At 37.0% G+C, this 466,747-nt stretch overlaps 48 protein-coding genes, 3 long non-coding RNA genes and 4 pseudogenes across 91 annotated transcripts; 30 read left to right on the plus strand and 25 right to left on the minus strand.

The window, feature by feature from the left end:
* The first annotated feature begins 3,037 nt into the window (after positions 1 to 3,037).
* myadmb (myeloid associated differentiation marker b) lies at positions 3,038 to 8,440 on the plus strand. 2 transcript variants are annotated; one of them, XM_043220234.1, is made up of 2 exons: positions 3,038 to 3,177; positions 5,956 to 8,440. In XM_043220234.1, the coding sequence occupies exon 2, from the start codon at positions 6,050 to 6,052 to the stop codon at positions 6,929 to 6,931; it is 882 nt and encodes a 293-aa protein (XP_043076169.1). In that variant the 5' UTR covers positions 3,038 to 3,177; positions 5,956 to 6,049; the 3' UTR covers positions 6,932 to 8,440. The 2 variants fall into 2 exon arrangements, with proteins under 2 accessions (XP_043076169.1, XP_043076177.1); XM_043220242.1 differs by having other exon boundaries at positions 3,087 to 3,177; positions 6,040 to 8,440.
* A 1,763-nt stretch (positions 8,441 to 10,203) lies between these two features.
* On the plus strand, positions 10,204 to 15,354 carry ftr66 (finTRIM family, member 66). Its single transcript, XM_043223790.1, has 6 exons — positions 10,204 to 11,078; positions 11,803 to 11,898; positions 12,057 to 12,278; positions 12,375 to 12,525; positions 12,655 to 12,714; positions 13,720 to 15,354. Exons 1-6 carry the CDS (start codon positions 10,497 to 10,499, stop codon positions 14,247 to 14,249), a joined length of 1,641 nt encoding a protein of 546 aa, XP_043079725.1. The 5' UTR covers positions 10,204 to 10,496; the 3' UTR covers positions 14,250 to 15,354.
* Positions 15,355 to 16,479: 1,125 nt separating this feature from the next.
* Positions 16,480 to 28,058, minus strand: nfatc4 (nuclear factor of activated T cells 4). 2 transcript variants are annotated; one of them, XM_043223772.1, is made up of 13 exons: positions 27,175 to 28,058; positions 24,738 to 24,889; positions 23,125 to 23,631; positions 22,826 to 23,001; positions 21,783 to 21,945; positions 20,726 to 20,826; positions 20,538 to 20,639; positions 20,270 to 20,457; positions 20,041 to 20,181; positions 19,367 to 19,422; positions 19,137 to 19,263; positions 17,574 to 18,266; positions 16,480 to 16,905 (listed from the first exon to the last, which is right to left on the minus strand). In XM_043223772.1, the coding sequence occupies exons 1-13, from the start codon at positions 27,359 to 27,361 to the stop codon at positions 16,835 to 16,837; spliced, it is 2,664 nt and encodes an 887-aa protein (XP_043079707.1). In that variant the 5' UTR covers positions 27,362 to 28,058; the 3' UTR covers positions 16,480 to 16,834. The 2 variants fall into 2 exon arrangements, with proteins under 2 accessions (XP_043079707.1, XP_043079712.1); XM_043223777.1 differs by having other exon boundaries at positions 16,484 to 16,905; positions 27,226 to 28,051.
* Positions 28,059 to 30,842: 2,784 nt separating this feature from the next.
* Positions 30,843 to 35,622, plus strand: ltb4r2b (leukotriene B4 receptor 2b). The gene is made up of 5 exons (XM_043221436.1): positions 30,843 to 31,121; positions 32,247 to 32,829; positions 33,473 to 33,673; positions 33,770 to 33,810; positions 33,891 to 35,622. The coding sequence occupies exons 2-5, from the start codon at positions 32,266 to 32,268 to the stop codon at positions 34,096 to 34,098; spliced, it is 1,014 nt and encodes a 337-aa protein (XP_043077371.1). The 5' UTR covers positions 30,843 to 31,121; positions 32,247 to 32,265; the 3' UTR covers positions 34,099 to 35,622.
* LOC122326510 lies at positions 34,959 to 37,878 on the minus strand. 2 transcript variants are annotated; one of them, XR_006247489.1, is made up of 7 exons: positions 37,582 to 37,878; positions 37,267 to 37,289; positions 37,000 to 37,019; positions 36,790 to 36,827; positions 35,441 to 36,707; positions 35,227 to 35,264; positions 34,959 to 35,135 (listed from the first exon to the last, which is right to left on the minus strand). It is a non-coding gene; the product is annotated as an uncharacterized LOC122326510 (long non-coding RNA). The 2 variants fall into 2 exon arrangements; XR_006247487.1 differs by having other exon boundaries at positions 37,000 to 37,289.
* Positions 37,879 to 38,285: 407 nt separating this feature from the next.
* On the plus strand, positions 38,286 to 41,315 carry sdr39u1 (short chain dehydrogenase/reductase family 39U, member 1). Of its 2 annotated transcripts, XM_043255265.1 has the most exons (6): positions 38,286 to 38,436; positions 38,913 to 39,019; positions 39,262 to 39,344; positions 39,451 to 39,572; positions 40,395 to 40,547; positions 40,664 to 41,315. In XM_043255265.1, exons 1-6 carry the CDS (start codon positions 38,421 to 38,423, stop codon positions 41,086 to 41,088), a joined length of 906 nt encoding a protein of 301 aa, XP_043111200.1. In that variant the 5' UTR covers positions 38,286 to 38,420; the 3' UTR covers positions 41,089 to 41,315. The 2 variants fall into 2 exon arrangements, with proteins under 2 accessions (XP_043111200.1, XP_043111211.1); XM_043255276.1 differs by lacking the exon at positions 40,395 to 40,547.
* A 2,443-nt stretch (positions 41,316 to 43,758) lies between these two features.
* mettl17 (methyltransferase like 17) lies at positions 43,759 to 48,264 on the minus strand. Of its 2 annotated transcripts, none has more exons than XM_043253134.1 (14): positions 48,126 to 48,264; positions 46,770 to 46,908; positions 46,531 to 46,680; positions 46,363 to 46,450; positions 46,173 to 46,254; positions 46,005 to 46,078; positions 45,764 to 45,858; positions 45,612 to 45,682; positions 45,424 to 45,531; positions 44,702 to 44,770; positions 44,568 to 44,618; positions 44,370 to 44,462; positions 44,033 to 44,232; positions 43,759 to 43,944 (listed from the first exon to the last, which is right to left on the minus strand). In XM_043253134.1, exons 1-14 carry the CDS (start codon positions 48,201 to 48,203, stop codon positions 43,848 to 43,850), a joined length of 1,395 nt encoding a protein of 464 aa, XP_043109069.1. In that variant the 5' UTR covers positions 48,204 to 48,264; the 3' UTR covers positions 43,759 to 43,847. The 2 variants fall into 2 exon arrangements, with proteins under 2 accessions (XP_043109069.1, XP_043109078.1); XM_043253143.1 differs by lacking the exon at positions 48,126 to 48,264 and adding an exon at positions 47,709 to 48,055.
* Positions 48,265 to 48,311: 47 nt separating this feature from the next.
* Positions 48,312 to 54,269, plus strand: parp2 (poly (ADP-ribose) polymerase 2). The gene is made up of 18 exons (XM_043253119.1): positions 48,312 to 48,409; positions 48,655 to 48,743; positions 48,944 to 49,147; positions 49,230 to 49,403; positions 49,620 to 49,693; positions 49,880 to 49,930; positions 50,346 to 50,442; positions 50,538 to 50,613; positions 50,690 to 50,792; positions 50,916 to 51,069; positions 51,222 to 51,360; positions 51,618 to 51,681; positions 51,762 to 51,896; positions 52,225 to 52,352; positions 52,516 to 52,615; positions 52,734 to 52,832; positions 53,670 to 53,794; positions 53,870 to 54,269. The coding sequence occupies exons 2-18, from the start codon at positions 48,671 to 48,673 to the stop codon at positions 54,027 to 54,029; spliced, it is 1,956 nt and encodes a 651-aa protein (XP_043109054.1). The 5' UTR covers positions 48,312 to 48,409; positions 48,655 to 48,670; the 3' UTR covers positions 54,030 to 54,269.
* A 1,263-nt stretch (positions 54,270 to 55,532) lies between these two features.
* si:ch211-284o19.8 (protein lifeguard 1) lies at positions 55,533 to 59,802 on the minus strand. The gene is made up of 7 exons (XM_043253156.1): positions 59,707 to 59,802; positions 58,667 to 58,890; positions 58,497 to 58,558; positions 58,202 to 58,402; positions 56,665 to 56,793; positions 56,345 to 56,488; positions 55,533 to 56,260 (listed from the first exon to the last, which is right to left on the minus strand). The coding sequence occupies exons 2-7, from the start codon at positions 58,887 to 58,889 to the stop codon at positions 56,108 to 56,110; spliced, it is 912 nt and encodes a 303-aa protein (XP_043109091.1). The 5' UTR covers position 58,890; positions 59,707 to 59,802; the 3' UTR covers positions 55,533 to 56,107.
* A 699-nt stretch (positions 59,803 to 60,501) lies between these two features.
* Positions 60,502 to 65,501, minus strand: zgc:66427 (uncharacterized protein LOC406256 homolog). Its single transcript, XM_043253166.1, has 5 exons — positions 64,736 to 65,501; positions 63,747 to 63,842; positions 63,382 to 63,487; positions 63,178 to 63,270; positions 60,502 to 62,510 (listed from the first exon to the last, which is right to left on the minus strand). Exons 1-4 carry the CDS (start codon positions 65,238 to 65,240, stop codon positions 63,213 to 63,215), a joined length of 765 nt encoding a protein of 254 aa, XP_043109101.1. The 5' UTR covers positions 65,241 to 65,501; the 3' UTR covers positions 60,502 to 62,510; positions 63,178 to 63,212.
* A 511-nt stretch (positions 65,502 to 66,012) lies between these two features.
* On the plus strand, positions 66,013 to 67,313 carry cbln13 (cerebellin 13). The gene is made up of 4 exons (XM_043253189.1): positions 66,013 to 66,214; positions 66,355 to 66,417; positions 66,508 to 66,639; positions 66,739 to 67,313. The coding sequence occupies exons 1-4, from the start codon at positions 66,070 to 66,072 to the stop codon at positions 67,014 to 67,016; spliced, it is 618 nt and encodes a 205-aa protein (XP_043109124.1). The 5' UTR covers positions 66,013 to 66,069; the 3' UTR covers positions 67,017 to 67,313.
* hbl4 (hexose-binding lectin 4) lies at positions 67,247 to 69,703 on the minus strand. The gene is made up of 5 exons (XM_043253177.1): positions 69,524 to 69,703; positions 68,831 to 69,024; positions 68,646 to 68,723; positions 67,861 to 67,944; positions 67,247 to 67,755 (listed from the first exon to the last, which is right to left on the minus strand). The coding sequence occupies exons 1-5, from the start codon at positions 69,535 to 69,537 to the stop codon at positions 67,376 to 67,378; spliced, it is 750 nt and encodes a 249-aa protein (XP_043109112.1). The 5' UTR covers positions 69,538 to 69,703; the 3' UTR covers positions 67,247 to 67,375.
* A 2,817-nt stretch (positions 69,704 to 72,520) lies between these two features.
* On the minus strand, positions 72,521 to 74,794 carry mbl2 (mannose binding lectin 2). The gene is made up of 4 exons (XM_043254596.1): positions 74,652 to 74,794; positions 73,529 to 73,733; positions 73,357 to 73,434; positions 72,521 to 73,173 (listed from the first exon to the last, which is right to left on the minus strand). Exons 2-4 carry the CDS (start codon positions 73,731 to 73,733, stop codon positions 72,695 to 72,697), a joined length of 762 nt encoding a protein of 253 aa, XP_043110531.1. The 5' UTR covers positions 74,652 to 74,794; the 3' UTR covers positions 72,521 to 72,694.
* Positions 74,795 to 74,997: 203 nt separating this feature from the next.
* Positions 74,998 to 77,024, minus strand: LOC122356114 (mannose-binding protein A-like). Its single transcript, XM_043254583.1, has 4 exons — positions 76,578 to 77,024; positions 75,956 to 76,160; positions 75,764 to 75,850; positions 74,998 to 75,621 (listed from the first exon to the last, which is right to left on the minus strand). Exons 2-4 carry the CDS (start codon positions 76,158 to 76,160, stop codon positions 75,143 to 75,145), a joined length of 771 nt encoding a protein of 256 aa, XP_043110518.1. The 5' UTR covers positions 76,578 to 77,024; the 3' UTR covers positions 74,998 to 75,142.
* Positions 77,025 to 77,579: 555 nt separating this feature from the next.
* LOC122327234 lies at positions 77,580 to 97,417 on the plus strand (annotated as a pseudogene).
* Positions 97,418 to 99,269: 1,852 nt separating this feature from the next.
* On the plus strand, positions 99,270 to 139,037 carry LOC122327242 (annotated as a pseudogene).
* A 612-nt stretch (positions 139,038 to 139,649) lies between these two features.
* On the plus strand, positions 139,650 to 141,600 carry LOC122357958. The gene is made up of 3 exons (XR_006252552.1): positions 139,650 to 140,085; positions 140,986 to 141,090; positions 141,585 to 141,600. It is a non-coding gene; the product is annotated as an uncharacterized LOC122357958 (long non-coding RNA).
* A 4-nt stretch (positions 141,601 to 141,604) lies between these two features.
* LOC122327254 lies at positions 141,605 to 159,966 on the plus strand (annotated as a pseudogene).
* An 897-nt stretch (positions 159,967 to 160,863) lies between these two features.
* On the plus strand, positions 160,864 to 182,224 carry LOC122357951 (telomerase protein component 1-like). Its single transcript, XM_043257641.1, is given in 63 exon segments — positions 160,864 to 161,045; positions 161,946 to 162,050; positions 162,549 to 163,005; positions 163,008 to 163,084; positions 163,404 to 163,559; positions 164,939 to 165,088; positions 165,172 to 165,336; positions 165,516 to 165,653; positions 165,786 to 165,857; positions 165,954 to 166,075; positions 166,183 to 166,340; positions 166,432 to 166,541; positions 166,634 to 166,712; positions 166,920 to 166,946; positions 166,949 to 167,111; positions 167,279 to 167,334; positions 167,337 to 167,497; positions 167,657 to 167,809; positions 167,977 to 168,057; positions 168,148 to 168,269; positions 168,383 to 168,460; positions 168,897 to 168,979; positions 168,982 to 169,042; positions 169,179 to 169,470; positions 169,824 to 169,945; positions 170,100 to 170,213; positions 170,291 to 170,408; positions 170,881 to 171,066; positions 171,165 to 171,192; positions 171,195 to 171,348; positions 171,431 to 171,569; positions 171,716 to 171,895; positions 171,985 to 172,077; positions 172,177 to 172,309; positions 172,663 to 172,822; positions 172,908 to 173,041; positions 173,273 to 173,361; positions 173,458 to 173,572; positions 173,664 to 173,708; positions 173,874 to 174,081; positions 174,986 to 175,106; positions 175,195 to 175,319; positions 175,403 to 175,502; positions 175,597 to 175,752; positions 175,815 to 176,027; positions 176,133 to 176,189; positions 176,677 to 176,815; positions 176,935 to 177,018; positions 177,021 to 177,164; positions 177,339 to 177,496; positions 177,590 to 177,697; positions 177,795 to 177,899; positions 177,977 to 178,106; positions 178,202 to 178,287; positions 178,609 to 178,744; positions 178,890 to 179,020; positions 179,116 to 179,237; positions 179,605 to 179,742; positions 179,940 to 180,039; positions 180,120 to 180,471; positions 181,437 to 181,519; positions 181,600 to 181,704; positions 181,794 to 182,224. Coding segments are annotated over 61 exon segments (7,986 nt in total). The 5' UTR covers positions 160,864 to 161,045; positions 161,946 to 162,050; positions 162,549 to 162,554; the 3' UTR covers positions 181,914 to 182,224.
* Positions 182,225 to 182,902: 678 nt separating this feature from the next.
* LOC122357935 lies at positions 182,903 to 202,377 on the plus strand (annotated as a pseudogene).
* Positions 202,342 to 204,541, minus strand: LOC122357945 (cerebellin-2-like). Its single transcript, XM_043257629.1, has 3 exons — positions 204,273 to 204,541; positions 203,008 to 203,145; positions 202,342 to 202,933 (listed from the first exon to the last, which is right to left on the minus strand). Exons 1-3 carry the CDS (start codon positions 204,445 to 204,447, stop codon positions 202,647 to 202,649), a joined length of 600 nt encoding a protein of 199 aa, XP_043113564.1. The 5' UTR covers positions 204,448 to 204,541; the 3' UTR covers positions 202,342 to 202,646.
* A 1,847-nt stretch (positions 204,542 to 206,388) lies between these two features.
* LOC122327259 lies at positions 206,389 to 210,724 on the minus strand. The gene is made up of 9 exons (XM_043222474.1): positions 210,431 to 210,724; positions 209,714 to 209,761; positions 209,473 to 209,613; positions 208,872 to 209,152; positions 207,667 to 207,865; positions 207,422 to 207,484; positions 207,231 to 207,314; positions 207,027 to 207,146; positions 206,389 to 206,949 (listed from the first exon to the last, which is right to left on the minus strand). The coding sequence occupies exons 1-9, from the start codon at positions 210,600 to 210,602 to the stop codon at positions 206,666 to 206,668; spliced, it is 1,392 nt and encodes a 463-aa protein (XP_043078409.1). The 5' UTR covers positions 210,603 to 210,724; the 3' UTR covers positions 206,389 to 206,665.
* A 1,279-nt stretch (positions 210,725 to 212,003) lies between these two features.
* On the plus strand, positions 212,004 to 216,892 carry apol1 (apolipoprotein L, 1). 3 transcript variants are annotated; one of them, XM_043258476.1, is made up of 10 exons: positions 212,004 to 212,236; positions 212,912 to 212,980; positions 213,343 to 213,414; positions 214,342 to 214,416; positions 214,540 to 214,596; positions 214,805 to 214,867; positions 215,361 to 215,438; positions 215,517 to 215,556; positions 215,721 to 215,772; positions 215,850 to 216,892. In XM_043258476.1, exons 2-10 carry the CDS (start codon positions 212,924 to 212,926, stop codon positions 216,682 to 216,684), a joined length of 1,329 nt encoding a protein of 442 aa, XP_043114411.1. In that variant the 5' UTR covers positions 212,004 to 212,236; positions 212,912 to 212,923; the 3' UTR covers positions 216,685 to 216,892. The 3 variants fall into 3 exon arrangements, with proteins under 3 accessions (XP_043114411.1, XP_043114405.1, XP_043114396.1); XM_043258470.1 differs by having other exon boundaries at positions 212,014 to 212,236; positions 213,340 to 213,414; XM_043258461.1 differs by lacking the exon at positions 212,004 to 212,236 and adding an exon at positions 212,259 to 212,535.
* Positions 216,893 to 217,340: 448 nt separating this feature from the next.
* Positions 217,341 to 224,411, plus strand: si:rp71-1g18.13 (uncharacterized protein LOC560271 homolog). 18 transcript variants are annotated; one of them, XM_043258342.1, is made up of 20 exons: positions 217,341 to 217,425; positions 217,864 to 217,933; positions 218,312 to 218,735; positions 218,856 to 218,962; positions 219,043 to 219,102; positions 219,876 to 219,926; positions 220,228 to 220,299; positions 220,442 to 220,501; positions 220,599 to 220,664; positions 220,774 to 220,848; positions 220,948 to 221,019; positions 221,106 to 221,174; positions 221,269 to 221,322; positions 221,397 to 221,459; positions 221,536 to 221,598; positions 221,725 to 221,799; positions 221,892 to 221,928; positions 222,182 to 222,233; positions 222,309 to 222,723; positions 222,795 to 224,411. In XM_043258342.1, exons 4-20 carry the CDS (start codon positions 218,873 to 218,875, stop codon positions 223,404 to 223,406), a joined length of 1,986 nt encoding a protein of 661 aa, XP_043114277.1. In that variant the 5' UTR covers positions 217,341 to 217,425; positions 217,864 to 217,933; positions 218,312 to 218,735; positions 218,856 to 218,872; the 3' UTR covers positions 223,407 to 224,411. The 18 variants fall into 18 exon arrangements, with proteins under 18 accessions (XP_043114277.1, XP_043114250.1, XP_043114267.1 ...); XM_043258315.1 differs by having other exon boundaries at positions 218,312 to 218,359; XM_043258332.1 differs by having other exon boundaries at positions 218,312 to 218,359; positions 220,442 to 220,489.
* Positions 223,709 to 229,335, minus strand: pcp4l1 (Purkinje cell protein 4 like 1). Its single transcript, XM_043258481.1, has 3 exons — positions 229,124 to 229,335; positions 227,341 to 227,395; positions 223,709 to 226,470 (listed from the first exon to the last, which is right to left on the minus strand). Exons 1-3 carry the CDS (start codon positions 229,130 to 229,132, stop codon positions 226,319 to 226,321), a joined length of 216 nt encoding a protein of 71 aa, XP_043114416.1. The 5' UTR covers positions 229,133 to 229,335; the 3' UTR covers positions 223,709 to 226,318.
* A 471-nt stretch (positions 229,336 to 229,806) lies between these two features.
* Positions 229,807 to 239,182, plus strand: dcaf8 (DDB1 and CUL4 associated factor 8). 2 transcript variants are annotated; one of them, XM_043262183.1, is made up of 13 exons: positions 229,807 to 230,069; positions 230,815 to 230,884; positions 231,187 to 231,273; positions 231,754 to 232,385; positions 232,959 to 233,099; positions 233,442 to 233,536; positions 234,752 to 234,862; positions 235,052 to 235,185; positions 235,292 to 235,399; positions 235,547 to 235,677; positions 235,768 to 235,887; positions 236,615 to 236,731; positions 237,044 to 239,182. In XM_043262183.1, the coding sequence occupies exons 2-13, from the start codon at positions 230,848 to 230,850 to the stop codon at positions 237,152 to 237,154; spliced, it is 1,824 nt and encodes a 607-aa protein (XP_043118118.1). In that variant the 5' UTR covers positions 229,807 to 230,069; positions 230,815 to 230,847; the 3' UTR covers positions 237,155 to 239,182. The 2 variants fall into 2 exon arrangements, with proteins under 2 accessions (XP_043118118.1, XP_043118125.1); XM_043262190.1 differs by having other exon boundaries at positions 229,807 to 230,063.
* A 151-nt stretch (positions 239,183 to 239,333) lies between these two features.
* LOC122361465 (heterogeneous nuclear ribonucleoprotein C) lies at positions 239,334 to 244,290 on the plus strand. Of its 4 annotated transcripts, none has more exons than XM_043262236.1 (9): positions 239,334 to 240,794; positions 241,546 to 241,684; positions 241,840 to 242,105; positions 242,183 to 242,255; positions 242,346 to 242,399; positions 242,474 to 242,643; positions 242,996 to 243,109; positions 243,349 to 243,509; positions 243,603 to 244,290. In XM_043262236.1, exons 2-9 carry the CDS (start codon positions 241,563 to 241,565, stop codon positions 243,708 to 243,710), a joined length of 1,068 nt encoding a protein of 355 aa, XP_043118171.1. In that variant the 5' UTR covers positions 239,334 to 240,794; positions 241,546 to 241,562; the 3' UTR covers positions 243,711 to 244,290. The 4 variants fall into 4 exon arrangements, with proteins under 4 accessions (XP_043118171.1, XP_043118179.1, XP_043118188.1 ...); XM_043262244.1 differs by having other exon boundaries at positions 242,349 to 242,399; XM_043262253.1 differs by having other exon boundaries at positions 241,852 to 242,105; positions 243,349 to 243,510; positions 243,601 to 244,290.
* On the minus strand, positions 243,856 to 246,028 carry LOC122361504 (complement C1q-like protein 4). Of its 2 annotated transcripts, XM_043262293.1 has the most exons (4): positions 245,752 to 246,026; positions 245,504 to 245,566; positions 245,274 to 245,405; positions 243,856 to 245,183 (listed from the first exon to the last, which is right to left on the minus strand). In XM_043262293.1, exons 1-4 carry the CDS (start codon positions 245,918 to 245,920, stop codon positions 244,906 to 244,908), a joined length of 642 nt encoding a protein of 213 aa, XP_043118228.1. In that variant the 5' UTR covers positions 245,921 to 246,026; the 3' UTR covers positions 243,856 to 244,905. The 2 variants fall into 2 exon arrangements, with proteins under 2 accessions (XP_043118228.1, XP_043118235.1); XM_043262300.1 differs by lacking the exon at positions 245,504 to 245,566 and having other exon boundaries at positions 245,752 to 246,028.
* Positions 243,856 to 250,455, minus strand: LOC122361488 (complement C1q-like protein 4). 3 transcript variants are annotated; one of them, XM_043262281.1, is made up of 6 exons: positions 250,371 to 250,455; positions 249,898 to 250,098; positions 249,718 to 249,792; positions 249,495 to 249,626; positions 249,150 to 249,404; positions 243,856 to 244,928 (listed from the first exon to the last, which is right to left on the minus strand). In XM_043262281.1, exons 2-6 carry the CDS (start codon positions 250,064 to 250,066, stop codon positions 244,906 to 244,908), a joined length of 654 nt encoding a protein of 217 aa, XP_043118216.1. In that variant the 5' UTR covers positions 250,067 to 250,098; positions 250,371 to 250,455; the 3' UTR covers positions 243,856 to 244,905. The 3 variants fall into 3 exon arrangements, with proteins under 3 accessions (XP_043118216.1, XP_043118199.1, XP_043118209.1); XM_043262264.1 differs by lacking the exon at positions 243,856 to 244,928 and having other exon boundaries at positions 248,676 to 249,404; positions 250,371 to 250,454; XM_043262274.1 differs by lacking the exon at positions 243,856 to 244,928 and having other exon boundaries at positions 248,676 to 249,404; positions 249,898 to 250,080; positions 250,371 to 250,421.
* A 2,814-nt stretch (positions 250,456 to 253,269) lies between these two features.
* On the plus strand, positions 253,270 to 263,649 carry casq1a (calsequestrin 1a). Its single transcript, XM_043262203.1, is given in 13 exon segments — positions 253,270 to 253,682; positions 258,668 to 258,761; positions 259,302 to 259,402; positions 259,613 to 259,724; positions 259,811 to 259,884; positions 260,079 to 260,209; positions 260,288 to 260,333; positions 261,281 to 261,335; positions 261,828 to 261,928; positions 262,044 to 262,118; positions 262,192 to 262,566; positions 262,568 to 262,831; positions 262,834 to 263,649. Coding segments are annotated over 13 exon segments (1,695 nt in total). The 5' UTR covers positions 253,270 to 253,445; the 3' UTR covers positions 262,864 to 263,649.
* Positions 263,650 to 263,788: 139 nt separating this feature from the next.
* On the plus strand, positions 263,789 to 268,181 carry si:rp71-1g18.1 (uncharacterized protein LOC559922 homolog). Its single transcript, XM_043262214.1, has 4 exons — positions 263,789 to 264,887; positions 265,914 to 266,068; positions 266,870 to 266,945; positions 267,140 to 268,181. Exons 1-4 carry the CDS (start codon positions 264,614 to 264,616, stop codon positions 267,946 to 267,948), a joined length of 1,314 nt encoding a protein of 437 aa, XP_043118149.1. The 5' UTR covers positions 263,789 to 264,613; the 3' UTR covers positions 267,949 to 268,181.
* Positions 268,182 to 269,513: 1,332 nt separating this feature from the next.
* Positions 269,514 to 274,351, minus strand: tox4a (TOX high mobility group box family member 4 a). 3 transcript variants are annotated; one of them, XM_043262161.1, is made up of 10 exons: positions 274,057 to 274,351; positions 273,656 to 273,790; positions 273,446 to 273,529; positions 272,975 to 273,280; positions 272,605 to 272,856; positions 272,181 to 272,528; positions 271,546 to 271,626; positions 270,722 to 271,456; positions 270,206 to 270,357; positions 269,514 to 270,118 (listed from the first exon to the last, which is right to left on the minus strand). In XM_043262161.1, the coding sequence occupies exons 2-10, from the start codon at positions 273,758 to 273,760 to the stop codon at positions 270,061 to 270,063; spliced, it is 2,121 nt and encodes a 706-aa protein (XP_043118096.1). In that variant the 5' UTR covers positions 273,761 to 273,790; positions 274,057 to 274,351; the 3' UTR covers positions 269,514 to 270,060. The 3 variants fall into 3 exon arrangements, with proteins under 3 accessions (XP_043118096.1, XP_043118088.1, XP_043118105.1); XM_043262153.1 differs by having other exon boundaries at positions 273,656 to 273,795; XM_043262170.1 differs by having other exon boundaries at positions 273,467 to 273,529; positions 273,656 to 274,350.
* Positions 274,352 to 275,606: 1,255 nt separating this feature from the next.
* On the minus strand, positions 275,607 to 294,135 carry chd8 (chromodomain helicase DNA binding protein 8). 2 transcript variants are annotated; one of them, XM_043258497.1, is made up of 39 exons: positions 294,021 to 294,135; positions 293,192 to 293,366; positions 291,787 to 292,838; positions 291,025 to 291,303; positions 290,821 to 290,937; positions 289,957 to 290,435; positions 289,746 to 289,860; positions 289,356 to 289,559; positions 289,114 to 289,182; positions 288,958 to 289,013; positions 288,593 to 288,710; positions 288,371 to 288,454; positions 288,016 to 288,153; positions 287,745 to 287,866; positions 286,241 to 286,484; positions 285,673 to 285,849; positions 285,418 to 285,561; positions 285,237 to 285,335; positions 284,978 to 285,137; positions 284,585 to 284,795; positions 284,258 to 284,453; positions 283,999 to 284,169; positions 283,568 to 283,858; positions 283,254 to 283,474; positions 282,924 to 283,126; positions 282,376 to 282,532; positions 282,192 to 282,281; positions 281,837 to 281,940; positions 281,531 to 281,654; positions 281,245 to 281,320; positions 280,858 to 281,132; positions 280,544 to 280,776; positions 279,142 to 279,792; positions 278,179 to 278,522; positions 278,005 to 278,091; positions 277,796 to 277,897; positions 277,589 to 277,699; positions 277,205 to 277,309; positions 275,607 to 276,651 (listed from the first exon to the last, which is right to left on the minus strand). In XM_043258497.1, the coding sequence occupies exons 3-39, from the start codon at positions 292,741 to 292,743 to the stop codon at positions 276,274 to 276,276; spliced, it is 7,692 nt and encodes a 2,563-aa protein (XP_043114432.1). In that variant the 5' UTR covers positions 292,744 to 292,838; positions 293,192 to 293,366; positions 294,021 to 294,135; the 3' UTR covers positions 275,607 to 276,273. The 2 variants fall into 2 exon arrangements, with proteins under 2 accessions (XP_043114432.1, XP_043114426.1); XM_043258491.1 differs by having other exon boundaries at positions 278,179 to 278,525.
* Positions 294,136 to 295,503: 1,368 nt separating this feature from the next.
* cbln12 (cerebellin 12) lies at positions 295,504 to 298,285 on the minus strand. The gene is made up of 4 exons (XM_043220517.1): positions 298,148 to 298,285; positions 296,557 to 297,190; positions 296,365 to 296,484; positions 295,504 to 296,275 (listed from the first exon to the last, which is right to left on the minus strand). The coding sequence occupies exons 2-4, from the start codon at positions 296,830 to 296,832 to the stop codon at positions 296,078 to 296,080; spliced, it is 594 nt and encodes a 197-aa protein (XP_043076452.1). The 5' UTR covers positions 296,833 to 297,190; positions 298,148 to 298,285; the 3' UTR covers positions 295,504 to 296,077.
* Positions 298,286 to 298,526: 241 nt separating this feature from the next.
* Positions 298,527 to 303,770, minus strand: trim110 (tripartite motif containing 110). The gene is made up of 8 exons (XM_043220524.1): positions 303,648 to 303,770; positions 302,196 to 302,689; positions 301,670 to 301,765; positions 301,292 to 301,528; positions 300,857 to 300,879; positions 300,580 to 300,725; positions 300,096 to 300,367; positions 298,527 to 299,657 (listed from the first exon to the last, which is right to left on the minus strand). The coding sequence occupies exons 1-8, from the start codon at positions 303,709 to 303,711 to the stop codon at positions 299,385 to 299,387; spliced, it is 1,605 nt and encodes a 534-aa protein (XP_043076459.1). The 5' UTR covers positions 303,712 to 303,770; the 3' UTR covers positions 298,527 to 299,384.
* LOC122325443 (GTPase IMAP family member 8-like) lies at positions 303,768 to 306,904 on the plus strand. The gene is made up of 5 exons (XM_043220495.1): positions 303,768 to 303,892; positions 304,131 to 304,377; positions 304,966 to 305,664; positions 305,786 to 306,466; positions 306,552 to 306,904. The coding sequence occupies exons 2-5, from the start codon at positions 304,344 to 304,346 to the stop codon at positions 306,668 to 306,670; spliced, it is 1,533 nt and encodes a 510-aa protein (XP_043076430.1). The 5' UTR covers positions 303,768 to 303,892; positions 304,131 to 304,343; the 3' UTR covers positions 306,671 to 306,904.
* A 1,934-nt stretch (positions 306,905 to 308,838) lies between these two features.
* Positions 308,839 to 311,864, plus strand: LOC122325453. 2 transcript variants are annotated; one of them, XR_006247303.1, is made up of 5 exons: positions 308,839 to 309,053; positions 309,682 to 310,386; positions 310,506 to 311,192; positions 311,311 to 311,457; positions 311,488 to 311,864. XR_006247303.1 is itself a non-coding variant. In XM_043220507.1 (4 exons), the coding sequence occupies exons 1-4, from the start codon at positions 309,017 to 309,019 to the stop codon at positions 311,385 to 311,387; spliced, it is 1,506 nt and encodes a 501-aa protein (XP_043076442.1). In that variant the 5' UTR covers positions 308,839 to 309,016; the 3' UTR covers positions 311,388 to 311,864. The 2 variants fall into 2 exon arrangements, 1 of the variants encoding a protein (XP_043076442.1); XM_043220507.1 differs by having other exon boundaries at positions 311,311 to 311,864.
* Positions 311,865 to 314,170: 2,306 nt separating this feature from the next.
* sall2 (spalt-like transcription factor 2) lies at positions 314,171 to 323,030 on the plus strand. The gene is made up of 3 exons (XM_043253688.1): positions 314,171 to 314,618; positions 317,777 to 321,304; positions 321,469 to 323,030. The coding sequence occupies exon 2, from the start codon at positions 318,067 to 318,069 to the stop codon at positions 320,716 to 320,718; it is 2,652 nt and encodes an 883-aa protein (XP_043109623.1). The 5' UTR covers positions 314,171 to 314,618; positions 317,777 to 318,066; the 3' UTR covers positions 320,719 to 321,304; positions 321,469 to 323,030.
* Positions 323,031 to 324,803: 1,773 nt separating this feature from the next.
* Positions 324,804 to 336,296, plus strand: mmp14b (matrix metallopeptidase 14b (membrane-inserted)). Its single transcript, XM_043217307.1, has 10 exons — positions 324,804 to 325,333; positions 330,291 to 330,439; positions 330,840 to 330,962; positions 331,329 to 331,636; positions 332,107 to 332,268; positions 332,634 to 332,800; positions 332,891 to 333,029; positions 333,128 to 333,278; positions 333,361 to 333,476; positions 334,295 to 336,296. Exons 1-10 carry the CDS (start codon positions 325,247 to 325,249, stop codon positions 334,762 to 334,764), a joined length of 1,872 nt encoding a protein of 623 aa, XP_043073242.1. The 5' UTR covers positions 324,804 to 325,246; the 3' UTR covers positions 334,765 to 336,296.
* A 7,718-nt stretch (positions 336,297 to 344,014) lies between these two features.
* Positions 344,015 to 359,742, minus strand: acin1a (apoptotic chromatin condensation inducer 1a). 2 transcript variants are annotated; one of them, XM_043257745.1, is made up of 18 exons: positions 359,564 to 359,742; positions 358,136 to 358,201; positions 357,909 to 358,020; positions 357,145 to 357,203; positions 354,084 to 356,936; positions 353,041 to 353,184; positions 352,793 to 352,878; positions 350,504 to 350,561; positions 348,471 to 348,516; positions 347,563 to 347,711; positions 347,319 to 347,459; positions 347,049 to 347,232; positions 346,766 to 346,911; positions 346,558 to 346,665; positions 346,367 to 346,474; positions 345,950 to 346,265; positions 345,141 to 345,241; positions 344,015 to 345,027 (listed from the first exon to the last, which is right to left on the minus strand). In XM_043257745.1, exons 1-18 carry the CDS (start codon positions 359,699 to 359,701, stop codon positions 344,728 to 344,730), a joined length of 5,115 nt encoding a protein of 1,704 aa, XP_043113680.1. In that variant the 5' UTR covers positions 359,702 to 359,742; the 3' UTR covers positions 344,015 to 344,727. The 2 variants fall into 2 exon arrangements, with proteins under 2 accessions (XP_043113680.1, XP_043113670.1); XM_043257735.1 differs by having other exon boundaries at positions 350,504 to 350,564.
* A 569-nt stretch (positions 359,743 to 360,311) lies between these two features.
* c2h14orf119 (chromosome 2 C14orf119 homolog) lies at positions 360,312 to 362,493 on the plus strand. Its single transcript, XM_043257859.1, has 3 exons — positions 360,312 to 360,592; positions 360,955 to 361,364; positions 362,092 to 362,493. The coding sequence occupies exons 2-3, from the start codon at positions 360,957 to 360,959 to the stop codon at positions 362,263 to 362,265; spliced, it is 582 nt and encodes a 193-aa protein (XP_043113794.1). The 5' UTR covers positions 360,312 to 360,592; positions 360,955 to 360,956; the 3' UTR covers positions 362,266 to 362,493.
* A 238-nt stretch (positions 362,494 to 362,731) lies between these two features.
* Positions 362,732 to 380,631, minus strand: si:ch211-14a17.10 (golgin subfamily A member 4). 2 transcript variants are annotated; one of them, XM_043257757.1, is made up of 46 exons: positions 373,471 to 373,561; positions 373,341 to 373,384; positions 373,000 to 373,038; positions 372,861 to 372,870; positions 372,525 to 372,599; positions 372,360 to 372,419; positions 372,176 to 372,259; positions 372,009 to 372,098; positions 371,834 to 371,893; positions 371,649 to 371,714; positions 371,457 to 371,543; positions 371,232 to 371,321; positions 371,047 to 371,133; positions 370,867 to 370,944; positions 370,703 to 370,792; positions 370,510 to 370,572; positions 370,167 to 370,229; positions 369,927 to 369,986; positions 369,765 to 369,839; positions 369,542 to 369,628; positions 369,380 to 369,457; positions 369,034 to 369,096; positions 368,767 to 368,856; positions 368,589 to 368,678; positions 368,427 to 368,516; positions 368,242 to 368,331; positions 368,013 to 368,102; positions 367,834 to 367,896; positions 367,676 to 367,735; positions 367,510 to 367,569; positions 367,285 to 367,353; positions 366,859 to 366,945; positions 366,711 to 366,791; positions 366,549 to 366,617; positions 366,356 to 366,445; positions 366,180 to 366,257; positions 365,585 to 365,674; positions 365,378 to 365,467; positions 365,159 to 365,248; positions 364,741 to 364,887; positions 364,478 to 364,567; positions 364,265 to 364,342; positions 363,956 to 364,102; positions 363,764 to 363,835; positions 363,630 to 363,665; positions 362,732 to 363,545 (listed from the first exon to the last, which is right to left on the minus strand). In XM_043257757.1, exons 1-46 carry the CDS (start codon positions 373,541 to 373,543, stop codon positions 362,992 to 362,994), a joined length of 4,023 nt encoding a protein of 1,340 aa, XP_043113692.1. In that variant the 5' UTR covers positions 373,544 to 373,561; the 3' UTR covers positions 362,732 to 362,991. The 2 variants fall into 2 exon arrangements, with proteins under 2 accessions (XP_043113692.1, XP_043113699.1); XM_043257764.1 differs by lacking the exon at positions 373,471 to 373,561 and adding an exon at positions 380,580 to 380,631 and having other exon boundaries at positions 362,733 to 363,545.
* On the plus strand, positions 375,404 to 378,769 carry LOC122358068 (dehydrogenase/reductase SDR family member 1-like). Its single transcript, XM_043257834.1, has 9 exons — positions 375,404 to 375,560; positions 376,560 to 376,703; positions 376,795 to 376,938; positions 377,016 to 377,095; positions 377,282 to 377,414; positions 377,581 to 377,724; positions 377,812 to 377,881; positions 378,061 to 378,141; positions 378,244 to 378,769. Exons 2-9 carry the CDS (start codon positions 376,560 to 376,562, stop codon positions 378,378 to 378,380), a joined length of 933 nt encoding a protein of 310 aa, XP_043113769.1. The 5' UTR covers positions 375,404 to 375,560; the 3' UTR covers positions 378,381 to 378,769.
* Positions 380,632 to 380,958: 327 nt separating the features above from the next.
* Positions 380,959 to 384,189, plus strand: dhrs1 (dehydrogenase/reductase (SDR family) member 1). Its single transcript, XM_043257847.1, has 9 exons — positions 380,959 to 381,110; positions 381,969 to 382,112; positions 382,204 to 382,347; positions 382,463 to 382,542; positions 382,865 to 382,997; positions 383,141 to 383,284; positions 383,386 to 383,455; positions 383,586 to 383,666; positions 383,752 to 384,189. Exons 2-9 carry the CDS (start codon positions 381,969 to 381,971, stop codon positions 383,886 to 383,888), a joined length of 933 nt encoding a protein of 310 aa, XP_043113782.1. The 5' UTR covers positions 380,959 to 381,110; the 3' UTR covers positions 383,889 to 384,189.
* Positions 384,190 to 384,804: 615 nt separating this feature from the next.
* homeza (homeobox and leucine zipper encoding a) lies at positions 384,805 to 390,517 on the plus strand. The gene is made up of 2 exons (XM_043257786.1): positions 384,805 to 384,961; positions 386,943 to 390,517. Exon 2 carries the CDS (start codon positions 386,960 to 386,962, stop codon positions 388,937 to 388,939), a length of 1,980 nt encoding a protein of 659 aa, XP_043113721.1. The 5' UTR covers positions 384,805 to 384,961; positions 386,943 to 386,959; the 3' UTR covers positions 388,940 to 390,517.
* Positions 389,165 to 392,941, minus strand: LOC122327266 (RING finger protein 212B-like). The gene is made up of 8 exons (XM_043222487.1): positions 392,831 to 392,941; positions 392,675 to 392,727; positions 392,023 to 392,097; positions 391,797 to 391,903; positions 391,655 to 391,715; positions 390,996 to 391,050; positions 390,827 to 390,857; positions 389,165 to 390,777 (listed from the first exon to the last, which is right to left on the minus strand). The coding sequence occupies exons 1-8, from the start codon at positions 392,928 to 392,930 to the stop codon at positions 390,669 to 390,671; spliced, it is 591 nt and encodes a 196-aa protein (XP_043078422.1). The 5' UTR covers positions 392,931 to 392,941; the 3' UTR covers positions 389,165 to 390,668.
* Positions 392,942 to 393,514: 573 nt separating this feature from the next.
* Positions 393,515 to 396,355, minus strand: zp3f.1 (zona pellucida glycoprotein 3f, tandem duplicate 1). 2 transcript variants are annotated; one of them, XM_043257811.1, is made up of 10 exons: positions 396,230 to 396,355; positions 395,919 to 396,097; positions 395,456 to 395,553; positions 395,258 to 395,349; positions 394,441 to 394,621; positions 394,224 to 394,329; positions 394,049 to 394,137; positions 393,892 to 393,983; positions 393,715 to 393,792; positions 393,515 to 393,624 (listed from the first exon to the last, which is right to left on the minus strand). In XM_043257811.1, the coding sequence occupies exons 1-9, from the start codon at positions 396,288 to 396,290 to the stop codon at positions 393,749 to 393,751; spliced, it is 942 nt and encodes a 313-aa protein (XP_043113746.1). In that variant the 5' UTR covers positions 396,291 to 396,355; the 3' UTR covers positions 393,515 to 393,624; positions 393,715 to 393,748. The 2 variants fall into 2 exon arrangements, with proteins under 2 accessions (XP_043113746.1, XP_043113757.1); XM_043257822.1 differs by having other exon boundaries at positions 395,919 to 396,094; positions 396,230 to 396,351.
* Positions 396,356 to 396,485: 130 nt separating this feature from the next.
* zp3f.2 (zona pellucida glycoprotein 3f, tandem duplicate 2) lies at positions 396,486 to 399,720 on the minus strand. Its single transcript, XM_043257797.1, has 12 exons — positions 399,641 to 399,720; positions 399,380 to 399,554; positions 398,923 to 399,104; positions 398,736 to 398,839; positions 398,558 to 398,649; positions 398,307 to 398,487; positions 398,099 to 398,204; positions 397,926 to 398,014; positions 397,749 to 397,840; positions 397,562 to 397,654; positions 397,436 to 397,474; positions 396,486 to 397,334 (listed from the first exon to the last, which is right to left on the minus strand). Exons 2-10 carry the CDS (start codon positions 399,453 to 399,455, stop codon positions 397,590 to 397,592), a joined length of 987 nt encoding a protein of 328 aa, XP_043113732.1. The 5' UTR covers positions 399,456 to 399,554; positions 399,641 to 399,720; the 3' UTR covers positions 396,486 to 397,334; positions 397,436 to 397,474; positions 397,562 to 397,589.
* Positions 399,721 to 399,757: 37 nt separating this feature from the next.
* On the plus strand, positions 399,758 to 400,911 carry nedd8l (NEDD8 ubiquitin like modifier, like). Its single transcript, XM_043257870.1, has 4 exons — positions 399,758 to 399,921; positions 400,131 to 400,178; positions 400,263 to 400,345; positions 400,419 to 400,911. The coding sequence occupies exons 1-4, from the start codon at positions 399,904 to 399,906 to the stop codon at positions 400,510 to 400,512; spliced, it is 243 nt and encodes an 80-aa protein (XP_043113805.1). The 5' UTR covers positions 399,758 to 399,903; the 3' UTR covers positions 400,513 to 400,911.
* Positions 400,912 to 401,339: 428 nt separating this feature from the next.
* On the minus strand, positions 401,340 to 410,741 carry ap1g2 (adaptor related protein complex 1 subunit gamma 2). Its single transcript, XM_043257775.1, has 22 exons — positions 410,499 to 410,741; positions 409,070 to 409,278; positions 408,751 to 408,875; positions 408,084 to 408,225; positions 407,863 to 407,959; positions 407,697 to 407,773; positions 407,517 to 407,612; positions 407,331 to 407,411; positions 407,142 to 407,240; positions 406,987 to 407,042; positions 406,420 to 406,533; positions 406,185 to 406,325; positions 405,735 to 405,789; positions 404,849 to 404,971; positions 404,515 to 404,604; positions 404,035 to 404,162; positions 403,440 to 403,544; positions 403,217 to 403,361; positions 403,003 to 403,135; positions 402,585 to 402,736; positions 402,172 to 402,270; positions 401,340 to 402,067 (listed from the first exon to the last, which is right to left on the minus strand). The coding sequence occupies exons 2-22, from the start codon at positions 409,268 to 409,270 to the stop codon at positions 401,948 to 401,950; spliced, it is 2,379 nt and encodes a 792-aa protein (XP_043113710.1). The 5' UTR covers positions 409,271 to 409,278; positions 410,499 to 410,741; the 3' UTR covers positions 401,340 to 401,947.
* Positions 410,742 to 411,728: 987 nt separating this feature from the next.
* Positions 411,729 to 421,525, minus strand: slc7a8b (solute carrier family 7 member 8b). Of its 3 annotated transcripts, XM_043218443.1 has the most exons (11): positions 421,361 to 421,525; positions 419,456 to 419,660; positions 419,233 to 419,384; positions 417,552 to 417,677; positions 416,244 to 416,397; positions 414,130 to 414,253; positions 413,864 to 413,967; positions 413,656 to 413,752; positions 412,750 to 412,899; positions 412,388 to 412,565; positions 411,729 to 412,249 (listed from the first exon to the last, which is right to left on the minus strand). In XM_043218443.1, exons 1-11 carry the CDS (start codon positions 421,482 to 421,484, stop codon positions 412,155 to 412,157), a joined length of 1,509 nt encoding a protein of 502 aa, XP_043074378.1. In that variant the 5' UTR covers positions 421,485 to 421,525; the 3' UTR covers positions 411,729 to 412,154. The 3 variants fall into 3 exon arrangements, with proteins under 3 accessions (XP_043074378.1, XP_043074394.1, XP_043074386.1); XM_043218459.1 differs by lacking the exon at positions 421,361 to 421,525 and having other exon boundaries at positions 419,233 to 419,296; positions 419,456 to 419,596; XM_043218451.1 differs by lacking the exon at positions 411,729 to 412,249 and having other exon boundaries at positions 412,438 to 412,579.
* On the plus strand, positions 414,270 to 415,598 carry LOC122324202. The gene is made up of 2 exons (XR_006247112.1): positions 414,270 to 414,866; positions 415,338 to 415,598. It is a non-coding gene; the product is annotated as an uncharacterized LOC122324202 (long non-coding RNA).
* Positions 421,526 to 425,304: 3,779 nt separating the features above from the next.
* prmt5 (protein arginine methyltransferase 5) lies at positions 425,305 to 432,440 on the minus strand. The gene is made up of 16 exons (XM_043218432.1): positions 432,203 to 432,440; positions 431,309 to 431,427; positions 430,474 to 430,559; positions 430,024 to 430,158; positions 429,238 to 429,350; positions 428,969 to 429,018; positions 428,706 to 428,869; positions 428,472 to 428,633; positions 428,285 to 428,362; positions 427,991 to 428,049; positions 427,754 to 427,876; positions 427,407 to 427,582; positions 427,097 to 427,300; positions 426,904 to 427,014; positions 426,518 to 426,582; positions 425,305 to 426,009 (listed from the first exon to the last, which is right to left on the minus strand). Exons 1-16 carry the CDS (start codon positions 432,298 to 432,300, stop codon positions 425,857 to 425,859), a joined length of 1,896 nt encoding a protein of 631 aa, XP_043074367.1. The 5' UTR covers positions 432,301 to 432,440; the 3' UTR covers positions 425,305 to 425,856.
* Positions 432,441 to 433,606: 1,166 nt separating this feature from the next.
* Positions 433,607 to 434,764, plus strand: psmb11a (proteasome 20S subunit beta 11a). The gene has a single exon (XM_043254288.1). It carries the CDS (start codon positions 433,607 to 433,609, stop codon positions 434,762 to 434,764), a length of 1,158 nt encoding a protein of 385 aa, XP_043110223.1.
* A 917-nt stretch (positions 434,765 to 435,681) lies between these two features.
* Positions 435,682 to 445,500, plus strand: psmb5 (proteasome 20S subunit beta 5). The gene is made up of 3 exons (XM_043217288.1): positions 435,682 to 435,923; positions 436,867 to 437,173; positions 444,676 to 445,500. The coding sequence occupies exons 1-3, from the start codon at positions 435,708 to 435,710 to the stop codon at positions 444,960 to 444,962; spliced, it is 810 nt and encodes a 269-aa protein (XP_043073223.1). The 5' UTR covers positions 435,682 to 435,707; the 3' UTR covers positions 444,963 to 445,500.
* Positions 445,501 to 466,747: the final 21,247 nt, after the last annotated feature.

A 466,747-nucleotide genomic window follows, 5' to 3' on the forward strand; every position in this document is an offset into this window, starting at 1 on the left:
AAGTCAGAATCTGGATGTTCAGGTTCTGGGTTTCAAATGTCAGATAAAATCATTAAGTGGCAAAACGTTTACACTTTGATGGTGTTTGCATACACACACACACACACACACACACACACACACACACACACACATACACACACACACATACACACAACCTATGCTCTGGTTTGACTGCAATAATGTGTGTCACATGGAAAAAAGGTTTCAGTACTAAAAAAAGTTTTCATTAACCTTGTTACAACACAATTTCAAATTCAAAATACAAGTAAAACACCTGTAAAAGAAAGAAAATTCCTTTATTTTAATATAGTACATTGTATATCATCCTATTGAATCAATTTATTATTTTTATGTACAAAATATTGTTATATTGTTAAATAATATGTTTTCCTGTAGATGGCAGCAATTTTCCATTAAACCATTGAACATTGGCCATGTTTCTTCAAGAATAAAAGTTACTGGGAATCTTAAAAGTTAATTTTACATAAAAGTTGTTAATTAACTTACATAACACATTGACAAATCATTAATAAAGTAATATTACATTTGTTTTTGAAAAATTCACATTTTAGTGTCTGAGCGAGTGCCCAAAAGCCAATCACCACCTCCACGTGGTGCCTGCTGGACGACAACCTGAAAGGAACGTCGATGAACAGTCATGGTCTCCAACGACAGTTGGAATGAAACATCAGTTGGAGTATTTCTCAGTTATATCAAATGGCCATGTCTAGTCAAACTTGGATCTGAATGCTAAGGCGTTCACCATAGGAGACTCAAACATCCTCCCCCAAATGACTTGAGAAATATTCCAGGGCTCGCAGGTGGACGAACTGGTCTAAAGAAGCGAGTCCAAATATGAATTGTGATGCTAGACGCCGTTCTGGCGTTCCTTGACATGGAGAAGGCTTCTGACCGCGTCCCACACAAGCTCATACGGCACACTCTATAATTGCACAGCATCTCCAAGGCCTACGACCAATGGATCCAACTCCTTTATCAGGGAGTCACCAGTGTGGTCCATGTCGCTGTTATTTGCCATCAATGTCAGTGTGCACCAAGGATCACCTCTGTTCATCCTCTGCATGGACTTCATCACTTCCGACCTTCAGTCATCCCACCCCTGGTTGCTCTTGTTCACTAATGATGGGCCAGTGAACTACACAAGAAACTTGAAGAAGAAGCCCATCAGTGGAATGATCAGCTCTGCAAGTATGGCTTGCGCTTAAGTACTGAGAAGACAGAGTGCAAGAAATGCAGGCCTTAAACCGATGGAACCATCCACATCGGTGAAGTGGACCTGAGTAAAGTGCAACCTAGAGATGATAGAGGCTAAGCTCCAATGGTACAGCCACTTCATGTGCAGCATTGAAAATTTGGTAGATCAGACTGCCTTGCTTCTGGAGAATGATGGATGGACAGGTTTGTTGAAGACATGCAACACATGAAGGTCACCCAGAAGATGCCTTGGATTGAGCCAGATGCCGACAAGCAGACCCTGCCATTGACCCTGGACAAATGCTAGGAAGAACAAGATTATCTAAGCTCTGGGGAGATCCCAAACATGAATGGTGTCAAAAGGGTTCATGTTAAAATTATTAATGTACCACATTTAGAAATACATTTTGATTAAATTTTTTACTTTATTTTATATTGATTTTATTAGATATGATTACTTATAAATATGATGTAGACAGGGTTGTTTGCATTATTAGTTGTCATGAGGCCTAAATAGCTGTTATCAGCTCACCACTGCTTACAGCATCACAGAAAACAAGATTATCAAATCGAAAGTCATGTGCAAATGGGCAAATTTATTTTCACCTTGCTCAGCTATGCTCTTCCTTCCTCTCAGTATATTTTCTCTCTCTCTCATTTTGGTAACAGCTTCTGAGGAAGGGAGTGATCTGAAGAGGGGAATCACTGTTTCCGTTTTTTGCAGCAGTTCTCTCAGTGAGCAGACATGTGCTCCGAATCATACATCACTCTAACCACAAACAAACAGTTCATTTCCATAGTAACGTGCTCTTGCACCCTAGAAACAGAAATAAATACCAAGAGGTACATATATTGTATTGCACGTCTCACTACCGTATTAATAATACGCCATCATCTCTCTGAAAAAATTCGGTCCCACTTTATATTATTAATCATTTAGTACAATGCACTTATTGTGTTCATACATGTTTTTACATTGTACTTATGTTTCTAAAAAATACCTATTGCTATAATTACATCCATAAATACACTACCATACACTAACCTTAGTGAGTCCCACCTCAGTAGCATCAAAATTGTATTGCAATATCGCATTAACACAGTAAGTACATTGTACTTATTATTTTAATATAAGTATATAGTAGTTAAGGCCATTTAATATAAAGTATGACCAAGTTTGTTTCCCCTTCTGACCAGCATCACTTGAGATAGTTGTAGTGCTTGATGATGTAAAATAGTAACACAACCAAGTGGTCGGACCAATTATAGTTACTTAGCTGGCTTTTTACCAGGTTATAAATTTTATTTTATAGGTAAAATATAGTTTGATCTTTATGTTGACCTTGCAGGTTTACGAACCGTCACTATAACTTTTTATGTTTAATCTGTTTTGTTTGTGAGTTACTCTTTCCTGTCACAAGCTATTCATAGTAGCAGCGCATACTGATATTTCCTGCATGACATTCATTTTCAGCATACAGCAGCAATAAATCCACACACTTTCATGCCTAAGAAGATGTGCAATAATATCAAAAATGACTGTTTAATAACTTTTTTTTCTGTAGTCTGGGATGGAATGTGAAAGGCAGTGGTGAATTTTAATTTATTTGGTTAAATTAAACAGTAAAAGACACTGCAAACAGTGAATACACTCTCTGGGTATTTTTTCTTGGGGGTGACTGAATCCAGTAACTATGAATGAGAAGGTGAATTCTGATGCTCAAATGCTCAGAAATTCTGGTGAAGAACATTTGAGGGCTGAAGAAACAGCAGAAGAGAGTGTGAGAGAGAAGATATTACCTAATTTGGCATGTAATGGGCGGATTGGGGGGAGGGTGGAGGGTATCCCTCATAAACCTGGGTTACAGTGTCCTCCTGACTGATTGAAAAGTCAGATCCAAGACCGCGCCTACTTGTTTCAGACTGAGCACGTCGAGAGAAAGATAACGGGACTAGCCGGTAAGAAACAGCCAGAGGATGTTTTCATCTTTTTGAAAGTAGACTCTTTTAGCATCCGGAACCTTTATATTTACCTTTGAATACCGACGCACGTCTTTATATAACTACAGATAGTTTCAATTGATTTCTGAATTCCGAGAGCGATAAAATTCTTTGATGTGATTAGTTTAAACCTTTAAAGTTTGGCACATAGTGTGTATCCGTAGCGATCAACGTGACATTTAAAATGAAATAAAATGTAACATTTTTGTATTTTAGGCTGTTTGCACCCCTCACGTGTTGCGCTCGTGTTAAACATATAGAAATAGCCTAGTGACGGAGACAGAAATCTAAGAATTTACATTTGGAACGTTTTATTTCAATATGCGATTTTTATTATTATTGTTATTATTTTAAAGTAATCGTTGTATTGTATTATGGGTGCGGCACGTGGAGGGGCACACCCACTACAGCAGCCTGAATGATGAGCTCATGTCGAGCTAAATGGGATTTTGACGTTCTGTCGTTTTAGCTGTTTCACTTAGTCGATCAGTTCATTTAATACATTTTTTCCCTACATGTCTTGCTTCCGTCATATATTAAGCAAATGGTATTTTATGTTTTTCATTTAAGTTTAGGTTAGTGTTTTCCACTCTTGTCTGTTACATAAGAGCAAACCTTTAAAATGTATTGGAAGTCAATAAAGGATATTTTTCTTTATTTGTCCAAGTAAAACGTCTTAACAGAGGTAGTTTTTTTCTGCACAGAAAAGTAACTGCATTAACCATATTAAGGGAGAAAATCGAGTTATGCCTCATGTCTCAGACATCCTTGTGACCTTCTCTATTACTCTGTCTCCAGCTTTCCAACCTCATGCCATGTCCTGTTTTCACATACATGCGTGTGTTTACTTGGGTCTATTTTTATATATTTTTTCCTTCACATGGGCTACTTCTGTTGCAGAAGATTAGTAATCATATATAGCACTGAGTTCAGCAATATTTCATCTCATGTTAAATAGCTGTGAGTGGATGACAAGGAGTACGCAAGGAGTTTCCTTCCACTGTTTCTATAGTAGCCTACCCAATTTTGAATGGGAATTAAAGAAGGACGAAAAGAGAAAATCTTTGAAAGGTGGGCGTGGGGTAGAACAGTAAGTGAGGAAAGAGAGCTTGGGGGAATTCAGTGTGGAAAACACCAGGCACATCCCTCTCTTTTAGCAGTTTGATGGGACGCAGCACATCTGGAATAGGTCAGAAGTTGGAAAATCTGACACTAGGCAGAGAAAGTGTGTAAGAGAGGCAGAGCGGGAAAAAAAAGGGGGGAGTGAGGGATAAATGACTCACAGCTATACTATTCCCGCCTGTGTTTAAAATATGGCTCGTTGTTAGGTGAAATGACACACTTTTTCAAACCCCTTGGCTGTCTGTCCATATGTGGCTTTGAATTCATCTGCCTGGCGTCTTTCTTTTTTGCCATTTATTTAATGCTTTTTGTCCCTATTTCACAACCATGTTCTTTTCCATCTACTTAACCTGAAAATGTAAACACGCATGCCTCCATTGTTTACTTGAACCTCTCCGACAAGATGAAGGAGGTATTCCTGGCTGTTACAGAACAGTGTAGGAGGGCCTGGAGAGGGTCTCAATGCTCCAATTGTTAGCCTATCTGACTCCTCCTACAGAGGTCGATGACAGATGGACTGTAGGGTTGAGTAAAGGTCTCGCTTGTGCCGCATTTGTCTAAATAGCTTGAATACATTACGGAGATAATTTCACTGACTCCCAGTCTGGAATCCTGAAAGACACTCAGAGACATTTTGTTGTAGAGTACTAATTTATTCAGTATGTGACCATTTTGATTTGCATGATGGCTTATTATGCAACAAGTTTCAGTTGGACATTGTAGAGTAATTTTAACTACCCATGTGACCAAAGTGAAATTATTGTAGTCACAGACTAACTTCTGCATGTATTATTACTCAGTAAATAAAATTCTGCCTTGATATTATAGTGACAGTTTCCCCAAAAATGACATATCTGTCATAATTTGGTCATCATCTGTCAACTCATTTAGTCACATGACATTTATAATCTGAAGAAATTTTAAAACACTAGATGTTACATGAAAATATGGACATAAACAATCGAGGATCGTACACCAGACATTCTGTTTGTTCTGAGAACAACAAACTCACATAGAATCATGTGCCAGGTTGCTAGGAGATGCACAACAAAATGAAAACAATGTGTTCTAAAATAGGCTCAAAATATGAAACATGTTTTGGTGTTCACCAACGGCACTGAAATCTATGCAAAAAGATAAAAAAAAATAAAATATATATATATATATATATATATATATATATATATATATATATATATATATATATATATATATATATATATATATATATATTAGTATATAGATTGGTTTTGTGTTCCAGGGTCACATATAGTGCCCTTCATATACTATATAAACCTAACAACTTTGTCTGCAAATCAAGGCAATAATCTGGGCAAATGTTAAGTAGTCTATTCCAGGTTTTTTTTTTCTCTCCATTTTGTTTTGTTGTCCAAACAATGGAAGTAAATATGGTCCAAAACATAATTGCATGGAAAACACACACATTACGTTCCAAAGAAGAAAGTAACTCAAACTGAAAAAGTACTGACAGAGTTGTTGGGTCAACAATTCTTTGAATCTGTGAAAAAGTTCTGAGACGTTTTATTAATATTATGTAAGTGTAAACAATTCTTTCTTACCACTGACTGTTTACCTTTCTTCATTTACTCCTAGACAACCAAGAAGCCCCCTAACAGAAGCAGACATCTATACCCATTACTCACAGCTGACATTAACTGTTCTGTAAATCTTCTTTAGTGAGCCCATCATGCCGGTGGTGTTGCGTTCCTCGCCTCTCCTGTGGGCCCGTGTGGCTGCCATGGTTTTCGCCTGCGTAGCGTTCAGCGTGGCTCTTTATGGAGCGAATCTAACCCACGGCACGGGTGACTGGTGCGTGTTCTGCTGGAGTTTTAGTTTTGTTGGAACTCTTCTGATAATCCTAGTGGAAATGTTTGGCCTGCAGACTCGCGCCCCCATCTCATGGAAGAACTTTCCGATCACGTTCGCCTGCTACGCCTCCCTCCTCTGCCTCTCCGCCTCGATCATATTCCCCCTGTACTTCCTGAAGGGCTACGCTGGCCGCAGCGAGATGATAAATTGCCGCATCGTTTCTACCGTATTTTCTTGCCTCGCCACCATCGCCTACTTAAGCGAGGTGAGTCTGAGCAAGGCTCGTCCAGGAGAAGTAGCGGGCTACATGGCCACAGCACCAGGGCTGCTAAAGGTGTGTGAGACCTTCGTCGCCTGCATCATATTCGTCTTCATCAGTGAGCCCGTATCGTATAACCAGAATGTAGCGACCAATTGGTGCCTGGCCGTGTACTGCATCTGCTTCATCTTGTCGGCAGGCGTTATTGTGATGTGTGTAGGAGAGTGCACAGGTTGCCTGCCCTTCTCCTTCGCTCGCTTCCTGTCCAGTTACGCCCTCCTGGCTGTGGGCTTGTATTTGTCTGCCACCATCATCTGGCCCATTTATAAGTTCGACAATAAGCACGGAGGCCAGAGCCGCAGACCCAACATCTGCGGCTCCAGCATCGGCCTGTGTCCGTGGGACAAGCTGCTGGCCATCTCAGTCCTCAGCGCTCTCAACTTCATTCTTTATCTGGCTGATCTCATTTACTCAGCCAGGCTAGTGTTTGTTAATGTTTAAGGGCTTTAGTGGGAACTGAAAAGACAGAATAGTGCAAGAGGAAGGCAAAACAATAGAAGGCAGAAAGAGGGAAGTGGGTCGGGGGGTAGCGATGTTGAAATGGTAGGTCATGAACTATATTGACTGTTAGCTATATTTTTGTCATGCTTGTTTAGCAATCATGCGTACAAAAAGTTAGACTTTGAAAAGTTTACGCAAAAATTTAAAATGTAACAAACGGACAAATTAACTGTGTAAAAAAAAATAAACCAGTAAACAATAATATTTATACATACACTACTGTTCAAATGTTTTGGGTCGGTAAGATTTTTTTAGGTTTTTGAAAGTAGTAGGGTGAAAACAGTAATATTGTGAAATATCATTAAAATGTTACATAGCTATTGCTATTTTAATATATTTTTATTTTTCCATGGTGATTTTTCAGCTTCTATTGGGCCTACTCCTTCAGAAACCATATAGCAATTTGATGGTCAAGAAACATTAATCTATATTCAAGTTGCCTAATATTTTTGTGTAAACTATACATTTTCAGAATTTATTCATATTTACTGTCACTTTTTATCACCGTAATTCATCTTTGAGTAATAAAATTATTAACTATTATTATTAACTATGAAGCTGACCCCAAACTTTTAAACAGTAGTATATAGAAGTATATAATTGCTTTAATTTGCTTGACAAAAATGTTTTCTTTTTCTGTTGTTGTTATATGCATATTACTTTGTATTGTTTTTGCTCATTGTGCGTTGTGCTGCTTTGCATGAAGGATTCTTGTAATAGCTACTATATATTTGTGAGTAAGTATGGGTGAATGCCAAACTTTCAATCAACACAGTAACACCCTTCGGTTCATTCAGGAAGTCAGCATTGTATAAACTGTTGCACTTAATATGTGTGATGTAATACTTGATACATAACACTGCTGTTTGGTGCATATAGGTCAAACCATTTATATGGTGGGCTGAAAAGTACAAAATTAAATCTTAAAAGATAATGTCTGTCACATAAGACACATTGGCGATGAAGGGATGATAAATGTATATTTGGACATATCATGAAGCATTGAAGACATTGAATATATTGTTATTCTTATATACACATTGTACTGGATTTATATTTACAGGATATAATTGCTGTATGTGTACACGTGGATTTGCCAAGTATATGCAAATGCTATAGATGTTTTTCTTGTCAAATTTCTATAAAAAACGTTGCTGTTCTCTTCTACACCAGCAGTATCAGTTACACAAACACCTCACGATACGAAAGAAAACGAAATGTTGTTTGCTGTGCTGTAAGTCTCTGGGATCTGCATGTGCCTGTCACAGACTGTCACGCAATCCTCGATGCTCAAGTGAGAATGTTTTCATTGTGTTATCAAAGAGCGAGAGGGCATTTGTGGCACTGTGTTTCTCTCTGTAAGTCCCTCTGTGCTAAAAGGAGAACAGCACACACCGCAGCGTTGTGTGAATGTGTAATCTAGCTCTGAATAAAGCCATGAAAAAGAAAGAAGCGTGATTTCTGCGCATCTGCACTCTTGCCTCATTTACTATTGTATGTTGTGATTCAGACTTACCTACCATTTACTCATTCTTTGTTTAAAGTTACGTTATGTGTGAAAAGATACAGAACATCTGTTGACTCTCTGTCCCTAAACTAATGAATCACATTCTGGAACATTCACATACAGTACATGCCCTAACACTGTAAAAAAAACAAAAACTTGAAATAACAGTTTCAGTTAAGTTGAGAAAATATTTTGTTCGGGCGCCAAACAAGACCATAAATATGTCAAGTCATATAAATTTACATACAGTAATAGTATTATTAAATCTCCCAGAAAAACTCAGCCAGTTAAAGCCACCGATACACAAAGATGCCAACCACACAATAACTAAGGCATAATGTATAAAAGGGAAAAGAAGAAAAGAATCAAGATTAAATTAATTCACTGAGATCTGAAAAACTTAAAGATTTTTATAGAATTCAAGAAAAAAAATTGGGAACACACAACCAAAATTACAATGATAAAGTTTCCAGCATATAACCATATACACATAACCAACTAGTTTCAGTATTACTCTTTTTTTAGTTTTTAGTACAATTTTTTAGTCAAAGGAAAAATAATACTTTGAGACTCAAAGTCCAGTTTCAGTTCAAGAGGTAAAAAAATAAATAATAGGATATATATATATATATATATATATATATATATATATATATATATATATATATATATATATATATTACAGTCCCAAAGCTAAAAAAATGAACTAAATAGTCTTCCAATGGGGTGACTATGTTTGGGTGTGTGTGTTTGTGTGTGTCGGGCTTCGTACATGAGTGTGTTGGTGCATATTGCCTGTGTGAAGCACTCGGCTTGAGGGATGGCCAAACAACTGCTAAATAGACAATAATCACGCAAGAGTTAGAAAATCTGAAGGACTGGCGTCGTTCATATGGAATAATTTTAAAATATGAAATCCCTGCAGGTACTCATCTGGGATTCTGTTGCAAGGATGTTTCAGATTCTTGAATGAATCTGGGTATTGTAAATCATTTAACTGAATCATTCAATGACTCACATGAAATCAGTTACTTATTTTCTTTGTGAATAAAGCAGCTATTTTGAATAATTCAATGAATGAAAGTCCCAGTCATAAAGACTGCCAAAACAGCATGTGGCAAAAAAAGTATTCGGATGACCTACTTCCTCTTCAAAGATGAATATGCCTGAATTTACAGTACTAACAACATGGTGAAATGAGAAGCTAACACAACAAGTCCGTTTTCGGATGACCTACTTCCTCTTCAATATTTATGAATGGCAGTGGCTTGATGCATCTGACGCTGGAAGGTCAGGTGACAATAACAACATGGTGAATGCAGTACGGCCAGATGGGAAGGGAAGCTAACACTGGATTTAGACATGCCTCCGTTTTCCGGATGCACTCAGTGGCTGAATCTGAAATCACCCCTATAGCCTCTAATAGGGCACCATTAGAGGGGACAGCCATTTAAGTGATGACCCAACCACAGTGGACATTCTCGAGTGCACTCATTCAATCCCACAATGCACCACAAAAAAAGATTGTACACCTGATATACATTTAAAGGCTAGAAAATGCAGCAAAATAGTGAGTGTTGCATTTTGAACAAATCACTTCAATAAATAAAAGTCAATGACTTGGCACCACCTACTGAGAAAAACATCTAGAGCAGGTGATCAGGCAGTGAATCCTCCATCCATTCTAATTCTTGCAATGTTTTACAATGTAGTCATCCATAACATGATACAACATTGTTACAAATCCATTATTAAATCCTTTAACTATGCTTTATACACAATTTTTGTGACAGAAAGTCAAATCGCTGGGTAGAGTATATATATACTATATGGTTTATCTTAAACTGCAGTATTTTTAATCAGTGAAACAGATAGGCTCATTTACCTATCTGTCATCTAAATACGAAGAAGTGAAGGGTGTGGCTCAGAAACATCCGTGTAAAACTAGGTCCCACTTTTCATTATCATTTAACAAGTTTTGCTACAACAGAGAACAAAATGGAATGGCTCCTGGATTCAGAAGAGTTTTGCTGTTCGATTTGCCTGGATTTGCTGAAAGATCCAGTGGCCATTCCATGTGGGCACAGCTACTGCATGGAATGCATTAATGATTACTGGAAGAAAAATGATCATTTGGGGGTTTTCAGCTGTCCTCAGTGCGGACAGACATTTAGCCCTAGGCCTGTTTTGAACAGAAATACCATACTGGTAGATATGGTGGACAAGCTGAAGAAACTGGAACTTCTGGGCAACTCTCAAATTTACGACAACTGCATGCCAGGTGAAATGACCTGTGATTTCTGCACAAGTATCAAACAAAAAGCTGTGAAGAGTTGTTTGGTTTGTTTGGCGTCTTACTGTCAAAACCACCTGCAAGCACACTACAAGTCTCCTGCCTTGAAGAAACACAAGCTGATTGAAGCCTCCGTGAACCTGCAGGAGAAGATCTGTCCTCATCACGACAAATATTTGGAGATGTATTGTCGAACTGATCAACAATGCATATGTCTTTTGTGTGTGATGGATGACCATAAAGGTCACGACACAGTACCAGCACCTGTGGAAAGTACAAAGAAACAGGTAAAGAAAATAAATACAATCATATTTCCTTGTTTTTCTTTAAATGGTTTTCATTTAATAAGAACTTTGTCATGGATCTTAACTTTGACGGAAAATGTAGTAAATTACAGCATTCTCAGAATCCTTCAGTAGCCGAAGTCATTTTCCACTGAGGCAAAGCACATTTTCCAAAGTGCACTCCACCTCAATATGAACAGCTTTCATTGTACAGAAAAGTTCAGAGTAATTGGGAAAAAATGTGAGCGAATAGAGGCATTGAATTGATGTGATGAGGATGACGCTTGAGTTTCCAACCAAGAACAAAAAAGTACCTGTAAATAAGTGTAACATTATAACGTTAAAATAATATTACAAAAACAGTTTCCTGCTTCACATTCAAATTTCAACCTGTGTACACAAAAGATGTTCAGGAGAGCGCCCTTTATCTGAAGAAAGAGATAAAAATCTTGCACCATAAACCAATCGGAGAGAGGCTTGGTCTGTTCGCTTTGACTGTGTGATCAACTACTTTGAATAGTTTGGTAGATATCCTCATAATATGAACTCATTTCTTAGGGACAAAGTTTATTCTCATGTAACACATAAAAATAAACAGTGGAGTAGAATATAGGACTATCCTGAGCAACTATAATTTTGTTACCAATTAATCACATTACATTAATTCTACACAGTTAAAGCATTTCAGTTTTTACTATGAACATACTTTCTTTCCGTTTCTCCACAGAAAGAACTAGGCATGACTCGACAGAAATACAAGCTAAAAATTCATGCTAAAGAGAAGGACCTACTGGAGCTCAGACAGGCTGTAGAAGCCCTGAAAGTAAGACATTTCCTTAATTATTTAACCAAAAAATTTTTACCTGAAAATTAATAACCAATCAACTCTTCTTCTTACTGTGCAATTTACAAATATCAAATACAATATTTTAAAATACCAGATTTTCAATTAAATTTCATTTAAATTGTTTGCCCTAAAAGAGCTCTGCACAGACTGCTACGGAAAATGGTGAACAGATCTTTACTGAGTTGATTGAGTCTATTGAAAGGAGGAGGTGTAAATTCAGAGATCTGATCAGAGATCAAGAGAAAGCTGCGGATAGCATGTTGCAGACACTGGAGCAAGAAATCACAGAGCTCAAACAAAGAGATCATGAGCTTGAGATGCTTCTGAAGTCTGAAGATCATGTTCATGTTCTTCAGGTAAGCCTGATCGCAGTGCTCACTGTGAAAAATATAACCCAAAAAATGCTCAGAATGAGACGTTTGACAAATTTGTGTGTATCTCTTTCTTTACAGAACTGTCATTCCTTCTCTTCTGGCCTTCCTGACCCAGCCTTCACAATAGCTACGCTCTCAGATTTTGGCAAGGTGAACGATGCAGTGTCTGCTCTAAAGAAGAAGGTAGAAGATGTCTTTAAAGGGGAATGGCTCAGGATCTATCAAGCAGGTGAGGGGAAACTCCCTAAACTGATCTTTCTGCCTAAGCAGTTTTTAGGTGATTTACTCATTGTTTTTTTCTGTCTTGTTGTTAAATCGCTTCCTTGTGATGTACAGATGCTTTTTATTTTCTTTCCAGCGAGATCAATGAAGATCCTTCATTGCACAGTGCCCAAAATTAGACCAGAGTTCCTGCACCGTAAGTCAGTTTACTGCACTAATGCAGAGTGCGCATTGATCTTACAATGTGTGATTCTATTTAAACATGGATTTCTTATTAAGCAACACAAACTATGTTTTTCCAATTTCTGAAAAGAAGCGATCACACCCATATTGATATTCAAATCTGTAAAAGTTTCACAGTATAGGAAATGAGTATTTATTTTAGGCCTAGTTACTTCCGTGTTCCAAATGAAACTTTTTTGAATGATTTAGTTGAGCGAATAATTAAATGACTTACTTAACAAAAGTAATGTTTTTTTCCTTGAATGATCCTTTGTTTTAAATGAATCAGCTGAGTGAGCGATTAAATTATTCAGATTAAATGACTCACTCATGATGACAATAACGTTTTGAATGAATCATTGAGTGAAAGAATAAATGACTCACTCATGATGAGAGTCGCTTGTTTTATTTCTAAATGAATGTTTTGAACAAATCAATAAAGATGGTCACTCACTGTTAAATAATATTACCGTTCAAAAGTTTTTAAAAGGACTCTCTTATACTCATCATGCAGGGCTGCAAGTACAGTAAAATGGAAATATTGTGAAATATTGTAAAAGGGATGACAAAACTAAATTTTCATTAGCCATTATTTGAGTCTTCGGTGTCACATGATCCTTCAGGAATTATTCTAATATTTTGATTTGATGCTCAAGAAACATTTTTGTTTATTATCAGTGATGAGAACAGTTACGTTTCTTTTTTTTTATTATTATTCATTTTTAATGTAACAATGTAGACAGTCCTTACAGTCAATTTTAATCACAAGTGCATTCCTGCTGAATAACAGTATATACTTCTATGCTAAATTCAATTTTACAAAGCCCAGAGTTTTGAATGTTACTGTAGATGTTAGTGTAGATGTTAGTGTTCTCAGCTGATATGTATTTATTTAATCATGGCTCAAGATGAAAATGATATGAACATGATACACCATGAATAAACACCCTTGATCTCTTATCCTCCTTCCATTACTCAGATTCCTGCCCCCTGCAACTAAATCCTTTAACAGCCCACAAGGATCTTAGTTTGTCCAAGGGGAACAAAGAAGTGGCCGTTCGGAGCCGAGTGCAGTCCTGTCCCGACCACCCGGAGCGCTTTGATTACTGGTGCCAGGTGCTGGGTACGGAGGGCCTGACAGGCTGCAGCTACTGGGAGGTGGAATGGAGTGGGATGGGTGTAAACATTGCAGTCGCATACAAAAACATTGCCAGGAAAGGGGAAAGCAGCGAAGCTCACTTCGGTCACAATGACAAATCCTGGAGTTTGTTCTGCTGCAGGAAAGGTTACGCTTTCTGGCACAACGGGATTGTCAGTAAGATCTCAGAGCCTGGCTCGTCAAAGATAGGCATATATCTGGATCACAGGGCCGGGACACTGGCGTTTTACAGCATTGATGGCTCAATGACCCTCCTGCACAGAGTTCACACCACATTCACACAGCCGCTCTACCCTGGCTTCGAGTTTTCATGCTATGACGCCTCAGTCAAGCTGTGTCAGTTGGAGTAGGGCTAGGCCCATTTGGCATTGCTTATTAGGAAAGACTGAAGATATCAAATATAAAATATAGAAATAAAAAATACAGTAATATTTGTATAATTATAGTGGCTTTGCTTCCGTTGTTATTCTAGTATCACTGAAATAGCGTTTTTTGTTAATATTTTGAATTAGATTTTATTTCATTGTATCTGCTTCATAACTTTAGTTATATTTATGTTTTAATAACTTTGTTGTGTGTTTTTATCATTTTTGTTGTTTTTTCTATTCAAATAAACATTGTTTCAGTTTAAGTACATCAAGTTAAAGTAATTTAAAATAAGAAATGTGTGTTGTATGTGCATAGGCCTATATCAACATTTTTATATCAGTTTATGTTTATAAATATGCAAAGCCACAGTTACATTGAAAACCTCTAATAATATATTGTACTTCTATCTCTGATAATTTGACACAGTAAATTGCTGTTATTTCTGTCTGTGGAATGTCCCTTGAGGATAATATTGTGTGAATGCCTTTTACGCTTTCATTCTCTGTGAGCTCTAAAAAAAAAAAAAAAAAAAAAAAAAAAACTACCAAAACAAAACAAAAACGCTGTAACAATCCAAATAAAATACATTTTTACCATTATATTTGCCTGAGACAACCTCGTTCTTCACGCCCTAGAGTCTATCCTTTGGTATTTGATGACATCTAGTTTGTAACAGTACACGTACGCAAATAAATAACTTTGACAGCAAAATTAAAGAAAGAGCGACCTCTGGTGGCTAAAAGTGTTAAAAGCAGGCCTTGAGTGGAAAGCAACGATAAAACTACTACTAAACGTAACGTCAGAACTCTAGCAGTATTTCTCTGAAGTTTTGTTGTTGCTTTTCCTCTGAATCTGCAGTGCAGTATCATATGATCACTGTTTAAAAATGACTGTAATACATTAACTAATTTTTTTTTTTTTTTTTGTGTGTGTTAAGAGTGCCAAAATAAGTGGAATACAGAAAAAGGCACTGTTCTGGATGAAGGACTTTGTGAATGCAGTTTTTCCAAGTTCTTAGGAGAGGGCACCGATAAACTGAATCGATTATGTCTAGGACAGCCGTAAGAAACTAACTTTGAATCACATCCGGGTCTAAACATAGTTTATAACCTCACCAGTGTGGTTTCACCATGTTAAACTACCAGCACCAGTTTCAGGCTTAAAATATGCTGCTATTTGGCAGTGCACCAAGATGCAGTCCTGCTTATTTTGGAAACAACACAACATTCCCACAAGACATATTTTCGCATAGTTACTGAGGTGATTCAGATTAATTACACTGATTTACAACGAGGATGAAACTATTTGCTTGTCAGCTGCAACTCGGGGTTATTAAATCCAGATTTTTTAAAGGTCAGCTTTCATTGAATGTCGCTTTATATATTTTTTTGCTAAACCTTTCATCTAAACCAAGCTCATTTTAGTCCAGCTATGTTTTGAACCGTTTCACGTTCATCGCTTCACGGCTATAATGAAATGTTCCTGACTTAGCCTCTCACCCATTGCCCTCTCTTACTGAAACATTCAAAGTAGACTTGGCCGCTGTTAAGCATGGCGTAATAAGATGTCATGGGACTAAATGTATTTTACAAGACTTTATGGGAAGGTTGTGAACAGTTCTTGTGTTCGTACACACAAAAATACCATTATAGCTTTTAAAATGTTTAAACTACCTTGTAAATTAGATTTCATGAGTAAGCTAATCGAGTATCTCGTACTTACCTTAATTCAGTCACTTCATCGAGGTGCCGCGACCATAGCGGGCTTTTTTAGTTGAAATGGAATAAGCAACAAGCATTGTTGTTGGTCCTTTGTGTGTTAAAAGCACGAATTTAATAAAAACGATAAGTGAAAACACATTTCCAGTAGGGGGCAGAGATCCTCCTGTCGTCCAAGCAATGCCACTTCATAAACGCTAGTCAACCAACCGCCTAGCTAAACCAGTCACAATACGTCCACATTGCTTTCTGACAGTTCACTGTGAAAATAACCTGCTTTTAGCCTAATTATTATAAACGTTCTGATGTTCTGCCGTTACACTTGTTTACATCTCTGAAAGAGTTGTAATATTTCCTGCGTGGGAGCAGGGGTGAAGTCACTTTTAAGCTACTAAGACACTGTGTACAAAGGACATGCTGAGTGATCCCACAGATATCAAGTCAAAAATGCAATCAGTTTCTCAGATAAAAGAGGGAATAGATAAGCATGTTGTTAGATTACATTACATGTTCATTAAATGACCAGTTATACATATTAGTGGATCAAAACATACAAATTCAATATAATGATAATTTATTTTGCATACAGATTAAAAACATTAGTTCCATTCAAATATGCAGCCAGGAAGCAGTTACAGTTACATACTTACAACTGTATACCTGCCTTCTTTTTTTTTTATTTATTTATTTATTTTTTACCACAGATTCACCACTTAAGTAGCACAGTATTTATTATTATTGCCACATTTTAGCAATATACCATAATTCAAATAAAAATTATACATAAAATGTTGATATGATAGTAACTATACACAGATTATCACTGGACTATTACTGAGAGAATGTTGTCATCCAGGTCGACTATCCATGTGTGACCCCATCTGAAAGGATCTTATATCCTCTCCAATGAATTCAGTCACTGTGGGGATGAGAAATTGTGGTAGAAATAATTTAATTGATGGATACAGATCAGTAAGTTCACACAAAAGAAATCTTACAATAAAAATCCACACACTGTAATGTTAAGATGCCTAAATTCACTTGTAACATTTAAAATTATTAATTTGTATTTTTTGAGAAAAGAATTAGATATATTAAATAATTATTCAATGTAATTTTACCACCATTTAAAAGTTTTGGATTTACAATAGTTTACACCCTTTTTCTCTGATAAATAGATTTGAAAAAGAATTTACAAATATATTTATACATATATATGTATATGTATAAATGTATATATATATATATATATATATATATATATATATATATATATATATATATATATATATATATATATATATATATAAAACATAAATATATACATATAAAAATTATAATAACAAACATAACAATTATAAATAAAACTAACATCTTTAAAAAAATGTAAAACAGATTTTAGTTTTTAGTGATTTATTTATTTATTTATTTATATTTAGACAAAGTAGTGCCGGACTTTAATATGAGCAATTTATTAGATAATATGAAAATAATTATATTAATAATATAAAAATAATTATATAAATAATATAAAAATAATTATTGCCTCATCATTCTGAATTTTAATGATGGTACAATCATACCCACCTTCCTCTAGTGTAATATGCTGCATAGGTGTTGGGCCCGAGAAATCTGGTGGTCCCTCCAGCTTCAGACCAGGGCCTGTGTCTCTTTCAGAGGGACGCATCTGGTGCTCCCAGCTCTCATACTGGCCATATGGAGGTGGGCACAGGTCGTGATAGTGGCTAGTGTTTGACGGAGGCGAGGAGCACATCTCTTGGGGGCAAGGACAGTGTGGATACGGGGAGTGAGAGAGCGGAGGAAGGGGCGAGGTAGAGATTGGACTACTTGCAGGGAATGGGCTCAGAGAGCAAGAGTGTGAGGGAGAAGGTGAAGAGGACAGATAAGGAGAGTCGAGCCACGGAGAAGGAGATGGGGAAGGAGAAAGAGGCTGTGAGGCTCTTGGGTACATGGGAGGAAGAAGCTCTGTGAAGCCCAGCTCCAGGCTCTCAAAGCTGGGATGCCTTTCAGTCAGGGCACCTCGACCTCCACCGTCCTCAGCGACCTCCGGTTTGCGGCAGTAGTCCTCCTGGTAGCCATGCGAGGAGTAAGAGTACTCGTTGGGATATGGAGGCAGGTGGAAAGACAAGCTTCTGTCATCTGCGGATAGGTCTGACCTCATGTCAACAGTGCTGCCGCTTCCCATGGGGCAAAGTGTCACCCCTTCCAGGGGCAAGATGGAGGGACGGGACAGCAGCGGATCTTCTTCTTTAAACATGACTAGAAAACATAAGATGCATGACTTTACAGATGTACCGTGACATAATAATCATATTGTATACACTAAATACATTACATACATTAAATGTTACAAGATATATCCAATTATAAATGAAAAAATATCTAATTATTTTAATTGTTGTATATTTACTTAAATGTAATATTTAATAATTGTTTATAATTATTGTACTACCATTCAAAAGACTGGGATCTGTAAGAATGTTTAATATATCTTATCAGGGCTGCATTTAATTCATTAAAAGAAATATAGTTAAACCTAATATAATATTGTAAAATATTTTTACAATTTAAAATAACTGTTTATTTTAATAGACATTTTATTAACCTCTTCAGTGCGACCCTTCAGAATTTTTTAATTATGCTTCTTTTATGCTCAAGAAATATTTCTAATTATTATAAGCATTGAAAACAGTTGTGCTGTTTAATATTTTTGTAGAAATAGATGCATTTTTTTCTGGATTCTTTGATGAATAAAATCTTTAAAAGAACAGCATTTATTTAAATATGAAATCTTGTGCAATATAATATAATATAATAATCTTTACTTTCACTTTTGATCAATTTAATACATCCTTAAAAAATAGAAATAGTTTATTAAAAGACATAAAAGAACAAAATGGTAAAACTGCTGTTCTGTGAAGCTAACTGAAACATTTTATTGGAGATCAAAGCAGCATATGATGCTTGGGCTGAACGTACCTTTAGTTTATGAAAGAGAATCTGTTCTTTATTACATGCAACATGCAAAAGATATATTTTGCATTTCTTGTCAACAGCACAGATAAATACCATGTGCAGAGAAAATCTCCCACATAAAATATAGCTAATGATTGTCTGTGGAACACTTACTGGGCAGATATTTAAAGCAGTGTGTGCTGCTCCTCTTCCTCTTGCCATTGGACACATACAGACAGACAGACACTGGGTGGTTCAGCGAAAGATCGTTATAGGCTGGTACTCGAACACACAGCAAATTCTGCACCATAGGAAAATACAGACATAATTGGTTCATTTATTTTCAATTTACACACAGTCTAAATGAAAACAGTGAATGTCTTAATAGGTTTTTGGTAATTTACCTCATTGCTTTTGTCCCTGTCCACATGTGCCTCCTCCTCCCACTGGACTTTGCCATCTTGAAAAGTAGTAATAAAAAAGTTATAAATACAACATATTACACTGATTCTGTGATATAATGTCAGTTCCCTCTTTTGCACGTTTGGGGTCAGAGAATTTTTATTTAATTTAGTAAGTAATGTTTTTTCAAAAGAAGCATTTAATTTTTGTTTAAAAAAATGCTGAATTTATTTTATACTTCAGTGTCACATGATCCTTCAGATATTATTCTAATATACTGATTTGATACTCAAGAAACATTTTGTAATATGGTAAACCTTTACAATAAGTTTCATTAGTTAACATTACTTAACTACACTGGTTAACACGAACTACTAATGAACAGTAATTTTACCACATTTATTAGTCTTAGTTAATGTTAATTTCAGCAAAATCATATTAATATATATCAAATTTATATTTAAAAAGTTTTTTAACATTAGTTAATGCACTATGAACTAACATGAACAAACAATAAACAGACTGTATTTTTATTTACTAACATTAACAAAGATTAAAATCATTAAATTATATTAAAATCATAATTTTATTGGATGATAAAGCCACCAGACTCCTTGAAGAATAGAAGAGAACAGCTTTTCTGGTATTGTGCACGAATCTAGGCAGACTACAATACCTGATCCTCTCTCCATGAAGAAAACTCTGGAGGTGGGTAGAAAGTTGGTCCCACCTAGAAGTAGTTCCTCGCCTCCTTCTGTTGAACAGGAAGTAAGACTGATAGACTCCACTACGGGAAGCTCCTGTGCAGAGCGCTGTGCTGCAGGCAGAAATTTAGATCAAAAAGAGACCGATTATACATAGGAGCTGCAGTTAAACAAGCATAATCGTGAAGAGGCAACACTTACAGCATTCAATGGGTAAAGAGGCCACCTGCAGGGCTAAGACTCGTCCTGGAGGGACGATGGGTGGAGACAGAGGAAGGTGTGTGCGGAACACCAGGCGCACTCGTGTGTTCTTTCTCCCTACGTCTGTCTCTCCTTTCCGGAGTTCAATGTCCGAGTTCCTCAGCTTAAGAATACCTGCACAGTCAATGCTGAGAAGGAAACACAGGGATTCATGTACGATCACTTACTGAGGTGTTTACGGCGTACAAGCAGGGCTCAGGAGTCTTACAGGGCAGTCATGCTGTTCTCTGGGTTGAGGGGGATGTCCAGGAGTTTGGTGCCAGCCTGGATGCTCTCCTGGCTAGCCGTGCCTACCATCTTCCCTGTTACTCTGTGTGGAGAGAAGTATTTCTCATGCGAAGCCACGGATATACCAAAAATATTTTGTTTAATATCTTGAAATGTCAAGGCTTTTACCTGTGTATTTGATAAAAAGGATGAGGACGTATCGATCTGTCGTCGGCAGTTCCTACAAACACCTGTAAGGAGAGCGGCTGCCTTTCAGTGTAACCCACCAGCTGGACGACAGAGAGAAAAGAGCAATAATCGATTCAATTAGTTAAAGAAATGATTTTACTTTAAGTCATTTCAGTGTTTTCTCTCTTCTCTTTGGAAACAGTGGCTGAGTTTTCAGATTACCTGCCCAACTCAATCCGAGCATCTGAGTCAAGAATTGGTTAAAAACAGATTTCTTCCATCTTTATTTGACCCTCTAATTCTAGCACTCTCTATTCCAATTCTATTCATAAAAAACTTGTCCCTTTTATACTTCCACTCTATTCATTTACGGCTTGTTTTCTTAAAAACCCATTAACACTATCTTTCCTAAGTTTTTTTTTGAATAGTCCTCATTTATAAGTCGCTTTAGATAAAAGCATCTGCTAAATGACTAAATGTAAATGTTTCCAAATATGTGAAAGTCCACAGAGATCATACCTTTTCTATTGCTGTATTTATTGGCATATTTTTTCATTTACAGTTTATTGTACTACAGACCAATAAACAATGTAAAATTAAAATTTAGTAATACGAGTAAATAATACATCAAGTCACAATATAGTTCCTACCCAGGGAGTTTGACAGGCAATCTGACATATTTCCAAAAAACAAATCAGACCGTAGAGATTAACATCGGTAGACGTCGCTTGAAATAAAATGCCTTATGTTCATTCATGTTTATTTTGTGCTATAACTAGTAAAGAAGAAGAAATGATTGATTCACATGCCTCTTGAATCTCTACAGCGATCTGTCATAACTCATTGACTGCATGACTTCATTTATTGTTAGAATTTCTTATAAAATGACAAAATCTTAAAGCAGAGGCTTTTTTCATAGCAAAAGTAACCTGCTCTGTCTTGAGATGGCTTGGCGGACACAACAACAGTAACTAAAGGGGCGGCTCTTTGGAAGGGTCAATTATGAAGTAACAGCACCTACTGCACAGGACTGTACATTATAGCTTATGACCTTCACCTTCACTACTGGATGGCCTCCAGGTGATGCCTTTACAGCTCCTCGACTTCCTTCAGTTTCATAATGCGCGCGATGGTGCGGTCTGGGTTGTACTTCAATGCGCAGTTCGTACTGGTCAAACTGTGAAGGCAGCGGCCAGTCAAGTGGCGGCAGTGCATTAGATCTGGAGCAGGATTAAGGAAGCAGAGACAACGCGAGGTTAGAAGTCAAAGATCAGCATCGTTCTGATTTAAATCAGAAAATAAAACTAAAACAGTTTAGCGAGCTAAACAGAATGCTTCATTCCATGATTAGTGTTTCATACCGATATTTTTATCGAATGACCACAGAATACTGCATGTTTAATTTAGAAAATATCAACTTGGAAATAAAACTCATAACTTTCGAAAGTCTTATCAAATAAATAATCAGTATATATACTTTTTTGTAAAAACAGATAACTCTTTTTTTCCCCAAAATGTATGTTATCATGTTTCTATAGTGTTTATTGTGTTAGCTGTATTTGTTTTGTTTTTTTTATCCTAATTAATAGGGCTGCATGATTATAAGAGAAATCATTGTTGATTATTCCATTGAAACTGTAATTGCGATTATTAATTACAATTATCACAATTTACATTGAATAATGTATATCTAGCAACCATGTGCCATATTTTTAGATGAAAATAAACAAGCTAAAACTATAAAATGTATGCCTCAAATGTGAACTACACATTAGACTGTTTTCTTGTACAATGAACGACATGATTATTGAAAATTGTTATGTAAAAGTTATCTGGTTTTGCTAATTGACTCTTCATATATAATATACACAAACACACACATAATAGATTTAAAGTGTACATATATTTTGTTTACATTAATACATTAATACAACTTAATTTAATGAATTAAAAATGTAGTGATAACATGATCAGGTCAATGTGTCATATTGCTCTTGAAATTTTTGCCTTCTTTTGCACATTCTATTTACATGCAATTTTAATTGTTAGCCAGTATTCAGTGCATAATTCACATTATGGAGTAAGAAGTCGTGTGCAAACCTAAAGAGAGGACTGTGAGCACTGGCCCTGGTTCTGCCCCAGCCCAGTGCAGGAGGCACAGACAGGTAGTCCATCCCTATCGTGGGGGGCTCCCTTCTCATCTGAGCAATCTCTGGGTGGGGGCAGGGAGAGGTCTGAATGGGGGTCAGCTCTGGTTCGATGTCTCTTGATGACATCTGGATTATCCAAACCCATAAACACACCAACATTATCATATGACTTAATATGAGCGATCTCTTCATTCAATTACCAAGAATAATCTATCAGTAAGTTGAACAGCCATATTTCAAAAGGATCACCTGTTCCAGAGAGGTCTTCCTGGTCTTCTGTGGGATGTTGAGCTCACAGCTCGCTGGAGCCTGAGACTGAGCCGAGGTTTCTCCCGTGTCCGGGAGGGAAGAGATATCCTCGGAGTAGCTGCTTCTGCGGGAGGTGCTGGGGGAGGCCAGTGGGGAATTCCTGCGCTTTTTGCCCCCAGGAGACGTGGGGCGTGAGGAGGGCGATAGGCAGAAGTGGGCAGCAGCTTCGTTGAGCTCGTCCTCCTCCACCAGGAGTGAATCACAGCTGGAAGCTGGACTTAGCCACCCGCGAGATGAGGAACTGGAAGCAGGGCTGGGGCTGGGACTGAGGGAACCTGCCCCTGTCATGACGTCACGGTAAGAGTCCAGCAGGGGCAGGTATAGACGCTCCCTGTCCCAGCCACCACTCCCGTCCCAGCAACTTCCCCCTGCTGGACCTGAGTCATCTTCAGGGGAGATAGTGGTGATCTGGATGCTTGGGCACTCAAGCACTCTAGACTCTGATACCTAAAACAGAAAAACAAGAGGGTGTGATATCACTGTGTGTTAAAAAATACATAATTGTGATAGTACTGATCCTACAGTGTGATATTACTGAACCAACATACAAAACAATCATTGTAGCCTTGACTTCTGAACAAGACTCTTGTCAATTAGTTGGTCGTTTATTATCATTATCAGTTATTTTTAGTAAATGAAGCATAAATCTTACTGCCTGTACACTGCTGGATTTATCTACTACAAAAGAATTTATTAATGTTTTGAATCAGCATTTGTTTTTCATTTTAATTTCTGTTTACATTGTAATCATTCTGTTTTTTTTGTTTAAAAATTTCCTATAACATTAAAATTTTTATGACTTTTTAATGATTTAATTTCAGCTTTAATGTCACTTTAAATAATACAAATTATTCATAAAAGTTTTAGTTAACAATACTGTCCATTTGATAATGTGTAGTTTAATACGAGTTAAAAAAATATTTTGCAACACCTGATTTAAATGTACTTATCATTTTAAGAAATAAAAAATAATCATTTTTTTATATCACGTGGCAGTGGACTTGCATTTCTTTTTTCCAAAATGCTTTGTCCATAAAAAACTAAAAGAGCCATTAATGGGACCATTAAGTAACCGCAATTGAACTGAGGAATCAAAAGAAAGACTTGAATCATTAGATTTTTAATGATTCCACACCCTGTTTCTGTATTTTTAATTTTAAACAAGAATTCAAAGAAAAATTAATTGACCTTATCCCTAATAATGAAATTCTTTTTTTATATATATATATATTTTACAGATGAATGATGGCCAAAAACAGGTAATAAATAAATATAGTCGCTTTTAGTTTTGATTTTGGTTGACTTTAAATGCTGAAGGATACTTAAATTTAATTGAACTCCAACATTTATTTGCAGGTCTTTTGTGCCAAAAACAAAATATGCACAACAGCTCATGGCAACCGATTCTGCTCACAATAAACATTACTGGGCAACAAAAACGAACTCCTGAAATTAAAACCAGACCTCTGGATTTATTTCCCCATAATTAATCACAATGTGTAACATGATCTTTGTATCAGGATGTTCTAGAAATCTACAAATGTGCCTCCCACCTGTATTGATCTTGCTGGCAGACTCTCGTAAGTCCCACTAAACTCCCTGACTAATGCCCGTCTGGGGGGTGGGGAATGCATCCCAGCCCTGCGACTGCCTGACTGTGGGATACCCATGGGTTGGCCAGCCTGTGCGGAAGTCAAGTGGGTTTCTGTAACAAAGAAAAAAAAAAACTGATTATTGTATATGGTAAATCACAAGCTGCAAGCATATGCATATGGGATAAACAATTGCTGAAACATGAGACACGAGGCCTCTCATTGGAAAATCATAACAAACACAGGGAAGCCTTTGTGGAGACGTCATTTATTATATCCACAAGTACACACAGACTTGTTTACCTCAGAAAACATCCACACGGTTTTCCAAATGGGTTGATGTCCAAAATCTCAAATCTCAAAACTACAATCTGCCACACCAAAACATTAGCATAGCAAAAATGCTAGGTTCTTCAGATATTTCTATTTTTTTTTTAAAAACTAAGGTAGCTCTTTATTTGATATTTATTCTTATTATTACTTTTTCATTAGGATTTTTGAGCTAACTTGCTTCACATTGCTGCAATACCAAATATGCAGATATTAATGTACAACATAACTATGAATATTAAAATTTTAATTATAATGATATTTTAGGCCAACATATATTCATAAAACATAATTTGTTTTGTTAATTATTATTTAATTAATACAATGAATTAAAACATTTCTTTAAAAAACAATATTCGATTGATAGAATATTACAGATATTATAAAAGCTATTTTAAAATCAATGTTTCACTGGAAAAGGCCCATGTTTGCAGTCACTGCTCTACTGTAATGGTAAACTGTGGTACTATGGTATATAATACCATATAGGTAGTGCTTAAACTGTTCAGGACCTACACAGGACGTTCAACTTCCTTAATTTGTTGATGTGATAAAGGGCACAAGTAAGTAAATAATCAAGTATGGCAGCACTTAAGAACATAGTAAATATCTGAAGAAAGTTATTGTGGCTAAAAAGCAGCAAAGTGATGCAGAGTGGACAGAAACCTGAAGTGCATGTTTCTACAACTTCACACCAGAATGAAGGCGGAGGGTGGGTGTACAACAGAATGTGTGCCAGGAGGGGAAAACAGGGCAGAGAAAAGGAGGGAATATTGGAGGGAGGTATCCAAATGCATGCTCAGTAAACAGAGATTGAGGGTTCGGGTCCAGATGGCAGCTGTTAACTCTGCTCACACGCACAGCTGATTAAAAACACATTGCGCTGTGCTCCACACTTACCCATAAACACACGCACACTTCAGCGGATAAAACTTAGTTACATGGGCAGTGAGTCAGACTCCATGAACATGTAAGCATTCCTTAAAGACATTTAAGATTGTGCCTATTTAGACATTCAAAGTAAAGACATTCAAAGTCTCCCAAAAATAATCAGTGTTCTGCCTATGGGCCAAAATGCAAATAAAAGAAGGATGTCCAAGATGAGATAAAAGTGAAATCAAAGCTCAAAACACAAGATCAACTTCTTTGAATTAATATTAGTTTCATATATATACATTTATTTTTTTAATTATCTAACACCTACAAATCTAACAACGGCAAAAATGAATATATATACAACGGCATATATATACAACGGCAAAAAAATAAAAAAAATAAAAAAAAAAAAAAAAAAAAAAAAAAAAAAAATATATATATATATATATATATATATATATATATATATATATATATATATATATATATATATATATAGTGTAACTATCATCATCAGGTAAAAAATACTCCACCTTGAATAAACTAGTCCATAACTTACTATTTTAATAAGAACTGAAACATATATGAAAATTACCATTTAATATAAAGATGTCCTTAAGGTTTTTTTTTTAGAAATCGTTCCTTATTATTAAATTGCATTCATGTGTGATTTTTAAACAAACTTAATGACCTGGACAGACCACGGATTGTCCTTTCTGTTTATGTTTTTTTTAGTCACGTGACAACAAAATGGCTTCAATTGCTGATTTGCGAGATAAGTTTTTTATGTTAATAATATTTTAAAGAAAAACAGCTTAACTGCACGCTTTAAAGAAAAAAAATATATATAATAGATAAAAATATTCCATCTTAATAACATCTTTAAAATGTCAGAAATTACTTTTAATAATTCAGAAACTGAAAAGCTTGCCTTTTTTTCGGCAGAATCGCACGAAGAAAACATTATCGTCATGTCTTTGACCAATTATGTACTGGTAAAATATATTTATATTCATTTGTTATGTGCATATTCTATAGGACTCTGATATCATTAATGAATCGCCGATCATTTACCCAGATCTACTTGTTATAAATACAGCGCCCTAAAGCAATCTGACTGCTCAAAAGGACAACAGTGATCATTTATTTACGCTTCTCGTTTAAACCTAGAACACCGGTTACCAGCCCAGACCTATGAGCACAGCTTCTCCACTCTTTCCATCTGTCATCGGACCGCTCATACCGGCAGGCTCACGGTGCGTCTGGCCGCTCTCGGTGTCTTCTGGGCCGCAGCGGCTCTGTCGCGGCGGATCCTCCTCGAACACGAGCTTGAACTCGAACTCTCCCTCCTCCCATCCCGAGCCCGGCGCGGCCCCCATCTCTCACTCCGAGAAAAGTACGACCGAGACCGGCTACAGATATATCACTGACCCCCTCTCGCTTCTCAACTTCGGCTCCGTTGAAAACTCATGGGAGTCATACAGCCCTTCCAGAATGTCACTTTCCTCGAATCCGCTTTCTCTCTTCGTGCGCCTTCCTTTTATCACGCTAAAGAATTAAAAGTTATCCTCAAGCCGAAGTAGCACATTTGCATGGATCATTTTCTCATCTCCGCGTCGCTCTTGCAGTTTATCAGCTGCTCATCTTTTTCTCGACTTTTTTTTTCTCTTCCCAGATTCTCTTGCGATTTCCGTGACAGTCGGTTATTATAACTTCATCTCACGAACTTCCATCGTTCAGAACCGGCCATGTTCACAGTCTCAAGTCCCACATACGTATACGGTCGGTACCAAATATTCGTTGAATTTACATTCATACCATAACTCCTCCACCGCCATAGAGCAAAAAAAGTTATATCAAGTTCTTTTTCGTTCTTTACCCTTAATTGCCTTTGGGTGGGTTCTTCAGTACCGTTACTCTCTCCCTATTGGCTCTCAGACCTGTCAATCAACAGACCCCCCTCTTAGCTTTACATGCCCGCTTTTGCTGCAAAGTGTTGATTGGCCAGTGAGCGCAGCTACATATTTTAGAGTGAAGTATAACTTTATGATACCCGCAAGAATCTATTCCAACGCACATTTTTTTAAAAGCAGAAACACTCTCTCTTCTGTCCAATAGAGAATTCCCTGGACAGGCACCAGTGAAAGCCTTGTCTGGCAAACAGGTTCTGAGAAAAGCATATTTCATTCGTTTTCCACACGCTTAACACCGCGGCTATTTTTGTTTCAGACAAGACACTGATGCTGACGGCTGATCCATCCGTGACGCCATAACGGCAGTCAATCCCTCTCTCTCTCTCTCTCTCTCTCTCTCTCTCTCTCTCTCTCTCTCATCATACTTTCCCCGTACTTTGTCCCTCCCCTTCCTTCTCCCCAACTCTTTATCCCAGTTCTCCCTCCTTTCCCTCCCACTGTAAGATCTGTTTCTCATTATCCTCTGTAGTCTGCACTCTGTCTGAGACGGGAGATGAAAAACTTAAATAAACACGCTCTCTCTCTCTCTCTCTCTCTCTCTCTCTCTCTCTCTCTCTCTCTCTCTCTCTCTCTCTCTCTCTCTCTCTCTCTCTCTGACAATTCTCACAATAATTATCTTTTGTCTTATTTTAAAGCTCGCCTCGTGTTTGACGCTTGGAAGCGAGCTTTTCGTGGCATCTGTTGCTTGATAAAGTTGATTGACCAAGGCATCCGTCTGGCATTCATCAGCGCTGGAATTATATTCCCATTTAATTTAGTGATATGAATAGCCACAACTCCGGAACAGAATAGAAGACAAAGAATATAAGCCTTTTTAAAAATGTGATCTCACGGACTTAAGCACGTGGCTTGATTACGAGGCCGCGCGTTTATAATCAAGCTATAAAAATATCAGAGTTGTTACGCGTGAGCTTTTCATCAGCGGCAATCCGTGCAGTCTTCACATGCGCGAGACCAAAAGCACGTTTGTGGGAGAATGTTGCCATCCTGTGGACAACAAAGAAAGCTAGTACGTTTGGTTCCCAGTTCCCACACAGCCTCCAAACACGTCATAATGACATATATGCAAATCCGAGTTACTATAAACTTCATGCGAAGCAGTGATTGAGCTGCTCACTCTGGTGCTCCAGTGAAATCAGCCATGAGAGCTTGAAGAAGCTTATGTTACTCATGGGAAAAAAGTCACTGAATAATGACCCAGGGGTCAGAAATAAGGAAGTGGATTTTCTCGCTAAGTTTTCCTCTCCTTCTCTCCCTCCCTCTCTCTCTCTCTCATCCACACAAATGCCTCATAAGTAGTTTTCCCTGATTTGGAGCATGGTGAGAATATGTAATACTTTAATAATGGACGCTGATGGACATGACTCATGCTGAGAGTCTGTGTGTGAAAATATTCACTGACATCCTTTTTATGTGAACGATAAAAATCTAAGATTCAAAAAGAGTTACAGTATTCCGTGTTCCCCAAAAAAGCTTTCAGCGAACAGTTTTTTAAGTTTGAAGAACATTTTAACATTATAAAGCCTATAATCTGTGATATTTGGTGTGTGCAATACTAAAGCCTTTAAGTGAACATCTTCAACATGCTTTCTGTCGTGTGTTTGATAGTTAATACTTTTTTAGAAAGTAAAAGGCCTTTTAGTATAAGTCTTACTTCTAAGTCTTCTACACATCTCTTTGCTGTAAATCTGTTAAAATAACCTTGAAAATAACTATAAAATAAAATAACTACTAATACTTATATTATTAGTAATATTTATCTTATTTTTCATGCTAAAATATGAGAATCAAATATAATACATCAGTCATATTTTGAGTATATGTATCTCTCCGTAACAATTGTTTTGCATCTTTTAGCCCCCACAAATAAAACAACAGAGCTTTGATCACATAAGTAAGCATTTAAATATAATTTTACTAAGACATGTTGGGATATATAGAGGCTTCTGAATAAAGCGTGACTTTTTTCACTTGAAGGAATAGTTCACCAAAAATTTCTGTCATCCCACTCTAGAGTGGTTCCAAACCTGCCGAACACACAAAAAAATTGTAACCAGGCTCTTTTGGTCACCATTGACTTCTATAGTAGGAAACAAAATACTATGAAGGTCAATGCTGACCAAAAACAGCCTAGTTACAAACTTTTTTCTAAATATCTTCCTTTGTGTTCAGCAGAACAAAAAAAATACATAAGTTTGGAACTTGAGGGTAAGTAAATGATGAGAGAATTTAAATTCTTGGGTGAACTAAGCTTCATATTTATCTATATGGGCAATAAAAATGTGATGTATCAAATATTACATTTAACAAAAATATGCAAAGGTCAATTATTTAAAACCATTTTTTCTGACTATTATATCATATTTCAATCTTTAAAGCTTTTAATATTTCAAACTTTTTTAAAGAAATGGAACATTAATGTCAATTACAAAAAATATTTTAAATGTGTAAAGCTTAGTGCCACAATTTCTTGGATGAACCTGACTCTTGTGTCCTTCTCTGCCCTTCTACTTAAAACTCTTCTGAGAACTAAGAGAATGATGTAGCTTAAGCATTGCTTCAAAATACGTGGTATAATGAAGATGAGTTGTATGAACTGGTTTTTATGATACTTTTATCCTTCAAACAGTACCCATCCCTATTCATCACACAAAAGAAAAAAACTCAAAGTTTCTGCTGTGTTCCGCGAAGGAAAGAAATCCATTGTGAAACAACAGTGAGTAAATGATACTAAAATCTTCAACTATTCCTTACATAAACAGAGAAAATTGTACAGTAATCTATGAAAAAGTTGTATCAGTAAGTTGGTATGGGTAAGTGCAGAGGTGGTGTCACACACCCCACCCACATCCCAGTATTATCTTTGCATGCTGTAGCCTGCACGCTGGAAAAAAGACATGGAAAAATTGGTGTGTTGAAATATCAGGGAGGAGAAAGGTTGGGAGTGGAGGAAAAATTAACATGAATGTAGTATTTTAGTGATGAAAAGAAGCGGCCGGGCATTTATAAGTGTGCTCGATTGCTATATATTTTGAAGAAACTATTTGAAAGTTTATCTGAGAAAGAAAAAGAGAGACCAACTCGGAGACCACACAACATAAACAACTCCATCTGGTCACATCAGGGGGAACACAGTTCAGCCATTCGGATCTAATCAAGTGTATTGGTGAGTTACAAGAAACAATCTTTAATTTACTTCTTTTTTCTTTCTTCATTTGTCTCTTTCATCGTTTTCCAGTTGTCTAATTTTAATAAACGCATCCTTACAGAAATGCTCCCACTGTCTGTTGATGCAGCTGTTTCCAGTTTCTCAATTTCAAACATCTTTGAGACTCTGAGCTCAGCATTGTGTGTAATCAGGGATGACTTTTGTGACAACCTTGCTTACTGGACAATCTTATCTGGAACTATACTGATTCCAATATTAATTCACTAAAACCTGCTCACTGTGGTTTAGTTCGTGACTACACTGCTTTATTTGTTACTTTTAATTCCTTGCTTTATTAGTATTCTTGATTTTTTTTCATGATAAAATAAACTGCTAATAAAAAATAGCATAGGGACCAATTTTCACTATTAATCAGTTGCTTATTCGCATTAACATATTACCTGTTAATTAGCATATAATGTATAAAGCACATGTTCTGCTTGACCATAATCCTACCTAATACCTAAACTTAACAAATACCTTACTAATAATTAATAGGTAGTTTATAAGTTTATTGAAGTAAAAGTCCTACTTAATGGTTTATTGATGAGGAAAATTGACCTTTAATTTTACTTTCAGTTTTAAGTACATTGGGCATAGTTTATTTTTAGTTTCTTATTAGATAAGTTAGTGTGAGGATGTAATCAGTGATATTCCTGCAACATTTGCATTCCTTGTAGTTGAGCTCAAAATCACGCAACAAGCTGTAGCATGTTGATTTTTTTTATCACTGATGGCTGCCCATTCTTACTGGCTTACACTTTATTTGTCTCCGAAGAGAGTATATGAAAGGAAAGTTCATTTAGAATTTAACTTACAAGAAAATACTATTCACTCTTCATTTTAATACGTTTAATTTAATGTATTACTCACTGTTTCCATGTAATTATTTGTGAAATCAGTTATATTACTTTTAATAAACAATTATTCCTAATTTTTCTAGTTTTGTATTTTTCATTATATAAAACGATTTGAGACAGGTGATAACGTGACTTCCCTAATGAAAAATAATTTAATTAAAATAAATGTAATTTATTTAATTTGACATCAGCTCGAAATAACATTGCTTTCTGATTCCACCAGTTATTCTGACGCCTTCCTGATGGGTTTAGATAATGGGACCAGCTCCTTTGAGAACATGACAAACATTAACAGCGCTGTGAGTAACGATCTCTCTTTCACCTTTGGGGCCATCATTCTCAGCATCGTCTTCCTCCTGGGTGTTCCTGGCAACTTCTTCATTATCTGGAGCATCCTGGCTCGCGCCCACAAACGCTCCGTCACTACCCTGCTCATCCTCAACCTGGCTTGTGCAGACGGTTGTCTGATGTGTCTGACATTTTTCTTTATAATATACCTAGCCAAGCAGAGCTGGATATTTGGAACTGTCATGTGCAAGCTGCTTTTTTACTTGTGCAATACGAATATGTATGCTTCTATTATGATCATTACGCTGATGAGTCTACACAGACTGGTGGCAGTGATGTGGCCCACGTACTTGACTGCCTGCACTCGTAGACGGACCGTTTTACTTGTGCTGGGGGGCCTGTGGATTGTTGTATTTCTTTTGGCACTTCCTGCTTTAATATTCAGACAGACAGAGACGATTAAGAACAATGGGGAAAATCGTACTGTGTGTTCCATTCACCATGAGAATCCACAGCATGTAAGTGTCTTTGTGTCACTGCTATTATAACAAAATACTCAGCATCATACTTCATATCTCTCATATTATACCACAAACTTACCCTTGTGTGATATAATTCATATAATCCAGATGTTTTGGAAAAAAATATAAAATATTTATTTTTATTAACCCTTTCCATGTAATGGTTTCTTTTATTAATAGCAAAATGTTTAATTAAAGAACATATCATTTTATTATTTATATCATCTTGTAATTATTAATAGTCTGACCCAGGCCCAGTCACAATTAAATACTTAAGTAATACTTATAACGTATATAAAGGGTCTTCGAATATTGTGTTGGACAGCTGGGGGCCAAAAAGAGTGAGATCAATTGGCCACAACTTGTGTTCTTTTTAATTATATTGAAAATAGCTTCAGGGTCAATATTAATATTACTGTACTACAAGGTACTCTGGCTTAAACTCTGCAGGACAGTGGCCCTCCAGAACCAGGAGAGGACATCCCTGCTCTACTATAATATATAAAATGACTTGCTATTAGCCACTGTAATGATACAAACCCCTTTGGTAAATCAGCTGTTTTTTTTCTGATAACGAACAGCCGACTTTGCTCATCCCTCACGGTTTCATGATTCATACAGGATTGTCTTTTATCAACAGGGTGTATTTCAATACACACTTGAAACAGTGGTGGGCTTCCTGGTGCCATACGTGATCATAGTCAGCAGTTATGTGTGTATCCTTCGCCGTCTCAGACAGACCATGTTCAAGAGAAGGATACGGAGTGAGAACCTCATTCAAGCCATTATTGTGACGTTCTGCATTTTTTGGCTTCCTTACCACTGTGTTAATATAGTGCAAGTAAGTCGTTTTTATGTCAGTCTCTTTGGTAATCTTTGTCCAAGTCATCCTAAGCAAAATACATAAATTATCATTTGTCCATTTGTTCATCATTAGGTGGCAGCAGACCTTACATCAGATAAATCACTCAAAAAGACGTCAGTTTTTAAAGTGTTCCACATATATTTCACCAAATGCCAACAGAACCATATTGACCACCTTCTCTCTTTATCCCCAGACTGGATAACATCTGGAAGTCCAGCCGTGCTGTTACGTCCGCTCTCGCTTTCATCAGTAGTTGTGCCAATCCTGTCCTCTATGCCTTAGCTGGACGCTCCTACATCAAAGCTGACGGCCTGGCATTCATGGCCAGACTCTTTGAGGGAACAGTTCTGGACTACGGTGCACGGAGAAGCCAGCAGAACAGAGACGTCATCAGGCTCTAAACCTCATTGGAGAGCAGAGACTAAAAACTGAATGTTGGACAATAAATTGGATACGGATGCATCAGTTTGTATTAACAGGTCAATAATTTAATGTAAAGGGAAAGCCGCCTGAAGACCTAGGCTCTGCTTCATAGACAGGGCTTTTTGGTCTCAATTCCTGAAGGGCCACAGGGCCCCTACCAGCTCCAAGACACACCTGCTTGGAAGTTTCTAGTGATCCTAAAGACCTTTATTAGTTGGATCAAGTGTGTTTGATTAGGTTTGAAGGAAAAATGTGAAATGTGGCATTACTAGCGTGCATCTTAAGACAAAAAGGAACAGATCTTAAGATCAGTACAAGTTTCTTTGTTGAAACAGCTCAGATTTACATTTTAGCCTAGAACTACACACTTAAGCCTCATCTTTATCACCAGAAGCTAGTGTTTTTAAATTTAACTCCGTAATTGAGCTATATGCAGCTTTAATTTTCAATCAGCCTTCAAGCTTACAAACTGCTGAGACAGCATTACCCCTATATCGCATTGCTATTACACATTTAAAATAACCATGCTAAACCTGGACTAATGGTCTGTGCGTGTAAAAAGTCTTTGCATTACCTCTTGCAACTTGTACAATAGCATAAATCCTAAAAACAGCGTAACAGGACTGGAATTAAATTTAAAATATCGGATTGTTTACTGACGTCCTGGTGAACTCACTTTTGGAAGTGCGGGAACACTGGCATTTTCGTTGGAAGTGTCCGAAATGGTTAGAAGTTAAATTAAGCACAAATGAGAAGTATGTTGACCAAACGGGGATTTATAGTCTTTATAGACGATTTTAAAATAGCTGCTAGTACACAATCCACACTGAAGCAAACATTTTTAAAATGACAATTTATTGCAGCATTTTCAAATACAATCACTGACAGTATATTGTTGGCATCTTTCAGGGTGCCCAAAGAAAAGCATACACCATACAATTAAATAACCCACTCTAGTTTTCTGTAAAATTTGCCTCATCTAGAGTAAAACATGCCAGGGTTCAGTCATGAATACCTATATTAAAAAAGGAAAAGAAAATGGTATTAACACCACACAATAAAGTAGTGATTTAATGGTCTAATTTTATATCAGAAACAAAGTATACCTTATAGAACACTATCCTGGTTTCAGCCACCAAGGTACCTGCAGGATATTAGTGAAGATGTTAAAACAAGCATACTAAACGGGTTCATTTTCACCTAGACCTCTCTTTTGATCAGAGCATGTATATAAAAATCACTGTATCAGAAACACGGACATGCAACTCATCACTTCAGTAAAAGACATTTTCTTGCACTAGACAAATGAGATTTGCTCACCTCATCCGTAAACTCGGTGCCTTCCACTTATACTTTGCAAAACCGACAAAATGAAAAGAGAGCAGAAGACTAAAAGCTTAAATTTGCAATACACGTAGGCTAAAACTCACAAACTACTAAATAACTTCCTGTTTAGGCATTAACAAAAGGGCATTCAAACTAACTAGAATTACGTTACTACTCCATTGAAAATCGCCAGGAAAAAGAACGTTAGTCTAACAAGAGGTCGTATTTATACCCTGATCAACCACGTGTTTCTACAGGGGAAAAGCGCTTCCGGTTACGTCACCACCTACCCACACATTATTATTAACCTGTTCGGAGTGAATTCATCCAAACATAGTGTGATTGTGTATGCAAAATCTTTGATTTATTCTTGTAATTTATTCTTGCAAACCTATAACGAATTTATTTTGCATTATGGATGCCCGATAAATTACAACAGTTGTCTTAGGATAAAAAGTTTTTTACCATTTCATATTTGTAAGATATTACTAATTGCTACTTAATTGCTTAAACGTATCAGTGCTATTAAGTACAATAATGCTGATAGTTTAGTTTGAAAGTAACCTGCCGTCTTTATCAACATGGCTGTGGTTACATTCCACTTTGTGTCAATGACGCGGTAAACATACGACGCTCTCATTGGTTTAACCTTCGCTGGCAGAAAGAAGTAGAAGTGGCTTTCTGCAAGTTTTCTAAAAACTATTTTATAGAGGTTCTGTTTCGTAACAGCATGCTTTAACAGTGCATGCGCGTCAACACGTGCTGTCCACAATCTATTCAGTGATGTACATATATACACACACATGAGAAAATAGTCAAACTCCATATATTAGTTATGTAGATAAGTGATATTTAACTTATCCCACCCCCTGGAATTAAATCATTAGCAAACAATCACGCTTTTTAAAAATCATTGTGCACTCATTTTGGTAAGTGCAAACTTTCATGCAGGAATCAAACCTTCATTGGCATTCTTCATAATTCTTCCTTTCAAGATTAAAGTTTAAAGCATGTATTTAACACCCAGTCTTATGACCAACTATAAATAATTTCTAGTACAATCCATACAGAACCAAATAGTTTAAAATGAGAATTTATTGCAGTATATACAAATCGATACAATCACTAACAGCATTGTTGGCATCTTTCAGGGTGTCAAAGAAATCCATGGATGTACACCATACTATTATATAGCTTGCTCTAGTTTTCTGTAGTTTGGCCTCATCTACAGTAAAACACGTCAGGGTTCATTCATGAATACCTATAAAAAAAAATAAAGAAAACAGAATAAGTAACACACACGGCAATGATTTCATAGTCTGAATTTATTAGTGAAAGTGTACCTTATAGAAGAATATCCTGGATTCAGCTGCCAAGGTACCTGCAGGATATTAGTGAAGATGTTAAAACAAGCATACTAAACGGGTTCATTTTCACCTAGACCTCTCTTTTGATCAGAGCATGTATATAAAAATCACTGTATCAGAAACACGGACATGCAACTCATCACTTCATCAAGACATTTTCTTGCACTAGTCAAATGAGACTCTCACCTCATCCATAAACTCGGTGCCTGTAAAAAACAAACAAACAAACAAACATTGTATTACAAAACGTTCTGATGGAAACCAAAACGCTACTTTATTCCTCAAACGCAGAAACTTCAGCGTTTCCAGACCTCCACGTTCCGACAGGACATTAACATTAGCACGTTTAGACTACCCGCTTATTTCTCACCAGAGTAGTTTTTAGCAGGACTTCCGTGCATTTTTATCACGGGGGACAGTTGCTCGCGTGAGGCACGCAATGTTTGAACTCACCTCATGTTAACCAACGGGGCTTCCTGCAAACAGAAATGCTGCGTATTAGAATGAATTCCGAGAGAAACCAAAACATTTATTCCGCAACTTTAACCAGTCAGTGCAGTATGTTTGTAATCATGAGATTCAGGTGAAACACGGACTGCAAAATCATCATGTCTGGGTTGAGCAGGGTCGGACTCGACGCAGGCTAAACGCTATAGTAATTATACAGTTGGACTAAAGGCAAAGTAGATGCACCTGCCAATTAGACAAGCAAAATTCCCTCAATTAAGTTACATTAGTTTTCAGTATTCCTGTGAAAAAAATACTTACAGAGTACAATCCATCCAATAAGACCAGCACATCGGTATGACTGGGGGGGTTGAACTCCTATTGCTTCCTTTTGTTTCTTACAAACCGCGAAAAAAGCAGAGCAGTAGGTTTACAAAGTAAGATAAAAGCTTACAAAGACTGAAGATCACAAACTATTAAATACCATGTCTAGGTATTAACAGAAGGCATTCAAAGCCACTAATTCTACGACTAACGTTACACATTAATGCTATTACTCCATTGAACATCGCCAGGAAAAAGGATGTTACTCTGGCAAGAGGTCGTATTTATCTCCTAATCAACCACGTGTTTCTACAGGAAAAAAAGCGCTTCCGGTTGCGACACCATCTACCCCCACATATTATTATTAACTGGATCAGAGCGAACTCATCCAATTCAGCCAGACATAGTGTGATTTGTGTATGCAAAATCTTTGCATTTTATTCTTATGTTGTAATTGTGAGTAAACCTATAACGCATTTATTTTTTACATTTTACATTATGGATGCCCAATAAATTACAATAATTGTTTTAAAAGATAATTATAACAAAAAAGTGTGTGTGTGTGTGTGTGTTTTTTTACCATTTCATATTTGTAATATAATATAACTAAGTGCCACGTAATAGCACAGATACATTTAAACAATTAAGTACAATAATGCTAATAGTTTAGTTTGAAAGTAACCTGCCGTCCTTATCAACATGGCTGCGGTCGCGTTCCACTTTGTGTCAATGACGCGATAAACATACGACGCTCTCAACCTTCGCCGAGAGAAAGATGTAAAAGAAGTGGATTTCTGCAACTTGTCTGGATAAAGGGACTGTACTTTATAACCACAATGAGAGTTGTAATAGGTATACAACTTTTATTCGTTTTCGCGTTGTCAGTGCATGGTAGCGTAACAAAATAGCTATTTTTGAGTGCTAGTCTGTAATACTGCATTATAAACAGGTTTGTTATATTAAAATATCCTGTCACTTTCTTTGAACGTATGAGATCTTGTTGTTATGGCATGACTTGCTTCATTTTTCGGTTACTGTATAAATGGGAATAAAAATTTTCTAGAGGTGATCTGTTTCGTAAGAGTGTGCTTTAACAGCGCATGCGCGTCAACACATGCTATCCACAATCTATTCACACTGATGTACATATATAGACATGTACATATGAAAATGCATCCAAACTCCATATACTAGTTGTTGTAATGTAGATTAATTAATATCACTTCTCTTTACCCCCAACCACCCCCTTTTATGTTTTACCACATATGCTATATTTGATTGGAACTTTTAATAAAGCTTTACTTTCCTCTCTTTTTCACTGTCATCAGGTGGAGGATCAGGGTTTGTGGGTCGTGAGCTAACACGTTTGTTGAAAAGCAGAGGTCATGAGGTCACATTTATATCCAGGCAGCCTGGCCCAGGAAAAATAACATGGGTATGGTTTAACTTACACTGACACTTACATTGATATTGGCTGATCTATGTTTACTTCAAGTACAAACCAAAGTAATATCTTTATGAACCAAACGCTTAGTATTATAGTAAGAATAATGAATTGCTTTGTAATGTCCAGCTCTGGAGTCATTTATGTGGAATGTTAAAATACTTTTTAAATTTTAATTTAAATGTAAATGTTGCATTTTGGTAAATTTGACTGAGGTTTAACTGTCCTAACAGGCTGATGTAGAGTCAAGAGGCCTCCCTCCATGTGAGGGTGCTGTGAATCTAGCAGGGGAGAATATTATGAATCCTTTAAGATGGTAAGGATTTCTTTCGATGTGACAATGTATATAAATAATGACATCAAAATAATGAGATCTTCTTGCTTGCATGGTTATCGTAATATGATTTTATTGTTTTCTCTAGGTGGAATGAAAGTTTCAAAAAGGATCTGGTCTTTAGCCGAGTAAACACAACCAGAATTCTTGCCCAAGCTATTGCCTCTTCACCAACTCCACCACATTCATGGGTGCTTGTTACAGGAGTAGGTAAATAGTGTTTATTTTTGTCAATTTACAAAATGCAAAGTGAGCGAACAAAAGACAAATCCAAATCAGATCAATATTTGGTGTTAGTACCTTTTTGCCTATATCAAAATCTACTGTCCGGAGAAGTGGTCTTCGTGTTGCGGCAAAAAAAAAACATACCTCGTACGTGGGAACAAGGCCAAGCGACACAAGTATGCACAAGAACTGGGGTGCAGAAAAATGGCAGTAGGTGCTCTGGACTGATGAGTCAAACTTTTAAATATTTGGCTGTAGCAGAAGGCAGGTTGTTCGTCGAAAGGCTGGAAAGTGGTACAATAATGACTGCCTGGAGGCAACAGTGAAGCATGGTGGAGGTTCCTTGAACGTTCTTAGCGAAAGAACAAGAACAAGAAGTACTGGAAGTGATGGCATGGCCCCCACAGAGCCTTGATCTCAACATCATCAAGTGTGTCTGGGATTACATGAAGAGAAAGAAGAATGTGAGAAAGCCTACATCAGTTTTATTAGTTTCATTAGTTTTCCAAGATGTTTGGAACAACCTACCCGACGAGTTCCTTCAAAAACTATGTGCAAGAGTTGCTAGAAGAATTGCTGCTATTTTGAAGGCTGAAGGGTGGTTACACCAAGGAAAATAAAGAAATATATATTATATGTATATGCGTGTGTGTGTGTGTGTGTGTGTGTGTGTGTATGTAATAATTTAAACAGTTAAAGGGAAAAAAGGTCAATTATAGAGAATAATTTCTGACTACACTTATTTTTTTATAATGTCATTTTTAAAGCAGACTTCACACACAGCTTTTCTTTGATTTTTGTCTTCAGCGTGTTATAAACCTAGTCTTCAAACCCATTACACCGAGGAGAGCGAATGGACACCATTTGACTTCCTGTCTCGTTTGGTGAAAGAGTGGGAGGCAACAGGGCAGCTTCCTGAAAACAGTGCTAAGAAAACAAGACAAGTGATCATCAGGCCAGGTCAATCTAGAGTTCCAGATCTCACCTTTGTGAGCATAAGAGACTCAAAACCAGAAAGAAATCTTACAAACGTGTTACAGTATTATAATTATGTACTGTCTTCCACTTACCCTCAGGTGCTGTTTTAGGGCGTGACGGTGGCGCCATGAAAAAGATGTTGATTCCCTTCTGGCTTGGCTTGGGTGGGACGCTTGGCTCAGGACGACAGCCCTTCCCTTGGATCCATGTGTCAGACCTGGTTGGCATCATCGCCCATGCCTTGGAGCCCAAAGTAGAACCATCCACAGAACCAGATGTATTTAATGGAGTTGCGCCTGCACTGAATACCAATTTTGAATTCACTAAGGAATTGGGCAGGACTATAAAAAGACCCACTATCTTCCCTGTGCCAGGCTTTTTCTTGGATGTCTTCCTCGGTTCTGAGCGAGCTGTGATCCTTACACAAGGCCAGAAAGTGGTGCCCAAGAAAACTCTTGAGTCTGGCTTTGAGTTTCAGTACCCAGATCTTACCTCTGCTTTAAAAGAAATTGTTAGAAATTAGTCATCAGTCAAAACAGAGAAAAGACCTGAAGAGATTTAGATTTTTTTAAATATTATTTTAAATTAAGCAAATGGAAAAATAAAACTTGCTTGTACTTGCTTGACTTAATGTAGATATTCAGAAATACACATTGTTCCTTCATCTGTTCCTCATTAAGAATTACTCATATCTGTCTGTGTGAACAAAATGAGCACTTCATTGGTAAATAAATGTTTATATGAAAATTGTCCAGCTGTGGTATCTGTGGTATATTCCATCATCATCATGGCAGATGTTATGATTTTAAATGGCTATATTTGTCTCATCGGTCTGATTCATGAGGTCATTGTCATGGAACATTTACATATTTTCCTTCAAACACTACTTTCAGAACAAATGCACATCAACACACGATAAATCTATTTATGGACACAATTCACTAATACCAACTGTTTAATGTTAGATATTCTATAAGCTTTTTAAGTGATTTATTGCTGATTTGATTGATTTATTATTGAAATATGACTAAAATAATAATAAAGGTTGCTAACCTCAAAATGAATCACGTTTATATATAGCACAAAAAACTTGCAAGTGGAAAGCTTTACTATCCAAAAAGCCCTTACATATAGGGTTATGCAAATACTCAAATACTCATTGGAAAACTATTGAAAACTTTTTAAACTTTTTATAATTATGCATGGAACCAGTAAGATATGAGATTTAAAATAAAACTAGAAAGATTCTAAACTATGAAAATTCCTAAATGTACAGTTTTTTTTTCTCATTTATTCATTCTTGTTTTAATTGTGTTTGTATTATTTTAAATAATTTTTGAAAAATAAGATTTTGTTTGCCAATTTCTGCTTGTTTGAATAGCATTTTTAAAAATAACATTAGATAATTTTATATCGCAATGCTTTTATATTACAAAATATAATTCTGAAAACAATAGCTTTCTCTTTGAATTTATATGATTTTTATGTAGAAAAAAGGTTCCTGTATACGTCATGCATCAACTACCCAATCACGTCGAAATCATTTACATAAACACCTCCCTGGACGTTCGGCCGAGAATAATGTTCAATATTTGACCAAAAAAAAACAAACAATCGTCTAAAAAACGAAGCTGGCCTGAAATGTTTTTAAAACATAATAAGTTTTATACATGTTTTAACTTTCGCCGCGTTAAAAGCCTCACCGTCGTTGTAAACAGTCGCCCAGTCGCGAGAGTAAATAAAGAAGCGCGGCCTACGTCACACTCCGGAGCGGAAGGAAGCTTACTGTAGAGGTCACAAACTGAGTGCTCGTCACTCCACCAATCACCTCGGGGAAGGTCTGAGACAAGAGCCAATAGCTGTCCTTGCAGGACATCATCTGAACAGATGAGCGAGCGCACAGAAAACATGGGTCAGAGCGCGGTGTTCTCGCACAAGACGTTGATTCCTGCGCCATTTCAGCAGATCAACTGATGCGATCCCCGCCGACTTGGAAACACTCGCGGCTGGCGAATGAGTTCGATGTGTGAGCTAGTACAAGGTACTAGAACCCAATTCAGACTACTCTCCCTCCGCTCTTTTGCCGGAGAAATGTAACGGTAACAAAACAACTACACCAAAGAGAAATACATTGGTCACAGTATTTATTCATCTGTTTACGTTAAGTAATTTTTTTAGCTAAATGAAATAACTCATTTATTATTCAACAATAATACAATACTTTATTAGTAAATGCTTAAAATAAAGATTAATAAATGACTTTAAATTATTTGATCAGTTAACTTGCAACATAAAAAAAAAATAAAAAAAATAAAAATAAAAAATGCAACATTACTGTAAAGCAGTGGTTCCCAACCTTTTTTAACTCACAGCCCACACAACCAAACACATATGTTTCCGCGGCCCACTGCAAATTTTTAAAAAAATTAAATGTATGCAGCAAAAATATGTTACATAGCCTAAATCGGCGGGTTGTTTTTAAACCAATCAACGACCTGGAATAGTGAACGCATAGTAACAGTTTATTATTATTTTTTTATTTAATTAATTATGATATTTAATTATTACTACACATTTTACGTACATTAGCAATATTATTATTTCTATTGATAATAACTGGCGGCCCCCCTGCAATACCGTTGCGGCCCACTGGGGGGCCGCGGCCCACAGGTTGAAAACCACTGCTGTAAAGTATTTCCAATAGAAAAAAGTGACTCTGGACCACAAAACTAGCCATAAGGACCTTTTCTTATTTAAATGTATATGAGATATAAAAGATGAATTAATGAGTTTCCATTAATGTATGGTTTGTTAGGATCGGACAATATCTAGCTGAGATACACTATTTGAAAATCTACAAAATCTCAAAAGAAATCTTCAAAAGAAAATCTTCAAAAGAAAAAAAAAGGAAATATTGAGAAAATCGCCTTTAAATTTGTTCAAATGAAGTTCTGCATATCATTAATTAAAAATGTAATTTTCATGTATTTATGGTAGGAAATACCTTAAAAGATCTTAAAAGTCATAAATATCTTTTTTAACCAACAGAATGTACCGTTGGTTATTTCTACAACTATACCTATGCTGCTTATGTCCTCTTTAGAAATATATTAACCTTTACCAGATTTTCAGTTTGAGCTTTGATTTTGGTGAATAAAATGCATTGGGCTCAGTGAAATAAAACACAATCAGGCATAGATGAAGCACTGTATTTGGGAATAAACGTTACAAAAATCCAGCTGTCATCTGCAAACACTAATTAATAGATTATCGCAGCAGGTTTCATTGCGTCTCATCATTTTTAGAGTCGTCATCTTCCGCATGAAACACAGGCAGCAGATCACCCCAGTCACTACTACGAGCACATCTGTACATGTCCCTGTTAAATCAGACAAGGATCGTTTTTGTTAAAAAGAGGTCACTCACTGAAAACGCAAGCACAGATCCAATCTGAAAGCACTACATACCTTCCATGACGACGGGCCGTCACAGCAAGCTCTTTGAGTTCTCCGCTGGCACAACACAGCTGACACCGAACATGTCTGGGTCGGCGATGAACTTGTGAAATCAGTCTGGCCATGTCCCAGTGCTCAGTCTTTTGAGGCTTCTCCTCATGGGACCTGGATATAATCAGGTAACTGAACGTCTCCTTCTGCCTTTCTTGGCTCTGTAATGATTGATTCATGGAGAAAGAAATATAAAATATGATGCACCGTGATGTGATGCATCATGAACGGAACTGAAAACATTCAAGGTAAATCACAATTCAAAAGTCAACCGTTTGAACGCTTGTTGGGAACTTGCCTTAGGTAAAGGCAGAGAATAGTAGAACTGGGTGAAGTTACAAGGTACTACATTTTGCCTCATCAACTTGGGACAAGGCAGCTCATGAGTGCACTGTCAAAAATTAAACAGAGCAAAGGTTAATGCCATCAAAAACAGATGCATCAAATAAATGGAATGAATGAAAACTGGCTTTAGTAATGATTTTTTCAAACACACGGGTGCAAATATAGATGGTCTCCTCAAGTCATGTTTTAATTCCTCTTCTCTCTGTAGTGACAGAGCAAAAGTTTGTGAGAAATTTCTGAAAGGTGTTCTACCAGTAACACTGCTAGCAATGCGGCAGATCAAACCTTTAATATAGTGTCTCTGGCCTCCATAAGGATCTGATGGCCATCCTTGGTTCCATTCTCCACCAGTACCTTCACAAAGAACCAAGAACTGCATTAGGAAGCACTAGTTCTCCAAGAGAGTAGTGCAATTTTAGTATAACTTTATATTTAATATTTTAATGAGCTTTTATTTATATATTCTCAGTTATCATTTTAGTTTTAGCAATGTAATGTTATTTTTGTCATTTTTATTAATCTGGTTTATTTTATTCGTTTTATTTTTATTTTTGTTTCAGTCTTAGTTTTTGTAATTTTAAATGTACCTCTAAAGGGATGGTTTATCTTTTTTTTGTTATCATTTACTAACCATTAAGTTGTTCCAAACCTGTATAAATTTCTTTCTTTAGTTGAACTCAAAAGAAGACATTTTAGACAAACATTTGATGAAAGCCTTTGATGTCCATATTATTTCTTTTCCACACCTTAAAATTTAGTGGCGACCAGCAAGTGTTTGGTTACCAACATTCTTCAAAATATCTTCTTTTGAGCTCAGCAGAAACAAAGAAACTTGGAACAGCCTGAGTGTTGAGTAAACAATTACAAAATGTTATTTCTTGGGTGAGCTATCCCTTCAACAATAACAACACAACAAGATGTTGTGTACGAAAATTAATTTTTAAGATCACAGTCCTATCATTTAAAATATGAGTTTAATCATTAATAAATCAAGCATCATCACTCACAAGGTAGGAGTTGGTTTTTCTCCAAAGGGTGGCAATAACGTTCACCCGCTCCTCCAAAGTAGCCAGTTCTGACAAAGAGAAAGCCCCTATCACAAGATCAAACTGCACCTGTGGGGAAAAAAACACATTGTATTCAGCTTCGTAAAAGTATAATTCAGGCAAATAAAAATGAAGGCGGCTGAAGATACCTTAGGAGACACAGGGAGGAACTGGCGGAAATATACTTGTTTGATCAATAGATCATCCACCTCATTGCCTCCTGTTTGGTACAAACAAATGTTTTTGTCTGTAGATCTATTTATATAACACTGTGCTAATAAATTCCAATAAAAGTTCTTACCACGAAGTAGCTGTTCTGCCAAGGTGTTCATGTCTCCAGAACTGTCTACACAAACATACTCTTTCAGTGAGTCTCCCCAGAGTCTGTGGGATGCCCTGAGAATCAAATATAGCGTAAATATCTTGAAACACTGAAGTTTAATGAATAACACAAAACATTTTTAGCCTGCATCATATTTATAAGCCAGTGTGGGTTCTGCTCACTGTATCAAGCTAAAAATATTGCCATATTTTCTACTCACCAAGTACCTGTTCCAAGTCCCGATCCAAAGTCCAGAAGAGAATATGGCTCAAACACAGAATCTCTCTTCTTAATCTATAATATACATATATTAGAAAGACTTCTTACGACTTCATATGTGCAGAGAGAGCAAGAGAGAGAGAAATGATTGTGGAAGTGTGTAAAATACCTCGTTTAATGCTCTGAGGACAGCAGCATAACCACCTGCGAGCCTAGCAGCCATATACATCAACCCGAGATCTTCAGTGTACCTTGAAACATGCCAGCAGAGCAGAAAAATCTAAATCACTCAGCAATACACACAAAACCTCTCAGTCCCAATCTATGAAAAATGTTTTAAAACAACAGCGCATCTGTACCTCAGGGGAGTCCTGTGGTATGTTGTTCTTTTCAGTTCAGATAATACCTTCTTTCTTATTCTATCTTCCAGTTTATTGTCAATGCCATCTAAAGAAAAACATTTAAACTTATTTTTTATGTTCAGTGCACAGTCACTGTGGTTGATCTCTGCCGCATCTTTAACCCACCTGTGTGGATATCCTTCTCTTGCTCCAAAAACTTCTTCTCAAGAAGGATGGCTTTCTTCCTGAGTTGAGAGGTTTCCGTGGCCCGTTTCCTGCTCCAAAGGAAGTTTGACAGCTTATGTGCCTTTTCACTCAGACTTTTTACATCTACACCTACACACCAAATAAAGGAATTTAAGAACACAGTGATTTGAATGCTCAAAAAACTAAACATTTTGACCGGTGGATCAGCGTTTACTCACTTTTGAGGACGGATTGTGCTGCTGTCTGTAGTTGCTCTGGCAGGCGCACTGTTTTGAGGTTTGTCACACCAGGGTGCTTTCTATGAAGAGCACCTTTCAAAAAGTCGTCCTGTTTCAAATGTGCTGCAGAACTCTGACACTAACAGTAAGACAGAATGTAAATTGTACAATTACTTAAATAATATTCGACCAATTTTACTTTCACAATGTGTCATATGTACGATTTATTGGATTGTATGGCAGTCTTATTTTAGTATCACTGATCATTTCTTAAAATGTTACATTATGTCACTTTTTTTTACCTTAATTTCAGTTTCAGTTATTTAGTACTTTGAGTTACAGTGCACATTTTTTTATTGAGAACTACATTTTCTTGGCAACTAGCTGAAATTAAATAAGGTTGACTTAGAGGTGCTTTCCGGTCAATGGACATTTATTACTGGCTTTATCAAACTGGATAAAAAAAATCATTAAATTACAGTCCTAACGTCATCCTAAAAAAAAACCAAAAAACTAGCCAGTGGGTTGAGAACAAATTGGATAAAACAGTTGTAAAATGCCCACAGATTATGTCCTTATATTTTTTTCTTTCTAAATATAAATGTAAACAGTCCTGCAGCACTTTATATTAAGGTCAGTTTGGATTTCATGTAAAGATATTTAAATAAACGTATTAGACATACACTGATTAATTAAAGAATAATGACTATTAATAAATAAACTTTATTTAAGTACCGAAAAAACAGTATTAAAAAACGCGTTTAGCCAATCACTGCACAGCAATTAGCATATTCTCGTTCTCAAATTATTTGACTGTGTTTAACTCGTTTATACCGCAAAAAAAACTTTTTATTAATTATTTTAGTAGGCCAAATAATAAATGCAAAATATATATATACACATATATTAACAATTGTAAGAAATTATTACATCCCTTACCATCGTCTAAACGAATAGCTTTGTTTGAGCGGTATATAGCGCATGACGCTTTACTATTAAAAACGTAGCGGAAGGAAGCTTACTGTAGAGGTCACAAACTGAGTGCTAATCACTCCACCAATCACCTCGGGGAAGGTCTGAGACAAGAGCCAATGGCTGTCCTTGCAGGACATCATCTGAACAGATGAGCGAGCGCACAGAAAACATGGGTCAGAGCGCGGTGTTCTCGCACAAGACGTTGATTCCTGCGCCATTTCAGCAGATCAACTGATGCGATCCCCGCCGACTTGGAAACACTCGCGGCTGGCGAATGAGTTCGATGTGTGAGCTAGTACAAGATACTAGAACCCAATTCAGACTACTCTCCCTCCGCTGTTTTTCGACCAAATTGTGTAAAGATAGAAGAGATGTACTCACCCGCTGCGCTTCTTTTAAACACAAAGCCACGTGGCATCTTGTACATTTAACATACATTCGGCTGCCTAGTAAATACATGTTTATTGTAAATTTACAGTAAATTGGATTACAGTCACTATGCGTGTATCAGACAGTCGCATGCTCATGTGGTCGTCGGCAACACGACTTCAAAATAAATCCGTCTAGAAACAAGCACAGCGCTCAGTTCGTTCCCAGACAAAAGGTCCGCGCTAGTATACTTTTCGCGCCATCCAGCACAGCTACTTAGTGATTCTAAATCGTAGGTAGGTGCTGAACATCGATTTAATAATGATTGGTTTTTACATTTTAACGTATATAATGTTGTAACATTACTCTAAAGTTGTTCTGGCGCATATCTATGGTAACGGGATGTTGAGGAGGAAGTAAATAAGAACTCCCAATGATACGAGTCACCACAAATACATTCGCCACATTTCTGGATAGCTCAGTTTATGTAATTGCGTAATACGTAAAACGTAGGTACATGAATCATTTCCTCTCATTTCAGGTGTTCTAGGAAAAGCATGCGACGAACAAGGAGCTGCCGGGGCAAGTCTGCTGCAGATTCAGGCAGTGACGCCTCAGAGGCGAAGACAAGTATGAATGCACTTTTAGCGAACATGTCGAAACAGGTCAAAGTTTCATAACCAGCTTTTAAAGCGTGATAGCACTGCAAACTGACAAATATTTCGCAGTGACACTAACTGCCGTTTTTAAAGTGCAAATCCTCAACCACGCCAACTCGTTTTAGTTTTAGATGTTCATATTTCACATAATGGGTATTTTGTGTTTTTCAGTTTGGCAGTGGAAAGGGGACGAGGATGAGTGGGAACCGTATCCTCCAGAGGTCTGTGTCCAGCTGGATACAGCAAAGCAGGCGGGTGAAAAGTCAGTGTCGCTGGCGATCGGACCTGGTTATGTAGTGGATCTTGTGAAAATGACTCAGACCAATACCGTCACCAAGTATAAACGAAAAATACGCCTTCAGAAAGTGAAGTCAGGTATGTCTGTGCGTACCTGTGTCTGATGTTGCACCGGTATCTGCCTCTGAAACCTAATAGCAGCGTATTTATTGAACTGCAGAAGATGCAAATGAAGGGAATGCTTTGAATAGCAAAAATGGAGTGGCGGGTGTTGTTCAGGTCAAAGCAGAAAAAGAAGAGGAAGAGGAGCAACCAGTTTCCAAGAAGAGACGCAATGAAGGCAGGAGTCAGAGAGCGAACAAAGCCAAGGCCGTCGTAAAAGAGGAGAGTGAAGGTGATGCTTCTTTGGAAGATGAACTTTAATTTTGTCTGATGTTAATGCCAGTTTTCAACCCCTCTCTTACAATCGCCTGTCAGATTGAGACCGCTTTCCTTAATACATTCAATTCTTATTGGACAATATCTTTCACTTTCAAATGCATCACATCATATAACATTAGTTTCAGACTTAATGTAACTCTTGCTTTGTTTTTTCCTCCGTGTTCTGAAGAAGAGGTTGTGAAGACGGTAATTATGAAAGGAAAAGCCCCAGTTGATCCGGAATGCAAGGCTAAAATTGGAAAGGTAATTGCTTTAAATGCGTCATAGCTTCATGTGAAGTGAAATTACTGTACAGTATTGTGTAATCACATTTAATTTCTAAAACATCCCATTTCTTTTAAAACATCTCCCCATCCTTTTAATTATAGACGCTTTGTTTTACTTCAGTGCATCCTTCCCATTAGAGTTCTTTTCTTTGGTTATTCACAGGCCCACGTCTACAGCGAGGGGGCTGATGTATATGATGTAATGCTGAATCAGGTAAATCAAAAGTTGAATTAAAGGTTTGTGGTTGATGAGGATTTCTTTGTGTAAGTATCTTATGCTTACCAAGGTTGCATTTTTTTTAAACAATTACATTGATTAAAACTGATTAATGATTAAAAATAAATAACAGTAATATTGTGAAATATAATTTAACAGAAATTATCTTATTTTTAATAGTCTTTACTCTGGTCTTATGGCACATTATACTTCAGAAATCATAATAATATACTGATTTAGTGCTCAACAGTTGCTTAATATTTCTGTATAAAGTTTAAAAACAGCATTTAAACATCATTATAAATGACTTAAACTAAATTCTGCTCATTGTAATGCATCCTTGCTAAATAAAAGTATATGGCAGCATATGGCATTTTGTGAAATTCTTTTCTTTTTCTTTTAACTGTTACAGACAAATCTTCAGTTCAACAACAATAAATACTACCTGATTCAGCTTCTTCAGGACGACAATGGAAAAGCCTACAGCGTTTGGATGAGGTGGGGACGAGGTATGTACCAAAACACCTCACATGTTCTTCACCAGAATGGACTTTATTATCATTACTCATTATCATCCATATTCTTGTTGTCTTTTTTTCTTCAGTGGGTAAAGCAGGACAGAGCAGCTTGGTTAACTGTGGGGGTAATCTTGCTCAGGCCAAAGACACCTTCAAAAAGAAGTAATTTTTTAAAAATTAATCAATGTTATTTACTCAGAAAAGAAAGATTACAATGTTATAATCTGCTTATATGCAGATTCCTTGACAAGACCAAGAATGATTGGGAGCATCGAGTGCATTTTGAGAAAGTGGCAGGAAAATATGACATGGTGTTTGTAGACTACAGCACTGAAGACCAGGTAAAAAAACATTGTTTGCATATATATATATATATATATATATATATATATATATATATATATATATATATATATATATATATATATATATATATAAATAACACCTAATTATCCTTTGATCAGGAGAAGGACAAGGCTGTAGTATCCTCTCCTCCTGAAATAAAGCCCTGTCAACTGAGCAGCAAGGTCCAGTCTCTCCTAGAGCTCATATGTGACCTCAAAGCCATGGAAGAATGTGTGCTAGAAATGAAGTTTGACACCAAAAAAGCCCCGCTTGGTGAGTATGTGTGCATTTGTGTACCAAACCCATGGAATGGATCTTGTATATTCTTAGGGATTAATTAATGTATTCAAACTAAACAACACAAACATTTTTATGATAAAATAGCAAATGAAAATGATCAAATTGTTATTTTTTGTTTGTTAAAGGAAAACTAACTACAGAGCAAATTCGAGCTGGCTATGCCTCTTTGAAAAGGATTGAGGAGTGTTTAAAGAAAAAGAATAATAATAAAGAACTCTTGGATGCATGCAACCAGTTTTACACTCGCATCCCCCATGACTTTGGGTAAGTTACACTACCATTCCAAGGCTTTGGGTTAGTACATTTAATATATAAAAAGGTACATTAAATTGTAGTAACATTTCATATTTTTGCTGGTTTTTGATCAAATAAATGCACTTGGCATTTATGAGAGATCTTTTTTGAAGCACACATATTCACAAATTTTCCTGACACTATATTTTTTTAGCAATAGTGGCTAATATGGTTTAGTTTTTATATGTATATGTTTTATATTTGTTGACTATATCATGTTCATTCAGGTTGCGGACACCCCCCATAATACGCACAGAGGATGAGCTGAAGGAGAAAATCGCTTTGCTTGAGGTGTGCTATTGCAGCTGCCGACAAATATTGCTGATGTTGAATGGCCAGAATGTATGTAGTCATATTTTTATGTTTTTTAGGCTTTAAGTGACATCCAGATAGCAGTGAAAGTGGTTCAGTCTAGTGTTCAGAATGATGAGCATCCTTTGGACAGACAGTATCATTCACTACAATGTCAGCTGCAGCCACTGGACTCTAACAGCAATGAATACAAGGTACAGTATGGGACTTAAGGAATGGATCATCCAATTCTGTCATCATTTACTCACCCTGGAGTACTTTCAAACCTGTATAAATGTCTTTGTTCTGCCAAACTCAGTATTTAAAAAAAGTTTGTAACCAGGCTGTTTTGGTCACTGTTGACTTCCATAGTAGGGGGAAAAATATGGAAGTCAAAAGTGACCCAAAACCTGGTTACAATTAAAAAAAATGGCTGAAGCACAGTATAATAACAATAATAGTAGAATTTTGGATGGTGGATGTTACAGACCTAGCTAGTCTTAAGTATGCTGTGTTAGACACAAACTATCTGTCTTTGTGAAGGTTATAGAGAGGTATCTTCAGTCCACTCACGCGCCCACCCATACTGACTACACAATGACCATTCTGGATATCTTTGCTGTGGAGAGAGAAGGCGAGAAGGACAACTTCTGCTCCGAGATGAAAAACAAGTACTAAAGCTCTTTCCTCAGTTATACTTTATCACTTGCGTTATGCTTAATGTAAACAGGATCCCCTTAAATTCTGGTCTGGTGTGAGTCTCGTCTGATTTCACTGAATTACAGTGATCGTATTTCAGATAGTACAAGTTGTTTTTGTTGTTGTGGATGCTAGAATGCTCCTGTGGCATGGTTCCCGTTTGATGAACTGGGTGGGGATCCTGAGTCAGGGGCTGCGAGTGGCCCCTCCAGAGGCTCCCGTGACCGGATACATGGTGAGCATGAGAGATGCACTGAATCATACAAATAATATCAATATAATATTGGCAGCCACCAGTACTGCATTCTCTACAACAATTCAAACCAATTATTAAACTTTTCCTCCCTCTCAAGTTTGGTAAAGGGATCTACTTTGCAGACATGTCATCTAAAAGTGCCAACTACTGCTTTGCCAATCAGAAGAACAACCAAGGACTCTTGTTGCTGAGCGAGGTTGGGGTTTTTTTTGTATCTAAACATCAAAAGATCTGCTCCCACTTCAAGATTATTTTTGTGGAAACTAGGGGTGTACGATATATTGCCTGTGATAATATTGTAATTTCATTATTTCATTGTTTAATTTCATATTCAGATTTTTCTTTTTGTTTAATAAATTCAAATATCAGTATTCAAAAGACAATGGACACTTTCAGAAAGGCATGAAGGTAAAAAAAACATTATAAAGGTATAAAAACTAAATGAACACTTATTGGAAAAGATTAATTTCTATCAGTGTGAACTGATAACCAAACGGAATATGAAAAATTTAGGAGTCAGCTGTCAAACAGCAGTCTTTAAAGCAATAGTTCACCCAAAAATGAAAATTACCCCATAATTTACTCACCCCCAAGTCATCTTAGTTGTATACAACTTGCTTTTTTCATACAAGTTTTTTTTTTTTTAAAAACTCATCAGTTTTCACGGTGGATATATGCGATTTATGGAGCTTCAAAATAATGGTCATAATCCACCAGCATTATGAAGCTTATAAGAGCCAGCATTTTTGGGTGAACTATAAGGTACTAGCTCAATAACACAATATCGTCTAATTATAGTTATCGATTAAAATCCCAGAAAATATCAAGATATTTTTTTTTGTCAATATCGCACACTCATAGTGGAAACTTGATACTTTTTTTTTGGATACTTTAATGAACAGAAACGTTGGATACATACAAAAGAAGAACATTTATTTAGGAAGTATATTTGAGTAATACTGCTACAGTGATGTAACACTTGTTTACAATTAACTGGTTACAGAAAAAAGTAATTTCTATGCTGTGTTCACAGGTTGCCCTTGGGAACAGTAATGAACTTTTGGATGCAGATTACAATGCTGACCAACTGCCTTCAGGAAAACATAGCACTAAAGGCCTGGGGCAGACTGCACCCGACCCAAACAACTATGTTGCATTGTGAGTTTGCGTTTTTTTTCTTTGTTTTACACGTTTAACTATTGTACTGAAGAATTCTTTCTCGTTTTCTCTCAGGGATGGGGTGACCATACCCATGGGGCCCTCTGTGAAGACCGGGGTGGGACAGAAGGGAGGTTACTCCCTTCTTTATAATGAGTACATCGTTTATAACCCTGATCAAATACAGATGAAGTATCTCCTCCGGGTTCAGTTTAACTTTTCCTCGCTGTGGTGAGGCACACAAGATTCTTTACATTGAGAACAGTTTTAGAGGTGAAGGACCTAGACTGTAGTTATACAGTGTTATGCTCATGTGTTCATGAATTTCAAAAAACTTAAACATACTGTTCTGTCAATGTCTTTTGTATCTTCAATAGCTATCTGAAATTCATGAGTAATATCCGTTGACATAAGTGGAGTAATGCATTAATTAATCAAAGCGAAATAAAATATGACATTTTCTACTGTCACTTTACATTTGTGTCCACATCTATGAAATCCACACAACAGAATCTATTAGTTTGGTAGAAGATACATGACTTCATTACAGTGAAGGATAAATTAATAGCAGTACGCCAGAAAGTGTAAGATGAAAAAGATGATAAATTCATTATTTACATGATTGTAGAAATATAACTTTACACCTCTTTTTGGGGGGATATATAGGAGTAGAAACTGCTAAAAAATAGTGATAATTAACATTTTGTGTAAAATATAATATCAGATGTTATCACCGTGTTTTGCTTAATAGACGTTAGATTAACAAGTGAACACATCTTCATGAATGAATGATTTGTTTCACACTGGCTAAGATATTTTTGTAAGCTAGCAGTGTTCACAAAGTTGACATCATGTCTAAATGTATTCCTGCAGGATTGTTTGAATGACACATGAATCCAACACCCAGAAAAAAACCCAGGTTGGTCTAGAAAAACTGGTTGAAGTACAGCTTTTAAAGAAGATGTAGTTTGCTTTAGAGGTTAGGCATAATTCTCCCTGAAGGAATGTGATATTAAACTTGTATGTGGTTTCTTTTTATTATTACGGTGAGGACGCACAAAAAAAGCCTAGTACCTAATTAAACTACACCTTCTATTTCTCAAAATCCCTACCGACTCAGTTCACAAGTAAAGGTAATCTGCACCGAATGGTTATTTAAAGAGTGAAGTGCACCTAAATAGAGACAGTTTGTGTTACTTGGACATTTTTAACTGAGCCACAATGTAATGTAGTCTAACTTTGAATGGCCTTTCTTACCCTGAAATATCAGTAAAAAACTACGATACACTGTTTTCTAATAAGACGAGTTGCTTCTCTTTCTTTCCCTCCTTGAACTCAATACAGGGGCTCCAAAGCAACAAAAAACACAAACTAAACACTGTTGCTTCAATGTAAACATATATCCAGGTATTACAGGATTGTTTTAATGCAGGTTTTGCCTATACAACAGTGTACTGTCCGTACCTGACAAAGTTCAAAAGGACAATTTTAATGTTTGGCATTTGTTGAAAATCTGATTTTCTCTCATCCACTCAGTTGTCCTGTTTAGAACTTGACATACATGATCACAATGAACCGTAAGTGTCATTTGATTGAAAGTTATTGTGTCTTAAGATTCTTTAGAATATTTCTTTTGAGCTTACTGGAAGAAATAAAAAGATTTTGAATGACATGAGGAAGGCTACACCCTCTACTACAATGAAGATTATTATTACCCCGCTCAGCCACTCCATCTTTGTTCTGTTTTCACTCTGTGGTAAGGCAAAGAGTGTCAATTATTTATTTAAAGCAAATAACAAAGATACAGTTAATTACCTAACTAAAACATACACATAACTAATAAATCCATGAGATTGTTTAGAGATGTGCCTGTCTGACAGTGTAAATTGAATATTACATTATTTTATCAATCAAAATAATCGCTCTATTTATAAATAACATGCGGTTTACATTTATTTTTTTCTTGCATAGGCAATTAAAATATGATTTTGTTGAAATAAACAGAATTTAAGCAGTCACATTACAGGGACACGCGTTAGTAATTCACGATTCACATCAGAGGGATATTTATAACATTTAAGGCATTTACATTAGGCATAATGTTTAATGGTATTTGTGATCAACAATTTGTAAGATTGCAATTTACAAATATAACAGTGCATCTCAAAAGTTAATGTTAAACAAATACAAACAAGATACAAGTACCATGATGAGTGAACCAGTAGAGAGAGCATATAGCAGTGATGTAAAGACTATTTGAGGTCAGAAGGTCAAACATTAGCTGGCATGTGCAGATTGGGAGAATGTGTGAATTTAATTTTTGGAGCCTCCACCCAAAATCATAAGTATGTAGAGGAATATCATAATGATATCCAGATAGATAATTAAGGCAGCGTAGACATACTCTTCAGGATTAAGGCTGTATTTTTGTCTGCCCATCACCAGCTGACAGTCCACTGCAAGAAACTAAACGAGAGAAAGAAAAACATAACAGTGAGATACACATTACATCATGATTTCTTTAGCGGTTAGAATTATTAAATGTTTTACCAAGGCATAAAGAAGAGCTCCCAGACATCCATAGACGATTTGCAGAACACTGGAGTAGAAAAAGATGCTGAAGAATCCAAACATGAGTAGGTCGATGGACAGTATGAGCAGAATCCCATTACAAATTGTGAAGTCCAGGCGAGTCTGAAACGATCACAACAAAGGAAATGCATTAAGAGTTTGCAGTGCAGTTATGGTTTTCTGAATTAGTCTTTCAGGGTTTTAGGAGATAATTCAGAGTTTTAAATGACATGTAGCTAACTTAAAATTAGCCGATTAATTAGTAAGATTCATGTAATTTGCAGAGAAACTGCGCATACCTGGGAAGAGAAAATGATGATGGTGAAAGAGATGACCACAGTTGATCCTAAAGCGATGATCACAGCAGTTGTGTTGTGATATGAGGCTACAGTTCCCACCATGTAGGACAGACTCAGCGTGACCACTGACTGCAGGCAATAATAGGGCATGTATGAAACAATTCTATAAAGGCGTAGCCTATAATTAAAGTGTTGAGTGTAATAATGCAACGATTTCTGATCAAGGCAAGTAGCAACAAATAATACACAAATAAAATGCATTTTTAGAACTACTTAGACTTGTGTGTATTCATTTCTAAGTTACAATTTAAAAAATGACACAAAATGCAACCTGTATAGACACATGAACAAATAAGAGCATGGTACATCACATGACAACGGAGATGGAAGCAAAATGAGTATAGCTGTGAATATTGTGGAAATTCTGTTAGCATTTTTCTGTGCAAACAGCTGCAAATCTATGAGTGAATGAGGCCTACTTTTTTAATGATCTAACGTAAAAGCTGTTCAGGACATCACAGCTCTTTGGAAAATGTTATTATGATTAGTAATCACTGAATTTTGTGGTCATTTCTAAAAGTAGTTTGATGTATAGCTGAATGTAGTTTCATTTCATCCTTTTTCTCACAAATCAGTATTTCATGTTTATCATGTTTCATTTAGCTGAATAATAAGCAAGATGATGTAGAGTCAGAACTATGACCAAAATAACCTCTTCCTATTTATTTTTCAGATGATACCTGCTGTAAATAATGTTCACATTAACTTTTACATATAGGCCACTGCACTTACAAAAGAAACACAGGCTGTCATGATCATGGAGAGGAAGTAACCAAGTTACAAAATCTATTGGCTGATTTAAAGGAAGGAGATTTTTCCTAGGTCAACCTACGTTACAGAATGTTGTTAAGTAGTACATTTTGGGGAAAATTCAGAATGAACAAAGAGAAGAAGCCAACTTGGTTAACTGAAATGCTGCATTTCAAAGTTAGAGAGTTTCAGACTGTTTTTAAGCTACTGTATCTGTAACTTTAAGAAATATTGTACCTTTACATTTTAATGTAGAGATCATATATACAAAAAGTGAATTAAAAAGTTGTAAGACATGAACCAAAAGATGGATGATAACTTTACATTACATACTGAAAATTGGACAAAAAAGCGAATAAAGTGTACTTAAACTACAACCCTCTGACACATTGCAAATGACAATGAAGAAATATTAAACAATTAATTTAAAGAAGCTGATATTTATGTATTTACATGCATAAAGGAATCATAAGTGAAGTCATTTTAAAGTAAAGAATTCCTGTGTAAAAATAAGTCAAAACAACGTATGCTGTTGTCTTCAACAAAAGCATATGCCGTCAAATAAACAATGTTGGAAATCAGTTACACTACAGAAAAAAAGAAGTGATTTTTACCTCTGGGACCTAACTGTTGCATTCTATTTTACATCTCCTTACTGTAGGCGCCATATTGTATGTGTCTATATAATGCACTGCATGAAGACACGTATCAATGCACGGACACTCACCAGTCCCAGCAGGTTCCAGGGATGTGTGCGGCTGAATTTGGAAAACACAGCAAGACATGAGCCCACTACTACAAAGATAATGTAAGAACTGAGGTACACCCAGATGTTACTCTGAATCGCCGTCTTGACTGTGTTTGAGAAAGTGAATACACAGACGACGGTGAAAGTGACTAGTAGCTGAATTGTTACCACACTGAACACCTGAGTAGAGAGAGAGATCGGAAATGACAAAGAGGATTAGCATTCAGAGCAATCGCATTATTTACGATGGCATGCGATTCACAGAAACGCTCACCTTTCGGATGAATGCTTTCCGAATGGTATCGTCCTCAAATGATGACACAAACAACTCCTCAGCTGGAAAATTAAAGAAAAAACACATTGTTACTGTGACGACATTCATGTCATTTGATGGTTATTTTAGTCTTGTAAATGTTAGATGGATAATTGAGTGAAACAAAAGACCTGCTGGGTCTAGATACGGTTCTTCTGTTTTGTTGATGCCGGTCTCTTCTGGTGGCAGGTCTGGTGGGATGAAGCCGACTGGCGCAGGAACAGGTTGAGGGTTCATGACAGGCCCCGTAGGATAAGGAGGAGGCATGTATGGAGGTGGGGCATACATTGCTGCTGTCGCTGCATGGCTAGGGTCGGTCTCAGGTGCAGGTTTTTGGCTCTCTATATCTGTCATCCTAAAGTAGTCAGAATGTCAAAATAACAGGAAAAGAATTTTCCACTTTGCGGTGGGCATATATGCATCAAAGAAAAAAAACCTTTGTAGTTATAGCATCACAGTGCACAGGAAATGGTATGGTTTTCAAAGTTTGTTTGCTATAGTTCCATTATAGATCTTATAGTTCACTTATAGGTTAGGATACAAATACAGTGAAATTGAAACTGATTATAACAAGAAGTTTACACACAATCTGTTAGGACGGGAAACTTCCTTTGTGTGTGTGTGTAATAGCACGCTTTTATTAAAGGTAGCACTTTATTTTAATAGTCTACTTAAGACATTCTGCTAACAGTGAGTACCTTTGGAAATACATCTCAACGAGCTGTCATTAAATTATTAGTAAACTGCTTTACATCTAACACATTTATTTTTTATGTCCACAACATGCAATATACTGAGAAACTTTGCAAGTACGTGTCAACTTGTTCTGCAAACCCTAAACCTAACAGTCTGAGAGTTAGTAAACATGTAGCTGCAAATTAAATGAGAATTAATATGTAGTTGCAAAGCTAGTTATATTTAGTAGAGTGTCAGAAATGGACTGTCAAATCCTCAGTTGGTTGACTGAAAGTTGATTAAAGAGGCAGACTGCAACATTAAAGGCTTTTCTTGGATATCAATTTACTTTCAAAGACGTTTACCGACTGATTATTAGTAAATCAATTTATTTCAGATTAGCAATTTATTCTCTTTTCTGTTTAATCGATTTCTGCATGCACACAAATTTTATTTTATGGTACTATATTCTAGATAACTGGGAAAAAAAAAGTACCTTGATTCCTTTCACCCTCCGTGTGGTCTGGTGTGAGGTCTGAGCTCTCAGATGCTTAATGCTTCACTTTTGTTTCACACAGATTGAAGTAGGTTCCACATCCTGCCATTACGTCATTTACAAAAAACCCTCTGTGGAAAATCTGTTGTGAAGTTGTTCACACAATTGCACACAACTGACCAACAGTTGCTCGTGTAAAAGTTCACATAACAGGCTTCCCTTTTCAGTGCCCACTTTTTGAACTGGTACATTTTTATGACTCCACCATTATGGCATAATTATAATAGTAATCTATAAGCGGTTACACTTTTTTGACACAAATAGGCAAATCTTTAGGCAAGCTTGTGTACATTTGCAGATAAAAAGTAACATGCTCGACTTTCTAGCACAGTATTACTTTAAAAGATCGGTGACTTTGTCTGTGTGTGTATGCAGGGTTAAACAAGTTTCACAAATGTAACCACAAAATGCAAGCGCAACAAGAGCTGTTGAAACATAGGTTATACAGAATTTTGACACTTTCTGGCAAAATCCACTTAAAAAGGAAGCACTTGTGCCTGAGTTGGCACAATTCAAAATGTTTACCATACAACAAATATTAAATTTATGTGACCGTGTGTTACAAAATCAAGGAAGTAAACAGAACTTCCACAGAACCATATATAAATTAACTTTTTCACAACTAATATTACACCAACATATTTCAATGTTTTTATATATATGCATGCATACACACACACACACATAAAATGTAATTATTTCCATTAGCAAAGATGATGCAGAGCACAAAAACTATCACACTTAAGCATATTTATTGTAAAAAATACATATAAAACCAATTTTTTTTAGACATACAAAAAGATTTAGGCATGAAACAGCATCATGGACAAACAAAAGACAAAGCCATTTTGAAAGGTGATACATATTTACACTTTAATAAATAAATACTCAATTGTTCTTTAGCAGAATGAAGGCAGATTGTCTGTGTTTGGGGATGTGAATATATGCAAATCATATTGACCTTAAGAACATTCCCAACTCATTCATATTTGACTGACAACCGTCAAAACACAGGATCAAGCGGGTCAAGACCCTTAGCACTGAATAATTACAGAACTTGCTATGGTATTTATACTGTGTATATATATAATATTTCAAGAAAAAAACAAAAACACCACCTTTGGAGTTAGCTAAGCCCCAGGTTAGTATAGTAAATATTGATATTGAGGTATGGCACCACATAAGTTAAAGGGCAAAAGCTAACTTAAAAGATTGTCAAAATACTCTGACAATGCCTCCCTTCACTCCACAATGCACTACACCGACACAAAACATAATTGTAACTGTAAAAAAGACTTTCGCCTTTGACTCACACAGACACAAGTGGCATTTCTCGTGTTTTCAATTTGGAAAGAACCGTCAAGACTGTCCTGTGAAGGTAACACGTTGCAATACTTTCAAAGTTAAGCTCTTAGCTGAGAAAAGCAAAGTCTCCATTCAGAGATCTTGCCACACAAAAATATGAATCCTCGGGCTAAGGCAAAAAAGTAACAGACCAAATGACCTCTACAAGACAATAGAATAATGAACATAACACCCACGATCAGGAAACCCCATAAACCTCAAAACATAAAGTATTTACCCAGTGGAGGGCCTTAAAAAAAAAAAAAAAAACAATAGAAAAAAACACTACCTGTGCATCATATTTAATCCATTGTTCTTTCCAAGGGAGTCGATGACAATGTCATAATTATGCCATCCTCAGGCAAAAGCGTGCACCATATGGCGTTACTGTGCTTGACACACATCTCCGCACCACAGATGGCCTCATTCAGTGTAGAGGAGGCCTGGTGTAAAGAGTGTAAAGTGACTGGATTTCTCTAGGCTACTTTTTTTATGAGACACAGAGACCTCGCCTTCATGAGCAGCAAATGCTGTCAGGTCATCAGCGTCAAAATCTGCATTTCAGCACACACTAGAACACACACTTCACTGCAACCAATAACATCCATCAAGCTAGCTAGTGGAAGTATCGCTCTGATCTGTTAACAATATACAGTTTTACAATTGAGTAAAAGCAATCAGATCAAGAGGTTAAAAGAGCCTGATGTGGTAATGAAGTTTTGCTTCAACGATGGATAAAATCACTATTCATGGTAGTCGAACAAATCTATTGTAAATTCCATTCTGCCTTTGAAATATTCCTATAGTAACAAAAAAGGAAAAGGGTTGACAAGATTATCCACCCCCAAAATATAAAACATCATGCCTCATATGTAATTCCTGTGCAATATTTACGCATGTACAACTCATCTGCGTTCATCCGGGATCTGGCCAACAAACTTAACAAAATCAAGTAGTTCAAGCCAACGCAACCCCAGCTGGCTGCACAAAACCAAACGCTAAGCCCGGCATAAATTACAGATCGCCACGTTTCCATGGTAAGAAGAACACCATCCCTCCGGGAGATCAAGATGTCCACGAGGAGAGACGATGCATGTGTAACCTCTCTCCATTTACGTTTGTTTAGCAAAGTTCTGTTGAGTTGACCAGTTTCACTCTGAGCTTTAAAGAGTTAAGAGAGGAAAGGCAAGCAGAGCAAACCCGCCATTCAGACAGGTGCCGTAGAGCAGAGTAAAGCCAAGTCTCAGGAGTCACATCAGATAGTAAAAGCCAGGCTCACTCAGGGCCAGGCCGATTAAGCTGTCCATGAGTGTTTATGCTTGTTATTTGTTTTTGTTCCGTTGTGTCTTTCTCTCAATCCTCTAATCAGAAAATATGCTCCTGCCAGGGGGTATTGTCTCCTGAAATCAAAATGCAGAACAAAAGTTAAGAGCAATGTACTTTTTTTTTTTTTTTTTTTTTTTTTTTTAAACAATGGTTCATCCCAAAAATTCAGATCAGATGTAGTAGATGGGTTTGAAGAAACTTTGCATTACATCACTTGCCCACAAATGGATCCTCTGCAGTGAATGTGTGCCGTCGGAATATGAATGATTTAATAATTAATAAAACATCACAATTCACACTACACCAATCAAGCTGCAGGTTTATAATAAACTGACTAATATACGAGAAAAAAAGCCCATATGAAGTACCGTTTACGTACTTGTGAATTAATGTTATGTTTTTATTAGCCATTTCAACTGCATCGTTCACTGCAGAAGGTCTATTGGTGAGCAAGTGATGTAATGCTATTTTTGGTAAACTACTCATTTAAAGGAAAACTTGCACTTGCATCCATTTCTTCTGTTAGACGCCATTATGAAATCATATTTTAATGTCCATACAATCAAAAGTCAAATGTGTCTAGGGTTAAAACATTCAAACATTAAACAACGTTTAAAATATCTTTGTTCCTGCAGAATAAAAGGCCATACAAGTTTGAAAAAATATAATATTAAATTACTTATGAATTTAACATTTTAATATACTTTTAACAAAGAAAGCTACTTGAATGACCAAACTCACCTGAGTCAAAGTGTCATTGCATGTGAACACATGAATCAATCAAAAGGATGCTCAGGGCAGCACGGCTTCACTTTGCTCCATGTGTCAATGCAGCTGTTTAGAGAAATATAAGCCATATTATTATTATTATTATTATTATTATAAGCCAATTATTATATTATAAGTCACACTATTGTGGTGTTGTTTTTTTATTGTAATGATTACCTCTTATGGTAGACACACAGGCAGGCCAGCCTAGCGATGGCTTCCCCCTGCAACATGTCTTCTAGACAAATTGAACACTCTCCACTGTCCTTCTGTAGCACATCAGCTATTGGAAAAAATATACAATTAATATCCAAGACATTGGTCTCAAACTCAATTCCCAGAGGTCCACAGCTTTGCTCCAACCCTAATCAAACACACTGTATTCAGCTAATCAAAGTCTTTTGAATGACTAGAAACTTCCAAGCAGGCGTGATTTGGACCTGGCTGGAACTGAACTGAAGAGCTGTGGTCCTCCAGGTTGAGTTTGAGACCACTGATCTAAGACATTAGAAGATGAAACAAAAAACAAATGGTATGCTTACCGTTATAAGGGAGAGGTGGAGAAGTCAAACAACTTAAAAGATGGTCCTCGGTTCGTCCTCCAGGAAACGGCTTGGAGCAGAAGGGACAACGAAGAGCTGAAAAGGAAGGCAAACTACTTAGCAAGTTGTCCAGCATCGCAAAGCGGAGATGCAGTCACAGTAATAGACGGGTGAGCATGCATCCACATGGCCCACTTTTCTGAACCCTGTGACTAGACCATGACCAACAGACCAATATAGTGTAAAAAAACAATGCAGACCATCAAGCAAACTGGGTTTACCTTTGGTCTTTCTGTTTCAATCCATCAAGGTTCATCCTATCAGGAATGTTTGAAATGTCTATAAACCCCAAAGCCTAATTACACTGAAAGCTCATTAGTCTCATGCAGAATCATTAATCTTTTTTAAATCACCTTCCAATGTTTTATTTGGTTCAAAATGCTTAAAATTCACATACCAGACAGGCTGGGTTTTGCCCATTTTATTATTACACGTACAAACTTTCCGTAACATCTTACAAAAAGTTCCCATTTGTTCAAGCGTTAACTAACAATAACGGCAAACGATACTTGCAAAATACAAGCAAAAAATGTGTTGCAGCATTTATTCTCTTTAATAACCTTGGAAATAAATATGCATCAATGGTTCATGTTAGCTCAAGAAAAATAAACAGAATTTCACTTTAATTAGAATTTTATACTAAAGTCTCATATACAGATCTGAAACAGCATAAGGGGAGTAAACATTTAGAGAGCAATACAGTGCTTTTGAATGAATAATCTCTTTGACCAACACGAAAAAGGCCGTAAAGGTTAATTTTTATATTCGTAATTTATAGTACATGCTTATACTTAGTATATTATACGTTTTTTTTTTTTTTCCATAAGTCACTGTAAACAGTGCAGGTGTATGTGACAGAACTGGAGCAGAACAGGGAGTACGTCTGAAATGACCACCGAGGGACAGGATCGATGAGTCTTTCCACTTACCACCGGTGCGGTTGTTGATCCTGTAGACGCCGATCCACGCCTCGGACGACGGCCGGGCGTGAGTGTCCCTCACCCGGGCGGACCTGGCTGTGACGCTGCCGGAGGAAGAATGGCGGCCACCGGGCAAACGATCCGAGAAAGTGCGCTGCGGTGCTCGGCCTATTTCCTCCGCGCTTGCAGGGCCTCCAGGACTGCCATCCTCCTCTCGTTTCTCCTCGGCCCCGTTGTCGTCCGTCGGCGAGGCCTGGCTGCTCAGAGACGGGGACATGTGGCTGTCGGCGGGGCTGCCGTCGCTGCTCGCCTGCTGCCCGGTGTCCGAGTCGCTTCCCTCCTCCGACCGGCTTCGGCTCGTCTCTGAGTGATGGCCGAAGCTACCGGAGAACTCCACCATGAGGCTAGTGGGCCTGGTGTTTCGGATTCTTCGACAGGACTCTCTCTTGATGCCATCTTTATCGAAAGCTGTCGCGGCAGCCTCCTCGTGTAAACGACTCGATCTCGTTCCCATGTTCAACCGCGCTCTCTAATCCCGATCGATCGACGACTGATCAGCGTACCCGATTGCTTCCGTCACAAAGCCCTTAGGCCATATGACCATATGCCACATTTATTGCAAAGTCGTAAAGATTGCACTGAGACGTGTTGCTGTTTAATTTCTTTTTCAGTTGTGACAACGGCTTACCGCATTTTCCTGGCAGTTACGTCCTGTGGTCCCTCTTCAACAACGCACCATACCGGAAGTCGGCCTCTTTCCTTCTTCGTGCAACCGACTTTGTGACGTCACGCCCTAAATTAACTTTTTATCCAATCATAGAACAGGCACAGGAATGTTTGAAAAGTATGTGATTTTGTTTCGTAAGGATTCATTTGATAATGGTTGTCATTATTAAATAATCTTTTCGTTCCTAGTTATACTACCAGACCATCCTAGATTCACGTTTTAAAAATTCTCTTTGTTCTTTATTAATATATGTAAGATTTTTTGTGATACAATGCCCATAAAACGCCACCATATTACTAAACGTTACTTTATTCAAAGTGACGAAATACTTAATATTACTATACGTAATATTTTCAAAATGCATTACATATGAATCATCTATTGAAACATTAGCTCAAAGAATAAGACCAGATATAATCAAAAATGAATCTGAATAGCGTTGATATAGCTGCAGAAAGTTACTGTTTGTAATATTTGATTCTCTGAAGCTTTTCTGAGGCATGTCCAAACAATACAAGGGTCATGTTTGCTTTTACTGCATCATTAGGTTCCATCTCGGTCCAAACTGTGCAAAATTGACACACACCATAAAAAGCATAGGTATAGGTAGCTGAAGATGGCAGCTCAAAAGACGCTATTATTGCTTTGTGTTGGGGTCTCCCTGGCACAAGATTTCATTACATCTGAGCAGTTTAATAAAATTGAGCAAAGACTGAGAGCCGCAGAGGAAACACTGAAAGAGCTGAAGGTAGAGAATGAAGGTAAGTACATCTGTGAGTTCTAATCGATATCTTCTGTATTTTCTGCTTGATCTGTTTTCACCTTTAAAAGACACGTTGATCTGTTGAATCGTTTTCAACCCAAAGCACTAATAAAATTCTGCGATGTTCATTCTGAACAGCTCTAAGGATTTTCACAAAAGCCTTGAGTGAAAAACATGAATCTATGCAGGCTGAAAATGAAGGTAAATTAAAATGATTATTTTATGGTGTTATATTTAAAACCAACTGCAGAAGTGGCAAAAACCAAAACAAGTTCTCTTACCTTTCCACAGTCAAAAAGATTGCCTTTTCAGCTGGATTTTTGGCATCTGGATCACAACAGTTTGGTCCCTTTGATGTTCGGAAAACGTTGGTGTACCAAAAAGTCTTCACTAACACTGGCAATGCTTATAACCCCGACACCGGTAAGCTGTGTCATTAATATTTCTTTATTATATTAATTGTCGATTGTGACTATATTCACTTCTTTACAGTTACTAAATTCCTTTTTATGTATCTCACAGGTGTATTCACAGCACCACTGAATGGAGTCTATTTCTTCAGATTTTATGCTCATTCTCACGGTGGTAAACAAATGGCAGTCAGTCTTTCTAAAAATGATCAGACCCAGTGCTCTGTATTTAACGAGAAGCCTGCGTCCAATGGTAATGCCAGTAACGGTGTTGTTCTCTCACTGCAGAAGGGCGATAAAGTGTACACTGAGCTGTGGAGCAATAGCTGGGTTTTTGACAATGAAAGCAGCTTCACTAGCTTCAGCGGTTTTCTGCTTTTCCCCTTGTGAGTGTCCACAGAATCCAGAACTGGATGAAAAAAAGATGTTTATGGCATAGTGTTGTAATGCTAATACTTGTGAGATATTTTTTTCAAAGGAAGAGGACATTGTATGACCCTCAAATAATTTACCCAAAAATGAAAGTTTACTGAGAACATTAGGTCTCAGCAATGGATCCTCTGCGGTGAACGGGTGTTATCAGAATATGAGTGAATAAAAATGACTTTTTTTAAAAAACCAAAAAACTTTAAACCGTTGCTAAACTGTACCTGAATTTTCATGACAGTAAACTTTGAGTCAAATCCAGTCTGTTTTCACGATTTATTCCATCTTTACCCAAACATCAGAGCCACGATTCACGAGCTGTTTCACAGTTCACACACCACATGCCAATCTGAATTACAGCTAATGTCATTCCAAACACCACTTTTGTAAATAACTGTACAGTCCTCCACTCCTTTATGGTCATTCGGCTCTTTTTCCTTCCAGTTGGTGAAAGTTAACGGTTGGTCGCTGGTATCCACAAAATGCCCTTCTTTCTTTATGTCCGTTGCACCAGCATATACATAAGTAGAGTCGAGGGCAGCTTGCATTGCAGTTAGCACTTTATTCTCATCTTCGCTTTTTGGGAGGACAATTTTAGCCCCAGCGTCAGAGCAGAACTTCTGTGCCTTTTCAAAGTTTCCCACCAGCCCATCAGACACGTAATATTTCTGGCCGACTTTTCTGAACATGTGAAATCCTAGGACTAAACATTAACATTTTTTTAAAGCATTATCTTAAATATATAAATATTCTTACACATAAACAAAGCAGGTACAGGGCGGTCATTGTTTATGTAGGAGAATTCTACCTTTCTCAACTATAGTGAGTCTCTCTGTCAGGTATTTGACATCTGATTGAAGCTGTGTTACTAATCCGTTTTGAACACCAGTGCCTGTAAAAGCATAGCGCAGTGAATATTTCAAGCATCAGAAGAAAATACCAACAAATATATTTTTCTTGAACCTTTACTGTATAAAGATATGGTTAAAAGACAATGCATGATCAAAGTCTAGATCTTCATTCACTATTTATTTATTGTTTGACTTTCTCCCCCATTCTAGACACCTTTAATAATTTTTTTTTTTTAATATGAATGTTTGAAATTAATCTCGCTGTTTAATAATTATATGGAATAACACATTTTTAGGGATGGGCTGTATGTCAAATACAAAATAATATTTTGTATTAAACTTCATTTAGGCTTAGTATTTTTCTATTTTCAAAACTTCTTTACCAATGATTTCCTGGATAAACAAGTATGCAAAAATATTAAGATTAAATGTATTTAAATTCAAAATACATCAGACATTTTCCAAAGGTATTTCAATACAAAATAGTATTTCAAACACATCTATTTGAAATACTGCCCATCAGTCCAGGAAACCAACAGTCTAAATAGGAGGCTAAATGGCAAAGTACATTATGTATTTTAAAAATCAAAAATACTAAGATTAAATGTATTTAAGTGTGAAAAGGTATTTCAAAACAAAATATTGTATATATGTATTGTATACAGGTAAATACGTGTATTAGCAAATCCTGCCCATTTTAATAAATAATAATCCACTTTGCTTTATTTTTTAACTAGTGAACCTGGATTCCCTTTGTGTCCTTGAGGGCCAGCAACACCGGGTGGTCCTATTTTCCCTGGAGGTCCCTGTGCACCAACTCCTGCAAAATGATGATTAAATCTCATTTCTCTGATCTGCAGTCAGCATCATGTTCTACAGCTAGATCAAACTTTATGACTTATCACACCAACAACTAACAGCACAAACCTGGATCTCCCTTTTCTCCTTTTGGTCCAGGAAACCCGTCTCTTCCATCTCTTCCAGGGCTGCCGTTGTGTCCAGGTGTGCCCGGCACCCCAGCATAAGCTGGACAGCTACTTTGAGCCGCAGCTAACAGAATAAACTCCATTAAAAGCAGCGAAGCACAGATTTGATGCTTTAACGGCGCCATCTTCTGTTCACTGTGGAAACAAGCAGGGTTTCTGTTGCCGGAGTGTTGCATTCAGACATGTTTTTTTGCCGTTTAAAAAATTATTTTCGCTAACTTTCATTTAGTAAAACTGTAACTTCATACTTATTATGATGACATTTAATAACAACGATGATATTTAATATCAACGAGGTTTGATGTTATTATTTCAAAGTGTACAACGGATAGTAAAAGGAAGGTAAGCAAAAAGTGTAACGTTTTTTATTCACATTTTCAGTTATACATTGAATATTAAAAGGCATTCTGCCCACAGTGGTGTCAAAAAAAATTAAATAAAAATAAATTATATATATATATATATATATATATATATATATATATATATATATATATATATATATATATATATATATATATATATATATATATATATATATAAACTAGACAACAACAACAACAACAACAAAAAACTAGGCTACTGACATTTAGGCTACGTCTCTCTTTAGTTTACTGCTTAAAAACATCCTTACCAATCCAGAAGCATATGAATCTTACCAACAGACCAGGCCTGGCGATTAACACTAAAAGAGACTCTAGAAAAACAAATTTGTGACGTAGTTACCCAGAGTTCAATGACATACCAAAGAGAAACAAATACTGTGTCAATTTACTAGTTTTCAGCCTGTATCTCAGTCACATTTGTCATGTAATGTAACTTACAATGATTGTTTTTTACACTGAAAAACGAATACTTTGATTCATGACCTAATAATTGAGGTAAATCAAACATTGTCTGATAGGCGCTCAGTGTTTGTTTAATGGAAATGCACTGTTTGAACAACTGAAAGAAAGCCAGGACCTTTGAGTCTTTGAGAATTAAGGGCTCAGTTCCTCTGCCTAATTGATTGCAGTTAAATATTGGTTAGCCTATATATTTGTGATCATGGTTCATTGTTATGTGTCTTATTAGTATATCAAATTGTTTTCGATCCTGAAGTGATGCCTCTGTGAAAAAATAACTGTAGTTTTTCATTAACTTTTACAATGAAGTAGTAACACAATTAAGTAACCTATCAATATTAATCACGAATATTATTTACAAGATCAATATTATATTATATTATTATCTTAATTCGTGCAAATGCTAAAAATATGGTCAGTTCTTTTTTTTCTTGTATTGGCAATTACACTTTGTATTGTGGTGTGTCAAAGGAAACATTTATAAACATAACAGAAAGGATCGATGCCTTTTTAAGTAGTCTATTTTCATATGAAGTAATATGATGAATCCAGGGATGTCCACGAACACAAACAATTTGACTGATTTTATTCAAAACAACAAAATCCAATGTTTATATAAATGTTAATGATTGACTTATTAGGATAACCAGGAGTGAAGTTGTGGCTTTGCTTGTGCAGAAGGCAAAGGCTAAAGTTATAATAGCCAAACCATAAAATTTTTTACTTAACATGTATGTATGAAATTAAATAATTACTTTAAAATGTTTTCAGAGATTTATTCAATTTGTAGTTCACACTTAACGTCGTTCCATTCACCCTCTGTAAATATAATAACACAGTCCTCATCTCCACGACAATCTTTAGGTTCATTTTTCTTCCACAAAGTCAAAGCCTCTTTGTGCATATCTACAGATTTCCTCTCTATCTGTCTGTCTGTCATTCTAAACGTTATGTAGGAAGATCCAAAGACAACATGCAATGACGTTAACAAGTTATTTTCCTCGTCATTTGTTGGAAGGACAGTTCTTCCCCCTGCTTCAATCTTCAAACTTCAATCCATCAATGTAATTTGCTGTCAGCGCATAATTAATGTCAGCAGCAGTGCCTGTGAAATTACATAAAAGGAAAGGAAAGGAAATGAAGTATGGTGTCCCACAATCCCCCAGTATCATAAATTATACAGTGGAGATTCCCACATGGGGAGTGAACCACCTTCAAAGTGTCTCCCCTATAGGTAAGCATTTATTGTATTATTACATGTTAAAATGTATCTGCTGGCCCTGCTGGTCCTATTTTACCTGGGGGTCCCTGTGCACCAACTCTTACAGAGTCTGCTTATTTCTGTTCATGGGTCTTTATTTATGTTTTCTTAATTTATGGGCCTAGGTTTATAGGCCTAGGTTGGCCTATAGTTGGCCCATGTTTGTTTAATGCATATTCACTGTGTTTGAACAGAAAAAAAACCCTCCAGAACCCCAAAAAAACTACTGAGCTACTGAGAGAAACATTTTACCCACTAACCTATTTAATACCATCTGTAAGCTTTCATTCATTGTATAATTAGCCTAGATTTCATGTAACTGATCCTATCAGTTTTTCAGTGTAACTAACAATCATTCCTCAAAAAAGTAATTACTTGCTTAATATTAGTTACACCTTTCAAAAGTAATATGTGACCCTGGACCACAAAACCAGTCATAAGTAAAATGGGCATATTTATAGCAATAGCCAACAATACATTTTATGGGTCAAAATTATTTAATTTGATTCTTTTTTTAATGCCAAAAATCTGTAGGATATTTAGTAAAGATCATGTTCCATGAAGATATTTTGTACATTTTCCTTTGCATATAAATAAAAAAAAATTGTTTAATATGCATTGTTCAGTATTTAGATTTTTTTTGCAGTCTATCTATTTATCTATCTACTAACAAACCATATATTATTGGAAAACCTATTTATTTCACTCCCCACATAAGTTGTAATTGCATATCATCTCCATAAAATTCTTCTAAAATGTTACTAACAATAGGTTTGTGCCTCATCATTTCACCAAAATCCACATTGGATTGCAGTCAGAAGTTATTACAAACTCTCAGTGTTGATTGAAGGTAACATTCAAATAAAACCGCTCTATTAATCTCATTAACTGTCACGTGTAGCTTCAAGCTAGCTATAATTATCTCTGTTACCCATATACAATTATATTCCATTATGTGTTTGATCACTAATAGAAAATTCACATAAATGTTCACATCATCTTTTCTCCTGAAGAAATGTACAGCAATATAATGTAATAGCAATATTTCTATTTGCTGAATGTAAACTGTTCCACATTACAAGCTTAGCTGCGGCAGTGACTTCATGTGCCTGTGCAAGTTGTGAATTTATTAGAATATTGGACTTCAAATCATTTGGGGTTGAGAGAATTAGTAATTAGTTAAACTATTAGTTCATACAAAACGAAAACGTTTGTCAAAATTTTGTAAGGAGAGTTGTTAATGAAGTTATGGGTTTGTTTATTCCATTTAGAAGTTGAATGATATAAATGTATAAAATAAAATATATATGCATCAGAAATGATATAAACAGTCTTATGTGAGTTCACTGGGAGATAACTTGTTTATGATTCTAGAATAAACATTATAAACAAATAAATATGATCAAATCGCTGTCCTATAATTTCATTATTTTCATTCTTTTCATTTCCTTTAAAGTTAATGTAAGACTTGCAGTGAAATGAATGAGACACTCCTAGATTCATGACAAATAATTATAAGAATGCATTTAAAACAAAACATTTATTTAAAAACAATTAATTCTGTATATTTTATGCATATAAAGGATATGTTTTATACAGAGATATATTTGACAGTCTGATTTAGACTGTCTATTCTGTATGCACTGTTAATATCATATTATTATTGCAGATATTTACACATCTTAATATTGTAAAAATACTATCTGATTTCAATTTCACATATGATGGGATATACACTATTACAACCAACATCATCCCAAAGGCCAGAGTCCATTATACTTCCACAATCTTGTACTCCCTTATAGTCATCAGGCTGACTGGGAAACCAGTTGGTAAAAGTCAATAGCTTCCCCTCAGTGTCCACAAACTGTCCCTCTGTTTCTCTGTCTGTAGCTCTAATAAATGGCTTCTTACCACTTAAGCCACTGGATATTACTACCTTCAATAATGCCTGATTTTCAGAAGCAGTTCTTGGCAAAACTATTGTTCCACCAGCATCCTCACAGTACTGCATCCCTTTATCAAAATTTGCCTCAACACCATCAGTGATGTAGTACTTCTGTCCCACTTTTCTGAATGTATTAAAACTCAGAACCTTATCAATCGTGGCAATCTTGGAATTAAGTTGCTGAATCTCAGCTCTTAGAGAGTCAGATATGCTTTCACGTCCAGGAGAGCCTGAAAATAGAATAATTCCATTTTGAAATTGGGTACATGAATGAACATAATTATTGCATATAAATGATTTAAATAAGAGCTTTTACAACTTCTAATTTTTACATTTTATGAATCTCTAATTTGCAAAGCGATTTTGAAATAGCTAAATTAATTCTAATAACGTATAATTAATACTTTGTGTACCTGAAGGTCCCCTTTCCCCTTTTTCTCCAGCTGGCCCAGGAGGTCCCGCTTTACCTGGTGGTCCCTGAACACTCAGTCCTATAAGAAAAGAGCAAAATGTGTAGTGAAATAATAAACTACCTCAGATTTCCTCACTTTATTTATTTTCTCTCTCTCACACACACACACAGACCTGACTCTCCCTTCTCTCCCTTGGGTCCGATCGCTCCATCTTTACCATCTCTTCCATCTCTCCCAGGAAGTCCGTTGTGTCCAGGAGTGCCAGGAACTCCACCGTATGCAGGACAGTTCAGGTTCTGAGGTTCAGCTCCATCCAACAGCTGCAGTTCAAACTGAAGGAGCAGAAGAACCTCGAGGAACAGCTTTAACAGCGCCATCTGGTGGTGCACAATGGGAAAATGTTTTTTTTTTGGTTATGCTGTTTTTTAATGTTTAAAACAGTTAACTTAAGGCAAGACACCACAGGTAAACTAAGTAAAAATGCTAATAGATATTATCATAATTCTCTGGTTAATTCATTTTCATCCAGTGCATGAAAAAAAGCTTTTTAAATTTTTAAATACACAATTTACAGAAATCAGAAAGCTGTACTGAAGACTTTTATCTATTTACGTTTTATACCAAATTATGTGGCAGTAGAAAAAAACTACAAAATATTGTACATGCTCAATATTTAGGTGTGAATCAGTCCAACACATTTCCCCTTAAGTCAGCATGAAAATAGGAAAACATCCTTCCAACTCTATTAGTCTCATGAGAATGTAGGTGTTTGTTTTGTGGTCCAGGGTCACATATTACTTTTGAAAGGAGTAACTAATATTAAGCAAGTAATTACTTTTTTGAGGAATGATTGTTAATTACACTGAAAAACTGATAGGATCAGTTACATGAAACATTTGAAAGTGTCTAGGTGTGGCTGCAAATGGACTAAGCAGAAAATATTTGCCTCAGAACGGACCAAATGATTTAGTGCCTAAATGCGATTTTGAGAAAAAATGGCCCTGATCAGTCCCTGAAATTAATTTAATTAACTTTTATGTTTATTCTACAGACAATAACTTCTATATAACTTAAATAACTAATTTCTAAAGATTTGTGATCCATCTGGAATGGATATTATTGCACTAACACATAAAATAGCATTGCACATGATTGCCATCCATTTTCATGTGTCTCTACTGTTTAAGTTCAAGCCACTTGAACAGTTTACTGTTCCCTTTTTTTTCTTTCATAGATTTACTGCAGTTATACTCAGCTGTTTTAAAAAAAGAAAAGAAAAACATGTAGAAACTTACAGGTTTAATGGAGGAGTCTAGGAGAAAGCCAATGCAGTGCTCAACAAGTCCACAGGAAAGGAGGGTTTTCTTCCTTTAAACCCGATGAGCTTCGTGTTGTGAATCTCATATTCTGAAAAACTGTTCTTCCTCTCAGGATGTACAGCCCACACAATGCACACATGTAGACCGTCCCAGTCACATTGACATCCTAGTTAAAACGCTGTGTTATTTCTTCAAAAAAATAGTGTGCGCCAACTCAGGAGTTACAGAATTAACATCAGATTTGAAATTAAATACAAATACAAGAGACACTCTTTCATTCGTGACAAACTGTCATAAGAAACTGTTTATTTAGTAAAATGTATATCAGTTATTATTTGTATATTTTATATACACTGTCGTTTTTGAAGGATATCCACAGTTTATCTTAGCATAAAAATGGCATGAATGAAACGAACCGGAAGTCTCACCCATAGGTTTACTTCATCAAAGAAAAAGGTGGATACATTCTATTTGTTGTTTATTTCACACACAGCAGGACGTATTTCACCACAATTGCCATCATCCCAAAAGCCAGACTCGTCTATAACACCACAGTCTTGTAGTCCCTTATGGTCATCAGGTTGACCACGACCCCAGTTGGTAAAAGTCAATAGCTTCCCATCAGTGTCCACAAACCGTCCCTCCGTTTCTCTGTCTGTGACTCCAATGTATGGCTTCTTACGAATTAAACCACTGGATACTGCTAATTTCAACAACGCTTCATTTTCTATAGAAGATCTGGGGAAAACCATTGTTCCACCCAAATCTTTGCAGTATTTTAATCCTTGACTAAAAGTCCCCTCAACACTATCAGTGAAGTAATATTTCTGTCCAACATGTCTGAAGTGGCCGAAACTCGCAACTTTTTCAATTATGGCAATCTTGGCTTTAAGTTGCTGGATCTCAGTTTTCAGGGATTCAAGAACACGTTCAGTTTCAGGAGACCCTAAATATGGAACAATTATTTTCTTTAGCATGTATCAAAATACACATACAGACTTGTTCATGTACAGTTTAAGTCTCAGAATCACAACATTTCCTCTTTTAATTTTACATTTTAAACCATAATATCTTGAAAAGTTTAATACCTTGTGAACCTGAAGGTCCCCTTTCCCCTTTTTCTCCAGCTGGCCCAGGAGGTCCCGCTTTACCTGGTGGTCCCTGAACACTCAGTCCTATAAGATAAGAGCAAAATGTGTAGTGAAATAATAAACTACTTCAGATTTTCTCACTTTATTTATTTCACTCTCTCTCACACACACACACACACACACACAGACCTGACTCTCCCTTCTCTCCCTTGGGTCCGATCGCTCCATCTTTACCATCTCTTCCATCTCTCCCAGGAAGTCCGTTGTGTCCAGGAGTGCCAGGAACTCCACCGTATGCAGGACAGTTCAGGTTCTGAGGTTCAGCTCCATCCAACAGCTGCAGTTCAAACTGAAGGAGCAGAAGAACCTCGAGGAACAGCTTTAACAGCGCCATCTGGTGGTGTAAAAAGCAAACATCCTCAATCTATAAATAACGTTTACCTAGTTACTGTAACTATCTAAACCCTTCTCTAATTAATTAACCCCAGTATGCCACAGAAGACACTGAAATTGATGTTTAAATATGAAAATAATGCATTAACTAATCGAAAAGGCGCTGATTTGCATACATTTCCAGTACGGAAATGTAGACGTTGGATGAAGCCAGATTATGAATATGGTGGGAAAAAAACTGGTGAATGCGAACAAAACTACACAACATCTTTTAAACCCAATTTCATTAGTCTTAGGCTAACAGACACAAGGTCCATAATCTTTTAACTAAAATGTAAAAGCATGTATGATTGCTTGACTCCATTCATAGATTTACTTATTATTCTCAGCTCTTTTCAAATAACATTCAAATTCTTACCAGTTCAGTGGAGGAGTCCAAGTGAAGCAATGTCCGTTGCCCAACAAGACCACAAGACTAAAACACAGCTGACTGAAGAAAGGAGGGCCTTCTTGCTTTCTGAAAAAGAGCTCTTTTTCTCAGATACACTTCCCACTCAATGTACGCATGTGCAGTGGGCTTTTTAGGTATAATGCCTGAAGATGCCTCTTGGTAAATGGTGTGTATCAAATATGTGATATCGGACAACAAAACCAGTATATACACGGGTATATTTGTAGCAATAGCCCACAAAATATTGTATGGGTCAAATGGATGTTTATTTTATGTCAAAATTATTTATAGACGTTCTGTGAAGATATTTTGTAAATTTCCTACTAAAAAAACCTTTTGATTTTTGATTAGTAATATGCTTTGCTAAAAACTCCATTTGAACCACAAAGATTTTCTGAATATATTTTTTTCAAATATGCCCAGTAGTATCAGCCAAATATTGCCCTATCCTAACAAACCATACATCAGTGGAAAGCTTATTTATTTATCTTTCAGAATATTTCTCAGTTTCCTTTGTTGTTTTATGGTACATAGTCACGTTTTGTTAAAAAGGAACTTAATACTGGAATATTTAATTGTATATATTTTTTCATTTGGTTAAAGCATGGTAAGCAAAATGCAAAACGTAAAAATGTTGGTTTGTAAATATGTAACATTTCTCCATTCATAAATGGGTCAGTTTAATAATAATAATAATAATAATAATAATAATAATAATAATAATAATAATAATAATAATAATAATAAATAAATAAATAAATAAATGAAAGAAAGAAAGAAAGAAAGAAAGAAAGAAAGAAGATATTCATTCATTAGTTTTCCTTCGAAATACAGGGTCCTGGTGAAAGTCGATAATCTTGAAAAGTAACACTGGTCATGTAAGTAAAGAAAGAATTTTCCATTATTTCCATTTTTTCCATGTTCCATAATTTTCCGTCTGCACCAATCCCCCTGCGTCTGTATTCAGTTCATTACGGTAGTGACATGCACATGATAGCTGAGGAAGTTATTTTGTTTCATCGGTTTGCTTCATTTCACTCTCGTACCTGGTCACAGGACATTAAAGGTGAGTTTTTGTTGGTTTTACATGTTTACTTGTTAAAACGGTTTTGTTTAATGAATCACGTAGCACTAAATATAGTCCAAATATAGTGCACACGTTTATTTACAGCAGTGTTGCTGGGAGATTTTCATGTCAATAATCACAGTAATCAGTGACAGACAGACACGACTATCACTTGGGTAAAGTTGGTTTTATAATCGCGCATTCACTCGTTTACGCGTTCAATAACTTAATAAATATAATATGTGTAAAAATAATGATGATGATGATGATGATGATTATTATTTATTTTATTTCTTTGCAAATTCTAATTAGCGACATTATTGACAACCTAATCCATAGAGGTAAGCGTGTTTTGATTTGTGCACATAGTAGTACGCAATGATGACTGACCGAAATTATTATTATATTTTTCAGATTGCGTTATTGAACGCGGAAATGTGTGAATGTGCGAATTATAAAACCAACTTTACCCAAGTACGACCGTCTGCTTGTTTGTCTGTCATGTTTATGCACATGACCATAAAGAAGCGACTCTAAAAACGAGTGCTGATGAATCTTTCGTGCATGCAGCCTGTGTGGCAATATAAAACAAACATTGCGAAGACAAAGACTGTTCTTCATTGATCAGAGGCTAAGTGGAGGACTTTGCCCCACGCTCACTGTCACTTGGTGCGCTCCAATCGACCGCAAGTGTCCTGTAAATTGGTCTTTACAGCTCAGGTAGAAATCTCGGGATAAGGGATCTACTTCACTTTTTTGCGGTTGAGAAGGAGAAATACACTAGTAAGACCAGTACGTATAGAAGCTGGAATTTGTATAAACGCACTGAGAAGGAGTGGATAAAGCTTGTTGGATTTTCCAGGTGTGTCTACAATACATTTGGTGTTTGCATAAGACACACCCATGCTTGTCAGTAGCTATTGTTGAACACTATACTGAATTGACCGCACCTTTAAACAGAAATTCTCACAGGATTGATATATAAACTGATATATAATAATATTGTTATTAGCAGTAGTGCCATCTTCATAATTATACATTTATTGCACGCTCTGTTTAGTTTTTCTAATGTTGCTAGCTACTGATGGGGCCTTATTAAAAAGAAGAAAATGATCAAACATCCCAAACAATTTCTTTCAAATTTGCCAGTTTGTACAATTACTTAAGGTTACATATAAAAACATAAAACTTAGCATGTTTAACTCAATAATGTAAAACGTGGAAAGAGGATTTAAAAAGCGTGCCTGACTAGGATATAGTAGCATTTTATCTTGACAATGTATAGATTAACATTTAGCTTTCTGACAGGTGAGCTCAAGGAGGTTTCTAGTTGAAATCTAATTTGCAGGGAAATTTGTGGAATGTGTTTTGTGTCCTGTCTCAAGAATCAGTTTGTTATTTTACTTTAGTAGTGTAGTTGGACAAAAACATAGTTTCATGTTCTGCATTTCTCTTTCTTCCGAAAGGTAGCCATGAAGACTCCGGCTCCCCTTCAGACTGATCTGAAGGTGAACACAGATGCCAGAATACAAAGAAACTATAGCAGTTCAAGGCTGGAAAATCGCTTTCTGTCTCAAGCTCCCTCAGTGTTGTCCCAGCATCAGCACACATCTCCATCCTGGGCCAAGCAGACCTCCATCTCTTCACAATGTCCAGCGCTCCAGCCAACCAGCCTGTCCTCCACCATGACCACCTCCTCTCTTCTGTCATCCACAACGAAGAGCTCACTATCCTCATCCTCTTCTCTGCTGAGCACTAAGAATACCCTCCTAATGAAGCCTTCACTTCATCCTCCAGTCCCATCCTCTCTAACCTCCTCTTATTCCCATAATCCTTTACTCTCTTACTCCAAAATGTCATCCAGTGCCACCCAACCTGTCTGCTCCTATCAGTCACCTTCAATGGAGAATAAAACTTGCTCAAATGAAAAGAGAGAAGCTGAAGACATGCATTTCTCACCTGAAGGGCTGCTGGGAGCAGCATCTAGCGAGGAGCCTAGACAGGTATGGAGTGATTTCCCCTTGCTTTGTAAAATTGTAAATTTTAAATTAATGTAGCATTTTTTTCACCAGATGTTTTAAAATTCCTTTTCCACAGATTTTTACTTGCATTACTTACATTTACTTACAAATACCTTGCAAGGACTGGTGTTTTCTTTGAGAAATGCAAATGTAGTTAACTATATTCTCTCTGTACATCATAACAGGATGCCATACATAAAAGCACTGAGGAGGATGACCAGATGCCTGTTTTGAATATGGATTTAGATGGAGAGGGGGAGCAGACTGTAGCTCCTCTTGAAGAGTTTGGGGTGCTTGAAGCAAGTGAGGATGAGCGTCTTGTGGAATTGAGGGAGAGAAAGGTGAGTCGAGTGAACACAGTTCAGGGGTTTGTGGGAACCTAAATTATGGTTACTAATGCTCTAACTTTACTATTTATTTTTAGCTTTGTTTATTTGCATTCTTTGGTGATTAGATTTAGAAAGTCAACACACGTGTGCATGTTAAATTTAGTCTTTTATTTTCCCTTAATTCCCTATATAAGAAAGGAGTGAATAATTCAGATTATTTGGAATTTTAACAGTAACATTTGGGTAGGCTTAATTAACACGATTATTGAACCAGCTTTATATATAATATTTTTAATCAGTCAACATTTCTTATGTGACACTTTTTTTCTTATGTCACTTTTGTTTGCCCTTCAGAACAACCTGCTGAATATGGTGTGCTGCTCCCTTGTCAATAAGAGCTGTACCCCGGGTCAGAAGGACTGGGATAAGAAGAGGAGTGTGTGGGCCGTTATTAAGGTTCTGGCCACAGAGATTACCACAGAAGACCCTGAGTTTCTCCTAAAGGTTGGTGTTTTCTGACTGTGTGAGTGTGTGGGGGTTATGTTGTTCAATGTTAAAAGGGTCATGAACAGAGAAATCAAAATACCCTTGATCTTTTGATATATAGGATGCCACTGTGCTATAAAAACATCCTGTAAGTTTCAGAACTCAAAACTTTGAACTGTTAGCCTGAAAACAGTGTATACTGAACCCAGTCTGCTAAAATGACAGGTTGTGGAACATAAAAATTCATGATATAAAAGTTTTGCTAAATACTGCCTGCTAATAGCATGGCCAGAGATCAAAACCTGCTTCGACAACACAGCCTGTTTAGCCCCAACTACTGATTCTCTCTCTCACACACACACGCACACATAGTATGTACATTTCTGAAAACAAGAAATTAGATATGAAAACTTGGAAACATAAAAACAAAACATTTTTATAGTGCAATGACATTTAATATGTTATGAACTGAAATTTTCAGGTCATGACCCTATTAACATATTTTTGCATATTTGTATTGGTTTTAGGTTGCGGTGTATACTAGGCAGGAACTAAACATTCGTATCACAGCCAACTTCCTGCTGGCATTGGCGGCCCATCTGCCTGGTTCTAAGCTGCATTTGAGAAGGTATTTTTGTGCTGCTGTACAGCTGCCATCTGATTGGCTGGAGGTGGCAAGGATCTATAGCACGGTGAGTTTTAATATTATTTATGTTACTGCTCTTAAGAAATGATCACTATATTTGTACTCATACCATGTTCATATGTTGATTATGGTTTTATTTTTTCATGCCTTTTAAATGTTTTTGTGCAGTGTTTCAGTAAATCTTTACCTTCCTGCCTGAAAAAAGCTCTGTCGGATAAATTTAAGCAGTTCACTGAATATCAGCTGGCGAAATACAATACACGGAAGCATCGCTGCAAACACAACAAGAAACGAAAGAAAGGAGAGGTAATATGTCAAAAACACTTAATAAATAATATTATAGATCAAAATATATAAAGTGGGCTGCAAGTGTCTGAGACCACTGAACATTCTTTAATAATTATATTTTAATATTAATATAAGAATAAAATTTGTAATTATTTTAAGACATTTCAAATCCCATATTTTAGTGTTGCACAAATCATACCAACATACAGTGATGAACACATTATCTCTTTCTAGTTATTTTTTGTCTTTCCACATTACTTTAAAATGTTTTTGTTTTTTACCCCTCTTCTTTCAGAAAATCTCTGCTGAACAATGGAAAAAATGGGGTGATCTTGTCAGAGTCGATGACTCCATTCTCAAAAAATATGTGAGCTTTACTGTGTTTGGTTTGATGTGTTTGATATCACATTGTAAATTACTATTGTACATTACATCTTCTGAATATCTTATGATACAGTTGGAGAGCCAGAATCGTACTGTAAAGGATAAAAAACAGAGTGAATTCAACCTTAAGAAGATGATAAAGCGCCTTCACATCAAAGAGTCTGCAGAACATGTCATGGCCATTCTGGGAAAAAAGTTAGTCCTACAACTTGGCATATTTGTCAATATTTTTTTATAACTGATTGCTTGGTCCAGTAACAGCCAGTCATAAGTGAGTATTTGTTGTCTGTCTGTGCATGCAGATACCCGAGTGATCTGAAGGCCTTCTCTCGCAGCGGTCTTAGTGGGGTTTGGGAGAGAGAGAGAGCTGGAAAGCCAATGAAACTTAAGCAGCCCGACACATGGGAATGCAAACTGAGTCAGGAGGGAAACAAAGCTGCCACCTGGGAGAAACTCATCGGTGTGGAAGAAGGACATGCACTGGGTCCATAACTGGATTATAGATTGATTATTTACTCAGACATAAGTGTATGGTGTTTTTTGTAATTGCAGATGGAAAATCTCTTCCTTTTATGGCAATGCTGAGGAACCTGAGGAACATGATCTCTGTGGGCATCAGTGAGAAACATCATACTAAGATCCTCAACAGACTGACCTCCAAAGTGAGTGTCTCTTAATTCAGTCTTTTGAACACTGAAAGGTATATAACATGATGAAAAAGTCATTTACAGGTTTAGTGTGTTTCTTCTTACAGAATGCTGTAATCCAGAGCAGACAGTTTCCTTTCCGCTTTCTGTCTGCATATAAAGTCATTTTGGAGCTCAGTAAATTTGGTAAGTGAAGGATGTATGAGGGATGTACTTGGATCAACATGTTTGTCAACCAGTCAGATTTTTGGGTAAGGTTTTCAGGCTGATTTTCAGGCTTCAACAACAGTTTCAAGCTATAATATTACTTAGGCCAGTAAAACGTAGCTTTAGGACTTTATTTTATTAAAACAAGAAAAAAAGATCCAGAAGCTTCATCTGAAAAATCATATCGACAGTTTATTCAAAGGTTTGGGGTCAGTATTTATTTATTTATATATTTAATTTATTCATGCTTTGTTTTTAGCAAGGCTGTATTGAATTGGGCAAAAGTGAGAGCAAAGACATTTGTAATGTTACAATATATTTTATTTCAAATATATATAGTTTTTTTTTTTTAACACACACATTCATCAGAATCCTGTAAAAATTACCACAATTCCACAAAAAAGTTTACTGTGTTTTTAAAGAAATAAATGCAGCTTTGCAAAAACACTGCAGCTTATTTCTCTACAAAACATTTTCCAGACCCCAAACCTTTCAACATCAGTGTACAATTATTGTAGTCCTCATGAAAAGCTTCTTGGGTATTGTAGTATTTTAATCTACAAAACTTTGGATTTCATTGGATATTGATGAATCTATATTAATCTAAATGAGAGAGCACAGTGTCTTCAATAGACCTGTACCTGAGGAAGTTTGAGTGACCTTTTCTCCTCTTTCAGCTGGTGGGCCTGCGGTCAAGGTGCCAAGCTCCAGAGAGGTCCTACAAGGGGTTCTCAAGAAATTGCCAAAGAGCAAACGATATCACCAGTACAGCTGGGAAACAACAGCACGCAAGAGACTGAGGATTACAATGAGCGTTCCCTTTGTCTACCGCTTATTCAATGCCAAACGCAATCTCCTAAAAAAAGCAAAGTGTGTATTGCTGAATATTGAGTATAATATAAAAAAACTTTACATAGTATAATCTTTTTATATCAAAATATATTAGTAAGTTTAGGGTAAGTTTATTTTACGTTGCATTTTGTTAGTCAGAGGCTGTACACTCAGGAGCTTCTGAACAAGTACTGCTGTGCTTTGGAGAAAGCGCTCCAGATCTCCTGCAAGTATAACATCCCGCCTCTCCCAGGACGCACTCTTGTGATCTGTAATACTAATTATTCAGAGGATCGGGACTGGAGTGGTGCAGCTGATGTCTGCTTGCCCCCTGAAAGCACAGAAGACATCGATGAGAATAAACTCTCTGCATCGGTCAGTTAACAGAATGGATTTTGTATGTTGTGTAACTAATTACATTTATGAAATTAGGCTTCAAATATAAATTAAACGTATTGTAAACTGTCTGTTCTGTAGGTACAAGAAGCTGCAATGCTTATGTGCATGATGATTAACTACTGTTGTGAAGATTCCCAAGTCATGCTGTTTAGCCACAAAGGCCTCCAGGAGTTCAAAATGAAGTCTGATGTCCTTTTGGATAATGTGAGACAAGCAATGAAGCAAGTTAATGTAAGATTTTCCCTTTTATTGTTAAAATATACTTACAAATCAAATACATTTTTGAAATTCACTAACAGTGTTATTAAATGATTAATTCTTTCTAAATGTAAAAAGGGTGGAAATAAGTATGCACCAATCTTATACTATAATGCTGTTTGATGTTCTTCATAATGAGATTATTTTTGGATGGTGTCATAAGTTTTTGTGTTTAAATCTGTCCCTCTTTCGGTTAGGATTTGAATGACTACAGTGTACAGTCTGCATGCATATCTTCCACTACATTCTTCACCAAGCTAACTGAAGAGAAGACTAAGGTGTGAGGCCCTTATGTGTTTATAGTTTTCCCAGAATACGTTAAGATTATTTTGCTTTTTACATGTCTGTTAAAATGTCTCCTTCCACAGCTTGATCGTATAGTTGTGTTTGAAAATTACTACCCCGACAGAAATTTAATGGCAGACATCAATAACTATCGGCAAGATATCAACCGTGATGCTGTTGTGATAGATGTGCTACATGGAAGCACGTATGCTAAACTTTACATTTTTTTTATTAAAATGTCAGCTGAAATGTGATCAGAATTCCTATTGTTGCAAATGAATAATTTGCCATTTGTTTTGAACAGGTCTCCAATGGATAATTTAAAATACAAACTGATCTCCAACACTGTAGAGCTTTGGGGGTTTAGTGAGCAGATCCTGAAGTAAGATCTTTAGTTAAAACATTAGTTGCTGTACTCAATATATGTTCTTTATTTATGCTGATTGTCTTGTGAAAAAAACGTATAATTAGCATAGGATCTACCAAATATTCACAATGTTCACTGACGTTCAAAAAGTTGGGGGTGGTAATTTTTTTTTTTCTTGTTTTCTTTGATCGTCATTAATGCACCATTTATTTGCTCAAAAAGAGTCAAAACAGTAATGTGAAAATAGTATCACATTAACATTTTAAAATGTATATTGTTCATTAGAGTTGTTCTGTGGTCGTAGGTTTGTCTCAGAGAGAGGCTCCTCGAGGATGCTGCAGCATGTGGAGCACATGGACAGAGTCTATAACATCCCGCCACCACAGGGTCAAAAAACTGAACCTGAGAGAACCGCTGAAGTCCTCTCACTCCCAGCAACACCAAAGTTTAGGTATAACTATTAAAAAACACTTGTGTTACAGTAAAATGTTCATCAGTCACTTTATGTTGGGTGACTGTGGTCCAGCATATATTCCAGTTAAAACCAGACAGGAAATAGTAAATAAAGCCCGTCTTCATCAGTCTCTTTTCTCTCTTTTCATAGATGGAAGGGTGTGCGAGTGTTCATCTCTTCTACATTCAGAGACATGCACGCAGAGAGGGATGTTCTTGTGCGTAGTGTGTTTCCTGAGCTCAGGAGACGAGCCGCTCCTCACTACCTCTACCTGCAGGAAGTGGAGCTGCGCTGGGGCGTCACAGAGGAGGAGTCTAACCGTGCTGTGGAGCTCTGTCTGTCAGAGGTCTGTCGCAGCCAGCTGCTGCTCGGGATTCTGGGAGAGAGATACGGCCTTGTGCCGCCCCGCCCCTCCCTAACTGAGCTTCCTCAGTACAGCTGGGTAATTACGTCTATTTGTCTGATAGATGCTTTATCAGAAGTGTGATGCAGGTGATTATTATTAAGCACGTACAGTCTTGCCGCTTAACAAGTTTGTTTAATGTTAATGGAGTTAATGTTGACGAGAATATTGCAAGCAAAATTACAGAGGCAAATTAAAAAATACAAATAAACAAATTTTTAGAATTTTGGGAGTTTTTTTTTCAAAGACAAAATACTTTGATTGATTAAGCCAGAATAAATTGAACAAAGGTAAGAGAAAATATAAGTAAATTTTGTCTTTTGACCTTTCTACATAGCAAATTTTATCATGCAGAATTAAAAATATTAAGCAGCACAACTTTCAACATTTTTGGCACTACCAACATTACAGATAATAAGAAGTGTTTCTTGATACTAATATTTGCCAGTTTACCTATTTTTTTTTCTTTACATTTGCTGTCATTTTAAATCTCACTCAAATCTTTTAAAAACACTAATAATTTGCTGTAACATTAAATTTAACATTGTATGACACTGGTTTGGGCTGTTTGTCCTGAGGTTTTATGAATTGTTCATGCTTCTTTCTGCCAGCTGAACTCTGAGCCTGATGGGTTGTCCATCACTGAAATGGAGATTCGACAGTTTCAAGCTCTGTATCCAGACTCTGCCCAGAGCCGCATGTTCTTCTACTTCAGGTCACCTCGTTTCGCTAGGTATACATTTATTTATTATTTATCTGCTGATTAAATTAATTTTGTAGTTGACTGACGACAGCCTAGGAATTAAATAATGGAAAATATCAACTGCAAGCAGATGTTTCTGAATCTCTGTTATTTACAGTAGATACAGTACATCACATGACCTACTTTAATGTGTTTGTATGTTTAGTTCGGTGCCAGTGGCATGGAGGACAGACTTCGTGGCAGAATCCAAAGAAGCTGAAGCTAAAATGAACAGCTTAAAAACATGGATCCAGAACAACGACTTCAAAGTGACAGAAAAGTGAGTTTAGTTCGTTTGTTTTGTCAGCACAGTGAGTGTTCCTGTTTTTACGTTTGCACTGCTTCATATTCTCCTAGTTATCCCTGTGAATGGGGTGGGGTGGTGGATGGAAAGCCCTATCTGAAAGATCTGGAGAAATTCAGGAGGGCAGTGCTGGAGGATATCTGGGAAACCATACAGCAGCTCTTTGTGGAGGTCAGACTATGTTCAAAACATAAAAAAGCAGTTTTTGTTTAGTTTTTGTTTGTTTGTGTTTTATGAGGCCACTCAGTCACTGTTTGAAACATCAGTTAAAAGATAATAATTTAAACAATGAGGAAGGATGATGTGGATATATAGTCTGTCAGTATCTGAGATATCTGACAGACGGGTCCTGCATTTTTGTGTAATTGGTATATCATACAGAGGGCATAATCCAAAAGTTATGATCAAATTTCATTGACAAAAGCTTTTTATTTTTTGTTTTAAATTAGTTTCTACAGACATCTTGATATATGAACCCCTTTACACCCACTCTTTAACATTTCTTAATTACTTAGTAGAGTTTCATCCTATCCATAACTTATTTTCTTGTTTTGTAGGAGACAGATGAAGATGTGGATTTAGAGATTAAGGAGCAGGAAGTACATCAGGATGCCCAACAGCAGCAGTTTCACGGCAGGGCAAAACTTATTTCTTTGGCTACAGAAAAAGTTCAGGAATGTCAGCAAAAAGGAGGAATTCTGATGGTTGAGGGAAATCCTGGAGAGGGAAAGACTGTGTTCATGGTAACTGTACATTTTATAAATAACGTTGTTTTTGGGTATGAATCTTTCTGAACCAAGATCTTAATCTAAATATCTCTGTGTCATCTATTTTTATTAAGGCTGCCCTGGCCCAGGCACTCAAATCCTCTGTCAAAAACAGAAAAGCCCCTCTGTGTGATGTCATATCCTACTCTACAGATGCTAGCCAGTCAGCTTGCAGTGTTGAGCAGCTTCTTCGCTGTCTTGTTCAGTGGATGAGGAAAAGAAAAGAAGATGTGGAATTCCCTCCAAACACATCTTACAAGTAAGGAAGGATCTGATGTAAAATGCATAATTTCATTAAAAAGTCATTTTATAATTACTGTCTTATTGTACTACAGAGACTTGTTGTCTGACTTCCACTTGAACTTGAATGACCGGAACAAAGAGCCACTAGCATTGCTTATTGATGGGGCGGACCGTATCCATGACAGTAGAGGTCAAAGGGTGTCAGAATGGATCCCACAGCACATTCCTAAAGTAAGAGAGAGGAACATGCACGCATGAAAACACACACTTACTGTAAATAAGTGAAGTTACAAATGAATAAACTTTCTCATCAATCTGTCACTGTCCTCTCAGGGTGTCTGTTTGGTCCTGAGTGTTACTTCAGAATCATCCCTACAAAACACTGTTAGCACAAGAAAAGGTACCGTGTCATTTCCCCTGGGGCAGCTATCTTTACCTGACAAGAAGGAGATTGTCCAGAAGCAGCTTGTTGAGTTTGGAAAGAAACTGAGCGATTCTGCTTTCAATAACCAGGTGAACCTGATTATTTGCTGTTTGAGTAATTTAACGAAGAAATAAATTTTTGGCACATCTAGTACAATTATCATTGTGTTTCCCCTTTAGCTTCAGACACTGCTGATGAAGAAAGGCTCTGTGAGTCCACTCTACCTCCATTTGGCCTGTGAGGAGCTTAAGAATTATGCCTCCTTTGAGAAGGTAAATTAATTTTTAAAGAATTTATCATTTTTTAACATGTTTTTTAGTTATATACAATGTTATTTTGAAAAAGAGGTGTATAGTTGAGCATAATATTCATAATGGAGTTTGTCATTTAGATGAAGGACAGCCTCCAGTCTCTTCCTCAGTCTCTTGGTGAGCTGGTGCAGCACAGTCTGCTGAGGCTGCAAGATCAATATTGCAGAGCAGGACTGGGATGGGCATTAGCTACTCTTGCCATCAGCTCTACTGGTAAACACACTAGTATTTATTGCTCCACAAGAACCATTTAATATACTGCTGTGTTACAATGCTGTGTTAATTCTTTAAATTTGGCTTTTTGTTGTGTTGGTCCATTGTTTACCATATTATAAATAAACAAATAAATGTATTTATTGCATTGAATATATTAAAGAATATATTTCACATTTATAATATAAAATCTGTGTATGTGTATGTGTATATGTATATATTTTGTGCAAAAACATTTTTTTATTTTTAATTGACTGACTTTTACTTGAAGATAAATATGTCTAATTACTTTCTTTCACAGGACTGTGGGAGAGTTCACTCTACACTATACTGAACATATGCAACGATTTAAACTCCAGAGGTGGGCTGGTGACCTGGCAGGAAATTCTTCATATAGCAAGGCATCCAGAGAGCCGTGTTCCCATGGCAATATTCTCTCAGCTAGCTCGAACTTTGCACAGGTACAGCCCGGTGAAATATAAAGACATAAGGAGAAACTATTGACAAGGAATAATTTGTTTGGTCGTTCTTCTAATGTAGCCTGATTGGACCGTCTCATGGTCAAGGCTCAGATGACCTCCTAATTTTGACCCATCCAGAGGTGAAGTCAGCCTTTGAACATCTGTATCTGTCTACTGAGGAGAGTAGAACCAGAGCTCATCTGATAATTGCAGGTAAAAGAAATGCATGTAAATCATGTTGCTTTTTGTGTTTATATTTGGGGTACAGTAAAAAAAAAAAAATTGTGAAGGAAATTATTATTTTTCTGTAGCAAGGAAGTATTAAATTGAAACTTACATTGTTACACAATATTTTTATTTGAAATAAATTTAAAGACATATTGGATATTTTTTTGAAGGATCAGATGGCACTGAAGACTCGAGTAATGGCTGCTTTTGGCAGTTTTGCTTCACAGGAATAAATTACATTTTAAAATAAAATGTAAAAATTTTAAATGTAATGTATAATAATATTTCACAATACTGTATTAATGTATTTTTGATCCAATAAATGCAGCCTTGATGAACATCAGAGAATTCTTCCAAACTTTTGAAAGGTAATATACGTTTTTATATTTATTTCTGTGTCATTTTTCTCAGCTCACCTTTGGGTGCAGTCAAATCCTCAGGGGAAGGACACATTTCTTCACTCTGATGCTGATATTCTGTCTCAACTCCCTGCACACCTGGTCAGTGTCCTCCTGCTCTCTTCTTGGATAGTTCAGCTTCAGAGACCAGTGTGAGGTTATAAAACTCAGAAATGTCTCTTCTCTCTCTGTGCTCAGATGGGCAGTAATCAGTGGGAGCCTTTGTGTTTTCTGCTGTCCAGTTACTACTTCCTCTATGCTAATGTGCGGCAGGGCTTATTCACCAACTTCTGAAACCTACATTTTGTTTGGTAAGAGAGCTTTAAAGCTTTTAATTTTAACAGTAGTATGTTCTTTATATATCATAGATTGTATTGATTGTTTTTCCTTTTATCCATTAAGGCCAAAAATATGAGACCAATCAGGTGCAAGCTAAAAGATCAGCAGGTATTTTACATTTCTGTTGTTGTATTTTTTTATAAAAACCAAAGTACTTGAAAAAGTACTTAAAATAGTTTCATGTTCATAATGTGTCCTCAATGAGTTAGAATGTGTACTGAATATACAAATCACAATTTATGTGGTAAATCCAAATTCATATGTGTTTTTCAGATAACATGAAGGATTTTAAAGACTGTCTGAGTTTTCTGAAGCGTCACAGCCTTCTCTTCTCCCAGTGGCCTGCTCTCTTTGTACAAACGGCTCTTAATGAACCTTGTGACAGCTCTGCCCATTTGTGGGCAGAAAGCATGATGAGAAATGGAGGAGTGCATGCTGTAAAATGGTTAAACTACACAGATGCAGCACAAAAAGAAGTCAGGTATTATTATTGGTTCTTAAAAATGGTATATCATTATCATATTCTGAGTTTAAACAGTCATTTACAAGTCGAAATTAATAGATTGTGGTTTAGGGGCTTATCTATAAAATGTTTTATTTATATTTCAATTCAGATTTAATTTAATAATTTAGTTTCAGACTTTTTTTTTGTGTGTGTGTGTGTGTGTGTGTGTGTGTGTGTGTGTGTGTGTGTTTTTAATCTTGTTTTTTTTTCTGTTCAGTAAGCTGGTTTCTACCTTCCACTCTGAGCCGAGTTGTGTGGCTGTGAGTCCTGATGGAAAACTTATAGCAGTGGGGACCGGAGACGGAACAATTCACTTCCTGCATACAGAGACTGGACAGGTGGCAGTCTAAAACAAAATAAACATTACTTTTTATGTGATTTATGATATTTCAGTGGACATCAATGGCTTTTCATTAATTTTTTTGCATACAGGAAGTCAAGTCATTGATGAGCAGTGGTGATGGGATTTCTGGATGCATCTTCCTTGGGGAGGAGCTTCTGGCAACAACCTCATTTGATGGGCAGGTGGAGGTGTGGGATGATGTTGCAAGTGGTTGCAGGTAACTTTTTTTTAAATCTCAAAAGTAGAGTGTATTTAGCAAAAGAAAGAAGGAAATGAATAAAAGATGAATAACTTGTGGAAAATATTTAATCACTTTAAGAACTGGCCATATGAATGCCCACTCCAACAAGATCACAGGATGTGATGTCAGTCCAGACAGAAAACTCTTTGCTACTGTCTCACTAGACTTAAATTTAAAGGTAAATTTAAAGGCTTATTTCTGAACTACATGTGGTGTTGTGCTGTTGTTTTGAAGTATTCATCATTCATGTGGCTGTACTCAGGTGTGGTCAGTGCAGAAGAGCACAGAAGTGGCTTCTCTCATGAATCCTTCTCCTCTGAACTGTGTGAACTTTGACCTTGAGGGTCAGCTCGTGGCAGTGGGATGCTGGGATGGAGGCGTTCGGTTGTGGAACTGGCTTGAACAGAAGAACGTTACGGTGAGGAATGACACCAAAGACATGTTATTAAAATAAAATAAAATAATTTGTCTTCTCCTTAGACTCTGTTAGGTCATGAGAGCTCGGGTGCGGAGTGTGTCTTTCTCTCCTGCTCCTTCATGTTGTGCTCAGGCTGTCTGTCAGGAGAAGTGCGGCTCTGGTCGGTGACAGCAGCTTCTTGTGTGGGAAGTTATCATGCTCACACGCGGCTCCACGCAGTCACTAAACTTCCTGCAGGAGGAAACCTCTTGCTGAGCGCTGGACATGACAGTGTGGTGAGGAACATTATCTGACAGTCTTCAGTTCTTAGATTTTGTTAAAGTGATTCACTCTGCCATGCATCCTGACATTTATTATTGACTGTATATTTTTCTGTCTAGGTTCATGTATGGTCTGGTGGTCTTGGGAAAACTATTGCTGTACTGGGAGAGGAAAAGGTACTTTTATGTTCTTAAATAGAATTGCTTCCTATTTTAGTATTTTTACTATTTATGAATGTTAATTCAGCCTGAACCGCTTGATTTATAGACTTCAAACTGACTTTTTTTGTTTGACATTAATTCTGTCTCTGTTGGTCTTTGTAAACTTTTATTTCTGAACTCGTTTGTGTAATATTTATGCATGTTTTAAATAACTTAAATTTAGGAGATTGAAGTATTTGAATTACAAAGAATTTTAAAATTCAGATTTAAAATGAGAAAATCTTCCATCAATGCCATTAGTCTTCTGATATAATGCAATCTTTAAAGTGCAAAGACGGCTCTGATTTATTTCATTTCCTGTTAAAGTTTAAGCTTTCTTAAAACATCAACAATATTATTTGACCTCCTTGTAAGCACAGAAGGCTTCAAGACTTCAGGACATCCAAATAATTTTAGTTAAGTACCTTTTACAGATGATGTTATTTAATCATCATTTGCAGATACCATCACTGCAGCAACAAAAGCGCACTAGACATAGAAATGAAGATGAAGCTAATGCTCTGTTTGTGGCTGTAACTGGTGAATATGCTGCTGTGGGTTATCATGGAGACGGTATCAAAATGTTCAATTTAAAATCAGGTAAATAAACATTTACATCCAGCATCATGTCAACCTGAGTGCTAACATTCTTAAACTGCTTATCATTCAGTAAATATAGAGTAGAACCAAAACTCATCCCAAAATGCTTTGTGCTGTAGGAGAGAAGGTTTGGTCCAGTAAGGACCTCCCAGTGTCCATGCTCTGCCTCATGTGGATGAAGGTCAAAGAAACAGAGCTGCTGATGTCGGGGGCATGGATCACCGTCTCAGAGTCTGGGAAAGACAAGGAGATAATCCAGAAAAGCTTGTGCTGATAGGATCTTTTGGTGTGCAGAAGGGACCTATTCTCGCTCTGGCACAAAACTCTACCTGCGTGGCTTCTGCGTCTGGTCAGTGTATGCAAAATATTTCAGATGTTTAACAGTTTTTGCAAACTCACTTGATCTTATTTTTACATTCAGATTACCTTTGGGATGATCTTTTAATGTAATTTTATTTCATATTGTATGTTTCTAAGTATTTTGAATATATTTTGTTGTATTTAAAATCTCCTTTTGTTTTAGATGACTTCACTATTGCTCTGTGGTTGAAGAATAATTTGACTTCTAAGCCCTGGATTGACCCAAAGGTGATGTGTATTCTGAGAGGTCACAATGGAGGGGTCACATGCCTTGCCTTCAGTCCTGATGAGAAAGAGTTGCTCTCAGGAGGGAAAGATCAGGTACTTTCTCCACTGAGAATGTATTACTGGAAGAAATGGAAGGAAACACCACATTTCTGTCACACTCATTTTAAACCCACTCTTTTCTAATAGGCTTTGATGATATGGAAGACAGTCGCTTCTCCTCCAGTTCTTTCCCAGACCATTTCTAATTGCCACGGAGACTGGATTACAGGATGTGCCTGGACATCATCTGCTGTGGTGAGAAAGACATTTACAAAGTGCTGTTTTTATTTTATCATTTTATTAACTGCTGATTCTGACTGCAACTGAATACAAAACTTCTCTCACACCTCAGCTCAGCTGCTCCAGTGACTGTAAGATGCGGATGTGGGATATCCAGACAGGACGTTTGCTGAGAGAGATCCTCTCTAGTTCATCTCTGAGCACATTGTGCTGTTGGGTAAGACAGCGGTGCCATATTGAAAAGACAAACAGAAGTGTAAGCTGTTAATATTTACGTAGTTTTAATGTCTTTAGGAGGAGTATGTAATGTCAGGCTCTACAGATGGACTGCTGATGGTTTGGAAGTGGGAATCAGGGGTAGAAATCACCAGGATCCAGGCCCACAAGTCACGTCTCCATCACTGCACTGTTGTCTCTCAGCCAGGTGCACTGACTAATACACACAATGGATAAATATGGATATGTAGCTTCCTCATATAGAAAAAAAAAATCATAGCAAAATAATTTTTTTGCACACAGATCTGGAAAAGAATTTAAAACCGGAAGACTTACTGGTAGCTTCAGCATCAGAAGATGGCACTGTTAAACTCTGGCATCCACTGCAGGTAACAGCTTTTCATTAATAATTCATTTATTTACATAAAAACCTGTGTTTAAATAATTTCCAGAGATTAATTCTAGGCAAGTATAATATATCGATATCATACAGGTCATCAGTTGATGTTAAATTTAAGTGTTTTATTGTTATTTATAAGAGAAAGCAAAGAATTTTAGTACTGTGTAAATTTTTGCCCAATACCAAATGTTTTTCTTATTGACATCAAATGAAAATAATTTTCATCTTATCTACATCATCCAGAATTTGAATACCAGTGTATTCCTAATATATTCTAACCAATTGTTTTCACAGGTACAGCATCACAGTACTCTGTACGGTCACAGTGCAGAAATCCAGTCTTTAGTGTGTAAAGAGGATGGACCACCAGAGTTCCTCACTGTCTCAGTGGATCGTTCCCTCAGGTCCTGGAGCATCGTCACAGCAATGGGTACAGCAAATGGTCAAAAAATCATGATCTAAAATCATTAAAAATTCGCAACACTTTTTTTTTCCTGTAAAAAGTAATGCATCCAAATGTAGCATTTGATTAGTATTAATAACTTGCCTTTTTTGTATACATTAATCTACAGAAAGCCCTCGCTGTCAGAAGGGCAGTGTCAGAGCTCTGTGTTTCTTGGGTACTGATGATCTCATGGTGTGTGGTTATGACACAGGCAGATTAGAGATATGGCATCAGAATTCAATGGTTTACTGGAAGAAGGTAATCAAGAACTATAATTATTACTTGTTAATACAAATACAAAGTCTTTCATCTGGAAATGTCAGAGTGTAGAGCTCTGTGTGTGTTGTTTGAAGGTCAGTGATGGGAGCTTATGTGCGGTCACTGAGATGCCTGACGACGAGCTGGCGGTGAGTTGCAGCGACTGCTCTGTATGTGTCTGGAAACTGGAGCGGGACTCCAAGAAGTGCATTGTGGGGTAATGATTTTTAACACACACACACATACATATTTCTCATTATCTTTAAAAGTGCATTTTGCTGTAATATTAATACTAGTGTAATGTATACTTTTGTTTACATTTGTTATTTTTTTTATGGATAATTTCAAGTAAATTTACATTTATATAAACAAAATTGTGTCTATTTTTATTATTTTATTATTGGTTGTTTTTTTTTTTGTTTTCTTCTAGACTCAATAATGTATCTTCATACAAAGTGGAGTCTCCTGTGAGAGCTTTTGTTCTACTGTGGCAGTCTGTTTGGAGCATGTACGGATGGAAAAATCATTGATGTGGTCTCTACTAAAGACTGGACCAAAGAATCTTATAAGTAAATAAACACAAATTTTATACATGTAGAAGCTGTCCCTATAGCACTCCTCTATTAAATATTTTTAACAAGTAGTAATGTATGTGTTTTATTGTAGCTGGGCAAACGAGGTACGTCCTCTCGGCGTAATAGAGAACGATAGCAAAAGTTTTTGGCTTTTTGGACAAAAAAAGAGCATACTGTACCTTGGCATCCTTGTAAGTTCATCATCTTTAATTATCATGTGATATTGACATTGGCGGTGAAAATTGTTATTTTAATCTGAAACGATCTCTTTCAGATGTCTGTGAATCCAAGTGGATCTCACCACATAAATTTTTGTGAAGATGCAGTAGGCCAGAGCCTGGAAAACTTAGAACGAGAGGAGGAAGAGCAGGAGAATCAGGAGGAAGAGCAGCAGAATCGGGAGGAAAATCAGCAGAATCAGGAGGAAGAGCAGGAGAATCAGGATGAAGAGGAGGAGAATGAGGAGGAAGAGCAGCAGCAGCAGCATCAGGAGAAGCTGAGTGAGGAACAGCGGAGGGAGAGACGAAAGGCAATCCAGAGGGCAGGAGAGGTCAGCTCCTGGATCACAGCTGCAGCGGTGAAGAACGGTAGACCTGTTTTAATGTTCTGATTAGGAATTGTGTGGGTGATTTACAGCACACAAACAAAAACATAAAAGTTAGTGGTGAAAAAGCTTATTTTGTTATAAAATGTAATGCATATTTTTTACATCTTTGCAGATTGTAAAATGATACGTCAATAAAAAAAAATATTTTTGTCATTTGGCTAAAAATCTAAACAATAAGCCATTCCTTTTTAGTAGTCATAAAGTGAAATAATTATTGATTTGATTTGTTTTTAAGTCACATTGGGTTTTTTTGTTTTTTTGTTTTTTGTTTTTTTACAGATTTTTTGTGTGTGTGGCGATTGTAAAGGGAACATGTGGTTTAATCAGCCTCCTAACCTGTCCACCTGGACTCAGAGAAGACCGGCAAGTATCTTCATATTCTCTCATAGATATGATCATATGTCAATCACGTGTTTCTGATTGTTTGTGTGACTGGTCTGTAGGTGCACACAGACAAAGTGAGTGTTCTGCGGCTTACAGAGAGCCTCATCATCTCAGCATCCCATGACAGAACGGTCAAACTGTGGGACAGACAAACTAAGAAACAGGTATTTTAACTCTTGCTTTTATGTGTGTGTGTGTACCAGTGTTTATTTCGTCTGCTTTCTGTTGTTTGCTCATTTTCTGTATTTCACAGGTGGGCATGTTTGTTTGTGGAGGCCCTGTCCAGGTGCTGGAGGTGAACCCACGTGACCCGAAGGAATTTGTTTGTGCTGATACACAGGGTCAGCTGTACTTCCTGTCATGGAAAGGTTGATTTCTGGAGCATCAGGGATCAAAGGCCTAAGCCTTTATTTGAAGAATGTTTGATTTAATAATAAATTTGGCAACCATTTAAATGTTTAAATACATTAAGTAATTTTTTTAAGCATGGTACATCCTTTATGTATGACAAGCTTGTTTTGGTAAATGGGTGAATAATTATGTTCCTTAATTTTGCACTTTTTAAAATGTTTGGTGTTTTGAAGCCTTGGGAGTGACAGAAGGGATTCCAGGGATAATTTCTATTTATTTTGTTTACTCTTGAAACATCCAATGTACATCATACAATTATGCAAATATATAACACCTTTCTATATCTATAAACTGATCACTGGACACTAAATTTGAATACTAGATTCAGTAGTAGTTCCTGTTTTTTTTCTAAAATTTATTGCATTTAAATGAAGGAGAGCATCAAATTTCCCAATTGTTTTAGAGAACATTCTTGTGATCATCTCTAATTCATTGCAGTTTGTTTTAAATCTGAACATTCTTAGTTGCAGGAAAAGTTATGGGATTTACTATGTGCCTTGTCTCAGTTATTAATACAGATAGCCTGTATATATAATTTCCTTTATTTATGAATGCAATAAAACCACAAATTCTCATTCTGTTTCTTTGTGACTCCCAATAGCCTATATGACTTCTTACTAGGATTATTTCACCCCAAAATGAAAATGATGTAATTAATTACTCACCCTCACATTGTTCCAAACCCGTAAGACCTTCGTTCATCTTCAGGACACAGATTAGGATATTAACGACACAGTAATTAATGGCAGAAGTTTCTTTCTTGGGTGAACTTTTTACCACCTTCACTAATGCTTGTTTTTTTTTTTTTTTTTTTTTTTTTGCAAAAGGTCCCACTTTACGTAATGGTCCTACATTTTCTCTTGTAAAGTAGGAGCAAAATGGCAGACAATAATGTTGGAGTGAAATATTCCACAAATTGATCCTCCTAGGGATGAGTTCTTGTACGCAAATATAAAACATCTATTTCTCCATAGGCAGGTCATTTGACTTAAAAAAAAAAAAAACTTTTCCTTCTAAAATATAGTACATTTACTGTCGATAGTTGGTAGTCTTTAAAACTAAAACCGTGATAGAGGGAAAGCTTTTCTTGTTCTGAGACGCCTCCTCTACCGAGCTTTCATTGCGTCTGTATTCGGTTCATTACGGTAGTGTTAGTGACATACGCATTATGGGCAAAGACGTCAAAAAGTTTGTCAGTAGGTCGGTTTGCTTCCTTTAACACAATACCTGCTTACAAAGTATCAAAGGTGAGGTGTTTTCTTTATTTTATTTTTTTGTTATTTTACCGAAGGAACCGTACAGCACGTAATAATCCAAATATAGGCCTGGTGCATGCGTTTATTTACAACGGTAATGCTAAATATTACTTGTGTTGCTCGGCGATTTATAATCACTGCAGTGCCAGGCTGACTGGATTGTCTGCATGTGTATCTGTTGTGTTTGTGCACATTTATGACCATGCCATGATAAAGAAGTGGTTGTAAAAATAAAGATAGGATGTGTTATTGCAGAGATGAGGAGTGCTGATGTGCCACGTGTTTATATATATAATATATATATAATATATAATTATTTGGGGCATAAGAAAAAGGAAACCCCCACATTTTTTGATGTTTACTTGTTGTTCTATTCACCAATGAGTTTGTAGGTTTCAAGTTAATTTTAACAAACTATTGTACGAATGTGATTCTCAACTATGTTTTAAGAAAGATTGCATAACTTGTCCATAAAAAATTCTATACAATGCATCTGTATATTGAATCTAATTTGCATATTAATGTGTTGTGAGGCAATATATAAAGAAAAAGTTTAATAATAGGACTTGGCAACATATCTCTTATTTTTTTTTAACATTATTGACCAATAATTTCTTTCCTTATTCACTTGTTGTGTCTCCACAAAATGCATAGTTAACAGTATGCTCCGTTGTCCACTACAGAAGAAAATAATGCTCTGTTTCTTTGTAATTACAACAGAAATTGTAACAGAAAGTCATATTCCAGTTGGAAACAGAATGCCATTATGAGATGTTTATTCATTACAAAAATGAATAAAACAATTTATTTATAAATGAATAGTTAGATTTAACTTAATATATAACTTCAAAGATTGTCATTTCATTGTGGTTTAGGTGTGCCTTCAATAGATTTGTTGTTTACTTAAGACACACCCAAGCTTGTCAATGCTAGTGATTACTGAGTTCTGTACTGAACTTTCAAAATATTCACACAGGCCAAAAAAAAAAAAGAAGATGCTAGCTACTAATATGGCTAATCTGTGTGGAAGGCATATGAAGAGTAACATTATCTAAAAGGAGAAAATTCTTTACACTTTGACGGGGTATATATATAAATAGAAATATGATTTCTGAAGTATTTTTGTGTACAATTTCATGTTCTGCATTTCTCTTTCTTCCGAAAGGTAGCCATGAAGACTCCGGCTCCCCTTCAGACTGATCTGAAGGCGAACACCGATGCCAGAATACAAAGAAACTATAGCAGTTCAAGGCTGGAAAATCGCTTTCTGTCTCAAGCTCCCTCAGTGTTGTCCCAGCATCAGCACACATCTCCATCCTGGGCCAAGCAGACCTCCATCTCTTCACAATGTCCAGCGCTCCAGCCAACCAGCCTGTCCTCCACCATGACCACCTCCTCTCTTCTGTCATCCACAACGAAGAGCTCACTATCCTCATCCTCTTCTCTGCTGAGCACCAAGAATACCCTCCTAATGAAGCCTTCACTTCATCTTCCAGTCCCATCCTCTCTAACCTCCTCTTATTCCCATAATCCTTTACTCTCTTACTCCAAAATGTCATCCAGTGCCGCCCCACCTGTCTGCTCCTATCAGTCACCTTCAATGGAGAATAAAACTTGCTCAAATGAAAAGAGAGAAGCTGAAGACATGCATTTCACACCTGAAGGGCTGCTGGGAGCAGCATCTAGTGAGGAACCTAGACAGGTATAGAATGATTTCCCCTTGCTTTATAAAACTGCAGGTTTTTCTAAATTATTTTATTCACTTACACAAATTTGTATTTGTATTAATTAAAACTCCAGCACTTTTAACATAATGCTGTTTCTTCAAATTTGTTTCTACTATTAAAAAAATCATATTTGCTGCACAGAAAGCACATTATGATTATGTATGATTTTAAATGTGCAGCACTTAATTTAATACTTGTTTTTTTAATTTACAAATACCTCGATAAGACTGGTATTTTCTTGGGAAATGCATATATATTTAATTATAGTCTCTTGTTTATCTGTAATCTTAACAGTATGCCATACGAGAAAGCATTGAGGAGGATGACCAGATGCCTGTTTTGAATATGGATTTAGATGGAGAGGGGGAGCACACTTTAGCTCCTCATGAAGAGTTTGGGGTGCTTGAAGCAAGTGAGGATGAGCGTCTTGTGGAATTGAGGGAGAGAAAGGTGAGTCGAGTGAACACAGTTCAGGGGTTTGTGTGAATCTAAGTAATAGTTAATACTGTGCTAGTAATAATCACAAATTATTTATTTTTAGCTTTGTTTATATGTATTCTTTAGTTATTATATTTAGTGTCAGTGTGTGTATTTCGTATAAATAGTAATGTGATTTCTAATACAAATATTCTATACAAATTTTCAGCAGCCATAACTTCAGTCTTAAGTGTCACGTGGTTCTTTAGGAATAATTCTAATTTGCACCTTTGTTGCTAAAGAACAAAAATTAATCGCTTGTTGTACTCTCAATTGTAAGTCGCTTTGGATAAAAGTGCCTGCAAAATGACTAAATGTAAATATAAATGTAAATGTAAAGAAACATTTCTTATTAAATTAAAAACAGCTTTTTTTCAGGATTCTTTGAAGTTCAAAAGAACAGAATGTATTTAAAATGTACATTTATAAATGTCTTTTCTCACTATTGATGAATTTAATGTATGTTTGCTGAATAAAAGTTTTAATGTTTTTTTTTTACTTAACTACTTCAAACTTTTCAATAACATAGGTGCATCTCTAAAAATGTGAAGTTTTAAATTTGTATTAAACTTTTGTATGAAACTTTCATATATATTTAGAGCTTACAGCACATAAAAGTCAAAAAGAAGTGGAATGAAGCCTCTTATGAAACAGAAACAATGTCAGAAGCATCTTAAATGGGCTAAGGAGAAAAAGAACTGGACTGTTGCTCAGTGGTTCAAGGTCTTCTTTTCAGATTAAAGTAAATTTTGCATTTAATTTGGAAATCTGGAGTCTGGTGGAAGAGTAGAGAGGCACAGATTCCAAGCTGCTTAAAATCCAGTGATGATTTGAGGTTCCATGATGTAGTACCAGTAGAGGTGATGGTCCATTGTGTTTCATCAAGTCAAAAATATGTGCCTTCCGTTAGGTGAGTTTGGAGCACTTTATGCTTCTGTCTGATGACAAGCTTAATGAAGATGCTGATTTCCTTTTTCAGCAGGAGCTTAGCACATGCCCACAGTGACAAAACCTCTTCCAAGTATTTTGATGACCATGACATTACAGTGCTTGATTGGTCAGCCAGCATGACTGACCTGAACCCCAAGGGGAATCTGTGGTATATTTCCATGAGAAAGATGATGAAAAACAGTCGATCAAACAATAAAGACAAGCTGAAGCCTCAGTTGGATTGTGAAAATCCAATCTAAGGCTATATGTAAAAGTTTACATTTTTAAAATACGTTTTTCACAATATTCTATTGTTTTAAAGACGCACATGTACATGTATTGGTTTAAACAATTCTTAAACCAGATGACGAATAGATCAATTTCAACTGTGATCGAATTCACAGTTCTTTTGTTTGTCCTTCAGAACAACCTGCTGAATATGGTGTGCTGCTCCCTTGTCAATAAGAGCTGTACCCCGGGTCAGAAGGACTGGGATAAGAAGAGAAGTGTGTGGGTCACTATTAAGGTTCTGGCCACAGAGATTACCACAGAAGACACTGAGTTTCTCCTAAAGGTTGTTTTTTTGACTGTGTGAGTGTGTGGGGGCTATGTTGTCAAGTGTTAACATATAGTTTTGTGTATTTGTATTGGTTTTAGGTTATGTGTATACTAGGCAGGAACTAAACATTCGTATCACAGCCAACTTCCTGCTGGCACTGGCGGCCCATCTGCCTGGTTCTAAGCCGCATTTGAGAAGGTATTTTTGTGCTGCTGTACAACTGCCATCTGATTGGCTGGAGGTGGCAAGAATCTATAGCACGGTGAGTTTTAATATTTGTTTTAATATATGTTACTGCTCTAAGAAATTATCACCATATTTGTACTCATACCGTATTCATATGTTGAATATGGTTTTATCATGGTAGTTTAAATAAGGATTTTGTTTTTACGCCTACTCTATTCTTTAGTTTTTTCATGCCTTTTAAATGTTTTTGTGCAGTGTTTCAGTAAATCTTTACCTTCCTGCCTGAAAAAAGCTCTGTCAGATAAATTTAAGCAGTTCACTGAATATCAGCTGGCGAAATACAATACACGGAAGCATCGCTGCAAACACAACAAGAAACAAAAGAAAGGAGAGGTAATGTATCAAAAACTTTTACAAAAAACATTTACATTTTTAAGACATAAAATACCAGATTGTGTTGCACACCAAACTTAATTTCTTTTTAGACTTTCATTTCACATCACTTTAAAAATACTCTTCTTTCAGAAAATCTCTGCTGAACAATGGAAAAAATGGGGTGATCTTGTCAGAGTCGATGACTCCATTCTCAAAAAATATGTGAGCTTTACTGTGTTTGGTTTGATGTGTTTGATATCACATAACATTTGTAAATTACTATTGTACATTACTTCTTCTGAATATCTTATGATACAGTTGGAGAGCCAGAATCGTACTGTAAAGGATAAAAAACAGAGTGAATTCAACCTTAAGAAGATGATAAAGCGCCTTCACATCAAAGAGTCTGCAGAACATGTCATGGCCATTCTGGGAAAAAAGTTAGTCCTACAAGTTGGCATATTTGTCAATATTTTTTTATAACTGATTGCTTGGTCCAGTAACTTCCAGTCATAAGTGAGTATTTGTTGTCTGTCTGTGCATGCAGATACCCGAGTGATCTGAAGGCCTTCTCGCAGTGGTCTTAGTGGGGTTTGGGAGAGAGAGAGAGCTGGAAAGCCAATGAAACTTAAGCAGCCCGACACATGGGAATGCAAACTGAGTCAGGAGGGAAACAAAGCTGCCACCTGGGAGAAACTCATCGGTGTGGAAGAAGGACATGCACTGGGTCCATAACTGGATTATAGATTGATTATTTACTCAGACATAAGTGTATGGTGTTTTTTGTAATTGCAGATGGAAAATCTCTTCCTTTTATGGCAATGCTGAGGAACCTGAGGAACATGATCTCTGTGGGCATCAGTGAGAAACATCATACTAAGATCCTCAACAGACTGACCTCCAAAGTGAGTGTCTCTTAATTCAGTCTTTTGAACACTGAAAGGTATATAACATGATGAAAAAGTCATTTACAGGTTTAGTGTGTTTCTTCTTACAGAATGCTGTAATCCAGAGCAGACAGTTTCCTTTTCGCTTTCTGTCTGCATATAAAGTCATTTTGGAGCTCAGTAAATTTGGTAAGTTATGTTAAATTGCAATATCATTTCACAGTAAAACGATAAGCTGTGAAATGATAGATGTTATATTTTATAGGACTATTATGTATTTTAGGAAAATAAAATATTTTAATTAGCAGAATCCACATTAATCTAAATGAGAGAGCACAGTGTCTTCAATAGACCTGTACCTGAGGAAGTTTGAGTGACCTTTTCTCCTCTTTCAGCTGGTGGGCCTGCGGTCAAGGTGCCAAGCTTCAGGGAGGTCTTACAAGGGGTTCTCAAGAAATTGCCAAAGAGCAAACGGTTTAAACAGTACAAATGGGAAACAACAGCACGAAAGAGACTGAGGATTACAATGAGCATTCCCTTCGTCTGTCGCTTATTTAATACCAAACGCAATCTCCTAAAAAAAGCAAAGTGTGTATTTCTGAATATCAAGTATAATAATAAAGAAATCATTTACATAGTATTATTATTTTAGATCAAAATATACTTCTATAATAATAAACATTATACTATAATAATTTAGTTCATTTTACTGCTACATTGATATTTTACTGCTTCATTTTTTGCAATTTTGTTAGTCAGAGGCTGTATACTCAGGAGCTTCTGAACAAGTACTGCTGTGCTTTGGAGAAAGCGCTCCAGATCTCCTGCAAGTATAACATCCCGCCTCTCCCAGGACGCACTCTTGTGATCTGTAATACTAATTATTCAGAGGATCGGGACTGGAGTGGTGCAGCTGATGTCTGCTTGCCCCCTGAAAGCACAGAAGACATCGATGAGAATAAACTCTCTGCATCGGTCAGTTAACAGAATCTTATTGTTTCAGTTATTAGCACCGTACAGCTGTACCTTTATATATTTTTCAGAGTGACTGACTGTGGATTTGTAATTTTGTTGCATATTAGAAATTAGGCTTCTAGTATAAATTAAATTTATTGTAAACTATACGTTCTGCAGGTACAAGAAGCTGCAGTACTTTTATGCATGATGATTAACTACTGTAGTGAAGATTCCCGAGTCATGCTACAAAGACATGAAGGCCTCCAGGAGGTCAAGGTGAAGTCTGACATCATTTTGTATAATGTGAGACAAGCAATGAAGCAAGTGCAGGTAAGAATTTCCCTTTTGTTGCGAATATACAATAAATTACAGGCATGTAAAGTTACATATCCATCTTGTACTCTAATGCTGTTTGATGTTGTTCTTAAGTACATTATTTTTTGATAATGTGCTTTTTTGTTTTATTCTCTTTGTCTCTCTCTGTCCCTCTTTCTCTCAGGATTTGAATGATGACAGTGTACAATCTGAATTCATGTCTCCTTCAACGCTGTTCACCAAGCTAACTGAACAAAAGACAAAGGTGTGAGCACCTTATGTATTTCTGCTCATTCCAGAATGTATTACAGTTATTTTGCAAATGACATGTCTGTTAAAACGTCTCCCCCCACAGCTGGATCGTATAGTTGTGTTTGAAAATAACTACACAGACAGCAGTTTAATGTCAGACATCAATGACTATCGGCAAGATATCAATCGTGATGCTGTTGTGATAGATGTGCTGCTTGGAAACATGTATGTTTTGTGAAACTTGTTCTCCATTTTTTTTCGTGTCTGCCTATTGGATTTGAAATGTAGCAAAAATTGTTGTAGGTGCAAATAAATACTATATTGTTTGTTTTAAACAGGTCTCCAAATGAAAATGTGAAATACAAACTGAGCTCCAACACTGTAGAGCTTTGGGGGTTTAGTGAGCAGATCCTGAAGTAAGATCTTTACATGAATCTTATGTCGTGCTAAATATATTCTTTCTTGTTGTTAGAAAGAGATAGATTAGGATCTACCACATATTTACAACATCTGCAGTTCTTTTACAATTTCTTGAAAATCTTAAAGTTGCGTTGGCAAAATGTTTTGAAAGATGTCTGATGCTCACAATGGTTGCATTATTTAGTCAAAACAGTAATATAAAATATTATCATTGCTCCAGTCTTCTGGGTCACACGATACATCAGAAATTATTCTTTGTGCTCAAGGAAAAATATAATAATTATTATTATAATCATTGCTGAAAAGTTTTTTTTGCTGAAAGTCAGTTTTAGTATATATTTTGGTGTATTTTACTTCTTACTACTTTACTTGTGAATCTATTCAGTGGCTGGAGTTTCAGATGTTCATTAGAGTTGTTCTGTGGTCGTAGGTTTGTCTCAGAGAGAGGCTCCTCGAGGATGCTGCAGCATGTGGAGCACATGGACAGAGTCTATAACATCCCGCCACCACAGGGTCAAAAAACTGAACCTGAGAGAACCGCTGAAGTCCTCTCACTCCCAGCAACACCAAAGTTTAGGTTTAACTATTAAAAAAAACTTGTTACAGTAAAATGTCAGTCACTTTATGTTGGGTGACTGTGGTCCAGCATATATTCCAGTTAAAACCAGACAGGAAATAGTAAATAAATCAGTCTCTTTTCTCTCTTTTCATAGATGGAAGGGTGTGCGAGTGTTCATCTCTTCTACGTTCAGAGACATGCACGCAGAGAGGGATGTTCTTGTGCGTAGTGTGTTTCCTGAGCTCAGGAGACGAGCCGCTCCTCACTACCTCTACCTGCAGGAAGTGGAGCTGCGCTGGGGCGTCACAGAGGAGGAGTCTAACCGTGCTGTGGAGCTCTGTCTGTCAGAGGTCTGTCGCAGCCAGCTGCTGCTCGGGATTCTGGGAGAGAGATACGGCCTTGTGCCGCCCCGCCCCTCCCTAACTGAGCTTCTCAGTACAGCTGGGTAATTACGTCTATTTGTCTGATAGATGCTTTTTTAGAAGTGTGATACAGGTGATTAATGTTTTAATTCAATGCTTAATGTTAACCAGACTTAATGTTGACCAGAAGGTTGCAAGGTAAATTATAGAGGCAAATTTAAACGCTACAGAAATTTGAGGATATGAAATTACTATTATTATTTAAAGACATTAATACATTAAGCAAGAATGCAATAAATTGATTAAAAGTAAAGATATTTATTTAACATTAACATTTAACACCTTTCTACACAACACAGATTTTTTTGAGGGGAAGCACAAATAAAAAATTTATAAAAAGTGCTCAATAAGAAGTGTTTTCATGCTTCTTTCTGCCAGCTGAACTCTGAACCTGATGGGTTGTCCATCACTGAAATGGAGATTCGACAGTTTCAAGCTCTGTATCCAGACTCTGCCCAGAGCCGCATGTTCTTCTACTTCAGGTCACCTCGTTTCACCAGGTATACATTTATTTATTATTTATCTGCTGATTGAATTCATTTTGTAGTTGACTGACGACAGCCTACGAATTAAATAATGGAAAATATCAACTGCAGTAAATACAGTACAGTACAGTACATCACATGACCTACTTTAATGTGTTTGTATGTTTAGTTCGGTGCCAGTGGCATGGAGGACAGACTTTGTGGCAGAATCCAAAGAAGCTGAAGCTAAAATGAACAGCTTAAAAACATGGATCCAGAACAACGACTTCAAAGTGACAGAAAAGTGAGTTTAGTTCCTTTGTTTTGTCAGCACAGTGAGTGTTCTTGTTTTTACGTTTGCACTGCTTCATATTCTCCTAGTTATCCCTGTGAATGGGGTGGGGTGGTGGATGGAAAGCCCTATCTGAAAGATCTGGAGAAATTCAGGAGGGCAGTGCTGGAGGATATCTGGGAAACCATACAGCAGCTCTTTGTGGAGGTCATGTTCAAAATGCATGAAAAGAAGAGTTTTTATATGTTGCACTTTTTGGGGGCCACTTAATTGCTTGAAATACCAATATATCAACTGATATGGATAAAAAGATATACTGAGTCTGATTTTAAAATAAATGGCTAAATTTAAAATATATATTACTTTTTTTTTAATTCAGTACTCTGAATTAGGATATTCTGCTTTCTACATATTCTAAAATCTGTCAGCTTTGGACAATTACAGTGTCTCAAAAATCAGACAGACAACAGATTAGGTCTCACCTTTTGGACTAATTAGAAATTTAGTTTTCTTTTCTTGTTAATCTATTTGTCATGACGTATGGACCATTATATACCCTCCAAAAAAAAAAATTGTTTTTGCTTTTTGCTTTTTTTATTATTATTATTATTATTAATTTGTCAAGTAATTTTAGAAATTCCTTCATCACAAAAATGTATTTTCTTATTTTGTAGGAGACAGATGAAGATGTGGATTTAGAGATTAAGGAACAGGAAGTGCATCAGGATGCCCAACAGCAGCAGTTTCACGGCAGGGCAAAACTTATTTCTTTGGCTACAGAAAAAGTTCAGGAATGTCAGCAAAAAGGAGGAATTCTGATGGTTGAGGGAAATCCTGGAGAGGGAAAGACTGTGTTCATGGTAACTGTACATTTTATAAATAACGTTGTTTTTGGGTATGAATCTTTCTGAACCAAGATCTTAATCTAAATATCTCTGTGTCATCTATTTTTATTAAGGCTGCCCTGGCCCAGGCACTCAAATCCTCTGTCAAAAACAGAAAAGCCCCTCTGTGTGATGTCATATCCTACTCTACAGATGCTAGCCAGTCAGCTTGCAGTGTTGAGCAGCTTCTTCGCTGTCTTGTTCAGTGGATGAGGAAAAGAAAAGAAGATGTGGAGTTGCCTCCAAACACATCTTATAAGTAAGGAAGTATCTGATGTAAAATGCATCGTTTCATGTCATGTTTCAAGTCATTTTATAATTACTGTCTTATTGTACTACAGAGACTTGTTGTCTGACTTCCACTTGAACTTGAATGACCGGAACAAAGAGCCACTAGCATTGCTTATTGATGGGGCGGACCGTATACATGACAGTAGAGGTCAAAGGGTGTCAGAATGGATCCCACAGCACATCCCTAAAGTAAGAGAGAGGAACATGCACGCATAAAAACACACAAACACACACACACACACACACACACACACACACACACACACACACACACACTTACTGTAAATAAGTAAAGTTACAAATGAATAAACTTTCTCATCAATCTGTCACTGTCCTCTCAGGGTGTCTGTTTGGTCCTGGAGTGTTACTTCAGAATCATCCTACAAAACACTGTTAGCACAAGAAAAGGTACCGTGTCATTTCCCCTGGGGCAGCTATCTTTACCTGACAAGAAGGAGATTGTGCAGAAGCAGCTTGTTGAGTTTGGAAAGAAACTGAGCGATTCTGCTTTCAATAACCAGGTGAACCTGATTATTTGCTGTTTGAATAATTAAAGAAAACATTTATTTTTGGCACGTCTAGTACAATTATCATTGTGTTTCCCTTTAGCTTCAGACACTGCTGATGAAGAAAGGCTCTATGAGTCCACTCTACCTCCATTTGGCCTGTGAGGAGCTTAAGAATTATGCCTCCTTTGAGAAGGTAAATAATTTTTAACATGTTTTTTAGTTATCTACAATGTTATTTTGCAAAGAGGTGTAAAGTTGAGCATAATATTCATAATGGAGTTTGTCATTTAGATGAAGGACAGCCTCCAGTCTCTTCCTCAGTCTCTTGGTGAGCTGGTGCAGCACAGTCTGCTGAGGCTGCAAGATCAATATTGCAGAGCAGGACTGGGATGGGCATTAGCTACTCTTGCCATCAGCTCTATTGGTAAACACACTAGTATTTATTGCTCCACAAGAACCAATTGCTTCTCTTGCCATCAGCTACAATGGTGCAAGACATTGAGCTTATTTCTCTGCAGGAACTTATTTAATTTAATGCAGAATTACATTATTAAATTTGGCTCAGGATTTCAGGGTTGGTATATTGGATTGAATTTTTTTAATTAACAAATTAATTTTTTTAAGGCAATTAATAAATAATATATTGGACTCAGAAGATTTATGACATTATTTACATTTGTTTTGTGCAAAAATATTTTGCATAACATTCTTTTAAAATTGGTTTTAATTGAATGTATTGAAAACAAATATATTTCTTGTCACTTTCTTTCACAGGACTGCGGGAGAGTTCACTCTACACTATACTGAACATATGCAACGATTTAAACTCCAGAGGTGGGCTGGTGACCTGGCAGGAAATTCTTCATATAGCAAGGCATCCAGAGAGCCGTGTTCCCATGGCAATATTCTCTCAGCTGGCACAAACTTTGCACAGGTACAGCCCGGTGAAATATAAAGACATAAGGAGAAACTATTATTTTTGACAAGGAATAATTTGTTTGGTCGTTCTTCTAATGTAGCCTGATTGGACCGTCCCATGGTCAAGGCTCAGATGACCTCCTAATTTTGACCCATCCAGAGGTGAAGTCAGCCTTTGAACATCTGTATCTGTCTACTGAGGAGAGTAGAACCAGAGGTCATCTGATAATTGCAGGTAAAACAAGATACAAGTAAATCATGATGCATTTTATTTGTTTTATACAATATTTCTTAAAGGCTTTGGTTTTAGCAAGTTTTTTGTGTGTGTGTATATGTGTGAAAAAATGTATATCTTTATGCATCGGTTATTTATGAGAATTTATGTGGTTACACAAGATTTTTTTTTTTAAAATACCATTGTTTTAGACATTCTCTAATTATTCTGATAACCTTTTTCCCCAGCTCACCTTTGGGTGCAGTCAAATCCTCAGGGGAAGGACACATTTCTTCACTCTGATGCTGATATTCTGTCTCAACTCCCTGCACACCTGGTCAGTGTCCTCCTGCTCTCTTCTTGGATAGTTCAGCTTCAGAGACCAGTGTGAGGTTATAAAACTCAGAAATGTCTCTTCTCTCTCTGTGCTCAGATGGGCAGTAATCAGTGGGAGCCTTTGTGTTTTCTGCTGTCCAGTTACTACTTCCTCTATGCTAATGTGCGGCAGGGGCTTATTCACCAACTTCTGGAAACCTACATTTTGTTTGGTAAGAGAGCTTTAAAGCTTTTAATTTAAACAGTAGTATGTTCTTTATATATCATAGATTGTATTGATTGTTTTCCTTTTATCCATTAAGGCCAAAAATATGAGACCAATCAGGTGCAAGCTAAAAGATCAGCAGGTATTTTACATTTCTGTTGTTGTATTTTTATAAAAACCAAAGTACTTGAAAAAGTACTTAAAATAGTTTCATGTTCATAATGTGTCCTCAATGAGTTAGAATGTGTACTGAATATACAAATCACAATTTATGTAGTAAATCCAAATTCATATGTGTTTTTCAGATAACATGAAGGATTTTAAAGACTGTCTGAGTTTTCTGAGCGTCACAGCCTTCTCTTCTCCCAGTGGCCTGCTCTCTTTGTACAAACGGCTCTTAATGAACCTTGTGACAGCTCTGCCCATTTGTGGGCAGAAAGCATGATGAGAAATGGAGGAGTGCATGCTGTAAAATGGTTAAACTACACAGATGCAGCACAAAAGAATCCAGGTACAAATAATAAATATAATTAATAGCATAATTAAAAATTATTAGCATGTAATTGTCACATTCTGAGTATAAACAATCATTTTATAAGTTCAGGGCCCATATTTTTAAAGGTTCTAGGAATCTTCTAAGAAAGCTTTAATATTTATATGTATGAGTCTTAGCATTCATATAAATCATAGCTTGAACTCTCATGCATTTTGTGCAACACATTTCTCCTCCCCATTTCCTAATATTACTTACATACCTTTAATTTTTTAAACGCCATCAAGTAAAAAGTTTTACATTTTTTTAATTATCTGTTTAATTTTCTTATTTGAATTCCATTTAATTACATAGACCTGATCGGACTTTAGCCCTATCTAGAGCTTCATGCCAGAATTAACTCAATCTGACCTAATGACTTCATTACCACATGGCAGAGCTGACTGGTTCTGACCATTCAAATATCATCAAAGTCAAACATTCAAAATATACGACTAGAGTTTGCTGTAGCAGTTTTGCAGCGCGCTTCAGAAACTCCACCTTTCCCAGCTCCACCTGTATAGATGTGCTATGAGGTGATTTATGTGAGCTGTAGGGGGTTATGTCATGTATGTAATATTTTCAACAGTATTGTTTCTTACATGCTCAGCAGCATGTTGTGGATGTATTTGCAGTAGTAAGCCTCTTTCTGCAGCTAGCATAGGCTACTGTCCTGTTTTTTTTACAGAGCTGTCCTACGTAATTGCGCTGAACACACTCTAATATTTGTGCTAAACGTTTTCAGATCAGTGTTGTAAATACAATTTAACCACTGATTTTTAGTTATGTCTTTTGGAAGCATAAAGAATGTAGCTTCACTTTCACTGAAAGTCTCCAGAACATGGCACTGGCAGCAACACTACTGTTTTTTTCTGCTCAGTAAACTGGTTTCTACCTTCCACTCTGAGCCGAGTTGTGTGGCTGTGAGTCCTGATGGAAAACTTATAGCAGTGGGGACCGGAGACGGAACAATTCACTTCCTGCATACAGAGACTGGACAGGTGGCAGTTAAGCATAAAAAATTAAAATTTTTAAAGATAATTCAGTGGAAATTAAATTGGAGCTTTTGTATTATTTTTTGCAAACAGGAAGAGAAGTCACTGATGAGCAGCGGTGATGGCATCTCCAGATGCATCTTCCTTGGGGAGGAGCTTCTGGCAACAACCTCGTTTGATGGGCAGGTGGAGGTGTGGGATGTTGCGAATGGTTGCAGGTCATTTTTTTTCTGGCTAAAATGCATGAAACACAAATGAAATAAGACTAACCTGTGAAAAATATTCCATCATATTAAGAACTAGCCAGGTGAATGCTCACACCAACAAGATCACAGGATGTGATGTCAGTCCAGACAGAAAACTCTTTGCTACTGTCTCACTAGACTTAAATTTGAAGGTAAAAGCAAGAAAAAAGCTCTGATTATTTCTGAACTACATGTGGTGTTGTGCTGTTGTTTTGAAGTATTCATCATTCATGTGGCTGTACTCAGGTGTGGTCAGTGCCGAAGAGCACAGAAGTGGCTTCTCTCATGAATCCTTCTCCTCTGAACTGTGTGAACTTTGACCTTGAGGGTCAGCTCATGGCAGTGGGGTGCTGGGATGGAGGCGTTCGGTTGTGGAACTGGCTTGAACAGAAGAACGTTACGGTGAGGAATGACACCAAAGACATGTTATTAAAATAAAATAAAATAATTTGTCTTCTCCTTAGACTCTGTTAGGTCATGAGAGCTCGGTGCGGAGTGTGTCTTTCTCTCCCTGCTCCTTCATGTTGTGCTCAGGCTGTCTGTCAGGAGAAGTGCGGCTCTGGTCGGTGACAGCAGCTTCTTGTGTGGGAAGTTATCATGCTCACCGCGGCTCCACGCAGTCACTAAACTTCCTGCAGGGAGGAAACCTCTTGCTGAGCGCTGGACATGACAGTGTGGTGAGGAACATTATCTGACAGTCTTCAGTTCTTAGATTTTGTTAAAGTGATTCACTCTGCCATGCATCCTGACATTTATTATTGACTGTATATTTTTCTGTCTAGGTTCATGTATGGTCTGGTGGTCTTGGGAAAACTATTGCTGTACTGGGAGAGGAAAAGGTACTTTTATGTTCTTAAATAGAATTGCTTCCTATTTTAGTATTTTTACTATTTATGAATGTTAATTCAGCCTGAACAGCTTGATTTATAGACTTCAAACTGACTTTTTTTTTGTTTGACATTAATTCTGTCTCTGTTGGTCTTTGTAAACTTTTATTTCTGAACTCGTTTGTGTAATATTTATGCATGTTTTAAATAACTTAAATTTAGGAGATTGAAGTATTTGAATTACAAAGAATTTTAAAATTCAGATTTAAAATGAGAAAATCTTCCATCAATGCCATTAGTCTTCTGATATAATGCAATCTTTAAAGTGCAAAGACGGCTCTGATTTATTTCATTTCCTGTTAAAGTTTAAGCTTTCTTAAAACATCAACAATATTATTTTACCTCCTTGTAAGCACAGAAGGCTTCAAGACTTCAGGACATCCAAATAATTTTAGTTAAGTACCTTTTACAGATGATGTTATTTAATCATCATTTGCAGATACCATCACTGCAGCAACAAAAAGCGCACTAGACATAGAAATGAAGATGAAGCTAATGCTCTGTTTGTGGCTGTAACTGGTGAATATGCTGCTGTGGGTTATCATGAGACGGTATCAAAATGTTCAATTTAAAATCAGGTAAATAAACATTTACATCCAGCATCATGTCAACCTGAGTGCTAACATTCTTAAACTGCTTATCATTCAGTAAATATAGAGTAGAACCAAAACTCATCCCAAAATGCTTTGTGCTGTAGGAGAGAAGGTTTGGTCCAGTAAGGACCTCCCAGTGTCCATGCTCTGCCTCATGTGGATGAAGGTCAAAGAAACAGAGCTGCTGATGTCGGGGCATGGATCACCGTCTCAGAGTCTGGGAAAGACAAGGAGATAATCCAGAAAAGCTTGTGCTGATAGGATCTTTTGGTGTGCAGAAGGGACCTATTCTCGCTCTGGCACAAAACTCTACCTGGCGTGGCTTCAGCGTCTGGGTCAGTGTATGCAAAATATTTCAGATGTTTAACAGTTTTTGCAAACTCACTTGATCTTATTTTTACATTCAGATTACCTTTGGGATGATCTTTTAATGTAATTTTATTTCATATTGTATGTTTCTAAGTATTTTGAATATATTTTGTTGTATTTAAAATCTCCTTTTTGTTTTAGATGACTTCACTATTGCTCTGTGGTTGAAGAATAATTTGACTTCTAAGCCCTGGATTGACCCAAAGGTGATGTGTATTCTGAGAGAGGTCACAATGGAGTGGGTCACATGCCTTGCCTTCAGTCCTGATGAGAAAGAGTTGCTCTCAGGAGGGAAAGATCAGGTACTTTCTCCACTGAGAATGTATTACTGGAAGAAATGGAAGGAAACACCACATTTCTGTCACACTCATTTTAAACCCACTCTTTTCTAATAGGCTTTGATGATATGGAAGACAGTCGCTTCTCCTCCAGTTCTTTCCAAGACAATTTCTAATTGCCACGGAGACTGGATTACAGGATAATGCCTGGACATCATCTGCTGTGGTGAGAAAGTCATTTACAAAGTGCTGTTTTTATTTTATCATTTTATTAACTGCTGATTCTGACTGCAACTGAATACAAAACTTCTCTCACACCTCAGCTCAGCTGCTCCAGTGACTGTAAGATGCGGATGTGGGATATCCAGACAGGACGTTTGCTGAGAGAGATCCTCTCTAGTTCATCTCTGAGCACATTGTGCTGTTGGGTAAGACAGCGGTGCCATATTGAAAAGACAAACAGAAGTGTAAGCTGTTAATATTTACGTAGTTTTAATGTCTTCAGGAGGAGTATGTAATGTCAGGCTCTACAGATGGACTGCTGATGGTTTGGAAGTGGGAATCAGGGGTAGAAATCACCAGGATCCAGGCCCACAAGTCACGTCTCCATCACTGCACTGTTGTCTCTCAGCCAGGTGCACTGACTAATACACACAATGGATAAATATGGATATGTAGCTTCCTCATATAGAAAAAAAATCATAGCAAAATAATTTTTTGCACACAGATCTGGAAAAAGAATTTAAAACCGGAAGACTTACTGGTAGCTTCAGCATCAGAAGATGGCACTGTTAAACTCTGGCATCCACTGCAGGTAACAGCTTTTTCATTAATAATTCATTTATTTACATAACAAGGTAATAGCAAACCTGATGTTTTTAAATAATTTCCAGAGATTAATTCTATATAAGTATAATATATCGATATCATACAGGTCATCAGTTGATGTTAAATTTAAGTGTTTTATTGTTATTTATAAGAGAAAGCAAAGAATTTTAGTGCTGTGTAAATTTTTGCCCAATACCAAATGTTTTCTTATTGACATCAAATGATAATAATTTTCATCTTATCTACATCATCCAGAATTTGAATACCAGTGTATTTCTAATATATTGTAAACAATTGTTTTCACAGGTACAACATCCACAGTACTCTGTACGGTCACAGTGCAGAAATCCAGTCTTTAGTTTGTAAGAGGATGGACCACCAGAGTTCTCACTGTCTCAGTGGATCGTTCCCTCAGGTCCTGGAGCATCGTCACAGCAATGGGTACAGCAAATGGTCAAAAATCATCATCTAAAATCATACAAAATTCACTTAAACAGTTTTTTTTTCCTGTAAAAAGTAATGCATCCAAATGTAGCATTTGATTAGTATTAATAACTTGCCTTTTTGTATACATTAATCTACAGAAAGCCCTCGCTGTCAGAAGGGCAGTGTCAGAGCTCTGTGTTTCTTGGGTACTGATGATCTCATGGTGTGTGGTTATGACACAGGCAGATTAGAGATATGGCTTCAGAATTCAATGGTTTACTGGAAGAAGGTAATCAAGAACTATAATTATTACTTGTTAATACAAATACAAAGTCTTTCATCTGGAAATGTCAGAGTGTAGAGCTCTGTGTGTGTTGTTTGAAGGTCAGTGATGGGAGCTTATGTGCGGTCACTGAGATGCCTGACGACTTCGAGCTGGCGGTGAGTTGCAGCGACTGCTCTGTATGTGTCTGGAAACTGGGCGGGACTCAAGAAGTGCATTGTAGGGGTATTTTGAACTCTTTTAACTTCAGTACTTTCATTCTGCAAACATGGGCAAAAAATTGTGCCCTTTTAAATCAATAATATGTATATATGTGATGTGCATGTATGTGTGCGTGTATGACTGTCCTTGAAAGTGCATTTCTTTTAAGAAGTGTAATTACAAGCATAATAATTTCATAAAATATTTATTGTTATTTCTGGATTGGATCACTTCAGGATTAGCTTAAAAGTATCACTTATTGATATTATTAAATATACATTTTATAATTTAAAATGATATATTTTTTATTCATTGTTTTTTTACATTTAAACAAATATTACAGATTTTTAATATCTGGTAATAATCAGTTATTGTTTTCATTTTGTTCAAGGCTCGATAAGGTGTCTTCATACAAAGTGGAGTCTCCTGTGAGTTTTTGTTCTACTGTGGCATGCTGTTTGGAGTATGTATGGATGGAAAAATCATTGATGTGGTCTCTACTGAAGATGAGATCAAAGATGTTTATTGGTAAAAAAAAAAAAAAAAATATATATATATATATATATATATATATATATATATATATATATATATATATGTATATATATGTATATATATATATATATATATATATATATATATATATATATATATATATATATATATATATATAAAAGCTGTCCTGTACTCCTCTGTTAAGTTTTTCATGCAAGATGACAAGTGCATAGTGAATAATGACATTCCTTTACTGGGCAATTAAAAGTAAATGTGCAGTATGTTTGTTTCATTGTAGCTGGGCAAACAGTGTACGTCCTCTCGGTGTGATGGCGAATGATAGAAAGAGTTTTGGCTGTTGGGTCAGAAACAGGGCGCTCTGTACATTGGTCTCATTGTAAGTTCATCTGTCATTATCGTTTGATATTGACATTGACAGTGAAAACTCTTATAATAACCTTAAATTATGTTTTTAGTTGTCTGTGAATCCGAGTGGGTTTGACATAACCTTTTGTGAAGATGCAGTGGGCCAGAGGCCAGATTACTTGGAGGAAGATGAGGAAACGGAGGAGCGCGGAAGCAGCAGGAGGAAGAAGAGGAGAAGGAGAAGAAACAGCAGCAGGAGGAAGAAAACCAGAAGCTAAGTGAGGAGGAACAGCAGCAGGAGGAGGAGCAACAGCAGGAGGGGAGGAGGAGGAGCAACAGCTGGAGGAGGAGGAGGAGGAGCAACAGCAGAAGCTGAGGCGAGGAACAGCGGAGGGAGAGGCAAATTACAATCCAGAGGGCATCCCGGATCAGCTCCTGGATCACAGCTGCAGCAGTGGAGAATGGTACACCTGTTTTATTGTACTGAATTAAAGAATTGATTTGTTAGGATGTTTTAAAAAAAACAATGTGCTCTATTAAGAGCACTTTAATCTCAAAATAAAAAACATATAGTCATAATACAGTTGTACACAGGCACATATTTGCTGAATGAAATCCAATACTTATTTCTTACTAATTCTGAAATGATTCCAAAAATAGTGCCTGTTTTGCTCTAACATGTTACTTTTTTTCAAAAGTATGTGCATTTTGTGGCATTTTAGATTCTGACTACCATCACCAGTAAAACTGCCACACATACATTATGTCTATCTTCCTCTGATTCTGAGCCAGGTTACCATTGTTGGTTTCATTAAAGCTGTTTTACATGCAATGTTTTATACCTAATCCCGATTTGGTTGGAATTATGACCAGTGAGCAGACATCAGACCCAGATGTTCTTTTCCTGCATCTCTTGGTGTTTTACAACATACAAAAGCAACAAAAATGCAGATTTGGTTTGGGAAAAAACCCCAAAAATGTATAAAAACATTTTCAGATTTTAAATTAACTGACACATTTAAATACTACTTTTTGTCGTTTTTTTGTTTGTTGTTTGTTTGTGTTTTTTTTTTTGTAATTTTACATGTATTAAAACTGACACATATGTTATTTGAATAAACCTTAATTTTTTCATTGTTATTTTGTGAAAAACTATATGATGGAAAGTTTTTGAAGGTTTTTTCTCTCAAATGAGGTAATATTTGTTGATTTCTTTCATGATACAGTGGTGTTTAATGCATAATAAAAACTCTATATTCCATGAAAAGAAAATGTAAAAAAAAAAAAATATATATATATATATATATATATATATATATATATATATATATATATATATATATATAACAATGACCTATAAACCTCTAGTGATCATGTGAACTACTTATTACTTGTTTTAAGACATGTTGTTGTTTCTGCAGATTTTTTTTTTTTTTTGTGTGTGGCGATTGTAAAGGGAACATGTGGTTTAATCAGCCTCCTAACCTGTCCACCTGGACTCCAGAGAAGACCGGCAAGTATCTTCATATTCTCTCATAGATATGATCATATGTCCAATCACGTGTTTCTGATTGTTTGTGTGACTGGTCTGTAGGTGGCCACAGACAAAGTGAGTGTTCTAACTGACTTACAGAGAGCCTCATCATCTCAGCATCCATGACAGAAACGGTCAAACTGTAGGACAGACAAACTAAGAAACAGGTATTTTAACTCTTGCTTTTATGTGTGTGTGTGTACCAGTGTTTATTTCGTCTGCTTTCTGTTGTTTGCTCATTTTCTGTATTTCACAGGTGGGCATGTTTTGTTTGTGGAGGCCTGTCAAGGTTCTGGAGGTGAACCCACATTGACCGAAGGAATTTGTTTGTGCTGATACACAGGGTCAGCTGTACTTCCTGTCATGGAAAGGTTGATTTACTAAATATCAGTCAAAGGAAAATGTCACATGTATATCATTATTCATACATTTGTCATCTTTTTGTTCCATTAGCTGTAATTTTGCACATTCTATTTTATTTTACATGCATGAAGCATTTTGCACTAGTGACACCATTGTTTTAAACTAAGCCTTATGATGAATATTTGTGTTGATTTTATTAAATTAAATTTACAGCCACTTGATTATATTCCCAGTTACATTATATAATTATTTGGAAGAATTGTACATTCTTGTTTAAAAAGTTTTCTGGCTGAATAAAAGGTCTGCAGGATCACAGGGGGAAAAGCAGATGTCCCCACTGAATGATAGTGTTTCAATTGTCCAAAATCCATTTCCCAAATAGAGATTTACAACACACAAAAATGTAATATATATATATATATATATATATATATTATTATATATATATATATATATATATATATATATAAAATTATTTTATTATTATTATTTCATTATTATTAGTTAATGGCTCCATATTAATGATTTATCATTTTGGACTAATATGGGCCAATTTCGTTATAGTCATTAGTGTGAGGTAACAGTAATAACAGTAAATGTAAAAACTGCTCCAAACTTCTTGAATTGTATATTTTTTTCTTTGCCAGAATGATCTGGAAGATGACATGGAGCCAAATTTGTTGGAAATGATAGTAGTTAGTAGTTAGAAAGTAGGTTTTCAAATATTATAACCAAAATTACTGACAGAAAGATCAGTCAGCCATATGGTATAATTAGTACTAGTGTTCTGGCATGATCCAAGGAATCTATTAGATGACAAGGTGAAAAATATGGAAATTTTCGAGCAATGCGCGTATATTCGGTTCATTATGGTGACGAGCATTCTAAACCTCACAGGTTTTAGACTACTTACAAAGCGTGGAGGTGAATTGTTTCGGGTTTTTTATTCACACCGAATGGATGGAATCCGTATCACTTAACGTTAATAATCAAAAAAATGGTGCATGGGTTTATTAACAGTGTTGTTTTGGCAGGGTTAATAAGTACTGCAGTATCAGACTGTCTACAAGCTTGTGATTGTGTTTGTGCACCTTATGAGACCATAAAAAGTAATTATGGGTTATCAGCAAATTAGAGACTTTGTCCTACAGGGTCACTAGGTGTGGCCTATTTAAAATGGCTGCAAAGTGAACTTACGGCGCTTTCAAAACGTATAGCGATTCCAAACCGAAGGGAGCAAAGTAGTCAAGAACGGATGTAGATGTATGAAGTCTCAGTAAGGCGTAAGGCGACGAAGAAGCTTGATTTAACAAAACGCGGTGGACAGGAGTGGAGGCAGCTTTGATTTTCCACAATTGTCTGCGCTTGTTGCTTCATGATGTACTTAATAACGCCAGTGATTCTGAGGTACTGTACTGTATTGTCACTGGGGCTTTAAATCTGACATAAAATCTGACAGGAATTGCAGATTCAGTTGGAAACAATATTTCCTGCTTCTGCCCATCATCATCATCATCATCTCCACGCATGCACATGCTTCAGATATTTTGTTTTTCTGACGTTGTTAGTTAAAAATAGCAGGGCGAATTAAAAAGAGGCAAATGATCTAAAAACCATAAATAATTTTATTAAGTAGATGGCCATACAGAATTAGCTTAACATAAGATAATACCGAAACATAAACTTATTAGGAGCTTGTATGTTCTTGTTATAAAAAGAGTCCTTCTTAAAATGTTACTTGTGGATATAGTAGGCCCAGCATTTTATCTTCAAAATATATGCACACATTGTTTTATTAAAATTATGATCATGTCATTGCAGTTCGAGTTTATTAATATTTTGAAAGAAAAGTTGTGGTACATTTTTGTACCACAACTTCAAAATCAAAATCAGTTTGGTGTTTACTTTAGCATTTGCAATGGCCTATGGAGAGAAAACAGTTTCTTGGTCTTTCTTCAGAAAAGCAGGCAGTTGGTTTCTGGGTTACCTTCAGGACTGACCTTGAAGGTGAACACAGATGGCACACTAGCCACAAAACTATAGCAGTTCAAGGGCTGGAAAATCACTTCTGTCTCAAGCTCCTCAGTGTTGTCCCAGCATCAGCACACATCTCCATCCTGGGCCAAACAGACCTCCATCTCCTCACAATGTCCAGCGCTCCAGCCAACCAGCCTGTCTCTTCCACCATGACCACCTCCTCTCTTCTGTCATCCAATGAAGAGCTCACTATCCTCATCCTCCTCGCTGAGCACCAAGCATACCCTCCTGGCTGAAGCCCCACTACATCCTCCAGTCCCATCTCTAACCTCCTCCTATTCCCATAATCCTTTACTCTTACTCCAAAATGTCATCTATGTCGCTTGAACTCAATTCAGTGCCTTATCAGTCACCTTCAAATGAAAAGAGAAGCTTTCAGCATATTCTTTCTACTCTTTGAAGGGCTGCTAGAGCAGTATCTAGCTTATGAGCCTAGACAGGTATAGAATGATTTCCTATATTGCTTTGTAAACTGTGTATGTGAATTCAATGTAGAGCCTTGCATTCTTTTACTCATTTACTCAACATTTATATTTATTAATTAAAACAATACAATAATTGCCGAAATTTGATTCAAGCACTAAACGAGGATCTATTTTATGGATGGTTCAGATTTGAGGTCATAATCTGTTTAAACACTTTCAACCAAATTTATTCCAGGCTTCACGAAAACACATTATCATTAAGTCAGCATAATATAGCGATTAATTTTTGCAATGAACATGCAAATATCTTCCTAATTTTCTTGTGGAAATGTGTATGGTTAATTATGACGATCACATCTTAACAGGATGCACATATAAAAGCACTGGAGGAGGATGACCAGATGCCTGTTGAATATGGATTTAGATGGAGAGGGGGAGCAGACTGGTGCTCCTCTTGAAGAGTTTAAAGCTGAAGCAAGCTTTGAGGATGAGCTGCCTTGTGGAATTGAGGGAGAGGAAGGTGAGTAATGAACACAGTTTAGGAGTTTGTGTGATCCTAAGTGAATAGTTAATAATGTGTCACATACTTATAAAACTAAAAATAAATATGTATTTTTTGTGAATATATTTAGACACTCAGCACACATGAGCATGTTACATTTGTTTCTAAAAAGAAAATATGCTCTGTATAATGTTGTAGCTCATTCTGATAGCCTGGGTTGTCTGGAAGACTTTACCTAAGACTCTACCTTTGTTAGCTCCATAGCTTAAGACTCCAAGGTTTCTTCTGCTTAATTAAAGAGTTCCTTTTCTTTGACTGAGAGACGTCTCTGCATTTATTTGCTCAAACATACAGTAAAAATAATAATATTGTAAATTCTAATTTGTATTTAAAATTAATTATAATTTTAGATAATCTTATTTTAATTTTTATTTGGAAAACAATTATTTCTGTAATGGATATACTGATTTTCTGGCAACTAAACTCCAGACTTTGAATAATGTTTATATTATTTTACTCAGATAATAGATAGATAGATGAATTTGATTGTGTTTAATTAGATTTTTTTTATATATTGCACAACATTACAAATTACTATTGCAGTTAATATGTCAGCTTACTGAACAATTTACACATACTATGTGATGCAGTTCTGCATGTTATTATACAGTTGAGAACCAGAATTGTACTGCGTGCTGATAAAACCTCATAGCTTTGAATGATATATGTAATTTTAAATACCTTACACCAGATAGATGAATGCTGATTGCAAAATGTGAAACTAAATGTGACAGTTTGTTTGTTTGACCTTAGAACAACCTGCTGAATATGGTGTGTTGCCCAGTCAAAAAACTGGTACCTGGTCAGGAGGACTGGGATAAGAAGAGAAGTGTGGTCACCACACATGTTCTGGCCACAGAGACTACCACAGAAGACCCTGGAGTTTCTCCTAAAGGTTGTTTTTGACTCTGTGAGTGTGGGGGCTTATGTTGCTGGAGTGTTACATATAGTTTTGTGTATTTGTATTGGTTTTAGGTTAAGTGTATACTAGGCAGGAACTAAACATTCGTATCACACAGCCAACTTCCTGCTGGCACTGGCGCCCATCTGCCTGGTTCCTCCTAAGCCGCATTTGAGAAGGCATTTTGTGTTGCTGTACAACCAAGTATCTGATTGGCTGAGTGTATGAATCTATAGCACGTGTGGAGTTTTAATATTTGTTTTAATATATGTTAATGTTTAAGAAATTATCACCATATTTGTACTACACTGTATTCATATGTTGAATGGCAGTTTTATCATGGTAGTTTAAAATAAGGATTTTGTTTTGCGCCTACTCTATTCTTTTTTTTTAGTTTTTCATGCCTTTTAAATGTTTTTTGTGCAGTGTTTCAGTAAATCTACCTTCCTGCCTGAAAAAGCTCTGTCAGATAAATTTAAGTGTCTACTGAATATCAGCCAAGAAATATAATACACGAAGCACTCGCTGCAAATACAACAAGAAACAAAAAGAAAGGAGAGGTAAGATGTCAAAAATAAAAAATGATGTATATTATTATAGACCAAACATACACAGTAAGTTTCCACAAATATGACATCACAAATTCCTTCTTTGAAAAATATTTACTTTTTTTTCAATATAATACTTTTAAATTCTTTAATTTCTGTTTATTTCAGTATTAAAGATATTCAAGACAATTTGAACCTCATTTTATAAGGCATATCCTACTTCAAGCATACAATGAATAATTTCTTTTCGGATTTCTTTCATTTTAGGAAGAAATATCCTACAAAATAAAATACTTAGTAGAAAATTATAGTTCTAGTAGAAATTTATAGTAGAAAAGTTTTAAATTATGTCTTACTGACTTTGATTCTGCAAAGTCTGCTGTGTTTTTGTCATCAGATCTGAGGGCATTTGTGTAAATAAGGGCACATTACCCAGTACTAATATATCATTGTATTCCAATTCAAAACAGAACTGATTTTTAAAATGATAGTTTTTAAGTCTAAATGTAAGTTATTGTCTGCTTTGTTATCTGTTTACAATCCTCAAAGGTTCCTAGGTCATCCAACCAGAAACTATGGATGTTCCTTGTGAATAAATTAAAATTGAGAGTACATTTAGCTTTTGGTTGTTTTTTCTCTGGCTTTAAGTAGTAACTGTGCTGTGTCTGGTCTTTTCTGTGCTGTATGATGTTGATGATATTGGATTTATTGTACAGCTCTTGGTCAACTATCATGGTTTTTAGTGGTGCTATGAATGTGTTGTTGAGGTTTTTTGTTTTTTTACCCTCTCTTCAGAAAATCTCTACAAATGGAAAAGGGGGCGTGATCTAGCCAGAGTTCGCGAATCCATTCTCAAAAATATGTGAGCTGTTGTGTTTAATTCCTCTATTTTATGATATTGCATACTTATTGCACATTGTGTCACTACTGAACATCTTGTGATGCAGTTGGAGAACCAGAACGCACTACATATACACAAAACAGAGTGAATTCAATATCAAGAAAATGATAAAGCTCCTTCACATCAAAGAAACCTGCAGAATATGTTATGGCCATTCTGGGAAAGTAGCTAGTCCTGCAAGTCTTTTTTAGCAAAAATGTTTTATATTAACTATATTTCTCAGTCCAGTTGATTGTCTGTCTGTGCATGCAGATACCCGAAAGGATCTGAAGGCCTCTCTCGTGAGCAGTCTTAGTGGGGTTTGGGAGAGAGAGAGAGCTGAAAGCCAATGAAACTTAAGCAGCCTGGACACATGGGAATGCAAACTGGAGTCAGGAGGGAATAAAGTCAGCACCTGGGAGAAACTTCCATCGTGGTGTGGAAGATGACATGCACTGGTCCATAACTGGATTATAGATTGATTATTTTACTCCAGACATAAGTGTATGGTGTGCTTTTTGTAATTGCAGATGGAAAATCTTCTCCTTTATGACAATGCTGAGGAACCTGAGGAATATGATCTCTGTAAGTACTAAAGTGAGAAACATCATACTAAGATCCTCAACACTGACCTCCAAAGTGAGCACCTCTTAATCTAGTCTTTTGAACACTGAAAGGTATATACATGATGAAAAGCCATTTACAGGTTTAGTGTTTCTTCCACAGAATGTTGTAATCCAGAGCAGACAGTTTCTTTCTGTTTCTTTCTGCATATAAATAATTCTCTTGGAGCTTCATAAATTTGTAAGTTTATGTATGAAGGATACCTGGATCAATATGTTTATCAACCAGTCAGGATTTTTGGTTAGGGATTTCAAGTCTCTAATCTATAAACTTTGATATTAGAGGTTGGTAAATGCTATTTGTTGGTTATGAAAACGAGCAAACATTTATCCATAATCCTGCCCTGTTTGGCAAATCTATATCAGCAGGTCAGCTATATGAGATGAAGAGTAAAATATGCCCCACTGCTATGGATCAGTAATTTATTTGATAAGAAATAATGGGTTTTTCAGCAGAATTTACATTGACCAGAAGTGACAGGCAGCATATTATGTTAAACAGGTTTCTGTTTCAAATCGTGGGTTCGGCAGATGTGCCCTTGAGGATGTCTGACTGACCTGTTCTTTTCAGCTGGTGGACTCAGAGTCATGTGCCAAGCTCCAGAGAGATCTTGCACAGAGTTCTAAAAAAATTGCCAAGAGCAAAAGATTTCACAATACAAATGGGAAACACGCAAGAGACTTGAGGACATAAATGAGCGCTCCTTTGTCACCGCCTATTCAGTATCAAACGCAATCTCCCAAAAAGTGGTTTGTGTTAAGTTGATTTAGTATAATATTAAAGGAAACATTTTAAAATATAAATATATTAAATGTTTAGTTTATTTTACATATATATTATATATTTTAGTCAGAAGATGCACATCAGGAGCTTCTGAATAAGTAATTGTGCTTTGGAAAAGCTGTGCAGATGTCCTGCAGCACAACATCCCGCTCTCTCCCAGGACGACTTGTGATGTGTATAATGCTGACATTTCAGAGAAATGGAAGGAGGGGTGCTGATGGTGTCTGCTTGCCCCCTGAAAGCACCGGGTTACATCGATGAGAATAAACTCTCTGCATCGGCCAGTTAACAGAATCTACTGTTTAATTTATCAGCACAGTACAAAGGTAATTTTATATATATAGACTGTAAATTTTCGTCTTACATTTTTGTGTAGAAATTAGGTTTCAGTATAAATGAAATCATTGTAACCAGGCGTTCTGCAGGTACAAGAAGGCAATGCTTATGTGCATGATGATTAACTACTGGTAGCAGATTCCCGGAATAGCGTTGTTCAGCCACAAAGGCCTCTCCAGGCAATCAAGTTAGTCTGATGCTTTTTGATAATGAGACATGCAAATGAAACAACTGAATGGGTACTTTTATTGTGAATATACTTCACAAGCAGTAGTTAAATCTTAAAAATGAAAATTCTGTCATCATTTATCACCTCGAGTTCTGGGCTTATTTGAAGAAAGTTTGTAACTCCACTGCTCTGGGTCCCATTGATTTAACATGGAACTTTTTTACTACTACAAAAGACTACGGTTACTCCAAAACATCTTCCTGGTTAAGCAAACTTTATGCAAAAATATTTTCCTTTGTGTTCAAATAAAACAAATACACTTATACAGATTAGTAAATGCTTGACAGAATCTTCATTTTGAGTGAATCTAATAGCCCCTTTTCTCCATTTTTTTTCTCTGTGTATTGAAATATATATACATTAAAAATAAAACACTTAAAAATTAAACAATAATTAAATGTATAACAAAGCACTATGAAGTAAAATCAGTGTCAACAAGTTGGGCATCTTTTGTGTGTTTTTTCTCTCGTCACTCTTTCAGGATTTGAATGATCACGATATACAATCTGGAATGCATATCCTTTCAGCATTCTTTGCTAAGCAAAGTGAAGAGAAGCAAAGGTTTGTAATTATGGTTATTTCAGAAGGCATTAAAATATTTGTATATAATATGTCTGTTAAATATCTCTCTCACAGCTTGATCGTGACAGTTGTGTTTGAAAATTACACTGGATAGAGATTTAATGGCAGTCGTATTAATAACCACCATAGATCAACCGTGATGTTGTTGTGATACGTGTGCTGCTCAGAAAATGTATGTATTGTGAAACTTGTTCCCATCTCAATTCCCAAAACTGGAAATATTATTATATCTTTCATTAAAAATGTTCACCGCTTAAAGCAGAAATATCACAAAGTTGCAGAAGTTTTACAAATCTTGTGTTATTTGTTTTGAACAGGTCCCTGGTTTGTTTCTGAAATACAAACTGAGCTCCAACATTATAGAGCTTCTTTGGGGGTTTAGGAGCAGATCTGAAGTAAGATTCAGCTGATTCTCATACACAATGAGAGCTGGGGTGTAGGATCTACTAGTATTTACCTTTAAAAAGCTTGTAATGTTTTGAAATAGCTTATCACACAAAATAAAGTTGATGTTATTGAATGTATTTTAAAATGTAACTTTTTGTGAATAAGAGTGCTAGTTTTAGCATCTGCATGGATTCTTCTGCCAGAAATGTCAGCACATGCTAACTTGGTGCTCAAGAAAATTATTTAGAATTATTAATGCTGCAAATAGTGCTACAAATATTTTGTGGAAACTGTATAAATGTTTTTAAAGATTTTTTCAATAGAAAGTTTCAAGAATGGCATTTAGTATAAAATAGATATGTTTGGTAAAAACAATAAATGTATTTTATTTACTACTTTACTTGTGAATCTATTCAGTGGCTGAGTTTCAGATGTTCACACAGAGCTGTTCTATGGTCGTAGGTTTGTCTCAGAGAGAGGCTCTCGAGGATGCTGCAGCATGTGGGAGCACATGGACAGGCCCATAACATCCCGCCACCACAGGGTCAAAAACTGAACCCTGAGAGAACCGCCAAAGTCCTCTCTACCCCAGCAACACCAAAGTTTAGGTTTAACTATTAAAAAACGGTTACAGTAAAAATGTCAGTCACTTATGTTGGGTGACTGTGGTCCAGCATATATTCCAGTTAAAAACCACAGACAGGAAGGTTAATAACCATCTCTTTTCTCCTTTTCATAGATGGAAAGGTGCAGTGTTCATCTCTCTTCTTACGTTCAGAGACATGCACGCAGAGAGGATGTTCTATGCTGAAGGGTGTTTCCTGAGCTCAGGAGACGAAACATTCCTCACCACCTCTACCTGCAGGAAGTGGAGCTGCGCTAGCGTCACAGAGGAGGAGTCTAACTGGTGCTGTGGAGTTCTGTCTGTCAGAGGTCTGTCGAGCCAGCTGCTGCTCGGGATTCTGGGAGAGAGATACGGCTTGTGTCGCCCGCCTCCCCTAACTGGAGCTTCCTCAGTACAGCTGGGTACCATGTCTATTTGTCTGATAGGATGCTTTTTTGTAGCGTGATACAGGTGATTAATGTTTTATTTTAATGTGCTTAATGTTAACTAGACTTAATGTTGACTAGAAGGTTGTGTTAAATTATAGAGGCAAATTTAAACGCTACAGAAATTTGAGGATATGAAATTACTATTATTATTTGTAAGTATTTAAAGATTAAAAGTAAAGATATTTAACACTTGCCACAACACAGATTTTTGAGGGGAAGCACAAAAAAAAAAAAATTTAATTTTATAAAAGGTGCCTAATAAGAAGTGTTTCGCTCTTCTGCCAGCTGAACTCAACCTGATGGGCTGTCCATCACTGAAATGGAGATTCGACAGTTTCCAAGCTCCAGGTCCAGACTCTGCCCAGCCGCATGTTCTTCTTACTTGTAGTCACCTCGCTTTCACCAGGTATACATTTATTTATTAGTTTATCTGTCAGATTGAATCTATTTGCAGTTGACTGACGACAGCCTCACGAATTAAATAATGGAAAATATCAACTGCAGTAAATACAGTACAGTACAGCATCACATGACCCATTTTAATGTGTTTGTATGTTTAGTCTGGTGCCAGTGGCATGGAGGACAGACTTTGTGGGAACCAAAAGAAGCTGAAGCTAAAATGAACAGCTTAAAAACATGGATCCAGAACAATAACACTTCAAAGTGACAGAAAAGTGAGTTTAGTTCTTTTGTTTTGTCAGCACAGTGAGTGTTCCTGTTTTTACGCTTGCAACTGCTTCATATTCTCCTAGTTATCCCTGTGAATGGGTGGGGGTGGTGGATGGAAAGCCCTATCTGAAAGATCTGGAGAAATTCAGGAGGGCAGTGCTGGAGGATATCTGGGGAAACCATACAGCAGCTCTTTGTGGAGGTCAGACTATGTTCAAAACATAAAAAGCAGTTTTGCTTTTAGTTTTTGTTTGTTTGTGGTTTTATGAGGCCACTCAGTCACTGTTTGAAACATCAGTTAAAAGATAATAATTTAAACAATGAGGAAGGATGATGTGGATATATAGTCTGTCAGTATCTGAGATATCTGACAGACGGGTCCTGCATTTCCTTTTTGTGTAATTGGTATATCATACAGAGGGCATAATCCAAAAGTTATGATCAAATTTCATTGACAAAAGCTTTTTATTTTTTGTTTTAAATTAGTTTCTACAGACATCTTGATATATGAACCCCTTTTACACCCACTCTTAACATTTCTTAATTACTTAGTAGAGTTTCATCCTATCCATAACTTATTTTCTTTTGTTTTGTAGGAGACAGATGAAGATGTGGATTTAGAGATTAAGGAGCAGGAAGTACATCAGGATGCCCAACAGCAGCAGTTTTCACGGTGGCAGGGCAAAACTTATTTCTTTGGCTACAGAAAAGTTCAGGAATGTCAGCAAAAGGAGGAATTTGATGGTTGAGGGAAATCCTGGAGAGGGAAAGACTGTGTTCATGGTAACTGTACATTTTATAAATAACGTTGTTTTTGGTATGAATCTTTCTGGAACCAAGATCTTAATCTAAATATCTCTGTGTCATCTATTTTTATTAAGGCTGCCCTGGCCCAGGCACTCAAATCCTCTGTCAAAAACAGAAAAGCCCCTCTGTGTGATGTCATATCCTACTTACAGATGCTAGCCAGTCAGCTTGCAGTGTTGAGCAGCTTCTTCGCTGTCTTGTTCAGTGGATGAGGAAAAGAAAGAAGATGTGGGATTCCCTCTCCAAACACATCTTTACAAGTAATGAAGGATCTGATGTAAAATGCATAATTTCATTAAAAGTCATTTTATAATTACTGTCTTATTGTACTACAGAGACTTGTTGTCTGACTTCCACTTGAACTTGAATGACCGGAACAAAGAGCCACTAGCATTGCTTATTGATGGGCGGACCGTGATTCATGACAGTAGAGGTCAAAGGGTGTCAGAATGGATCCTTACAGCACATTCCTAAAGTAAGAGAGAGGAACATGCACGCATGAAAACACACACTTTACTGTAAATAAGTGAAGTTACAAATGAATAAACTTTCTCATCAATCTGTCACTGTCCTCTCAGGGTGTCTGTTTGGTCCTGAGTGTTACTTCAGAATCATCCCTACAAAACACTGTTAGCACAAGAAAAGGTACCGTGTCATTTCCCTGGGGCAGCTATCTTCACCTGACAAGAAGGAGATTGTCCAGAAGCAGCTTGTTGAGTTTGGAAAGAAACTGAGTTTATTCTGCTTTTCAAGGCAACCAGGTGAACCTGATTATTTGCTGTTTGAGTAATTTAACGAAGAAATAAATTTTTGGCACATCTAGTACAATTATCATTGTGTTTCCTTTAGCTTCAGACACTGCTGATGAAGAAAGGCTCTGTGAGTCCACTCTACCTCCATTTGGCCTGTGAGGAGCTTAAGAATTATGCCTCCTTTGAGAAGGTAAATTAATTTTTAAAGAATTTATCATTTTTTAACATGTTTTTTAGTTATATACAATGTTATTTTGAAAAAGAGGTGTATAGTTGAGCATAATATTCATAATGGAGTTTGTCATTTAGATGAAGGACAGCCTCCAGTCTCTTCCTCAGTCTCTTGGTGAGCTGGTGCAGCACAGTCTGCTGAGGCTGCAAGATCAATATTGCAGAGCAGGACTGGGATGGGCATTAGCTACTCTTGCCATCAGCTCTACTGGTAAACACACTAGTATTTATTGCTCCACAAGAACCATTTAATATACTGCTGTGTTACAATGCTGTGTTAATTCTTTAAATTTGGCTTTTTGTTGTGTTGGTCCATTGTTTACCATATTATAAATAAACAAATAAATGTATTTATTGCATTGAATATATTAAAGAATATATTTCACATTTATAATATAAAATCTGTGTATGTGTATGTGTATATGTATATTTTGTGCAAAAACATTTTTTTATTTTTTAATTGACTGACTTTTACTTGAAGATAAATATGTCTAATTACTTTCTTTCACAGGACTGTGGAGAGTTCACTCTACACTATACTGAACATATGCAATGATTTAAACTCCAGAGGTGGGCTGGTGACCTGGCAGGAAATTCTTCATATAGCAAGGCATCCAGAGAGCCGTGTTCCCATGGCAATATTCTCTCAGCTAGCTCGAACTTTGCACAGGTACAGCCCGGTGAAATATAAAGACATAAGGAGAAACTATTGACAAGGAATAATTTGTTTGGTCGTTCTTCTAATGTAGCCTGATTGGACCGTCTCATGGTCAAGGCTCAGATGACCTCCTAATTTTGACCCATCCAGAGGTGAAGTCAGCCTTTGAACATCTGTATCTGTCTACTGAGGAGAGTAGAACCAGAGCTCATCTGATAATTGCAGGTAAAAGAAATGCATGTAAATCATGTTGCTTTTTGTGTTTATATTTGGGGTACAGTAAAAAAAAAAATTGTGAAGGAAATTATTATTTTTCTGTAGCAAGGAAGTATTAAATTGAAACTTACATTGTTACACAATATTTTTATTTGAAATAAATTTAAAGACATATTGGATATTTTTTTGAAGGATCAGATGGCACTGAAGACTCGAGTAATGGCTGCTTTTGGCAGTTTTGCTTCACAGGAATAAATTACATTTTAAAATAAAATGTAAAAAATTTTAAATGTAATGTATAATAATATTTCACAATACTGTATTAATGTATTTTTGATCCAATAAATGCAGCCTTGATGAACATCAGAGAATTCTTCCAAACTTTTGAAAGGTAATATACGTTTTTATATTTATTTCTGTGTCATTTTTCTCAGCTCACCTTTGGGTGCAGTCAAATCCTCAGGGGAAGGACACATTTCTTCACTCTGATGCTGATATTCTGTCTCAACTCCCTGCACACCTGGTCAGTGTCCTCCTGCTCTCTTCTTGGATAGTTCAGCTTCAGAGACCAGTGTGAGGTTATAAAACTCAGAAATGTCTCTTCTCTCTCTGTGCTCAGATGGGCAGTAATCAGTGGGAGCCTTTGTGTTTTCTGCTGTCCAGTTACTACTTCCTCTATGCTAATGTGCGGCAGGGGCTTATTCACCAACTTCTGGAAACCTACATTTTGTTTGGTAAGAGAGCTTTAAAGCTTTTAATTTTAACAGTAGTATGTTCTTTATATATCATAGATTGTATTGATTGTTTTTCCTTTTATCCATTAAGGCCAAAAATATGAGACCAATCAGGTGCAAGCTAAAAGATCAGCAGGTATTTTACATTTCTGTTGTTGTATTTTTTTATAAAAACCAAAGTACTTGAAAAAGTACTTAAAATAGTTTCATGTTCATAATGTGTCCTCAATGAGTTAGAATGTGTACTGAATATACAAATCACAATTTATGTGGTAAATCCAAATTCATATGTGTTTTTCAGATAACATGAAGGATTTTAAAGACTGTCTGAGTTTTCTGAAGCGTCACAGCCTTCTCTTCTCCCAGTGGCCTGCTCTCTTTGTACAAACGGCTCTTAATGAACCTTAGACAGCTCTGCCCATTTGTGGGCAGAAAGCATGATGAGAAATGGAGGAGTGCATGCTGTAAAATGGTTAAACTACACAGATGCAGCACAAAAAGAAGTCAGGTATTATTATTGGTTCTTAAAAATGGTATATCATTATCATATTCTGAGTTTAAACAGTCATTTACAAGTCGAAATTAATAGATTGTGGTTTAGGGGCTTATCTATAAAATGTTTTATTTATATTTCAATTCAGATTTAATTTAATAATTTAGTTTCAGACTTTTTTTGTGTGTGTGTGTGTGTGTGTGTGTGTGTGTGTGTGTGTGTGTGTGTGTGTTTTTAATCTTGTTTTTTTTTCTGTTCAGTAAGCTGGTTTCTACCTTCCACTCTGAGCCGAGTTGTGTGGCTGTGAGTCCTGATGGAAAACTTATAGCAGTGGGGACCGGAGACGGAACAATTCACTTCCTGCATACAGAGACTGGACAGGTGGCAGTCTAAAACAAAATAAACATTACTTTTTATGTGATTTATGATATTTCAGTGGACATCAATGGCTTTTCATTAATTTTTTTGCATACAGGAAGTCAAGTCATTGATGAGCAGTGGTGATGGGATTTCTGGATGCATCTTCCTTGGGGAGGAGCTTCTGGCAACAACCTCATTTGATGGGCAGGTGGAGGTGTGGGATGTTGCAAGTGGTTGCAGGTAACTTTTTTTTAAATCTCAAAAGTAGAGTGTATTTAGCAAAAGAAAGAAGGAAATGAATAAAAGATGAATAACTTGTGGAAAATATTTAATCACTTTAAGAACTGGCTATATGAATGCCCACTCCAACAAGATCACAGGATGTGATGTCAGTCCAGACAGAAAACTCTTTGCTACTGTCTCACTAGACTTAAATTTAAAGGTAAATTTAAAGGCTTATTTCTGAACTACATGTGGTGTTGTGCTGTTGTTTTGAAGTATTCATCATTCATGTGGCTGTACTCAGGTGTGGTCAGTGCAGAAGAGCACAGAAGTGGCTTCTCTCATGAATCCTTCTCCTCTGAACTGTGTGAACTTTGACCTTGAGGGTCAGCTCGTGGCAGTGGGATGCTGGGATGGAGGCGTTCGGTTGTGGAACTGGCTTGAACAGAAGAACGTTACGGTGAGGAATGACACCAAAGACATGTTATTAAAATAAAATAAAATAATTTGTCTTCTCCTTAGACTCTGTTAGGTCATGAGAGCTCGGTGCGGAGTGTGTCTTTCTCTCCCTGCTCCTTCATGTTGTGCTCAGGCTGTCTGTCAGGAGAAGTGCGGCTCTGGTCGGTGACAGCAGCTTCTTGTGTGGGAAGTTATCATGCTCACCGCGGCTCCACGCAGTCACTAAACTTCCTGCAGGGAGGAAACCTCTTGCTGAGCGCTGGACATGACAGTGTGGTGAGGAACATTATCTGACAGTCTTCAGTTCTTAGATTTTGTTAAAGTGATTCACTCTGCCATGCATCCTGACATTTATTATTGACTGTATATTTTTCTGTCTAGGTTCATGTATGGTCTGGTGGTCTTGGGAAAACTATTGCTGTACTGGGAGAGGAAAAGGTACTTTTATGTTCTTAAATAGAATTGCTTCCTATTTTAGTATTTTTACTATTTATGAATGTTAATTCAGCCTGAACCGCTTGATTTATAGACTTCAAACTGACTTTTTTTGTTTGACATTAATTCTGTCTCTGTTGGTCTTTGTAAACTTTTATTTCTGAACTCGTTTGTGTAATATTTATGCATGTTTTAAATAACTTAAATTTAGGAGATTGAAGTATTTGAATTACAAAGAATTTTAAAATTCAGATTTAAAATGAGAAAATCTTCCATCAATGCCATTAGTCTTCTGATATAATGCAATCTTTAAAGTGCAAAGACGGCTCTGATTTATTTCATTTCCTGTTAAAGTTTAAGCTTTCTTAAAACATCAACAATATTATTTTACCTCCTTGTAAGCACAGAAGGCTTCAAGACTTCAGGACATCCAAATAATTTTAGTTAAGTACCTTTTACAGATGATGTTATTTAATCATCATTTGCAGATACCATCACTGCAGCAACAAAAGCGCACTAGACATAGAAATGAAGATGAAGCTAATGCTCTGTTTGTGGCTGTAACTGGTGAATATGCTGCTGTGGGTTATCATGGAGACGGTATCAAAATGTTCAATTTAAAATCAGGTAAATAAACATTTACATCCAGCATCATGTCAACCTGAGTGCTAACATTCTTAAACTGCTTATCATTCAGTAAATATAGAGTAGAACCAAAACTCATCCCAAAATGCTTTGTGCTGTAGGAGAGAAGGTTTGGTCCAGTAAGGACCTCCCAGTGTCCATGCTCTGCCTCATGTGGATGAAGGTCAAAGAAACAGAGCTGCTGATGTCGGGGGGCATGGATCACCGTCTCAGAGTCTGGGAAAGACAAGGAGATAATCCAGAAAAGCTTGTGCTGATAGGATCTTTTGGTGTGCAGAAGGGACCTATTCTCGCTCTGGCACAAAACTCTACCTGCGTGGCTTCTGCGTCTGGTCAGTGTATGCAAAATATTTCAGATGTTTAACAGTTTTTGCAAACTCACTTGATCTTATTTTTACATTCAGATTACCTTTGGGATGATCTTTTAATGTAATTTTATTTCATATTGTATGTTTCTAAGTATTTTGAATATATTTTGTTGTATTTAAAATCTCCTTTTGTTTTAGATGACTTCACTATTGCTCTGTGGTTGAAGAATAATTTGACTTCTAAGCCCTGGATTGACCCAAAGGTGATGTGTATTCTGAGAGGTCACAATGGAGGGGTCACATGCCTTGCCTTCAGTCCTGATGAGAAAGAGTTGCTCTCAGGAGGGAAAGATCAGGTACTTTCTCCACTGAGAATGTATTACTGGAAGAAATGGAAGGAAACACCACATTTCTGTCACACTCATTTTAAACCCACTCTTTTCTAATAGGCTTTGATGATATGGAAGACAGTCGCTTCTCCTCCAGTTCTTTCCCAGACCATTTCTAATTGCCACGGAGACTGGATTACAGGATGTGCCTGGACATCATCTGCTGTGGTGAGAAAGACATTTACAAAGTGCTGTTTTTATTTTATCATTTTATTAACTGCTGATTCTGACTGCAACTGAATACAAAACTTCTCTCACACCTCAGCTCAGCTGCTCCAGTGACTGTAAGATGCGGATGTGGGATATCCAGACAGGACGTTTGCTGAGAGAGATCCTCTCTAGTTCATCTCTGAGCACATTGTGCTGTTGGGTAAGACAGCGGTGCCATATTGAAAAGACAAACAGAAGTGTAAGCTGTTAATATTTATGTAGTTTTAATGTCTTCAGGAGGAGTATGTAATGTCAGGCTCTACAGATGGACTGCTGATGGTTTGGAAGTGGGAATCAGGGGTAGAAATCACCAGGATCCAGGCCCACAAGTCACGTCTCCATCACTGCACTGTTGTCTCTCAGCCAGGTGCACTGACTAATACACACAATGGATAAATATGGATATGTAGCTTCCTCATATAGAAAAAAAAATCATAGCAAAATAATTTTTTTGCACACAGATCTGGAAAAGAATTTAAAACCGGAAGACTTACTGGTAGCTTCAGCATCAGAAGATGGCACTGTTAAACTCTGGCATCCACTGCAGGTAACAGCTTTTTCATTAATAATTCATTTATTTACATAAAAACCTGTGTTTAAATAATTTCCAGAGATTAATTCTAGGCAAGTATAATATATCGATATCATACAGGTCATCAGTTGATGTTAAATTTAAGTGTTTTATTGTTATTTATAAGAGAAAGCAAAGAATTTTAGTACTGTGTAAATTTTTGCCCAATACCAAATGTTTTTCTTATTGACATCAAATGAAAATAATTTTCATCTTATCTACATCATCCAGAATTTGAATACCAGTGTATTCCTAATATATTCTAACCAATTGTTTTCACAGGTACAGCATCACAGTACTCTGTACGGTCACAGTGCAGAAATCCAGTCTTTAGTTTGTAAAGAGGATGGACCACCAGAGTTCCTCACTGTCTCAGTGGATCGTTCCTCAGGTCCTGGAGCATCGTCACAGCAATGGGTACAGCAAATGGTCAAAAATCATGATCTAAAATCATACAAAATTCGCTTAAACTCTTTTTTTTTTCCTGTAAAAAGTAATGCATCCAAATGTAGCATTTGATTAGTATTAATAACTTGCCTTTTTTGTATACATTCATCTACAGAAAGCCCTCGCTGTCAGAAGGGCAGTGTCAGAGCTCTGTGTTTCTTGGGTACTGATGATCTCATGGTGTGTGGTTATGACACAGGCAGATTAGAGATATGGCATCAGAATTCAATGGTTTACTGGAAGAAGGTAATCAAGAACTATAATTATTACTTGTTAATACAAATACAAAGTCTTTCATCTGGAAATGTCAGAGTGTAGAGCTCTGTGTGTGTTGTTTGAAGGTCAGTGATGGGAGCTTATGTGCGGTCACTGAGATGCCTGACGACGAGCTGGCGGTGAGTTGCAGCGACTGCTCTGTATGTGTCTGGAAACTGGAGCGGGACTCCAAGAAGTGCATTGTGGGGTAATGATTTTTAACACACACACACATACATATTTCTCATTATCTTTAAAAGTGCATTTTGCTGTAATATTAATACTAGTGTAATGTATACTTTTGTTTACATTTGTTATTTTTTTATGGATAATTTCAAGTAAATTTACATTTATATAAACAAAATTGTGTCTATTTTTATTATTTTATTATTGGTTGTTTTTTTTTTTGTTTTCTTCTAGACTCAATAATGTATCTTCATACAAAGTGGAGTCTCCTGTGAGCTTTTTGTTCTACTGTGGCAGTCTGTTTGGAGCATGTACGGATGGAAAAATCATTGATGTGGTCTCTACTAAAGACTGGACCAAAGAATCTTATAAGTAAATAAACACAAATTTTATACATGTAGAAGCTGTCCCTATAGCACTCCTCTATTAAATATTTTTAACAAGTAGTAATGTATGTGTTTTATTGTAGCTGGGCAAACGAGGTACGTCCTCTCGGCGTAATAGAGAACGATAGCAAAAGTTTTTGGCTTTTGGACAAAAAGAGCATACTGTACCTTGGCATCCTTGTAAGTTCATCATCTTTAATTATCATGTGATATTGACATTGGCGGTGAAAATTGTTATTTTAATCTGAAACGATCTCTTTCAGATGTCTCAGAATCCAAGTGGATCTCACCACATAAATTTTTGTGAAGATGCAGTAGGCCAGAGCCTGGAAAACTTAGAACGAGAGGAGGAAGAGCAGGAGAATCAGGAGGAAGAGCAGCAGAATCGGGAGGAAAATCAGCAGAATCAGGAGGAAGAGCAGGAGAATCAGGATGAAGAGGAGGAGAATGAGGAGGAAGAGCAGCAGCAGCAGCATCAGGAGAAGCTGAGTGAGGAACAGCGGAGGAGAGACGAAAGGCAATCCAGAGGGCAGGAGAGGTCAGCTCCTGGATCACAGCTGCAGCGGTGAAGAACGGTAGACCTGTTTTAATGTTCTGATTAGGAATTGTGTGGGTGATTTACAGCACACAAACAAAAACATAAAAGTTAGTGGTGAAAAAGCTTATTTTGTTATAAAATGTAATGCATATTTTTTACATCTTTGCAGATTGTAAAATGATACGTCAATAAAAAAAAATATTTTTGTCATTTGGCTAAAAATCTAAACAATAAGCCATTCCTTTTAGTAGTCATAAAGTGAAATAATTATTGATTTGATTTGTTTTTAAGTCACATTGGGTTTTTTTGGTTTTTTTGTTTTTTTGTTTTTTTTACAGATTTTTGTGTGTGTGGCGATTGTAAAGGGAACATGTGGTTTAATCAGCCTCCTAACCTGTCCACCTGGACTCAGAGAAGACCGGCAAGTATCTTCATATTCTCTCATAGATATGATCATATGTCAATCACGTGTTTCTGATTGTTTGTGTGACTGGTCTGTAGGTGCACACAGACAAAGTGAGTGTTCTGCGGCTTACAGAGAGCCTCATCATCTCAGCATCCCATGACAGAACGGTCAAACTGTGGGACAGACAAACTAAGAAACAGGTATTTTAACTCTTGCTTTTATGTGTGTGTGTGTACCAGTGTTTATTTCGTCTGCTTTCTGTTGTTTGCTCATTTTCTGTATTTCACAGGTGGGCATGTTTGTTTGTGGAGGCCCTGTCCAGGTGCTGGAGGTGAACCCACGTGACCCGAAGGAATTTGTTTGTGCTGATACACAGGGTCAGCTGTACTTCCTGTCATGGAAAGGTTGATTTCTGGAGCATCAGGGATCAAAGGCCTAAGCCTTTATTTGAAGAATGTTTGATTTAATAATAAATTTGGCAACCATTTAAATGTTTAAATACATTAAGTAATTTTTTAAGCATGGTACATCCTTTATGTATGACAAGCTTGTTTTGGTAAATGGGTGAATAATTATGTTCCTTAATTTTGCACTTTTTAAAATGTTTGGTGTTTTGAAGCCTTGGGAGTGACAGAAGGGATTCCAGGATAATTTCTATTTATTTTGTTTACTCTTGAAACATCCAATGTACATCATACAATTATGCAAATATATAACACCTTTCTATATCTATAAACTGATCACTGGACACTAAATTTGAATACTAGATTCAGTAGTAGTTCCTGTTTTTTTCTAAAATTTATTGCATTTAAATGAAGGAGAGCATCAAATTTCCCAATTGTTTTAGAGAACATTCTTGTGATCATCTCTAATTCATTGCAGTTTGTTTTAAATCTGAACATTCTTAGTTGCAGGAAAAGTTATGGGATTTACTATGTGCCTTGTCTCAGTTATTAATACAGATAGCCTGTATATATAATTTCCTTTATTTATGAATGCAATAAAACCACAAATTCTCATTCTGTTTCTTTGTGACTCCCAATAGCCTATATGACTTCTTACTAGGATTATTTCACCCCAAAATGAAAATTATGTAATTAATTACTCACCTCACATTGTTCCAAACCCGTAAGACCTTCGCTCATCTTCAGGACACAGATTAGGATATTAACGACACAGTAATTAATGGCAGAAGTTTCTTTCTTGGTTGAACTTTTACCACCTTCACTAATGCTTGTTTTTTTTTTTTTTTTTTTTTTTTTTGCAAAAGGTCCCACTTTACGTAATGGTCCTACATTTTCTCTTGTAAAGTAGGAGCAAAATGGCAGACAATAATGTTGGAGTGAAATATTCCACAAATTGATCCTCCTAGGGATGAGTTCTTGTACGCAAATATAAAACATCTATTTCTCCATAGGCAGGTCATTTGACTTAAAAAAAAAAAAACTTTTCCTTCTAAAATATAGTACATTTACTGTCGATAGTTGGTAGTCTTTAAAACTAAAACCGTGATAGAGGGAAAGCTTTTCTTGTTCTGAGACGCCTCCTCTACCGAGCTTTCATTGCGTCTGTATTCGGTTCATTACGGTAGTGTTAGTGACATACGCATTATGGGCAAAGACGTCAAAAAGTTTGTCAGTAGGTCGGTTTGCTTCCTTTAACACAATACCTGCTTACAAAGTATCAAAGGTGAGGTGTTTTCTTTATTTTATTTTTTTGTTATTTTACCGAAGGAACCGTACAGCACGTAATAATCCAAATATAGGCCTGGTGCATGCGTTTATTTACAACGGTAATGCTAAATATTACTTGTGTTGCTCGGCGATTTATAATCACTGCAGTGCCAGGCTGACTGGATTGTCTGCATGTGTATCTGTTGTGTTTGTGCACATTTATGACCATGCCATGATAAAGAAGTGGTTGTAAAAATAAAGATAGGATGTGTTATTGCAGAGATGAGGAGTGCTGATGTGCTACGTGTTTATATATATAATATATATATAATATATAATTATTTGGGGTATAAGAAAAAGGAACCCCCACATTTTTTGATGTTTACTTGTTGTTCTATTCACCAATGAGTTTGTAGGTTTCAAGTTAATTTTAACAAACTATTGTACGAATGTGATTCTCAACTATGTTTTAAGAAAGATTGCATAACTTGTCCATAAAAAATTCTATACAATGCATCTGTATATTGAATCTAATTTGCATATTAATGTGTTGTGAGGCAATATATAAAGAAAAAGTTTAATAATAGGACTTGGCAACATATCTCTTATTTTTTTTTAACATTATTGACCAATAATTTCTTTCCTTATTCACTTGTTGTGTCTCCACAAAATGCATAGTTAACAGTATGCTCCGTTGTCCACTACAGAAGAAAATAATGCTCTGTTTCTTTGTAATTACAACAGAAATTGTAACAGAAAGTCATATTCCAGTTGGAAACAGAATGCCATTATGAGATGTTTATTCATTACAAAAATGAATAAAACAATTTATTTATAAATGAATAGTTAGATTTAACTTAATATATAACTTCAAAGATTGTCATTTCATGTGCTAAATTTGCTCATTTTTCGACAGAGGACAAAAGTCTATGCCTGGGTCAGATTGTTCTTCATTTGTTATCAGCTAAGATAGAGGACTTTGACCTACACCTCACACCTCGTAGGTCCTTCTCAATCAACAGTAAGTGTATTGCAAAGTGAACTTTACATTGCATTTTGAACTCTAAAGAGAAATTCCAATCTGAAGGAGGTGTACATGTCTAAAATCAAACCTCACTGCAACTATTAATCAAGGCACATCACTTCACAGACAATCAAAGGGAAATGTACCAGTACGTTAAGACTCTGGATTTAAATAGAGGCAACTTGTTTTTTGGGGTTTTAGGTGTGCCTTCAATAGATTTGTTGTTTACTTAAGACACACCCAAGCTTGTCAATGCTAGTGATTACTGAGTTCTGTACTGAACTTTCAAAATATTCACACAGGCTAAAAAAAAAAAAGAAGATGCTAGCTACTAATATGGCCTAATCTGTGTGGAAGGCATATGAAGAGTAACATTATCTAAAAGGAGAAAATTCTTTACACTTTGACGGGTATATATATAAATAGAAATATGATTTCTGAAGTATTTTTGTGTACAATTTCATGTTCTGCATTTCTCTTTCTTCCGAAAGGTAGCCATGAAGACTCGGCCCTTCAGACTGATCTGAAGGCGTAACACCGATGCCAGAATACAAAGAAACTATAGCAGTTCAAGGCTGGAAAATCGCTTTCTGTCTCAAGCTCCTCAGTGTTGTCCCAGCATCAGCACACATCTCCATCCTGGGCCAAGCAGACCTCCATCTCTTCACAATGTCCAGCGCTCCAGCCAACCAGCCTGTCCTCCACCATGACCACCTCCTCTCTTCTGTCATCCACAACGAAGAGCTCACTATCCTCATCCTCTTCTCTGCTGAGCACCAAGAATACCCTCCTAATGAAGCCTTCACTTCATCTTCCAGTCCCATCCTCTCTAACCTCCTCTTATTCCCATAATCCTTTACTCTCTTACTCCAAAATGTCATCCAGTGCCGCCCCACCTGTCTGCTCCTATCAGTCACCTTCAATGGAGAATAAAACTTGCTCAAATGAAAAGAGAGAAGCTGAAGACATGCATTTCACACCTGAAGGGCTGCTGGGAGCAGCATCTAGCGAGGAACCTAGACAGGTATAGAATGATTTCCCCTTGCTTTATAAAACTGCAGGTTTTGCTAAATTATTTTATTCACTTACACAAATTTGTATTTGTATTAATTAAAACTCCAGCACTTTTAACATAATGCTGTTTCTTCAAATTTGTTTCTACTATTAAAAATCATATTTGCTGCACAGAAAGCACATTATGATTATGTATGATTTTAAATGTGCAGCACTTAATTTAATACTTGTTTTTAATTTACAAATACTCGATAAGACTGGTATTTTCTTGGGAAATGCATATATATTTAATTGTAGTCTCTTGTTTATCTGTAATCTTAACAGTATGCCATACGAGAAAGCATTGAGGAGGATGACCAGATGCCTGTTTTGAATATGGATTTAGATGGAGAGGGGAGCAGACTTTAGCTCCTCTTGAAGAGTTTGGGGTGCTTGGAAGCAAGTGAGGATGAGCGTCTTGTGGAATTGAGGGAGAGAAAGGTGAGTCGAGTGAACACAGTTCAGGGTTTGTGTGAATCTAAGTAATAGTTAATACTGTGCTAGTAATAATCACAAATTATTTATTTTTAGCTTTGTTTATATGTATTCTTTAGTTATTATATTTAGTGTCAGTGTGTGTATTTCGTATAAATAGTAATGTGATTTCTAATACAAATATTCTATACAAATTTTCAGCAGCCATAACTTCAGTCTTAAGTGTCACGTGGTTCTTTAGGAATAATTTTAATTTGCACCTTTGTTGCTAAAGAACAAAAATTAATCGCTTGTTGTACTCTCAATTGTAAGTCGCTTTGGATAAAAGTGCCTGCAAAATGACTAAATGTAAATATAAATGTAAATGTAAAGAAACATTTCTTATTAAATTAAAAACAGCTTTTTTCAGGATTCTTTGAAGTTCAAAAGAACAGAATGTATTTAAAATGTACATTTATAAATGTCTTTTCTTACTATTGATGAATTTAATGTATGTTTGCTGAATAAAAGTTTTAATGTTTTTTTAACTTAACTACTTCAAACTTTTCAATAACATAGGTGCATCTCTAAAAATGTGAAGTTTTAAATTTGTATTAAACTTTTGTATGAAACTTTCATATATATTTAGAGCTTACAGCACATAAAAGTCAAAAAGAAGTGGAATGAAGCCTCTTATGAAACAGAAACAATGTCAGAAGCATCTTAAATGGGCTAAGGAGAAAAGAACTGGACTGTTGCTCAGTGGTTCAAGGTCTTATTTTCAGATTAAAGTAAATTTTGCATTTAATTTGGAAATCTGGAGTCTGGTGGAAGAGTAGAGAGGCACAGAATCCAAGCTGCTTAAAATCCAGTGATGATTTGAGGTTCCATGATGTAGTACCAGTAGAGGTGATGGTCCATTGTGTTTCATCAAGTCAAAAATATGTGCCTTCCGTTAGGTGAGTTTGGAGCACTTTTATGCTTCTGTCTGATGACAAGTTTAATGAAGATGCTGATTTCCTTTTTCAGCAGGAGCTTAGCACATGCCCACAGTGATAAAACCTCTTCCAAGTATTTTGATGACCATGACATTACAGTGCTTGATTGGTCAGCCAGCATGACTGACCTGAACCCCAAGGAATCTGTGGTATATTTCCATGAGAAAGATGATGAAAAACAGTCGATCAAACAATAAAGACAAGCTGAAGCCTCAGTTGGATTGTGAAAATCAATCTAAGGCTATATGTAAAAGTTTACATTTTTAAAATACGCTTTTTCACAATATTCTATTGTTTTAAAGACGCACATGTACATGTATTGGTTTAAACAATTCTTAAACCAGATGACGAATAGATCAATTTCAACTGTGATCGAATTCACAGTTCTTTTGTTTGTCCTTCAGAACAACCTGCTGAATATATGGTGTGCTGCTCCCTTGTCAATAAGAGCTGTACCCCGGGTCAGAAGGACTGGGATAAGAAGAGAAGTGTGTGGGTCACTATTAAGGTTCTGGCCACAGAGATTACCACAGAAGACACTGAGTTTCTCCTAAAGGTTGTTTTTGACTGTGTGAGTGTGTGGGGGCTATGTTGTCAAGTGTTAACATATAGTTTGTGTATTTGTATTGGTTTTAGGTTGCGGTGTATACTAGGCAGGAACTAAACATTCGTATCACAGCCAACTTCCTGCTGGCACTGGCGCCCATCTGCCTGGTTCTAAGCCGCATTTGAGAAGGTATTTTTGTGCTGCTGTACAACTGCCATCTGATTGGCTGAGGTGGCAAGAATCTATATTAGTGTGAGTTTTAATATTTGTTTTAATATATGTTACTGCTCTAAGAAATTATCACCATATTTGTACTCATACCGTGTATTCATATGTTGAATATGGTTTTATCATATTAGTTTAAATAAGGATTTTGTTTTGCTCTTACTTCTATTCTTTAGTTTTTCATGCCTTTTAAATGTTTTTGTGCAGTGTTTCAGTAAATCTTACCTTCCTGCCTGAAAAAAGCTCTGTCAGATAAATTTAAGTGAGTTCACTGAATATCAGCTGGCGAAATACAATACACGGAAGCATCGCTGCAGCAAACACAACTTAAGAAACAAAAGAAAGGAGAGGTAATGTGATCAAAAACTTTTTACAAAAACATTTACATTTTTAAGACATAAAATACTAGATTGTGTTGCACACCAAACTTAATTTCTTTTAGACTTTCATTTCACATCACTTTAAAAATACTCTTCTTTCAGAAAACTCATGAACAATGGAAAAATGGGGGTGATCTTGCCAGAGTCGATGACTCCATTCTCAAAAATATGTGAGCTTTACTGTGTTTGGTTTGATGTGTTTGATATCACATAACATTTGTAATTACTATTGTACATTACTTTTCTGAATATCTTATGATACAGTTGGAGAGCCAGAATCGGGATTCGTAAAAGGATAAAAAATAGAGTGGAATTCAACTCCAGAAGATGATAGCGCCACATCAAAGAGTCTGCAGAACATGTCATGGCCATTCTGGGAAAAAAAGTTAATCCTACAAGTTGGCATATTTGTCAATATTTTTTATAACTGATTGCTTGGTCCAGTAACCTTCCAGTCATAAGTGAGTATTTGTTGTTCTGTCTGTGCATGCAGATACCCGAAAGGATCTGGAAGGCCTTCTTCAGAGTGGTCTTAGTGGGGTTTGGGAGGAGAGAGAGAGCTGAAAGCCACGTGAAACTTTTAAGCAGTCTCTGACACATGGGAATGCAAACTGAGTCAGTGAGGGAAACAAAGCTGCCACCTGGGGAGAAACCATCAAAGGTGTGGCATTGACATGCACTGGGTCCATAACTGATTTATAGATTGATTATTTACTCAGACATAAGTGTATGGTGTTTTTTGTAATTGCAGTGATGGAAAATCTCTTCCTTTATGGCAATGCTGAGGAACTCTGAGTGAACATGACTTCTGTGGGGCATCAGTGAGTAAACATCATACTAAGATCCTCAACAGACTGACTTCCAAAGCTGAGTGTCCCTTAATTCTGGGGCTTTTTGAACACTGGAAAGGTATATAACATGATGAAAAGTCATTTACAGGTTTAGTGTGTGTTTCTTCACAGAATCATGCAATCCAGAGCAGACAGTTTCCTTTTCGCTTTCTGTCTGCATATAAAAGTCATTTTGGAGCCTAGTAACGGTGTTATGTTACATTAGTACTATCATTCTCACAGTAAAACGATAAGCTGTGAAATGATAGATGTTATATTTATAGACTGGTTATGTGTATTTTAGGAAAATAAAATATTTTAATTAGCAGAATCTACATTAATCTAAATGAGAGAGCACAGTGTCTCTCATAGACCTGTACCTGAGGAAGTTTGAGTGGACCTTTTCTCCCTCTTTCAGCTGTGTGGCCTAGTGTCATAGGTGCTGCTTGGTGGGAGGTCTTACAAGGGGTTGGCAAGAAATTGCCAAAGAGCAAACGGTTTAAACAGTACAAAATGGGAAACAACAGCAATTTAAAGAGTATTTGAGGATTGCAAATTTGAGCATTCCCTTCGCCTCACGCTTATTTAATACCAAACGCACCCCCAAAAAGCAAAAGTGTGTATTTCTGGAATATCAAGTATAATAATAAAGAAATCATTTACATAGTATTATTATTTTAGGATCAAAATATACTTATAATAATAAACATTATACTATAACAATTTAGTCTATTTTACTGCTGGGTACTGATATTTTACTGCTTCATTTTGCACTTTGTTAGTCAGAGGCTGCACACTCCAGAGCTTCTATCAAGCATTGCTGTGCTTTGGAGAAAGCTACCAGATTTCCCCAAGTATAACATCCCGCTCCCAGGACGCACTCAGATCTGTAATACTAATTATTCAGAGGATCGGACTGAGTGGTGCAGCTGATGTCTGCTTGCCCCTGGAAAGCACAGAAGACATCGGGAGTGAGAATAAAACTCTCTGCATCGTCAGTTAACAGAATCTTATTGTTTTAAAGTATGAAAATAAGACAGCTGTACTTTATATATTTTTCAGAGTGACTGACTGTGGATTTGTAATTTTGTTGCATAATAGAAATTAGGTCTAGTATAAATTAAATTTATTGTAAATTCATAATGCTCGTATAGGCAAGAAGCTGCAGTACTTTTATGCATGATGATTAACTACTGTAGTGAGATTCCGAAATACATAAAGACATGAAGGCTCTCCAGAGGTCAGATGTGAAGTCTGGACATCATTTTGTATAATGAGACAGCAATGAAGCAATGGTAAAGAATTTCTTTTGCTGCGAATATACACAAATTACAAGTATGGAAAGTTACATATCCATCTTGTACTTCAATGCTGTTTGATGTTGTTCTTAAGTACATTATTTTTTGATAATGTGCTTTTTGTTTTATTCTCTTTTGTCTCTCTCTCTCTGTCCTCTTTTCTCTCAGGATTTGAATGATGACAGTGTACAATCTGAATTCATGTCTTCAACGCTTGTTCGCTACCAAGCTTAACTGAACAAAAGACAAAAGGTGTGAGCACCTTATGTGTATTTCGTCATTCCCAGAATCGTGGTTACAGTTATTTTAAATGACATGTCTGTTAAAACGTCTCTGCCAGCTGATCAGAGTAGTTGTGTTTGAAAATAACTAAGCACAGACAGCAGTTTAATGTCAGACATCAATGACTATCGCAAGATATCAATCGGGATGCTGTTGCGATAGATGTGCTGCTTGGAAACATGTATGTTTTGTGAAACTTGTTCTCCATTTTTTCGTGTCTGCCCATTAATGGAAATGTAGCAAAAATTGTTGTAGGTGCAAATAAATACTATATTGTTTGGTTTTAAACAGGTCTCCCAAATGAAAATGTGAAATACAAACTGAGCTCCAACACTGTAGAGCTTTGGGGGTTTAGTGAGCAGATCCTGAAAAGTAAGATCTATACATGAATCTATGTCGTACTAAATATATTCTTCTTGTTGTTAGAAAAAGAGGATAGATTAGATCTACCACATATTTACAACATCTGCAGTTCTTTACAATTTCGAAAATTCAAAGGCGCTTGGCAAAATGTTTTTGAAAGATGTCTGATGCTCACAATGGTTGCAAAGTATTTAGCCAAACAGTAATGAGAAAGATATCATTGCTCCAGTCTTCTTGGGGTCATAATGTATACATCAGGTAAATTATTCTTTGTGCTTCAAGGGGGAAAAATATAATAATTATTATTATAATCATTGCTGAAAAGTTTTTTTGCTGAAAGTCAGTTTTAGGTATATATTTTCGTGTATTTTTACTTACTACTTTACTTAGAATCTATTCATGGCTGGAGTTTCAGATGTCTATTAGAGTTGTTCTGTGGTCGAGGGTTTGTCTCAGAGAGAGGCCCTCGAGGATGCTGCAGCATGGAGCACATGGACAGGAGTCTATAACATCCGCCAACACAGGGAACAAAACTGAACTGAGAGAACCGCTTAAAGTCCTCTCACTCCAGCAAATACCAAAGTTTAGGTTAACTATTAAAAAAAATTTGTTACAGTAAAATGTCAGTTTACTTTATGTTGGTGACTGTGGTCCAGTTATATATTCCAGTTAAACCAGACAGGAAAGAGTAAATAAATCTGGGCCCTTTCTTTCATAGATGAAGGTAAAAGTAGTGTTCATCTCTTTCTAATGCTCAGAGACATGCACGTAGAGGGATGTTCTGTAGCGTAGTGTGTTTCCTGAGTCAGGAGACGAGCCGCCTCACTACTCTACCTGAGGAAGTGAGCTGGCGCTTGGGCGCCACAGAGGAGGTGAGCGCCCAACTGTGCTGTGGAGCTCTGTCTGTCAGAGGTCTGTCGCAGCCAGCTGCTCGGGATCTCTGGGAGAGAGACACGGCCCTGCCGCCCCGCCTCCCTAACTGAGCTCAGCACAGCTGGGTAATTATGTCTATTTGTCTGATAGATGTGCTTTTTAGAAGTGTGGATACAGGTGATTAATGTTTAGACTCAATGCTTAATGTTAAACTAGATTTTAATGCTGACCAGAAGGTTGCAAGGTAAAATTATAGAGGCAAATTTAAACGCTACAGAAATTTGAGGATATGAAATTATTATTATTTAAAAGATTAATACATTACAAGAATGCAATAAATTGGATTAAAAGTAAAAGATATTTATTTAACATTAACATTTAACACTTTCTACACAAATACAGATTTTTTTGAGGGGAAGCACAAATAAAAAAATCGAGAAAAGTGGCCTAAAGAAGTAAGCCATGCTCTTTCCAAGAATAACCTGAACCGATGTGGGCTGTCCATCACTGAAATGGAGATTCGACAGTTTCAAGCTCTGTATCCAGACTCTGCCTAGAGCGATGTTCTTCTACTTCTATGTCACCTCGCTTCACCAGGTATACATTTATTTTATTATTTATCTGCTGGATTGAATTCATTTTGTAAAGCTGGACTGATTTACAGCCTATCATTTCTAATTAAATAATGGAAAATAATATCAACTGCAGTAAATACAGTACAGTGTTGTACATCACATGACCATCAATGTATGTTTGTATGTTGTCTGGTGCCAGTGGTATGGAGGACAGACTTTGTATAGAATCCAAAGAAGCTGAAGCTAAAATGAACAGCTTAAAACATGGATCCAGAATTAATCACTTCAAAGTGACAGAAAAGTGAGTTTAGTCTTTGTTTTGTCAGCACAGGAGTGTTCTGTTTTTACGCCTGTACTGCCTCATATTCTCCTAGTTATCCCCTGTGAATGGTGGGTGGTGGATGGAAAGCCCTATCTGAAAGATCTGAGAATCTAGGAGGCAGTGCTGAGGATATCTGGGAAACCATACAGCAGCCTTTGTGGAGGTCATGTTCAAATGCATGAAAAGAAGAGTTTATGTCAAAACTTCTTTGGGGCCACTAACTGCTTTCAAATACCAATATATCAACTGATAAGTGATAAAAGATATACGAAAGTCTGATTTAAAATAAATGGCCAAATTTAAAATATATATTACTTTTTTTAATTCAGTACTCAATTAGGATATTCTGCTTTCATGTCCTAAAATCTGTCAGCTTTGGATAACTATATGCTCAAAAACTGTATGCAGACAAATAGATTAGGTCTCACCTTTCTTTGACTAATTAGAAATTTAGTTTCTTCTTTCTCTGTTAATCTATTTAATGACGATGGGACCACGTGCGCTACCCTCCAAAAATTGTTTTTGCTTTTGCTTTTTTATTATTATTATTATTATTAATTTGTCACACTTTAGAAATTCCTTCCATCACAAAAATGTATTTTCTTATTTTGTAGGAGACAGATGAAGATGGATTTAGAGATTAATGAACAGGAAGTGCATCAGGAGCTGCCCAACAGCAGCAGTTTCTCATTTACAGGGCAAAACTTATTTCTTTGGCTACAGAAAAGTTCAGGAATGTCAGCAAAAAGGAGGAATTTGATGGTTGAGGGAAACTGAGAGGAAAGATCAGTTCATGGTAACTGTACATCTTATAAATAACGTTTGTTTTGGGTATGAATCTTCTGAACCAAGATTCAATCTAAATATCTCTGTGTCATCTATTTTATTATACAATTCTGGCCCAGGCACTCAAATCCTCTGTCAAAACAGAAAAGCCCTCTCTGTGTGATGTCATATCCTACTCTACAGATGTTAGCCAGTCAGCTTGCAGTGTTGAGCAGCTTTTCACGTCTTGTTCAGTGGATGAGGAAAAGAAAGAAGATGTGGAGCGCTTTTCCAAACACATCTTATAAGTAAGCAAGTATCTGATAAAATGCATCGTCATGTCATGTTTCAAGTCATTTATAACATTGTCTTATTGTACTACAGAGACTTGTCTGACTTCCACTTGAACTTGGAAATGACCGGAACAAAAGAGCCACTAGCATTGCTTATTGATAAGGACCAGAGACATGAGCAGTAGAGGTCATGCGCTGAATGGGATCCCCACAGCACATCCTTAAAGTAAGAGAGAGGAATATGCAATGCATAAAACACACAAACACACAAGCACACACACACACACACACACACACACACACTTAATGTAAATAAGCAGTTACAAAATGAACAAACTTTCTCATCAATCTGTCACTGTCCTCTCAGGTGTCTGTTTATCCTGGAGTGTTACTCAGAATCATCTCACAAAAACACTGTTAGCATAAGAAAAGGTACCGTGGTCATTTCCTCTGGGGCAGTCACTTTACCTGACAAGAAGGAGATTGTGCAGAAGCAGCCTAAGAGTTTGGAAAAGAAACTGAGTGACTGCTTTCTTGGGCAACCAGGTGAACCTGATTATTTGCTGCCTGGAATAATTAAAGAAACATTTATTTTGGCACGCTCTAGTACAATTATCATTGTGTTTCCCTTTAGCTTGTATACTGCTGATGAAGAAAGGCTCTAAGAGTCCACTACCCATTTGGCCTGTGAGGAGCGAAGAATTGCGCCTCCTTGAGAAGGTAAATAATTTTTAATATGTTTTTAAAGTTATCTACAATGTTATTTGCAAAAGAGGTGTGTTGAGTATACATTTTATAATGGAGTTTGTCATTTAGATGTGGTAAATGACAGCCTCCACTTTCCTCAGTCTCTGGTGAGTTTGGTGCAGCACAGTCTGCTGAGGCTGCAAGATCATATTGCAGAGCAGTGACTGGGAGGCACAGTTACCTGCCATCAGCTCTATTGGTAAACACACTGTGTATTTATTGCCCAGCGTTAACCACTAGCTACTTTTGCCATCAGCTACAATGGTGCAAGACATTGAGCTATTTCTGGCAGGAACTTATTAATTTAATGCAGAATTACATTATTAAATTTGGCCCAGGATTGCGGTTGCATATTGGATTGAATTTTTTTACTAACAAATTAATTTTTAAGCAATTAATAAATAATATATTGACCTGAAGATTTATGACATTATTTACATTTGTTTTGTGCAAATATTTGCATAACATTCTTTAAAATTGGTTTTAATTGAATGTATTGAAAACAAATATATTTCTTGTCACTTCTTCACAGGGACTGTGAGAGTTCACTCTACACTATACTGAACATATGCAACGATTTAAACTCCAGAGGTGGGCTGGTGGACTCACAGGAAATTCTTCTATATAGCAAGGCATCCAGAGAGCCGTGGTTCCCATGGCAATATTCTCACAGCAAACTTTGTACAGGTACAGCCCGGTGAAATATAAAGACATAAGGAGAAATCTATTATTTTTGATGAAGGAATAATTTGTCTATTGTTCTTCAATGTAGCCTGATTGATCACCCCATGGCTGGCGCCCTCTCGGGATGACTTCCTAATCTGACCTATATCCAGAGGTGAAGTCAGCCTTTGAACATCTGCATCTGAGTTCCATTGAGGAGAGTAGAACCAGAGGTCATCTGACAATTGCAGCAAAACAAGATACAAGTAAATCATGGTATTTTATTTGTTTAGAGGCAATATTTCTTAAAGGCTTAGTTTTAGTGTTTTTTTGTGTGTGTATATGTGTGGAAAAAATGTATCTTATGCATCGTGTTATTTATGAGAATTTATGATATGTCAACATTTTTTTTAAATACCATTGTTTTAGAGCATTCTCTAATTATTCTATAACCTTTTCCCTAGCCTACCTTGCAGTCAACTCAGGCTGAAGGCATTTCTTCACTCTGATGCTATATCTCCTGTCTCAACTCCCTGCACACCTGTCAGTGTCCTCCTGCTCTCTTCTGGATAGTTCAGCTTCAGAGACCAGTGGAGGTTATAAAACCCAGAAATGTCTCTTCTCTGTGCTCAGGGGATGGGCAGTAATCAGGAGCCTCTTGTGTTTTCTGCTGTCCACATTACTTCTTCTATGCTAATAAAAGTGCAGGGGCTTATTCACCAAACTTCTGAAACTCTACATTTTGTTTGCAGAAAGAGAGCTTTAAAGTTTTTAATTTAACAGTAGTATGTTCTTTATATATCATAGATTGTATTGATTGTTTTTCCTTTTATCCATTAAGGCTAAAAACATGGAGACTAACTAGGTGTTTAAAGATCAGCAGGTATTTTACATTTCTGTTGTTGTATTTTATAAACCAAAAGTACTTGAAAGTACTTAAAATAGTTTCATGTTCATAATGTGTCCTCAATGAGTTAGAATGTACTTTTAGCTATACAAATCAAGTTAAATTTATGTGGTAAATCAAATTCATATGTGTGTTTTTCAGATAACATGAAGGATTTTAAAGACTGTCTGAGTTTTCTAAAGCGCTACAGCCTTTCTCTTCTCCCAGTGGCCTGCTTTCTTGTACAAACGGCTCTAATGAACCTTAGACAGCCTGCCCATTTGTGGGCAGAAAGCATGATGAGAAATGGAGGAGTGCATGCTGTAAAATGGCTAAACTACAGATGCAGTACAAAGAATCTATAATAAAATAATGAAGAGTAATTAATAGCATACTAAAAATTATTAGCATGTAATTGTCACACTTGAGTATAAACAATTACTTTATGTCTAGGGCCTATATTTTTAAAGGTTCTAGGAATCTTCTAAGAAAGCTTTAATATTTATATGTATGTGAGTCTTTACATTCATATAAATCATAGCTTAGACTCTCATGCATTTTGTGCACACATTCTCCCATTTCCTAATATTACTTACATACTTTAATTTTTTTAAAACGCCATCAAGTAAAAAAAGTTTTACATTTTAATTATCTGTCAATTTTCTTATTTGGAATTCCATTTAATTACATAGACCTGATCGGACTTTAGCCCTATCTAGAGTCATGCCAGAATTAACCTAATCTGACCTAATGACTTCATTACTACATGTGGCAGAGCTTGGATTGCCCTGACTCATTCAAATATCATCAAAGTCAAAACATTCAAAATACAGATAATTAGAGTTTGCTGTAGCAGCTTTGCAGCGCTCAGAAACCCACCTTCCCAGCTCCACCTGTATAGATGTGCTAAGGAGGTGACGTAGTGAGCTGTAGGGGTTGGTGTCATGTGGCAGCATTTTCAACAGCATTGTTTCTTACATACCCGCACAGCATGTTGTGATGTATTTGCAGTAGTAAGCCTCTCTTTCTGCAGCTAGCATAGGCTACTGTCCTGTTTTTTTTACAGAGCTGTCTCACGCAATTGCGCTGAACACCTCTTAATATTTTAAAGTAACGTTTGTGATCAGTGTTGTAAATACAATTTAATCCAATTGATTTTAGTTAAGGTCTTTTTGGAAGCATAAAGAATGTAGCTTCACCTTCACAACGAAAGTCTCCAGAATACGGCACTGGCAGCAACACTACTGTTTTTTCTGCTCAGTAAACTGGTTTCTACCTTCCACTCTGAGCCGAGTTGTGTGGCTGTGAGTCCTGATGGAAAACTTAGTAGCAGTGGGGGACCGAGACGGAACACCCACTTCCTGGGCATACAGAGACTGACAGTGGTAGTTACATAAAAATTAAAATTCTTTAAAGATAATTCAGTGGAAATTAAATTGAGCTTTTGTATTATTTTTTGCAAAACAGGAAGAGAATACTGATGAGTGAGCGTGTGACATTCCAGATGCATCTTCCTTGAGGAGCTGGGCACAACCTCGTTTGATGGGCAGGTGGAGGTGGGATGTTGCGAATGGTTGCAGGTCATTTTTTTTCTCACAAAATGCATGGAAACACAAATGAAATAAGACTAACTCAAGGAAAATATTCCATCATATTAAGAACTAAAGCCAGGTGAATGCTCACACCAACAAGATCACAAGGGATGTGATGTCAATAGTCCAGACAGAAAACTCTTTACTACTGTCTCACTTAGACTTAAAATTTGAAGGTAAAAGCAAGAAAGCCTGATTATTTCTGAACTACATGTGGTGTTGTGCTGTTGTTTTCTGAAGTATTCATCATCTGGTGTGGCTGCATCAGGTGTATTAAATGAAGAGCACAGAAGGGTTTCTTCCTATGAATCCTTCTCCTCTGAACTGTGTGAACTTTGACCTTGAGGGTCAGCTCATGGCAGTGGGGTGCTGGGATGGAGGTGTTCGGGTTGTGGAACTGGCTTGAACAGAAGAACGTTACGTGAGGAATGTGATACCAAAGACATGTTATTAAAATAAATGGGGAATAATTTGTCTTCCTTAGACTCTGCAGGTCATGAGAGCTCGCGCGGAGTGTGTCTTTCCTGCTCCTTCATGTTGTGCTCAGGCTGTCTGTCAGAGAAGTGCGTGCCTAATGGTGACAGCAGCTTCTTGTGTGGGAAGTTATCATGCTCACTGCTGCCCATCGCGCAGTCACTAAACTTCCTGCAGGGGAGGAAACTCTGCTGAGCGCTGGGACATGACAGTGTGGTGAGGAACATTATCTGACAGTCTTCAGTTCTTAGAGATTTTGCCAAAGTGATTCGCCTCTGCCATGCATCCTGACATTTATTATTGACTGGGTATTTTTCTGTCTAGGTTCATGTATGGTCTGGTGGTCTTGGGAAAAACTATTACATGGTAATTGGGAGAGGAAAAGGTACTTTTATGTTCTTAAATAAATTGTTCCTATTTTAGTATTTTTACTATTTATGAATGTTAACAGCCTGAACCGCTTGATTTATATGACTTCAAACTGACTTTTTTGTTTGACATTAATTCATTCTGCTATCTTAAACTTTTACTGAACTCGTTTGTGTATATTTATATGTTTTAAATAATTTAAATTTAGGAGATTGAAGTATTTGAATTAAAGAATTTTAAAATTCAGATTTAAACAGAGAAAATCTTCCATCAATGCCATTAGTCTTCTGATATAATGCATCTTAAAGTGCAAAGACGGCTCTTGATTTATTTCATTCCTGTTAAAGTTTAAGCTTTCTCAAACATCACCGTTATTATTTCCACTCTCCTTTGTAAGTACAGAAGGCCTAAGACTTCAGACATCCAAATACCTTAGTTAAGTACCTTTGTATAGATGATGTTATTTAATCATCATTTGCAGATACTATCACTGCAGCAACAAAGCCACTAGACATAGAAATGAAGTATTAAAGCCACGCCCGTTTGTATTGCAATCAGAATATAAAGGCTAAAAAGTTATCATGAGGACAAAAATAAAAACAAGTTCAATTTAAAAAATCAGGTAAATAAACATTTACATCCAGCATCATGTCAACCTTATACACATTCTTAAACCAAGTTATCATTCAGTAAAATATGCAGAGAGAACTGTAAACTCATCCCAAAATGCTTTGTGCTGCAGGAGAAGGTTTGGTCCAGTAAGGACCTCCCAGTGTCCATGCTCTGGCCTCATGTGGATGAAGGTCAAAGAACAGAGCTGCTGATGTCAAAGTGCGTGATCACCGTCTCAGAGTCTGGGAAAGACAAGGAGATAATCCAGAAAAAGCTTGTGCTGATAGGATCTTGGTGTGCAGAAGACCTATTCTGCCCAGCACAAAAACTCTACCTGCGCTGGCTTCAGCCTGGTCAGTGTATGCAAATATTTCTTAGATGTTTACCAGTTTTTGCAAACTCACTTGATCTTATTTTTACATCTGATTGTTTTGGGATGATCTTTTAATGTAATTTATTTCATATTAGAAAAGTTTCTAAGTATTTTGAATATATTTGGTTGTAATAAAAATCTCCTTTGTTTTAGATGACTTCACTCATTGCCCTGTGGTTGAAGAATAATTGACTCTAAGCCCTGATTAATCGCAGCGTGATGTGTGTATTCTGAGAGGTCACAATGGAGGGCCATGCCTTTGCCTTCAGTCCTGATGAGAAAGAGTTGCTCTCAGAGGAAAGATCAGGTACTTTCTCCACTGAGAATGTGTGTATTACTGGAAGAAATGTAAAGGGAAACAATTACTTCCTGTCACACTCATTTTAAAACCCACTCTTTCTAATAGGCTTGATGATATGGAAGATACGTTTCTCTCCAGTTCTTTCCAAGACAATTTCAATTGCCACGGAGACTGATTACAGGATGTGCCCTGACATCATCTGCTGTGGTGGAGAAAAGTCATTTACAAAGTGCTGTTTTTATTTTATCATTTTATTAACTGCTGATTCTGGACTGCACTGAATATTACAAAACTTCTTCCTCACACCTCAGCTCAGCTGCTCCAGTGACTGCAAGATGCTGATGTGATATCCAGACAGGACGTTTACTGAGAGAGATCCTCTCTCTAGTTCATCTCTGACACATTGTGCTGTTGGGTAAGATACGTGCCATTGAAAAGACAAACAGAAGTGTAAGCTGTTAACATTACTGTTTTAATGTCTTTAGGAGGAGTATGTAATGTCAGGCTCTACAGATGGACTGCTGATGGTTTGGAAGTGGGAATCAGGGTAGAAATCACCAGGATCCAGGCCCACAAGTCACGTCTCCATCACTGCACTGTTGTCTCTCAGCCAGGTGCACTGACTAATACACACAATGGATAAATATGGATATGTAGCTTCCTCATATAGAAAAAATCATAGCAAAATAATTTTTTGCACACAGATCTGGAAAAAGAATTTAAACCGGAAGACTTACTGGTAGCTTCAGCATCAGAAGATGGCACTGTTAAACTCTGGCATCCACTGCAGGTAACAGCTTTTCATTAATAATTCATTTATTTACATAAAAACCTGTGTTTAAATAATTTCCAGAGATTAATTCTAGGCAAGTATAATATATCGATATCATACAGGTCATCAGTTGATGTTAAATTTAAGTGTTTTATTGTTATTTATAAGAGAAAGCAAAGAATTTTAGTACTGTGTAAATTTTTGCCCAATACCAAATGTTTTTTCTTATTGACATCAAATGAAAATAATTTTCATCTTATCTACATCATCCAGAATTTGAATACCAGTGTATTCCTAATATATTCTAATCCAATTGTTTTCTTTACAGGTACAGCATCACAGTACTTGTACGGTCACAGTGCAGAAATCCAGTCTTTAGTGTGTAAAGAGGATGGACCACCAGAGTTCCTCACTGTCTCAGTGGATCGCTCCTCAGGTCCTGGAGCATCGTCACAGCAATGGGTACAGCAAATGGTCAAAAAATCATGATCTAAAATCATTAAAAATTCACTTAAACAGTTTTTTTCCTGTAAAAGTAATGCATCCAAATGTAGCATTTGATTAGTATTAATAACTTGCCTTTTTGTATACATTAATCTACAGAAAGCCCTCGCTGTCAGAAGGGCAGTGTCAGAGCTCTGTGTTTCTTGGGTACTGATGATCTCATGGTGTGTGGTTATGACACAGGCAGATTAGAGATATGGCATCAGAATTCAATGGTTTACTGGAAGAAGGTAATCAAGAACTATAATTATTACTTGTTAATACAAATACAAAGTCTTTCATCTGGAAATGTCAGAGTGTAGAGCTCTGTGTGTGTTGTTTGAAGGTCAGTGATGGGAGCTTATGTGCGGTCACTGAGATGCCTGGACGACGAGCTGGCGGTGAGTTGCAGCGACTGCTCTGTATGTGTCTGAAACTGGAGCGGGACTCCAAGAAGTGCATTGTGGGGTAATGATTTTTAACACACACACACATATATTTCATTATCTTTAAAAGTGCATTTTGCTGTAATATTAATACTAGTGTAATGTATACTTTTGTTTACATTTGTTATTTTTTTTATGGATAATTTCAAGTAAATTTACATTTATATAAACAAAATTGTGTCTATTTTTATTATTTTATTATTGGTTGTTTTTTTGTTTTCTTCTAGACTCAATAATGTATCTTCATACAAAGTGGAGTCTCCTGTGAGCTTTTTGTTCTACTGTGGCAGTCTGTTTGGAGCATGTACGGATGGAAAAATCATTGATGTGGTCTCTACTAAAGACTGGACCAAAGAATCTTATAAGTAAATAAACACAAATTTTATACATGTAGAAGCTGTCCCTATAGCACTCCTCTATTAAATATTTTTAACAAGTAGTAATGTATGTGTTTTATTGTAGCTGGGCAAACGAGGTACGTCCTCTCGGCGTAATAGAGAACGATAGCAAAAGTTTTTGGCTTTTTGGACAAAAAAAGAGCATACTGTACCTTGGCATCCTTGTAAGTTCATCATCTTTAATTATCATGTGATATTGACATTGGCGGTGAAAATTGTTATTTTAATCTGAAACGATCTCTTTCAGATGTCTGTGAATCCAAGTGGATCTCACCACATAAATTTTTGTGAAGATGCAGTAGGCCAGAGCCTGGAAAACTTAGAACGAGAGGAGGAAGAGCAGGAGAATCAGGAGGAAGAGCAGCAGAATCGGGAGGAAAATCAGCAGAATCAGGAGGAAGAGCAGGAGAATCAGGATGAAGAGGAGGAGAATGAGGAGGAAGAGCAGCAGCAGCAGCATCAGGAGAAGCTGAGTGAGGAACAGCGGAGGGAGAGACGTAAAGGCAATCCAGAGGGCAGGAGAGGTCAGCTCCTGGATCACAGCTGCAGCGGTGAAGAACAGTAGACCTGTTTTAATGTTCTGATTAGGAATTGTGTGGGTGATTTACAGCACACAAACAAAACATAAAAGTTAGTGGTGAAAAAGCTTATTTTGTTATAAAATGTAATGCATATTTTTACATCTTTGCAGATTGTAAAATGATACGTCAATAAAAAATATATTTTGTCATTTGGCTAAAAATCTCAAACAATAAGCCATTCCTTTTAGTAGTCATAAAGTGAAATAATTATTGATTTGATTTGTTTTTAAGTCACATTGGGTTTTTGTTTTTGTTTTTTTTGTTTTTTTACAGATTTTTGTGTGTGTGGCGATTGTAAAGGGAACATGTGGTTTAATCAGCCTCCTAACCTGTCCACCTGGACTCAGAGAAGACCGGCAAGTATCTTCATATTCTCTCATAGATATGATCATATGTCAATCACGTGTTTCTGATTGTTTGTGTGACTGGTCTGTAGGTGCACACAGACAAAGTGAGTGTTCTGCGGCTTACAGAGAGCCTCATCATCTCAGCATCCCATGACAGAACGGTCAAACTGTGGGACAGACAAACTAAGAAACAGGTATTTTAACTCTTGCTTTTATGTGTGTGTGTGTACCAGTGTTTATTTCTGTCTGCTTTCTGTTGTTTGCTCATTTTCTGTATTTCACAGGTGGGCATGTTTGTTTGTGGAGGCCCTGTCCAGGTGCTGGAGGTGAACCTACGTGACCGAAGGAATTTGTTTGTGCTGATACACAGGGTCAGCTGTACTTCCTGTCATGGAAAGGTTGATTTCTGGAGCATCAGGGATCAAAGGCCTAAGCCTTTATTTGAAGAATGTTTGATTTAATAATAAATTTGGCAACCATTTAAATGTTTAAATACATTAAGTAATTTTTTAAGCATGGTACATCCTTTATGTATGACAAGCTTGTTTTGGTAAATGGGTGAATAATTATGTTCCTTAATTTTGCACTTTTTAAAATGTTTGGTGTTTTGAAGCCTTTGGGAGTGACAGAAGGGATTCCAGGGATAATTTCTATTTATTTTGTTTACTCTTGAAACATCCAATGTACATCATACAATTATGCAAATATATAACACCTTTCTATATCTATAAACTGATCACTGGACACTAAATTTGAATACTAGATTCAGTAGTAGTTCCTGTTTTTTTTCTAAAATTTATTGCATTTAAATGAAGGAGAGCATCAAATTTCCCAATTGTTTTAGAGAACATTCTTGTGATCATCTCTAATTCATTGCAGTTTGTTTTAAATCTGAACATTCTTAGTTGCAGGAAAAGTTATGGGATTTACTATGTGCCTTGTCTCAGTTATTAATACAGATAGCCTGTATATATAATTTCCTTTATTTATGAATGCAATAAAACCACAAATTCTCATTCTGTTTCTTTGTGACTCCCAATAGCCTATATGACTTCTTACTAGGATTATTTCACCCCAAAATGAAAATGATGTAATTAATTACTCACCTCACATTGTTCCAAACCCGTAAGACCTTCTGTTCATCTTCAGGACACAGATTAGGATATTAACGGCACACAGCAATTAATGGCAGAAGTTTCTTTCTTGGTTGAACTTTTTTACCACCTTCACTAATGCTTGTTTTTTTTTTTTTTTTTTTTTTTTTTTGCAAAAGGTCCCACTTTACGTAATGGTCCTACATTTTCTCTTGTAAAGTAGGAGCAAAATGGCAGACAATAATGTTGGAGTGAAATATTCCACAAATTGATCCTCCTAGGGATGAGTTCTTGTACGCAAATATAAAACATCTATTTCTCCATAGGCAGGTCATTTGACTTAAAAAAAAAAACTTTTCCTTCTAAAATATAGTACATTTACTGTCGATAGTTGGTAGTCTTTAAAACTAAAACCGTGATAGAGGGAAAGCTTTTCTTGTTCTGAGACGCCTCCTCTACCGAGCTTTCATTGCGTCTGTATTCGGTTCATTACGGTAGTGTTAGTGACATACGCATTATGGGCAAAGACGTCAAAAAGTTTGTCAGTAGGTCGGTTTGCTTCCTTTAACACAATACCTGCTTACAAAGTATCAAAGGTGAGGTGTTTTCTTTATTTTATTTTTTTGTTATTTTACCGAAGGAACCGTACAGCACGTAATAATCCAAATATAGGCCTGGTGCATGCGTTTATTTACAACGGTAATGCTAAATATTACTTGTGTTGCTCGGCGATTTATAATCACTGCAGTGCCAGGCTGACTGGATTGTCTGCATGTGTATCTGTTGTGTTTGTGCACATTTATGACCATGCCATGATAAAGAAGTGGTTGTAAAAATAAAGATAGGATGTGTTATTGCAGAGATGAGGGAGTGCTGATGTGCCACGTGTTTATATATATAATATATATATAATATATAATTATTTGGGGCATAAGAAAAAGGAAACCCCACATTTTTTGATGTTTACTTGTTGTTCTATTCACCAATGAGTTTGTAGGTTTCAAGTTAATTTTAACAAACTATTGTACGAATGTGATTCTCAACTATGTTTTAAGAAAGATTGCATAACTTGTCCATAAAAAATTCTATACAATGCATCTGTATATTGAATCTAATTTGCATATTAATGTGTTGTGAGGCAATATATAAAGAAAAAGTTTAATAATAGGACTTGGCAACATATCTCTTATTTTTTTTAACATTATTGACCAATAATTTCTTTCCTTATTCACTTGTTGTGTCTCCACAAAATGCATAGTTAACAGTATGCTCCGTTGTCCACTACAGAAGAAAATAATGCTCTGTTTCTTTGTAATTACAACAGAAATTGTAACAGAAAGTCATATTCCAGTTGGAAACAGAATGCCATTATGAGATGTTTATTCATTACAAAAATGAATAAAACAATTTATTTATAAATGAATAGTTAGATTTAACTTAATATATAACTTCAAAGATTGTCATTTCATGTGCTAAATTTGCTCATTTTTCGACAGAGGACAAAAGTCTATGCCTGGGTCAGATTGTTCTTCATTTGTTATCAGCTAAGATAGAGGACTTTGACCTACACCTCACACCTCGTAGGTCCTTCTCAATCAACAGTAAGTGTATTGCAAAGTGAACTTTACATTGCATTTTGAACTGTAAAGAGAAATTCCAATCTGAAGGGAGTGTACATGTCTAAAATCAAACCTCACTGCAACTATTAATCAAGGCACATCACTTCACAGACATTCAAAGGGGAAATGTACCAGTACGTTAAGACTCTGGATTTAAATAGAGGCAACTTGTTTTTTTGGGGGGTTTTAGGTGTGCTTCAATAGATTTGTTGTTTACTTAAGACACACCCAAGCTTGTCAATGCTAGTGATTACTGAGTTCTGTACTGAACTTTCAAAATATTCACACAGGCTAAAAAAAAAAAAGAAGATGCTAGCTACTAATATGGCCTAATCTGTGTGGAAGGCATATGAAGAGTAACATTATCTAAAAGGAGAAAATTCTTTACACTTTGACGGGGTATATATATAAATAGAAATATGATTTCTGAAGTATTTTTGTGTACAATTTCATGTTCTGCATTTCTCTTTCTTCCGAAAGGTAGCCATGAAGACTCCGGCTCCCCTTCAGACTGATCTGAAGGCGAACACCGATGCCAGAATACAAAGAAACTATAGCAGTTCAAGGCTGGAAAATCGCTTTCTGTCTCAAGCTCCCTCAGTGTTGTCCCAGCATCAGCACACATCTCCATCCTGGGCCAAGCAGACCTCCATCTCTTCACAATGTCCAGCGCTCCAGCCAACCAGCCTGTCCTCCACCATGACCACCTCCTCTCTTCTGTCATCCACAACGAAGAGCTCACTATCCTCATCCTCTTCTCTGCTGAGCACCAAGAATACCCTCCTAATGAAGCCTTCACTTCATCTTCCAGTCCCATCCTCTCTAACCTCCTCTTATTCCCATAATCCTTTACTCTCTTACTCCAAAATGTCATCCAGTGCCGCCCCACCTGTCTGCTCCTATCAGTCACCTTCAATGGAGAATAAAACTTGCTCAAATGAAAGAGAGAAGCTGAAGACATGCATTTCACACCTGAAGGGCTGCTGGGAGCAGCATCTAGCGAGGAACCTAGACAGGTATAGAATGATTTCCCCTTGCTTTATAAAACTGCAGGTTTTTCTAAATTATTTTATTCACTTACACAAATTTGTATTTGTATTAATTAAAACTCCAGCACTTTTAACATAATGCTGTTTCTTCAAATTTGTTTCTACTATTAAAAAAATCATATTTGCTGCACAGAAAGCACATTATGATTATGTATGATTTTAAATGTGCAGCACTTAATTTAATACTTGTTTTTTTAATTTACAAATACCTCGATAAGACTGGTATTTTCTTGGGAAATGCATATATATTTAATTGTAGTCTCTTGTTTATCTGTAATCTTAACAGTATGCCATACGAGAAAGCATTGAGGAGGATGACCAGATGCCTGTTTTGAATATGGATTTAGATGGAGAGGGGGAGCAGACTGTAGCTCCTCTTGAAGAGTTTGGGGTGCTTGAAGCAAGTGAGGATGAGCGTCTTGTGGAATTGAGGGAGAGAAAGGTGAGTCGAGTGAACACAGTTCAGGGGTTTGTGTGAATCTAAGTAATAGTTAATACTGTGCTAGTAATAATCACAAATTATTTATTTTTAGCTTTGTTTATATGTATTCTTTAGTTATTATATTTAGTGTCAGTGTGTGTATTTCGTATAAATAGTAATGTGATTTCTAATACAAATATTCTATACAATTTTTCAGCAGCCATAACTTCAGTCTTAAGTGTCATGTGGTTCTTTAGGAATAATTCTAATTTGCACCTTTGTTGCTAAAGAACAAAAATTAATCGCTTGTTGTACTCTCAATTGTAAGTCGCTTTGGATAAAAGTGCCTGCAAAATGACTAAATGTAAATATAAATGTAAATGTAAAGAAACATTTCTTATTAAATTAAAAACAGCTTTTTTTCAGGATTCTTTGAAGTTCAAAAGAACAGAATGTATTTAAAATGTACATTTATAAATGTCTTTTCTCACTATTGATGAATTTAATGTATGTTTGCTGAATAAAAGTTTTAATGTTTTTTTAACTTAACTACTTCAAACTTTTCAATAACATAGGTGCATCTCTAAAAATGTGAAGTTTTAAATTTGTATTAAACTTTTGTATGAAACTTTCATATATATTTAGAGCTTACAGCACATAAAAGTCAAAAAGAAGTGGAATGAAGCCTCTTATGAAACAGAAACAATGTCAGAAGCATCTTAAATGGGCTAAGGAGAAAAAGAACTGGACTGTTGCTCAGTGGTTCAAGGTCTTCTTTTCAGATTAAAGTAAATTTTGCATTTAATTTGGAAATCTGGAGTCTGGTGGAAGAGTAGAGAGGCACAGAATCCAAGCTGCTTAAAATCCAGTGATGATTTGAGGTTCCATGATGTAGTACCAGTAGAGGTGATGGTCCATTGTGTTTCATCAAGTCAAAAATATGTGCCTTCCGTTAGGTGAGTTTGGAGCACTTTATGCTTCTGTCTGATGACAAGCTTAATGAAGATGCTGATTTCCTTTTTCAGCAGGAGCTTAGCACATGCCCACAGTGACAAAACCTCTTCCAAGTATTTTGATGACCATGACATTACAGTGCTTGATTGGTCAGCCAGCATGACTGACCTGAACCCCAAGGGGAATCTGTGGTATATTTCCATGAGAAAGATGATGAAAAACAGTCGATCAAACAATAAAGACAAGCTGAAGCCTCAGTTGGATTGTGAAAATCCAATCTAAGGCTATATGTAAAAGTTTACATTTTTAAAATACGTTTTTCACAATATTCTATTGTTTTAAAGACGCACATGTACATGTATTGGTTTAAACAATTCTTAAACCAGATGACGAATAGATCAATTTCAACTGTGATCGAATTCACAGTTCTTTTGTTTGTCCTTCAGAACAACCTGCTGAATATGGTGTGCTGCTCCCTTGTCAATAAGAGCTGTACCCCGGGTCAGAAGGACTGGGATAAGAAGAGAAGTGTGTGGGTCACTATTAAGGTTCTGGCCACAGAGATTACCACAGAAGACACTGAGTTTCTCCTAAAGGTTGTTTTTTTGACTGTGTGAGTGTGTGGGGGCTATGTTGTCAAGTGTTAACATATAGTTTTGTGTATTTGTATTGGTTTTAGGTTGCGGTGTATACTAGGCAGGAACTAAACATTCGTATCACAGCCAACTTCCTGCTGGCACTGGCGGCCCATCTGCCTGGTTCTAAGCCGCATTTGAGAAGGTATTTTTGTGCTGCTGTACAACTGCCATCTGATTGGCTGGAGGTGGCAAGAATCTATAGCACGGTGAGTTTTAATATTTGTTTTAATATATGTTACTGCTCTTAAGAAATTATCACCATATTTGTACTCATACCGTATTCATATGTTGAATATGGTTTTATCATGGTAGTTTAAATAAGGATTTTGTTTTGCGCCTACTCTATTCTTTAGTTTTTTCATGCCTTTTAAATGTTTTTGTGCAGTGTTTCAGTAAATCTTTACCTTCCTGCCTGAAAAAAGCTCTGTCAGATAAATTTAAGCAGTTCACTGAATATCAGCTGGCGAAATACAATACACGGAAGCATCGCTGCAAACACAACAAGAAACAAAAGAAAGGAGAGGTAATGTATCAAAAACTTTTACAAAAAACATTTACATTTTTAAGACATAAAATACCAGATTGTGTTGCACACCAAACTTAATTTCTTTTTAGACTTTCATTTCACATCACTTTAAAAATACTCTTCTTTCAGAAAATCTCTGCTGAACAATGGAAAAAATGGGGTGATCTTGTCAGAGTCGATGACTCCATTCTCAAAAAATATGTGAGCTTTACTGTGTTTGGTTTGATGTGTTTGATATCACATAACATTTGTAAATTACTATTGTACATTACTTCTTCTGAATATCTTATGATACAGTTGGAGAGCCAGAATCGTACTGTAAAGGATAAAAAACAGAGTGAATTCAACCTTAAGAAGATGATAAAGCGCCTTCACATCAAAGAGTCTGCAGAACATGTCATGGCCATTCTGGGAAAAAAGTTAGTCCTACAAGTTGGCATATTTGTCAATATTTTTTTATAACTGATTGCTTGGTCCAGTAACTTCCAGTCATAAGTGAGTATTTGTTGTCTGTCTGTGCATGCAGATACCCGAGTGATCTGAAGGCCTTCTCTCGCAGTGGTCTTAGTGGGGTTTGGGAGAGAGAGAGAGCTGGAAAGCCAATGAAACTTAAGCAGCCCGACACATGGGAATGCAAACTGAGTCAGGAGGGAAACAAAGCTGCCACCTGGGAGAAACTCATCGGTGTGGAAGAAGGACATGCACTGGGTCCATAACTGGATTATAGATTGATTATTTACTCAGACATAAGTGTATGGTGTTTTTGTAATTGCAGATGGAAAATCTCTTCCTTTTATGGCAATGCTGAGGAACCTGAGGAACATGATCTCTGTGGGCATCAGTGAGAAACATCATACTAAGATCCTCAACAGACTGACCTCCAAAGTGAGTGTCTCTTAATTCAGTCTTTTGAACACTGAAAGGTATATAACATGATGAAAAAGTCATTTACAGGTTTAGTGTGTTTCTTCTTACAGAATGCTGTAATCCAGAGCAGACAGTTTCCTTTTCGCTTTCTGTCTGCATATAAAGTCATTTTGGAGCTCAGTAAATTTGGTAAGTTATGTTAAAATTGCAATATCATTTCACAGTAAAACGATAAGCTGTGAAATGATAGATGTTATATTTTATAGGACTATTATGTATTTTAGGAAAATAAAATATTTTAATTAGCAGAATCCACATTAATCTAAATGAGAGAGCACAGTGTCTTCAATAGACCTGTACCTGAGGAAGTTTGAGTGACCTTTTCTCCTCTTTCAGCTGGTGGGCCTGCGGTCAAGGTGCCAAGCTTCAGGAGGTCTTACAAGGGGTTCTCAAGAAATTGCCAAAGAGCAAACGGTTTAAACAGTACAAATGGGAAACAACAGCACGAAAGAGACTGAGGATTACAATGAGCATTCCCTTCGTCTGTCGCTTATTTAATACCAAACGCAATCTCCTAAAAAAAGCAAAGTGTGTATTTCTGAATATCAAGTATAATAATAAAGAAATCATTTACATAGTATTATTATTTTAGATCAAAATATACTTCTATAATAATAAACATTATACTATAATAATTTAGTTCATTTTACTGCTACATTGATATTTTACTGCTTCATTTTTTGCAATTTTGTTAGTCAGAGGCTGTACACTCAGGAGCTTCTGAACAAGTACTGCTGTGCTTTGGAGAAAGCGCCCAGATTTCCTGCAAGTATAACATCCCGCCTCTCCCAGGACGCACTCTTGTGATCTGTAATACTAATTATTCAGAGGATCGGGACTGGAGTGGTGCAGCTGATGTCTGCTTGCCCCCTGAAAGCACAGAAGACATCGATGAGAATAAACTCTCTGCATCGGTCAGTTAACAGAATCTTATTGTTTCAGTTATTAGCACCGTACAGCTGTACCTTTATATATTTTTCAGAGTGACTGACTGTGGATTTGTAATTTTGTTGCATATTAGAAATTAGGCTTCTAGTATAAATTAAATTTATTGTAAACTATACGTTCTGCAGGTACAAGAAGCTGCAGTACTTTTATGCATGATGATTAACTACTGTAGTGAAGATTCCCGAGTCATGCTACAAAGACATGAAGGCCTCCAGGAGGTCAAGGTGAAGTCTGACATCATTTTGTATAATGTGAGACAAGCAATGAAGCAAGTGCAGGTAAGAATTTCCCTTTTGTTGCGAATATACAATAAATTACAGGCATGTAAAGTTACATATCCATCTTGTACTCTAATGCTGTTTGATGTTGTTCTTAAGTACATTATTTTTGATAATGTGCTTTTTGTTTTATTCTCTTTGTCTCTCTCTGTCCCTCTTTCTCTCAGGATTTGAATGATGACAGTGTACAATCTGAATTCATGTCTCCTTCAACGCTGTTCACCAAGCTAACTGAACAAAAGACAAAGGTGTGAGCACCTTATGTATTTCTGCTCATTCCAGAATGTATTACAGTTATTTTGCAAATGACATGTCTGTTAAAACGTCTCCCCCCACAGCTGGATCGTATAGTTGTGTTTGAAAATAACTACACAGACAGCAGTTTAATGTCAGACATCAATGACTATCGGCAAGATATCAATCGTGATGCTGTTGTGATAGATGTGCTGCTTGGAAACATGTATGTTTTGTGAAACTTGTTCTCCATTTTTTTTCGTGTCTGCCTATTGGATTTGAAATGTAGCAAAAATTGTTGTAGGTGCAAATAAATACTATATTGTTTGTTTTAAACAGGTCTCCAAATGAAAATGTGAAATACAAACTGAGCTCCAACACTGTAGAGCTTTGGGGGTTTAGTGAGCAGATCCTGAAGTAAGATCTTTACATGAATCTTATGTCGTGCTAAATATATTCTTTCTTGTTGTTAGAAAGAGATAGATTAGGATCTACCACATATTTACAACATCTGCAGTTCTTTTACAATTTCTTGAAAATCTTAAAGTTGCGTTGGCAAAATGTTTTTGAAAGATGTCTGATGCTCACAATGGTTGCATTATTTAGTCAAAACAGTAATATAAAATATTATCATTGCTCCAGTCTTCTGGGTCACACGATACATCAGAAATTATTCTTTGTGCTCAAGGAAAAATATAATAATTATTATTATAATCATTGCTGAAAAGTTTTTTTTGCTGAAAGTCAGTTTTAGTATATATTTTCGGTGTATTTTACTTCTTACTACTTTACTTGTGAATCTATTCAGTGGCTGGAGTTTCAGATGTTCATTAGAGTTGTTCTGTGGTCGTAGGTTTGTCTCAGAGAGAGGCTCCTCGAGGATGCTGCAGCATGTGGAGCACATGGACAGAGTCTATAACATCCCGCCACCACAGGGTCAAAAACTGAACCTGAGAGAACCGCTGAAGTCCTCTCACTCCCAGCAACACCAAAGTTTAGGTTTAACTATTAAAAAAAACTTGTTACAGTAAAATGTCAGTCACTTTATGTTGGGTGACTGTGGTCCAGCATATATTCCAGTTAAAACCAGACAGGAAATAGTAAATAAATCAGTCTCTTTTCTCTCTTTTCATAGATGGAAGGGTGTGCGAGTGTTCATCTCTTCTACGTTCAGAGACATGCACGCAGAGAGGGATGTTCTTGTGCGTAGTGTGTTTCCTGAGCTCAGGAGACGAGCCGCTCCTCACTACCTCTACCTGCAGGAAGTGGAGCTGCGCTGGGGCGTCACAGAGGAGGAGTCTAACCGTGCTGTGGAGCTCTGTCTGTCAGAGGTCTGTCGCAGCCAGCTGCTGCTCGGGATTCTGGGAGAGAGATACGGCCTTGTGCCGCCCCGCCCCTCCCTAACTGAGCTTCCTCAGTACAGCTGGGTAATTACGTCTATTTGTCTGATAGATGCTTTTTTAGAAGTGTGATACAGGTGATTAATGTTTTAATTCAATGCTTAATGTTAACCAGACTTAATGTTGACCAGAAGGTTGCAAGGTAAATTATAGAGGCAAATTTAAACGCTACAGAAATTTGAGGATATGAAATTACTATTATTATTTAAAGACATTAATACATTAAGCAAGAATGCAATAAATTGATTAAAAGTAAAGATATTTATTTAACATTAACATTTAACACCTTTCTACACAACACAGATTTTTTGAGAGGAAGCACAAATAAAAATTTATAAAAAGTGCTCAATAAGAAGTGTTTTCATGCTTCTTTCTGCCAGCTGAACTCTGAACCTGATGGGTTGTCCATCACTGAAATGGAGATTCGACAGTTTCAAGCTCTGTATCCAGACTCTGCCCAGAGCCGCATGTTCTTCTACTTCAGGTCACCTCGTTTCACCAGGTATACATTTATTTATTATTTATCTGCTGATTGAATTCATTTTGTAGTTGACTGACGACAGCCTACGAATTAAATAATGGAAAATATCAACTGCAGTAAATACAGTACAGTACAGTACATCACATGACCTACTTTAATGTGTTTGTATGTTTAGTTCGGTGCCAGTGGCATGGAGGACAGACTTTGTGGCAGAATCCAAAGAAGCTGAAGCTAAAATGAACAGCTTAAAAACATGGATCCAGAACAACGACTTCAAAGTGACAGAAAAGTGAGTTTAGTTCCTTTGTTTTGTCAGCACAGTGAGTGTTCTTGTTTTTACGTTTGCACTGCTTCATATTCTCCTAGTTATCCCTGTGAATGGGGTGGGGTGGTGGATGGAAAGCCCTATCTGAAAGATCTGGAGAAATTCAGGAGGGCAGTGCTGGAGGATATCTGGGAAACCATACAGCAGCTCTTTGTGGAGGTCATGTTCAAAATGCATGAAAAGAAGAGTTTTTATATGTTGCACTTTTTGGGGGCCACTTAATTGCTTGAAATACCAATATATCAACTGATATGGATAAAAAGATATACGAGTCTGATTTTAAAATAAATGGCTAAATTTAAAATATATATTACTTTTTTTTTTTTTAATTCAGTACTCTGAATTAGGATATTCTGCTTTCTACATATTCTAAAATCTGTCAGCTTTGGACAATTACAGTGTCTCAAAAATCAGACAGACAACAGATTAGGTCTCACCTTTTGGACTAATTAGAAATTTAGTTTTCTTTTCTTGTTAATCTATTTGTCATGACGTATGGACCATTATATACCCCCTCCAAAAAAATTGTTTTTGCTTTTGCTTTTTTTTTTTATTATTATTATTATTATTAATTTGTCAAGTAATTTTAGGAAATTCCTTCATCACAAAAATGTATTTTCTTATTTTGTAGGAGACAGATGAAGATGTGGATTTAGAGATTAAGGAACAGGAAGTGCATCAGGATGCCCAACAGCAGCAGTTTCACGGCAGGGCAAAACTTATTTCTTTGGCTACAGAAAAAGTTCAGGAATGTCAGCAAAAAGGAGGAATTCTGATGGTTGAGGGAAATCCTGGAGAGGGAAAGACTGTGTTCATGGTAACTGTACATTTTATAAATAACGTTGTTTTTGGGTATGAATCTTTCTGAACCAAGATCTTAATCTAAATATCTCTGTGTCATCTATTTTTATTAAGGCTGCCCTGGCCCAGGCACTCAAATCCTCTGTCAAAACAGAAAAGCCCCTCTGTGTGATGTCATATCCTACTCTACAGATGCTAGCCAGTCAGCTTGCAGTGTTGAGCAGCTTCTTCGCTGTCTTGTTCAGTGGATGAGGAAAAGAAAAGAAGATGTGGAGTTGCCTCCAAACACATCTTATAAGTAAGGAAGTATCTGATGTAAAATGCATCGTTTCATGTCATGTTTCAAGTCATTTTATAATTACTGTCTTATTGTACTACAGAGACTTGTTGTCTGACTTCCACTTGAACTTGAATGACCGGAACAAAGAGCCACTAGCATTGCTTATTGATGGGGCGGACCGTATACATGACAGTAGAGGTCAAAGGGTGTCAGAATGGATCCCACAGCACATCCCTAAAGTAAGAGAGAGGAACATGCACGCATAAAAACACACACACACACACACACACACACACACACACACACACACACACACACACTTACTGTAAATAAGTAAAGTTACAAATGAATAAACTTTCTCATCAATCTGTCACTGTCCTCTCAGGGTGTCTGTTTGGTCCTGAGTGTTACTTCAGAATCATCCCTACAAAACACTGTTAGCACAAGAAAAGGTACCGTGTCATTTCCCCTGGGGCAGCTATCTTTACCTGACAAGAAGGAGATTGTGCAGAAGCAGCTTGTTGAGTTTGGAAAGAAACTGAGCGATTCTGCTTTCAATAACCAGGTGAACCTGATTATTTGCTGTTTGAATAATTAAAGAAAACATTTATTTTTGGCACGTCTAGTACAATTATCATTGTGTTTCCCCTTTAGCTTCAGACACTGCTGATGAAGAAAGGCTCTATGAGTCCACTCTACCTCCATTTGGCCTGTGAGGAGCTTAAGAATTATGCCTCCTTTGAGAAGGTAAATAATTTTTAACATGTTTTTTAGTTATCTACAATGTTATTTTGCAAAAGAGGTGTAAAGTTGAGCATAATATTCATAATGGAGTTTGTCATTTAGATGAAGGACAGCCTCCAGTCTCTTCCTCAGTCTCTTGGTGAGCTGGTGCAGCACAGTCTGCTGAGGCTGCAAGATCAATATTGCAGAGCAGGACTGGGATGGGCATTAGCTACTCTTGCCATCAGCTCTATTGGTAAACACACTAGTATTTATTGCTCCACAAGAACCAATTAGCTACTCTTGCCATCAGCTACAATGGTGCAAGACATTGAGCTTATTTCTCTGCAGGAACTTATTTAATTTAATGCAGAATTACATTATTAAATTTGGCTCAGGATTTCAGGGTTGGCATATTGGATTGAATTTTTTTTAATTAACAAATTAATTTTTTTAAGGCAATTAATAAATAATATATTGGACTCAGAAGATTTATGACATTATTTACATTTGTTTTGTGCAAAAATATTTTGCATAACATTCTTTTAAAATTGGTTTTTAATTGAATGTATTGAAAACAAATATATTTCTTGTCACTTTCTTTCACAGGACTGCTGGAGAGTTCACTCTACACTATACTGAACATATGCAACGATTTAAACTCCAGAGGTGGGCTGGTGACCTGGCAGGAAATTCTTCATATAGCAAGGCATCCAGAGAGCCGTGTTCCCATGGCAATATTCTCTCAGCTGGCACAAACTTTGCACAGGTACAGCCCGGTGAAATATAAAGACATAAGGAGAAACTATTATTTTTGACAAGGAATAATTTGTTTGGTCGTTCTTCTAATGTAGCCTGATTGGACCGTCCCATGGTCAAGGCTCAGATGACCTCCTAATTTTGACCCATCCAGAGGTGAAGTCAGCCTTTGAACATCTGTATCTGTCTACTGAGGAGAGTAGAACCAGAGGTCATCTGATAATTGCAGGTAAAACAAGATACAAGTAAATCATGATGCATTTTATTTGTTTTATACAATATTTCTTAAAGGCTTTGGTTTTAGCAAGTTTTTTGTGTGTGTGTATATGTGTGAAAAAATGTATATCTTTATGCATCGGTTATTTATGAGAATTTATGTGGTTACACAAGATTTTTTTTTTTTTTTAAAATACCATTGTTTTAGACATTCTCTAATTATTCTGATAACCTTTTTCCCCAGCTCACCTTTGGGTGCAGTCAAATCCTCAGGGGAAGGACACATTTCTTCACTCTGATGCTGATATTCTGTCTCAACTCCCTGCACACCTGGTCAGTGTCCTCCTGCTCTCTTCTTGGATAGTTCAGCTTCAGAGACCAGTGTGAGGTTATAAAACTCAGAAATGTCTCTTCTCTCTCTGTGCTCAGATGGGCAGTAATCAGTGGGAGCCTTTGTGTTTTCTGCTGTCCAGTTACTACTTCCTCTATGCTAATGTGCGGCAGGGGCTTATTCACCAACTTCTGGAAACCTACATTTTGTTTGGTAAGAGAGCTTTAAAGCTTTTAATTTTAACAGTAGTATGTTCTTTATATATCATAGATTGTATTGATTGTTTTTCCTTTTATCCATTAAGGCCAAAAATATGAGACCAATCAGGTGCAAGCTAAAAGATCAGCAGGTATTTTACATTTCTGTTGTTGTATTTTTTTATAAAAACCAAAGTACTTGAAAAAGTACTTAAAATAGTTTCATGTTCATAATGTGTCCTCAATGAGTTAGAATGTGTACTGAATATACAAATCACAATTTATGTGGTAAATCCAAATTCATATGTGTTTTTCAGATAACATGAAGGATTTTAAAGACTGTCTGAGTTTTCTGAAGCGTCACAGCCTTCTCTTCTCCCAGTGGCCTGCTCTCTTTGTACAAACGGCTCTTAATGAACCTTGTGACAGCTCTGCCCATTTGTGGGCAGAAAGCATGATGAGAAATGGAGGAGTGCATGCTGTAAAATGGTTAAACTACACAGATGCAGCACAAAAAGAATCCAGGTACAAATAATAAATATAATTAATAGCATAATTAAAAATTATTAGCATGTAATTGTCACATTCTGAGTATAAACAATCATTTTATAAGTTCAGGGCCCATATTTTTAAAGGTTCTAGGAATCTTCTAAGAAAGCTTTAATATTTATATGTATGAGTCTTAGCATTCATATAAATCATAGCTTAGACTCTCATGCATTTTGTGCAACACATTTCTCCTCCCATTTCCTAATATTACTTACATACCTTTAATTTTTTAAACGCCATCAAGTAAAAAGTTTTACATTTTTTTAATTATCTGTTTAATTTTCTTATTTGAATTCCATTTAATTACATAGACCTGATCGGACTTTAGCCCTATCTAGAGCTTCATGCCAGAATTAACTCAATCTGACCTAATGACTTCATTACCACATGGCAGAGCTGACTGGTTCTGACCATTCAAATATCATCAAAGTCAAACATTCAAAATATACGACTAGAGTTTGCTGTAGCAGTTTTGCAGCGCGCTTCAGAAACTCCACCTTTCCCAGCTCCACCTGTATAGATGTGCTATGAGGTGATTTATGTGAGCTGTAGGGGGTTATGTCATGTATGTAATATTTTCAACAGTATTGTTTCTTACATGCTCCGCAGCAGCATGTTGTGGATGTATTTGCAGTAGTAAGCCTCTTTCTGCAGCTAGCATAGGCTACTGTCCTGTTTTTTTTACAGAGCTGTCCTACGTAATTGCGCTGAACACACTCTAATATTTGTGCTAAACGTTTTCAGATCAGTGTTGTAAATACAATTTAACCACTGATTTTTAGTTATGTCTTTTGGAAGCATAAAGAATGTAGCTTCACTTTCACAACGAAAGTCTCCAGAACATGGCACTGGCAGCAACACTACTGTTTTTTCTGCTCAGTAAACTGGTTTCTACCTTCCACTCTGAGCCGAGTTGTGTGGCTGTGAGTCCTGATGGAAAACTTATAGCAGTGGGGACCGGAGACGGAACAATTCACTTCCTGCATACAGAGACTGGACAGGTGGCAGTTAAGCATAAAAAATTAAAATTTTTAAAGATAATTCAGTGGAAATTAAATTGGAGCTTTTTGTATTATTTTTTGCAAACAGGAAGAGAAGTCACTGATGAGCAGCGGTGATGGCATCTCCAGATGCATCTTCCTTGGGGAGGAGCTTCTGGCAACAACCTCGTTTGATGGGCAGGTGGAGGTGTGGGATGTTGCGAATGGTTGCAGGTCATTTTTTTTTTCTCTGGCTAAAATGCATGAAACACAAATGAAATAAGACTAACCTGTGAAAAATATTCCATCATATTAAGAACTAGCCAGGTGAATGCTCACACCAACAAGATCACAGGATGTGATGTCAGTCCAGACAGAAAACTCTTTGCTACTGTCTCACTAGACTTAAATTTGAAGGTAAAAGCAAGAAAAAAGCTCTGATTATTTCTGAACTACATGTGGTGTTGTGCTGTTGTTTTGAAGTATTCATCATTCATGTGGCTGTACTCAGGTGTGGTCAGTGCCGAAGAGCACAGAAGTGGCTTCTCTCATGAATCCTTCTCCTCTGAACTGTGTGAACTTTGACCTTGAGGGTCAGCTCATGGCAGTGGGGTGCTGGGATGGAGGCGTTCGGTTGTGGAACTGGCTTGAACAGAAGAACGTTACGGTGAGGAATGACACCAAAGACATGTTATTAAAATAAAATAAAATAATTTGTCTTCTCCTTAGACTCTGTTAGGTCATGAGAGCTCGGTGCGGAGTGTGTCTTTCTCTCCCTGCTCCTTCATGTTGTGCTCAGGCTGTCTGTCAGGAGAAGTGCGGCTCTGGTCGGTGACAGCAGCTTCTTGTGTGGGAAGTTATCATGCTCACCGCGGCTCCACGCAGTCACTAAACTTCCTGCAGGGAGGAAACCTCTTGCTGAGCGCTGGACATGACAGTGTGGTGAGGAACATTATCTGACAGTCTTCAGTTCTTAGATTTTGTTAAAGTGATTCACTCTGCCATGCATCCTGACATTTATTATTGACTGTATATTTTTCTGTCTAGGTTCATGTATGGTCTGGTGGTCTTGGGAAAACTATTGCTGTACTGGGAGAGGAAAAGGTACTTTTATGTTCTTAAATAGAATTGCTTCCTATTTTAGTATTTTTACTATTTATGAATGTTAATTCAGCCTGAACCGCTTGATTTATAGACTTCAAACTGACTTTTTTTTTGTTTGACATTAATTCTGTCTCTGTTGGTCTTTGTAAACTTTTATTTCTGAACTCGTTTGTGTAATATTTATGCATGTTTTAAATAACTTAAATTTAGGAGATTGAAGTATTTGAATTACAAAGAATTTTAAAATTCAGATTTAAAATGAGAAAATCTTCCATCAATGCCATTAGTCTTCTGATATAATGCAATCTTTAAAGTGCAAAGACGGCTCTGATTTATTTCATTTCCTGTTAAAGTTTAAGCTTTCTTAAAACATCAACAATATTATTTTACCTCCTTGTAAGCACAGAAGGCTTCAAGACTTCAGGACATCCAAATAATTTTAGTTAAGTACCTTTTACAGATGATGTTATTTAATCATCATTTGCAGATACCATCACTGCAGCAACAAAAGCGCACTAGACATAGAAATGAAGATGAAGCTAATGCTCTGTTTGTGGCTGTAACTGGTGAATATGCTGCTGTGGGTTATCATGGAGACGGTATCAAAATGTTCAATTTAAAATCAGGTAAATAAACATTTACATCCAGCATCATGTCAACCTGAGTGCTAACATTCTTAAACTGCTTATCATTCAGTAAATATAGAGTAGAACCAAAACTCATCCCAAAATGCTTTGTGCTGTAGGAGAGAAGGTTTGGTCCAGTAAGGACCTCCCAGTGTCCATGCTCTGCCTCATGTGGATGAAGGTCAAAGAAACAGAGCTGCTGATGTCGGGGGCATGGATCACCGTCTCAGAGTCTGGGAAAGACAAGGAGATAATCCAGAAAAGCTTGTGCTGATAGGATCTTTTGGTGTGCAGAAGGGACCTATTCTCGCTCTGGCACAAAACTCTACCTGCGTGGCTTCAGCGTCTGGTCAGTGTATGCAAAATATTTCAGATGTTTAACAGTTTTTGCAAACTCACTTGATCTTATTTTTACATTCAGATTACCTTTGGGATGATCTTTTAATGTAATTTTATTTCATATTGTATGTTTCTAAGTATTTTGAATATATTTTGTTGTATTTAAAATCTCCTTTTGTTTTAGATGACTTCACTATTGCTCTGTGGTTGAAGAATAATTTGACTTCTAAGCCCTGGATTGACCCAAAGGTGATGTGTATTCTGAGAGGTCACAATGGAGGGGTCACATGCCTTGCCTTCAGTCCTGATGAGAAAGAGTTGCTCTCAGGAGGGAAAGATCAGGTACTTTCTCCACTGAGAATGTATTACTGGAAGAAATGGAAGGAAACACCACATTTCTGTCACACTCATTTTAAACCCACTCTTTTCTAATAGGCTTTGATGATATGGAAGACAGTCGCTTCTCCTCCAGTTCTTTCCAAGACAATTTCTAATTGCCACGGAGACTGGATTACAGGATGTGCCTGGACATCATCTGCTGTGGTGAGAAAGTCATTTACAAAGTGCTGTTTTTATTTTATCATTTTATTAACTGCTGATTCTGACTGCAACTGAATACAAAACTTCTCTCACACCTCAGCTCAGCTGCTCCAGTGACTGTAAGATGCGGATGTGGGATATCCAGACAGGACGTTTGCTGAGAGAGATCCTCTCTAGTTCATCTCTGAGCACATTGTGCTGTTGGGTAAGACAGCGGTGCCATATTGAAAAGACAAACAGAAGTGTAAGCTGTTAATATTTACGTAGTTTTAATGTCTTCAGGAGGAGTATGTAATGTCAGGCTCTACAGATGGACTGCTGATGGTTTGGAAGTGGGAATCAGGGGTAGAAATCACCAGGATCCAGGCCCACAAGTCACGTCTCCATCACTGCACTGTTGTCTCTCAGCCAGGTGCACTGACTAATACACACAATGGATAAATATGGATATGTAGCTTCCTCATATAGAAAAAAAAATCATAGCAAAAAATAATTTTTTGCACACAGATCTGGAAAAGAATTTAAAACCGGAAGACTTACTGGTAGCTTCAGCATCAGAAGATGGCACTGTTAAACTCTGGCATCCACTGCAGGTAACAGCTTTTTCATTAATAATTCATTTATTTACATAACAAGGTAATAGCAAACCTGATGTTTTTAAATAATTTCCAGAGATTAATTCTATATAAGTATAATATATCGATATCATACAGGTCATCAGTTGATGTTAAATTTAAGTGTTTTATTGTTATTTATAAGAGAAAGCAAAGAATTTTAGTGCTGTGTAAATTTTTGCCCAATACCAAATGTTTTTCTTATTGACATCAAATGATAATAATTTTCATCTTATCTACATCATCCAGAATTTGAATACCAGTGTATTCCTAATATATTGTAAACAATTGTTTTCACAGGTACAGCATCACAGTACTCTGTACGGTCACAGTGCAGAAATCCAGTCTTTAGTTTGTAAAGAGGATGGACCACCAGAGTTCCTCACTGTCTCAGTGGATCGTTCCCTCAGGTCCTGGAGCATCGTCACAGCAATGGGTACAGCAAATGGTCAAAAAATCATCATCTAAAATCATACAAAATTCACTTAAACAGTTTTTTTTTCCTGTAAAAAGTAATGCATCCAAATGTAGCATTTGATTAGTATTAATAACTTGCCTTTTTTGTATACATTAATCTACAGAAAGCCCTCGCTGTCAGAAGGGCAGTGTCAGAGCTCTGTGTTTCTTGGGTACTGATGATCTCATGGTGTGTGGTTATGACACAGGCAGATTAGAGATATGGCTTCAGAATTCAATGGTTTACTGGAAGAAGGTAATCAAGAACTATAATTATTACTTGTTAATACAAATACAAAGTCTTTCATCTGGAAATGTCAGAGTGTAGAGCTCTGTGTGTGTTGTTTGAAGGTCAGTGATGGGAGCTTATGTGCGGTCACTGAGATGCCTGACGACGAGCTGGCGGTGAGTTGCAGCGACTGCTCTGTATGTGTCTGGAAACTGGAGCGGGACTCCAAGAAGTGCATTGTGGGGTATTTTGAACTCTTTTTAACTTCAGTACTTTCATTCTGCAAACATGGGCAAAAATTGTGCCCTTTTAAATCAATAATATGTATATGTACGTGTGTGCATGTATGTGTGCGTGTATGACTGTCCTTGAAAGTGCATTTCTTTTAAGAAGTGTAATTACAAGCATAATAATTTCATAAAATATTTATTGTTATTTCTGGATTGGATCACTTCAGGATTAGCTTAAAAGTATCACTTATTGATATTGTTAAATATACATTTTTATAATTTAAAATGATATATTTTTTATTCATTTTTTTACATTTAAACAAAATATTACAGATTTTTAATATCTGGTAATAATCAGTTATTGTTTTCATTTTGTTCAAGGCTCGATAAGGTGTCTTCATACAAAGTGGAGTCTCCTGTGAGGTTTTTGTTCTACTGTGGCATGCTGTTTGGAGTATGTATGGATGGAAAAATCATTGATGTGGTCTCTACTGAAGATGAGATCAAAGATGTTTATTGGTATATAATGTATAAATATATATATATATATATATATATATATATATATATATATATATATATATATATATATATAAAAGCTGTCCTGTACTCCTCTGTTAAGTTTTTTCATGCAAGATGACAAGTGCATAGTGAATAATGACATTCCTTTACTGGGCAATTAAAAGTAAATGTGCAGTATGTTTGTTTCATTGTAGCTGGGCAAACAGTGTACGTCCTCTCGGTGTGATGGCGAATGATAGAAAGAGTTTTTGGCTGTTGGGTCAGAAACAGGGCGCTCTGTACATTGGTCTCATTGTAAGTTCATCTGTCATTATCGTTTGATATTGACATTGACAGTGAAAACTCTTATAATAACCTTAAATTATGTTTTTTAGTTGTCTGTGAATCCGAGTGGGTTTGACATAACCTTTTGTGAAGATGCAGTGGGCCAGAGGCCAGATTACTTGGAGGAAGATGAGGAAACGGAGGAGCGGAAGCAGCAGGAGGAAGAAGAGGAGAAGGAGAAGAAACAGCAGCAGGAGGAAGAAAACCAGAAGCTAAGTGAGGAGGAACAGCAGCAGGAGGAGGAGCAACAGCAGGAGGGGGAGGAGGAGGAGCAACAGCTGGAGGAGGAGGAGGAGGAGCAACAGCAGAAGCTGAGCGAGGAACAGCGGAGGGAGAGGCAAATTACAATCCAGAGGGCATCCCGGATCAGCTCCTGGATCACAGCTGCAGCAGTGGAGAATGGTACACCTGTTTTATTGTACTGAATTAAAGAATTGATTTGTTAGGATGTTTAAAAAAACAATGTGCTCTATTAAGAGCACTTTAATCTCAAAATAAAGAAACATATAGTCATAATACAGTTGTACACAGGCACATATTTGCTGAATGAAATCCAATACTTATTTCTTACTAATTCTGAAATGATTCCAAAAATAGTGCCTGTTTTGCTCTAACATGTTACTTTTTTCACAAAGTATGTGCATTTTGTGGCATTTTAGATTCTGACTACCATCACCAGTAAAACTGCCACACATACATTATGTCTATCTTCCTCTGATTCTGAGCCAGGTTACCATTGTTGGTTTCATTAAAAGCTGTTTTACATGCAATGTTTTATGCCTAATCCCGATTTGGTTGGAATTATGACCAGTGAGAGCAGACATCAGACCCAGATGTTCTTTTCCTGCATCTCTTGGTGTTTTACAACATACAAAAAGCAACAAAAATGCAGATTTGGTTTGGGAAAAAAACCCCAAAAATGTATAAAAACATTTTCAGATTTTAAATTAACTGACACATTTAAATACTACTTTTTGTCGTTTTTTTGTTTGTTGTTTGTTTTTGTTTTTTTTTTTGTAATTTTACATGTATTAAAACTGACACATATGTTATTTGAATAAACCTTAATTTTTTTCATTGTTATTTTGTGAAAAACTATATGATGGAAAGTTTTTTGGGTTTTTTTTTTCTCTCAAATGAGGTAATATTTGTTGATTTCTTTCATGATACAGTGGTGTTTAATGCATAATAAAAACTCTATATTCCATGAAAAGAAAAAAAAAAAAAAAATATATATATATATATAAATATATATATATATATATATATATATATATATATATATATATATAACAATGACCTATAAACCTCTAGTGATCATGTGAACTACTTATTACTTGTTTTAAGACATGTTGTTGTTTCTGCAGATTTTTTTGTGTGTGGCGATTGTAAAGGGAACATGTGGTTTAATCAGCCTCCTAACCTGTCCACCTGGACTCAGAGAAGACCGGCAAGTATCTTCATATTCTCTCATAGATATGATCATATGTCAATCACGTGTTTCTGATTGTTTGTGTGACTGGTCTGTAGGTGCACACAGACAAAGTGAGTGTTCTGCGGCTTACAGAGAGCCTCATCATCTCAGCATCCCATGACAGAACGGTCAAACTGTGGGACAGACAAACTAAGAAACAGGTATTTTAACTCTTGCTTTTATGTGTGTGTGTGTACCAGTGTTTATTTCGTCTGCTTTCTGTTGTTTGCTCATTTTCTGTATTTCACAGGTGGGCATGTTTGTTTGTGGAGGCCCTGTCAAGGTTCTGGAGGTGAACCCACGTGACCCGAAGGAATTTGTTTGTGCTGATACACAGGGTCAGCTGTACTTCCTGTCATGGAAAGGTTGATTTACTAAATATCAGTCAAAGGAAAATGTCACATGTATATCATTATTCATACATTTGTCATCTTTTGTTCCATTAGCTGTAATTTTGCACATTCTATTTTATTTTACATGCATGAAGCATTTTGCACTAGTGACACCATTGTTTTAAACTAAGCCTTATGATGAATATTTGTGTTGATTTTATTAAATTAAATTTACAGCCACTTGATTATATTCAGTTACATTATATAATTATTTGGAAGAATTGTACATTCTTGTTTAAAAAGTTTTCTGGCTGAATAAAAGGTCTGCAGGATCACAGGGGGAAAAGCAGATGTCCACTGAATGATAGTGTTTTCAATTGTCCAAAATCCATTTCCTGAAATAGAGATTTACACGACACAAATGTAATATATATATATATATATATATATATATATATATATATATATATATATATATATATATATAAAATTATTTTATTATTATTATTTCATTATTAATAGTTAATGGCTCCATATTAATGATTTATCATTTTGGACTAATATGGGCCACTGTTACAGTCAGTGTGAGGTAACAGTAATACAGTAAATGTAAACCGTTTCAACTTGAATTACATATTTTTTTTTCTTTGCCAGAATGATCTGAAGATGATATGAGCCAAATTTGTTGAAAATTGGATAGTAGTTAGTAGTTAGGAAAAGTAGGTTTTCAACATAAATCAAAATTACTGACAGAAAGATCAGCCAGCTATGGTATAATTAGTATCAGTGTTCTCGGCATGATCCAAGGAATCTATTAGGATGACAATAGGAAAAATATGGAAATTTTTCGAGTTAAATGCGCGTATATTCGGTTCATTATGGTAGTGACGAGCATTCTAAACCTCACAGGTTATAGACTACTTACAAAGCGTGGAGGTGAATTGTTTTCTGGGTTTTTTTTTTATTCACAATTCTGAATGGATGAACCGTGTATCACTTAACGTTAATAATCAAAAAAAAAAAAAATGGTGCATGGGTTTATTTTCAACAGTGTTGCTCGGCAGTGTCAATAAGTACTGCAGTATCAGACTGTCTACGTTTGTGATTGTGTTTGTGCACCTTTATGACCATAAAAAAGTAATTGTGGGTTATCAGCTAAATTAGAGGACTTTGTCCTACAGGGTCACTAGGTGTGGCCCATTTGTGCACTGGCTGCAAAGTGAACTTTACGGCGCTTTCTAAAACGTATAGCGATTCCAGTCCGAAGGGAGCGAAAGTAGTTGGAAGAACGGATGTAGATGTATAGTTCCAGTAAGGCGTAAGTACGTAAAGAAGCTTGATGCTTAATAAACGCGGTGGACAGGAGTGGAGGCAGCTTTTGATTTTCCACAATTGTCTGCGTTTGTTGTTTACGCATGTACTTATCAACGCTAGTGATTCTTGAGTACTGTACTGTATTGTCATCAGCTTTAAATCTGACACAAAATCTGACAGGAATTGCAGATTCAGTTGAAACAATATTTCCTGCTTGCCCATCATCATCTCCACGCATGTACATGCCTAGATATTTTGTTTTTCTGACGTTGTTAGCTGTTAGCAGGGCTAATTAAAAGAGGCAAATGATCTAAAACCATAAATAATTTTAATAAGTAGATGTAATACATGAATTAGCCTACATAAGATAATACCGAAACATACAACTTATTAGAGCTTGTATGTTCTTATAGAAAACATAAAAAGAGTCCTTTAAAATGTTACCAGGATATAGTAGCCTAGCATTTTATCTTCAAAAAATATATGTACATGTATTGTTTTATTAAAATTATGATCATGTCATTGCAGTTCGAGTTTATTAAATATTTTGAAAGAAAAGTTGTGGTACATTTTTGTACCACAACTTTCAAAATCAAAATCAGTTTGGTGCTGTACTTTTAGCATTTGCAATGTCTATGGAGAGAAAAACAGTTTCTTGGTCTTTCTTCAGAAAAGCAGGTATGAAGGCTTCGGGTTACCTTCAGACTGACCTGAAGGTGAACACAGATGGCACACTACCACAAAACTATAGCAGTTCAAGGCTGGAAAATCACTTTCTGTCTCAAGCTCCCTCAGTGTTGTCCCAGCATCAGCACACATCTCCATCCTGGGCCAAACAGACCTCCATCTCCTCACAATGTCCAGCGCTCCAGCCAACCAGCCTGTCCTCCACCATGACCACCTCCTCTCTTCTGTCATCCACAATGAAGAGCTCACTATCCTCATCCTCCTCGCTGCTGAGCACTAAGAATACCCTCCTAATGAAGCCTTCACTACATCCTCCAGTCCCATCCTCTCTAACCTCCTCCTATTCCCATAATCCTTTACTCTCTTACTCCAAAATGTCATCCAGTGCCGCCCAACCTGTCTGCTCCTATCAGTCACCTTCAAATGAAAAGAGAGAAGCTGAAGACATCCTTTTCTCACCTGAAGGGCTGCTGGGAGCAGCATCTAGCGAGGAGCCTAGACAGGTATAGAATGATTTCCTATATTGCTTTGTAAAACTGTATGTGAATTAATGTAGAGCCTTGTATTCTTTTACTCATTTACCCAACATTTATATTTATTAATTAAAACAACACAATAATTGCCGAAATTTGATTCAAGCACTAAACGTAGAGGATCTATTTTATGGATGGTTCAGATTTGAGGTCATAATCTGTTTCAACACTTTCAACCAAATTTCCTATTCCAGGGCTTCACGGAAAACACATTATCATTAAGTCAGCATAATATAGCGATTAATTTTTGCATGAACATGCAAATATCTTCCTAATTTTCTTGTGGGAAATGTATATATGGTTAATTACATTTACTCTGTACATCTTAACAGGATGCAATACATAAAAGCACTGAGGAGGATGACCAGATGCCTGTTTTGAATATGGATTTAGATGGAGAGGGGGAGCAGACTGTAGCTCCTCTTGAAGAGTTTGGGGTGCTTGAAGCAAGCGAGGATGAGCGTCTTGTGGAATTGAGGGAGAGAAAGGTGAGGTGAATGAACACAGTTTAGGAGTTTGTGTGATCCTAAGTAATAGTTAATAATGTGCTGGCTATACTTATAAAACTAAAAATAAATATGTATTTTTTTGTGAATATATTTAGACACTCAGCACACATGAGCATGTTACATTTGTTTTTAAAAAGAAAAATATGCTCTGTATAATAAAGTTGTAGTTCATTCTGATAGCCTGGTTGCCTGAAGACTTTACCTAAGACTTTGTTACTTCCAGTATAGCCTAAGACCTAAGGTTTCTTCTGCTTAATTAAAGAGTTCCTTTTTGACTGAGAGACGTCTCTTGCATTTATTTGCTCAAAACATACAGTAAAAAATAATAATATTGTAAATTCTAATTTGTATTTAAAATTAATTATAATTTTAGATAACTTTTCATTTTAATTTTATTTGAAAAAACAATTATTTCTGTAATGGATATACTGGATTTTCAGCAACCAAACCCCAGACTTTTGAATAATGTTTATAATAATTTTTACTCCAGATAATAGATGAATTTCTGATTGTGTTTAATTAGATTTTTTTTTTTATATATTGCACAACATTACAAATTACTATTGCACATTATGTCACTACTGAACAACTGCACATACTATGATGCAGTTCTGCATGTTATTATACAGTTGGAGAACCAGAATTGTACTGCAAAGGATAAAACCCCATAGCTTTGAATGATATATGTAATTTTTTAAATAATTTTTACACCAGATAGATGAATGGTTGATTGTAAAATGTGAAAAAACTAAATGTGACAGTTTGTTTGTTTGACCTTTAGAACAACCTGCTGAATATGGTGTGCTGCTCCGTTGTCAAAAAAAACTGTACCCCGGGTCAGGAGGACTGGGATAAGAAGAGAAGTGTGTGGGTCACTATTAAGGTTCTGGCCACAGAGATTACCACAGAAGACCCTGAGTTTCTCCTAAAGGTTTTTTTTGACTCTGTGAGTGTGTGGGGGCTATGTTGTCAAGTGTTAACATATAGTTTTGTGTATTTGTATTGGTTTTAGGTTGCGGTGTATACTAGGCAGGAACTAAACATTCGTATCACAGCCAACTTCCTGCTGGCACTGGCGGCCCATCTGCCTGGTTCTAAGCCGCATTTGAGAAGGTATTTTTGTGCTGCTGTACAACTGCCATCTGATTGGCTGGAGGTGGCAAGAATCTATAGCACGGTGAGTTTTAATATTTGTTTTAATATATGTTACTGCTCTTAAGAAATTATCACCATATTTGTACTCATACCGTATTCATATGTTGAATATGGTTTTATCATGGTAGTTTAAATAAGGATTTTGTTTTGCGCCTACTCTATTCTTTAGTTTTTTCATGCCTTTTAAATGTTTTTGTGCAGTGTTTCAGTAAATCTTTACCTTCCTGCCTGAAAAAAGCTCTGTCAGATAAATTTAAGCAGTTCACTGAATATCAGCTGGCGAAATACAATACACGGAAGCATCGCTGCAAACACAACAAGAAACAAAAGAAAGGAGAGGTAATATGTCAAAAATAAAAAATGATGTATATTATTATAGACCAAAACATACACAGTAAGCTTCACAAATATGACATCACAAAAATTCTTCTTGAAAAAATATTTACTTTTTTTTTCAATATACTTTTAAATTTTTAATTTCTGTTTATTTCAGTATTAAAGACATTCAAGACAATTTGAACCCCATATTTTAGTGTTGCACATATCCTACCAACATACAATAATGAATACATAATTTCTTTCTAGATTTCTTTTCATTTTAGGAAGAAAACATTCCACAAAAACAGCACTAGTAGAAAATTATAGTTCTAGTAGAAATTTATAGTAGAAAAGTTTTAAATTATGTCTTACTGACTCTTGATTCTGCAAAGTCTGCTGTGTTTTTGTCATCAGATCTGAGGGTGGCATTTGTGTAAACAAGGGCACATTACCCCAGTACTAATATATCATTGTATTCCAATTCAAAACAGAACTGATTTTTAAAAATGATAGTTTTTAAGTCTAAAAATGGGTTATTGTCTGCTTTGTTATCTGTTTACAATCCTCAAAGGTCTCTAGGTCATCCAACCAGAAACTATTAGATGTTCCCTAGAATAAATTAAAATTGAGAGTACATTTAGCTTTTGCTGTTTTTTCTCTGGCTTTTAAGTGTAGTAACTGTGCTGTGTCTGGTCTTTTCTGTGCTGTATGATGCTGATGATATTGGATTTATTGTACAGCTCCTTGGTCAACTATCATGGTTTTAGTGGTGCTATATGAATAAAGTTAAGTTGAGGTTTTTTTTGTTTTTTTTTACCCCTCTTCTTTCAGAAAATCTCACAATGGAAAAAGTGGGGTGATCTAGTCAGAGTTCGCGAATCCATTCTCAAAAAATATGTGAGCTTTGTTGTGTTTAATTCTCTATTTTATGATATTGCATACTATTGCACATTATGTCACTACTGAACATCTTGTGATGCAGTTGGAGAACCAGAATCATACTGCTAAGGATAACAAACAGAGTGAATTCAATATCAAGAAAATGATAAAGCTCCTTCACATCAAAGAACCTGCAGAACATGTTATGGCCATTCTGGGAAAGAAGTTAGTCCTGCAAGTTTTTAGCTAAAAATGTTTTATATTAACTATATTTCTCAGTCCAGTTGATTGTCTGTCTGTGCATGCAGATACCCGAGTGATCTGAAGGCCTTCTCTCGCAGCGGTCTTAGTGGGGTTTGGGAGAGAGAGAGAGCTGGAAAGCCAATGAAACTTAAGCAGCCCGACACATGGGAATGCAAACTGAGTCAGGAGGGAAACAAAGCTGCCACCTGGGAGAAACTCATCGGTGTGGAAGAAGGACATGCACTGGGTCCATAACTGGATTATAGATTGATTATTTACTCAGACATAAGTGTATGGTGTTTTTTTTGTAATTGCAGATGGAAAATCTCTTCCTTTTATGACAATGCTGAGGAACCTGAGGAACATGATCTCTGTGGGCATCAGTGAGAAACATCATACTAAGATCCTCAACAGACTGACCTCCAAAGTGAGTGTCTCTTAATTCAGTCTTTTGAACACTGAAAGGTATATAACATGATGAAAAAGTCATTTACAGGTTTAGTGTGTTTCTTCTTACAGAATGCTGTAATCCAGAGCAGACAGTTTCCTTTCTGTTTCCTTTCTGCATATAAAATAATTTTGGAGCTTCATAAATTTGGTAAGTTTATGTATGAAGGATGTACCTGGATCAACATGTTTATCAACCAGTCAGGATTTTTATGGTTAGGATTTCAAGTCTCAATCTATAAACTTCTTTGATATTAGAGGTTGGTAAAGGTTATTTGTTAAGCAGGAAAACGATAAATACTTATCCATAATCCTGCCCTGCTTGGCAAATTCATATCAGCAGGTCATTTATATGAGATGAAGAGTAAAATATGCCCCACCGTTGCTATGGGATCAGTAATTTATTTGATAAGAAATTAATGGGTTTTTTTCAGCAAGAATTTTTTACATTGACCAGAAGTGACAGCAAAGATATTTATGTTAAAACAGGTTTCTGTTTCAAATCGTGTCTTCGATAGATGTGCCCCTGAGGATGTTCGACTGACCTGTTCTCCTTTTTCAGCTGGTGGACCCGTAGTCAAGGTGCCAAGCTCCAGAGAGATCTTGCACAGAGTTCTTAAAAAATTGCCGAAGAGCAAAAGATTTCGCCAATACAAATGGGAAACAACAGCACGCAAGAGACTGAGGATTACAATGAGCGTTCCCTTTGTCTACCGCCTATTCAGTATCAAACGCAATCTCCTAAAAAAAGCGAAGTTTGTGTTGCTGATTTAGTATAATATTAAAGAAAACATTTTTAAATATAAATATATTAAATGTTTAGTTTATTTTACATATATATTACATATTTTTTTAGTCAGAAGATGTACACTCAGGAGCTTCTGAACAAGTACTGCTGTGCTTTGGAAAAAGCTGTGCAGATGTCCTGCAAGTACAACATCCCGCCTCTCCCAGGACGCACTCTTGTGATGTATAATGCTGACATTTCAGAGAGTCGGAAGTGGAGGGGTGCTGATAGTGTCTGCTTGCCCCCTGAAAGCACCGAAGACATCGATGAGAATAAACTCTCTGCATCGGTCAGTTAACAGAATCTTACTGTTTAATTTATCAGCACAGTACAGTTGTACCTTTATGTATATATAAGGGACTGTAAATTTTCGTCTTACATTTTAGAAATTAGGCTTCTAGTATAAATGAAACCTATTGTAAACTATATGTTCTGCAGGTACAAGAAGCTGCAATGCTTATGTGCATGATGATTAACTACTGTAGTGAAGATTCCCGAGTCATGCTGTTCAGCCACAAAGGCCTCCAGGCAATCAAGTTGAAGTCTGATGTGCTTTTGGATAATGTGAGACATGCAATGAAACAACTGAATGTAAGAATTTCCCTTTTATTGTGAATATACACTTGTTAAAGCAGTAGTTAACCCAAAAATGAAAATTCTGTCATCATTTACTCACCCTCGAGTTCTGCCATTTTGAAGAAAGTTTGTAACCTGGCTGTTTTGGGTCCTCATTGATTTAACATGGAACTTTTTTTACTACTACAAAAGACTACGGTTACCCAAAACATTCTGGTTACAAACTTTATGCAAAATATTTTCCTTTGTGTTCAACAAAACAAATACACTTATACAGATTAGTAAATGTCGACAGAATTTTCATTTCTGAGTGAATCTAATAGCCCCTTTTCCATTTTTTTCTGTGTATTGAAATATATATACATTAAAATAAAACACTTAAAAATTAAAACAATAATTAAATGTATAACAAAGCACTATGAAGTAAAATCAGTGTCAATGTCACATCTTTTTGTGTGTTTTTTCTCTCTGTCACTCTTTCTCAGGATTTGAATGACTACGATATACAATCTGAATGCATATCCCTTTCAGCATTCTTTGCTAAGCAAAGTGAAGAGAAGACAAAGGTTTTGTAATTATGGTTATTTCAGAAGGCATTAAAAAATATTTTGCATATAACATGTCTGTTAAAATATCTCTCTCCACAGCTTGATCGCATAGTTGTGTTTGAAAATTACTACACTGACAGAGATTTAATGGCAGCGATTAATAACTACCGACAGATCAACCGTGATGTTGTTGTGATACGTGTGCTGCTCAGAAAAATGTATGTATTGTGAAACTTGTTCTATCTCAATTCCCAAAACTGAAATATTATATCTTTTCATTAAAATGTCTACCGCTTAAAGCAGAAATATCACAAAAGTTGCAGTAGTTTTAAATAAATCTTGTGTTATTTGTTTTGAACAGGTCTCCGGTTTATACTTTGAAATACAAACTGAGCTCCAACATTATAGAGCTTTGGGGGTTTAGTGAGCAGATCCTGAAGTAAGATCTTTAGCTGATTCTCATGTTATCAATGAGAGCTAGTGTAGGATCTACCTAGTATTTACCTTTTAAAAAGCTTGTAATGTTTTGAAAGAAGCTTTTTTTTTAATACACAAATAAAGGATGTTATTGAATGTATTTTAAAATGTAACTTTTGTGAAGGCAGTGCTGAAGTTTTAGCATTCGCATGATTCTTCAGAAATGTCAGCATGCTAACTTGGTGCTCAAGAAAAATTATTTAGAATTATTAATGCTGCAAATAGTGCTGCTAAATATTTTTGTGGAAACTGTGATAAATGTTTTTAAAGATTTTTTCATGAATAGAAAGTTTGGAAGAATGGCATTTATATAAAATAGATATGCTTTGTAAACAACAATGTATTTTACTTCTTACTACTTTACTTGTGAATCTATTCAGTGGCTGGAGTTTCAGATGTTCATTAGAGTTGTTCTGTGGTCGTAGGTTTGTCTCAGAGAGAGGCTCCTCGAGGATGCTGCAGCATGTGGAGCACATGGACAGAGTCTATAACATCCCGCCACCACAGGGTCAAAAAACTGAACCTGAGAGAACCGCTGAAGTCCTCTCACTCCCAGCAACACCAAAGTTTAGGTTTAACTATTAAAAAAAACTTGTTACAGTAAAATGTCAGTCACTTTATGTTGGGTGACTGTGGTCCAGCATATATTCCAGTTAAAACCAGACAGGAAATAGTTAATAAATCAGTCTCTTTTCTCTCTTTTCATAGATGGAAAGGTGTGCGAGTGTTCATCTCTTCTACGTTCAGAGACATGCACGCAGAGAGGGATGTTCTTGTGCGTAGTGTGTTTCCTGAGCTCAGGAGACGAGCCGCTCCTCACTACCTCTACCTGCAGGAAGTGGAGCTGCGCTGGGGCGTCACAGAGGAGGAGTCTAACCGTGCTGTGGAGCTCTGTCTGTCAGAGGTCTGTCGCAGCCAGCTGCTGCTCGGGATTCTGGGAGAGAGATACGGCCTTGTGCCGCCCCGCCCCTCCCTAACTGAGCTTCCTCAGTACAGCTGGGTAATTACGTCTATTTGTCTGATAGATGCTTTTTTAGAAGTGTGATACAGGTGATTAATGTTTTATTTTTAATGCTTAATGTTAACCAGACTTAATGTTGACCAGAAGGTTGCAAGGTAAATTATAGAGGCAAATTTAAACGCTACAGAAATTTGAGGATATGAAATTACTATTATTATTTAAAGTATTTAAAGATTAAAAGTAAAGATATTTAACACCTTTCTACACAACACAGATTTTTTTGAGGGGAAGCACAAAAAAAAAAAAAAAATTTAATTTTATAAAAAGTGCTCAATAAGAAGTGTTTTCATGCTTCTTTCTGCCAGCTGAACTCTGAACCTGATGGGTTGTCCATCACTGAAATGGAGATTCGACAGTTTCAAGCTCTGTATCCAGACTCTGCCCAGAGCCGCATGTTCTTCTACTTCAGGTCACCTCGTTTCACCAGGTATACATTTATTTATTATTTATCTGCTGATTGAATTCATTTTGTAGTTGACTGACGACAGCCTACGAATTAAATAATGGAAAATATCAACTGCAGTAAATACAGTACAGTACAGTACATCACATGACCTACTTTAATGTGTTTGTATGTTTAGTTCGGTGCCAGTGGCATGGAGGACAGACTTTGTGGCAGAATCCAAAGAAGCTGAAGCTAAAATGAACAGCTTAAAAACATGGATCCAGAACAACGACTTCAAAGTGACAGAAAAGTGAGTTTAGTTCCTTTGTTTTGTCAGCACAGTGAGTGTTCTTGTTTTTACGTTTGCACTGCTTCATATTCTCCTAGTTATCCCTGTGAATGGGGTGGGGTGGTGGATGGAAAGCCCTATCTGAAAGATCTGGAGAAATTCAGGAGGGCAGTGCTGGAGGATATCTGGGAAACCATACAGCAGCTTTTTGTGGAGGTCAGACTAGGAGTTCTTCTTTTTAGGGGCCACTCAATCATGGATAAATAGATAAGAGTATGCAGTTTAATAAAAATTTAATTACATTAAAAAATGGTAAATATATACATTTTAATTCAGCACTTCCATATTTTTTGTTTGCTAAAATAAAGTAAATTGTTAATATATTTCACTTATTTCATTAAGTTAGCATTTTAAAAAGTGTATTCTATTCAAATTGATATTTAATATAATTTAGTTTTTTTGTAGGAGATGCATGAAGATGTGGACACGAAAATTAAGGAGCAGGAAGTACATCAGGATGCCCAACAGCAGCAGTTTCACGGCAGGGCAAAACTTATTTCTTTGGCTACAGAAAAAGTTCAGGAATGTCAGCGAAAAGGAGGAATTCTGATGGTTGAGGGAAATCCTGGAGAGGGAAAGACTGTGTTCATGGTAACTGTACATTTTATAAATAACGTTGTTCTCGGGTATTAATCTTTCTGAACAAAGATCTTAATCTAAATATCTCTGTGTCATCTGTTTTTATTAAGGCTGCCCTGGCCCAGGCACTCAAATCCTCTGTCAAAAACAGAAAAGCCCCTCTGTGTGATGTCATATCCTACTCTACAGATGCTAGCCAGTCAGCTTGCAGTGTTGAGCAGCTTCTTCGCTGTCTTGTTCAATGGATGAGGAAAAGAAAAGAAGATGTGGAGTTGCCTCCAAACACATCTTATAAGTAAGGAAGGATCTGATGTAAAATGCATCGTTTCATGAAAGTCATTTTATAATTATTGTCTTATTGCACTACAGAGACTTGTTGTCTGACTTCCACTTGAACTTGAACAAAGAGCCACTAGCATTGCTTATTGATGGGGCGGACCGTATCCATGACTGTAGAGGTCAAAAGGTGTCAGAATGGATCCCACAGCACATTCCTAAAGTAAGAGAGAGGAACATGCACGCATGAAAACACACACTTACTGTAAATAAGTGAAGTTACAAATGAATAAACTTTCTCATCTGTCTGTCACTGTCCTCTCAGGGTGTCTGTTTGGTCCTGAGTGTTACTTCAGAATCATCCCTACAAAACACTGTTAGCACAAGAAAAGGTACCGTGTCATTTCCCCTGGGGCAGCTATCTTTACCTGACAAGAAGGAGATTGTCCAGAAGCAGCTTGTTGAGTTTGGAAAGAAACTGAGCGATTCTGCTTTCAATAACCAGGTGAACCTGATTATTTGCTGTTTGAGTAATTTAACGAAGAAATAAATTTTTGGCACATCTAGTACAATTATCATTGTGTTTCCCCTTTAGCTTCAGACGCTGCTGATGAAGAAAGGCTCTGTGAGTCCACTCTACCTCCATTTGGCCTGTGAGGAGCTTAAGAATTATGCCTCCTTTGAGAAGGTAAATAATTTTTAACATGTTTTTTAGTTATCCACAATGTTATTTTGCAAAAGAGGTGTAAAGTTGAGCATAATATTCATAATGGAGTTTGTCATTTAGATGAAGGACAGCCTCCAGTCTCTTCCTCAGTCTCTTGGTGAGCTGGTGCAGCACAGTCTGCTGAGGCTGCAAGATCAATATTGCAGAGCAGGACTGGGATGGGCATTAGCTACTCTTGCCATCAGCTCTGCTGGTAAACACACTAGTATTTATTGCTCCACAAGAACCAATTAGCTACTCTTGCCATCAGCTACAATGGTGCAAGACATTGTGCTTATTGCTCTGCAAAAAATAAGTAATTCATTGATGTTCTGCATGCATTTGAATTGAAATGACTGACTTTACTGAAAGTTAAAATTTGACAAAGAAGTGTACAAATGTAAATTTGACCATACCTTTAGAAATGTCAGTAGTTACCACAAAGAATCCAAAAGCTTAAACAAAAAAAATTGTTTATTTTTATTTTTTTTTATTTTATGAATCACTTTGTATAAATATGTCTGTAATTACTTTCTTTCACAGGACTGCGGGAGAGTTCTCTCTACACTATACTGAACATATGCAACGATTTAAACTCCAGAGGTGGGCTGGTGACCTGGCAGGAAATTCTTCATATAGCAAGGCATCCAGAGAGCCGTGTTCCCATGGCAATATTCTCTCAGCTGGCTCGAACTTTGCACAGGTACAGCCCGGTGAAATAATATAAAGACATAAGGAGAAACTATTGTTTTTGACAAGGAATAATTTGTTTGGTCGTTCTTCTAATGTAGCCTGATTGGACCGTCCCATGGTCAAGGCTCAGATGACCTCCTAATTTTGACCCATCCAGAGGTGAAGTCAGCCTTTGAACATCTGTATCTGTCTACTGAGGAGAGTAGAACCAGAGCTCATCTGATAATTGCAGGTAAAACAAGATACAAGTAAATCATGATGCGTTTTATTTGTTTTATACAATATTTCTTAAAGGCTTTGGTTTTAGCAAGTTTTTTGTGTGTGTGTATATGTGTGAAAAAATGTATATCTTATATCGGTTATTTATGAGAATTTATGTGGTTACACAAGATTTATTTTTTAAATACCATTGTTTTAGACATTCTCTAATTAATCTGATAACCTTTTTTCCCAGCTCACCTTTGGGTGCAGTCAAATCCTCAGGGGAAGGACACATTTCTTCACTCTGATGCTGATATTCTGTCTCAACTCCCTGCACACCTGGTCAGTGTCCTCCTGCTCTCTTCTTGGATAGTTCAGCTTCAGAGACCAGTGTGAGGTTATAAAACTCAGAAATGTCTCTTCTCTCTCTGTGCTCAGATGGGCAGTAATCAGTGGGAGCCTTTGTGTTTTCTGCTGTCCAGTTACTACTTCCTCTATGCTAATGTGCGGCAGGGGCTTATTCACCAACTTCTGGAAACCTACATTTTGTTTGGTAAGAGAGCTTTAAAGCTTTTAATTTTAACAGTAGTATGTTCTTTATATATCATAGATTGTATTGATTGTTTTTCCTTTTATCCATTAAGGCCAAAAATATGAGACCAATCAGGTGCAAGCTAAAAGATCAGCAGGTATTTTACATTTCTGTTGTTGTATTTTTTTATAAAAACCAAAGTACTTGAAAAAGTACTTAAAATAGTTTCATGTTCATAATGTGTCCTCAATGAGTTAGAATGTGTACTGAATATACAAATCACAATTTATGTGGTAAATCCAAATTCATATGTGTTTTTCAGATAACATGAAGGATTTTAAAGACTGTCTGAGTTTTCTGAAGCGTCACAGCCTTCTCTTCTCCCAGTGGCCTGCTCTCTTTGTACAAACGGCTCTTAATGAACCTTGTGACAGCTCTGCCCATTTGTGGGCAGAAAGCATGATGAGAAATGGAGGAGTGCATGCTGTAAAAAGGATGAACTGCACAGATGCCATAAAAAACGAAGCCGGGTACTAATATTTATTTTTCTTAATAGCGTATTACTGTCATATAAGTTTAAACAGTCATTTATAAGTCCAGATCAATACTGCTTTTAGTTATCTAATAATGAGTGAGTATTATTGAGTATTTATGAGTATTTATGCTATTTAAAATATAACAAGTAAATGTCACAAATGTGCTTATGCAAAATTTTCAATATTTCATATAAGCCTTCTTAAAAAAAAAATAATCCTAAAAAAAAAAAGATTCAAAAATGTTGAATGTGCATTGAATTTAATGTTGTAGACTTACACTTTTATAGACACCACAGTGTGCAACAGTTGTTTATCGACAGTTTTTACTTTTTTTTTCTGCTTAGTAAACTAGTTTTTACCTTCCACTCTGAGCCGAGTTGTGTGGCTGTGAGTCCTGATGGAAAACTTGTGGCAGTAGGAGATGGAGAGGGTATAATTCACCTCCTGCATACAGAGACTGGACAGGTAACAGTTAAGCATAAAAAAGGAAATCTTTTATGATAGTCAGTGTTTTTAGGAGAAATCACAATTGACTTTTTTACATTCATTTTTGAAAACAGGAGATCAAGTCATTGATGAGCAGTGGTGATGGTGTCTCCAGTTGTGTCTTCCTTGGGGAGGAACTTCTGGCTACAACCTCGTTTGATGGGCAGGTGGAGGTGTGGGATGTTGCAAGTGGTTGCAGGTAACTTTTTTTTTTTTTAACTCAAAAGTAGAGTGTACTTAGTAAAAGAAAAAAGGAAATGGATAAAATATGAATAACTTTTGAAATATTTCAACACTTTAAGAACTGGCCATATGAATGCCCACTCCAACAAGATCACAGGATGTGATGTCAGTCCAGACAGAAAACTCTTTGCTACTGTCTCACTAGACTTAAATTTGAAGGTAAAAGCAAGAAAAAAGCTCTGATTATTTCTGAACTACATGTGGTGTTGTGCTGTTGTTTTGAAGTATTCATCATTCATGTGGCTGTACTCAGGTGTGGTCAGTGCAGAAGAGCACAGAAGTGGCTTCTCTCATGAATCCTTCTCCTCTGAACTGTGTGAACTTTGACCTTGAGGGTCAGCTCGTGGCAGTGGGATGCTGGGATGGAGGCGTTCGGTTGTGGAACTGGCTTGAACAGAAGAACGTTACGGTGAGGAATGACACCAAAGACATGTTATTAAAATAAAATAAAATAATTTGTCTTCTCCTTAGACTCTGTTAGGTCATGAGAGCTCGGTGCGGAGTGTGTCTTTCTCTCCCTGCTCCTTCATGTTGTGCTCAGGCTGTCTGTCAGGAGAAGTGCGGCTCTGGTCGGTGACAGCAGCTTCTTGTGTGGGAAGTTATCATGCTCACCGCGGCTCCACGCAGTCACTAAACTTCCTGCAGGGAGGAAACCTCTTGCTGAGCGCTGGACATGACAGTGTGGTGAGGAACATTATCTGACAGTCTTCAGTTCTTAGATTTTGTTAAAGTGATTCACTCTGCCATGCATCCTGAAACACATTTATTATTGACTGTATATTTTTCTGTCTAGGTTCATGTATGGTCTGGTGGTCTTGGGAAAACTGTTGCTGTTGTGGGAGAAGAAAAGGTACTTTCATTTTCTAAAATTAGAATTGCTGCATATTTAATATTTCTACTGCTCATGCCATTTTTGATCCTTCAATTCTGTAATGAATTCAGCCAAATAATTTACAATAAATAATATTGATCTTCTAAATGTCTATACCTGAACATGTTTTTGTTATATTTAGGCTTTTATTTAACTTTGTTAGTTACTGTAAAATTTAGGAGCCTAAATTATTAAATCACACAAAATATAGTTATATTAAATATTGGTGAAAAATTGTCTTCTAAATGAATCCAATTATATAATTCTTTAAACTGCAAATATGTCACTGATTTTTATTTTTGCAGAACCAAAGCTTAAACATTATTGAGAACGACAACACTATTCTTTAGCTGCCTTGCAAGTACTCATAATTCTTTCAGGACATTAGAGTAATGTTAGTTGAGCACCTTTAAAGATGATTGTTAATAGTTAATTATTATATTTTAATAATTAATAATCAATTGTTGCAAAAGCACACCAAAAGTGGAAATGAAGATGAAGCTAAAGCTCTATGTGCGGCTGTAACTGGTGGATACGCTGCTGTGGGTTACCAGAATAATCGTATCAGAATCTACAGTTGGAAATCAGGTAAATAAATGTTTACATCCAGCATTTACAAATGTGCTCATGTCATCCTGCACACTTTCTCACAACATAAAAAAAATGTTTTAAAAAATTTTAGAACTTAAGTAATGTGAGCACATCTCATTCCAAAATGCTTTGTACTGTAGGAGAGAAGGTTTGGTCCAGTAAGGACCTCCCAGTGTCCATGCTCTGCCTCATGTGGATGAAGGTCAAAGAAACAGAGCTGCTGATGTCGGGGGGCATGGATCACCGTCTCAGAGTCTGGGAAAGACAAGGAGATAATCCAGAAAAGCTTGTGCTGATAGGATCTTTTGGTGTGCAGAAGGGACCTATTCTCGCTCTGGCACAAAACTCTACCTGCGTGGCTTCTGCGTCTGGTCAGTGTATGCAAAATATTTCAGATGTTTAACAGTTTTTGCAAACTCACTTGATCTTATTTTTACATTCAGATTACCTTTGGGATGATCTTTTAATGTAATTTTATTTCATATTGTATGTTTCTAAGTATTTTGAATATATTTTGTTGTATTTAAAATCTCCTTTTGTTTTAGATGACTTCACTATTGCTCTGTGGTTGAAGAATAATTTGACTTCTAAGCCCTGGATTGACCCAAAGGTGATGTGTATTCTGAGAGGTCACAATGGAGGGGTCACATGCCTTGCCTTCAGTCCTGATGAGAAAGAGTTGCTCTCAGGAGGGAAAGATCAGGTACTTTCTCCACTGAGAATGTATTACTGGAAGAAATGGAAGGAAACACCACATTTCTGTCACACTCATTTTAAACCCACTCTTTTCTAATAGGCTTTGATGATATGGAAGACAGTCGCTTCCTCCAGTTCTTTCCCAGACCATTTCTAATTGCCACGGAGACTGGATTACAGGATGTGCCTGGACATCATCTGCTGTGGTGAGAAAGTCATTTACAAAGTGCTGTTTTTATTTTATCATTTTATTAACTACTGATTCTGACTGCAACTGAATACAAAACTTCTCTCACACCTCAGCTCAGCTGCTCCAGTGACTGTAAGATGCGGATGTGGGATATCCAGACAGGACGTTTGCTGAGAGAGATCCTCTCTAGTTCATCTCTGAGCACATTGTGCTGTTGGGTAAGACAGCGGTGCCATATTGAAAAGACAAACAGAAGTGTAAGCTGTTAATATTTACGTAGTTTTAATGTCTTTAGGAGGAGTATGTAATGTCAGGCTCTACAGATGGACTGCTGATGGTTTGGAAGTGGGAATCAGGGGTAGAAATCACCAGGATCCAGGCCCACAAGTCACGTCTCCATCACTGCACTGTTGTCTCTCAGCCAGGTGCACTGACTAATACACACAATGGATAAATATGGATATGTAGCTTCCTCACATAGAAAAAAAATCATAGCAAAACCATTTTTTTGCACACAGATCTGGAAAAGAATTTAAAACCGGAAGACTTACTGGTAGCTTCAGCATCAGAAGATGGCACTGTTAAACTCTGGCATCCACTGCAGGTAACAGCTTTTTCATTAATAATTCATTTATTTACATAAAAACCTGTGTTTAAATAATTTCCAGAGATTAATTCTAGGCAAGTATAATATATTGAGACCATACAGGTCATCAGTTGATATTTAATTTAAGTGTTTTATTTTTATTTATAAGAGAAAGCAAAGAATTTCAGTACTGTGTAAATTTTTACCCAATACCAAATTTAAAAATAATTCTCATCTTATCTACATCATCCAGAATTTGAATACCAGTGAATTCCTAATATATTCTAACCAATTGTTTTCACAGGTACAGCATCACAGTACTCTGTACGGTCACAGTGCAGAAATCCAGTCTTTAGTGTGTAAAGAGGATGGACCACCAGAGTTCCTCACTGTCTCAGTGGATCGTTCCCTCAGGTCCTGGAGCATCGTCACAGCAATGGGTACAGCAAATGGTCAAAAAATCATCATCTAAAATCATACAAAATTCACTTAAACACTTTTTTTTTCCTGTAAAAAGTAATGCATCCAAATGTAGCATTTGATTAGTATTAATAACTTGCCTTTTCTGTATACATTAATCTACAGAAAGCCCTCGCTGTCAGAAGGGCAGTGTCAGAGCTCTGTGTTTCTTGGGTACTGATGATCTCATGGTGTGTGGTTATGACACAGGCAGATTAGAGATATGGCTTCAGAATTCAATGGTTTACTGGAAGAAGGTAATCAAGAACTATAATTATTACTTGTTAATACAAATACAAAGTCTTTCATCTGGAAATGTCAGAGTGTAGAGCTCTGTGTGTGTTGTTTGAAGGTCAGTGATGGGAGCTTATGTGCGGTCACTGAGATGCCTGACGACGAGCTGGCGGTGAGTTGCAGCGACTGCTCTGTATGTGTCTGGAAACTGGAGCGGGACTCCAAGAAGTGCATTGTGGGGTAATTACTTCTAACTCCTTTTCTCTTTGCTCAAATTTAAAATAATTGATTTTAATTTTTATTGTTTTATTTATTATTTAATTTATTTAAAAAAGCATAGATTTTAATATCTGCCATTTATCCATTATTATTATTTTGTTTTTTTCCAGGCTCGATAAAGTGTCTTCATACAAAGTGGATTCTCCTTTGAGCTTTTTATATAACTGTGGCAGTCTGTTTGGAGTATATATGGGTGGAATAGTCACTGATGTGCTCTCTACTAAAACCTCAACTAAAGAAGCTTATAAGTAAGTAATCACCACAATTTTTATATAAAAGCTGTCCTGTTTTCTCCAGTCATTTCACAGACCACACCAAGAACCAGAACAGTTGCAGCTCTCTGCACTCCCACATACAGTGAAACAATGTAACAATTTAATTTTTACATTTTGTACAACTATCCAGAATGTTAGAATTAATCCTATGTAATTTAACAGAGATAATGTATGTCCTCATCATCCATTTGTATTGTAGTACTCTAAACCTAGTATCAGTAGATTGAGTTTGAGCTAAAAGGCATGCTCCCCACAGAACTCATAAAAAAAAAAAAAAAAAAAAAAAATACTCTCACTGTCTCTGTCTCACTTCTCCTCCCCCTTGTTTATTCCTTCCCTTCTGGCATGTACTAATTTGAACACTCCCTGTGACTGGGTGTTATAAGCACTTACTCTGTCTGTTTGTCTCTCAAAAAAAATGAATCGCTGTTGTACTCTCAATTGTAAGTCGCTTTGGATAAAAGCGTCTGCAAAATGACTAAATGTAAATGTAAATGTACTCATCCACAGTAATGTCCACCTGAAGGTCTCTATTCCATGCTGAAAAATAACATTCCTTTACTGGGTAATAAAAAAATAAATTTACAGTATGTGTGTTTTATTGTAGCTGGTTAAGAAGAGTATGTCCTCTTGGCATGATGGCGAATGATAGGAAGAGTTTTTGGCTGTTGGGTCAGAAACAGGGCGATCTGTACATTGGCCTCATTGTAAGTTCATCTGTCATTGTCGTGATATTGATATTCACAGTTAAAACTTAAAATAATCTGCAATTATTTGTCTTTTAGTTGTCTCTGAATCCGAATGGCTCAGACTTCTACTTAACCTTTTGTGATTGTGCGATAACGAAGAAGCCAAAGGATTCTGAGATAGAGGAGAAAATAGATGAACAGCAGGAGGAGGAACAGCAGATGGGGAGGCCAACAACAATCCAGAGGGCAGCAGAGGTCAGCTCCTGGATCACAGCTGCAGCGGTGCAGAACGGTACAGCGTTTTAATACACGAAAATACATTTTCAAGGAAGATAAATACATTCTGTTCAAGGCAAAGAATTATTTTTTTAAATTGTGTCAGATTATGCTTTGCATTAATTGATCAAGCATGTATGCTCCCAAGGCATTCTGAGTCAGTTTCTAAACCCATTTCTGTTTTCCAGGCCTGTTCGACCATAGCTGTGTTTATGTGCTTTAATAAAATATTGTAAAATATATTACATTATTTTGATTGCGTGGTGGTTTTAACCCTACCAAAACACCCTAACAAACAAACAATAATCCATTAACCCATAGTGGTCATTATGTGAACTGTTTACTGAAAAATACAGTTTGCTTGTTTTGTTTCTGCAGATTTTTTTGTGTGTGGTGATTGTAAAGGGAACATGTGGTTTAATCAGCCTCCTAACCTGTCCACCTGGACTCAGAGAAGACCGGCAAGTATCTTCATATTCTCTCATAGATATGATCATATGTCAATCACGTGTTTCTGATTGTTTGTGTGACTGGTCTGTAGGTGCACACAGACAAAGTGAGTGTTCTGCGGCTTACAGAGAGCCTCATCATCTCAGCATCCCATGACAGAACGGTCAAACTGTGGGACAGACAAACTAAGAAACAGGTATTTTAACTCTTGCTTTTATGTGTGTGTGTGTACCAGTGTTTATTTCGTCTGCTTTCTGTTGTTTGCTCATTTTCTGTATTTCACAGGTGGGCATGTTTGTTTGTGGAGGCCCTGTCAAGGTGCTGGAGGTGAACCCACGTGACCCGAAGGAATTTGTTTGTGCTGATACACAGGGTCAGCTGTACTTCCTGTCATGGAAAGGTTGATTTACTAAATATCAGTCAAAGGAAACCGTCGCATGTTGCATGCCATTAACCGTACATTCATAATCTTTTTTTTCCCACCAGTTGTAATGTTGCATTCTGTACATTTACATGCATAAAGCATTTTGCACTAACAATAATAATAATTAAGCTAAGCCATATGAAGAATATTCATGTTGATGGTATTATATAAATTTGACTGCCACTTGATTAAGTCAGTACATTTGTTTTTAAGGGTTGTACATCATTTATGTATAAAAAAGCTTTTCTGGGTTAATAAAAGATCTGCAGGTTCACAGGGGGAAAAGCAGGTGTCCACTGAATGTGCTGTGATGGTGTTCTCCATTGTCGAAAATCCATTGTCCAGGATAGAGATTTACCTTCACTTTATCCCCTTCTTCTAGCAGTAGAGAGACTCCGTTTGAAGAGCTGATAAAACCGCTTGCTTGATGTCCATGTGTAGAAATTACATGCTGGTCGTTTTTAAACAGGCCTGTAGTAGCGGCTCTCTCTAGATTTCCAAAGGCCTTAGAGAAGACCCTGAAAGCATAAGCTCCCCTCACTGGTGCTGTAAAGATTCCTGTATCAGAGAACAATTAATTAGACACGATCAACTGTGAATGTTACAGAAACATACTATATGAATTCATTTACCTGTGTTTGGATCATAGGCATTTCCAGTATTAAGGAAGATGTATTTGTAAATCAGAGTATGTAAACCATCATTAAAGGGCCCAACGCTTTGTGGTCCGAAAGAGGTCAACAGAGAGGCAGAGAAAGCCACTTTAGGAACTGAAATGTAAACATAGAAATTTGATTACAGATAATCTCATGTCTACATTATTGTTTAAAAGTTTAGGGTTGGTAAGATTTATGTTTTAAAATACGTCTCTAAGGGCTACATTTATTTAATAAAAAAATATATAAATTACATTTATTACTGTGATGGCAAAGCTAAATTCTCAACAGCCCTTACTTTCCAGTAGTTTTTTTTTTTGTCACGTGATCCTTCAACAACACGAGATCAAGCACGCCAAGCCTTATTGTTAAAAAAGGTAGCCCCAAGAACCATTCCATAAAAATGCATGCACGCTCATTTTCAGTTTAAAGAAGAAAAAGAAAAGAAGATTGTGGAAGAGGAAATGTTTAGGGAGACGCGAGGAGCAAGGATTGGGTGTCAACTCTCCCCAACTTCCCCGCAGCCCTTGATGTTGCTCTCATTGGCTGTAGGTTATCGATGATGTTATTTTTTAGTCCGAACATATTTCACACTGCATGATTTTAAATCACCGACAGGTTAGGATATTTAGCATGTCAAATATCTCACGGGTGTTGGCGATTCTCTCAGATCGCGTCTTTGATAGTTCACACTTGTGTGATAGTCGCTCGCGTGAACGAGCACCGATTTGCCGGCGATGTCGGACTTTTGTCGGGCATTTCTCAAAATTGGATGATCTAATGTCGGGGAGTCAAAATCGGGGCTAAAATCTGCAGTCTGAACTCGACATAAGATTAAAATGCATGCGTATTATTATACAATGAAAGTGCTTGCATGAACCTGTTGTTGGGAACTCCCAAAACCAAAATATGAGCCTTTCATTACTCATAATAAACTTTCAACAGTGTTTAAATTAAACATCATTATTATTTTGTCCAGTTCTGCTTTACATTCTGCTGGATCAGAGTCTTATTGATATTGCATTGTGCGATTACAAACTTAAGAAAGCCACTTTTGAATCTAAGACATAAAATATGTACATAAACAACTGTATATAATAGTAAGCAAAAATTTATGGTAGTACACATTATCCTTCATTTTGTTTTATTAGGTTATCCATTTTGTTCTTTACATCATTTGTTGTGCTATGTATGATCACACCTCTGTTCTCAAAACACATTTGTAAACAGCGTCACATTACCTGTATTTTCTGTTTTTAGTCGCTCCATTTCCTTCTCCATAGCTTCCATCCTTGTTTCCATGATTTTTATTTTCCCCAGTTCTTTGAGAATGTTTATGTTTGGTACAAATAAATCATCTGCTGCTTTAGCCCACACGTTGAGCATTAAAACTGCTAGTGCTATAAAAATCAACATTCTGTCTGGTACCAATGTTGTAGACTATCAACTGCCTAATACTCTTTGACTTAAAAACCACAAGTTGCGTAATTGTTTAAACAGACTCTGGACTGCAAAAGCTACATTTTGAAGCAATAACTGGTGTAAGTCACATGGAAGTGATAAAACACTGTGATAATGCTGGATTACATTTTCCCAAATAAACAGGAAAAGGAGACTTAAAAGCATATATCATCAGCTTCACAAGTTCATCCATTTTTATATTTTGTTTTAATAGTTTATCAAGTTTTAATATTTGTCAAAAAAAAAAAAAAAAACAATAATCTGGACAGATGCATCCTCTTCATCCTTCTTTTCCAGCAACGGAGTGTATACATCCCCCTTTATGGGTGCTGTGTAAGCATGAAAGAACCTCAGATACTTTCATCTTCTGAGAAACTGACAATGCAAACACAAAGGCATCTTCAAGACACGCCACAGAGGAGAGGTGCAAGAAACTGCCTTCTCTTCTGCCCATTTGTTTCTTTTTATACCCCTGTACCCATCTTCCCTTTTACTCAAAATGATTACATGAAAATGTCAATGCTAGTGAAGTCTGGTATCATTTTAAATTTCTCAGACTGGCACAGTGGTCTCATTTCTACAAAAGTAGAAAACTAAGGTAACAAAGATTTGAAGATTTCGGAGAAATTTTCTTACTTGTGTGTTATTCCATGTAATTTACCTTCTGTTCCCATTGAATTGTAAACTACCCAGGTCTGACACCTGAGTTCCATTTAGGGGATGTTTCATCTTGATTTTAAGGAATTAGATAATCCATTTTGATCTTTTTTTCATTCATTGTAATGTTCATGTCCTCCAGGTTCTTAGTTTACCCAAAAATAATGAACAATCATTAATCTTTCAGCACATACACTAAAACAACTACAAATTCACTATTAAACCATTCGCAATGCTTTGGATAAGTTGCTTTTTTATGTTCAATAATAGCATTAAAATGGTTATAATAATCACAATTTTTTTACAGTTTGGTCTGTTACTAGTGATGTATTAAATTAATCACCATTCTCTTAGTCCTAAATGCCACAATTTGTGAAACTGTTTAAACTGTCCTATAGACTTTGGACCGCAAAGTCCATTTTCGTCTATTTTTCGACCACAGCTGATATAAGCCTTTAAATTCGTGTATATCATTCTCAACAGTTATGAAATGTGTACAAATGAGTCTTTATGGGCTTTTTGTATTATGTTTTAAATGCTGTCAAATAAAACAAACAAACAAAAAGCAATGTTTGTTATAGACATGATTGTACTTTCAACAGTGTTTAAATTAAACATTATACTTTTAAATATTATTTTGTCCAGTTCTTATCCATATCGTTCTGTTTATCATAGTCTTTTTGATATTGCATTGTGGGATTACAAACTTAAGAATCTGTCTTATATCTGCTGATACATCCTGATGATACATAACTTCATATAAGAAACATCTCGGTTACGTATGTAACCCTCGTTTCCCTGATGGAGGGAACGGAGACGTTATGTCGTGACGATAGACTGGGGTCTTGCTTGGAGCCCTTATTACCTCTGATAAGAGAAAGCGGCAATGAAATTTGGCAAGTGGTTAACAAATCCTGGTGGAGTGAGCTAGAAGGTTCACCTTGGGTCTGGTACGTCAAGGTGATGGCATCCACTATCCAGTGGGCCAACTGCTTGGAGACAGCCTTCCCTTTCTGCTGGCCTCCGTGGCAGACAAAAAAGCTGCTCAGCTTCTAAAGCTAATTGTAATAATGGAATAATGTTTCGGTATAATGTTTTTTTATGGGTTACATTTGGCACATTAAGACACAAACACAGACACTTGTCATATATGTAACACTGCTAAAATGTGTCACAATGCTAAAATTAAGATTTATAGTGTATAGTATTTACTGTGAAAAATAAAATCACATACCAATATCATATAGACCTATTTTAATTTCCAAATATTTTAGAGAAATATCTAACATAGACGCATACACAGAGCACGTGTTTAATATTATAGGTTCCTTAAATAAAGGTGTTACATCTGAGGTATCAGTTATACTAGATCAAATTGACTTGATTTGTATTGCGTATCACATTCATTTAAACATATAGGCTTATAGAATGAAAAAAAAAATGTGAATTTAACATTTTGTGTCATTACACATTGATATACAAAAATGCTAATGAGCAAACCTTATGTATTTTCTATTCACATGGGGAAAAGCAGATGTCCACTAAAGGTGCTGTGATGATGTTCATTGTCAAAAATCCAATATCCAGGATAGAGATTTACACATATTTTATCTCCCTTTTCCAGCAACAAAGAAAGTCCATTGGATGAGCCGATAAAACCACCATCTTGTCGTGCATATGTTGAAACTTCATGCTGGCCGTTTCTAAACAGGCCTGCGACAACTGCTTTATCTCGACTTCCGTAGGCCTTAGAGAAAACCCTGAATACATACACTCCCTTCATTGGTGCTGTAAAAATTCCTGTATCAGACGGAAAAAATATTTTAATATTTTAAATATTCATAGTAGGACGGTCTATATGAAGTGATTTATTGTACCTGTGCTTGCATCATAGGCATCTCCAGTATTGAGGAAGATGTGTTTGTAAATCAGGGTGTGTAAACTACTGTGTGGTCCATTAGAGGAGGACAGAGATACTGAGAAAGCCACTTTTGAATCTAAGACAAAAAATATGGACGTAAACACTTAGGAGTTGTATATAGTAATAAGCTAAATTGTAATTTATGGTAGTACACATATACCTTCATTTTGTTTTATTAGGTTATCCATTTTGTTCTTCACATCATTTGTTGTGCTATGTATGATCACCAGCTCCTTTGCTTGTGCTAAAATAATAATAATTCTTAGATAAGCGTGAATTCACTTTTGATTAGTTGTAAGCCTTGGCATTTAAAGTAGGTTGTTTTAAAATGTTTTGTCAATGACAAATTACCTTCATTTTCTTTTAATAGTTCATCCATCTTGATCTTTGTGTCTTCCAGCTTTTTTGTTTGTGCTCAAATAATAAACAATCATTAACTTTTCAGTCCATACACGGACAATGATTTACATTTGTACAGTCTACATTTTATTGTACTGCAAAACATTCTTAGTTGGACTTATTAATCTAGGAAAGGAGGTCATTTTTAATACTATACCTCTGTTCTCAAAACACATTTGTAAACAGCGTCACATTACCTGTATTTTCTGTTTTTAGTCGCTCCATTTCCTTCTCCATAGCTTCCATCCTTGTTTCCATGATTTTTATTTTCCCCAGTTCTTCGAGAATGTTTATGTTTGGTACAAAAAAATCATCTGCTGCTTTAGCCCACACGTTGAGCATTAAAACTGCTAGTGCTATAAAAATCAACATTCTGTCTGGTACCAATGTTGTAGACTATCAACTGCCTAATACTCTTTGACTTAAAAACCACAAGTTGCGTAATTGTTTAAACAGACTCTGGACTGCAAAAGCTACATTTGGAAGCAATAACTGGTGTTAGTCACATGGAAGTGATAAAACACTGTGATAATGCTGGATTACATTTTCCCAAATAAACAGGAAAAGGAGACTTAAAAGCATGTAGGTGGTACATGGTTTAGTTCAAATGCGAACATTTTACATGGCCCAGTTCAACGCTACAAAAATAAAAAAAGTAATAATTTATCTCACAATTCTGAGATATAAAGAATTGTGTGATATAAACTTGTAATTGTTATATAAGGCAGCGGCTGTTTGCAGTAAGTGAATAGCATTTGGGATTCTATTTACACTAAATAAAAATAGCAGCATTATTTAAGTGCAAATAGCGATTTCTGCTATACTACTTAATGCAAGTGGCAATTATCTGCACCTCAGTATTGAAGTACATTATAAAACAGAATGCAACTTATTGAGTGTAAATGAACTTGATTATTTCCTTCATTATTATTGAACATAAATGCTCTCACGATGTGATGTCAAAATACGATCGCTATACGTTTTACCATCTGCACCACTGAAATTGGTACTTTATGTCTCTCAATTTTGACTTTATAACTCGCAATTGTGACTTTATATTTCGCAGTTATGAGAAAGTAAGTCTGAATTGCTAGTTTAGATATAAAAAAATATAGCAATACACAGACACACCACAGAAATGCAAAACTGAAATTTAATGAATGGTCGACAACAAAAAAATCAACAAACAATACAAACACATTTGAAGGATTTTTGAAGGCTAGATTAAAAGTTTTTTATATTTTGGTCACTTTTGATTCAGGTTTTTTTGTGTTTTGTTTAGTTTTAGTGTTTTTTTTATTTATTTCCCCTTCCCCCACAGCATCAGGAAGGTTTTTATTGTACTACTTTATTTTTTGTATTTGAGTAAAACCGTTGAAAATGTACATGAGCAGAAACTTCACATGGGAAAAAGAAGGTGTCCACTAAAAGTGTTACGTCTGTTACCATCTGTGTAGATACGACGGTGCTCCATGAGCTGAAGATATATGACGTCCCCTTTTTCAAGAATAAGATTAACTGAGTTGCATGCGGTATCTTCAGTGTCTTGCTTGGGAGGGTTATCTGTTGCTGAGACCACAAAATTGCCATTCTTTAACAGTCTCACACCAGTTGATATGTCATGAGGATTGAAGACCACAAAGTTGAAAAAATAAACTCCTTTTACTGGTGCAGTGAATATTCCTAATCATAATAAAGGATAAACAGGAAGAATTTTAAGAGTTACAAGAGTTATTAAAACATAAACATTTCTACTTACTACTTATTTAAAAATAATATTTGCTAACTAATATTTGCTATAGGCATAAGCAACACTTAAAAGTCTCAGGAAAGTTCTATATTACTTAATGTAAGATAGATATATATTAGAATTTTAAATACAAGATTACTGCCTACAAACTTGAGTTCTTAGGAATAGCTAATAATACAGCTAATGACACTGTAAAATTTATAAAATGAAATCTAATACATTTCAGCATCATGTTTAGTATGTTGGATGATACCTGTTTTGTTGTCATAAACATTTCCAATGTTAGTAATGGCATTTTCATACACAAGAGTGGTTGCTCTTGTATAAGGGCCAATAAATTTGTAGTTGTTCTCCAAAGCTGACAGTGAAGCTGAAAATGCTACTTTTATATTTTCTAGAAAAAAAAAGAAGTTGTTGAAACAATCATTTAACTAAATAAAGCTACAAACATTTACCAATAAGTATCACAATAAATTGAACTATTTATTTTTTACCTGAAATCTCTAGCCTCTCTTCAAAGATTTTCAGCTGTGTTGTCAGTACTGTCAGGGTTGGGAAAAGATCAAAATGTTTAAAAACAATACACACGCAAAAAAACAATACATACACAAAATCTTAAACTAAAATAAACTACAAAATACAGCAACCACACCATGTATTAAAATAAACTATAGAATTGTTGTACTCTAAAGCTACTTAATAAAATATTATTATAAAAGAGCATGAAATTTCTTTGCAAACCTTCTATTATTTGGTCTGTGCTTTTACCATCACACTGCCTTGACTTTTACCATGACACTCAGTTGATTAAGAAAACAATGTTTGATGAGTCATGCAGTAGAATATTGACATATCCCTGTAATCTGTTAAATCTTTAATGTTTAATAGTTTGCCAGTGACTATGTTTGGTAGCTAAGGCTTCATAAGCAACACTGACTCAAAATAGCAAATAAATCATTCATAAGAAGACAACTGATGGTACTTAGAGTACAATATTAAGCAATCAAATATTTATCTATCAATCATTGGACACCTATTTGGAAGTTAAGATTTCAATATGCTTTGATGTAAATCAAATGTAATATGTAAGAGAATCACAAAGTTTCTATAGTATCTAGTATCCACTGAATCTATTAATTAAGGTTTCTGCTCAAAGAATTAAATGGCAAGTCTTTTAAAATACATTAAATAATGAATGCATCGCAAATTACCTTCATTCTTGCTTCTCAATTCCTTGATTTCATCATTAAGAACACTAAACTTTTCCTCCATGAGTGTAATCTTTTTAATTTCACTAATGATATCTAATGTAGGTGACAAAACATCCTCTGCCTGTGAGCTCAACACAGACAATAATAAAACTGTGTAAACTACCAGCTTCATCACTGCTGCTCTCTGTGATTATTATAGACTGTGATCACTTTCCTGTAGCCTCACAAAAATGGTGGATTTAGGGATATGTCATCTAGATCCAACCTTGCCCCCTTGATCTGCTGTGAGGATCATTTCTAAAAAAACAAATATTAAATACAAATATTTAAGCTTCCCTTCCTTGACTGGAGTGTGGCAGGTTACTCAACTGACACTCATCTGATCCACGTCAGCTGATCATGACATCAATCACAATTCCCTTCAAAAGCTCCCTTTGATCATTATTCAGCAGCTATCGCTTCGCTAATGAACTAATCACGCACCTCCATCACCAGCTCCTCCTCTTGTCCAGTCAGAACTTGGCGGTGAATATATCATTGATTCAGACCACTGAATCGTGTTGTAAATAATCATGTACAACGTTAATGGTATCTGCTACATTTATCATTGATGTTGGTTCTTTTCTGTGGAGGTGGTTGGGGATTTGGGGGGATAGGTGCTAATCGTAAATTATATTGGTCCTGACAGAAATATCTTAGTCTAAAAGTATTTGGTGATTTTTACAAATATTTTACAGAGTAACTGTAATTATTGATTTGCAGGAAGAGTATTTCAGAGACAGATAGCGAGTTCCAACCTTTATTTTGAAATAGTAGCACAGTTCTGATGCAGCATGAACTATAACACACATCCAGAGTTCTCTCCGCATGTCTTTTATGTGCTTTTTAGCTAATTTAAATCAAATACTTCCACACTGCCTATAGTTCTAGCCAAAGTAGCACCATTTTAAAGAATATCCATTAAACTACATACGCTGTTCACTGTCAGTGTGTTTTTTCAAATCAAAGTATAAATACGCATAGAAGACATATCTAAGATGATGCAACCAGATACAGAGGAGACAAAGTATTGAATAAAGTTGTTATGTTTATTTTCTTTGCATGCAAAAAGTATTTTTGTCGCTTCATAACATTTAGGTTGAACGACTGATGGAAGATGGAGTATTCTGACAATGTTTTTCATACTTCTCTGGACCTTGGCAGTATAATTTACTTTCAACAGGACAGTCCCTCCCGGTTTCCGTCAGAAATATCTTAAATTGTATTCCGAAGACGACACGAGTGTAAGTGATTAATGACAAAAAAATTTCCTTTGGTGGTGAACATCTCTTTAAGACGGTCTGATAGAGGCTACGTTGTTGTTGTTGTTGTTGTTGTTGTTGTTGTTGTTGTTTTTTAACAGTATCAATTTACAAACTTAACTGGGAAACAATAAAATGCATATGACAAAATATACACTTTTCCAATCAAATCTTCACCATCCATAAATGTCCCTGTGTGAAGGCTAAGTTTCTGCAACTAGCCCCAGCAGTCTCTGAGTGAAGAAAGCCTAACTAGCGCCACCTGACCGCCGTCCGTGGATTTACAGACACAACAAACAAGGCAAGAAAGGGTGGAGTTAATAACTTACGCTAACGTTACAAGTCAGCGGTTAAACAAGTAGCCTAGTGCTGCACGTTAATAGAAAATACAATGGAAACCATTTACAGTACACAATTTTGATTTCATAGACAGACCACAGATTTATTTCCCTTTTGTTCTGCTCCTTTAAGGCACTTCTTTCCTCAGGGAAGTGGGCAGTGTGCGGTAAGTGCATATCTTGTTGCTCCAACTTTTAACAACAGCTTTTTAGTGTCAATTATTGTAATTGTACAAACTTTAGTATGTATAGTGTGAAAGCACTGTAATATTTAGGAAAAGTTCGGGAGAGGCATGGATACGTGTATCTGTTACGTTCAATCCCGTGGTTTGATTTGACTCTGTTGACAAAGCAGCCTCAGGCAGGACTAACTTTTGATTTCATTTCTCAAATACCCTTACTGTCACCCTTATTTTGTCTCTAATATTCATGTTTAACCTGCGTCAGAATGTCATTTCAGGATCGGGTTAGTACATACATGTCTTTTGTTGGTTTGTGGATTAAAATCCGGCTTTGCCACAGGAATAAATCACATTTTAAATTGTAGTTTAAAATCATAATTATATTTCACAGTATTACTGTTTCTACTGTGTTTTGTATCAAGAACATAATACTGACTTCCATTATGGCTGAAGTTACTGATCTGGGATCTGTTCTGCCCTAAAGCATAATGTTGATTTATGAAGGTCATTTTTCAACAAAAAGCCTTTTCTTTCTCTGTCTTAGGACGACCTCTCAGTTCAAAAACAACTTTCAGCATGTGATGATGTTCTGTCTAACTGGGAGTGTTTAATATTCTTGTTGTTCATCTGACTCTCTGTCCTTTCTTGATCTTTTACTAGGACATTTTAATAATGGACATCGAACTTTCTAAAACCGATGAAGACTGTGGCAATCACTCCACAACTGAGGTAAGTCTTAACTTGTTTGCCTTTCACTGTATATGTCTATTCAATCAATCAATCAATCATTTTTATTTTATTTTATTTTATCAAAGCACTGTACAGTATAATGTAGAAGAGTACAATGACAGGGATGTATAATGACCAATGGGTGACCAATTTCTTATTAAATGCAGAGACGGTCTCTGTAATCAATTCGACGTTAAATCACTAGAAGTTAAGTGTCCCATTCTCTGTCTCTCACTTACTGACAATGACATCCATCTGTTGTAGCTCTGTTACAGTGTTAAAGCTGATCTTTTTTGTAATTTCACTAGTTCTGGTAGGTGATAAAACATGTTGTAATAGGAAGACATCTGCTTCCCCAGCAGGGTATGGAAAAAACACAAAAGTCTTTGGAGCCCTGTGAGAAACCTGAGGATAAATCGTCCAAATCTATGCAGGTGGGCATACATCGTTTTTTTAAGATTCAACTCAGTTTTATAAATTATTTGCCAGCTAAATACATATATTACAGTTCAGATTTATCATATGCTGCACATCTTTGAGTAGCTCTTAGGACTGCCATTAATCCAGTCAATATCAAAAGTCAATTTTTAAAAAAATGCTCTTTTCTCTTTTATACCAAGGATACAGTTTCTGGTTTAGATACAGACAAGCTGGTTAATTTTATATAATAGTTAATAATAAATATTACAGTATTATTGTATTTATTTGAAAATTATAGTTTTTTTTGTAGATGTATTTCTTGTGATGTGTGTTGTCTGTTCATTAAAAAGACATAAGACTTTAACATATATACACACACACACACACACACATACATACAGACATTACCTCTAAATTTTGAGTTTAATTGAAAACATGTTGTAACAGACTGGTGAAATTGCTGCTGTTCATTTAAGCATCTTGTGCAAGTCTAGCTTGGTATGAAGGCTGTTATTTGAAAATACCTTTGGGCTTTTTCAGCAATACTTTTTGGATTTTATTGGCCTAGCCTAAATAGCAATAACCAAAGATAAAAGGCAAGTAGCTACATGCACTTCAGAATGCAGGGTGGAATATGACTCATATTGTTGTAAAAGATCATCTAGCAGTAGTAGCTCAATAATTAAGCAAATTGTAAAGCTACAGTTAAAATACAAATTGTGCTGATTTGTCTGCCAAACATGAAAGGCTAACTTAATTTTTTTAATTAATTTTAATTAATTTTTTTAACTTTTATTAGTTTATCATTTTGTATTATATCATCATTTGCATTCCATATTTTGTCTTTTATCAACAATACACATTATAGGTAAAAAAAAAAAAAAACACTTTATTGTAATTTCATCCATAGGGTTATATGCATTCTGTTCTTATTGTCACAGGACACTAGCAATGAGATTGTGGAAAAGACGCCTGCCAAAGTGGATGAGACACCTGGAGAAGAGGAAAATCCAAAAGTAAGCACACATCTTATAATTTAAAGTAAATGCTGATTACCATTGCGTGTTTTCAGATAACTAAAAAAGGTCATCTGGACTTCATCCCAGTCAAAAACTTTAAATCATATGACATTTTCACAGCAAACAGGACTAAAGAAGAAACCTAAAAATCCATTTATGCCCCAGGTAGCAGCAAAGGTAAAAAAAACTAAATAAATTATTATTAAAATAAAATATATATATATATATATATATATATATATATATATATATATATATATATATATATATATATATATATATATATATATAAATTATTATTATTATTATTATTATTATTATTATTTTTTTTTTTTTTTATATGCTCACAGTTGTTAACTAATTAAACCATCTGCTGTTATTTCAGAACAAAACAATGCAGAAGAAGAATGGAAACCAAAATGGAGACAGTGGCAGTGACCTTGCAGAGGTGCTGTAATGTCCTAGTAGTAATGTAATGTCATTTTTAATCAATGACTCTTGTGACACTGAAAACAAGACTTAACCAGGCAAATAATGAGAACTGAGAGATTTGGTGTCCTAAATATAAAAAGCCACTGAGGCCTTCATAAACTGTTTTACGGTACAGGTCAGGTGACAGTAAATGTGGCATGCATTGGTTTGACCTAAAACAAACAGTTGCAGAAGAAAGTGGAATTCTATAGGTCTGCAAACAATAATAAGAAAAGTTTTGCATCTTGATTAAAAAACTAACAATTAATATTTTTTACTCAAGCAAAAATCAGCTTGCAACACCAGATTTTCTGCAACCTGTTACAAAAAACAAAACCACACAAACACACTACCTCCCTACTTGCCTCACAACTTCTGCAATTTCTGTGGGTTTCTGTATTGGAATTTTCCCTTCAAGTTCCCTTTAGCATATTATTGTCCACTTTCTGTTGTGTTTTTTCCCCTCCAAGACCAAAGGCCCCAAGAAGTCCCTCATGGAATGGCTGGATGAGTTTCGTTTAAGTGAAACTCAGAGAGAAGATGAGGAGGTTGGTTCTATAAATACAGATTATAGCTTTATTTTCTGAAAAGACCATTTTAAGTTGTTCTAAATGTGTCTGTCACAGGACCTTGATGGCCTCATGGATTGGTGGGACACTGTGGAACGTGAGTTTCCTTACCTTTTCCACCTCAGAAACACCCACATCCATAATTATTAATTTACTATAATTAACAGTAATTAATTCTTAATAAAGTTCTCATAGATGGTCTATCAGGATCTGGACTTGATAATCTTAGCTATACACCCCCTTTATTTATTTCCAATTCAGAATGGGAAGAGATGCCTAAAAGTGACAACATGACAGAGAAAGAGGAAGCCAAGTAAGTCCCAATTCATTCTGTGTGCATGTGACATGATAATGAAGTGAATTTGACTGGACTACTTGTATTTTTCTCAGGGCTTTTGCTATAACAGCTGAAAAGGTGCAAAAAGGCATACGTGTGTTTAATAAGCTTTTCTCAGAACGGGCAGAAGGACTATGGCAGCATGTGATTGACCTGCATGCCATTGCTGATGGCCTGGACCGCTTCAACAAGAAAACCAAGATTGCCCAGATCACTGGTGGCTCCACCAGTGCTGTAGGAGGTGTTGCTACCATAACTGGCCTCATCTTAGCACCCTTCACAATGGGAACCTCTCTGATCGTCACTGCGGTTGGTTTGGGTGTTGCCATGGCAGGTGGTCTTACCTCTGCATCTGCTGGGATATCTAGTACCGTCAACAATTCTTTGGATCGCAAGAAGGTGGAGCGCATTGTGGAAGACTACCAGGTGAAGATGACTGACCTTAACAAATGCATGAAGTTCATCAAACAAGGCATTACAAACCTACGCAAGTTCAACCTGAACAAGATGAAGAAGCATGCGTATAATAGAGACTTCCCTTGTTTCGACAATATTTACGAGGACGGTGCCATGGCGGGGAAAGCTGTTCTCACCAATGCCAATGAGATTATGCGTGTGATGCAGATAGCCAACGTGGCTGGAACCACTGCGGCACGTGCTGTGCAGATTGCTAGTATATCCACAGGTGTTCTGACAGGGCTTTTTGTCGGGATGGACATCTATTTTGTGGCCAAGGACTCCCATGAGCTGAAAAATGGTGCAAAGTCGGAATTTGCTGCTAAGATTAGAGAAGTGGCAGATCAGCTGCATGAGGGCTTGATGGAACTTAACATAATCCGAGATGAGTTGCGGTTTACGACCACTGTGAAAGAAGACAAACCATCATGACAAACTCTGTGAACAGTCCTCTGGGTTTATTTTTACTTTCACACTAGATTATATAACAAAAAAAAAAAGATTGTAGAACTATACCGGCTTTCCTTATCAGCCAGCAAAGGATATTTGGGATCTTATTTAGTACTTTATATCTGCTGCTTGTTATGGTGTATTTGCTGCTTTTATAAGGCTAAAGGAATATTAAAAAATATACGCTCTCTGTGGTCGTGAACACATGGTTATCCCACCACAGTGAATAGAGGGGGTTATTTTGCATCTTGATAATGATAAAAAAAACATTAGTACATTATTTATTACATGTAATCACAAATGTATCTCTGTCTGTCTATAGATATTTCTATTTATGTCTGTGCCAACATTTTTGATAGTTAAAATGTCATCACAACTGTCTTTTAAAAATTAATATAATGTGTTTTGCCACAGTAAACATTGCAATACATTGTGCTTATTTCATTTTGTATTAAAAAATGATGAGCGTATTAAGAGTTTTCTAAAAAGTTTTCAAATCGGTTTGAACGTAACCTTTATGCAACAACAACAACAACAAAAAAGTTTATTTGTTATAATAAAACTCAATAACTGTGTCAATTTAGTGGAAGTGACTCGTCATCGTCCCACTTGCGCGCCGCCGAACCGCCCTCCGTGTATTCACTGAACACAGATTAACCGGGCGGAGCTTCACAAAGTTTTTGACAGTCCGTTTCTCTGTAGCTGTACGCGTTGGAAGCTAAGGTAGGCAAAACAGCACGGTGGAATATCGTCACGAGTGTCAATGCTGTAGCTATGTTAATTAAATAAAACTATTACGTTTCGCTAAGAGACTTTTGTGTTTGGCTCGTCCGCGCAGTTGACGTTCCAGAACAGAAGCTTTCTCAGACTGAAAACATACACAGTAACGACGAACCGCCAGTTAAAGAGAATTCTGCATTGTTGTTTGAAAAAGAGAGAAGGCGGCAAGCAAACCAGAACGTTTAAAGAAGCGCCTGGAACACGAGGCGTTGGCGCGTATTATACTGCTTGCTGTTTGTCATTATGAATGGTGATGTCGATGTCTGGCGCGGCCGAGGCTTGTTTTACAGTGCACTCTTGTACAGTGCTAGCTGTCTAACGCTTCATAACATTTTGTTTACCGTGATACGTTGTGTCACACGTGGTTTTTCTTTATGTTAGAAATGGAGAAGTGCAAATGTCATGCCATAGGGAAACCCGAAGCAGGAAGCTCAGGTCTCCCCTAAACGAGGTAACGTGGGTTATGTGACGCAAGGATACAGTCCATATGAAAATAAAATATATTTTATTGCCATTTCCAGGATGTAATATGACACTGCTAAAGTAATTTTTTTTTTTTACCATTTAGGCACAAATAAAACAACAAAAAATAAAAATAAAGTTTAGAGTAAGCAGATTCAAGACACAACATTCAATTTAGTCAACCTAAATCCCTTAATGATGTCAGCTATTCACAAATAGTCCACGAAGTTCTTTCCTAAGCATATATAAACTTCTTTTAGTCTACCTTTTTTTTTATTGTTTGTTTTAAATCCAACTGGGGGGCAGGTCTAATAATACTGAATATCTAAAATTAGAGAGATTTGATTATGAATGTCTTGCATTTCAGGAAATAAATGTTTCCAGTACCTGTTTACTTATGACATGAAAAGGCAAGGTAAGTTAATTTGTACAATACATTTAATACAGTGTCTGAAAAACACATATTTTGCTATAAATGTAGTATGTGAACATGGAATAAGAATGTTAGATTTGAAAATCAGTTTAAACTAATAATAAGGAAAATAAGCGTAAATGGGACAGCAATTAGTATTTTTTTAAGTATGAAAGTAATGGACCACTGAAACATGTCTGGAGATGATTGTCCATTTCTTCAAAATCTGTAAAAGAAGTTGGTTGTGATAATTAATTTTACTCTCTGTGGGCCTGGTCTGACAAAATAACATCCATGGACCCGAATAGAAAAGTCCACCCCAGAGGATGACAAGTGAGGGAATGACAAAAATCAAAGCACAAGGAAACTCTTTTTATAGGTTTATTTGAAAATATATTACCATATCATTTATCATTGAATAAAAAAAAAAAAAAAAACTTTTTAGCAGCCACATATATAAGTTTGTTTTGCTGTGTGTTTTTTCCTCTGTTTGTGTTAGAGGAAAAAGCAAATGCAATGTCTAGGCATTCAGAAGTTGTTAAGCACTCATCTGCTGCCGGACAGTACATGTTTAAGGGTGTAGGAACAGAAAGCTTTCAAACTAAGGTAATTGGTTTGATGTCACTAGACTCTTGTGTAATCATGGATTTTCATTTGCAATGGTTAGTTGATTTTTTTTTGTCTAGGATGAGAATGGTGAACTCACAGGCAATAGTGACAGTCTGTTGGAGAACAGCAAGGTTAGTGTATGTAAAGTTAATTTATGTTTTGTCTTAATCCATTTGAGACTTTGATTTCTCAGAATGCGGTTCTAAGTCTGTATTCATTTTTCTTTACAGTAAATAACGTTTTTTTATAGAATGTAATCTGACTGCATGGAAGAATCTGATTTGTAGAAACTATAGAGTAAATATAGCAGTGGCATGTTTTCCCAGAACAAGCTAGCTGAGAGTGAGCTGTCGGCTCTTAATAATCAACCATTGGACAACGATAACCCAAAAGTCTGTTTAATTACATTATCTAATCATAAGCTTGACTATGATCATAAATGGTGTATATTTATATAATGGAAATGTTTATAGAATACACATTTTCTTCATTTATCAGAGTCTCTGGTGGAGCTTTTGCCGATATTTTATTCACGACAGATAACTGAAGCTATTTTGTATAGTCATAATCAATTATTAGTGTTGAAATGACCTGAACATGAGTCGACAGCACTAAGGTATCAGATTGTTGCTAACATCCATTTTCATCCCTTGTTTCTTACATACATGCTTTGCAGATAAAATGACTTGACACAGTTGTTTAGGGCATTACATCACACAGTTAAGTGTCAGGCTATGAAACTGTGCCATCTTTTACCACTAGGGGGAGGCAAGAGACTTCCTCAGTGAAAATTAGCCAAAGCCTCAGAAGAGGAACCTCCTGCTCAAATGAGATGTCTTTAGAGTGGCACAGCTAATGCTTTTGAGCTCATAATGCAAACTTATCAGAGATGTCTTTCTGTTTGACTCAGGATGGCTTCACTGCCACCGCTGACAGTCTATATAGCCTACACAGCAATAAGGTTTGTTGTGATTAGAGTACACCTAACATCACATGACATTACATCTTGAATATCCAGTGTGAATCACATAGTTTGTAATGACACAGTAGGTTTGGATTTCAAAATAAGTATTTAGTGCTCTAAGGACTGCATCGGCTCAGATGATCCACCCTGTGTCCTCAAGAACATACATTATAAAATATATTGCTCTAATTGTGGTAAAGTATTTTCTACAATTCATACTTTGATGTAGCACATTACACAGAATAATGCAACCTGCAATTTTGAAACTTTGGTTTAGTTTACAAATGTTTCTTAACAGGAAGAGCTATCGTTACAACACAGAGAACTCTCAGCTGGCAATCACAACCAAACACAAAACAGCAACACCATGGTGTGATGAAATTGCAGCCTTGCATGCAATCATTTATTTTTAAATTAACGTCTGAAACAATGACATTTTGCAATACTTCTAATTTATATATATATATATCTTGTAGCTTTGCATAATGTGCTGGTCTTCTGTTTTTTTACAGGAAGAACCAGCATTGAAAAATGAAGATGTTTTAGGCAGTGACAAGTTTGTAAGTCACAATGTCAGTAGGTTCAGTAACACCAATCACATTTGCCATATATAATGAATTGAAAAAGGCACACAAAATGTCATTCTAACTCTAAGATTAATTTCATTAGGAGGGAAATTCCCTTTTTAATTTTCTCAAAACATTTCCTAGAGGAGCTGAGGATACTTCTGAAGAGGTATATTTGACATATGACTGTTTATTTATTTGTGGGATTTTGTATGTTTTTTGTATTGCTACTCCTTCCTTTTGATTATGCACAGTAGTAACAAGCTTTCTTGTTGTAGGACAGCCCACCGTTACACATTAAACTGCTGGCCTGTAATGACAAATTATTATACCTCTCCAACAACAACTTAAAGGTCACAACCCTTTATTTATGTTATAAACAGTATGATATATGTATATTATTTATATTGTTTAGCCACTTGCTGTTCACAGTCACTGTCTTTTTTGTGCAGGATAGCTCAGAAAAGCTGAGTAGCACTTTTCACAGTTCCCCAAAACCAGCTTTACGTTTTCCTGCTGAAACAGTAAAGCATCTTCCTCTACTCATCACTGTATTAATTTTATAAAAAAAATTTAATCAAATTAAAATGACAGTTTATCATTTATGTAGGACCCGCTAAGTGAGCACAGTGAATTTACGGACTGGGATGATAACTTCTTGGACTCTGGCATTAAAAAGGTATCTTTCCAAATTGTTAAAGATTTTAAGTTGCCTGCAACTTAAGTTGATTATGTTATGAACCAAATGTTGAACTGTTTTCTCTATTTGATAGAAATCTGTACCCAGAAAATGCAGTGATGAGAAACTCTCTAAAAGTAATAACAAAGTAAGCCTCTCTCTCACTTTCTATATAGGAGCACTTGTTTTCTCTAACTCATGCGCTGTTCACAATTTTTTCAGGTTGTGTCATTTAGAGTGAGGAGAAGTCTACCTAGAATGTCCACATTTTCATCCACTACACAGGTAGTGTTAACACTTTTGTAAAATATATGTTGATATTTTACATTAAAACAACTTTCTCTAAATATAATCTATATAGGATTCAGATCAACAAGATATGATTGAGGAGCCAGTGGAAATGCAGCAACTGGGGACAAATGAGGCAAGTTAATTGTTGCAATGAGTATGTGATTGAGTGTACATTTTGGAGTCTGCAGTCTTTTACTTATTTGACATATTATTATGCCATTACATCATATGTAACCTTCTTATTCTCTGAATGTTACAGGACTGTACTTTTGAAATTCTGCCACTGGAAATGGCTGCCTACCCAACAAATTCAAATTCTTTAGAGACAGATGAGGTGTATTATTATTGTTCTTTCATTATTATGTCATCATGTTAATTATGATATTTCATTTAACCTTTTATTTCTCTCTTGTTCTTTTTTCACAGGATGATGACTTGATGGCGTGGTGGAAAACTGTTGAGGGTGAGTTGAGTCAAATTACCTATTATGCACATGCAAAACTACAAGTTTTCAAAAATGACTAGTCTCCTAGAAGATCTGTCTTTAGGAAATCCTTGTATAATTAGAATTAAGAAATATGTTAAAAATATAGAGTAATTATTAAAGTCAACTAAAATTAATCAGTTGGACGATTGGTCGATCTATTTCCCTCATTCCTGTTACTATATCTAGTTTAAATCACTGTAACGTCATATGACTTTCTGACTTCTGACAGGTTGGAGTGAATGGAATGAAACCGCTCATTTTCAGGAGGATGACGAGGAGCTGTGAGTAAATGTGGATTGTGTTTAAAAATCTTTGTCTAATAACCTCCACTGATGTTTTTTTTAATGTTTTGTCAGGGCTGTCGAGGCTGCTGCAGACCGCGTGTTCATGGCCGCTCGTCTCTTTGTCAGTCTGTTCAACCAGCGCGGAGCATCTCTGCAGTGTCGCCTTTTAGAGTTGCTCGCTCTGGCAGACACTGCTGACAGCTTTCATAAGAAGACCGTGAGTGCAGCTGTTGGAGGGGGCGTAGCTAGTGTGGCAGGAGGCATAGCCACCATTACCGGCCTCATCCTCGCACCCTTCACCTTTGGCACGTCCACTATCGTCACTGCGGTGGGCATCAGTGTGGCAACAGCTGGAAGCATCACCTCAGCCACAGCTAACATTACCGATGCGGTTCAATCCAAAATGGATCGCAAGAAGGTGGAGAAGATGATCCAAGGCTACCAGAATGAGATCAGTGACATCAAAGATTGTCTAGAGTTTATGCAGGTTTGTTAAGCATCCAACTGTTTGTCAACTGCCTGTGTCTCTGTATCTTGATCTATCTTTTGTGTACGCAGGAAGGAATGAACACCCTGCAGGAATGGAATTTTAAAGAGTACTCTGAGAGCGTGGTCAACACGAGTCTTAGCCGTAACTTAAAGCATGTTATGAAAGAAGGTGGACGAGCAGGTAAAGCCCTTATGATAAACACAGATAGGCTTATCAGCACTGTGAAAGTTCTAGGTGTTGCTGGGGGTGCTGCCAAAGCCGCCAAGGCCGTCAGTATCACCACGGGGGTCATGTCCACTCTTTTCCTTGCCCTGGATGTCTTCTTTCTGGCCAAAGACTCCAATGAACTACGCAAAGGTGCCAAGACCAAATTTGCCTCCAAGCTCAGAGAAGTCTGCAAAGAGCTTCAACATGGCCTACTGGAACTAAACAAAGTGAAGACTCAGCTTCAAAAAACTATGGATGGAATTGAAGTAGAGGAATATGAGGAAGAGGAGGAGGATGAAGACCATTGTGAGTCAGATCCTGTTAAACTGGCTCTGCTTGAGCAAGAAATCGATCAGCTGGAGGAGGAACTTGACCAGAAAACAATGCAGCAGCAAATGAACCGAAGCAAGGGAGGGGATGCTGAGAAGGAGATTCAAAAAAGGAATAAAATAAGGAGTCAAAAAGACGAGTGAATGATATAGGGTCTTATCAGTGCGCTGACATATGGAAATAACAAAAGCAATACATTTAAAGATTTGAAAGGAAAAATGGTAGGTGGGAATAAATAAGAATAGGTATAAAGCAGTTGACTTGAAAGCACCTGGAAGGATTTAGAATATAGAAAACAAGAAGACTGTACACAGATGTTAAGGGGCTGAAACAGATTATAAGAGGAATCGATCATTTCTGGATTAAACAGACAGAAAGAAAAGAAGCTTATAAATACTTGTGTGTTATTCAGGAAAATCTAAATGACAGATGATACAGTAAGAAGTAAGGGAAAAACAATTTGATTTTAATTTCTTTATAAATACCAGTGGATTAAAAGCCGTTCAAAATTCATGCTGAGGTTAAGGCAATAGGTTTCATCTTTTAATTCTATATAAATCAAACTCTGCATCGGAAACATTTTGCCACTCAACATGCATCTTTTATTTCCTATATGCTACACATTCCGCTCATGTAGATTAATTAATTAAATATGATATCCACCACCATGTATGCAGACAAAAAAATCCAAATGATTTTTTAGGGTTGTGGGTTTGTGGGTTTATAACAAACCACTAAACTTTGATATTTAATGCGTATCAAAGTTCTCTCCGGTAAACAATGTAAATAAATTAATTCAATGGAATGTTAATGAAAAAGCAGACCACTGTGAATAAGTCAAGGGCTTTAGCATAAGGATTGAGTTTGGCTTTACATTAATAAAATTGTTCTTGTGGAGAAAAAAACCCCAAGGAATCCACCTTAAACCAGTACTGACATAGTGCAATAATTATCAGTTGTGGGTTAAAAAGGCATTCAGTAGATTTAGATTTATTTTCTTGAGTGCTGGAACTTTAAATGAGCAATTGTTTCTGACCTAATGGGTAGTTTTGGGGTATGTGCTGATGACACATGTTTTTATTATAACCAATATTTTTCCTCTGTGACCACGCAAAAACAGCAAATATATATGAGCTTTATGTATCCAAGATGTAGTTTTGTTATTGATTTTTATTAACATTATTTATTTTTTTCTATAAAAAAAGCATTTTCTGTTTGTTAGTCCATTATTAGGTAGATTATGATTTAACATTTATTTTTCTATGGATTTATGCAATGCATAAAATTGTTTTTGTATTTTTTTTGTAATAAATAGCCTACATTATATGCCTGCATTCATTTTGCTTATACACATTATTTTAGATAGCAAGTTTAAATAAATACTAGTACAACCTACAAGCAATATGCATTTCCAGTATCCATTAAATAGGTTTGATGGAAAGAAGCAAGCTAATGTTATATAATGCTCTTTACTTTATATAACCATGGACTCACTGCCCCTAGGACATACAATTCAGTTCGGGACATACAGTTCTCCTTTTTGAAGCATATATTTTAGACTGAGTCACACGGAGAAAAAAGAAACAAGTGTGGGTTATAGTACTCAAGCACACACTAAGGAAAAAAAATACAGGGCAATACAGGACACGATAACTACCCAACAATACAATGTGTCATACTTAATATAAAACATACAGGATCATAACATATGTATTCAATTATTGCATTGCCAGGGTCCAATCAAACACAGATGGCATTTTCATCACACCTGTCTCTTTAAAGACATGATTTGTCCCATTAACTGTGAGATAATCATGAGTGTCTATAGACTGCTCTCATTATTATGAACTATTCTGAGATATCTGTAGAGACTGCTTTAATTATAGGGGAAGGAGAAAGAGAAAGACACTTAAAATAGATCAAATGGTACACTTTCCTTGATAATCATCTTCATTTGACTCACCAAAAATTCAAGGGTCTTGCTGCATGCCTGTAACTGGCAATAAAGCAAAAATGAAAGGCATTATGCTAATTTCAGTGAGAGTGATGAGACTTGAAAAGGTTATCGACCTTGTGCTAAATTCAACCACCCTGTAAAATACAGCAAATTAAGCAAAAATTTTACACTTACAATTGCCTGTTTCACATATATTTCAAGGCGATTTGCATGATATATTTGGGATAAATAAAAAAAACATGCTACTCAGTTACATTGCCTTGATTAAATGCTTTTCCAAAATGCTGAAATATGCAAGATATTGCTATTGCAAATTTTTCTGTTTATGTTCGGTTACAATATGTTTTCTGTTATCAAATAATTGTTGGTCTGCTATTGATATAAAAAAATCAGTAACACCTTTACAATTATGCAGTAACTAACAATAACAGTTCCTTTGTTACTATATTTATTCATCTTTGTTAATGCTTTAAATAATGTATTAACATTAACTGAGATTGAGAAATGCATTAGCATCAATTGCTTTTTAATGTTAATGTACTTAACTAATGCTAAACAGATAATGGTGATACAGAGATTAATTTTTTTCAAACGATCGTCGTTTTGAAAGAAAAAAAAGAATACACTCTAAGAATACACTTACACCTAATCTACGTCATATCTATGCTAATTCACACCAGTATGTTTTACGGTGGTCATTACTGCCCTTTGAATTCTTACATTTATATCAATTACAATTTGCATCAATGATATACTATATATATAATGACAGATGTGTGTCGCACATGTCAATAACACATTCCTACCTATATTTTTCTAAAGGAGAAATGAGAAAGGATGGAGACAAACCTAGACAAATACAACAAGAAGAAAATCTGCAATGTCTTTTAAAGTGAAGATCCCTCTCTATTCTTATGTCCTAAACTCTAATCAACCAAGCATGTTGATGCCACGGGGCTATCATTTGTTTTCCAAACCCATAATTTTCCACCCACACTTGACTTTACCCTTTTCTCTGTCTCTTCCGTATTAAATCGCTTTCCATTTTGAATATTGCGGAAGGTGTTTTTGTCCTCTGCACTGATCCTTTCCTTCATTCTACTTCTTTTTCTTCTGGAAGCGTCTGAACTGACTCTGTATTGCCAAAGCCGCCTTTTCCGTCTCTGGCGCATCCAGATCAATGTCAATCTCTTCTTCGGGTTCTTGCGTAGGGTTCTTCCCCGCTTTGTCCGCCGGTTTCTCCTGGGGGGCTAAGGGGCACATGACATAGAAACACTGCCAATGTCGATGACATAGTAAAAGGATTTCTTAACATTTCTGAAGCCAGTGTGTCCTAATTCAGGTTAAATCCTGTTACATAAATTGTTTATACATCTTCATGGCACAGAACTGTGAAATACGCAACCATTCTAAAGTCTGCTGGCAGAACATATTCTCAAAGTTAAAACTGAAGCGTCCATTTGTTTCAATGTTAAAATATTCTCTTCGACCTTACAATAAAATCTATGTATTTTTAAGGGCCAAAAACTAAATGAGTCAATGGGTTTTTTTGAATGTCTGTGGTTAAAACAAGCTTAAGATATTTTCACCTTTTCCCTGCAACTTAAAATATATGAGTAATAAATTAGATCAAAATCAGCTGAATCATTCTTCAGAATATCTTCTTATTAAATGAAATATCTCTTTAAGTTATTACAAGCTCATTTAATTAGCTGATGCTGTTTGCAAAATCAGGGCTTTGGTGAGATGAAAGGGTAAGTCAGCTGAATATACCCTGGTCTTATGGGAATAACCAACCTCCACTAGATATGCAATAAAGAACGGTCTCCTGAGTCAATGCATGCTCTCAGTTCTCGTGGGTATGCATGTGCGCTTCTTTTTTAAGAGGATGAGAGAGAGAGAACCGAACTGATCTTTTATGATAAAAATAGTAAAAACGGATAACAATCAGACCGAACCGGTAGACATCTGTTTTGTGGTAGGCTACACTTACATTTGTACAAATATAAACCCGGCATTACGTAACCATACGGTTCAGGTGGAGGGCAAAACATGGGGGAGTTTTCAAGAAGTCAATCCTGAAAAAATCAAACATGGTGTAATGACACACGGAAACGCACCTTTCTGATCTGTGGCGGGCCCCTGAGTGCTGTTGGGTGTATCAGATGAACTGTTCTGCAGAAAAGAGACGGTAAATGTAAGGTTTTTTTGTACATGTAGTATAAACAAAACAACATTTGTACATTTTTTATGTGGTCTGCCATTAAATTAAAAGCTGATATGGGCTTTATGAGTCGTGTGTTAGGACAGTGAGTGATAAAGACCCCTTAATCCCCATCGCTTTAATCCTCCTTTTTTCAATTCTGTGTGCAATCTGGAACAGTGGCACTCAGCCCTGGATCGCCATAACATGCAAGCTTAGTGTGTGTGTGTGTATTTTATATTATTTTTGAAATGAATTTACCCTTGCTGACATTTTTGTTTGTGGCCCACGTGTATGCGTTTCATATGGGTTAAATTAAAAGTGTGCATTCGTATTTTTGTTGAAGATCCGTCACCATCCTTATGTTGCCTTTTCAATGCGCACAGCATGAGTAAACTACTTGAGGCCAAAATACATTCAGTATATCTGTGACCTTGCTTCTTCAATTACCAGAACAAATTAGCCTTGAGATGATGCCCTAGATTTGAGTTATTCATACAGGCACATTGGCATCTAAAATGTGTCGATTTAAATAATGTATTTCTTGAGTCGCTTTAGTGTGTACTTTCAGCAACGGATTGTTTGTTAACATGAGAAAAATCTGTAATATTTGCTTTTAGCAGTTAATATACTGCAAATACTCCTTGCATGTTATCTGCAAAGCATGCAAAATGTCATGAAGAGAGAATGAACTAGAACATTCCCTAAACACACACACACACACACACACACATATACACATATTATCCACTCTTTTGCTGCAAGGGACTCTTTCAAATGCAAATCTCTGCAGCCCTTCCTCTATAATCCCCCCTTTTTTTTCAGTTTTTTTTTGGAACGAAAGAACCTCTTCACCTTACCCTAACTCTGAACTTGGCTCGTCTTCCTCTAGGTTTTTAAAGCATACATCCACCACACTTTCTGAGCTGTCAGATAAAATCCCTTTGAGCATAAAAACATGACAACATTTGTCTCAAGAGATTTTGTTTTCTTGGTGTATGCCGTTCTGGTGTATATTTTCTGTCTCATAATTTGCCAAAAGTAGGTTATATGAGTATTATTACGGATGTCAGACTTTTCACACTTCGAGCTTTGACACCTAAAAGACATGATGATGAGGGGGAAAAGATCCCATCCAGCCAGCTGGCTCCCAGTGTGTTGGCTATTACTTTTTCTCTGCTACATTACCTCAGCCAGTGCTTTATTTTCACTCTCACACACACCAGTGATACACACAAGCCTCACGGCACAATCTCCATCTGCTAATTAGCCAAGCTCATATCAGCAAGGTCAAGCTCCCCTGAGCCACTTATTAATTGCCAATTAATGGGACTCACAAAAGAACGTAAATCACCACACTTTCATTTTAAACCAGGGAAATCTTAGGATTTATATTTTCTTATTGAGTAAAAAATTATAAAGAGTAGATGGCTTAGTTGTAAACCCTCCTCTAAATTATTTTTAGTGAGGACGAAAAACACAACTTTTATATTTCTCATCTTTACGGAGGAGAAATTAGAGGTGGCTTAACAAGCAATTGCTAAGCAATCTGATCTTTATGAAGCTCAAAAGATTTACATTTTTAATTTTTTTGCCTCAACAATTACATATATATACATGTTTATACTTTTGTAATACATTTCGAATTAACTTTTAAATTAATCTGCTTTATCAGATTCAAATAACAATTGAGCACTCACCTCACTCATAGTTCTGAGAGAAGTCGAATGTCGTTTTGGGTTCGCGGGATAATTTGTAGCGTGACTTTGAAACACTAAATAAATTCAATCGAAATTTCCTTTTTTTTTGTCCGAGTGCTTTAAAATTATGTCAGAACAAATGAACCGAGAATATTATGCAGAGAACTGAATCTCCATCTCTCATCCCACAAAACACGCCCCTCTCTCTCTCTCTCTCTCTCTCTCTCTCTCTCTCTCTCTCTCGCTCTCTGTCAGTGTAGTATAATAATAATAATGCATTTTTTTAATGAAAATTTCAATAAAATATAATACAAATGTTGAATGTTTTATTATTATTATTATTATTATTATTATTATTGCTGTTTTATTGAAGAACTGGTTTAACGATTTTCTTTAATTATAATCATAAGAATAAATATTATGAAATCTTCGTTATTATCATCATCATCATTTTCGGATCTGGTCAGACACTGAGCTATACTTTTACTGGTATAAATAGGCAGTTTTTTTTTATTACTGATTGGTATATAAAAATATTGGGAACAAAAAAAATCGTAGTATATGTGTGAATGTGTATTTTTAAAGTGAATATAATGTTTCACATATATCAGCGTGTAGTGTAATATTAAGCGCCGCTTTGTTTGTGGAACTAGACCTACTTCCGGAGAACGAGCGTCTTGCCGGAAAAAGAAAGAGAGAAAAAAGGAAAGAGAAAGGAAAAAAACAGAAGTGCTAACCAAGCAGATCAGCCAAAACATAAACACTGCGAGCACGACAGAAAACGTGACCTAAGACTGCTGGGTTTTTTGGATCGCCAGCGCGTGAGTGTGTTGAGGGCACATCTCACTAATGTGTCGACGTTTTATTTGCTCTTGACTCGAAGGTGAAGGAAGGGAAATCTGCGCAGAGGATTAACAAGTGCGGAGACTTTGGGCCTACGGTAAAGGTAACATCATCGCTCGCTAGTTAGCTCTCCATTTTCACGCAGTGACCAATGTTTACATGTTGTCAGCTCGAGTCAGCCTTAACAGCTTATTCGTAACTGACGTGTTGATCTTCTGTTTTTTCGTGCACGACACATTACACCATATTTCCACGTCGGGACTTTTTTTTAAATAATCTTAAAAATATGTATTTTCTTTGTTCAAACTACTCGCCTGCCAACATCCGTGTGCGCTTGCAAAACTAGCCAGCAGCTTTTCTATTTTTGGCCAGGGTAATGCATCAAAAGCAATTGCTAAGATTAGTTAGCAGACTAGCTAGTCGCAGCCAGTTTACTGCGCACTATCAAGTTGTTATGTGGCATTAACATTAATGCACGAACTCTTATAAGCTTCTATCTAAGGGTAGTCTGCGGTTGGAGTCGAATGTTATTTATTGGCATTGATAATAGCGATTAGGGACAAGTGTTTACTAACTATTTGCTATATAAGCAGGCTTGCCACTTTTAGCTGATGTCAGGGATCCTGTCAGTCACTATATGTGGTTAGCACCTGTCAAAATAGCAGTAATATCATTTTTTATGTTTGAAGACATGCATTTTGATCTCTAGTAATCATTGGCTATTTTAAATACCATCGTTAAGTGATCTGTGAAGAGACCCTTAAATCATTTTTGTCTTAAATAATGCTATCTAGTGAACATCCAGTGTGTGATTGATTCACAGCAAGTAATTTTGTCTATTTTTGTAGGGTCTCTTCTGTCAGAAGAGACATTCGGACAGAATGTGCGATACAGATGGTAAATCCAGTGTCCCAAATGGTAAGTAAATCAGTGAGTAAATAAAAAGTCACCAAAATTGAAGATTGTGTCACAACAGTACAAAAGATTATATTGGGAAAAATACCTATATTCAAAAATTGCCATGAAACATTGTAACAACAGTCCACGTAAGTTATTCTCATCATTACTTGTCTTCCAAATTCATATTTAACATCTCATCTTGAGCTTTTTGAGAAAAAAAAAAAAAAAAAAAAAGTCTTGGGTGGAATGCTTGTAATCTGTGATGTATTTACATTTTGGCAAAAGTAGCCAATTTTGCTGTCCGGGGCTTGATTTACCAGGTGGCTCTGATGATCCAGAACCCGGAGAAGGAAGAGACGAGGCAGATGCATCTGCAGCACCAGAGGCCTTGACCAGTCCTGATTCAGGTATGGAAACAAATAGAGTCCTAACTGTCATATACAGTGCTGTTCATAAGTATGTGGTCAGTATGATTGGTCAGAAAAGACATCTCTTGTGCTAAGGCTGTAATTTATTTGATTAGTAATATATTGTTGTGATTTAAAATCATATTTTCATTATTTTTAATTTTTTAAGTGTGATTTATTCTTGTGACGACAAGCCTAAATTTCCAGTCTTCAGTGTCCGAAATCATCTAATATGCTATATTTAGTGCTCAACAAACATTTATTTGCATTATCATTGTTGAAAACAATTGTGCTGCTTAATAGTTTGTGGAAACCAACAGCATTTATTTGAAATAGAATTCTTTAGAACCATTTTAATAATCTAACAGACCTTAAAAAATAAACCTGTATTTGTAATGGACTTTTACATAGTGTTCACCTTGAGAGTAGAATGTGTAAATAAGCAGTGCTCCACTAATTGTTCAAGTTTTCTCTTGACAGCAAATTTGAGTTCAGTCCCAGATGGAAGTGAGGATGGTCAAGACAGGGCTTTGACAAACTCTGAGCAGAAGCAGGGACTAGGAGAGGAGGAGGATACCGACAGCATGGACGGCAGTGTTCTGTACTCTCTCACTGAAGAAGGAGAAAGAGAGAGTGAAGGAGGAGTGCAGAGAGAGAGGGGAAAAGATGAAAGTAAGAGATCCGCCAGAAAGAGGAATCGACCCAGTGGTGGAGCCACACGCCACTCTTCCAGTTCAGATGATGACGATGAAGAAGAGGAGGAGGAAGAGGATGGCGAAGAAGAAGATGCCATGGAAGCGTGGCTGGGAGCCGACCTGTGTGATCTGAGCCGCCCTTCATGGTGCGCTGTCCCGTCTCTGCGTGCTCGAGAGATCGGCCGTGATTCGCATCAGTTTGTGAGGAGGGTGTGTGGGGCGCGAGGTCTAGTGCAGAGGCTGGAGCTGCAGGGCCGTCTGGAAAGACACACCGGCTGCGTGAACACCCTCCACTTTAACCCCTCTGGCACCCGCCTGGCTTCCGGCAGCGATGACCTCCGCGTGGTGATCTGGGACTGGGCTCGCAGAAGGGCAGAGCTGGAGTTTGACAGTGGACATAAGAGCAATGTCTTTCAGGTGAATAAGTGCAGTTCAGCTGACCGCAGTGCTCTGAAATAATTGCATTTCGATTAAAAAAGTGGTTGCTTAAGATCACTAATGGGAAACACGATCTTGTCAGAAAATAATTACCAAAATCTTTAAATACAGCTCCTTTAACCTTTACTGTAACTCCAAAGTTTAGGGTCACTAAGTTTTTTTGTTTGTTTGTTTTTGTCCCTAATGCTCATTTCATGCAAATTTCTTCCTTGGGGTATAAAGTTGACAGTCATCAGTGTCATCCTCCAAAATGTTATTTTAATTTGCTGGTTTGGTGAAAACATTTTGGATTCAAGGAAGTTCAAAAGAACAGTTTCTATTTAAAATCATTTTTTGTAACACTGGAAAAGTCTCTACTGTCATGTTTGATCAATTTAATGCATCCTAACTAAAGTTATTAATTTTCTATTTAAATTTTACTGATCCAAAAATGTTGAGCAGCCGTGTACTGTAGAAGCATTTAGAATGTAATTATTGTTAAAATAACCTCCATAAAACCATGTTGGTGGTTTAGCTTCTGTCTAAATTTGTGATTTGTTATTCTGTCTCCAGGCAAAGTTCCTCCCACACAGCGGTGACTCCACTCTGGCCATGTGTGCCCGAGATGGACAGATCCGAGTGGCCGAGCTTTCTGCCACACAACGTTGCAAGAACACCAAAAGAGTGGCTCAGCACAAAGGTGCAGCTCATAAGGTATGATCGACCGTAAACGTCTTGTGTAATTTGTAAATTTAACAAAAATAGTTTATGCATTATTAACTCCATGGTGTTTCCAGTTGTGCCTATTATTCTGGCATGTATATTAATCTTTAAAAATGAATTATTCCCAACTTGTTTGTTCTGTTGTTACCTCTAATTGGAGCTTTACAGTCACATTCATTTATTCATCAACAGCTTGGAAAAGCTGTCGCCCATTCAGAAACAAGCATGTTGTGATGTTGTGAATAATTTTTCATGTAATATCACAACTGATGTGTTTTATTGGTTTATTGCAAGATATAAAAAGTGATTGAAATGCTTTGTTCCCTCTCTCAGCTTGCACTGGAGCCAGACTCTCCCTGCTCTTTCCTCTCCGCTGGTGAAGATGCAGTTGTGTTCGGCATTGACCTGCGTTTAGACAGACCTGCCAAGTGAGTGCACAGTCATGTCACAAATGTCACAAACAGCCCTAAGATTGCTGAAGGTAAAGAAAAAAAGCACTTCAGCAGAGTGACACAAGTGAGCAGGGGCAGGATTAGATATCCTACAAAGAACTGTGTCAGCAGCTAGATGAGTCAGTGGAAGCTTTTGCCACTGGTTATTATATAGCTTACTTAACAGTGGTACTTTTAACACCTCCAATACACAAGCTGTTGTTTTTATTTAATGTGGCAAACGATGCTTGTTTTATGGAAATTGCTTAATTATTATACTTCGTCAGAGAAGTAATGCTATAAAACCGTATCATTTATTATCAAGATGATAAACCCAGCAGTTCAAATTATAGGGTCAGTAAGATTTTTTTATTGTGTCTGTATGTAAGTAAAGTCATTTATAATGTTTCAAATAAATGCTGCTCTTTCTATCATGAATTGAGATGTATCTTGATCACCAAACCAGATCTGAATGACCATGTGACACTGAAGACTGGAATAATGGGTGCTAAAAATTCAGCTTTGCAATCAAAGCATGAAGTTACATTTTAAAATATATTCATATAGAAACATTATTTTACAATATTACTGTTTTTACTGATTTACTTCTGCGATCGAATAAATGTAGGCTTTTTAGTATTCAAATATTTATTTTTGAAAATGGTTTAGCGTATTAGACCCACTTTATTGGGGATTAATTGGGCCTAGTTATCCTTTAAAATATCTTATTATGTGATTTCTTTTTACACTTTCTATAAAAACAGCTGAAACATAGGTACTAAAAATCGTAGAATCAGCCTTGATTGTCCTACTTTTTTAGGCATATTTTGATCCTGCAGTCTAAAAGTGAATGTCTTTGATATTCTGGCTTGCAATCCTGTTTGCAGTCCTTCTCATATTTTTCTTTACCATACTACAAAAATAAAAATGGCCAAAAGGCCAAGAATAGAAGAATGAAAAGAAACAGATTGTTCTTTGTTAGATCCCAAAAACATTACTGACATCTCTTTACACTCAAACTTATAAAATTGTTATTTAATTCTTCAAGGTAAGATTGCAGTTAGAGGAGTAGATAATACATAATGAGATTCAAAATGTAAAAAAACCTAATGTAATACTTTTGTTTTATGTGAAGTATGTAATATTGACCAATATGAATATAAGTATGTAATAATGACCTTTTCTTTTCCTTTATTTTTTTTAATCTTTTAGCAAACTGGTGGTGGTGAAGGAAGGTGACAAGAAGGTGGGGCTGTACACCATTTTTGTAAATCCAGCCAACACACACCACTTTGCTGTGGGTGGCAGAGACCAGTATGTCAGGTGAGACAAACATTTTCACTGACATCTCTCCTCTTTTGCACAAAAGCTATGCTGTTGTTTTTAGCACAAGCTGCTTCCCAGCTGTCAGATATTATATTTGTTATAGTTGTTTTTCCAGTGGCACGTCACTAGGCAACTGTTGTCCTACATCACTCACTGTTTCTCTCTCTCCCTCTCTTTATGTGATAGGATCTATGACCAGAGAAAAATAAATGAACATGATAATAATAATGGTGTGCTGAAGAAGTTTTGTCCCTCTCACTTGGTGTCCAGCGAGGCCAAAACAAACATTACCTGTTTAGTGTACAGCCATGATGGCACAGGTAATATGTAGACTTAGCTAAGTGACTCTTACACGGTTGCGTGTTTTACATTAGTTGGTTTATTGTAGCAGCATTCAGAGTGTGTCAATGCTGAACTGTCTTTCAGAACTGCTGGCAAGTTACAACGATGAGGACATTTATCTTTTTGACTCGAGCCACAGCGATGGAGCGGATTACCGCAGGAAATACAAGGGTCACCGCAACAATGCTACAGGTACTTTCTATTTGTTTTCATCGCAGTTTAACGCTTGCATCACAATTTCCATGCATATTATAACCAATACAAAATTCAGTTTTTAATAATCACCTCCTTTTTTTTTTTGTCTTATGCACCATCTGCTATTGGGAAATCCTCCTCCAGTGAAGGGAGTTAACTTTTATGGTCCCTGTAGTGAGTTTATTGTCAGTGGCAGTGACTGTGCACACATATACCTGTGGGATAAGAACTCTGCTCGTGTGGTTCAGTTTATGGAGGGAGACCGGGGAGGAGTGGTAAGACACTGTCCCTTCGCTAAATTGAACTCATGGAACTTCTGGTTTAAAAAAAAACTTCTGTAGATAATACTCCCTTTCTTTGTTAAGGTGAACTGTCTGGAGCCACATCCTCATCTTCCAGGTTTAGCCACCAGTGGTTTGGACCATGATGTGAAGCTGTGGGCGCCCACTGCTGAGAATCCCACAACACTAAAGGGACTTAAAGAGGTATACTTTATAGTACATATTGTGCTATGAAAGATCGACCTACGATGCATCTCACATGAAATTTACTGTGTCTCATTTGTGTCAGATTTAAACTACTGTTAAAAAAATTGGGAGATTTTTATTGCTCTCTAAAGTGTAATTTATTCCTCTGAATTTTTTGTGTATTTTCAAGATTGAAAAATTCATTGCCTAATGTGTGCTTTATGAGCCTTTTAATCTGATAATGTTGAAAAAAGTACCTTAAAATATAAAAAATGATCAATTCTGTGTCTGAAAATGTCATAGAAATTTACAAGAATCAAATATAACATTTTATATAATTCTTTGATTTGTTTTTTAACCAACCATGTATGTAAACTACTGTACTCTTTTTTTTAGATGTTTACAAAAGTTAAAATGTTCAAATAATTGCTGTTTTTTGTTCTGTTTTGTTTTTTTGTTTAAAGAATTCTAAAAAATAAAAGTTTTACGGTTTTCACAAAAAATATGGATAGTAAAAAGATACGCAAGGATCATATCAGCCTATTAGACTTCTGACTGATCACTGTGATCACTGATCAAATTCAGATTTATATATATAAATAAAGGAAACATTTATTTAAAATTGTAATAATATTTCACAATATTAAATTTTTACTGCAGTTTTGGTTAATTAATGTGGCCTTTAAGATACGAAATTTCTTTCAAAAACCAAAACAATTGTATCCAAACTTATCTGACTGTTTAGGTAATGAAGAAGAACAAGCGGGAACGCGATGAAGATACTCTGCGTCATGGTGACCAGTATGACACACAGCTCCTCTGGTTCCTAATGAGACACATGAGAAACCGAAGACCTCAACGGGTAAAAACTTGCATTTTTTGGACTAGACTATGTATTGATAATGAAAATGATCCATTTCTGTGTATTGAAGATATAGTGCCTTCTACATTATGCAAAGCAACATGCTGTTATATAAAATCAAAATCACTCAAATGGTTTTTCTTCCCTCCTACACTCAACCTACTATTATTGATGTGTTTTCAAACTAAAATGTCCTCATAATGCTTCTACAAACTATTGGTTTACCTGACCGTAAGGAACCTAACCTCATCCTACACGATCTGATCTCTTCAAAAAAATGCTGATAGCTACTCAATGTTTTGCCTCTTATAGGCCAGGCGAGGGGAGGGAGGAGAGGGCGACACAGACGAATCCTGGAGCTCGCCAGATTCCTCTGATGAAGAAGAGGGAGGGCCAGACCATGTGCAGTGCATGTCCTCCTGAGCCACACACACACACACACACACGCTCTTTGCCATATATTTAAGCACATACACACTAGTAACACACTGGTACACAAATAGACACTGAAAGGCCAGCAACAAACACACACACACAGCTTTATATATACATACACACAGTGTGAGGGAGAGGGAAACGACTGAGATCTGGCTTTATGCTCCACACACACAAATGACATCACTAGGGGAAGAACTGATACTAAGATTAGTATTTTTGATATATTTGCAAACACGCCACTCTGATTTTACATGAACATGGACACAGGCACATTTCATTCCCAGTTTTCAAGCATATCACCAGGAAGAATACAGTCTGTGATCGAGAAATATCACCTCTACAGTTTTGCTGCCTTAGTTTATCAACAACTCAGCATTTTCGAAGCAGCGTTTTGCTGCAGAAGAGGACATTTCTCATCTGTGCTGTAGTAAACAGTCCCACTGCATTTTTTTCTTTCACAGCGATGTGTTCGGGCATGACGAGACATTACGGACACTCAGAGCCGGTCCTTATGCAGATTACTGAGAGGATGAGTGTTACTTGTTCTTAAAACCAGCACCATCTTTTACTGGCCTCATCGGTTTTCTCCAGTGATCTGAACTGCTTATGTTTCCATGTAAGACTGAGCTGACGTTTGTTATTTTTGGACTGCAATCTTTGTTCATCGCAGTGATAGACTGTCATGGGCCATTTGGTCATCCAATCCTGTCTTGTCTTTGATCTCTTCTCCTGTGCGTGCGTGCGTGTGTGTGCGTGTGTTTGCTGAAGCTAGGCACAGCTAATTTTCTTGAGGTCAATCATGCTCTCTTAGATCTTACTGAAGACACAGAAGATGAGCCGGGGCTGATTAATCTGGTTCCAGAGCTGGCTGTGTTGCTCTATTCTCTCTCTCCCATTCTACTGAGTGCACTTTAATCAGGGATCTGCTTTGAGTTTTGAATCTCTAAGACGAGTGTGCGCTTAGGGGGCATGCAATACTTGTAATGTGTTAATTTTGCTAATTTTTTTTTTTTTTTTTTTTTTTGCCTGCAATTCCCCAAGCTTAATGTGGACTTTTAAATTGAATAGAGATTTGACACCAGCTCTTTGGTTTTTGGATTTGCACTTGGGTGGAGATACTGGATGGAGTCCTGGAAGAAATTCCTATAGCTAAAAATGTAACTCTTCGCGGACTACTGTCATCTTCTCGGCCCTGTCCTGTAAAAATTGAGAGCAAAGACGATGTGTTCGGAGCCAGTGATTTGTTGAATACATGTTTCTTTCTTTGTCTTTTGTTTGAATACGCATCCTCGAGATCTTTGCCTACCTTTATGGTGAAGATCAAATGTAGCAGGACGTCCCGTGTTTGCCAGAGAGAGCCCTCACAACCCATTTTTCATAAAAATGGTGTCCTCCTTTGTCAGTATTTGGATTAAGCTGGGTAAGAGCAAACATGGAGCTATTGTGACTTGCATGTGGAAAGGAATGATTCATTTCAGAAGGATGGGTCAGTCGCAGGGGAGGGATAGCACTTGCGGGGTACACAGGGAGGGGTAGGGAGCTTGAATTACTTTGCCCCTTTTTTCCTTCTTCTTTTGTGAGGGGAATTAAAAATAAACTTTTCTCTTTTTTGTATGAGAAGAATAACTTAAATGACTATATGTATATATAAATATATATAAATATTAAAATCTGTAAAAATCATCTTCAACCCTTACTCTTTCAAAGGGTGTCTAAATTTAATTGGTATTTGATGCAGAGGTTTATATTGTACAAGATAGAATACTTTTAAATGAATGGAAACATTGGATATATATTTTTTTCTTTCTTTTACTACCTTAATTGTCACTGAAATTAAAAGCATTAGTTTCTGTTAATGTTCATTTTCTCATTCCCACTTTGCTCAGAATGTCCTATCACTGGCATGTTTTTTTGTTTTTTTTCAAGGTTTCCCCCGCTGCCTAATATTGTGTTCTTTCAGTTCAGTTCAGACAATATGTACGAATTGTGCAGTAAAAAAAAGAGAGAAAAATCTGTTCTTTTGTTTCTGACCAAGTGCCTTATTTCTAGTGACTTTATTTACTGTAAATATAGGAGGATTTTTTCTGTGTTACCAGCTTAAGGCATTGTGTACATTCATAGTTTATGTAATAATTAGTGCTATTTAATTAGTTGTATGGATGATAACAGATTCTCTTTCCCTATTTCTGCATGCTGTGGTTAGACAGAAAGTTAATTAGGATTAAAGTTAATTCTATTATGTATTTCCACAAACCCAAAACTGCATAATATGAGGACATTGTGTACAGTCATGGCATTTAATCATTCAGCCTAAAACCATGGGGAAAAAAACAACTTTACAATAAGGTTGCATTAACTTAAACATAAGTTAATGCATTATTTATCCAATCACAATGAACAATGTATTTTATACAATTTATGATGGCTAATAAAATACAAAATGTTCATTGTTCATTCATGTTAGATTGCAGTTACTAATGTTAAGAGAACTTTATTTACTATTAATTATATAGAAGTGTTAATTGCTTATGGTACTAATACTTTATTCACTAAAAATTGTGAATAATATTATTACACTGGTGCTGATTTCTCTGTTATTAAGCTTATACTGGTCAATGTTATATTATCTGGAAAGAAGCTCCTAGGAGCATAAAAATGAAATAAGAAAAAGAAAATACAAGAACAACTGCAAATCGTACTTGCTATATGTGATTTATTTATTTTTTTGCATGCAGATTAATTCTTATAAAAGATTACAATTATAATAAAATGAAAAGAAATAATGAATTTTAGTATTTTGCACAAATAAGTTTAAATCCTCCTGGCCCACTGATTTTCAGGCAAATTAATAATGTGTTGGGTCTTTTCCCATAATTCGAGGAGTGCAAAGAAAGGAAAACGTTATATTAAAAAAAAGGTTCATAATACCAGTGTTCTGTAATGTTTAAGTCACATCATGTTTAGGTTGTTTGCTTTTCATAACATACAATGCAGCTTCACAGAAATGGTTGTCCCAGTGGTTCAATCATGCAGCCTTACAAGAAATACTTCAGTGATCAAGCCAAAACTATATAAAACATGTATACGATTTTTAGGTTTTAGAAAGAATAAATTAAAAAAAAAATAATTTAAAAAAAGACTGAAAGAGAGCACTTCCCTCTGGCAACAAATTGTGGTCAATATGTTGTTATAGTAGGCCACATATTTAAAAAAATAAATAAATCAATAAATATTAAAGTAAACATAAACACTGTCCATGACCACCATTTTAATGCACGCCGGTGTGTGTAGAACGCGCTGTGCTCGAAAGGTCATGATTGTTTCAAAATACAAGCCTTTACTCTCTTGTCAGTTGACACAATGGCGAGGTACAATCGCTTGTTAAGCAGAAAATTTAATAGAGCAGTTGTTTTTATTTTAATAGAATTAGGCACGTCAGAGTTATGTGTTTTACCTGAAAAGGACTTATTACAAAAATAAAACTTATGACTTTTAACTTGAAAAATATGTGGCCAGCTTTTATTTCGTCGCAGTTTGATTACTTGCGGCGAATTCACAGTTGTTTCCTTTTTGCAGGCAGTGAAAGAGTATTGATCCTTACCAAATAACGCGTTTTAAATATTCGGTGAGTAGTTTTTGTGTTCTTTTTCTTTCCGCGATGACTTATTGTTCGTGCATTTACGGAGAGATCTGTTATTCCGTCGCCCTCTGAGTGTCTAGGCCGAGCAGCGCTCTGTGCAGGGCGGTCCTGTCCTCTTTGTCTAACCTACGAGGATTTTCACAATTCATGAATCTCTGCACGTGTTCGGTTTTGTTGAGTCGCGATGCCTTGTTTCAATACTTTGTGAAAAGAAACCAAACCACGTTGTTGCGGGTTAAATACAAACGTTCATATTCTATTCTATTGCATTGGTTATTGGGCTGTCGCGAACGCAAGTAAACCCAAACAACACTGCAGTTCTTTGGATTTTGTAGGTCAAAGCTAAAGATGTACTAATTGTATTATACCTACAGTCTGTTGCATCAATTTTTTGAACAATGAAGTCCACTGTTTTACAAAACTTGTTTACATGTAACTTTTTTTTATTTTTTTATTTATACCAGTATGAGACCCCTCAGTATAATAGTAGTCTTAAAGTGAAATGTTTACAAAAGCTGTAAATACAAACCTATACTTAAAGATATTCAAGATTTTTTGATTTCCATTGAAAGAAAATAATGTAGCCTAAGACTGCAAAGCAGCTGCATATTGACAAACATTCAGAGATTGTGGCATCCAATGAGTTGTTTGGTGCACATCCATTTTTAAAAAGAAGTGCATTAAAGACCAAACTAACCATGTCTAATTTTAATGTTGTTGTCGTCTCAATTTTAAGTCAATTGGTGCAACTGCATGTTACCTAGAGGTGCTGCTCACCGATTGAGTGCTGCTTTTGTCATTTTCGCTGAGAACAATCTACACTTTGGACTGCTCGTAGAGAAAAACCAGCAACTACCCTGCACTGACGCCATGGAGTGAGTCACAATTCGTTCCATGTCAAATATTGTGTGTGATTTTTCTGAATAGAAATGATTTAATGGATAGGATTGATTTTTGAAAATGGACTAATGTTTTGGGGGTTTGTTTTGTTTTCTTTTCTTTTCTTTTTCCCTTCTCATTCCTGCCCTAGCCATTCTCCCAGCTCTAGTCAGTTGATGGCCAGCAATGTCACGAATAAGACAGACCCACGGTCGCTGAACTCAAGAGTCTTCATCGGTAACTTGAACACTATGCTGGTTACCAAGGCAGATGTTGAAGCCATTTTTAGCAAATATGGCAAGATTGTTGGCTGCTCTGTGCACAAGGGCTATGCCTTCGTCCAGTACGTCAATGAGAGGAACGCAAGGGCGGCTGTATCAGGAGAAGATGGCCGGATGATTGTTGGACAAGTGCTTGGTGAGGACATTAAAAAGAATCTTAGGGTATCTTGTATTTTCCCTTTTAATTGAGCAATCACCTTGTCTTTCCATCAGATATTAATTTGGCAGGAGAGCCCAAACCTCACAGGTCAAAAACAACAAAGCGATCGGCCGGAGATATGTACAGGTAAGAAATATTGTATTTTAAGCCATTTTATTGTTTTATTCCAATTAGCAATTGGTTTGTTGACAACCTCATTTTCTTAAATCTCTCCAGCAGTAGCTCTACTTTCGAGCTTGATTATGACTTCCAGAGAGATTACTATGACAGGTAAGATCTGCACAAACGCTGTGCCAGTGTGGATTTGTTAATGTGTGCTGACATTTTCTGCTGGTTTTGTGCAGAATGTATTCATACCCTTCCCGTGTGCCTCCTCCACCACCACCACCTCTCTCACGGGCTGTGATCCCTTCCAAACGTCCGCGGGTCAGTGCGAGTGGGGGAACCAGCCGACGCACCAAGTCCAGCTTTTCCACTTCTTCCAAGAGCAGCCAGCGGACGTCTTCTCGAACTTGTCAGTGCCTAGTTTTATTATTCTGTTATAGAGGTTCATGTTAAAGGTGTAGTTTACGCAAGAATTAAAAATCTGTCATCACTTACTCTTACCTTCGAACAGTTCCAAACCTGTGTGAATTTCCAGGCAGTTTTGGGTCACCATTGACTTACTACGGAAGACAATGGTGATCCGAAACAGCCTGGTTACAACCTTTTTTTAAAATATCTTCCTTTGTGTTCGGCAGAACAAAGAAATTCATACAGGTTTGCATTATTACTAGCATTTCTTTTCTCATTTTACATTTTTAACCTCGTTTGGCAGTTTGTTTGTGCATTCAGTTTTTTTTTTTTTTTTTTTTTTTTTGTTTCAGTGAAAGCAGACGACCTTCAAACGATTAAGAGAGAACTGGCTCAAATTAAACACAAGGTTGACTACCTTCTGGAGAGTCTAGACAGAATTGAGAAAGACCACAGCAAGAAATCTGGTAATATTTCCTTATGATTTCCCCCAAAGTTTTTGTAGAAGTGCCACCAGACAACTTCAACATGGGCCTAGACAATCAGTAATTATCAATTATTAAAAGTTATCAATTTATTAGGGCTGTCAGTTTAACATGTTAACCTAATTAATTTTATTAAAAAAACAATTTTTTTAAATATTTGAACATTTTCTATTTTAATTATTACCAATTAATTTTTATATGCATGGTTTTTTTTTTCTCAGAGGGAAAGAGTCTGAAGGCAGAAGTGGGTGAGGCTTCCTCTCTTCAGCATTCCAGCAAAAAGGACAGAGAGAGGGAAGAGCAAGAGATAAATGATTCTGAGGAGGAGAGAGATTTGTTAGAAGAAGAAGAAGAGGAGGAGGAGGAGGAGGAGGAAGAAGAGGTAAAAAAAAAACACGTGCAAAATGGTTTTAGTTGTAATTGGTGATGGAAACTGCACGATACAAAACTTTTTTTTTTTTTTTGTTCTTCTCAGGTTAAAAGCCAGGTAGGAGAGAATGAAGAAGAAGAGGGAGAGGAGGAAGAGGGTGAGCATGAAGAAGGGGAAGATGATGGTGACAGCATAAATGGTGACGACTCATAGGATGTTTTAAACATCGTGGATACGAGACATGCACTCAAAATTCAGCCCTTTCAGTTCTTTTGAAAGGTTGAAGCCAGTCTTTAAAAGATTTGTCTGTTATGATGTAGATGCCTGCACTCTTATAATAACTGACACTACACTTACATCAGTTTCACTGATGTCAGTTTATTTTTATTGTTAGCATGACATCTTTTCAGGCTTTTTGAAGTGTCCCTCAACCTTAAAAGACAAATGTCTGGTTTCAAACAACAGGAACCATTACATTTTCCAGTTCTTCTTAATCATTCTGACTTGAAGCTGAGGTTTTTATTTTTCACTAGCGGAATATGTCCATTACGTATTCTCAGAGTGAAACCGGCCTGATTCCTGTTTGCCCTGTGTGTCTTATGGGATTTTGTTTTTTTCTTTCTGTGAACAAAGATAAAACTTGTATTTTAAAAGGGGGAAACTTGAGTGGCTCCTCTTTTACAGAGAGCCAATAAGCTTCCAGGAAAATCTATGTTTGTATTTACCTGTCTTTTTTATATTACCCTGTTTCAGAATAATTCTACAGGAAGATTTCAATAAAATATTAAATTAAGTTTTATTTGGTTTTTCACTTTTGCAAACAAATCACTCATGCGGGCCTTAAAACACTGGCAAATCGTGACATGGTCCGATGGAAATATATTATACATATTTTGATTTATACCACCAGTAACATGAATTTGAAGTATGGTTACTATTAATTTATTAATTTTAAGGCTCTGAATGTCATATGTTCAGCTTTGATATGCTAGAAATATAGGAAGTGCTACGTGCGATCTTAAAATCTTTAAGCTCGGTTTCACAGACAAGGCATAAGCCTAGTCCTATACTAAAATGTAAGTGAAATGTAAAAAAACTAATTGATCTTGAAATGTGTCTGTGGCTTTTTGTCATAGGATGGACACCAGTAATGCTTTTTCCTAGGCATGTTTATTAAAAAATATTTAAATGTCCTAATTAAACTAAAGCTTGGTTTAGTCTAAGCCTTAGCTCTTTTTCTTTAGTTCTTCTTCATTCCGATTTGTTTAGACTTTATTGTAACTAAAAAGCTATTATCTATTTTTCTTTTCATTTTCTTGACTAAAATGTGTTTTACTTGAACAGGAACAGTTCAGTTCAATTACAATATTTGTTTCACATTACATCCTGCACTGGAGGATTTGGACGTTTACAAGGGGAAAATCAGAAAACCACTGAAACTGGTGTAACTTGCTGGATCATCGTAAACCCAGGTGTTAGCCCAAAGTTGTGTAGAAATTTGATCACCGATCTCGAGTGTGAGAATAACACCATTGCTGGCGTTACCATTGGAGTTAGGCTTCCATGCATGCAGAGAGCACTGGGTTGCACCATTCTTCAAGAGACTGACTGCCATTGTGGTTCCACCATGACAATGACCGTAAAATCTGAAGAAATAGGCTCCTTTGATCGGTGCTGTGAAAACGCCTGCAATGCACATGTACATAGTAGCCACAGAAAAGATAATGTGCAAACAGGAATCTGCTTTTGTAATGATACTCTCTTTACAGAACTTACCAGTATTTGAGTCATACGCATTTCCAATATTGCTGAAGACTTTTTTGTAGATCAGAGTTGTCGCAGTGTTAGAGGGCCCAGTGTTTTTTGTTCCAGATTCAAGAAGTCCAGCTGAAAAGGCAACCTTTTTGTCTGTAAATAAGCAAACAAAATGGTGTAAAATGTATCATAAAATTAAATATGTAATTTAAAACATACGTATATAGGAGCAAAATATGTGTTTTACTTGCCTTCATTCTCTGTTTTGAAAGAATCAAGCTTAGTTTGTGAATCATGGACTATGGTTTTCAAAGCTGTTTGGAATATACATTCATATGATAATGTTAGTAATAGTTTTGCTAAATATTTATGATAAAAATGAATAAACAAAGTCAAAGTACTATCTTTCTTGATAGTATTTATATATATATTATATATATATATATATATTCATATAATGTGTTCCAAAAATGTAACCACTGCTCGCCTTCAACTTTACCTTCATTCTCGCTCAATACTTTGGCCAGTGTTTCTTCTAATTTTTGTATCCTTTCATCCATGTCTTTCAGTTTCTTAAGCTCAGAAATAATGTCCACATTTGGTGAAAGCAGATCTTCTGAAAGTGAACTCCCAGCGCAGAGCAGAAGTAGCATTTGTAACACCACCATCTTCGGTTATTTTTCAAGGACGCAAACTACTTCTGTAATTATTCCACAGTTCAGCTTCAAATTGCAAACAGTGTTACAAAAGTTTTCAAGCAGTTTGGTTGCACAAGTTTGCACACATTTGTACTTTAGACTGATGTTGTGAGGGTTTTGTTTATTTTAGTAATCTATTAGGACAAGTCAGATAGATTTTAAGTGCACTAAAAGTACATATTCAGCATAAATGCTTAAGTAAGCCTATTAATAATCATTGTAAATAATTAGAATATGAATGATTAGAAACTGAATTCAAATAAAGTGCAAATAAACAGAAAACATATCCGTGTGGTAAGGCTGACACAGAACACCTCTCCATAACGGTGCAACACTGAAAAAAGGTTTTCAAGCAGCAAATTAATAATTTGCCTTTCAATTATATAAATAATTATTTCAATGTAGTAATGCATATATTTTAATTCCAAATATATTAATAATTTATATTCATAAATATAACACATTTTTTTTATTAAGAGCTCAACTAAAACATATTTGTTTTTACAAATGTAAAATATCAAGGTTAGAGTACTCATTATTTAGTTTATCTCCTGAAAACTCCTCACTGTCACGTTTATGTTCCTGTTAAGTTTTTATTTTTCTTTATTTGGTCATGTTCCTGTTTTTTTTATTTATTATTATTTATTTTTTTTGCCAGTAATAAATTTGCACAAACCTAGGATTTGCAAAGAAAAAAAAGGATTTCGATATAAGCCAAGAGGAGACTGGTTTTCTGAACCCTTTGGAGGATAAAGGGAAGTTTAATCACGTTTGCACGCACTTTTCTTAGCATGTTTTAGACTGAGTCATTTTTAATATAACAAAATTTGTTATTTATAGATTCGTCAGAAAGAATAAAGTCATATATACACACAATGCTTCGCTAGTTAAAATTTTGGGCAAACTAACGTTAACCCTTTACGGACACCGTGGTTTAATTCAGCTGTGGATGAGAAGGTTTTAGATAAGATAGTTCTATTGACATTATTTTCTCTTTCTTTTCCTCGAGAGCAATAATGCAATAATTAACAAGCGCATTTAATAGACATGGCTGTTGTTGGAAAAAGTAAGTTTAAATTAACGGTATAAATACAAAAATCGATGAATATGTTTCTGTTCTATCTAGGTTCAGAGCCATCTTATTGACTATCTTGTTTTCGAAAGAAGAAGAAATAGAAGAGATACTTTGGAAGTGTAAGTATGGCTCTCATTAACTGTGATAAGAGAGCACAGCTAACGTTATATAAACATGATCTTCTGGATTCACAGTCCAATCTCAGACTGAAGGCAGGTGTATACTGACTGGCAACATGAACTATCCAGGGGTGAATCGTTTTATACAGGCCAAGCATGATAGTGATAGTAGTTTGAAGGTGATTGCAACTGTACATTTGTCATTAAACATCAGTGACTTAGATGGTTAAAACAGCTAAAAATGTTATAGAAGATATAGATTTTTTCTCAATTGTTGTAATTGTTAGATCTTTAGGTGCTTTATTTGTGAAATAGTAATTATTTTCTCTCTCCTTTGTCATAATCTAATTGTAATTTTGTAAATACTTAAGAGACATCTAGTGATTTAGACGTTACAAAGTCCAGTTCAGGGCTTGAGCCCAGAACACACCAAGCCGACCGTTGGCTGGCAGGCAGTTTTTGTTTCCTTGCCAACTAAGATTTCAGTCTTCACTCTAATTCATCCCAAAAGTGTTCTGTCAGGTTGAGGGCAGGACTCTGTGCATGCCAGTCAAGTTCATCCACACCAGACTCTGTCATCCAGATCTTTATAGACCTTGCTTTGTGCACTGGTGCACAGTCATGTTGGAAGAGGAAGGGGCCAGCTCCAAATGGTTCCCACAAAGTTGGGAGCTTGGAATGGTCCAAAATGTCTCGGTATGCTGAAGCATTCAGAGTTCCTTTCACTGGAACTAAGAGGTCAAGCAACTTCTGGAAAAACAACCCCACCAAATTGTACACTTGGCACAATTCAGTCAGATAAGTACCGTTCTCATGGCAACCGCTAAACCCAGACTTGTCCATCTGATTGCCAGATGGAGAAGCTCGATTTGTCTATCTGAAGAATGCCAAAAAAACGTCCAAAAATGCCAAAAAACATGGAAAACATAACTCTAAGCCAGTGTTTCTCAACCCTGGTCCTGGGCACCCCCAACACTGCAGATTTCTACGGCCCTATAAAATTATTAAAAAAATTCTCAAATTCATTTTTTTCTGTTTCAATTTTTCTGGATCGCGCTTTTTTCCATTAAAACTTTTCTCAATTTATTATTTAAAAACCATGTCCAATGTCCAGCCATGTCCTAATTAAAACCGTTAAACATATACATTTTCACATCAATTTATTAAGTTTAACACAAATGACATGTTTAGGGCCCTATGAAATGTTTTATTTAACTCATCATATACTTTTTATTGTTAACAAATTCTGTGTTTTAACATGTCTAATTATTTGAATGCATAAAACAACTTATTACATTTTGTATTAAAGTAGTCTTGTGATTTTTCCCCCCTCAGAAATTAGGCTAGTAGCGTCAGAAACAAAACAGTTTTGTCTGGTAACACACCAAATAGTAAGCAAAATGGCCTGATATCCTAAACAAGTCTTGTCTGGTATCCAAAACCAATGTTTATCTGGTACCCAAACCCATACTAACAGTCTTCTATCAGCTAAGAAGCTGTAGCAGAAACAAAGAGAAGATCAGGAGCAGGATGCTGATAAAAAAGGAGCAGAGTTTATTGAATAGTCTTAACTGCATGTTTGAACGCTCAGACTTAATCTGAAAAATACAAATCCAGCAAATAGTTACCAAACTGACATTGAATTTCCATAAACATTCCCACTTATCTCTTATTCATGAAGACGGGCAGCCCTTAAAATGGCTAAACAACCATGGAAAATAATAAGGAAACAATAATATAATATTTCAATCAATGAAATTACTATATAAATGTTACTAACAAAATGAGTAAATGCTAAATCATTATAAATGAGTGAATGCAAAGTAAATTAATATAGATGAGAGAAAGTAAAACAAAAACACAAAACAAATGTATGGTTGCTCTTTGGATGCAAAACTTACAGTTTGCACTTAAATTTCCTTGAATCCTTAACACAAGATCAGTTACATTCCATAAAATAATTTTCTCGTTGATTTGGACATTTACAAGGGGAAAATCAGAAAACCACTGAAACTGGTGTAACTTGCTGGATCATCGTAAACCCAGGTGTTAGCCCAAAGTTGTGTAGAAATTCGATCATCGATCTCGAGTGTGAGAATAACACCATTGCTGGCGTTACTATTGGAGCTAGGCTTAAATGCATGCAGAGAGCACTGGGTTGCACCATTCTTCAAGAGACTGACTGCCATTGTGGTTCCACCATGACAATGACCGTAAAATCTGAAGAAATAGGCTCCTTTGATCGGTGCTGTGAAAACGCCTGCAATGCACATGTACATAGTAGCCACAGAAAAGATAATGTGCAAACAGGAATCTGCTTTTGTAATGATACTCTCTTTACAGAACTTACCAGTATTTGAGTCATACGCATTTCCAATGTTGCTGAAGACTTTTTTGTAGATCAGAGTTGTCGCAGTGTTAGAGGGCCCAATGTTTCTTGTTCCAGATTCAAGAAGTCCAGCTGAAAAGGCAACCTTTTTGTCTGTAAATAAGCAAACAAAATGGTGTAAAATGTATCATAAAAATGTAAATGTGTATTTAAACAATTTAAACAAAGTGTGCCTTTTACTTGCCACAGTTTTGGAGAGATTTTCTCGTTTGGAGAGATTTAAGCTGTTTTCGTGAATCATGGACTATAGTTTTCAAAGCTGTTGGAATACACAAAGATATGATAATGTTACTAACAATGTGCCTTTTTGCAATTTCTTTAAAATAGTTCATAAATTGTAGTTTGAACCACTGTTCTGCCTTACCTTTATTCTCTTTCAATACTTTGTCCAGTGTTTCTTCTAATTTTTGTGTCCTTTTATCCACGTCTCTGAGCTTTTCCAGCTCAGCATGAATGTTCACATTTGTTGAACAGACACCTTCTACAAGTGAACTCCCAATACAGAGCAGCAGTAGCATCCGTAGCAACACCATCTTCAGTTATTTGCCTGGTACACAAATTACTCCTGCAATTATTCCACAGTTCAGCTTCAACGCTGTTACAAAAGCTTTTATACCTTACGTTTGTAAGTATTTGTATTTTAGACTGATGTTTAATCAGTAATCCATTATGAGTCAGATGAAGAAATAAGTGTACTGAAAGTAATTTTTTTTTAGCATAATAAAGTCATTATGGATTAACTAAATGGAAATTTGGAAACCTATTATTAATCATTAAAAATAAGTAAAATCTGACCTAAATTATAAACATATAATAATGATAAAATATAATACTTACAAGCTCTTCAATGGTCACAAAACATCATCTAATGCCATTGTCACAGATATTTAATGTTAAGTTAGTGACCTCCCCAAATGAGGTCATCCAAACTGGACATGCCCCCTTTAAAAAAAAGGATGTTTAATGTGTTCTTTTGCACTTGTCAAGCTCTTCACTTTCCATCCACAAGCAGCATTATCCTTATAATTGTGACCTCAAATTAATATTACATTTATTTCTGGTTTAATGGGCTATTACTAAAGCTTAGTAATTCAGTTAGCATCTCAACAGTGTCTCCGTATTCTGTTGATGTACATAATTGCCCTTTGTGAGTGTAAAGAAAATCGAGCGGAAAAGAGAGCAGATGAATGAAAAGAGAGATGTACTGTTTTAAGCCGAAAAACTATAATATAAGATAAATATATGAAAGTTTTGTATTATATTGTATCTGACTTGGTTGTGACCACTTTTGTTGTTTTGGTTGGTTTGGTTTGGTTTTTCGATGGGGAAGTAAGCTGTTTTCTCTGAATGAGCAAGACTCCTTTTCATTGCCCACAGTTGGGGAGCACGAAGAGTAGCAAAGTGCCTGACATAAAATCAAGGCATTTATGAAGTCCTTACAACTAAAGATAAGCTTGACTATTTTGTGGTCAGATAACCCAGAGAAGAGATTCAAATGCTAAGATCCAGGGTTGGAGAAGATCCAAAACCAGTTTCTGTTTCTTCCCTGAACGCTGATCGAAAAGTCAAGGAGGCCTAAAAAAGGAACAGCTTGTAGTCATAAATGTCTGTTCTACTCTGCCCCAAGAAGCTCAGACAAACCCTAGGTCACATCCAGTGTACAACAAAGAAAAGCACAAAGATGATTTCTTCTGTTATTTGTGTGAAGAGAATGGACACATTGCCACCTAGTGTCAACCGCCTGAAAACACTTCCCACATAATAAAGAAGTTGTTAGGTAGGTTCATGCTCTCTGAAAAAACTAAGACTGAAATGAATTGGATGACTGAAGCCAGTGCTACTTGCAACAGTTCAGACTGTTTGTCTAAAGGAGAGGTTGGCGCATGGCTTTTGCTCATTGGCAAAACATTGGCAATTTTCATATCATAGTTCAGAATCGGGGCAAGACCTCTGGCCTGTTTTAGGCTTATCTTTATTTTTATATTTAAGGCAATTTGCCAAGCAGCGCTGCTGGAAAAACAATGACTGTCAAGAGCGGCTTGACGGTGTTTAGTGTCACAAATGAATATGTTTGGCTAAGGTTGCAAAAGTAATTACCATGAATGTGTTGGGGAGAAATATATGGGAATTGTCAGAATATTGTTATGCATTCTGGTGGTTAATCAATAAATCAATTAAGCAGTTTTAGGCAAAACCAAGCAATAACATAGAGCTATAGTGTGAAATACTCAATAATATAATAATGCTCAATAATACTCAATAATAATCAATAATGCTGAGTAAGAACTCTATTCCAGTCTTTAACTTGTACCCTTTTCTTCTTACCACTAGATGGTGTCATTATGAAAATTAGTTTAGTATCAGTTTTAACCAAGGTGGTCAAAACAAGGTCTTAAAAGTTATATATATAAAATAGTTAATTTTCACACGGTTTACTTATTGTTCAGGAAATATTTATTATCTAATGCCATTATCATATAACAGAGATAAGTAAAAGATGTCACAGTTATGGTAAATTCTAGAGTGATAACTGGAAGCTAACAAATATATGCTTGCGTTTCCATTTGCTCCAATAGCGAATGTGGATCATTAAATTAATCAAATCAGTTTATGATAGGTGAAATTCCCCTCCTGTGTGTTTTGCATTTTTGCATATCATCATAAATGGGTGACGTCAGAGACATAAAATAGGTTGTGAACAGGGATTCATTTTGACTCCAAGTGTTTTGATGTCACATCAAACACCACCATTTAATGAAGCATTATGTTAAATAGGCTGATGCTTTGCACAGTCAACACCGGATATGCAGTGACATCCAAGCACTCTCCTTTTACTTACGACCCTCTTTTCATCACATCATCTCTCTCTCAAATGCTCTCCTTGCCTCATCATTAACCACCAGCTGACGACTAAATAGGCATTAACTCCACAGGCCACTAAATAAAGAGGCCTGAAGGAAAGAGAACACGTAAGATCATGTTACGTGATTTTTATTAATAACTCCCTCTCATCTTTCAATTTGTAAAGTAATCTTGAGCTATTTAACTAACACGCGCACGCATATAATCTTGCGCATATACATACTGTTGTGCCCTCGCAGAGTTTAGTCATGTAGGCCGTAAAAAAAAAAAAAAATCTTTGTGCTGATAAACACACTGAGCACAAATGCGCTGGGCACGTATCACATGCACCATTCTGGGTCAGACAGAAGTGCAAGCTAGAACTGATTGCCCAAAAAGCAAACTGACATCTGTGAAACCCAAGGAGGTTCACCAGCCTTGTCTCTCCGTGTCGTCCCGGAGTGACCTAGTGCCACATTCTAGCACCAAGGATGAGCCAAGTGCGGCAAATAAGACACCCCCCCCAACCCCACCTTCTTTGCACGTCCGTCTCCATGCTACATCTTGTATTTTTAGCCAAGATCTGAGCTGTGTAACACTTAATATGGCAGAGAATGTCTTGCTGTGTGCCTTAAGATCCCATTCCATTCTATTTTACAACATCCCGTTCTTCATAATCTTTTATTCATACTTAATTTTTTGGTTGTCCCATACCCAAACTTTCAGTTGTTTCCTAAAAGTCATCCTAAAATGTTCTTTATTGTTAACTCTACTTTGCCCTGCTCCAATCCCACTCCATGTAGAATCGTGTTTCTTTCTTTTTTAGCAGTGCTCTCTCTCTCTTTCTCTCTCATGCACTCACCTAATCCCACCCCCTAAAACACTCTTGACCCTGTCGCTCGTCTCTTTTACCCGTGTGTAGGGGTTTCATACAGGGGGCCTCAGGACTTGGTCTTGTCTGTTCTGGGTGGCGGGGATCACAGGTCCTTTCTAATTTAGTTTTATGCCGTAATTAGTCAATTTGTTTTAAATTCATTGGAACTACATATTTCCCTTCTTAAGTATTGAATCATGAAGTGGAACCTAGTGTTCCTTGGGCTCCTCCTGACCTTCGGGCAGCTGTCATGGGGGCAGAAAGGTATGGACATCCCTGAGTACGATGGAAAGGACCGCGTTCACGACCTAAATGCCAAGAATTACAAGTCTGTGATGAAGAAATATGACGTGATGGTGGTGTACTACCATGAGCACGTAGGATCCAGCAAAGTCGCCCAGAAACAGTTTCAGATTGAGGAGCTGGCCCTTGAGGTGGGTTTGACTCAGAAATAAGCCAAAGGGGAGGGAGTTGTAGATAGCACCTAGAATCAGTGTAACTGGGAGCAAGTTTGATGTAAATGAACATGCTTTATCAATAAAACATCTGCAATTTAGAGTAGAGCAGATTATTTAAAAAAATGTATATATATATATTTATTTGCACACCTGAAATATGCTCGCTACTGATATTACTTAAAGTGTGGCTAACTTGTTTTTTAAAAGTTTTTATTCTAGACTTACTATTTGTGTTTTAATTAACAGAATGTATTTGCACACAGATTCCTGTAAATAAATGTCAAAACCTTTTTTGTTAACTAAAATTGTTAAAAAATAGTTTTGTTTTTTTTTACTGAACTAAAATTAAATAAAAACATCTTTAAAAAAGCTTCAATTTAAATAAATAGATAATAAGCTAAAGTACTAAAATAACTGAACATTTTGAAAGTAAATGTTGATTAAAACTATAAAAATTATAAGCGCAAAATTATATCAACAAAAATACTGAAATTTTACTTTCCACGCTTTATACTTCTGCCCTTATGGCTTATGAAAAATGAAAATTGATAGTAAACAAAGCTGCACTTAAATTGAACAAAAATATTGTTATTTGATCTGATGCATCTATTTGAGTGGTGGTAAACAGATGCTTTTGTACAAATACAAATTAATTTTATTAATGATATAGATCAGAAGCATTACTCTATATCAGAAGGTAAAATAGTCCACCAGAGCCAGGGGAATGTGGGGCCTGTTACACCAGCCATGAGAACACTCTAGACTATGGCATCTATGTTCAGAAAAGTGCTGATGCACCACACAGTATATTTGTATCCTGAGCATAAGCCTGGATGGGTCATTTTTCAAAGGAATTTGTTTTTCTGGTTTTATTTTAAGTTCATTTTCACTCGGATTTGTCGATAAGCCCATGTGCAAACATGCTTAAAAATAGCATTTGTAGCATTTAGAATGATCAACACTCTTATTTTCTTTGATAGTACAGTATGTAGAGCCTGGAGGACAGGGCCGTGGGCCAAATAATGAGTAACACTGTATTAGATTGCATAAGTTGACAGATATTAGCCAGCTGTTGACAACGGTGTTGTTATTGTTAACTAAAAAAGACAAACAAAAAAAAGTAAGAAACAAAAAACATATTAAAAAATAATACACACCTTCGGATTATACCAGAGTTTTTTGTTTATTGAACTGAACTAACTTCTGACTTCTAAATAACATGATTGTCTATTAGATTTGCTTTACAGCAAAATCTGAATTGAGTCATGACTCATGACTCAATCAATTATACATTTTCCATAATTGATTCTGACATTTTTCTGTTTATCTCTAAAAAGGTGCTTTGAATCAATCTGTACTGTTTAAAGTGCTATAGAAATAAATTTTACTTGAAAAAATCAGTTGATCATAAATGATGATTAGATTACTCTTGTGACTAAGTGAAATAAAATATGTTTAAAGACTGAAAGGACTAAAATTTAAAATAAAATACTATATGAAAAAACTATATGAAAACATAAAAATAAAAGCTAATTTAATTATTTCATAATACAATAAAAAAATTCACATCACTTCTATTTTAAATGATAACTTTCAGGTAAACATCCCAATTGTAATGTTGACAATTCAACAAGCAATCCTAATCACCCATTACATTATCTTCCTTTAAACTCTCAGCAGGCAGAACTCAGCCCGTGTGGTCAAAAGGTTACACCATCGTTTAGCCATGCTGTCACCTCCTGCATTCAACAGTGGCCTGTTGCCATTAAAAGGAATAGTTCACCCAAAAATGGACATTCTGTCATCATTTACTCACCCTGGAGTGATTCTAAACTTGTAGGAATTTCTTTAAAAGAAGATATTTTGAAGAAAATTTGTAACCAGGGTGTTTTGGGTCACCATTGACTCCCATAGTATTTTTTCTCTACTACTTTCTTCAAAATATCTCCTTTTGTTTTCAGCAGAACAAAGAAATTTGGTTTGTATTCCAGGGTGAGTAAACGATGACAGAATGTTCATCTTTGGGTGAACTATTCCTTTAAGGACTTTGTTTTGTGGGCCACAGTACAATCCTAATGAAACAACAGATATGTTGTGTTTGTTGTGTAAGATTTGAGTAACCAGATGTCTAAATCTTTGATGTTAGTCATAAGTGGCATTGTGACATATTTGTGTTGGACAAATCCAACCAGAACATCCAATCACCTAAACTTTGAATTAAGTGGTTTATTGTTGTAATTGTTAATTTAATATTATTGTTAAAATAAATAAACAATGACAGTTTAATAATATTAATAATACATGGTGTGTTCATCATTTGAGGATTAATATTTAATCCTTGTACTGGTGTAACGGTTTGTTTAACAGTTTTGTCAACATTGTACAATATAATTTGCCAACCATGCATTACGCACAACCTTTTTCTTGATAGAACTATACTATGACAATAATGGGTGCTGCCAAAATTGCTGCTTTGAGGCCCAATAGCTGTGCTATTTGCGTATGTGGCTTTGCTGTCCAGCACTGATGTAATGTTGCAGGAGTTATAATAACTTAAATAACTTAAAACAGCTTGCGTGCTGTGTGGATGCAGGAGGTTCTAGCATGAAATCTGCAGTGTCGGCTGAGAGGACTGAGTGTTGGGCACAATACTGTACCTGTCAGCGGATCCCAGGAACTTGAACGTCACCACCACCTTGCCAAAATAGTCCTGGTTGGTCTTTGCAGCAGCGCTAATTATAGTCGGCACTGCTGTCATAGCTGTTTGTGTGGTGCAAGCCACTGTGATGCTCCATAACAGAAGATCCGCTTTCTGTCCTTATAGAAACACTTTCATTTACACCAACCAGCGCAGGGAGTTCTGGTTACATTTCCTTTACAAATATTGGTTAATAATGTGTTGACTTATGAACATTCCTTAGGCCTCTGAGTAAATCTAGTTCTAGATGTTATAGTGTTCTCGGTTATGTTGTTGGGAAGCCATTTGTTGGATGTTGAGACTGAACTATAAGCTTATTTTTTTAATGTCAGAATTGTTGAATATACACTGAAAGATATGAAGGTATGACTGAAAGAATTGGAGAGATGCAAAGAGGAAGAAGGAGGGTGCTTTACACTAAGACGTGCGTTGGGGCGTCTCCTCCTCCTTCCTCTATCCTGATTCTGATTTGTCATTAGCAAACTCTATCTAGATTCATTGCAAAAATCCTCTCTTGTTGACTCATGTCTTTTTGTGGGTCACCTTATATAGCTGTGGTCTATTTGGCCTTAAGCCTTTAGCTGAGTTTAGTCTAAGATTTGATTAACAGACATAAATCCCCCTTCTTTTAAAAACTGGTTTGTTGGAATAATGCATAAGACTAAACTCCAAAGAAAACCATGAGATTAGAGCTTGAAAAATAAATAAATTGTGAAGGCACACCAATACAGATAAGACTTTTCTCAAAAATATTGATGCTAATATTACAAACAAATTGGCAGAAGAGCACAATTAAACTAATTAATAGAACACTTGGATGGACCTTAAAAAACTTCCAATAGTTCCATTATTTAAATAGACAAATTTAATAGAAACAGTTTCTAAGCTATACAACATTTAACATAATTTTTCAAGTCAGTTTAATACAATTTAATTTAATGATTTGCACAAACAGCTTGAATGTACATCTACAAAATTAAAAGCATCTCATTTACTGAACAGAATTAATAATAGTGTGACACAAAAAGGATAGACATTTTCATTGTCTTTTTTCTGTGCAGTTACTTTGAATGAGAACTGAAGGTTTCAAGTTGCACCATGAAAAATATTACAAACATCCATAAAATTCATGCACTTAATTCCAAAATTCAGGCTGTAAATGTAATTCATTATTTAAAAAAATATTCTTTAATATTTTTTTTTTTGCCAGACATTTACATTCCTCCTATATGTATGATATGATAGATACATTCTGATTCATTTATTCACTTGATTTGGTCGCGGCAGTTGATGCATGGATACCTATGAAGATCTCACATTACATAAGCTATCTGACATAACGGATCGGCAGAAGTCTTCAACAGCTTCTGAAATCGTTCCAAAATGGTGAATGTGTTGACATATGTGAACCAGTCTAATGAGAGCTCTACGTATAGATATCTATGTGTCAACAGCTCACTTGAGGAGAAAATTATTGGTAAATAATTACTTAAAATTCAGCCTGTTTTTCATACATATAACATCAAAAGACTTGCACTAAATGCTGTGTGCATATGAAATTATAATGTTTTTATGCCTTTGTTAAGTTTAAGGTATTTAGTCCCAGTATATAGTAATTTTATAAGCGATTTTAGCACATTGTCATTTTGTGCTGCATGGAAGAAACGGTTACTGACAATTTTAATTTGACAATTATTTTTCTCAAAGTGAGATATGTGTATGTATAGGAATTGGTTCTTCACAGTGGTTGGAGAAATGGTTGGTTGCACCTGTCACTATGCCAGCACCCTGTTACTCCAGCTCAGCAGGCACACGTAGAGCTGTGATTGGTGGAAGCAGCTGTCCATCACACGGGTCAAGTTTCACACCAATTTAGAAAGTGCAGGGGCAGCGCTCTTGATGATGGCTTTTATGGATGTAAGACTGTGGACGAAACTAGCCGCAGTTCTTACTGCATAGCCTGAAATATCTGTGCATGCAGAAAACAAATGCTGTCCACGATTACCAAAACCAGGTTGATAATAAATACATAATAGTTGTGCTAATAGAACACTAACCCTAATGAGCTTAAAACTCACTTTAACCTTAGTGTTTTCAAATGATCAGGAACTTCCCTCTTAACGGTTATGTCATGTGAACTGGGTGCATTTTAGGGCACTGCTTACATGCATTTAAACATTTAAACAAAATCTCACATTCTTTTTAAAGCAGCTGTGGGACATTATTTTATGTTTTATTTATTTGTTTTTTGTTTGTTACACAGCTTGCTGCACAAGTCCTGGAGGATCTTGACGATGAAGACATCGGACTCGGCCTAATCGATGAGAAGACAGACAAAGCTGTTGCAAAGAAATTAGGTAAGTACAACCAAGAAACGCTCAAATATTACCATAACTGTATTGTAATGTGATCTACTCCATGAAAATATTTTGTGATATTTGTACATTTTTTAACAAAAAAGTAATCTTTTACACATACAAAATGTGATATACCAAGATATACCCTTTTTTTGAACAAAACCTTAAAATATAACGTTGATGTTTATGTAAAAAGCTGCATTTTGTGCATAATCTACTCAGTGGAAGATGCTGTTGGTGTGCTTTGGTTTGTCTAGTCTGTAGATAAGTTCACGTCTTTTACTGTAGGGTAGTGGAGGAAATATGGCATGGGTCAAAGGACATTTTTTGACAATCCATTGAAGTTTAATTGGATGTGATTTTATGTTTTCCTACAAATTACCTGTTTTACCTGTTTCAGGTTTTATTTTTCTGCTTTATTCCTTTGGTACAGATTACTTGATAATGAGCTTCAGGGTATCAGCAGAAGAACAACCATGACCTCTGGTGGACATTTTTCACATGGTTCTTAAGGTTTATTTCCATTTTTGTGCTCTTCAGGTCTGGATGAGGCTGACAGTATCTACATCTTCATTGAGGACGAGGTCATTGAATACGATGGAGAGCTTGCTGCGGACACACTGGTGGAGTTCCTCTATGATGTACGCAAAGAACCATTTATACCTGGAGCTTTTTATTTTAACAGTTTGGCCTCAAAAAATTCTTTAATATATGTTTTTTGTTTTCTTTCAAATTCTTAATTTACTTCCTGCACTTCTTTTCCCCAAATTGTTCTCTTTCTTGTACATGTATGCTTACTCTTCATTGTCAGGAGTCAACTTACCACCCTCTCTTATCAACTCTTTTTCCAGGTCATTGAGGATCCAGTTGAGATCATTGACAATATGCGGGAGTTGAAAGGTTTCCATAATATTGAAGAGGATATCAAGCTGGTGGGCTTCTTCAAGAGTCAGAAATCTGAGCGTGTGTATCTAAATGGGCCATTCAATGGGCTTTTTCCCCACATATAAAATGTTTGAGAAGTTCACCTGTGGTCTTGTGATTTTTAGACTACCATGAATATGAAGACGCAGCAGAGGAGTTTCATCCACATATTAAGTTCTTTGCCACCTTTAGTCCAAAGGTAACTAATGTAAACATAATTTACACAATCCAGGTAGTGGTAATAAATAGGTTTTATATCTTTTCTCTTATTGATATTTAGATGTTAAGGCGGCAGTATATGCACTCTAGCTGCAGAGTTTTATTAAACAAATTAACTTAACAAATTCAGCTTTGGGAAAATTTGAAAAACGTGAAAACAATGCCTTTTTGCAGGTTGCTAAGTCTCTAGACTTGAAGTTGAATGAAGTGGACTTCTATGAGCCCTTCATGGATGAACCCATCGTCATCCCTGGTAAACCCTACAGTGAGAAGGAACTTGTTAAATTCATTGAGGACAATGACAGGTATGTTGACTGATGGGAAAAATGCTTTAAACTGAGAAATAAAATCATTAGTGAACATGATCAAAAATGTCTCCACAGGCCAACACTGAGGAAAATGCAGCCACACAACATGTATGAGATCTGGGTAAGCTAATGCTGTCAGTCAAACAACAGGTTTTTTTTTTCGGTGCTTGCAAGGCAACACTTGATATTGCTAAAACATTCTGTTTTTCTTCTTTTTTTTGACAGTTTGCTACAATAAATTCAGCTTGAACCACTTCACATACAGAATCGTTTCAAAGTTTGTTTTGTTGATAATTTCTCTCTGCCATTGAGATGAATGGGAATGCTAATGGATAGCTCTCTCCAGGTATTACAGACCTTCTTAATTTAACCGTCTATAATTTGATACCAAGGGTATATAATGAAAAGTATGGTGATGTAAATGTATGTTGACTTTTTTAAAGCTACACTATGTAACTGTTTGACCTTCCAAATGAAATCTTTACTTCATCCCAAATACACTTTAATTACCCACACACTACAATTACCTACCACTTACACAAACAAAATGACAAAAATTTTAACTAAAATAATAATACCAACAAAAATCTAATAAATTAAAATTAAACCTACTGTAGTATCTCAACAATACTAAAATAGCACTTTCCCTGTATCTCTGTGTAGATTAGCAAGTTAAAAAAAAAAAAAAACTACAGTAAGGCAAATGAAACTTAGTTGTTTTACCACAAAAGGAACAATTTACAAAGTGTAGCTTTAAAAATAAAAGTATTTTAAAAAAAACTGATTTACCAAGATAATTATTGCAGAAACACACCATCATAGTTTGTGAAAAGGGTCCATATCTTTCAGAAAACATTTTTCTTATGCTGCCTTGCAAGCACTGTGATTTACTTTAGTACATAAACATTCAGTGTATTCAAAAGATTACCTATTACTGTTCCTAGATTTATTAAAACTAATGTACAGTAAAGTTAATGAAGAATCAAAGACATTGCATTAATTTTAATTTAGCAGTAATAGAGCACAAAATGTTTCTCTTCATGTACTATAACCATAATTTTTTGACAGGAGGATGCTCTTGATGGTGAACATATAATTGCTTTTGCTGAAGAGGGAGACCCAGGTATGAGATCTTTTTATTAAAGAACATGCCACTTAAAAAAAGGAAAAAGGATAATTTTCCACTCCCTTGGAGTTAAACAACGTTTTACTGTTTTTGAAACCATGCAGCTGATCTCTGGGTCTGGTGGTAGCACTTTTACATGAAGCTCAGCAGCAGCAAAGTTGCTTGATTATTATGCCTCAGTCAGCCTTAGTACACGATTTAACTATATAAAAGAGTTTTTAAGTTTAATAGGAAAAATGTGAAAAATATTGAACCTCTTTGGTCATTTTTGAGTGTGATGGTCTAATCAGATTCAATGATCTATGCTAAGCTGCAGCTAAAAGTGCTACCGCCAGACACAGAGATTGTCTGAATGGATTCAAAAACATTACTATTCAACTGAATAACTCTAGGGGAGTTGTAAAATGAGCCTAGTTTCTTTAAGCAGCTTACTGTAAAATTTTAAAACATGATATTTCAACATCTGCTGTTTTCTTGGGGTTCTTTCAGATGGCTTTGAATTCCTTGAAATCGTGAAGGATGTAGCAGAGGATAACACAGAAAATCCCAACCTGAGCATCGTCTGGATTGACCCCGATGACTTCCCTCTGGTAACCCTATGGCTTTTATTGTGTTAAGAAATGTGGAATGTTCCAAATATAATCCATGTTGTGAAAGTAGATACTGGTACATAAGTAGTGATGAGAGTATCTCTGTGACCTGCAGCTTGTCCCGTATTGGGAGAAGACCTTCGACATTGACCTGTCCTACCCTCAGATTGGTGTAGTGGAGGTTGATGATGTAAGTTTCTTACAGCAGGATTTATTTGCTGTGTGTTGTGTCTTTCAAGACTGAGCTGTTGTGTCTTCTGCAGGCTGAGAGTATCTGGTTTGATATGGATGATGGCGATGACATGCCAACAGTTGATGAGCTGGAGGATTGGCTGGAGGATGTGCTAGAGAACAAAATCGATCCTGATGAGGATGACGATGATGACGACGATGATGATGACGACGACGATGATGATGACGACGACGATGATGATGACGACGACGACGATGATGATGATGACGACGATGATGACGACGATGATGACGACGACGACGATGATGGCGGCGGCGGCGATGATGACGACGGCGGCGACGATGATGATGACGATGATGATGACGACGATGATGACGACGACGACGATGACGATGATGATGATGATGATGATGACGACGATGATGACGATGATGATGATGATGATGGCGATGCGATGATGATGCGATGACGATGACGACGACGATGATGACGATGATGATGACGATGATGATGATGACGATGATGATGACGACGATGATGATGACGACGACGATGATGATGATGACGACGACGATGATGATGACGACGACGACGATGATGATGACGACGACGATGATGATGATGATGACGACGACGATGATGACGACGATGATGATGATGACGACGATGATGATGATGACGATGATGACGACGACGACGACGATGACGACGCGACGATGACGATGATGACGACGACGATTAAACTCTTACCATTTTACATTTATTATCCAAACTAAAGTCTGTTTAATTGCAACTGTCTGAATCATCATCGTGATAAAATTCCTTCGTTATTTTTTGTCGGATATCACGAGGTTAAAAATGTCATCATTTAACTGTGACCTTCCACGCATATCTAGAAATGCGCTCATCATTCTCTCTCCCATTGAACCGATGTTTTATTCAAAGACCACGCTCTCTCTTAAACCTTCAGATATTCACTTACAAATGTTGACATCAGTTCTAAAAACCAAAATCATTAGCAAAAGATGTATTCCTTTCAGTTTGTTGCTATCCATTTCTTTCATTCATAAAGACATACTATAATTGGCAGTTAAATAACCACTAATACATTTGGAAAAAGGACCTGACTTTCAAACATAAAAATGTAACCAAATATGTAAGATAGTCAGAGGGAGCAGTAAGACTATTCTAAGTGTACATCCATCTGTTAAATTTGTTGTTATTGTCTCAATGTTTATTTGTATTAATATGTGGATGGATTGTTTGTGCCACTGTGATAGGACCTAAAGGTGCTAAGCAGGCTTTTCCTCAAGGTCATTCGTCATACCTTCTTTCTTTGTTAAGACAGGATGTGACCTTATGTGACATTAGACAGAGAAGGGATTGTCCAGCCTTCCTTCTGTGTCTAAAAAGTGCAGTAAATCATATGTTTTCTACTGAAAAAAGAAACATGAATATTTTATTTTTTTCTAATAAAGACAACTTGGTTTAACTCTTAAGTCTTAAAATAAAAACAGATTGGAATAAAGTGTTGTAAATCACAGTTTTTATGAGACATTACAAAAGATTATTGAATAGAGACTATTGATCTGCTGCAAGTAGACTAGATTATTGTTGTCTTTAGAATCAAATATGGAATTTACATATCCAGAACATGGCACTGGATTCCTTTTCTATTTTACGGTGTAATGTCATGCAGAAGATATAGATATTCATATACTCCTAGATTATACTTTTAGTAGCCTACAAAAGATGTTTTGCCTAAATCGAAGGTATATCTCCTGTGGTTATCTCACATAGATATCGCAAAAATGTCTCTGTGATGTGGTTGTACATTTTCTTTTTTTTGCCTCATTATTTCTGCCATTATATGCTTTGTTACAAATGAGTCACTTTCTACAAATGGGGTACAACTAATCATTTATATTTATTCATCCATTCATTACTTTTTCAACAAATGGCCAGCAAAGGGAAGTCAACTTTAGGAGGTCAATCAAATTTTTTATGTAGCTGTATTGTTTTGTATTCATTTTCTATGGGGTTGCAATTTCTACTACATAAAGTTGGCATAAAAAAACTCACCCTAGTTTCTAAATTATCATGCTACAAATCTTATGACTTTTCTTTTTTTATTTTGCTCTTGAGATGGTTTTTTTATGTAGGCTATCACAATATGGAAGGAAACATCCAATAAGCTCTATCATGACTTTAAATCCCAAATGTTGCCATTTTTTAAATATTGTAAAAATAGAAAAAATGCAATTAAAATAATAAATTTTTTTAAATAAAAACGTGCACGTATGCACAAACGATGGTTTAGACGTCTGGATTTGGCGCCACCACGTGTACGTGCATACGTCATTGTGGAATGTCATCAGACACGCCCATTACTTCCATTTTAGCCATGTGGCTATGACCACAAGCGACTGCACGACCGATCCGTTTGTTTATGCATTCTAACTAATATCGTGCATGTTCGGACCGCGAGCAAAATGTCAGAGTCTGTGTCCAGGTTTCAAGCCGAGGTGGCGGCCGTTATGGAGGTGTTACTAAAGGTGGCCGTCGTGGAGATAACGAAAGTTTTCGAAGGACGTGCGTTGGATTGCCATGGCTGCACGGTCGATAGAGGAGCTCAGATCAAAGAGAATCTGGTGTGTGTCCCTGACATCAGGACTCATATGGAAAGTGCGTTGACTAATCTCTCTAACAAGATGGTTTGTAGCGTCGGTGTGCAAGTAGGAGAGACACTGCTGTCCCACCACCAGGGTATGTTTATCGGCGTAAACAACAACCACTTCTCTAGCTGTGCGTTTAGCTTGGTTTTACTTCCACATTTGTTGAATTCAACAGGAGTGGACCGGAAGTAGAGTCTTATCGTATGTGGCCGTTGAAGACGTTAAATTCAATTAAAAATCCTTACAGTTTACTAGTGTCTATTTTATGTCATTATTTATTATTATAGCGGCTAGTATAACTCTATTATTAATTTTCCTAGTAACTGTTTTTTTTTGTAGATAGTACGTTCAGTTTTGCTACAGTTTATTAGGCTACAAAATTTAATACCTAGTACTTCATTACCAAATATTAGACATACTGAAGTGATCATTTCAGTAACATTTCTGAATGGTAATACAAGGAAGCAAAAGCGTATTGATTTGTGTTCATTCAAACCTCTCTTGTAGTTTTTCCTATCAATTAGTAATATCTTCATGTTATACGCTATAAACTGAATGACATGAGTAAATGAATAAGTCCTGTCAAATAGTTACTTATTGAAAGTGAAAATGCATTATTAATTATTGTAATGCTTGAAATGAACAAGTCACATAAATACTGTTTATTTTTAAGAATAAAATGGTTTGCCATATTTTTAAGTAGTTGCAACAGTTGGTTGACTCATATGTAAAGGTTAAAGTCCATCTTTGCAGCAGTTTATATTTTGCCGACCATTGCTTAGCTTTCATGCAAAAAATACAGTCATTTGTGTTTGTGACCTTTCTTGAAACGTGTATTATGACACTCTTTGGAATCAAAATATTTTCCAAAAACATAACAAGTTCATAAACCTGTTTGTTTTTATTCAGTTGTCTATTTAAAGCTGAGCTCATTCCCAGACTCCGTCACGTTTTAAATGGACAAGTTAAAATTATTTTTGAAGGGACAATGTGCTTTTACATCCCTAAATAATGTGCTTCAAGAAATCCAGCAGCACTTTAATTGGCACAGACCAGGTTTCCCATGTTTCTGGATTGTAACGCATTGTATTCTGTCCCATCTCCAAACCCCATTCAGATCAGTGCGTGTCCACTGAGAGAGACAAGATTTATCTGCAGGAATCCATTGGAGAGGAGGGGCTTTCTCCATCTGAAGCTCTCTGCAAGGAGTCTCCAGAAGCTGTGGATTTGCAGTGCATGGTTGACCTTCCATGCTCTATCTTCAAAGAAACTGTAGGTGGCGCAGAATTTTTTTTTTTTTTTTTCAATCATGAAAAGTTTGATTAAATACATATTTCATAATACATTTTAGATTTTAAACCTGAAATTTAAATGAAGAAAAAAAAAAAAAAAAAAAATATATATATATATATATATATATATATATATATATATATATATATATATATATATATATATATATATATATATATATATATATATAGTATTTCTATTTTCTTTTACAAAACATGCATAATTTATTGGTTCTAAATATGACAGGCATGTAAATGGTTAAATTCTTTTTTTGGACTTTTGGAACTTTAGGTGTGAGTCTCAGTCCAAACATTCAAGCTTATTATTATTTGTTATTATAATTAAAGCTAATTTTAAAAAGACATGACTTGGGTGCTATAAAATAAATTTGTATTTTATAATAATTAAAATAATTTTTTAAACTACAGTTTTCAATTTCAAACTTCAGGTTAAGTTATCATGCTTTTATTTTGGCAATATACTGGTGAAATGTTTTGATTGTCTTTCTACAAAAAGTATACCTAGTAAAGTAAACCTGGCACACATTGCATTCCGAATGTACATTAAACTTACAGAATATGCAGATTGATTTCACAGCATTTCATTTTAAAACACTTGGTTACATTTTGCCTGTGCTTTATTTTGAAACAAGCAGTGCGTAAGACCATATGGTTGTACAATTTAAGTCAACGACTTTAAAGAAAAATAAGAAAATTAAGAAAAATATTGCAATATGTTGTAGAGTGTTAATTTCTGTTTGACATGTTATTTACCGCTTAGGGGATTTGTAGAGGAGACTTAATTCAAGAAGTGCCATGGACAGATGATTTAAAGACCGAGACAATTCAGGAACATGGTATGAAGAAACCAGACATGCTTGTTTCATATTAATTTATATTTATATTTAAATTTGTAAAGTCGTTTACTGTAAACTATAATAAACTATGTGAGTTAAATGCATAAAGTGTAGTTTTTAAAATATTCAGAAATAAACCATTTCGTGATACAGTGATTTAACGTTTTATTTACCAAAAAAATTTCCCTTTTTAGATCTTCAGGAATCCTCTTCACACACTGTAGTCGATCCGTTCAGCTCTGTTATAGGTAGCATTCCCAGTGCAGACCTTTCCACTGACACTATGAGCCAGTGGGACCTTGGTCTTATGGAAGTCAGTTCTTTGCCATCCGTTGAAAAGTCACCACTCACAGAACCTCCGCAGTCCAGCAGAACCCCAGCAGAGGGCGCGAACGGCAAGAAGGTGTGTTTACAGCTGAGCCAAACACCATTCGACTGCAAACTGTTACGGCCTTGCTCTGTGCAGCTTGTGAACCTCCTGATGCTGTCAAGTGCGCAAAGACCGAACGGTTCCAACAGAAAATGCTTCTCTACACCCAAAGACCTGCGAACCCATCAGCGTGTCCATACGGGACGTCGGCTGTGCTGCTTTAAAGAGTGCGGGAATGGTATTTGGCGCCTGCAGGGCGTTCTCACGCAAGGACATGCTTATGCCTGCAAGATCTGCGGCAAGAAGTTCAAACGCAAGAAGATCCTAAAGCGGCACGAGCGATTTCATACAGGCGAAAAGCCTTATTCGTGCAGGAGGTGTAAAAAGACATTTGCCCTGAGGAAAAGCTTGCGACGGCATGAGCGCTTCCACACTGGAGAGAGACCTCACGTCTGCCACCACTGCAGGAAAGGCTTCCGTCTCAAGAACAATTTAAAGGCTCATCTGCGCTTTCATACGGGTGAAAAGCCCTACATGTGCAATCTGTGCTCCAAGGGTTTTAGGATCCACAAGAACCTTGAGAAACACAGGCTCACTCACTCGGCAGCGGTTAGCTTTCGAACTCTTCAGTAACTGACAGACGTTGTGTATGACCTAAACCAAATGCCATATTTCTACCTCGCATCAGAACCACTGTATCCAACCGGTAAAGACAGCACACAATGGCAGTAAGAACATCAGGGCAACTCGTTTTGCTTTCACTTTTTTTCTCATGTTGCAAATGTTTCTGGACACCTTGCTTCTATTGTAATCCTTGCCCCCCGCATCATACTGCATCTGTACTAATAAAACTAAAAAGTTTATTAGATTCTTGCCCCTTATGCTGTAATGTGTAACACATCCAGGTCATTAGAGGGCGCAATCATGCAGTCCAATTCAAGTGTGACTGATTCTTGTTTGATGTAAATACTAAAGCTTTAGTTCTAAGATGCTTTTAATCTTTTTATTTGTAAAAGAATGACTTTATCTTGTGTCATAACCCTTTTAAAAACCTAAACCTTATCTGTACCTGTTCAAGTGGGTTAATGTGTGGTTGAACACTGGAGATGATTGGGTGCTACAGGGCTTTATATGTCCTTGTAATCATTTTTTGAAGAGATTTGTACTTTACGGAGATTTTTAAAACTTCACTTTCTTAGCACGCTATGTTCACTTTAAGCTGATTTTAGATAACAAAAGCTGTAACACTACTGCTTGCATTTTCCCATTTTTGTTTTTTTACATGTACGTTCTTACAATTTAATGTGATCTTATTTTTATCTTAAATTGCCTTTTTTCATACACTTGAATTTTTTTAATTCTTGTTTTTGTTTTTTTTAACCAGCAATGCTTTGTGAATCACATTTTTAGTTTGATATAAAAACAAACATGTAGTAACTTTTAGATTGTGAGTTTGTAGCTAACAAAAGAAATGGTTTCACTATGCTTTGTTTTTCCATTTATCATAGCCATTGACAAACATATATAGTTTCTTTTTTTTGGAATAAACAGTAACCATGTCTTTTTACTTGCCTGATTTTTTTTTAATGTTTGAAAGGAGCAACCAAAAATAATTGAATACAGCTCGATTCAGTAACAAGACCAGTATGGACAGTGATCTCAACCGAGAAGAAAAATTGCTCCAGAAATGACAGAACTGCATTTAAGAAAAATGTTGGGATCTATGAAGGAACTAATTTTTCAACCATTATTTAAAGTAACATTGCACTTGAACGAGGTATTTAGATCAAGGGTCCTAAGCTGGTATGAATGAATATTGATCAAATGCTAATAATTTAATCATTCTATCTTTTAAAATATACAAAATAAAACAAAATGAAAGAATGTTACTTGCATTTTGTTTAATTGCTATGTGACCATCAACTGATATCAGACAACTATGGATATGTGAATATTAAGATACAAACTTAGTTCAAAGGAAAAGAAAACAAAGATAAGAAATGTTTTGTAAACAAATGAGCACTTTCACATTTTTTTCAAATAAGTTTATTCGACTATTGGTTCCTATACTATAATCAGAATATTTTTTTTTTTTACAGAAGACTTTTTTTATAGTGCACTAAAAACACTTCATTTCAAAGTCTGTTAGCAAGGACTTCATAAACAAACCATTGGGCTGCTTTTTATTTATGCTTGAATAATTTCTAACAATCTAAAAAAAAAAAAAAAAAAAAAAAGATTTGACATGAGAGCACTTCTGAACACTGATCTAAGATACTGTAAGTACATGAGAATTGCATTACACAAGAAAAAAAATTGCATTACTTGAGATTCACTAACAAAAAGTTTTTCATCATGATCAAAACTACTGTATTTGAAAATAATACAAAGATTTGGATTTTGTCCCACTTTAACAAATCACTAGAAACACAAAAAATAAATCACTGGACCAAATCAGAGCGGAAAAACAAAAATGGTCCAAATGAAGTACTATGATCTCAGGTCCTTTTCTGACAATTTCCTCATGGAAAGCAAACAAGTTGGGGTTTGTAGTATATTCATTAATACCTCCAACAGTTGTAACAAAGACATTTTCAACAGTGATTTTTCCACTGCCTTTTTTCCATGCAGTTATTTACAACAAAAAAACTACACCTTCACTCATCAATCCAGTAAAACTCTATTGTGTTCACTGATAAAAAGACATCCAGGCATGTTAAGGCCCAGAAACAGGAGCATTCTCATTTATTTTACAGTGGCTGAATTCTGGCTCTTAATCGAACACCAGGCCATGAAAATATCCCTGTTAAGAGAGTAAATAGTGAAATTAGCATGGTAATCCGACCATACAAAACACACCGAAACCAGGACATGCACAGAAAAAACAAACCTGCAGTGCGTCGCCACACATTCATTGCTGCAATACTCTTTATCCCAGTCTCGACTCTCAACGGCAGGGTTTGTACATCCAGCACGGACACAGAGATTCGTAGGAGGAGCTGAAGAGGAAGCCTCAGGAGCAACACTTACCTCCATCTCAATCTGAAAAAAGGGGGATAAAAAAATCTTTGAAGGATTCTTGCTGTGTGCGCAAATTGCGTTTGATCTTATAACATTTTTCTGTTTGGCTCTTACTAATAAGTTAAAATACAGTAGCTTTTAATAGTAAAAGAAAAGTCACCCAAAAATAAAAACTCCCGTCTTTGACTTGCATTGTATTTTTGATTCATACAGTAGAAATTTGTATGAAGTGGGAACTGAAACGCTTTGGTGGCCACTATTCTTTAAAATGTCTTCTATTATGTTCTAAAATGGAAAAAAAGTCATACAGCGGTGTGATACGGGGGTCATATAGGAGTCAATTTTCATTTTTTAGGAGGACTATCCCTTTAAGAGAAAAACAAACCTCTTCGGGTTCGTCCGTCACAGCCTCATCTGTCCCGGTGACCAACTCCTCTCTGGGCTCTTCAACTTGCACCTCAACAGGGGCGGGATGTGCTGAGGCCGAGATGGTGGTTGAGGCAATAACAGGATTAGCACTGGTAGCTGTAGTAACAATAATTGGTGTGGACAAGTCGGGGTGTAGAGAAGCGGGCACAATCTTTATCTGAAGAGGAGGCGGTGGTGTAGCCGTGACAGCTACAGAACCTCCTGCCCCTCCACGTGGCTTGGCCTGAAGCGGAGGCGGGGCTTGTGTTTGTACCATCTGCTGCAGACGTGGTGGTGGTGGGGTGCCCTGCATCTGCTGCAGAGGTGGAGGCTGTCGGCCGGCAGCGGCAGGCTGCACGGCTCGCAATCCGGCAGGAATCACCGTCACCATGGAGGTGGGGATCTGGTGGATCTGAGAACCTCCGTGGAGCATTTGCTTGGAGATGATGATTTTTGTGACAGTGGGGGTCGGGCTGGGGGTAGGGGGCCGGGGCTGACCGATGGCCAGGGGTAGAGAGCCCGTGCGGGAACGGGTGGTGACTTGAGGCCCGTCGAGGATGATGTTGGAGGCGCAGATGTTAGTGATGGTGTTCTGCTCAGGGATGGGGGTCAGCCGTGGACGGGCAGGGACAGCGGGAGCAGTCGTGACGGGAGCGGGACAGGGCACAGAGGGAGGAGTGGAAGGAGCGCTATCCTCCACCTCAGTAGATGACTGATGAGAAACAAAGAAAAGAAAGAAAGATGGAAATAAGACTGGGAATCAAACACTCACAGAGGATGAACCAGAAACAACTCACTTACTTTTGAGAGTTGATTTGCTCTGTAGGCTGCTAACGCTTTGAGATAGTCTTTCTTGGCTGCCTCCGTTTTCCTTTTGTAAACCTGAAAAATTGATAAAGACTCAAAATTACAAAAATTCATTGAATTATGGAAACCAATAATTTCCAGATTCAGTTCCTTCTTTAAAAACTTTGAACACAATTTGGAAAAAGACAATGCAATTTTACTATTTTGCAGTCTTATTAGACATAACTGCATTTCAGTAAATGGCCTTAGTTATATTTAGCCAATGTTGTCAGTATAGGCCAGGAAAACTATTCTGGTCTATTCTGACCATTGGATGACAGTGTATTTTTTTTTTTATTATGCCAGAATGTAGTTCCTAGCCATATCAGCCTAGAAAGATCGCAAAAAAAATATTTTCTGTTGCTTTTAGTACACAATGTAAATGTTTTAATTTTTAATAGGAAAAATATTAAAATGCCCTTTCATTTTGAGTGAGATGCTACTGGCCTAATTCAGATTCAGTGATCTATGCAAAGCTGCAGCTAAATGGATTCAATAATGGTAAAACTCAACTGTTTAACTCTAGGCAAGAAAAGTGGCGTGTTCCTTTAAAATGATTGCATTTTTGCCATTGAAAAACTACACTCCACCTGTTTCTGCTCCTCTCCAAGGCTGTCCCACATTGACGCCACTATCTTCGACACCTCACCGAATGTGGCATTGGGGTTCTGGCCTTTAATAGCTGCCTGGGTGTCTCTGAAGAACAAAGCATAGGCTGACACTGGCTTCTGTGGTTCATTCGGATCTTTCTTCTTTTTTCCTTTTTTGCCTCCAAGTGTTGCTCCTGTGTCCACTGCAGTAAGAGGAACCATGGATGGCTTACCGCCCACCCTTCTCACCACAGCTGGAGGAGCAGAGAGCTGGGTGGACCCGGTCAAGTTGGGGATGTGTGAAATAATCGCCGGAGAGGCTGAGGATGGGTCCACCAGCATAGTTTTCTAAAACACAAATGAGGAGAGGTTACACGATGGAACAAAGAAAGACACCAATCAGCCCCATAACTAAAAGACTCACTTGTCTGAAATCCTCCATGTCTTCATCCTGTAACGAGCCAGCAGGTGATGGTGTTGTCGACAACGGTTGGTCAGGAGACTTTGACACACTGGCTCCGCCACCAAGGCTGAGTCCTAATTGAGCACTTAGATCTGAATGGTCTATGGTGGTTAGCTGGCTGTGTCCTAAAAGACTGTGGTTCATGTCGTTTATTGGAACGTCAATCGTCATAGAGGAACTGTTGAAATGGGAGCCAACTGAATGCCCAAGATCCTTAAAAAAATAAATAAAAAATTTAAAACTAAACTTCGGCAGCAATTTATATGTCCATATTCACATGCTAAAACCATGAACATAAATTATCGATGATAACTGAAAAAGAAAAGCTTACCACTCCCAGAGTTGAGCTCAGTAGAGCACTTCCCCCCGGCTGGTTAATCACACCCATACTCAGGTGCTCTATGCTCTGAGATGATGGATTCATGAAAGCAGAAGCAAAAGAGGGATCATTCCCCCCAACCACAGGATTACTGGCAAGACTATTTCCAACTCCAGAAGCACTTGAGCTCTCAGCTTGTTCAGCCAGCTCTCCGAAATGGGCTTCCACATCCTCAATGGTGAGCGCAGAATCTGGATCCAAGGAGATCGGTGGGATTTCAAACTCTTCATCGCCCAAACAGGGTGTATGGAATGTTTTCTACAATAAAAAAAAAAAATGAAAAAAATAAAGTTAATACGAAGCTGTATACAATTACGAATAAAAACATAGATGAACATAAAAATGCATTACATAAGTATTATTATAGAGAGAGTTCAGAATATAGTACTCCAAATTCTAAAATTTAGAATATGAAACAGTTACTTGAAGTTTGTGTAGCACTACCTCAGATGACCAATGATGACCAGGTCCACTTATGGTCAGGTATGAATCATTGCCACCTGCGAACTAAAAAAAAGCTTAGGTTTAAAATGTGTATTAACTGCATGCTCTAAGATGATGTAATTGACAGCAATAACACGGTATAGTTCATTAAATTGAAGATGATATACTACACAAAGGTGCCAGATTTACCTTGTTCACTGGATCATATCCATTGTAAGACGAGTTATCCATGAACTCGGAATCAACATGTTGACCAGTCCCATCAGAGAGATCCGAGTAAAAATTCAAATCCATGAGGATAATACGAAGGTCTCAGAAGATCGTCTGAGCTTGTAACAATCGAAGTGCAACAAATAACAAAAATTCAATAGGCCAAGTCATCTAAGGGGAAAAAATGCTATTCACCAAAAGAAAACAACCGAGAAGCGGATCTCCCTCTTGTATGTATTGTCCAGCCTATGGTGTTTTACTCGATTGAATAATGACAATAAACCTCACAAGACGATCCAACACGCAGCGCAAATACAACCAGATTTGTTTATAGATATATCAAGAAAAACATTAGTTAGGAGTGGTAGATAAAGGCTTACCAATTCAGCCAGCCCGCAGCAGCTAAGGTTAAATGGCTAAATGGTGCTAGTTCACAGATGTGTTGCTGTTAAACCCAACATGAGGTTTCATTCATATCACAGGCCACGGGGAGAAACACTTCTGGTATTTCCTATGTGTAAAACGCAACGTCTTATTAAATAGCGACAGAACCTATATATTCTTAATACATATTCAAATTTCATAAACAAAGTTTGCTTTAGAGTTGCACTAGCAGACAATTGCTGTAAGTGCTAAAGATGGACCGATTCGATCGCTACTCTACTACGTTTGTCTGTTTGCAATCACAAGTCCAAATAATCGCACTCCGATTAAACCAAAATTGTTACCATTTTTTGCAGAAAATATTTAATGTAGCTCATAACTTTATAAGTGGTAAAACACCACAAATGCATTATTTTTTCGTTATTATGTTTTTACAATTCAAAAGCCATCACAAATTATTTTCTACGCTGCTGCTACAATATCACATGACAGCTGTTACTTTTATCAGCCATTTTAGATGTGCACCAATCACGCTCGTTTATGATTACTGGAGTTTTGAAGCAGTGCTGTTCCATCATGACGCAAACAAACATTACTCGCAAATCTTTACAATAAACAAAAAATGTCCCGTAATTTGAATTCCTCTCTAAAAAGATTCTTGTTTTCTCATGTGACCTTTTTTTTTTTGGCATATTCCTAATGTGCATGACAATCCATTTTGTCTCCCATATACTTTCCATTGTTTAAAAATACACTCACACCTAAATGTTTTCCATCATTGTAGTTTCTTTTACTTTTGAAGTTAATATAGGACTATAAAGGACTCCTTTAAGCTTTCCATTTTTTGCCATGTCCCTAGGTACTGTGCATTATATTTTCTCTAAAAAATGAGTTCAAAGCATTTTTCTTTAATTTATGTTAAAGTATATTCTGTGTTCCAATTTTATTTTTGTGCAATATCCCACTGAAAGTGACTTGGGTAAAACAGCAAATATGGTTTATATTAATCTTGTGCCTTTAAATCTGATTTATAAAAATGTTAAAGGTTTATAAAATTGTAATTTTGAAAAGTTTGCAAAATGTCTAAAATGACTTGTATCAGCCATTTCGTCAGTATCTTTTATAGAAATAATTACAGTAAGTATTCACTTCAGATAGAGCTCAAACGGCACCTATTTGTTTCACACCAAATATTGATTTTAACGAATAACCATGACAAATAGTTAAACCTGGCTTACCTCCAACACTGTAGGGGTCAAGAAATATTAACCCTGCTGGACATACTTAATATTTTGGATTTTTATTCTCTGTTGGGTCTTGCAATGCCTTAGTCAACCTTAAATTATTCTAAATTGGTCATTTAATGTCTTACACATCAACTAAATTCATCAAAACACAATCATTGAATACCATGATTGATACCTCATCCAAGAATGAAATATGAAAGAGAAAATTAACTTACTCTACTCTGCATGTATTCCGTGTCAATAAAAATGGCCTTGAGTAGTCAAATATCTACACTTGAAAATAATTCCACAGACATCAGTTTCCACTGTAGACTGCTATTCATATTTATATCACAGAGACAGTTGGAGTCAGTTATTGAAACGGGAATAAACGCATAATTTTTGCATCATTGCAGGCATAGGACCAACTCTACTTTGTACAATACAGCCATCATCTGTCTAACATTGTTTCAGTAACTAACCCTAATCCCCAAATCCTACCCATCCCCACCGCCCCCCAAACACACACACACACACAAAAAAAGATATACATCCAACAAAAACTCCATGTTCTTCACCAGACCGAGGCACCATGATGGCTCAGCTCAGTGCATGACTATGGATCCTCCAGCACACTGTTAAACAGTTCAGCCAGAGGAAGTGAGACTAACAGCTCCTTTCCCAGCCAATAAAGGGGCTTACTGTGGGTATGTGAAACATGAAATTGATATATTTCATCCATCTGGAATTAAGATTTTGCACAATGTGCTGAATGAGGTGTAAAGAGAGGAAAAAGAAGAAGAAAAAAAAAAAGGCGCCTATGTCTTTTCTACACAAACAGTCAAGTACAAATCCAACCCAAAAAAAATTGTTACTCCATATTTTAAGCAATAACATCAATAATAATTATAAAAATAATGAAGGCAGAATATAATAAAATAAAAGACTGTCATGATCTCGGTTTACTACATCTAACGTGAGATTTGGTCAATCCTCGGAGCTCGAGGAAGAGTCTGAATTCTTCTGGGCCATGATGACATCATCCAAAATGGCCTCTCTGTCTGAGCTATCATAGCCACCTTGTGACAAACTGTCACCTCCGTCCATATCAAGAGCACTCGGCTCCATCTTCACATCATAGGCTGGAGTAAGGAAGTGGTGAGATGATGTGAGGTGACTGCCGTCCTCCAGGTCCTCGTCATCCATCATGTATGCGCCATCGGAAACTAATGTCTCCCCTTCGCCACCTCCCAGGAGAGGGTCATCAGTCTGGATCGAAGGGGTGGAGAGGTAATGGCGATTCTTTTTGGGGATTGAAGAGTGGGGACTCAACAGTCTGTGGAATAAACTCTCAGGCAAGAAGCCCTGAAATTGAAGGATCAGATTAAATTCCAAAAAAATAACCACTGACTGTAACTGACCTAAAATACACTATACAACCAGGGTAGATAAAGATAACCCCTGATACTTTTTGGTGACACATTAGAGATGATTGTAGAGATTTTGTTAATCACCCATGTATCATCTGCATTATTAGCCTTTTCAAACAGGACTATTTTGAACTTTAAGCGTGGCTTGTGTGTCAGTGGCCTAAGCCAATGAAATGAATGGGTTTCACAGCGTAACACAGCGCATGCTGTGTCCTGTGTGAAAAGGCCATTACATGTCACGTGAGTGATTGCAGAACGTGGCCAATGAAGGAGAGGAGAAAAGTGATTGTGATCTATGATTGATTTGGAAACTAATAGTGTTTTGTTATGGTGTGAGTGTGACCAATAACATGTGAATGCAGTATGATCTGAATGAACAGAAACACACAAAAGTGAATCACCGTCATTTAGATTGTGATATTTTTTTCCTTCCGAATAATCATGCAGCCCTACTATAAACACAATGAGTTAAGACAGGAGACACTAACCGAGTTGCGAACAGTCTCAGACCATTCTGGTGCTACAACGTGGTCAGGATTCCCCTCCAGGTACTCTCTCAGGTCCTGTAGTAAAGGCCCGAATATTCCACTAAACTGAAGAGCATAAAGAGTGCAAGACCGACTGTTTAAATGCAAATGTCAAGAACTATTACTATCTGACATAAAATACATTGTTTAATGTTGATTCAACAGCAATCAATTACTTGATTTAAAAAAATATATACTTTTTTTTTTTTTAAAGACATGAAAACCAGTCTAATAAGCAAATTTGGTGCTAAATAACATTTATCATCAATGTTTTGTGCTGCTTGTTTTGTAGTCTAAACGGGAAAAGTGTTAATTATGGCAGAATTGTCAAATGTCTTCACTCACCTTCTTGCCTGTGCTTATGTCTATGACCTTCACTCTCTCACTGCCAGTAAGTGCTGCTCCTTTCTCTACCCTCTTCCTCCGCCTCTTCCTTTTGGTCCGGTTCACCAGTAACTGTAACAAAAAAAGATATCATTAAAAATTATAAATAATTTTTCAGCTATGTCGGTCCAAGAACAACTCAGAATTAGCCCTGAACTTTGCACGTACTTCCAACATGTCTCCCTCCACTTCATAATCTGGGTTCTCTTTGAGCCAGTTAGGAAGGTCCCTTCTGCGGGGAGCATGAAGAACCCCTTCAGCATCTACCAGCTAATGTCAGAAAACAAGCACATTATACAGCTGCAAAAACCTCAGAAAGCAAAGCAAAGCAAACTAAATAGTTACTTATGACCGGTTACAAATTCATGAGACAGCACCTCATGGTCCTTTCTCTTTTTGCGTGCACTCCCTTCACCATTTGGCATGAGAGCCTGCTTAGAAAATGTCAACTTCAGCCCCTCCTCCTAAAGAAAGTGACACAAATGCAAAAATGAAATAAGCAGAAACGTAAAAGACAGCTGATGTTCATAAATATCTGAACACCACCTCACCTTTAAGAGTTTTACTGTGAACTCTGATTCTTGGCCTTCAAGAGCTTCTGCAGACAGGGCACTGGTGGTTTTGCGTGCCACTCTAGGGTAACCTAGGTCATCTCCGAGGTCAGGCTCTTCAGATGTAGTACTGAGCTGTATGTCAGAGACGTAGCGTCGACCTGATGGCCAGTGCCCCGTTAGAACCAGTGAGCAGAGGTTGTCTATTCGGTTTATCAACACACGGTCTTTGGGCCAATCAACTCTCAGCGGGTCAGTGAGGGACTCAGGTGGTGCACCTTCTTGAGATGGTGTGAGTGAGAGGATGCTGTTTTCTTCATCACCATCACATATCTTAAGAGCTGCTGCTAAGAGATCAGAATCATTCTATTAACAAATCACAAACAAATGAACCCACTCAACTATTACAGCCGGCCAGAGAATAAAAAAAAAAAAAAATGCTCAAAGATAAGAACGAACGGAAGACAAAGTCATATAGGTTTAACTTTGAATTTACAATTCATAATTTTGGGTGAACTAATCCTTCAATCTCAAGTAACATTCTATTAATCAGCTCAAACTCAATGGATCATTCAGCAAAAAAAGTTGCTCAATATTAATAGTCCCTACTAGGAACTTTTCAGGTATTCAAATACTTCCATATTTCATTCAAATTATTTATACAATAACTGTGCTATTTGTGTATTGTTATTCTGGTATCCATAAAAAGAAATAAGCATAATTCTTTCTGGTGTTTATATATAAGAACTCATTTTTTCCCCTTTTATTATAGTTCACTTGAATTAAACGTTGAGTTTAACTGGCAAAATTGATTTAGCTGGTTTCAAAAATAAATAAATAAAATAAAAGCAAATAGCTGTAACATTAATTGTGAGTTGCACTGAACAACATAAAAAGGTAAAATCATAGGAAATAATATTTTAAGCTATACTGCTAAACAATTTAAATGCAGTGTCTCCTCACCTTGTTCTCTCTCAGCATCACTGTCTCCGCTATCATCTGAGCTGCCAGAATGATGTGAGGAGGAAGATGAGCCTGAATCTGAATCAGAATCAGAGTCCGAAGGCCCTTCACCTCGCTCTCTTCCTGCTTTTCTCTCACTGGGCCCATTGTTTTTGCTCTTCTTCCAGCCCCATCCAGCCTGAACTCCCACTTTCCCCTCAGAATGGGTGAGGAGCATGGCTGGAGAATCTGACGGACAGAGGGCCTCCACCCCCAGCAGACGAGACTCATCATCTAGACTCTCCTCTTTGATACTTGTTGTATCTTGTGACTGACTTAAAGCATGAATCTGCGAAGCGGCTTGGGCTTGCTGGTTCTGGAGGTAGTCGAGGCGGGCCTGACTGAATGAGTACTGTGGGTCAGAGAAGATTGAGAGTTCAGTGCGGCTGACGCCATGTCTAGCGGCAGCTAAGAGCAGCTCGTGGTCATGCTGTGGGATGCTCCACCAGTTGGGAAGGTCAGAGGAGAGTGGTGCCAGACTGAGGCGTTCTTCCAATGAGGGGTGAGGAAGAATGCGCTCACGTAGACGACAAAGCAAGCTGACCCTGTAGAGTGTGCGCGAGGCTCGTTCTTCTGTGATGGGAGCCAGAGACTGGGACAAATCTTGAGATTCTAATAGAGGAAGAAGAGATAACAGTAAGCAATGTCTTACATAAAGCTATAATTTTTTTTTTTATGTTTATTTACGTTTTAGCACTTACAACTAATTTTATTTAGCTTCCAAGGCAACATTTCTTATTTAATGAGGTAGCTTCAAGTTTAAAGTGTTACCCTATCCCAAAATGAAAATTGCCAGTTGTTGAATATAATATATTAAAATTAAATCTAGTACTTGTTTTTTCCCTCCATACAAAAAGTATTCTTGTAGCTTCATAATGTTACAGTTGAACCTCGAATGGAAGATGAAGTATACGGATAATGTCTTGTTTGGTAGTCAATGCCTCTCGGTTTTTTTGACAATATTTTAGATTGTGTTGTGAAGACGAAAGAACAACATAGGGGTAAAGTGATTAATCACAAAATTTTCATTTTAGGGTGGGTAGAAACTTTTTCCATTTAATTTCATCTGATTTAAAATATTAATCTAAACCAATTTCCACACAGGTTCTTATTCAATATTCAGGTCCACTTGAAGTCGGCATGTAACCAAAATTGACAAGTCTTATTCTACATCACTCAAATTTCAGAAGCCGTTTCACTTGGATATATTTCACACAAAGGAAAAAATGACAAGCTCAACTTCCGTTTCATGCCGACTTTAAAAACAAGTCATTTTATATGAGTACACAAAAAAATAAAAAAAAATAAAAACTGCTTTACATTGACTATCAGTAGAAGTACATAAATTTAAAGCAAAATGTACCTTCTCCACGTGCTGGCCGAAGGTGGCACACTTTTCGACACATAGACATGAAGCATTTGAAATAACGTGTCAAGCTCTCATCAGTTTTCTTATCAAGGCGAGCAAAAGAACGGAAGCGATTCCAATCCAAATGATGCTCGTCCCCTTCGGGAGCATCGACTTCTTTCTTTATCCTTTCGACCCCAAATGTTGATACCACCCTATAAAAATCACACTCCTCCCTACGAGTCCACCTGGAACAGAGAAGATAATGAGAAAGCTGGACATCGAAACTCAAGAGGAAGCTTTTATAATGGGTTATTTAAGGAACATACCTTTGTTGTCGTTCTTGTCGGGCTATCTCTTTGAGCTTTGTGGCTTGTTCACAGCGTCTACGTCTACGGTCGCCCTTCTCTGCTGCCTCTATCTTAAGCTGCTCTCGCCTGTAACTGCGTTGGTAGGCTGTGATAAGACGGCGCAGTCTGGCTGTGAGGGACGAGCTTGTTGGCCAGTAACACAAATCTGACAATCCCGAAGGAGGCCCCTCAACCTGCACAGGGGCAGAGCGATCCTCCACACAAATCTCACCGTCTGCATTCACTGAATCCGCCTGAGGAGCAGCATATTTTTATTAAATTAAAACTCGTAATAACAAGAGAGAAATGTACCAGAATTACTTTAAAGGTTACAGGGGGAAAAAGTGATTCAAAAACAACATTTACCTCTTCATATACCTCCTTGGTATGTCTTGTCGCAGGTTTGAATTCTGGATCTTCTGAGTACTTGTCATAGTCCCCTCTAAAACACAGTAAGAACATAAGTTCACAAGAAAAATACCAGTCAATCATAAGCTAGAAGATTATAATGCAGGTGTTAAGAGATCAGAACTGCGGTTCCCAAAAAGTATTGTTAAGTAGATCATAGAAACCATTATCTCCAATGATCTCTGTGATCAACTTTGCATGTGATGCTTTTGAGAAACAAAAACCAGGTCCGTCTGAAACTGACCCCTCGCCAAGTTCTGGGTCTGCTGCTTGCTGCTCTGCATTAATGTCCTGCTCATTTGGACGGCCACATCGCTCAACAAAACACAAGCAGGGGTCAGCACGCATAGTGGTGTACATCTCATATCCTGAAATTGCAAGATACAGATAGAAAAACACATTAAGGATATGCAAAATTATTTTAGTCTGCAGAGCATATAAGAATGACTTGTAACTCTTGAATCTGGCTAAAAGACCTAACAACTTAAGGAAGCTCTTAATAATTGGACATCTTTGAAGATAGTGTGACCTTAATAAGGCCTTTACATACCATGTTTATAGACACCGATAAGCAAGCATCGATCAGCTTCCGCATCCCACCAGCCAGACGGAACATCCTGCTGCTCCATTTCAGGCAACCAGATATCAATATCCCTGCAAATGACACACTAGCATTAGTAAAGAAATCCACAAGTTTCCATTTAAACGGTAATGCCTGATCAATTCAAATAATCATCAAAAGATTGAATGAAAGATTTAATGATAACTGACACTGTTGGGGACACAAGCAAGATTTACATTTCTTTAGCAGATGCTTTAAACCACAGTGATGCAAACTTTTGTATTTAGATGCAAAAGGTGTAATGATAATTGTCTAAAACAATGAAATCAGGTGATGGCTATACCTTGCATCAGCTCCTCTCAATACAGAATCAGCATGTTCTCCAATGACCTCCTGCTTCAGGTAATACAGCATGCGTACTCTCAGCAACACTCTGAAAAAAAGACAGTCAGTTGAAGACACTCAAGCTAATATTTTGCACAGTATAATTAAATAGTATAATAATGTCCCCGTTATATCAAACATACTTGTTGCACTGGTGTTTGAGGTGTTTTCGGTAACTGTCATCAAGCAGAAGACTGTCAGGATTATACTTTCGGATCCACTCAACTTTCTGTACATCAAAAGAGCTCTGAGCCTTGACTCGTTTCCCCTTCCTGCCACGAGGGACAGGAATAGACAGACCTAAAGGAAAAAAGAGCACTATTAAGAGCACTTTAAGCTTGTTTAGCATGAAGCTAATGCTTTATTTCACAACATACATATGATGTAGCTTTACAAAGTCACCCCAATAATTTTTTTTTTAGACCACTCTGTCATATTGGGGTGGCAACTGTTTGTGTGGATGCATTTACTCAGAATTTTTCCATGATGAATAAGTAGACGGTTATGGCTGCTTAATCAATTTTGAAGTTGTAAATGCAACAATCATACACAAATGTCAGAAGAGTGGAAAATGGCTGTATAATATTGGCCATGAGATTCTGAAGGCTAGATGGAGCACAATCTGAGGGTCCTTGCTGAAAGAACCAAAGTGAATTTATATTAAAAAAAAATAAATGATAGAAAGTCATACCAGAGTGATTAAGCAGAGCCTGTGGTTCTCGTCCATTCTCTGGAGGGGTGATTAGTTCCCAGATGAAGCTCTTGATGTTCTCATCTCCACGGTAATGTATCAGACAGAAAACCAGGATGACACGGCAGATGGTTTCCACGTCACGTTCACTGAGACGGCGTTTACAGCGAGCATGAGACAGAATATCCCGCCAACGGCCCCACCTATGTAGACAAAGTCATGTAAAAAGATTTAAGTAGGAAATTATAACAAAAGTATTCACACTCATGAGTTGAAACTAACTAAAATCAACACAACTAAATATGATCAGAAAGAAACAAGGTCACAAACCCATAAACAAGCAGGTGTTTTTCTACTCTGAAGCAGTCTGTGCGCCCATAACCACCACCAGAATGTCGGTCTGAGCGTCGAGAGGCCCGAGATTGTCGGGAATTATGGGGCGGGTAGTCATCATCGCTGTCCAAGTCAGACAGATCTCCGCCTTCTCCGCGCAAGCTGGAATACTGACGAGTTTGCTTTCTTACTCTTGGTGTGTCAATCACAAGAGTATTCTGCAAAGTGTTTGAGAGAGAGATTAATTAAAAAAGGATAAATTAGCAGAAAATAAAGAATATAGTAACCATTTGACAAATCCTACACCGTACCTTCCTGTTGAGAGTGTCCATGTCTATGTCAGCTTTCTTCGCCCACTTTTGCCAGAACTCAGGATCATCCAGAGCAATATCTGTGCGGTTTTCAGATGCCACAAAGCTGGCCTTGGAAAAGGTGGATCCTTTGCCTTCACTCTCTATAGTGATGGTAGTTGCTCTTCTCTGAAGGATCTGATCAATGTCCTCTTCACAGAAACGGCTGCCCTCATCGTTCTCATCCATAATTGCTGCATAAGCACCTTTACGAAGCAAATCCTCTATCTCCTTCTTTGAAAACTGCTGGATCTGAGGAAAGTTAAAAGCACAGTGAGTGATGATCCATCACAAAATTACTTCTGTGTTGAATTTAAAGTTCTCAACAAAACTTACATGTTTCATTTTGGATTAACTATCACTTTAACAAAGCAATATGATTTAATTCTTACCCCATTAACACTGCTGTCCTTATTTCCACTCATGCTTTGCAGAACAGCTCGATCAAGTCCTAGTTTAAGACTCGCTTTGTCCAACATCTCTCTCTCATAGGAGTTTCTGGTAATGAGACGATAAACCTTCACCGCTTTAGATTGACCAATACGATGACAACGTGCCTGAGCCTGTATGGAAGAGAAGACAAATAATGAAACTGAACTTCTGTATCATCTTTTATGCACTGAACGCGCTATGGAAAAAAAAGATGCTCACTTGAAGATCATTCTGTGGGTTCCAGTCAGAGTCGAAAATGACACAGGTGTCAGCAGCAGTCAGATTAATGCCCAAACCTCCAGCCCGGGTACAAAGCAGGAAGACAAACCGGTCTGAATCAGGTTTACTAAAGCGATCGATAGCTGCTTGTCGCAGGTTTCCTCTGACCCGCCCGTCAATGCGCTCATACAGGTATCTGATCAGAGACAACACATCTAATTTTAGATCCAGCTAACAAACCAGATGGCAGAATTAAAACGCTTTGGCTGCAGTTGCCTTATAAAATCACACATTTCCATCTCACAGTTTACACTTCTAAAGCTATACCTCTTGTGTATGAGGTAGTCCTCAAGGATGTCAAGGCATCGCACCATCTGTGAGAAGATGAGCACCTTGTGCCCACCAGCCTTAAGGCGAGGAAGCAGCTTATCCAGCAAAACCAGTTTCCCTGCAGAGCGCACCAGAGCCTGGAGATGAAAGTCTGGAGCCAGAGGATCATACACCTCCCTCAGCTCAGACACTATCTTCTCCTCAGCACCTGCACAGACACACACAAAGAATTGAGCAATATAAACAAAAAAACACAGTCGGGAAACCAACAAGCATCAGTTTGTCTGTGCAACAGGACCAAAGTAAAACATTTCAACAACATGTAAACAAAGATCGTAAGGCTAAAATGACAAACGAGCAACTACAAAGGAACAGTCATTAATTTAGTACCTGTAATGAGGTAAGGGTGGTTGCAGCACTTTCGAAGTTCCATCATTGTGTTGAGGAGATTGGGTACATTGCTATTTTGTGTGGCTCCCATGCTGAGGAAGCTGAAGTTACGTTCCAGAATAGCACGGTAATACTTCTTCTGTACATCAGTCAACTCCACCTGAGGACCACAAAAAATGATGCACTCAGAATTTACAAAATTGAAGTTTAAAAATGTTTACCATCAAAAAACAGTCTTGATGCTAGAAACAGTTCATACTTCAATAATGGTCTCCTGTTTTGGGGCGAGGTTCTTTTCTACATCTTCTTTCAGTCTTCGCAGCATCATGGGCTTTAGAATTGACTGCAGTTTCTGGACCTGAAAATCAAAGACAGTGACATTAAACTGCTGATGCACATACATAATGTGATTTGCCTTAATCTTGTCACATTTCTCCTACCTGCTCCTCTGTTTTAAGATCTCCAAACTCGCGCAAAAACTCTATCTCTGAGGGGAACTGGGCTGGCTCCAGAAAGTGCAGCAAACTAAACAGCTCCTCTACTGTGTTTTGAAGTGGAGTGCCTGTTAACAACACTTTATGCTCCTGAAAACAAAAAAAACAAAACAGAAAAACAGCACTGTCAGTTATTGAATCTCAATTATTTGTATAAATAAAGTTTCTTTTAAGCAAAAAATTGAAATATGAATAACTTACAAGGTCAAGCATCTTGAGGCTGTCAAGTAGTTTGCAGTTTCTGTTCTTCAAACGGTGAGCTTCATCAATTACTACACAGCGCCAAGAAATCTCCCTCAGCTCTGGGCAATCTGATAGAATCATCTCAAATGTGGTGATCAGAGCATCAAATTTATAGGCCCCTGGTATCAAGTGTCCCTAGAGAAAATGGAGGGAAAAAATAAATAAATAAAAGGGAAAGGGGAAGTCAGAATGGGGCTATCAAAATATATTACTAGAATAACCAAAAAATGTCATTGTATTTATTAACGTTTAGCTTTTATTAGCTACAGTGAGTTTATAATTTGTATCTTATATGTTGCATGTGTATTTTTTTCCATTTAGCTTATTTTAATTCTTTTAAGTTTAGCATTTCAGCTCAAATGAAAGTTAGAATTCTGACTTGACAAATAATTGAAATAAATAACATTTCAATATTTATAGACTTTCATTTCAGATTTAATTTACAGTTTTAGTTAAAAATAACAGCACTGCCGTTTAGTCAATCAAACTGATGAGACAAATGCACAATGCACACATCTATACCAACCTTGTCATCTTTGCAGTACATTTCATACTGCTGGATCATCTGTCTACTGGCCAGACTGCCGTGGTAAACAATAGCATTCATATCTGTCCAGGTGGAAAACTCTCTCTCCCAGTTTGTGATAGTGGATAGAGGAGCAATGATGAGGAACGGCCCCTGGACCCCCGCTGCAAACACTTCTGACAACAGGGCTATGGATTGAATGGTCTTCCCCAGACCCATTTCATCTGCTAGGATGCAGTTTTGCCTGTGTCATGAATAACGAAGAGAAGATGTAAAAAATGGACAAAGGAGGAAAATTTTCTTCAGTATAAAAAATAAACCAATGTTAGATGAAATATGATTTTCTATGATTTAATGTTGGCATTAAGTGACTGCATGATGGAAACTTCCAGAGCAGATGTGTGTGCATATCTTCAAGGATTGCTTGTTCTCTCATATCTTGGCTTATTGCGTACCAAGGCCGCTTTCTCGCAAGTTTTGGGAAGACAGTCTTAAACTCAGAACTCAACCTTGGATGAGTCACGCTATGATATGATGCTCCACTTTGTGACATGGTGTGTTTTCTTATCTTTTCACAATAAAAAGGAGGTTTCCTGGTGGGGCTTTCAGATGCAAACCAAGGCAGACTGGAAAACGGTTTTGCTCTCGCTTGCAACTGAAGACGTCACATGCGAGCTCTTTGAAAATTAGAAACAAATTGTCGTCTCTTTATTTTAACAAGAGTGACTTCGCGGGGAAGAACCTTAAAGGGGCATCCAGACCCAACACTATAAACAAACTAAAACATGCACACTTGTAGCCTACTGTTTTGTCAATCCATTCAATCTCTGTACTGAAATAACTATTACTGACCCCGTAAAATAGTTTGAACGCAATTTGTGACAACCCTAGAGTGCACCATAGACAAAAATCAATTAATAGACCATTTCTTGGCACCTACGCCTGCAGTCCTGCTAGAATCAGGCAGTAATAAAGAACAAATGAGCCTACATTTGTTATTTGAATAAGGCTATAATTCAAACAAAGATCCCAGGGTGACTGTTCTGATAATGACGCCCACGATCATCATCAGGAGGCTGCTGATGTGTCCAAATAGTAGGCTGTCAAATTATTTACTTATGTTTTTTTTTTTTTTTTTTTTTTTAAATCACCAAGCTACTGTCTGTTTACTGCTCTAGCATTGGATCAGTGGCAGGTGGTATTTATAATTGAGGGGGAGGGAACAATCTCACTCTGGAGCACATTTTTATGTACCCCTGAGCAGGGGATGAATCATCAATATTCTTGATTCAATTTCCTGGAAGAGAAAGCATGCAATTTTTTTTTTTTTTTTTAAAAAAGCAACTTTATTTTGCTAACTAAAGAGTACACAAACCTAAAGATGCCTCAAAATTAAAACGCATGGACTGAAATGAACAAAAATTAAATTAAAAAAATAATTGTGGATGACCCCTTTTTATATTTATGAGCTACAAATTTCTTCACATCTTAGCAGGATGCTTACCTATTGTACCAGTTGAAGAGCAGCCAGTTGACTCCCTCAAGCTGGTACTCTCTGAGCTGGTTCCCATTCTTATACTCCCTGGACTCATCAAGCTTCTTCCAGGCACTTGCAGCAGGTCGAGGCTAAAGAAAGAGCAAGTCTTATTAATAATTAACCACTGTCTCATCTGTTTCTTAATAAACCAAAAAAATGCTCTGGTGACCAGGCACTGAGAGGAGAGGGAAAGAGGCAGAAAAACAGTATGCAGTGGATGAGCATGACAGTATCTCACAGTTCTCTTAAGTCGGGCTGGGCGGCTTTCAATCTTCCTGAATTCTTCTACTTTTGCTTCATCAACATCCTCCTTCAGCTCCCAAGTAGCATCTTCATAGGGCAGAGAGCACCACTTCACTAAGTAGTACACAACCGGCTGTGAGAGGGAAAACAGTAATCAGAAATACATTTAAATACATGTACCAAGAAATACAAAAAACAACCACATTAAAAATCACTCTGTTCATTCTAGCCATGTACCAGTAGACCAGTACTGTATGATAAATCAATTAAATACAAAGACAAATGCATGTTCAATTTGAATATCCTCAGGATCACCTTTTTTGTGATATTCTGATATTGTGTATTCTTACCTCCCCATTGTCTTTATCGACACTGTGAGACTCATCCAAAATACGATCAACCTCCACATAATCTGGATTGAAAGGTTCCTCATCCTGAAGCACAGGGAAGTGTTCCAGATATGCTTATAAATACTCAAGAACACAGTCAGTAATGTTTTCTGAAGAAATAGGTCTTATACTACCAAACAAAACATGGCTTTTTTGCCTAATTTTAAATTTATAGGGTCTTACTTCCTGGAATAGGTTCCTCATCTGTGCCTGTTTTGTCTTGAATCTCTTCAACTTCTGATGGATTCTCTTGTCTCTTTCTAGCTGCTCAAGACTGGCCCATTCACAGTGCATGTACGAGCTAGAAACACCATAAATGAACATTCTCAAGAAATAAATTTTACCCATATGCAAAAAAATACTGGTTGATGAAATGTTTATTATTTAGAAACATTAATCAATTTAGCCAAATGAACAACAGAAAATGTAATTGAACAAAAATGTTTTATATAAATCCTTTTAAGTTTGTCTTTGAATTGAAAACTCTAAAACTAAATCAGTTCTACTTTGACAAAAAAAAATAAAACAGAAAACAAGTAATGTCTTACTAGTTTTTATATTTGACAAAAAATTCCTCCACGTTAGTATACTGCCCTGGAGACACCTGCATCAGGACAAGAAAATGCCACAAAGGTTTAGGTCAGAACAGACTAGTGCAAAATTTCACGAGTTAATGACAGCAATTAGTATGAACAGATACTTGCCTCCTTTTTGGTCACCCGCATTGACAATATTTTATCCACAATAGCAGCGTCCTCCTCACTTGGGTTCTCCTGGAACAAATCAAAAACATGTCCACAATTATCAACACCGTAATGCTGGTGGCACTGTGTCAACTGTAAACAGCTAAAAACGTCTGATAAAACCACTAATGAAAAGGAAAAAAAGAAACGGCAGAAAGCACCACAAACATCCAGTCTGCTATATGACTAGAGTGCTGACGCACCACAAAAAACTGCATGCTTGGAAGACCATCCCCATCCAGTTCCTGCTGGAGTTCTGCTCCCATAGACTGCAGATGCCCTGCACTAGACACAGGAGTTGTGGTCACATCAACATCCGCATCCATTTCATCTTCGTCATCAGTGATTTTAATGTCCAAATCTTCTGTGTACTTCTTCCGTTTCACCTGACGATTAGAACGTCGCTTCTGTTGGGAGAACAGTAGAGTCAACAAATCAGGTTTATGGCATTGATCCAATTCTCTATATTTAAAATTGTGTCACACAATGCAGCTCTAATGCTTGCCAACATGTACAGCACTTCAATGGCTGCCATGAATCACTGAGTGACTGATTTTAGATCAGGAACAAGTAAATGCGTAAGCGTGTAATACCTGTGACATTTCTTCCTCCAGTGTGCGAGGTGAAACGGGTGGGCTTAGATCTATATCTGAATGGTCAGAGGATGCATTTCGTTTTCTTTTCTTACCACCCACTAGAGTGATGGTGCTATGAGAGAGAATAAAGTGTGAGAACAAAAACAGGCAGAGGCAAATAAATAAATTAGTCAAATTTATCCAAAGAGGATAAGAAATAATAACTTACTTGAGCTTAGTCTTGGATTTACTTTTACTGCCACCGCCGCCTCCAGAAACCACTCCTGGAGTCTTTGCCTTGGATTTTTTGTCTCCTCCTGCCACCACTTTCCCTCCGCCTGTACATGGGCTTTTCTTCTTGCTCCCTCCACTACTTCCACCTCCTCCTTTCTTTTTGGCTCCTCCAGCTCCTGCGGCACCTTCTAGGTCTGCAGAGGTCTGTCCGGCAGGCAGTTCATCCTGGTTGAGCACACGGGGGATGTTCCTTTCACCCCTGGCTTTGGCACGTGCGATGGCCTCAGCAACAATGCGATTTGCTTTCTCCTGTTTGCACAGGGTCTCCACTCTTCGCACGGGCTCCTGGATTTTCGCCAAACGCACACCGGAAGACGCGGCTGTAGTGGTGGTGCCGGATGTGGAGCCGGCAGCCGAGGTATTGATAACTTTAACCACAGAAACGGCCCCACCAGCACTGGAAGCAGTGCTTGACTGCAGAAAAAGTGAGAGTTTATTTTGAGAACTGTACTTTGTCACCATGTAAAAACAATGTTTAGGAATAGAGAATCAGTTCTTTTGGAATATTGGAACCAAATATCGTTTGGTTGGTCTAATGGGTTACATATAGCTTATAAAAGGTGAAAAAAAAAAAAAAAAGTGTAGTTACTGGGTGGATGTTCATATTGCAAGTCATGCAAGTGTATTTTTTGGGAGAGGGTACTAATAGAATCATTAATGGACCCATTTAGAAATCATAAATAAGTAATTACATAATGCAAATTGTTTCTAAAATAGTGTATCTATTATAAAACTTCTTTAAATAATAGAATACTGTGTGTTTTTTATGGCTCCGCATACTCCAATGAACATCTCCTACCTGTGGCTGCAGCAGTAGTTTAAGAGGCACTGCTAGTCTTTGTCCTCCTTGGCCTTGAGAAATCTGCACCACCTGAGGGCTGCCACCAGCATTAGCTGCCCCAGAAACCAACTGAAACTGTTGAACACAGAGAAAAAGCCTCCAGTAACCACCAAGTTACAAGAAAAAGCATATCTTCCAACACACGACCTGTCCTTCACTCACCTTGGCTCCCTGTTGATTGGGCTGCTGTTGAACTTGCAGCTGAATGGTGAGCACTTTCGGCTGTGCACCCGTTTGACCCGCCTTGGCTTGGGCGAGAGCTGCCAGCTGGCCTCCCTGCAGGACCAACTTGCCTGGCAGAGAGCCCAACACCAGCCTGGGCTGCTGGCCCTGCTGACCCGCCCCTGCAGCTGCAGTTCCCCCTACTGTCACTGTCCCAGCCTGGGCCGCTCCACCTTGCGAGGGCTGCTGTAGCACCAGAGTGATCCTCTTTGCTTCCCCCTGAAAACAGATAAAATGGATATTAAGATTCTAACAGCAAAAATAATTGCAAATTGGTAAAAAAACAAAGATTTTTTGATTGTTATTTTTAGAGTCAATGATATATTATTAGTTCTTATATTAAAATGTTTAATTTTTTTTTTTTCATTTTAATTGTTAACGTTTTAGAAATTGTTGCATGCTTAATTTTTTACTTTTTTCCATATAATTTTTATTAGTTACGTAGTAATTATCTTAATACAGAAATACTCCTTAGGAAACTAGATGGAAATAATTACATAAAATGTATAATACTTACATTTTACTGTCATAATAAATTATACAAAAACAATATAGCTATTTTTTGTAATCTATTTTTATTTCAGGTATTTTATTATATTTTATTCAAGTTAACTGTTATTACTGTTATTTAATTGCACATAACCAAACTGTTGTTTATTGATTTTCTTTTAAACAATAACAACAAACCTGGCAGAGACTGACCTGCTGTGGCACTGCTGACAGTGTGACACCTTGAGGTCGAATGGCCGCTCCAGGGGCCGTAGTAGCCGACGCTTGGTCCTGTGTTTGTAATGCCACCTGTGTCTGAGGCTGAACCTGGAGCTGTGCCTGTACCTGTGCTGGCTGCGACGGTGACTGCAGCTGCGTCTGCGCAGGTATCTGCACCTGGACCGGCTGCGTCTGAACCTGCGATTGAGTCTGAGGCACAGAGGTCAGTAACACCTGCTTCATTGGTCCATTTGTAGTCTGAACCAGCCTTTGAACTCCAGTGCCTACTTTGACCTGTCCCTGCCCAGGAGATGTCGCATTTAACACCGTTCCCCCAGAAACAACCGCCATGCCTGGCCTAAGAGGGGTCCCTGTCAGAACTCTAGCGAGGGTGACTTTCCCTGGAGAGCCTGTGGCTCCTGTGACACCCTGCAGCACTTGAGTCTGACCCTGAGGGCCTTTGAGAATTACAATTTTTGGGGCCGACTGCCCTGCTGCCTGTTGCGTAACAGCGATTTGCTGAGTCTGCAGCTGCTGGGTAGTGACTTGAGTCCCAGACACAGGTACTCCAATAGGGGAACTCAGCAGGACCGTTGCTGCCCCACTGCTATTACTGGCCACAGAGAGAGAGGGCTGAACGGAAATTGAAGCCGGAGCAACAGAAACCTCATGGGAAATCTGAGTGGGCTGCTGTGTTTGAAGGGTCTGCAGTGGGATGGAGATAGGAGCTGCAAGGGGTGTTGGGATTAGAGCTGGATCTGTGACAACGTCACTGAGCACAGGGACACCAGGATCCGAAGTAGGGTCCATAGGTGGGTCCACATGGCCCAGTGCCAACTTCAGTGCCTCCTCAACTGGGTCTGAGGAGCCCTGGGAGAACGCATCCTCCGGTAGGGAATCCAAATTGAACAGTGGTGTGTCCTCAAAGAGGTCCATAATGGGGTCTGCCATCTTGTCAAAGAGTTTGTGAAAAAAAGCAAAGAATGTGTAATATCCAGTGTCGGTACAAAAACATCCAACAAGTCTAAAGAAAGTTCGCAATTATGCTGTTGAAAAAAAGAGAGAAAAACTGTAACCACCAAGTATTCCTTTCCATACATTATTGAAATAATAATATAAGCTATAACATAAGAACAGTTACTGAATTTAATTTATGCAGCTATAGTTAATCATGTAATTGCCCTTAAAATTAATAAATAAAAGGATGTTTTTTTATAACGATTTAAGAAAAATTTGCAAAAATGTAAACAATGAAAAAAAAATTAAAGTATTATACATACATATGTATACACACTGAAAGAAAATCAAGTTAAAGAAAGCATACATCACTGCCAATTCACAACTTTTACAATATGTGAACTCAGAGTTTTAAAGTCTCCAGTTTGACAGGTAAACTTACCTGAAATTAATTGATAGGGAGTGGGGAACAGGAAAAGAGAGAGTCCACCGGTTCACCCTTCTTTACTCTCTCTCTTCCTTCCCCTCTATCCTCTCCTACTCTCTGGAGTTACTTTTTGCTTCTCTGATTTGAGTGAACTCTAAGAGATCCATCAATAAATGTGTGTGCTGATGCCCTGGAAAAGACAAGAAAACACATTAATTTAATCATTTAGAGTATACAGTTGCTACATCTTACTGAATGGCAGTGCCATTACTTCACATGGCATCATGTCTGACTGACTTGTATGTCACTTGGCGAGTATCATAACGTTGTTTATAAAAGTCAAAGAGCGCAAATTTGTATTCCATGTAATATCATACTCTTTATAGTTCTTCAGAAATCATAGAATTTGAGTTTAGCTAACCGAAATCAGCACTACCTTCCTTGCCCTGCCATCAACGTGGAACAACAGTCCTAAAGCAGACACTCGACAAAACCCATCAATGTTCACAATGGCGATTCCTATTGCTATAAATGCTAAATATGTGCTCGATCATTTTGTCTTTCTCTGACGGCCGATTTAAGCTGTATCAGTGATCCTCCATCATTCATAATACATCTCACAGTCTCTCGTTCGGACTCTCTTTCAATCTCTCTCATCAACAAACCGGACCAAACCAAAGGCAACGTGCTACAAAAACCATAGCCCGACTACGAACAGACATGGACAAGGCCGCAAAGCTGTTTCGACTTGGTCAGGGCGTATTTTCTAGTAAAATATGCCCTAATAACGCTGCCATCCACTGCCCCAACTTTCCCCGCAATAATTTCGGGGTGCTAAATTTACCTTTGCATCGACACACATGGCTTTCTCCGTCTCACAACACTGTACGATTACAGGAAACGGCCAGCGTAGAGCAGGAACTAACTTCTTGCCAGCTCTGGGTCGAACGCGCAGCCCCCGATCTCATCTGCTGTCCGCTGATTGGTCCATGCTCGGAGAGGCTGTCAAAAGACAAGCCTTCTATTGGTGGAACAAGTTGTCTATAATTCCTGTGTGCGGAATTACAGGGCGGGAGACATTAATGGGTATCGGTCGTACGGGTAGTTCGGTTGAGGCTGCACTAAATGCGGCCTACTTGTTATCGCCGGGTATCGAGATGCTCGCTTGTTAGAATTTAAACGGATATAGATTCCGTTCTTTATTATGACTGTTTAAGTGAAAATAAAATATTATAATTGTACGTTTACGAAATCATTTTTACATAGCTTTACGTAATTTTGGCAAATGTATCCAAATATGCCAATAAAGCTTGTGATGCTAAATGAAACATTAATGCTCGAATTTTATAGTAAAATATGTATATATTTTGTCATACGTCGACACAAAGGCATTTTTTAATTTAGTTAAGAGGTTTTTTTTTTGCTGTTTTATAAGAAAGGTCTATCAATTTTGACAAAAACAACAACAACACGAAACCCCCATAACATATTGCAAATAAAATATTATTTAAATGCCACCACACAAAACGTGTATATGATAAACATTTTTAAAAGCAACATTATTATTAGTTGTTGTTATTAAAACAAAAAAGTACATCATAACTTTACATATATAAAGCATTTATTCATTTACTCACCATTGTTCACTAGATTATGATTGATGATTGAACAAATCAATTCTACGTTATTTAGCATGATAAAAACACAGACAACAGGCTTTGTGGATGCACTGGATACTGTTAGCACAAATTTATGATGAATAACTTACATCCGCATAACCTATTTAACATGATTATTTTTAAAACATCATAAACCGCAAGTTTTGATAAAAAATTTTAACCTTACTTTCTTAAAATTGGCATGCCGCTTTCATACAAAAATACATGCTCACAGACAGGTTAGAATAATAAATGAATACATCAGTGATTGGTTCTTTTCTTGCCCTTTCTATTTCTCTCTCCTTATCTCTTTCCTCCTCTCTTTCTTTCCTTGTTCCGTATGTGTGAATAAGTGTGTGTCTTTAAAGCAATGCAGCGTAACTTATTGACTGTGACAGCCCACCCAGCACGGTCCATAGGAGTCCAGTGTACACTTGCATGTCTGCCTGCCAAATTCTCCATCTGCCTTTGCTCGACCGGTGCCACTGTAGTTCGTATCCGTTATCTATTATGCCTATGCTGCTATCTGTGATGATTCCTGGTCAACCGTGCCAGCTGATGCTGAGAGCTATATTTACAAACAGCTGTTATTAGAGGTAAAACACCCCATTCAGAGAAGTAACACAGGTTGAGGACAAGTCATATTTAATTTCATACAGAACAAAAAGGTATTTTGTCAAGGGGTTTGGTTTAATGAGATTTATTTTTACAAAGCTTTATATTACACACACACACAGCTCCATAAGCAGGCAAACATATAAGAAACAGAAATCTCACATCAAGTCGATAAGTTATATTTGAATTAAGTGATTTCAGAAATTGATTAAAAAAAACCCCCTCTGATATACAACCTCTGTAATACTGTATATTACTACGAACGTCTTTTCTTATTTTCCTCAATGCCTTGTTTTTTTCAGTTTAATCATACACATTAGCATATTATCTGAAATACATTCCAAAAAAGACAATCAAATTCATTTTAGTGACTTTTTAGTGATTTTCCAGTCATTTTTTTCTAATCTTGTCATATCAGTCATATTGAATTATATTTTAAAATAATAAAATAAATAAATAATATTTAATTATAATATTTATCATCTCATTTTCTTCATTTTATCTGCTCTGCCACCAAAAAGAGGAAGAACAAATATAACCTTTTCTGTGACTTCCATTTTCTTAAAATAAAAATCCCCAGAGAGCATGTCACCCTCCTCCTCTCCCAGCTGTTGACGCGGTAGTTTTTTTATAAAGGGAAGACCAGGAAGCCTGAAAAAGTTGAGTACTTCCAGCCTCCCATTAAGTTGCCCCTTTCTAGCTTGAGGTAAGCCTTGTCTCCTCTTTCCATAATCACCAGCCCAGCATTTGTGGCTGCTTCTCGTGTCACATCCTGGTCTCCAGCAAAGGCTGAGATCATCGGCCATCCGTTTAACATCAAACTCACCTGTGAATAGGTCAACAACAAGCAATGGAAGATTCCATCCTTCACCATATATATGCCAATAAATGAAAGAAACAATACTTAGTCTGTACCTGTATGGTTTGCCTGTTGTATGCCTTCACCACATGGAAGTTGAAGCTGTACACCCCTCGTCTCGGAGCAAGGAAGATACTGCTCTCTTGGTCAAAATGACCACCAACATTCACCAAGATCTGATAAAAAAACTGACTGATTAAATGGAGCAAAACTACATGCAAGTATTTTAATGTGGATGGATCGCCTACCTGGTCAAAATAGATGATCATGGTACGATTGCTCATATCTGTGGGCTCATGGTTGGTTTGCCGTGTAGCGGAGAAGGCCACGCGGCCGGTACCTGATCGCACGGACATTCCCAGCGCATTACCTGCTGGTTCCGAAGACGGTGTGGAGTCACAGACCACCAGGCATTTGCCCTCCAGTACTATGGGCTCTGTGTCATTTTGCCCTTTGACAACTAGGGGGCCGATTAGCAGAAGTGTAGCTAGTATCAGCTTTGGCAACCCAGAGCTGGGCAGCATTGTCTTATTAATTCAACTTGTGATATCTCAGATGAAATTAGATGCAAATGTTCCCTAAAATGTTATTGAGTAGGTCGTCTTCTGGAAACCCAGGAAAAATAAGTGAAGGATCCTCAAAAATTGTGAAGTTATTGTAAAAGTTATAGATCTTGAAATCCTCGGTTTTGTCTTTCACCTTCACTTACTCTTTTACTCTCTCTCTCCCTCTTTTGCGCTATTTTGTCGTCACCCTCCTGTCTGTGACAGTTTCCCGACGAAGAGCTGCTTCTGTGCTTGTTAAATTGCCTGTAGGGGACCAAAGGCAAGGACACTTAGAGGTTTCTCGATATCCTGAAAAAAATCCATCATCATAGCCAACCTGTGAGAAGACAAAGAGAGAGGGAGAGGATAAGACAGGAGCTGTGCAAGCCAACAGGTACGCTTGTGTGGGGGAGGAGGAAGAGGAGCAGTGAAGGATGAAGATCATGAGGTAACACTTTGGATCTCTTTCAGCTGAGGGGAGCAGCATCCAGGAGAGAGTGAGAACAAGAGAGAGAAAAAAGAACAACTCCACTGAGAGACCATCTGTCTTTAACACGCTCTCACTTCCCTCCTGACGTTCCACAACATGCAGGACCTCTCTCCCCTACGCAGATCCTCTATCCCTCTCTCCTTCGCTGGTGCTTATTGGCCAAACCTCCTCTCTCTCCTCAGCGCTTTGGCACGCTAAAACGGCTACAATATGTAAAGTCCCGAAACCTAAGAATGTACATCTCAGAATCTGAAGATAAAATATGTCTATATTGGGTCTTAAGTGGCACAACTCACCACATTAATTTACTATTCAAGTCATGTTTGTAGTCTTTATGAAGCTATGACATTTACAAAGGTCAGCTTTCTTTGCGTCTGGTCTTGAGTGAAACCTCAGTGTTTGTGCTCTTTTAAATAAGAACTAATTCTGCTCTGTGCCGTTCCTGAATGCTATCCACTCCTTTCACAAGGTATTAGTTTTATTTCCTTCACAAAACTTCCAAAATTGTAACATTACATAACTTTAGGTTATTTAAAATCTCTTTACAGCATTAACCTAACTCCATATGACCACACACACAAAAACATTATCAGCATTTTGCTTTGTTTCCATGTAGAAATAACAAAATATCCTTTATTATTATTATATACTTTTTTTTTCAATTAATAAAAAATATGTTTTATAAAAACACATATAATTTTAAACATAGATTAACTTACAAGAAAACAAGACGAAAATATTTTTAAATAATTTTCTTTACTAAACCCTCTGTTCTTTCATAGTAAGAAAAAATAGCAAAATTACCCGATTTAGTGGGCTGTCCCTCGATTTCCCAGGTGTAATGATGCAAAGTGTCAAAGCTTCTGTAGAGAAACGCTGAATCTGACAGCTTACAGATCTTCCTGTACTCATCCTGTCTCTCAAGACCCTCCCCTTCCCACCCACTCCACCAGCTTCACCTCTCTCTCTCCCTCTCTCCCTCTCTCACTTTCTCTAATAATCCATGTAATCTTTCTTTGATGTAAACAGCATGGCCAAACTGGCATTTGTAGCTATAAATGAAAGCCAACAGTGAGTATAAAGCATATAGAAGAGCACAGGACTCAGTGTCCCACAAAACATCACTGATCCTCGAGGATCACAGCATCAAAGAGCACAAAGAATAACACAATAAACAAAAATGTGTAGATTTCTCAAATACACACAGCACTTTTTATTTTTGAACATCAAAAGAAATAAAAACAATAAATTAAAGGAGTGAACTGTACTGGAAACGATGCCAGAGTCTTGAGTCAAAGGCGGAAAAACCCTCAATGAATGGCCAGTCCATTAAAGGTCTATTTTAAAATTGCGCATGTACTTTAAAACAAAAGTAATGGCTGTACTGTATACATGAACTTAGCTGTTGAAGGAAGGGCTTCCAACATTGAGGTCTATAATAACAAGACTATAAGAACAAAGATGAATCTCAGTGGTGGATTATGCTGTAAAGCTAGTGCAGGACAACTTGAGAGTACATTATTTATTGTATTTTATTTATTTTTTGCTCATGGATACAGCCATTCACATGAGCTGATGGTGCATCACAATTCAAAAACCATTCATTATAGTGTTTTTCTTGAGCTGTGATGAGAAAGGCTGCTGATATGGAAACTATTCAATATTTTAAATGCGTTTTAAATTGCACTTTTATGCATTTAAGTGCCTTCAAAAAAGGGCATTGGCAATATACGCACCAAGCTAAAAGAAAATATTTGAGATTTATATTTTGCTAATTTTGAAAATCCGTTATTGGAGGAAGATGCGTTGGATCTGTTCACCTCAAAAAGAATTAAGATGAAATACCTAATGCTAAATATTTGACACTAGCTAAAAGAGAAATAAATGCTAAAAAAAACTAGCTAAATAACCATTTGCTGAGTCTATTTATTTCAGCCAGAGCGTCATACATCCCACAAGAAGCATATAACTCTTTATGAAATTAAAATTTTAACAGCACGGTCAGTTCCAGTCTTCACCCAAATCCGAGATGTAAACGCTGTCATATTTTCTTGAGGATGGAGACCCTGCTGTTCAGCTCTGGTTTGTAGAGGCCAAAGCCTAGGCAGATGGGTTGTGTGAATCTGGTGCTGAAATTGTGCAGAGGGAGCAGGGTGGACGACGAACCTACTTCTGAAAAGGTGATGGAGCCAGAATCATAGTCTAGAGTGACTGCTAAATGTTTGCCAGACATTTTTGTGGAGAGGTGGGTTTTCTTTCGGTTATGCCAGGCGGCTAGTTTCCTGTCATGCTGCTGTGTCAGGCTCCAGGATATCTGAGTAAGTAAGATAACAGAAAATCATAATAGACAGAACATAATGGATTAAAATGTAAAATGGGCCAGGCTTCTATGATATCACTAGAATAATAAACAAACTTAGCTTACATATAATTTGATTTAAGACCAGTTTTTTGAGAAACGTTCAGAGAAACATTGTGTAAAAAGTTTTTACATTGCTAGTATTACTACTACTACTAATATCATTTAATATAAATTTGATGACATTCATTTTAAATTGATTTAAATACTTAGAGCAAAAATCATACACAAAAAGGGACCACATCAAAGTAACTGGAAACATATTTTTTTCTAAATTTTTTCACTGTAAGCATGAGTCTTTATACATTACAATATCTGGGTGTATTTATATTTTAAGAAGAGGGATCATCATATTGCTTGTCAAAAAATGAATGTATTAGGGTTACGATCTACCTTGTTGCAGCCAAAGGCTGTGCCCTCTTTTGATTTTCTCTCAATGGTGTGGTAGGTCACTGCTATATCCCAGAAACCCTCCACCTCTAGTTCCCAGTAATGGGTTCCTGAAGAAAATATCTGACTGGAGACCACCTGAGACCAGTGGTCAAAACGGTCAGGATGCTCAGGGACGGACAAGCGTTTTTTGACCCTCATCACTGTCCGTAAGTCTTCAGAGATGTTTAAGAGAGGATGGGCTGAGTTTTTGTCCAATGTTAACGGGCTGCTTACTAGATAACAAAGAGACGTAGCAGTTAGAAATGTAGCCACTAGATGGCACTATGAAACAAGATAAATGATAAAAACTGAAAATAGGCCTATTGATTTTTTTTTCATGCTTAGGTTAGCTGAGAATCAATAATAAGAGTTATATTACTTAAAAAATCTAAATGTGGGATCATAGCCCATCAAGAACTGTATTAATATTAATAGCCCTACTTACAGAGATCTCTCTTGAGTTCAATTAAGCAGCGCAGGGTTTCAGCTATGAATTCTCTATATTTATTTTCAACATTCTCTAAGACACGTTTCTTATCCATGCTGGGCTGAGGTGGTGTGAACAGAGGTGAGTTGATATCTGCCATCATCCTACAAAGAAGAATACAGTAATACAGCTAATACAGTAAAAGATATTCACACTAACATACAACTGAACGCACAAATCACAAGATATTGCTATAATACTCACTAAAACAATCACAGTTTATCTAAAGACTTACTGTGAGTCCTCTGTTTGGAATACCTGTGAAAAGTCTGGATTTTAATCTCTTTAATCGAAATGGCATCTGTAAAGGTTTTAAATCAAATTGCGTGTTTTGTGTAGTCAGAGAAAGCATTCGATAAAGTCCTGTATTATGTCTTGCAACGCTCATTTTAGCAAGTGATTTAGCAACAGCTAATATCAAATCAAATAGACACATAATATGGCTTTATTGTATTGTTATAGACATCCAAATTTCAACAACGTTAAAAAAATGAGCTTGATATGTCATATTTTACTAGAATGTTTTTTTTATTTAAATTATATGCATATATACAGATATCCATTATTTAAATAGAATGTATTTACAAAATAATAACTAATAAAATAGCTTTTTTCAGAATATGGTGAATGAGGCTCAATATGCGTTTAATCTAAAAAACAATCCTCGTACCCAAATAAGCAGGAAGGGGTCGCTCTCATCCAGCAGGGAGCCAAAGAAGCGGTGAATGCTCTCAGTTTGGTTCAGATCTTCTCTTACTCTGCAGCACTCTTCTTGCACCCTCTCCATGGCCTGCTGTCTCTCCTGCTCTGTGATATTTATTACAGCTGACACCAGTCGGCCCACCTGAGCCTGCAGGGCTGAACCCATCTGTAACACCTGGGAGACATCACTCACAGAGGAACCCTCCTTAAATACACACACACACACAGAATATGTAACACATGCATGCTGTTTTCAGTTATGAGAACCAGTACAGTAGTCCTTATATTTCAGATTAGGAATATTTAGTTTGATTGAATTTGAGACGCCAAAAAGGCTTAAACCTACTATGATGCTGCGACAAGCTTTCTGATGCTCTTCAAGCATCTTTTCACCTTGCTTCACTTTCTCTTCTGCTTTCTCAAACAGGCTCTGTAATTTGACCTAGACACAGTACAGAATTACAGTACAGTTGTTTCTTGTGAATGTCTGAGACTTCCGCTATACGTTCATAAACGTAAAGGATACCAAAAGTGCAGTAAATGTTAAAGTGACCCTATTATGGATTTTTGAAAATTCCATTTGATGCAGTGTGTAACACAGCTCTCAGTGGAAATTTAAACATACTGCAGGGGTTTGGAAACATTAATTGTTAAACATATTATAAGAAAATGAAAGTGCATTCTGACCTTGCATGCATGTCAACCATTGTTTGGGACTCCCAAAACCAATATAAGAACATTTCATAACCCATAATAGGGGCACTTTAAAACTGTGCTACAAGTGTGTACGATTACAACAATGAATTAAAATAAGATTAACTGAATAATTCAAAAGACGACTTTTTCTCAAGAAACAGTATAACAGTTCTTACTTTGTATTCCTCCTCCACTTTCCTCACCCCTTTGACTTGGTGTTGAGCATGCTGTCCTTCTAAAATGCAATCTGGGCAAACATACTCCCTATCATCCATGCAGTAATACCGGAATACCTCCTGATGGGCAGGGCACCTGTGGTGGGATACGTCCATTAGTGGCTCCACCAACAGGTGAGTGCTGTAAGCAGGCCGCTGCAGATGTGGCTGCAGATGTTGCTCACACAGAGAGATCTCACATCGCAGGCAGGTCTTCACTGCAGCTTGGGCCTCATTACCCTCGTCTTCTGGACAGCAGTCACATACCACCACCTTCTGCTCCTCCAGGCACTGTGGGCATACAAATCTTCGCCTGCCACAGCCGGTGCTCTGGCTCCAGGCCTCTTGTGCACAGGGCAGGCAAAAGCTGTGGCCACAGGGAAACGGTTGAGATCGACCAAAGAGGTCACGACACATGGGGCATGTGTGCTCTTCCTCCATTGAGCCTACAGCAGCTGCAAATGTATTATACACATGTAAACAAATGTAATTTAATATTCTATTTTGTCATCATTTACCAAAACAGTGAAGTTTGAGTATCCCAACCAGACAAACACAGCTACACCGACTCAATCAATAGCATAAGTTTGGGATGATACTATATGTTTTGTTGTAATGTAATTTTTTGTATATTTAATTAAATTAATAATTTTTTTTATATCATTTCATTTATGTCTGCTCCTAAAATGCTTTTAAATTATTTAGTCATTTACTTCCAGTTTATAAAATATGCATGACTCAAAATACAATATAAAAAAGTGTGCACTTACTGAAAGGTAATGACTGATCACTCATAAGAAGTCAAATGCTACACGGATTAATACAGACCTATTTGACACAAACTAAGCTCTACTATTTGGTTAATCTGTCTCCCAAACAACTATTTTTAGAAATCCGTTCTATTTGACTACAGGATAAATAAGGTAATCTCCAGTGAGTCTCTATTGAAGTCAATAAATGATTATAAAAAAGGTTATGTTTATTGTTATTTTTTTATTAATATGCTAGCTGATTCCTCCAAAAAGTGTAAACACTGGCTCTGTGACATTATTAGAGTTAGCAGTTGTTTTGTAGTATCTGACCAGCTCACCCTAGTTACATTAACCCATTCAGTGCCATGATTTTAGAATGAGACTATTTGTTTGATTAACAATGGGAGATGAGAGGAGCATTTGGGGAAGCTGTTTTAAATCTGTCACTATTTTTGCAATTTTGCTCTGCAACACTGATCACACAAAAACGACACCTAAATTTGCACTAAGTAAGTTTTCCCTTGAAAGCAATAACCGTCCCAGGCAACTGGGAAATGAAGAGATCAACTTCTCAGTGGCTTCTTGATTGGAATGAATGAAGCTGGTTACAATTACATGGTTAGCACTGAGATACATAACCTATAAAACTGAAAAGACTTACCTTTTTCGTCCTTTAGCCTTGTGTGAAGGATGATTTCATACAGAATCACAGCCCAAATGTACATGTAGGAGTGAGTGTGTGTGTGTGCGTTTGTGTGTGTGTGTGTGTGTGTGTATTTGTGTTTGTGTGCGTGTGGGGCAAGCTGGCTTATCCTGCAATGTCTTCTTAATCAGACTGACTGACCTCTCAATACAGAGAACGGCTAAGCCATCACATGACCTGTTCTTTACAGAAGCAATCATAAGGTGAGTGAAGGGAAGAGACGAAAACAAATAAATACCACTGTTTAAAATAACACTGTTTGCTAAAATAAATCAAGATATAATATTCTGTTATATGTTAGATATTACGGTTACAAATCACAAGTTCTTTTAATTTTAATACAGACAGTTCAGAAAAAAACTAAAGATAATCAAATGCTTGTGACTCAAACTTCCTTGTCTAAAAGTTACAAACATGGCACTATGTGTACTTTTGTTATAGGAAGCTGATAAACCAGTTTGTCAAGTACAGAGACATATCACCTGCGCAAAAACAGACAAAACATGCTTGAAGATTCATTATTTTTACTAATATAAAATAGAGACACCAGAGAAAGACTAAGAACTAACAGAACATTGAGAGAGGAAAAAAAGGAGAGACAGAAGATATTGAAGCAAACCTCAAGAACGTCAAACTGATAGTTTGTGATGCATAATGGAGGAAGAAGAGAAATCTGATCGTCTTGACAGTGAGTTTTCTTCATGTTGTACATGTTCAAAAGTTTGACACAAATCTATATAATAATTTTCCAACAGTTAATCATTTAACAGTCTTTAAAATATCGTCTCTTATCTTAAATTTAAAGAATTGAACAATTTATATACAAAGTCACTATGTACACAGTGTTATTCAGTGGATGAAAACATGTATAAACATCACTAGGATTGTACATGGATTTGTTCCTAAGAAGTACAAATCAACATAGTTAGGCCAAAACCTTTTACTTAATACAAATGAGATCTCACTGTGGTTATATAGTGAAAGTAAAACCTGCATGTTTCCATCGAGTTTCAAAGCAACAGCTTTACAATGTCTTTAAATAAAGGATGTTAAGTCCATGTTTTAATGTTGTTAAAAGTATGTAATAATGTAATTTGATTTGTCATCTAAAAGCAAACACAATAATGCAAGTCAAACTGCAAAATAGCATACACAATCCAAATGCACATGCAAAATATACCATTTCTACATTTGACTATACACCTAAAATATGCACATTTGTTAAAGTTTGCTTATTACAAGTGAACATTACAGGTTCTTTAATATTATTTTGCAGGTTGCCCAGCTCTTCCTGAGATAAAGGCCATTATAATAGGCAGTAAAGCAGAGTACAAACGTAGTGCAGCTAATACCATTATTGGTGAGGAAGATTGTAAAGTGGGTGAAGAGATAGTCAAGAGTAAGAAGCAACAGATTACAGTTCAGAACAGGTCTGTTACTTTGGTAATGACACCGGGATGGTGGAGGAGCTTCACACTGACCGAGAGTGCAAAGTATTTAAAGATGGAGATTGTGCACAGTTTAAAACTGTGTCCTGATCCACATGCCTTCCTTCTAGTCATCAATCTACACAAACCATTCACAAAAATACACTTAAACAGTGTACTAGAACACATGGAGATTCTTGGTGAGCAGATCTGGAACCACACCATCGTTCTGCTCATGTATGACAACACAGAGAAGAGAGATGTAGATAACAAACAGCTGATTGAGAGAGCAGGGACAGAGCTTAATATTCTTATACAAAAGTGTAAGAACAGAGTTCAGGTTTTCAATTATACTGACAGCAAGGGAATAAATGTGGAAGAACTGTTTCATGAGATAGAGAGACTGATAGAAAGCCATGAAGGTTTTAAAATTGACAGCAAACTGTTTGAAGATATGGAAGAAAAGAGATGGACTGTGGAGAAACAAGCAAAGGAGAGAGAGAACGAAGTAAAAACAAAGATGCAAACCTTGAAACAATGTCTAACAGGTATAGTGCATCTTAATAATGGTAAATATTTTTTGCGTAATTAATAGAAGATGAAGTTAGGTCATATGATTTCAACTAAATATTAAGCACTCTTCATGAACTTTCATGTTCTTTTTGGCAGACAAAGTTTTCCCAGAGTTAAGGATTGTCTTAATGGGTGACAATATTGTGGGGAAGACCTCAGTGATGGACACCATCTTAAAAAAGAAAGAATTAAAGAACCTGACCAAAAAGTGTGTGATGAGGGATGGAGAGGTTGACAAGAGAAAAGTCATTTTAATTGACACTCCTGGATGGTGGCCCTACGCGTCTGTAAAGGAGACTTCAGAGTCAGTCAAGCAGGAGATCAAGTCAAGTGTTAGTATGTGTTCACCAGGACCTCATGCAGTTTTGCTGGTTCTGCAGTCTGGTGTCGCCTTCACTGAAGCTCAAAGGAGGTCTGTCAAGGAGCACATGGAGCTCCTGGGTGGAAATGTCTGGAAGTACTGTATAGTGGTGTTCAGTGGGGGTGACTGGATGGGAACCTCCACTATTGAAGAACACATTGAGAGTGAAGGAGAAGCTCTGCAGTGGCTGATCAATAAATGTGGAAACAGGTATCACGTACTGAACTACATGGAGCAGGACGATAGAGAACAGGTGAGAGAGTTGATGGAGAAAGTGGAGATGATGGCAAGAGAAAACAAAGAGCTCCTGACACCTGTAGAAGCAGGAATGGAGGAGACCGACAGCGGTTGTGGATCTAACTGGTCAGAGCAAGACAAGTTAGAGAGAGGAAGCTTTAATCTGGATCCCCCTGAAAGTAAGTAGCCTGATAAACTCACTTTAACACAATAATTTGGTTACTCTCAATCAGTAAAACATGTTTTTTAAATTTCTTCCAATAGTGAATGAAGAATATGTTGCAAAATGGCTTGAAAACACAGAAATTGTGTCTAACTACAGGACCTTATCAGAGTTTTCAAAGGATATTTCAGAAGATGTCACACTAAATCAAGATCAATGATGTTTTCAGCTGTAAAATAACAAATTGTGCAAATTGCAAATTGCAATTGCAAATTGTGTGAATCTGTACATATTTGCTCCAGGAGTGCTACAGATTTCTTCTTATTCTAAAAAACTATTTGTTCTTAAAATGCTTTTGAGTGTATTCTTACAAAATCTACCAACTTATTCGTTAGTATAACACCTGTCATCACTGTAAAAACAATGTAATAAATGTTAAATGTTATAATATTAATTTGTTTTCTTCCCATTCTATTCGTTGCATTTTTATGTTTGTTTTTTTGGTGTAATTTGTTAAAATATCTGTAATGAATAAAACATACTTTGAGTGTTTTTTCCCATGAATATATTTTGAGTATATCAAACCAAATGTTCAGATACATAAGTGTTTCCGGGATACTGATAAACCAGCTCATAAAAGTCTTCACCCGGACCTCGTGCAGTTTTGCTGGTTATTTAAAATGCGTTTATAAAAATTGTATTGTCATATTTCTTCCCATAGTGCCTGCAGTTACCTGCAGTCCGTAAATTTTGCCTCTATGTCGTGATTTACGTTTGAAAACGTAGTATTGGAGTTCCTTTGCGAAATAATATCCCATGCATGGGCTGTGCTCCGGTGTGGATGAATCTAATGAGTTGAATGTGTAGCTGTCAGTCACTGCTTCGGTGGGAATCCTAAACTACAACTTGGAATATAAGACTCAATCCAGATTTTCACCGGATATTGTCATCTGAACAAGTAAGTAATAGGTCTGCCACACTTGGGAACACAACTGGGGGAAAAAGCATTACAATAAATTGTGCTACTAATAGTAGGTTACATATAATCCTTTCTAGATTACAATCTGCCATCAAAATAATTTTTACACTTAATTATTACAGCTGCTATAAGAGTAGGCTGTAATTAAATGATGCGCTTCCTGCCGAATCCTCAGCCAAATGAGGCCATGCGAATGAGAACAGCTTTGTTTTCAGACGTGAAGTAATGACCCAGTGCCATGCTCGAATTACCTGCAAAAACCTACCCGTACCACTCAAATTAAAAAAACATTATTACAAACTACCCGTTGTAGCTTGTAACAGAAATAGAAAAGAGAAAGAAATAGCCATTTGTGCAATGCATTTAAATATTTGACGAGTGTCCCGAACTACCATCAGCGTCACCCTGGAAACCAACGAAGAGCACCTGGACACACCCATCACCGGCTGATCGGTCACAGCTGCTGCTCATTACCTGCCGGCTTGAAAAAGCCACGAGGCATGCCAGAAGGTTGAGCATGTACTCTCGACAAGCAGCTACTAACGTGGTCTCGCCATTTTCTTACAGACAGCAGCATGTGAACCGACCAGCCCTCACCCCTGGCAGAGACTCACCGCTTCAGCACTTATGGACACTGACTCACCCGTATCGTTCTTTGTTTATTCAATAAATCCACCCTCCAGGGTATTGTTTATGAGACCTCCTTGCTGTGTGTTTCCTTCACCCCGTCACAATATTTAAACATTTATTTAGGTAAATACAGAAAACTGAATTTTAAAAATAAAGAAAACAAAGTGTATCTATATCTACTAAACTTTCATGCAGACACGAACAACTACATAAAATTATTAACTTGCAAAACAACATTGTTTTATTTTAAATATTGACTTTACTTTTGTAATTAGTTCAACATCATGCCAATTCCATTCATATTGTTTGTGCAATAATAAAATAAAGTCACACAAATTTAAATTATTTTTGTGTTCAGTGTGTACAAGTGGAGCGCTGAAGATTTATATTTCTTTAATTATCACAATGTGCAATGGTTATGTGGTAAAGGTGTTTTTTTTTTAAAAAAAAAAGAAATGTCATCAGACACACCAAAGTTACTATGCAACCAAAAACCTTAAATCACAGAAATATTGTTTGTTTACATCAACCTTTAAAATGTTAAAATGCATTCTGAATGTTAACACTAATGAAAACAACAGCAGCTGCAATGTGAATACAATACACTGCAAACTATTTCAGAGCCGTATTACACTACAAAAGTAAAAGTGAAAGATTACTTGTAACAAATCCTTGCATAAATCTGTTCCAAAAAATAAAAACATAAAAAAAAAAACAACAACGGGGTGGAGCTATGTCTATGTTTCCAGGAAACTGATAAACCAGCTCATCAAGTTAATCCACACAGACACACTTGTGGTATGAGCACAAGAACCAACAATGCTTACGGATTCATAATTTATATAAAAAGAAAGAAAGAAAGAAAAAATCTGAGACTGACAGTGAGAAAAAAAGAAATCCACTTCAGAAAGACAGCGAAGTGAACATCAAGTACTTCAAACTCCCAATCTGTGACGCATGATGAAGGCAGAAGGGGACTCTGATTGTCATGACAGTGAGTTTACTTTTAACTGTACAAACATATTGAAAAGTTTGACACAAACCTTGTATAATATATACTTTTAAAAAGTGGATGATCTGACACAAAATTATTTAAAATATATTTTTGAATATTTATAGATAATATTATTGTACATTGCTGTACAAAGACTGAAAAAATGTTTGAACATATCCCAGATTTTATTCCCAAGAAGTACAAATTATTATTGTAAGGCCAAAACCATTTACTTTACACCGATGACAGACATCACTTTTTGTATACATTAGAAAAAAACAGAAGGTTTTAATTTCCAAAGCAACATCTCCACAATGTCTTTAGATATTAAAGATTAAGAGATTTTCTTTGTTCAAGTTTCTGTTTTTATAATAGTATGCTTGGAAATCTTGTAAACTCACATTAATGCTCAGGCAAACTGCACCATTGAATCTGTCCAGTATTGTGTTTATACAGGTTTTTTATATAAAAAAAAGTTTTAATTTGACAATCCACAAGCACATGGAAAATACACAATCTACAAATTTGAGTAAACACTTAAACATGATAAAATATAATGTTTGGCCTTAATCAATGTTTGCTGTTAACTGGAATTGATAATTACAGATTCCTTTATTTTCTCTTGCAGACTGTACAGCTCAAACAGAAATAAAAGTCATTATAATAGGTAGCAAAGGAGAATACAAATGCATTGCAGCTAATACCATCCTTAGTCATACTAAATGGAAAGTGGGTAAAGAGATAGTCAAGAGTGAAATGAAACAAAGTACAAATCAGAACAGGTCTGTTACTTTGGTAATGACACCAGGATGGTGGAAGAGTTTCACACTGGCAGAGAGTACAAAGTATATACAGATGGAGATTGTGCACAGTTTAAAACTGTGTCCTGATCCACATGCCTTTCTTCTAGTCATCAATCTACATGAAACATTCACAGACATGCACCTAAAGAGTCTGGTGGAGCACATGGAGATTCTTGGTGAGCAGATCTGGAACCACACCATCGTTCTGCTCATGTATATTAACACAAAGAAGAGAGATGTAGATAACAAACAGCTGATTGAGAGAGCAGGGACAGAGCTTAATATTCTTATACAAAAGTGTGGGAACAGAGTTCAGGTTTTCAATTATACTGACAGCAAGGGAATAAATGTGGAAGAACTGTTTCATGAGATAGAGAGACTGATAGCAGGGAACAAAGGACAGTGCTTACAAATTAACAACAAACAGTTTGAAGATATAGAGGAAAAGAGAAACACTGTGAAGAAGCAAGCAAAGGAGAGAGAGAACGAAGTAAAAACAAAGATGCAAACCTTAAAAGAACTTCTAACAGGTATAGTGCAAAAAAAAAACGTTTAACAGCAATTTACAATTAATACAGATGGAATTATGCAGGCAATGTGAACCTAGATGAATGTTACTATTTATGAACTGTCTCTCTTTCTCTGGCAGAGAGAAGTTGTGGTTATCCAGAGTTAAGGATTGTTCTGATGGGTGGCAGATTTGTTGGGAAGACCTCAGTGATGGACACCATCCTGAAAATCGAACAAGAGTTTAGCAACTCCAAAAAGTGTGTGATGAGGGATGGAGAGGTTGACAAGAGAAAAGTCATTTTAATTGACACTCCTGGATGGTGGCCGTACGCGTCTGTAAAGGAGACTTCAGAGTCAGTCAAGCAGGAGATCAAGTCAAGTGTTAGTATGTGTTCACCAGGACCTCATGCAGTTTTGCTGGTTCTGCAGTCTGGTGTCGCCTTCACTGAAGCTCAAAGGAGGTCTGTCAAGGAGCACATGGAGCTCCTGGGTGGAAATGTCTGGAAGTACTGTATAGTGGTGTTCAGTGGGGGTGACTGGATGGGAACCTCCACTATTGAAGAACACATTGAGAGTGAAGGAGAAGCTCTGCAGTGGCTGATCAATAAATGTGGAAACAGGTATCACGTACTGAACTACATGGAGCAGGACGATAGAGAACAGGTGAGAGAGTTGATGGAGAAAGTGGAGATGATGGCAAGAGAAAACAAAGAGCTCCTGACACCTGTAGAAGCAGGAATGGAGGAGACCGACAGCGGTTGTGGATCTAACTGGTCAGAGCAAGACAAGTTAGAGAGAGGAAGCTTTAATCTGGATCCACCTCTTAGTAAGTAGCCTGATAAACTCCTTTAAAAATAGATTACATTTTTCTATAATATAATTGTCAGTAATATAATTGTTTATACAAAGTTTTATTAATTTAATTATCATATTTCTTCCTATAGTGCATGCTGACTACGTCACAAAATGGCTTGAAAAAAACGAAACTGTGTCTAACTACAGGACCTTATCAGAAATTTAGCCGACATATCAGTCAAAAGATATTTCAGAAGACATCATAATAAATTAAGATATCTGATGATTTTTAGAGGGGCATGAAATACTCACAACCAAGTAATAAGGGCAGGATGGTATTTCATTGACTTGCACATGTAAGTTTTGTTTAAAATTGTAAACATGGGCTTGACTTTTGTTTTCACCATTACTATTTAAACTATTAGCACAACCTCATTACAAATCTACTCATATTATTTTTAATGTTCAATGTTCAATCATATTATGGGTCTAAACTAATTGTAAGTGATCTTTGGAAAACGTTTTTTAGTTTATCAATCTATTTTACATTGAAGTATCTATTGACATAAATTTAATTTGTGACTGAAAATACACCTGTGCAATTGATTATATATTGTAGATTGTATATATTTGCTCCAACAATGGAGTGCTGGACCTTTGTATAATTTGTTCTTTTAAATAAAATAAATTCAGACAACAAATACTGTTGTTTGACTTTTTTCTTCAAAACCTAGAAACCTAGTTAATTCCATCTTGCCTGTCATCACTGTTGTTTCTTCATCGATCATCTGTTAAAGATGATCTGTGGCATATATTATACATGCAAATACTGGGTACAACAGATCTCAGATATCATCACTAAGGCTGGACATTAAAAGCAAGCAGTAAAAAAACTGAACTAGGAACTAATATAAAGGCCAAATAAAATAAAAACCTAGCTCTGGATAACTTTTAAAATAACAGTTTGCAGGAAAAGATTTGTATTATGTTGGTTACATTATTTATTAACATTTTCTTTTTTCACATGCTTCAAAGGTAGGTTTTGTTTTATCTTAACAAAGAACAAAAAAACACCAGTAAAAGCAAGAAAACTGTTATGGTCTGTTTGTTACTCTGAGATTATAACTTTTGATTATAAGTGTCCTTTTCATTTCAGTACAAAGTTCCATTAGAATAAATAAAAGTGGAAAAAAAATGCTGGTTACTCAAAAAACATTGTCTAAAACCCTTGCAAAGCAGTCAGGGGGTGGAGCTATAAGTACTCATCAAGAAGCTAATAAACCAGTTCATCAATGTCAGAGACACATTTAGTATGCATGAAAGCAGAGACAAAAAGGTTTTATATATTTATCATGGTTAATGTTCTAGAAATGTACAAATTAGAATTCAGAAACAAGGCAATTAAAAGCACAATTAAGAAAACTTCAAGAGCTACAAACTGATATGAACAGTCTGTGATGCATGATGAAGGCAGGTGGGGATGATAGTGAGCTAAGTGCGGAAATACATCTGCACTGTTTATCTTTTTGATCTTTCATATTAAAAAAAAATCACAAAAGTTTAGCCTATCTTTAAAGTAAAACTACTGAATGTGGGGAAATTTGTTTAACTATAGAACTTCATCAGAATGCTCAGAAGGCACTTCAGAAGACACTGATGGCTTGCAGAGGAACTCTACAACACAGCTATTTATTTGCAAGTAAAAATCTGTATAATTTATTTCTTGAAAAGATTTGTGTTAATGCATTTACTTTTGAGTAGACTTCGAAGACAATGAGTATTGTGCATGAAATAAGTTAAATGTGATTATATTTTTATTATAAGGATTTGTTTATTTCTTCTTTCATTAGTATACACTCATTTTCCATACTCATATGTATAGCTAAGTAATGACATATTAAACTTTTTTAATTAATTCTTGTAATTAATTAAACTTATTTATACCATCAGCTCAACATAATGTCAGATCTACTCATATGGGTTAAGATTGCATTTTTGATTGATAACAACTTGTGATAAAATATAATTGTCAAACTAAACCAAAAAATGTTAATGCTATATTTCATTTACAAAATTGACAAATGTGTTTACATCATAATTGTATGTTAATCAATAATTGTTCAGATGGTAAAGAAAGATTTGCTTCCCATCTGTGCCATACATTTTTGATTGGAATTAATAAAAACTAAATGATCTGGTAATAATCTTGTCTGTTCTTTTCCTATTCCATTTAATTTTGCTGCCTTGATATATCAGAAATCATGTTTTGGCAACATGTTTTGGCTATTAATAAAACATACATTTAAAACAACATTTTAAGTGATTATTTTATTATAAGTTCCAATTTCAATTTATTTTGTATATACTTTTTTACTATACTTTTTTTTTTCAAAAAAGTATAGTACACTACCGTTTATCTAAATGATTTCTTAGATTATAGTTTTGCCATGTATCAGTTTTAGGCCTATATGAATTTAAAAATTTGGTTAATAAAATAAAAAAAAAGTGTTACATTTCCTTTTTTTTTTTTTTTTTTACACTTTTCTCTACAGCACTGCATATATATGTTTGTGAAGACATGTTTTCTAAACACAGGTTTCTAACAAGCTGTTATTCATGGACTACAACTGTTGTCCAAGTCATCAAACACATAAACTCACATCCTTGTGGTAGTTGTAGTCCTTATTTAGCAATTTGTTAGCAACGTAGCCACTCAGTGTTTTAGTACTACTGTAAACAAAACAGCTCTCTAACAGTAAGTCTGTGGCAACTAACAATTAAATTTTTGTAGCTAAAAGATGTGAAATACAACGAGAACAACCAGGGAATTTATGTACCTACACCATGCTCGTAGAAAGGGCATTTTCTTGTAGTAGGGATTATTAGCCTGCCTATAAATAAAACAATAATCTATTAAAAATTCCAATTGCGTAATCTAAAAAGAAAACGAACAGCAAAGGCCTCGCTCTTTAGGGAGTTAAAGGACAAACACGACTCGTAATGGCTCGTTAATTACTCTGCAGAGACAGAAACCGGATTGGACCGACAGACACACAGACAGACATCCGTCGATGCTGCAGCGTTAGTGTGCTCAACAAAGGCTCAGGCCGGGGAGAGGGCCATTTTACCAAATACAAAGGAAGCAGAGCAGCGAGGGAGGGGAGGACTATGGGAATGACAGGAATAGCGAAATATCTCTTTACGAAATCGCAATGTGCCATCAAACCAAACACTGAACAATGGGTGAGAAGTGATCAGTCACGACTACAACAGAATATACAGTGTAACGACAGTACAGCAAATAAATAATTTAGATGTCGAGCTGCCTTCTGTCAAAGCCGACTGCGCATCACGGTGGCAAAATGCCGGAACAGCAATGATGATATTACGACCCAGACACTGTACGACGTAATCTATCCTAATTTTGAAAACAGCCGTGAAAGATTATCGTCTGCTGGTAAGTGTTTGTACCATTTACAATCTGTACACTCAAAATATTAGAGACGTGAAAGCATTTCGCGTAGTCATAAGAAATATGAATCATAATTGGTTATGATGATCATAGAGCGCGCCGGAGGACGCAACAGGTCGCGCGTACAGTAGAGCTGTAGTTCCGCGTGGATTTGGCTGACGTAATTATGACATTTGAACATGAATTTTATGAGGCGTATTATAGCGTGTATTGACACGCAAGCTAAACACTTCTTTGTGTTTTGGCATGATTATCATTTTAATAAAATAAATATAAAAAAAATTTAGGCGTTGAAAAATATGTTCTTTGGTCATCTTACGTTTTGACACATGATATAATAGTGAGTCGTATGTAAGGAATGTGTGCGTAACCAAATCACATTGAAGCCAAATCATTTAAAAATAACAATAAAAACATAAAGAAAATAAATTAAAGAAAGAAAGAAGCACGTGTACATGAAATACATAATTCTGTTGAGTGCAAGGACGTGTAGCCTAATGGTTTTCTAAATTAAATATCATTTACTTTTACAGATTATGCTACTGAAAACAGGACATATTACAGATGGTCTAAATGTAGAACGTTTCAAATTCTATTATTAGGCATTAACTGTATTAATATAGCAATGCCACTGAAATAAGATTACCTCTGCAAGCCCTTCTAAGTTCTAATGAAGTTAATGCCGGCCTGTTGAATGCATGACTTTAGTTTAAAGTTTAATGTCATAATATGACATTTTAAAATAAACATAATACAATATGTTAACTTTGAATACATGTGGTGCCCTTACAGAGTCTTTGCAGTAAGCCATACAATAATATATATGAAATATATTAAATAGAATGTTTGTAGTGTTTGCCAAATTGCACTTTTTTTTTATTTATCTTACTTCTTCAAGCTCTTACCTGGTGTCTAATTATTGAATACTACTGAGACTTAAAAAAGGGTCAGGGGAACGCCTTAAAACTTGGGGGTGTAAGGGAAAGGAGGGGTATATGCATGAGTAGGTGGTGTTCTGCGTTATTTGAATGCAAATGCAGAGAGAACAAGCCGAGGCTGTGTTTGAGAGAGAAACGGGGAAAAGGAGGTGGAGAGTTGTCTTTGGATTTTAGTTAGACATTGAATAGACACAGATTTAGTTTGCCAAGTGCTTAGTTCACTTTTGAGACATTGCTTGCTCATGTATGCACCTGGCATTTGGCCTTGTAGCTCTCTATATAAATGAAACATGGATTTTTGATTGTTTCTCAGAACTGATGCAGTAAGATTTACTATAATTTAGCTTAAAGAGAAAGATTTTCAATCTGTTTCAACCCATGGGCCAATTAGCCATTGACTTTCCCCTGCATCATGTCACGCCGGAAACAGAAAAGACCTCAGCACTTTTTCAGCCCCATCCTCAACACTTCGTGGCTACTTCAACATGGTGAGAAATGTTTTACTGTTCAGTAAGAGAGCTCCATTGTTTCTGTCAGTGAGCCGTCTTGCAAATGTCATTTGAGATATACGTTTACCATATTTGATCTCATTTTAAGAAAAGTAAAATAAAACAAAAGTAGAAATAAAAGGAATTTTTGTATTATTTGGACACAGTTACATCCCAACAGCTTCCACCGAATGTCCAATTAGAACTTTTCATCTTCTGACCCAAGCTTGGAATTTAGACCACCCACGATATTATATGTATGGGTATTGAGAATGTTTAAAAAAAAGAAGAACAAATAGCAAAGTGAACATGAAAGGATGTGTAATATGCTGAACTGGATTTTAAAAAGGGGATTAGAAATAGGTTGTGGAAAAAGGTGGAATACTCTGAAAAAGAAGGAGACACTTGAGTGCCTTAACGGGAATGGCATGAGACTTCATTGTCTCCGTGAGGCTTTGTGGTCGTGCACTCAGGCATTAACTGCCAGGAAGTACATGCATAACAGTGTGTTGATCTGTGACTTAAATTTTAAAGTTCTTTAAGTACAGGAAACTTGCATCTTTCCCTAGTATATGCATGTGTATGTATTGCTAAGCAGTTTGTATTCATGCTCTTTATGTCTTCTGGATACAGCTCTGATGCTGAAGGTCACTTATTTTAGGCAATCTAGCTTTTTTTAAGTGGTTGACAATGGCACTAAGACTCACTGACCTTTCAGGCTTCGCTGAGTTAGGACAGAAGATTTGTTTAAATATATGAGATGTAATAGCATATATTCACTTACTCAGACTAGGTGGGTTGGTGAAGGGGCTTGGGAATTTTGTGGTGAGGTTCATTGTCCATGTTCATTGTTGCTGTGGAAACAAAGTTGGCTGTTAACGGTGCTAAAGCATTGTAAGCTGGTAGAGGGATGGGATTTCAGATCAGAGGGAGTGAGGGGATAGAGAGAGAGAGTAATCTAGAAGGAGACAGCAATGTACAAGTCTAGCTAAAAAAAAAAGGGGAGGGGGAATGAACAGTGTGCATTATGATCTTTATATTTTATATAGGATAGGCCTATAATAATAGATACATAATATTAAAAAGATGTTGGTGAAGGGTGATAGTGAGAGTTTAAGAGGCACAGTAGGTGGCATTTATGGGAGCAAAGCAATACTACACTTTGGTTGGCCTTTTTAATACAAATACAGTGTTTCTAACAAGGTCAGCCAGAGGTAAACTCTACATATGTTATGTTTCCCTGGTGATGCTTGTGTAAGCAGTGAGTGGAAACAATTGAAAAGCAATAAAGATGACAACAACCTAAAGAAATTGAAAGTACTAAAGGTTTCAAATTTGGTTTAGAGGTTTGTAAGGCTAATGCGTTTATCGGCTTTACAAGTCCAATGAAAACAATAATGTGGCAAACAACGAGCAGTAAAATTAAAAATTCCAAAACTAATTGTGTAATACAATTTGTACAATCTATTTTCTCTACTCAATTCCTAATCACTAGTTTAAATTATGCAATGTAATACATTCATTTGTTTTCATTAAAGTAATACATTTAGAATGTCTATTTAAGAAATTACATAATAGGCGGAACAGGTGCTGTCTTTTCCTTGTACCTTATTGAACTTGCTTTATATACATTAGACCAGTATCAGAAGTATAGTAATAATCAATTATTTGCATGGCATACATTTTTGCATAAATAGTTTCTCTCTGATTTTTTTAGAGGAGCAGTTGGCAGTGAAGTCCCTCACCTCTACTCTTGCAAAGAACTCTTCCTGCTTTTCCTCACACTCAACTCAAAGCCGTCAATCTTCCTTAAACCCAAGCTCACCAGTTGATAGGTTCACAGCACCTTCTCTGACAAGAGCCAGCCATCCCGTTTTTCACATCCCTAACCAGCCCAAAAAATTTCCTTCAAACCTCACAGAGTCTCAGCTTTTCCAAATTTCCCACTCTACTAATCAGTGTATCACTGCAACTGTGCTCTCTACCCACAACCACACCCACTTACCCATGGCTTCTCCAAAGTTAGGTGTGTCAGCAACCACAACCTCCTGTTCATCCTCCTCTGTTGCTGCTTCTCTCTGTGTGCCTCCACACCCTGGAAGCCCTAGTTCTGTGCCTCAGGGTCCTCCAAGTCCAGTTACACCCTCTTCCAGCCCAAGCACAGTCCCCTCAGCTCCAGCATGTGCACCTGTCAGTATCGCTTTCATCTTGGAGGAGCTACGTGTGCTGCAGCAGAGGCAAATTCATCAGATGCAGATGACCGAAGAAATCTGTAGGCAAGTGTTGAGATTGGGAGGAGGATCTTGTGAGGTGGATTCAAAACCATTTACACTACCATCTCTGCCACAGCTCTGTTTAAAAGGTTCTGTTAACAACCCCAGACCCTCCCGACCAAAGTCATCACCTCCCCCTACCTCTGTGGCTCCTCTTTTGGCCTGTTTCTCATCCCTGCTTCCCCCTCAGACCACCTCAAAATCCTCCAAACACAACCACCCTCTCTTGAATGTCTTACGCCCCCATAAAGCACAGTATGACAGCGGCATAGTTACTCCAGCAAGCTTCACCAGTCATACAAGTGCTTCCACGTCCTCATCAATGTCTACAGCTGCTGCCTCAAACTATCCACTCACACTTTCTCTCGGCCTTCCACCGCAAAAATCATCCACCATGGGAGCAAGTGGACACAGTGGTGTGACCTTCCCAAACCAATCTATGCCAGTAGCTGCTGTCCCTTCAGCCCCCTCACAGGATCCAAAACTCCCTGCTCAAGGAGGTACAACTGTGTCATCGTCGGGGCGTATGCAGCATGCATGCCGATTTTGTCGGAAACTATTCAGCAGCGATTCATCCCTGCAAATACACTTACGTTCACACACAGGGGAGCGCCCTTACCAGTGTCCTGTATGTTTCAGTCGATTCACGACACGAGGGAACCTCAAGGTCCACTTTTTGCGGCATCGTGAACAAAACCCTGAACTGTCTTTTTCATTGTTTCCCTGTTCGCTTTTTGCATCTGTAACTGGTGGATCAATGGGAGGGTCAGCACAAATGCAATCAAATGCACAAATCGCCACCAATACAAATGCTACTCAGAGGCAACAAAAACAGCAAGAGGATGATCTGCGTGGTGACAGCCTTGAGGGAACTACTCCCTCAACACGTGCTACAACTTCGTCTCTTCCTCCAAGTATTGATTTGGCCCTGCTGACCACTGCACACTCCCTCCTTCAGCTCAACCGTGCGGCTGCTGCTGCGGCTGCTGCAGCCTCTACTTCCACTACCTCCTCAATCACATCCTCGTCACCTTCTTCTCTGGCCTCCACCCTTCTCTCAGCCCCTGCCTCATCCACCTCCTCCATTGCTGGGGTGTATAAAGGAGTGAAACGCTTTGATGAGAACACCCCACCAATACCTACTCTGCTCCCGCATTCTGCTTACTCGCAGCTTGCCAATTTACCCAAAATCTTCTTCCCAACATCATCCGCTCAGCATCATGCAGGCCATGGGTTTCTCAGGCCAACAACTCCAGCTGGATCTTTCCTGCCATCCCAACAACAACACATCACTTTCCCGTTCACAGCATCATCCACTACCCCATCCATCTCAGCCCCAACCTCAGACACATCAAAGCTGCAAAGACTGGTCGAAAAGTTAGAGAAAGAACCACAAGGTCAGTCACATTGGGTTTCATCCATAGGGGAGACGTCTACCAGCAGCCATAGTGTAGCAGGATCATTAAGCTATAGTAGCAGTGGTTTAATGAGCACAAGCACAAGTACAAATGTGGTCACATCACTTCCATCATCTACGATCCAAATACCATCATCCCTCTTCAGCAAGGAGTCACCCTACCTGGGACTTATGCACTCTGCTGGGACACTTGCCCCTAATCAGTGTAGTGTGTGTCTGCGGGTGCTAAGCTGCCCAAGAGCATTACGTTTGCACCAGGCTACTCATTTAGGTGAGCGACCCTTCCCCTGCAAGTTATGTGGTCGATCCTTCTCAACTAAAGGAAGCCTTCGAGCACACCTTGCTACCCACCGTGCTCGCCCACCAAACAGCCGTGCCCAGAATTCTTGCCCCTTATGTCAAAGGAAGTTTACCAATGCCCTTGTGCTACAACATCATATCCGTATGCACTTAGGAGGACAGCTACCACCAGAGCACATGCCCGATACCTCAACAGATTGTGATACTTTGTCCCATTCCGAGTCTATTGAGCTCTCTGCTTCAGAGATGAGCCCTAGCGCTACAGATGTCCAGTTACTAAATGATCTACAAACTATTACGGATTCTAGACATACTGAATCCCTGGCTGTCAGTACTGCTCTTACAGCATGTGCCATGACCTCCAGCCTACCTGCATCACTTAGCTCGGGTCCTATTCCACCTTTAGACCTAAGCCCTGACCCATTGCTGAATCCAACCCCCCATTCACCTCCAACATTCAGAGTTGATCCACCCGAACTCTCACTCAGTGCACCTTCTCCAGTGGAGTCTGCACCCTCCCTTGTCCCCCCTACCACCCAATCAGCAACCACTGGTCCTGAGGTCACTGATAAGCTATCTTTTGAACTTTCCAGCAACACTGCCTTCTTGGAAGATAAAAAAGATTTCCAGCTCTCCTGGTCTAAACAAAGAAAGTCCGCAAAGAAATGACTGTGAAAGCAGTGAAAACAGATCTGTCTCACCTATACTTTGCTCCAGTTCCAGATCAAATCTGGAAGATCTTCTTAGTATACAAGCCCATAATGCACCCAGAGTTCCTCTACCACATCCAGAATCAACACCACCTTCTCTCCTTGCGCTGAGATCTGAGAGTGTATCTTCTCATACAGTGCATTTAGAAGAGCCTGACCAAAGCCTTCTCCAAACATCCAAAATAATCCCCCAAGAGTTCCCTAATGAAGAAAAGATGGAAGATAAAATGCATAAAACACCAAAGAATGGACAAAGGACAGCTCCAGATTTGAGTATTAATGCAGATATGGTATCAGACACTGTAAACAAAACAAATGAGGATGAGACTGAGGATCGTGACACACATGTGCAAAAGACCATAAAGGAAGCTCACTGTAGTTCAACTGCAAAGGATAAAGCAGATACAACAGCAGCTGAAATGGACAGAACTGAATCAACTGTATGCATATCACTGACTCCCAGTCTTCCACCTCCAATGCCAGAGAAAAAAATCTACCACTGTTCTGAATGTGGAAAAGAGTATGCAAGTCGCAGTGGACTTAAGGTGAGTGGCATTTTGAATATATTAAGCTAAAGAATTATTATCGTATAATGTGAGCATGCAGTTTAACATGGTGCAATGTTAGTTACGCAAGAGATTCTTTATTGTCTCGATGCATTTTGAAAGTTACATGACAATTAAAGAACATCTCTTACTATAACTTCTAGGGGCACATGAAGCACCATGGAGGATTTGTCAAGGCACCCCGGGCTCTTGCAAAGACCAAGGGCCCAGAGAGAGCTTTGCATCATGAGCGCTCACAAACTCACCACCTTGCAACCTTCCTGCCACCAGGACATCAGTGAGGGTTTTTTTTTTTTTTTTTTTTTTTTTTTAAACAAGCCCTCCAGGAACATCAGCAAGCATCAGAGAGCTCTCCCCTAAATCCTATTAAAGGAATCAGAAAAAAATGTATTAAGATGAATTTAATAGCTGACAAAAGGGAAGAAACGTGAAGGATATTATGGACTATGACTCTAGAGTGAAAAAAAAAACCCACACATGTACACACATAGAGGGTTATTTCTTGCTTGTAAAAAAAAATGTCCCTGATCTTTAACCCAGATCCTTTATATTAAAATACCTGTATTGAGTATTTTAATATATGTAATGATGTCTAAATATCTTATAGTACTTCCTTGAATATTATGTGATGTTCTTTTAGATAAATGTAAATTATTTTGTCTGCGTAAGTTAAGATGGATTCATTTACTTTTCCAAAGTGGTGACCTTAAGGTAGCTAAGGATTTGAACAGTAGCTTTGGATGAGGAACAGACCAAAATTTACCAAAGCCAATGATGACATAATTGATCATTTTCCTCACTAAGAGCTATTGTATTGGTATACTGCTTCTTTATTCTTAAAGAACATTTTACATTACACATTTTACAAGAACATTGCTGTGTTTCCAATTAAAATCCAAAAAAGATGGTAAAATTTGAAAGGAGTGTATTTCAAATGAAGAAATATGCTACTTATTTAAAAAGCACCTTGTCGATACCTTGTTCCAGGGCAGCCATTCACAAATCATCATCGACCTTTGCTTGTATCAGTTTTAAGCTCAAATGTTTAAAAATATACCCTACTTAAGACACTTAATACAAATGGTACAGCTGCAGCCAAGAGGAAGTGAATGTTAAATTGTTTTCTTGCAAACCAACTGTGAACAAGTGCTTTTAACAAGCTGATATTTTAAAAACTTCATAAAATTTACATTATGTAAATTCACATAAAATATTCTTGACTTGTACTAAACCTTCAGGCTTTTACTTAATAATTTACCAGTTGGAAAGCACCAAAACACCAAACTGTAAATATGACCTGTCAACCTATGTCCATTGTGTCCATGTTTGTCCTGTCCAGCTGTACAGTATTAGACAATATACTGCTCTTAACACCAACTAGACTAAAGAGTCGGATAAGATTGTTTAACAAGCCTGTATGTCAGTGTAAGCTCTTGTTACTTTAATATTGTCAGTGTAGCTATTGAAAAAGATAGAAATAAATTGACTGATTCTGAGATGAACCACTATCTAGCTTAAAAAGGTAACCCTTTCTATATTTCTTGGTGGAAATGTTTGTTTCTTTGGTGATGTTTGTTCTTTGTCTGGATACTTTTACATGTACCTTCCATAGAAATGAATTGGGTGTATGAGTCTGACTGTGAGTTGTAATTTCATGGTACAGCTAAAAAAGGAAATAAAAAAACAGTGTATTCATGACGAGAAACCAAATATGCAGTTCTTTTAATCACGCACACTCTTTGTTGTTGTTTTTAGAGTATAAATCTCATCTACAGTGATGTTATTCTTCCTTGGTGGTCTGAGGAAAACAGTTTTCTTCACATACAGGCATCCCTAATCTGTTCACTCCCTAACACAATCAAACTCCTCTGCAATGCTTCTGTATGTGCCACATCAAGCGCAGTGAGGGAGAAACTGGAGGAAGCGTTGACAATCTGTCTGAGGACTGGCCTCTAATCTCTTGCACCATGACAACCATGCAGAGGCACATAAGGAAGACAGAAAAAAGCAGAGTATAGTCTGTGTATGTGTGTCTAGGGATATTGGTGTGACGTCCAAATTGTATGTATGGGTTTTAAAATGAGTACTAAACCTGTGTAAAAATGATTAGGAATTACACCTATTAGGGTCACGTGCGCAAGCTCGCTAACAGGCTAGACTATTCGTAAACTTCACAAAGCTGGACTTTATGGCAAGGGTGGCATTTGGTAGCTGCTTGTATCCAAGGCCAACTCACTGCGTGTATAAATCTGCAGTACCTTGCAATTCCTGCGAAACCTTGGATCTGAGCAATGGGAAAAGTTATATGGCCTAATAAAGCATTTTTCACTGTTACACACTGAATGCACTTATCATAGACTGGCAATAGCACATAAACAGCTTTGGGTTTTATGAAGACCAGAATGTAAATAAATAGACCTCATGTTGCATTTCAATACACCTTAGCATCAATGAACCCTTCGATATTAATAGATTTTTTCATCTGCATCTTTCCACAAATTGTTGAAGGCAGCCCAGCAACAAGGATGGAATCTCTACTAAAGGTAAAAGGAAACTGCTTATTAAACACTTAATATATTATTTTTATCTTATGTGCGAAACATGCAATGACAGAATATCACCAGTGGGTGGCAGTGTTAGGTCTTACAGACTAACAGGCTGAAGACATAAAAACTGATGTTTTCTGTTTTTGTTTTGTTTTTTTAGTTTAACACTAATAAATAAATATATATATATATATATATATATATATATATATATATATATATATATATATATATATATATATATATATATATATATATATATATATAAAAAGACTGTGGTTATTTGTCACAAGTTAAGGTACACCACCATGGGTAAAATATACCACTGAAAACGTTTTAAAATGTAAAAATATATTAAATTCACCCAATCTAAAAATAGATTTAAAATTGTATAATGTATTATTACAATTTATAAATCAATAAATAAGAGTTAAAGTGAATACACTTTGTTCTATCATGGTAGGGGACTTTCCAATTACTTCTATACGCACCCATTTAATTCTAGGCTGGCACAATAGCAAACAATGACATAAAAAAGGCAAATTAAATTAAATGAATGCACCGACATTGTGAGTATATTGTTCCATCCAATCATTTGAAATGATTCATTTTGCTAAGGTTGTTTGCTTTAGCAATGTTTTGACCACCCACTGAAGTACAGCAAACAGACAAGATGGTAAACACCAAACGAATGTTAAGCAAAAGCATTAATTAAAATAGCAAAAACTAAACAATAGTCTAGTTAAAGAGCAAAAAAAAAACATTTGTCTAAATATATGTGTGTGTGTGTGTGTGTGTGTGTGTGTGTGTGTGTGTGTGTGTGTGTGTGTGTGTGTGTGTGTGTGTGTGTGTGTGTGTGTGTAAAATTTGAAAGCAGTTTAAGGAAGCGGGATGGGCTAATGCTGAGGGAGGGCTTTGGCTTTTCAGGATCAGTTTTTTTGGCAGCGCGTATCGAGCGACCACGTCTACAGCCCAGAGAAAGGGGCTGCTGTGCATATGAAACCGAAGATTTGACCAACTAGCGCAATGACAGAGAAATAAGACAAAGAGAGATTTTGCAAGGGAAACTGTCTATCTTCATACCGCGTTCTCTCGATGCAGCATTTCAGCGTTCAGTCTAGGAGAATGGTTTAAGATTATCAGTCACTGCGATGCATTAGTAATCTATAGCAGTAACTTAATTGTTTACATTTTGATAAACTTAAGCATTTTCCCTTTCTCCCGGAGAAGTCAAAGTTCTCGTCGATTTTGTATCACAAAAGTGTTAGGCGCTAGGTTTTTTTTAAAGCTTGGTTATGTTTTGACGGTTGCAAGAGCAGCCAAACTTTATTGAGATTAGCAAACCTCTTTTCAAAAAGGACTCATCGACAGAAGAATGATTTGGAGAGGGTTAACAGAGCTGTTGCTCCTCGTTTTTGTGTGCTTGCACAGATCGTCCTCAAAACAAGACACGAAACCTGAGGTGAGTATTCTGCATTTTTATCGAGATATTTATTACTGATAGCACATCCAGATGTATTGTGCGATGGCAGATGTTTTATTTGGTGTGAAGGTCTGGGTATCACCTCTGCCTAGAAGAAATATATAAATAAATAAATATTAAATATACAAAAAAAATTGCATTCCATGTCACATTATGTTTACATTAAATCCATCTAAACGAACTACGTCAATTATAATATTAATATATATTTTAAGTACTTTACAAAACTACTACAAAAACTACTTACACATGCATGCATGCAAACACATGTGTGACCTTCAGTGAAGTGGGATTTTTTTTTTTTTTTTTTTTACTTATAAAAACAGATTGATGATATGAGACTCATTCTGTACAGATTTAGGAATACTTATAATTATGGGTCCTTAATTTAAACTGTTAATAGTGGGAATATCACAATGCCTGTCAAGAACAGGTAGGGTCCTAACACAACAAACTCAGGAAATGAATTGTAATTGGCACAAAAAAGCCTGTTTGCATTAAACATTTTCATATACAATTTTTTTATTTTAGAATCACAAAAAAAAAAAAAAATCAGATTTTAGTTATGGACTTGTATGTAATTTGTAATAATAACATATTATAATGATTTTCCTAATAATTGCATTTAGCAATAAAATGAAATAGATAAAAGTAAAACATCCAGATATTTCAGGAGGAAATGTACTTAAGTGCAATGAAATCAATGTCATGATGCAAACCAACTTCGGTTGTAAAATGTTTCTAAAACGGTTCTAAAATGGTTTTTTTTGCCCCAATTATACATTAACAATTAAAATATTTAATTGTAGATTTAACCCCTAAGAATATCACACTGATTTCCAATTTAACTTTGAAAAGATGAGTGAAATCCAGAAGGGATTATGGGTGTTATTACCATTGTGAATTTCTGAAATCAATTTTTTTCATATGGGAAAGCTTTTATTGGCTGCCAGTCATTAGCGCTGTTCAGTCACATATGTTTAGCTTTAAGAATCTTTGATCTCTTTGCTAACTGATCAAAGTAAACACTTAGAAAACAGAAGAGGAGTGAAGGATTCTGAATTAAGGTCAAGTGAAAGACCGCAGAGAATGAAAGATGCTGAGGATGCAAAAACGAACGACCAATTACCACAAGAAAACAGGAAAAGTCATGCCTGTTATGTTGTGGTCAGATTGTGGATGGATATGCTGAGGATGAGTTTGGGGGGAAAGGGTTTTTCTGCTTCTATAAGCTGCGGGATTTAATGGATGACATCTGTCCTTAGTTACGGTCAGAAAAGAGGGGAGGGGTTTAGACGGGGCGGAAAACTCCATATGGCCTTTTTTCTTCCTCTCTTTCTCCGCTTTGGCTAACAGGAAGTCATCACAATCCTGCAGGAAGTTCTCCTAATTTCATTAGGATATCCTCAAGTTACAGACTCATGCACACCTGTGGTTTTAGACAATATTAGTGTCAACATCCGAGGCCCTTTGTTGTGAAAGTCATATACTCCTACACAAACCATGACGTGCTATTTTTAGTACGCGTCGCGTCATCGACAGCCGTGGTCATGAATAAATCACCTGAAAAACCTCAAGGGAGTTTTGCATCATATCACTTTATTGCGATGTGCAATCGGCCACATATGGTCTAGTCACAACCTTTATAGGACAGAGGCAGAGGAAATGGCCAGGGGATTTTTCCGTTCGGCCTTGACCACATGGCTTTAGAACAGATGTGAGATGATGCCAGCAGTTAGTGATGTAGTGTCAAAGCGTAAGGAAGGAAGTGGGATGTGGAAGGGGGTGGCATGTTAGAGAAAAGAGAGACAAAGAGATGGGGAAAAAAATGGGATCGTTTTAGGCAGGAAATGTGGTGGGGTGTGAATGATGCAAGTCTGCATAAAGAATAGAAGTTATTGTAGGCTGAAAAGTGATGTCATTTCAGAAGCAAGAGAATAACATAAAAATGAAAGGCTGAATTGGATTACAAATTGTCCAGTTCCTGTGCCACTTATAGGCGAAACAACCCACAGACTTCTGCAGAAGGTCTGAAAAGTACTGGAAAGATAATAATTCTAATAACCTTTCCTATTTAGAGTAATGATCCTTTTTTGCACTTTCCATTTGAAAAAAAAAACCATTGTTTTCATCAAACAGCCAAGTGCCTCAGGTCCACTGATCTATAAAATAGATGGAAAGATAATTATAACTAGTAAATTCAGATTTTTCCACCAAGCATCCAGTTTCAAATAATTGAAATAAAATACTGAAATTGGATTACTTTCTTCCTCGTAGAGCCACTAATCAATAGCATAGAATTGATTTCAAATTGAAGTGAAATACAAGGAATTTAGGGACTTTAGGTCTTTAAATATGCAGAGTAATCTTTGTTTTTGTTATAGCTAAACTTCAGTGGTAAACTTGTGGTAGTGTAAACTCCAGTGGATCTTGTGTTGATATTACGGTGTTGAAACATTTAGCCAGCTGTTGAGGTTCATTAGCGTAACCTGAGCAGTTGAACTGCATTTTTATGATTTGGCTTCATTGGATTTGGATTCACCACATGCTCACCCAGATTCTGTGTTATTCCATTGGCCCAGAGAGAATGGAAGTTGTGACTCATTTTCCCTTAAAATTGCATGTCTTTCTTTCATGTCTCTCTGATTTTAATGTGCATATGCGCTCAAACACAAAATGGCGCCTATTGATACTTTATGTATATCAGAAACGTTTTGGACACTATTGTGTCTTGCAAAACGTAATATTCAGGTATATCTCAAGCTAAAATAATGGAAGAAGCTTGACAGAAATTTGAATAAAAATCATGACTTTTTCAGTTTTCCATTGCGTTGAATGTGATTCATACACCTTTCTCAACCACCTCAATATGTAAAATTTGTTAAGATTTTTCTTTATACTAAAAGTAGAAGTTGTTTATTGAAATAGGCTGTGCGATTAAATTATAAAATATTGCACATTTGGAGGTTTCCCAGTTTTTGACTTGCCTTAGTATAATGACATAATCAACATAACCTGGCACCACCATTTTAGCATACAACGTAAGTAATGGATGAAACAGCCAGTAATTCATGTAAGTCTTACATTTATAACTTGGGGTAATAATGAGTTAACATTTCTGTGAAAAGTCATTTTCGTGGAAAAGACGGGGAAGTACTAGCAAAAAGAAGTAGACTCTGCCAGGATGTCTTTGAGTTCTAATTTCGAACTTGTTTTTGAGAGATGCAAGAAATGTTGCGCAACTGCAAAGACATCACTCGTGACTTTTTCATTTCAATCTAGCAGAATGGAGTCGAGATGTCTCTTACCAGAATGTGATCTCAACTTTATCCAGTTTCAGCCACTGGATTGCATGAGGGGCATGTTCATCTATTACAATCTCAACCATCCCCCACCAATCCATATCCCATTAACAGCCTTTTTTTCCTCATATGGATATAACACACTGAACCTTTGTTTGTGCTGTGAAGGACTGAGTGTGAGTCACAGACTCAAAATGTCTGATGATATGAAGGAATGGAGAAGAACTTTTGTAGAAGTTCAGAAATAGTCCCACAGACGATAAAAGATACTAAGAGAAAAATAGAGGAATACATGTGCAGGAAAACAGGAAGTTCTTAAAAAAAAAAAAACTTCCAGGATTACATCAACTTGGAATAGATGCTTTGAAGCATCTGACTGTGGACGTCACCACATCTGCTGCCAAGACACACACTCAAAAACACATTGAGCCATTATAAACATAAAACATGCTGATCACGCTGAGGAGCCTCTTTCTGTTGACACTTTACTCACAAAGACCGCACACGCTACAGCCAAATCATGTTATCCACATGTTTTTCTCTGTATGCGCTACAGCTGAATGAGGGTGTGCTGAGGCCCCACAGGGTGTGTCTACATTGTTGCCCTTCATTCCTGCAGTAGTTTGTGAGAGAGAGAGGGAGCTGGAGGAGGTAGGGAAAGAGGGATTACAGGATAAGGGCTCTGTCTCTGAGGTTTCAATGGTATTAACCAGAAATTCCCTGGGAAATTACTGACTGACAGTTTGGTTTAACTGGAGACAGTATCTGTCTCCCTAAGGGAGTCGCAGACAGATAACATTTCACCTTTCATTATCTCATCTATCATCCTATATTGCTACAAGCAGAAATGTGTTTGTGCCTTCACTGACTCAAGATAGAGAAAATGCAGCTTCTTTCGCCTTAAAAGTAAGCACGGTCATAAATCAGTCTAGACACATACTTGATATATATACGTTTGTTTAGAAGCAATTATTTAAGTGAATTTTGAATACAAACCATTGCAGTGTGTATAAGTGTTTTGTGTCATGAACTGTGGAAAAGAACTCTGCCCAATCCCTTGGGTTTGTGAGTTAAACTCCTACACACACTAAATGAAGTTTTTGTTAACTGTATTCCAGTCAGTTTTCAATTCCATAGAATATATATACACATACATACACATATGGTTGTATACGGTTTAAAATGGGGTAAAAACAAACTGTTAAAAAATCTGAGGTCAGTAATATTTTAGTTTTTTGTTCACCAAGTAAAAACAATCCATCCTTATGTTTAAAAATAATAGTAACATTATTTAAAAATGTATATTTTTTCTGCAATGGTAAATCAGAATTTTCAACAGCCATTATTCCTCAGTATTATGCGATCCTTTAGAAATATGTTGATTCGTCATTCAAGAACTGTTCATTTTTATTAATGTTGAAAAAATTATGGTTTTTATTTGTGTAAGAAAAAAGATATGGATGTTTTTTTAAAACAGTATAAAAGTATTTTAATATTAATATGAAAACTTTAACATTAAATATATTTTTTCTCATTTTTTTCTCTCTCTGTCTCTCTCTCTATATATATAACAAAATTAACAAAACGTTTGTGTCCAATAATGAGTTCCTCTTTCTTTTTCTCTTGTGTTCTAGGCATGGCTACAGCAATATGGTTACTTGCCACCCGGTGATCTCCGCACACATACAGCCCGTTCTCCTCACTCCGTCTCCTCTGCTATTGCTGCCATGCAAAGATTCTACGGCCTGAAAGTCACCGGCAACATGGATCCTGCAACTCTGGAGTAAGTCAACTGCCCACATGATTCATACAGCAGTGTTTTACTGAGTATCGTAATTAGTGCTTCCATGCCCAGTTTATTACAAAAAAATGGGTCCAGATAATTTTCTCTCCATGGACTCAGTCTTGCATTTTTTGAACACCTGTGGCTAGTTCAAGAGATTCAAGAGCTTATAGATATCTCTGTGGAATTATTTTGGCCCATCAGTTATGTGGTTGTTAGTCATGGAAGGAGAGAATGGAAAAACTAGAGCATTGTGTCAGCAATCCTCCACTGGTTTGCAATGAGGCACAGAAGATGTAGAATATATGAGGACAGAAATTAACGGCCATCCTGTCCAAAATCACTGAAATTAAATCTGTTGTGCGGTGGATGATCTAACGTATTGGACGGTGATTGCCAGGGCAATGAAGAAGCCCCGCTGCGGCGTCCCAGACAAGTTTGGAGCCGAACTGAAAAGCAACCTGAGAAAGAAGCGCTACGCAATCCAGGGACTCAAATGGGACAAAAATGAGATCACATTCTGGTAAGAGACAACCTTAACTCCATTCTGCTGGATCAATAAAAGAGCAGTGCATTTTAAACTGTATTTAGGTCATTTTAGGCACAAAACTCCGGTCCAAACCATTACCGATTAATTGAGGTTTGCTGTCATAAACGTTTAGATATGGCTGTGGCTATGCTTTAGTAAATACGCACCACACTTATGGAAAAGTCATCTTTGGCCTACTATATGATTCTGCTCCACTGCAGCCACGGCCAAAATTCCTGTGTGACTTGTCTGTAATGTAAATCACTTTCTCTCCCCCTTTCCTTCATATATTCCTCTTTTTCCTATGTCCTACTTTCCTCTGATTGCCTTTCCAATTCACCCTTTCTTATCTCTTCACAGCATACAGAACTACACACCAAAAGTTGGCGAATACGAAACGTTTGAGGCGATCAGAAAAGCCTTCAAAGTGTGGGAAGGAGTTACCCCTTTGCGATTCCGAGAGATCCCTTACAGTGACATCAGGGACAAGGTTGAAAACTTTGCAGACATCATGCTGTTCTTCGCCGAAGGTTTTCACGGTGACCCCAGTCCGTTTGACGGCGAAGGAGGATTTTTGGCTCATGCTTACTTCCCAGGCAATGGCATAGGGGGAGACACACACTTCGACGCAGCAGAGCCTTGGACCATCGGCAACCGGGACCTTTTGGGTAAGGAGTACAGTTAGGAAAAATACTCTAGACTTCACAAGGATCTCACTTGTTTTTGTTTTCAGTGTGGATAGCGGCTGTTGTTTAGACATGAGTAAGCAGGTTCAGATAAACTCTTTGGTTTGAATACTTGTGTTATAGAACGAGTGAGGCAAGTCCAGACAAGCGTTGTGTTTGTGCACAATTTAATTGAATTGTGTTGACTCAGCCTTACCTTTTCACTGGAATGTTTGAAACATCTCCTTCTGAAAAGCTTTTCTTTGACGTCTTCCTGTTTTGGACTGAATGCTCAAAAGCAAGCTCTGAAAGTACAGAGTAATAGCTCTTAGCTGTCATTCTGCGCTATCTATTCTTAGCGTAATAGTTCAAAATAGTTGTGTTTAATGTGTGCTGCACAATTACACAGCATGCTACTTAAGGTTAGCCAAATCTGACCTGTGCTGACATGGTTATCTCTTACTTTCATTCAGGTAATGATGTGTTTCTGGTGGCTGTGCATGAATTGGGTCACGCCCTGGGAATGGAGCATTCAAATGACCCCTCCGCCATCATGGCTCCCTTCTACCAGTGGATGGACACAGAGAACTTTGAGCTTCCTGAAGATGACCGTAAAGGCATTCAGCAGCTTTATGGTAAAACTATCAATATCATTGCAACTGGAATTGCTAAACCACACTATAGTTCTGTTTAAGGCAGGGTTATCATTAACTAAAGCTAAAATAATATATTTACAGTGTATTTATAAATCACTTGCACTGCCATACTATTTTATTATCTGGTACAAAAAAGCGAAACTATCTTGCTTTGCTTTTCAAACTTTACTTGTTTTGGATAAAAGAATCTGATAGATGAATAAAGTTAACTGAACATTAAATACAACTAATCAAACCAGATTCCATGTAACATACATGGATGAACAGCAGCATCTGACTAAATCAAACATCAATGAAGACCAAAGCAAATGAACCAACTCACAAAAACATTTTGTGCTGCGTAGGACCAAACACCGGAGGTCGTCCGAGACCACCTGTCACCCCACAGACCCCCCACCACACTCCATATCCCACGCCATACAGGCCCGGAGGACCTGGCTTTGGTCCTGACATCTGTGAAGGCCATTTTGACACCATAGGCATTTTCAGAGGAGAAATGTTTGTGTTTAAGGTACGCGTGGAATATCTGTGTACGCATAGGGTTGGGGTTGGAGATCATGCAGCGTGTGTGTTCATCACAGTTCCTGTCCCTGTCTTTTAGGATAAGTGGTTCTGGCGCGTTCGTAATAATCAGGTTATGGAAAATTACCCCATGCCAATTGGCCATTTCTGGAGAGGTCTGCCTACAAATATTAATGCTGCCTATGAAAGAGAAGATGGGAAATTTGTCTTCTTTAAAGGTACAAGTCGTCTTATTTTGCCAGTGGAAAAAAGTGGGTTTTTATCCTTTAACAGGCCTGTTCATTGCTTCAGAAGTAATATCATCTCTGGCTTGCAGGGGACAGGCATTGGGTGTTCGCTGAATCGAACTTGGAGTCAGGTTACCCGAAGACTCTGAGAGAAATGGGCAACGGTCTTCCAAAGGACAAACTAGATGCAGCTCTTCTGTACACCCCTACAGGCAACACCTACTACTTCAGAGGAAACAAGTCAGTAGCTTTGATATCCAAAAATGCAAGGCATGAGAACAAAGGGAGCTTAGATCTGAAACAATTTCTTATCTTCAATCAGATATTATCGCTACAATGAAGACACTCAGTCAGTGGATCCAGATTACCCCAAACCTATGAGTAAATGGCAAGGCGTTCCAGACAACATAAAGGCTGCCTTCATGAGTCGAGATCAAAGTAAGCCTTTTACTGTCTTCAGATTTTTTAATCAACCTCCAGTCTTTCATAATAATAAGCCTTCTTATTCTGACATGGTTGTTCTTTGTCCATTCTGTATGTCATATGACATATGCATACAGAATTATTCAGTAGCACAGGAAAACTCTTTTTTGCAACCTCTTACTCTGTGCTAACAATACACAGTAAAATACATTTATTTTAATATTATGTTCATTCCGAATGCAAAAACAAAGTGTAATATACTTTGTTTTACGTTTTCAGTTCACTCAAATGTTTTGATAGAATTCAATGTTTTAATTCAGCAAGGATGTATCATACATTTGTCACAAAAGTTAATTATTTTAAATAAATGCTGTTATTTAAAAAAAAAAAAATTCTATTGAAGAATCATGAGAAAATTATTTCCACGCTAAGAAATGCTAAGCACCAAAATCAGCATATTGATGGCAATTTTAAATGATTAATCATATCCAAAATAAATATTTATTTAATGTATGTGTGTGTACTGTGTAAATTTATCTAAAAACTCTTACATAGTTTTACTGTTTTTATTATATTTTTGATAGAAAAATGCCCTCTTGGCAATATTAATGCAATATTTGTATTTGTATAGCATTTATCACTTGTGGAATTGTGCATGGTTAGGACACAAATATGGCCTGTGTCATTTCCAGACCCTCATTCACTCACTTATACCAATATTTTTCTGCCACTGTCTAATACAATACATATCTAATACAAGACAGGATGTAAGGTTTGGACCAAAGATCGCTACCATTATACAGTCCTGACCTTTCCTCTCTTAAACTTTATAGGTTATACCTACTTCTACAAAGCCAACAAGTACTGGAAGTTTAACAACCAGTTATTAAGAGTGGAGCCAGGATACCCCAAGTCTGCTTTAAGGGATTGGATGGGCTGTCCCAACGAGGACTCCAATACAGGTGGTGGAGGTGGAGGTGGAGGAAGTGATCGCGATCGTGAACGTGAACGAGAGCGCGAAAGAGAGCGCGAAAGGGAACGCGAAAGAGAACGCGAACGGGAGCGTGACCGCACGCGTGAGGAAGACAAGACTGAGGACGAGGGCACAAAAGAGGAGACAGAGGTGATCATAATCGAGGTGGAAGATGCACCCAGCAGTGGGGGTGGAGCGGCTGCCGTCGTGGTGCCACTCATGTTGCTGGTCTGCGTGATCCTTACGCTCGGAGCACTTCTCTTCTTCCGCAGGTACGGCACACCGAGACGCTTGCTCTACTGCCAACGCTCCCTACTGGACAAGGTTTAAATCTTTAAGAAGGGATACCAGAAGAAAGGGAAGGGGAGGAGAGGAGAGAATTGAGAATATGGAAGAAGGGGACTTACTAGCAAAGCAAAACCAAAATGAGAAAAGCAATAAAAAAATATATATATGGTTTTGGTCAAAAAGGGCCCCTTCGTTGTTTACTTTAGAAATGATGCCACTCAAACAAATCTCTGCATTTTTATATTTTGTAATTAGTGGTTTTGAACGTTTTGCTTTCACACCTGTGCCAAGCTCTTCCCGCACGCTGTATAAAGGCATACGGTACTTGTTTTTCCCCTGTGTCACTTTCACTTCATCTCTCCCCTCTTCTCTCAATGTCTTTCTCTTCTTTCCCTTCTGGTGTAGCCAACGACGCCAGCTCATCGCTGTTTGTTTAGCTTTTTGTAAATGTCATTTTAAAGTTGTGATTGTTGTTGTTGTATGTCTGACTCATTGTGAATTCTTACCCTTTGTCGAAAACAGCGTTTGTCCCAATCAGAAGACTTTGTGCTTATCTCAGGTTGCGGCCAATGCTTATCACATTTCCAGCAGCCTCATGCAAGTTTTATAACAAAGCCGTGCTACCATGGATTTTGAATGTCATGCCATGTAACAGGGTCCACAGTGATGGAAAAACCTGGGGGGAAAAATACTTTTGTGAACGACAAATTAAATTAGATTTACAATTTTCTAGTTATACATTTAAATAATTTAAAAGTCAGAAAGGGTTTATTAGGAGTGTCATTTCTGTTAATCTTTCCAGGATGCATGAACTAGATAAGTCGGTCAAAAGATGTACCATGGTATTCTCTGTAGTACTATATAAATACCTTAGTGCATGAATATCGTAATTCCATACCGTGGTATTTGCTGATTCGTGGGACCACTGTAGTACTTTTGAAGTGTTCTCCTATATACAATGTTGCCAGATATCAGATATAAAAGATTATTTACATTGGCTCATGAAAGGTAATTCTTTTCACTAAAACAACACAGGGTTCCGCTCCCACCCCATGCAACTTCCAACTCAGGTTAAGAAAACCAAAGTCATGTGCCATTCCATAGATAATTGATACTTATCCCACTAACAATGCCTGCAAAGCTGTGCTGTCTGTCTGTGTCCTCCAGTAGTATGGCTTTATATCGTACTGTATTTTTAATAATTACTATTATTGATAATGATGATGTCATTATCATTATGATTATTACTATTGTTATTGTTCTCCATGTCAAGAATGTGTTTTTTTGATTTTAACAATTGTCATTAAAAATGTCCTGCTGGACAGGCGATAATGTATGTCTTATGAAGTGGCCTTAATTTGGGGAAAAGTGAATGGGTGGGTTTGTATTTTTGAACTGAAATAAATTTTTAAATATATAAATGATATTTTCACTGCTTGTGTTTACAGTTATTGAAACCTGTGGTGCTTTTTTATGGGAATCTAAAGTTTGAATAATAAAAAAAAAACAATAATGATAATAATATTTAAATGGTGATGATCATTATCTAAAAATAAATTGTGCTTGTTTCAAAACCTTTTTTATGTTTAAGTCAAAAATAAAATATTTTGTAAGTTTTCTTTGCTGTTTCTTTTTTGAATTTGTATTAGAAAACGTTTACAAACCATTTAAAGGTTGAAATGAAAAAGACAATTCTCCCATTTGCTCACCCTCGTGCCATTCCAGCCCTGTATAACCAACCCTCTTCCGTGAAACACAAAAGAAGATATTCTGAGAAATGTCTGTTTTTGTCCATAATTGCCAACATTCTACAAAATATCTTCGTGTAATAATATAAAAGAAAGAAAGTAACATTTGGGTGAGTAAACAAGGACAGGATTCATATTTTGGGTGAAACATGTTTATTTAGCCCACTCACTCTCCTGCACAACAGCGAGGTGAAAAGAAAAGCAGTTCTCTATCCTAATCTCCAGCTGCTCCTCTCAACCTGCATCCGAATCCAAGACTTCTTGCCTTCTTCAACCATATTTTCCTAACTGCTTGTTACCTCCCAGAGTCCCCTGTAAGAAGCATATCTCTCATTAGTGCACCCATCCTATTCCTCAACTCATGACCACACGATAAGACAAACACCTTCCACTTTCACACATAAATTATGATGCCCCCACATAGGCTTAATTCTTTTGCATAGAATTGCTTTTTTTCTTGTCATTTCTGTCTATACTTCTCTCTCTCCTTCCTTTTGCTGGCACTCGGAAACACTTGGCCATATAAATGGGACGGAAAAAGCAGGCTAGGTCCAAGGATTAAGTGAAACCAGGAATGATTATAATTCTGCAAACCCTTTTGGCACTGTTCGCAAGGAAACATATCTGTGTTATAATGCGAGTGTGTGCGCCTTAAAAATAATTAAACTTCCAGATACTGATTGAGGCACAAACATGTGTAAGTGAGAGACGATACTCCATTGGACGTGTTTGTATCCATTTTAATGGAGACAGCCGAATGTGCTTGCTTTTTGGAATAAGCGACTGGAGATGGATAATGTTTTGGCACCCTGGGTCCAGTCACGAGGCTTTGGGGAAGCGAGGGGGGCGGACGTTTTGGAGGCCAGCGATCAAGGAGAATTCCATCAACAACATCTGGAATCCAAACTGCCTCAATACTAGCGCACTGCAGGAAAGAGGGAGGAAAACACGACTTATCTGTGCACATACTGTTGATGTAATAGAAATGATACAACCTTTAACTTGATCAGACATCTGTATAAACGTGCAGCACAAGCCAACAAGATATGCAACGACAGACATTCAGTGATTGCTTTTTATGTACCTAAAGGCCCTGCGTATTGTATTCTTTTCAGTCAGAGCGTATCCCGCTACACAAGTACTCCGTCTTTTCACTTTGTGCACATTTTAAGCAAGTTCAATCTTTTCCCAGCTGATTCTGCAGTACAAACAACAACCTCAGCACTTTCTGCTCTGCCCACAATTCCCTCCATTTCTCTCTCGCTCTTTTTCTCCAGGCAAGTAGAGTTGAATTTCCTCCGTTTCTGCTAAGCGACTCCCTTTTTTTTCTTAAGCAAGGCTTAACTGAAAACATTTAGCAGCACCACAAACATTTTAAGTTTCTCTCTTAAAACGCATTTATCTTCTTTTGAAGGTCACTGGGCAAAAAAGAAGCTTGTCTGCTCTTCACGTCTTCATGCTGCTCTGCTTGTTCAAATTAAGTCAGTCACATGCTATATAACACCTCTGCTTGACAGGCTGTATCCACTTCTTTTGATACGGAATGGGAAAAAGAACCGACTTTGTCAAGTAAAACTTATTCTTTAAAACAGATTCTTTCAGTTTTCTTTGTATGTTTATTTGATAACTATCAAGTGATAAACACTTAATAAAACTGTTTTTATACAACAGCAAAAGATGAGGTTTTTTTTAAACTAGACAGCATGCACAAAATCTAACTTTGACAATCACTTTAGCAATTAGCCCAACTTATTTTTAGCCATTTTGCTAACCATTTTGGGGAGTTAGCTAGTGAACACTACCATGTATTCATAAGGTAGATTGGCTCTTGTGAATGTTTTAAAGGGACTTAACAGTATCTGTTAGTATCTATGTAAAGGAGAAAAAAAACAAGAAACAATTATATGTGGAATGAACATGAGACGTGTGAATCACAGCCTGTATGGAATGTAAATTAACATAAATAATGCAAAAATAACCCATAAGTAAAAAAAAAAAGTCTTAACGTAGGACACTGCTTGTGCAATTAATTATAAGATATTTTTCTTGAGCACCAATTTAGTATATTAGAATGATTTCTTAATGATCATGTGACACTCAAGACTGGAAAGTTTTAATTACATTTTAAAATTTCACTGCAAAACATTTACATCTTTTTCTAAATTTATTGAATTCATTTGTTGTATATAGTGTACTTACAGTTTGTTTGCCGTTTGGTACATGTGTTCTCTTTAGGGATCCATAAAGAATATGTGTTTTGTATAAATACCCTCATTGGGGACTGCATGCTCACACTGTTTTTATTTAAACACTTTACAATCTGCCCCGTTTTCACTGGAACATATTATTCCAGCCTCAGCTGTGACAATGCAAACACTTCACGTATATGCTCTGGTACTCATCAAGTACATTATACATCTTGGCATGGGAGTTAGCATTTTGTCACATGCCTGTACAGAATAAATCTAGTTAGTAACGCTGAGCTTGCTAGAAATGCACATAAAAGAAAAGAGGCACCTGCATTAACGTGTTGAGCTATGGGAAACATACCATCTACACTTAGACAGGGTGTGGTGTGAGCAGAGCAGGTTTTTTCCGCTGTTCCAGACAAGAGATTGTGGGGGAAAAAAACAGGTTATAGGAAGTAAAACAATCAGCATCTCTAAACTCACAGTGTTGGTTCTTTCACTCCTTGTTTAAAAGGTAAACACTCCCAAAGTTGGCAGGAAAAGACTCCCCACCAGGAGCTGCTGAATCAGTCTTTCTACCCTCCCCCTGCCTCCTGCACCAAACCCAGCTACCCTCACTCTGACCCAGTCACATCCTCCAGGAAACCCCCCTGCTTCAGCTCAGGCCTGCAACAGTTAACTGGACCCATTCTTCACCTTATGACTTTAATGACTAGACTGCCACATCAGAAGCATGAGGTATTTGTTCCCCTCCTTGTCTGTCTATAATACTTGCTTTTTTTCCCCTCAGTAATCCCTCAGTTCTCATCAAGTTGAGTTGCGTTAGATTCTTCGCCCCTCCTCCAATGCTAACCCACATATGTTTCTCATATATAAATCCATGTCATCAAAATCTAACTCAAAGCCAAGGAAACGGATGAGAAACATGATGCACAAATACACCAAAGTTTACATCCTTCTGAATGTGTTCGTAAAATGTCTGAAAAGCAGCGGTTTCTAGCTTTTGTGCTGTAAGCAGAACTTTTGCATGAGGAATTCAGGTTTTTACAGCTTGAACCGAGTGGCTTTGGGGGTAGTGAGAGAAAGAAAGGGGGTTAGAAAGAGTTCTGAGATGCCACATCAGAGGGGGGCTTTGAAAAAGGAGACTTGTGGTTAGTTTCTCCAACTGCTGGACACAAAAGGCAGTGCGCTTAAAATCTGTTTACACTGCTCATTCATCAGCAGTTATCACAGGAATGAAAGGATGTGGTAGTATAGCATGATCTAAAGGCCGGGCCAATGGGGGAGTAGGTTATCCTTACATTACCCGACCTGGACAGGATTTAAGACTCAAAGCACAGTTGTTCTTCTCCCTGTATAAAGAATTTTTTTTCAGGTTCATTAAAAAAAAAAAGAAAAAAGGCTAACCCAAATTATTTATTCACCCTCATGTTATTCTGAACTTATATGTATTCATCTTGTCTCCTTTTGTCCATACAGTGAAAGTTCTTAGTGGGGGATATACAAATACAAATATTTCATTGTGTTACATTCACTGACAAACACAAGAAGCAATGCAGAACAAACCGAATCTTGTGAGGTTTGCTGAGGTCAATGAAAAGGAGGACTAGGGAATATAATCTAAAGATCTTGATAGATGGGGTATGAAATGTTATTTGGGATTTAGATTTTGTATTTTATGTAATTATGTTGGGAAATGTAAGAAAATGTAAGAAAAATCTTCAGCTTGTTAAAACAAAGCATGCCTTGACAGCTTACACATTCTATGAAAGTCAGTTGGGCAATGCTTTTTTTTATTATTATTAAAAAGCTTATATTTACCTCCTCTGTACAAAGTGTGTTATTGCAGCTGTTAAGTTTTATAAATCATTCTTTTAGCACTGGCAGTAATGTTATAGGTGGATGAAACATCTGGATATACATTATGGGCTCACTACATGTGGATTTTGTAAAAGTAACATTAGAAGGAATTGAAGAACCGTATATATATACTTGCATAAACATGGTTACTAATTGCCTTTATCATGCGAGTCACATGTTAAAGAATTGTTTTAGTATTATGGAAATATTTTGAAAAGTATTGTAGCATTTATCCAAGCTTCACAGACCTTTATTGTAATTGCATTACTGTAAACACAATTTTTGCTTGTGTTTATAAAATGAGAGACAAGCCAATGTAATTCTGTGGTAATTGTCTGCACGCCATGAATGCTGTCGACAGCTTGTGAACCTGGAATATTCCTTTAAGATACACTCCCATCTGCCCTTTATATGTGGTTAGTGAATTACTGTAAGACTGCAATGATAAACAAACCAACTACTGAAGAACATTCAAGTTGGTCAAAAAAGTGACTCACATTCTCTTCTGAAAAGAATGATGCAACAAGTGCTGCCTAACCCCAGAGTCTCTAATCTATCCCAGTTCAGCTGCCCTGTGAAGAGCGTAAGAAGGGGTTGTCTGCTGAAGATTGCTTAAAATCTGCTTACACTGCTCAATAGTCAGTAATTATTACAGGAATGAGACTATGTGGTATGTAGCGTGATCTGAGAGCTGGGGCAATGGGTGAGTAGGTTAACCTGACCTGGACAAGACTAGAACAAAAGGCATAGTTTTTGTTCTCCCTGCATCCCTAAAAGGATTTTTTTCAGGTATGCACCAAGTTAAAGGGATAGTTCACCCAAAATCTTATTTATTCACCCTCTTCTAAACCTGAATGGTTTTATATTAAAAATCAAAACAAACAGTTTGAAGAATGTGCATGCTCCTTTTTGTCCATAGTGGCAGTTCACTGAGTAGTATGTATTTTATAGGGAGTAAATATTCTAAATATTTAAATGTGCTTAATTTAGTTATAACACAGAACAAACCTGGTGTGAAAATGAATCTTGCGACATTTGTTGCCGCCGGAGAAAAGGAGGAGTGTTAGTGACTATAATCTAACTTGCTAAACAGATGGGGTTTGAAATATTGTCCTTAGGTAGATTTTGTATTCGTTTATTTTGTAGAGAGAAAACCCCCCCAAAAAACTTTCCTTAGATTATAAAATTGCATGATTTGACAATGAAGTCAACTGAAGTCAAAAGGAAATGCTTAACGTTTTAATGAATGTGTTTTTATTTATCTATTCTGTATCAATCGAGTGTGTTATACGTTTTATGAATCATCTTTTTTAACACTGGCAGTAATGTTAAATCCCTCTTCAAGTATTGATATTCTATAAAAAGCATTTACCCCAGTTCCACAGACCTCCATTACCGTAAACACAATTTGGTTGTTTTTCTAAAATGAAAGGACAAGCCACCCTACAGCTTGTGAACAAGGAATATTCCTTTTAAATACACTCCCATGTACCCTTTATATGTGGTTTGTGAATTACTTGACATCAGCTGCAATGGTGAAAACACTTCTTGACCCAAAAAGTGACTCGGGTCCACTTGTGAAAAGAATGATGCAACAAGTGCTGCCTAATCCCAGAGTCTCCGATCTGTCTGACACACACAGACACATGTAAGCTTTTTCATCAAGAACTGCAAGAGACTCAAGTATTTCAAGTCCTTCTGAGAAGAAACCGTCGGTCAAAGAAGCGGTGCAGGGTTGGGCTGTGTGTGGGCACGGGAGGGTCGACCCAGTTCAGCTGCCCTATGCAGAGCCTGTTGCATCAGGCCGGAAAAATGCTCCACTCAGCCACCAGGGCACTAATTACAGAGGACCTATGCTGAGCTCGACAGGAAGGACGTCAAAGACCAAGCATGGAGGGAGAGGGGGAGAGAGAGAGAGAAGGTAGACAAAGCAGTGAACAGAGGAAGAGGGCCCTCAACAGCTAACAAAGCTGTAAAAATAGAAGGGTGGGAGTTGAGACGCAGACAGGGTGTGAACATTTTTCTGAGGCATTATATTTACCTGCTCCTGTGAAATACGTAACCAGCCAACAATAGGTTTTAGAGGTAATGAGTCTGTAACAAATGACTTTCCTCTTCACACAACCAATCATGAGCTGCTGCGGGGAACGCAATCTGCCTATACAGATATGCAAAAACGACATTAGTAAAGGTTTTGTTGCCTAAAATTGGATGATATAAAGCTCTGCCTTTTTAACCTTCATCTTGACTAAAAGGGCAGACAGTGCATGTGACATGTAAATTTAGATTTGTGAAAAGTCTGCCTCCTTGTGGTATGTGAACAATAATACTGGTTGACTCCTGCTAGAGAGCAAAAAAAAAAAAAAATAGTACAACTTAATTTCTTAAAAAAAAAAAACATTTTATGTAATAGGTAATAACATTTTATTTTATATTTATATATATATATATATATATATATATATATATATATATATATATATATATATATATATATATATATATATATATATATATATATATATATTTTTTTTTTTAAGCAGCACAACTGTTTTTAACCAGCAAACCTACATAGAGTGGTTTCTGAAGGATGATGTCGAAAACTTCGTTGGAGAAAATTACTTTCAAAAATAACTTATGCATTGCAATTTTCTAAAATATTACAGACTGCTAATAATTGAAATGACAAAAAAAAAATTACCAAATTGTAATTTTAAATTAACTACATGGTTTGTCAACTATGAACAAGTAACATGAGCAACAGTAAAATGATCTTTCTAACATCTAAATAAAAATGTTAAAGGGGTAATCAAATAAATTCTGAACTGAACTGAAATGTGTGTTAGCAGTATGTACAATACCACCCTATGATGAGAAAAATCTCAAACCCCTTTCTTAAATGATGTCGTGATTGTTGATTGACACTGGTGTCCCAACATCTGAGCTGCTGAAGACACGGAGCATTACCTTTAATTTTGAAGGAAATTAGGTCCCCATCTTCTCGCTAAATGCATTTGTTCACATGAATCATTCGTGATCCGGATTGACCTACAGAAGCGAGTGTAAGTTTTATGTATCTTTGAAAAACATTTCCTAATTATAGCTAGTTAGCAAGTTTCACAAGGAATGCGGCTAAAGTTTAGCCTAAAATGGGACTACCATTAAGAAGTTAATGAAAAGTCTAACATACTTTGGTTAAGACATTACAGAATCAACTTCAAAATCACATCAACTTGTGGAAAATGGGCATTGATGACTCATTTAAAACTACATAATGATGCTGAAAATAAATTATTTTAAATAGCAGGCCAAAAACTTCAAAGAATCACCTAATGCTTTGGTGTAGGAAATAAAACTCACAGAACCATTTATGAACTAGGAATATAAAATGGATGAATAAGCTTGGAAAGCAGGACAACATTAACTCTGTGCATTAGGTACCAAGTGCACAGCTCAGCTGATTATAAACAGAGCAACGCAAACCTGATCACCTACAAGAACCAAGAAAGAACGTTTTGTGTTCAGTTCTTAGATGTAACCTTTTTATTATTTGTACATTCAGCACTTACAGGAGTAAACAAAAAATTAAAAAGAAAAAATGTCAGCTCTTATGCTAAAACAATAAAAAAATTAAAAACCAAATGTGAAAAGGTTAAATATGCATCCCATTCTCCATGGCAACCTGCTAACGGCAAAGGGGAGGTAAAAGGCAAGACAATACGGGACAAAAAAAAAAGGTACAAGGAATGTGAGGAAAATAAGAGGCAAACGTAAAGTAATGATCAGGACTTAAATCACACACAGGCTTTCAAAACATCTCTTTCTGATCCCAGCTTCATTCTTTCAGATCTGTGTGGGAACTACACTGAAGGAGAAAGAGAACGTCACCAAACCAGGAGGATGTCTTGCAGTCCGACCCATTTATACCAGAAGTCCATTAACACTGTGGTGGGAAATGAACACCAGGAGTCTTAAAGCCCAGTCAATAGACAACGAGAAGAGTCTATATGGAGACACAGCACCACCGTGGTCCCAATGTGTGTGTGTGTGTGTGTGTGTGTGTGTGTGTGCACCCGTGTGTCTTTACGCAGAGTGTGTGTGCATGTGTGTTTTTATAAAGTCTGAGTTGGTCCTCAGGAAGGTAGGCATAGAGCTGTTACAGCACATACAGGAACAGGGGTCACAAACCGGACAGTTCCAGACTTCCCTTAGTGTCGTCGATCTCTGGGTGGAGGGTCACTGCGGCTTCGTGACCTCCTGCTCCCGCTAGCACTGTTTCCGCCAGGCCTGCGGTATCCCTCCTTCCGTTTATCCCCCTCTCGCTCCCTTTCTCGACCTCTGTCTCGTTCTCTGTCACGGTCCCTCTCACCTTCTCCTCCGGTGGCCCCACCAGTCTTCATCCTCTCTCGTCGCTCCTCCTCACGTTTCTTATCCTCCTCTTCCATCTCCTTCCTCCTCTTCTCTCTTTCCCTCATGCGTTCGGCACGAGCTGCTGCCCTCTGTGCAGCCTGCAACGTAAAATGTGATGGGTAATGAGCACTGGCATATCATCTTAAAAATAGAACGTGTTTTTCTTGCCAAACATTGCTAATAAGTAGCTAAAATGTGTAAAGAAATATACCTGCTCCTCAGTGAGGGGGAGCCAGTATATGCATGGGGCCGCTTTGGTTTTGCGGAAGAGGTCATCTAGCAGTTTAGCAGGTGGATCCTCTGGTCCTTTTTCTAAAAAGACAAAAAAAAAAAAAAAAATAAGCCAATAAACAATCTATTTTTCTTTAAATAAATACATCTAAAAATGTGTATAATGTAGATTAAGTCAATTAATAACAACAATAGATTTAATATATTCATAAAATACTGTGGACCTTGAACCAGAAAACCAGTCATTTTTTTCAATAAATTTTTATATAAACTTTCTATCGACGTATGATTTGTAAGGATATAACAATATTTGGCTGCTACTAACTGATTTTCTAAGGAAAAAAAAAAAATTAAAGTCTAAATATTGAGAAAATTTACTAAATACCTTTATGGAACATGATCTTTACTTAATATGCTAAATAATGTCGGGGGTTTTTTGCATAAAAAAAAAAATTGACCCATAGAATGTATTGTTGGCTATTGCTACAAATAAACCTCTGCTATGTATTTAAATACTATATTAAATACTATTGTACTATTTGTGGTCATAAATATTTAATTGAAGTTAAATATTGATAAACATTTTTACAACTATTTATGTAATATTTAAATATGAAAAAAGTTAAAAAATACGATTTGTAACAAATATGTATAAAATGTAGATAGAATAAAAAATAAACGTACAATTGAAAAAAAATCAAAAACAAACAGTAGTAGTAATAATAATGTCAATGATAATTAGTATAAACTCCACGGCACAAAAAGTTGCTAAAGACTGAAATGTCTCACCCTTTTTATCCGTTTTCCTCTCTTTACTCTTTCCTCTTTCCTTGCGCCGTCTTTCACGATCTCGTGAACGTGATCTTCTGGCCCCAGCTTCCCGCTCCTCTCCAGGTTTGCTGAAGTCCCTCACTTTATCTCTGTCCCATTCCCTCTCTGCACGTGTTCTCTCCCTCCTTTCCATTTCCCTTTCTCGTTCTGCCCACTGATCACGCTCTGGAAGGAGAGGCGGGGGTACAGGACGACCAGGTCCAGCGGCTGCCGCCCCACGAGGTTCCTCTGTTGGCTTTTCTCCTGCTGGACCCAAACCCCTGTGGAAGTCCAACTGACAGCGATGCACCAGAATGGAGACAATTAGTTTTCACAAAGAAAAAAAAAAACCGAATGCACCTTAACATTAATCTTCCAGTTGAATAAAACCCTGACCTCCTCTTGCGTGCAGAAATCAACACTGAGGAACTTAGGGTTACTCTGGGGCCACTTAACCCCATGTAGTGCTGTACGAGTGGCCATGGCCTCTTCTGCACTAGAGTACTGAAAGAAAGTATAGATGGAGCGTAAGAGGAAAAAAAAAAAAATTCACAAAGATCCAGAGCGATGAAAGGGAAGAGACTTACTGTGACGTAACAGTGAGATTTAATCTTGTCAATCCAGAAACCTTCCTCCACTACAGTCCCTGTGCGGTTCAATAGCTCCTTCAACTGTCCCAAGGTAAACGGCCTTACCTTAGAAACCAAACAAGACATGTCATTCAACCTGGCACAATAAATCCCTGTGCATGTAGCATCTTTATTTTATCGATGATTTCAGTGTGTATGCACATACCAGGTTGCAGACATGGACAATGTTAGACAGTTTGCCACGAGGAGGAGAGGGCTGTTTGGCTGTGCGGACTGGGTCATCGATGGTAATACTCACACCAGACTTCTGCTGGCTAATGGAACGGCGAATCAGTGTGTCACTGGGAGTAACTTTAAGCAGGAATCCAAACGAGAAAGGAGTGAGTGAGATCACTAACTCGATGTCAGCTTTTCTATTTAAAACTTAGCCACATCCATTTCACACTATGCAGAGAAAAATTTACATTTGTTCCTTTTGTAACTCTCACCTGTCTTCATATCAACGTCTTGCCCAGGGGACGACGGCTCTGTCTCCATGGAAACCTGAATCGAGCCTTCAGTTTTTTCTTCCTGGCTAAGTCTATCTTGCCCTTCATTTCTTTCTTCCTCATCCTCATGTTCAATTCTTTTAGATTCTTTCTGTCCATTCTCTTGTGTGTCAGAGGGCACAACCTGTTGAGGGGGAGCAATGGATATTTTACCAAACATGCAAATAATCATAACTAGAAGCAAAATTCTGTGTAAGAAATATCTTGAACCTGTGTTACAGTTCGTCTAATTTTCAGGTCTTGGTCGCCCCTCTCTCCTCCTTCCTCCTCCCCAGAGAGATGCATCTCCTCTGGGTGCAGGTCTAACACAGCCTCCTGACCCAAGGCAGGCTTGATGTCTGGTATTAAAGACTGTAAAGAAAGTGAGAAATGCATTACAGCACTGTTCATCAGATGTCAGAGGACAGGAATAGTGGCATCTTTATAACTTATTTTAATTTCACATTTTTCTGACCTTCAAAGAGTCTGTGGTGATACTGATGGAGGGTTTCTTGGCAGTGACAGCTGTACTAGAGCCCCATCTCCTCTTCCTGCCAGCACCAGCACTGCTTGCGGCCTCTGCTTCCCCCTCCGAGCTTACCACCCCAGGAGACTGTTTGCTGCCTGAAGACAGCATATGGCAATTGCTGAAATCTTGATTTTTAAAGCATCATTTTCTTTTGAATTTTAAACTCAACACTGTATCTTAGGACTTTATTTAAAAAAAAAACAAAAAAACCCCACACAAAACTATTTAGAGTTTGCAGGCCAACAAGCTCACGCTAAAATGAAAATTCTGTCTTTACTTATTGGAATTTTGTTCCAAACCTGCAGTCGTAAGACAAAATTAAAAATTTCTGAGAGCTTTCTGACCCTCCATAAACTGCAAGGGTCCTACCACATTCAAAGCCCAGAAAGGTACCATGAACATTCACAAAATAATCCATGTGACATTTGCGGTTCAACTGCAGTTTTAAGAAGCTACAAGAATAGTGTGTTAATCTTTTTTATAAAAATACAATTTTTCACCGTCATGTCAACCTAATTACATTTCAGAGTTTCATGACATATGGACGTGCATTAATCTGCACATGCATATGGTGTTGCGGATGTCGAACATGCATGAACTGCGCCTCACTTACATTGAGGGGAAAGCATGCACATGGGTGGTGATGCTACCAAAAAACACTTTTAACAAACACTTAATTATGTCCTTAGTACCTTTTGGGGCTTGATCGTAGTAGTAATACTTCACAATATTACTACAGTTTTTAGTTTGATTAAATGCAGCCTTGGTAAGCAAATAAATATCAAACAACCTCAAACATTTTAGTACTACACAATGTATGAATTCTCCAAATTAATAACATATTAGATACTCACTGCCGAGAGAAATCCTTCGGGCAGAGAAGGTCTTTGGCGTGGTGCTCTGAAAGAGAACAAACACACCCAAGCCATGGGAAAAGGTGAGATAGTATATAAGAAAGAAAGCACAGGGTTCAGAGTGGGACAAATTGTGTGTGAGATAAAATTTTATGGCAAATAGAGAACAAAGAGTGAGCCATCAACAAAGAATTGGGTAAAGGGATATAAAAGAAATCTATCAAGAAAGACCGCCTCTTCAGTCAGAGCGTGTAAACACACACAGTGTGTACATGTTCTTCACGTGGTTGGAATTTGACAATTTCAAAGATCTATTTCTGCTCTGAAGATGCGGTCTTGTCCTCCCCTACACAAAAATACTTTTTAAAAGGCTTCGCTGCAGTTATCTATCACACTGAATGGCCCCTCAGGTTGAAATATCCTTTGAGGCAGTTACTGTAGTGAGGAATTAAAAGAAAAATAAACTTTTTACATTAGCTCTGCAGTGGTTTATATATATATATATATATATATATATATATATATATATATATATATATATATATATATATATATATATATATATATATATATATATATATATATATATATATATATATATATATATACACACACACACACACACACACATACATCTACTCTTTATCCTGTAGTCAACAGCTCCATTTTAGGGCTACCAGGGAGTCTCTGCAAATATTAGCATTGTCTAGGCAAAAATGTTTAAAGTAGAAAATGGAGAATGACTACTTATTTCCCGGTACCATTGAGACATGTTCTTCACTGGGTTGGGAATGGCCCAATCGCAGGTCTGCATGTACTGTATCTAGGCAACAACTGTCCAATCAAAGGCTGGAAAGTTTGGGCACAGATCTGAGAGCAGGCTGGCAGAAAAACTCTTATGTAGAACAATGTGGGTGGAGTTTGAGAGGCTCTGAGTGTCTTTTTTTAAGTCCATCGTATTGGCATGAAAATGAAACGTGGGAGGAGTCTTTCAAATAAACTGCTGAGAAACCTTTCAGAAGACTGAGTCACTTCACACTCGCGTCAGATGTATTTGTGAAGATGTCCATGTTACGAGGAAGACTGCACAAGGTTTCTGTCTGTTCAGGTTGAATGAAGGAGTTTCAGTGCTTTCAAGCAGCCACAAAACAATGAAACAAAGTCCATTTTCAAACTATCAGTTAGGTTTGATTATGATATTCCAGAGAAAAATGAGAAAGACATAAAATCCAGCAGAGCCAGTTGTGTTAAAGTGCAATGAATGTTTCCTTGGAAATTAAGAAAACACGAAGGTTTTTCTGCAGGATAAAAAGAAACTAGTCCCATTATATAACAAACAACTGGGACAATCACTGGAAATTTCTCCATTAAAAAAAAAAGTCACATTAAACAGTCCTGATGATGTCCATTTATTTGCTTATGGTTTCTGGCAATCTCATTTCCACCCTTGTTGCCATCTTGAACCAAACTGACACTCAGCAAAATGTCACACCCAAATTACTCAGCCTTTCATTATCAGTCCAATCAACAGGTGCTTCCAGCCACTGCGGAAACCTGGCCTTTGTTGCCTGGTGTGTTGCACTGCGGAGCAGACTCAAGGGCCTATCAGGTAAAGCCACGGTGCTTGAAGACAGTGGAACAGATGTTGCAGTAGAAGTAGTAGTTGTATGCAGGTACCAATAAAGGCAATGGAAGAGGCATGAGCACCTTTACAACAAAGCAATCAAGGGGGTTTTAAACATAAGCCAAAGTGAGAGAGTGCCCCCTGCTGCTTCTGTCTAGGACAGCTTCAGCAAAGGTTCACACAACATCATCTGTGACCACAAAAAGGGCAAACAATACACAGAGCTGCTGAATTAACTTACGTACAAGTAAATATAATTAGTAATGCCTGCATCTACCTGTAATAATAATGCATCTGTATTGAAAAATATAAGGGGGACGACGACAGTCATTTATGAAATGTTGTTTGCCTCTTTATGTGGAGGATATGTGGCGAGTTGGGTGAGCCCAGCACACCTCTGTGCTCTTACCTCCTCACTGCTCTCTGGAACCTTCTCAGGCTCCGCCATGACAGCCTCCTTCACCTCACTACTGAAAAAAGACAGGAGCAAAAGAATAGGGGAGGAAAAAACAGGAGAATGTAAAGATGATGTCACTTTTTTTTTTTTTTTTTACAACCACAAGTAAAAGCCTCCACAGTAAGTGTTGTTGGATTTTGAAGAGATGAGTCTCCATACACTTTTATTGTATGAAAAAAAAAATGCAATCAAATGCATATTACTGAGGATAATATTCTGCCTAACATCACAATCTTTTCCATGCAAGAAAAATATCATACAATTAAAAAGAGTGAATTACTTTCCCCGGCCTTTCCCAATTACCTAAAACATCCGGGCTTTGCTTTGTTTTCCTATTGGCATGATCAGTATAGTCTTTGACCATTCTCTGTAGAAAGTACCTACATGACTTATTACGTACAATGCCTGCACATGATTGTTCAAACCACAATAGAAAAAATGAAAAATGACAATAGAAAAACAAAGCCAAAATGTACATATTTAAAAATGTAGAAATTCCAGCCCGGGCATATCTGGGGGGAAAGAAAGAGGACCTATGGTCAGCCTATTGAAGTGACACTTTCAAATGAACCCACTAATAATCTGGTCAGCTAGATTCACATAAAAATCCAAATGAGAGAAATACAAATTTTTGACAAATTACAACAAACAGTGCATCTGTAAACACAAACAGATCCCTACATTATCCACTGTCTCTAAAACAGACTAATCAATCATCTCTGCATACAACCGCAACAATTACAGACCTGCTTTTACAAAACACAAAAACACCAATATCTCTGTGTTGTATCTATAACCTTGCGAATGCAGTTTCACATTGACCTCCAAATTAAAGCTCCAGGCTATATGTCGACTAAATGCAGCGCTCATCCCGCAAAGTGGAGTGACACGCGTGGCGAAGCGTCACTTTATCAATCTTTCATTCCTTTTAGATCGTTCACACGGCCGACAAAACCTAACGAAATACGAATCGATTCAAACAAATTGCGCCCCGATACTAATATATCTCTAGCACGCAAAAAGACACAAGACAAAACCCGCTCCGCCGCATTGTGGGATGCGAGTACACGAGTGCAGCGCTGAGCATCATCCGTCTTTCCTCCCCGTCGAGCAGCACAGCGCACAGTGAGATCACGCACCTATCAGCGCCTCTCTAATGACTACAAACGAACGGAACTTCGCGAATTCATTGAATAGCGCTCGCCCAAAGCTAACGGGCCACCTCGCGCCCCGCGTTAATGGTCAAACACGCAGTACAGCCATGTTTAGATGAGAGAAAGGGAGGTGCGCGAGACTCACTGCAGCAGGACCCCATTATCACCGGCTGAGAGGCAGCCGCACTGATTGCCTGTTCGTAATCCACACGAATTTAATAACGCGCCTTAAAACGAGTTACATGCCGTTTTAGGGAGGGAGCAACAGTAACCGTTTAAGTAATGTATATTCAAGCCGTGTTTTGCGTTATATTATATTAGAAATTCCGATTTTGAGTGAATCTGTTTGATTTTAAAACAAGCTGTTAAAAAATCATTGATTAATTTATTCTTCAATTTTCGAATCAAGTGAGTAAATTATACAAGAAGTAAATAAGTGTTTATTTGGTTCCAATCGGCCAAATATTTAAAAAGTTATATTTAATATCTGAAGCGAAGAGAACAGTCTCAGTCATATAAAAAAGGCAAACAGCTTGCAAACAAAAAAAAACCTTGGTAACCTCTATTTTGACAACATACAGTACTGTGAACACAGCAGTTACAATTCCCATCTCATTTTGCATTACCTCACACAGTTTTTGGAATATTTTCTCTTATCTCAGTTTAATTAGCCAAGTAAACTATTTGTAGCATATACAGCATTAACACCGGCTCTTTGATGCTTCAGTGCTCAACTCAAAACTGATAATGGCATATTGCTGCAACACTTGATGAAACTAGCCTCCTTGTAAGTACATTACAATTAATCCCAAATGACAGGATTATTTTATGTGTTTTCTGGGTCCAATAAACAGACTATAAAAATGACTCAGGCAGCCAAAATGTTTTTTTTTTTTTTTTGCATTAATTTCACATTTGACACAAAAAACTTACAGCTGTCAATCAAATGCTTCCAACTTAATCCAAATTATAATCAGCACATTTTAAACCTGCTTGGACCCATCCCTTTATAACTTCCTTAGTAATGTTTTCATTCAATTCCTGATTTCTGATGTACAAATATAACCGGAGTAGAATATAGACAGACCTGGTAGTGTCTTTGTTAGTGTCATCGTCAGTATTGTCCTTTCTTCCTCTTGTTACCTTCTCATCTTGTAGTTCAAGACAGGGTTTCTAAAATGTATAGGAAAAGTAGAGTATATATACACATATAAAAACAGTGTCTTTTGAACAGACTGAGCAAATTAAATGCCAATCAAGTAACATAAGAGTAATAAATACTATGACAAGTCGGAATGTTAGAACCAAAATTCACATTTTTGGTTGCTTGCTAACCTTGGTTTGAATGACACCCTCATTACCCATGTCTTTTTCCTCTTGCTCTGTGAAGACTCGTTTTTTGCGTTGTGCTGTAGTAGGCTTTTCAGCCACAACTTTTTTTGTGGCCTGAGATGAAGACTCTTTCTGGACCTCTTTAGACTAAGAAAGACAAAAAATAAATTATGCAAAAAATTTGGCAGGATGCAGTTTGCATGTATAACAGTGTGCTATTCAACAAACAAAATTTTTTTTTTATAAACAATTAGTAAAATTGTAATCAACACAAAAGCCTAGTTCAACTCTTTACTTTGGCATCTCCAAATCTGTATGAATTTCTTTGTTCTGCTGAATACAAAGAAAGACAGTTTGTAACCAAGCTGTTTTGGGTCGCCATTGAAAGCCATACATTTTTTCCTACTATGGAAGTCAATGGTGACTCAAAACAGCCTGGTTACAAACATTCCTGTGTGTTCAGCAGAACAAAGAAATTCATACAGATTTGGAACTACTCAAGGATGAGTAAATGATAACAGAATTTTCATTTTGGGTGAACTATTCCTTTAATTACCATAGAATACACATGCTTATAATGCGACTATGGGGCGACATGCCCCAAAATGGCCCCATAGACTGCCACTGTAAGTGGATATTTGTTTGTATGCTTTGTGATAAGAGGACCTAGAACATTCCTTTTAAGGTTTCACCCACTATTGTAGTGCTTTAGTTTAGAATTCACTCAGTTGTTGAAACTGATCGTCTTGCAAAATTAACAAAAAGCTGACTGTTTGATGTAATTTTCTTTCTAGCAGTGGAAAGAAAGACAAAAAAAGTCATGAAAAATAAAAATTTTAATAGCTCAAGCAATCCACATATCTTAGTTTATGTTCCTTATGCCATCTCTTTAATGCTCTTATATTCACTTATATTCATTATTTTTCCAGTGAAGTTATTTTTGAAGAGCATGTAATTATAGATGAATTCTGACACTTGATTACAATGATCATGTGCAATGTCTCTAAAGAGAGTATGAGCGAGTTTGAAACCTTTAAACTACTCACCTTCCTACCACCTGAAGTAGAACGACTTTTCTCCTCCTCCGATGATGATGAACTGGAGGAGTGTGAGGATGATGAAGACCCAGAATCCGAGTCAGATGAGGAAGAGTCACTGGAGGATGATGATTTTCTTTCTTTCTTTCCCCTTTCTCTTCCTCTTTTCTTTTCCTCTGAAGGAGGTTTCTCCTCATCCTGCCCTCTTCTGAGCATCTTATGTTTAGTGTCTTTGCTTGCCTCACTATCATCTGACGTCTTCATCTTCTCTTCCTCTTGTTGTGCATGTCGTTTGACCAGCACCTCGGAGGTCTTGCTCTCAAGCTCGTTGGGGGCTGAAGCAAGAACTGTTTGAGGAGCCTGAGAGGCATTTTTGTCCTCAGGCTTAGATGCTAAAGGAATTGATGGGGCTTGTGGCGTGGGGCTGTCTGAAAAAGTACGAGGTCTTTTCAGCACAGAAGTCGGCGAAGAAGGGAGAGGAGTCATCACAGGAGCATCTCTTAGGAAGCGGGATTTCTTTGAAGAAGACTGAGGGGATAGTGGTGTTGCAAGTGTGGGTGACTGTTGTGGGACAGACTCTGTAGATCGAGCATCTTTGTCAGCGCTATGAGGCTCTCCAGTCTCACTCTTGTCTGGCTTCTCCATTGGACTCTCCATAGAAGCAGGATGGGTCGCTGGATAGGAGAGACCACCAACATCACGACCACGCTTCCACGGAGGAAGACGGCTTTCTCTTTCTTTCTCATGTTCCTCCTCTTTTTCAAGTTTTAAAGCCTTTTCTTTTTCCTCCTGCACTCTTTTTTGCTCCAATAGTCTTTCCCTTTCCTCCAAGGATCTCTGCTTTTCCTTCTCTTTTTCCAAAGTTCGCTCTCGTTCCTCCTCTGCTTTCCTCTGTGCTTTTCTCTCACGCTCAAGAGCTTGTTCTTTCTGCAACCGTTCCTCTTCCAAAGCTTTCTCTTTTTCAAGCCTTTCTCGCTCTTGCCTCTTGCGTTCCAGAGCGGCTTCTCTTTCTTTTTCAGCCCTCTCTTTCTCCAGCCTTTGCTGTGTTTTTGCCCTCTCAATTTCTAGTCTCTCTTTCTCCAATGCAGCTTCTCTTTCCAATCTCTCTCTCTCCAGGGCTTGCTCTCTTTCTATCCTTTCTTTCTCCTGCCTCTCCTTCTCTAGAGCTTGTTCTTTTTCTTGTCTTTCCTTCTCAAGCCGCTCTCTCTCCAATCTCTCCTTCTCTAAAGCTTGTTCTTGTCTTTCCTTCTCAAGCCGCTCTCTCTCCAGTCTCTCCTTCTCTAAAGCTTGTTCTTGTCTTTCTTTCTCAAGCCGCTCTCTCTCCAATCTCTCCTTCTCTAAAGCTTGTTGTCTTTCCTTCTCAAGGCGCTCCTTTTCCAACCTTTCCCTCTCCAGAGCTTGTTCTCTTTCTAGTCTTTCCTTCTCTAGTCGCTCTTTCTCCAACCTTTCCCTCTCTAGAGCTTGTTCTCGTTCTTGTCTTTCTTTCTCAAGCCGTTCTCTCTCCAATCTCTGCCTCTCTAAGGCTTGTTCTCTTTCTAGCCTTTCCTTCTCAAGCCTCTCTCGCTCCAATCTCTCCCTCTCTAAAGCTTGTTCTCTTTCCAGTCTTTCCTTCTCAAGCCTCTCTTGCTCTAATCTCTCCCTCTCTAGAGCTTGCTCTCGTTCTTGTCTTTCTTTCTCAAGTCTTTCCCTCTCTAAGGCTTTTTCTCGTTCTTGTCTTTCTTTTTCCAGCCTCTCTCTCTCCAATCTCTCTCGCTGTAAGGCTTCTTGCCTCTCTCTTTCTCTCTCGAGTCGTTCTCTTTCAAGCTTTTCCCTCTCTTCTCTCTCCCGCTGTAAGGCCTTTTCCTTTTCTTCCCTTTCTTGCTGTAAAGCCCTCTCCCGTTTCAGAGATTCTTCTCGCTCCTGTCTTTCTCGTTCCAAAACTCTTGCTTGCTCTTCTTCCAATGCCTTCTTGTCCTCTCTCTCCTTTTCTAGGGCTTTCAGCCTCTCCCTCTTTTCCTTTTCTTGCTCCCATAAAAGATGGCTACCCTCATCCTGCTTCATGCCATCACTCTCTTCTACCACCGCTGTCCTAACAACACTAACGCCTTGGTTGGAGATCACTGAACTAGGGTATGACAAAACTGAAGCTGCATTAGCTGTGTGGGTAATTGCAGACACAGCACCCTCATGGTGGCTCCTCTGTCCATCCATTCCCTCCCTATCACGCTTTCCTGCCCCAGAGAAAGCTCCCTCAGATGCCATCTTGCGTGCCAGTAAGGTCAGTGGGCCTGGTCTGCGCTCTGTGGAGTCGCCTGCTGGTTCAGGGCTACTGCTACGACTGTCACTACTGGAACTACCAGAGCTTGAAGAGCTAGATATACGCTGCCTAGATGGCGGCTCTCCGGGACTAGGGGGGCTCTGTTTAGGGGTGTCTGGGAGAGGAAAAGAGAGTTCAGGAGGAGGGGATGGGGGAGGAGTGGGCTGTCTGAGCTGCTGTGATAGTAAAGGTATGTGTTGGGGGGGTGGCTGCTGCTGTTGCTGCGAACCACTAGACCTTTCCCTCACCGGCTGGCTTTTTGGAGGCTGTGCTCGACGGCTCCTTTGAGCACTGGCGTTCCACTCCTCCTCTTCGTCATCATTGTCATCCCCGCCTTCACTGTCATCATCACTGTCAGCAGGTACATGGCTTGATGTTGGTCCTCTTTCACCAACAACCCGCACTGACAAAGAGGCTATTGCACCAGGCTGGGCAGGTGCAGAGGGGGACGGCTGCCCAGGCGTTTCTTTTTCTCTGAGCTCATCACTCTCACTCGCAGTCACTCCAAATCCCCCAGCCACTGCTGTACCTCCTTTGTGTTGGTCAACTAAGGAAGGAGCAACATCCTGGTGGAAATATACGTGTTGGACACAGAAGGTTAAGTTGATGCCCCAAAAGCTCTTTTTTTGATCCAAAGAAAACAATAAGAACAATGCAAATGCAAAAAAAAAAATCTAAATAAATACCATTAATAAAACACAAATTTTGAAAAAAAAAAAAAATTGTGGTCAAGCCCAATACTGTAAGTAGCAGAAGATTAATAATATTTCTAACCTCGTTAGGGGCAGCACAAATACTGTCATTGGCTTCTGTGTGGTCTTCATGGTCTGTCCCTAAAAAATAAATAAAATGCATAAACCACGACAACAGACATGTTTACAGATTAAACAGCACTTCAATTTAAATGTTAAAATAAATGTTAAAATTGTTAAAATTAATTTTATATAAAAAAACAAACACCATACATTTTATATACTGTGTCCTACTGTATTTATATATATATATATATATATATATATATACACACACACAGATTTTATATAAATTATTGGTATATAAAAACTGCAAAATTCCCTATTTTTCAAAAAGTAAATGTTTAACTTATAAAACTTAAGTAAACTGAAGCAGATTTACATTATACCACATGATGTGGGTTTTTTTGTATATCGTTTTGATTCTCTCTGGAAAACCAATTACTAATTCACCATAATAGTGTAGTGTAGTAGTGTAAAATTATAAGAAATATCACAAAGTATATTAATCATTCAAAACCCTCAAAAACATTGTTTAATAACTATGTACTGCAACTGTAAGAAGAATCAACAGAGGGCTAGCTTGATAATCAGTCCAGACTGTGCCCACATACATCACTACATAATACCTAGAGATGAAAAGATTGCACATTAACCAAACAACTATCATATGAAAGTAAGTTATCAGTGACTCCATATATCACTTTGAGCAAATTCTGTATTTTACACATTCAGCTTCAAAAAAGAAAGGTAAAAACACTATTTGCACTATCATCTGATACTCACCATCAGTTTCAGCTGCCTCTCGTGCTTCCCTCTCCAAACGCTGCCTCAGAAGCTCTTGCTGTTTGGCCAGGTACTGTTTAATGAAGCTGTTCTGACTCATTTCCTCCCCAATCTAAACGAACATGTTATCCAAAATGGTACAGTTGTTTTAGAGCAGTTAAGCCATCCACACAGGAACACACAGTAACACGCTTATTCCTACTGTAAAACATCACAGCTGGGCTCACCCGGGAATTAGGCTGCAGTCCAATGTGATGAGTGGAGGTTTTCTGAAGGTTCTCCAACATGAGAGCCTGTTGCACATGAAACACACACTTCATTATCTACAAAAATACTTTTGCATACTTTGCAGGTGAAATACCTGGAACTGGACAGAAGAAAGTACAGATTATATTTGGATTATATTACTTAGTAGATGCTAACATAAGATATTATTCATTCATATTTCATGTTTGTATGCATCACAGTGAATGGGTGTAAGAATGAATAAGCATACAAGGGTGACCCAGGACCACTAAACCAGTCATAGAGTCATAGTGGTCAATTATTTTAAATTGAGATTGAGATAATACGAAAGCTAAATAAATAAGCTTTTTATCGATGTATGGTTTATTATGATAGGACAAGACATTTTTTAGTTGAGATGCAACCAATTTGAAAATCTGGAATCTGAGGGTGCAAAAAAAAAAATCTAAATACTGAGAAAATCGCCCTTAAACTAGTCCAAGTGAAGTTCTTAGCAACAAATATTACTAAGCAAAAATTTAAGTTTGATATGCTTATGGTAGAAAATCTGCAAAATATCTAATAAAATGGAAATTTTACATTAATAACCCAATTATTTTCGGCATATAAGAGAAATTCATCATTTCGACACTGTTGGCTTTTGCTACAAATATACCTGTGCTACATATGACTGATTTTGTAGTCCAGGGTCACATACATATAAAAATATGTACTTATTTATTGATTAATTATCATAATTGAAACTTACATATGTATTTGCTCGTTTCATTAAAACACAAAACAAACAAGTGCACATAAGGACCTAATCAAGGCAGTGATAGACAGAGATTTGTTTACATCCGTTCTGTAACAGTAACTTCAGTTCAAACTTCAAAGCAGCTGAGGCGCGCGGCACATCAATCAATCAAATCTCCCACCGACGCAAAACAACCTCGATGCGACTTCAGTGTTTATTTCAGCAAAATCACACGACATTCAACGAGTAAAAAGGTGTTTAATCTTTCAGTAACTTGTTTTTAGAGACTTTTAGTTAGCGCGTCACCGTTTCATAACCCCCACCCCCCTAACACCTTATGCACTAACAAAGCGCGAGCCCGCCGACAACTTAAAAAATACCCTCTCAGTTCCCATCCATCCAGAGACTTGTAAACACAACTGCATCGCCCTGAACCCTCCGCGACGTCTGCGCCCTCCCAAAACTCACATGCATGGAAAATAAACGGCGCTTTTGCACGTAACACACATACATACAAACAGGCAAAGAGCGGGGGGACATGATGACACACTACAAACTGGATGAGCACCCCAGCTAGTGCGCGCTAGCAGCTAGCGAGAGACCACCGACGCTCGGCCTCCGAATCACGGTCCTCGGACTCTGCGGAGCCGAGAAATCTGCAACTCCCACTCACCCCTTTGAGCCTCTTGATGAGAGCATTCTTCTGTCCGCTTTTCGGAAGCCCTCTCTCTTCCAACGCCGCCTTCAAATCCGCCACCCGGAGCGAATGGAGCGGCCTCCCGTCCAGCGTAACGTCTTCGAGGTCCGCCATCTTGATTCCCTTCGCTCGTTCTGTAGCTCGCGCGGACCGCAACGCCTTCCTCACCGACGTCAGCGCGCCACGAGCGCTTCCGGAAGAGGCGGAGTGGAAACACACAGAGAGGACCTCAAAGTTGTTTGATGTTTTACAAAGTAACCGGCAGTAAATATGTTTTCATGTGCGCAAACCATATTGGACATGAGTGAATTGCTTTTTGTAACTGTATGTGTCAACATAAAGCCATTGCAAAGACGGTTATAACCATGTGCTTTGCGTTTATATTCTGGATATAGTTTTGTACAGAATATGCACAATAAATTAGATACATAAACTGGAACTTGTGTGTGTGTGATTAAAAATAAATGCCTAATTTTGAGATTTTGCGTACGGCAAGGCAATGCACGAGTCATTTTAGAGAATCGGTTGTTTCAAGCATTTGGTTTTAGCGAATCAGTTTTAAAAATCAGTCTAAAATCAATCAATTTACAAATTTGCTGTTTAAAATGATTTATCTGTAACATTTCTGCAATTTGCTATTAAAGTAACGTTTCGTTTCGTCCTTTCAGTAACGTCCTTCATGTGAATTGGATGTGTTCAAAAGAGCCGACTCTCTCTCCAGTGAATTTAATTAAGGAATTGTTCAGTCAGATTCGTGAGCAAGCCGTGGGCTCGTGAACAATGTGAAAAGATCCGATCAAAAAGAAAGATTCGTTCACGAATAGGAGGACATCGCTAATATGCAGAGCCCCCTGTGTCATAGCCGATGCAAGCGGTTTATTGAACACAGAGCGGCTCCGTTTGAGCTTCTCGGCTGAGTCGAGATTATTTTCTACCTGGTCACCGACGTTGAACGTATGAACATGCTATTTTCGACGAGAGGTGACAAGTCCAACTAAAAAACGGGTAACATTTTATTTAAAATGGCATTTTGATTCAAGCGATAGTTTATAAAAACAGGTTTCTCGTTTGTTTTGATCAGCTAGCATTCTGACGTTAGCGAGCATATGTCGTAACAAGGAAGTAAATATAAGTGTAGGCTACATGGTACGACGCACAGCAAAACTAATATTTTATTAACCATTTAAATCGAGTTTATGATGCATGTTAAAATGCACGAACGTGGTTTATTCTTTGTTTCGTAATGTGTAAGTTATAAAAAATGCTCAACAACATCAATGCAAACAGTTTAGTTTAAACAGCTATAGTTTTGTTTAGTACCATCAATGATAATCGTCACTCTGAAATCATTTTTCTGTCTTTATTAGAAATGGCTTGGTTCCACCAGGCTTTACAAGGCTCAGGCCAGCCAGATGGATCCATGATGCCCCCTACAGTGGAAGATCTGTCCCATACACAGGTCTCCAAGCACACCATTACACAGTTAGGGATGCCTGATGGACAAGGTTGGTCAACACGTCCTCCAGTTTCCATCACAGACTTTCCGCCTGCTTCCGTTCCCCAACGTCTGGAGGCACTGTCCTGCACATCTCTCAACGTGGGCTCCAGAGAAGACTCCTTGCCGCTGTCTTTTGTGACGCTTCAGGAGCAAAGATGTGTATTAAGTTGGTTTTTAGGATGGAACGCTGTCCAGAAACAACGCTTTCTGGAAGATATGATTTCGAAGGCTGTGCCCGGAAAGGTGTCCAGTTTATTAGACCAACTCAACACACTGCAGGTGTTATTATTAATTTATGTGCAACTTCATTGCCTTTTCTTTGTTGTGTGTTCATTGCATGTAAAGAAGGAATAGTTTACCTGAAAATGAAAATCTGCCTACAATTTACTCATATAGATAAGTTCTTTCATCAGAACATACTTAAAGAAATGTTCACTTTAGTGAATGGGTGCCATCAGAATGAATTTAGACAGCTGATAAGAATGGTCCACAACCCAGTAATTCACAATTCAACTATAGTCTTTCAGCTAACAACTTGTGAATTAAAAAAATGCATATTTATATGTAACAAATTCATTATTATGGTGTCGGAACTTTAAACCTTCACTTTCGGACAAAATACTAGTCCATAATCCACAATAACACATCCAGTGTAAAATTCCATCTCTGGTTGTCCCTTCACATTAAAGTACATGAAACAAATTCGTTTAGAGCGTTTTTTTGGCTATTTTCACTTGTTTTGTTGTGCCTCTGTGCATATTTCTCTCCTGATTCAGATGAGACAACTTTTTTACTTGAGAAAACTGTATTATAGATCAAGGATTCTTAGCTGTAAGCAACTTGTTGAAGTTATAAACATCTTAATAGTGAGTTTATTACGGATATGCGTATAACGTACCAAGATGCTAGTTGATGGACATTTTTATCAACTGAATATGAATGTTCTTATCTATCTGAGGTTCATCTGTATGATAACATGGGTATCATCTTTGTCTCTGTGTTTCAGGTGAATGATCGCCCACCCAACATTTTTGAATGCCAGATAAGACTGTGGACTCAGTGGTTTGATTCATGGAGCGAAGAGGAGAGAAATGCCTTTTTGAACAACTTGGAGGAGAAGGATCCAGCCTTTATTGCGTACTTCTATAGCCGCGTTGCTGGAACAGCAGGCAGAGATTGAGGTTCTTCATACAGTGTTTTTTTTGTTGTTTGTTTTCTCACTCTTCAAAATAAAACTGAAATCAAGTCTTATATGGACTATTCTGATGTTAAAGGGCTTTGAAAAGCTATGTGCACGTGAGTGTTGTTTTCAGGCACTGATGACCCTCAGAATGTTTTGTTCAGATGAAAAAAAAAAAAAAAAAAAAATCTTATGAAATTTTTTCTAAAATAAATGTTTTTTTCACTATGTGTTTCCTCTGTGTGGATTTGTCGCTACAAGCTTCAATGACATTCTCTCTTGATCTTAAAGGCATAGTTCACTTAAAAATGAAACTTCTGGTGTCGTTTACTGACCCTCATGTCATTCTAGCCCTGTATGTTCGTTTCTTCTGCAGAAAAGAAGGTAATTTGAAGAACGTTAATAAGCCTGCTATTCAGTATACTGTTGACTTGTCCATATGAGCAAAAAACACGGAGACATTTTGCAAACTATCTTTATTGAAGTTCCACGTTTGAGAGGAAATCAATATAAGGGTGAGTTAATGCTGACAGACTTTTAATTTCCACACGAATCATCCTTTTAAATGTTAAAAAACACAACACATTAGAAACATTTCTCAAATATAGATGATTTATTAAAATGAAAGATGCCATTCAAGCATGCAGTTAAGAGTAGTATAAGCTTAAGTATCAAAGCAGAAGGCATTTTCTTTGGATACAAAACCAGACTCCTAATACATGGAGATCACTGCTTGAGCCAATCAGTGGATTTAGGTTTCTTTAAGATCAAGGGAGGTTCATTTAAATTAGCATCACTGCAGGTTTCAACATATGGATGGATTTGCCCGTGCACCTTATTGCCAGTGAAGCTAAAGATTTCAAACTTCTTTTCCGCATTATAAAAAGTTACCTTATTATTTTTAAAATCCAACAGGACTCCAATTACAGAAGGTGCTTCAGTTTGTAGTTGAATATGCCTGTCAGCATTGGCAAATAGTTTTGAACCTCTATTCTTCTGAATAACCCAATATCCAGCTGAAGGCCCATACTTCAGAATACCTTTTCTCAGAGCGGACGCCCTGGCCGCACCCACAGCATAACAATTTCTTCCGATCACCCCTATTTCCCAGTAATGCTTTCCAGAATCAAATCCATCTTGTCCCAGAACTGCAATAGCTGTGTCGTAGCGGGCGGGAGTGTCCTGTACAGGCCGGGGGAGTAAAGAGGTACGTACTTCTTTCTCATCCTGTGACAAGATTAGTCTGCGGTGGGCAGTGTTTGCGTCAAACCTCGGCCATTCTGAGGTGGGCACACGGGCGGACATTGTTATATTTTGATGCCATTTAGCTGTGTATTATAACCAGACCGACGTCACAAACTTACCATTCTTTGGAGGTTCCTTTTTTTCACTTATAATTTCTGGATGAAGAGTGACAGAAGAAATAAAACCATAAAAAACATTGTTCATTGTAAAAATAAAACCGGTAATACTTGCTTAGATAAAATAAATACCTCACCATTAAGTTTATTTACTTCCTTTTTAGTCTCATCCAGGTTTTGTCGAAGTTTCTCGTTCTCATTGGCCACACCTATAAATATTGTAAAAATATTGAATATTTTCCAGGGGCGCATGCAAAAGTTATTTGTTCCCAGGGCCGAATTTAATTTGCATTGTTTACAATATCGAAAAATGATTGCACCCCACTCACTGTTTATTTTTTTTTTCTGTTCTGTAAGCTCTGCCTTTGTTTCAGTATTTTCCTTTTGAAGTGTAGCAACTTCTTTGTCCTTCTCCCGGAGTTTCTGGTCCTTCTTAGCAAGTTCTTGATTTTTTCCTTCCACCGTCTTTTCTAAATCTGATAAAAGGGATAAAAAAAAGCAGCATTAGGCTTAGAAAATTATCAAATGAACAGTTTGTGTTTTGAATACGATAAAATCAAGATTGGGCAAAGTAAAAGCATGTAAAAACAATACTGGACTGTGTTTTTTGCTTCTGTATTTTGATTGTATTGTCATACCAGAGATTTTTTCCTGTAATACATTTTTCTCCCCTGTATTTTTCTGTAGTTCTTTTTCCAGTTTCTTCTGCTTGTGAACTAAAACAAGGGCAAGAAATAATTAAATTTGTTTATGCATGTGTGATTATATAATATGAAAAAAAACAATGCTTAGGCTAGTTAATTTTTACAGAATTTATAATTTTCTATTAGCAATTCCACAATTATTATTACCCAAGTCTTGATTTTCTTCATTTGTTTCCTTTAGTTTGGCTTCAGTTTTAGCAAGTTGCTGGTTCTTTGTTTTAAGCTCTTTCTCTAGCTCTGAACAAAAGAAAAATTTAATTGAGTAACTTGTTATCAATTGTACAATTTGTAGCATCTGCATTATCTGCATAGCATTATCTGTAGAACATATGATTGACGGTAGTATACGTGTTCTCATTTTTAAACCAAATATTCCTCTGATTTTAAGCAGAGGATGACTTTTCACTGACCTTTGTTTTTGTTGTTTACTTTTTCAAGCCCCTTCTTTATATTGTCCTGTTGCTTTTTCAGTGCATCAATGACTTCATTTTTCTCCTTCAGGTACAAGTCCTTTTCAGTAAGCTCTTTTTCCTGTTTTTTCAGTTTCTCTTTTAAACCTGATCACAAAAATGCAGTTATTAAAAGAAATGGATTCTACCTTGATATAATGGGTCAAAATTGAGGTCAAAGATAGAAGTATGTCATCATGGCACTTTTGTTAGTTTGTTGCTTTTTCATATTTTCATATTATTATTTAGCATGTCTAATCATGCTTAAAGATATCTTAAGATATTTTGAATGTCTTAAAGATATTGTATAGTATTGGAAAAGTGAACGTAATTAATTCTATAAACACATGTCTTTGTTGTTTTTAAGTCTTGGTAATACCGTCAATTTCTTCTTTGGCATTCTGCAGTGACTTGTTTTTCTCCTCTTTGACTTTCTTCAAGTCATCATTCAGATTGTTCAGCTGTTTGACTGAAACAAAAGACACAAAACTGAAATTCTTGGAATGACTAACCATGCATTGATACGGAATCAAACATGAACGTGGGATTGATTCATCTCGCTATGTTGTTGTCTTTCTTCACTACTAGATTTTCTTACTCAAAGCAGCATTTTCAGCATTTGTCTTTTGCAGTTGATCTTCAGTGCTAGCAAGCTGCCGGTCCTTTGATTTAATTTGTTTCTGTAGTGCTGAGAAAAAAAATGAAATGATAATATTTGAAAGCAATCTGCATGTTTAAGATCATCATTATAAATAAAGTTAATTGTGATGGTATCAACACGGTATGCATTTTCTCTGAAACCTACATGCAATCATATCTTTTGATTGTTGTTGCATTTTTTTAAAGTTTTGTTTGCTTTCCTCTAGCTCCACTTCTAGTTTTTGTATCCTGTCCTCTGTTAATGAAAAAAGAAGGAGCATGTCTTGTTAACAACATATTGGGTTAAAATGCATTATCTACATATCTGGTAGGAAATATGAACACATTCCTTTGGTAAAAATGATTATTTTGTCATAATGTACTCACAATACCCAAGCCTTTTCAACACCTGTATGAATTTCTTTCTATTTCTGAATACAAAACAAGATATTTTAAAGAATGTGGGCATTTTCTGGTCTTATTGTCTAATTTTACCTTTGGTAAATCGTAACTCAGCTTTGTTGTTTGGCCAATAGAGTCTTTCTAATTTCAAAAGCAATTTTTTTGAGCGAGTAAAAATCCACAGCGAGATCAGAAAATGTTTTCATTACCCACATTCTTCAAAATATCTATTTTCAGGTTCAACAACAGAAAGAAACTCCTAGGTTCGGAAAACACCTTGAGGGTGAGTAAATAACGACAAAATTGAACTATTCCCGTGAAATCACTTCCAGAATTATTCTTTGGTTACATTTACTTACTCAATTTATCTGATAGTTCACAGTTAGCCCGCAACAGCAAAATCTCTTTTTCTTTGTCCTCTATTTGATTCTTTAATCCTGAAAGCAACAAGAATACCTGTTTAGTAGTCTTTGTTTTTTAACTATTACAAATAATCCACAATCTTCCGATATTGATGCACTGAATATTAACTTACCATTTAATTCCTTTGTATATTTATCTTGAATCTTTGCTTGTGCTTGTTTTAGTTTAGACATGGATTCCTTTATCGACATTATTTTCAAGGCTGTATAAAAGAAGAAAGATTTACACAAAAAAACATTTAGAAGACACTTTTAACAACGTTTGATCAGTTTGTGTTCCCTGAGCATCAAACCCATTGAACTCACCCAGTCCAAGCCCTTTCTCTCCAGAGCTTTGCAACTGAACCAGCAAACCATTTAATTGAGCTTCCAGTTCTAAATGAAGAGAAGAACATCACTAATTGTAAGATAATGGAGTGAATGTCTTTAAAGGAAGAAATTTAAAAAAGTGGATTTCTTTGAACTTACTGCGAATCTTTACTGAATTATCTTCAGCTGGATTTTCTTGCAGCTTCCCTATATTAGTTAACAACTCAAGCACATCCAGAGCTGTAACAAAGCGTTGTGTAAGTGTGCAGTAGTCTCTCAGATGAAGAAGTCTCAAAATTGGACTCACTTTTGGCTGATATGGATCCCCCAGCCTGTAATTTCTGCTTTGCCTCCTCCAATTCTTTTTTCTTTTCTTCCAGTTCTATCCTCAGTTCTAGAAGCAGATAACCAGCAGATATTGAAAAAAGCACCTCAAACTATTGAAAGTTTTAACCCTTCCACCGCTAAAAGCAAGCATGGAATCTACACAATATTTTTTTTTCTTTACAAAATTTGTACATGTATTCAGCAAGGTTGCACGGTGTTGATAAATAAATGTGTGTTTTTGTTCATCAAACGTTTTACGGTTTCTACAAAAACATTGAGCAACAAAATTAGATTTTTGAGCATTGATAATATAATGATGATGATCGTTTCCTGCAGCAAATTTGTATATTATAATGATTTCTGAAGGATCCTGTTACACCAACAAATGAAAATTCAGCTTCATTACCTGGGAATCCTTGTTCGGTTTGCTCATCCAGGTACTCAATTTCGTCCATCAAATTTTTGATCAAATAAGCTGAAGACATTGGATGGAGAATTATGTGACAGTAAGAAAGATTGTAGCAGCATTGGGTTGAATGTTTTTTTTGTGTGTATTCTTGGCACTGTCTTTAATATTTACTATAATATAATATTTAATTACAAACCAGTTTAATTCTGAATCTTCACTCACCGTTCTTAAGAATGTCATCGTTCAACTTAGAAATGGTATTGTTATATTCAGCCTGCATTTCTGTAACACAAGTATCCTGTTTACACAACTGTCCATATCCTGTTTACAAAATGTTTTTTTGTTGTTGTTGTTGTTTTTTTTTACAGCAGATAGAATGGTAAGGTACCAATATATTTTTTCTGGAGTTCAGGGCATTCGGCGGTGTCCACACAATCTTTTCTCAGCTCTAGAGAGAGACGGAATAGGCAAGATAAAGAACTCTTCTTTAGACCATGACTTAAAATGTCCTATATTGTTAAAGACTGCAGCAATATGTTGTTTTACTTTCATTCTCAGCGCGAATTTTGGCATTTTCCTCCTCCTTCTTTGTTAGGCTCTTTACAAGACCTAAAAACACAAGTTGTGTTCTTGAATTAATGGAGAGCTCCGATGTTGATGTGCACTTTAAACAAGCGAAAGAGATTGTAATTGATGGATGGATGGCTGGATTGAACGAAACTCACCAGCTATTCTAGCATTAACTTGGGATTCTTTTTCTTGCACTTGTTGCTTCAAGGTTCTCACTTCATCTAAGAGATTGTTGATCTTTGTAACTAAGAGGACATCAGATTAAAACGTTATATAGCAATAATCGGACTAGACATAGGCAGACAAATCTTTCAATCCTGATCATTTTTTTAGCAACCAGACATCACTTTCTGATTTTGGTCACAAATCTCTTCAGTTACTTACTTTGTTGTGATAGTGTGGCATCTTTCTCTTTAAGTGATTTAGTGGCATCGTTTAAATCCTTGTTACTCAGTTTTAGTTTATCCTGAAGGTCTGTGAAAAAGAACACAATTTAATTAACTTATTTTAATCAGATAAAAAAAAAAAAAAAAAGATCATGAAAATCAATTCATGGTTTGCTGCTATACCTTTAATATTCTTCATTGCATTCCTTTCAGTTGTGTCTTTTTGTTTTTGCAATGTCAAAACTTCTTTCTTCAGCGCAGCAATATCTTTCTCTGTAAACCAAGCATTTTAGCTTAGATCACCATTTCAGTTACCGAGCTCTGAAAACTAAAGGTTTCACTCACGTATCTGACTGACGTCACCAGATGCAGCAGCCAGCTCTTTGTTCTTTTCATTCAGCAAAAGTTTTACGTTATCCAGTTCCTTTTGAAGCGCTGTCCGAAATCAGCGTATAGCAATATTAAGAAATGTTACAGCATTATTTACACCTCTTTTAAAGTATTGAAACGTATCGATGCCAACCAGCTTTCTGGATCTCAGCCTTTGTAGTAACAGTTTTCAGCATTTCTCTTATCCAGGTTACATCAGACTGGAGAGCGATGATTTTCAGCACTGAGACAAACAAAATAATAGTAATATTGATTAAATTTCTGAACTCAAATAGTACAGAGTACAGGTGATTTGAGCTTGTGTAATACTTATAAGGCATTAGAAAGTGTAATATTACACACATCTGTGAGTGTCAAAGTAACGGCAAATAGCAAAAAAGGACGATAACTCTCCACTAACTTGGTTTTGAAGACATTTTATCATCTAATTTGCTTATCACGTTCAGGAGATCCTTCTGCAGACCTGAAATCAAAACAGAATACGTGTTATAAGCTTGAAGTCAATTTACACCATTAGCACGGATAGCTGACCGATTATGTTATTAATAAGATATTCCAAGACCCAAACCAGCTGATTCAACATGTTAAATCTTCGAAAACATGCGTCGTCATTGACCAATACAAACAGAAGCCCGAAGAGGAAAACACACTATGAACATGTTTGTCGGTGTCTGTCGATATGGTCTGAATTGGCCTTTTTTTCACATCAGCATAACTACTGCATGTTTACCACTTTATATACTCACTGCTAATTTTATTTAAGCTGTCTGGATCTTCACTCTGTGTCTTCCAGATTTCCTCCATCTTCGATATCACTTCAAGAACTGGCAAGCCGAGACGAAAACATGCTTAGATGCGAGACAAAGGCCATTTAGATTTATGGTAGATATCAAGACAAAGAGTCACACTTTTTTCAGAGCTAGCGTCACTTTTCTGAAGTTCCTCCTTTCTCAGCTTCAGTTCTTTGAGTTTTTCTTCCCGTATTTGCTTCAAATCTATTAGAAATGTACAAAAAATATAAATATTACATTTCCACATGAAAATGGTTCTTGAAATGCAGCAGAAATGGTTTCAGTTGTGACCTAAATATCTGATTAATGCTGATTGTTTAAAAAAAAAAAGAAGACATACCGGCGTTAGATGGGGATGCTTTCATTTGCTTCATTATTTGGTCTATTTCAAAGCCTAGCAAAATAATCTGGAGAGCTGTGGAAAATAAATTTTCAATTAAATGCAACTGATGCATGTAGAACAATTAATACATTTTTGTGTCTAAAATTTGACTCAGCTCACCTGCTTTTGAGGTTTTATCTAATACATTATTTACTTGAACATCCAGTTCAGCTTCTGCATCTGGAAATAGACCATAAATAATTCATGATAATTGTAAAGCGATAATAGTAAGATGAATCTCTAGTTTTTTGTTTTGTTATTGTTTTTAAATCCCATTTAAATTTCTCCTGTTGCTTGCATGTGAACAAAGCTTTCATATGGCTGCTTTATGGGAGTCAAGAAAAGTAACTCATGTCTCACTCATGTACAGATTCATCGTATCTTGGCACTCTTCTGTCTTGACAAGCAGCTTTTTGCGTAAACCTGGGTATAGAAGAATATAAAGATAATTTAACAATAAATGTTTCATTTGGGGTATAGGGCAAGGCTAATGTTAACACTGCATATTGTAAATACTATGACAAACTGTGTGTTATTTTTCTCATTTGTAGGTTGAATTGGGAAAAATTATCTGCCGAATCAATTAATGCATTAATGCATAGTAGTATTTTACAGAAAAGTGTTTTTTCATCTGTTTGCATTAAGCATCCATATTACATTTGCTGTAATTGTAAGTAATTACAAGAGAATATATCCGTCTTACTTTTGTTGTCAGTATCCAGATAAAATGCCCTGTCCTGTTCCTTCGCAAGATCTTTCTGGAGATCTAAGAGGGAATAACCCAATATCACATAAACATCATAAATAATAAAGCTGCTTAGGAAAGCCTGGCTAAAAAAAAAAGAATATAATACATATAAAAAGATACTAATAATTAAAAAGCGTTCAGATCTCACCATTTATTCTAAATTCATCTGCTTCCATTTGTCCCTGTTTCGTAATTATTGCCTCCATAAACTCAAACTGGAGTTTAAGAATTCTAGAAACTAAAAGTAGCAAAAATTTTAATAGTACTGATGATTTTTCGAAAACAGAAATTAGATAAATGAAAGAAACATACTTAGCTCATCTTTCCCCCTAAATTTGGCAATCTTGTCCATTGTTTCTTTTCTTTTCCTATCAAATTCATTTGTCTGTTCTACAAGATACAAATTATCGGCAGGATGAAGTTGTGATTCCCACATCTTAATATAAAATGCAATTCATATTCATAAATCGTTTTTTAGCATGTTTCCAGTACCGTCAAGCTGAACAAGTATTTGTTTAAGAGCTGATAATTCAGCATTCAGATCTAATATTTCTTTCTCCAGTGCTGCAATGAATACATCTGTGAACACAAAACAGAAAACACAGAAAAAGGATATCTTATATCACTTATAAGCTACAAAAAACAACAATAACAATAACTTGCAAAATAAACCATACCAATTTTTTCTATGCTTTCTCTCCTCACTTCTCGCTCCTCTTTCAGATCCAACAGAAGGCCATTTTTATACTCCAGTTTGCTTATAATTACTATCAAACGTTCAAAAAGAGACGAAACAACAATACATTACCAAAAAATAAACTTGCCGAAACCATCTCAAAACTGCAACTTCATAAATTCCATGTCTGATAAGAACTGTGTGAACATCAATAATGAACTCTCACCATTCATCTGTGCTTGCATCTTAATTTTACCAGAGATACGTGTCTTCAGTTCCATTGCTTTCATTTGCAATATAACAATCTGCAGCACTAAGAACAAAAACAAATAGATTTTTTTTTCACGCTGGAATACGAAGTGTTCAAAAATTTTTCTAAATATTTGCGATCCACTTCTCTCCTTCTTATTAAACTCACCCTGGTCTGCAATGCCACCTTGCTCCCCTGGCTGTTTGAGCCTACCTTCCAGATATTTCTTTAATTCTGTAGGTTGCATATAAACATATTCGCATGTGCATTTTAGCCATTTTAATTTCTTATTTTATTTAGGCTATTCACAGACGATGAGGCTTTAGATGATATGAATCAAAAGCCATACACACCGTTAAGAGGTGTTGAGGTTGCCTTATCACTTTTCGACGTATCTGTGCTTATCTTTGAAACTAGATGAAGAAAAAATGTAACAATTACTTCAGTTTCCTTTTGTTTGGAATTGAGCAAGGTCTCAAAATGCAGTGTCAGTGTGGTATTGCTCCATGCGCAGGGGTGTATCTCTACCTGCCCTCTCGAAAATTTCAACACTTCCTGAAAATTCTGTCTTCATTCCGGCTAAGTCTCTCTCTGCATCCTTTCGACGCTTGACCAGTCCTGTTAAATTTTAGATAAAAAACTATATTCATGGGATATTTCAAGTTAATTATAAAAGTAATATTGATGCAACACACTTTCAATCTTTGTGGCGTCTCTCTCAGTGCTTATTATGGTGTCCAGCTCCTGTAGGTCGATGACTTTCTGGAGAATGTTTAAGACTGAATGGGTGGAACACAAGGGTAAAAAGCGTCAACCGAAGTCTTTTTGCTAATCAATAATCACTTCACATAAAATAAAGTATCATTATTTTACACATACCATCCTTTGCTGGGCTTGTACTGGCTTGTTTAAAAAGACCATCCAGCTCACTTTTAAGACCTGCAAACACATCAACCAATATGTTTATGAATATAAGTCCAGGATGAATTTGCAAGGTGCATATATACTTTGAGATTTGTGTAGAATAAGGATGGGTTGGCTCACCATCAATATTGTTCTTTGCTACTTTATAAGAGTCTCTACATTTAATCTTCATCTCATCAAGATCTTTCAGGAGGCCTAAAGATATAAAGATGATCATTTTACTAATAAAAAATTAATTTTGGACACATTTACAGTAGTATGTTTACTAAATATCTTCATAGAACATGATCATTACTTCATATTCTAACAAAAAATAAATCATTTTGACCCATACAAGGTTTATGTAAGCTATTATCACAAATATGTCCATGCTACATATGACTAGTTTTGTGATCCAAGGTCACACATTATTAAAAATGATTCTGAATAAAATAAAAAAAAACATAATTCAAATACCTTTACAGTCCTTAGTAGATTACAGGGTGATAATGGAAATAAATGTAAAAAACAAGATTAAGTACATTTAAAATTGCATGCATGTAAAATTAAAATGATATGTGAAAAACACACACAAAAAATTTAAAAACCGCCAAACCTCTATGGCTCTTCTTTCTCTTGGGAAATCCCTATGTGCCTAAAATGTGTGGAAAATTTCACTTTAGACCTTGTTCTCCTTGTTTTTTTACACTGCTGAAGACATTACCATTGAAATACAGAAATATACAATTTTCTAATGATGTGATTATTTAGCCTTATTTAAAAAAAGCTACACAGTGTCAATTTAAAAAACACAAGTTGAATACTGTTCTTTCTAATTTAAGTGTTCTAAGAGTCCTGAAAGACATATAATATACACTCAGTGGATTAAAATGTATTAACATGTCATATACACATTACGACGCAATCTAACCACATTTAAATGTACATGAAACCTACCATAATTGGAACATCATCTTGAGCTGAGACTGGATCTACTGGACCTAAATGCCAATCAAAATATCAACAACCATTCCTTCTGTTTTCAGAAATGAGACATACACAGCCATCAAAGCAATGCTGCTCTTACCACATTCAGCCCGTGTCAGCAGGTAAATTGACACAAAGACAGAACAAATCTGGAGATTCTCTATCCACCTCATTACTGTGTATGAAAGTAATCTCACAGCAACACTGGAGCTCATGAGCTTGTGGGCTTTATATATATATGAAGAGCACACCAGCTCATTATTGCCTAACTCTTGATTCTACGTGGTTATTTTACATCTCATGCCGGAAGAACACAACGATAGACCGACTTGGTGTAGTTCTGACTAACTCCTTATATGATATAAAACAGGACTTAACAAGATGAAAGTTTCAGCAAAAGTGTTTTGGACCAACTGACGCAAATGTTTTTGTTTTTTTTCCATTTATTCATAGTTAACCTGCACTATAGTTACATTTTACGTGTTGATTATTCACATGCATTTTTACTCCGCTGTTTTATATATGCCACAACGATAAATGTAGTTGGCTACAACACTGCCATAGCTGTTTGTAAATTTCATCTATAAAAGCATATGAAATGTATGAGCCACAAAGTTTGGCCATCAAAAAATATATTGTCCAAAACTAACTTTCAGTACCTTAACTATTTTTATCAAATAACAAATTTCAGCTCATTGCTGTAATACTGACAGTGACCTTTATTGCAAAAAACTATTCACATTGCAAAAGAGGAAATTATGTGTATTTAGGACACCCAGCCTTGAGCTTGTTGATAACAGGGTGGTTTTGTAAATGCCAATGACATGGTCACTTTTATTTGTAATGCAAATTCATCAACAGTAACTAAAAACTTGTTTCCACAAATGGATGAAAGCGCAACAGCTGCTGATAATTTGAGTCCAAATACTACTCAAAATGTAATATATTTACTGGAACACTAACAATTTGGAATTATATATTCCTTATTATATAAATTGTATATATATATATATATATAGAAATTGTCATTCTGATCATGCAGGTAACCAATGGTTTGAGTATCATCTAGTGATGAAGATGTATTCAATGGCTTTCTGACTCTTTGGCAGATATAAACCTTAATAATAAAGAGCAGAGGTTACTGGGAAACTGTGATGATACAAATCATTAAAAATGGAAATGGGTTTGGGGAACGTTTTCGTTTTTCATGTTTTTATTTGGTATATTGGTAAGTGGCGACTCTGCAGAGAGGCATCACAGTGGATTCAGCAAAAAGGTTATCTGAACTGGTGGATAGTACACAGTATGTCATTATGACCAAGGTCCTTTGGTGACCAAGTGCTCTTGATTCAAGCTCTGCTGGGTAATTTCAGTGAATGAATAATTCAGTGATTACCACCACTGTATGGGCAGTGATGTTGTTGTAGGGCCATGTTGTCTGAATTGTCTTCAGATATATATTGTGCTCTTGAGGAGACCTAGATTTTTGCTGTGTTCACACCCTTGTCCATTAATACGCTACTTCTCTACTACACAATATGCATAAAGCAATACGCCAGAATAGTATGAATAGGCTAGATAGTATTCAAAAGACAGTAGACAAAAAGTATCTGAATACCACGTTTGATGATTGCAAAGTTAGTTCTTTGTCAAATACATTACCTACTCTAGGACACAGCTCCTTTCTAACTGTCTCTCAATAAAAATGGAACACTTGGAAAAAAACACTAAGAAATGACCAACTATAGGGAAAAGCAGAACCGTATTATGTTTGGAGGTAGAATGTTCTATTTAAAGACTGCAGATTTACTTACTACAGATTTTTAAAAGGCTACATAGGTTAGGCCTAGTTGGCAGAACTGAAGAAGCATTAAAGTTACCTTGCTGTAACCAAAATGTTTAATCAGGTGAAGTTTTAATTACATTTAAAAATAAATTTATAGGAACAAATCTCGGCATTAACTTACATTTGTGTTTATGGGGTGATATCATACGATTTAATTAGTTTTTTTATAAACACAAAAATCATTGGCTTTATATTAGACGTATTACGGGAATAGGGGGACGGCCATAAACTAAACTGTCTTCCAGAAATACAAATAATTTTACCAAGCTATGCCTCTTGTTTCCTGATTGAAGTCCAGACAAGACAACACATTTCATCGGAGGTATAACCGCAGCGTTTATCAGGTAGCCTATGTGTTGTGTTTACATATAGCCTATGAATATCGCAAGACGGTTTATTAAATTTAGGCTATATGATATTTTCTAACCAGCTCTTAAAAAAGTGTCGTAGTTTAATATTTTAAACGAGTAGGACGAGATATTCTAGTTTACGTTTCAATCTGCATGGCGCTTTGCTAAATTGTGATAATGCTTCATTGTTGCATAACATCTGGGCCAGCTAAATGTCATTAGTTACATTTCTACCAACCTATTTTACCTATTTTAATAGTTTTCGCTCAGTTGAGTCTGACCGTTTTTATCATATAGGTAAATATGTACAGAGTAAATGTCTCTATGCGCAGCAAAAAAAACCTCATGTCATGTTCCTTTGCTTTGATGCGACTGAATAGCATTACTAACCAGCCCACCAGTCTGATCGCAAACCATCTCAGAAGTTGTTTAGCCATTCAGAAGTGCCCGAACTTTGATTTGGTGTAATATCACAGATCTGTCGTTACCAAACATCAGACGCCCGCCCCAAGACTTTCCTTATCGTTTCGTTCGCATGCGCGCTCCGAGGCAAACCCTGCTAAAGAAACAGCTAAAACCAGCCTAGGCTGGTTGGGTGGTCTTAGCTGGTTTTAGCTGGTCTCCCAGCCTGGCTAGACTGGTCGGGCTGGTTTCCCAGCTAAGACCAGCCTGGCAGGCTGGAAATGTGGACAGTGCCCCTCTTAAACCAGCCTGCTGGAGACCAGCTACAACCCGTCAACCATTACTTTTATGGTTTGTTTTGAAGAACCAATTATAAAATGATTCAGCGGTTCTTTACTGCATTATACATCATCTCCTCTTTGACTTCCACGATTGGCATATCAATAAAACAATGCAATGACTTTCAGTGAGTTGTTGACTCAAGAACCTCTTGGGTAGATTATAAACAAGTCATTTAAAGTGAGTGTAATTCAATTATCTTATTCTAAAGATAAGACATTGTTATTACTGGCATTACTTCGTGTTTGTCAGATGGCACTATCAGGATGGATCTGTGTGGTAACTGGTGCTTCCAGAGGAATTGGAAGAGGTATTGCCCTCCAGTTATCTGAGGCGGGCGCTACGGTGTACATCACCGGTCGTCAGGAGAAAACTCTGAAGCAGACAGCAGCTGAGGTGTGGAAACTGGCTCCTGATTGTATCATTATATTCTCGACTTACAGAAAGCGATATTGATTTCATGCTTCTTTTATTTTCATGATAACAGGTGACAGAGAGAGGTGGCCGGTGTCTCCCAGTGGTCTGTGACTCATCTAAAGAGGATGAAATCAAGGAGCTGTTTGAACGTGTCCAGCGCGAGCAAAATGGGAGACTTGACTTACTGGTGAATAATGCCTATGCGGGTGTGCAGGTCAGTCACAGCTTACTATGGAACAAATACGCAGTTTTTCTATATATTTACTAATGTTGTGTTTATGTCTTTGTTAGGCTATTATGAACAACTTGAACAAAAAGTTCTGGGAGGTGGATCCAGACATTTGGGACACAATCAACAACACTGGACTCAGGTACACTACAAATGTGGAGGTGACTAAATGACAGACTTAAAGAAAGAGATATAAAAATACATAATTCAGAATAAATTTGATCAAAAAAATTTTTTTTTGTGGCATTTATCAAATGCTGTAAAAACACTATTAATTTTCGGTGACCTTTCTGAGCTATTTCTGAGATCATGGTCACTGTTTTCACAGGGGCCACTACTTCTGCTCGGTGTATGCTGCACGGATGATGGTGGAGCAGGGCAAAGGCTTGATTGTGTTCATATCATCCATGGGTGGCCTGCTCTATCTCTTTAATGTGTCCTATGGGGTCGGCAAAGCTGCAGTGAGTCCGTGCACACATCACGGATTCTGAATCTAAAGTCATTTTCGGTGTAACATATTTGAAAGTTGGTTCATTTCAGTTGTACAGAATGCTACTTCCATTTTTAATTTGTTCGTAGACTTAATTGTAATCTGAATTGTTCATTTACTATCTTTTGGTTCTTCAGTGTGACAGAATGGCAGCGGACATGGCAATAGAGCTGAAGAAGAGAGGCGTGGTTTCTCTAAGCCTTTGGCCAGGGGTTGTTCAGACTGAGTTAATTAATCAGTTTGTATCTAGTGATGAGGCTCCTCCAGGATTTGATCCAAAAGTAAGCCATTGTTATTTGTCTCATGATAATTGCTTGATGATACAAATACATTTAGCTAAATGTCTGATTCCAATCTGTCTTTCTCAGTTGAAGCAAATGTTCAGTAAGGGTGAGACGACAGAGTTAAGTGGACGATGCATAGTTGAGCTGGCCAAAGGTTGGATTTTTTTTGAGTAGCTAAAGGAATAGTCTTTTGCAAAAATGAAAATAAGTTGATTAAAACATGTAAGAGTTGTTTCTTGAACAAGAAAGAAAAAAATTCATTTAAATGAATTATTAGGATTTGTCTAGAGGCCTTTGCTGATGTGTTATTTTCTGCTTCTTGGTGACAAACAGATAAAAATCTGATGTCAATGACTGGGCAGGTTTTGATGACCTGTGACCTCGCTCACCGCTATGGATTCAATGATGTTGATGGTACGGTGACAGCTGTTTATCTCAGAGTAATGCTGCTTTCTGTTATGATCAATGATGTAGATGTTCCAGAATGAAATTTTACTGTGCTTCTTGTGATTTCAGGTCGCAGTGTCACGGACTACACCTCTCTAAAGTTCCTCATTTCCCAGGTACCCTATCTGTCCTGGCTGTCCGTATTCACTCCTTCATTCATCAGATTGCCTCGCTCCATGCTGAGCCTTTTCAGTGGAAAAATATAATATGCCTCAGGGAAGATACAGTAGCCACTTTTCCACCATCAGGCCAAATGGTTCTGTTTGAAGAACCTTTATTTTCTGCGCCGTTCCTAGCCGGCCAGTACAGTTAGGCTTTAGTTTTCCACTGCGGATTCAATTCAAATGCTTCAGTTGTTGCCATGTCACGCTTAACAAGCTACAGAGAGAGATCCTGAGAGACGCCGACGCACCTTTCCAGGCTCACATGGAAACGCAGCTGGAACTGTACCTGACAGTGCTTACAACCGTTCGGCCCGATAGTAGAAAAGTTTCTTTTTTCTAACATGTCTTGGTGCAAAGACTGGCTATTTTTGGTAATCCTGTCATTTAAAGACAGAAATAATAAAGAAATAAAGTTGTTTCTAATATGATGATTATGATGTTATTAAGTTAAAATGTTTGTAAAATCTTGAAGACAATTCATCAGCAGATTATTGCTTTCATAACATACAGTAACCATTTTTTTTCAGTTGTAATAACATTTTACATTATCAACATTTTACTGTATTTTTGGTCAAATAATTGCATAAGATACTTATTTAAAAAAATAAAATAAAATCTTATCAACCCTAAATGTTTGAACATTCATTCACGTATAGGCTATACTAAAATATGTAAATCATATTGGGATACTATGAAAATATGACTTAACTATTGCCTATGAAACCTTACATAATCAGAGCATCTTTTTCATCACTCATAGCTGAGACCGGATCTACAGGACCTAAATCAGAATCAAAATATCATGTCATACAACCATTCCTTCTCTTGTCAGAAAGATGACAGAAAAAGCTTTCAAAACAATGCTGCTTTTCACCACTTTTACATGGTTATTTTACATCTCATGCCGGAAGAACACAATTACAGACTGCCTTAGCTAGTGTACTTCGGAGTGACTCCTTATATGATTTAAGACAGGACTTGACAAGACGAGAAGAAGAACCCAGGGCCAGAGAAAGTGTTTTGGATGAAGCGATGCAAATGTTGTGCACAGTTACTACATGTTGATCACAGACATGTATTTTTACTCTATTGTTTTAAATATTCCACCAATATAAAGTAATTTAGCTGCCTGTAAAATTGTCAGTCATTTCACTACTGTTGCTAATTGAAAACTATTAAAAAATAAGAAGACCCCAGCCTAGCATAAACCAAAAATTCATCCTTTTCAGGATATCTACAATTTGTGTAATAAAAAAGCCATCGTTTTTCTGTAATACAAAAAGTGATCCCCATTGCAAAAATAATGCACATTGCATAAGAGGAAAATATGTATAAGGCACACCCAGCCCTGAGCTTGTTGATAACATGGACGTTTTGAGTGTGACAAATGTCAATGACATGGTCACTTTTATTCACAGTTAACCAAACCTGTTTCAGAAATGGAAGAAAACGTAGAACCTGCCTATATCACTCAAATCTGAAATATTTGTATGTATCTGAGATCAAATACTATTTGTCATATATTTTAATTTTATAATAAATCTTAATATAATTAAAATCAGCAAGAAGGTGTTACTCTGAGACTATATGTGATGCTACAAACTATTAAAAATAAAAGGACAAGTAGCGTATGCTGGCATGTTGTTGACTTTGGTTTTTAATTCTCCAATAATGATTTGATGCAAGCAATGGGGGCTCTGCAGAGAGGCATCAAAGTAGATTTAGCACAAAGGTTATCTGGATTGATAAATGGCAAAGTACACAATATTTCATTGTGGCCAAGGTCCTTTTGGTGAACAAGTGCCCCACAATCATAAAGCCAATCTCTGCTAGGTAAATGTAGTGACTAAACAATTCAATGATCACCACTATTAGAGAAGTGATGTTGCTGTAGGGCCATTGCCATTTTAACGCAATAAAATGGCCATTGTTATTATCAGATATGATGCACTGTTCAGGAGACCTGGATTTTTTACTGTGTTCACATCCTGGTCCCCCACTACATCTTAATATGCTCACTATACTACTACACAGTACACCAGAGCTTCTCAACTCTGGCCCTCAAAGTCCACTTTCCAGCAGAATTTATCTCCAACTCTAACCAAACACACCTGAATAAGCTAATAAAGGTCTTCGGAATTACTAGAACATTTTGTTTGCTTGAGGTTTGTGTTAAACTCTGCAGGAAAGTTGCAGTAAGTTTCAAAAAGCAGTACACAAGAAGAGTAGTAAGTACTTAACTATAGCTGTATGTGATTTCAGACAGCTCCTTTCACTTTCTCTCAATAAAAATAGAGTACCTGAAAAGAAAAGGAACAATGAAAATGCCAACATATAGAGGAAAATGAAATCATATTCTTTGGCTATAGCTATTACTTGAATATTCTTTAAACACTGCAGATACTTACTCATGGGTACATGATAAACAACATTCGGCAGAAACCTAACCTTTGTGTAAACAAAAAAAATGTAGGTAATGGATTTTTATGGCTGTATTTGATATAAAAGTGTCTGTATTAGCATGCTCGTCTTCATTGGGTGACTGATTTCATGAGTTTAAATATGTTTTGTATCATTTACATTCGAAAAACATTGCCTTATATTAGACGTATTACGGGAGTAGAACGATTTGGGGCAATAAATATGACCGTCTTATCTGCACGTTATATATTTCACCACACATTACCTGTTGTTGGATATTTTACGTCTAGGCAAGAGTTTCTTTTCCATTGATCAATTTCCATTCATCGGAGGGTCAGCAGCGTTGAACAGGTACGTGTTGTGTTAACATAGCCTTAATACAACCTGTAAATAACTCAAGTAGCTTTTTTAATTATTTTTTTTATACGGCAAAAATCTCAAATAATAATTAAATACAAAACAAGTCCAATGTGTAATACGAGAGCTCGAGTTTACCCATCTGCACACGCTTATATAAATTGGCTCAGGTCGTGTCCAATTAAATGTCGTTGTGAAGAAGGTCCCGTGCTAAACAGCCCAAAAGAAAACAATAACAAAAATTAAAATAACTATTAACTTTTTTCTTTTCTTTTTTTTTGCAGTATTTCAATATAATTTCAATTTAACGTCCCACCAACAGTATCCATCCCATACCAGTAGACACCATTATCCTTTCCATTAAAACCAATACAATTTCCATTATAACATTAAATCCATTTTCTATTGTTTTGCGCAGGGTTTTATAGTTTGTTTGTTTTTTCAGAAGGGTTGCAATAAATAAATGTGACCACAGGGTGACAGGCTTGATTCTATCTTACTGACTTCGGAGTCATTTCCACGAATCAGTTCTTTGGTAACAGTTTTAAAGAACCGATTACAAAATGATTCAGTGGTTCTTTGCGCTAGTACGTAATTGCGTCATCGAGCGTGCATGACGCTCAGGCTTGTCACCGCTCTCTCTCTCTCTCTCTCTCCCTCCATCCATCCACACACACACACACACACACACACACACACACACACACACACACACACACACACAGAGTTTTCAGGTTACAAGTTATATCAAATTATTAAATTAAATTAGTAAATTATATATATACTGTGTGAACCAGTTTAATGATGTAATTCTTAAGATTGTTATTACTGGCACCACTTTGTGTTTGTCAGATGGCACTATCAGGATGGATCTGTGTGGTAACTGGTGCTTCCAGAGGAATTGGAAGAGGTATTGCCCTCCAGTTATCTGAGGCGGGCGCTACGGTGTACATCACCGGTCGTCAGGAGAAAACTCTGAAGCAGACAGCAGCTGAGGTGTGGAAACTGGCTCCTGATTGTATCATTATATTCTCGACTTACAGAAAGCGATATTGATTTCATGCTTCTTTTATTTTCATGATAACAGGTGACAGAGAGAGGTGGCCGGTGTCTCCCAGTGGTCTGTGACTCATCTAAAGAGGATGAAATCAAGGAGCTGTTTGAACGTGTCCAGCGCGAGCAAAATGGGAGACTTGACTTACTGGTGAATAATGCCTATGCGGGTGTGCAGGTCAGTCACAGCTTACTATGGAACAAATACGCAGTTTTCCTGAATTTGAATTATTTTTACTTTAGAAAGATTCATAATATAATTTTTGGACTATTGTTGCTTGTCTGTGTGTTAGGCTATTTTTGACAACATGAACAAGAATTTCTGGGAGGTGGATCCAGATGTTTGGGACACCATCAACAACACTGGACTCAGGTGCAGTACAAATATGGAGGTGACTCCAAGTGACATAAGACATGTCTCTTATGTTTACCAAGGCTGTGTTTATTTGGGAAAATACAGTAAAACATTACATTTGAAATAACTTCACACATAAAGTTTACTTATTTGGCCCTGCAAAAACTAAACAAAAAAAAAAAAAAAAACACAAATTGAATTAAATAGAGATTATATGACTTGCAATTATTAAATACAAAAACATCTGTGATTAAAGGCTGGATAATTTAAATATTGACAGCTATTAATTTTCGGTGACCTTTCTGAGCTATTTCTGAGATCATGGTCACTGTTTTCACAGGGGCCACTACTTCTGCTCGGTGTATGCTGCACGGATGATGGTGGAGCAGGGCAAAGGCTTGATTGTGTTCATATCATCCATGGGTGGCCTGCGCTATTTCTTTAATGTGTCCTATGGGGTCGGCAAAGCTGCAGTGAGTCCGTGCACACATCACGGATTCTGAATCATTTTCAATATATGATTTCAGTTACACAGTCATTATTTCTGTTTGTAAAATGTATCCATTACTCTCAATATATTTATGCTCCAACTTTCATCTGGTTCTTTTTTTTTCAGTGTGACAGAATGGCAGCGGACATGGCAGTAGAGCTGAAGGAGAAAGGTGTGATTTCTGTAAGCCTCTGGCCAGGGGCTGTCCAGACTGAGTTAATTAATCAGTTTACATCTCATGGTGAGGCTCCTCCAGGATTTGATCCAAAAGTAAGCCTTTGCATTTGTCCCAGCCCTTAATCATAATTGCTTTTTAAGTTTAAAGAAGCAAAAACGTATCTTCTTAAATATTTACAAACCATCTTTCTCAGTTCAAGGAAATGTTCAGTAAGGGTGAGACGACAGAGTTTAGTGGACAATGCATAGTTGAGCTGGCCAAAGGTTGGATTTTTTAATTTTTAAAGACTGAAGTTAAAATGGTTGTGAATTACACTAAAAGCAACTGGTGAGAAATGAAATGTTTTGAGGCTGTAAATGACTGAAATATTTTCTGCTTCTTGGTGACAAACAGATAAAAGTCTAATGTCAATGACCGGGCAAGTGTTGATGACTTGTGACCTCGCTCGCCGCTATGGACTAAAGGATGTTGATGGTACGGTGACAAATGTTTATGCAGGAGCAATAGTTTTCTGGTTATGATAAACATGAAACTCACGCCTTGATCCTTGTTATTGCAGGTCGCAGTGTGGTGGACTACACCTCTTTGAAGTTTGTCGTTTCCCAGGTACCCTATGTGTCCTGGCTGTCCGTATTCACTCCTTCATTCATCAGAGTGCCTCGTTCCGTTCTGAGTTTTGGCAGTGGAAAAATATAATATGTCTCAGTGAAGAGAAAGTGTCTTTTTGTTTTTAAACCTTATCAATAAAAAAAAAGATGTTTATAAAATTACTGCAGTGTCCATTAAAATTCCAGTAGCTGAGTCTGGAAGACACTTAATACACAATTCATGAGCAGAATTAGCATTGTCACAACTGTTATCTAAAATAAAATTGCATAAAAATACTGGCATATTAACATACTGTTTTAAGTAGAAAGGGATTAATTAACCCTGTTATTATAGATGATTATATACTTACCAAACATGTCATTGCAATAAATACTGACATTTAACTACAGTGTTATTTGAACCCTTCTTTCTGATTGATCAAAAAACCTCTGCAGCATTGCATAAAATTGTCCACTTACCCGGGAAAACAGTGGTTCTTATGTCTCTGCAAGTACACTAATTGTTTTAACTCAAATCAATATTTTTGCGCATTGTTAAATAGCCATGTAATAAGTTGGATAATGGCTAGTTAGTGCATCATGAACCCAAAAACAAACAACTTGATTATTTTTCCTGGACATTCTTTCTGCTCACATTAGAATGATTAATTGCAAATTTGTAATTCATGCATATTAATTTATTTGGCGTCTAGCTATGTATTTTGCAGGATAGCATATTGTCAACATAAACCCGGTCGGGTTTAACAGGACCCTTGTGCAAAGTAAAGCTCAAGGAGTTTTTTGGTTGTTTTTTGTAAAAAATTAATAAAGGTAACTCTGTTTAAATAATAATGCATCCTTACCTGCAGACTCCTTAAACTTATGTGGCACAATTCAAATGGTAATTGCATCCCAGATGGGAAGTGTATTCACGGGGCCAAGTTTCAGCTGTGCTCCTCCTCCCATTACTCTCCTTCCCGGATTGGACCTGCATGGCCACGGCACCGTCATTGCATGAGAAAGAGGGGGCTGGTCCGAGAGTTTCCTGATCCTCTCTGTCTAGCCTCGGTCTGACCGGACAGGCGAAAAACACTTTGGGATTTCCAGAACAAAAGCGACAACGGACAATACAGACCAGCTGGAGTGGCGTTTCTACATACAGCCTTGAGAGAATTTCAAGCGGTGAGTTGTTGTTTCACGGGAACTTATTTACCGCTTACGTTTGTAAAGTTTTTAAAGCAGAGACGAGACAGAATTAAAGACTATCGTACCTTGTTGTTGCGTCCTAAAAGCCGCCCGAGGAGTCAGGCGATTTTGTCCTACGTCGCGTCGTGTTCATGTTATTCGAAGCAGTTGTTCAACGGGAATGTGTGGTTAAATGGGACAACGGGAGTTTGTTTATGTGCGTTACTGAAGCGTGAGCGGATCCTGCGCCACAAAAGGGCTGGTGTACAAGAAATGATATGGCATGAACCCTTGTATATTGCTAAAGCGTTATGTTTATGATGGTCCTTACACCTGCTTACCGTTTGTTGGATGAACGCATACTGTAATGATCTCATCTCACCTCACATCCTACGACCTGCGTCAAAAGTTCCCCACATAAGCTGATTATAATAGAGGCCATGGACAAACATCGGCCACTGACGCAATTTCCAACAACTCTAACCAAGTTTATTTAGTCTAAACAGCAGTGCATTTCTGTTTCACAGGAATTAATTATGTTAATGGTAAGTATATGAAAAATAAATCATCAACACTGACACACACACACATATATATATATATACATATACATACATACATACATACATATACATAATGCATGCGCACAAGTTGATATGTTTGTAAACCCCGTGATAAACAAAAGCTACTCTGACTTCAAGGGACTTTACGCTTAGTCAAGTCATTCCAAGTCATCATCTGATAAATGAGGTCACCACAGGCGGTTGGGAATTTATCCTGTCAAGTTCACCTCCAGCTTGTTTTGTAGATGACTTGCCTGCTCATTGCGTGTAGTGGTAAATTGCCTAATATTGGCAAAGCTTTTCCAAGCAGGATTGCCTAACACTGCTCACGTAGACATATTGGTGAAGTTTGTTTGTGTGGTTCACAGTTCAGCTTTGTTTTGGGCTCATTAAAGTCAAAGGATGCCACATGAAGCTAAAACTAAAATGATACTATTTCACTGTTTTACAAATTGGTGGCAATTACTAATGTGTCCTAGTCAGGACAAACTAAAAAGAACTCCTGTCATGATTAGATTTAGTGAAAATCTAAGCCTTTTAGTTTTGAGCACAGACCCAGTTTGAGATTACCAGCACGTGCTATACTGTGATGTGTTGAATAGGCAAACAGCAAAACTGACAAACAAACCAGGCCGGCAACTTTTCTTACGTTTATTTAACCGAGACGTACTCCATTACTATCTCTTGGCCATCTGTTGGAAGGTTAAACGAACTTCTATACTGTTCTCCGGAGTTAGGCAAATGGGGGAAGTGGACCATTACGTGCACAAGAACGGGGCAAAGGAGCTGTGAAGGGCAGGGCCCCCATCTCTCTTTTGCCCAAGTCCGCCATAGTGGGGGTTGGGTGTGCATTGGTGTAGAGTATACGACAGGCTTTAATAAAAGGCTAATGTGTGGAAGAGAACGGCAGGGGGAAGGGGGTGACATCTGTCCTTCTTTCAACTTTAGAGAGGAAAGTCAATGGCCGGACTGTAGAGTTGACCGTAAAGTCCCAGTTAAATGACTTTCAGGGAGTTTGATGAACAGCTTTTCTCGAAAATCTCACAAGTCAGTCACTTTGCATCTTTGGATGGACATTGATTATGTCAGATCTTCTAAAGTTAAGTTTGCTGCATCTTGCATATGATCTGAACGGATTCTATTGTAAATTTGAGCAACTAAAGAATGACCGGAACCCCACCCATTAACCCCCTCCCCAAAGCACCATCCTAGCACCCATCAGCCAGCAACAGCCCACCAACCCCCAGCATTCCAACCTTTTCACCCCTCACAAATCCGGCTTACAAACAACGAACAGGATTTTAACTGTTACCAAAAATGAACCGTTTAAAGGCAAAAAATGCATTGTGGGTATTGCACATGGTCTACTATGCTACAATTGTTTTCAAATGACTCCTCCTTTGTTATTCTTACAGTCTGCGGCAATAGAGGTATGACATCTCTGATGGCGACGCACAGTGACCATGACTTGAAAGTTTTTTCTCCGAGAGGGATGGCTCCAAAAAGACAAGATGGATGCCTCACCAGTCCACGGCAGCAAAAATCACCACACCACCACAATTCTGATGGAAAGGAACATGCAAGCCCTTCTAATCGTAGATCAAGAGAGAACAGTGCTGCAGTAAGCTTTAGTACTAATAATAACTCGGTAGTATGTCTTCCCTTAGTGTCTGAAGGACTAAAGCTAGTGTGGACCCAGTCTGATCAGACACGTGAGCTGGATGGTATCCCTGAACTTGTTCAGGCCTTCAACATCTTCCCCTATCCAACATCTCAAGAGGTCAGCACCCTTGCCCGTGTCTGCGGTCTTCCCCTTGATAAAGTCAAAGTGTGGTTCATGGTGCAACGCATCAAGTACGGAATTAGCTGGGCTTCTGAGGACATTGAAGAGACGCGGCTCAAGCTGGCTAGACCAGTACAAACCAGTGAAATCGAACACAAAGAGAGCAGTACAAAGAGGAAAAATGAAACTGAGGATTTAAAAGAAACAGAAGATCATGTAGAAGATCTAGTGCAAAGTCCACAGGTGCCTCGTAAAAGACATAAAATTGAAAGCACAGAACCAGCAAAGGTTTTTCCTGCTCCCTTACGTTTCCGTTCATCTCTTCCACCTCCCCAGGATTCGTACTACTATCGTCAGCCAGTAGAAATCCCAGAAACACCTCAAGCAGCCACTCCACCTACTTCAACAGAGTCTCCTGTTGGATCTGAGCAGCCTCGGCAGGGACGATACAAAAAGTCCAAAGCCCAGTTAGCTGCTTTGCGTAAGAGTTTTCTACAGGAGAATTGGCCTGATGAAACAGAGCTTCAGCGCCTTCAAGAGGAAACAGGCCTAACTCGTAATGAGATTCGAAAATGGTTTAGTGACAGTCGCTACCAGCTGCGAAATGGTAGAGGGTTGTTGACATCCGTCTCTGCTACTCAAGGAGAAAAAAATGAACCCAATTGCAGTCTATCATCTCACTCTCAGGACATTCAGCCACTTCCTCTCACTACTAAAAAGCAAACAATAGAGCATGCTGATGATGAAGGCAAGGAAAAGGTTAGTGTGAAAGGATCACGAAAGAATCGGCCAAAGAACTCTCAGTTTTTCCAGCTTTTCCTGTCTAACACGCTTGAGGCATTTGAAGAAGGAGCATTAGTTGTGGATGAGGAGAAATTTTCAGAGGAAAGTGAGATTCAGAATAATATAGCTGGAAGTGAACAGCAAAGTGAGGAACGTTGTATGACACCTCCAGAGCCAGCTGCACCCACTTCCTCCTCTTCTTCTCCATCAATCACCCCATCTAAAAAACACTCAGGCAAGTCATCAAAATCTACACGCTCTGTCAAAGCAAATGCTTTGAACAACTCCCTAACCTCCTCGGACAACACTTCACCCTCTGCAGTATTAACAGTGGCTGGGCGACCAAGGAAAACAAAGGAGCAACTGGCTATCCTAAAGGAATACTTCCAGCGCTGCCCGTGGCCAAAGAGTGATGTATACACGCAGATAGTGGAATTAACATCTTTGCCTCGTGCTGACATTATTCAGTGGTTTGGGGACACACGCTATGCTGTAAAAAATGGCCATGTACGCTGGGTGCATGCTGACGTACGTGACCAAGTGCTTGCTGAGATTGCATTGTTACAAAGTGCAGGGGCTACTGCCGATGCCACGGGAATCCCAGGGAGCGAAGGCAACAGGAAACGCAAGTCACAAGGGAACAGCACACAAAAAACGCAGAAGTCTGCAACAGATTCTGTAGACCTCAGTCCATTGGAGCAGTATCATCGACAAACCGGACCACTCCAAGAGAAAGACCTTGACAATCTCTGCCGGAAGTCAAAAATGAGTTATCAACAGGTCCGAGACTGGTTTGCATCTAAAGACAGTACAACACTGGACACAGAGATCACTGTTATTGATTGATTTAATATAAGAATGAAAACTGTTCATGCTCATGTCTGTTAATCTGCTGTGAGTCCTGTAATCAGGCAAAACCCCTTTGAAGGCACAGTATAATAATCACTTCATGCAAGGCCCTCGATGTAAAAACCAATAGCAATGTGAAGTTTTTTTTTTTTTTTTATGATTTGCTAATTTGTTAAACAACAGGCAGTATTGAAATGGAAAATGTTTTTTTGGTCTTTAACAAATAAGTAATGTTCCTGTGATGCTCTGGGAGTCATCTGTACACTGGTTGTTCCTCCAGTTTCTTATGTTTGTGTTGTTGGTATTTTTGTTAGTAATCCTTTAGAGCCTTAATTGCTGCTTCTTAGAACTGATATGATATTCAAACTGTTTAGATTTCCAGAAACCTTGGCTTGGTTATCTATTAGGTACTGTAGTTTAGTTTTTTGGACCAGTAACGTTAGCAATGCAAGGGCATGTTTTTGTCAATTTGTAGTTATCTGATTTAAGATTCATACGGCATATATATATATATTATATATTGCCCTCCGATTATCTTTAACATTCCGCACTTAGAGGTTTATGGATCCATGAATGCTACTTCCCTGTGTATAAACATTTCATTTGAATACATCCCTACCCCACTGCAGTGAAAAGACAACAAAAGCCATGGTTTTTGCAAAATCTTGTGCCTTATTGTCTGTAAACTTGTAAAGTTTCAGGGAGGCAAAACGTTGCATTGAAATAAAACATGACTGATTATGTTTAACTCGCTGTTGCATTCTGTTCAGATAACTTCTTGACATCAATCATGTCAAAGATGTCTTGTGGTGTGTGATGGTCACATTAGCTGCCACCGCTAAAAAATTATCAATACAATTGGTACCGTATTTTCATTAGGAAAAAAATATAGCATTAAGTTTAACTCTGACCTCATTTAAAGTAGACCTGTATTTAGCATTAATGTAAGGTTTAAATTCATCGGTATTTCATTTATCAACAAAGATGCACAAGTTTTGGTTATGTATGAGAGTTGTATGCTGAGTTTATTGCTGCGTTTCCCAAAAGAATCATGACCACTACGACCTACATCAATCAAGATACTTTTGAGAAACGCAGCCCAGATCTTTTAATATGCTTAATGATACATTATGTCTCTGTTTTGTGGTCAAATTCCAACTAAAAAAGGGAACATTAACATTAACTGCTGTTAATTAAAATACAACAAATTGATTGAGACATTCCTCATGTAGCTGTTTCACGTTTCTGTTATAATAATCTGGAAATAATGTTATTTATTTGACTGATTTATTTATTTTTTTATTGTAACTGAGCCCAGTTAGCAAAATGTTGATATGTGAAAATATTCTTGAATATCACATTTAATGTTTTTTTTTCTTTTAACTGCAAATACAATTACTTTTTTTCCCACTGGAAAATGAAAGCAGGGTAGTTTACATTTTGTGTGTAATTTCAATCTTAACAATAACCTCATCTCAAAAATAATCAAAATACTTGAGATACTGAGAGACCAACATAAATGAAAAAAACATCTATGACCCAATAAAGCTTTTATCTGTGCCATTTTCAAATAAACTGAAAATTGTATTTTTCAAATAAATTCATGTCAATTATAATTCTACTGATATGAAGGATGCATGAAGTAGATCACTCAACTTTTAGGTGATGTGGATGCATTAATGAAGTGGCTTTCTAAAGACCTGATTTAGCTACCTATGGTTATTGATTATGTCCTTGGGGACTGGAGTGTAGGCCTAGCCAGAAGCTGGACCTGAAAATTGTTTGGGGTTGTATGTTGGGACCTACGGATTATGAGAAGGGAAGAATAGTCAATTAGTATAAAAACGTTCAATTTTTAGTCTTGGTAAATGCATAAAATGTTACCTTGTGGGAGTATTAACTGAACTGGGTGTCCCTGTGAGATAAAAAGAGCACATAAGCATACAGTAAGTCAAAACAGTAGATTGTCTACCTTGACATTATCGTTACTTTATGAACTGAAATAATGATATCTGAGAGATATGATTTAGAATCTCAGTATTACATAACTTACTGAAACCATGTACTGAACTCATGCTTGACATAGAGATGGATGACCCTGGGGGTGTCTAGAACAGATTAGACGTATAATGTCACATGACAATTTCTTATTTCCATATGACTATGACTTATTAAGCGAAACAAACCATAAACTAGAATACAGTAAAGAAGCTAACTCACTGTCATGCCGAGTCTAGAATGTCTAAACCTCTCCAAAGTGTCACCCGAACTTGTGCAACAACCAGAATTGAACAGTATTATTTAAGGAAAAGTAAATCTACTATATAAAAATAAATGACATGATTGAATGCAATACCTGACAGCTCTAGAGCGAGGTGTGACTGTGGAAATGCAATGGGAAACCCAATGTGATGAAAACAATATATAGAGTGTTTCAATATATGAGCTAAAGTTTCTGTCTCAAGCTACGAAACGTACTACCTGGTGATGTGACAGCTACGGGAAGAATCATTCTTGGAGTTCCTCTGTATATGGAAAGAATACATTTAAATGTATGCAATATATTACATTACATTAAAGCAATTATCTGTATTTACCCATTAATTGAAAGCCTCCCAGGAGATGTCTGTGTGGAGAAAAGAAAAATTCTAACAACCAAAAAGAATAGAGTTTAGAAGGGAAGCATGAGACATGCAATAAAGAAAGACTCACTCTCCTCTGAGAAAGCGGCTTTTTCAGTTCTTCATTCTCTTGTTTCAGCTCAGACACTTGCCTTAAATAAAACACATAACTAAATAGTCCTATTTTTAAAGTGCCACTGAATATATCTTTGATATATGCCACGAATAACCACCTGTAGCACTGATCACGAACTTCTTTCACCTTTCGTTCGAGTTCCATAGACCTGCTTCTTAAGAATGAAATGACTCGCTCCTTCTGCCTTTTCTGAAAAACAGCAATCTGAAACAAACACATCTCCTGATGTCACTCTGACATGATATTTTCATGTACCAGAGTTCACAGCAAATGTTTTAGGTTTTTTTGGCCTTACAAATGCAGTCAAATAAGCAGAAAATGACCTGTGCAATATGTTCCAATCGAGTCTGAACCAGTTTCACTGGATCTTTGAAAAACATCTTTTCTTGTGGCTTCATCTTCAAAAAAATGAATGTTGTTAAATGTTTTAAATGTTGTTTGTAATTAAAGTTAATACTTTTTAAATAATATGAATGCACATAACCGTAGTGACGAATAATATTAGTAATGCACTCAGGCTTTTAAAAACCCATTCTGCTTTTATCTCCCTTTTAGTCAAATAATTCAGAAAGAATCTGCACAATACCGTTACTTCCTGTAACTTTTAATTACAGAAATTATTCAGGAGGTTGACATAAAAGATCCTTAGCTTGTAAGCCTACCTATTTCTTACTGATAAGATTTCAAATTTTGTTTATACAGCAGACATCAACTGAACTCGTTTTCAAATTAAATTTTTATTTAAATCATGACCTTAATCTCTCATTAGTAAACTGTACGTAAACAATCATATTTAGTGCTTCAAACAAGTTTTGACCACCAGGCACTCCGCTGTGTGCAAAGAGACCCTCCAAGTTGGGGGGTTTGCAAGCATGGTTTTCAAGGTGGGCAAGATCCACCGAGCAAAGTCCTCTAAAAACAATATTCTCTGTGAATGTTGCGGAGACCTGACCTCTCAATGCGGGTTGGACTCACCTGATCAGATATGTGAAGGTAGTTACAGTTGGCATGGCAAACTCGGCACTGACCTTTAGGAGGATATTACGTTTACTTAGTGATTCAAGCTAGCCTCGAAAAACCACTGGAAATAACTACAAAATTAGCACATTGTGTAACTTAACCGTTACTTACTTGTATTTACACAGTTCTCACAAAATATATGGCCACAGCTGGACACAACAAACTTTTTTCCTTCTCTCACGTAACAGTTGTTGCAGTGAAACCAGTTCATTTCACTACTATAAAATACAAAAACCAATTACCAAAAAAGATATCATTAACATTTGTAGGTTTATGTTGGAAAAGCACGTTTCATGCTAACGTTGGTCATGCTGTAACTAGTGCTAGCAAAATGTCTACTACGTTAAGTTATTTATACTACGAAAAAAAAAAAAAAAAAAAACTTTTGGCGTTTATTTAAATAATTTACCTGTAGTTGTTAGAGTAACGTAGAAAATGGTCTCAATTTGGCCTCGAATGAACGCAGGCGACAGCAGACTCATTCACCAGGGGATGGCTCCAAAAACCGTTGAGGAATTCCCGAAGGAAGCGTTTTGGCGCCATCTCTTGGACACTTTACTAAAGTGCCAAAACGTGGTTTTAAGACCGTCTTTGGCATTAGTATTAAGGTACAAACTCTAAAATTCACTCTGCGTGTGCTTTGTTTACACATGCGCGAGAAGCCTCAAGTGTGAACATTTGTTTCCATAACTTTAAATCAGATGTTATTTTGGTGCAGGCATTATTTATAAAAAAATAAAATAAAAGTTTGAATATAGCAAATACAAAAGAGTTGTACAGGTAATAATGCGCAACATCCACATTTTAGAATGGTTTTATTTACATTGAAATGACAACAGCAGAACATGGAACCGCTCAACCCAGAAGTCCAAAACAACTCCAGTAGCAAGGATCCCCCTTGGAAAGAATTCAACATTGAATAGTGGTAACAAGTGGAGGAGCGAGCAAAAAAAAAAAAAAAAAAAAAAAAAAAAAAACAAAAAAAACAAAAAAAAAAAGCTATTATGAAGTATGATCCAGTCCTTAGTATTACATAACCAGAGGTCCAATAACAGAAGTTACAGATGTGGTACCTGTAGATCATGGAAAAAAAAAAAAAAAAAAAAAAAAAGGGTTACTCAACTTTGGCAAAGCAACCTATAAATGGTAAGCAAAAAGTAGAGAACAGTGACCTGCTGTTATTTCCCTTTTCTTTCTTCCTTGGCAGTTTGTATCACAGCAGCTGCAGAGAGAACTCTGGGATGGATCATCAACCAGCACCCATCTGCAAAAAGAGAAAGAGGCTATTCATAAGTTCTACAAGAGGCTTTAGATTTTTAATTATCATACCGTGAGTTGGTCCGGTCATATTGACAAGCTTTATTGCCACTATCCAGGTTTGTCGGGTCCCATGCCACAAGACTGCAGTGCAGGTAGACCTGAGGATGATGCAAAAAAGTTTAAACTTACGAATCGACGAATGAACAAAAAAAAAAAAAAAAAAAAAAAAAAAAAATTAACTTACATCTTCTCCAGTGGCAAATTTGAAAGCTTGAACATTCAGCCTGATCTCAGACAACTGGTTTCTTGGAAGAAACCTAGAGTTTGTATTTTTGCCATCTACAAAACACCTTAAAAAAAAAAAAAAAAAAAAAAAAACAACAGTTTTAAAGTATTAAGATTAACACTGCTAATTACATGAACATTTTTGACTCCAGAAAGGGCGCATCTCATCTACGCACCCCTTATTGGTAATGACTGGGTAAACATGAGAATCTGGACCCAGTTCTGGTGTTGTGGAGGCCAAACATTCATCTAGCAGCAGTATTAATGGCTGATGGTTCTGCTGGCTGACTGAGGCAGCAACTGGAATCATTGAGCCTAACGAGAAGGTTGTGGTCGTGGTCACACCACTGAAGTCATCTACAAAAAGAAAGTTGTAAGATCATTGTACAGGTATGTGCCAAAAAAAATTAGAATGTCAATGAAAACCCATTTCATTTCAATAATTTGTTTCAAAAAGTGAAACTTGTAATGCTACACAAAGTGAAATGGCTGCGTTCATCCCAGTCACTTGTGCGCATTTTCCAGCCACATTTTTCCTCTTAATACTCTTAATATACTCTGATACTACATTCTGAGAGCATCCAACTTCTTTTGAAACTTTTCCTCCTTATGGAAGGCGTCAATGATGGTCTTTGCACAACCGTCAAGTCAGCAGTCTTCCTCATTCTGAAGCCTACTAATCCAGACTGACAATTTCAAGGCTGAGGAAAAATTCTCAGGTGTTTTGCATTAATTAGCCGACTAGATTGGGACACAGGGAGCCTACAAAATGTTGAACTTTGTCATTCTATTTCTGCAGAATACTGGATTTTTTAAAATCCATAATCATTAAAATGTAAAGGCTTGAAATATTTCACTCTGCGTGTAGTGAACTAATACTACAAGTTTCACTTTTTGAAATAAATTGCACTTTCCCTCGATATTCAAATTTTTTTGGCATATATCTGTACATTCAAGGCATTAAGAACGTGTCATTACAAAGTGCATACATACCGGTCATGAGATCCATACGAAATGCCAGCTCTCCCTGTCCATGTATATGAAAAAGCAGAGGATCATACAAAGGAGGAGCCCAGTCTTCTTGCCTTAAAGAAAGGCAGCAGTTTTGATCTGTATTAATCATAAAAGCTCTTCAAGCAGCAATATTCCATTAAAATAGAGGGACTTCATTTTAATGAATGAATAGGTTACCGTTTATATGCACAGCCAACAGGGTAATAAATTGGGGTCGCTTTTGACAAACTGGGAGAGGTGATCTCGGTCTCAAATTTAATCTCATTGGTTGTCACCTGTGAATGGAAAGTGTTTGAGAATGGATCGAGTACTTTTCTACTCTATAGCCATTTGAAATAAACTACAAACACAACCTTTTATAATCTAAAGCACTGCTGAATCCAACATGAACAAGCAGGGTTACTTTTCACAGCAGATAAACTAGGAAGTGCTTGCCAGGTCTTATACAGTGTACAAATCAAACAACGCAAAGTTTTAAAAATTGAATATGGAGCAAAAATTCCCTTTTAAGAACGGTCAAGTACACCTTTGCTCCTTATAAGAAAAAGTAATTAAACTAGTGATTTTTCTTGCTTAAAGAACATGAGTAAATCAGATGGTAAATCTGTTACCATTTGCTAACAAAGAATGATGAACTTACCAGCCTCCTAATATTACAGGTCAGAAATTCAGCATAGAATGCTGCCTCTGACCCTTGAGGAGTTACTGAAACCTGGGTTGGAGGACAGTCACCCAGACGTAGTTGAGATGGATCCAACTGAGTGTTTTTTTCAGTCCATCTTACAGACATAGAGTTCTTGCCGCAGTCCACAGTGACTACTGAAGTGAAGTGAATTTGGAGAGAGATTTAGAATCAGCGTGTAAAAAAAAAAAAAAAAAAAAAAAACAAGCAATAGTGAATGCTACAGGGTTGATGTTAAAATACTCCATCTGGTATAAGCCTCCCGTTACCTGCTTGTGCCACTACGAACACAGCCAGAGTTGAAAACACAAGTAACAAAAAGGCAAGCATTCTGACAATATGCTGTAGCGTCAAGAAAATACTTATGCACTTTGACTGGTAGCTAACCTGATTAAAGGAATCACATCTGAAATGTATTGTTCAGGTGAGTTTAATGAGCACCAGCTGCTAATGGTGAAACTCTGATCACATAAAATGTGACAAATATTTGAAGTGCAGTGCTCAAGAAAAGATGAGCGCAACAATACCCCGGTATTAGTGTATTAGATGCACACCAGTTATGTTTTTAATAAGGCATTTTTATAAAATATTGTCCTCATGTTTCTATTGAAGTAGGGCCTACTCCTGTATTAGTCTAAGGTCTGTTTGTGTGACTTTATACTGCTAGGATAGGATAGAATCAACCCCCTTACATTATGACAATTCTGGAAACAATTACAAAAATAACTCTTTAACACTTACTTCCTGGAATAATCACTCCCAGGCAGCATTAGAAAACACAGGCTACTGTTTTTATGAGTCATTGAGGACCTGCATTTTCATTTCACACCCAGAGCGGAGATCTTCATTTTATACAAATCATATTAACCAGAGTTCCAAGTTTCTGAAGGAATTTTACTGTACTCAAAGAGTTTACCACAAGACATGCTATACCTTGCTTCCTTAGTAATCTGTTTTAATACATATCTTAAGGAAATACTGAGCTAATTTATGAGCCATCTATGTAGACCAGGGGTAGGGAACATTGATCTTGGAGGGCCACTTTCCAGCAGATTTTGTCTCCAACCCTGAAAAAAAAAAAAGCCTAACTGCGTCCTGTGGACCTTGATTAGCTGGTTCAGGTGTGTTTGATTAGGGTTGAAGCAAAACTCTGATTCTGGAGGGCCGGTGTCCTGCAATGTTTCCCACCCTCATGTAGATAAAACAGAGTTCTCCATTTTTTTTTTATTTTAGAGGAAGCGATTACAGAAAGAAAGCTTCAAATAACAGACTCAAAAGGAGATGTTATGTTTTACATAAAAGATGGAACAGTCAAAAAAAGGCATGCCTTCATGGACCACCACTCATCACTCTCTCCAATCAATCATTCAGCACCTAAAAAAAAAGGGGAAAAAAAAAAAAAAAAAAAAAACAGTTATTCTAACACAATGGTAATTTATAACAATAATATCCTGTACAAAGTACACCCCACTGACCTGTCAGTCATCCATTGCATTACTAGACAGCCACTCAGCCTACCAATGGAGGAAAGACCCACCACAACATACATAACATAATACTATCATTGAGACAATATTAAACAATTCGAAGAACATAATTACATAAGAGAAAGAATGGCACGGAGTAGCATCATGGTGAAACTTCTGTAAATGTCAGAGGTCCCAACACTGACTTTAGTACCAGTCCTTGAGGTGCTGTAATCCAGACACATTGCACGTTAACATATACCCATATTCCAGTCTCTGCTATTTTTAACATTGTTTTTTTGGAATTATCCTTTTGATTTACCAGAATTGGTGTCCCGCTTTTCACGAACTTGACATGTTGAATCACAGCACTGACAAAGAGAATTCTGGAATGGGTCGTCTAGAAGCTCCCATCTTTTATGAAATAGCATATTTTTCAGTAAATCATATGCACTAAGATTAAAATAACGAAGACGTTTCAGTACAAGTTTATACTTACTCTCCTGTGGTTTGATTATAATTGCAGGCTTTATTTGCTTCGTTGAGGTTGTCAGGGTCCCATGCAATTAGTTTGCAATGGATATAGACCTGCATGGAGAAAAAAAAAAAAAAAAAAGCAACAAATTCAGATGTTCAACAAGTTGCCATTTTTCTCTGAAGGCACTCTCTCACCTCTTGTCCCACAGCGAATCTGAAAGCTTGTAGGTTAAGAATAATCGAGGAGGAGTGATACCTTGGCAAAAACCTGGAAAAGCTCTTCTTACTATCCACGAGACACCTATGATGGGGTCACATTAAGTCATTTACAGAAACATGGCCACTAAATTGAATAAAATAACGTGCCGACTAAGAGATATTTAAAATGGTCAAATCTACACACCCTTTGTTGGTGATGAGTGGGTATGTAAGAGTATCTGGGTAGATTTCAAATGTTGTGGAGGCTACACATTCCTCCAGAAGCAGCAGCAGAGGTTGATGGGCTTGCTGGTTAACACCGGCCCATATAGGAACAAAAGATCCCAGTGGAAAGACATTGGATTCTGCAGGGCCACTGAAATTATCTGGAGGGATTATGATATTGAAGTTACTGTTTTAACGAGGCCAAGAGAATTAGTAGATTTTCCCGCTTACAATTCAGAATTGCCATGTTAAAGGCCAGTTCTCCATGACCTTGAATAAAACCAGCAGAAGAGCTCTGGAAAGCAGGAGTCCAACCCTTCGGTCTGATAACACAATTGATTGTACATTATTACTGATGATGATGATCTGTGAGACCCTGGTGAAGACTTGAGTACCTAGCTATGTTTACCTGTCATAAACACATCTAACTGGATAGCTGAAAGAAGGAGGGTGGGGCTTTGGCAGTGGCCTGTAGTTCAGCTTGTTCTCATACACCAAGTATTTCCATGTTGCCTAATTGAAAGGGAGGGGGAAAATAAATAATAATATAACAAATTATATTTGCAGGATTCAACATTTAGTGAAATCAAATTTACCATACGTCTGAAGCCGCAATCAGTAAGTCCATAGTAAAATTCTGCAACTGCTCCATTGGTCTTATTCGAGAAGCGTGAAGGAAAACAAGTACCCAGAAAAAGACGAGTAGGATTTCCAGTCATCGATTTGTCCACTTTCCAAATAACATAAACAGATTGCTCCCCACATGTAATTTGAATATCTATAGATAAAAGGAGAGAGGGTGAACTCATGTGTGCCTGAAAGTGGAGAAAATGGAGTAACTCTTCAAAAAGCCAAACCAAATCCAACCAGCCAAGCTAGTTTTGAAGCAGATAAATAGCAATAAGCTAACTATCTACTTTCCTTTAAAACATTGAGGTTGGTTAACCAGCTAATAATCAACTACTGTGTTCCAAAACACAACTACCAGCCAAAGCTATACTATTTCAAACGTTGGTTTAACTTCTTGAGGATGTATAATGCATCATATTTTACCATTATGACTATCTCCAGACACTTCAAATGGTGTGGCAACTGCAAAAACAAAAAATCCTAGACATAAGTAAATCATGATCAGGCAGCCCAAATCCAATGAGACGCAAACCAAACGCTCTCTGTAAGCGACTGAATTCTGCTACTGGGTCTAATCAGTAATTTGTAACAGCTGGCACTAGGGAGAAAATAAAAAAAAGAGCTGTATTTACTAAATAATCAAAAATTTATATATTTCTGTGTATTTTTCTATATTCGACTTACAAAAAACGTTTTAGTAACGAACAGCTTTATATCATTTCGGCATGGTTACTGGATTTTTGGATCTAACAAGAAACCGAAAAGCGGAACCATCGCATTCTGTTAAAAACACACGGAATTTATTTCGGATACACAGGAAGTCAGCGAGTTTTTCCCCAGTAGAAGCGTTTTAGCCGGTTCATTTTCATTACGTTTGAACAACTAGTGTTCAAAATACGTGATATAGTTTCTCGTGAATGTATATGAAATAAAATACAGCTATCAATATGTTGATTAAAGTTAAGGTAAGAGATGTTCTCGTTGTCGCTATGAGTTTATATAATCTGTTTTAACCTGGTTTATTCTGTTCGGGATAGTATTAAAATGCTGGTGTTTGATTTGGGTTGAATTTTTAATGGAAGATTAATCGAATTGTCAAAGTGAAGAATAATGTTCTGAATTAGTAGTTGATTGAAAAGTATCATGAATTAATTACTTTTACATCGTGGTTCAGACACTCACAGGCAAAGAAATAGAAATTGACATCGAGCCTACAGACAAGGTATGCTTGCAGTTGCCTGAAATATGGATCGTATTTCTTTATTTTTGGAAAGTAATTTTCTTTTCTTTTTTTTTTTCCAACAAGGTGGAGAGAATCAAAGAGAGGGTGGAAGAAAAGGAGGGGATCCCTCCACAACAGCAAAGACTCATTTACAGTGGGAAACAAATGTAAAGATCCATAAAGTGTTAGTTTGAATTCAGCTATTGAGGGGAAAATCATTCTCTCCTGTCTTTCTTTCAGGAATGATGAGAAGACTGCTGCTGACTACAAGATCCAGGGAGGATCTGTCCTGCATTTAGTTCTCGCTCTCAGAGGAGGGCAAAACCTGCACTAGCCCTGCAGTCACCCAGTATCTTTCCTCTAATCTATACTTTTAAGACTGTAAATAGTAGAAATCTGCGTTGTCATGTATGTCAAAACAGCAGAATTGCCAGGAGGATCTGGTGTGTAAAGCAAAAAGTGGACCTTTGGCTTTGCAAAAACCTGTCTAAATTATGTTAGTGTGATCACAGCTGCTTGGGACTGAACTTGCAGATGAAGATGCATTCTGAACAGCTTACATGCTGGAAGTTTGTTTCTGCCCTTTTCGTTCTGCAGTATATGACGGTATAAAATTGTGCACTTAAAAACACATTTACTTAAGTTTTAAGGTGTAATGGCTCCCTTATAAGGGCTCATGAAGAAATTAATTTGCATTACCTTGCTTTTTTAAAAAATAAATTCATTCTCCTCATCCAGATGTTGACAGTTGTTTTAGTATTGTACTTTGTATGTATGTGTATATATACACACTATTTTAAAAATGCATGTTTGTCATTGTACACAACTTAATGTTATTTTCATAATTATCAAGATCAACAAAAGAGAATAAGAAATGTTGACAACTGGTTCAAATGAATATTTAATTTATAACTGTTTATAACTTGACTGTTATTTAGTATATATATATATATATATATATAATTTTCATATTTAAGTTTGCTATGGCAATTAATATGTTTAATTATATCTCAGTTAAAATTAATTTAAGGAACTAAAGTGTTTTTAGTCGTTAATAATATCCTTGGCTCTTAAACATACAATAAGCCATGTGGTATCCTACAAGAGATGCTGACTAAACCATCATCTTCCTAAAAGGCATTTCTTGAACACAGCGCTATATACTGTATATATGGTTTATTGTACTTTGTTTGGATGAAAGAAGAATAAACAATCTGGATTCACACACATACACAATGAGGTTGAAAATGATGAATTGGACATTGTAAATATGTGGTAAGGTCACATTCACTGTCAATATAATGGTACAATGGTGCTCTAGGAATATCCTGAGACTTTTAAGAGGAAAAGATAAACCAACAAAAATGACGACAAAGGCTTTGATAAGAGTAAGGCAATTGGAGCTCAACTGACCTCACAGCTTGTGTTGTTCGTTCCCAGAAAGTATCTGAATAACTGGTTATGGAGGTACACGTGAAGGATATCAGTAATTCAAGTTCAAAGTATTTAGTGACAGTGCACAAAGGATCAATGATAGTGTACATTAGTTTCACTGTTTAATCTTGTGCAGTAATGACAGCACATGAAACCACACTTTGTTCTAGACAATTCAAACCAAGATAACACTTCATAAAAACCTGTGGTATCAAATCTGTGCTGGGACAGTGTTTAGTCCACGATAGAGAGGTTGACAGACAGCTGCCTATTTCCGTAGATCTCCATCTTAATAGGAAAGACAGTCATGGAGATTCTGGACACGTGTAGGTCTGTCACAAAGGGCTGATTGATGGCTGACAGGCTGCGCTGGGAAAGGAGTCAATTTGTACAGTGTCCTGATGCACTGCACCCTGATTTGAGTAAGACACACGGATCCGCATCTTAAGGCTGACCTGTAGGGGGTGGGACGGATATAGAAGTATATTCAAGCTTGTGCATAAATAGTGCTGATAAGTTTAGTAAGAAAGACAGCTGCACAAAACTAAAGTAGACTTGCCTTGTTAGGGTTGTTAAGTAAAACAGTCTGCGTGACTTGACCAAGGCCATGTGCGGGAATCACATTTCCACTCGGAGCTTTCATTTGCAGCTGAACACTCTAAAGAGGGATGTATTATTGAGTTTTTAAGAGATGACAGTATTCAAATTTAGCTTCTAAATTATACAATTTCTCAAATTAAAAGTGTAAATAATTTTTTTTTAAATGCATTTATTTTGTGAGAAATTAAATAGAATAGAAAGAGTAAGCCAGCTTCACACAAAACATTAAGAATTTCACATGGGGTTCAGGGAAGAAATAATATTTGTAAACAATGTGTATGTTGTAACCTGTTAATACGGCTGCTGGAATGAATATCTGCTGCTTATTTGTACAAAAACAGAGCTAAGTTCAGAAATGGAGCATGTACAGACCTTTGGGACTGCTGCTTGAAGAGTGAAGTTGGTGATGTCACTCTGAGTAAAGTTAGAGGCAATAAGGGTGACTATGACCTCAGTTTCTGTTTGTTTGTCACATTGGATCTTCAGGCTCAATCCATTCTTCTCATAGACTGACACAGCGGGAACTGCATGCACATAAACACAGCAATGTTTCTGCATTTTCTGCTTAATATTTTTGTGGAAATCAAAACTGATTCTTTGCTTAGTTCAAACAACCCGCATTTATTAGAAACAGAAATGTTTTGTATCACTGTAAAAGTCTTCGTTGGTGCCATTTTTAATGCATTGTGTTTTTTTATCTTTATCATCCCAAACATGTATATAATTTCAGGAGACATAGATTAAATGGAGTAGGAAGAATGGTGGTTCCTTCTGGTTTCTATGTTCTCACCTGGTGTCGGCTCCAGTCCTCCCAGCAGGTCGAGAAGATCTGCGCTAGAGGTAGTTGTTGGAGTGCTGGTTGGGACAGGGCTGGGCTGAAGAGGTGTGTCTGTCCCACCCAAGAGATCTAAAAGGTCACACACCTAACAAAAGTGTAAATACAAAAATAAAATAACTACTGCTTAACAGTTCTACTTCTAAATACAATATCCTGTATTGATTACCTGGCTTACTGGTTCTGAGAGCAAACCTGCTTCAATTGGTTTGGGTTTGGATGTGTCAGGCTCTTTAATCTCCACTGATGTGTCTCCATTAGTGTGGCCAGGTGAGTTCTTGTCCATCACAGGCATTCTCTCCAACACCGCAGCTCTGAGAGGAAGACAATGTAAAGCAGTACCATTCATGCTTGGTGTTTTTTAATAACACACTAAAAACACACAGCGGTACCTCATGTGATCATATTTCTTGAAGAGTGCATTATATTCAACTGCTCTCTGCTGAAGTTCCAGGTCAATGCAGCTGCCATAAATACTGACAATACTTCTGATTCGGCTGATTGAGAGAAAAACAAAGATGAAAAAGATGTAAGACTAAGACTGCAGAATCTAAAAAAAAACAAATAACGTAGTACATTACAAGTACAAGTAACGTATATTTGTGTGAGTGATACATTTTTTTTTAGCTATACACTAAGGCTGCATTTATTTGATCAAAACGGTCACAATATTGTGAGATAGTATTACCACTTAAAATATAAATATTTTTTATTTGAATATATCTTAAAAAAAAACTAATAGATGAACAACAGCATTAAGTTGTAATCCATATCAGGTCTCAAAATGAGATGTTATAATGTTGTGATTCCGACGCTCACGTGTAGCACTAGTTTTTAGCATTTCATTTTTAATATATTAAGACAAAAATAGACAAAATCATTGGACACCATTGTAAAATCAGTGCATCCATAATTTTTCAATTCACAATACATCTCATTATTGAATTCATAATGCATTCTAGCCAGTATTTCACAAGTGTGTCTCACTCGACATTGTCTGTGATACGAGTGCTCAGCTTCATGGTAGCAGTGAGTGCGAAGCCTCTGGTTGCCGGCGAAGACATGTGGGACTGTAGAACTGTTTCCAAGGCATCAAGGACGTCATCCTCAGTAACCTAGCGACAGGAAAGGCCCAAAACTCAGTGTAGTTTCCCCTCACAAAACAATTACTGTGGTGGTACGGGAGTAGCATAACATATTAGTACCGTAGTAATTTTTATACTATACTCTAAGAAGCACAAAAGTACATTTATATTTTTAACTCTTACTGGTTAGTTTCAAGGATAAATTATTATAATTAGGTTTATGAGACAACTTTTATTATTTTTATTGGTGTATTCGTGCGTATTCGTGTACATTGGTATTAATTTACATGATACTTAACATACTCCAAAAAGAGAACAACTTGTCACTACTATTTTTAAAGTGACAAATTCTATAATATTCTATTATTTAATTTGTGTTTACCTGCACAGGCTCAATCTCCTCACACTCGCCCTTCAGAAGCAGGTCTCCATACTCTCCTATACACCAGCATGCAACTTGGACCAAGGATTGCTATGAAGGTAAACTGTCTATTACACACCGTCTATAAAAAACACTTTTCAAACGGCACATATTCTTGCATTCAAAAAAAAAAATGAAATTCAACATTCTAAAAATGCAATTATTCAAAACCCACCGATGCTTAATGGTCAAAAGCATATGGTACGTTCAAGATTCAAGAAGACATCTTGTGTATAAGACCACATACACATGTAATATTGTTTACAGAGTTACAAGCAAAGAAACATATCCTTACCTGTGTAATATCTTTTACAAGTGCTCTATAGAGTTTGTGAACAGTGTAACAGTGGAGCTCAGAAGCAGTAGTGATGAGTTGGATTAGATTGGGCACAGTCTCATCCCTTACATCGCCCCCTGCCTGTGAGAGGTGTACATCACTTAAATTTAAATGATTGATTGTTGTTTAAACTCATTTTTATAGAGCCCTGAACATGACTCCAACGACTTATTTGTTCCCTTGTTTTAATTAAATTGTGGGCACGTTGTACAAATTTTTCCCTTGTTTTGGTAAAACATGTTGTATTAATTAGTTTCTCTTAAATTAGTAAAATGTGGCATAATGACCTAATGTGGCATAATTTCATAACAAAAAAAAACAAAAAACGTCATGGGTTTTATTCGAGGCCCGATTGAAAGGAAGATTCTTAATTTTTGTTAGTTATTTCCTAATTTGTGGCTAGGACAAATATATTTTTATCTGCATGTCGTGTGTGGGGCTAGGACATTTGTTGATAAACATGAAAGTGAATTTCAGGAGACAATATTATGGCTTTAGAAGTCATGAAATAATGCAGACCGATCATATGCACCACTTTTAAAAAGCTTTTTTTTTGTTCACTTTATCATTTAAAAATGACAATTTACTTTCATTGTATGGCAGGGTCAGTTAACATTGTGCCTAAGATGTACAATTGCATTTTACGGAAGAAAGAACATAATACAGCGTCGAAATTAATGACTAAATTATGACAGTTATTATGGGATAACATTTTGGGATAAATTATAACTAAACACTAAGGTGTGTACAGACTGAACGTCATTGCTTATTTGTGAATGGGTTGACTCTTGTCGTATATTAGGAGTTATGTTACCGGTTTGATTGTGTAGCAGTGGCTATTTACCGTGGTGAGTACATGCAGGATGGTATCAATGTGCCAGCGCTTAGAAGGGGAATACCTGACCAAGACACAAAGACAAGTGCTATTCATTGCCCTTGACTTATCACATAAATACACAAGTTAACACAGAAGAGTGTTATGTGTTTTAGAATGTGCAGACCAGTGATTAGTGAGCTGAACGTTACTACAATACACAGCAAAGACTCATCAATTTCAATTATCTTATACTGACACTGCTAGTTAATCAAAAGATGGAAATGTGCATTAAACGTAGGCATGCCTTACAAAAACCAACTCACTGGACATTGTACTATATGAGAGCAAACGTATGAGAGGTGCTTGCCCAGATGTGAGTGTTCGACAGGACAGAAACATTGAAAAATGACATGTATATGCACAGATATAATGGATAAAACTAACAGGTAGATATCAAGTACAAAGGACTGACGATACCTTTCAGCAGCATTGAAGATGCCAGAAGCGGTTTGAGATCGAAGCTCTGGGGGACAGACTGAAAGAAAAATGAGGAGCTCTTTCATCATTGAGCGAATGTTCACGGCAGACACAAGGGCAAGTGACAGTTCCAGTGCACGCCTGCAAAAGAAAAAGAGACGAAAGAATAAGAATTAGACGACCATTTGTACCTCTGTGATTTCTATGCATCTTCACTTTTTAGAACGTACAGTACCGTTTCACTGAGGTGTCTTGATCTTTCAGGCAGTCCACAATGGTGCCTCTGTGCCGCTGCACTGCATTGTGGTCCGTCTGTACAATCTTCTGGAGAGATGTCATTGAAATGTAGCTGTAATGGATGAAAGGAGACAAATAAGGATTGTACTGCAGTGAGGGTTATGAGACTGAATTTACTTACATTATTTCTCAAATATAAAAAACATGTAATCTTTTATCTAAAGCAAAGTTCACTTATGTCATTGTGGACTACAGGCATCCAAAATTGATTTTAATCATTACATAAAAATTCAGAAATAGATCAACAATTATTATTACGAAAGGACACTGTGTTTGTCTGTAAGAAGAAAGTCATATACACCTAGGATGGCTTGGGGGTGAGTAAAATATGCTGTAATTTTTTTGGGGTAAACTATTCCTTTAATTAAAAAAAAACAACTTTTGACTCTGTCTAACATGTATAACACATTGTGATAAGCCAACTCAAATATGACAAGAAAGTACAATCGGTTCAAAGCAGAAAATTCTTTTCAATACTAAAGCATTAAATAATGTAAAAACTTACCGAATATTCCTGTCATTATTAAGTAGAAATCTGCCAAGAATATTTACAGCTAGTACCTTAAAAGACATAAATTGGATGCATTTAAAGACCCGTTTAAATTAAACTCCACTCAACATAAAATGGATTATTAAATTGCATACGAAATTGTGACCAACCCTAAGGCCGCTTTCTGAGTTGATGTCCATAATAGTTAGGACTGTTTCGTATAGCACAGCACTGCCTGCAGTCTTACTGCTGTCTGTATTTGTAGCCACCTGTGCATCAGAATCACCGAGATCAAATAAAGATTATAATCCTTAAATATACATAACTACATTACACAGGGTGTGTTTATTTTGTTGTACCTGTGCCAATAAGTCATTCATGGCATCACTAGCGGTGTCGTTGTTGTGACCAAGGATTCTTAGCAACCTAAGAATGCGAACCTGACGGGCAGAAAGAGACTAATAATATCACAATATTCATAGAATATACTATAAAATACGTTGTAGCCTAATGAAGAGTTATATTGATCTTGACTGCCAACAGACCTGTAGAAAAGGGTCACTGATACCAGCTACGTTGTGCTCAGGAGAATAACTGGATGTCACGAGACCTTTCATAATCTGAACCAGCTCAGGAACAGCCTAATAAATCGGGAAGTAAAAAGTCTGAACATCTGAATAGTTAAAGTAAAGGTTTCAGAGAAAATTCACTTTAAACTGAATTACCTTGCGGAACTGGTCAAGAGTGTCAGGATTACGCTGACACAATTCGGTGATAAGAACTACAGCCCCATGCAAAACCCCTGTGGAAACAGTCGGGCAATTATTAAAAGCATAATCAAAACGATGCAACTTTTAGGTTTATGCATAGGTTGCAAAAAGAAACACTAACCGTGGTTCTTCTCAGAGAGCAGAGTCCTTGCTGAAGGAGTAAACAGCTCTGCAAGCTCTGGGACCTTTCTTATTATGTGGACGGCACACAGCGTGGCCTAAAGCATTAATCATTATCAACAGCACACAGATACGAAAACACGATTTAGCTGGATTGTGCTCATTTAGGTGCTGACACAACTTAAACTATAGGTTTATTGACATAAAATGCCGTGAACTAACCTTTTTCTTGATATAAGAATTAGAGGCCCTGAGGAGCCGTTCGATCTCTGGTGCCAGGTCTCGACACATCTCAGCTGAACCCATGCAGGCCAGAGTGCATAGAGCCAGAGACTGAACATACTGACTGCTGTGGGAAAGGTCACTACGACAGAGATAAAATGGCCACGATTCATTCATTTCAAAACCTGAATTACATTAAATACGAACATATAAAAAGCGAATAAAAGAAAGTGTGTTTATATCAAATAAAAGCCAATGTATTTAAAGGGATTGGTAACAATTGCTGAAATTACTTACATTTGGGCCATCCAAAATATAGAGGAGTTATTCATTAAATCCAATTTGATGAAATTTAGCATTACATCATTTACTCACCAATGGATCCTCTGCAGTGAATAGGTGCAGTGAATACATCATAATAATGCATTTGTTTACTGCAGACACAAGACATTATTGATGGACTTGAGTCATGTGAAGTATTGTGATGCTTTTATCAGCTCCCAATCTGACGGCACCCATTCACTGCAGAGGATCTACCAGAGAGTAATGCCACATTTCTTCAAATAACCAAACTCATCTATATTTTGGATGGCCTAAATGAGTCAATTTTCACTTTTGGGCAAGGTACACTTTTAAACTAAAAATATTAAGAGATTAAAATATTTACTTCTTGATTGAGTTGGTAATCAGTAAACTAGCATCCTGCTTCTCATCTAGGAGCATCATGGCTCCCAGGTAACCAATCCGCTTCTCGCTGTACCTAGGGCTGGCAATCAGACGTACACACTCCATCTGTGGGAGACAATACTAAAGTTATCACCATATAAGGATATATAACAGTTGAAAAAAAAAAACATTGTACAGAGGGAGAAGGATGCACAAACAAGACGAAAATAAGGTGGTTTGATGTGATGTGCCCATAATCAAAGATGTAAAACTACTTTATCCCTCAGTGCACCCACACACACACACATGTGGACAGTCACCTGGCCGAAGTGTGCAGGGTAGCCCAGCATGTGCACATAGAGTAGTTTTGCCAGGCTGTGCGAACGCTCCCCATTGTCCCCCTGGCGAAACTGCGCTCGGATATCCGCACACTCTCTTTGGATGATGCCCCTCTCCTCACCTTGCGTCCGGGCACTTCGGATGACTCGGATCATTTCCTGTAAACGCACTGAGGGAGTCATGACTGTATCTGTAATCAGAGAGATTGAGAGACAATTCAGAGAAATTGAAAGAGGAAGCAGCACAAACCAAGGACATGGCATTGGCAGTTTCTTGTTACTTTATTCTACTGCATATCTGTACTTTACTTCAATGGGTTTTTTTTTTTTAAATAATAATCACAACTGTGTGGATCTTATCTGCATTGACTTTAATTAAACAAAGAACTATTTTAAACTAAACTTTTTTTATGTATTTTAAAAGTATTTTACGCTAAGCAAGGCTGCATTTACTCTATAAAAATATAGTAAAAACCAGTAAAGCTGGCATTACTTGAGTCTTTAGCGTCATGATTCTTCAGAATTCATTCTGAAACCATGTTCAATGTTGAAAACAACTGTGCTGCCAAATATTTTTGTAGAAACCGTAATTTTTTCATTTGTTCTTTTAAGAAAGTTCAAAAGGACAAAGCGCTTCACATTCTTTAAAGCCACATTGCAAAAATTAGACATGATTTATCAAAATATTTTAAAAAAATATTGTATAATGTATATATATATTGGAGAGTGACAGGCTGTGGTCATTATATATTTTCATTGTATAAACAGAACCAGTGCTGTGTTCAAGAAATCAGTCTTTTTGTCTGTACTCTTACTTACTGTTAGGTAAGTAAGTAGTAAGTTAGGTAATTTGGGCCTATCACTATACTTCCTTTTTGGCGCAGGTGAGGAACATACACCTGCCTTCTCTTCAGATCTTCCCAGGCTGACTACGTTCACGCCCGCATGCGCACCGCGGCCTTCGGTCTCTGTGACGTTCGTACAAAACGCATTCCACATCTCATTATCATTTTGACATCTAATACAGCATCTTCATATATTATTTACAGCGCAGTCCACGCGTTCATGTACACTTTCCTCGATCTTCCGTCTTCAAACGCAAACGCTGTGCACGCGCAGCAAATTCGGATGCAAGGAAACGCTGATAAAACGTCAACGGTCAAGTGAAAACGACGGGAGAGACACGAAACATCCGAGAACTGCGATAAATTAGCGCTGCTCGTCGCTCTCGACGTTCGCAAAAGATGTAAACATTTCTCGCATTGTGGTACACTGCATCTGGTTGTGATTATAATAAGTATTATGACACTTTTCGAGGGTAAAAGTCAAGTTTGTACAGGTCCCGAGTGTTGTCAAGCTGTGTTTTTGTCCGTTGACGTTCCAGCATCTGATCCCAGGCTCATCGTCTTACCTTTGGCGGCGCAGTAATCTCAAACGCCGATGCCTGCCTGGTGCTCAGTGCCTAATTCATCCGCTCTTCCTCTTCTGTTTAACCTTGCGATGTAACCGTTGGTAACCAGGCGAGGTCTTTTACTGTACGAGTAACTTTACGCTGTAAGAGCATTTGCAAATGTGTCCATAAGCCTCATAGTACAGCGCAACTTCCGCCATCCGGGTGTGCCATTCATTCTCGTCCAGCTGCTCTGGAACTGGAAAAATACTTGTGTGCAGTGTGTATTTAAAGGACCCATGCAGTATTTTTTGGTTTTCCGTGTATTTTTTTCAAATAAATTCTACAATGATTTTTACAAAATATGGCAAGCCGCTGGAACATTTATTCAATAAAATAACTAGAGGCCATTTATATGTTATTGCTACATTTCAGTAAACAATTAAATTGTGACTATAGTGCTACTTTCTTTACAATGCAAAAGTTAAGTATATAATGTAAATGAAACTACTTTTCCGAATCTATTCATAACATATGTGTGTATATGTATGTATATTATATTATATTATAACCCCGCTAATTGAAATTTTACTAGTAAACTACATTACCATTTATTTATTTATTTTTTTTCCTCGGGGTCTCCCAGTATATTAAAAGGTAGTGTGATTATTCATTAGGTTTTAGCAACTGGCACAGATCTCATCATAAATAGGTTTGGTAAACTGGAATAGGATATTTTAGGAAGTGAAATCTGAACCACAGACCAACTTAGAATTTTAAAAAAATTCACTGCCAATAAAGCAATACTTACTTGTCATAGTGACTACTAGAAAGGAAAAATTAAAGAATTAAACAAAATAAGACAATTAGGTTTTTTTGAAGCATTGTATGGTACACTACGTTTATAAAAGCAGTATTTTTTTATAAGAACTATAAAAATAAACTATAAACTATAAAAATAAAAATAAAGGTCCGTGTGCTGAAAGGAGTCAGTGTAAAAAAAAAAAAAAAAAAAAAAGGTTCCCCAATGTTTAATAGTGGTTTACCTTACCTATATATTCAAGGTCCAAAATGTAACATAATTCTGTACGTGTTTTGTTGTCCTTGCCCAACTTGAAAGCAGGGTGTAGGATGTGGGTTACATAACACAGCAGGCTATTGTTCACTTTTACTCCTAAATTACAGACATTTTCCACGCTGGCAAGATTCCATGCTGGTAAATAACACAGACACCTTTCTTTCTGTGTTGTTTTGAATCACAATTTATTTAAATCTAAAGTCTGAAATTTGAATAATTAAACATTTGTGCACATACAAAAATGCAAAAATGTATCTTCAGGATTAATCAACCATTTTATTATAGAGTATAAAATGTAGACAATACAAACACCAGAGACTGATGAATACAATAATATGCTCAATATAAAAATACAAAATTATCCTTAACAGTCACAGCAACAATATTTATATTGCATCTAATAATTTTGCCAATTGGTGGCAGTATTGCACCTAGAATGTTTAAGGCCAGTCTTTCAAATGAAAAATACTTTTTAGCTATTACATTATCCTCGACACTATGTGCATGTTTGTTTTGCATTTTCATAACCTACCAAATTCATATCGATTAATGATGAATGAATATCCACGAATAAATCAGTAAATGTACTACTTATAATCCTATTCAGCTTCGTCTTTGTCTTCCTTCCCATCTTCACTTCCCTCAGCTGGGTAAACCACCATGAACAATTTCTGCCCCAAGTGTGTCAGTTTAGCTGTAGACAAACAACAGCAGATGGAGTGTCCTTAGTAGGCCTTATTAACAATCTGTTTAGGTTAAAAGCAAATATACTTCACATTTGTAAATAATTTCCATCCATCAGTATTAATTGAGATTTAAGATAATACCATACCAACAAATGAGTTGAAGCTCTTGGGCTTATTTTCCCAATAGACGCCAAATAAATATACAGGAACACCTGACAACATAATGGCCAGACCAATGCAACACACCACAGGCTCCGAGTACAGAGAGAAGACCAGCAGGAATGCCCAGAAAATCAGGAAAATTACTGGCCACGCCAAGCTCACCTGTGGAGTGAAACCTGTTGATTTTGGTTAAGGGCTACAAATGTACAGTACCCCCTCCCCCACACAAGAAAGGAAATCTGTAATTGTACATCATTACAGTTCACAGCAAATGCTGAGCTCTGACAGCTCTTGAGGTTTAATGTTGTCAAAACTACAAAATAAAGTCGATGGGATTTAACCTTACCTTGATTGGTCGATGTATGTCTGGTTGTTTGATGCGAAGCACGATCTGCCCGGCAACAGTGACCCCATAAAACAGGTAGTTGATGAAGCCAACATAGTTGATGAGGGTGTATATGTCACTGGTGCATAACATCAGCAGAGTTGATATGCACTATCAAATAAACCAGTGTTTGATTTGAATATAAGCACATACCAGTACATTGATTATTTAAAGGAACAGTTAAATTCTCCTAAAAAATGTACAGATTTACTCACCTTTAGGCCACCTAAGATGGCCTAAGAACAGTTTGTTTCTTAATCAGAACAGATTTGGAGAAATTTAACCTTACATCAGTTAATCGGTGAGAAACTTTAAACCATCAACTTCGGTTGACAACAGTCCACAATCTGTAATAATGCTTCCTCTAGTGGAAAAAAATCATCTCCTTTTGTCCACTCACATGAAAATCAACCAAAACATTTTGCTCATGACTGTTTTTGCCTCGTAAATGGTGCTTGATGCATATATGCATATTTCTCTCCTGATTCAGACAAGATTACTTCTGTACTGGAGAAACAATATTTTGGATAAAGCTCTTATTTTATCTAAACCTAAAATATTTAAATAATTTATTATAAACACATAGCATTTTGCTTCACAAGATGTTAAATGATGTACTGCAGTCGTGTGGTATACTTGTTCTGATGTTTTCATCAGCTGTTTGGATTCTCTCATTCTGACGGCACCCATTCTCATCAGAAGATCCATTGGTGACAAAGCTGAGCAAGTTGCAAATAATGCAATGTTAAATTTCTGCAAATCAGTTCCACTGAAGAAAGAACTCCTCTACATCTGAATGGCCTCAGGGTGAGTTAATTTTCATTTTTAGGTGAACTATTCCTTTAAGGAACATAACAAAGAGCTCACAGTGAAAAGCAAAGCTGGGATAGGTGTACAGCGGTTCACATGAATCATTGCCAACAGACGGGGAAGATGCCCTTCCCTTGCACCTGCAAAGAATAACCTGAGAAAGAACAAGTGTCAATTAAACTGATAGTACAAAGAAATCTATTGACATTAAAATACTATGCAAACTGAATGAGTAATTGTGCAATAACATGTCATCAAGATTGACCTTGATGATGTAAAAAGAGACCCATTAACCCCTCCGAAAGTGGAGAGAGCCACAGAGATGGGCATGATCCATGACATCACCCCAAGCAGCTTTTCACCAAATGTCTGATGGAGAATAAAGAGCAAAAGTTAAGCATAGTTTATAGATATAAGCAGACATTCAGGAAAAAAACGTCAGATAGGTCAGTCCGATCTATTGATGAATAGATGGTTTCATTTCCTGATGGAGTAAGAACTTAGCATCTTAATTTGAGCAGAGCAACTTACCACAGCAACAGCATTGGAGGCCATCAGCTCCTGAGGGCTCATAGCTGTAACATATGCAATATTCGCAAACACATAGACGAAAGTGACCAGAGGGATTGAGATGAAGATTGCACGAGGCAGATTCCTGTAAGAGAGTTAAAACCAAAACCTGGGTTGAATCTCACATTGTAAGTCTTGGTCAATCCTGTACTCCCCAGAGGAAGGAATACTTTCTGATTTAAAAGGTTCAAATGAATAATATTTACGATACCACAGTAGTTATACATAAATGATGGCTGTAGCCTACACAAATGATCTTGTGGCAGAGTGAGTACGCTCCTCCCCTGTATTTAGAAGACAGCCTATCAGAGCAGAGTGCTGCGTATATAAAAGCCGCTTGTTGTGCTACCCGGGATGCGTCATCGCTAGCTCCGCCCCTTGGTGTGTGTGGGTTTCCGCATGGAAAAGGTATGGTTTGGTGGCAGTTTGTCTGGTGTTAAATTTTAGTTAGTGTATATCAATTAATTGAATTCACTCTTGTAGCTGGAATAGCTTCTGGTTTGCGGTTTTGCAGTGGTGCGCAGGCTGTCATTGATCCCCGGGTAAGCCCAGTTTGATAAACGGTTTATATAAAACAATTACATCTGTTTAAATCGCATGTTTTTATTTCAGCTGGGTTGAGTCCACTTTCCGTGTGAATTGTCAAACATTATGCTGTGAGCAATCATACAACTTAGGTTATTTTGACGAAGATTTGGGTAGGTATCAGTGTATTTTTATGTATTACACTTGTTAATTTGGTTAACGGATTGTTAAATCTTAGCAGGATATTCCGTGGAGACGCTTCGATTGCAGCCAACAGATTGAGACTGTGCTGCTGTTTTGCTGCTATTTCCTCTGTTCCTGTTTAATGCTGAAACATAAGGCTATGGATATGGAGATGGTCGGTTCATCACTGTGCGCGTTCGTAGCGTTGACCGCTCCCATTCAGTGATCGAAAACCTACTTAATTTGAGTTTCGTTGTTTAGTTATTGCATGTTTTCATTTGTTCTTTTCTTGTGACTGTTTATTTACACATCTTTTGTAATAGTCTCGTGGTTAAGTCTCTTTTGTTCCTTTCATATCTTTATTATATTTTATCGCTATATTGTGATTACTGGAACTTTCTCCCAATCCAGTTCTAGCATAAATGTATTTATTGACTGTTTCTTACATGTGTGTGTTTTAGGCCCTGTATGAGAAGGCTAGCTGTTATGATATCCTGGTGGTGGTATTTGGAGCACGAGGTGTGGACTGCCGTCTGATCACTTACTCCACTGGTGTGTGTGTGTGTGTGTGTGTTTGTGCGCGTGTGGTTTAACATTCACTTTACAGCTAGCCTAGTCTGCTTGTATGTTTAGGTCCCTGTTTGACTTGTTGTGGTTCTATTTTTGTTATTTTGGTCGTAAATGTTTGTTTTATTTGGATTTAATAAACAACCATGTTTTTATACTAATGTCCTTGTCTCTGCCCTCCATGGTCACGAACCTGTGTGTCTCAATTTAAACACTTAGTTCCCCTTACTTTAAAGGGGTGGCGTAGTCAGCATTAATTTCTAGGTTTTTGAAAATCGTCCTGTAATCTGAATTAGTTCCTGTGGCCGCGCTACAATCTACTAACCTCTGCATATTCTCAGAAAAACAAAATGATGCCATTTAGGTTTTTGTCTTCAACGTGACCCTGAACCACAAAACCAGTCTCAAGTCATTGGGGTATATTTGCAGCAATAGCCAAAAATACAAATGTATGGGTCAAAATGATAGATTTTTCTTTTATGTCAAAATCATTTGTACATTAAGTAAAGATCATGTACAAAAAAGACATTTTCTAAACTTTAAATGGTGATTTTCTCAATGTTCAGAGCAATGGAAAGCTTATTTATTCAGCTTTCAGATGATGTATAAATCTCAATTTTCAAACTTTGAGACTTGTGGTCCATGGTCACAAATGTTACTCATAAAATGCCACAATTATTGCGTAAAATATTCTCAGAGAAAATGTCTGGAGTTCTTTCTCACAAAGACAAAAATGGGAGTATTTTACATTGTGATAAATGTCTTTCACTGTTCTTTTTCCCTGACAAATGACAGCGTACCTGTAGGGGTCAATGAGCTCTTCTGTTACATAATTAAGAAAGTTCCAGCCTGCATAAGCAAAGGAACCTTGAAGGAAAGCGAGTGCAATGCGGCCCATGTCATAGGGCTGAAGAGGATGAAATGCATGTTCTGGCTCCAACCAATAAAAATGACCTGGAGACACAGGACAGAGAAGCATTTTATGTGCTATGCCTGAATTAATATGTAGGGAGTATCCAAATTAATAAAAGAAGCTGTATTAACTACTGCATAATCAATTACATTTTTCAGTTCTTTTCGTCACATTCACTGCTCGAAGCACTCTTATTTAACCAAAGTACAGTTTCCATTATCAAAATCAATAGCTCTTTCTTTGACTTTTTTATAAGGAAGACATTCAAAGTTCCTTTTTTTTGTCTTTGGGATATTAAACACATGAAAGCAGCAGACTACAAACGGCCCAGCATGACACTTGAATTCATATTTGAGCTCGTCTGGGCTTAATGGATTTATACTCTTTTGTTTATATAGTGCAAAAATGGGTCAAATATGAAAAGTATGCCTATGTAATACTATTAGCTTAATGCCTGCCCTCTTATATTCAAGTCCTTTATGTTCACATCTAATACGAGCGAGTCAAACCAGCCCAACACAGATTTCATTGGGGTTTTTTTGCACTGTATTCTTGTACTGCATCTTTTTATCAGTATAGTTTTATAATTCAAATGTTTTTAAATACTTCTATACAGCAAGCATGCAGCGTGCAGTAGAGACATGTATAATGTTACATAAGATTTAAACTTTAAATAAATGCTGCTCTTTTGAGCTTGTCATGTACTCCCAGAAAAACTGCGCATATCTCGCTCTCTATGAAATGCCATTATTTAAATCAGCACATCTTTAAATGCCCACAATTTTATGCTGACGATGCAGAAAGAATTAAGGCACACGTTCTGAAAATGTCACGAACTGAAAACATTTTCGAATAATAAATTAGCGCTATTGTCATCAATTCTAGAGGAAAAAAAAACTTGACGGTTCGGTGATTAGCGGTGAAGTTGATTTGGGGGGAAAAAAAGGAAATGGCTTTATTATTTATGACTGCAGCTAAGACGTATTGTTTATATCAAACATTATGAAAACGGCAACTGAACAAAAATAATGGTAAAATGACTTATTGTCATATATGCAGCCAAAAAGGAGCAAAATGTAAAGAGGTAACCTGACAAATTTGTTCAAATATGGAAAACTAACAGTGAAATATGAGTTAAATATGTTTAAGAGGAATGTTAATGATATTCACTATGGCCTCTACTGTTATAGATTACCCTTGCAGATCTGCACAACGCCCATGATGATTATAAGGCAGAGGGCGAGGAGTTTGCCCGTGGTGAACACATCCTGTACACGCGTCGCCCAGCGGACACTGAAGCAGTTAATCCAAGTTAACAGCACTATAAAGAAAAGAACAAATGGTTACACTTTATTATGATAGTATAACGTCTACAGTGAGCTAACTACTAACAACTTTGTAACTACATGTCAATTAATTCTTAATTTGCAATTACAAATCTAAGAGTAGACTGTTAGGTTAGGTTTAGGGAGAATTAGTTGACATATACTTGCAAGGTTTCTCATAGTCAATTAAGTTGTAGACTGATCAAAATAAAGTTAGATATTAAGCAGGCAGTCTACAAATACTGCTAGTTGACATGTGCAGACTAGTGGACTATTGAAAAAAAGTGTTACCCAACAATTTCTAAACGTTTAAATGGCAGTAAGCACAATTTACATTGAATGAAGAACGAAGTTTGCCAAATGTCATATATACTGTTCCAACTTAACATTCAGATTAAACTAGCTGCTGTTTAAAAATACTTGATACCGTTAACTACAACCTTCAAAATATGAAAATAACAGATTTAGATTAAAGAACAAAAACAAAGCAAGAACTGCCAACGGGTTTAAGCTTCAACAGTGATTAAAAGTTGCCAGACAACATTGTTTCATGGCTTTGGAAAATGCCAAGGACACGTGGTGTACAAATACTCTCAATATGTACAATTTGAGCTCTTGCAAAAGAACGCCCTGCATGATCCAGACCTGTATGAACAAGCTCTTTGCAAACCCTCCCATTATGAGTCACAAAGCTGACATAATTCAGTTCATTAGCCACAATTACATATTCATATATCTAGAGCTGTTCAAGTTATTCATAGTGCAACCTGGGGTCAAGCCAAGGCTCATTAATGATATACATCTATGCATATTTATGTAGAGTTCATTTGCAAAAACAGATTTGCAGAAAATCTCAGGTAGAGAAAATATTTAATAACAGATAACTTTAAAAATGTTGTTTTTTCATTGTGCATTTTAATAAATTCCAAATCAAACTGCAGTTGGGTTATTTTGATTAGCTAAAAATAATAACTACAGCAACAAAAATGCAGCTAACTAGCACAAAAACAATAAAAAAAAATATTATCTGCTTTTGCAAATAAACTTCATATAAGTTTTTTTCCTCCATTCTGTCATGGATGGGGTTTTGGTTCCTTACCACTGTCGCCTCTGGCTTGCTTAGTTTGATACACAATTTCTAGCGATTATTGGTGATTTGATTACACAGACCATCTCTGGATTTAATGAAAAAAATAAGTGTTTAATCTTGTCATTATACATTACTCTCACTCTTTACTCCTATTTGATACTCTTCAGTGCTTTGACACAATCTGTATTGTTAAAAGCGAAATATAAGTGATTGATTGATTGCTATTGTGTGTAATCATGTAATCAATAAAAGGTAACTGTGGTCTGATTATGAGTTTTTAACAATGTAATATAATCGAATTACAAGCACTTCATTTTTGTAATTTTATGTGATCCAGATCCCATGTTACAGTTACTTCCCAGCACCACAGGGTACATGCAGGATGCTCTTGGATAAAACGTTGTGTCATGGGCAATGTACTGTAGCCCCAAAGCATGTTTTAATTGTCAGCATTTACTCACACAGGCAGACGGCGGCGAGCAGACCCAGCGCTCTCTCTGGAGGGAAGCAGGAAGGGAAGAGTGGCTGCAATGTGTAATTGGCAAACGTGAGGGCAATCACAGCCTGGTTAGTTGGATAGATCACCAACACTGCAATCCACAGCCTTAGAAACCTACTCAAAAGGCAAACCCCGTGAGACCTCACGCGCATTACATTTCATTTGAATAAATGAGTCAGTCTTACCCAGCTAGTCCTCCAAAGATGTCCTTAACATAGGAGTAGTCTCCGCCTGATTTTGGGATTGTGACTCCAAGTTCAGCATAGCACAGAGCACTGATGGCAGTGATGACTCCAGTCAGGGTCCACACTATGAGAGCCAGACCCACTGAGCTGCAATTTTCCAAAACACCCTTTGGACTTACAAAGATCCCAGACCCAATGATGTTACCTGAGAAATTGACAACAAATATGCAAGATGAGTTAACAGAATATTAATGTAGCTCATTCAGGATTATATCAGAAAGAAAGCAAATCACACCGCCGTTTCGTATAAGAAAAAAAACCTCTCATACAAGAGTAAGCTGTTATGCCAACCCTCTAATGCCAATGTTTTTTTTGTGATTTATTTTTGGTGTTTGCCTTTAATTTGATAGAAAATTGTGTTGATAGGAAGCGCAGTGAACTTGGGAACTGGAGGGAACAGTTATTTGAAATTCTAATGATGTCTAAAAAACCACAAGAGACTTTCAGCAACATAAAAACTTTCACTGACTCCAAACTTTTGAACAGTAGTGTATAGCTTATAAAATTCTTAGTCTCTGTGTTCTGCGCCTCTTTGCACATACATCATACTGTGCTTTTCTCTTGTACATGGTTGTCTTCAGTGCTTTTGTGACCTTGAGAGTTTGTTTCAACCAGTCTGCTAAAATATTAAGAATGCTCATTGCTTACACCTGTTGAGCGGTGAAAAGTTCTTTTGATTAGAGGTGGAATTCTCCAGAGATTCAAAAACAAGACAAGGGGAGAATAAAATAAGCAGTTTTGCCACTTAATACTGAACCACTAGATTTATTTTTCATTTTTTTAAACTCAAGTACCTTCCCGAATCCCTTTCCTTTATTATTTATTTTTGCACAAAATAAGAAATCAATTCCTTTTCCTTAATATTCATTTATTGTCCTTACAAAGGAAAAAAGAGAAAGAAGAAAATATTAACCAATTCATTCATTCATATACAATATACATACATACAAGGTCATTAATAATTATCAGAGGTTTGAAAAGATAACAGATTTTACACTCTAAAGTAAGATCATATCAAATGATGTGAACAATTATCCAATTTATGAGTTCCTCAAAACCTGAACCTTCAATTTTTATCTGATAACAAATCCTTAACCAACATCCTACTAGAGTGTAAAGTCTGATACCTTAAAACCAAATAATTCCACAAATGATCTCTCACACACACACACACACACACCGCTATTGCCAAAACAACAACATCCGTTAATGGACAACACAGGTAGATAGTGACCCAACCTGCTGTAACCCAAACACCTACTGACAGCTTAAATCTCAGATAACACGCATTAACCCAGCAGTGAGGTAACTGGCACAGACATGCTGGTGAGCTTCTTGCATTCAAGTCTAAATTACATGCCGAGTAGTGACCCAGTTTAGGTTTAAACTTGCTACCTAACACCAGGCTCCTACTGAGAAATCTCTTCACTGTTTATAATCCTTACTTGGGCCATACCTGTGCTTCAGCTCCACACTGTGTTTTTTCTGGATGGAGTTACCTGTTCACATGCTTTATTGCTCATTTTTGTTGAATTATAAAAAAAAATAATGTTACAATAATAAATGAAATGTATGCATATCACCTAAACTCAGTATGATGGGAAAGGCTATCTTGAAAAATGTAATAGTTTTTTGTCCCCTTGCATTGAAAACAATATTGGACCTCTTTCAGTATCAGTGTATGGTGAGTTCATCTAAAAACCATGGATGTGCACTAAAGTCTCATTTTACGAAATCAGGGGAAAACAAACTATAGGCCTACTTTTATCTACTGCATGCATTTTTCTACCATATAAAGTGCAAGAAAAATATAAAGACTAAACGAAATGCAGAAAACAGACTTACCTACAATAATACCACATGCACTGAGGAGTCCGATCTCTTTCTTTAAGGTCACTGCTGGTTCTCCGTTGTCGGGGTCTGTGTCAGGCACTGATGCAGCCCTGCGTCGGGCGCCACTGCTGCTCATTTTCACACAGACAGCAGCAACTCTGTGCTTAAGTGTTGATGTTGAGAGTCTCCGTAACTTTATCCTCCCGCCCAAAACTTAATGTGATAATCTGATAAACCCGCCCACAGCGTTCTGGTTTGGGCTAGTTTAACAGATGAACGCAACAGAGGCAATATTATGCAACTACAAAGAGATTTTGTATTTGGTAATTTGGTAGTATTGCAGTGCAAAATCTCAACCTAAGGTGAAAAATAAATCTGGGTCATAATCAAGCAGATAAAGTGATGACATTTGAAAGTTTGTCCTCCTTACCCACACTTACTAGTATTAAAATCAAGAGAAATCTAAACCTGTTAGGGTGAAAACTACTTTTTACTTTTTCTGTTAAAAAAATAACAGAAACAACATTTTACAAAATAAATTTAGAAAAAGAGTGAATGAAAATAGTGAATGATAATGAATTTTAGTGCAGCATAAAAACATGCATGCACTCAATTTATACTTATTATTGTTCCCAAGTCAAAATTATGATCAGAAAATCATGACCAAAGATAGGAGATCAAGTCAAAATTGAGACAAAGAAAAAGAAAATCTGTCTAGAATAATCCAGCTCATAATTACATAGCAAAATAAGAAAAAAGTAAAAATGTTGTTATTGTTATGCTGTCATAATTATGACACTTCTCAAATTTGACTGTTTTCTCATGTGGCAGAAATCGGGCACCACATTAAGCAAAAAGGTTATATATATATATATATATATATATATATATATATATATATATATATATATATATAAATATATAATACTTTGAAAGCTGTGATAAACTATAATTTAAACACTGATCTGTAAATATAGATGGGCACACATACGACTGCATGACGGGGCTCTAACAAATTTTTTCAGCTCTTCAAAGGGCCAGAAATGTTTTTGCTAGGAGCCATATGACAAAAACGAGCTCTCTGGCCAAAGAACAAAGCTTCAGCTCAGCCAGCCATGCAAATCAATAAGCTTTTTCCTAAAGCTAAATTTTTATGTATTTGTATAGTGCTTTTCACAATGCATACTATTCCAAAGCTGATTTACACACAATAATGTCTTACATGCACCCGGGTGAGCTGCCAAAGGCATCGGTGCCAGTGAAGAAACTCTATAAGATGTTCTAAGTAGCTCTAAGTAAAAGAAAACAAAACTCTGCCGAGGAAGCCCTCCTCCTCAGACTGACACATTTTAAAGAGGTCATATAATGTTGCTAAAAAAACAACAACTTTATTTTGTGTATTTGGTGTAACGCAATGTGTTTATGTGATTCAAGTAAAAAAAAAAAAACATTATTTTCCAAATTCTGTCTATTATTGTTTTCTCTCTAAACCCTGCCTTCCAAATTGGGTCGATTTGTTCAAAGCTGCTCGTTTTAAAAAGTGAGGCGTGCTCTGATTGGCCAGCTATCCAGTGTGTTGTGATTGGCTGAAAACCTCAAGCGTGTGGCAGAAAGGTTATGCCTCTTACCATAACGTGATGCCGCGTCTCGGTGTTATGACACTCACGTATGAATAGTAAGTAGCAGATTCTTTTAATAAAAAAAATAGAACATAAAGGTTGTGAGTCAGAAGCGCCAGACTGTCCATGCAGTTAGTACTACTCCATAGCCTCTGTGCACAGCCAGCATAGACTGCTCTATCAGTTCTAATATTATATGTCGAAGTGTTCTGGAAAAGTGTTGTATATAACCTAACCACTGATTTCTAGTCCTCTTTTGGAAGCACAAAGAAAGTAGTTTCACAACAACAGGTCTCCAGCAACCGGCAACAACACCACAGCAAGAATAACAGCTTCGCCTTCTTTCTCTGCGTAAATATTTGAGCTGCGAAAAAAAAAGCATAATATGACCCTTTTAACAATAACCTACACAATGATGGTATTACTTGTAAAATTTAATTCCAAAGAAATTTGTAGTTAGTATTAGTATTAAAGTATATTTGATTAAAATTAAGAGAAGCACAGATGCAAATAACATTCATAACTAAATTTGACAATGCAAGTGCCTTCCGTAGTGTCTTCCAAAGTTGAATACAAGGATCACGATCAATGGTGCTTTAATGGATATTTGTGAATATTCCCTGCATGACGCTAACAAATAGGTTCAGACGTCTTGGCAAACACTCTTGTTCACAAGCTGTGCTCTGTGTTAATGAGTGTTAATGAGTAAACAAAGACAACATCAGAACAAAATCAGCCCTGATGATTTCCCCGCCTAGTCGTTCAGCTACAAATTACTTCTCTTTTTAATACATTCAACAGCTGATCTGACCTTTTTTTTTGACTAACTTAATCTAAATCCATTTTATGTTTATGTAAATTTTCTATCATTTATTTAGCATCAAAACATTAATGTAAACACTGGCTCTGTTTAAGCATCCTGACCAACAATTATAACAAAAAATTATGAACCGTAAACTCTTAAATAAAGTACATTTAGTTGATCTTACATTTTGTGTCATAATTGTCTTTTTATACCATCATTTTGGTTCAATTAATATTTGGATTAGAATTTATAAGAATTCACTATAATGTTATCACAATATATATATATATATATATATCTCTCTATCCATATCTCTCGACAGACAATCTATATACATACTGTATATAAACCTAATTCAGTTGATTCTTGAACTTTACTTGAAACAGTGACTTTTGCGCAACCTTTTGAGGCAATCACTGCAATCAAACGCTTCCTGTAACTGTCAATGAGACTTCTGCACCTCTCAGCAGGTATTTTGGCCCACTCCTCATGAGCAAACTGCTCCAGTTGTCCAGTTTGAAGGGTGCCTTTTCCAGACTGCATGTTTCAGCTCTTCCAAAGATGCTCTCAATAGGATTGAGAACAAATCATAGTCAGGCCATCTGAAGGGTGCTCTTTCCAAACAGCTCCTTAACTATACTATAGGATGCAAAAAGAAATGTTTCTTGTTAATCAGCACTTCCTGGAGGCGAAGTGTTATGGTGCAATACTGCCACCTATTATGAAGTGTCAGCTAAAAATAATTGTGACTTGGCAAAAAAAGTCCACAGGAAAAATTATGAGAGTCTTGCTTTTTAAGGAAGTCAAAAGTCAACTGTCATGACACTGATGTTTTGAGCATTTTTTTTTTAAAAGTATAGCAATACATTTTTTTGCTAAGTTCTACTTTCTTTTCATGCCATAATCCTGACTGTTTAACATCTCATTTTGATTGGAGTATGTTTAAATTTAATTAATAATTATATTACACTATCCATAGAAATCTAATTTAAATATTTTTTCCTGCTCTTTTGGTCATTAGATTACGTGAGTTTATAAATAATTCTGTTATGGTTGTGTGTGTGTGTGTGTGTGTGTGTGTGTGTGTGTATATATATATATATATATATATATATATATATATATATATATATATATATATATATATATATATATATATATATTATAATGTTTCTTGTTCATAAATTTAAAAGTGTTAGCAATACTGCCACCTATTTTTGTGCTAAAAATAAGTATGACTAATTATGAGAAAGGAAGTCAAAAAGTCAACTTTCATAAATTTAAAAGTATGCAATACATTTTTTGCTAAGTTCTACTTTCTTTTCATGCCATAATTCTGACTGTTTAACATCTCATTTTGATTGGAGTATGTTTAAATTTAATTAATAATTATATTACACTATCCAATAAATATTTTTCCTGCTCTTTTGGTCATTAGATTACGTATGTGTGTGTGTGTGTGTGTGTGTGTGTGTATACATATATATATATATATATATATATTATAAAATACAGCAGAGAGAAAGATTACATAATTTATTACCTTTTTTATTCATGTTGTATGACAATACATTTTTTTAATCAGGAAAAAAAAAAACAGTATAAAAGTATGGGATATGTTTTCTAACATGGCCTGACTAGGGACATCGTACATTATTATTCTCACAATGGGGCTTTGCAGGGCACCGGGGGACAATTGGGAAATAAGGCTCATGTATAATGTAGAGTGACAAAATAGACTGTTGGACTCAATCAGTTCTAGAAACAATAGTATTCCAAAAACTAACAGCTTTTGTGTTATTAATATATTTTTTGACATACCAGAAGAGTTTGAACTAAGAAAGAGCACCAGGACATTGCGCATTGCTTTAAAGGATACCTCGTAAGTGCTGTTTTAATTTCCAAAATTACAGAAATGGCCAAAGATACATGGCTGTCATGTTAAACAATCTCCTTGAGTGTAATTGGGCCCTTGAAACGAGATATTTAAACCTGCCACTTGACTGAAAATCTGATTGTTTATTAAAAAAAAGACAAAACAAAACAAGTCAGTGTAACCCCATGTGTCAGTAGATGTTAGCTTGCTACAGGCCAATGGTGTAGGAGCGCCCAGCAGGGTTGTGAATGGCAGAGCATATAGGCTCAGTCACAGCCCATTCATACCAGACCTTCTTTCCATTGTTACACCTCCAGAACCTAACGTTCACGTTATCGCCACAGGACAGCGGGATCGGCTGCTGCATGGGGAGAGAGAGAGAAAGAGGGGGAAAAAAGGTGTTAGGATTACACTCCCAAAGTGGCTGTACACTTCAGCGCATTAACTGTGGAGTTGATAAACTGCCACGCTCTGACAGTGCTTAGCTGGCTCCTTTCAAACCAAAAGTGCTAACTGTATTTATGTCCATAGCGGACGTTCACACCAAATGGTATTACAAGAAAGTGCGTGCACTGAGTGATGGATAACACTCATATACTGAGATAAAACGTAGTAGCATTAATAATAAAGCTTTAGTGGAACCAGACTGTTTGATAAAAATCAAATATAAAGATAAGCTGACAGCTATAACGAAGCACACTTGCACTTAATATAAAGAGATTCCCAGAATGCAACGGGATAGACTGAACTGAAAAATTTATTTTTTAAAGTAATTCTTTATGGTATATGCAATTATAAAATCATCAGGAGGAGGAGCTACTATTATATACAAACACTTTGTTTTGTTTAGTTTTTCTTGGGGTACTTACTTTTAAAGGAAACAGAATGGGGAACCAGGAGAACATCCCAGGAGAGTGTGTTTCAGGTTTTATACCTGCGAGCACAAACAAAGAGATGTTTATTTGTGTCACTAAAGCACTTTTGTACAGTTTCATGCAATACAGTTAAATTAAATGTTCTCTATCTATAGTGTGATGCATTTGATTTCATTTGGAAAGAAATGTAATTGTTTTTGTCTTTATAAAACGGTTCTCAATTGCCCTCTCCTGATAACCATGGCAATTTGTAGTCATTACTACAGAATACACTCAACGTGGTAAACCTAGAAATTCATGAACAATGCAAGCCATACACTGTCAAACAGCCATTATACTGATATTGTGTGCTATAAACTGCTACTATAAAAAAGACTTACTAAGCATGACATCTTTGTAGAGCGTGGCCTCAAAGTATCCAGCAAAGCCGTGAAGCACAGAATTACATCCAATGGAGAAACGAAGACATTGATACCGGTTATTGTTCATATCTGCAGAGGGTAACAATGAAGAGTTAACGGCTTCATAGAGTCACTTCATAGAGTGTTTGTCTGTCTCCGCTTAAACCTGTACCTGTGGTGGGATGCACAAAGGTGAAGCAGGGTTTGGGGTCTGCAAGTTGATGGAAGTTGTGTAATCTGACAACATATGGCGTCTCAAAATGGCACTCTGGGTCTTTGTCCCGCTCCCGACACCCACGCACTTCATTATATAGTTTAGAGGAGGACAGCGGAGCCAGGAAAGATGTGTAAGAGCAGGGAATGCTTATGCCATCATCTAAGAGAAAACAAACATTCATGAATGGATCATAAGCAGGGCAAATAAAAAATAATATATAATAATCATCACAATTTTAAAAGATAAAGATCATTTAATAAAAAACCTTTGAGGAAGTGCTGCGCTCCATCAAGGCACTCAGGTGAAAGCTCATTGTCTCCGAATGACCCTAAAAGCTCGCTCACAATGATATCTGCTTTCTCTGGAGCAGTCCATTCCCTCATGTCACATGACACAACAGTCACCTGATCACCCCACTCCTCAAATTTCCAGTTCTCCAGCCTGAGAAAGAAAGGCAAATAAAAAAAGTTACACACTTTAATATATCGGTTTTACTTATTCAAAAAGTTCAAAATGTTTTAACAAAAGTAATCTGAAAGTAAAAGGTTTAAAACAGGAGAAAAATAAAACAAAACCTTTAAAAATCACACTTTAACAATTAAAGTTACTCACGTGACAACAGCATTTGGGTTCTTCTCAACAGCATATACACGCAGTTTCCTCTTAGCCTGTTTTGCAGCACGAAGTGAGGCATTTACCAGTGGACCACGACCTGCACCTAGTACCATCAAAACCCTGAAAAGAAATCTGAGTGTTGACATAGTCTGCCAAGTAAAAAGCATATCTCTGAAATTTCTAGTTCACTAAGAACTAACAATGGGACACCTGCAAGTACGCAAAGTCACTTACTGCACATTGGTTTCCATCTGTTCTTCAGGAACTCTGTCTAACAGACATCTATATACAGCCTGTTGGGAAAGACAATTCACAAGTGATCTTCTTTCCTTCGCTATAGTGATGGGTGTTCACCAGTAAAATCTGCATTTTTTGATAAAACAGCTAAAATGGCAATATTGTGTAAAATTATTACAATTTAAAGATTTGTTTTTATATTTTAACATATTTAAAAATGTAATTTTGAGAATAAATAACTGATGACCAAATGGTAATAGATTCTGCTATTACCAAATTATTTTAACTCACCTGTTGGTACTGAGAATATTTGATGGGGTCCTTTTCGAAAACTTCATACGTCTGTGATTCCAAATTGTCCATTAAAGGCTGAAAAAAAGCATTTACAATTCCATGAGTATAATTTAAACCAAAAGAATCAATAATATGCTAAAAATTAAAATCACTATGCAAAATGTTTATCTTCTGACAGACAGACCTGCAGTGGTGACTGAAGGTAATCTTCATAGCCTTTGGCGAAGAGCTCGTAGGCATTAGGCGCTGGACGGTTTTGGTTGAGGTACTCGAGATACTGCAGGTATGAGCGCAAGTCTTTCTCACTGTGGCGGTTTGCCCCTGTGAAAATAAACTGAGCCTCCAGCTAAGGAGACCCTAGAATGTTAGATAACCTCCCTGAATAGAATGGATGCGATATATTATTGGTAACATTTACCTTAAAGAGGCGAAAGATGACTCGCTGGTGGGCTTTTGAAAGGACCGGAAACCCTTTTTTATTGGTTAGAAAAATGCTGGTGGGGAGAATGGCTGCTTTGATTGGCTCTCCAAGCCACTTGTCAATTAGAGTGTCAGATGGCAGGTCTGCTCCAATTTCAATAGCTTCACAAAGAAAAAAAAACATTGAAAACTGTTAGTATTCACTGCTTAATTTTTAATAGGCAATTATAAGCACTTCACTTTTGAGTTTTTTGCTCTTACCCAGGCAAATCCTCTTGTTATAGTCACAGAGTGTTCTGAATGAGTGCCACCTGAAGAGGAAAAAGGAAATTAAAATGAACAGAGGCCAAAGATTGCTTTATTCTCCATGCAGTTGAGTGATTTAATCACACAGCAGACCCAAATATGGACTAGGAGGAAAAAAAAAACAAAACAAAAAAAATCTCACGTTCATCCTTAATGGGATGTTTTAATTAGATATTTAATATCTTTATTTAATTGAACAAATGGCTTTGTTTAAGCTCTCTCACCATGCCCAGGTCTTCTCATCATTGCTGCCATCATCCATTTGTTTAGATGACTCGTTCTCAATGAGATCTTCACGCGTGTCCTCGGGAGCTAACAGTGGAACGCGTATCCAAAACTATGTAATTAAAAACAAATCAACATTGAACTAATTAATTCCTAATCAACAAAGAAAGCAGCATTACAACCAATAAAAAGCAGCCAGCTGAGAAAAAACAAATGGATTTGTTTCTGCTTGCACACTGATGCATTACACATGGCTTAGCATTATAATTGAGTTTATACTATGCCCTTATTGGAACAGAGGTTGTGTCTTTGTATTCTGCACAAATGTTTTAATAACTCACTTTCTAATATGCCAGCATGATAGAATACACTACCACTTAAAGATTTAGGATTTATCTATATATCTATAAACGTGTGTGTTTTAATCCCTTTTTAATTTATTTAATTAAAAAACTGCAAATCAGTAATATTGTGAAACAGAATTATACATAAGCACATCAATGCATTAAAATGTTGGCCTAATGAATATTGCAAACAAGATCACTTCAATTATACAGATAATGCATAGAGTATTAGTTTAAATAATAGATGGACAGCAAGTTGAAAAGATAAACAGTCTACTCACACCACTAATTAAAATTCTCTCAACGAAAAAAAAAATAAAGAAATGGAAGCAGCAGGACTGAAGATTATGCGTAAATGATAGGCCCAGGGAGTATACATAAACAAATAATGGTGTGTTCTGAGCATATTTGTTTTCATTCTATGCTACAGATTTCCATTACCATGCAAGAGTGGTGTCCTGTGTGGATGTGGTTGAGCAGGATTCTAGCCAGGTTGGCACAGTGCGGACCCCTTAGGGGGATCATGAAAGCTGGCAGCCCCAGATAAGCACAGAAATTGAGCTCCTGTACCAGCGCCTGCAGCAAGGGCACAAAAGACATTAGAAGGAGTGATCACATCAAAATAAACAACAAATCTGCTCGACTTCCTCTTTGTTGGGAAGATCTCCAATAAATGGCCCTCGTTTGCATCCAAGTCTTGATTACAGCTACAATGACACCGCTGTATGATGAAGCCCTTATCAAAAACCCAGAAGGGTCAAGATATTGCGCATGCATATTCATTATTTGGGACACAACAATAAGTTACAGCAAATGAATAATATCTTCCTATTAGATTAGACAAGAAATACATTTAGAACAGGAAAAAAATTTAAGACATTATGAACATACTTCTTCTGAATTCCTGCGTTCTGTGGTCAGCTCGGAGTCTGTCTCGATCCAGGGTGACAGCTTTCCCACGATAAGTGTGTTCCAATCTAATAAGAACGGACATCTTATTATTACAAAGATACAATCGCAACGTTTAAGTGCATATAATTCTGTAAATGTAATTGCACAGTGTATCATGGATAAAGAAAATGAAGAACAAGTTAGCTATCCAATCTTTAATTTTTCAAAAAAGCAACTTAATGAGGAACTGACATTAAAGGGTCTTATCACACGATCTTTAATCATTTTATTTTGTACCCTGAGGTTCGTTTAAAAGCTATTTAAGTTTTTGTGACGAAAATAGTCATGATTTAGGTTTCATAACCACTTCCCATTCACTTTCTGACCCTTAAAATTTAATAGATAGCTTTTAAGTTTGTCTTTGAATGTGAAACGTGACTTTACAACATTTTATTGTTATCATCAATTCTACTTTTCTCTAGATTAATATTATCTACATAACTTCCCATAAATTATCTCGCTCTCAAGTTTCTGAATACCAAATATTCATCACTGATGTGCAAATGTAGGGCCGCCATGTATTTTTTTTTTTAATCTGACATTAGACAGATGCAGATGTTTTGCAGTTTTTCTTCAACTAAAAGTATTTTTGGTCTTGTCAGGACATTTTAGGGTTCTTACTGAATATGTTTTCAAAGTACACAGATGCATCACTCAAACAGATCAAGAAAATGTTCTAATTACATGATCCCTTTGAGAACTTGAAAAGTAGAAAGAAACTCCTCTTAAATCATGGTATTGGAGGAGTGAATACTCAGAGGTTCTTATATCTTACCTCTGCCACATAACAGCAGGTCAGAGCGAGTTTGGGCTCCGGGTCGTGACTTAGCAGGAACCAGTTCATACTCCCTTCTGAAGCGCGGGTGGAACAGCGGCATACACAGGAAATCAAACCTATAGGACAGAATGATATGCAAACACAGCACACAGATATTAGTTATTACACATGTTTAAAGCAAATGCCAAAAATCGGCAATGTTATCAAAAGGGATGGGTCTTCCAATTTTGTCTTAAGACGTTATTGATCCCTGCTTAGCAATTGATAAATTACATGTTTTATTTAAAAAAAAACACGTTTTAATTGCACTACAAAACAAAAAGTCAACAATATAATTATTATTACAATTATTATAATACTATGATTCTGATTATTCAGCTGTCAAATGATCAGCCTTTCCCATCAGGCTCAGAATCCCATTAGTCAATAATGTCGGAATAATTATAATACATGCATGTCTAATCACCTCCACTTTGAATAATAATCATAGACTGTAAAAAAAATAAAATAAATAAAAATCACAGATAATAACTGAACAGACGTAACAATGTAACAAAAAAAGAACATTTCTCATCAACAAAGCTGAATAGATCCATTCAAAAACATATATTCAATATTAAAACAAACCAATAAAAAATATAAACACATATTCTGCAGGTATTATATAAAACTTCAAAAGAGAGCTGTATGTTATCGTCAAAAGCGGGTGGGCAGACGCATGTGAGAGTTATAAGCGAATCTGAAGAAGCCGCTAACAGCTAGCAAATGCTCATGTGCATCACGTGCAGCGACCTAGCCGAGCCAACTTCAAACTGGGCACACTTCACTTCAGTTAGCCACAACGCTGATATAATTTGCCTGGTTAACGCGCCAAAGGCTTTCTTTGCTTACCCTAATTTAGCGACCGCAGCGAGAGTATCCGCCACTTCGGGAACACAACTCAAATCTCTCCCGCAGGAGACCCTGCTACCTGCACTGCCGGACGCCATCGTTTGGAGACGGGATGGGAGGGAAGATGAAACCGATACAGGACTATGGAGAAACTGACGTCATGTTGGCTCAAACCAAGAGTTCTTGCATTTTAGCAACAGCGCGGAGATGGATCCAAAATGGCGACTGCTTGAAACGCAGCTTCTCTTTCTCGTGCGACCTTCGCGATACTTCAGAACGAGATTAGACTTTGGGCAGACGTGATGCTGCAGAGAGACGATACGAATTCGCTCCAATAACTTTGAGAGAACGTTTAATTAGTTTAAGGGGATGAGTCGTTTATGTAATAAGCAGCTTGTTTTTGATACAACAGGATCATTCATAGTGAATTGAATAGCGATAACCACGGCAACGAATTATTTTAATTAAACTGAGCACTGCTTATTTCCAGATTAAACCCGTGTGCCAAATGGATTTTGCCCTGGAATTTTACAAATAATATTTGAAGGCTGTTGCCTGAAGCAGAATAGCTTTCCAAAACAGATTGAAAGAACAACTAGCATCTCTTATCCGGGTTACAAAATATAAAAAAATTACCAAATTGTTAACAAGAAATCACTAGAGATAGATTTAAATACTTTTATTAATATATTAGATTCTGAAACATTGAATTCAAAGCTTGCAGTTTTATGATAGTCAATCATTGTTTGTAGATATCATAAAATTGAAATAAAATACAAATGAAAGAAGAATCATATAAGCAATATACATACCTCTTCTTTTCAGATGTGTGACCCTCTTTACACTTTGTTTAGAGCCTTCACTACTTATGAACCAAAACCATACAATCTTAAACCATTGCTGTTCCACCTTGGCATCATTAGCCAATTGTAATGGATTTTGATCAAATAAATGTTAATTATGCAAAAACAATTTACATATACACCATAAACAAAATCATTATCCCAAATCAAATCATTGAATTGTTTCATGTTCAGTTACACATTTCTTTGATATGGTTTACCTATGCATAAACCTTTTAGAAAATAATTTTTGAGGTGCATTAGAGTCCTTGTATGTCAAACAGACTGAGCTGATAATGTTCTCATCTCAGCATTTTTATGATTATGTTTGAGAGTCGCTTCAGTGTTGTGCCTCAGTGGTGACCGCAGAAGCATATCAGATATAGCCTAGTATAGCAAAGATTTTTGCTGAGACATCACATGTGCAGACTATGTATGTGTGTGGGTGTGAATACTCTCCACCTCCTATAAAAATGTCTCAGATGGGTCTTCTCCCTAAGTACAGATTTCAAGACTCAGCGTTGCACCAACTTACAAGCCGTTATCTCTCTATAAAAGGAAAATGGCTCTTCAGGATGTTTGTGGTTTCTTGGACACCCTTGATGACACCAGCCCATGTACTTATCCACCAAATGAGATGGGATACATGTGGAGGACAGCGTCTGAGTTTGACAGAGATAATGCCTTTCATTTTATTTTCCCCTCTCTGCATTGCAGCAGAAAAAACAGAGCACCAACTCTTTTCTCTTCAGCTTTCTCCAGTCTGTCACCTCATCAGCAGCCCTTTCAGCTTTCACACGGTACCACAACTTTGGGTTTTATATTTCAGGATGGCGTGATAGCCGCTGCGGACACTCGTGCCAGCTGTAAGGGTCTAATTTGCTGCCCAGCAACTCAAAAAATTATGCCTATCCACTCTCACCTGGTGGTCAACACCTCAGGTAGCGGTGCTGATTGTATGCTGTGGGAACGCATCCTCTCCCGTGAGCTGAGGCTTTATCAGCTTCGCCATCGCAAGAGACTAAGCGTCAATGGAGCAGCAAAATTGCTCTCCATGATGCTTCATCCATTTAAAGGCACTGATGTGTGTGTGGCAGCTACTCTATGTGGATGGGATGGGGATGAAACTCTGGAAACCCTAAATCCCTGCTTGGAAATTGCCGATGTTAAGGAAGCAGTGGGACAGGATACCAGTGAATCCACAATTTCAGATTCAGCTAGTATGAAGACGGCCTCTGTAAATGAGCAGATTGAGATCTTAAAAGACGCTCGTGCACTGAATTCAGCTGTGCCAGATCAAAATGCAAAAAACATGCTCTCTGCTTTTGGAGGACTGTCTGGTCCCAGGGTGTGTTATGTTTGCAGTGATGGCCTACAACTGAAAGGAGAGATAATATCAGTGGGCTCAGGGTCACCCTATGCATACGCTGTGCTTGATGATGGCTGGAGATGGGGGATGACTGTGGATGAGGCAGTGGCACTGGCCCGGGAGGCTGTTTTCAGAGCCACTCACTGGGATGCCTACTCTGGAAATAATGTAGACCTTTTTCACATCACTGCCCATGGCTGGCGACGCAGAGACAGAGAAGATCTGAAGGAGGAGTACTACAGAGAGAGGGAGAGAAAGAAGAAGAAGATCAAGGAGAGAGAGAAAGAGAGACAGAAAAGAAAGGGGGATGAGCTGAGGGAAGGTGATATATATTCAGTACACTGCGGATAGGGACACAAACTGCGGAAATACAAAAATACATGGATGGAATGTGAATGTGATGGACAGAAATAGCAATTGTGAGTAGAACAATGTCAGTCGGTTCACTTGATAGTACAGATCCACAATTCAAAAGGGAAGAAAATAAGTTTTCATTAACTGTTTTTCAACCAAAAATACAGGACATGTGTTAAGATACACAACTGTGATCATAAACAGATATTGATATTGTAGATCAAAATTATTACACAGCAAATTTAGTCTGTGTACAATAATTGACAATGTAGTCCACATGTGCAATAAATGTTGCCTTATAGAAATAAATGTGTGACTCAGCAATATTTTGAGAAATCAATGACACATCATAGTTTTAAAAGTTCTAAACATTTAGATAAATATAAAATTATTAACAATTTGATAGCGAATAAAATATAATAATATAACAATAATAAATAATAAATAATAAATAAATAAATAGGCAAAATCCATTCCTCAGAGAGCCACTGATAGGCCTACTAGTGCATTTTATCCTCACAAGAAGCTACTGGTTATATGTATATAAGCATGATTTTAAATTAGATTTGGGGGCGATTTTTTATAACACAAAAGGCATTAAGAACTGGTTTGGTAAAACTGTGAGGTATATGTCAAGTACTTGAGACCACTTTTGTACACACAGTGTTAGGAATTGTGTCAGGGTAATCACTTATCAAGGTGTGACATTCAATGCATTGTTTTCTTTTTCAAAACAAAAACTGTCACTGTGACAAATTAAAGAGTGTCAGCCACTTGTTTGAGTAACCGAGGCAAATTTTGTAAAAAAAAAAAAAATACAAACGTGTCGCTACTGTCGTTCATCCTAGGCGTTAGATGGCGGTGCGGCGCCACAAGCGTCGGCATCTTCAACGTGTAACATACAAGAAGCAGAAGGCCGCTTCTGGTTATTTTCTGAAACATGGCGCTGTCTAGTGTGTTGCGGAGTGAGTCTGCGGATTTTGCAGATCGCTTTAACCAGCCTTTTGCGCACGGTTGCGGCCATAACCAGACTGATCTCGGCTTTGGAGCAGCACTGGATGACAGTCTAAACTTCGCCGTGAAACCGCTAGGTGAAGGAGATGAACCGGAGAGAAAAATCGAGTTTCTTCACGGCACGACCACCTTAGCATTCAAAGTGAGTTCGTTTAGCCAGCAGCTAATAGCATCTGCCCAGTTTAAAAACTGCTTACAATTGTCTTACAATTGATATGTCCATATAATAAAACAATAAAATACAGAAACACGTGTCTTTTAGAAAACTACCGTACTTGCAGTGTTTGTACTTAATAGAAAAAAGTCTGAATGTTCGACAGTAGAGCAATAGCTTGTTAGTTATTCACAGGATATGTACAGCAGTGTTTAATCATTTAGCTTGTTTGTTATAAAACGACTTTATATAGCTTCGAAGTATATTAAAGTAAATATGAATGTTTAAGTCGAGATTGATTACAGCATTACATACAGACTCCAGTATACCGAAATGAAGATTGTAAGATTCATAAGACGTATAATGACACAGCAACAAATTTGCTTTTCATTGTGGCCTGTAGTGTCCAGTTGTTGCTGTTTAATAAGTAGATGATCTTGTTAGCATCTTATGCAGACAGAAATTAGACATTCAATCTGCTTTATGAATACATTTAATACTATTTTAGTTGTGCAGAAGTGAGTTACTGACAAATGTGTTCACAACTCCACGTAGTTTTCATTAAATCTGTTAAGGTTTACTCCAACTGTCGTTTATTGTCTTCAGTGGCACTGATTGGGTGACAGTTGCTTAATGGATTATTCATAAGCCTGTATTAGTCTATTTGTTAGAACAAACTAATTATGACTAGCTTTTGGGAGAATTTTTATAAAATAAACAAAAAGCTGAACATAGCAACTTTTGAATGGTTCTCAGTGGAGAAGGAAGCTTTATAGAATCAGATGGTTTTGATTTGTTAACTGTACCACACTAACCAGCCAAACCCTCCCTTTATTAATTAAAAGTGTTTCTACATCAGCATTTTGTATAAACCTTTGATTCAATGTTACGTTTGCAAGCTTCACATTTATATTTTTCTCATCTGTCTCAGTTTCAGCATGGCGTCATTGTGGCTGTGGATTCCAGAGCAACAGCCGGGTCCTACATTGCTTCACAGACCGTGAAGAAGGTGATTGAAATCAACCCGTACCTGCTCGGGACCATGGCTGGAGGAGCCGCGGACTGCAGCTTCTGGGAGCGTCTGCTGGCCAGGCAGTGTCGCATCTATGAGCTGCGCAACAAAGAGCGCATTTCAGTGGCGGCCGCCTCCAAGCTGCTGGCTAATATGGTGTATCAGTACAAAGGCATGGGGCTCAGCATGGGCACGATGGTCTGCGGCTGGGATAAAAGAGGACCAGGTGAATATCACATGCGTGTTGCTTAGGACAATTCATGCAATCATGAAAATTCTGTTGTCACCCTTAAGTTGTTCAAAACCTTAAAAAGTTTCTTCTGCTAAAAACAAATAAGATGTTTTGATAAATGTTGGTAACAAAGCAATTCATAGTTTTTTTTTCCATACTATGGAAGCCAATGGCTACCATCATCTTTTTAGTTTTTACCAACATTTTTCAAATTGTTGCAGAATTTGTATTTTTGGGTGAACTATTCCTTTAATTGGATTCAGATTTGATTAGACAAAGTTCTTGTAATTGGTCAGAATCTATGCATTTGGCCCTTAATTCATAATACATATTATTTACGTAATGCATACTGGTAAAATGTATATATTGCCATGCAAATTTGTTTACTTAGTTTTATCGCTAGAAATTGAACCAACTCCATCTTAAGGCAAAATTTGTATTTAACATAACAATTAAAAAAACACCATTGCACGTTACTAATTATTGCGCTTACCTTTCCTCAGTTTTTCAAAAAGCAGCTACAGAAAACTAGCAAAAACATTTACATTCAAAAAGTACATCATAACTGACTTCAGTCTAGCACGAGTATAAATACTTATACTTAACAGCATTGTGTGTAGTTGGTTAGAACGCATTACACTGTTACACTTCTTAAAATAAGATGCTTATATAATACATATGTTAATGTGTTAATATATATAATATAATGTTATTATATTTTATAATAGTATATTTTTGTGTAATAGAAATGTAGGATTTTTAATTTATTTGCTAATATAATTTAGTACTGCTTATGCAAGCATTTTTATCAGATTTGCTGTTATATTCTTTGATATTGTTATTGATACTGTTATCAGTTATATAATTAACCATATTATAATATTTAGGTAAATAAAAGAATTAACATTAACATCGTTGAAAATATAAACATTTAATGTAAAAAGCTCTTCACACATCCAACCTGTTTAATATTCTCTTTTAAAACTGTCCTGTGAGCCCTGGGACTGACGATTATGCTAATTACATATTTCATAATACCATTTACAATAATATTTGCTTTTAATTAAAGGTGTTTTTCCGCTTTCAATTCCTTTCTGTTTCCATCACAAGCACAGATCAGAAACATTCCAGCTGTAACCTGCCTGCATCTGCAATAGCTTTGTGATGTAAAAGACTGTCAGAAGGGACCTTTTTTTGTGCCATTTATGTTTTGACTGATTGCTGCAGTTGGCATGGGGACAAATTATGTGATTATTTTCTCTGCTGATTTGACCCTGCCTTTCTGCTGAAATAGCTTTGTAAAAATAGCTCTATCACCATAATTTCCTGCCAGTCTCCAGCGGTAGCCGGAAACTGGTTTTAATATGCATCGCCATGACTTTGTTTTTGAGATGAATCACAAACTTGCACATTAATGGACTCTCAAGACCTTTGCTTTTCTAGACCGTGATTGATGTCCATTTTTCTTAATTGGACATTGCGTTTAGATCTATAAGAGGCTTTTAATTTAATGGTCTTAATGGTGAGCTCTGCCCATTTTCAGTTCATTTTGTTTCTTCCTAACACGAAGTGTGCAAGCCTAAATGAAGCAAAACTGACCGAGAAAGACGAAGATAAATTACTGCTACAAAATGCGGTTCGTAAGCATGAGTGTGCAAACCTGGGAGTCATTTTAGCTAGTACCACCGGATGGCGACACAGCGCTCTCTGATAGTGGCGCATCCCTCAATTGCAGGCGCCGGGGTGCTGTAACCGCTCTACATCACGGCCGATGTGTTTAAAGAGGCCCTGCACAGTGACACAGTAATGGGAAATCAATATGCCGGTGACTGTGGGCCAGGAGGGAGCAACACCATGATGGACGCGGCTCTCAGCCAGGGCAGGCGGGTCGCATGCAAAATCCCGTCAGCTAGATCAATTGGGGTTTATGCGGTGACACAGACTAGCGATGTCCCAAAAAAAACAACCTTTGCCTGGCAGGCAAGCAAAAGTGTGCGCTAAATCTTCCAATCAATTTTGCAAGTAGTGATTGCTGTTAGAAGTTCGATAGCTGCACTGGCTGTTACAATGCGTTGTGATTCAATAGAGAGGTAAATGTTCGGCAAATTAAATCAATCTTGATTAAACGGACCACACTGACTGTGTTAACAACAGTGTCTGGCACTCTGATTCCTGCGAATAAAGCGTTTGTTTGCTGTGAGGAATAAATTTGGTTAAAAAAAATGAGATGATTCTAAAAGGGGGTGGTGATAAAATTTTATGCAGCGCAACTTCTGTTGAGACCACCGTCATTCCCCCAGACTAGCCTGTGTTAGGATAGTTTTAGAGCTTCTACAGAAGCATTCTCTCTTTGCCGGTTGATTTGCGTTCTAGTATCTAACTTCTTGTCAAGAGATCTTGATAACAAGCGGACAATACAAAACTCATATAAATGTGGTCCAGTTTGTGATTCTGTCGTTAATTATTTGCCCTCATGTCGCCCTCAAAAGACCTTTGTTCATCTTCTGAACACAAATTAAGATGTTTTAATTAATAAGTGATACTCTTGTTAATGTGCAGCTGAGGCTGACGAAAGAGAAAGTCTTTTTTTAAATTTTTTAATTTTCTTTGCTTGCACACTATTCTCATAGCTTCATAACATTATGGTCGAACCACTGATGTCACATGGACTATTTTAACTATGTTCTTACTACTTTTCTGGTCCTTTGAACGTGGTAGTTTGCTTCTCTCTATGCAGGGTCAGAAAGGTCTTGGATTTGAATTAAAAAGTCTTTTTGTTCATCCAATTTTGAATGATTCTTTGATCGAATCAACCAATCATTTTTTTTTATGTAGCAAGAATACAGGTTGTGCCGAAGCACTGAAGAGTATCAAATAGGAGAACAGAGTGATAGTAATGTGTAACGACGAGATTAAACATTTAATTTTTTATGAAATGCTGAGACGGTCTGTGTAGTCAAATTGACAATAATCGCTAAAAAAAACTAAGCAAGCCAGAGGCGACAGAGGCAAGGAACCAAAACCCCATCCGTGACAGAATGGAGGGAAAAAAAAAACTTAGTAGAAGCCAGGCTCAGTTGGGGGCAGTTCTCCACTGACAGGACAACCAGCACTTAATTTCCAGTTCAGTTTTAAACACCGCAACGTCAGATTGAGTAAAGGGCTTATTGTGTGAATGATAATTCAAATTTTGGGGTGAACTATCCCTTTAAGCATTGTGCCAATACAATATTGCAAATATCAGAAAAACTATTCATGATTAGAAATGAGGCTATGAACAGAAATAAGTTGAAGTACTAAAGTGACTTTAACGACTGGGATAAAAATTAAGCTAGAAAGAGAAAAATACTAACGTTAGTTTAGCCGTTGCTTGCAACACGCTATTTTGAGTTGTGTAAACCCAAATTAGTAATAAAATCTAAAGAAATGTCTGATCGCGGTTATCTCCTCATATTGTATGTAAACATCTGTGTTACCATGGCAACGACTGACATTTGAATTGCATTCCAAAGAGATCATTGTCAGCCCCACAGTGGATAACGAAACCTCTTTCCAGATGAGCGCGGCTGTAACTGTCACCGGGTAAAAATGTGATTTCGCAACAAAAGACAGGCGTTATGTGTATGACACAGAAAGTCGATTTCACTGTAACTTGAGTGTGAACCGTGAGAGAAAAGATTGCAGATGAGCGACACGGAGATGGTTTTATGATGGTTTATGAGCGTAAACACTCATGTTCATGATCATACTAATCACTCCTCCCTGTTTATACGTTTTAAAGCTTATGTTCCCTCCGATGCAAAATACGGATGCATGTATAAATTACATTATAACGGCAACTCAATACATGACAATGTAACGTAAATTTGTGTATTAACATTAGAGAGTTTGACTTCACATGCATTTTTTTTTACAAATTTATTATTTTATTAAATTAAAATATATTAAATAAAAATGATATTTTTTTAATATAAATAGGAACACAGCAAAACTGCTGAGAGGAAATCAATTTTTATTTGGCTAATTATGCTTAATTTTAATAAAAACATACAGCAAAATAGCTAAAACTTAAACTAATATCAAAAGTAAAACTGAAAATGTAAATGTTAAATATGCTAAAATAACACTGTCGCCAGCATGCAAGATATAAAGTGGCTGTATTTTAATTTATTCATTTAGCAGATGCTTTTATCCAAAGTGTCTTACAAATGAGGAATGCAACCTGTGATTGATCATAAAGAGGCAATTAAACACCAGAAGTGGATGTAATACAAAGTTTCATATATCTTTTAGAATAGTGCACGCTAGAGAAGGGAGGGATTAAGGTGAAAGCATAGAATAATTTTTTGAAAAAGAGCCTACCAGTTTTTCAGAAGAGATTAGTTTTTAGCTGTCTCTTGAACATTGTCAGGGATTTTGTGTTCTGAATAGAGTTGGGAAGATCATTCAGCCAGTAGGGAACGGTGAACAAAAATGTTCTGGAAAATGACTTTTTGCTTTTCTGTGATGGTTACATGAGATGCATGTTGAGGGACAGGTGTTTTCGAAGCCCGACGTGACCCGCTGGTCCAAAGTAGTACAAGTGTTTCAGAAGTTATCCGGTCCCTGTTAAAGCAACCGTTATGCATCTGTATTTTCTTTTTGTATTTTTCTGCATTACACATTCATTTTGTATCTACTTACAATTTGTACTCCGCTAGCTTGTTGTGCACCTACTGTGAAAGTATAGACATCTTCTGTCCTGCCAGGAGCTGCAAATATCAGCAGGACTGCTATCTCAAAGAGGTATGAAGCTCTTTCAACTGGCACCTTTTCATGTCGTGTAGACGGACTGCCGATGTGCATGCATGCTTAGACGTCAGTACACAGTTGCTTTGCTTTCTGAGCAGCTGCTCTCATCAGCGGCACTCTTAACCAACCATGGCTGTGTGACAATCAGCAAAGCAGCCAGCCAATCACCTGTGTATATGCCTTCTTTTGTCTCGAAGTTGCCATTCATACATGCAGACAGCCACACTTTTAGTCTAGCACATCTAACTGCCTGTCACCTTTGTGATGGAGTGCAAGGAGCCAGGCTGTCGTAACATCCCGACATCGCTCTCGCTTCAGCGCCTCTGCTTTACGAGGGCTCGCAAATTCAAGTGCCTCTTTTGTTCACCTTTACTTCCCCACCCTTTCTCCGCGACGCAGGTAGCATGCGACGTCCGTTGTGTGATAAAACGATCCCAGGTGTTGTACGTTAAAAAAAAAATAAATAAATGAAAAATCCCAGACTGCTGAAGTACCCTCGCACTCCACTCTTAATGAGAACCGGTGCCTTGCGGGTGAAAGAGACGCCCTTTTGCATTTTTAACCTGTTTTTAGTCGTCACACTTGGCTCTACAGAATGGTAAATTACCCTGCATATATTCAGGGTGCTGTAACGATTATCAGGTCGCGCTAACGATGCGTACAGAGGGTGTAATTTGCTTGTTGAAGACTTCTGTGCCTCACTTCCTAAGATTGTCCTTAAAATGTCTCTCTGAACCAATTTGGGGTCCTTGAACTTAACTTAAAGTTTAAGTAGTACAAAAGCAATGTTTCAGATTGTGTTTTGTTTATTTAAAGTAGTCTGTCATATCCAGACTTTTAGACTGATGGCAGAAGGTCTGACTCTAGCAGCTTTCATTGGCCAAGGACTGGCCAAAAGGATGTCCTGGCAAGCAACCAATCACAGTTGGGTGTCATGTTAAGGGGCGTGACAATGTGAAGTTGATGTTCCTACAATAACAGACTGGCACGCATCTTTGAAGATTGCTGTTTTTTAGCTGTCAAGAGTCTTCACATACTTCTAAAAATCCAGAGTTTAGTTGATCATTGTCACAGTTGTAAACACAAGCGTTTTCTTCTTTCTTGAGGGGGTTTGGTCCACATTTGCTGAAAATTTACTTACCCTCAAGCAATTCAAAATGTAGAAGAGTTTCTGTCTTAAACAGATTTGGAGAAATTTAGCTTTACGTCGCTTGCTTACCCGAAGACCCTCTGCAGTAACAGGTGCAATCAGAAATCTAAACAGCCAATTAAAAACATTTTAACGTGACGTCAGTTTGTCAGTTAATGTGTTTGTAAGAAACAAAGCATTTTACCTTTTAAACCAATGCTCCTGGCCAAAATACCTGTCAGTAATCTATAATAATGCTTCCATTAGTGAACCAGTCCGTCCTCTGTTGTTCTTTCACATCAGCATTCACTAAAATGAGGATTTTAATATTTTAGCTCGAAGCAATGGTTTGAAGTTAAAGATGTTTTAATGATGAACCTTTTCGCTTCACAAGACATTAATTGGTGGACTAATTAAGTGGAGTGGAATGTTGTGAAATATTGTGATGTTTTATAAGCTGTTTGACCTCTCAGGGAAGACCTCTTGGATGGCCTGAGGGTCAGTAAATGTTTTTCAAAAATTTTCAAATTTGGTAAATCACTGTTAAAACTGAAACTTTGTAACTTTTTCAAGCATTAAAATCATTCGGCCATTGCAAATGTTGTAACGATTAGAATTTCTAAAATGAATGAACTTCTCATCTATAAAGTAATTCACTTACCTACATGTTATTCCAAAAGAGGATGACATTCTTTCCTCTGCATGGAAAAGTTCTTTTTTTTTGGGGGGGTCCATGTAGTCCAAATGAACATTAATTTATTGCGTGGACAAAAACACTCAAAATATTCTTCTGAATGTTTTTTGTGTTCCAAAAAGTGAGTAAATGATGACAATTTTTGGGTGAACTATTCAGTTAACCGTCCATCTGCAGCATGGTTCTGATGGTGCACAGATGGGATGTAGTCATCGTTACTGTAGGAGTGAGTTTCGTCATTGTGCAGCCTCACGGACACTTAAAAACCTTTGAGGTGATCTGCAGCTGGACCATACAGCGACCCACCAGTTCACCGATTGTGATCTGCCTCGTCCATCATGTTTGGTGAGAGGTCGGATCTTCAGGTATAGATCAATAATTAATTCTGTTGTTTTTGGAGCGATCAATAGCACCTCAGGCAGTGCCCCAGGGTAGATGCTATGTTGCCCATTCCAGCTTGTCCTTAGCCTACTAAATATTAGCTAAACGTAAGCTCTATTTCTGTAACTCTTCCTGGGATTTTTTTTTTTTCCTGTTTCCCCACCCGCTTTCATGCTGAAGCCCCTAGGTACTCTCTAGACCTAACTCTAGCTACCAAGCATCCAGCTGTCAGAAAAAAATAGCCAGGCACCCGTTTCCCATGATTCCTTTTCTCACATGTACTCACAGAGATGGATTTGACCTTGTATTGTTCAGAACATTATTTATAACCTTGTGTTCATAACATTACATCGATCTACTGAATTCTCTCTGAAGGGTTTAGCTTTTTTTTTCATGCTTTCATCTTCCGTGGAGGCTCCTGCCTTTTTTACACAGCAGGACGTAAAGCAGTGCTGATGGTCTCTTTTTTTTCCTCTTCCTTTTGCTTTCCTCTGATCGCAGGGCTCTACTATGTGGACTCGGAGGGCAACCGAGTGTGCGGAGACCTGTTCGCAGTTGGATCGGGATCCATGTACGCCTACGGTGTCGTCGACAGCGGCCTTCGCTACGACCTGACTGTTGAAGAAGCGTGCGACCTGGGCCGCCGCGCCATCTACCAAGCTACTTACCGTGACGCCTACAGTGGAGGCCAAGTCAACCTCTACCGTGTCCACAGCGAGGGCTGGGAGAGGGTCTCCCAGGAAGATGTGCTTCAGCTGCACCTTAAATACCAGAGCGAGAAAGCATAGAAGGAGGGGTTGGGAGGAGAAAAGGGATGGGGGAAAAGGCCACAGCTGTAGTTGAGTTTCAAAAGAAAGGATAAGACTGGCCAGATGAGGAGTGAATTGCAGATTAGTGATATAACCTAAAAGGCACTTTGGTTAAGTTAATGAAATCAGATCTGCTTCCAAGAAAGTTAATGCCAGCTCTTTTGTAAGAGCTGGCTCGTCTGTGCATGAGAACATGAGCAAAGCTGTCTCGCTCCCTCTCTCTTCCTCTCATCTCTCGAAGTTAGACCAGTTTCCGTTATTTTTTTCCACATATACTATTCGTTTAGTCTTCAACCAGTTTCAGTAGCATTACTACCCCAAGCCATTGCAGTTCCACTTGTTGTTTGTGATTATAAAATAAGGGGGCGCTGTATCCCAGTGGACACCATGACAAGCCAAAACTCCAGTTGGCCAGCTCGCATTGAGTGGGTGTTGGCTTCTGTTCTTCTCATATCACATGTATCTGCAGATACCACAGTTACTAAACCTGCTCTCAATAAACCTTGGATTTTTGCTATATAAGTGTTATTTTTTCCCTCTTGATCTTGATGTATCGGTTGGTAAGTGTTTTGACAGGTGTTTACAAGTTTGTGCTGTGGCCCCAAAATGTATTTGGAATCTTAAGTCACATGATGTATGAATGCCATTGCATTAGATAACAACATATCAAACCAGCTGCATCTGCACAGTTCCAGCAGATTTTTCTCAAAACTACTTTTCTTGGTCCATTTTTGCAGTTACTTTTAGGTATTTGTTCCCCCCAAACACATTTTATTGGCGTATGCAGAATTATGTTCTTTTTATTTTAAGATCCAATTTGACCGTTGCCTCAATGAACCTCTAATTTGCTGGTAATTAATAGTTTGTATTAATAGTTGGTAGCTATAAATAGGTAGTTTAGGTCTTGGGTAGGATTAGGGCTATAGAATATGGTTGTCTGCTCATAAACAGAAAATATGCTAATAATAGTCATGTTAATAAGCATGTAGTTAACAGTGAGAATTTTTCCCTATAGGCCTGCTAAGGGTTTGCCATATCCATGGTACACAAACACATACAACTTGACAAATAACACAAAGCGCAGCCATTTCCTTAAATTTCTAATTTGCTGATTATTGATAGTAAGCTAATTGTTAAGTTTAGGTATTGGGTAGAATAAGGCAATTTAATAGTTTGCATGCTAATAAGCAACTAGTTAAGATACATTAAAAATGTGTTTTTAAATATTGCGTTGGGTCTAGAGCCGCTCATCTAAGTACTAATGTCTTTAATTTCAACAGTGTTTTTTTCCCCTTATTATAATTTAAAATCCATACTTATTTTCGCGAAACCATGTTTGTGCTATTTTTCATTGAAATAAATGTCACTTGGTTTGATATTTTATCAAATTAGGGCTGTCAATTAAATTGTGATTAATTATATACAAAAATGTGTTGGCAAAAATTAACGTAATTAATCATGCCCCCTGACCCGTATGTAAATTCCTTAAGGGATTTTCTTACTTTGGAAGCAGTTGAAGCTTGAAATACCACCATCATGTTTGTGCCTTAATAATGTCTTGAAATGTATCAGTATTTTTCATAAACCACACCCAAGTTAACATGCTTGCTCTTAAATGAGAATACATATAATTATGAATGAGTAATTTTTTCCCCTTTTTCCTTAGTTGCAGGGTGCTGCAGCCTATATCTAATTCAGTTCTATTCATACACTGTGTCCAACTACATTTTGTGGGCACTGTATTCTAGTTTTATTTCTAGGTGAACCTTTTAATGTCATCTCAGATGGGTTTTGAAAAAAAAAGTGCTACAATTTTTTTGTAATGGGTTTCGTTTTGGCCATCTTGCCCATTTGTCTCCATCAGCACAGGAACTCTGAATATTCTCTCTTCACTTTTGCCTGAGGCCCTGAATTAAGTGTCTTACTTTTTCCTTCCTCTTGCCATCACTGCTTCATAATAGTATTTTAGAGATGCAAATAGTGCATTGTGTCTGTGTCTGCATTGGTCTTGTCTTGTTGTCTATTAGTGCTTTCGCTTGCTGAACTGAAGTAAACAATCTCTTAACACCTTAAGCTGACAGGGAAAATACTGATAGTATTTTGTGCTGTTGTCCAATTGTCCTCCGGCTTTCGGGTCTATGAACTTAGTCCTTGGATGTCTTTTCTTTTTTCTTTTTTTAATTAGAGGGGGAATTTATTTCGGATTTTCATTTCGGCCCACCTAGTTTCCCAACACCAAATATACTCTATCACGTTGTTTTACAATGCAAAGATTTTCTGTAGCCCCCCACAGTAGTTTTATAGCTGAAAATAAACACTAATAAAGGCTATGGGAAGATGTGGTGGCCCTGAGCCCCAATGATTGTTAAAAACTAGTTTCACAGGTGGCTAGTTAGCAGATGGAAAGCAAATGGGATTCCAATAAATGTAAATGCGGAGTTCTTCTCCATTACTTTGCTTGGAGAAAATGAAGAGATGAGAGAGTTGCTTACAACATGACTACAAATCACATTAGCTAATCATGTTTTTGAAGTCATTTAGTTGCAGAACATCTGCAGCATCGAACACGTATTCATTTTAAGTGGTGAAATGAGATGTTGGGCAGGTCACTCTTGAAAGCACTTTGAATACTCATCAACTATCTACTTTAATTATCCGTAATGGTTAGCTTTTAGAAAATGCAATTCACACACATTATTGCAAAATATTGTTGTTGGGTGCACTGCAATGGGAGAAGCACTGGTTAGCCTTGATGACCCAGTTACCATTTGTCTCGCTCATGAGTAATTTTTATGAACCCCCTCTTCAAGGTTTGAAAATGTAGGAAGAGCTACTTGAAATCTCAATAGCAGCATGCTTGTCGGTGTTATTTATGGATCATCTTCACACTATTTGTCCTGTGATTCAACAAGCATTGTGATACAATCCACGTAAGTCTGTAGTGATTTGGATAGTCAAACTGTATCTTAACCAAAGCCAAACCGAAGAATAGGATTGTGAGAGAGACCAGCTGGTTAGTTTGTTAGGTGCCAGCGAGATGATTTTCACAGTGTCAAAAAATAACCCCAATGCACCCACGTGCCACCATCTGTCAGGTGGCCATAGTATAGGCGATAAATCTCTCTTGCTTTCATGTGATCGGCTCTGAATTGAATTTGTTTGAATTTCACAGGATGTATCCTGATGAAAAAACCTCTTAGATTGGCTTAAGATGGTTTGCTGGTGTTAAGTGATCTCGAAAGTCTGATCAGGCTGCTCGTATTAAGGGGGATTGGGCATTTTACAGCAGATCAGGTTTGAAGACCAGCAAATCATCTCCCTTCTTCACAGTCATTTTTTAAATTTGTTGTTAAGTTTAATTTTTTCTTTTGATCATCTCAAACCACCTTCTTAAACCTTCTTTATTCAGCTAACTTTCGAGATTCACAACTTCACAGTCAGTTTTCAGTTTTTTAGATAGTCATTGTACTGTTCTTAAATCAGTCTAGAATCGCCTCATGGTCTCCAAGCCTGGTTTAGGACACATGGGTCAGTCAGGCTGGAAGATCCTCTAAATTTAGAAGATCAGCTTAGGCTGGTTGATAATCTCAAGAACAGCAAACCATTAAATCGTTTTTCAATTATGTGACCAGGTTCAGTCTCAAATGTGGTACGGATTTCTTTTCAGGGAAAATGTAATTCTAGAAGATGTAAACACATCAAAAAGAATAATACAGTGAGGCGTGATGCAAGTCTGTGGTTGTAATTGAATATAGGAAAATAAAACGCATCCCCACTTCCACAGCTGTTTCGGATCGAAAACAAATGAGAGGTCAATTTAGCAGGAAATCACTCTCGGTGCGATGCAGTGTCCACCTAAAGACTCTCGAGGCTTTGTGTAATCAGCGTGCTTCAGTCCTTGAGCTCGCGCCTCGTGTAATTTTCGTTTGGTGCCGCTCGCGCATCCTTCTCACTCCCCCTGCGCGCGTGAGGAGGCTGCTGCTCGCCTCTCGGTGAGAGGTGCCGTTTTTCATCTCTGCCCGCGACGGACACGCTCCTGTCATTGCTTTTGCGTGTCCCATTCGCTCAATCCTCGTTTCTTCTCCTTCATTTTCATAATGTTTCATCAACTCTAATGCAAAACATTTAAAACTAAATATAAAAACCGTGTTTGATCAGTCGACCTTGGGTCAAACTGTCTTTTTTTTTAAATGCACAGCTAGCCAGTGTCGTCATCTCGTCTTTCATCTCATTATCTTCATTATCCATTATCATATCTATCTATCTATTGTTCTATCATTCCTATTTGCCACATTTCACACCTCCAAATAACTAAGTTAACACTATTTTAACCCTGGGTTTTGAAACCCTGCCCTAGAGACAAGCCATCCAATCATTACCGTTTCAGAATGTATCTTATTAAATATTCATATAGGCTTCATTGGCCAGCAATGGAAGCTATCAAGCTGTTTAGTGTCCATATCTGTGGGGAACAGTTTAAAAACTGTAATTTTTGATAATATTTAAAGGAATATTTTGAGTTCAACAGAACTTGACCACTCAGTTGACAGCATTTTGTGACAAAAAAACCCTCATTTTCAGACCCATTTAGTGGAATATTTAAATGAAGAAATGTAGTGCTTATAATTGTGTTAGAACATTTAGCTAAATATTTTGTTAAAACCTGTTTATTCAACCGTAAAAATTATTTAGATCAACCATTTTACAGTCCCTCAACATTTTACAGTGTTATGCTGTCATATAGCGTTGTTGTAAAATTCACACACAAAACGGTTAAGAAGTTTTTCCTTTCAATACAATCGTAAACGCACTGTTCACATCGTGTTGTTATACCGTTAAAACTGTGTTTATGGATTGGTCTCATTCATTGTCACTGAAACTCTGCTCACTGAGACTTTTAGGTATACTTTTTTTTTTTAAAGCCAAGTGGATTTGTGTGGCAATCAACATTATGCCACAGGCACTGTCCATTGATCTTAACTTGTTCTGAACCTGGAATATTCCTTTAGGTCTGTGGAGACATAGACCATTTTCGAGAGCGGATACAACATGTTCACAGATGGACAAGCAGCTATTAAAACAGTCTGCATGCTCATTGCATGCTGTGTTTGTTCAATCAGTGTTATCAACCTTATAAATATGCAAATAACAACTTTAATCCAGGGTTTATAAATGTGAAATCTTGAAAACTGACTACACTAGATTAATTTGTAACCCAGGGTGTATGAACAGTGTGAAACATGGCAACCAAGGGTTGTGTTTATCATAGGAAAAAATAGGCTAAATGTATAAAAAAAAAAGCATAACATGCCCCTATATAGACTAGATATTTATTATGGACTGTATGAAATAACCGCTGTTATGAAATATGTATTTTAAAATGTAACGCCATGCACCCAGCAGGCAGAGGCAGACACCTTTGTGATGGTTGGTCAAGCCTAATGCCTGTGAAATTGTGTTCGATGATAGAGGTTTCCGATGATAATGATAAAAAAGCTGGAAAAAGATCCATCATTAGTCATCACCCGTCTTCTGAGTGCCTATTTCGACACAAGCCGCTCACCTCTGTTCATGACTTGACTCTAGAAATGCAGCATGTCTGTTTGTTTTATTATCGCAGTCTATATTTCAAGTGGTGATATAGAGGGAGGAAGCCGGTGAGGCGGGCGATGCCGTTATCAGAGGAGCGGCCTTTAAGACTGATGTTTGCGGCTGTGGTCACTTTGCTTTTGTGTATTTTTGTTACTTTGCTCTCTGTGTCCTTTTGAGCATGCCCCACGGACACGACCGGCAAAAAGCCCTTTATTGCTTTTCACAGCGGGTCACAGATATGAGGCACTGTGCATCAAGCTAAATCGCACAGGCTGGTTGGTGGGACAGGAATGGTGCGGCTTTTGCTCTCAGCTATAGAAAGTAGCCTACTGAGCAAAACACCATAGCCATATACTTCCTGTTCTCCCCGTATAGGTTTGTGTGTATGTGATGGAAATTATTTACATGTGTTTAGCAGGCATGAAGGACTCAAATTAAATATATATATATATATATATATATATATATATATATATATATATATATGTCTCATATATCATATAATCAACCTTGAGCTAGTTATTTGCAGGATTTTTTCTCTTTATCTCTCATGGCTGTAACTATGCTACTATTATGAACATAGTTTAAAGAGAGTCTTGTTAAGAGTCTTGAGACTGTATACAACTTCTGTGATTTCTTTTGTACTTTGGGCTGTTTGCGGAGCTATATATAAGTATTCATCCCTTATAAGAAGTCAGTTTCTGTAGTCTCTTTCTTAAACATTGACCATAAGCTAAAAAATAAACAAAACTTTACAGTTGTTGTGTTTAAGTGTGGAATTGTGTTTACCCAAAGAAACTTTGTTGTGAGACTGATGTAAGTCGGTGGTCTCAATTTCATTTCAGCGGGACAGATTTATAGTCTCCCGCATCGAGTTACCTGCTTAAACTAGTTGTTTTGTTGCTTTCAAAAGCGGTTACTTTTTCACAAAGGCAATAGAAGCAATTGGTGACACCTTCTTTCAAATAAATGAAATTTTCTCTGGTGTCCTTTGAGTAATATAAAATTTTATCTGATATGTAACATTCAGTCAGAAGATGCAATAAAAAAGAAAACCAGGATGAAGGCAAAGGCACCATTTTCACCTAGCTGGTATTAAGATTTGGTTGATCGGATCACATGTATAGGAGGTATGTTGCTGTTTACACCTGCTATTTTAATTCAATCTTTAATTTTAAGATTGAATTAAATAATATTCAATCTGTCTTTTTTTTTTTTTTTTTTTTTAAGAATCTATTTCACTCAGTTGAGACACAAAATTATCTGTCACTCTGTAAAACCTGAGATATTTGTCAGATATTTGTCAAAATATGTATTTAAAATGTGCATATTTAATGAGCATAGTATAGTATGACCCATGCAGTATGATGTAAAAGAATATGGTAGGAAAAGGTAAATTAAAAATTTTAATGTTAAAAAAACAATTTGGAGCAATTGCTCATATTTATGTGGCCAAATATTAAAATGGAAAAATTGGTAGTTTGTGATGTAAATCAATGAAATATTTAAGTCATTATAGCAGACAGCTTTTTTAAATGCATATAAATATCAATTGTCACACTGTATCTTCCGTTAATATGTTTTAGTAAGATGATATTTAAATGCTTATTTTTAATATCAAAGATCTTTAATATTTAAGGGGAGACACTGACACTTTTTTTTTACCCTTTTCACCTGCAGCGTCTCACCTTAAGGCCATGCACTGTGCTGATGAGTCAAAGATAGAAAAAAAAAGATCAAGTAAACCTCCATTGCTTTTGTAGTAGGTAAGAATTCAACTTGAAATATTCCTAAAGTATAACATTTATTTGATGTTTACTCTTTAAAAAGATTTCACAGTGCAAAAAACACCCCAAAAACATGTACCATGACATTAAAGTGGGCGTTTGGAATTATACCAAAAGGCCTTTTACTTTCTAAAAAACAAACAGAAGAGATTGTGTAAACAGGTTTTTCAGCAATGTTTTGATCATGTTTATAACTTAGAGGCCTTAGATGTTTGCATATCAAATATGACAGTGTAAAATACGTACTGCTGAATGTACTGTACAGCAACACCATTCGTTTGGCCAATCATTCACATCTGTGTACTTGCACCGAGTGCATTTCTTCCGCCAGTTCGGATAGTTTAACATCTTTGTGGCTGCTGTGACAGGGATGTTAGATATGCAGAAGCAGCCTCCTGCTCACCTAAGGGCCGAGTCTCTGAGGCGTGAAGTCCTCTCCTTTCCTGTAGTTTCCTACTTAATCTCCCCCGAGCACCCTGTCTCATCGGCCATCTCCCCTACGCTCCTGTTCAGGCTAATCAATGCCTCTACCCTCCTCACGGCGATGGAGGACTAGCCTTAATTAAGGCCCTCCAGCTCGTTACTCAAGCCATTCCCCTCCGCTGTAGGCCTCTCCACCGTCGTCGCACTTGTAATTCTCCTGGCCCACGACATGAGGGTAATGAGAAGGGATGCGTTTGTCCTGCCACCACTGATGGATGATCTAGTGGGCAGGACGTCAAGGAGGTGATTGACAGCCGCTGGACAGGATTGGGTATAATTGACGGATCTAGTAGTGGATTGTGTGAAAGTTGTAGTAATGGACGGGATGAGATGGGATGGCATGAGTGAAGGATTTGGGAAGAATGACAAGGTCAGCGGATCACTGGTGAGAAGATTAGATTCCTATCGTTCTTATTCCGCGTCGGCTGGTTTGGAAATGAATAGATCATGTTATGGAAATCAACTGACTTTGTATGGGACACAATGGGGCTCAGGTACAGGAATGTGTTATGCAAATTTCAGGCGTATTTTTGGCTTGTCCTTTACCTTGAAAGCCCATGTCGCTGTCCTTTGCACATCCTGTTTACCTGGCTGCTCTTGTTTTCCGTTTGCTTTTCTTTTTCTTTCTTTGTGCGGAACCGAATATCCAGCTGTGTTAAAATCTCGCCAGTTGCTATCTAGCCTATAATGTCGGCTTGTCAGCGTTGAAGCGGAATCCCTGAATAGCTACATATGCCGCCCTTATCTTCTGCCTTGCTTCTCCTCTATCTACCTCAGTGTTTGTCTCTATTTGACTCCTTTTGGTTATTTTCCCTAGGATCTATCTCTTTTATCACGCTCTCGCTTCTCTACCCGCCCTTTCTCGTTTATGATCTCTCTCGGTCTCAGAGAGGACAGATCTCCTCTCATTATGGTGATGGTGATGATTCAGTTCACTGGTGTTCTTTCCCTAGTGCCTCTCCAAGGCCTTTTTCAGCAGTCTGCTCATGAACTGTTTGTCTGTTCAAGGGCACATTGTGACGCCTCGGTCCGCAAATTTGCTTATATACACACCTACACGCACTCTTAGCTAAAGATACACTTTGATTTCGTGACCTGTGGTGTCTAGTGCTTTACTAAACAATGACATCTGACCTTGATGTGAGGTTTTGGATCATACACTTTACTGTGAACTTTGGCCTTAGTTTTCCCTTTTGTGTGAAATTGAGTTGTTGGTAAGAGTATTGTTGCCATGGTAATTTAGTTTTAGGGCTGTATCTCCTCATTCCAGTCACCTTGAATGTGATTTAAAATTCTTAATGGAGCCACTTAAAGGATTTTGACCTACATTTATGTCATTTAACTTGTTTTTTTCACTGTGTATATGATTTCAGTGTGGTGTCATTCATTCCCACTGTAGCTGGAATATGATTGACTGATCTATTCATCTTGTTCTTCACTGAGGGAAGCAGAGTTTTCACCTTTGACTCTGTATTTCACAAGTGCTTTTGCCTTCTCTATACTCTCTGACTTATTATTGATGCTATGTTTAAAATAGCTTGGATGTAACTATAAAGAGTGATATAGGTTTTTACAAGGGTCAGAGGGTTACATTTTACACACTCTACTTTTAAAAATGTGAATTATACATTATAGAATACAAATGGTTGTAAGTAGAACAGTGCTGATCTCAGCTCACTCCATATTATCATTATATATATATATATATATATATATATATATATATATATATATATATAGGGCAACTTCTGAAGTATTTTGTAGACTTTTGGTCAATTTGATGTAGCTATGCTTACAAAAAAATCTCATGCATATCTCATGCACATTTGTTTTTATTTATTTATCTTTTAGAAAAGACTAGAAATTATTGTAGAATACGTATTTCTTGTCAAGATTGTTTGTTTGGTTATTATTATTAATTGTTTTCCTTTTATTTGACCATTAGTCAATAAGTGCTTGGAAAACATTTCAGGTGTCATGTTGATTGCATACACAGAGGTGCAGCTGAGTTCTTCTTAAAAACCCCCTCATTCTCAGATCATGTTTTCAAGTCATTTAACACGACAATATCTGAGTGGGTGAGTTGTTTACTTTAATTAGTCTGTCCATTTTCACATCTCAGAAAAATACAAAAGCTTGAGGCGGTTCCCTTAAAAAAGGTACTAATATGTACCCTTCAGGTATTAATATGATATACACTTTAAATAATAACACACACCTTTAGTAGGCCTACTAATATGCACTCTATAGAGGTGAATAAGGTAGATGTACCTTTTAAAACGGTACTGCCCAAGTGACAAATTATTTTACTAAAAGTGGACCTATTCAGGCGTATTTGTAGACTGAATACCAACATAAATGTGGCCTTTATTGCACTGACAGGGTAATAAGCCAATCAGCGATGAAGAGAACATAACAGGCACACATTATCACAATGACAGTGTAAAAGGCCAGTCAAAGTACGACTGAGACATCGCCTCCTCTCACTTGACTTTTCACCTGTCTCTTGCTATTAAGGAGATGTTGTGTCTCCTTTAAAACTTGATTTGTTGTTGTACAGATTGTTCCACAGTTGCTGTAAGCACTATTTCAGATTTGTTGCTGTCTCTTTGGAGAAAATGCCTCTGGCAACGACTATTATACCGTGTCCCTAAAAAGTATTTGGACACTTAAGCCACACTTAAAATGTATGTCATTACAGCAAATAACAAAACATCAAACTAAAGTAATGTTTTTAACTACAATATTTGTTCTCACGCAGAATACATCCATCATTCATATACAGCACAGTAGTACATTGCCCGTCCCTTTCAAGTTTCTTTATTAAAATATATGAAGAAATTTGAAAATGTTTTCAGTTACTGACACCTGATTTAGCACTTTTTACCACATTTAAAACCACTCCAAAATAAGTGCACAATATGTGAGAAAAGTTCATAGATTTAATTTGGGAAAATTTAGAGGCCAAGGCAATTTGTCAATTTTCTGGACAATTTTTAGAGTGTGGCAGAGTGCAATATCCTGCTAAATGAGACCAGCAGGGAACAACATTGTCTTGAAGGGGTGTATATACAGGCAGGTGGTGCATGTCAAAGTAACACCCATATAAATGCCAAGACCCAAGATTTCCCAGTAGATCACCACCAAGAGTATAACACCGTCTCCACCAGCATGTCTTCTGTCTTCTTAACCTGAAGTCCAATGTTTTCTTAAAAATGTCGGTTTTCCAGCTGCTGTCTGTGGTAGCGCTGCCTACTTAAATCCTAGGTTCCATTTTTTGAGACCAGCAAGGATTCTGGGCTGATTCGGGACCAGGATCTAGGCACCTGCTCTAGATTCTTTTGAATGGAAAAGTGTAACCATTTTGGCTCTAGCACCAACTTTGGTAGAAAAGCAGTAAGGTTGCACCACTATTAGTAGGTACTAACAAAGAATATAGAAATACAAATAACGTTCACTCCTTTATTTATGAACGGGAGAAACTGCAACGCGCAATATGGATGAATAATCCAACTTTTTTAAATGAAAGAGTCATATGTTTAGTAAAATCATTGCGTCACTGGGTCCCATAGGAACCTGAGAAAACCGCATAGGTCTAGCCTGAAAAATAAGCTTTTTAAATGCCATGTCAGCATAAGAACATAAAAATATGCATAGGTTACGTTACAAGTTACAAAAACACAGTCGGTTATTTCCACATAAAATCTAAATTTACTTTATTTTGTTAGTGCAAATTGTTAGTCTTAAGGTGAACAATTCATCTGTGCAAGTTAATCCTCTGATAAAAAAAAATTGTCTTGGTAATCTTTATTCACAATCTGAAAATTTGCTTTCGCTTCAGAATGGCATTCCTGCTCTGATGACATCAGTTTGATGAATTGGGCCATGACTTGAGCAGCATTTGCTTATCCACACCCCTTCAACCGTTATTCTGCTGCGAGTGAAAAATGGGAGGAAAAGCGCAAAAATAAAACCCTACTCAGAAATAAAGGTAAAAATGTCACTGGAGTGGTACCTTTTCAAAAGGCACACTTTTGTACCCATAAGGTTAAAATAAGTACACTTTAAGTATCAAAACGGACCCTTTAGGTACAGGCATGTACCTTTTATAGTAACATTTATAGTAACATAAATGAAATTTCTGTGTATTGTGGTCTGTAACTCTTCCCCAAACTTCCTGCTGCTCTGTATCTTGCTCTCTCAATGGCTGTAGGTCATCGCTAATGTATTTTTCAGTTTGAACTCATTTCACACAGCAGGATTTTGAATCTTCAACAGGTCCAGATATTTAGCATGCCATATATTTCAAGGGTGTCGGCGACATGTTGGCTAGTCTTTCAGATCAAATCTTTGATAATTCACAATGCATGATTGTCAATTGTGTGAACAAGCACTGATTTGAATCCCATTTCAGTCATTTTGCAAAACCTGTCATCAAGTGAAAATCTGGACTAAAATTGTGCAGTGTGAACTTGGCATGACACAATACTTATGATTTATAGGGTATAAAAGGAGCCGGACAATTTTTATCATTATATATTTTATCAATACAGATTTGTGTTCAAACAACATCTAAAAGTAAATTGTGCGTAATAGGTGCATAAGTAAATTGTGCATAATAAGGCAGGATCCCTCAATCAAATAGCTAATCCTGACTTAAAATAATAGTTCACCCAAAAATGTAAATTACCTCATGTTTTCCTCACCCCGAAGCCATCCTAGGTGTATGTGACTTTCTTCTTTCAGACGAACACAGTCTGAGTTTTTTTAAAAAAAATATCCTTGCTCCTCCAAGCTTTTTTAATACTCGTGGATAGTGGCCATTATTTTGAAGCTACCTAAATCGAATATATATATGTGACCTAAAACTAACCTATATGCCTTTTAGAGGGATTATCACCTGTATCACCTCATGTCCTTTGAATCAAATCAATGGGTTTTTGTAAACAAATATATTTCTAGTTTTAAAACTATAGCATAAATTACTGACTGACTCAGCGCTGAGTTCCGGCTTCTTGGCTGACATCCATGATGCATGATGATTCACAAGTTCACACTTACATATAATTAATCATAGTAAAAGGTAAGCGTGTTTGGTGTGCTGTCCAGGGAGAGGTCTCAGAGCTTTGTGTCCGGACCGATCCCCAAGCGCTTCCCCCCCGGAGAGGGGTGGCTTCTCTTGCTCTAGTTGAATAATGATACAATTAAGAAATGAAGAGCCAGCTGTCTTAGTTATCTGCACGCTCTTCTCCTGAAATTAGTTTATAAACATCATAACTTGCGTCATACATTGAGACATAAATCAGCTAAGAGCGTTCTCGCGGAAATAACATATCTCAGTTATTTACGTTATAATTTTAAAACTACGAATATTTTGTTACAAAAACCCATCAATCTGCTTGTGGACATGTGATAACCCCCTGAGGGCGAAAATATTCGATTTACGGAGTTTCAAAATATCCATGTCCATTACCCAGATTGGAAGAGCCAGGATATATTTTTAAGAAAAAAACTGTGTTTGTCTGAAAGAAGTCACATACACATAGGATGGCTTTAGGGTGAGTAAAATATGGGTTCATTTTTATTTTTGGGTGAACTACTCCTTTAACTTGAGAGGATTTATTTTAGCCAACAGTGAATTATCCGATCCACAGTAAATCAGGGACAGGTTTATTACTTGTAGCGTCTTGTATGTGTGTGTCTCTGTAGCTTTGGAGATCTGGACTGTCACTCCCAGTGGGCATTCGAGAGGAATCATACACGGCGTCTTCCTTCAGCTCTCAGATTTATTTACCTTATTAGTAGATATTAAGTGTCTGCTAGTGCATCTGTGCCATAATTAATTGTGTTGTACAATCACAGTGTGTGTAGTACTTATTGGCGTGTGTATGTGAAGACTAGAGTACCCCTTTCTGAGAGACAAGGTTTAATAAAGACAGAATGACTCCTAATCTGCTGTTTACCACTGCTTCTCACCCTTGCCTCTTCTGTCTTCATTCCCATTTGCAGCTTTAATTAGTTTTACTAAGTCCCGGTGTCTGCTTAAGACACGCACAATCGTTCTCTGCCTTACGACCCGCCACACATCCACTTATGGCTCCATGTCTGCTTCGTTTCAAATCTCAACGGTTTGTTTGTTTGCATCACCTGACTCCGGTAATTCTTTGCTGTGATCGTGCCCGTGTAGACTTGGCTTTCATCTTATTAATTGGCAAATCTGTGCTGCGCTGGGAGCTCGCAGGAACACCATAAGGCCTGGGCTGGATACCAAGCCTCGAGCTGAATGCCTCCGGATGCCTAACTGATGCGTCAGCGTGGGAAATGAGATGAAGGGGCAGACGTCTCCTGCTTCATCATGCTCCTCATCCTCCTCCTCCCCCAATATGCTCGAGACAGCTGGAGCAACGCTCATAAGCAGAGGCAGATACTGGAGACGGTTGCAAGGCGGTGCGCAGGTGTCTCGGACTCCATGCTGAATGCTTTGGAAATTATGCCTCGAGGGGATAGATGTTGTCACTGTCCATCTAGTTTCATTATCACCACTGGTGTAAATAGGCTAAATTGACCTGGAAGTGGGTAATTGTTGTGACATATGACTTATGACGCAGATGTGCCATGCACAGAACCTTTTTGCTCTTTACTACCCTTTAGATGACCTTCCACCAGTCCAGAAAGTATAACCTCCATCATCACGATACTATTCAAAAGTTTGTGGTCAGTACATTTTTTAAAGAAATTAATAGCCTCCTTTTTACCAGAACCAGACAGTGTGTTTACAAGACTTAGTGTCTTCATTTTAAACAACATATCTACTGTATCGATATTTTATCATACGGTATAGTGCAAAGAGGGGTATATATTTTATAATTGTGGTTCATGTGTCTTTTAGGTCATTTTTGAGTTCACTATGTTTTCCGTACTATGCCCATCATAAATTGCATGATTACCAGCCAGTCATTTTGAAGGGGCCACATTATGAGGATCTTTTTTGACCTTTAATATAAAAGGGCTTTGTCTGCTGTGACTTTTGGGACTCAAAATGTCCTTTATTGAATTTGATTTACTGAAACAGCTTGTTCTGGATTTACAGAGATTTCTGATACATCATCACTAAATGACTACAAGGATATGGACTAGCCATAGGGAGATTCCTGACCTCCACAGTGTTCACTTATCTATTGCAGATTCATTGCAGTTTTACATAATTTTTGGCTGATGGTGATATGTGTTAGAACAGGCAACTACTTCCAAGCAGGCTGGAAAAATAAGATTAGCCATCTCATTTCACATCTGCCTGCCTTCCAGAACCTGCACTTAGATAGAGCATCAGATTAGTAAAATCATAAAACAAACAAAATTTTAAAATCTTATTGAAAGGTTAAGGGCAAGATCCATGATCATCGAGCCATACTTCAATCATTTGTATTAGTAGATTTTTTTTTCAACTTGCAACAATGTAAAGCAGTCTTTGTAAGTAGAGGGTAGAAAATGTCAGTGAAAAATGAAATTATGGTTCCTTTTAGCCCAAAAATCCTCTATACTTATGTGATAAGTGGACCTAAGGGAAATAATTATGAGACTTGTTCACCTAAAAATAATTAACCTCATGTCATTCCAAACCTGTATGACTTTCTTTCTTCCATCAAACACAGAAGTGTTGAATTGGATAGACCTATACTTTTTTCCCATGCAATTAGCTCTGATAGGCACCGAGACTTACAAGCTTTGAAAAGGAAACAATAGCTCCATAAATGTATCATAAATAGGGTTCATATGACTCACAGACTAATAGCTTTTTTCATATAATAGCTTTGTGTGAAGGAAATACCTAAATTTAAGCCATCATGCACTGAAAATCTTCTCGGTCAACTCTTTTATGCCTTTTTTAAAATGTATAAGTCTCAGTCTTCACTGTAACATGAAAAAAAAAAGTTTTCATGCATTTTGAATGACATGAGTAAAAAAATGACAGACTTTTTGGTTGAACTGTTCCTTTAAAACATGTATGACTTTTTACATCTGGAACAACTTTGGTGGATACCATATAAACCTACTTGCACAGACAGATTATGAAGGCTAAACTTGCATATGGAGGGAAAGAGAGACATTTTGGCAGAGATGGAAAAGCCTCACTGCGATCAGATCAGCTTATAACCAAACACGCCGCTTGAGATATGCAGCATGACCCAGCGCGAGAGGAGCTTGAGATAAAGCTAAAGAGATAGAAAACACAGATTATTCTCTCGGTTTTTCTCCCATCCTTGAGGCTGTGGTGTCTATGTGTAACCTTGGGGTTAATTTGGTGTGACTTTGACATTTCTGAAATGTATGAACTATGTGGTTTGGACCTACACTCTAAAAGCCAAGGGGTATCAGGAGAGATGGAGATGGAGGTAAAGGCAGGGATAGCGAGAGAGAAAGAGCAGATGGGTCAGCCATCTGGTAGAAGGAGAAAAGGAAGGGAGATGAGAAGAGGAGGGAGCGCTTGAGAGAGGCAGAGAAAGTGAGAGAGATCCATGGGAAATATATATGAGAAGGAATAAAAACATCAGATTGGCTTGTGTGTATTTGAGAGTTAGATGTTTGTGTAAGATATTGAGACTCAGGTGTGCGTATGGGAACCATGGTGAATTGTGCTGAATGTGGTTTGTAAAATTGCACAGAATTACAGATATGTCTGCATTCAATCTGGCAGGCAAGCTGTTATTTAAAGACATACAAAGTCCCAAATGCGTGATTGACGTCACGTAACCCTTTTCAATGACACAGTTGAAAAAGATCTCACAAAAATTATGTCATCCTCATTTTGTTCCAAACCCGATTTTTAAGAAATATCTTAAAATATTTGTAAAAAATTTCATCGAACAACTATTTATATTTAGTTTTTTTAAACACAGACACATTTCAAAAATAGTATAAATAATTTAGCTTTATATTGTCACTTTAATGAAGCCAAAAAATACAGTGTATCTTTTTCTATCCACTATTTTTCTAAGACAAAATGATTAATTTTCAATTAACATGTATTTGTTTTTCATAAATAAGATGCATATACATTTTATTGGGCAGCTTTACTGAAAATATTACCATAAAACTTTCAGTGAGCAAACTAAAGTTTCCTGGCAAGGTGAATCTCCCTAGAAAGATTCAACAAAACTCTTATATAATCAGCAATAATAAACAATCTCATGAACTGTGAGCAGTCTGACCTCAGTGTTCTGCAGAAGAAAGAAACTCATATGGGTTTTCAAGTGACACAAGGGTGAGTAAATGATGTTCATTTTCGGGTGAACCATTCCTTTAATTCCCTTAGATGTATTTTTCGCAGAAAATGTGAGAATGAGGGTTTACAAATGGAGAAGCAGAGAGAAGGGCCAGATGGAGAAAGTAGAGGAGTGAGAAGATATGTTATGCTACAGGGAATGAAACGGCAGAGTGCGAAGTAACAAGTCTCAGAAGCCACTCTTGTGGTAAAGTCTAAAAAGATCAAAGTAATGATCTTTCTAAAAGACCAGATGTCAGGAAAATAGATACCAATTTATTCTAGGCAGCCAAAGTCTTGAATACACCTTAAATTGCACCCCTCTTGGCCTGCCAGCAGTGCATGATAGAGCATATTAGCACGGCAGCCCGTAAACTCAGAGGAAAATAGGTCTCTTTTGAGGACAGCTATACATACGCTGTGTCTTTAGCAGCTAATTTGTGTAGAATGTTCTCACGTGGTGAGAACAAGACTCATTACAAAGATGTGACGTCATATAACATTTAGCAGCTTTTTGATGTTTTATGGTTTTCAATTTCCATCTGTCTCCATCTCTAAATATTTAGCTAAAAAACTGTCTAGATTATTCTCTTGGTTCAGTTAATGATGATTACTAGTGCTCTTCATTACCATAAACTAGATAATATGCAAAAAAAAAAAAAAAAAAAAAAAAAAACTATGCTAAAATTGCTTGAATTAATTTACTTTAACAGTTTTTATCCCTTTGCTAAAAGAAAAAATTAATAAAAAATTAATATAATAATATGAATACAAGTGCACCATGGTATTCCAAAAGCTTATGTTGAATTTTAAGTCCGTTTTTCATTACTTTAACTCATCAATATAATTTCAACACAATTTTTTAAGTCAGTTTAATATAATTTGAGGCACAGGCTGTATCTACATTATTCTGGATGCATTTAAAAATGGTGCTTTTTCAAAAAAAAGTTCTCTGTCCACATTAGCGTTTTCAAGTGCTTTTTAAAAGGTTTCCATTCACACTGAATTGTCAGAAAATGAATTTGCTTTACTGCGTATCCATAAAGCCTCAAAACACTTGACTGAGACGATTCAGATCGAACAGACGTGAAAAGTTTTCATGGAATTCTTCTGGCATGATCATTTTGTTAAAGAAAATGTCTCACCATTCAGTGACATATTCAGATCGCATTCACGATTGTACAGTCTAAATGATTTAAAATGCATCTGCCCTCATTTTTTGCCACAACCAGCTATCGCTAGTCATCTTTGCATAACTATGATATTACGAGTGCATATATATATATATATATATATATATATATATATATATATATATATATATATATATATATATATATCTCTAGATGGCTCATTTGTGATTGTTTATATTGGCCCCTATGCCCCTAGCCATTCGCCATATTGTTGCTGTCTTGACTTGATATAATTCAGTAATCACTGAATATTCAAAATATGCCATAATCCTCAACTCAACTGCTCTGTGTGAACCTACAGTATGGTGAATGGCATCAAGTAGATCATTTGATGATGGAGGACACATCTATGTGCTTGGAACGGTTGAATGGGGCATCTATATATGTCTATGTGAAGCGTGTACAAAGCAACTCATCCAGCGAAAATGTCACATGACTATACGATTCTTTCAAATTTCTCCACTTTGAAGAGTGGATGAAAAAACGCTCTCTCAGCCCCGAAACAGAGAGAAACAGATTTTAAATGAGAATGTATTAGCGTGGACAAGGCCGCAATGACTTGTGCAGCCAAACTTGATCATGCTCAAAAATATAAGCCTGCAGCTGAACTTAAGTTTTTAAGTTAAAGTAGGTGGAATTTTGTTCACAATCTGAAGGAATTTGATCCCTTGACCTCTGGCTTTGCTGCCATCGGCAGGCCCTGGTCCCATTCGAGAGCTGCAAAGGGTCAAGAGATCGGTCAGCTTGTTTTAGTGCGTGCAATTTGATGCAATCTCCTCTGAGCGGATTTCCCATCTCCTATCAGACTATTCAATATTAGAACAGCGGTTGGTAGAATAACAGATCCGATGAGGGCACGATAGCTGCTAGAAAAGAAGGAAAACAGGTGGAAAATATCTCACAGAGGTCCGCACCAGCACATTTATTATTTACGACCCACCACTCGAACGCAAATAATCCTCCTCACCCCTCGCTAGCTTGAAACTTTTTGAATGCATCGCCCTCTCAACAACAAACCGTCCCTGGATCAAACACGTCCACACACCCACACGCCGGCACAAATGCGGAGGGAGTCAGCGTGTTTGTGTTATTGTCTGCTGCTTAGGACAGGACTTCAAATGGTAAATGTCAGCAGGAGATCAAGGCAACGAGGCCTTATGGGCGAAGCCTCAGTATTGTCATTGACAGCTACAGGTAGACAGGTGGAGAGAGACAACATGCTCGTTGCAGACGGAGGATGGGAGATATCAGCAATTTTGCTGCCTGTTTTCTCTGTAAGTCTGTCTGTGCTTCTTTGTGTCGTCTGAAAATTCTCGAAAATAACTGGCTTGGCTGATTTTTACACTGTCATAGCTTTCCATACTTGAGGGGATAGTTCACCTAAAAATGAAAATGCTGTCATTATTTACTTTCCCTCATTTTGTTACACACCTGTATGACTTTCTTTCTTGTGTGGAACACAAAAGAAGTTATTTAGAAGAATGGCTTAAGGTGCAGTTCAATTTACTGGGGGTTCTGCAAATTTTGTCTGGAAAAAATCGGGTTATTTCAAATAGGAAATGCAATTGTGAATTCATCCTGAAGCTGAATGAAAGCCTTACACACATTTTACAGTAGGTTCAGGTTGGTTATGCAAATTTGCATCACTGACCAAAAGAAAAGGTTTGGAAGTGACTTCTGTGTTAGCTTTGACGAATTGAGCTAAATAATTATTTCTGTTTTCTTATTTATAACTGAATTTAATTTGTTCAAAATTGATGAATTTTACTAAATTAAAACTTATTGAGCTGATTTGAATCAACATCGAACTGACTTGAGTTGAATAACAACACTACTGGCTAAAGTAGTGCGGCTAATAGCTAAATCCAACTTGTTTCATGAAAAATGAACTAGACAGTTAGTGAATTGAATTGAATTGTTACAGCTGCTTTACAGCAGAATTTTGAATTTGCTAATTAATGAAGCTTCTATGAAACAATCTCTCAGTATAAAAATAAACGGTTTCCACTTTCCATCTGTCTTCATCTCTATATATTTAGCAAAGCAACTGTAATATCTTCTCACTTAGGCTCTGATATTTCAATCGTAGTTTAAAATAAACTTTACATGAAAATTGCGAAATAAAGGGTTATGCATTTTTTAAGCAAGATGAAAAAACAGGGAGACTTGTTAATATTTAATGTTCTGTTGTGGTGGTATTTTAAAAGATTACTGTTATGTGGGTGTTTTTGGGTTAGTTACCATTGTGATTGGGTTGAGGACCTGCTAACAAGAATTCAAGTTGGTTTAATGAAAAGAGCTGATCCAAAGGGTGTGCTAGGAATGTAATCCCATCTTTAGACTGCCAACATCTAACATCATGTGTGTAAAGACATGTTATTATAAGTTTCTTGCTGAGCTTTAATCATGGACAGTGCTGCTGCACAATGATAACATTACCTCTACTTTATTATACCAAATACTTTATTAAACTTGAATTAAACTTAGTTGTAAACTCAACTAAAATTATATATGTAAATAGATTTTGTCGACTGGAACCACTGTCCATGATTAAATCATGTTGATAGAATGCTGTATAACCAGTATGACCGTTTTTATTCTGGAGAACATTAAAGGAAATATATAAAAGAAAGTGTCCATATTTAGGGGGAGTAGTGGCCTAATGGTTAGTGAGTCAGACTTGTAATCCAAAGGTTGTGGGTGAGTCTCAATCTGTCTGATCACTGCTCTGCGTGTGCGCGCGCAAAAGTTCAGGGTATGGCTCACCATACTTGGCCACGTTTTTAATACCACTTTCATTTAGATAACACTCTGTACGACAGACAAGAATACTCGGGAAAGAGGGGAATTGACCCTCAAAAGATGAGCCAAACTCTGGTTGCCTGAGATGTGACCACACCAGTTGTACAATGTTGTTTTGGACCATTTTGACTTTCATAATGACAAAAACAGTTGAACATTTCTAAAAAAAAAAAGTCTAAAACCAATTTGGAACCACATGAGGGAAAATTTGAAAATGTAAATTTTTGGGAGGACCATCCTTTTAAGCAAAAGTGTCTGTTAAAATGAAAATGCATTTTCTGTGCTGTTGTGATAAGTTGTTTTTAAACGATTGTCATGCGTAAAAGAGGTGATATTAAAACTGAAGGACGACGTGGGTCAGAGACTCCATCACTTTTCAAAAACAGTGCCCTTCAAAGCCCAACACATACACAGACGCACGTACACACACAAAGGAAGCCTTGGCAGCAACACCAAACAGAAAGAAAACAGTCATTCCCGGGTGGATAAATACGTCCATTTATGCTTTGACTGGCTCCGCTCTGCTTCTATGATGGAGGAGGGATAGTCTTTTTAAAATTGGACTCACATAGTGTTTCTGTTGTGCTCTCTTGCCTAAGAGAAATTATTGAAATGTAGAGGGAAATGCAAAGAAATGCACTCACC

The sequence above is a fragment of the Puntigrus tetrazona genome, chromosome 2 (genome assembly GCF_018831695.1).
Source record: "Puntigrus tetrazona isolate hp1 chromosome 2, ASM1883169v1, whole genome shotgun sequence".
Classification (NCBI taxonomy): domain Eukaryota; kingdom Metazoa; phylum Chordata; class Actinopteri; order Cypriniformes; family Cyprinidae; genus Puntigrus; species Puntigrus tetrazona.

Coding starts and splice junctions, on each gene's coding strand:
- cbln12 (XM_043220517.1), bottom strand. CDS start 296,832: ATGCTGCCCAGCTCTGGGTTGCCAAAGCTGATACTAGCTACACTTCTG. Junction 296,485..296,556: donor TGATCATCTATTTTGACCAG/GTAGGCGATCCA, acceptor TTTTTTTATCAG/ATCTTGGTGAATGTTGGTGG. Junction 296,276..296,364: donor ACAACAGGCAAACCATACAG/GTACAGACTAAG, acceptor ACCTATTCACAG/GTGAGTTTGATGTTAAACGG.
- LOC122361465 (XM_043262227.1), top strand. CDS start 241,563: ATGTTACCTAGAGGTGCTGCTCACCGATTGAGTGCTGCTTTTGTCATT. Junction 241,685..241,839: donor CCCTGCACTGACGCCATGGA/GTGAGTCACAAT, acceptor TTCCTGCCCTAG/CCATTCTCCCAGCTCTAGTC. Junction 242,106..242,182: donor GATTGTTGGACAAGTGCTTG/GTGAGGACATTA, acceptor TCTTTCCATCAG/ATATTAATTTGGCAGGAGAG.
- zgc:66427 (XM_043253166.1), bottom strand. CDS start 65,240: ATGGGAACGAGATCGAGTCGTTTACACGAGGAGGCTGCCGCGACAGCT. Junction 63,843..64,735: donor GATCAACAACCGCACCGGTG/GTAAGTGGAAAG, acceptor CTTCCTTTTCAG/CTCTTCGTTGTCCCTTCTGC. Junction 63,271..63,381: donor CTGTGTGTCTACCATAAGAG/GTAATCATTACA, acceptor TTCTCTAAACAG/CTGCATTGACACATGGAGCA.
- myadmb (XM_043220234.1), top strand. CDS start 6,050: ATGCCGGTGGTGTTGCGTTCCTCGCCTCTCCTGTGGGCCCGTGTGGCT.
- tox4a (XM_043262161.1), bottom strand. CDS start 273,760: ATGGATTTGAATTTTTACTCGGATCTCTCTGATGGGACTGGTCAACAT. Junction 273,530..273,655: donor GATATGATCCAGTGAACAAG/GTAAATCTGGCA, acceptor GCTTTTTTTTAG/TTCGCAGGTGGCAATGATTC. Junction 272,857..272,974: donor TGAGCTCAACTCTGGGAGTG/GTAAGCTTTTCT, acceptor TATTTTTTTAAG/GATCTTGGGCATTCAGTTGG.
- pcp4l1 (XM_043258481.1), bottom strand. Junction 226,471..227,340: donor GCCCGCCACAGATCAGAAAG/GTGCGTTTCCGT, acceptor TGTGCCCCTTAG/CCCCCCAGGAGAAACCGGCG.
- si:ch211-14a17.10 (XM_043257757.1), bottom strand. CDS start 373,543: ATGAGGTGGATAGAGAATCTCCAGATTTGTTCTGTCTTTGTGTCAATT. Junction 371,715..371,833: donor AACCTCAACACCTCTTAACG/GTGTGTATGGCT, acceptor TGCAACCTACAG/AATTAAAGAAATATCTGGAA. Junction 368,517..368,588: donor TGGTGACGTCAGTCAGATAC/GTGAGTGAAACC, acceptor CTTGGTTTACAG/AGAAAGATATTGCTGCGCTG.
- LOC122361488 (XM_043262281.1), bottom strand. CDS start 250,066: ATGGTGTTGCTACGGATGCTACTGCTGCTCTGTATTGGGAGTTCACTT. Junction 249,627..249,717: donor AAAATCTCTCCAAAACTGTG/GCAAGTAAAAGG, acceptor GCTTATTTACAG/ACAAAAAGGTTGCCTTTTCA. Junction 249,405..249,494: donor TGCGTATGACTCAAATACTG/GTAAGTTCTGTA, acceptor TGTGCATTGCAG/GCGTTTTCACAGCACCGATC.
- hbl4 (XM_043253177.1), bottom strand. Junction 67,945..68,645: donor AGGACACAAAGGGAATCCAG/GTTCACTAGTTA, acceptor ATGCTTTTACAG/GCACTGGTGTTCAAAACGGA. Junction 67,756..67,860: donor ACTCACTATAGTTGAGAAAG/GTAGAATTCTCC, acceptor GTTAATGTTTAG/TCCTAGGATTTCACATGTTC.
- ltb4r2b (XM_043221436.1), top strand. CDS start 32,266: ATGGGTTTAGATAATGGGACCAGCTCCTTTGAGAACATGACAAACATT. Junction 32,830..33,472: donor ACCATGAGAATCCACAGCAT/GTAAGTGTCTTT, acceptor TTTTATCAACAG/GGTGTATTTCAATACACACT. Junction 33,674..33,769: donor ACTGTGTTAATATAGTGCAA/GTAAGTCGTTTT, acceptor GTTCATCATTAG/GTGGCAGCAGACCTTACATC.
- psmb5 (XM_043217288.1), top strand. CDS start 435,708: ATGGCGCTGTCTAGTGTGTTGCGGAGTGAGTCTGCGGATTTTGCAGAT. Junction 435,924..436,866: donor CGACCACCTTAGCATTCAAA/GTGAGTTCGTTT, acceptor CATCTGTCTCAG/TTTCAGCATGGCGTCATTGT. Junction 437,174..444,675: donor CTGGGATAAAAGAGGACCAG/GTGAATATCACA, acceptor CTCTGATCGCAG/GGCTCTACTATGTGGACTCG.
- sdr39u1 (XM_043255265.1), top strand. Junction 39,345..39,450: donor ATTATGAATCCTTTAAGATG/GTAAGGATTTCT, acceptor TGTTTTCTCTAG/GTGGAATGAAAGTTTCAAAA. Junction 39,573..40,394: donor GGTGCTTGTTACAGGAGTAG/GTAAATAGTGTT, acceptor TTTTGTCTTCAG/CGTGTTATAAACCTAGTCTT.
- parp2 (XM_043253119.1), top strand. CDS start 48,671: ATGCGACGAACAAGGAGCTGCCGGGGCAAGTCTGCTGCAGATTCAGGC. Junction 50,443..50,537: donor TTGGATGAGGTGGGGACGAG/GTATGTACCAAA, acceptor TTTTTTCTTCAG/TGGGTAAAGCAGGACAGAGC. Junction 52,833..53,669: donor GACTCTTGTTGCTGAGCGAG/GTTGGGGTTTTT, acceptor CTGTGTTCACAG/GTTGCCCTTGGGAACAGTAA.
- LOC122357945 (XM_043257629.1), bottom strand. CDS start 204,447: ATGTTGATTTTTATAGCACTAGCAGTTTTAATGCTCAACGTGTGGGCT. Junction 203,146..204,272: donor ACTAAAAACAGAAAATACAG/GTAATGTGACGC, acceptor TTTACATTTCAG/TTCCTAAAGTGGCTTTCTCT. Junction 202,934..203,007: donor TGCCTATGATCCAAACACAG/GTAAATGAATTC, acceptor TCTCTGATACAG/GAATCTTTACAGCACCAGTG.
- mmp14b (XM_043217307.1), top strand. CDS start 325,247: ATGATTTGGAGAGGGTTAACAGAGCTGTTGCTCCTCGTTTTTGTGTGC. Junction 325,334..330,290: donor AACAAGACACGAAACCTGAG/GTGAGTATTCTG, acceptor CTTGTGTTCTAG/GCATGGCTACAGCAATATGG. Junction 331,637..332,106: donor CGGCAACCGGGACCTTTTGG/GTAAGGAGTACA, acceptor ACTTTCATTCAG/GTAATGATGTGTTTCTGGTG.
- apol1 (XM_043258461.1), top strand. Junction 212,981..213,342: donor GCAATCACTCCACAACTGAG/GTAAGTCTTAAC, acceptor CTTCCCCAGCAG/GGTATGGAAAAAACACAAAA. Junction 215,773..215,849: donor ACAGAGAAAGAGGAAGCCAA/GTAAGTCCCAAT, acceptor TATTTTTCTCAG/GGCTTTTGCTATAACAGCTG.
- mbl2 (XM_043254596.1), bottom strand. CDS start 73,733: ATGGCGCTGTTAAAGCTGTTCCTCGAGGTTCTTCTGCTCCTTCAGTTT. Junction 73,435..73,528: donor GGGAGAGAAGGGAGAGTCAG/GTCTGTGTGTGT, acceptor CTTTTCTTATAG/GACTGAGTGTTCAGGGACCA. Junction 73,174..73,356: donor AGGGGAAAGGGGACCTTCAG/GTACACAAAGTA, acceptor TTCTATTTTCAG/GCTCTCCTGGACGTGAAAGC.
- si:rp71-1g18.13 (XM_043258315.1), top strand. Junction 221,460..221,535: donor CATTTTCATCCACTACACAG/GTAGTGTTAACA, acceptor TAATCTATATAG/GATTCAGATCAACAAGATAT. Junction 221,599..221,724: donor AGCAACTGGGGACAAATGAG/GCAAGTTAATTG, acceptor TGAATGTTACAG/GACTGTACTTTTGAAATTCT.
- cbln13 (XM_043253189.1), top strand. CDS start 66,070: ATGGCAGCTCAAAAGACGCTATTATTGCTTTGTGTTGGGGTCTCCCTG. Junction 66,215..66,354: donor GCTGAAGGTAGAGAATGAAG/GTAAGTACATCT, acceptor CATTCTGAACAG/CTCTAAGGATTTTCACAAAA. Junction 66,418..66,507: donor TATGCAGGCTGAAAATGAAG/GTAAATTAAAAT, acceptor ACCTTTCCACAG/TCAAAAAGATTGCCTTTTCA.
- LOC122358068 (XM_043257834.1), top strand. CDS start 376,560: ATGGCACTATCAGGATGGATCTGTGTGGTAACTGGTGCTTCCAGAGGA. Junction 376,939..377,015: donor ATGCCTATGCGGGTGTGCAG/GTCAGTCACAGC, acceptor TGTCTTTGTTAG/GCTATTATGAACAACTTGAA. Junction 378,142..378,243: donor TGGATTCAATGATGTTGATG/GTACGGTGACAG, acceptor TTGTGATTTCAG/GTCGCAGTGTCACGGACTAC.
- acin1a (XM_043257735.1), bottom strand. CDS start 359,701: ATGGCGGACCTCGAAGACGTTACGCTGGACGGGAGGCCGCTCCATTCG. Junction 358,021..358,135: donor GACTGCAGCCTAATTCCCGG/GTGAGCCCAGCT, acceptor ATGTTCGTTTAG/ATTGGGGAGGAAATGAGTCA. Junction 347,460..347,562: donor TCACCACAGACTCTTTGAAG/GTCAGAAAAATG, acceptor CTTTCTTTACAG/TCTTTAATACCAGACATCAA.
- LOC122356114 (XM_043254583.1), bottom strand. CDS start 76,160: ATGGCGCTGTTAAAGCTGTTCCTCGAGGTTCTTCTGCTCCTTCAGTTT. Junction 75,851..75,955: donor GGGAGAGAAGGGAGAGTCAG/GTCTGTGTGTGT, acceptor CTTATCTTATAG/GACTGAGTGTTCAGGGACCA. Junction 75,622..75,763: donor GGGACCTTCAGGTTCACAAG/GTATTAAACTTT, acceptor TTCCATATTTAG/GGTCTCCTGAAACTGAACGT.
- zp3f.2 (XM_043257797.1), bottom strand. CDS start 399,455: ATGATTTACTTATGTCTAGGATTTTTTGTTTTTGCAGTTGCCACACCA. Junction 398,488..398,557: donor TAACATGGCAATTCTGAATT/GTAAGCGGGAAA, acceptor TAATCCCTCCAG/ATAATTTCAGTGGCCCTGCA. Junction 398,015..398,098: donor GATTCGCTGTGGGACAAGAG/GTGAGAGAGTGC, acceptor TTCTCCATGCAG/GTCTATATCCATTGCAAACT.
- sall2 (XM_043253688.1), top strand. CDS start 318,067: ATGGCTTCTCCAAAGTTAGGTGTGTCAGCAACCACAACCTCCTGTTCA.
- dhrs1 (XM_043257847.1), top strand. CDS start 381,969: ATGGCACTATCAGGATGGATCTGTGTGGTAACTGGTGCTTCCAGAGGA. Junction 383,456..383,585: donor CATAGTTGAGCTGGCCAAAG/GTTGGATTTTTT, acceptor GGTGACAAACAG/ATAAAAGTCTAATGTCAATG. Junction 383,667..383,751: donor TGGACTAAAGGATGTTGATG/GTACGGTGACAA, acceptor TTGTTATTGCAG/GTCGCAGTGTGGTGGACTAC.
- dcaf8 (XM_043262183.1), top strand. CDS start 230,848: ATGTGCGATACAGATGGTAAATCCAGTGTCCCAAATG. Junction 235,400..235,546: donor TCACCGCAACAATGCTACAG/GTACTTTCTATT, acceptor ATCCTCCTCCAG/TGAAGGGAGTTAACTTTTAT. Junction 236,732..237,043: donor GAAACCGAAGACCTCAACGG/GTAAAAACTTGC, acceptor TGCCTCTTATAG/GCCAGGCGAGGGGAGGGAGG.
- zp3f.1 (XM_043257811.1), bottom strand. CDS start 396,290: ATGCTTGCCTTTTTGTTACTTGTGTTTTCAACTCTGGCTGTGTTCGTA. Junction 395,350..395,455: donor GTTGGCTGTGCATATAAACG/GTAACCTATTCA, acceptor CCTTTCTTTAAG/GCAAGAAGACTGGGCTCCTC. Junction 393,793..393,891: donor GAAAAGGGAAATAACAGCAG/GTCACTGTTCTC, acceptor CATGATCTACAG/GTACCACATCTGTAACTTCT.
- ftr66 (XM_043223790.1), top strand. CDS start 10,497: ATGGAATGGCTCCTGGATTCAGAAGAGTTTTGCTGTTCGATTTGCCTG. Junction 12,526..12,654: donor GCTCAGGATCTATCAAGCAG/GTGAGGGGAAAC, acceptor TTTTCTTTCCAG/CGAGATCAATGAAGATCCTT. Junction 12,715..13,719: donor TAGACCAGAGTTCCTGCACC/GTAAGTCAGTTT, acceptor TCCATTACTCAG/ATTCCTGCCCCCTGCAACTA.
- LOC122325443 (XM_043220495.1), top strand. CDS start 304,344: ATGGAGGAAGAAGAGAAATCTGATCGTCTTGACA. Junction 304,378..304,965: donor GAAATCTGATCGTCTTGACA/GTGAGTTTTCTT, acceptor ATTATTTTGCAG/GTTGCCCAGCTCTTCCTGAG. Junction 305,665..305,785: donor CTTGAAACAATGTCTAACAG/GTATAGTGCATC, acceptor TCTTTTTGGCAG/ACAAAGTTTTCCCAGAGTTA.
- LOC122325453 (XM_043220507.1), top strand. CDS start 309,017: ATGATGAAGGCAGAAGGGGACTCTGATTGTCATGACA. Junction 309,054..309,681: donor GGACTCTGATTGTCATGACA/GTGAGTTTACTT, acceptor TTTCTCTTGCAG/ACTGTACAGCTCAAACAGAA. Junction 310,387..310,505: donor CTTAAAAGAACTTCTAACAG/GTATAGTGCAAA, acceptor TTTCTCTGGCAG/AGAGAAGTTGTGGTTATCCA.
- prmt5 (XM_043218432.1), bottom strand. CDS start 432,300: ATGGCGTCCGGCAGTGCAGGTAGCAGGGTCTCCTGCGGGAGAGATTTG. Junction 428,870..428,968: donor TAACAAGAGGATTTGCCTGG/GTAAGAGCAAAA, acceptor TTCTTTGTGAAG/CTATTGAAATTGGAGCAGAC. Junction 427,301..427,406: donor AGCGCAGCACTTCCTCAAAG/GTTTTTTATTAA, acceptor GTTTTCTCTTAG/ATGATGGCATAAGCATTCCC.
- chd8 (XM_043258491.1), bottom strand. CDS start 292,743: ATGGCAGACCCCATTATGGACCTCTTTGAGGACACACCACTGTTCAAT. Junction 290,938..291,024: donor CCAATCAACAGGGAGCCAAG/GTGAGTGAAGGA, acceptor TGTGTTCAACAG/TTTCAGTTGGTTTCTGGGGC. Junction 285,336..285,417: donor ATCTTAAAACAGAGGAGCAG/GTAGGAGAAATG, acceptor TTTGATTTTCAG/GTCCAGAAACTGCAGTCAAT.
- LOC122327259 (XM_043222474.1), bottom strand. CDS start 210,602: ATGAAGCTGGTAGTTTACACAGTTTTATTATTGTCTGTGTTGAGCTCA. Junction 209,614..209,713: donor AGAGAGGCTAGAGATTTCAG/GTAAAAAATAAA, acceptor TTTTTTTTCTAG/AAAATATAAAAGTAGCATTT. Junction 207,485..207,666: donor ACTAAAAACAGAAAATACAG/GTAATGTGACGC, acceptor TTATTATTTGAG/CACAAACAAAAAAGCTGGAA.
- homeza (XM_043257786.1), top strand. CDS start 386,960: ATGACATCTCTGATGGCGACGCACAGTGACCATGACTTGAAAGTTTTT.
- si:ch211-284o19.8 (XM_043253156.1), bottom strand. CDS start 58,889: ATGACAGATATAGAGAGCCAAAAACCTGCACCTGAGACCGACCCTAGC. Junction 58,403..58,496: donor GGAAAGCATTCATCCGAAAG/GTGAGCGTTTCT, acceptor CTCTCTACTCAG/GTGTTCAGTGTGGTAACAAT. Junction 56,261..56,344: donor GAGCTCTTCTTTATGCCTTG/GTAAAACATTTA, acceptor TCTCTCGTTTAG/TTTCTTGCAGTGGACTGTCA.
- mettl17 (XM_043253134.1), bottom strand. CDS start 48,203: ATGTATTTACTAGGCAGCCGAATGTATGTTAAATGTACAAGATGCCAC. Junction 45,532..45,611: donor TCCTCCCTGTGTCTCCTAAG/GTATCTTCAGCC, acceptor TTTTCCCCACAG/GTGCAGTTTGATCTTGTGAT. Junction 44,619..44,701: donor CCAGAGACACTATATTAAAG/GTTTGATCTGCC, acceptor CTGTCACTACAG/AGAGAAGAGGAATTAAAACA.
- LOC122361504 (XM_043262293.1), bottom strand. CDS start 245,920: ATGGTGGTGTTACAAATGCTACTTCTGCTCTGCGCTGGGAGTTCACTT. Junction 245,567..245,751: donor AGTATTGAGCGAGAATGAAG/GTAAAGTTGAAG, acceptor TATTCCAAACAG/CTTTGAAAACCATAGTCCAT. Junction 245,184..245,273: donor TGCGTATGACTCAAATACTG/GTAAGTTCTGTA, acceptor TGTGCATTGCAG/GCGTTTTCACAGCACCGATC.
- c2h14orf119 (XM_043257859.1), top strand. CDS start 360,957: ATGGCTTGGTTCCACCAGGCTTTACAAGGCTCAGGCCAGCCAGATGGA. Junction 361,365..362,091: donor ACCAACTCAACACACTGCAG/GTGTTATTATTA, acceptor TCTGTGTTTCAG/GTGAATGATCGCCCACCCAA.
- LOC122327266 (XM_043222487.1), bottom strand. CDS start 392,930: ATGAACTGGTTTCACTGCAACAACTGTTACGTGAGAGAAGGAAAAAAG. Junction 392,728..392,830: donor TGAGAACTGTGTAAATACAA/GTAAGTAACGGT, acceptor ATCCTCCTAAAG/GTCAGTGCCGAGTTTGCCAT. Junction 391,051..391,654: donor AGCCGCTTTCTCAGAGGAGA/GTGAGTCTTTCT, acceptor AATCTGTTCTAG/ACACCCCCAGGGTCATCCAT.
- psmb11a (XM_043254288.1), top strand. CDS start 433,607: ATGGCTCTTCAGGATGTTTGTGGTTTCTTGGACACCCTTGATGACACC.
- ap1g2 (XM_043257775.1), bottom strand. CDS start 409,270: ATGACTCCCTCAGTGCGTTTACAGGAAATGATCCGAGTCATCCGAAGT. Junction 407,774..407,862: donor GCTCTCTGAGAAGAACCACG/GTTAGTGTTTCT, acceptor CTGTTTCCACAG/GGGTTTTGCATGGGGCTGTA. Junction 407,043..407,141: donor ACTCAGAAAGCGGCCTTAGG/GTTGGTCACAAT, acceptor ATGTCTTTTAAG/GTACTAGCTGTAAATATTCT.
- slc7a8b (XM_043218443.1), bottom strand. CDS start 421,484: ATGAGCAGCAGTGGCGCCCGACGCAGGGCTGCATCAGTGCCTGACACA. Junction 419,661..421,360: donor TGCATGTGGTATTATTGTAG/GTAAGTCTGTTT, acceptor TCAATTTCTCAG/GTAACATCATTGGGTCTGGG. Junction 419,385..419,455: donor ATCTTTGGAGGACTAGCTGG/GTAAGACTGACT, acceptor CCTTTTGAGTAG/GTTTCTAAGGCTGTGGATTG.
- nfatc4 (XM_043223772.1), bottom strand. CDS start 27,361: ATGGGGGCCGCGCCGGGCTCGGGATGGGAGGAGGGAGAGTTCGAGTTC. Junction 21,946..22,825: donor GCTCACAGTCCTCTCTTTAG/GTTTGCACACGA, acceptor ATCCTGCTCCAG/ATCTAATGCACTGCCGCCAC. Junction 20,640..20,725: donor CCTTTTTATCAAATACACAG/GTAAAAGCCTTG, acceptor CTCTCCACACAG/AGTAACAGGGAAGATGGTAG.
- nedd8l (XM_043257870.1), top strand. Junction 400,179..400,262: donor ACATCGAGCCTACAGACAAG/GTATGCTTGCAG, acceptor TTTTCCAACAAG/GTGGAGAGAATCAAAGAGAG. Junction 400,346..400,418: donor ATTTACAGTGGGAAACAAAT/GTAAAGATCCAT, acceptor TCTTTCTTTCAG/GAATGATGAGAAGACTGCTG.
- trim110 (XM_043220524.1), bottom strand. CDS start 303,711: ATGTACATTTGGGCTGTGATTCTGTATGAAATCATCCTTCACACAAGG. Junction 301,529..301,669: donor AAGCTTGTCGCAGCATCATA/GTAGGTTTAAGC, acceptor TGTGTATTTAAG/GAGGGTTCCTCTGTGAGTGA. Junction 300,726..300,856: donor TTCCAAACAGAGGACTCACA/GTAAGTCTTTAG, acceptor TCTTCTTTGTAG/GATGATGGCAGATATCAACT.
- si:rp71-1g18.1 (XM_043262214.1), top strand. CDS start 264,614: ATGTCAGAGTCTGTGTCCAGGTTTCAAGCCGAGGTGGCGGCCGTTATG. Junction 264,888..265,913: donor ACTGCTGTCCCACCACCAGG/GTATGTTTATCG, acceptor AACCCCATTCAG/ATCAGTGCGTGTCCACTGAG. Junction 266,069..266,869: donor GCTCTATCTTCAAAGAAACT/GTAGGTGGCGCA, acceptor TTTACCGCTTAG/GGGATTTGTAGAGGAGACTT.